We start from the raw sequence: 486,816 nt of genomic DNA, 5'->3' as shown, positions 1-486,816 counted from the left end.
GCACGATAGTCATGCTGTACAACATTGAGGGCTGCTGTGCAAATTAATAGCCTGGGATAGCTTACTTTCAGCTCTGGCCCAGCTGCCTTCCTTTTGGTAACATCATGTTTTCACAAAGCTAAACTGTGAGTAATTCACAATTGGGACTGTGTGGTTAAGTTATTGGGATTGCTGTGATTAAAGGAAGTGGTACCCCAAAGTCAATGTGGACTAGAAAATGAGGGCGCTGGTTACCCATCCAACCCCTAGGCTGACCCACCCATCGTGTGACACCAGACAGAGTTTCTATGTGTTAGCAAGTATAAGCTGAGAAGGAAATGCAAATATTCAGTTTTCTATTTCCAATAAGTAGTTTTCCTCCCTCAAAAGGCTATAATTGTTAGCATATAAATGCTTAATAAATTGATATTTGTTTAGCCTCTGGGCACCATGAGAAAAATAACTGACATACTAAGAAAGCAATGGTCTGAGGAATTTGGAACTTGTATCGTTTTTTAGTGACGTTGATCAGGTCGGAGCCTGCATGTGGAGGCCCTTAAGCAGCTGGACTTAGGTTCTTAGCCTCAATAGATCAAGCAGGTAGTATAACAGTGGAAAGTAAGAGAAGGAGATGAAAAAAAAAACAAGAAAGAAAGAAAGAAAAGATTTATCCAATTTATCCAATGCCCATTAGGAAAGGAATAAATGAAGAGGGAAGAGGACCTTGCTTCCCCAGCCTTGGGAAGCAAACTTCCACAAGAAAATGAATGTAATTCAAGGTGATGGGTGTTATTGTGGGTACTGCAGGGGGGATTCTGGGAGCCTATTTGGAAGGAAAGAGAATATGATTCCCTGCAGAGAAGATCATTTATGAAGTGCTAAGAGTGAGGGCATTGGGCTAATTCGGTGAACAGCACCCATTGTACTGTGGGGAAACATAGAATGGGGGTATAGGGAAGCAGCAGAGATGTGGCCACAACATACCGATCCCCGCAGAAAATGCAGATGTTCTAAAGAGGCAATTGTGCCCCTCCCTTCGGTTATCAAACTATTGAGACAATGGTCCCCAGGGAATCTGAACTTCCCCTGTAAAGCCTGATGCCAGCCAGACAGGAAGCTTGTCTCTGGGAAAGAGGTTTCACACAGTTCTGATGACTTGTCAGACTGCTTTGCAGGACAGAGGAACCCAGACAACAATGGGTCAGGGCTCCTGGGACCCTGCTCCTCCCTGAGAGCTATAGACAGCGGCAGCTGTGGGGAGGGACTCAGAAGGCTGGCCCAGAGGGTCTATGCACAGTTAATGGCAACTGGGGGGATAGAAGGGCCATTTTATTTAGTTCCGTAGCCACTGGAAAGGTTGTCAATACCCCTGTGGGTAATCCCTCACTCAGGCTCCTATTAGCAACCCCAAGTAAACTCACTGGGCCACCAAAAGGAAAAGACAAGGAAATAGAAAGAATAGCCAGGAAAAAGGAAGGGATCAACAGGAGTGGGAGGAACAAGAGAAGGCGATGAGGAGAATATGATCAATACACACTATACGCACACACGAAGATGTCATAATGACCGCCATTATCACATCTAATTGATAAGCACTAGTAAACATTAAAAATATCTGAAACATTTCTACACTGGAAAAAAAAAAAGAGCCACACCATGTAGTTACAAAACAAATTATCAAAACCTCCAAAGCTCATCATGCCTCGAGTGAGTTTACAATTTCATGATGGGCTGCGTTCATCGCTATCTTGGGGCTGGTACATGGCAGCGTGGACATGCCTGGCCAGGCTCTGTCTCTTATTACCAGAAAATCACATTTTCTTACTGTCTTGTTGGTCCAGGTGATCAGTGAGGTCTCTCTGTTCGCCAAGGATTTTTACCATAGCTTAGATAGAACCTGGCAATAGTTGGGTTGTGAACCTCTTCTTGCCCAATTAGACGAGAGTTGGGGTGGGGTGGGGCTGAGGAGGCTCAGCAGTGCCAGCATGATGACTCTCTGGAAGGATGTCCCCACAAGAATTACAAATATCCTGGATACCATCTTCTCTGGCCCACGTAGTCTTAGTGCACAGCACTGGTCTTTTGTTTTCTCAGTAATCTCATCTGTTCTAGTTTAGTTTAGTCTTCTTTATCACCCCAAAGGTGTCAATTATGTTTTGTGTTATAATAACTATCAGACTTTCGTTATGAGGCCATTGATACCACACATGCTGTTTAACATCTCAAAAAGTGGGGCACAATAGTAACACTTGTGATCTCAGCACTGGGCAGAGGGGAACAGGTAGATTCCCGAGGCTTTCAGAACAGCCAGCTTAGCTACTTGGTAAATTCCAGGCCAGTGAGAGATCCTGCCTCAAAAAACCAAGGTGGGGTCTGGGGAGACAACTCAGCAGCTTAGAGTAATTGTTGCTTTTACAGATGACCCAGGTTTGACTGCTAGCACCCACGAAGTGACTTGCAGCTATCCTAACTCTAGGGCCAGGAAATGTGACGCCCTTGTCTGACCTCTGAGGGCATCAGGCATGGGTGTGGTACACCCATGTGGTACACATATACATGTAGGCGAAACTTTCATACATGTGAAATAAAATAAATAATTTTTTTTCTCCAGGCAGGGTTTGTCCATGTAGCCCTGGCTGTCCTGGGGGGTCATTCTGTGGACCAGGCTGGCCTTGAACTTAGAGATCTATCTGCCTCTGCCTCCTCTCCTGAGTGCTTGGGATTATAGGTATGCACCACCATGCCTGGCAATAAATAAATATTTTTTTTAAATCCAGGTGATTGGAGTTTGAGGGATGACACTCAAGGTTGTCCTCTGCCCTCTACCCATGCACCAACTCACACATGTGCACACTCACCCACATACAAAAGATGAGTCCGTTTCCTTGAGTCTCTTGTCTCTCACAAGAGCTTGGTTGAGTTGCTTGCGAACACGATTACCACCAGGCCTTCTTTACCCGAAGAGAGGACAGAGACTAGTTCATTTCTTGAAACACTGCCTCCCACCAGGAATCGGGGGTCCTACAGTGATTTATGGGCTTGAGGGTTTTGAGACCCATTGAATGGGAGAAATCACTGTTCCTGATAAATGAATCAATGGAGTGGAAACGGAAACTCATTAAGTGAAGGAAACCACTTTTAATTGGCTATGTCTAGAGAATGAGCACAAAGCAGCTTGTCCATGACATACATGTGGGTACTCTGCGAGTGTGTAAGTCAGCTCCCATGAGTCATTTATACAGAGCCCAGACTTTTTATCTGTAGCTAGTTTTTCTCACATGTAAGCATATGCGGTCCCTTACATGTAGCCCTTGGTCTGGTGTTCCCAACCTCTGACATTAAGTTTCTGTTCTATGTTAATTCAATGACTCTCTTTCCCCGACACCCAGCGGCCTGCCACAATACCATTCCTTCCCTGAGGCTGCCACTGCTCTAATCTTTGATATTTTAAATTTTCTAGTCACTAACTTAACAGTCATCCCTTCTTGCTTTTCTCTCCTGGATGCGCTTTCTTGTCTCACAGCTTTTGAAGCCCTGAATTTATACACATACTCACATCTTGTCCAAAAAAACTGAATCACCGTCTTTAGGACCTCACGCTAGGATGTGTGTTTTAACGGGGCCCCTGGCATGGTCCACATTGCATCCCGGAAGGCCACGTGCTGGGGGTGATTCTGTGCACCTGTCTCCTAAATATTGGACAAAGTCTCAAGACAGTTTAGGGGTTACCACAGCTGTGGATATGGGTAAGGATGTCAGTGGAAGCACAGATGAGGGGTTTTGTGAACTGAGTGACAGCAGCCTTGCGTGTTTCCCCTGCCCTCACCTCTTCTCCCTCTCTCCCACTCTCGTCACTTCCGTGGGGATTCCTCACAGTAATCTCTGTTACTGTGCTAAAATACTTTGACCCACGCAGCTTCCCAGAGAAAGGAGTTTGTTTAGCTTACAAGTCCATCTTTGAGGGGGAAGTTGAGGCAGGAATGAAGTCAGCTGGTGACATCACATCCACAATCAAGAACAGAGAAAAACAAACGTATCTCCGTTCGTTGCCTGCCCTCTTCGCTCTCCACACAGTCCAGGACCTCACCCCATGAAATGGTGCTGCCATATGCATGCCTGTAGCGACAAGTATTCTCCCGCAGACAAAATAAGCTAATTCAAGCCAAATTAGAGTAAAAAGGCAGGTTCATTGGGAGCAGTTCTCTCTGTTGGGGTGGGGGTGTCTCACTGGTCCTAAGGAATGGAGCCAGAGAAGTAGCCATGCAGACAGAGAATGAGAAGAAGGAAACACAGAGAAAGAGGAGAAACGCAAATGTCTGATTATATAGTGAAGAGCCTCTCGGGGTGGGGGTGGGGGGGAAGCCCCACGCCTAGGTTGGAAAGTTCAAGATAGAGGGCTGGGCATGACAGCCATGCCCTGTAACAGGTAGGGACTGAGGCATGCTGGGAGAACCTGGTCACCAGGTTGACTTTGGTTAAATGGTCACCTCAGCTGCTCATCCCGTTTCTGAATCCCAACACATAGGCCAGCTCAATCTAGGCGATGCCTCCTCAAGTGATCCTAGGTTGTGTGCAAGTTTACATTAAGAAACTAGGCTGGGTGTGGTGGCACATGCCTGTAATTAAAGAGCTTGGGAGGCTGAGGCAGGAGGAAGCCTGTGAGTTCAGAGCTGGCCTCGTGAGTTCCAGGCTGTCCTGTGTGATGACTGAGGTCCTGCCTCCTCCACCACCTCCACCTCCACCTCCTTGGGATAGGAGGGGGGTGTTTTGAGCCAGGCTTTCTCTGTCCTGGAATTCACTCTGTAGACCAATATGATGGTCTCCAACTCTGCCCAGCCCATCACAGCCTCTTAAGTAGACTTTGGATGACAAAACCAGCCCTTCAAATGGACGTGGACTTTGTGAGTATGCAGCTTGCTTGCTTGCAAACCCGAGTGCAAATAAAACCCTAAGTCCTTAGCATGCACGGTCGCTTCACCAGGTTTGTCTAGCCCTCTTAACCCAGCCCCTGAACTTCCTACCATTTAAGCCACTTACAACTGCTGATACGTGAAGAAACGCCACCTGCTCTTTCCTCTCTCTACCCGTGGTAGCTTCCTTTCCTCCAGAAGCCTTTCTTGACCTTTGCTAAATCACTTCTGAACTTTAAGATTTAGCCCAAGGGGACTCACCACCTCCACTCCACAATATTGGGTGCTCAATCTTCCCAAGGCCCCCCCGGCATCCACACTCACCACACCAGTGGGACAGGAGTGCCATGTTAACCACACAAGCTCTGGACAGAGGCCCTGGACAGAGATTGCTGTTCTGATGGTGTGTACAGAGGAACCCTAGCTAACCCATCAACCATCCACTCGCCACCTCACCACCTCATTTGTAAAACCCAGCTTGAAGTGGGCCTGCCTTGATTCAACGTAACGACAGGGCAGTTAATGCCCCAAGTGTTTGGCAAACAGTCGGCCATTACTGCTGTTTACTTGTCTGTACACCACTCAGCTACAAGCTCTGCAAGGCTAGAAATATATCCACCGCCACCCCCACCACCCCTTAGCCTTGCGCAGGCACTTGATACATAGCAACCAGGCTTGTAGGCTCCTTGAAATTAGAAACCAAGACAAATTTACATACTTACTTTATCCCGCTCTCCTCTCCTCTTCCTTCCTCTCCCCCCTCCTCCCCTTCTTTCCCCCACCCCTCTGTCAATTCTCTTCCCCTCCCCTCTCTTTCTCCCTCCCTCGCCTCCTTTCTCTCTTTCCTTTCCTCTCTTCTCCTCCTATAGTGGGCAGGTTTCCTCTGAGGTTAAAACAGACCTTCTTTCTTGGAGGGGAGTTCACTGAGATACTGGATGTTTACAAGGACGTGAGACAGCCAGGTTCTCTAAGAGGAAGGTGAGGTGCCTCATCCTGCCCAAGGAATAAGGACAGAGCCCATCTCTTTCCCCATCGCCATCATGCTGGGAAACTATTATGAGATGATGAATCTATGGGAAATACTGAAATATCAAATGGAAATGATCTGTCTTTCTAACCCACCCTTTGTTGTGTTTTGGTCTACAGGGTCTCATGTTGACTGTCTGTCTTTGAACTCCCTCTATAACCAAGGATGACCTTGAACTTACGATGCCCCTGCCTCCACCTCCCAAGGGTTGAAATTCCAGGCATATGCCAGCTGAGTTCAAGAACAGCTTTAAATATATATATTTTGTCTCAATCAAAATAAACGAAACTTGGTACCAAGGAAAAGGGTGCTATAATCACTTGAACCATGCTGTTAATTAATTAACCTGGGCTATTCCGCATCTTATGTTAGCCAAAGCGAATTATTAGGCTTGGAGTGTATAAGCAAACCCCAAATCTCAGTAATTGAGCTCTACCACAGTTTTTGCAGATGTGTTCCACATCTAACCCAGGCTGGCAACGCTGCTGGGGACCCAGGCTTATGTTGACTTGGCTGGTGCCCCCCACAGAGGCCAAAGCTAGAGGAAAAAATGATAAAGACCTGACCCTTGGTCTCCTGTGCATGGAAGTGGTTGGTGCAAGACACATACAACTGCAAGCCCATTGGTGAAAGACACATACAACTGCAAGCCCATTGGCTAAACCTGATTATGTGTTCTTTTCACACTATGGAGAGTGAACCCTAGACTCCCCCATACACACAACCTAGGATAGTATAAATGAGCTCGTATCTCTCTCTCTCTCTCTCTCTCTCTCTCTCTCTCTCTCTCTCTCTGTGTGTGTGTGTGTGTGTGTGTGTGTGTGTGTGTGTGTGTGTGTGTGTACCTCATGGAAATAATTCACCTTAGGTATTTTGGTTTGGTTTGCTTTTTTGGCTTTTTTGTTTTGTTTTGTTTTGTTTTTGAGATGGGGCTTCTCACTGGCCTGAAACACTCCAATTCAGCTAGCCTGTGGCTAGCCAGCTAGCCTAAGGGTCCACATGTCCCCACCTCCACACCTCCACAGCCCTGGGATTACAGGCCTGTAATCCCACTACACCCCACCATGTTACAAGGATGTTTGGGAATCAAACTCAAGCCCCTGAGACTATAAAGCAAGCACTTTGCCAACTGAGACAGGCCCCTAAAATTGAGTTCTATTTCCAGGGGTGGTGTGGCTCATATTGTACCCTTTAGAGTTAATTAGAATAACCTTTGGGTAGATTGAAAGTTATGGGACACTGAAGGTTGGATAAGTGAAGCCTCGGCCGCCATTCTAAACCAACCTTGTCCCTACTCTTCTGACCCTAGTAGGTATTATCCTCTGTAAAGAATAGATTGGATGATAAAAGTGTGTGTGTGTGTGTGTGTGTGTGTGTGTGTGTGTGTGTGTGCCAGAAGTCATTCCTGGGGATGTTGTCTACCTGCTTATTTTGTTTTTGCTTTTGTTTGTTTGTTTTTCTTTTCAAGACAGGGTTTCTCTCTATAGCCGTGGCTGTCCTGGAACTTTGTAGACCAGGCTAGCCTTGAACTCAAAGCTCTGCCCGCCTCTGCCTTCCAGGTGCTGGGATTAAAGTCGTGGGCCTCCACTGCCCAGCTGTTCATTTTGTTTTTGAGGCACTGTCTCTCCTGGCCTTGGGCCCACCAATTTGGCTAGGCTGGCCGGCAAGCAATTCCCAGAGCCCCAGCTGTCTCCCCATCCCACTGCCCCAATGACAGGTGTGCACCATTACACTGCCTTACATGGATTCCAGGGGACCTAATTCAAGTGCACAGTGAGCACTTAACTGACTGAACCATCTCCACAGCCCAGATGGCAAAATTCCTAAGGTCCCTTCTAGATGAAACACCAGTCTGTGGAGAAAAAATTCTGAGGAATTACCTTCCCTTTCTCTGATAAAGATATCCTATTAACAAAGACCCCACCATGCTGTGGAGTCGTGCCCTTTAACACCAGCTGAGGGCCTTTGTTCTAAATAAACCAGGAAGCCACTGAGTCGAGGATGGTGTAGAGAGATGGGTCCAGAAATAGCCTTTTATTTTCAGCCAGAGTCAGGCTGGAGCCTTGAGCAGGCTGGATATGTCTATTGCTTTTGGGAGATGCCAAAGATGTCTCTTCAATCAAAGGAGATGTTAAGAAAAGCAGGGAAAAAATATTTCTTTAATGTTTTCTGAGCTGCTTGCTCTCAGGTCTGGGCCCAGGCCCAGGAAACATTGGGATTGTAACTGAGACATCGGGACACTTGGCAGTGTTATGTTCTTATTTGGCTGGGTACAACTCTTTATTTATTAAAGCCTGGGGCTCTTTAGGCCAAGGTTCTGTGTATTAATTTATGCAGTTTGCTTCCCTAGAGAGAAGACCAATTTGAATACCCCCAGCTTCAGGCTGACCCAATTTGCAGCCAAGATACTAACTCCGAAGCTCACTCTTTATGGCTCCTATTATGCCTGTGAAAGAGATTTGGGGCTTGTGCTATCAAAAAGGCCAAGAGTCAACGCTTTACTCCTCCTCTTTCCTCTCCTCCTTCAGCATCCAATCGTACACAAGCGGGATTTTCAGTTTAACTCACCCAGCCAGTGTTGCTCATTTTATCCAGGCTGTATGCTAACATGAATGGAAGAACACCCAGAGTTCCTGTCCTGTCCTGCCCTGTCCTGCCCAAGCCCTGGAAAGACAGACAAACTGCTGCAGAAGAGTGTGGCCTGAACCTGAAGGACAAACAAAAGAGGTGCCAGGCTGGAGAAAGGTGGGACCAGCAGTTAAAAGTGTTTCTGTTGCTCTGGCAAAGGACCAAAGAGTTTGGTTCCGTTTCCCATGTCAGGAGCTCACACATAGCTATAACTCCAGCTCCAGGGGACCTGACACCCTATTCTGGCTTCCTCGTATGCTTGCATGCGCAGACAAAACACACAGATACAAACAAAAGGTAGTGGTGAGAATTGTTCCTCAATGGCCCACCGAGAGCATCCTAGAAAAGACCCTTCGTGTGACTTAGCTTTCCATCAGTGTGACAAATACCTGGAGTGAACAGCTGTGAGGAAAGAAAGGGTTGTTTTATCTCACAGTCTCAGAGCATCATTCTGTCCATGCTTATTCACCCTAGGGCCTGTGGAAGCCCAGCATGTCATGGGAAGAGTGTGTGGCAAGGGACATAGCTCACCTCATGGTGTCCAGGAAGCAAAGACAAGACAGCAAGGGAAGACTTTATGCATGTGTATACATGTGTGTGCAGGTGCATATGTGCACGTACAAATGTGCATGTAGATGTGGAAGTCAGAGGTCAACTCAGGTGTCATCTTCTCCAATTTGTTTTTTGAGACAGGATATCTCACGGACCCGGACCTCACTGGTTCAGTTAGACCCGTTGGCCAATGAGCAGCAGAGATCTCCCTGCCTCTGACTTTCAGCATTGAGGACGACAAGTCTGGGCCACCAAGCATAGCTCGCTCTTTCTTCCTTCCTTCCTTCCTTTCTTTCTTTCTTTCTTTCTTTCTTTCTTTCTTTTAATGTAGGCTCTGGGAGATTAACCTTGGGTTCTCATGCTTGCATGACAAATACTTTACTGACTGATCTGTCTCCCCAATGTAAGGGAAAACTTGAATTTGGTAATGCTACCCAGGATAGGAACATCTTAAAAACACAAAGACACTTACACATCTAGATACTGACAGTGAGATTTTGAACTTTGATTTTAAGGTTTCGGTTGCATGTCAAACAGAAACTCATAAATATAGCACGGCTTGATCCAATTAAAGAGATCTTCTCTATCAGGTATACATTTTCAAATCTATTTGAGGCAAAAATAGATAAAGTATACAGACAAGCAGAAAAGTGTAATGAAGCAGACTCTTAAGCAACAGAGAAAGGGGTCTCTGCGAGCTGCCAACCCATTTATAGAGATCACAGATGCCCAGATCTTAGAACACAAAGAAACTGACACTAATATCAAGGAAGGACCAGAAAAAAATCAAAGTCAAATTGTCACTATTCTACCAATGGCCAAAGCTCTGGAACATTAGACCAAGAACCAGACTCACCGCTGGGTTGTCCCCTCTCCCCTGACCCTCATGGAAGCTCTCAGGGATGGAGCACAAAAGCCTGAGACAGTGTCACTTGGGTATAGGCACGGTTCCAAGGGAAAGATCCACTCCTTTCTGAATAATTGTGGCATCAGTAAGACAGGTAAATTGCCAGGGAGAATGCTTGTGTACAAAGGAAGTGGGATGTTTTCTGAAACAGGAAGTGGTGGGTCCTTTCTTTCTTCCTTTTTTTTGGTTGGTTTTTTTTTTTTTTTTTTTTTGGTTTTGGTTTTGGTTTTGGTTTTTGGTTTTTGGCTTTTCAAGACAGGGTCTCTCTGTGTATCTGTGTATCCTTGGGTGTCCTGGACTTGCTTTGTAGACCAGGCTGGCCTCGAACTCACAGCAATCTGCCTGCCTTGGGCTCCCAAATGCTGTGATTAAAGGCTTGTGCCACCATGCCCCAGCTGATTCTTTTCATAAAACCTAAAAGAAGACTATGAGAAAATACAGGGTTAGGGAAAATGTTTTTAATGTGTTCTTTCCCTGGGGTTCCTATCTTGAAGTAAAACTTACAGGAGGATCAACCAAGTAAGTGGAAACTATGATTTTCATTGTGATTTTAGTGGCTTTTGACTTTGGCATGATGCCATATGAATGTTATAGACCCTTGCAAGATGCAACCTAAGACAAATTTTTCTGTATTTCAGCTAAGTGATACAGTTTAAAAGTGATGTGTCCTTTAAACCACAACTTCAAACGTGCCAGTGGCATTGCCCCAAACTGTGGGCTGCATTGGAGAGAATTGCTTATGTAGATGTATCTGTAAATGGCATTGTATTGCCACCCCAAGGCTCTACGGCTTCATCAGTGTGGAGACAGTGTGCAATGAGGCGGGTCCAGGCGAAGGTGAGATCAGAAATGGCCAGGGGAATATAAGGAGGGAGGTCTCCATCTTTCTCATGAATGACAACCACTCATTCTTCAGAGGTTTAGAACTGAATGCTGACTTTGCCTTTATACTGAGCATGGGGTCAAACTCTCTGGGTTTGGTTCCAGGCTTGGCCTTTATTTATTTATTTATTTATGTATTTATTGAGATGGCATCTCAGCTATGTATCCCTCCCCGGGTAATCTGGAATGTGCTGTGTAGAGCAGGCTGGCCTCAAGCTCTCAGAGATATGCTTGCTGCTGCCTACCTAGTGCTTCCATTAAAGGCATACACTGCCACACCCAGCTTTGTTATCATTGTTATGATTATGATGATGATGATGTGTGTGTGTGTGCGCGCGCGCGCGCATGTGCTTGTATGTGCACATGCCACCCCACATCAAAGGACAACCATTGGGAGTTGTTTCTCTCCTTCAATTGCTGTTTTTTCTTCTCTGTATGCTCCAGAGAACCCTACAGGAGTCTAGAAGAGTCTCCTGTCTCTGTTTCCCAGCCTGCTAAAGGGATTCTGAGATTGCAGGCATGAGTAGCTTCCGAGGCTCAAACAGAGTTTTTACCCACTGTGCCATCTCGCTGGCCATGGCTCTGTGATTTCTGAGCACGTTACTCAATGTCTGCTTCCTTCTATTGTAAAGTTTCTGTTTCCAGGGAGTTTCACGGTTTCGTATGCATGAAATGCCCAGAGCTATGTGTGGCATGTAGAGTTAGCTAAAACCAGTAGTACTAGCATGCCAGCAGTGCTGTGTGTGCACAGTGTGTGTTTATGTGGATGTGTGCATGTATGAGTGAGCACGTGCATACAGAAGGCAAAGGTAGATGCCATCTGTCCTCCTCGATCACTCCACACATTAGTTTTTTGAAAAAATCATCTCTCCATAAACCTAGAGCCGAGGCTGACTGGCCAGTGGGTTACAGGGATATGCCTTTCTCTAGCCCCCAGGCTGGGAGTACCAGGTGTGCGCTGTTCTGCCTGGCTTTTACGTGGGTTTTGATGATTTGAGGTTTGCACAGCAGACAATCTACCAACTGAGGCACCCTGTTAGCATGGTTGTAATATTGGTATGCTTTGAGGGCCCATCCTTGATACTGAGTACATAGAGTAGACCTCCCACGTTCTCACAGAAAAGTAGCCCAGAGACTTCAGGGCGGCTGCGGATATATATATGTGTAGACTAAAAGAGGGATTCAATTTGATATAGCATCTATCTAGTACTTAAGCAAGTAACTAACAACTAAAGATAATGGCGGAATCCCAGCCCGAAAGCAGAAAGTTCTGGAGCTGAGAATGTGATGGAAATCTGGCTAGTGCCACCTTCACTAGGGGCAACATGAAACCTAAGAGTGACTAAGGCCACCCTGTCCTGAATGTCTCTGATATTGTCAGATCTTGGGAGCTAAGTAAGGCCAGGACTGATTAGTGTTTCAATGGGAGACTGAATGACTATGGTGAATAGGCTACGGTGGTATATACCTTTAATTCCAGCACTTGGAAAACAGATGGCATATCTGAGAGAGAGAGAGAGAGAGAGAGAGAGAGAGAGAGAGAGAGAAGAGTAAGCAATTGAAATGGTTTGTACCCTATTGTTTCTGATGCTAACACATCAGGCCTGGTCAGTACATGGATGGGAGAGTTGAGGGCTATAGAAATGGTTTGTACCTGTGGCTTCAGGAAGTTTCCTTGAGACCAGTGTCTATCCAGAGTCCCTGTTTAAACTCCTCCCCTACAGTGAAAGCAGGGGACTCGAAATGGGCGAGAAGAAACACCAAGATGCCTAAGCACATCCAAGGCAAGCTGCAAGGAGAGAGCCATAAAGATGAAGACCAAGGCTCTCTGTCTAAGTGTATGTGGTGGCTCATCAAGACACAGAAAGATCCAGGACTGGGAAAAAAATGGCACAGCTGGTGATGTGCATCCTGTGCAAGCTTCCATGCAAAAATGCCAGGCACAGCAGCGTGCACCGCAACCTAGCGCAGAGGCAGGAGCTCATTGGAACCGGCCAGTCTATCAGAACCCTGAGTTCTGGGTTCAGTGGGAGAGCCTGTCATGGTGGTTCCTCTTAGCTGTCTGCTTGCCTGGATCCAGACTCCACTAAATCCATGAAGGATTTTTCTTGATCTGATTATCTGAAGCAGGAAGACCCACCCTAAATCTAGGTGGCACTTCCTGGAAGTTCAAATAAAAGGACCTGGAAGCAGGAGGCTTTTGCTTTTTGCTTTGCTTGCTCGCTCTCACTCCTGTTGGCAAAGCCACCTACCCTGTTGCTGCAGCATTCCCTGGCTGATATTAGAGTCAGCTTTTTCTGGCTTCTGATGTAGACAGAGCAGGAGCTTCTGGGTCATCTGCACCAGTTCAGGACTGCTGGGACATCCAGCTTCGTAGGTTGAGCAGCTCTTGGATTCCACTGTTAGCCAATTTAATGATGCTCCCAAATATTCTTTTTGTTTGTTTGTTTATTGTTTTTTTTTTGAGATAGGGTTTCTCTGCGTTAGCCTTGGCTGTCCTGGACCAAGCTAGCCTCAAACTCACAGCGATCTATCCGCCTGCCTCTGCTGTGATTAAAGCTGTGCGTCACCACGCCCGGCAAATATTCTTGTTCTATCAGTTCTGTTCCTTTAGAGAACCCTGACCAATACACCTGTCTTGAAGAAGGTGGAGAGCAGAGTGACTGAGGATGCACATCCACACATGTATACCTGAACACATGTGTGTGCACACATGTGAAAAGAAAACCAGACGCAAGTTGAAAAAAAAATCTAAACTGCAGCATCTCACTCACCTCACGAGGAGAGACACTCGGGAGGGATGTTTAGATCATCATCTGACTCAGAGAGCCTTCCAAACTTTATTAGCAATGGCAGCTTGACTCGATTCCTGCTGCCAGCCCAGCTGAGCTGTGAATTTTCCCCTCATTGTTGTGCCAGGGTCTGCTAGCAGCCGATAAGAGCTGTTGGCATGGTTCAAAGCCAGCCCCTGCTCCCAGCTCACTCATGGAAGGCACTACTGGGTTTGTTCATGATCTGAGAACAGCAGACAGAACTCCCACCATCTTTTGAAATCATGCAAATAGAGCGCCCCTTCCTTCTCCATCACTAACATCACCTGCAACTCACACCCCCAGACATAGAGTTAAATCCCGTCTCCTTCTTCACCAAGCTTGACAGAGGACAAAAGGAATGCAGAGAACTGAAAAGCCTAGGAGGGAAAAAGATCCAGCTTCCAAATTAATTCAGGTTAGTCTCCATTTACCTTGCTGTTGTGTCAAGCATGCTTCCAGGAGCAGGAAAGTTACCTCCAATAAACAGTTACCATTGTGGGCATTGAGGAGGCTGTCCGAGCTTCTGAAAGTATGCCTGGCAGCACAAGCAATATTCTCATGGGCCTGCAAGATGGCTCAGTGGGTAAAGTGTGTGTGTGTGTGTGTGTGTTTGTGTGTGTGTGTGTGTGTGTGTGTGTGTGTGTGCATGTGTGTGTATGTGCAAGACTTAACAACCTGAGCTTGATCTCTGGGAACCAGAGAGAACTGATTTCCACTAAGTTGTCCTCTGACCCACCACAGACACACTATGGCACTTGTGTGCCTATCTCACACATAACCAAACAAATAATTTAAGAGTGTAATAGAAAAGAAATACTTTTATCACAACCTGTTGCACACATCCATGACTGGAATGTAATATCTGTGGTATGAATACTCCCATTGAGGTGTGTTGCTAGCCACCCACCTCATATCAATGGCTGATTGATAGCTTCAAAGAACTACACACCATTAGCCACTGGCACATAACTACAGCATGCACAACAACACAACAGCAATTAAGAGACTGCTGGTGCAACATTGCACAGGACGTGCCGTGGGATCCAGCCCTTTCTAAGGTTTTTGCACACTAGGAAGTTGTCCGTGGGCAGTACCTAAAGATCCTCCTCACAGAATACCAAGGTGCTTTGTAAGTCTGTTCCAGCAAACATGGCCCACCATAATTTAATCTTCGGTTGGTGATGGTCCAAAGTGTCCCCTATATTTTAAGTTGCTGCCTTTTCTAAAAAAAAATTTTTTTTGTAGCTTGATATGGCTTAAAGCCAATAGAGAGTCTTTATTGCTGGGCAGTGGCTACACTGTGTATTCAGGATCCCAGTGTAGTCCTGAGCCTTTCTCAGGATGAACATTTAATCACAAAACCATATTCTGAGTTGACATAATACAGTTAATAAGAACCATTAGCCAGAAGAGGAATTATAGATGCCAAAAAAGCAAGGTTAGTACATTTAGACTTTCCCAGAACTATGGACTTTGATGGATTAGGTCTTTGTTTTCATTTCGGCAGGTGGTACTGTCTGTGTGCTGAGCTTTACAGCCTGAACATCATGGAGTCGGTTGTGCTAAGGTCTGGGGCCTGTTACACTTCAGCCCAGTTGGCATTTTTCTCCGAGAGCAGTTTTTGCAAAACACTAAAATTTAGGCAGGGGAGCAATTAAGTCTTATACACTTAAAATGAACTATGTATGTGTACTTAAGTGTACTAAGACTGTAGGTGTTCTGAACAATTAAATGGATATTCAGAATTTTGCATCATCTCTTTCAATTGTTGTAAAAGTAAGAGAATTCTATTTTGCAAATCACCACACAAGTCAATGGAATTCTACAGGACACATCTATTTCTCACAGTCCAGGGTCAGCTTCAATGGAGAGTTCATGGCTTGAAATACAACGGGTCCCACACGCTCATGGGTTTGAACAGTTGGTGTTGCTTTGAGAGGCTGAGGCATCTTTAGGATGTGGGGTCCAGCTGGAAGAAGTGGCCCATGGGAAGTGGAGCTTAAGATTCTACAGACCTTCCTCACTTCCTGGTCTCACTCTGCTTCCTGGTCCACAGAGATGTGAGCAAGCAGCCACATAATTCTGCAGCCCCGGCCTCCAGCCAGTCCTGCCACTCTGCCTTCTCTGCCAAACTATAAGCAAAAACCTCTCCTCCTTAAGTTACTTGTTTTCAGGTATTTAGTGAGAACACAAAGTAATGAACACAGGCAGTGCTTTCAACTGGTCCCTTGCAAAGTGACTGACTGGGGTGCATCTCTGAGCTGGGCCTGCCCAGGGCAGCTCTGCTTTCTTATCCTTTATCCGTTCTTGTCACCAGCATGGGAGGATTACAAATCTGAACGGTTCTCAGCCACTGTGTTTGTGGCAGCTTGCTAAGGCAGTGATAGTTCACTATGATATGTTTGTTATCAGACTGGCTGCTAGAGGCGGGGGAGATGGCTCAGCAGTTAAGAGCACTGTAGTTTGCAGAGGACCAAGGTTCAGGCCCCAGGAGGTCCACTTCCCAAATACACAGTAATGACAATAAGCTCCAAATGTTAACACCACCGATTTAACCAGTGCAGACTGTATGCACATATGGAGATGTCACTGTCATACTGTACTCTGTACACATGGTAATGGCTACATGGGAATATTTTAAATATTTTAAAAACCAGACATGGTGGCATTATACCTATATTCTCCCAATCCCAGCCTTTGGGAGGTAGATGTAGATGGATCACAAATTCAAGGTTATCCTCAGACAGATAGAAAGTTTGAGGCCAGTGCAGACTATATGAGGCTCTGTATCAACAAACAAACAAAAGACCTTAAAGGCCCAAGTATTTTAATGTCTTTTACCAACACATATAATAGGTTTCACTACGTTATGTTCATGTGTGTAAATAATGTGTTTCTAACATATCACACCCACTAACTTCTCTTGTGCTCCTTCCACTCTTGCTTCCTCGTCTTTCCAACTGGTCCTGCTTCTGTTTTCATGTCTCTCTGTGTGTGACCAGATCGTTTCCATGAGGTTATTCAGAGCAGATGAGCAACTCTCCAGCAGCAGCGTCACTGAAGAAAATCCCATTAATCACTAACTGTGTAAAGTCCTCAGGGAAGAGCGAGCCAAAAATTATTATTTTAATCTTCAAGGAAGTGAGTGTTAAGCATCTTATGTGGTTACACACAGTGTACATAATATGGAATTACCATGATGCCCCACCCCATGAATTTGAACAATAGCAACTTCTATATTAAAACTCTAAACAGCCTGTCATCTTTCGGGATCAGGACACTTGTATCACAGGGATACAAACTAAACCGAAAGAGAGAGTGTAAAAGAGCTGGGGACCATGGAACAAAATGCTCTGCTTCGGTTCTATAATAGGGCCAGAAGGGCAGGGTATTTCTTTAAAAATGCACTACTATAAATTATACAATGCATTTAGGTTCTCTTCCAATTTTTCAAAAAATAGCAGGTAAGAAGACAGGCTATCTTGAGATGTCCCCCTATGGCTGGAAGCTTACGGTAATGCTATTTGGGGTGTTTTCTTCAGCATTACGTCATCCTTTAGGACTGCTTTAGGCCACAGGTGTTAGGTTGCTGTACTTTTCATTAATAAACAATCCTGTAACAAATTGGGGTTTCTTTCCTTCATAAAACAAGAAGCCTTGATGCCCGCTGTTACTTAGAAAGACTCTTCAAATGCCTGGACCCTTTTCGTCTTTGTTAGGTTTATATCTTAGGATTGCGTAATAACTGCCATGGCGCCAGGCTTCAGGGTCTCAGTTCAAGGGTGTGGAGCCCAAGGGTACATGAAATAAGAGTCCAGCCTCCATTTCAGAAGGAAACAGAGGGGCTCAGGATGTGACTCCCTGGTCGAGTGCATCCCTGGCACTCCTGAGGACATAGGGTTCCTGACGTGGCTCCCTTACCACTAGACAATTGCACCAAAAGGAAGCAAGGGCAGGGGGTGCCCACCAGTACTGGAGCCCTTGCCTAGCAAGCAAGAGGCCCTGGGTCCCATGTCTAGCACCTACCAATACGTAGTAGACACTAGAACAGCCAGTATAGTGGGGCGCGCCTGTAACCTCAGAACTCGGGAGGCAGAAGCACGCAGATCTCTGTGAGTTCCAGGCCCACCTGGTCTACAAAGCCAGTCCAGGACAGCCAAGGCTACACCAAGAAACCCTGTTTCAAAAAAAGACAATAGAAGCAATGTATCTTGCCTGGGTGGGCATGGTACACGCCTTTTCCCCTAGCACTGAGGAGGGAGAGATTAGAGGATCTCTGAGTTCAAGGCTAGCCTGGTCTACAGCGTGAGTTCCAGGATAGCCAGGGCTACAGAGAAATCCTGTCTCAAACAACAACAACAACAATAAGTAAACAAAAAACAAACAAAAAAGCAAAAGAAAAGAAAAAAGAACCAATGTAGTTTCCCCAATTCCTTAGTAGACATGCCGTTAAATGTCATTGTCCAGAATTGGGGTACATGCTCCCAATCCCAGGTTTCAATGGTGTCATAGAAAATGTGAAGTAGTCCCTAAATTTGCATTTCCTTATCTATGTGACCCTGAGATCTTGGTGGCATCTCACCTTTATAAAAGGCCTTGGCTTCTACCATGAAAGCTCAGAGAACAGCTAGGGATGTCGTTTGCTTGGCAGAGCCCTTCCCTACTATGCTCAAGGCATGCTTAGGTCCCTGGCACGTAAACCCACCCGGGGGACACATTCTTCTAATTCCAGCATTTGGGAGGTAGAGGCAGCGGGAGCAAAAGTTCAAGATCGTCCTCAGCTTCAGTGAGTTGAGTTTGGGGGGCATCCTGGGCTACCTGGGATCCTGTCAGGAAGGAAGAGACGGAGGGAGGGAGGGAAGGAGGGAGGGAGGGAGGGAGGGAGGGAGGGAGGGAGGGAGGGAAGGAGGGAGGGAGGGAGGGAGGGAGGGAGGGAGGGAGGGAGGGAAGAAAGTAGCTAGATGAGGAGCGGTTAGCAAGACTCAGCTGGTAAGGGCACCTGCCAGCAAATCTGATGAGCTAAGCGAAGTGTCTGGAACCCTTGTCTGAGCCCAGGAAATTATTTTTTGACTTCCACAAGTGCTCCATGGCATGCTAGTCACACTCACATGCGCGCGCACACACAGGCACCACTGGGTGGAGAGGGCTCATTATTGCCTTCACGTGGCCAAGGAGTCCACATAGAGGCTGGGGAGTGTGGCTCCATCTCACCATCGGTTCTCCTCCAACTCCTTTGTGTTTCCATTCTGTTCTAATTAGCAACTTTGTTTTGAAATAAGAGGGCGGCTCCCCCCCTTCCCCCCACGAGCACAGGTGACTTTATAAGACAGGAACTCGTAAAGCTGCCTTTTGTTTCTCTTTTATCTTGACCTCGAGCTCCGAAACAAGTTACGTTGTTCATTTCTGTTCCTCTGAGATGTGGCAGATACTCCTGTTCCATATGTAACTTGGCCTAGAATTTGGCACTTGGAGATCACAACTGTTTTTCTACTGTTCACTTTCTTTACATTTCTTTTGTGTGTGCACATGCCACCTATCCTGTATGGAGGTCAAAGGACAACTTGTGGGAGTAAGTTCTCTCCTTCTACCACGTGAGCTTCTGGGATTTGAACTCAGGTTGACAGGCTTGGCTGCAAAAAACCCTTCCCACAACCTCAGTGGCTCCATTACTACTTCTTAAAACTTCTCAACTCCACAAAACCACCCGCTTCCCCTGGTCCTTATGCTCCTTAGTTTCTGCGTGGTCTCCCTAAAATTCCATTGCTGTCATCTACATTAAATCAAGTCATGGTTTTTAATAAGTATTTTTTACAGTGTTGGGGATTGAACCTAGCGCTGTATTTTACTCTGCTACCGAGCTATATCCCAGACCATGAATTTCATGAAATGGAGCTACTGAGGGCCAACAGTTACATACAAAATCTTTAATTTTGTTTCAAGTTCCTTCTTGCTCCTGGGGACTTCACCCAGCACTTCATGCATGCTAGGAAAGTGGCTGTGCCATTGAACTCTGTTCCTGCCCTCCCCAAACTTTTCTACTGTTTTTTCAACTCTCAGCTGTAATCAAACTAGGGGGCCCTTTCCGGATTTAGTTTCTCAAGGGCTTGCACCACTTGATTCAAATGTCTATCACCCAGCTACTTAATTAGAAACAACTGGGACCTCTTCTGATTGATTTAAGGGGGGGAAAGGAATTTATTTAGGAGAAAGATGGGCATTGCCTTGGTGGCTTGCATCTGAAATAATTTCCCGAAGCCATAGCACAGGCACTGGTGAGGTGCTGTGCCTCAGCATCGCACTACACACTAGCGCGTACACGCCAGGAACTGGGTACCACTGACTTGTCAAAGGACATCATCCACTGTCACCAGCAGAAGTTCTGCCTTCCCAAAGCACACAGTACTGTAGGCTCAATTTTCTTAACCAATATATTTTATTACAACTTATTAACCGAGCATACATAACTTATAACCCGACTAACTGAAACAATATGAAAAGAGGATTAAGAAACACAACAAAACCGTAAGGATATCGGTTCCAAGGAACGATTCTCCTGGCATAATCAGCAGGATTTCTTCTGCTGGAACCTGGAGTAACCAGAACCCGGAACCTCAGCAGGAGCCAGGAGCCCCGAAGCCTTCCCTCGAGGAGTTCGCTCTAGGAGCGTCTCGAAGTGGAGTGATGAACAGCCAAAACAATCCAAAGTCTCCAAAAAAGCCCCGCCTCCAGTTCTGGGTTCATTTATATATCTCCTCTCAGAGTCCGTTCACGAGAACTTTTTCAGCTGGCAACAATCAAGCTCTAGCACGAGGTGGCCTGTCTTCTAGTGGATTAACCTCACCTGTTCTCTTACAAGACCGTTCCGATCCCACACTTGGGATCATAAAAAACAGGTTTATCTCTCCTTCACAGTACATAATCCCTCCAGGCAGGAAGGTGGCCCACCTCCAGGAAGAAAAAGAAAAAAAAAGCTATTGTGGTAGTGGTGGTAGGTACTTCACAGAGCTCTGATCTAAGACTAAAGCATACAGGATCCACATTTATACATTTTATGACCACAATTGTTACATGCTTGAAATTTCAATAGGCCAAGACATGTGTGTGCCACATATACTTTTGTATCTCGTGAGTTCTTTAGAGTAGTTTTTGCTTCATTCTTCATCTCTTCCTGGCTGTCTAATGTAGGCAAAAAGGAGCAAGGAGAAGATTCTAGGCCTTGGGGGCAAGCTGACTTTGGGTTCCGGAGTGGCCAGGATCCTCAGCACTCGTGCTTATGGGTAGGTGTGTCGCTTCCCTTTTCTAAGTCTGTGAGATAGACACAGTAAGCTCTGTACCATAAAGAGTCATAACAATCAACATAATTGACATCGAGAGGTTAGGGAACAACAGACTTGAGTGTGTGGACAAAGCCTGTTTACTGTGTTGATAACTGGGTGATTATCCACCATATGGCACCTGGAACAAGTATATGGGCAGACATGGAGTAATATAATTCAAAATGACTTGGCAACAGGCTCTGGTAATGAGACGGAAAAAAAAAAAAAAAAAAACCAAACCCATGACATCCATCATCCTTTTCACCTGACACCTTGTTACATTATTCTGTCTTCTCAGCCTAACAGCCACCGCAGGGCAGCCTCGACTCCTGACAAGAGACCCTTGAGATCAGGCCTTCTGACTGCTGAGGATCCCTCATAGAAAGAAGAGGTGAGGAGGGTCACTGGATCCTCACTCAGGATTCCTATCACTCCCTCCTCAGTCTTCAGACAGGATGCATTAGTGTATGTCTATGTCGTGTGCTAGTTGGTTTTTTTTTTTTTATTGTCAATGTATGCATCCTAGGACTGGGAAACCCCAACCGAGAAATGGTATAGACTGCCATGTGCTTGAGGGATTGTCTCGGCTGATGAATGACTTGGGAAGGCCAAGCCCACTGTGGGCAGAACCAACCCTGGGTAACGTGGGCCTGTGATCACGCCAGACAGCTAGGCAGCAAGCGCCGCTCCTCTGTGGTTCCTGTCTTGAGTTCCTACCTTGACTTCCCTCAGTAATGGTTGGCAACCTGGAAGTGCAAGGCCAATGAAGTCTTCCCTCCCATGTTGCTTTTGGCCATGGCAATTAGAATGAGCAATAGAAGAAAACTAGAACACGTGTAATTCTGCCCCAGGTGCACAGGGAGACACTGGGGCATTGTAGAAGGTTAACTGAAGGGTTCTGTACAGACCGTGTAGCTATGAGGAAGTCGCCATCCTTGCTGGGGTGTGCCTGATTTGAGGTCACCTTCTCATATAGGTTCTGGAGATGGAACTCATGTTTTCATGTTCACGCAAGCAAGCACTCTGCTGACTGAAGCGCCTCCCTAGCTCCAGTACCTGATTGCTTTTATTCCATAGGAAGTAACGGTAATTTCTCCCAAAGAACATGCGATATATTTATGTAAATAAGCAGGATAGATAAGGCAGATAATATGCATATATGTACACATGAATTTACATATTTTATTTATGTCATACTTTATTTCTTTATATACATATTGCTTTGGGTTAAAGAATCTGAAATAACTATATAGAAGATCCCCTATAAAGTTTAAGTGATTAATGCCTTTCAGTCTACCAGGCTGGTACAGCTAGGAACCATCCATGGGAACTTGGCTTCCAAGCGAATCTATTATGATTTGACTATGTACCCAGCACACAAAGTCCTGGCCACCAGATGTCACCATTTTTCTTGAGACATTTTTTTTTTCCCCTTAAGGGGCATGAGGAGGAGAAGAATGCCTCAGAATATTCCTGGGGTTTCCAGGAGATGGTCGTTCTTAGGGTATCAGCCTGTTCACCTACGGGTTTCCTCTGTGTCCCTGGACACCACCTGGGCTGTCTCTGACAGCTACCTGGAAGCTCTTCTGATCCAAAAGTAGCCGCCCAGCCCTATCTGGCTGTTAAAGGAAGGGCTGGTTTCTTTTGTGTCTATTCCCAGAGTGTTCCAAGCAAGAGGCAACACCTCAGGCGTGTTCTATAAAGACCCTGGAGTCAGGGAACCCTTTCTCACCGGCTGGGTGGTCCAGAGGGCTGCTGTACAAAATGCAGAAGGGGCACTAAATTGTTTCTAGAGTTAAAAAAAAATGTCCCAAATCCCATCCTTACCTGGTTTTAATGGATTCTGTTGGGGGCAGGGCTGGGGGGGGCCAAGTTAGGGTGAATTTAGTTCAAGAATGAAGACCCTAGAGAGGCTGTGAAGCATGGTTGAGATTCAGCAGGATAAACCCTAACACGGTAACTGGATAGAGTGATGGCTCAGCACAGTAGGACTTCCTGCCATTTACACACTAGGGAATCCACCAGTCCACCCTCCTTTCACTCCTGATAACACTTAACCAGGATCTATAATGCTCCGTGATGTAAATGCATGGCCAGCTCCCTGGAGGGTGAGCCGATTTAATATTTCATGCTAGTCAGTGTTTCATTGTGGTGCCCTCAGGGCAGGGGATGTATTTTATTTCTTTTTGAATTTACAACAGCACCGCGTTAAGCTGTCCAGGCTGCTCATAAAACGCAGACAGGGCAGAGAAAAGAAGCACATTAGGAAAATTGTGTGCCTACTGTGTACCAGTCACTGTCAAACCCTTTGCAAATATCTCATCCCATCTTCACAAGAACATCACAAAGCAGCCGTTATTATTTCTTATTAATACAGCCGCTGAGTGGAGCGGGACAAAACGGCTTGCTCAGGGTCACAAAAGCCAAGGGTGTGTGGTGACTGATGCTTGTCATCCCTGCACTCAAATGGAGGCAAAAGGATCCAGAGTTCGAGGCTATCCTTGGCTAGAAAGTGAGTTCGAGACTAGTCTGGGCTAGGTAAGACCACCCACTCCTCAAAAATAAAATAAAAATCACAAAAAGAACACAAATCTGTGCAGTTAAAAAAAATCACAAAAAGACAAAGGACATAAATTGCTACTGCTTCTGCCAATCCATTCTACAAAGTCTAAAGTGGAGCTCAGGGCATTTGTTAAAGTTGCTAGGACCCCTAAATAGTTGAGCCCACTGGCTTTACTCATGGAAGGTCCTGTCCTAAGGAGGCCCAGAGACCATCACTCTGGAGGATGTAAGGTCTTTAACAGTAATCGTACCCTGCCCCAAACCTTTCTACAATATTATTTATGACCTCAACTCCCTCAGTTTAACACGATGCCTGTTCCTCCTTGGGCTGCGGAATAGAGTGGCTTCAAGTCTTCTTGTACGTGGTCTAGAGTTTGCAGACGGTCCCCGAGAAGCTGGGGCGTTCCGAATTGGCTGAGCGCTCTGCCGGGGTGGGCGGGGAATTTGCAGAACGTCCCTGGCCCGGAATCGCTTTGCCGAGGAGCGCAGCGGGAGCCCAGAAGCCGAGAGAAGTTGGGGCGGTCGAACCGAAAAGGGTTGATAGAAACCTCGAGCAGATTTCCTGTCTACTTGGTCCTGATCCTTTGGACCCAGGAAAAACGTCCCTGCTTGCGTCTAGGGGCGGACGGTGGACGCGCTGCGCACGGCCCCTCTTGGGCTGGTAGTTTTCAGACCGTCCCTGCCGAGGCCCGCTCGCCCGGCAGCCCTGCGGCTCCCGCGGTGGCGGCGGCCCCAGGATCCATCTAGACCAGGTAGCCGCGCCTCTGTCTCTGGGGGCGCTGTGACCCTGCTCCCAGCTGCTCCTGGGACCCCGGTTCCCTGGAGCACGGCTGCTGGAGAGTGACCCTGAGTGCTACTGATGGTGCTGCTGCTCCCCTACTAGCAGGTAAGAGCTGCTGCAGGGTCGGGCGATCGATTCAGAGCTCGCCATCCCCCCTCGAGGAGATGCACGCACTGGGGATCGCGGGGGACGTTAAGGGGGCTGTAGCTGCCCTTATCCGGCCCAGCGCTGACACCCGGGGCTGCGTGGGTGTTTTGGCCGTGCCTGATCTGGGACGGGGGAGGGAACCCTAGAGTACACCGAGGGACGCGCTTGGAGGGTCCACCACCTGCTCGGGGACATCCTCTCTCATGGGACCCTGAAGACCCTCCCCAGCCTCTGAGGCTTTTAGGCTTCCAAGGAACTGTCCAAAGGGGGTTCGGGTGGCGTGGGCTGGAGGCGAGAAGCTGAGATTGGCATTTTGAACGCTGGGACCGCGGTGAAACCAGAAACCAGGATGCCAGCGTGGGCCGGAGTAGGGTCCTGGGGATCCGGGAGCTAAGAGTGGGATGTGCCTTGATCCAGTTGGAAGGAAGAATGAAGGAGTGGGGCCCCTGGCCCCTGGGAAGGAGGTCTAAGAAGCTCCGAAGCCCCGGGCTGGTACACCAGGAAGACCCTTCGGACCCCAGATAGCCTTGGGGACCGCCAGCCCGACAGCAATCCAGCCAGCGTGCATCCACCGCTGGGAGATGGCAGAGGCTGCGGGATGTATGGGCCGACACCCGCGTACACACTCCCCTAGAGCATGCTCAGTGCGGTCCTGGGAACTTCCTGCCGAGTCGCCAGGCCAGCTGCCTCGGTCCTCTTTGGTGCCGCAGTTCGCTAAATTGGGGGTAGGGGGTGTGCGAGTGGGGACCTCTGTTACCTCTTGTCCACCGTTTCTCGTCCCCGGGCCTCTGTCTGGCCTGTGCCTGGAACCAGGCTTCTGCTTTCCAGAGTCACTCTGGCCTCTGGAGGGGGGGGGGCGTGGATGTCATACCCTTGCTCCCCAGGGATAGAGGACCAGAGAGAGGCCTGGTGACGTGGTCAGTCTGCCAGGTGGACTTGCTCTCAGGACACGCAGGGCGCTCAGTCACGCGCGTTGACTCTGCTGTGAGCAGGTTGGGTGGAAGGGGGTGTGTGAGCCCGGCAACATTCGCGCGCTCACAGTCGCTGTCACACACAAAGCCACCAGAAGGAAGAGGGAAAGGGTGGCGCTTGCTTTTTGTTTTGTTTTGTTTTTTTTTTTTTTTGTTTTTTTCAGTGGCTTTTGGAGCACCCTTGAGCTGTGTGTGTGTGTGTGTGTGTGTGTGTGTGTGTGTGTGTGTGTGTGTGTGTGTGTGTGTGTGTGTGTGTGTGTGTAAGACCGAGGCGAAGCCCTCTGATTTGCTGAGGTTACCACAGTTTCTAGGTCTAGAGCTCAGTAACTCCGGCCCTAACTGCCAGGCCTCGGGCGGCTTGGTCTTTGAATATGGTCCTGCGTGGGTGCCTCTGGGGCTATGGGGTTGTGAAGCAGCAGCTGAGGTTTGTGTGGGGTGTCTGGAGGGATAGCAAAGTCACATCTGTAGCCACGCTTGAATGTACGGTTAGATCAAGTTAGGATCTCCTGGGTTCTAAGTGGAAAGCAAGATCATTAACTGACCTATGCCAGCTTCCTTGTCAAGACTGGAAGGATCTCCCACCCTGGACTCGTGGGAGACCCTCTGTGGCTCCTACAGCGTGCTCTTGTCTCATCCAGGAAAGTCAAACCATCTCAGACCTGTCTTTTATGAATTTTCCCACCTCAACCCCCGCACCCCCTTAGTTCCTGTAAATTATTTTGGGGCTATTGCTCAGAGCCGGGATGGGCAGGCTGAAGTCGGATTCTGTTAGGGTCAGAACAAAGCTCCCCCTTTTAGAGGACATTTTAGCTTTCTTCTGTTGTCAACTTAATGCCCATGTGATAAACTTACTTGATGCAGAGCCCTGGGAATGGAGAGGAGGGAAGAGTGACCTAGGTACCCTTTTTAGGGACAGAGAAAAGGGGGAAGTCTCTTTCCCCAGCAACTGTCTGTGGCCCAATTGAATGTCTGGGTAAAGGCTTGAGTAATTTCTTTTCTGTGTCTCTCCCCTTCCAGCCTGCCTTCCTAATTTGGGACGTTTGAAACTGGAGTCAGTAGGATAAAGGAGCTTTTAGTGTTGTAACCATCCAAATGGCCCCAGGTGTGTGTGTGTGTGTGTCTTCTTGCATGTGGAGGCCAGAGGACAACCTTTTCTCTCTTTTTTTTTTTTTTGAGACAGGATCTTTCATGAGCAGGAGCTAGAAAGGTAGGATGGCCTGACTGGCCTGGGTCTTCATCTCTACAACACTGAGATTACAACTCTATGTCAGTGTGCCTTTCTTATTTTTTTTTTTTAATTTAAAATACTTACCCCTCCCCCCCTCCCGGTGTGTGTGTGTGTGTGTGTGTGTGTGTGTGTGTGTGTGTGTGTAGAACACCCTGAAGCATCCTTGTCTGAGACAGGCTCTGTTAGCAGAGACGTAGCTGAGCTCCGAGGCTCCTGTCTCTATATCTCATTTGCCCATAGACTGCTGCGATTTTAGACACACTGTGGTGTCCAGCTTTATGTGGGTGATGGAGATTGAACTCAAGTCTTTTATGCAGCAGGTGCTTTACCCATTGAATTATCTACCTGTGCCTGCCTGGCTTCTTAAAACCGTGTGTTCCAATGGTCAGACTCAGGTCCTCACGCTGGCAAGGCAAGTGCTTTACAGAGGGAGCCAATCTCCCTCAGAGCAGCAGTAAGGAAACCCAAGGTGGCAGGAGCGGTCGTCCCTTCTTTGAATGTGGCTGCCTCTGTGAGCTCTAGTGGCTGTCACAGCAAAGCTCTCTGGGCCTTTGGATCTGCTCCTGAGCAGCGTGCACATTTCCAATGCTTTGTGTGTAGAAGTGTGAACACTGTGCTCATTATATATTCACACATCCGAATACATTTTTATAAAGAACATGTGCATATGGATGTGCATCCGCAGTGTTCTCAAGGAGAAGCTGGAAGGGACCCCAAAAGATGAGAGCAATTCGGATTCCCTTCCTTCCCATTCAGCTTCCTCGGTTTCAAAAGAACCCACCAGCCATGTGCCCAGCTGGCCTGCTAAGCATGGAAATGCCACCGTCCCCTGCGCTCACAGCTGAGGAGCTTGTCCCAGAAGAGGAGCTGTTCACTGCTTCCTGGTGTCATCTTGCCAGTGTGTGTGTGTGTGTGTGTGTGTGTGTGTAAGAGAGAGAGAGAGAGAGAGAGAGAGAGAGAGAGAGAGAGGTGGGGTGGGGGGAGAGACAGAGAGAGAGATATAGAGAGAGACAGGGGCAGAGACAGACAGACAGACAGACGTCTGTGTAGAGGCCGGAAGACAACCTCAGGTGTTGTTCCTTAGGCACCACCCACTTTCTGATTGTATGGATCTCTTACTAGTGTGGAACTCACTAAGTGGGCTAGGCTGGCTGACCCTATTGCTGGGACTACAGGTTCACCCTGCGGTTACATCAGCCTTTTAAAAGCCTGTGTCCTGGAGCCCAAACGCAGGCCCCCCTCTTGCATGGGAAATACTTAATGACTGGGGTGGAGGGGGGTAATCTGTGTCACTTTAGAGTCACATTTGGGGAGGGGGGGATAGGTGATGATTCTGAAATGTGAGTAAAGTCACCAAGGGCAGTCACCAGCAAGATTTGGTTTGGGGATTTGGTACCCTCTGTCGTCACCGTTCAGCAGCCTCACAGGCAGCCTCACACTCCTGAGAGACTTAAAGAGCTCTGCACCTGGGTCTATTGCCTCCAGATTGTTCTGGGTGGTGGGGCATGGTTGGTCATCAGAGTCACAGCTCTGGTCAGTGATTCTGTGACGAGTCAGAAAGCCTATGCTGCTAGCATGGCCTCTGGGGTTGGTAGGTGACTGTAAACAGTTTAAGGAGCAGATTCCTGGTGCTGGGTGAACAAAGCAGTGAGCAGCTTTGCTGGAAGGAAGTGTCCACATTTCAGAATCCAGGTACTAAAAGAGGGAGGAAATCATTTTTATAAGGGGGGGGGCGCTGGAATTAGCACATGGGTGACAGTTCAGAGGTTTGGGTAGGAAACAAATGTTGGGAGCTTGTCCGTGCAGGTTTTACCAGACTACTGCCTTTAAAGTTAATGACTGCTTTGAAGTAGAGTCACTCTTAATAGCCAGAAGAGATTGCTGTATTTTTTTTTTTTAATTTCTATTTTGGATTGAGTAAAGATCTGCCCATCCTTTGAAACTTCGCACAGTTTTGGTTTTTGCCCTCCTCCAGGCTCTCAGACTGGCCTGGAGCTCACTATGTAGTCTAGGCTCTAGTTGAGCTCTGAATTTGCCTGCTCTCACCTCCCAAGTGTTGGAATTACAAGTATGGGTTTACACCACACTAGTTTACACGATGCTGAATCTAGGTCATAGACCTACATTGTATAACATCCTGTGCACATATCGATAACTCCTTTTTCTCTCTCTGTCTCTCTCTGTCTCTGTCTCTGTTTCTGTCTGTCTCTGTCTCTCTCTGTGTCTCTGTCTCTGTGTCTCTGTGTCTCTGTCTCTCTCTGTCTCTGTCTCTCTCTCTCTCTCTCTCTCTCCCTGTGTGTGTGTGTGTGTGTGTGTGTGTGTGTGTGTGTGTCCCTGTAGAGGTCAGGGATTGCTTCCTTAGAGACAGAATCTCTTACTGAACCTGGAGCTCACTGATCAAGCTAAGCTGATTTACCTGTGATCCAAGGGAGCTGGTTACCTGTAAGTTACATGCCTGCTGGTGTGTGTACAGTGGACCTGGCCTTTTATGTAGGTGCTGGGGGGTCTGAATTCAGGTAACGTACACTTGTTCCATAGGCACATTATCTAGTGAGCCATCTCTCCAATCCTAGTATTTATCCAGCATCTACCTTGAGTTACAGCCAGAGCTAATGCTAAGGATGGAGATGCTCTTCCTCTGGATGCCCTTCTCACAGGTAATGTAGCTGACCTCTCACAGTGTGCTGATGCAGACCAGTTGTTCTTGGGAAACTGCCAAGATGAAGGTCCCAGGAGCCTTGGTACTGTGGCCATGTACTCAGCTAGGAGAGTGAGGACTTCTGCAGTGTGTTTGGCTGTTTGAGCTGTTTTCTTTTCTTTCTTTCTTTCTTTCTTTCTTTCTTTTTTTTTTTTTTTGTCAATTCCATGGTTGACTTTATCCTTCCCTGACTTGGTCCTGGGAAGGCTATGTGTGCTGGGGAGTGTTGTGTTTCTTCAGAATCCCACATTTCTCTTGTCTAACTCACAAACTTCTAGAAGGAAAGCAAGGCCTTTCTTTCGGTGTTCTGTAATCCCCCAAAATCTAGACAGGCCAGGGCAGTGAGGGCAGGAAGCCATTTCCTCCTGTGTTTGTGTGTGCGTGTTTGTCCTGGAACATGTACAAATGTGGAGGTCAGGAGTCCATGCCGCACGTCTTCTTCAATTGCTCTGCAACTTTTTTTTTTTTGGTCCTTTTTCTTTTTCTGAGACAGGGTCTCTTACTGATCAGCTACACTGGCTGGCCCCCCAAGCCCCAGGAATCCTCCTGCCTCTGTTTCCCTAGCACTGGGATTGCAGATGTGTGTTTGTTGCTGTGCCTGGCTTTTTATGTAGCTGCCAATGATCCAAACCCAAGGCTTCATGCTTTTGTGACAAACACTTAGGAATTGAGCCATCGCCCTTGTCTGAGGGTGTAGCTGCCCTTGTGAATTGGTACTGTCTATTGCCAGGACTCTAGTGATGCCTCGTGGAGGTCGCTCTCTGCTGGACTAGCTACATGTAAGACTGCTAAAGAGTCTTTTTCTGTTCTTTTGCCCTATGAGCTCACAAATGAGGCAAATTTCTGAATACCTGGTTACTAGTAAGAGTTGCTTTACTTGAGCTGTGATTACGGGCACGTACTTGAAATTCCAGCGTTCACAGTCAGAGGCAGGAGGATTATTGTAAGTTCAAGGCCATCCTGGTCTACATAGCTGGTTTGATACTAGGTAGGGCTATACTGCAAGCTTCTGCCTCAAAACAGCAAAAATGTTTGTGTGCCAGGACACACACACACACACACACACACACACACCATCCATCCATCCATCCATCCTCCTCCTCTTCCTTATCATCATCATCATCATCATCATCATCAACAACAACATCTTTCACTGGTATCAAGCATGTTGAACCTGTGGCCTATAATAGCTAAGAATACAACACAAACCACTGACTTATTGACTTACCTCAAACATTATGAGTTTTTTGTTTGTTTTTATTAAGTTGCCTGACTTTATTGATGACGTCATGTTTCGATGTCAGAAGATTGGACATGCCTGCTGGCAGGACATCTGCCTGTCATGCATGTGGCCCTGAGTGTAATTCTCGGCACCACAGGGAAAAAAAACCCTTATTTGTTTCCTGTGTGCGCGCGCGCGCGTGCATGTGCATGTATCGTCCCCATTTGAGCTCCTTAGTTGTGGTTGTGTACACGTAGAGCATGCAGGCCCTGCCATGCTACACTGGTATAAAATACCAGTCAGTAAAAGTGTCTGCTGCTAAACCTGATGACCTGAGTTCAATCCCTGGGACCCACACGGTGGAAGGAGAGGACTGGTTTGGGTGATTGTCACCGAGACTGTGTGTCTTTGTGGCAAATGTCAGGAATGAATGTGAAAGATAACAAGGATCCTGGGCCAGGGCTCGGCCGCTAGAGAGCTAGTCTCCCATGCACGCATGAAGCCTTGGCACAGCAGAAACTGGGCACGGTGGTGCGCGCTTGTGATCTCAGAGCTCAGGAGGTGTGAGAAGCTCTTACGCCTAGTGCGGTTAAGGACAGCCTGAGCTATGTGAGACCATGTGTCAGGAAAAAATTTTTAAAAATCCAGCTAGGAATCATGAGGATGAGAAACTGACCTTCCACAGTTGTTACTATTTCAACTCCTTTTGGTCCATGCAGTTTAATTCTTCCTGTAACCTCGAGGCAGACACTAGTGTTATTCCCAGTATATAGACACAAGGATTATAATATTGTAAGACCGTGAGTCCAGGACAGCCAAGGCTACACAGAGAAACCCTGTCTCAACACCACCACCCCCCAAATAATAATATTGTAAGACCATACAACCTGGCCAGGATAACAGATCCAGAGCCTGTGTGAGCTGGTGTTTATTCAGGCTGCTGAGGGTGTCCTGTGTTGGGCCCTCCTTCACAATGCATGCCCTGAGGACTCTTAGACACTTAGAGGCTTGGAAGTGACTGCAGGGAGGACCCCCTCTAGACCCCCTTTCTTTGGAGCTCTTGTCACCAAGCGGAGGGGTTTATTGAGGTCTTACCAGTGGGTGGCAAGGTCAAGGCCAAACAGAGCCTGAGTGCTGACTCTTAGTCCATAGGGAGCAGTTGACAGCAAACTGATAACAGATGCGTGCCCGCTTTGTTATTACAGAGAGGTTTGGAGAAGGGAATGTACTGGCCTCTTGGCTTCTGGGCTTTCCTGGAGCCCTTCTGTGGGCACACGCCCACATGCCACATGTGTGGGGAGCAGGTGGGCGTGGCCGAGTTTCCTCCCATTCCCACTGGGAGAATGGAAGCCATCTGTCTTGTTGTGTTCCCCCCACATCCGAGCTGTTCCCTTAGTTGACATCTTAAGAATACAATCTGGGGGCTGGGGATGTGTCCCCGTCGGTGAAGAGATGGCCCACCATGCACCAAGGCCTGGGACTAGATCCACAGCACTGGATAAACCAGGCACACAGTAGCACATGACTGTGACCTCAGCACTCTGGAGGTCGTGGCAGGAGGATCAGAAGTTCAAAGTTATCCTCATAAGTTAGAGGCCAATCTGGGCTACTTGAGACCTTGCCTCGGAAACTAACAGATCAACAGCCATACACCCACCCCCACCCACCCCTACCCACCCACCCTGACACACAAACAGTCTGACTGTGGGGCCTAATTAACTCTGTAGGCCTCTGGGCTCCTGACCCCTCTGAGTTGATTTCCATTTTTTAGGAGCAAGGGGTGACTGGGCAGAGGTGTCAGGGTTACAGTGTAATAGTTCAGTAAAGGTTGTTTAAAAGGCTATTCCCAGATTGCTGAGGCCCTGCAGGCCCCTCCTCTGACCCCTGACCCCTGACCCCTGACCCCTGACGTCACAGTTCGGAGTTTCCCCACTAGTCACCACAGTGTCTTTCTTTTCCTTTTGTTTCCTGTGGGCACCTCAGGGCTCACCTGCTCCTTATTCCAAACATTTTTATTCGTCAGTAGTCACAAACTGCCAGGGTACAAAGTAAAGGCTGCTAAGATTGGCTACCTGAGTTCCATCTCTGGGACCCATGAGGGAAACCACTCCCATAGATGTCCTTTGACCTCCACATGTTCTCAGTATGCACACACATATACACACACACATAAATAAACATAACATAGTTTTCAAATATTTAGTTGCAATAACAAAGGTGGGCTGGGGAGGTGGCTCGGTCGGTGAAGTGGTGGCCACATAAACTTGAGGACCTGATTTTGCGTCCTTAGTGCCCATGTAAAGGGCTGAGCGTGGTGGTAGCACATACTCGTAATCCCAGGTCTGAGGAAGCGAACATAAAAAGATCCTTGGGGCTTGCTGGAGAGCCAGTGTAGCCAAATCAGTGAGCTCCAGGTTCTGTGAGAGATCTTGTCTCAAACAATAAGGCAGCAGAGATCGAGGAAGATACCCCGTGTCAACCTATGACCTCTATACACACACACACAGTCTCTCTTTCTCCCTCCCCCCCCCACCAATGCAAAGACAAATGCCTGTGAAGTACATAAGCCACGCCCCATGAGCTCTTTGAGCCTCAGCCTTTGTTGGGTTGAGGATGTGGGGGATCATCTCACTTTAATAACCAGGCTGGCTTTGAACTCTTGGGCGCTAGTGAGCTGCCTGCCACAGCTTGGAGTGTAGCTGGGGCTATGGATGTCCACCATACACCCTGCCGGGCTTCTCTTGTTTCTGTTTTGAAGTAAGGCCTCCTATGTAGCTCACACTGGCCTTGCCCTGGAGACCCTCCCTCCCATCTCAGTCTCTCAGCTGCTGGGATTATAGGTGTGCTCCACCAAGCCCAGCTTGGATCTCGGCTATTACACTGATATATAAGAGGGAGTAAAGAAGTTCCAAACGTTGTCCAGTCCTGAGCTTGTCTCATTCTCTCTGCAGAGGTGGTGTAGATAGATAAAAGAGAAACCCAATAAATTTTTCTCACTGAATAAAAATGATTGAGGAAACATCAAGTTGTGCTTACTAAAGAGCCAGGATGTTAGCATCACCACCTGGTGGGATGTTTACCTTTGCTGTTTGGACAATAGGTGCTAGGAGTGGGTCGGAGGTGGGGGTTCAGCTACTAAAGCCCTTACCTAACAAGCACAAAAAACTGAGTTTGATTCCCTGAGCCACCAAAACAAACGAACAAGCAGCAAAGCCAAGCACAGTGGAGGGTTCTTATAATTTCTGGGGAGGTAGAGACAGGATACCTGGGGCTAACTAGTCAACCAGTGTTGCGCTTCTTGGCAAATTCTGAGTCAGTGAGAGTCCCTGTCTCAAAAGGCAGAAGGGTGGGTGCTGCCTGAGGAATGATTGCAGATTGTTCTCTGACCTACACATCACCCCCATGTATGTTCACAGATACACAAATACACACACACACACACCGTTTCCGGAAATCGTCTTTCCTCTAGTGGAGCTGTTCTTGGTGAGAAATAATTGAGATCCAGAGAAGAGAAGCTGAGCAGGCTCCCAGAAGTCTGTGGTGCTGTGGCAGAGCAACCTGGGGCGTGTGGGGAGGCGTCGACTCCTCCAGGGATGTGGCAAGGCTCACATCGCCAGGAGCCAAACCACGGTCTGTTTCCTGGCCTTCCTCCCTGCTTCTCCAAGAAACCTACTGTGTTTAATGGATGCCATAGTCTCACATCGCTCCCCTCGGCACCTTTTTTTCCCCCTTAACTTTTTTTTTTAAAACCATCTGTTATTTTCAGCCGTGATTTATTCTATTTTATTTTTTATTTATGAGTGTTCATGCTGAGTAGATTAGGAGCTTTCTAAATGACCTGTTTCTTTCTCCTGTATCTTGTTGAAGGAAGATATGGGTCCTGCTCTTCAAAATCTTCCCGCTTTTCCTATTTTTCTTCAGCATTCCTTTGCTGTGTTTTCCCATCCCGTGTGTGTGTGTGTGTGTGTGTGTGTGTGTGTGTGTGTGTGTGTGTGTGTGTGTGTGTGTGTTTTGCCTTTAGAAGCCATTACAGGACTTCAGGTGTCATCTTTTATTGCTTTCCATGTCATTGCTTTGATATAGGGCCTTTTACTGGAATCTCATCCCTTTGGCTAGCTAGACAGAGTAGTCAGTGGCCTCTTGGCCCTTTGGCTTCCTGTCCTGGTCCTCAGTGTTGGGTTACAGGCGTGCACGGGCATGCACAGCTTTTTGCATGGGTGCTGGGGATCTAAACTGGGGTCCCTATACTCCCATAGCAAGCTGTTTCCCTAATTCTCTTACCTGGAGGTAAGAGGGACAGCACTTGGTGGGGGCAGAGAGAGGAGGGAGGTGTTTTAATATACCAGGAGGTGTCACAGGCCTTTCTCTGCCCTCAGCGAGCAGTGTGGTACTGCCTTCCACCTGGGCTGCCTACCTTTGTTGGAGTTCCCGTCTCTCCGGCACCCTTTCCCCATTCACTGTGTTTGATTTGAGTCCCTGCTCCTTGCCAGATTTGAGGACGACATTGTTCAGTGGGCAGCACTCACCGCTTTGCAGTATTTTGTTCATATAAACGCCTTTCCCTCGGCTAACTACCGCCATCTTTCTTCCCTAGTTTTGCAATTCTAATGGTTAAGAACTTCTGCAAGGGCAGACCTTATTCCTGGATGTTCTAGTTTGCTTTTCTGGTGCTGTGATGAAACACTCTGACCAAGAACGACTCTGGGAGGAAAGGCTTTATTTGGCTCACCCTTCCAGACCAAAGGCAGCAGTGAGGAACTGGAAGCACCAACCACGAGCATGAACCAGGAGCATCCCTGCCGGCTGGCTCTCTCCCTCTCTTATTCAGCCTAGGGCCACCTGCATAGGGAAGGAAGGCACTGGCAGGGTGGGCTGGACCCCCTCACATCACTCAGGAATCACACATGGCTACAGCTAATGTGATCAGGGTCTATCGAGACTCCTTGGTCAGGTAACTGACAGATGAAGCTAACTAGAACACTAGCCCTTTTTTGTTTGTTTGTGGGTTTGTTTTGGTTTGGTTTTTGAGATACGGTTCCCTGTAGCCCATTCTGGTCTTGAACTTGCTGTTTAGTCAGGCTGTGACTTTGAATGTTTAGTCCTCCTCAATTCTACCTCTCAGGTGCTGGAATTGTAGGTTCGCGCCTCTGTGCCTGATTTGTGCAGTCCGGGGCTCAAACCCAAGGCGTTGTGTGTTAGGCAAGCCCTACACTGACTAAGCCTTGCTTAGATTCTCTGAGGTCTCACTTTGTAGCCCTGGCTGGCCTGGAACTCACGCAGCAATCCCTCTGCCTCTTCCTTCTAAACAATGAAATTCCAGGTGTTTGCCATCACACCCGGCTTTACTAAATGTTTCAGCTCCAATAGTCTGAAAGGAGTGTGTGTGGGGGGGGTGCTCTCTTTCTCACAACAGAAGCTCTGTTTCTGGGCACAGGGGCGGCATGCCGGAGTCACAAGACAAGCCAGTGTGTCTGGTGAGTGTACCTCACTCCTGAAGGCGAGGTCTCAGCGGCTGGCTGTCTTCACACAGGCCAGCTGTGTCCTGGGGCCCCTTCTGATGTGTCAAGTGATGTGTCACTTAGCTTCTCCCGTGTTTATTTGGAGACCCTGGTGTGTGTGCTTAGTTGTATGCCCAGGATGTCTTCTTTAATTAGTGAGTAGGAACATGCTTAAGTGTGTGTCTTATTTTGAGGTTTATTTTGTCCTTGTGCACGTTTAGAGTTTGGAGTTCCACCTCTCTCTCTCTCTCTCTCTCTCTCTCTCTCTCTCTCTCTCTCTCTCTCTCTCTCTCCTCCCCCCCTCATGTGCATGCATATGTGCATGCATGTTTGTATGTGTGGTACGTGTTCATGTGTTGGAGGCCAGAGGTCAGTCTTGGATATGGAGCCATCACTGTGGGTTGGTTGTCTTAAGATATAGTCTCTCTCTGACATGAAACATAAAAGTAGGCCCGGGTAGCCCATGGAATCCTCCCGTCTCCACTTCCCCAGGGCTGGGATTACAAGCACATGCTACCGCACTGAGATTTGTACCTACACCACGCTGGGTATCAGACTTCAGTCTTCATGCTTGCTAAGGAACCGCTTCACCAGCTGAGCCGTCTTGCCAGCACGCAACTGGGCAACTCATAGACACTTCGTAGAGAATATAGTTCCCAAGCTCAGGAAAAGGCAGCAGATTAGTACTGTGCACATGTGTGCGTGCATGTCTGTGTGTGTCCGTCCGCACACTGTATGACGTCATCACCTTATTGTCGTACTATTTGAAAAAAATTAAAATGGTAGCAATAAAGAGCCGAAGTCGGGTGTGGGATGGCTGCTAGTTGAATAGCCGAGTTGCTGCCCCCCCCCTTTTTTTTCAACTTCCCCTTTAACCAGAATCCTGAGAGTTTTCCCATCTTTTTATGATGTGTGCGTTCATGCTCCAGTGTGCGTGCTTTCGATGTGATCATCACATGCATGGGCTATCTCCCTGTTTTTGACACAGTTCCTCAGTGAATGTGGCCCTCACCTGGCCGCCCAGCCAGCCCCAGGGAATCCTCCCCAGCACCGCGATCACAGGTGGGCACTTCGATGCCTTTCTTTTTGTAAAAAGTGGATTTTTAGGAAACTGACGTCAGGCCCGTGCTTACTTAGTATACTCCAAGTTCCAGAAGGTCTTTCCAGTCCAGTAACTTCAAGAGAGACTTTCTGCTCTTTGTCAGCCCTTAAGTGGAACTGTTGCAAGGCCACTGCTATCTCTCCTGTTGCTACTGTAACGACAACAAACCATGTAGTTTGAAGCAATACTCGCCTTTAATCCCTGAACAGAGGTCTGGCTGGCAAGATCAAGGTTCCCATTTCTTTTCTAGGCTTAGGACAGAATCCACAACCTCACCGCTTGCGGCTTCCAGCGGCTGCCTGCATCCAGAGGCCTGTGCCTTGACCTCCAGAGCAAGAAACGGTCCTCTGTTTCTCAGAACCCTGGGTTCAGACCATAGTATAACCCACGACCATCCTCGTTGAGACCCTAATGTTTTCACATCTGCCTCACCCTGTGCTGGACCGCAGCCCAGGGTCCAGGGCTGAGAAACTGAACATCCTTGGGGCTATTGTTTTGTTAACCAGGGTCTCGAAAACTCTCTGAAAAAGAACTATTCTTGGTTTTGCCACCACAGGAAACTTACTTGTTTCCTTGTGTATATATGTGTGTGTGTATGTATGTATGTATGTATTTTTGTATGTATGTATGTATGTATGCATGTATGTATATGTGTCTATATACACACGTACAGATATCTTAGATATTTGCTGTATATAATATGTAGTATATACCTATGTGTATACTACATATACACACACATATGTAATTTATTGTGGGTGTGTATACCATGGCATGCATGTGGAGGTCAGAGGACAACTTTTGAGAGTCTCTTCTGTCTACCTTGCTGATGAAGGGCTCTCCCATTCTTTCTGCCCTGCTGTGGATTCTAGGCTAGATGTCCCAGAGATTCCCACCCTCACCTAGGAATGCTGGGATTCTAGGCATCCGTCACTACGTCTGGTTTTTTTTTTTTTTTTAATATATTGGTCTAGGGTCATCAGCACTTTGGCCTGCTGAGCCATTCTCTGTCCTTTCCCTGTCTTTTGAAACAGATGCACTCCACTATTTCTCAACACACATTGTTATCTAGATAAGATTTGAGTTCTGTTAAGGCCAGAGACAGAGCCAGGAAAACACTTGCACATGCTCCCGGTTACGTAAGGGTTGAGAGCACTGTCATCACCACGAGAAAGCAGAGGTTCTGAAGTCGAGTGTCTGAGGTCACCTAGTCACAAGGGGCAGAGACAGGGCGCAAAAGCCCACGCAAAAGCCTGTGCTCTCAGTCACGTTGTTTTTCTTCCTTACAAGTGGCCATGCAAAAATAACATGAGATGTCTCTATGGAAAAACTTCAGCTCATGTGGTAGATGATAAATATGGCCTCTAGTAATTGGAATGTACTAACGGCTCTAAGTTAATGGCCTCCTTGTAGCTTCCATTCTTGCAGGGTGGCTGCCGAGAGGCTTGCTGTGGTCAGCAGGATGCTGTTGAATCCCACGTTTAAGCAACTTTCTAGCAGCACCTGTTTATTTCCGGTTGCTTTGTTTGTAACTCAGTTTGCTGTCTCAGAGCCCTGGTGCAACTGTGAGAAACATGCCCATGCTAGCCTAGCGGGGAGAAGCAGGATATGTATACCTCCTGAGTCTTCCTAGACCAGCCCAGCAGGTTGATGCAGGATATGTATACCTCCTGAGTCTTCTTAGACCCACCCATCCGGGCGAAGCAGGATATGTAAACTTACGGAGTCTTCCTAGACCAGTCCAGCGGGGCAAAGCAGGATATGTATACCTCCTGATTTTTCCCAGCCCAGCCCAGCAGGTTGATGCAGGCTATGTATACCTCCTGAGTCTTCCTGGGCTAACCACCTTCTTCTGACCCTTTCACTACTCTTGATCGTCTGAACGTCACTCAGGTCAGCTCAGCCTGGCCTGGCTTACCAGAACCTCCTTGCCAGTCTGGACGTACTTGCAGATACCATGTGGTCTGTTCACTGGGTTCCAGGAGATTGCCTCCACAGAAATCGATGGCCAGATCACAGTAGATACTTAAATGACAGAGGGACTGGCTTTCGTGTCCCATGGAAGGTCATCGGGTATTACTTGTAGCTAATTTATATTTTATTCTGATCGTACATTAGGTCCAAGCACATCCCATTGTATATGTCCTTTCCCCCTTTTAAATGATTTTTATTAACTTTTTATTTTTTTTAATTTTAATTTTTATTTTTTTTGTGTGTGTGTATGTGTGTGACTTTGTGCCCAGCATGTCCAGAAGAGGATGTCAGATCCCTGAAGCGAGAGTGACAGGTGTTTATGAGCTGCCCAGGGTGGCGTCTCTGTCGAGCCATCTCCCCAGCCTTTCATTTATTTATTTTCAAACTATATTTATTAGTGTGTTACGTGTGTGCGCGCGCATACCTATGTGTGGTGTGTGTGTGTGAGAGAGAGTGCTACAGGGTATGTGTGGAGGTCAGAGAGTCATGGGGAGGGGTGTCAGTTCTGTCCTTCAGGCCAGGGCTCTTTGCTTTCTGTCTGTGCTGAATGCTCCAGGATCCTTGGCCCCAGAACCTTCCAGTTGGTTTGTGTCTTAGTAGGAGAGCTGGGGTTACAGATGCATGCTGCTGCATCTGGCCTTTTCCCATGGGCCCCAGGGGCTGAGTTTAGATCCTCAGGCTTGTGTGGCTGAACACTCTTACCTGCCGAGCCTCTTGGCAGCCCTGTTTGTTTGTGAAGACAGAAGAGCGTCATGTAACCTATAGGGGCTGACCTCAAACAAGGTTTGTTGCCCGTGGTGACCTTGAACTTCCGATCCTCCTGTCTCCCCAGTGCTGGGGTTATGGGTATGTGCAACTATACTCAGTATTTTTTTTTTAAGGTGCCGGGGATGGAGCCCTGTGCTTTACGCATATCTGGCAAGTGCTTCCCCACCTTAGCCACTGCCATAACCTCCCCCCCCCCCCCAGCCCACCCTGCAACCTCTTAATTAGTTCACAATCAAGGTTCATGTCAAAGAACTTTTCATTATCTGCCGGGACAACGGAACAGTGGCCCATAGAAGTACTCAAACTTACTGTTACCTACTGATGTGGTAGCCCTTCACTTAAATGTACAGTAAGAAACACACAACCTCTGAATCACACTGGTCCCAGCAAGTAAAGGGTTTGTGAACGAGTCTTGCCTTTACCACCCACAAGCAGCTTTGACGCTGTCTATAATGTTCAGGTTTTATTGGCTTAAAACGAAAACTAGTCAGGGCTTAGCCCAGCTGTGCCCAAGTTGCCCATTCTGTTAAAGTGGTTTTTAAAGAGTTATTTATTTCTATTTATGTGTGGATGTGTGTGCCTACGTGTCTGACATGCATTATGTGCATGCAGGTGCCTTAGCGGCCAGAAGAGGGTGTTGGGCCCCCTGGGACTGGAGTTATGGGCTGTTGGTGGCCACCTGATGTTAGGTACAGGCAACCAAATCCTGATCCCATGGAAGGGTAATATACCCTTTCAACTGCTGAGCCTTTGCTCCAGCCCTACTAATAAAGTTTTATTGGAAACTGGCTGCACAGATATGTTGAGATGTGCTGCTCATTTTGTTAATAATGCCTTATTGGAAAATGGTCAAGTCCATTGATTCGTGCACTGCCCATTTTGTTAAAATTTTATTGGAGCGTGGCTTCTGTCATTTGTTGATGTGCTATCCTCCATTTGTTAATAAAGTTTTGTTGTTGTTAATGCAGTGTGTGTGTGTGTGTGTGTGTGTGTGTGTGTGTGTGTGTGTCTAATGTTGATTGTGTCCATTTGTTTTGTATCCTGTCTGGCTGCTTTTACGTGGTAGTGGAGGCACACAGCAGCCTGATGGAGTTGAACTGGTCTGCAAGGCCTGAGGTGTTTGCTTTAGACCCTTAGAGAGAGAATTTTCTGACTCTCACAGAGACGATTTCTTAGCCCAGAGATCTTGGGCCATGACACTACTTTCGTGATCTTGCGTTCTCCCGATGCCTTCCAGCAAAGAGCAGTGTCCAAAACTCAGGGCAGACCTGAGAACCCATCCTCCTTCAGGCTGCTTCGTGTCACCATGCTTAGACCCAGCAGTTAACTTTATCTACTTCCTCCTGTGTCTGGTAGGCTTGCTAGGGAACTACCATAAACCTCCTCCTTTTAATTTAAACAAGGCTTTCTAGTGGAACTGAATCCGAGTTAAAAAGGACACGAGTTCTGTTCAAGTGCTGGCTGTTTACTCGTTAGGTTTCAGCCAAGCTCTCTGTGTGTGTATGTGTGCGTGTGATATAGTGGAGTCTGTTAGGGGAACAATGATCCTGGCTTCTCTTAAGAGCAGCTCTCAGCTTCCTTGGCACATTAATGCACGAGGGTGGCGGGTGTTGTTGTTGCAGCATATAATGCCATCTAGACATACTAATCAAGAACTTTTACAGTTAAGATGATTTTCGGGGGGTGGGGGGGGGGTGGCAACAACCCCTATTCAGACCTCATTGGGCCCCTAAAGACCACACTTCTTCAGTGCCTATGTTTTCCAATATATATTTTTTAATTTATGTCCCAGGGCCCATGGGACAGATGAGCAGGAGCTAAGGCAGAAAGGGCTTCAGCGTGGTGGTCTGGCCAAGATAGCTCTGTAGAACTTGTAATGCAAGGTGTGAGGCATGGCCACTGCCCTGTCTGCTTATTGGTGAGCATCGAGTCAAAATAGACGAGCTTCGTGTATAGCTGAGGGAAGAGAGGCAGCTGTACTCTTTGACATTAGAGGAAGTTTGCCTGAGTATTTTATTTGTTAAATAGTATGTGTGTGTGTGTGTATGTTTAATAATTAAAATAAGAGAAGAGAATAAGATACCAGATGGCAGATATAATAATAGATGCAGAGTTTATTAAATGAGCATGGTGGGGAGAAGGAAAGGAGGGAGGAGTACCCCAGAGAGAGCGAGGGGGGGCAGGGGAGAAAGACAGAGGGATAGGGAGAGAGAGGAAGAGAGAGAAAGTAAGAGTGTAAGAGAGAAAGGGGGTAAGAGAGAGAGGAGTGAGGTAGGTCTGCCCTTTTATTTACTAGGTAGAGCCACGCCCCCATGGCAGGTAGGCGATGACATCACAGCGTTTAGAGGTTCTGACTCTTAAGGCAGGGCCTCTCTTGTTTCTGCCATACTGCTTACTCCAGGATACCTAGCCTGAAAGCCCCTGGGTGACTCTTCTGGCTCTACTTCCTATTTCCTGCCGGGAGTGCTGGGATTACAGTACGGACCACCACACCTGGCTCTTCCCCGGGCCTCCAAGGGTTGAACTGTGGTCACTGAGCTTATGTCTGGTACCTTTCTCTAGCCCCTCTCTTGAGCATTGTTGTGACTACATACCAAGTTCGTGGCCAGCCTGAGCAATACAAACCCTTATCAAAAAAAAAAAAAAAAAAAAAAGAAAAAAAAAAAAAGAAAAGAAAAGAAAAGAAAAAACTGAGACCAGAAAGCCAAAGCCAAATTCATACTAATCCATTCCATGGCACCTAACCCAGACCCAGGAGACAGGACCTGCTCCTGTGACACAACACCAGTCCTCGCTGAAGGTGGAACCTCCATGACTCTTACTTTTCAGCTAGACCTTATGTCTTAGATCCCATGCCTCTCCATCGCTGTACCAGGAACGCAGCTTCTGGCGCACAGAGTCTTGGGAGGGTGGCAAGGCAAAGCAGATCTGGGAGTCAGGTGGTCACATGAGTTGACTGTGGACTGCTGCTGGTCACTCGGCAAAGCCTTGGGAAGACTGCGTGGGAAACTGTTTCCACTTCCTATTCATGACCCTGAGACTAGAATTTAGCAGTTTCTCCACTTTTGTTTTGGCTTTCTGACACAGGGGCTCCTGTAGCCCAGGCTAGCCTCCTCCCTTTGTAGCTGAGGATGGCCTTAAATTTCCTATCCTCGTCCTCCGCCACAGGAATGCCAGGTTAATGGCGTGCACTGCCGTGCTTGGTGCACAGGTGCTGGGCTAAAACCCCAGGGCTTCGTTTGTGCTTGCCAGGCAAGCATTTTGCCGACTGTGGTATGGCCCCAGCCGTGATTTCCTCACTCTTTGTATGCTGGCCTGCAGATTGTGATAGTATAAGTGCTATTTGTAACTTTGACGGCAGCAGATAGCCAATATTTTCCGTAAGGAAGCAACTATCTTAGCATTATCAGGACTCAGCTTTACTCCCAGCTGATAGTCCTGTTGGGCCTGCTGCTAGACAATATGACTTAATGTGTTAATAAACAAGCATGTGTACCTCTTTATCACAATTAAAAGCATATTTTAACTGGAGAATACAGTTCAATTGGTAGAGTGCTTCCCTGGCATGTGTGAGGCTCTGGATTTGATCCCAAATACAGAAGGAGGAGGAGGAGGAGGAGGAGGAGGAGGAGGAGGAGGAGGAGGAGGAGGAGGAGGAAAAAAAAGATAAAAATATGTTAGTAATTTAAGTGTCATTGATTTACTCTGAATCCTATAGATTTCTTTCTTTCCCCTCACAGCCCCCAGTCCCCCCCCTCCCCCCACTGAAAGATCCTTCTTTAGGGGTTGGGGATGTAACTTAGTTGTTAGAGTCTTGCCTAGCACGTGCAAAGCTTTGTGTTTGATTCCCCAGCACTGTATAGACTGGGCAGTGCTGGCTAGTCCAGTTTCCTTCTGTTGCCATGACAAACACAATGACCAAAAGCACAGGGTTTATATCTTAAAAGTCCCAGTTCATTATTGAGAGAAGTCAGGGCAGGGATTCAAGCAGGGAATTGAAGCAGAAGCAATGGAGGATTATTAGGCTCAAGCTTGACTGACTTTCTTATATGGCTTGGTGATGCCTGGCTAGGGAATGGTGCTGCCCACAGTGAACCGGGCCTTCCTATCAACTCCGGTCTTAAATGAGTTTTAGGTACTGCCATTCTGACAGTTAAGCTAAGTAGAACACTCCTCTACACCTGTACTCTCAGCATTTGGGAGGTGGAGACAGTAGGATTAGGAGTTATGTGTCATCCTCAGCTACTCAGAGAACTCAAGGACACCGAGACTCTTAAAGAAGAAAAAGAACAAAGAAAAGTGCTCTGCTAAGGGGTCTATCTACTTTAAAGTCCATCAGAGGGCCGGTTGTAGAAATCACAGAGAACTGTGGGGGTGTGGACACTGCCCAGCACATTGTGCTCTGTCACTGGGACTTGGCCCTCTCAACCTTACTCAAAACTATCAGGGAATGGTGTGGAGTAGTGGGTGTGAGCTCAGTTTCACTTGCTAGTTTGCTTTTTGACTTACATACCTGCTCCAGGAGTTGAACTGAACCCATGCTGATGGTTCTATCACAAAGAGGAAGCTTGCCAGAACATTTCTCCCCCTAGGCTCTAACAATTTGTTCAAGGTACATGATAAATTAAAAATGAGAACATATAGGTTTCCTGACCCCCTAAGCAGAATTATGACTCTTGACTTCTGATTTTTCAGTGGAGAAGAGCCAGGGTTTGTGTGGGGAAAACCCCTTATACACAGGTCAATATAGGCATATTTGTTTTATCTGTTTTATTGGGTTCTTATAACTCTTAATCTCCCTTCCGAATCCCCAGCACTAGATAGGAGAGAAAGAAGGTTAGAGGGAAATGGAGGCATAGACCTCTATATGCTACACCCTGCTGAATGGGGAGGTATAGTTCCTTGGGGAAAGTCCAGTCTTGTTGTTAGAATATCCAGCAGTCCAGCAATAACAAATGCAGTAGCTGGATGAGCCAGCAGCAGGGAGGGCAGCAACAGGAGGAGCAGCAGCTGCCACAGGCCCTGTCTCGGGGGTCCCCTGTTTATATCCTCCCAAGAGTTAAACTGTCTGTGGCTGGCACAAGTCATGTCCCTACCAGAGCATGAGGTACATTATAGAGAGTTAGCTGCTGTGGGCAGTCCGAATCAGCCCCATATCCCACACCTGCGATTAAAACAAAAACAGTCACATCATGTAATTGGTTTTTAATGAAACCAAAATTCTCACTACAGGCGAACCCCTGCTTTCCACACACACACACACACACACACACACACATACACACACACACCTTTATGAAATACTTCATTTAAGGAGATGAAAATGCATTACAATACATGTATGAAATTGTCAAAGAATTAAGAATAAATAAATAAGCTGTGTGTGGTGATGCATGCCTTTGATCTCAGTACTTGAAAGTGAGTCCAGGACAGCTAAAACTACACAGAGAAACCTTGTCTCAAACAACCTAGATAGATAGATAGATGGATGCCCAAGACATATGTTTTACAAATAGCTGTGGAAAACACCGACTTTTCCTTTTACCACAAGGCTTAGGAGGGAAGGCCATATCCCACAAGTGAGGGCTTGGATGGAGGTCCACACAGGACTACCACAGAATGTTGTCACCTAGCCACTGGCTGAGTCCAGCCTCCAGAGGTGCTGGGTTTTCACTGTAAGTGGATTTCTTGTAGTGTGTCATCTAGAAACTTCTCTTTGCCATGACTTGGCCACTGTAGTTCTTTCTGGGCTGTTCTAGAAACTTCCCTCAATAGGAAGTGGCTTTACCACAGATGAGTTTACCCCCATGTTCTCAGCTGTCTGTCAGACACAGGTGCTGTGAGCATCTTTTCCTCTTAGCTTCTCAGGTGATGTTTAGAGCTCAGTGTGGAAGACTCTTCATGTGCTCAACACTGATAAACAAGCAACCATACTTAATGATTGTAGCAATAGTAGTTTTTCTCCTTAAGATTACTTCTGGCCATGATGCATGCCTGTAATCCCAGCACTCAGGAGGCAGAGGCAGGTGGATCTCTGTGAGTTCCAGCCCAGCCTGGTCTACAAAGTGAGTTCAGGACAGCCAGGGATACATAGAGAGACCCTGTCTCAGCCCCTCCCCAGTTTCTCTCTCTCTCTCTCTCTCTCTCTCTCTCTGTGTGTGTGTGTGTGTGTGTGTGTGTGTGTGTGTGTGTGTAGTGACCGGTGAGTGCTGTGATGTGCATATGGAGGTCGGAGAATAACTTGGGAGTTGGTTTCTTGTAATGTACTCAGATTATGAAGCTTATGCCATCTTGCCATCTGCCTGCTCCCTGTTCTCTCTGGTCTCATGCCGTTCAGGCTGGCCTTGAACTCACGACTCTGAACTTCTGATCCTCCTGCTTCTATCTCCTGAGGGCTGCGGTTACAATCTGCCTGCTTTACGCAGTGCTGGAGACTGAGCCTAGGACCGTGTGCATGTAAGGCAAGCACTCTACCAAGGGAACCACACCCCCACGTCCAGGTTTTCATTATTTCAAAAAATGTTATGCAAAAGATTGGAGTTGAATAGTGACACATTTCCACATCATTGTCCTGTGGACTTAGTTACCAGTGGAATTCTCATTAAGGGTTAACTCCCTCCTTCTGGAAGGAGTGGTTACACTCTTCCTCTTCCTCTTCCTCTTCCTCTTCTTCCTCTTCTTCTTCCTCCTCCTCCTCTTCTTCTTCTTCATTATCATCATTATTATTACCACTTACTTAGCCATAAAGAGAACATGTGTGTATTTAGCCATTGTGTCTGTTAAGTACTGGTGTCTTTGTTGTTAAGGAGTAGGAGGATTCTTTCGCTGAACTGTTGATTGACAGAGCCATGTATGTGCTTCCAAGACCCATTGAGCCTGATTTTGTCTGTGTGTGTGTGTGTGTGTGTGTGTGTGTGTGTGTGTGTGTGCGTGCATGCACGTGCGCACATTCATTTGTGTATGTGGGTGCCAGTATTGTGCAGGTGTATGTACCTGTGAGGTCCAGGCTTCAACCTTGGCTGATATGCCTTAGATACCACCCAGTTTGCACTTGTGAGACAAGTTCACTCACGGAACCCCAAGCTCACCCAGTAGGCTAGTCTGACTGCTGAACCCCAGGGATCCTCCTGTAATTGAGGGCTATGGCCTGGTCTTCTATACCCAGATCCACAGGGGCCCCTTAGCACTCACAGAACACAAAAGACTGAACCCCAAAGTATGCAGAATACAATTTCTGGTCATGGAGAAGTCCTGTCCTAATAAGGTCCCCAAGTGGGCTTGGGGTTCCGGGGAACCCAGGATCCCTCCTGCCCTGTGAGATTGGTTCCAAGAGCATAGTCAGCTCTGGTCTTCTTTGTGAAGAACCAAGTTTTCTCTGGAAATATGGGAGCCATCAATCAGAAGACAAAGAAAAAGAAAGGGAGGGTGGGGGAGGGGTGGGTGTAGAAATGAGAGAGAAGGGCAGGCTGGGCAGTTGCTGTGACCAAGGGACACTGGAAGCCATAGAACCTCTGTGTGGCCATGGGTAACCCAGGGCTGCCTTGAGTAGGTCTTAAGACTTAGGCGAGACATCAGATGACCCCGGGTTGCTGTGTTCCCGGCCACCGAGGCCCCATGAACCTCAGTCTCTTCTGCCACAGTAGACAAACTGGGCCACATGATGCCAGCATGACTTCCTGCTTCGAAAGTCTTGGATGCCAACCAAGGAACCGAGGGAGTCTCCACACAGTTACAGAGGGCCTTTTGTGGCAGATGTGGGATTCCAACCCACAGCCAGGGCAGGGCCCGTCATAGAGAGTCTCCTGACTCTCATAGCAGCCAGATGACACAGCCTTCACCCCTTTACATTGGCTTTTGACTGATGGCTGCTTATCAAGATCAACTAAAAGTGGGAAGGAAGTACTGCGGCTACAGTTTTATAGATGAAGAAACTGGGGCAAGAAGGGAAGTAGGTTGTCCCAGATTTGCCAGGGAGTGGGTAGGGGAGCCCACTTGAACTCTAGGAGCCTGTGCAGCTATGGGATGTTAGGTGGTGGTAGCATTACTAGATTCCATCACTAGACTGTTTTTTTGTTTTGTTTTGTTTTGTTTTTCCGAGACAGGGTTTCTCTTATAGTCCTCACTGTCCTGCACTCGCTTTGTAGACCAGGCTGGCCTCGAACTCACAGAGATCTGCCTGCCTTTGCCTCCTGAGTGCTGGGATTAAAGGTGTGCGCCACCATGCCTTTTAAACTGTCTGTTAAACTGTCTGAATCTACAATATGCTGTATGTGTGTGTATGTATGTATGCATATATGTGTGTGTGCGTGCATGCGTGTGTGCTCTTGCATGCATTTGAGACGCACACGCACAGAGGACAATTTCCAATGTTACTCCTCAGGTTCCATCTTACTTAACCTTATTTATTTAAACTGGGACTTGGGCTGGGGTGTAGCTCAGCAAGGCCCTAGGTTTAGCCCCAGGGCCAGCAAAAATAAAACAAAACAAACATTCATTGGGTCTTCTATAGCCCGGATGGCCTTTAACTCACTATGTAGTCCCTGTGTAGCTGTGGGTAACCTTGGACTTTGGCTTCCCCTTCCACCTCCCAAGGGCTGGCCTGGCAGGGGTACAACACTGGGTCTGATTTATTTGGTGCCTGGGATCCCACCCTGGGCCAGCTAGGTAAGCACACTCCCAGCTGAGCCCAGATTTGGATTTCTGATAGACGTTCTGGTCCTAGGGTTAAAAAGGAGGAAGGCAGGAATAAGATTTGAGGAAGGCTGTTGCACTGGTCTTGAGGAGAGATTGAGGGGGCCTGGAATGGGTTGAGAGAATGTAGAGGGAGAATGACTGTTAACTTGGGCTCCTCTATATTCAACTCACCCCAGGAGTGCTGTTATTAGCACCCGTGTTCCCACGTGGTCTTCCAGTATTAGATTACAGTTAGAGTTTGAGGGGTGTATGGTGCCCCTGAAAATGTTTTGTTAGGAAGTGTTGGTGTTTTGAAATTTTCTTCCACTTACACCCTGAGCCGGAGAGAAGTGCTATAAGGGATGGCCAGTGTCCAGAGAGAGCTGCGGCTGCCCGAGCAAGCGGGACCAAGGATTTGGTGGGATGGAATCCTGACCACGTGGTAACAGTTTTGAGCCCTTCCAATGTGCCTGGTGTGCTAGGAACCTAGGCTACTCACTTGTTCTTCATGAAAGTGCTATGAGGTAAATGGCTGTTGTGATTACTGTTACAAGCACAAGAGAGAGAGAGAGAGAGAGAGAGAGAGACAGACAGACAGACAGACAGACAGACAGACAAAGAGGCCAAGTCACAGATTGCTTAGGGATACCCACTTAGGGGTGACTAGGGGCACAGGAGAGATGATAACTTTGAAAGTTTTACTGTTTTTATTGAATTATTATTATTATTATTATTTTAGTTTTGCTTTGATTTTCATATCCTATACACATGCATGGTTTTGTGCCTATATAAAATTTAGGAGCCACAAGTGAGAAAAAGCATACTAGATTGGTCTTTTTGAGACTTGCCTCGAGGTGCATCCATCTCCCCACAACTTTTGCTCTTCTTTATGGGTGAGAATTCCGTTGTGTGTACAAACTGCATCTTTTTAAAATATCCGTTCTTCTTCTGTTGGACTCCTAGTCTGATTCCATAACTTAGGTATGGCGCATAGCGCTGCAGTAAACACTGGTTTGTGAGGGTCTCTGTGATGTGTTGGCTTGGGAGTCTTTGGGGGAAATATCCAGAAATGCTACAGCTGGGCCACAGAGAAGATGCGTTTGTGGCCTCAGAGGCTGCGAAGCGAAGGAAGGTGTTCTTGGCATTAGGGGGAAGAATCAAAGGAAATATGCACTTCCTTTTTCTAGAAAATGAGAGTATTTTTCATAGAGTTAGAGCAAGCCCAGCTTGGGGTGGGGTAGAGGCAGGAAAGAGCCTAGGGATCTCAGGGACAGATATGGACTGTGAACCAAACACATCGGAGAGAAAAGCCAGAGGAACACGGCAGGAAGGGCATTTGACTTCACTGGCAGGAAATACCCAAAGAGGTGCATCCCCAGAGACAGGAAGCAGATTCCTCATTCCCAAGAGCAGGGGGAGTAGGGAAGAGGGACTTTTTAAGGGGCCCAAGTTTTCTTTTGGGGGTCTGTGTTTTTTCCTGTTGTGATGGCCTAATGACTGACTGACTGACTGAGGGTACACTCTGTCATGGCTGCAGGAACATAAGGCAGGTGGTTCCATTGCATCTGCAGACGGGAAGGAGAGATGAATACTGGTGCTTGGTTTAGGGTTTTCCCTTTAAATTCTGGGGTTGGGAGGGTGGGTGGGGGTTGGGAGGGTGGGTGGGGGTGGGAGGGTGGGTGGGTGGGGGTGGGTGGGCCCTTGGTGTCATTGATTCCTTGCTGGTGGGAGACCAGGTCTGGTGGCTTGTTGAAACACACAACATGCTTCTCTGTATTGTCTCCTGGTTGAAAACTAAGGGGGGGGGGGTTCTTCGGGAGAGGGCCTGATGCTACCCCAGCTTCTGGCTCTTCCCAAGCCTATTATTGTGTGAAGAGCATCTTGTTCACATGCTGACTTTTGCTAGGCTGGAGATGGACCCTCCTGCTGTGCTCTACCTACGGCTTCTCCTCCATCGAGGAGTTCGGTGATTCTTACTTAGCTTTTTGCTGCTTCTTATTCCTCTGTCCTCTGGAGCCCACACACTCAGCATAGAGTCAGTGGTAGAAGGAGGGATCTGTCCAAACGTCCTCAAGACTAAACTGTTTCTCTCTTTCCTTTTCTCCCTCCCCTTCTCCCATTTTCCCCTGCCTTCCTTTCTTTCCCTCTGTCTCCTTCCACACCTTCTTTGTCTTCACTCTCACCTTCCTCACTCCTGTTTTTTTTCTCCTTCCCTTCCATCCTGTTTCTCCTTTCTTTCTTCTTCCTTTCCTGCCTCCTTCCTTCTTTCTGTCTTTCCCTCTTCCTTTCTTTTTTCCTCCTGTGCCTGTGTCTTCCCATCTTTCTCCCCCCCCCACCTCCTTCCTCTTTTTGTATGTGCAGGGATGTTTTCTCATCCAAGGATTCCTGCCCCCACCCCCACAGCCCTTTAGGAAGCCTGGGTGCAGTCTTTTCTGGATTTTGAAATTTGATCTGGAAGTAATTCTGAAGCTCTGAGGGGTTAAGTGGGGATCAGTTCCCACGCTGGTGTCAGCCTGCGTGTCTGAGCAAGTTGCTTAACCTCTGACTTCCACTTTCATATTAAAATTAGAGCAGTGAAAATCTGATAAGGCTGTGTGTGTGTGTTGGGGGCGGGGGGAATCAAACCCACAAACAACACCCGTGAAAGTAAGCTTCCTCCAGTCAGGGCACTCAATGACTATGGCTCCTTGTCACCTGGACTCTTGAGAGCAGAGAACCTTGCTGAGGCTTTCTCCTAGGCCTTTCACAGGCGGTGAAGATGTCTTTGATGCTGGCTAGCAACCTCTGCTTCTGAGCTTCTTCCCTGGTCTTAATGCTTTGAGGGCAGTTTTGTGTGTTCTTAGTCATAACCTGGCATCTGGTTAATGAAACAACTCATTAGTCTATGTGTCTCTCTCCCCCACCCCCAGAATACAGTTTAATGAAGAACTAACTGATTTTACAGGGGGAAGGGAATAAAATAATACCTCTTAGATTAGGAGTGGGGTTCAGGTAATGGGGTAGGAAAGGTATGTGTTTCAGAGAGCTAGTCTATTACCATCATGGCAGGAAGTAGGTGTGGAGCTGGAGTAAGCTGAGAGCTTTACATCCTGTGTGTGTGTGTGTGTGTGTGTGTGTGTGTGTGTGTGTGTGTGTGTGTGTGTGTGTTGGACTTTGGGAGATGGGGGACAGGGGACGAGGGCATTCTCATTCAAACCTAGTGCTTGGGAGGAAGAGGTAGGGAGATATGGAACTCAAGGTCAGCTGCTCATGGTACATTGAAAGTCTGTTGTCAAAACGGAACACACAAACGAATGAATGAATGGATGGATCAATGAATGAATAAATAAATGACAAATAAAATTAATATCTTAATTTATAATTGGAATCTCAACACTGATGTTAGTGTAATTTGTGCCCTGGCTGCCTTTCCTTTCTTCTTCCTTTCTCTCTCTCCCTCCCTCCCTTTCTCCTCTCCGTCCCTTTGTTTCTCTTTTGCCCAAGAGAATGGTTTTGTAACATAAGCCTCTTTGAGATTCTTAATCATTTAATATCTTTACTACTAAGATGGGATAATGGATGTGAACATCAGAATAATTGAAAACAAGAGCCTAATGCTGTGCCTGAAATGTAATAGCTGTGCAATATAAAGTACATTGCCATTTTAAATTAGAATAAAGGGGGAAAAGTATTCATATTCTCGGCAGGCAGCACAGCGTTCTGTAAAATGAAAGAAACCCATTGATTAAAAAACATTAGAAAGTTTCCGAAGCCCCCCTTTCAGCCCTGAGATGTCGGCACACTTAGGCTGGGAGCCTAGAAGTGATAAAGTGGTTGACCCTTTTCAGGGGGAGAAGCAGGGGCTCTTTTCACACCAAGAAGCACCGGAACAGTATTTGCTGTAATTACAGTCTGCACTGTGGTTTTCAGGAAATGCGTATTTTTCGTGCCTGAAGAAACTTCACAAAGTCACTTTTTAGAAAAAAGCCATAGCGTGTCGGAAATGAAGGCGCGATGGGGTTGAAACCGTTGGGGTTCATGTTTCGTTTGTTTTGTTTTCTCTTCTGTCTGAGGTCTCGAACCTGGAACCTGGCGGTGAAAGCTGTGGTGGACAAATGAGTATTGCAAGCCCCCCTCCCCCTCCCCAACCTTCTCCTTTACTACCTGAGAGCAAACTTGAGAAAGGAGAAAACCTCTCTTAACAGCCACTGAGCTCCAGCTGGGCTCTGGGCCCTAGGGCCAACTGGAATGTGCAAGTCTTCAGTTGGCAAGGGAAGGAACTGGCCCTGGGACTGCTTTGGCTACTAAAATCTGAGCTGCTTTGGTCCCTTCTGTAACTACAGGGACCCACCTCCTATGCCTGAAGTTGTATCTTCATTATTACAATGTTAAAAAACATTGTAAATAGTTTTTGAAACAATAAAGTTTAGGGAACATGACAAGAAAAAGGAGGTTCTATGTATATTTAGGATTAAAACAAAACAAAATAAAATTCTCTACTAAAACAAGGTTTTTACATTGTGGAAACTGTGTAGCCTAAAAATGACTTTGAATGTCTGATCCTTCTGCCTGCACCTCTGGGCTCCCACATCTGGTTATGCAGTGCCGGAGGTGGAGCCCAGTGCTTGGGACTGACCTACAATTCCCACTCCCCAAGACGATTTTTTTTAAATTTTATTTCCTGGATACTTTTCTGTCTAGACAATGTGGTTGGTGACATCTGTGGACGTGTTCCCATGGATACAGAGAGCCCAGTGGTTTGGAAGCACCTTGACTATTGTCCGTCAGTAAATATAAATCATGTCACCTTTTGCCAAGATCCCAAACTAATCTCTGAGCCAAGTTCAGTTGGTGGATAATGGATATGGATCTTGTAACTTACTGTATTAATAAGTAGACACACATATGGCCATATCGCAGTTATGTCCTTAAACTATTTTTAATTTATTAGTCTTTACACTGGGCATGCTCACTGTGTCGCTAAGGATAAGCTTGACCTTCTGACCCCTCTGCCTCTCACGTCCCAAGTGGAAAGAGGCTCAGTTCAAGAAGAACTTGAAGACTTTGGGTCTTTCTTTCTTTTAGAGAGTGAAACTATGGAGGCTGTGGCTGTAGCTTAGTTGGTAAAGTGCTTGCCTGGTATGCAAGAGGCCCAGGGTTCAATCCCAAGCAACCCCCGCCCCTCCCCCCCACATACCGGGTGGAGGACTGTACCCTCTGAGGTGGAGACCAGCTAAACAAACACAACCAGAACAGAATGATACCACGGAAAGGAAAGGATTACTGTATTTTTCGGACTATAAGGCGCACCTGACCATAAGACACACCCAGTGTTTTAGAGCAATAAAACAAGAAAAACAGTAAAAGGCGCACCCTAACCCCCCCCACCCCCATTTTGGGGGGGGATGTGTGTCTTCTGGTCTGAAGAATACGGTAGATTACCCTTGGGCTCAGGCCTGTCTGGGTGGGAGACCTGGACTCGAACCTATATCTGTTAGAGAGTAATAAGAACAACACTTAAGGACAGTTGTTTAGTGTACCCAAGGCTACACATTATTTATTGTGTAGGTGTGGGGTATGGGGACACAGGCGCCACATGCCGTGGTGGTGCATGCGTGGGGAGCTAGAAGACAGTTTTTGGGAGTTGCTTCTCTCCTTTCACCACATGGGTCCTGGGGCTCCAACTCATGCCATCAGGCTTGGTGGCAAGTGTCATCTCACTGGCCCAGGTGACTGTTTCCAGTACCCTTCTTGGGAACTGTAAAAGAGCTTGGACTGGCCTTTGGACTCATGGGCTTCTTTGTTTTTTGTTTTTCTTGCTCCTGTTAGTGAGCAGGTGTCAGAAATGAAGGCTAAGTGGGAAAAGAGCTCTGTACACAGCTGAAGAAGGCACAGCGGCTGTGCACCCCTTGCCACCTGGGGGTGATTGCCGTCATCTGATTGTCTCTGGAGTCGAGTTCAAGGCTGCACAGATACTGCATCGCTCTCCTCAGCTCTTTCCAGCCTGGTGTTTACAGCACTTGAAGAAAGGCTTAGGAACATCTCCATGAGCTTCTAGGTCGGCACGGATGCATTTTTATCACAACTGTGATAATGCAAGTCAGTGTCTGAGCTCCTGGCAGGTAACACATTTTACCTGAGACACTTGGAGCAGAGACTAATGACAGAAATAGTTACAGGGCACTGCCAGAATGAGGGATCGCCCCAGGCGTCTTGCCTAACAGCAGTGGGAAAGCCTTCTGGTCCAGGGCAAGGGCAGAAAAATAGAGCTGCCAGGAAGCTCAGAGAGGAGGGATAGGGTTAGTCAAGAAAGCCCAAGGGTATGGCTCCCGGGGAGAGGGAGTATTATTTTTTTCATTACTGTGACATTATACCTACAGAAGCAATCTGAAGGTTTCTTTCAACTCACAGTTCAGGCAAACAGCTCACCATGGTGGGGAGGGGAGGGCAGGGGCCTGAGGTGGCCATTGCATGGCATGGACATGTTAGCTGCTTCCCACAGTTAAGGTGGGTCTCTTCTAATCTAGAAACTGCCATAGAGGTGCCTGATGGTTTGTCCCCCAGGTGGTTCTAGGTCCCATCATATATACAACCAAGGGATTCAAGAAAGAAAGTTTGAGGAACACTCTAACATGCTCCCCTGTAACAGGACTCCCCGTTTTAGGGCTCAGTTTAGGGGCTGGTGAGATGGCTCAGTTGAGTGAAGGCATGCACCAGCAAACAGGAGGATCAGTGTTTGGTCCCCAGTACCCACATGGTAGAAAGAAAGAACTGACTTTTGCAAGTCATCTGACCTCCACAAGCAACATGCGTGCATACACACACACACACACGGGGAGAGAGAGAGAAACAGAGAGAGAGAGAGAGAGAGAGAGAGAGAGAGAGAGAGAGAGAGAGAGGACTTTTAAAAGGTTAAAACAGTTGCTAGGCAGCGCATCCCTGGCTGGCCTGAACTAAAGAGTCCTGTGTCAGCTTCCTGAGTGCTGGGATTATCAGGATATTTTCATCTGTTTCTATGTTTTTCCTTTCTGGCAGCCTTGACTAAGTCAGAGTTATCAAACTCCTTCTGTGTTTACTTCCTGGTTATTTTGACACCCCCCCCCCCACTTTAGGTAGCTTGGGCTTAGCAGGATAGTTATGCAAGGCATGAATGCTCTGGACAGGGTTCTCGATGTCCTGTGGGAGGACACACACACACACACACACACACACACACACACACACACACACACACACACACACACACACACCTACCTATCCAGATCTAGCCAATGGATAGCACGTTCTCCACAATTGTGTGGAGAGCAGGGACTGACTCAGACATGAACTCTGGTGCCCCATATTTGACCACTTTCCCTTGGTGGGGAGACCAGGTAACACTCAGAGGAGGAGTAAGCAGGCTACCAGGAAGAGAATTGATAGGCTGTGATCTTATAGTGGGGGACAAGGTCCCCTTCTGTCACAGACCTAGGGGAGAATAGGATGAAAGAAGGAGGGACAGGGAATGGGAAGATACAAATGAGGGGATAACAAATGAGATGTAATCTGAATAAATTACTTAAATAAAAAAGGAAATAAATAAATATTGACATAGGAAAAAACAACAACCCCCCTAAACAAAAAACACCCCACCCTTACCCCCTTGGACCTGGGCCGTTTCCCTGAAGAGGACTGAGAAATCTTTTGGTGGTGTGTTTCCTTCTAGCCTGGCTTGCTCCATCCATCCATCCATCCATCCATCCATCCATCCATCTATCCATCCATCCATCCATCCATCCCTCCACTATGCTTTTTTTTTTTTTTCTGAGACACGGTTTCTCTGTTTAGCTATGGCCGTCCTGGACTTGCTGTGTAGACCAGGCTGGCCTCGAACTCACAGCGATCTGCCTGCGCCTGCCTCTGCCTCCCGAGTGCTGGGATTACAGGTGTGCACCACCACGGCATCCACTATGTGTTTGTGAGTAAATTTGTCTGAGTTTCTGTCCACCTTGTGCATGCATGTGCCCGAGGAGGCCAGAAGAGGGCATCCAGTCCCCTGGAACTGGAGTTAAAGGGACTGTGAACTACCTAACATGGGCGCTGAGAATCACACTTGGTCCTCAGCTAGAGCTGTAAGTGCTACTGGCTTCTGTAACAGCTCTGCTGTGAGCTGTCTGTCCTGCCTAGACTGACTTGTTATTAATCCCTTTTTAAATGATAATGTTTTCCATTCACGGCTGCCTGTCTCCTAGGGGTTTTCTTTATTGCCTGCTAGACCCTGCTGGGTGATTAAAGCCGCTCACTCAGCATCTTAAAGGCCACCAGAGGACCATTTGCTTACAGCGGCTGGCTGCTTTTCTCAGGGCCTTCACTGAGTGCTGTTATGATCCTTGGGAGGAAAAGACCTTATGCTATGGGAGTTGAGGTCCAGAGAAACTGGATTCACACTGGTACCCTGTTCCTTGTCGGCTCTTCCTATCCCATCCCATGTGTGTGAATATTGACTGTCAATTGGACAGCATTTAGAAGCTCCTAGGAGGCAGACCTGGATGCAGCTGGTCCCGCCTAGCTTCTCCAGCACCTGATGGCAGTTTGTGGCTTTCGGGGAGGTCCTTAGTGCCAGAACAGTGAGCACAGAGAAACGGCAGAGAGGCTTGGTGGGGAGGTGGCGGGGGGGGGGGGGGAGTTGGGGGGGTTGGGATGGAGTGTTTACATCTGCTGTATCCAGGAGTCATGGGCTTTGCAGGCACTTGTGTAGTTCTTTAGATGCCTTGCTTCAGTTCCTTCCGGGGCTTAGTAGCTTAATGACTATAGCTCCTGAAGGGGGTTCTGGTAAATGTGCTGGAATTTAGAAGCATCTTTCATGTTCCATAGCTATCAGCAAATTTAGGCTGCAGCTAGTAGCATTACTGGACAGTTTCATGAAGTTTAGGTTCTATACACCTAAATGCTTGTAGTCAAGACCTTCGGGGGCGGCGGGGGGGGGGGTGATGCAGATAGTTAGTTGCAGGTGATGGGACGGGAGGCAGGAGGAGCTTGGGGGCAGGGCACTTGCTGTGTGGGGGCACTTACAGCCCACAGTGGGTTTCCCGCCTTTTGTAACTTCAAGACTCTAATGAAAAGCAGACTCTCTCACCCTGGGTTCCAGCAAGCCCCCTCAGCTGTCTCTGGAGGGAGTGACTGCATACAACATTTGATTGAGCCTGGAGGGGTAAGGACAGTATTGTACCCAGCTATTTGCTGGCCCAGCTCATTGCCTGGGCTGGGGTGAGGGTGCGGGGGGGGGGGGGGAGGGGCTCTCTGAAGGCTGGCCTAGGTCTGGGAGTAACAGGAAGGAAGTGAGGTAATTTTCTAGTTTTGTGCAGTCCGGCTATGGTCTAGTGAATGCATTTTTTTCTGCTGGGTACACTGTTACCTGGTAACTCACTTAACAGCTGAATGCTGGCCTCTGGCCCTCGTGGTCCTGCCTGCAGGATCTGAGTCAGGGATTCCTCTACTCTCCCAGCCTTCCTGGTTCCAGGGCTCCCTGGAAGCAGGCAGAAGCCAGGGAGCAAGCAGCTTTAGGATCCACTTCTTTTCTGACCTCCCCTTGGCTATTAATAACTTGCAAATCACCTTGAGAAAGTAGACTTTATTTTTCTTCCTATTGAGAATGTGATCTTAGGGCTGGGGCTGGGGCTCAGTTGGCAGAGTGCTTGCCTAGCATCTAGGAAGCCTTGGGATCTATCCACACGCAGAAGCACCCAGGCTGGGCTTATGTCGTTTCATCTCAGCACTCAGGAGGTGGAGGCTGGAGAATCAGACATTCAAGGTCATGCGGTGTTTGAGGCCAGCCTGGCCTGTGTGAGATTCTATCTGGAAGGAAAAATACGTTTGATGCGGATGGAAGTACTTTTTCAATGGGCTTGCCACATTGTATATGGGTTTGGTTTGATACATTGTTATGTTTTTATGGCTGTGACAGTGCAGGTGATAGACACAACCTAACGGTTTTTTTGTTTTTTGTTTTGGTTTTTTGAGACAGGGTTTCTCTGTGTAGCCTTGGCTGTCCTAGACTCACTTTGTAGACCAAGCTGGCCTTGAACTCATAGTGATCTGTCTGCCTCTGCCTCCCAAGTGCTGGGATTAAAGGCGTGCGCCACCATGCCCGGCAGCCTAAGGGATCTTAAGGCTCCCAATTCAGGTGGGGGAAGTCTTGGCAGCTGGTCCAACTGTTGCATCAACGGTCAGGAAGTAGAGAAACTGGAGTCTGGCCCTCAGTTCACTTCTGTTTTTTTAATCCAGTCTGAAACCCCAGCCCATTGCATGGTCCTGCTCATTTCAGGGCCTCTTCCGTTAAACCTCTTTGGAAACACCTCATAGATGTGTGTTTATGGTAATTCTAAATCCCTTCAAGTTGACCATAGAGATGAACAGTCATGAATATCCATTTCTAATCCCTGTTTTTGATCCCTTGCTTAACCCTTTGGGCTTTTGTTATTTTTGCTAGAATGGTTTTAATCACAGATTGAAGAGAAAAAAAAAACCACTTACATAGTCTGTAATAACAATATATCTTGCAGGAAAGATATCTATACAAATGCCATGGAATGGGCACATGTGTGTGTGTGTGCTGAGTGTGTGTGACACACACACACACATAGGGAAGGAAGGAGGGAGGGAGGGAGGGAGGGACTTCCGGTGTGTGGGGGGGGATTAAAAAGAACCCTTAACAATTAAATGAAGAAGTGTCAGGCCCAAGCCCTCTGTATGTAGCTGATAACTTCTTAAGCAGGATTTGATTGAGGAGGTTATAACAGGACTGAGAGAAGCAACACAGCTCACATTCCTGACACTTCATTCTCCTCACACTCTTCTCCTTATTTCTCCTTTCGCAACAGAGTCTCACTATATTGCCCCGACCCGCCTTCAATTTCCAGGCCCAAGTGATCCTTAGGCCTCAGCCTCCGTTTCAGCTGACAGCCTTGTCAGCTGTCCGCAAAAACGTCCTAAGGCAATGAGTGTACGACAGTTGTACCCAATTTAAAGTCGATTTTAAAACATATTAGTACTTGTATATTATGCTTGCGTGTCTGGATGAGGGATGGGACACAGGCGTGTCGTGGTGCGGACGCAGGAAGGTGTCAGATCCCTTGGAACTGGGGTTACAGGCTTCGGTGAGCTGCCTGATCCTTGATATCTCCTCACTTAATTGAGGGTTCTTCTTAATCGTAGATTTTAAAAAGCCACTCATACAGCCTGTAACAGCAGTGCATCATGCAGGAAAGATTTCCCCGGTGTTAATGTGTAGAGTATGTTTGACATGAGTATTTCTAGATTGGTGAAGTGATTGCTGTAAGGACTTGGGTACAGCTGAGGCTAGCTCCGTGGCACAGCACTTGAGCAGCTGAGGCTAGCTCAGTGGCACAGCACTTGAGCAGCTGAGGCTAGCTCAGTGGCACAGCACTTGAGCAACATGCACAAGATTTGGGTTCAATCCCTGGTAGCAGCAAACAATAATAATTTTGGGCTTGGAGAGATGGCTCAACCATTAAGAGTGCTTGCTGCTCTTCCAGAGGATCCAAACTTGTTTTTCCTTTTACTGATGGCTTGATAGGAAAATGCCACCTGTGACCCCAGAGTCCCATTATCATGAGTCTGTATGACACACTGTGTACCACTCCACCAGATACTATCGTCTCCTGATGTCATAACCGGCTCAGTTCATGTTGAGATGGTGGCCAGATAGTGACTCATTTCCCTAAATGCACTGCTGTCAGTGAGTGACTTAGGTCTGCAAAGCAACTGAGTTGTTGAGTAATTTCCCTCCAAGTCGCACAGCCAAGATTTGAAGAGTGGAGATTTGAACTCGGGGTCCTACCTTGTGGCATTGCTAAGAGTCATTGTCCCCCTAGGCTGGTGAGATGGTTACTTCCTAGCTGTCAGTTTGGCAGAACCTACAATCACCTGGGAAGAGAGCCTCAGTCAGGGGTTGGCTGCCTCAGGCTGGCATTTGGGCATGTCTGGGGGTGGGGGTGGGGCTATCTTGCTTGCCTGAATCAGTGTGGGCAGACCCAGCCCACTGTGGCCCAGCGCCATTGCCTGCTTTGGGCCCTGAACTGTCTAAGAGTATAGAAAGCGAGTTGAGCAGTAAGTATGCATGCATCTCTTCACTTCTCTCTACTGTGGATGCAGCAAAGCTGCTTCAAAGCTCCCCGCATTGTGACTTCCCCGAAGCGATAGACTGTCACCTGGAGTTGTGACTTAAACTCTTTCTTCCCGATGTTGCTTTTTGTCGGAGAATTTTATCACAGTAGCGGAAACGGAACTAGAAGAGGGCTTAGTGCTAGGAAGTGAGGGAGGATGTTGAAGGCATTACTGAATTCCTGTTGTGCAGAAAGCGCTTGGTGAGTACCATTACCAGTGGCTTTCCCCACCCCCACTCAGCGTTGCCGATACCAGGATGGAGATGCAACTAAGCTTCAGAAGTGTGAAACATACACAAAACGTTCATTAGAGTCGGGGGAATGACCAGAAAGGTCTGACTGTCCACTGTGAGAATAGTAAATAAAATCATGAACAGTAACTGTAGATTCTCCGTGGGTTGGCGAATATTTATCGTCAGTTTTGTGTAAGATGCTGAGCCAGACCTAGGGAGAAATAGAAGATGTGTACCTGGTGGGAGCCGAGAGTCTGCTTAGAGGAGTGTGCACACCAAGTGTGAAAGGTGAAAGATGCGGAGGGTGGCAAGGATGTGGGGAGGGGGTTCATGCGGGGGTGGGGTGGGGGGGGCAGGGAATTGCTGTAGGAATGATATGGAGGACTCTATGCTAGAACCACTGAGCTAAGCAGACTTTGAATCAAGGGGGCACCAGGCCTTTGAGAGGTTTTATCTAAACCTCATTATGGAAGTGGGAAGGTTGTGTGTGTGTGTGTGTGTGTGTCTGTCTGTCTGTCTGTCTGTCTGTCTGTCCATCTGTCTGTCTACTCCTGAGAGTTCACCTGGCAGGGATTGAGGAGTGCATTGGGGCTTGGGAGTAGGATGAGCTTGGAGAAAACCTGGCCTGTTAGGAAGCTGTCGTGGCCTCCTAGGGAGGAGATGGTTAAGGCGAGCATGGGGATGACAGGGCCAGTGTTCATTCAGGTCGCTGGGGTCCTTCAGCCAAGGTGAGCTTTGCTGAGAGGAGAGGCAGGTATCTGTGTGAGGGGGTGATGGAGTTGAATGTTCAGGGAGAAAAAGAGGGAACGTTGACCTCTGGCTAGACGGCTTTCTTAGGCTCTGGAAGAAATAGGCTTATTTACATACATACCTCCAAGGAGAAAGTCATACGTGTGGGGGTGGGGTGGGGTGGGGTACGTAGGTGGATGTAGGTATGTATGTGGGATATGCACATATGCAGGTGTTATTCCTCAGATACTGTCTGTACTCTGTGAGTTTAGCTGAGGCCTCTCACTGGCAGAGAGCTGCCTGTCTCTACCTCCCCAGCTCTGGGATTACAAGCCCACAGCACCACACATGGGTGCTCACTGGGGTTCTGGGGGTCAAACTTGGGGCCTCATGCTTGCACGGCAAGGACTTACCAAGTGCGCTGTCTTTTCGGTCCCTCTTCACAGCACTGGCTAAAGCTGTAAGACGCTTCGGTGTGATCCTGATGTATGTCAGGCTGGCTTGGTCCCTTGGAATGTTCTGCAGCCGCTGGTCTTGAGTGGGCTTTGGACCCTTCAAGGTGAAGCTGGAAAAGGGACGTTTCCCCAGGATAACGTCAATGTCTCTCTTAGGCCTTCGGCAAGTAGTATCTGGCTGCTGTGCGTGTTCGACCAACCGCATTCTGAGGGCAGAAGTGTGGCATGGGATGTTTCACTGCTGAGACCCGGACAGATGCAGATGAAGGTGAGGGGCACAATGGTGCCTACCCGCCTTGCCCATGAAGGGCACGCCTGGCCCCTGCGGCCCCCACCTGCCCTTGGAGGCCATTGCCTCAGGCAAGTCACCTGCTGAGGGCGCTGGTTTTTACTATGTTCATGTAAGTCTGACTCTTTGGAATGAATGAATCGTGAGAACAATTTAGAACCCTTCCCCTCCCCTCCTCTCTCCTTCTCCCCCCTCTTCTCCCCTCCTTCCCCTTCCCTTATTTCTCTTCTCTCCTTTCTTCTCTTTCTTCTCTCTGTCTCTCTCTGTCTCTGTCTGTCTGTCTGTCTGTCTGTCTGTCTGTCTCTCTCTCTCTCTCTCTCTCTCTCTCTCTCTCTCTCTCTCTCCAGGGTCTCAAGTAGCCTAGGCTGGGCTCACACTCTTTTTATAGCCAAGGATGACCTTGAACTTCTGATGCTCTTGCCTCTTGCCTCCCAAGTGCTAGGACGCACGTGTATTAAGCAAGCACTGAACTCTCCCTTTCTTCATGCCTATTGGCGCAGCTGACGCTGTTCCTTCCGTGTATTTAACTAGAAACTGTGACATGATCGGCAGGCAGCGCTAAGACAAGGAGAGGATGTGACTAGACTGAAGACTGTGTCTCTAGTGACGTTGAGACTTGCAGCGTTGTCTGATAAATGAACCCATCACTCTGTCATCCTGAAATTGTAGAACAGTGCGGGCTTCAGAATTCCAGCATTTCGTGTCTCTGCCGGGAAGACAAGTAACTAGACTTTCCGGGTTTCTGGGTGTTAATACGTTCACAGGCGCTTCCTTTATCATTTCCTTATCAGGGCCCGCTATTTACTCACGCTTGAGGTTGATTTAGCATGTTACAAGAACCCGGCATTGTCTCCCAGACATCATTAATCTCTGCTTTCTTGCGCAGTGGCAAGTGTGAAATTAATCAGAAAGCAAAGGAAATTAATAACATGTTGGTATTCACACCGCAGGTATGAAAGTCCCTTCTCTGAATTAACAAACACCTTGGCAGATTAAAGGTGCAGTGAAGGTATTTGGGACGTGTTCCTATGCTCCCTCTGCTTTGATAATTAGTCAGTGCTTTGTCATGAGGTCCCTGAAAGGCCCCTAGAAAACATTAAATCAACATTAAATCTCTTTGTTCATATATATATATATGAGAGAAGCCACACCATTGTTGTGAATTTGCTTCTTGTCAGTCCTGGGAGGTTTGCCCCGAGAGCTGCAGCTTGGATCTCTATTTACAGTTAGCCACATTTGCTCTCGCTCTCCCCATTTCCTTCCTAGGAAGTGTGGGAAGATGGGTTTCAGAGAGTACAGTATGGTGAGCCCATTATGGAAGAGAGTGGAGAGTTGTAATTATAACTCTGCGCTCAGCTCTTACCGAGGGCGATAGAGGACATGCTATTGCCACCCGAGTGTTCCTGTAATTACATTAGGGATAAGAGGCAGCAGTCACCTTCCATTAGGGGTGTGAGAGAGAAGAGGCTCCTTCCTATTTCAGTGACAGCATAAGGTGTTGAGTGAATCAGCAGCAGCCTCATCGTGAGGAATTAAAAATAGAGAGGAATGGTTGACATCATCCGAGAGCAAGTTTTTAAGGAGCAGAGGGGGGGGGGGTAAAAAAAAAAAAGAAAAGCCAGAGTTGTATAAGCAGAGGTCCTCTTTGAAGTGATGTGGCCCAGCTCACGTGGTTATAGCTGTGGGTGGTGAATCTCAAACTCTGCCCCGCCTTCTCGTCACTCCTTGCCCGGGCCCACCATAACTCCTGATTTGTAGATTTATGATGAAGTCCGAGGAGGAGGGGTGTGTGTGTGTGTGTGTGTGTGTGTGTGTGTGTGTGTGTGTGTGTGTGTAGGTGTGCAAACCTGTGTGTGCATGTACATGTGGAAGCCAGAGGTCAACATTGATTATTGTCCTAAATAGTTTTTTACTGTATTTTTTTTTTTTACTGTATTTTTTTTTTTTGAGACAGGATCTCTTATTGAACCTGGAGCTTGCTAATTGGGCTAGACTGACTGGCTGCGCAGCAAACCCCAGGACCGGCCTGTCCTCCTTTTCCCAGTGCTGCCTTGGGCGGCCATGCTTGGCTCTTACTTGGGTGCTGGGGATCGGATTCCTGTCCTTATGCTGTAATCACTTTATCCCTGAACAGTCTCAGCAGGCCTGAGTCTGAGGTTTCCTCTTGGTTTCTCAGAAGATGCCTCCGTTGCTATGTGTGGCTCTCTGGGGGCGCTACAGATACAACAATTGAGCAGGTACAAAGTTTGGGAATGGTTCTGCAAATAAAATTATGTTTTATTTTTGATTTTTGAGATGGGTTCTCATAGGGCCCAGGCTGGCCTTTCTACGTAGCCCAGGCTGGCCGGGAACTCTGGGTTCTTATGGCCTCTGCCTCATGACTACTAGGATTTCAGATCTCTGCCACCACTCAGGGTTTATTAAAACTGGAATCCTAAGCTTAGCCCCTAGGCCGGGTGTGGTAGCTCAGGCTGGCTACCTTCAATTAAGCCACACACCTTTAGTCTCAGCACTTGGGAGGCAGAGACAAGGTGGATCTCTGAGTTCCAGGCCAGCCAGGCCTATATAGTGAGACTCTGTCTCAAAAAATGATTAAGTCCTTGGTGCCTTTATAGTAAAATTTGAAGCAGATAGAAATTCTGTGTCTCATTTGGGATGGCATGTTCAGTTTTGTGTGGAGGCTCTGCTGTCTGGTGATGTAATAAACTTTAGAGGTGAAATGTAAATAGAGATAAGTTGTGGGGCGTCGTGGCGTACACCTGTGACACACTTGGGAGGTGGACGCACTGTTTCCAGAACTACTTTCTTTAATGGTGGAATTTATTATTCCATTAAAGCAACAGTAGCCATGGTCATAGTAGTTGCCAATATGTGTAGAGGGCTCAAGGCCTCTATGATGCTGGGAGCCATGCTGCTGCTTCTTTTATTTTTAATACATAGTTTTATTATGATTTATTTACATTACATCTGGATTGTAATCCCCTCCCTCTTTTCTTCCTGTTTCCGCCCTCCGCTCTCTTTTCTGCCCTATTCCCCTCCCCTAGACCTCTGACAGGTAGGGCCCTCCTTACCTCCCCCCCCACCCCCCCATCTCATCTGGATAGCCTGCATCCCCTTGCTCTGTGTTCCCACAGGGCCTCTCGGCCAAGGGGGCAGTGATCAAATCACAGGCACCAGAGTTCCTGTCAGAGACAGTCCCCCGCTCTCCCTGCCCCTTCTCCATGCCCTGCTTTTTAAGCTTCGGCTCAGGCAGCCCTGCTCTCTTACCCAGGCGCTGTGATAACCTTTGTCCGAGACCTAGAAAACAGAACTGGGCAGTCACCTTGCTGGTCTTACATGGGTTGCAGGAGTTGGAACTGATTTCAGTTCTGCCTTATTTAGAAACAGAGTCTCTAGAAACGGGGTGAAAAAGCCCATTGAAATGGGGAGATGTTATCAGTTTTGAAGTTAAGTAAATACCTGGAATTAAAACTGAAAATTAACTTGTACATTCTGATGGTAGAGACTCCTCTAGCCAGGGGTGGCGAGACACACATGTAAGCCCACGCTGGGGAGGTGTGGGGAGACACACATGTAAGCCCACGCTGGGGAGATGTGGGGAGACACACATGTAAGCCCACGCTGGGGAGATGTGGGGAGACACACATGTAAGCCCACGCTGGGGAGATGTGGGGAGACACACATGTAAGCTCACGCTGGGGAGATGTGGGGAGACACACATGTAAGCTCACGCTGGGGAGATGTGGGGAGACACACATGTAAGCCCACGCTGGGGAGATGTGGGGAGACACACATGTAAGCCCACGCTGGGGAGATGTGGGGAGACACACATGTAAGCTCACGCTGGGGAGATGTGGGGAGAAACACATGTAAGCCCACGCTGGGGAGATGTGGGGAGACACACATGTAAGCCCACGCTGGGGAGATGTGGGGAGACACACATGTAAGCTCACGCTGGGGAGATGTGGGGAGACACACATGTAAGCTCACGCTGGGGAGATGTGGGGAGACACACATGTAAGCTCACGCTGGGGAGATGTGGGGAGACACACATGTAAGCCCACGCTGGGGAGATGTGGGGAGACACACATGTAAGCCCACGCTGGGGAGATGTGGGGAGACACACATGTAAGCCCACGCTGGGGAGATGTGGGGAGACACACATGTAAGCTCACGCTGGGGAGGTGTGGGGAGACACACATGTAAGCTCACGCTGGGGAGGTGTGGGGAGACACACATGTAAGCTCACGCTGGGGAGATGTGGGGAGACACACATGTAAGCTCACGCTGGGGAGGTGTGGGGAGACACACATGTAAGCTCGCGCTGGGGAGGTGTGGGGAGACACACATGTAAGCCCGCGCTGGGGAGATGTGGGGAGACACACATGTAAGCTCACGCTGGGGAGGTGTGGGGAGACACACATGTAAGCCCATGCTGGGGAGGTGTGGGGAGACACACATGTAAGCTCACGCTGGGGAGGTGTGGCAAGGCACACATGTAAGCCCACACTGGGGAGGTGGAGACAGCTGACTCTTTGGGGCTTGCTTGCCAGCCATCCCAACCTACTTGGTGAGTTCTGGACAGTGAAAGAAGTGACCCTGTGAAATATCTGATGTTCACAGAATCCTGAGGAACGCCAACCTGAGGTTTTTCTCAGACTTCCACAGGTATGCGCATATGTACACACACACACACACACACACACACACACACAGTGCATCTACACCTATAAAGTTATACACATGCTCCTTTATACACAACCAAACAGAAGATGATTCTTAATCTATGTTTTTGGACAGAATTTCACTATGTGACAACTTCAGCTTTCCCACCCAGTGTAGCTTAGATGACTGCCTGATGCGTGAACAGGAGGATCGAGTGACTTACAGCTCATACACGTCTGTAGTCTGTGCTCCGTGAACACGACCGGTTGGTCTTACTGTTTGAGATCTTTCTAAGCATGAAGGTACTTTAGCTAGAGCCACAGACTCCTTTTAACTACTTAAGGAACAGACAGTGCAGCTTTGGTGTTTCCAGTTGGCCACCCCTGTCTTTGGTGTTAAAGTACAGGAAGGGAGGAGGAGCTGCGGCACATGTGACCACGGAGGGGAGGGGCATCACCCATAGGGAATAAATACAAAAGCTGCTTAACTGTAAACCGGGATAAGAGGTCCGCTTGGCAGTGCAGACCCAAAGCGGATGAAGGGTTCGGGGAAGGGAGACCAAGGAGTCCGGAACCAGCTTCCATCATCCTGTGCCGTCAGATCCTGAGCGGGGATGGCATAGGTAGACCTGGGAATGAAATCGGTAAGGCTTGGGAATGGTGCAGTGTGGCCTGTGGACAGTGTGGGTGGGCTTGGGGGAGGGTATTTAGGCCTGAGATGGCGTAGATGGTCGTGGGCATAGTGTAGAAAGGACTTGGGACATGTAAGTGGATGGGGCACCATCCCCAGCATATTTGGGTCTCAGGTGCTTTGCCTGGTTCATCGTGCTGCACCTTTGACCTACTCAGGGTGCAGGCTGGGAGGGGACAAGGGACCTGATACAGACTTGTCGTAGAGCACGTTGCTTCCCAGGTGGAGTATTTGGTTGGTAGGTTTTTTTTTTTTTTTTTTTTTTTACAGTGGCTCCATGCAAAGTGGAAACCAAACGAAATAAATTTTGCTTAAACATGAGATTTCAGTCTTGTCTGGGTGGTCACTGCTGTCCCCTGAGGTTGCAGCTTTATTCCTCATTCAAGATGACACCATACTTTCATAACCTCTGTTAGTGGCTTCCTAGTTCAGATGCAACTAGGAAAAAGGGAAGCCCAGGGCTGGGACGATGCTCCGTTGGCAGAGCACTTACCTCTGCCTTCGGAAAGTGCTGGGTTTGTCCCCAGCACCTCATGAACCAGGTGGTACAGCCCACAGTGCTTTAATTCCAGCACTCTGGTGTCAGGAGAATCAGAAGTTTAAGATTATTCTTAGCTGTGTATGGAGTTTGAGGCTAACCTGGGCTACATGAGACACCCCCCCCCATATATGTGGGAAATCTAACCTGGGCTACATGAGACCCCGTAGGTGTGGGAAGTCAATGCAGAAGCCCAAGAAGAAACAGAGGGTATCGGCTTGGTAGAGACTGTGGCAGTGTGCAGTTTTGAAACTCAGGAAGGGGAAATGACCTCCTGTGTCATTGTCCTTACAGACAGAGCTAGGAATGGCTGTAACGTGTCACTAAATGACCTCCGTGACTGCTTTTATGGCTTAGGTGTAAATAAGAAAGGAAAATCTGGGGCTGATGTTGCTCAGTTGGTAGGGGACAGTGGGTCTGGAATGGTTACCGTTATACACTCGGCTCTGCAGGAAATGAGATTTAAGATTACTTGAACATTAAAGCGTTGCCAAGGGTAAAAGTAAACCGCTCCTCAACGTCTCACTGACCACAGGTTGCGCAAATGCCCTGAGCCAGTGTTCCTTCCATGATTTGGGAAGTAGCTTATCGAGTGTTTAAGGTACGTCGTAACTATCTGGGTGTTGCTTCAGAAAAGTAATCAAGACTTGAAAGCTCTTGGGGAGGTGAAGGTTTAAACACCCTGGCTGCGCTGCAGAAATGGCTCAGTGGTTAACGGCACGTACTGTTGTTGTTGCAGACAGGAGTTTGGTTCCCAGCACTCACATCACGTGTAACCCCAGGTTTAGGGGGGATCTGATGCCCCCTTCTGGCGTCCAAGGACACCAGATTGCATGTGGTGCACATACCCACACACATCCGTGTAATCAAAAATCAAACAGGTTTTAAAAACTGACCTTGTCATGCACATTTCCCTGAATCTGATAGTTTTACCATTGCTGTGTTTCTTAAGTTGTTGACCTACAGGACTTGCTCATGTGATGTAGTTTTGATGATGAACAAAATGTTGAGGAATCTTCTTTAGAAAATTGAATTACTTGAGGGGCTAGGGAAATGGCTCAGTCCCTAAAGGGAGTGTCACTTAAACTGGGAAATTCATGTTTGGATCCTGGGAACCCATGTAAAAAGCCAGGTGGAGTGACATGTATCTGTCACCTTAGCACTGTGGGAGACACAGACAGGAGGATCTCTGGATTCACAGGGCAGCCAACCTAGCAGAATTTGATGAGCTCCTAGTTTAGTGAGAAAACCCCCGCTTCATAATGTAAGGTGGAGGCTGGAGAGGCGGTTCAGTGGTTAGGGTCACTCGCTGCTTTGCAGAGGACCTGGGTTTGGTTGCTAGCACCTGCACAGAGGCTCACAACTCTCTGTAACTCCAGTTCCGGGGCATCCAGTGCCGCCTTCTGGCCTTCTCCAGCACCAGGCACACGTGTGGGCTACATATATACATGCAGACAAAACACATACATAAATAGGAATAAATCTTAAAAAAGAATGTGGAGAGAGTCAGTGGCCCGCAGCTCTGCATGCACAGGGACAGATGTACACCCATATAAACAATACCACACATCTCGGTGAGTGGAGTTAGCAGAGTTGGTGCCTTTGTTCTTTACTGTAATCTTTTCCCAGAATCCACTGCTTAACCTCACTCGGAGCTATCTCAGACAGAAGCTTGTCCAAAAAGGGTCCACACAGGCATTGGCATGGATGCAACCACACCCATCGGTAAACATTTATCAAGCCCTGACTGCTTCCTAGAGACAGTGGACCTGGGACACTTGAGATTTCAGCCTGCACCCAAGGAGCCTCTACCTCTCCTCTGGTATTGCCGAGAGCCTGTACATAGGGATGAGGATGCTGCTGCTGTGAATAGTTCTATGCCACGGTCTTTAGAAAGAGGAAATTGTCCCCAGGTGGATTAAAAAAAAAACTATTTTATAGCACACATTTCAATAAAGTCTTTAAGAATAAGAGCTAGTTGGTTAGTTTCAGAAGACATAACTAGTTGGGGTGTTTTTTGGGGGGTGGTGGTGAAGTCAGATCTTTTCTTTCCCTCCTTGGCTGTTTTAAAGGTCTCTGAGGAGACATCTGTTGGATGTCAGAACCAGTTTAATTAATTAACTAATTAATTGACTTATTTATTGTGTGAGAGACGGAGACATGTTTTCTTCTTCCCACCTGATTTTTTTTGGGTGTGTGTGTGTTTCGGGGGTCTCATGTAGCTCAGGTTGGTCTCAAGTTCACTTTGTAGCTGAGGATGACCTTGGATCTGATCCTCCTGCCTCTGCCTCCAGAGTGCTGGGTTTATAGGCATGCATCACAAGTTGGTTTCATGCAGTGCTGGGTAGCTAGCGTGGGGCTTCTTGCACACACTTTATTGAGCTACATTCCCCAGTGCCTCCTTAAGAAAATTGTTACAAAGGGAGAATTTCAGCTAAATCATAGGCAAGCAGTGTATACTAGACATGTTTCTAAGATGGGCTTATTTTTTTTATTAAAAAAATTATGTATATGTATGTGTGTGTGGGTTTGTGCAGGTGAGTGTAGTACCCGAGGAAGCCAGAAAAGGGTGTCAGATCACCTGAGCTGGGGCTCCAGGTGGCCCTGAGCTGCCTGCTGTGGGGGATGGTGCGGGTCCTCTGGAAGAGCAGTCATCTCCCTGCATCACTGAGCCATCTCTTCAGTCCCCAGAATGGACATTTTTAATGCCGCACGGTGAAGCAGCTATTAAGTACTGTCTTGTGTTTGAAGGAGCAGGCTTAGAATTGGGGTGTTTTTTGTTTTTGTTTTTGTTTTTGTTTTTGTTTTTTTTTTTAAATCTCTTTGTGCCAGCTCCTCTGGCTTGGTAACAGAGTCATTTTTTGAGTTTGTTTGTTTCTGTGTGTGCTCGGAACCATGTGTGGCGGTGTATATTAATGTGCTGTAGCCAGGGACATGTTGGAGTTGGTAAGAAAGCTTTAGCGCCTTCTGGGACCTGGTGTACAGTTCCCCCTTCCTTACTGACAGTAGCTTTGTTCCTGCTGCACTCAGGCACCATCCGCCTTTCTTAAAGATGGAGTCTTTCGCTGGTCTGGAACGTCACCCAATAGCCTAGGCTGGCCATCGAGTGAAGCTGAGGGGTCTGTCTCTCTCCACCTCCCATCTCTGTCATAACCGGGATTAGAAGTGCCTACCATCATCCCTTGGGTTCTGGGATGAAACGCGGGTCCTCACGTTTGCCCCCTGAGCTGTCTCCTAACCCCTATGCTTTAATGTCTTGGAGGAGAAGAACATCTCCCTTTTAGGCATCTGAGTCCAACAGTCAGAAACCGAGGTCAGACAAGCTCTTTGACAGCCTCTCCATGCAGTGGCTCACGTCTCTCTGCCTTTGTCTTTTTTCTTTTAGGAGTGACCCTCACCCGGAAGTGGACTTCGGAAGGGTGTCCTGTACACCACGTAAGTACTGCAGTCAGCAAATCTGCGTCCTGCCTGAGCACAGAGATCACAGCATTTGCCCTTGGAGGAGAGACAGGACCAAGAATTTGAGTCGGATATTATCTTATAGAAACATCAAAAAAATACAACTATCGGATTGGGGATGTGGCCAAGTTAGTGGAGTGCTTATGTAGTACTTATAAAGCATGGGATTCATCCCTTGCACCGCATAAAACCGTATATAGTGGTTATAGTGGACTTTTAATTCCACCACTCAGAAGGGGAGGTAGGCAGATCAGAGGCTGTCTTTTTTTCTTTGCCTATGTACAGAGTTTGGGGCCAGCCTGGGCTCCATGAAATCCTGTCTCAAAAAGAAATACTCATATATGTACATACATCAAACACAAACACACCACATACATACCAACACATGAAACACAAAATGAAATAAAACCAAGTAGAGATATGGTGGTTCTAGAGTCCTGTGGGTGCCTCCTTGCCACCCATAATCCTGAGGGGACATCTCTGGCCTCTACTAGTGAAAGTAAAGAGTAGGCTAGAGCTCCCAGGCTAATTGGGCAAAAATGTCTTATCTCTATAGAATTAACAGGAGTCTGTTTATTAATTCATGCAATCTTTACCAAATAGGGATTTTGGTGAATTTTCAGCTCGATCATAGCCACTAATTCTTTTTCTTTCTTTCTTTATTATGTATACAATGTTCTGCCTGCATGTACAATTGCACAACAGAAGAGGGCACCATATCACATTATAAATGATTATGAGCCACCATGTGGTTGCTGGGAGTTGAACTCAGGACCTTTGGAAGAGCAGCCCGTGCTCTTAACCTCTGAGCCATCTCTCCAGCTAGATAGCCACTAATTCTTATGCGACAGTGGCCCCTTCAAAAGCAGCCAGCCCCAGGGCTGACAGGGTGGATTATAACTTAACTGTATGTAAAGCCACTGTGAAGTTGAAAAGCGTGACCCCGAAAGATTGTGTCATGTGGGAACTGGCAGGTGGGGAGAAGGAAGCACTGGCCACATATGCGTGAGGACCCAGGTCCAAATCCCCTGCATCCTCATAAAAAGTTAGGCGTGGTCAGGCGTATCCCCATGCCCCCGTGCTCTGGGGCTTTGGGCGGGAGGCAGACAGGAGATTTCCTGGGCCTTGCCTGCTGCCATCCTACCTCTAGGTTCAGTGAGGGACCCTGACTCAAGAAAATAAAGCCGAGAATAATAGAGCCGGTCACCTGGTGGCCTCCTGGTCCCCTGGTGTACATATGGGCTCAGGTCCCCCTACCACACAAGTGCACACACTCTGCACACATGGCACACATATGCCATATACACCCCGACACAGAACAAGCCAGTTAACCATATGCACTCCCACACAGAATGATCACACCGTCTCTGTGTAAAGTGATTGGTATCGGCTCAGGGCCCTCAAGACTAAATTCTCAACACTAAGGGGATTTATTTGCCCTGAGGGACAAAGGGCAAGGAATAAGAGACAAAGACAAGAGATAGAGGGAGAGGGAGGGGGGAAGGGAACAAGGGAGAGAGGGCAGAGGTCTTTGTCCCTGAGGGAGACAAAGGACTGTCTCTAGATAGAGAGAAGACAGACTTGACCCATGGAGAAATATCGATTTATAAAGATAAAGGGGGAAACCCTGTGTTAGGATGAGGTGTTTAATTTTAATTGGGCATGACAATTAGGTGAGCCAAAGGGGGCTTTTGATTGCTGGCCTTCAATACTTGGATAGCTGGACCTTGGTAGTCAGCCTCAGGAGGAGGAAGTAGCCAAATAAGGGAATAGACCATGGTGGCTAGCTTTAGGGATGTAAGCTAATGGCTTTTAGCGAGGCGGAGGGGATGGGGGAGAAGGGCAAGGCCTGCCACAACCATGTTTGCCATGTTGGGGCTGGCCCGAGTCCCTTCACTCTTGTTGTATGGGAAACACTTGCTGAAGTTCTTTTCCTTGTCCCCCATATTGAGTCTGTGCTATAGAGAAAAAAAGTTTGCTAAGTGTGTCTTTTCAACCATCTGGATCCCCTGTGGTGCTTCAGACTCCCCCCACCCCCCACCCGCGCCCAAGAATTAGTTACCTTGGCAAACTTGGAGTAGAGCATGCAGAGAAGATTTGGATGTCAAGGTTATGGGGCCGAAGCAATGCAACATTAAACATTTCTAATTCTTACTTCTTTTATGTATGTGGGTCTTTGAACACACTTAGACTCTCACCACATCACAGGGGCCAAACCATGCAGGCGATGCCCTCGGAATGACTTAACGTGAATTAAAGTTAGCACTAACGAGTCATGTGACCATGTGACTTTTATCTGTGGTTTTTCTCTAGCTGTCACCTTGAGAGCCTGTCCCTCTGGGAGAAATCAGGGAAATACGAAGCATCTCCTTTGAAAGCTCAAAGGCGTTTTGAATCTCTAAGGATGTGGGATTTTTCTCCCCCACCACCGCCCCCTCAAATACAGTGAGCATATTAAATGCCCACAACCTGCTTAATGAGAAGGAGAATCATTGTAGGACCTGGGTAACTGAGCAAGCTGTGCACAGGGATTGTTCTCCATGAACCTGGTTTAGTGGTATCTGGGGATGGCAGCTGGGGACACCAAGGCTGGCCTCAGGGAAGGCAGTGCGGTGTGTATTGTCTCCGCTCTCCAGTGTCAGAGCTTACGCTTAGACATGAGTATCGGGCTGGAGTCTGATCACATTGGTAGAGTGTTTGCCCAGCAAGCAGGAAGCCCTGAGCGTAATCTCTGCTTCTGTATATCCTGGCCGTGGGGGTGAATATCTGTAGTCCTGGGTCCGTGCAGGTAGAGGCAGAAGGATCAAGGTTCTGAACCCGTCTTCAGCTACTTTGTGAGTTTGAGGCCAGCCTGGGCTACGTGAAACTGCGTATTTTGCGTTTTAGATACTGTTTTGTTGTTGTTGTTGTTTGTTTGTTTGTTTGTTTGTTTTGGCAGCCTCCGTACCTCCCTCCTGCTCTTTTCTCTACCTCTGTGAGGGTTTGACAGCCTTCATGAAACAGGCGGATGTGTTGGTGTCATGCAGGACTCCTGGGATATGTCTTTCTACCACCTAAAGTTGTCACCGCTTCCCCCCATTCCCCCCTCCCTCTGACTTTGGTGTGCCATAGTCAGCCACCTTTTTTGGGGGCCCCTTGGCTCAACCAAACATGACGACTGAAAGAGCAGCTGTCTGTCAGCCTCCCCCAGAGCCGCTGGTTTGGGCTGTTGTCAGCTTGGTGTTGGAGGAGACCCATAAGCAACAGACGTGGCTGTCACTGACATTTACAACGTGAAAGCCACGTCAGAGATGGCTCTACAGTTCTGATCCTTTAAATAGCCTTCCGTAGACATGGCACACATGGCCTTTCTACACGTGGATGGCTGCAAGTAGGAACATAGCTGGCCTCCCTTGAAGTGGCAGAGTGACTCACCCTCGTCCTCCACCATGTTATCAGGTCCTGCCTCTGCTGACGTGGGGTGAGAGCAATTCATCAGTGTCAGCTGTGCCTGCCACACAGCAGCTTATAAAGAGAAGACTTATCTAGACAGTTTCGGAGGCATCAGCCCATGGTTGGTTGACCCTGTTGGTTTGGCCTATGGTGAGACAGTGTGTCATGGTGGCACGTTATAGGGGAAGCCTACTCACCTCGGAGCCACGATGCCAAAAAGGGAGAAATGGTTGCATACCTAAGATGGCATGCTTTGAATACTCGTTGAGGGCAAATCCTAAGTAACCTGAGGACCTCTAGCTAGACTCCATCTTGTGTGTGTGTGTGTGTGTGTGTATGTGTGTGTGCACTTGTGCATACACATGTATGAACCTGATTGTAAGGACAGAGGACAACTTTAGGTGTCACTCCTTAGGCAGCGTCCATCTCTTGCTCTGAGACAGGCTGTCCTAGTTTTCTTTAACGGTCACCTTGACCCAGCCTAGAGTCAGCTGCGTGAAAATCTGCAGCTGACAAGCTGCCTAGGTCAAATGTCCTGATTGCTAATTGACGTGGGAAGGCCCATTGCACTGTAGTCACCGCCTCTAAGCAAAGGGTCCTGGGCTACAGTTGAAAGCCAGCTCTCAAACCAGGCCTCGTGGTGACGTGTTTATACACTAAGGTAAGGAACAGAGGAAACTTGGAAGAAAGGAATGGAGGCTGCAAACCTGATGGCCTGTCATCATGTCGCCTGTCAGCAGCCCAGAGTGGCCTTGCTGTCTGTGAGACAGAGAACTGGCCCTGTGCCATAAACTACATTTGGATTTTAAAAAAGATGAAGAAGAAAAAGGCTCATGTGTTTATGAGTTGAGAGCGACTCTGGGTCTTTAAATGGGAAATAACACTAAGTGGAGGGGCCGTGGCTGCGCTGTGGGAGGGACAGCTGGGAGGGTCTCCACGTGAGAGGCCATAGGGATAAGCAGACTTGATAGAAAGCGGATGACACAAAGGAAAGCCTTTCTTTGCTCTTAATTGAGAGAGGCCCTGACACTCAGAATGAGAGAACTGAGATTAGGGGAGGGAGTGGGGTGCAACAGTTTTAGGGTGATTCTGAACCTAGCCAGTGGCCGTGTGCACTTCTAAAGAGATAATGTCCTTTAGATCTAAGTGATGGGTCACTGCTGCTGTCAGTAACTGTACATCTAGGTACCCGTGGGTACCACAGAATCCTTGGTTTAGGGCCTCATCCTAATGATGCTCTGGCTTCATGGTGGTGCAGAAGCTGTGTGTGTTCAGTGGACACCGCAGTCATGTGTCTCACTTTGAATTTGGATCTTTTCCTAGAATAGTGAGTGTGTGATAGAATGTGGTACGGGGATGCAGCAAGCCATATGTCCCTGCCACGCAATCGTAAGGGGAGCAGGTGACACTCACAGGCCTTGTCCTTCCTTCAGCCTAAGGTCACATGGACCCCAGGACGGGTATGAATGCAGCCTGATGGATTTGCAGATGGCAACATCATATTGCAGTGCCAAAGGGTTGGACACCCAGCCTGGGGAGGTGACTTAGGTACAAAGTGCCTGCTTTGCAAGCATGAAGGACCACGTTGGGGTACCGGGGAAGGCGCTGGTGTGGGGCTGGAGACATGGCTCACTGCCTAAGAAGTTAAGAATGTGTACTGTTCTTATAGAGGATCTGAGTTTGGTTCCCAGCACTCACTTCTGGCAGCTCACGACTACCCATAACAGGTCCAGGGGACCTGACGCCCTCTTTTGGCCTCTGTCAGCAACTGCACTCATATGTACACACACCCAACAGAGACATATATGAATATACATCTTAAACATAAAAAAAGATACATTAAAAATAAAAATGTCTTTGACAGAATCGCTATGCTTATGAGCTCTGTGCTAAGGAAGCCGAGACAGGCAGATCTCTAAGACTCACTGACGGACTGTCTAGCCTACACTGCAAACTCCGGGCTAAGGGGACACCCTGCCTTATGTTTAGATAGAGACTTGCTAAAAAAGCAGGAACTGCGAGCTTAAAGGTGCAGAGTTGGTGTTTTCCCCCTTCTATGTGACTGGTCCAGGCTTAATTTTTAAATTACACTTCAGTTATTGTATGGGCACCAAGGTTTAGCTGTAGAGATCAGAGGTTGGCTTGCAGGGATCAGGGCGCTCCTTTCACCACATGGGGCCCAGGGATTGAACTCCTGTCCTCAGGCTTGGCAGCAAGCCTTGCTACTCACTCTGCCATCTTGTCAGCCCCGAAGGGCTTTAATGTATCATTAAAGTCTAAAGCAGTGAGACTGTAAGGACTCTGGGTGCAGTGCTCAGCAGGTGATATTGCAGTTCATAGAAGATAGTTCACTTAATTTTAAAAATCCCTTACATACTGACCTTCTTCTTGTTGAACTATTTTAAGAACAGTAGATGGTTTATGAATGTGGTTCTTATTTTTTGAGACAGGGTCTCGCTTCATAGGCCATGCTGGCCTTGAACTCTCTATGCGGGGAGGTGACGATGATTTTCTGTGGTACAGGGGATACAACTCAGAGCTTTGCACACACTAGGCAAGCGCTCTATGAACTGAGCCACATCCCTAGCTCCAAGCATATAATTTTTATTTGAAAAATTACCACCTCAGCTGTCTGAGGCTTTAATTGCTGCACTCAACACAGTGAAAACACCGAACTGCGATATCAGTGTAGTAAAAGCAAAGAAGTGTTGCATGCTGCGGGGTTTAAATAGTAGGAATGGAGGAGAGGAGACGGGGCAGCCATGGAGAGGCTCTGAATGCAGTGAGTGAGGTGGCAATGAAGAGAGAACGGATGGCTTGGGACGTACGTGCTCGCTGCAGTGAAATTTGTCACTTCCACTTACATCCTGTTGTTAATTTATATTTTCATTGGAAAAGATTTCCAGAGAAACAGTTAGCTTCCCCTCAGTGCTGTGTTCCCAGAATTTATTTTCCTGAGCTGCAGTTCCAGTAGGATAATTTTATCATTGCAAACCATTCTTCCTAGGGACGGGACAGCAGGTGGCCGTGGTCAGAATGGTGAGCTAGTGGGGGTGGGGTTGGCGGAGAGTGGTGGATAGCCAGAAGTCACAGCCTGTCAACCGCCACTGGAGACAGAAAAGCTTCTTTTGAATTCTGTCACCTTCATCTTATAACCTTGGGTAAGTCCTTTTAGGGCTCTGTGCCTTCGTCTTTTCATTTGTAAGACTTGGGTAAGAGTTGTCCCTCCATTGAAATTGCTGTGATGGTTGTTATATGTGGAACTGTTCTGGAACTATCTCCAAGAAAAGACGTTGATTTTTTTTTTCTGTTTGTGAGTTAAAGATACAATGACAAAAGCAACTTAGGGAAGGCTTACTTTGGCTCCTGTCCGGAAGGTACAGTGTATCAAGATGCACTAGCAGGAGCTGGAGAAAGATGCTCACACTGTATCCATACTCAGGAAACTGAGGATGCTGCCGTTCAGTTCACTTTCTTCTGTTTTTTCAGTCCAGGTTTCCAGCCCAGGGAATGGTGCTGCCCATAGTGGGTAGGGGTTCTCACCTCAATGAACCTACCAGCATAGTCCCCCACAGACATGCCCAAAGGCCCAACTTTCTCATGATTGTAGCTCTGAGGACACCCAAAGGGCCAGGGTGTCCAACCCTTTGACACTGCAATATGATGTTGTCAGGCTGCATTCATACCCGTCCTGGGGTCCATGTGACCTTAGGCTGAAGGAAGGACAAGGCCTGTGAGTGTCACCTGCTCCCCTTACGATTGCATGGCAGGGACATATGGCTTGCTGCATCCCCGTACCACATTCTATCACACACTCACTATTCTAGGAAAAAATGCAAATTCAAAGTGAGACACATGACTGCGGTGTCCACTGAACACACACATCTTCTGCACCACCATGAAGCCAGAGTGTCATTAGGATAAAGCCCTTTAAATTGAGCTTAAGTACCACACCCGTTTCCTAATATTTTAGCTCTTGTTACTAAGAGGGGAAAGATTTCCGATCACAAGAAGTTGGCCATAATCTTTCACATACGAAGGCAGTATTTCTTGAACTTGGGCATTGCACCAGTGTGCAGCATCTGTGCTGATTGGACGTGGAGAGGGGTGTTCTTTTTGCAGCCACAGTACTGCAGTTCAATCTCGCACCCCCTTAGAACTCATGCAGACCCCTTTAGCCCAAAAGGACTTGCCTCTAACGAGAATCCTTACACCTGCTGTGTAGGTTCCAGGTCATTTACGAGAGTTCCCAGGAACGTGTGTGTATGTGTATGCTCAGGTGCGTGTGGGCTCATGCACACCATGGTGTGGTTGTGGAGGTCAGGACACAATCCGGGTACCAGCCTTTGCCTTCGAACCAACCATGTTTGGGACAGGGTCTCTTGTTCTCCAATGCCCATGGCAGGCTAGCTAGCCAGCCAGTCAGCTTCTGGGGATTTCCCCTCACTTTGCCTGGCATCTTAGGGCAGAGAAGGGGGCTGCGTGTCCAACTTCAAGTGGATTCTAGGGACTTGGATGATTTTTGGGGTCAGCACTTTACCCACTGTGATATCTCCTCAGCTTGGTAACTATTAATTTATTTATAAAGAATGTAAGCGAGCATCAGTCAAGTAAAGAGTCACAAAGGGTAAGGTCTTGGAGGGTCTCAGACTCAGTTCCTGTCACCCTCCTGTCATACCTACACGGTCTCCCACCCTATCCTGCATTGGACACAGAATCCAGAGTCTCTCCTGGGTCATTGTGCACGAGACTGTGGCCTGTAGCAACCTTCGGTTTCCTTTCCCCACAGTTGCACTGCCTCATGGCCCTGCACTCTCATTGTCACACGGTTGCTCTTTCTGGTGGCTGGCTGGCCCCTGCTTGAGTCATCTCACCCTTTAGTATACTTAGATTGTGATCAAAGGCGCTCATGAGTCACAACACTCCTTTTAGTCAGGAAATTCTAAGGACTGGATCGCCCCCCCTCTCCCCCTAGGAAGCAGAGACGAAGTCCAAGTATGTGCTTTAGTGTGCAGGAAGCATGTTCTATGCAAGGTAAGAAGGCTCAAGATGGTGGCTGAGCATGGAGGCCCTAGTTCTTTCTGTGTTTGGGTGCTATTGCTCTAATTCAGAGTCCACCAGTCCACCAGTCCACCAGTCCACCAGTGTATGTGGTTGGCTTAAGTCACTCTAGCTTTTCTTTAGAAAAGCAGTTCTCAAACTTCCTTATAGAGTCCCTACTGTTGTGGTGGTTCCCAACTAGGAAATTATTGTTGTTGCTACTTCATAACTGTAATTTCACTACTATTATGAACAAAATGTAAATATATGGTATACAGATAATCTTAGGGTATCCCTGTGGAAGAGAGTCACTCAGCTGCCAAAGTGGTCGCAACCCCACAGGTTGAAAACTGTTGCTTCAGAGTAACTTGGTTTAGTTGCATAGTAAGTAAGCTGGTCACAGAGATTTTATAGCAGCCTTCTATCTAATGAGTTACAGAGAGCTTCTGAGCACTGTCCTTCATGGGTGTGTCTCTATAACTTTCTTGAATCCTCTTTGTGTGTACAGGAAGCTGCTGGGTGCCCATCTCTCTGATTGCTAGAAGGTTCTCTTCCTAGGAAGGTCACGGAAACCTGGGTGGACCCTGGGTATTGCTTTGTGATGAGCATGCCTACCCAGGGAACGTAGATCAGCCAGGAGCACTCTCATTTGCATGACCCTGTTTTGTGGTGTGCATGGCAGAAATGGTACAACTGGAAATGAGGCTGCACAGTGGCTCCTGCTAACCCCCCCCAGGGCTGTGCCTGGCTAATCTGGAATGCCCTCCTTCCCATGGCACGAATTACATGCCAGGAGACTGCACGCAGGGACTCTCTAGTAAAAAATGCTTCTCCCATAGAGAGCCAGCCCCCTTGTCCATTGCCCTGCAAGGCAGGCTGACTCTAATCACTGGCCAGCCCACCGCCCTCCTGCTGCGCAGCACTCAGTAAGCTGTTCTTGCTCCTGTGTTCTCAAGGCTGAGCTCTTCCACCAACCCCTGATTCTCCTCCCTGCTACCACAGTGGCTGGCAACATTTTCTGCACCTCTGTTCCTGTCCCCACAAGACCCGACCTCGGGGAGCAGCAGCTCGGTTGTGAGGTCCCTACAAACCTCACCACAGCAGCAGTCCTTGGGCCACGTTCACTTCGCTCTGGTGTGATTTGTCTTCTGGCGTAGGCCCAGCTCTTACCTTCCATCGCCTTTATTTGTATGTTTGGGCTTGTACAGGTGCATTTGTGTGTGCGAGTACGTGTACACGTGTTCCCTCGTTGGCCTGCGCTTTCCATTCCTAGCACTGGGGTTGTAAGTATAAGTTACTTTGTTCAGCTGGGGTTGTTCTTGGTGTTTGTTTGTTTGCTTTAAAGATTATTTCTGGAAACCAAACTCAGGGGCTCATGTCTGTGCAATGAGTGTTCTTACCTAGGGGCCTTCGTTCCTCCCCCTCCCCCAACCCCAGGTATAGTGTCCCAAGTAGTAATCCATGTCATTTAAGCTGAATAATAAATAGATGCCACCAGATGTGGATGGACGCTGGTTACTGCCACCTTTTTGCCTTCAGTGACCAGTGCTCCTATGGCTATTAGTATGTGAATTTTTTGTTTGTTTGTTTGTTTTGAGACAGGGTTTCTCTATGTAGCCCTGGAACTCTATACATTAGGGTGACCTGCAACTTACAGAGATCCACCTGCTTCTGCCTCCCAAGTGCTGGGGTGACAGTCGTGTGCCACCATGCCCAGCTGTATGCAAGGAGCTTTTTAAGTCTCTATTTTCAGTTATTTGGGAGTATAGATATAGACCCAGAAGTAGAATTTCTGTGTTTCATAATTTGAAATTAATATTTTTATATTTATTTATTATTACTTTGTGTGTGTTGCAGGATATGTATGAGAGGCATGTATGTCATAGTGCACACATGAAAGTGTGTCAACCCAAAGAACTCAGTTCCCTCCTTTTATCTTGTAGGTCGCAAATTATCAGGCTTCCTACCAAGTTCCTAACTATCTTGCCAACCCTCTGTAATTTTTTTTTTACACAAGAAAATGTAAAAGTCTGCCATCGTGTGTGTGTGTGTGTGTGTGTGTGTGTGTGTGTGTGTGTGTGTGTGTGTATCTGTGCACACACACGCAAATATGCAAACATGTTCAGTTGTGTGGAGTTCAGAGGTGGACGCTGGGTGTTTTCCTAGTCATTTGCCACCTTAGTTTTTGGACAGGGTCTTTCACTGAGCCTGAGAGGCACTTCTGTAGCTACATTGACTCGCCAACATGCTCCACGGAGTCCCCTGCCTTCAACCCACCCAGTTCCAGCTGAGGGGCACATGGTATCACACTTCGTTTTCACTGGATGCTGGGGATCCCAACTCAAAATCTTATGCTCACACAGTAAGCATTCTCCTGGCTGAGCAAGCCATCTCCTCAGTGCCCCAAACCTGCTATTTTATTGTGATTAATTCAGGGCAGCTAGCTACTTGCCAAAGTAATAATAAGTCCAGGTTACTTACTTGAATTTTCAAGATTTAATTTTTTGGGGTGGTGGCCGTCTTTAATACCAGCACTCAGGGAGGCAGTGGCAGGCGGATCTCTGTGAGTTTGAGGCCAGCCTGGTCTACAAAGCGAATCCAGGACAGCCAAGGCTACAGAGAGAAACCCTTTCTCGAAAAATATTCAAGAGCAGCATGTTCTCTTGAGCTCCAAGCCATCTCTCCCTGCTCTCAAATTACTCTGTAGGAGTGTGGAACTCTCGGTATGAGTTTCTGAAACAGAGAAGTGTGTTTATTATGTAGGGGACTGCCCCATGAATGGTGCTGCCACGGTGTCAGCAACAAGCAGATAAGGCAGTGACACACGCGCGCGTGCACACACACACACACACACACACACACACACACACACACACACACACACTCATTGTGGGGAGCATGGCAGCTCACAGGTGGGCATGGTGCTGGGTTTTACATCCTGATCCACAGGCAGCAGGCAGGGGGAGAGAGAGAGAGAGAGCCACTGAGCCATACTGTGGGCTTTTGAAACGTCAGAGCCCACCCACAGCAGCATACCCACTCCAACAAGGCCACACCACCTACTCCCTCCACACAGTTCACCAACTGGGGGCTAAGCATACACATACGTGAGCCTGTGGGGGGGGCCTTTCTCATTCAAACCACCGCAGGAAGCTTGCTGGGTACATTTCCCGTAGTCTCTGCTGGTCACTAATATGGTGCTGTCCCTCATTCAGTTGGACAGCTCATACACAGGACAGGTAGGTGGTGGCTGAAAGCTTAAACTCAAGTTCTTCCAACCACCAGCTGAAGAAAAGTACTTTACCTTCTGTCCCTCAGTTTCCCCATCTGTACAGTGGAAGTTAAATGTTGTAGCAGTTGTTTGTGTATGTGGTGGAGGTGTGTAGCGGTGGAGGTGGGGGTTGCGTGTGTCACTGTGTGGGTGTTGAGTGTGGAAAGCAACAACTCTCAAGAGTGGGTTCTCCTTGTACCATGTAGATCCTAGGAATTGAATGTATGTCATCAGGTTTTTATATAATAGGAAACCAGTCATCCCAGTTTTTATATAATATTAGGTATGGACAATAGAAACTTTGTTAGCACAGGATATATCCACACTCTTACATTACTGGGGACTATGCGGTGGAACCGCTTTTCTGAAATAGATATGTATGTAATGCCACTGTTTTAAAAACCTAAATGCTCTCATCTTGTATTAGGCAATTCTTTTATTCTAAGAAAATTGCAGAAACACAGGGCTGGGATATATCATGGTGTTGGAGTGTCTAGCCTGCCAGCTCCTGGGGTTGTCCTGTTTCTGCCTCCCGTTGTCCCACAGAAGTGCTGGGATGGCAGCTGCACATCACTGTGATGGGACTCCGGCCAACTCCAGCTTGGGGGGCCAAGTGAGCAAGCAAGCGTGGCTCTGGCAGGCTTTGTCCTTCTCCCTTTGTCTTGGTAAAAGCCATTACATTACATCCCTAAAGCTAGCTACCAAAGTCTATTTTCTTATTTGGCCACTTCCTCCTCCTGAGGTCGACTACCGAGATCCAGCTCTCAAAATATTGAGTTCCGCAGTCAAAAGCCCCTTAAGCTCATCTAATTGGCATGCCCAGTCAAAATTAAACACCGCATCCTAACAGGGTTTCCCCTTGAACCTTTATAAGCCGCCATTTTCCTATGTGCCCTATGTGCTAAGTCAGTCTCTATCCATAGGCAGACCTTTGTCGCCCTCAGGGGCGAATACCCCTTCCTTTCTTCCTTGTATCCACCCCCCCTTCCCCCCCACCTCCTTCCTCTATCTCCTGCCTTTGTCTCTTATTCTTTTCTCTCTGTCCTCCTTTGTGCTGAGAACTTAGTCTTGGGGGTCCTGAGCCTGCACACTGTGCCCTGCTTTTATGAACGCTCTGGGGACCTGAACTCAAGTCCTCCGCAGGCTTGTGTGGCTGCTGGCACTTTGCTTGCTGAGTCATCTCTCCAGCCCCATATCTATTTCATATCAAGATCTCACTTTCATATTTGCAGTCCATGGAATGATATAGTGATATTTGAATTTTCTTTGTTCTTTTCCAGCACTGACTTTCTTTCTTTTTTTTTTTTTTTTAATGACTATCCGGGGGAAATTTTCACTTGGAAAAAGAGGATGTTAGAATCTGAGTTTCTAAAAGAGCCAGTTCCCCAAGGGAGAACCAAACAGGGCAGGCTGTCTCACAGTTGGTTCCCAACAGATGTCTCCCATGCTCCCATATTGGTTGGCCTCAGACCTGCCCTGGAGTCCTTTGGCCTGGCCTCTGCAGTCTGAGTCTGGTGCCCATGGATCCCGGGCAGTTTTCTCTGCTCGCATGCCTCAAGTCTTTGTGGCTTATTAAAGAGTTGCTGCCCAGGCCCAGTGGGGTTTTCTGGGAGAGCGTTTAATCACTTGCAATGAAAGCTAGCTTCTGCTGGATCCTGCTGTTGGAGCCCACGTTCCTGTCTTGTTAATGTTTCCGGCATGCCTAATGCAGACATATATGCCCTTGTCGTTTTGTGCATACATTTCCCTTTTAAGAGCAAAAATAAACTTGCTCGCCTTTCAGGTTCAGAATTGATTCTGAGCAGTGTGCCTTCCCCTGGACAGGGGTGCCAGATGGTGTCGCGCCTCCTGCCGGGGTAATGAATATGCCTTAGCAGAAAACCTTGACTTGCTCTTGAGTCGTTTTCTGCACCTTGAGAGAAACCCGCTGCTCTGCTGATTTGCTTCCCATTCGTTTCCTCTCCAGTCAGTTGATTTTAGGGAGGAGAAAGAAATGACACCTTCTGGAATAATTACCCGAGTTGAATTAGTTTGATTAGTGGTGTTATTTATCGATCTGTATCCCAAAATAACATCGTATGTATGGGCGTTCATAGGGATAGCTTTAAAATGTTGCTCTCGGGGCTGGAGAGATGGCTCAGCAGTTAGGAGTGCTTGCTGCTCTTCCAGAGGACCCGGGTTTGGGTCCAAGCAACCTCGTCAATGTTGCACCCTCGTCAATGTTGCACAGCCAGCCTCGCCCAGTTGGTGAGTTCTAGAGAAAGTGGCTGACATTGTCTCTAAAAGTAAGATGAGCAGCCCCTGAGACATTACACCTGCAGTTGACCTCTGGCTTCTGCATGCATGTACATATACACGCACACACGCACTCGCACACTCACACCCACATATACAGTTTGTGGACTCTGGAGAGCCAATGAGAGAGCTGGAAAAATACGAGGAATAGGGGCTCTCTGGGTTTGAAAGATGGGCTGGGACTGGAGCCCCTGCTGTGAGCTCCTTCTACATAAACTCTTTTTTTTTTTTAATTTACTTTTAGTTATTTTTAAAACTTACCTTTATTTTATGTGCATGGGTGCTTTGCCTACATGCATGTCTATGTGAGAATGTCAGATCTTAGTACAGAGAGTTGTGAGCTGCCATGTGGATCCTGGGATTTGAACCCAGGTCTTCTGGAAGAGCAGTCAGTGCCCTTAACCGCTGAGCCATCTCTCCAGCCCCTTGTTTTTAGTTTGTATATGTAGACATGTGTGCCTGCCACTTAGGTGCGGGTGCTCACAGAGGCTAGCAGAGGACACCGGATCTCCTGGAGCTGGAGTTAGGGATGTGGTTGTGAGCTGCCTGATGTGGGCACTGGGAGCAGACTTGGGTCCTCTGGAAGAGCAGCAAGCATTCCTAGCCACTGAGCTCTCTCTGGTCCCCTCCACACGTCTTGATGGCTGCAATTACACTTCCTCTTTCACCGAGGGGATAATATTACAGCGTAACATGCAAATGTTCCTGATTGGGCTGCTCTTGACAACGAGTGAGTATAAGAGAGACAGGACTGTGTTCCGGGAATGACTGGCCTGTGCATGCAGCTCCGCAGCTACCTCGGAGTGTTTTCTTGTGGCACATTCAAGTTGTCTTCAAACATTTTGGTTAACAGAAGGTAAAAATTAGCACGCCAGGAAACTCGCTCGCCTACCATTTCTGAGGAATTAATACTTTCATCTCTTCCAAAATTGGTGATAGAGCTGAAAGTAAACATTACACTCCACTCTGAAGCTCTTAATGCTAAGCTATTATTTTTTAATTTCACTAAACTCCTAAGGGTACTGTCTTTGTAGAGCTGGGGCTCTGTTGGTACAGTGTTTGCCTCGCATGCCTGAGGCCCAGGTTCCATTCCTAGCACCACATAAACTGGACATCAGGCCTCGTTGGTGCATGTCTGTTATCCCAGGGAAGGGGATGGGAGGATCAGAAGTCTAAGGTCATCCTCAGCACCTATAGCAAGTTGGAGGATAGGGAGGGCTGCGTGAGACCCCATCTACAAGAAGGAAAGCGCACTGCTTTCCTTTGCTTGCACATTGAGCCTTCCTTTTCTGCCCTCATCTGTGACCATTGTGTTGCCTGTGCCCTGATCTGACTCCACTGCATACAGGACCCAGGGATGCCTGTGATCAGCGCAGGCTGGTAAAGGATTGGGCATGCGCATTCACGGAGAGCTCCTGCCTCTGCAGTCTGCCCACATAGGCTTTTGGCAACTTCTCCAGCAGAGACTCATGTATCCAGCCTGGCCAGGTATGCCTGTGTTTCACCCACCCCTCCCCCACTCCCTTTCCTTTTTCTATAAATAATAGTAGGTTACTTGCTTTTCCCATTGCTTCTGGGGGTTGAACACATATATTCCTTTTTTAAAAAAAATTTTATTTATTTTACACTCTGGTGTTTTGCTTGCATGTGTATCAGTGTGAGGGCATCAGACCTCCTAGAACTTACAGTTGTGAGCTGCCATGTGGGCCCTGGGAATTGAACCCAGGTCGTCTGGAAGATCAGCCAGGGCTCTTAACCACTCAGCCATCTCTCCAGCTACATTTATTATTCAGGAAACTTCTCTTGTTAATGATACAAGAGTACCCCTTCCCACTCCCATCTCAACCGTTGGATCATTTAATTTTGTTTTGTGCTTTTTTTTTAAATAAATTTTTATTTTTATTTTATTTTTTTTTATTGAGAATAGATTTTTCTCTTCTACAATACACCCTGAGCACAGTCTTTACTCCCTCCACGTCCTCTCTCCTCTGTTTTCCGCCCAAAAAGAGCAGGCCTCCAAGAGACAGCAGCCAAACATCACACACACACACACACACACACACACACACACACACGTGCAATAAAGACAAGGCAAGAGCCCTCACACCAGTTCTGGGCAAGGCAGCCCAAAAGGAGGGAAAGAGTCCTAAGAGCAGGAAAAAGAGTCAGAGACACAGCTGCTCCCACAGTTAGGCTAGTCCCACAAAATGCCAAGCTAACAGCCACAACGTGCAGCAGGGACCTGGTGCAGGCTCCTGCAGGCCCCGTGTTTGCTGTTTCAGTCTCTGTGAGTCCATACGTGTCCTGTTCAGTGAGCTGTGCTCTCCTGGTGCCCTCCATCCCCTCTGATTCCGCCAGTCTTTCCTGCCTCTCTTCCTGGGAAGAGGGGGTTCCCTGAGCTACGAGGGGAGGAATATGATGGAGACCTCCAGTTTAGACTCGCTGCATAGTGTCTGGCTGTGAAGCTCTGCATCTGCTCCCGTCTGCTGCTAGAGGAAACCTCTCTGATGCTGATTGGGCTAGCCACTGATCTATGAGTATAGCAGAATATCATTAGGGATCCTTCACTTTAAAAAAAAACTAGTTATGTTCGGCTCTACCCTAGGTCTCTGGCCATCCAAGCAGCACTGAATATGGGCTCCCTCTCTTGGAGTGGGCCTCAAGTTAAATCAAACATTAGTTGGCCACTCCCACAAGTTCTGTGCCCCCAGTGCCCCAGCCCATCTTGCGGGCAGGACACAGAATGTTGGTCAGAGGTTCTGTGGCTAGGTTGGTAACCAGATTTCTCTTTCGATCACCTGCAAAGTACCTTCCGGTGACAGAGAGACGAGAATGTAGTGGGGTGAAGGCTCCACTCTGTACGGGTGCTAGCTTGACCTGTCCACATTCTGTGAGCTGTAAGGATGTTGTCCTTGCCGATGGGGCTGCTCTGTACTAGCATCAGCCTGGTTTGTTTAGGAATCTCCATGGACCTCTTTAGCCAGCAACCCAACCAATCCTTGCCTGGGTACCAGAGATGGTCAGTTGAAACTCTGTATCCCCCATCACTAGGAGCTTTCATTAGGATTTCCCTCACAGTTCCAGGAAGTTTCCACTGTACTAGGTCTCCACACTATACCCCCAAATGCCCCCCAGTTCCAGCCATCTTTCCTTGCACTCTCTCCTTCCTTTCCATCTCCTGCTCCTGTCCTTCCTGCCCAGGCTACCCTCAAAATCTGTTTTATTTCTCCTTTCCAGGGAGATTCATGCCCCTAGAACCATCTTTACCTAACCTCGCTGAGTCTGTAGATTGTAGCTTGGTTATCAATTACTTAACAGCCAATATCCACTTATAAGTGCAAACATGCCATATTTGTCTTTCTGTGTCTGGTTTACTTCATTCAGCACGACTCTTTCTAGTTCCATCCATTTGCCTGCAGATCTCACGATGTCATTTTTTAAAAATAGCTCCATTGTATAATACTCCATTTTGTAAATATACCACATTTTCTTATTCTGTTCTTCAGTTGAGGGACATCTAGGTTGTTTTAGTTGCTGGCTATTATGAATAAAGCTGCTGTGAACGTAGTTGGGCAAGTGTTCTTGTGGTATGATGGAGCATCCTTTGGGTATATGCCCAGGAGTGGTATAGCTGGGTCTTGAGGTAGAACTATTCCCAGTTTTCTGAGAAACCACAGTATTAATTTCTATAGTGGCTGTACAAGTTTTCACTTCCACCAGCAATGGAGGAGCGTTCCCCTTGCTCCACATCCTCTTCAGCATGTGATATCACTGTGTTTTTGATTTTAGCCATCCTGAGAGGTGTAATATGGAATCTCAGAGTCATTTTGATTTGCATTTCCCTGATGGATAACTAAGGACGTTGAACATTCCTTTAAATGTTTTTTCATCCATTTGAGATTCCTCTGATGAGAATTCTGTGTTTAGATCTGTAATTGGATAGTTTGATTTTTTTGAAATCTAGTTTCTTGAGTTCTTTATATATTTTTGTTTTGTCTTTGTTTTTGGAGACAGGGTTTCTCTGTGTAGCCTTGGCTGTCCTGGACTTACTTTGTAGACCGGGCTGGCCTCAAACTCACAGAGATCTGCCTGCCTCTGCATCCCGAGTGCTGGGATTAAAGGTGTGTGCCACCTCACCCGGCTTCTTTATGTATTTTAGATATTAGTCCTCTATCAGATGTGGAGTTGGTGAAAATCTTTCCCATTCTGTAGGATGCTGTTTTGTCCTATTGACTTTTCCAGAAGCTTTTCAGTGTCATGAGATCCCATGTTTTATTGTTGATCTTAGAGCTTGCGCTATTGGCATTCTGTTCAGGAAGTTGTCTCCTGTGCCAATGTGTCTTCCTTACTTTCTCTTCTGTCAGGTTCAGTGTATCTGGTTTTATGTTGAGGGCTTTGATCCACTTGGAGCTGAGTTTCTGGATGGTGAAAAATATGGATCTATTTGCATTCTTCTACATGCTGACATGTAGACCCAGAACCATTTGGTGAAGATGCTGTCTTTCTTCCAATGTGTATTTCTGACTTCTTTATCAAAACTCAGGTGTCCATAAGTGTGTGAATTTATTTTTAGGTTTTCAGTTCAATTTCATTGATCAATATATCAGTTTTTATTATTATAGCTCTGTAGTACAACTTGAGATCAGGGGTGGTGATACCTGCAGCAGCTCTTTTATTGTAACAGGATTGTTTTTTGCTGTCCAGGGTTCTTTGTTATTCCATACGAAGTTGAGAGTTGTCCTGTGAAGGTCTGTAAAGAATTGTGTTGGAATTTTGCTGAGGACTGCGTTGAATCTGTAGATTGGTTTTGGTAGGATGGCCATTATTGCTAATGCTTTGTGTGTTTTTTTTTTTATTCCTTTAGGTGTTCGTAGTGTCAGGGCGTCCCTGAGAGTCTCTGGTTTGTCTTTCTTCCCTTATTACTTGGGACTTCAACTCTGCAAAGGGTTCCTGAAAGCCTTTTGCTGGAGGAGTGCCAGCAGCACATCCTTGGTGGTTTCCTTTGTGGCTTGTGTGAAGAGAGCAGGTGTCCCATGGCTGTCGCTCGAATGCTCTGGGTGTCAGTTATTGCACGCGATTGACACCTGTGAGGTCTTTCTCACCCAGGAGGCGCTTCATTGAGCATCAGAAGCAGCAGATAGAAATTTTGAGAGTCTTCTTTTTTTTTTTTTTAATTTTTAATTTTTATTTTATTTTTGCGTGAGGGTCTCGGGTAGCCCAAGCTGGCCCTGAATTTACTGTGTAGCCGAGGATAATCTTGAGCCTTTGTCTTCGGAGTGCTGGGATTACAGGGACGCACCACCATGTCCAGTTTATGCAGTGCTGGGCACTGGACCCAGTGCACTGTGCTTGCCTCAGCACTCTACCCACTGAGCTTGCATCCCCAGCCCAGTAAGGCATCTGTCTTAAAACCATCCACTAGAAACATGTTTTTTAGAATATCTGACAGTCATTTGTCCCTCGTGTCAATTTCTTTGTAATTAGAATGAATTACTTAGTACTTTACAGATAGCAGCCTTATGTTGGGTACTGGTAACTTTGCTTCTCTGAGACAGGGTCTTCTGGTATAACCCAGGCTTGCCCCAGACTTGCAGCAGTCATCCTGCCTCTGACTTCTGAGAGCTGGGATTGTAGGTGTACACCACCACAGCTCACCGGTGAGGGTTTTAGCTGGTGCTCTCCCATTACCCATAAAGCCTAAGCAAGTAAAAGGATTGGGGAATTATTATAGAAGTAAGGTGATCTTTTTCTTAAAAGCAGAACCTCGTGTGTAGCCCAGGCTGGTCCCGATTTTTTTTTTTTTATAGAGCCCTGAATGGTCTTGAAGTTAGATTCCCTGCCTTTACCTCCAAGGTGCTAGGATTCTAGGCATGCTACCACACCTAGCTGAGAACTGAGTGGCTGGCTGGCCTTGGTGAGGATGCTGTAACTGTCAAGCTACCAGGGCTTCAGAAGATTTTCTGCCAAGGAGATTTATCTTGCACTCTCAGAGCTTCTGCCAAGCCTGTCTAGAAACTTCCAAGACCTCCTTTGTGATTTCTGGTTTATCAGTAAACGTTTCCATTGTCTGCAATGTCATCGTGTTTGCTGTGATACAGCCGTTTCTTCCTGGATGATGTAATTTACCGTTAATGCCAGTTAGTGTGTTATTGATTTTTCCCCCCTCTGCCTCCTAAGCGTAACCAGATAACCCTGGCTTGATTCAGGGCTCAAGGCTTCTGAAAATAAGGACTTTGCATACACCTGTTGCTTTCCCCAGGGCCAAAGTAATAACGTTCTCAGCCTGCATAACGCTTCTATTTCAGTGAACAAATAAGGATAATTTCCAATACGTACTAAGGGGGAAAAAGGACATCTGGGCCCTCGGGATTTGGGTTGTGCCTTGGGCAGGAGGAGTTATAGTAGAAAACATTTTCCAGGCCTGGGAAATGGCTGAGTTGGTACAGTGTTTGCTGTGCACACACGAGGACAAAAGCTCAGTCCCCAGCACCTGTTTCAAAACACCAGGTGTTGGGGTACATGCCTCTAGTCCCACCCCTGGGGAGACAGAGGCAGGCAGATTCCCTGGGCTCATTGTCAGCTGACCTAACCCACTTGGTGAGCCCCAGATACACCTGCACACACAAGTGTATCTGCACACCCAGAGACATGCTCACACATGCATATATGGCACACACACACACACACACACACACACACACACACACACACACATATACACACAGAAGACACGGGGAGATGGGTGTTGTAAAGCACGGGAGATTCAGTAGTGTGGGAGTACCGAGAAGAGTGTTGGAGGAAGGCTGTACTTGCCAGGCTATATTTTGTCTTTCTCTTGAGTGAGCCCGGGAGTGATCAGGACAGTGAACAAACCCAAGTGAAGCTGCATAAATGGCCTTGTGTCTCCCGTCAGCGGCACTGTTCCGAGTTACCTACTTGTTCACGGACAGTGAAGTTCCAAGTGCTGGGTTATAAATCTTCCTTCCTTCCTAGAAGTGACAGGATATGTCACAGTCTTTGGCTGAATGGATTTGTCCCATAACATCAAGGCCTGGATCTGCCAGGGCTGACGGATGGTAACTGCTTTGCTAGGAAAGCTTGGCCACAGTAGCTGCCATTCTCTGTCCGCCCCCCACCCCTCGCTCCGGCCCATGCTGCTGTTCAGGAGCGTGTGTCCACACGGGAACATTTGTGCACGTGTTTGTGGGGGCCACAGGATAACCTCAGACACTCTCCAGGAGCCATCTACCTCATATTTTCATGTGTGTGCTGTGCATGTATATATGCATTTGTCTGTGTGTGCAGATATGAGAGTGTGTGTGTGTGTGTGTGTGTGTGTATGTGTGTGTGTGCATGTGTGTACGTGTGTGCATGAGTGCGGTTGATGCTGAGAACTGGCCTGAATTGATCTCCCAGTTTACTTATTGAGGCAGGGTCTCTTAATCAAACCCAGAGTTCCCCGATATGGGCAGTCTTACTAGCCAGCTTGCTCTGGGGATCCCCTGCCTTCAACTTCCATGACTGGAATTATAGCGGCACCCTGCTCACTCACCATTTCCTTGGGTTTCTGGGAGTCTAAACTCCTATTTGTATACTTGCACCCCCAAGTATACATTGGGCTGTTTCCCCAGTACCCACATTGTTTTGTTTTGTTTTACAAAATCTTGCTTGGAATTCTGGAACCCACCAAGTATGTTAGGCTGGTTATCCAGTGAGGCCCAAGAATCTGCCTGTCTCTGCCTACACATGCTACGCCATGTCCGGCTTTTCCTACACGGCTTTAAAAATTTGTGTCATCGGTAGAGCTGGTGCTTTAGGACTGAGCTGTCTCTTTAACCTCGATGAACGTTCTGCCTCAGTCCTTTCTGGTGTGAGGGCGCAGGACAATGTAGTGAAGATGCCTGCGGAGTCTTCATTCTCATTTTCCTGGGGCTCCGGTCCCTTGTGGGGTAGGGATGGGGTGGGGATGGGGTGGGGGTGAGGGTGGGGTGTGAGTGGGGTGTGGGTGGGGTGTGGGTGGGGTGTGGGTGGGGTGAGGGTAGGGTGTGAGTGGGGTGAGGGTAGGGTGTGGGTGGGGTGTGGGTGGGGTGTGGGTGGGGGTGGGGGTGGGGTGAGGGTAGGGTGTGGGTGGGGTGGGGGTGGGGGTGTGGGTGGGGTGAAGGTAGGGTGTGGGTGGGGTGAGGGTAGGGTGTGAGTGGGGTGTGGGTGGGGTGTGGGTGGGGTGGGGCCCCTTTATTCCCCTTCCCTATTTTGGAATACCTGTGCTGCCTTCTCTCTCTTCCTCCACCGTTGTTACACATCCTTATCAGAGTTCACAGACAGGCAGGTCCAGTGCTCATAGAACACATCTCTGTGAACGTAGCATGTAGACAGTTCATGAATCCTCTGGAAGGGAGTTTTGATTTCAAGCCCAAGTTTTAAAAAAAGAAAAAAAATGAGAAGAGTTGCCTTTCCTTTCTATGCTGGGTACTTACATGTTAAGATTTCTTATGTGACTACCTTCATTTATTTTCATTAGTGTGTGGGGGTGCGGGTGGTACGTGTGGGGGTGCGTGCCAAGGCACACGTGTGGGAGTCAGAGGAGAGCCGTGTGGAGTCGGGTCTCTCCACTGTGGGTCCTGGGGGTTGAACTGGGGGCCTCAGGCTTGCACAGCCTGTTTCTTTACCTGTCGAACCATCTCATGGGCCCCCACGGCTACTCTTTATAGCCTCTGTGTGCTTGTTCTTGTCCAGAGACTTCCTACCACAGGCATGCCAAGGAGAGGGCGTGGCCTTTGCCCTCTGTGGTGCTCTTTGGCCTGGTTGGGACAGTGCATACAGACATGGTAAAGGAAAACATAAAAGTCCACGGTCCAGCAGTTGTGTAAAGAAATGTCAGCTGTCATTTGGGAGGGACACTCTCTCAGCTAGTAGGGCTGAGGAGGGACGGACACTAGGATCGTCTCTTATGCTTTAGATGTAGTGGGTCAATTATTTTCTCTTTGTGCACGGGTGTGAGCACACCACAGTGGGCATGTGGAAGTCAAAGGCTGTCTCCTTCACCACACGTGATGGTGAGCGCCTTTACCTGCTGATCCATCTCACAGGCCTGGGATCTTTGGTCTTAAACGCCCCATGTCACTCCAGTGTTGAGGCCAAACTCTGCCACTTGGAGCTAGATCTGTAAAGACTGCACTCTCCTGCAGTGCTCTTAACAGGTAGGAAATATCCAGAGCTTGCTTATCCTGGTGTTTAAGAATAGTTTTTTTCTTAAGCTGAAGATCTGTGATGAGAAGCAAAAAACAAAAAACAAACAACAACAGCGCAACCATAACAACAACAACAAAAACAAAGTCATTTCCCCCAGAGACTGCCCTGTAAGGTTGTTGGATTGAAGTTCCCAGGAGGATTTTCAAGGCTGAAGCCTAATTACAGCTCTGACTGTGAAGAGTTGGAATGTTGCAGATCTGGAGCCAAATTACCCTGGCCTAACTTTAGTCTCTTTAATGGCCATTCCTTCCCCATTTCTGGGTCTGACCTGACATCCTTGTGACTGTTCTATAACACCTTCAGGAATGTATTAACTTATCAGACCGCTACCTTCCTCCTGCTCAAACCTAAAAAGGTCATCAGATAGCATCTGCAGCCTGTATTTCCGGGTGCTATTGTAATTGCTTACCCAATGATGTACCGATGTATTTACGAAGTGCTGGCTTATGAATTTCTTTGTTTGGCCACTATTAAAAAAAACTTATCAACCATTTCCTCATGGGAACATGATATCTGAGGTAACTGATTGTTTGTTCCTGGGTCAGGCTCACTTATACTGGGCTCCAGAATAAATCATCTTTCATGCCCATTGTCATGAGAGCTGTATTTTTGTCAGTTTCCTGCTTCCTTCTTCTCTTCTCTTTTTTTTTTCTTCCCTGTTCCTTCTCTGCTCCCTTCCTTCTTGTCCCCACACACTGGCAACTGCTCTAACCCAGAGAGACTGATCAGTAACCACATCCATTTTTGCATTAAAAAAGAAGAAGAAAAATAATTTTGTGTGTGTGTGGGGGGGGTGAGGACCCAAGTATGAAGCCTCGGAACCCACAAAAAAAAAAAAACCTGCAGAAGGCAGCAAAGTGTAACGTCAGCATTTCTGAGGCTAGAGGGAAGCAGTGAAAGGAGAAGCGTAGAAGCTGGGGAGCAGCTAGCCTGATGTACACAGCTGTGGAAAACTAGAAACTGTCTCAAGCAAGGCTCTCACGCTTGGTGACCTCTGACCTCCACATGCATGCTGTGGTGCTCGCTCTCCTCTCTCTCTCTCTCTCTCTCTCTCTCTCTCTCTCTCTCTCTCTCTCTCTCTCTCTCACACACACACACACACACACACACACACACATACACACACCCCTTTACACATGTATATAACATCATATATAAGCAAATACTTTTTTCCAAAACTGGACACTGAGGTGTGTTCTTGTAACCCCATCACTCAGGAGGTGGAGCCAGGAGAATCATATCCACCTTCCAATACATAGCAAACGCTAGGCCAGCCTGGAATACATCAGATCATGTCTGATGTTTTTTGTTTGTTTGTTTGTTTGTTTTTTAATCCTTGTTTTCTCCCTGTGAAGGCCAGAACATTTTTTTTCCCTGAGATCCTAAAGCAACCCCATAGCAGGAAGGGTGAGCCGAAGCTCCTGAAGAGGCCAGGGACCTCTGCACTACGTGCCTGCTTGTGGCTCTGGACACGTCACACTTCTTCAGACTCTTGAGGGTAGAAGATGGAACTCTGTAGACCCTCCCTCCATTGCGGTGTCTCTGTAAGCCGATGGGAGTCTCCTGGGCCTGCAGACACGTGCACAAATGTAGCGTGCACCTCTCTGAATATCTATCCCTGCCTCTGGGAGATGTCGCATTGGTAGCTTTGCTTGCCTGGGACTCAAGCCCTGTGCCAAGCATGCTCAGGAAGGCAGGAGGCCTTCTGTGGAGCAGGGAGCACCTGCACTCGCTCACGAAGGACCAGGATTCCTCTCTTGCAGGACTTTTCTTAATTATTTCTGTCGTCTCCACGGAGATTCTCTGCCTCCTGATCGTCCATCTTATTCGGTTCTCTTGAGCCTTAGCATCTGTTTGGGTGGGCAGCCCCTTTGGTCTTTCACTGAACCTAGAGCTCATTTCAATCCATTTCAGCAAGGCTGGCTGTCCAGGGAGCCCCTGAGATCTTCCTGTCTCCTTTACCCACAAAGCACTGGGGTTGTGCACATGCAAGTCTTTTCTGCTTGCCAGGCAGGCACTTTACCTACCTGAGCCATCTTCTCAGCCTCTATTTTTATTATTTTTATTTTTAAATGTTTCTTATAGCCTAGGCTGACCTGGAACTCGAACTCACAGTATAAGCTAAGATGACCTTAAACTCCTGACCCTCCTGTCCCCTTCTCCCCAGTGCTATTATTCCAGGTGTGAGGCACCACATCTGGCTCACATGGCCCTAGAGACCCAACCCAGGGCTTCATACATGCTTGGCAAGCTCTCCAATTGAGATTTGTCCCCAAGCCCTCATAGTCACCCTATAATTTTTGTTGTTAGGGCCTTCACTATTGTTGAGAGGATTTCTTTCCTCTTATCCCTTCTACAGAGGTTAATTTGTGCCTAAATGCCTTTGTTGTATGTTGTGTCCTTGTTTTCTGGCCCAGTGAGATTATATTTCAGGAAGTTGGGCAAAGGGATGAAAAAAAAAAAAAAGCTTGGTCGTTAACAAGTAGCTTGAAACCCCGAGGCTAAGGGAGCCCGGAGATCAGAAGCAGCAGAAACCAGGTACAATGGGAGATGAAACACCCCCTACCCCACCCCTACCCCCACCCCCGTGGGTGAGAAGAGAACACTGGACATCCAAAGAGAGAAAGTGAAGAAAGCAGGAGAGACAAAATGCCAGTGCCAGTGGGAACCAGGAAGTGACTGTTCCAGAAAGCTGACGACAGGGACTCATATCAAACTTTTTAAGACCTTGAGTTTTAAGACTGCCCAGTCAAAAGCTATAAAGTTACTGAGCTCCTCCCATCCATGTTTCAGCTCCCAAGAACACTGTCCCTTAGTAAATGTGTCTGTCCTCAGGGACAGGGTCAGAGCCTTGCCTCTAGCAACCCCAACAAGCTAGGAGCAGGCACCATCCTCAAGAGGCCAGTTAAGTCATACTGGGAAGGAGAAAAAGGAGACTATTCACATTGGGAAGAGGAACAAGCAAAGAGGGCCAGTGGCCCCACAAGTCTGACTCTGGGGTCCTGACCTGAGGCTTAAGTTTAAATAGAGAGAGCAAGAGACACGCCCAGGTAAGCTGTCCTAGTCAAGGGGGGAGGGGGGGTTGGGTTCTACCTATCCTGACCTAGCATTGTCTGGGCTCCTGTCTCTCCTGCAAGGTGGTCTTGTGTGTGTCTAGAACTCTCTAGAAAGGGAAAAGATGCAGATGAGGAACAGGACCTGGCACAGACCTCAGGAATCTGAATAGGGCAAGTGTGGGAGAAGCCAGGTCCGGAATCACTGCAGTGTCCCCTAGGCTGATCAGTGCTATAGATAGAAGTCTCAGGAACGATTGGAAGCTACTAGCCAGCCACACCCGAAGAGAAAAACTCACCGCGATACTTTCAGGTGTCCAGCTGCCACTGGAAGAGCTACCCGAAGAAAAGTCTCGTTCCTAATAGCTTACAGGACTCTAAGTTTTTAATGTCGCTTTAATTTGTGCTGGACACTATCGACTTGGTGAGTAAGCCCTGTTGACCTTTGAGGGTGTCGTGAAGGGGAATTTTCTGAAATGAATGGCAGTTCTTTTCTTTTCCCCTCCTGGATTTTCTTTAAGAATGACTATACCATTGACTCAAGACATGAAATCTCAGCCACAATGACAGCTATTCCAGCAGGAGAAGGGTCCCCTTAGACAAAGAAGACCCCAGATATTGGTGTGACTCAGTTGGGAGTGGGCTAGGTCTTTCTTCCATCTTCCTCTTCCTCTTTCCCTTCCTCCCAGGGGACTCCCCAGTGTGAGCTTCCAGTCTATTATCAGTTGTCCTTGTCCCCAGGGAGTCTGCTTCTGCCTGCTACTCTGCCAACCCCTAGGAGGCCGGTGCCTACCAGCTCAGCAAAGTGACTTTACCTGACTCAGAGGAGTTTAGCTTCTATTCTGCTGCCTCACAGGCTGTGTCATAATTCCACAAAAGTCCATGAATCTCAGCTGGCCAGGGGCCCATCCTATTTTAAGGTGAAAGGACTTGTGGTCTATTTTGAGACAGTTTCATGCTCGTGATTTCTGCCTGGGGAGATAGGTGAAGAGCCTTAAGGACACATTAAAAGAGCACTTTGTTTGAGAGCTTTCTGAATCTTGGCTCAACTTTTTCTTTGTTTAGGTTTTTTTTTTTTTAACACGTATGGGTATTCTGTTGCATGTATGTCTCTATGGCATGCATGCCTGGTACTTGTCGAAGACAGAGGAGGGTGCTGGGTCCTCTAGAACTGGAGTTACAGATGGCTGTAGGCCACCATGTGGGAATTGAACCCTGGGTCCATTGCAGGAACAACAAGTGCTCTTAATTGCTAACCAACTCTCCAGCTCCCCTTGGTTCAATGTTTGAAATGTATCTTTAAAAAACATTGTAATGCCATTTATTTCATGTGTGTGTGCACATGTATATATGTGGACAAGTACATGCATGCTTACATGTGCACTGCAGGCCATTTATGGAAGTCAGAGGACAACTTACAACTTACAGGAATTAGTCCTCTCCTACCATATGGGTCCTGAAGTTTGTGAGCAAATGCCTATCCACTGAGTCATCTCATTGTTCTTCAATTGAAAGACAAAAACAAAAGCTAAAAACCACACTAGTATTTCCTAAGGAGAAATGGACTCTCAAAAGTCCAGTCACAATTAAAAACAAAAAATCTATGTATTACCAGTCTGCTCAATTTATCAGTTGCACACATGGTTACTCTTTGCCATCAGCTTGACTGGATATAGAGTCTCTAGGAGACACATGTCTGCACTGCCTGTCTGCCTGTCTGTGAGGCATCTTCAAGAAGTTAACTAAGCAGGGGAGACCCACCCTGCATGTGGGCAACACTACCCCTAGACTGAGAGATGAGAGAGAGAGAGAGAGAGAGAGAGAGAGAGAGAGAGAGAGAGAGAGAGAGAGAGAGAGAAAGAAGAAGAAGGAGGAGGAGAGGAAGGGAGGGAGGGAGGGAAGGAGAGAGAGAGACAGACAAGGAGGGAAAGAGAGACAGACAGACAGAGGGAAAGACAGAGACAGAGACAGAGAAAGAGAGGGAGGGAAGAAGGGGAAGAGAGAGAGAAAAAGAGAGAGGGAGGGTAGGAGGCGAGGGCAGGGAGGAGTGAAGAGCTGAGCACCAGCCTTTTTTCTCTTCACTTCCTGACTGGGTTTACAATACGGCCAGCTGTCTCAGCATTGCTACCCCTCTTGCCTTTCCCTTCATGACAGACTGTCCTAAAACTGTGAGCCAAAATTGGCGTTTGTTGGGTCTTTGTCCCAGCCAGGAGAAAAGCAGTCAATACCTCTATCTTCAGATTGATTTTTAAATAAACTCAATTTAGTTTGGTCTCACTGTACTTAGCAGCATATAGAAAGGAATGAATTAGAAAAGTTTGGTAATGACCAGATGCGAACTTAATGAGAGGAGTAAAGGGAATTTGTATATTATGTGTTCTACCACCGTGCAAATCTGCCATGCAGAATGGCAGAAACAAAGTGCATTAGACCACGCTGGCTGTTAAAAGCATATCGGGTCCTAGGAAATGGGAGACTGATGATTAGCCAGGCATGACTTCTGTATACTTAGCAAGGTGATGGGGTGGGGTGGTGCTGGGGAGTGATGGGAGATGACAAAGCATGGCTGGCCTAGCTATTTAAGGAGCACTTTAGTGAATATCTGAAAAATAGAGATTGGATGTGCCTTTATTTTCAGCATTCTCTTTATTCCGCTATTTGGCACTATAAATAACACGTACATGTGCATATCAGAAACTGGTTTCTCCTGCCTCCCCTCTGCTGCTGGGGATCAGGCTCCCCTTCATGCAAACTGGGTTAGTCCTCTGTCACTTGGCTAGATCCCTAGTCCCATTAAAGAAAAACTAAGACGTTGTGTATTTCCAAAGCCTGTAACAGAGTACTGGCAGCCATAAAACCCAAAGGTATACAGCCCAGGCTAGCCTGAAACTCCCATGTAGCTGAGGCTGACCCCCAGCTTCTACCTTCAGAGTGCTGGAATTACAGGCAACAGCATGCCCGCTTTCTATAGTGCTGGGCGTGGAACCTGGGTTTCGTGCGCAGTAGGCAAGCACTCTACTGGCAAAGCAATGTCGCCAGCCCACGAAGATGATTTAAAACTTCTGCCCTATACTCTATAATAAAGCTGTGTCTTGCTCTTAACTTCCAGGGACAATTAAGACCACAGCAGCAGGGAGAATCCCAAAGGCAAGGGCTCCTTGTGGTGACTGTCCTCTGTGCAGGTGTCCTGGGGACAGGGCCACTGGCAGTTTCCCTCTTTCTCGAGGGAACGGAAAGATCAGACTTGCACAAGAACCCTAAGGCCACAGTAGTCACTTATCTCCCGTTTCCTGGTGTTTGGGGGGTAAATACCAAATGTTAGATGAGGGAGGCTTGTACATAGAATTAGCTTGTTTGTTAACCACATGCACACCCTTAAAACAGCGAGCTTGCTTCCATAGCCACTTCTTACCCAGGCCTTAGAGAATGGTAACCGAGCGCTCCCAGGATTGCCTCTAACTTCCACTAAACTTAGTGCTTTGGCTGGGGAGATGACTCAGTTCGTAAAGTGCTTGCTGTGCAAGCGTGAGGACCTGAGTTCTAATCCCCAGAACCCATGAAAAGACCACCAACAACCAGAACACACACACACACACACACACACACACACACACACACACACACACACACTTTCCTAAAAAGTCATAGTGTGCCCCTAATGTTTCCTTCCTCTGTCCCCCGTCTGTGCCATTATTGCTTCTCCAGAAATACTCCCTCTAAGGAGAAGGGGACATGTCAATACGACCTTGATACTTCTGAGTTTTCCAAGTGATAGCAAGAAATGACTTGTCCTCTTTGTTGAATTTCACTGACTGGACAGACTGCAGTTTGCTGAGTTGAGGCCCCACGCAGAAACACCGAGGTTTCTCCTGGGGAGGAGCCCGGTGTGGATGGGCCTTCGGGCAGAATGTTTGCATTGCGATGGTAGGGAGTCTGTGCCACTGTCGGGGGTAAAAGCATCACTTTGCATAATGCTCTTCTCTGTTTCCTTGAATATTGAAAGTGTGTGTGCCTGTGAGAAGCGGGACAACAAACACAAAATAATCCAGATGGATTTGCAGGGTGACAGGCAGTTGTCCCTGGTCGGGGAGCACTCTTTTTGTTTGATCAGATTCCTTCCTTCCTTCCTTCCTTCCTTCCTTTCTTTTTTTTTTGGGGGGGGGGGATGTCTTTGGAAACATGGATACATCCAGACAGGGGATACCTCAGAAGCCTCCCTCCTGCCTTTCAGAGCTTTCATTCGCGGATGCAGAAGGCTTGACATGAGATGTTCTCTCCCCCAGGACCTCACAAGCCGGCCAGGGGGACAATGGTCTGTAATCCTAGCACTTGGGAGGCAGAAGGAACAGAGGTTCAAGATCACTGTGGACTACAGAATGAATTGGCGGTCAGCGCGGGCTTCATGAGACATTTTTAAAAAGTACATCAGGGAGCCGGGCGTGGTGGCATATGCCTTTCATCCCAGCACGTGGGAGGCAGAGGCAGGTGGATTGCTGTGAGTTCGAGGCCAGCCTGGTCTACAAAGTTAGTTCAGAATAGCCTAAGCTACACAGAGAAACCCTGTTTTGAAAAAAACAAAACAAAACAAAACAAAAAAACAACCCATCAAGGGCTGCAGATGTGGCTGAGTAATTGAGAACACATGCTGTGCTTGTAGATGACCTGGTTCAGTTCCCAGCACCCACTTGGTGCCTCACAACCACCTATAACTCCATTTCTAGGATTGAGTGCTCTCTTCTTACCTCTGCAGACACCAGGCCAACACGTGATACATACACACACCCATGCAGGCAAAACACTCGTGCACATAAAATAGATCTAAAAAAGAAAAATTGATTTCTACCAGTTTAATCGGCAGTGGCTTAATTTCTGTGTATTAAAGCTGGCATGTGTTGTTCACCGAGGGGCAGTGAACAGACGGGAAGATGGGTGTGTCTGGAGCTTGTTTTCATTGTGCTCTGTGAGATCAAGGTGGAGTTTCAGGTTCTGAATGGGGGCTTCTCCTATCGCAGTCTAGTGCTCATATAGGACACAGGCATCATTAAGAAGAGAGATGTAGCTCTCAGCCACTAGCCAAGCCAAACCCCAGGCACGATGTCATGTTAACGTGGGTACTTAGTTGGGTCAGTGTCATGACTGGAAGAACTTCCCTTCAAAGCGCTGAGGGAAAATTAACGCTTGACCAGCAAATCCATATTGCTGGCCAGAGACATAAGCTCAGGGCTACAGATCTCCTTCCCCCAAGGGGAATATGATTCAACTTCCTGCTGGAGACAGTTCAACCTCAACCTTGGAAATAGTTAATAGAGGTGGATAAGCCACCATCTTTTATGCTGTTCTGTTCAACATTTCAGCTTTGCATCTAGAGAGAGATGTAGGAATGTGTGAGGAGAGTGGAGAGAGGGGAGGAGGGGGGGGGAGAGAGAGAGAGAGAAAGAGAGAGAGAGAGAGAGAGAGAGAGAGAGAGAGTGAGAGAGAGAGAGAGAGAGTCATTTGAAGAATTGCCTAGATCAGATTGGCCCGTGGGCATGTCTGGGGGTGGTGTGGTTGTCTTGACTGCTGGCTAATGTAGGAGCACCCAGTCTACTGTAGGCAGCACCATTTCTTAGGCAGATGGTCCTCGGTTATGTAAAAAAGCTAGCAAAGCATTGGCCCGTGAGTGAGCCAGCAAGCTTACTTACTGCCTTTAGGCTCTTGTCCCGACGTCCCTCAGAGATGGATGGAGACCTAGAAGTGTAAGCCAAATAGACCCTTTCCTTCTCTAAGCGGCTTTTGGATAGAGTGTTTTTTATCACAGCAAGAGAAAAGCAAACCAGAGCCTGGTTGGCAGAAACACCGTGTTCAGTGGGACAACAGTGCTGTGTCCTAGGACCTGAGGGCCTTGAGTTTCCTTAACCATCATTGTGATTATGCAAGCTAGCTTTTCTTTTTCCTTTTTTTCTTTTTATGGTATCCTTTCTATGAACTCCTAGGGGATGGTAGAACTCTTGGTGGAGGAAGCGGGGGACAAATGGGTCTTGATTTGGGTAGACATGAGTTCGGCCAATGCGTATGTCTGGGGAGGTGATTTGTAGACTTCTATGCTATTGCTGGTGCTACAGACATGTGATAGTTAATACTGCCAGCTTCGCTGCTTCTAGAATCATTTTGATGTCTGGGGTTAGGGAGGGATCATAATGCTTCTGGAATGTTCTCACCATAGAAGGTTCTGGATTCAAGGAGGAAGGTGTAAGTTCTGCCTCTCAGAGGTCCAATTCAGGGAGGCATACATGGAAAACAGAAGCTTCATGCCAGTGGGCTTGGACCAGAGCAAAGGACTGGATATCTATTGTCTGAGTGTGAGGGGATACAGGGATGTCACGGATGCGCACGTGGATGAGGGACATCTTTAGAGTAGAGTCTGCTCTATGCCTTTCTCCTAGCATTAAAGGAAGCTATGAAGACATCTGATGTGGATGCTAGGATAGGAACACAGATCCTCTGCCCAAGCAGTAGCCTCTACTAACTGCTGAGTCAGCTTTCTAGCATTAGTTTCTGACTTTCTTGACCTGAGAGAAAAAGTAACCTTGCCATGTATATGCTTTCTGTTTAGACATATTGATCAAAAGCTATCTGAGAAAGTAAAATGTGCTAGCAATCAGCCCATTTATTGATTTTTTTTCCTTCAACTAGATGCTTTCTCAATTTTGACTTTTTTTTTCCACACTCTTTAGGTTTGTGGTCAAATAAACTTGGGATCGAATTCTGTCATCGCTCACCTGGGTTTTAGAGGCAGCATTAACTCATTCTCTGACCCTCATATGTTGAGTGAACAGTACATTTGCTGAAAATTTAAAAATGAAATGAGATACGGACTCACTTAGTCCCCACTCTGAAATGCTCCTCAACCTAAAATTATTTGAATGCTGAAGTGGTGGCAGAAATGGGAGAGGCCGTCCTGACTTCGTGCGACCGGTTGTGTTAAAAAAAAAAACCTCAGGCACAACTGAAAAAAATGTTGCATAAGAAGCCTGTTTTAGTTTCTTCTCCCGTAGCTACGATAAAACACCCTGACAAAAGCAACTTAAGGGAGAAGGGTGTACCGGGCTCACAGTTCCAGAGCACAGTCCGTCATGGCAGGGTGTACTGGGCTCACAGTTCCGGGGCACAGTCCGTCATGGCAGGGAAGTCATGAAAACATGAACTGGTCTTATTACATGCATTGTCAAGGGTAGAGAAGGTTGAGTTAGTGTGTACGTGCTGGTGCTGAGCTCACTTCCTCAGCCCTCTTACAGTTCAGAATCCCCTTCTTAGGCAATGGTACCGCCTGCGATGGGTGGGGCCTTACACCCCATTTAACAGCCTGGAAGATAATCCCTTACAAACAAGCTCACTGGACAACCTGAGCTAGACAATCCTTAGTTGAGACCTCTTTTCTTGCTTATTTCAGATTGTGCTAACTTGACAATTAAAACCAATCATAACATTCCCTTCGTGCTGTGTGTAATAAGTTGTATATGAAACAAAAGAATTTTGTATGTGGACTTGGGTCTTATGTCTGGAATATGCCTCATATATATAGTTTATATATATATATTATATATGAATATATAAATATATGAAAATATTCTAAATCTGTAATAATCATGAGTTGAAACAGTTGGTCCTTGGCAGTTCCCACTAGGATTAGAGATACACATCTGTAGTAGAGGCAGAGGGCCTGCCTTTTATTTGACCTTGGGCTCCTAGTATGGAGAAGGCACAGCTACTACACACAACAGAACACCTCTTAAGACCAATGTGGAGAGAGTCTTTGTTGGTGGGTCGTTTCTATGGGCTATGCAGACTTGATGGACCACATCGCTGTCTACCTAGACTTCCTCTGGTGACCTCAGAAAGAGAAGCCCCCCATCCTCCCCTTTACTCTGCTGTGGTTTTTCAGTCTTGAATGGCACCTGAAAGTTCTGTTTCACGGTGAGTAAGAACTGTTTGTCTTCAATTCCTTGGGGTTGGAACTGCTGCCAGTGGTGTCAAGCAGGCTCTTTGGCTGTACCTCTGGGGTGTGACAAGAAGGAACAGACATTTCCTTTACCCAGCCTGGTGCTCATTTGAAGAGCTTTTCTCCATCCTTTCAGGAAAGTAGACAATGCAAGATCCGACTTAAAAAGCTTGGGGCAGGAAAGAATTGGATACCCACAATGCCAGGATCACAGAGGATGCTGCTGTGCAAGAACCCATTAGCACGTGATGGAAAGGCTTATAGAGAGCATCCCATCTGTTAAAAGGGAGAAAGACTAGGGGCTTAGAGTATAGCTCAGTGGTAGAGTGCTCGCATAGCATGCATGATGCCCCAGGTTCCATCCCCAGCACCACAAAAGTGTGTGTGTGGGGGGGGGGCGTCTAGGATATTTTTAGCATTTTAAAGGCATCGTTAACAGAAGGCCATGGTATTTGTAGGGCTCTGTCAGAACACTGTTTCAAGTTCCAGTGTAATGTGCATTAGTGATAGGGTAGGTATGTATATGCATACATGTAACATACATGTTCATGTGTGTGAGTACAGAAGCATATGTGTACATACCCCAGACATTGGTCCTCATGGTCTGCATTTTTGAGGCAGAGCTGTTGTTTGCTCCCGTGTATCCTGGGCTTGCTGGCCTACAAGACTGCAGAAGTTTTCCAATCTCTGCCTTGCGGTGTCACCATTAGGATCACTGTGATTACAGATGTGTGTTACTGGACCTGGCTTTTAAAATGTGGGTTCTGGGGCTCCAAACTCAAGTCCTGACACTTGTACCTCCAGTGCCTTATCTACTAAGCCACCTCCTCAGCACAGTCTTTGGCAGATTTCCGGTTAAGAGAAGTCCTAAGTAGAGTAATTGTTTTCATTTTTGGAGTGTCTACATTGTCTGAAGCCCTCTGGCAAAGAGATACTACAAACAAAAAACAAAACAAAAAAACCAAAAACTGTTTCTTTAGATATGAACCCGAGAGAGAGTTTTCAACCCTGTTTGACCATAGTAGCACTTGTGCCACTGGCTGATTGACAACCTGTCAGCTTTTGCCTGCTTTGTGAGGATGCATCTGGGCTCCTTCAAGGTTTTTCCTTCCTTAGCAGTGCTTAACTTGGTCAGTAGAAGGTACAAGGCGTGCTTTGCAGAGGGGGAGGGAGGCTTTTCCTTCTGGTCCTGAGAGTGGGAAGGCTCGACAAGATGCTCCAGTTTGTCCCTTGTCCCTCTCTTAAACAGTGTTGGTAGGCAGCAGCATTCTTTGGCAAAGCTTTCATTGATAATGTTAGAGAGTCAGAGTCCTGGTCCTGGCAGCCCCAACGTGCTACACTTAACCACCCATACGCAACAGGCCAATTAAGCTAGCAGAAAAGGCTTTATTTAATGTGGCCACATTGGGGAGAAGAACAAATAGGTCTGGTGTCTTCTGCTAAGCCCATCTTCATGGTCTTAACACGAAGTTTAGGTTTACATGGAGGACAGTCCCGGTCTCAGCACCAGTCCCTCCTGCAAGGTACAGTCTGACAGGTTGTTAGTACTGTGTGAAATCTCTTTCCTGAGGGCATGCTCTCCACTCAGGTTGGTACCAGGGCTGTCTTTTCCCTCCCTCCCTTCCCTTCCTTTCTCCCTCTCTTCCACTTTCCCTCCCTCCCTTTCTTTCTATGTGCATTGGTGTTCTGCCTGCCTGTCTGTGCCACACTGGCAGCTCTTCTGGAAAGGAAGTTAGAGACAGTTGTAAGCGGCCATGTGGGTGCTGGGAATTGAACTTCGGTCCCCTGGAAGAGCAGCTAGTGGACTTAACCACTGAGCCACCTCTCCTGACCTGCTCAGAGGGTTTCTGATGGACACTGCCCCCACCCCTTTCCTTTTCCTTATCAGTATATAAGATCAGAAGGTAGCTCCTGGGGTGCCTTGGATTAGATTGCAATGTGATAAGGCAAAGACCATGGTTCAAAAGGGCTGTAGGTGGGGGAGGTGCCTCAGATGTGTCACTTTTAACAGTGTCTTACTGGTGGGGGTCTTATAGAGCCAGGAAAGAAGAAAGGCCACACTTACGCTATAGGCAGGGTTTGTTGTTATTTTAACATTCTTATTTGAAATGTCTGTATATAAAAGTATCATATGAACTCAGCTTCCACAATGATGCCTTTAGACACAGTATTCCTCTGTATGCATGGGGGATATGTCTCAAGAGTGGTCGCCTGGGACCTCAAATACTACCGAACCCCCAGTATACTATTTCTTTCCTATACATAAACACATACCTAAGAGAGCTTACTTTCTAAATTAGACACAGCAAGAGATTCATAACTAATAAAGCAGGGCTTATAGTAATATAATAATAAAAGAACAAGACCCTGTTCTGTCTCTCTGACAAGTAGGTGACTGGGGGCTGCAGAGATGACTCTGCAGTTTAGATCACTTCCCCCTCATGTAGAGGAATAGAGTTCGGTTCCCAGCATTTATGTAACTCACGGTGGCCAGGAACTGCGTTTAGTTCCCAGCGTTTATCTGGAGTAATTCACAATGGCCTGTAACTTCAGCTTCAAAGCACCAGCCCCCTTCAGGCCCCTAAAGGCACTTGCACTCACATGTGCACATCTCCTCCTCCCCCCATGTACATATGAGTGAAACAGAAATGAATCTATAATAGATTATTGAGTGTGAACTTTTTAAAATTAATTTATTCTTGTTACATCTCAATGGTTATCCCATCCCTTGTATCCTCCCATTCTTCCCTCCCTCCCATTTTCCCCTTATTCCCCTCCCCTACGACTGTTCCTGAGGGGGATTACCTCCCCCTGTATATGCTCATAGGGTATCAAGTCTCTTTGAGTGTGAACTTTTTTACTTAAAGGAAACATGTTATATCTTCTTTTTGGTACATCTGAGTTGCCAGCGTCACCGTTCTTGAATTCGGGGGCCATTGTTAAAGTGAGATAAAAGTTATTAGAACCTAAGCTCTGCTATATGAGACAGTTTACTTGATGACTTAAGATGACAAGTGACCAATGGGCAGGTAGAACGTGCAGGATGGATCTAGGGGACATAAGTGTGACGAGTATGTGGAGCAAGAAGAATACATCACACTGGAATGACTTGTAATTTACAGCTTGTCTGTTTCTGGAAATTTAATGCTTCCAGGCTGCGGTTGGTGGAGCATAACAAACTGTGGGAAGGCAAAGTGAGGTAGGTGAAGCTGTGAGTGGTCTCAGGGAATGTGGAACCAACACCTGAACATTGCTAGGTTGCTCTTAAGGATGTGGCGTACCTAAAAATTGCTCTGTGATGCTTACTACTCTTGGTGGCTTGGGATGTTCCCTGAGGACTAATACACTCCCCCTCCCTTCCTCCCTCCCTCCATCCCCCCTCGTGTGTGTGTGTGTGTGTGTGTGTGTGTGTGTGTGTACACAAATAGGCTAGAGGTTGGCATTGAATGTCTTTCTCTGTCACTCTCCCTCTTACTTTTTGAGGCAAGGCCTCAGTAGACCTGGAGCTTGCTGGTTCTGCTAGGCTGGTTGGCTAGTGAGTTCACAGATCCATCCATCTCTCCCTCCCCAGTAAGAGAATTACAGGCGTTCACTGCCACGCATAGGTTTTTACATGCACACTGAGGCCTGAACTCAAGTCCTCAGGCTTGCACAGTAAGCACTTTACCTACTGGAGTCACCCGCTCCCGCCTCTGGGCGCACATTGTAATTGAAAAATACCCCAGGCATCTTTGATGCTGTGGCGGCCATGAGGAGGGCATGAGATTTTGCTAGCCACTACTTGTTTATCTTTGTAAAGTGGATTATACCCCCAGGGGCTTGCCAAGAATCAATCACAGCAGTGTAATTCTATCTTGTGACCCAAGGTCAGAGCATTCTTATGTTGTTTAAAAAAAAAAAAAATCCTAATCGCCACAACGGGTTTGATGCTGGAGAGTAGTATAGCTGGTTATTCTTTTTGAATCGAAGATTCAGTTGACTTAAGATGACGTCATGGTGAGCTGTTCTCCCAGGCCCATGGACATGTTGTTTTATCTTTGTTCATTATATTGTCAAACTTTAGGGCACAAAGCAGGCTTTGTTATTTCTTTGGGTTTTGTTTTGGTCATGGTTCTTAAATGCAGTGTCTTCCAGAGAATGATGTGCTTTAGTGATTCACAGAGTGCGCGCTTACTTTTGAAAAGTCAATATTGTGACTGGGATCCTTCCATCTTCTAGGTACTGACCCAGGAAATTTTGTGTGTATGTGTGTATGTGTGTGTGTGTGTGTGTGTGTGTGTGTGTGTGTGTGTGTGTGCACATGCCCTGTGTATTGTGCATGTGTTGCACTCACCTTGCATATATTTGTGAAGCTCAAAGTCAATAGCAGGCATTGGTTTCTTTGCTCTCCACAGTATTAAGAAGAAACTGTATGTGTGTATGTATATATATGTGTGTGTATGTATGTGTGTGTGTGCACATGTACGTGCTGTGTGCTTGTGCATGTGTTGCATTCACCTTGTATACACTTGTGGAGCTCGAAGTCCACAGCAGACATTGGTCTCTTTGCTCTCCACTGTATTAAGCTAAGCGGGCCCCATCAGAGCCGGAAGAGTGCACTGTGGTCCAGGGAGAGCAGGAGGCAGCCCGATGGAGGCCTTGGATGTGTTCATTCTATGTGTCCAAGTTTCTGAAGCATGAAGCAACGACTGAGAGCTGAGAAACAGATTCTGGGGGGCATGTTAAGTTCTGCAGAGGTTCTCAGAGCAGCCATGCCTCTGGTTTTCTAAAATAACACTAGAAGGTTAGCATGGTATGGTTTCTGTGTGTCCAGTTCTCTTCCAGTTTCTTAGGATTAGTATTGTCACAGGTTTGCGTTGGTTAGAGCTCCTACTGTGCTGGTAGAGACAGCTAAGTCATTCTAATAGTAACTATGGTGGGTTTTTTTTCCCCTACGTGGGGTAATTATGTTGACTAACATGAGTTTGAGGTTAGCCTGGGGTAAAGAACATAACCCTGTCTCAAATAAAACAAAACTAGGACCAATATTTAATTTAAAAGTACGGAAATGTAACAAAACTGTGTTTTCCTGATGGTGATTGATGGTGAAGGCGTGTGTGTGTGTGTGTGTGTGTGTGTACGTGTGTGTACGTGTGTGTGTACGTGTAACCAGAGGATGATTGTCCAGGCTTCAGGGGTCCTCCTATCTCTGGGGTCACAGCTTTTTATGTTTATATGGAAGAACTGAACCCAGGTCCTTTGTGTCACAAGGACACTGTGAGTTGAATCACCTCCTCAGCCTCGAATTTACTGGAAAGTTCAGGAAGTCTGGTCATCCCAGGATGTTTTTACTGTGTTTATTCAGTGACTGGTCTTACAAGAAGCTGTCCCTCTAGATAGATCACATTGTCCCTTGTTTGACAAGCTCTCTTCTCTTCCTTTTTTAGGCCTCTACCTTCCCCCACTGTGTCCTGTCACTAACTGACTCAGGTCTGGGAAGGTGGTTGGCTGTCTCAGCTCAACAGTTCTCAATCTTTGGTTCCCTTGCTGCGGTTAAGGCTGCCTTCCTTAGTTGGCCCTCGACTAATAGGTTAGAAAACTCTGGAGAGGAATGAGAGCCACTACCGAATCCAAACCAATCTCCCAAGGTGATTCTCAAATCTCAAATACTTAGAGCTGCAAAACAAGTACCTCAGCTTGACCTCCCTGCCGGTTCTGAGTGAGAGAGGAACTGACTTGAGATAGCTGCTAGTCAGACTCAGCTCAAGAAGTTCAAAGGTAATTGATGTGGTAGATGGAATCAGGCCACTCTTCTAAAGCAAACATATTCATAGCCCACTTACTAAGATAAGATACTAATAAATTCCCCCCAGATTCTACTGTGCTAGTAGAGACATTGAAATCCTTCTAGTAACGACTGTGGTCTTTTTTTTTCCCTTTGTGAGGGATGATTATAAAAGTCATTTAAATTGGATTATAAATGTCGTGGTCATAAGGTGTGGGCGACAGGTTTAGTTTATTTGAAGAAGAGGGAGAGAGAGCAGTTAAAATGAACTTTGGTGGGTTTCTGTCTGTTATTATGACTTCATCCACCTGTAATTGTCTCTCTATAGATCAGCTGTCTTGGCGGCCCCGCTGCCTGGCTCTCTCCGGCCAAGGATCGTATTCTAGGCTATACATATCATCACCCTGGCTTGTTACAAAACCCATGTAGCTGGCAAATCAGGACCTGATCTTTTCAATGGGGAGCTGAGGAAAAAAAAAAAGAGGCTGTTACCTTTCTTCTGTATACAGAGGGATGGTTGGAGATGTTGATTATTTACTCTTCTCATCACTGAAACCAGAATTGCTGACCAGACACGATAGAAAAGGCTTCTTTCACCTTACAGTCTGGGACAGAACTGTCCATCATGGCTGAAAAGCACTGCGGCAGGATTGGGAGGTGGCTGGGCACATCATAGCCACAGTCAGGAAGTGGGGGCGGGGTTATAAAATCTCAGCGCTCAGCTCACATCCAGTGATGTTTTCCCTGCAGAGTGGTTCCACCTTCTAAAGGTTCCAGAGCCTTCCCCAACAGCACCACCAGCTGTTTCAAATACCTGAACCTGGACTTAGGAGGCAGGGGTGGGCTGTTCCAGGGGTTTTTAATACCCAGAGCAGTGGTCTTGCTGAGTCTTCTTACCTGGGGTTGTTTGTTGTTGTTGTTTGGTTGGTTGGTTTTGTTTTAGGTGCCCTGAGTTTGCCTTTTGAATGGGAGGCATTTCTTTATTTTGTACTGTGTGTGTGTGTGTGTGTGTGTGTGTGTGTGTGTGTGTGTGTGTGTGTGTGTGCGTGCCACAGAATAACTTGTGGGAGTCACTTCTCACCTTCTGCTGTGTGGGTCCTAAAGATGAAGCTCAGGTTTTCAGTCTTGGTGGCAAGTGCCTTTAACCATGAGGCATCTCACCAGCTCTGTCTGTCTGTCTGTCTGTCTGTTGATTGAGACTTGTGTATTTCAGGTTAGCCTGGGACTTCCTCCTGTGGCCTGGACATGGCCTTGAACTGCCTATCATCCTGCCTTCCCCTCGCTCCACATTCTGAGAGTTCAGGTGTGTACCACCACACCCTGATCGTATGATATCAGGGCCTGAATACAGGACCTCGTGGATGCCACGCAAATGCTCTTAACAAGAGCTTTATGCAGAGACCCTACCTACCATTTCTGTTTTTTAAAGACATCAAATAAACTGCATGTATTTATATATATGATAAATATGTGTTTACATATGTATTTACACATATGATCGCCCATCATCCTTCATGCCAGAGCAATCTGAAAGAGGCGCATTGGCCAAGAGCTAGAGCCGGAAGGCACATGCTGTTCAGCAGGGCACTAGGTACAAGCAGCTTGGGAGGGTTTTGACTGTTAAGTGTTGTATGCTAATGAAAGCCATTTCTGTTCTTAATGGCCCTGCTGGTTAAAGGCAGGATGCATTAAGGAAACAGGTCAGAGCAAAAATGATTAAGGGCTCTGCCAGTTTCTCTTGAGATTATCTTCCATTTAGCAAAAAGTTACATTATTGCATCAAAACTCGTTGGGTATATACTGTAGCATCTTTAAAGAATCTGTTTTCAGAGAAAGAGAGATAATGGCTTTCCAATAATTTCTGTCTCCTCATGTGCCAGAATTAAAAGCTTTGCACTTGCAGTGAGTCACCTCTCGATAAGTGTTTCAAACAGCAACCGAAGCCCACCTGTCTGCTCCTTGCATTTGGAATCAAAAAAGGAAAAACAAAAACCGCATGAAGGGAGTTGGCGGTATGAGTTAATCTTAGCCTTCCTTCTGAACTAAAAGCACACTGTAGCATAGGTCTGTAATCCCAGTGCTAGGGTGGGAGAGACAGGGGGGATCTCTGGGACTTGCTGGCCAGCCAGTCTCACCTACATGTTGAATTTAAGTCTAATGAGAGACTTGTTCAGATAGATAGATAGATAGATACATACATACATACATACATACATACATACATACATGTGAACTGTGCCTTAGGAGTGACTGGCTGCCTTCCAACCATTCTTACATACACATGCACACACCCATAAACACACATGCAGCCTCTAAACACAGTGTAATGTTTAGTAATCCAAGGTCAGTCCTCAGTATCCAATAAACAAATATGAAAGGACACCACCGTTTTACTATTGTAGGTCAGAATTGGAAGATGTGATGTGGGTGTGGACTTCCTGGCCTTTGCTGACTGAGCCCTTCATACTCCTAAGTGGTGGCTAGGCATTCGTGCATAGGCAGTGCATTGGGGTGCAGGTACCTGCTCACACTTAGCACGTGGGAACCACAACATAGTGTCTGTCTAGCAGACTTCCTGCACTGAGATAGTCCTCCCCCAAAACCCCACAAGGCATGAGACTGGCCACTCTGCTTTCCTCCCAGGAAATAGATTTTATATCCTGCACAATAGTTAGGTCCAGTGGACTCTTCCCTTTCTAAACCACAAAGCCCAAACGGTGGGCAGTTCCTTGAGTAGGTTTGCCTTAAGGACCACTAATCAGAGTCTGGCTTGGGCGCTGCCTTGGGTCTCCACACTGAATGGATTCTAATGAGAATGTACTCTTGGAGCCAACTTTGTTGTGGACAGAACTTACTTTTCCTTACACAATTAAAGGCTGGGTGATGCGTGTCAAATGAGCACCGTGTAACTTACCACTAGTCACTGCTATTAGCAGATAGACGGTCAGGGTGAAAGTTATAGGGCTGATAAAGTGAAGCCTCAATTCAGATCCTCAGCACCCATATAAAAAAGCCAGGCTCCAGTTTAAGCCTATACTTTTAGTGCTGGGAAGGCAGACACAGGAGAATCCTTGGGGCTTGCTGTCCACTCTGTATAAGGAAGGGGATCAGCAAGCGCAGGGTTCAATAAGAGACAGACCCCATTTTCGAAAACCAAGGTGGAAAGCAGTTGAAGAAGACATCTGGTTTACCTCTGGCCTCTACACTTATGTGTGCATGCACACCTACCATATATGTCACGTCTACAATCCACAGGTACAAAACTTGGATGAGCTTCATAAGCTTTACGATCTTGTATTTATTAAGATTTTAATACTGTCAGACATGAATAGAAACTAAGAGATAATTATGTTGCTGAGGATTGTAGGTGTGTAGTCACATGTATAGGGAAGCCCCAGGGATCCTCTTATCTCTGCCACCCAGTGCTGGAATCGCAAGTACTTACTACTATACCTGGCTTTCTGTGTAGGTACTAGTAACCGAACTTGGTCCTTACACATTCACAGCAAGCACTTACTGACTCAACAGTCTGCCCAGCCCTGGGTGATGATTCTTTTGGCAGCAGTTCTCAACCTGTGGGTCATGACCTCTTTAGGAGTAGAATGACCCTTTCCTAAGGGCCATCTAAGACCGTCAGAAAACATAGATGTTTCCAGTATGATTCATAACAGTAGCAAAATTTACGGGTTTGAAGTATAGCGAAGAAAATCATTTTATGGTTGGGGGGTGTTCAACCACAACACAAGGAACTATATTAAAGCGTTTCAGGGTTAGGAAGGTTGAGAACCACTTCTCTAGGGAGATAATTAGTCTTGAAGACTGATTATTCCATAAGCCAGTGGACATACCCTCACGGGGAGCAGAGAGGTCGCCTCTTAAAATATGATAGGTCCCATTTTGTATCTCCTTAGATAGGAACAATAGGGACGATTAAAGAAACATTTGATAATTTTTCCTGTCCTGACTGTATATTATAATTTTCTAAGGAGAATATATATGAGATACCTCTGTTTGGGCCACACCGCAGGGGACCTGAAGCAATGTCTTTGCTGCATCTGAACCTCTTCCTTTTAGAAGTCGGTCAGGTGAATCTCTCAGTGGGGTTGGGTTGAAGGGCAGGCTACTCGAACTTGAGAACTAATTCATCATTTGTGTGTTCTGCGGGGCCCGGGATGGCAGCAAAACTGACCCAAGGCTGCTGTAATGTAGTGTTCAGTAGACTTGACCTTGGCTGCTTAACTTCTTCTCCAAAGAGAATTCAGACATGGGGTGTTTCGGACCCTGAGCCTGCAGAAGCTGTGTATGACATGTGGCCTGACTGTGTCCTTACTTAAATCATTGGGGTTGGAGAGATGGCTCAGAGGTTAAGGACACTGACTCCTCTTCCAGGGGTCCTGAGTTCAAGTCCCAGCAACCACATGGTGGCTCAAAACCATCTATAGTGTGATCTGATGCCCTCTTCAGGCCTGCAGGTGTGCATGCAGGTAGAGCACTGTATACATAATAATAAATAAATAAATCTTTTTTAAAAAATTAGTGAATCCACCCTAAGCTTCCAATGGCTGTGTCAGGTGTATGTGTGCGAATGCGCACACATGCATATTTCCTTTCATATGCCAGGTGATCCTAATATAGTCTAGTTTTTTGGAAGGCTGTCCTATTTCTAGAGCTAGAACATTCTTCGGATAAGATGGTACCCAGCCCGCCTCCTCCCTGGGTAAGGCAGATGGGCCCTTTTGTAGGATGCCAGGTCACTGAGCAAGCATTCATTAATGGCTTTTCGCTTGATACTATTGCACCCTGTACTTTAGATAATCTTAGTGCTTTCTGTGATGGTTTTCTCTGGGCTGTGCCATTCATGTGTAGTTTTTAACGATAGCTGGCAAGAGTTGGTGAGCGGACAGGTTCCCTTTATGTTGGTTATACAATCCTTTTGTGGCACCGCTGGCCTTTGCCTTTGAGTGGGAGTCTTTTGAGTGGTGTCATTCCTCTCAAATCTCTGCTGATCTCTCCACGTACTGTTCAGCTTCCTCCTCAAAGGGCTTTACTAACCTCTCCTGGTGGTGCCAGCTCCTGGTTCCCTGAGCCAGAAGGAAGCCAGATGACACTCCTGCTTTTTAACTTGTCTGATGAAGCCTCATCCAGATGGGATCTTTTCACAGACTCCTGCCTCTGCCTGCTAAGTTAGGAGCCAGGATCTTTTATTTTTCTTTCCACATACAAAATTTTCAGCTGTACTTGAATCTTTTTATTAACATGTATTAGTTATACATAGTAGGTCCCATTATGTTTCACATATATTTAATATTCATATAAAATAAATTTTAACCATATTTTTTCTCTATTCTCCAGTACCACCCTCCCCCTCAGATCCCATTTTCCAAGCAAACTTCTTTGTACTTTGTTTTGCGTGGGTGCGTTTGTGGTGTGTGTGTGTGTGTGTGTGTGTGTGTGTGTGTGTGTGTGTGTGTACCAGAGTTCACATAGGATTTCCTTTTTTTTTTTTTTTTTTTAAGGGTTTCTTATAGAAGCACAAATGAGGTGTTATTCATAGGAGCATGGACACCTTACCAATGGCTATATCATTGAAGAAAATGTCTCTTCCTCCCCAATCAATTAATTGTAGATTTGTCCTCAGGGAAGGATGGAGCTTTGCAAGCCCCTTCCCCCAGGAGGGGGCGGGGAGCCCTATTGTTAACCTCCCTGAGCCTGGGATGCCTTGGAATAAAGGTCTTTAGTTCAGGCTGGGGGATGGGGTGGGGGTGGGGGTGCGGTGGGTACAATGCTTGGTACAGGTGTGAGGACCTGAGTGTGGACCTCACATATATGTCTGGCAAGCATGGTGGCCCACCTGTAACCTCAACATCTGTGAGGCAGAATCACAGGGTCCTGGGACAAGATGGTTAGTCAGACTTGGCAGATTGGCAGGTCTGGATAAAGTGCTTGACATCCACCTTGGGACTCCAGGGGCACACATGTACACACTCAAGTTTTTTGTTTGTTTGTTTGTTTTGTTTTGTTTTATTGTCTCGGTTCAGGTGTGTACAGCCTGAGGCCTGCAGGCACCGTGCGTCCCAGAACAACCATGAATACAACCTAATACAAAATTGTAAACTTTTGGTGGCGGTGGTTTGAGGCAGAGTTTCTCTGTGTGGCCCTGGCTGTCCTTGAACTCTGTCTGTGGACCAGGATGGCCTCTGCTGGGATTAATGGTGTGTGCCACCAGTGCCCAGCCAAAATTGTAAACATACATACAATATTTTGAGGTATGTGTGCGTGCGTGAGTGTATGTGCGCATGTATGCACACGCATGTGTGTGTGTGCATGTGTGTGGTGTGTGTGTGTGCATGAGTGTGTGTGCATGTGTGAATGTGGTGCGTGTGTGTATGTTTTCCCCTGATTTGTTTTTTGTAACTCAATTGCACTGTTAGGTTCCTGAGTCTAAAGTTTGTAGACGAGGAGGTCTGTTGCCATGCCAAACGGTCGGGAATATTTTTGGCATTCTTGGGGGCTGCTGTGGCTTCACATTGTGTGAGTGGGATATTCTGTCAAGTATGAATAACTCATGGTTCCTGTGAGTGGAACTCACATAACACGGGGAAGTTACAGACGACAAGGTGGTGACAGCTTTCTGCTCACCTTCGTCCTCTTTTTCCTGTCCACCCAGGAGGCTGCATGAGAGAGATGACAGACTCCAAAACTTCTGGTCGCTGCCCCTCCACTTACATAAGTGGAGGCCCACAGTGTGAGTGGCTGGGCAGCATCCAGTCAGAGTCAGACAAGGCAGGGGAGATAGGAAGGTGTGTTAAGGATCTTTGAAAACATGTTGTCTTTTATTTTAGAGTTGCATTTATTTGTGGGGGTTTTTGGGGGGTGGGTGTGGCAGTCAGAAGAGAATTTGCTGGAGTTGGGCCTCCTTCTTCCATTCTATGGATCCTGGTGATCAAAGCCAGGTTATCAGCCTTGGAGGCAAGCACCTTTACCCACCTAGCCATCTCATTAGCCCTGAGAATGTATGTTAAATAAAAAGGAAATGTTTGTGGTTTCTCCAGAACCTTTGAAAAGTCATTTGGAACACAGGGTGAAAAACAGTAGCTTGGTTCTCTAGACTCAGCCCTAGGCACCCAAGTTTTAAAATATTGTATGGTTCTAGAATGCTCTGCATTTTAGCCATGGGTAGAATAAAGGTACGTAGATCAGAGCGTTCCATGTGTTTGCTGTGTTTAAGGTTTTTTTTTCCCCCCACCGGCTTCCTGCTGTCGTCTCCCTGTGGCCCTCCTTAGATGACAGTGGAGGCACAGCGTCTATAAATGGTTCCCTTGCTTGTTCATTTTCTGTTCCTGTAATTTATATGTACTGTGTGTGCATGCATGTGTACACTCACATATGGAAGCCAGAGGCCAGCCTTAGATGATGTTCCTTGGATTCTGCCCACTTGATTTATTATAAACTTCTTCCCCTGTGTGAAAGGCCAAGCACCACAGCACAGATGGGAAGGTCAGAGGATAAGAGTCGGACCTGTCCTTCCACCTTTCTATGAGTTCTGGGGACCAAATTCAGGTTGACATGATCGCAAAGCAAGGACCTTTACTGCTTGACCGTCTATCCCCCTGGCTTCCTCATTCTTTGAAATAGGTTCTCTCAGTTGCCAGGAGCTTAGCTATTTGGCTGTGCCAGAATCAACACGTGCGCCGCCACTCCTGGCTTTTTATGGTGTGTTCTGGGGAATCACACCTAGCTCCTCATGTTTACAAAGCCTTCTGAGCCATCTCCCCAGCCAGGATTCCTTACCTTTCAGGACCTCACAAGAGCCTGGAGGAAAGTTAAAGCAAGACCGTGTTGTTGGACAGTAGATAAGGCCCCCTGGGATTTCCCTTTGGATCCCAGGGTTGATGGGTTCTGCTACTCTGGGGACCTGGGAGGGTGGATGCAGGAGCTGAGGTTGAGCCAAGACACTGGAGATGTGGGTGTGGGTTGTAAAGCTAACATAGGTGAGCACAGATGGTTCTAGAAACCCTGAGTGCTCTGGGAGAGAATGAAGATAAAGGTGGGTCTGTTAGCCAAGTAAAGATAGGTAGGAAATGATCCAGGCGGTGCAGGTTAGAAGCATGGACTTGACTGAGTTAGAGCAAGCGATGCAAAGTGGACAGTGTTGTTTGTGGGGCACAGGGTTGTCTGGTGGGGCTCAGGGCTAGTGTTGGCTTCAGTGATGGATGAACGAGCATCCCTAGCTTTATCCATCCTCTCTAGGGCCAGGAACTGATTCAAAGAGATGGAGCCTGAAGGACCTGCTTGGTCAGTGGGGTTCTCACTGCCATGGGCTGGGCAGCTTTTCAACAGTGTCCTTACCCGAGTAGCCTCTGCCAGGCAAGGTGTGCCAGGAGCCGCCTGGAGCAAGGCCTGGGAGGTGGACGCTGAAGTGGTAAGAGTGGCCACACCTGAGGAACTGGAGGCAAATGGCTCCATGAGTGTTCTGTTGCTAGGCTTGTGGTCAGCCCTTTGTGATGACACAATGTGGTGTTCTTTTCTGGACCATGGAAGATGGGGAAAGAGGAGAGAGGTTGGAAGGGACACAATCCATCATAGCAGGGAAGGCAGAGTGGCAGGAAGGTGAAGCAAAGTTCCTGGTCAATTTGTTTATGCACTTAGAAATTTGAGAGCAGGGAGTAAACCAATCCTGTCTCTGAAATCTCAAAGCCCACATCCGTTGATCCACTTTCTACAACATGACACCACCTCCTAACACAACCTTTCAAATAGCAGCGCCAGCCGAGCACTAGTGTTTTAACACGTGAGCCTGTGGAAGACATGTTTTATTATAGCACATCAGCCCATTACACCCGACTTTAGATCCTCTAAGGAACCCCAAATACTTAAGGTATCCCTTCCAGCCATCCCTGCACCCCATTCTCCACCCACTCAGCCCCCAACAGCTTCTGCATTGCTCCTGATTCTTTTGCCTACTTTAGAAGTTTTGTATAAGTGGGACCATACAATACATGGTTTCTAATGACCTTTTCTTTTTCACTTAGCAGACTGTTCTTCAGTCATGCATGTAGCACCATTGATTTTTTTTTTTCCTTTTTCCATCTATAAATACTATTGCATGGTTTGTATATTCCAGTTTGGCCTGCCAGTTGATCGGTTGATGGTCATTTGTGGGTTTTGTTTGTTTATTTACTTTTTACTTTTAGTCTCTTGTAAAAAGGCATCTGAGAAACTTTGTATTCAAGTTTTGTTTTGTTTTGCTTTGCTTTTTTGAGTCAGAGGTCTCACCATATAGTCCTGACAGGCCCAGAACTAGCTATGTAGGCCAGGCTGGCCTCAAACACACTGAGACATATCTCTTCTTCCCAAGTGCTGGGATTAAAAGTGTCCTGCACCAGGCCTGATACAAGGTTTGTTTTCTTTTTAAATGTGTGGGACATCATGTTTTCATTTCTCTAGCTAGAACTCCAGAGCACAGAATGGCCTGGAACTCCCCATGTAGGGATTTGAGGAGCCATTCGTGCTGGTTTCTCTCTCTCCCTTCCCATCCCTCCCTCCCTTCATTTCTTTCTTTTTGGTTTTTCAAGGTAAGTTTTCTCTTGTAGTCCTGGCTGTCCTGGACTCTTGTAGACCAGGCTGGCCTTGAACTCAAAGAGATCCTCCTGCCTCTGCCTCCAAGGCGCTGGGATTAAAGGCGTGCACGGCCATGTCCAGCTACCCTCTGTATTTCTATTACCACCATCCTAATGGGCACAAAGTGTTATCTTATTGCCTCTGTGCCTTGTATTTCCTTTTGCCCAATGATTAAAGACTTTGAATGTATTTGTGTGCTTTTCTTCTTTTTTGATTAGAACTGGCATGTGTCCTTCACAAAGATTTTACTATCTTGAGAAGGAATAAATGAAAGAGGGTAGTACTAGTCTTTTAGGAAGTAGGGTATACAAATAATACATGTTAGCATGATTTTGTTCTGTTCTGTTTTTCTTATATATATGTGTGGGTGCATGTTCATGTGTGTGTGTGTGTGTGTGTGTGTGTGTGTGTGTGTGTGTGTGTGTGTGTCGTTGCAGATGCACATACATGTAGAAACCTGAAATTAGCCTCTGGTATTGTTTCAATGCAGCCAACCAACCATCTTGTTTTTTAGAAACAGGGTCTCTCAATTGCTGTGTAGGGTAGGTCTCAGGGATCAGACTGTTTCCCTGACCCTGGGGTTAGAAGCTTACCATCATGCCCAGAGTTTTGTGTGGGTTTGAGGTCTAGAACTCAAGTCTTTATGATTGCAAAGCAAGCACCTTTGTTTACTGATCTATCTCAAAGTCCTAGGTCATTAATAAAAACAGACTTGGCGCAGACTTTATTAGCATGAATGCCTGCAGTGATCACTCTTGGTCTGAGGTCTTTCTCCGGCATGTCTGTTACTGCTGATCAAGTCCTTCCCTGGGACCAAAGTTGAGGAAGGATCTTGCTCTAAAGCCTCTCATCCTACAATTACTCTGAGATGGGGGTGTCTCCTCAGTGAGACCCCCTGAAGTCATACTTTCTGCTTTCCTCATGGGAATCACGGTGGTGAATTGTAACGTGATTCTCCGTGTATTGCTGACAGATTTTCTGTTATTTCACATTCTGTGTTCTGTGAGGGAAAAGAACATTCCTGGAAATTCTTTCATTGCTTATAATTAGAGCCCTCAAGTGCTCTGAACTCCCTTTAGCTAAGCCTTTGGACTCCAAATGGGCCCCTCTCTGAGTGACTTGATTCTTTTCCGGTTGCTGGGATACAGTTTGCTGAACAAGGCTTGGCTTACGGTCTGTCGTGGTGGTGGGTAACTCAGGGTGGCAGAAGCTGACAGCAGCCACTAGCATCACTCCCACAGTCTGCGACAGGGAAGGATGAAGGCTAGCTCATGTCCTCCATTGCCTGCAGTCCAGGATCCCAGCCTAAGGAATGGTGCTGCCCACGGTTAAGATGGGTCTTTCCACATTGATCGGTGTATGAGATAACCCCCCAAGACACCCACCTCCCAAGGCAATTCCACATCCTGTCAGGTTGACAGTGAAAAGAAACCTCTCACCGAGCTGGAAGAATTTCAACTAGGCTACCTCAGTCATCATCTTAACCCCGCCCCGGCCCGGAATGTACCATCTGGGCAGTTCTGAGCTTTCCAAAGCAAAGGGTCAGAAGTCTTCGACCTTCTGCCAAAGCCCTGGTGTTTGCTGTACTTTCTGCTCTTGCCCTTCCTGTGGCTTAACCCGCTACAGCCTTCCTTCACCCCTTCAGCAGGGTTAAGTGGGAAAGCAGAGCGGGACATCCTGCCCACAAGTTTATAGGTTATCTTGTTGGCAGTTCAAGATCTGTGCTAAAACAGTCAAGAGAACGTTACCGGAAGGCCCCCTCTCTTGGGTATGGCACCCTGCTTACATGGCCTGGGAAAGTCAGTCCCCTCAGATCCGAGGTGAATAGGAGTGTACGTCATCGAGGATGAAGTGCTGTGAAGGTGGGAGCTCCATCTTGTTCACACTCGGTCCCCAGGCCTGGGAGTGGCAGGTACTCAGTGTGTCTGCACTTGGGGACCACATGAGAAAAGGGAAGGAGGAGGACCCCATTCTGCCTGCACCATTTGGAAGGCCTTAACTCAGTGTGTCTGCACTTGGGGACCACATGAGAAAAGGGAAGGAGGAGGACCCCATTCTGCCTGCACCATTTGGAAGGCCTTAACTCAGTGCCATCATGCCCCCAAGGCAAGGACGTGTAGCTGTCACATTTGTTTATGTGTATGTATGGGTGCTTGCCTGTGTGTTAGTCTGTGCATCATCTGTATGCCTGGTGCCCTTGGAGGCCAGAAGAGGACATTACATCCCCTGGAGCCATTAGATACTTTATTGTGCCCCTGGGGTTGTTGTCTGCCTGTTTTGTCTTTTAAATTTTTCTTTCTTTCTTTCTTTCCTTCCTTCCTTCCCTTCCCTTCCTTCTTTTCTTTCTCTTTATTTTGTGTGCATGTGTCATGTGCATGTAGGGCATATGAGCTTCAGTGTGTATGGGCATACATGTGTGCAGATGAATGTGAAGACCCAACGTTGGTGTCACTCTCCACTTCCTTTGTTGTGGCAGAGGCTCTGGAACTCAGGGCCTGTCAATTTACTTAGCCATAGCTAACCGTCTGTCTTGGGCTCCCCTGTCTCTGTTTTCAAAGTGCTGGGGATTACAGATGGCTGCCACCCCTACCCAGCTTTACATGTCTGGTCTTTGCACGGAATGTGAGGTCTTTAGCCACTGAGGCATCTGGCATGGTTCCCTCTCCCTCGCCCCCTCCCCTCCTCCTCCAACTCCTATGTAACCAAGGATAACCTTGGATTTCTGATCCTCCTGCCCCACCTACTAACTGGCTTGCTGGGGATTACCTATCCCCTAAAGGCCCTAAAGGCAGGGCTTTACCTATGCCAGGAAGTATTTTACTGCCTGAGCTATGTCCCCAGACCTAGTCATTGACTTTTCTGGGCAAACCCATCAGTAGAGAGCACTGGCCCTGTTGTCTGCTGCTCTCAGACGGGAGGTGAACGCTTTCACATTGGAGCTCTGCCCTTGAACTTTTCATTCTGCTTCTTGCCACCGACAGACAGTGAAAGTGAGAACCACAGAGAAGCAGCCAGTCAGCTGGGTGCCTTGGGTTTCCTGTGCAGCAGGCGCGCAAGCCTGTGAGGTGCGGCTTTTGCTTTAGAGCACTGGGGCAAAGGCTGGGGGGGCGGGGGGAAGCTCTGTGATAGAAGGAATACTTCCTATGCACGCTGGCTTTGATCTCTAGCATCACCAACACAAAGCTAGAACACAAAGGTGACAGCTGTGCCTCTGGCATCTTTCTCTCCTGGGTGCTTGGGAGTGGCACCTGGCAGAGCCATTTACCCTGGAACAATGAGCGCGACATGCAGCCATGCTTAAATAACACAGGACCATCTCCCCTTTCCTTTTTAACACTGAGGACACATCCACTCTGTCGAACACCTCTCAAGCTGTACGCACAAACTTTGCTCCAAGCGCGGAATGACTCCCTAAGCTAACACAAGCACAAAGTACAAAGTGGTCCCAGAACTCTGCTCCCTCAAGCCTCGCAATTCTATTCTGTCAGGCCTCGCAATTCTTTTCTGACAAGCGATGACTTATCCTTCCATCTCCTTTGTACCTTGCAAAGCAAGCTTCCTGTTTTGAGGTCAGTCTAGAAGGGGAATAGTCTCACTATACAACCTGTGTCCACACACTCCCCGGATGCACACTCCCCCCCCAGTGTGTTTGTACAGCTTTATGCTGTATCAGAATTCTCTCCTGGGCTCCCCCATCAGCTCATTACGCTAAGACAGGAGTGGGCATTTCAGGGAAAGCTATCTCAGTGCTGTTATAGCTCCTGACGGCTGTGTTTCATTTGTTCCGACCACGTTGCTAACTATCTTCCTCCTCCACAGCAGAATGGAAGCCAGGCAAGGAGATCAGCTGACTCAGGAGCCGGAGTGAGAGCGAGCGACGAGGCACCCTCTGCCCCGGTCTGCACCATGAACTTGCCTTCACCTTCTGCGTGTTGAGAGCCGAGGGAGGGGTGCATTGCTAGAGAGAGAGAGATGGCTTTCTTTACCCCCTGGAAGTTGTCCTCTCAGAAGCTGGGCTTTTTCCTGGTGACTTTTGGCTTCATATGGGGGATGATGCTCCTCCACTTCACCATCCAGCAGCGGACTCAGCCCGAGAGCAGCTCCATGTTGCGGGAGCAGATCCTCGACCTCAGCAAAAGGTACATCAAGGCACTGGCGGAAGAAAACAGGAACGTGGTGGACGGACCATACGCTGGTGTCATGACCGCTTACGGTGAGTGCTGTGGCATGGGCATGGGTCGATCCACTGAGCATGCCTAGCTTTAGAAGGGACCCCTGACGCTCCCATGTGTGGGCTTGCTAGGGATTGGAGATCCACTGTTTATGGGCAGTGATTACATTGATTTGTGTATGTGTATCATTTTCGTACGTGTTTTTATGTATGTGAATGTGGGTGTGCACATGTCAGAGGTTAACCTTGGGTGTGAGTCCTTCCGTTTTACCTGGTCTGCAACGAAACCTCTTGTTGGCAGCTGCATGCTGGGCTAGTTGCCTCATCTCTGCCTCCCATCTTTGTGTAGGCACACTGGGATTGTATGTGCATGTTGCTGATGCTGGCTTTATGTGGATTCAGGGGATCTGAACTCAGGTCCTTGCACTTGTCCAGCAAGCTCTCCCACCCCCCCCAGAACCAGCCCCCCAACTCATAGCTGTGTTTTTAGAAAGGTAAAGCAGTACTCTTTGTGGGACACCCCACTCCAGACACTCAGAATATTCGAGCTCTCTGGGTTGTGTTTGCAGCTAGTCCCCACTCTGTCAACAACAGTGTGCTCGGGGAGTGAAGGTAAACATTTTCATTATCTGTCCCTAAACAAAATGCAATTAGATACAGCGGAGGGGGACCAGGTAGGGAGGATGATGTTTCACATGCCATTAAGGTCAGTGTTGAGCTGATGAACTGCCCTGAAGCTTTAATATTTGATTGCCCAGACTTTATTGCTCCTGTCTTTAATTTTGCTCAACTCCAAACAAAACAAAACAAAACAATTTCTTATACTCATTACTCATTTTCAGATGCCTCAAAAAAAATTTTTTTTTAAACAACACATGTGGGCTGGGAATAGAGCTTAGCTTACCTGACATGCATAGAGCCTCTGGGTTGAATCTGGGCATGGTGGCACACGCCTGAAACCCTGCCGGTACTAATGGCAAGGAGATCAGATTTTCATGGTCATCCTCAGCTATGTAGAGTATCTGAGGCTAGCCTGGGCTACATAGACATTGTTTAAATACATACATACATACATACGTACATACTATATTTAACTGTTTTTTCCTGGTTTGTTTGTTTGTTGGTTTGTTTGTTTGTGTTTTTGAGACAGGGTTTCTCTATGTAGCCTTGCCTGTCCTGGAATAACTTTGTAGACCAGGCTGCCCTCAAACTCATAGCGATCTACCTGCCTCCCTGATTTTTGGGATTAAATGTGTGTCCAGCCACACCTGATATAATAATATATATTAAATATAATATTATATATACACACACACAGTTTTTAGATACATAAAAATAATGTATGTAAATATATCTTATTTTCTTTTAGCAAAAGTTATGCTTAATTTAGAAAAGAGTTCACTGCATAGACAGAAAGACAAAAGAAAGAAAAATCAGATAAAAGTGTCCTCTATGCAGTACACACAATTAACATTTAGTATATAACTTTTGCATAAGGTTTTGTTGTTGTTGTTGTTATTATTACTACTACTACTATTACTATTATTACTACGATTACTACTATTGTGTGTGCATGCCCATTCATGTATCTGGGTGCGTGCGCCATTGCACATAGTGGAAGTCCAGGACAGCCTTTAGGAGTTGGTCCTCTCCTTCCTCCGTATGGATTGTAGGGATAGAACTCAGGCTATCAGGCTCGCGTGGCTAGCACCTAAACTCTCTGTGCCTTCTTATCTGACCCTGAAGGTACAAAAATGCTCGTAATAAAACATATATTGCAGGTGGGATTTGGGTCACACTGTCTTGGAGATTATGTCTCCCAGGATGCCCTGTGGTCACTGAGTCTCCAGAATGACCCAGGCTTCTAGAGGGGCCAGCTCTTGTTATTTGCCAAAGTGAGCCATCAAACCTAGGCTTCGGGGGACCTAGCGTTTGGGACTCTCGCTGTAGGTGGCATGCTGGGGTGCTGTCGGAGAGCTGCTATTCTGCTCTGTAGTGTCGTCCAGGACATGCCCCCAAGAACATAAAATTCACGTGACGATTAGAACGCATGCAGCTGTGGGCTGAGCTTGGGCAGCTGGTGTGAAGACACAAGGACCCACGCGCTCCACAGGGCTCCGTTCTGTAGTGTATGTGTCTGTGAAGAGAAGGTGGCCACAGCTGGGGAGCTGCCGTGTTCTTTTCTCCGCTCTTAGGAGCAGGATGGCCACGCTATCTGCTTTTAGTGTGTCTCTTCAAGATTTGCCAGAAATAATCATGGGGGATGGCTCAGTTGCCATGCAACTCACGAGGACCTGAGGTTGACTTACCAGCACCTCTGTAAAAAGTCAGTGTGAGGAGGTGCTGGCTTTTCATATGTCTAAATAAAATGTCTGGTTTTTATGTCATGTAGTAAAACCATGACACTCCATTCTGTGTGCCAGTGTCTAAGAGCAAACCCAAGGTGCCCAGCCATACAAGTCAAATGACTCATTGCCTTGACTTAGGTCATCTGTCGGTTTCAAAGATCAGTGTCTACCAGGGACAAACAACTAACACTGAATATTGGTGTTGCACTTCATGTTACCTGCAGTGAATGCTGTTTTAATGGCTTTAATCCTGCATGTAGCTGTTACACCTTTGTTTGGAAAGGACAGCAACTTAGCAGTAATGTCCTCTAATCAGCAGTTTATTAAACGTTTTCTGTGGGTAAGACAAACACAAGAGTTAGATGTTTCTAGACTTGTGATTTTACAGTTGTTTGTATTCAGAGTATAGGCATCCTTGATATATTCCAGAGAAAATGCATCTGGTCTTAGCTTTTCTAGGTGTGTGTGTGTGTGTGTGTGTGTTTTAAAAGTAACCCAGGACTGGGGAGAGAGAACTTACCAGAGGACATGAGGACCTGCATTCAATCCCCAGAAGCTATGTTAAAAAACAAACAAACAAACAAACAAACCAAAACCAAAAGTCTCAGGCATAGTTGGTGAACAGTTGGTCCTATGTATTGAGGAGCTGTGTCTAGTAGCTACAGGAATCCTATTAGGAATCTGAAATAAACTTTTCATCTAAGACAGGAGTGAGAGGGGAATGAGAGAGAGAGACAGAGAGAGAGGAGGGGGTATGTGTAAAAATTACCAAAAATGGATTATGCCCACTTTGTATGTTCTTTATGTGTACTGTTGTCAGCGAGTGGGAGAGTGGAAAACCTCTCCTGCCATTCCCACAGCGGAATGTCTTCATATGCTCTAAATAGAGCTTTGATGGTTGGCAAAATTTAGTAGTTGATTTTTATCATCTTTAATGCCTTAGAATCCCGGCTTACAGAGCCTAGAGCAGGAGTGTTGAGCAAGGTTAGGCCTGTGGGCCAAATTCAGATGGCCTCTTATTGGTGCAAATAAAGTTTTATTGGCACATGGCTACTCTTAATTGTTTATAACAGATTCGATTACTTAGAAACATGGTGAGCAGGAAGGACACGGTGGCAAACACCTGTAATCCCAGCACTCTGTGAGTTCGAGGCCAGCCTGGTTTACAGAGTGAGTCCAGGACAGGCAAGGCAGAAAAATCCTGTTTGGAAAAACCGAAAAGAAAAGAAGGAAGAAACCTGGTGTCACCAACAGGCATCTTACACTTCTGAAACTTCTGAAACCTTCTAATTCATTCTTGCTCGGTCACCAGAGCCAGTTCCCTGGTCATGTCCCTGAAGGATTCAGCAACTACCCAGGATTCCTTTGGTTTGAGAATGTGAGCAACTTAGAGCTAGTGCCCGAATCCTCCTTGCTGCCCAATTTTGTAAAGAAAGTTTATGAGACTACAAATGTATGAGTCACTGGAGGAAATGGATGACGCTGTTTCCGAGGTCCAGTCCACTGAGGCCTCAGCCTAGTACCCTGTTATTTTAACATGAAATACCTGTATGTGAAAGACATATTATCTGCATGTCGGGAACCTTTGGGGGTACAAGTTAATTGTTGCAGAATTCTTGGTTTCACCAGGAGAGGCTTCAACCTCTCTCTGCGGTGAAGTGCTCCTTTCCACCCACATCGCCACAGTTTTCCCTGTTTTTCAATCTTGCTCCAGTTCTTAAGAACTAAGAAACAGAAAGCAGAATGAAAAGAGACTTCTGAGCTCCTTTTGGGTCTTGGTCACTCAGATGTGTTGCTGGAAGGTCCCCAGCAGCCTGTGCAGAACAGTGGGAGCATTCATCCTTGGGGTGATGAGGGCGTTGGCTCCCGCCTTCCAGCCACACCTGCTTATATCAGGCCAGCACAGTGTGGACTGGGCCTGTCAGGCCATCAGAGATGCTGGCACTCACACCAGTCAATGCTGTTCTCGTTTCTCAGGTGACCCAATCTTTCTCAGGCTGCTTGACCCAAATTCCCATCCCCAGAGGCATGCTCTTACCTAAGGGCAGACCTGGGCCACTTGAACTCTCTCCTTTTGAAAATGAAGTACACTAGGTCCCCTCTGTGGTCTAGCTACATCTTAGGTGACCCCGTCTCATCTTCCAGCCTCTCTGGATGCTGGGGGATTTTACTCCGGGGAACTTCCTAGCTCAGACTAACAGAGCTGTGAGCTTCTCCTAGCCAACTCCCACCCCAGACCACTTGCCTGCTGCCTGGCTTCTCTTGGCCTCCGGGTTCTGTAGCCTGTTTTGTCTTGGACTCTGCCTGACTTCTCGCTGCTGAGTTTTGAAGCCCTAAACTGACTGGGTCTCATCCTTCGAGACTGGCGGGCTGTGAGGGGCTGTCTTTGCTGGCTGGTTGTGTCCCTAGCAGCTTTCTCAGCTCTGTGTATATGGGAGGAGAAGACTTTTTCTGCACCTGTGAATGCCCTGCCCTTGATTGTAGCAGGAGAATATCAGAGCAATTGCTTCTTCCCTGGGGCACAGGGGGGAGAAAGAGCTCAGGGGAAATTTGGTTTAAACCACCCCCAAAATTCCAGAGGGGCTAGAGCGATGGGTCAGCAATTAGGGGTGCTTTCTGTTCTTCCAACATTGTTCCTTGGTGGCTTAACCACCTGTACCTCCAGCTCCAGAGGCTCCAGTACTCGTGTGCACATACCTACACACACACACACACACACACACACACACACACACACACACACACCTCTTTCAAATAAAAATGGCTGAGGGACTTGAGTGGTGAAAGAAAGTACCTCTCCTGAACTGTATATTTTAATTAACTTATTTTCATTATTAGCTTTCCTTATGGTATTTTCAACATAGTTCATTTTGGTTGATTCTCCTCCCCTCTTTTCTTCCTCGTGCTTCTGTTTTTGTCCCTTCCGTCCCCCACCACCCGGCCTCCTTTCTGCCTTCATGTCACCGGCATCTGTTGCCCTTCCCAACCCTCAACACCTATTTTCCCTCACCTCACGATCCCCTTTCTAGTCTCTTAGCCTACACTTATGCGCACACCTTCACATGCATACATTAATAGCATATATGTATGTATATATGTGCATATACATATATACATTAAAGGTTAGGCTCTGTATACGGGGAGGACATATAATATTTGTCTTTCTGAGTCTACATCACCTCACTTAATACGGTAGCACCCAGAGCCACTCACTTCCCACAACCTCCATTTCTCTAGCAGGTGAGTAAATCCCCTTGTGTGTATGTGCCATGCTTCCATTCTGCATTCATGTGTTGATGGACGGCTGACAAACATGGCCACTCAAGCGTCTCTGTGGTAGGATAGAGTCCTGGGCACAGTGTATAGCGGCATGGCAAAAGGACGGGTGGACCAAGGGGAGGTTGAGGCAAAGAACGCCCAGCAGGATGCAGATACACGCCAGGGATACTAGAGGGCCCACCTGCTGCCGGGGCGCAGAGCCCGGTGTGAAGGAACGGAGGGGAGGGGTCCTGTGGAGAGGAGTGCTGGAGGTGTACCTGGGAGGGGGCTGAGGGGGCTGAGGGGGCTGAGGATGGAGGAGGCACAGTCAGGTGTGGGGAGGCAGCTCTGTCTGCGCTTTGGTCAGCACCCCTCAGTTCCTTAGGCTGGTGGTGCCTCTCCAGCTCAGATAGTTATGTCCAGGGTATTGGCTCCACTCTACACTGCGCACTCCCAGGTGACTCTCTGAACATTTCTAGGGGTTTCCTTTCCAGTCTCCCATGACAAAGGAGGAAGTGAGAGGGGACAAACTTGCAAGCCTGGAGAGGTGCTTTTTGGGTTTGGTTGTCGCTGTTGCCTCTCTTGTTACCAAGAGGGCCAAGGGCACTGTCATGGGAACGAGGACTTCTGTGGAGGCTCCTGGAAAACTACCAGGGCAGAAGCTGACTGTCCCTGCCCTTGAAGGAAAAATACATTGTTGCTGCAGTGAGACTGGTAGGGGAGAGAGAGGCTCCTGGACTTGTCTGAGGAGACCTTGCTCTCTCTACAAGGCTACAGTTTGTGTGGTTAAGGGAAGGGCTGCTTGGCGCTCTTGGAACCTAAAAATGGAGCTCTTTGGAGCTTAGGGTGTTTCCTTCTGTCCTGGACATTCAGCCACACAGTTCTGTCAAAGACACCACTCCGGAGCACAGCAGCACAATGTGAAGATTGAAGAGAGGGAGAGGGAGAGAGGGGGGGGAGGGAGGGAGGGAGGGAGGGAGGGAGGGAGAGAGAGAAGAAGAAGGAGGAGGAGAAGAGGGAGGGCAGGAAGGAGAGAGGGAGGGAGAGAGAAAGAGGCACATCTTCCTCCCTATTGTTGAAAAAATTTTCCCGTATTGGGCCTGAGGGAAGGATCCATGTCAGGGCTCTTCCGTTCCCTGGTATGCAGAGCCCGCCATGATCATGTCTCTTTTCACACCTGTGTCACAATGCCTTTTCCCTCTCAGAACAAGCTGGGCAGAGCTCTTGCCACGGTGAGCCCCTGAGAAGTCCCCTGCCATCCTCACCCCTGTTCCGGGTCTTAGATGAGCGTTTTCGAAGGTGCTGGCCTCTGTGTCTTCTTCACTCTGACCTTCTCGCTCACTCTTAGTGTCTGAGAAGTCTGTCAGACCTCCTCACAGGAAGCCCACCCCACCGTGGCTCTCATCCCTTCCTACTTGGGAGGCCACCTACCAGCATGGAGTTTCTGTATTTGCAGGCCATCTTTCTCACCCTCGTAGACCTAGACAGCAAACACATCTGGACTGTGCCCCCAGGCTTTGCCCAGCACATAGTAGGAGCTGGGTATGAGTAGTGACGCCCCATCCCCCATGACCACAGCTTCTGTGTCTATCCGTGTGGCCACCCGACAGCTGGGATGAATGTGAGAACCACAGTCCTGTTTTTAGCGAGGCAGGAAGTGGAAGAAATTCCACGTGGGCTCCGCATCCAGGATGCTCCAAGTAGTTATTATGAGGGCTCCTGATATGGCAACTGTTGATCGTCAGAAGCTCTTAGAGACTGCTTCCATGTGGGGTGGGGACAGAGCCCGCTCCATCCCAGATGTGTGACTTTGAGCAAGTCACTGAGCCTTGGGAAGTGGTAGATGTGATTTCCCTCAACTCAGGGGACAGCTACAGGTATCAGAGGGGGACAGCGGTTATCTACACGCCAAACTAGGTGGGAGACGTCTGTTGCGGTTACTGCTCACAGCAGCCTGCTTGAACCTCCATCGGTTAAGGCATAACTGAGGCTACGTGCCAGACGCATTCAGCCTTCGGATTCTGAGTGCCCTAGTTCCTGTTGCTGTGAAACAAACAAACAAACAAACAAACAACAACAACAACAACAAAAAACCCTTCCAACCAAAAGCAACTTAGGGAGGAAAGGATTTGTTTCAGCTTCAGGTTACAGCCCAGCATTGAAGGAAGTCAGGGCAGAAACTGAACATAGAAACTAAGGCTGGAAGAGTGTCTGCCTAGCCTAGCTAGTATTCAGGAAACTGGGTTCAAACACTGACACACACACTCAGATATGGTGGTGTGCTCACCTGTCACCCCAACATTAGACAGGTAGAGAGGCAGGAGGATAAGGAGTCCAAAGTCATACTTAGAGTGACATAGTGAATGGAGGGCAGCGTAGACTACATGTGACCCTGTGGGGGTGTGTGTGGCGGGTGGGGGGGGGTGAGGAGGGGGTTGGGGATGGGAGGGGGAAGAGAATAAAATGAGCAAAACAGTTATCACCACCGAGAAGTTTCTGAGAGCTGTTGTCTCTCTTGATATTATAGCCGTTTTCTAAGCATGGAGGCCACTGGACTGCTACCTATCTAAAATGGCATTTTATACTTATGTGACTTTGGAGATAATGTGAATTTTTATGGAAAACAGAGCATATGAGGAAATATAAAGAAATAAAACTGATATAAAGCCTTAGTTCCAAATTCAGATCTTACTAGTGATAAATAAAAATGTTTATTTCTCTCCAGCCTTTTCTTTTCTTTAAGGCCTCATGTGTCTAAAGTGGCCAAGAACTTATGGTGTAGCCAAGGATGGTCTCGTGCTTCTCAGCCCTCTTGCCTCCATCTCCTGGATGCTGAGATTACAGGTGTGCACTACGATACCTAGGTCACGTGGTGCTGCAGAACCAGCCCGGGGCTTTGCACATACAGGGGAGCTGTCTACCAACTCAGCCACATTCCCAGCCTTCTTTTAAAACTGCTTATAGATGTGTGTATGTGTGTGTGTGAATACGCGTGTGCACGCTTAGACAAGTATACACATGCATACTCTTCTCGAAGTTGGGGTGGTATTTATGTGCAGCTGATCGCTCCTCTTTGTGGTGTTTCTTCATGCTGTTCAGTCATTTGATGGCTACCCAGTTATTGAGCGCAGATGAATTGCCATCGCCAGTGAACGCAGATGATGCTCGTCTTTGAGGATTCTGTCTAGCTCACAGATGGAGTGGTGCAACCTGATCTTCCTCTTGCCGGGTTTGAGTCTTTCCCAGCTCTCATCCGGCATAAATAATACTGTTATTTTGTGTGTGTGTGTGTGTGTGTGTGTGTGTAGCGCTCTTGTGAATGCCCTTCTACATAATCAATGCATTATCCTTTGGTCATTGACCATATAGTCTTTCCATGGAAAGGTGACTTTAGGATTAATTTTAAGATATGTCATTGATGGAACTTGACACTCCTGGCAGCTGGTGGCTCTAGGAGGTCAGGGTTAATTCTCTTTTCATTAACACCTTCCTTTCTCATTAGTGCCCTGGCTTTGCCTGCTCCGCAGCCCTCCTGTTCATGCTTGCCTCTCAGGGCAGCCATGGCAGAAAGGGATTTGAGTTGGGAGCCAAGCAGAGAAGGAAATTATTTTTGGCAGTTTCGATGTAAGTCCTTGGTTGTTGCATAGTCAATTCTGTGCCACTGAAGTATAGTCACTGTCTGTCACAGGTGGATTGCAAGCCTTGGCCTTGCCCAGAACCCTTGGCTAACTTTTACAGATCCTTCTGAAAATGGAGCTTGGTAACCAATGCCATAGATGAATTCATTGGGTACCAGCAGGCTTGATAATAACTCCCTTGTGTTTTTTGTTTGTTTGTTTGTTTGTTTCCCCTTCCCCCTCTCATGTGCATGTGTGTGCATGTGTGCGTGCATGTGCACATGTGTGCATGAATGTGTGTGTGTCAGTGCTTGTATGTGTAGGTACATGTGTACATGCCATGACGCGCATGTGGAGGTCAGCAGACAGCCTCCTTTTTTGAGGCAGGGTTTCTTGTTCATCAGAGCAGTTGGTTGAGCTTCTGGGGATCCTCCTGTCTCTACCTTCTTTCCTGAAGTAGTAATAAGTGGAACTCAAGAAGGAATCATGGCCGGGGAAGATGGGGTACGGGGAAGGATGGCTCCCATGTATGTACAGCCTTTCTTGGTATTTCCTCAAATACCAATTGGTTTGAGGAGAGAAATCATGATTTGCCGTCCTCTCGTGAGGATCTACATCCTACCCCTGAGAGCCGTGATCTGCCACCAGCAGGGCCACTGTTTCTTCTGAGAGCTCGTCTTGGATGCCCCATTGACCTCAGTTGACTAATGTACAACCCCTTTCACAGAGGATGTCCTCTCTGTACTCTGGATGCTGTTAGCTAGCATTCCTCACCAAGGAAAAGCAAGGCCAGCGCTGTTTCTACCCTGTCCTTGGTTATGCCTTCTGCCCTTTCCACCATGCACTGTCACGGCTTCTGGAAATGGGAACTTGCAGATGCTATGAGGGCTCCTGCCCTGCTGCAGTGTGCTGCACCTCAGACTTACTGAAGAAGCCCCTTGCTTTAAAGCGCCACCACTGCCTTCTCAGAGAGGTCTTCTCTGTGTCTTTAGCTACACTCTCTCATCCTTACTGTGTACAGTGAATTTTAGGAACATGGAGAATTTTGGTAGTAATATTGGCCTTAAAATTTTACTGCCAAGGCTCTTGAAGCACAAAGGAAAATATGAAAGTTCATCAGTAATTAGAAATCATAATCCTGCTGGGGACACATTTTACTGCCTCTGCAACCGTAAAGACTATGATAAATATGAAATTATGCTAGGACCTGAAGGAATATTCTTGTCCTCGTTTTCTTCTTAAACTCTATCATAACTACTCTTCATTATACAGTGTCCTTAAATAAATGAGTTGCCATTAAGATACAACATCAACAGATAGTTGGCTGTTTGCTTAAAATTGCAATAAAGCTGTTAGCAGTTTTTGCACCTTTTAACAAAGGTGAGAAATAATTTTCTCACCTGGAAAGCTATAATTTATGTGAAGATGATTGTTTGTTCTTTGTAAGTAGGTGATAGTTTATCTGTTTTATTCATTTGCTCACATAAAGCATATTCCCTGAGTGCCGTAGTGTGCTGGGCACTGTGTGTATTTGTAAGAATACAAGCCTGGGCTTGGCATCTTCTCTGTGTAGTATGCCACCCCACTTCTGCTCTCTTTCTGTCTCCTCCCCACCCTCCTTTTTTTGTTGTTTTAGTGTTTCTTCATAGGTATGTGTACCAGTGTGTGTGTGTACCACATGAGTGTAGGTGCCTACGGGCTCCAGAAAAGGATGTGTGTGCATGTGGTATAGTGTGTGTGTGTGTGTGTGTGTGTGTGTGTGTGTGTGTGTGTGTGTGTGTTTGCAGGCACACATGTGGGTGGACAGACCAGGGGAGCGTGCTGGGGTTCCTGCTTTCTCTTTCTCCATCTTATTATCTTGGGACAAGGATTCTCACTGAACCCCGGAGCCATATTGGCAGGCAGAAAGCCCTGGCAGTCCTCTCCTGTCTTCCCCATACCCTCCACTCCTTAGTGCTGGGGTCACGGGTGTACATGGCCACACACAGCTCTTCTTTATGTGACTGCTAGGCATCTGGACTCAGGTCCTCATGCTAAGGCAGAAACAATATTAGCTTCAGATCTTGAACTGTTTTAATGATTTCCTTCATCTGGTTGTTTGTATTTTTCTGAAATTCCTCCAGTGCCTCTTTATATGACTCTTTTATGTCTTCAACCTTCTTATTTGCATCCTCCTCCAGTTGTTTACAGATTTTATTCGTTTCTTCCATTATCATCTTCCTTGCTAAGGACTTGAGGTCATTTTCTCGTATTTCGCTTGTTTTTGGGTTCTCTGGGTTGCTTTCATTGGGATTGCTGGGATCTGGAGATGCCAAACTGTTTTGGTTTTTGTTTGTGTTCTTTCACTGTCCTCTTGTCATTTTGGTGTCTCTGATGTTGGGAGGTAGCTTCTGGTGACCGATAGGTGGTGAATGATTATAGGTCGGGTGCCCTTTCCTGTGGGGATCAGGGAGTATTTCCCTGGGACAGGCAGGTGATCTGGTTTCCACTCCTGGAGATTTTGCTCTACACCTTAGGCTCCAGACTGAGGCAGCAGAAGTAGGTTTCTGTCTGGATCCTTTCATCTTACTGCTGTAATTCAGATCAGCTGTTTCCGGACCTAGAACAAGGTCAGCACACAAGCACTCTGGTTGGGTAGGTTGGTCCCAGCTGCCTGTCCTTCCTGTCGCTTTGTAGCAAAGACCCCAGCTGGATCAGATCTTCAGGGCTGTAGCTGTCTTTTAGCTCTGCCTCTAAACACTGAAGAAGCATCCAGCCTCTCCTGAGAGCATGGGAGATCCTTCCGGGTCTGTGGGAGCTGATCCAGTTAGGTTCTGTCTGTTGGAGAGTGCAGGGTCAGTAGCAGCAGCCCAGAGACAGGTCTGTTTCAGAGTGCCATCAGCTCCAAGCTGTCTGCACTTTCCACGACCCTGTAGCCAGGACCGCTCACAAATCCTCAGAGCTGTAGTCATAGCCAGAACATGGAAACAACCTAAGTGTCCCTCAGTAGAAGAATGGATAAAGAAACTGTGGTACATTTACATCATGGAATACTACTCAGCTATTAAAAAAAAGGAAGTCCCAAAATTTGTGGGCAAATGAATTGAACTAGAAATGATCATAATGAGTGAGTTAACCCAGAAGCAGAGTCAAATGGTATATACTCACTTATATCTGGACACTAGCCCAAGGGGCATGTCCCATGAAAGTCTTCACTTACCAGGAAAGTGGGACAGAGGGGAGGACATCCTATTGGGACTTTAGGTGAGAGAAGCATGGGAGAATGGGGAAATAGAAGGATCCAGAGGGTCCTAGAAACCTATAAGAAGAACATTATGACATGCGGATCTGGGTCCATGGGTCCTGCTCAAATTATGGCCCCAGCCAAGGACAATATAAGCAGTAAACTTCGAACCCCTACCCAGATCTAGCTGATGGACAGGACATTCTCCACTGTTGAGCGGAGAGTGGGGTCTGACTTTCATGCGAACTCTGGTGCCCCATTTTTGACCACGTCCCCTTGATGGGGAGACCTGGTGGCACTCAGAGGAAGGATATCAGGGTACCAAGAAGAGACTTGATACCCTATGAGCATATACAGAGGGAGGAGGTCCCCCTCAATCACAGACATAGGGGAGTGGAGTAGGGGGAAAGCAGGAGGGAGGGAGGAATGGGAGGATACAAGGGATGGGCTAACAGTTGAGATGTAATATGAATAAATTAATAAAATATTTTAAAAAAGAAAGAAGGGGAAAAAAAAAGAAGAAGCGATATTAGTCACTGGGCCATCTCCCCAGCCTCTGTCCCACTTTTTTTTTACATTGTAGTTCAACACTTCATCATGCGCAAACGATAAAGTTACCATGGAAAGCCCTGAGAAACTATGTCCCGGTGTCCTAAGTGTATGAGTCACTGCCCACAGGCCACAGGGTGGCCGTGCACAGCAGAGCCTGCGGAAGTTTTCAGTTTCCTTTCTCTCTTCCGCAGATCTGAAGAAAACGCTTGCGGTGTTGCTGGATAACATTCTGCAGCGCATCGGCAAGCTCGAGTCCAAGGTGGATAATCTTGTCAACGGCACAGGAGCAAATTCTACCAACTCCACCACGGCTGTCCCCAGCTTGGTATCGCTTGAAAAAATTAATGTGGCAGGTAAGGATGGCTCTTCCCTGTCCAGTTATGGGACCGAGCTCTACTGGAGACCCCAGCACCAAGACTCTTCCTGGTGCAATATAAATTCCAGAAATTGGATATGGCTGTTGTGAAGGCAAGCTTAATTTATTTTTTGGAGTAACAGATAGTAGGACGCTTTGGTGGTCCCCTCAGAATAACTGGTGGCTTCTCTAACCCGTGTGCAGATAAAGAGCTCCTAGGATTGAGTTCTACTGCCAAGATTCAGAACACAGATGCAGAGGTTATCGGAGAACCTCGCACCGGATGAGCTCTCTTCCTTCCCGACTCCTGTCAGTTATGACAGTCAGCTAGCTGTTTGTAAGCCGGATGTGGCCTTGAACTCCTGTAATCCCAGCACTCCAGAGTGAGAGTTCAAGGTCATCCTCAGCTACACAGTGAATTTGAGGCTCTCCTGGGCTATTGGAGCTTCTCCCAGGAAGCTAACAGGCCTAAGGGCCAAAGCTGGAAGAGTTTAAACAGAAGATGAGGTAGTCCTGCTTTGTGACCCAGAGTGTGAAATAAACTGTCAGTGGCTGCAGGCAGATACAAACCAATGATTTTATTCGTAAGAAAAAGGAAAAAAGAAAATGGAAGAAGCATGTAAAACAATTTCTCCATTACGCAGATGTTACTCTGGCAAGCGGAGAACATAACTCCCTGCCTGTAAGGCAGGTTCCCAAGGTTATAAGAGAGAAAGAAAGAAAGGAAATTCATGGGCTAGGGTGTGGCTCAGTTGGTAGAGTGCCTGCCTGTGATATACAAAGCCCTGGGTTCAAGACCCTATACCTCCTAAACCAGGAGTGTTGGTACATACCTGTAATCTAAGGGCTCAAGGTGGAGGCAGGAGGATCGGGGATCCAAGGCCACCATCTGTGGCATAGTTTGAAGCCAACCTGGGGGGCTATGTGAGACCCTGTCTCAAGAAGTAAAAATAAGCAGTAGGTAGGCAACACAATAAATATGAAGCCCCAAGATCCTGGAAGTTTACGGTGACTTACTACTTACTGCCTGTGGTAGCTCCTCTCCCCCTTCTTGCTAAGGTGTGCTTGCCACTGTACAAAATGCCTCTGTGGGTATACAAGTAGTGCTGGAGGGGATGGAAGAGCCTTCCTTCTTCCGGCCGGATGCCATGAGCACTCATGGACCCCTTCCTGTGATTGCCGCAGGGATGCACCTCACCTGGCCCCTTCTTAAAACTGGAATCTCAGACAAGAGAAGGCAGATGGTTAAAAGCAAAGCCTAAGTCTTATGGCCAAAGGCCATTGTCCACAGCTTGCATTGGGCCTACCCTTGCACCACAATGTCTTGGAGTCCATCCCTGGGGCTGCCTGCATGTGGCCCCCAATTCCTCTTGTTAGGGTGACCCGGTATCTGGTGGAATGGAGGTGAGGCACTTTGGATGAGTGGTTGTGCATAAGCTGCCTGGAGTCCTCATATGTGGCGTTCTCTAACTGTCATTAGAAGATACAAGTTAAGGTGCCGGAAAGATGGCTCAGCTGCTAAGAGCACAGTTGTTCTTCCAGAGGACCTATGTTTGATTCCTGGCCCCCACGTGATGGCTCACAACTGTCTGTAGCGCCAGTTCTAGGGGATCGGATGCCCTCTTATGGCCTCCTCAGGCATCAGGCACACACATGGTACACAGACATATGCGCAGGCAAAAGACCCCGACCCCCAACCCATATATATCTAGAAGATGAAGTTAAGTAGCTGTGTTACTTTTGAATTTGCAGGGACTGGGCATGCAGCTGTGTTGGCAGAGGGCTTGCCTGTCATACATGAAGCCCTGGGTCCCCTCCCCTGCACTGCCTAAAACAGGGAGTGGCAGCTCATAGCATACTCTCCATGCTTGTGTTCAGGAAGTGGAATTAGTATGATCAGAAATTTAGTGTCCATCCACGGCTACACAGCCAGTTCCCAGTCACACTGGGACACTACAATCAATAAACAAAAGAATAAAAGCAGCCTAGTTATCCACACACCCCGGTCGCTTTCTCTCCTCGCTTTCCTTATGACAACTCACGGAGCCAACAGCGGAAGTTTCCCTCTCCCCTTTCCTACCCTTCAATGTCAAAACAGTTCGTATTTCCCATTATGCAGGCTGGGTAAATTACTTTTCTCTTCAACCTTTTGCCCTTTACCGAGTTTTAATTCACAAACTATATTTCTAATAATCCCAGTATCTCACCAAAGTGTTAAAAATAACTTTTAATTACAACACAGAGACAGTGTCATCTAGGCCATCAATCCTGCCTTCCCTGCCATTTCCAGCAGTTTCTGTAATTAGACAAGGAAGCCTCCCCCTGTGTTGAGCTGCTTATTAATAAGTGGGCGCTGTGCCTCTCCAGGCTCTGCTCTCGGTACCCGTTCCCACTGGGGGATGCTTATAGGCAGCTCCTGCCTGACTTCAGCAAGGTTCTGCATTATCTGAATTGGAAGATAGGACAGTGTTTTCTTCTCTGTGTCTCTGTCTCTGTCTCTCTTTGTCTCTATGTCTCTGTGTGTGTACATGTGCTACTTACTCTTCAACACGTCTGTAGAGTTGAGAAGTCAAAACCGTATGTCTTACTCAGTTGCTTTCAACTTTATTTAAGACAGGGTCTCTCACTGGCCAGACCACTGGTTGGGTTGTCCTGACTGGCCCCAAGAGACTGCCCCCCCCATCCCTACCTCAGAAGTTCTGGGATTACAGGCGCATTTTTATGTATGTACTCAAGTCCCCATGAGCATGGGACAAGCGCTTTACCTACCGAGCCATTTGCTAAGCCCCCAGGATGGTGTTTGTCATTCCGTGCTCAGCCTATGGCCTGGATAAACTTTTACACCATCACTTTCTCCTTGCTCTGTAACCTTGTGACCTTTAGCTGTCTAAGTTTGAGACCAAGCTATGGAGAGAGGCTGTGCTTTTCCTGAGTGTCAGGTCTCAGCGCGCACAGTATTATGGGTAAACTCTGGAATGACATGAGGTAAAAGCTTCCAAATGGGATGCTAGCCAGGCCCTGGGGACTGTTCTTGCAGGGGCTACCCATTGAATACTTGAGAAACAAGTACTTTGACATGTTTTCCTGCGTTTAAGTATTTGGGAAAGGGACAAGCCCCTGGTACCACAGTGTCCACAAGGCCACTCATGCCTCCGTCTCAGTTACTTTACTTTCTATGCCAAAGTCCTTTGGCGAGTGCTGCTTAAGGGGGAAGGGCTTATTCTGGCTCACAGTTTGAGGTTACACAGTCCCTCTGTCGGTAGTGGTGGGGAGGCATCTGGTCACATGGCATCCACAGGCAGGAAGCAGAGGGAGATAGGGAGGTGGATGCTGCTGCTCTGCCAGCCTTTCTCTTTTTGTTTATTCGGGGAATACACAGCCAATAAATGGTGTCACTCTCAGGGTAGGTCTCAGTTTTCCCAGACACTCCCTTATAGACATGCTCAGAAGCTTACCTTCTGGAGATTCTAGAGCCCATTAAGTGGACAATCATCATCCTCACACAAGTGACTTCACACCCTTCTAACAGCTTATAGGAAAGAAACTCTTTATGATTCAGTCACCTCCCGTTTCAATCTCTAAAGCACCACAAGGTTCCCAGTATGTGGTTTAATTACTTTTGTATTGCTGTCATTAAAACACCCTGACCAAGGCAACCTTAGGACGTTGAGTGCTGAATTTGGGGCTCACGATTTCAGAGCATTAGAGCTCCTAACTGTCGGGAAGGGGAGCATGGCGGCAGGCAGGCAGGCAGGCAGGCAGGCATGGTGCTGCAGCAGTGGCTGAGAGCTCACGTCTCCATCTACAAACGAGGCTGTGAGAGCTGAGAATGACATGGGCCTTGGAGACCTCAGAGCCCGTGTGCAGTGACACACCTCCTCCTCCTCCTCTGGACCACGTTCTCTAATCCTTCCCAAGCAGTTCCACCACCTGGGGACCAAGTATTTAAACATGTATCGCCTGCGGGGCCATTCATTCTCGTTCAAACCACCGAGGTCTAGAACAGAGACATCACCATTTTCTGAAAGGTCCTGGAAAAGGAGTGCTGAGCTTCCTAGAGTATTAGCCTTTCTCATAGAAAGCGCCTCTCTGTATTGCAATCTGCTGCTATAGCTGACAGGATGCAGTCCCTCTGTGCATAAAAAACCATCTCTTTCTTAGGAAGGCACGAGGCTTTGCTGGATGGTCTCTTTCATTTCCCCAGATGCTGAAGGCTCCTTTCTGTCTTGTCAGCTACCCAGCACATGTTCTGCTTTGTTTTGTACTCTCTCCCATGCTTACAGATAGATTGCCGTAGAGGAGGATGAAAGAGTTGTGCGTTAATAATTCTCACCTATGAGCAGCCTGCCATTGCTTCGCTGGTTCATGGCTGTGCTGTTGGTCCTCAGAGCCCCTTTGTCATCTCAGCAATGGCTCGGGAGCTGTAAGGGAGTTCATTTTTATGGGGCTCTAACCCAACTTAAGTGAGGTTTTTCTTTCTTCCTTCCAGCATGAAGACATGTGGTAATTGCTCCGAAATGCTCTCCCTGGCGTGTCTTTAGCGCTTACTCTGGTGTGGTTCAGCTCGCGGATGGTTCTGATTGCTTACTGTTGCGTCTTATTGCTTGCTGATCTATCTTCTGGTTGAGTGTAAACTGCTTCTAAATTGGGCACCATCGCAGTTGAAAGAGTGTTCACTAGATTTATTATTTTTTTTAGAAGGAACAGTATTATGTGTGTGTATGCGCGCGCGCGTGCGTGCGTGTGAGTATGCGTGCGTGTGAGTATGCGTGCATGTGAGTTCCTTGCTCTGTTTAGTTGCATTCTCTGTGACTTTTTTTCTAAGCTGGCCCTTTTTCCAAATTTGTCATCCTTGGGTTTTTGTTTTTGTTTCCTTGTTCTGTCAGCGTTAATGTGTCCTTAGAGAAATTTAAGGTGGAAAATGAACTTTATTAAAATAAAAAAGATTAGATTAAAGCACGTTTGTGAGCCCTGTGTATCTTGTCGGAGAGGAAGAGAAATCAAAGAAATGAGAGAGCAGATCACAAAAGTCTCCACCCTCCCCCTCAATTGCAAAGTAAATTAATTTACCCACATTTATCCTTTGGAAGGCTTGAATGCTTCCTTGTCAAGTTTCTGCTTTCATGGGACCAGGAGAACATTGCTGAATAGTTGAGCATTTTCCCAGCTGGTTCAAGAGCCTGGGTTTGATCCCTCCCACTACAAGCATGGAGCAAATGGTGAATTTTGGTTTTTAGAAAAGCATATTTGGGGGCTGGAAAGAGTTTGCCTTGTCAACCTGAGGACCTGAGTTTGATCCCCAAAACCCACATTTAAAAAGCCCAATGTGACCTCTGAGCTGCAGAGGTGGAGGCAGGCAGGTCCCTGGGGCTTGCTAGATACCCACCAGACACCCAGCCTTACCTGCTTGACAAGTTCCAGGCCAGTGAGAGAGATCCTGTCTTGAAAACAAAAAGGTGGGAGGACCTGAGAAGCCAAGGTTGACTTCACAGATACATAACCACATTCCAAACCCAGAAATTTTCTTTTTCTGGTTTTGTTTTTGATTTTTTAGGGGTCACGTACAAGGTGTTGGGTTTCATCTGGGTGGGCTTCTCCATACACATGCATAGTCCATCATACTTAGTTGGAAGCTTAGCGCTTTGGAATGTATTTTGCTTCTCTCTCGCTTTCTAAGTGATGGCGCGCAGAGGACTGGCGCAGGGGCACATGGAGGGTGGGCAGTTTACATGAAGACACATGATTGTGTCTGGGCTTGCTCCTGAGGATGGCTGTTCTTTCTCTCCATACAGCCATAGTCAAAGCCTTGCCTGCTGACAGAACTCAGCCATAGTGCTCACGGGGGGGGGTGGGGGGGGTGGGGGGGTGGGGGTGGGGTGGGGTGGGGGGCAGGGCAGACGGGGCTCTCCTGGATGATGCTCTTCGCACCATTCCACCTGATGGTGATTTGCTTGGAGACAGAACTTGGCATCTCTTTTCCCTTTCTCAGACTGCAGTTGATGCCATGCAGGGAGTCAAGGCCCTCTCTTGTGGGTGGTGGCTAAGGTTAGCATCAGTGATTCAATGCTGGGGACCCTCTGTGGAGTATGAGAGCTGCACCTCTAGACTGGAACATTCTAGAAGAGAGGACACCACATAGCACGCTACAACAGAGGCTTGGGTGTGTGCACGCATGCATTTATTTACTTAACTGTATTAGTTACTTTTCTCGTTCCTGTGACAAAAATGCCTGACAAAAGCAAACTAAGGGAGGGTGGGGGGCGGGGGAGCGCAGGGAGGGAGGAGGTGGGGCTTATTTTGGCTCACTGTTTGGGAGTTCAGTCCATCACAGTGGGAAGTCATGCAGCAAGATCATGAGGAAGCTGCTCACTTGGCATCATCCAGTCAGGAAATGAATGCTGGTTGCTGTGCAGCACACTTTCTCCTTTCTATTCAGTCCAGAAGCATAGCCTGTGAACGTGCTGCCTACATTTAGACTAGGTCTTCCCACCCAATCTAGAGACTTCCTCACAGACAAGCCCAGAAGTTTGTTTTCTAGGTGGTTTTAGATCCCATCACGTTGGCGTTGAATTCTAGCCACAACACATATATTAACAATAACCAGTTGCTGTCACACAGACGCTGACTGCGTGCCTGCTATTGACTGGCTGTTCTATAAGAGGAAAAAAAAACCCGATAGCATGCATATTGTATTGTATTCTTTACAGCTGCACAGTCAGTCAGGAAATACGGTCACAAAATCCAGTGTTGAGGCCCAACTCACTGACTCTTTTGGTATTTAATCCAACATGATTCCTAGGCAGTCCTTTATTTCTCAAATCACATTTGCCACACACGGTGTTTCCAATACTTCGGGTGGAAGTGCAGTGTCTTCGAACCTGCATGTTGTTCTGAAAAACAACCGCCATAATTATTGTTCTTACCATTTGGAAATTGAAAAAGGTCCCTGCTGAGTTCTGGAACTTGCCTTTAGCAGTGTAATTCCCCCCTCTGTGCTGCTAATGGGCCTTGAAATTAAGTTACACCTGTGTTCCCTCCTTGTTTGTGAGCCCTTAGTAGCACTTGTATTGAAGAAGGGCCTGAAGTGTCCCGGCTCCCCACCCAGGCTGGGGCTCCCCGGGTCACTTTCCCAGGGTCAGGGATTGGCCAGCTGAGTGGGGCCCTGGATGCTGAGCCTGGGCCAGAAGAGATGGGGTTACAGGATGCACCACACAAACAAGGTCCACACTGGCTTTCTGTTCTGTTCTTTGCAAGGCAGCAGTGAGGACTTGAGGACAGGTCAGTGTTCCACCATCTTTGCAGAAGGTGCATGACATTGTTGGCGTGGTTTTTACTTTGTGTGGTCATGGGTGTTTTGAGTTTAGTCATGAAGAACTAAAATGCATGGCTGGGGGCGGGGGAATAGCTCGATTGATAAAGTGCTGCTTTGTAAGCCTGAGGACTTGAATTTGAGCCTCAGAACTTATGTTAATGAAAAGAAAGGAAGAGAGAAGGGAGGGAGAAGGAGAGAGAGAGAGAGACAGACAGACAGACAGACAGACAGACAGAGACAGAGACAGAGAGAGAACAAACCAACCAGGCCTGGTTTTGCACACTTGTAATTCCATTGCTGGGGACTGAGACAGGAGGGAGGAGCCCCAGGGCTCTCTAGTTAGCCAGGCTACCCTACTCGGCCAGCTCCAGGGCAGTCTTAAAAGCAAGATGGGCCTGGGAGAGGACTCAGTGCCAAAGAATGATTGCTGCCCAAACAGGAGGACTCGAGTTCAAATCTCCAGCGCTCATGTAAAAGGCTGACTCTAGTTCTATGAGGATAGGTGCAGCAGGATAGCTGGGGCTTGCTGCCCACCACCTTAGCTCCCAGCTCACTTAGAGACCCTGTCTTAGGGGAATAAGGTGGAAGGTGATAAAAGAGAGCATTGCTAATCACACATGTGTTCAGCCTACCTGCGTCCCCACACACCCCAAGACAGACAGCACATGCAACAGAACAAACATCCAGGTGAAGTCTTTTTGACCTTCCTATGCATATTAATGTAAGTATATGCATACACATAGACATGCACACCCCCCCCAACACACACACACACACACACACACACACACACACACACACACACACACACACCCCTGAATACTTGTTAGAATCTTTGGCAGTGTCCCAGGAATCAACTATCATTGTTGGTGTGATTTTTTTTTTCCCCACTTTGTGTGGTCAAGGGTGTTTTGATTTTTATCATTAGAAAGAAGAATGCAGTTTAAGTGCAGCAAGTAGTGCTGATCCTCGGGGCTGTGTGTCCTCAGAAGTGACTCTCAGCTCTGGGCAGTTTCACACCCTTTGGGAACACTTGGCCCTATCTGGAGTCGGTTGCACTTGTCACAGCTGGGAGGTCCTATTTATATCTCATGGAAAGAGACTCAGAACGCTGCCTCGCCGCCTCTGGTATCCAGAGCAGCCCACACAACAGAGGATTCTTCAGCCTCAAATGTCAGGCTTGCTGTGCCATGGAATTCCAGTCCCCAAGGTTTCACTGCAGTCCGATGGCAGCTAGATTCAGTTTCAGTGATGCTCAGGGAAGCCAGATGTCCAGCTCAGGGCTGACAAGATGGTTCACTAAGTGACCAGATGGCCTGGCAACCAGAATTCAGTCCCTGAAGCCCACATAAAAGTGACAAGAAAGAGCCAACTCCACAAACTCGAACACAGCATACAGGTACTGCTACACACACACACACACACTGTTACATATACACGTACACATACATATCATCATCATCAAATATGTACTGGAAAGATATCTCCATGGTTAAAAGTACCTACTGCCTGAGTTTGGTCCCTGGTATCCAGATTGAGCAGCTTAAAGCCAGTTGCATTTAGGTCCAGAGGATCCAACATCCTCTTCTGGCTTCCGCAGGTACCTGCACTCATTTGCACATCCTCACACCCCAACATTAGTGATAGATAAAGGTATAGATAGATTCCAGTGTTAAGGTTTCCTTGTTTACATGGAAGAGACTTAAATGTCCTCTTCCTTCAAATGGGCTTGTTTGTGATGCTTTGCTCACTCCTCACCCTGTTTAGTTTCGTGACTGGTCTGTGAGTCCTCCAACAAAATAGATTACATTCTAAACTCCCAAAGCTTATTTTGGAATCCTGACCTTAACGCCTTTCCTGGCCCACAACCAGTGCAGTTTTGGCAGGAGCAATTTTGCTTCTGCTTGTGTGAAAGGTAATTATTTCTTTTCATGAAAAAGCCACTGGTAGCATGAGAGAATGGATTTAAATTGCAGAATGCTGCATAGAAGAAAGCCCATTTTATTAATTTGGAGCGGAGTGTGTGTGTGTGTGTGTGTGTGTGTGTGTGTGTGTGTGTGTGTGTGTGTGTGTGTGTATGTGAGAGGGTGCATCTAATGACTCAGGGAAAATAAGTTATAGCGTAAAGTACCCTCCCCAGTGTATGTAGGGCACCTGAAGCGGAAGATGGAAGCGGAAGATGAAACCGGAAAGATAGGGTGAAGTTGCTCATGAGGAGAGTTCTGAGTGAGACTATGAGGGTTCTGCCTTGTTCTGTCAGTATCGGCTGAAGAGGAAGGGCTTCAGGCTGGACGATGAAGAGGTGAGCTGTGACTTTCAAGCAATGGTCAAAACACATGTGGCGGGGCGGTGCAAGGGAAGGGGGACCAGTCAAAACTCAGGTGGGAAAACTTGGGCTAAGGAGGCAGCTTAGATGGCAGAGAGTTTGCCTCCCACGCACGATGCCTGGGGCTCTGTCCTCAGCACTATGTGAGCCTGGTATGGTGTCGCAAGCCCGTCAGGATCCTTACACTCAGGAGGATGAAGCAGGAGAGCCAGGAGTTCAAAGTCATCCTCTTCAATATAGAGGGAGTTCAAGGATCACTCGTGTGTTCGTTTACTTTCTATTGATGTGATAAAACACCGGCCACAACCAACTTTCGGGGGGAAAGGTTTATTTCAGCTTATAGCGTGTAGTTTATCATGAAAGAACAAGCAGTGACTCAACACAGGTCTGAAGCAGCAACCCCAGATGAGCGCTACTTACTGTATTGATCTCCATAACTCTCTCAGCTTGTTTTTATACAGTCTGGGACTATCTGCGCAGGGGATGGCACCACCCACAGTGGGCTCATCCCTCCTACACTAATCATCAATCATGACTTGCCTCCCTATCTGTTGGGAACATGTCTTAGTAGAGTGGGCATGTTTGTTGACCTTTCACCTGAGTTTCCTGTTCTGTGGTGTGGGGTAGTAGTGCCCATTTGGCAGTATGACTTAGGATACTGAACTTGCACTAATCACATTCCTGTTGCTGGGACTAAACGCCCGGCCAAAAACATTTAGGGAGCGGAAGGCTTTATTTTGGCTCATACTTCAAGAGCACAGTCCCATCATGGCTGGATAGTCATGGCAACAGGAGCACGAACTGACCGGTCACTTTGCATCTGACATCAGGAAGCTTGAATGCCCCTGCGTGATTCCCTTTCTCCTTTTATTGAGTCCAGGTCTCCTCCAATGGGATGGTGCTGCCAGGCTGAGGCTGAGTCTCCCTGCTCTGTAGATGCCCTCACAGACATGCCCAGACATGTGTCTCCTAGGTGACTCTAAATCCAAACAGTATGAAGAGTAACCACGGAAGTGACAGGCTAATTAAACAATACAAGAACGTCACCCCGTTGCCGGGAGTCAGTGGGAGCAAACAGATGTGTAGTAAGTGTTTGTCTCACTGAGTACCTTTGTCTTGGGTACATCAGGTCAGCTCCTGTACAGCGGAGATCCTTCACAGCTTGGGTGGCCGTATCTTCCTTCACCCCTGGCATGCCCTGTCTGTCACTTGCCTGCTTTGGGAATTCCTCAAAAGCCCCCTGGAAATCTGACTGCTATGTTGTCAAAAGGGGGACGTGCCTCTGCCATTTTGTAGGCTGAGGTGCCACACTAAGGCCATCCATTGAGCTGTCTCTTGGTGACTCATTATAAAAATAATGTAAGAGGTGTTCACATTTATGTATTTACTTATTAATTGGAACAGTCCAGTCTCCATCTTGCTGTGTAGTCAAGGGTTACGTTAAACTCTTAATCCTCCTGCCTCCACCTCTGGAGGGCTGGGGTTGCAGGTGTGTACCATCGCACCTGTTTGTGCAGTGCTAAGAACGTGTCCCGGACTTCTTGCACATCTGACAAGCACTACTCCGCCTGTGAGGTCTCCTCAGCCCTGGAGGCGGCCCACACAGGTATGGGGATGGAAGCCTCTACATAGGGTTGCTCTTCCTATCAGAAACAGGACTGGGACGTGCTGAAATTAGGCTTGTTTGTTTTGATCAGAAGGTGACAGCCATCGCTTGCTGTAATTTGGCTTAATGAGGTATGAGCAGACAGCAGCGATGGCGGCTCACAGATGGCATCGTTTCTGCAGACGGCCACAGCCACTGTCACATCTGCTTTCTCCCAGGCGCTCTCTTGTCTTTTGCTGTTTTCTTCTTTACCTGTTTGAATTGACGCGAAATTCCTCAGACCCATTCTGGTCGTGGAGAGTTTAAAATGCAGAACCAACTGCTGCGGCACAAAGCTGTTTTCATGGGAGCGAAGAGACGCATCTGTCTTCCTGCCTTTGAAAAGGGGTAGGACTTTGAGAGGCTTTCTATCAAGCTGCGCTTTTGACTTTGCGTATCCTGGATTTCTGAAATCAGGAGATCCACAAAAGAGCAGTTGCTAGTCGCATATTGTTTTAAAGTGCTGAGGTATGACTCCTGGCCTCACATACACTAGGAGAGAGAATATGAATTTTACCAAACTGGCCGTTTCCTCAGCCCCTTGTCATATGTTTCTTTTCTTTTCTTTCTTTTTTAAAATTAATTAATTTATTTACATCCTGAACACACCATTTCTCCTCTCCTCTCAGCCCCACCCTCCAGCCCTCTTTCCTCTTCTCCCTTCCCCCCTCCCCTCCTCTCAGAAAAGGGGGGTGCCCACCCCCCTTACCAGCCCACCCCGCCCCATAAAGTTGCATCAGGACTGTCCTCTTCCATTGAGGCCATATGAGGCAACCCCGTTAGGAGAAATTAATCTGAAAACAGGCAACAGAGTCCATGTCAGAGATAGCCCCTGCTCCATTTCCTGGGGGACCCACAGGAAGACCAAGCTTCAGTCTCTGGGAGCCCCCATGGGCTTAGGTTAGTTGAGCCATGTGTTTCTGAATTCTCAGTCTGTAGATGCTTTCTCCTTAACCTGAAAGAACCCTTTGGATCTGTGTGACTTTCCACCTTAGAGATGGATGGCCTTCAAACTCCACAACCACCTGGGGGTAGGGGTGATTTACAGGAATCTCTCCTCTGTGCATAAAAGATATTACACAGCCCCTACAGTCAAGTCAGACTCAGGCCAACCCAAGACACTGCTTGCCCCTCCCTGTGTCTTCTCAGTGCAGTGGGAGGCGACTTCCCAGTGGGGAGTAGTTTGCTCTCAGGAGAAGACAGTCATTAACCTGTCTAAACTCTACGCTAATAGAACCTTCTGGATAATTGCTTTCATTAAGACTGGTTAAGGCAAGCATGGCAAGTTATAGCAAGATTTTCAGAGAACAAAAGTAAATATTTAAAACTTCCATTTTAGAGTGCAGTTAGGTTGGGGCAGAATAAAGGTTCCTGGGAGTTGGGTCTGCTAGTATCTGCCGCCAAAGCAAGCCACTTGGCTGACGTTTTGGTCATTTCTCTTCAGTAGTCTTCTGAGGCCTAGATCTGGGGAGACAGAGGGTGTTCCCAGAAGATAGGGGCAGGTCAAGTTTTTTTGTTACATTTCTGTCGGAATGGAGTGACATGGTGACAGAGATTAACTGCCTTCCCTGTACTACTCATGAACGCTGTGAGGATTAAGAAGTTGGCTGTCAACCTGTGGCTGTGCCATGCCAGGAGGACAGTTGTTCCTCTAGGGCACGGGGCCATTAGTAGCAGCTGAATTGGCTAAGGATGCCCCTGGTCTGTGTGTGCCAGGGCCAAGCTGTGCTCTGGGGTACTGAGCTGTCATCGAGGACACCTGGGAATTCACTGAGCTGTGATTTTCGTGCCTGCAGGCGCCTCATGTCCAAAGCAAGCCAAGCCCCTGCTTACATGTGTCAGTGAGTTACTGGGTTGTGTTTTCAAGGACTCAGGTGACTCACCCTACCTGTCGAAACTTTAGAAATGACAGCTGAGCCACAGGATGAAATAGAGACGAGCCGGTCTCCCCCCACCCAGAGCCTGACTGAGTCGCTTCACCTGCTGGATACTTTAAATGCCTGATCCTGCCAAGCCCTTCCCAGGATGCTGGAGACAGGGGGAATGGGTAAAACCATGCCACTTCTTTCTTGGAGATGATGTGCTCGCAAAGGTGTTGTATGATTGTCAACAGATATATAATGTGCGGTTGGTCCAGTAGTGCTGGAAGGGTGGTGGTGTTATTACTTGGGTGTCAGGGACGCCCCTCTCAAGAAGAGACGCTGAGCTGAGACCTCTGAAAGGGAGAGGGGCGCTCAAGGACCATCTAGAGAAGGTTCCAGAGAAAGGAACCAGCCTTCCCAGAGCTCCAAGCCACATTCTGGTGGGGTGTGTTTAAGAAACACTGTTGGGGCACCTACTGTGGAAGGCAGCTTATTAGCCAAACTGAAACTGAAAGCGGACACCGTGAGGCTAGTCTTCATTTTCAGTGTGATGACTGGCTTTACCATTACCATAGAAACACACCTCTGAATGTGTCCCTAAGGATGTGTCCATAAAGATATAACTGACAGGTAGGTCCACTCTGAACGTGGGCAGTGCCATTTCATAGCCGGAGCGTAGGACTGAGTACAAAGGAGAAAGTGAACTGAGCACCAGCATCCATCACTCTCTGCTTCCTGACTGGGGATAAAATGCAACCATCTGCCTCATGCTCCTGCTGCCGCTGTGTTCTCCGTGCTGTGAGTCTCTGCTTGCTCAAACTGGGAGCCAAAGCAAAGCCTCCGCCCTCAGTCTTCTTTTGTCAGGTATTTTGTTAAAAAAAAAAAAAAAAGTCTAGTGCCGACATCATTTTCTAAACTGCACTCTCTGGCGTTTGTGTTTCTGCCCGGCTGAAGCAGGCCACATACAGGAGTGGTACTGGAAGCCTGGGCAGTGTGGATATGCTCACTAGGTGGCTCCGATCCCTGAGGCTGCAGCATGTGCAGCAATGGGAGTGTGAATCTTTGGGTGGGATCAGAGACGAGCAGCAGAAGACTTCGGCCAAGTTATTTTAGAAAATGCTAGTCTCAGCTCTGCCATCTGTCCAGATGCTAGCAGACCCATGACTTGGGGGTGGTGGGGGGAGGGCTGGGATTTGCACACTTGACTGCTCCCCCCCCCCCCCAGCCTACACTGAGATTTCTGGAAAAAAGTGACTTGATCTTTGGTTATTCTTCTATAGCTAGAATTTCATGACATTTTAGAAGCTTACAAGATTGAGATGTTCTACCATTTCCCCCACATCAAGGAATTGTGCACTTCCAGCCTTATCTGAACAGTTCTGGTGATCTTCAAATTAAATATGTAGACATGCTTATTTGCAGGTTTATTGCCTGTGGAGACATTTGTGCTACAGGACCAGAATTAATGGTTTACAAAGGAAACTATATGGTCCGCCCTGCCAACAAATATTTGTTCTCTACCTCTTCCCAGAGCAAGCTAACTGGCCCCCCAGTTTAAACAAACAGTATTACCTCTGGTGCAGTGTCTAGTCCATGATACCATGTGTACAACCTACTACATCTGTGGGATGTTAATACAATTGATTTAAAGGAATAACTTTATTTGGGGGAGCTTAATATCCTTAAGCACAAACCATATCTTAAAACACTTTACTAATCTCTCCATTCAGATATGTAAAACATTTATCTTGTTTTCAAAGACAAGAGTGTCAAAATGGGAAAAGATGCGTAATCTACCTAGTGTGGAGGAAGCATGAACTAGAACTCAGGGCTCATTTTAGACATCCTGGGATATGTGATGTCACACACAGATGCCCAGTCATTCTTTCTTGACTGTCACACTGAAAGATCATTTAACGGTGAAAAGAGCGTAAGGCTCAAGAACAGAAGGTACAAAAAGAGTCTGGACCTTTTGATGGTTTGCATACAGTCTTAAGTATCTCAAATGGTGGGGCTGGGGCTGCAGCTCAGTTGTTAGGGTACTTGCCTAACATGCACTAAGCTGCTAGGTTCCAGCCCTAGCACTGGCCATGGTGGTGCACACCTGTAATCCCAACACTCAGGAGGTGAAGGCAGAAGGATCAGAAGTTTAAGGTCATCCTTGCCTGTATTGTGAGTTCGAAGCCATCCTGACATACTTGAGATCCGTCTCCAAACCAAAACCTCCTCGAATGTTAAGGATGCTGTCTTTTATGAGCTTCGATATTTTGAGTTATTTCACCAGTGAACACTGCCTTTTGATTTTTTTTTCCAATTAGGCAATGTAGATGCCCTTGAACTTGCAAGTGGAGTTATACACACACACACACACACACACACACACACACACACACACACACACACACACACCACAAGTCCAAGGTATCAGTAAGCTGGAAATAGGTGAGGAGACCTGGCCTGTCAATATCCCTTCTTAGCAGTACCGTGTTGCTTGTTTCCCCTCTTGGCTTACATGACTGGAGCTGTGGCTTGTCCCCACTCCCCTGCATCATAAGGGAGAATCAGGCTGTATCACATTTGGGGGAAAGATCTAAATTCAAAACCACTTCAAGTGTAGTTTCTGATGCATAGCTGTTGCTTTTGGACTATTATAAAGTCAAAAAACATTTTTTTACAGGTGAGGATATAGCTTGGTGGTACAGTGCCTGCCCAGGATGCATGAGGATGGAGCATTGAGTATGAGATTTGCACCACCTGTATCGTCCAAAGTCATCACAAGATGCATCCTCATAAAGCAGAGAAATGGATAGGTTCAACAGGGTCATTTTTCTTTAGAAAAGAAGAATTATTTTTCATTTTAGTCCCCCTCTTTTTTTTTTTTTTTTTTTTTACTGATTAAAAACATTTAAATGATATCTGGCAAAGAAACGCAAATTCACTGTGGGAAATTTAGAAAATACAAAAAAAGAATAAATAAGAAATAAAATGACTTATGATGTGGTCATCTTGATCACCTGGCTACCAACATAGTCACTGCCTTCCCGTTTTTTTCCCCCTGTTTATGTGCAGGATTGCATGAAAAACATAATTGTATTCTCCATAATTTAAAAAAATAATTTTAATGGAGTTGTCTCTTGTCCTTTATTATTTTCTAAAGGCTTTATTTAAAAATGAGCATTTGGCTCTTTTTTTTTTATTAGCTAGGTCTCTATTTAATTTGCTTTTTCTCATTTTCTCCTGTAAGAGGTCATTTTAGTGCACAGAAATCTTACATCTCTGGTCACTCTCTTGGGAGAATTTTGAAGGTTCTAAATGGCTGTGTCCAAGGGCATATACAATTTTGGAGTTTAATGTTTATTCTTATCAAATTAGTATATGTGTATAATTTCCAAAGTCAAATCTACAAGGCTAATAACAAAATCCCAGTGTCTCTTATTGTACTTAGCCAACCCGTCCTACTCATGACTTATTTTCCTCATCTGCAAAGACTTTTAGCTCTCTGGTTGTTTCTTTTCACATATATCTTCATATTCATCCAAACCACATATATGTATGATGTTGCTTCTTCTTATACTGCACTCTAGAAATTTCCTTCTGGTTTTCTGTGATAGGACATGTATCCTAAACCCTGGAAACTCTGCACCCCATTCTATCCAATACCCTTAGCCCAATACACCCCCCCCCAATTCAGTGGTCAGTACTTAGGAAAGATACCAATTAGCCACTATATGAGATGAGTTGATACTGAATCGCTTCCTTATTTATTTAAAAGCAACATCTCACAATGTGGCTGCTTAGATTACAAGCATAGCACCCCCTTGCCTGGTTTTATGTGGTACTGAGGATAGAACCCAAGGCCCGCCCCCCCCCCCCCCCCCCCCCCGTTCAGCTGTGTTTCCAGCCCCGTCCTTTTATCTTCTCTCTTTCCTCTGACGTCAGATCTTTTGGTTGTTGTTTTTTGTTTGTTTTTCGAGACAATGTCTCTGTGTAACAGCCTTGGCTGCTTTGTATACCAGGCTGGCCTTGAACTCGCAAATATCCAACTGCCTCTGCCTCATGAGTGCTGGGATTAAAGGCGTGTGCTACCATGCCCAGCTTGTGGTCAGATCTTTTTTTTTTTTTTTTTTTTTTTTTTCTTTTTCCATTTCTGAGTTGGCCTTGATTTCTTTCAGGGCTTTCCCCAAAATTTCTACTAATCTGTACATGCAGCTTCCTACTTAGGGGTGTGATTAGCAAGGTTTTACAGCAGTTGGGCCCCCTATAGTAAACAGGATACCAAGGACCTAGGTCAGTGGCTTTCAACCTTCCTTAACACTGTAACAGTTCCTCATGTTGTGGTGACGCCCAACCATAAAATCATTTCGTTACTACTTCATAACTGCAATTTTGCTACTGTTCTGAATCGTTAGGTAAATATCTGATATACAGATATGTACATACAGATATACGGAGATGTGACCCCAACAGGGGTGGTGACCCACAGGTTGAGAACCTCTGACCTAGATTGTCTGTAGCGTTCTTTCTCTTTTCTCACCAGTTAGTTGCCTTGGAGGTGGAGTCTTTAGCTTGTGGCCTAGGAGCCAGAAACCTTGTGCCTAGACGTGTCCTGGAACAAAGCTAGAGCTTGGAGCCTCGTAAAACACACAGTCAGGGCCTCGCTTTTGATTCTCTATCTTCCTGCTTCTTGGTTCTGCTTCTTGCCAAAATAAACAGTGACTGCGTCTGTGTTTGTGTGAATCCTTTGTAAGAATAATTGCTGTGTAGCCGCATTCTGCCCTGGAAGCCACCAGATCCCACCTTGTGTCACTCCCTTTGAGTCTTACGAATTCTGGGAATGTCACATGCACACAGTGAGCTTTTCTCTCGTACACCTTCCATTGGCCCTGTTCTCATAACTTTGCAAAAACACATTCCATTAAAGAAAGACAAATGAGCCGGTAGAAACAGGGTGGGCACGGGAAGCTGAGAGGCAAGACATGTTTTGGCCCATGGTCTCTTCTGGGCATCCTTCCTCTCACTTGTTAGTTCATGGGCTCTTATCCTCTTTCCATGGCTTTATCAGATCCTCCTGTGGTAGCTTCTTGTCTCATTGCTGTGAAAAAAATATTTAACAAAAACGACCTAAGGAAGAAGGGGTTTATTTTGGCTTACAGTTGAAAGGGTAACAGTCCACCATGAAACAGGGGTGTGGAGGCAGCTCCTCATGCTGTGTCCACAGCCAGGAAGCTCAGAGATGGATGCTGCTGTCACCTCAGACTTTTTTTTTCAGTCTGAGACCCCAGCCCATCTTTGGTACTGCCCATATTTCAGGGTATGCCTTCCTACGTCTATTACCTTGCTCTAGAAAGTTCCTCAAAGACAAGCCAGAGCCTTGTCTCTTGAGTGCCTGTCAATTTGACACTCATCCTTCCAGGGCTGTGCTTACCCTGGGCCTAATAGTCAGCCTGTCCCTCTGTTCTCCTTACCCGGCCTTGCTTGATGGGGTAGCACATCACTCGCTGCACCTGCCCTGCCTTCTCTGCTGGTGCAGCGTCTGTACTCTTGAAACCCCACAGTGTATTCCTGTGCACTGATCTCCTTTTCCTAGGCCCCTGGCAACACAATGCCTAGTCACAAAGCCACTGCCTACTTACTTCCTACCAGTCCTGCATGTTACCTGATGTGGAGGCCATCGTGCCAGTACCACACAATGTGTTTTGAGTCCACACATATAAAGATGGGGTGTGTAGGACTGTGTTGAAAAGCGTTAACATAGAAGGTGCTGGGGATGTAGAGTTGGTGGGTTGCTTGCTGGCTGTGCACAAAGCTCTGGGTTCTGTCCCCAGCACCCCATAAACTAGGTGTGATAATGCAGATCTGCAGGCCCAGCACTTGAGGGGTGCCAGAAGGAAGATGAGAAGTTCAAGGTCATCCTTGATTGTATACTCAGATGGAGGCCACCTTGGTTAAATAAGACCCTGCCCTGGAAAGAAGGAAAGAAGAGGAGAAGGGAGGGGATGGGAGGGAAGAAAAGATGAGAGAAGAGGCAAGGGAAAGGATGGGGAAAAAAAAAGAAAAGGGGGTTACAAATAAATCAAGATAACAAGACCCAGACTTGCCAGCCCCTAACATAGCCTGCTTGCAAGGTGGGTCAGTATTTGGGAATCTAGGTTCTTGTCGTCTGATACTAATGGGTGTAACTAAACCATTCTGAATGACTATGGTTCCTGTTGAATCCTTGCTTTCCTACTTGGAGTCTGGTCCCAGGGATCCAACTATTTCTGTGTCCCCAGCAGTGGGGTTGTAGACATGTCCTACCATGCTGGGCTGACTGCATGTGCGCCGGCCACCTGAACTCAGGTCCTCGTGTTTGTGAAGAAAGCGCTCTATTGACTGAGCCATCTCCTCAGTCTTGCATCCTTGGAGGAGTCCATGCTTGCCAGCAGGGATGTGGAGCCTTCTGCCAGCTTTGTCTTGGCAGTGGATGCTCTGCTGTGTGTTTGTGCGTTCTCAGCACTGGCTCTTTCTACCATTTCTGGCCAGACCTGCCTCTATTTCCTTTCTCTGGTGAGATGGATTAGTCAGAACAAAACCCCGGGGGTTTTGAGGGGGAATTGAAGTCAGTGACAGGCAGTGAACGTAGGGCATTGAGGCTGACACTTCCTTATCCCCTCATCCTGCACACGCTCCCTTCCTGTGTCTTCACCACATGCAGACTCTAGACGCTGCTTCCTGCCTCTGCTCCTTTCATACAGTCTGGTTCGTGCCAACCTTTGATTATATAAATCGTTCTGAAATCTCGGCCTTATCTCTCAGTTGACATCTGTTGACATGTGGCCTTCATGCCTGGGTGTGCAGGAAATGGGGCGTCTCCTTCAGTAAGTAAACACCAGCAGGACGGTGTAGGAACGTTACAGGGGCTGGTTGCTCTGACTGCTGCTTCTGCCTTTGCTGTGCACGGTCAGAGAAGCAGATTCTGGAAGACCTAGAAGCACTATGAGACCACTTGCTCCATCATTACAGTTGTGACAACAAAGGCAGGGCAGGGAAGACTCCTCTCAGGGGCGCCTCAGAGGATTGGGTGTGTGGGGTCTGGGGATTACAGAATCCTCACGTACTGAGCTGGGGAGGGAACGCAAAACGGAACAGGTAAGAACCTGACCTGCGCATGCTCATAGTCTCGGCAGGGAGGCTGGCCGTAGACCAGCAGATAGCAACCTCACACACAGGGTCAAGTAGTAAAGAGTATGCTTGATTTGGAAAGAAAGCAAGTTTGGGCTAGTGAGAAGGTTCCGTGGGTAAAGAAGTATTGATCCACGATCCATCTCCTGTCCATTTCTCTCTGCTCGTTGATGGACTCCATAGAGAACTGGAGTTGAGAAACAAGAGTATAGCCCTAGAGTCCACATTTTGTTCAGCTAAAACTCTCTTCTCTCCCTCTCTCTCTCTCTCTCTCTCTCTCTCTCTCTCTCTCTCTCTCTCTCTCTCTCTCTGTGCATGTGTGTGCATGAATGTACACACAACTAGCACACATGCATACCTGTGCACATGCCTTAGAGGAAGCCAGAGATTAATATCTGGTGTCTTCTCTTTTCCTCTCCATCTTAGTTTTTGTTTTGTTTTGTTTTTGTTTTTCAAGACAGGGTTTCTCTGTGTAGCTCTGACTGTCCTGGATTCATTTTGTAGTCCGGGCTGGCCTTGAACTCACAGCAATCCACCTTCCTTTGCCTCCCAGAGTGCTGGGGTTATAAGTGTGCACCACCACACCCGGCTCTACCTTAGTTTTTAAGACAGAGTTTGTCACTGAACTTGGAGCTGCTCATTGGGCTAGACTGCCTGGTCAGAGCACCCTGGGGATCTTCAGCTTCTGCCTCCCTAGTGTTGGTATTACTGGCATACCCCGCCACACTCAGCTTCTTACATAGGGCCTGGGGATTCAAACTCTGGTCCCCGTGTTTGCACAGCAGGCATTTTATGCACTTAGCTATCTCCCAAGCTTGCAGCATTGTTTCTGTCTCTTTGAGTCACTGTGAGTGTTCTCCTCTGCCAGAGGGGACCTATGAAGCTCAAAGAGGAAGGCTTCAGATCACCCAATCCTTAAGCATAGCAGCACTTTCTTCAGTTCCACAGGCTATGCTGGGCAGCAACTAAGTAGGATTGTTAACTAATAAAACCTGATTCTGATGTGTGTGTGTGTGTGTGTGTGTGTGTGTGTGTGTGTGTGTGCGCGCGCGTGCGTGCGTGCCAGGCAGGAGGTATATGCCCATGTGTGTGCATGTCTGTAGAGCCCAGAGGTCAACATCAAGTTTCTTCCCCGATTGCTTTGCACCTGATTTTTTTGAGACAGGGTCTGCCCAAGGGGTGTCTAATTTGCCTAGATTTACCCCCTCATTGAGCCCCAGGGATCCTCCCCCCCCCCCCAGGTTATAAGCACATGCTATTGCACCCTACTTGGTGGTGGTGGTGGTGGTAGTAGTGGTGGTTTGGGTTGATTTGGGTTTTTGTTTGTTTGTTTGTTTTTGGTAGGGGTGTGTGTCTCTCAGGCTTTCCAGCGTAATCTGCTATGATCTTAGGAGGATTCAGGGCTATCCCTCTCACCTCTGCTCCCCAGTTCATGGCCATAGGCATTATCCATCTTCTATTGTTCCCTCATTAATATAGATCATAATCTACACATATTGGCTCAGGACACATAGCAAGCTCTCACAGCCAGAGGATGAGCTGTAGATTTCCCCTGACCCCCCACGAAGTCACTACCAAAGCCAGTCACACGACTCTCTGCCCTTGCAACCTTTTGAAACTTCCTGTGCTTGAATTAGACACCAGAGTTGATAGAAATAGGCAGGTAGCTGGGTAGCCGTTCTTCATGTTGAAGTCTCTACATAGCTCTTAGATGCAGGATGTACAGGGCCTTCCCCAGATGTATGCCCAGCTCAGGGCATAAGCTCTTGTTGTCAGTGTAAAAATAGCAACCATGCAGGCATGCCTCCAAGTGAGCGCAGGACCTTAGTAGACCTTTACCTGTGAACAGGACCCTGTTCTTATTTCATCATGAATCACTGAGGTGCCGCTGTGTGCTCCTGCTGCTCTCACACGTAGATCACGGAGTGGAAAGTAGGGAAATTGGAATGCCCCTGAGGATCCATTAAATTGCAAATGGATGTGTTCTTGGTGGGCCCTTGGTTTCTGGCACTGGGCTGGTTTCTTGTGCTGTTATGCCAGTGCAAGGATAGGAAGAACAGTAACACAAGCCTGCAAGCCCTAGTGGTCAGCATCTTCCTTGCATTGCATGCCCATCTGCTCTGTTTTCTGGTATTGGCTGACAGTTAATGCAGTCACTGGCCTTTACAGACTGTCATCCTGGAAGAAAGTTAACTGTGCTCGTTCTCAGGGTGCGTGCGTGCACGCATGCGTACGTGCATACATGTGCAGGTATATCTGTGCTATGTGCATGTGTATATGTAGATCACGGGACTATCTCAAGCATCATTCTTAGGAATGCCATCTACCTCTTTGAGACAGAGTTTCTCATTAGCTGGGAGCTCACCAACTGCACTTGCCTGGTTGGCAAGGGGAGTGTTGCACATCTGGGATATTCTCTCTCCATCTCTGTCTCTGTCTCTGTTGCTGTCTCTGTCTCTGCCTGCCTGCCTGCCTTTCTCTCTCTCTCTCTCTCTCTCTCTCTCTCTCTCTCTCTCTCTCTCTCTCTGTCTCTCTCTCTTTCTCTCTCTTTCTCTCCTCTTGAATTAGTTACTTTTCTCTTTACTGTGACCAAAATACTTGACAAGCAGCAACTTAAGGACAGAAGGTTCATTTTGCTCACAATTTGAGGACCTGGTTCATCATGGCGGGAGACACATGATACCAGGAGAAAGAGACAGCTGGTCACATCGCATCTGCAGTCAGGGAGCCAAGAGATAAGAATGCCTGGTGCTCAATTCACTTTCTCCTTCCCATTTCCTTCAATACCTCAGGCCTTAGCATGCTGCTGCCCACAGTCAGGGCGGGGTCTTCCCTCCTCAGTTAAACCTCTATGGTAACACCCTCATGGGTACAACCAGAGGTGTATCTCCATGGTGATTCTAGAAGCATCCATGCCAAACAATGAGGACGAACCACCACAGTGACCTAATGTAACCCTTGTCTGAGCCGAATGCCACTGCTGGCCGAGGTCTCCTGTGGGGGGTTTAGGCTGCGAGCTGTGGTTTTCTAAGAGGCAGATCCAAGGGATATACTTTTGGATGCCCCAGATGTTCACTGACATTTCGAGGCTGTTTATTAGTTCACAGACATTGGAAATGAACAGGGAAATAGCCAGAAATAGCTAGCATCTGTGGGTAAAGTTTCCCTGAGTTGGCTATCACTGGATTATGTTAGAAGTGTCTGCTGTAGTTGGCAGTGGAGCTCAGAGTGTGGTAGCCCAAGTAGCTACATGGCTTTCTCAACCCAGGCAGGGGAAACGAGACATTTTGGAATCCTGATGTAGTCATTTGAAGTAGTAGATATAGGAAATAAGTTATCATCGGAAAACAAGTCTTGATGGTGTTGACAGGATTTCCCTGTCACCCGCTCTCCTGTTTATTCTTGCTTGTCTCTGTTGTAATGTTAATAGGTAGCTTTATTGCCACTCTGCTAAAGATCCATCTTGATTTATTCTCTAGACTTTCCCAGGGGATTGCAAGAGCAACAGTGCCGGCTGCCACCTGGCTTGTCGCCGCCGTTCTTGGCGTGAGACAACCAGGCAAAAGGACTGTTCTGAGTTTCAGTCGAAGCCATCGACGGTTCTGTTTGGGCAGCCCCAGATAGCCAACAAAAGCTGTTTCAGGGAAACTTGGACTATGCCAAGTTCGACTTTCTGTTTCGATTCAGCTACTTGATCCTATGCTAACAAACTTCTCTCCTGGCTAGTGTTAACTCTGTGCAGGGCGGGATGGCTGGCTGATGTGGTTTCACAGCATCGTTTCCACACTTGAAGTCTTTGATGAGTTGTAGTGGGAACCAAAGCAAGCTACAGCTTTTATGTGGGAGGCAGAAAGGCGAGCTGGGCCTCTTTAGATAGCAGAGTTATAGCTACTGACATTTGACTGCCCCACACATAGCATGTTGGTTCTGACCTGAATTTTGACTCTTGTGAAAGGAATACTGTGTTGCTGGCCACTGAGGCCAGAAGGTAGGGGTGGCAAGGGGAGGGTGGGGCTGGATAAAAATCATTACATTTCACCGGGCTGGGAAGCCATTTCACTTGCTGTTTTCTATGGGCGGTGTTTTAGAAAACTGAGGATGGCCTCCTGATACTTAAAAAGGAGGCACAGAATTTAGAAAGCCACTACGAATAATAATATAATATAATATAAATATAAATGTGTGTGTGTGTGTGTGTGTATCTAACTGAATCAGGAGACAAATTCTGGAATTTGCGGGCATAAAATAAGCACTAAGTATTAATTGCTTGGTTTGGTGTTGAGGGCGTGGCTGCCTGGCTCACTTGCTTAGCCCTTGTGTGTTTCCTGTTCTTAATGTCCTTGGCTCCCATTTTTATTGATGGAAGGTTAAATTCTCATCAGTGTTTTTCCCCTCCATGTAGCCTATGATGAAACCTTAAAGTTTCGTTTCTCCCTCTTTTTCTTTGTCTCTCCTGTGTACTTCCATTTTCCTCTATAGATTTCATTCTTTTAATTGCCTGAAAGAGAAGATCACTCTCTTTATTGGCATAGAGCACACGAGAGAGTGGAAATGGAGTTATACGACCGCCCTTATTGTGTAGCTGTTAATCTGTTTAATTTCACCCGCTTCATCTTCTGTTATTTATTTTTCTTTGCTTTCCTTTCTATTTTAGACTTGATATTTGATTAGAGTGAGAAAAAAAAATAGTATTCCCACATTAAGAGTTACAAAGCAAGGAAAGTTAGATGATAATTATGACCATAGGCCTCATAATACGATTTTTTTCTGCAGTCTTAGTGTTTGGAGGGAGGACTTTCTGTGTGGTGGGAGGAATAGCCTGGAAAACATTTAGCAAAAAATAAAAAGTAAGGGACCAGCAAGATGGCTCAGCAGGTAAAAGCACTTGCTGCCAAGCCTGATGCCCTGAGTTCAACCCCTGGGATTCACATGGTGAAAGAAGAGAACCGACTCTCACAACTCATACCCTGACCTCCCCACCCTCCATGTGATGTGTATACACACACACACACACATACACACACATACACACAGATACACACATACACTGTGGTAGTTTAAATGTAATTGGCCCCCAAAGGCCCATAGGGAGTGCCACTAATAGGAGGTGTGGCCTTGTTGGAGGAAGTGAGTCATTGTGGAGGTGGCCTTTGGGGTCCCATACATACTCACGCCACACCCAGTGGGATAGTCTCCTTTGCCTGTGGATCAAGATCATAGAACTCTCAGCACCTTCTCCAGTATACCATGCTTGCATGCATGCCACCATGCTTGCCACCATGACGATAAGAGCTGTGTAGTCATGGTGTCTCTTCACAGCAATAAAACCCTACCACCACACACAAACACACACACACACACACACACACACACACACACACACACACACACAATTATTTTTACAAACCAAATAAAACAAAAAATTTAAATTATCAGAAGTAATGCATAATTAAGCTAGACAAAATTCTCAAATGCAACCATTTTAGGGCCTTGGCAATTGACTGAGGCTATCTGCCAAATTGAGAATGATGGCTCAAGACAAACTCATAAATCTGTGTAAGAGCCTTTTTGCTTGGAGTTGCTACCGTTCCCCAAACCTGACCTTGGAATCTGGGCAAGGCATGCTGGGAACACCAGCAGTTTCATTGATGAATGGAGTTGACCTGATTTGGAGCAGAGCACAGAAACCTCCCAGCTCCAGGATCATGGTTGGTGACAGTGGTGAACCTGGCCACCCCCAGACTGAGGATGCTCTCTGGTTTGGAGCAGGCAGTGAACTTGAGGGCGAGACAGGATTCAATGTGGAAACCGGGGAAATGTCACAGTCATAAGGGGTTTAAAGAAGCTGTTTATAACTTGTCATGTGACAGGCCGGAGAGGGGCCAAGCCGACCACTCATACTTGACCTTGTACCTGAGTGCAAACACAGAAACAAAACAAGAAACCAGCAGAAAATAAAAACTGAAATAGAATCAAATGCTGCTGCATATGGAAGAACCTCCCCCTCCTTTGTGAGATCTGGGCAGTATTTAAATAAACATATAGTAGTTGCTCCTCATCTTTTTTGGATCTTTGGAATTTCTTCAAGTTATGTATTTATAGACTCCATATCTCCAGAGATAGCTTTTTAAAATGCCTTTCGTGGGTGTCCAGAGGTCCCCTGAGACTTCGTTTCACGGGCCAGCAAAGACCGCTCTTACCCCCTGCATTAGTTCCTTACCTTACTGTCCTGATGAACGCTGCCTTAAAAAGTACGATTTATCTCAGCTCACCATGTAAGCTGGGACACACTCCATCGTGGTGGGGATTCAGGGCTGTATTGTATGTTGGTCGGGTGTGTTGGTTGGTGGGAGGTGAGTTTTGGTGTCCTGCTGTCCAGCTCATTTTCTCCTTATTCTTTTTTTTTTTTTTTTTTTTTTTGTTTTGTTTTGTTTTTGTTTTTCAAGACAGGGTTTCTCTGTGTGGCCCTGATTGTCCTAGAACTCGATCTGTAGCCAGGCTGGCCTCGAACTCAGAGATGCCTCTGCCTCTGCCTCTGCTTCCCAGGTGCTGGGATTAAAGGCATGCTCTGCAGTTACCACCTCCATGCCTGGCTCACTTTCTACCTTTCCTTTAGTCCAGAGCCCCAACCCCACGTGGTGACACTCTTCCCACATATAGAGTGACTCTTCCCACCTCAGTTAATGGAATTACAAAACCTTGCCTCACAGGTGTGCTCAGAGAGCTCTCTACTGAGTAACTCTAGACCCTGTCAAAGCAGCAACATTAGCCATTACTTAAAACATGCATGTGCACGCCCACATACACACAAACTCCACACTTCTTAACACCTTAACTCCTTGCCTTTCCCATAACCTTGGATCGGCCACATGTCTCTCAGCTGATTTAAAAACTCACGTGACTTGGAACTCACTGGTGCTTCCTCTTCAATCTGCAGATCTTTGGCAAAGCTTTAGGCTCAGTTAACTTTTGTATTCTTTTTTTTTTTTTTTTTTTTTTTTTTTTTTTTTTTTTTGGTTTTTCCAGTCAGGGTTTTTCTGTGAAGCCTTGGCTATTCTGGACTTGCTTTGTAGACCAGGCTGGCCTCGAACTCACACCAATCCACCTGCCTCTGCCTCCTGAGTGCTGGGATTCTAATGAGAAGATTCAAAGTAAAGAAGGAACTAATTCCTGCAACTTTGTGGCCATTGGGTGTAACTTCTGCAAGAAGCAACTACTCAGTTCACTTGGTTATTAGCTGGATGTTTCATTTACTTCCCTCATTGTTTGGGCACAGTGTCTGACATCAGGGAGGAAGGACATCACATTTGAGGATACAGTCATCACTGTGGGGAAGGCAGGGCACTGGTCACATTGCATCCACAGTCAGAGAGAGGAAGACGAATGCCAGTTTATTCCCCTTACCCACTTCATTTAGTCCAGGACCTCAGTGCATAGAATAATGCCACCCACAGTCAGAATGGGTCTGCCCATCTCAGCCAGCCCGGTCTAGAAGCTCCCTGGTAGACCTGCCCTAAGGTTTGGTCCTAGGTGATTCCAGACCGTGCCGAGATGACATCATAAGAACCATCACACTGGAGAATTTTGAATTCTTGACCAATCCTCGCATTTCCCTCATTTAGACCATCTTACCCATCTGGGGCTGTTTTTGGAGATCCATGTGTGAGGCAGAAAGCCAGGTACTGCAAGTCAGCTGAGAAACGGGCACTGCACGTTGTCAAGTAACTGGCTGATGCCTGTCAAAATCTCCAGACAGGAGTGGGAGGGAAATCACAGCCTTTCTTCCTGAAGTGTTTGAGGGTGAATTGTTTACTGGTGCCAGTGACTCTGCCCCCATGCCGTCTCCGTGCTTGGGCCGAGCACTGTAAATACACAGGGAACTAGTCCACTCCCACCCGAGGCACCTCACTCAGTGCAGCCACTGACAGAAAAACACCTTATAAACAGGTTTCCGTTTCCAGCAGAAATCTGAACTTGAACTTTGAGTGTGGTTTTATTACAAGTCCGAGCTCCACAAGCTTGTGACAGCCCAGAGAAAGCTGGCTAGCAAGGGCTTGATAAATGGAGAATAAGAAGGAAGATCACTTTCTCTCATCGGAATTCTTATTTGAGCAACATCCTTTTTAAAAGTAACTTAGGGTAAATCTTATGTGTGAGCAAAATTATGTAGACTGCAAGGCGCAGGTTGATGAGCTCTGGTAAGTGAATACATCCATCACAGCAGCACGGTGCATGAAGGAGGATACATCCATCACCCTCGGATGGTCTCTCACATCATCTCCTGTTTGGTCTCGGTCCCCATTAGCAGTCGCAACTCTGATGTCTGTCATTCTACATTAAATCTGCCTGTTCTTGGCTTCATAGAAACAAAAATTTCATAGCATGAACATGTGAGGGAAGGGCTTCATCGAGCCCAGCACTAAGGTTTTTCAGATATATCGGCTATATTGCATATAATAATTGTTCGTTCTTTGGGGGTTTTAATCAGAAAGTAATGCTCAGTTGTTATGAGCTCAGTTGATTTATCAGTTTTCCAGGTGTTGGGCATGTGAGTTGTTTCCAGTTTGGGGTGTCCTATGGGCCATCCTGACATAAGCACATGAGCCTGTCACACCTTCGAGATAGAAGACTATCCAGCTACAAGGTGGCTGTTCTGCTTCGCGTTTACCTTATGAGGCTGTAGCGTGCGTAGGGCGTCTCTTCCATCCTTCCCAGCGCTAATTTAGTTTCTCTCCTTTCCTCAATTAGCCCCACTAGCAGGGATTATCTGTGCTGTTCGCCTTTTCTAAGTACTGACTTCGGCTTTTTAACTTCTCTCTGTTTGTGTTAGCGAGATTAAGTCTGGAAGCACTACAGCTTGGAGAGGTGTGCACGTCAAGGGATTTGTTTTAAAAAGGATTCTGTTTCCGCACAGGTGTGGAAGCTGCTTCAGCAGCGTCTGCAGGGGCTGCTGTCGTTGTGTCTGCCTGGTGACAGGCTTGACACCCACAGGGCTGGCGGCCAGGAAGGGAAGACAGATTGGACCTGAAGGAGAGGATGAGCATGCTGGAAGCTGGGGGGGTGGCTCAGTGAGTAAAACGTTTGTTTTGCGAGCGTGAGGACCTGAGTTCAAGCCCCCAGAACACATTTAAGAAGGCTGGGTGGAGACAGAGCTCACTGGCCTGCTACCAGTTCCAGGCCCAGTAAGAGATCCTTTCTCAAACAATAAAGTGCACCTCGCCTCCGCCTCTGCAAGGCCCAGGGAACACTGTAGAAGAAGATAAAGGATTTAAGAACTGGAAGGAGAGAAGAGGTACCATGATGTGTGGCCATCCAGATATGGCCTGGCAGTAGAGACCATGAGCTCCTGGCTGCTATGGCTACTGCGCTAGACTGGGCACTAGACGTGGTGCCCAAGAAGCCGCCCTTCCTGTGGAAACCCTCACAGGCTCAGGGGGCTGGGCCATTTCTTTAATGCTGTAGCCACTGGGGACTAGCTGGGAAGAAGGGGCTCAGTGGCAAAGGCATGGGAACAAAAGAGAGTGATGGGCGTTGACTGTGATCACATGTCATGTCTGTGAAACTGTCAGAAGTCAAGGGAAACAATTAATGGGGGGCAGTCGATGAAGACGGCCCATGTCAGCTTCTGGCCTCCTCCCACGGGCACATACGGACTTCCTTCCTTTTGGTTTTGTTTTCACTCTGGTTTTTTGAAGTAAGAACGGTCTGCAGAAGCATGGGGGTGGGGTGTGGCTCTAGTTGAGTCACTATTAACTCCATCACTTGGGGACACACACACACACACACACACACACACACACACACACACACACACACACACCCCTTCAACAGTAGGATCAGTGGCCTCTAAGGGACTGTGAGCTGTTTTAACCCTGTGAGCCATACTGTCCTCACCTTCTCACAGCTGCTGAGCTCCTCCTCCATTACAGCAAACGAGCTGTAGCAATATGGCTGAATAGCTTGAGACAAAGCTTTAAGTATAAAAGGAAGTAACTAGCAGATTTGGACCCGGGGCGAGTGTCGCTTACCAGGCCCTGCTGTGGAGATCGCAGAATGCTTTCGTAGTGCTTGTATGACAGCCTGCACTGTCAACTTGACATAACCCAGAGCCACCTGAGAAGAGAACCTCAATAAAGGGTTAATCTAGATCAGGTTAGCCCATGGGCATGTCAGGTTAATCTAGATCAGGTTAGCCCATGGGCATGTCTGGGGTTGCTGGGGAGAGGGGGGGTATATAAGTGTGTGTGAGTTGTGTCCTGGACTATACAGGGCATAGCAACAGCAATGAAACCAGGACATACAGTTTGCCCAGGAGTAGTACAGCACCCTCCCTGATCCATGGTTTTGCTTTGGATGGGTTCAGTTGCCTGGGTTAACTGTGATCTAGAAATGCTGATGGAAATTTCCAGAAAGACTTAGTGATGTTTAAGGTCCCTGCAGTGTGATGGGCTCTCATGCCATCCTTCCTAGAGGGGAGCCACGTGTGTGTGTTTCCCTGCTGTATGTGCTGCGCGGCAGCTAGTCACTTAGCAGTCCTCTCAGCTCAACGTTGTGCTCCGGGAGCCCTTACTTTACTTAATAATGGCCCGAAGCTTGAGAGTTAAAGCAGTGCACTTTAGGTGCGGCTAAGAGAAGCTGGGAAGCACTTCCTCTGAGTGCGAAGCTGCCAGCTCTTGACTTACACAAAGAGAACACATGTGTGCTGAGGTTTCTAAGATCTACATTTAGAACAGCTCCTCAGAGGGCAGGGGAGATGATGCAGGGGTTAAGAGCACTTCCTTCACTTCCAGAAGACCTAAGTTTCGTTGCGGGTACCTCTGCCAGGTTTCTCAGAATCGCCTGGAACCCCAGCTCCAGATGATCTAGTAGCTTCTCTGGCCTCCCATGGCCATTACACTCACTGGCACAAACACCCACGTAAATACACACATAGTTAAAAAATAAAAATATGATCTTTTGCTTTTGGTGTTGGTTTTTGAGACAGAGTCTCACTATGTAGCCTTGGCTGGCCTGGAGCTTGCTATGTAAGGCCGACTGGCCTCAAACTCAGAGCTCCTCTTGCCTCAGCCTCCCCTGTGCTAAGATTAAAAACATGCATCACCACACCTGGCTAAAATATATTTTAAAAGAGAAGAAATTCTCTGCAATTTCTTCTGTATACTCTTAATAATGTTGGCTATAGTATAATTTTATATTGAATTTTGTCATTAGTTACTGTTAATCTTACTATGCATGATTTATAAATGACACCTTATCATAGGTATGCAGAGAAAAGGCACAGTATATATATAGTCCATGTAAACACTGGGGTTCTTGAACGATGTCCCATGAAGATAAAAGTGATATTATATATTAAGCTCATATTTAATTCATACTGATCAACCATCCTTTTTAGTATTGTTCTTACATATGTCTAGAAACCTCTTAAGCCTCAGTGTATTCTAAAAGATTTTCATATTAAGCAGACTTGATAAAAAGAAGTGAAGGGAAACTGGGCATGGTAGCTGGTGGGTCAGCCTTTAATCCTAGCGTTTGAGAGCCAGAGACAGGCAGGTGTTTGTGAGTTCAAAGCCAGCCTGGTCTATGTACCAAGACTCAGGACAGCTAGAGTTACACAGAAAGACTCTTTTTTTTTTTAAAGGAAGCAACACACACACACACACACACACACACACACACACACACACCCCTTGTAGTTTTCTACTTGAACATATAACATATATATTAGCATTTTCTCCTGTGTATAGGAGGATGCACATACATGTGTGTGCCTGTGGAATGCAGAAGTCAGTGCGAGGTGTCTTCCTCTACACTTCTTGGCTTGCTTGCTTGATTGATTTAGTGACGGGGTCTCTCATCTCTCATTGGCCTAGACCTTACCCATTTGACTAGACTGACAGTTAGCAAACTCCAGGGATCCTCAGGTGTCTGCCTTGCCCATGCCCATCACAATCATAGATACAGTGTAGCATTCAGCGTTCTGTGTGTACTAGGACAAAACTAAGCAAAGCAGCAGGCCCTTGTGCTTGACAGCAAGCCCTTTGCCCACTGTATCCCTCCAGCCCCGACACTAGCATTTCTGATGCTCACCAAGCCCTTGGCCCACTGTATCCCTCCAGCCCCGACACTAGCATTTCTGATGCTCACCAAGCCCTTTGCCCACTGTATCCCTCCAGCCCCGACACTAGCATTTCTGATGCTCACCAAGCCCTTGGCCCACTGTATCCCTCCAGCCCCGACACTAGCATTTCTGATGCTCACCAAGCCCTTGGCCCACTGTATCCCTCCAGCCCCGACACTAGCATTACTGATGCTCACCAAGCCCTTGGCCCACTGTATCCCTCCAGCCCCGACACTAGCATTTCTGATGCTCACCATTTCCTTGCAGGCACCTGTTATCAACTGATTGCATTTCCTTCTCAGCCCCAAGGGTTTCTTTTTATTTCTTGCTGTTCAGGTCTACAAATGGTGAGATTTCTCATTTATTTTTTTTTTCTAAAAATGCCATTGTTTATTTATTTATCTATCTTTGGTTGGCATTTTTCAAGGAAGTAGGTAGAGAGCTAACAGTGTGTTGTTTTCTCTCAGCCCTTAAACAGCAAATCTGTCTTTGTTTGGTTCCAGCTTTTCTGATGAGAAGTCAGGTGGCTTTGCTGTCTTTACTGCCTTTTATGTAATGCGTCTTGTTTTTCTTTAGCTGCCCTCAATGTTTTTCTTTGTCTTTGGCCTTTAGCAGTTTGGTTATAACAAATATAATTGTCTCTGCTTTCTGTGTGAGTCATTGAATTATTAGATATGAAGTTTAAAAAAAAATAAATTTGGAAAGATGTTGGCCATTACTCTTTTCCAATTGTTCTAGTTTTCTTTCTATTGCATGGTTAAAAAAATATTCTGACAAAAGGCAACTTAGTGTAGAAAGGGTTTATTTGGTTTATAATTCTAGATTCTGATCCATCATTGTAGGGATGCCAAGGTGCAGAACTTGGGGCAGCTAGTCACACCCACAGTCAAGGGCAGGGAGGAAATCACGCGTGCTTGCTTACTGCTCGGCTCACTTTCGTTACCCTTAAACAGCCCAGGGTTCACCCGATAAACGCACGTGCTCTCTCTCTCTCTCTCTGTCTCTCTGTCTCTCTGTCTTTCTGTCTCTCTCTGTTTCTCTCTGTCTCTCTGTCTCTCTCCCTCCCTCCCTCCCTCCCTCCCTCTGTCTCTCCATCCATTTATCCACCTTCTACATGCCACTGGGACTCTGCTTGCTTATTTCCTTCGACTTTTATTGTCCATTTTCTTTGTTTTCCAGTTCACTGATCTTTTCTTCAGTTATCTCTAATTTACTATTACTTTTAGTCTGTGAATTTCCCATTTCAGATAGTCTATTTTACATATCTCTGAATTTTTAAATATGTCTGAAATTCTGTGTGTTTGTTCGTGTTTCTTCCAAGCATTCATTTCTCTGCTGAGAATTCTTTTAGTCACCGAATCTTTTGCTTATGTCTTTAATTTTATCATAGCTGCTTTAAGTTTCATGTCACGCTATCTTAATCTGGTTTTATTGATTCCTTTTCTTCTTTTACATGTATTTATTTTGTGAAGAAAAGTGCATGTGCCGTGGCACATATGTGGAAATCAGAGGACAATTTGTGGCCATCAGTTCTCTCCTTCCACTTTGTCGGTGGGTCCTAGGGGTTGAACTCAGGTCATTAAGCTCGGCATTAAGTTCCTTTCTGACTGAGGCATGTTGCTGGCCTTTGCTGTTCTGTTCTCTGTCTGTCTGTCTGTCTGTCTTGTCTTATTATGTAGTCCTAGCTGCCCTGGAACTCTCCTATGCAGACAGGCTGGTCTAGACTTCACAGAGATCCACTGCTTCTGCCTCTACCTCCTGAAGGAGACTAAAGGCATGCCCAGCCTTGGCTGCTTTTCTTAGTCCATTCACATGTTTTAATGAAGGCTGTGAGAAAGAATTGATACACTCAAGATAGCTTTAAGTGTATAATCCTTTGCCATAGTTTCTAATTCTATATTATTTTTTTTCTTCCCCAATTCTAAGAAATACTAACGCACACACATGTAGAGTATATATTTCTACCTTTTTACTTACTTAGCCAAATCCAAGCCCTGAGCGCTTTTGACAGTTTGATGAGAGGAGTCAGAAATGTATGAACTGTTTTCACTCAGGCCCTATTCTAGAAGAAAAATGGAACAAATGTTATTTGTGGGGCTGAAGGAAAATATACACGCGCACATTTCCGGGGCTGCCATAGTCCCATCGGGGCGGCTACATACGGCTTCCCTTCCTGCAGGAAACTGCCTGTGAGAATGCGGCTTGCGAAAGCCTCTCCTCCTATCTGGTTTATTGCAAAAGGAGTGAAGTCATAAAAATTGCCTAAGGCGCACCTGAGAATGCCATCCAGTGTTTGCCGCGATCTCCTCAAATTCCTAGTGCTTTACACCTACTTCCAGTTTTGTAGTCTCATCGGAATTGACAGCTGAGGATATCTCAAAATATGTCAGTTTATATCTTATTTTTAAAATATTATGTAGAGGAGCTATTTTTTTCTGGGAATATATAGTGTAACTTTTTTTAAAAAAATGTTTTTGAAATATAAAGCTACCCCTCTCCCAATTTATAATAGTGACTACCTTGCCCATTTCTTATAGCTGGATACCTGTGTGGGCTATTTCATGTTCTTTCTATTGTTGTGGCAGGAAAAAATGATATCAGGAGCTGGGTATATACTTACAGAAAATGCTATTTACATACAGATGAGTCCATGCAGATGTATGCCAGACCCTGATTATCCACATCGTATTACAGATTCCTTTCTTTCTCTCTCTCTCAGCCTCAGAAATGAGAATATACACACAGAGGATTGTACTGTGGCACTATTATTTTCACTTACAAATAACCAAGGTTTTCTCATTGCACAAATCTAAAGCCCTGTGAGCTCAGTGTCCCTTTACCCTCCTACCCACAGGCACTGTGACATAAAAGTAACCAGGGTGACAAGATAGGCACAAGGAGCATCCACTCTGTAGGTTGAATATAATTCAGAAACAGAAGATGATGGGGTGAGAAGCTGTGTGCGGTGTTTCACACTGAGCATCCCAGGGTCTACTGTCAACAGTGGCTCTGAGGCTAAGTGAAATCTTGTGTGATTGCACGTCTCAGTACCCGGCCCAGGAAGAGCGACCAGGTCCTTAGAAAGTTCTGCAACAGTTCTTGGATGAGGAGAGAGGCTCCCAAGGGTTTGGTTCATAGGCCACAGTTGTGGTTTTAATGGTCATCAGATCACATAATCTGTTTCAGTAGTTACAACGGTGTAGTTCACCAGCTGGTGGCGCTGTTTCGGTAGGTTGTGAAGCCTTTAGGAAGTGGAGACTTACTAGCGGAAGTATGTCATTAGAGTTGCTAGGGCCCACACCCCTGGCACCACTTCCTGTTCCCTCTCTACTTCCTATGTGAGGATGTAGTGTGACCAGCCAGCCAGTCCTGTTCCTGACGTCCTGCTAGGATGGACACTCAGTTAGAAAACTGTTAAGCTGGAATGAACTCTCACCGTGTCCCCGAGGATAACTCTGAACTTCTGACCTACAGGCGGGTAAACACAACCCACTTTATGTGGGTGCGAGGGATGGGACCCAGGGCTTTGTGCACTCTAGGCAAACACTGTACCAGCTGAGGTACCGGTATAAGGGGAATTTCAACTCCTGAACAGTTTATGTTAGATAATAAAATTCTGTTCAACTGTAAAGATCTTATGCGATAGGTTTTTTTTTTAGAGCACGGGATGCTCTTATCCTTAATGTGTTTTTATCTTTAACACCCAAAATAGAATGGCCAGAGTTCCCCCCCCTCTCTCTCCCCTCCCCTCTCTTTTTTCCTATTCAATTCATGTTAGTTATTTCCCCAAACTGCACTAGTATATACAGCAGCTTTCTAATTGCCTGCAGTGTAATCAATGCATTAGGTCCTGAGCCTAGAGTTCATGAGCCTTTAGCCTACAGTGCCTGCTCAGCTGTCCAATCACAGTTCTGCCCACGCTACCTTGTGTCCTGGGCTTTATCTGTCTCCCCTGTCTGCCCTCTCAGACCTAGAGGGGTGACTGGCTGTCTTCACTCATTAGTGCCGGGCTTATCCTAGTAAAGCACACTGGTTTGGGAACACACATCAAGCTGCCTTCCGCGTCTTCTGCAGTGCCCCTCACCCAGTCTCACTGCTTACTGACGCTTAGAAGTACAATTAGGCAGAGAACCCTGCAGGAAACTAAGAACAGAGTTTGTGATGAAGGGATGTGTCACTAGCCTGTGATGATTTGGCTAAACTGTTTTGGGAAATTTGTTGTTGTCATTGTTGTTTATATAGGTATATGTCCATGCACAAATGTCTGCATGTGTGGTCACATGTGTGTGGATGAACATGTGTGCGTGTTTCTGGAAGCATGAGGTTGATGTCACACACCTTCATTGGTTGCTGTCCATCTTGTGGTTTGAGGTGGCGCCCGTTGAACACACCAGTTTGGCTCCTGTCGCTGACCAGCATGCTCTGAGAACCCTTGCCTATGTCCTCACAACACTGGCATCAGAGGCAGGCCATCACACCTGCCTGGCATCTACCTGGGTTCTGGGGCATCTGAACTCCAGTCCTTGAGTTTTTACAGCAATTGCTTTACATGCTGGGCCATCTCTGAAGCCCCCTGTGTGGCAGCGTGTTTTCAGGTAGTTTTCTATTTAGTTGTTTAGTATTTACACATGGGTGATAACCCTATCTTCACGCTCTTACTTAGCAAGGCCAGGAGACCAGCAGAGGTGCCTTTCTAAGCAGAATGACACCTTGTCAGCGTTCTCCTCCACACCCACCGCTCACATTTCCCATGCAGAACACAGATGCAGTCATTGTAGCAGTGTGCCTATGAATACCTAGACACAGTTGGCTGGAAATAATCCTGCCCTAAAAGGAAGATCAGGGCTGGAGAGATGGCTCAGTGAATAAAGAAAGCACTTGCCTCACAATCCTGAGGGCCTGAGTTCGCTCCCCAGAACCCTTGTTAATCTGGGTACAGTAGTGCATGTCTGTAATGCCAGTGTTCTAACACCAAGATTAGGGGTGTAGACAGAGCCCCCAGATGCCCAAGGACCAGCTAGTGTGTAAATATGCAGTAGAGAGTAAGAGACCCTATCTCAAGCAAGATGGAAGATGAGTACTGTCCCCAGAGGTTGTCCTCTGACTCCACGGGCCATGCTTGGTGTATGCATGCGCACACTCACACACAAACTTACACTCACACATATGCATGTAGCCAAAATGAAAAAAAAAAAAAAACCCATGGTGGAGATTCATGGTACTTTACACAGAAAAGGGGCTTAATGAGTTTAACTTAAAAAAAGATTTGTCTATCTATCTGTTGTGTATACAGTGCTCTGCCTGCATGTACACCTGCAGGCCAGAAGAGGGCATTAGATCACATCATAGATGGTTGTGAGCCACCATATGGTTGCTGGGAATTGAACTCAGGACCTCCGGAAGAGCAGTCAATGCTCTTGACCTCTGAGCCATCTCTCCAGCCCATGAGTTTGAATTTTGTTTCCTCATTGAACTAGGGATCTTTTTCACCTCTCCAGGCTATATCTAGTTTTAGGAATCAGGAAAAGCAGAGGGTAAGCAGATAGGCTTTTGAGAAATCTCCTGAGAAACGCAATGCTGATGGTGTTTCCAGCTCTTTAAGCTAAAATCCATAAAAACGATGAAATACAAAACATGCTTTTCAGAGTGCCATAAAGGTTGATGGCAGGTTCTTTAGAGAGAGAGAGAGAGAGAGAGAGAGAGAGAGAGAGAGAGAGAGTGAGTCTCATCTTTAGTTTTACATTTCATACAGATACAAAAAATCATGTATGTATGCATGTATACATATGAGATATGAAAGAAAAATACATCAAAGGGAGAGACAGGAGGGTAGGCAGGAAGAGTGGAGGGTGACGGAATATGAATGGGAGATACTCAACAGGCAATACATGAATGAAAGCTTAAATAAACAATAAAAAATAAAATTATTTCTGAATAAACACTCTCATTTTGGATATTCTGTTGGGAATGTGCCACCTAAAGTCAGGCCTATGCACATGTGAAGAGCTGTGACGTATCAAGCGAGGGGCGCGGGGAGGTCCCAGGCATTTCAAACAAGAAACACTCAACCTATGCGTCCCCTGTGAGGCTGCAAGTAGATCTTGCCATCTCCAGGCCATTGCGGAGAGGGGAGCTTCCTGTGACCTTGAGATCCTCTGCCTGGAATATGCGGAGTGCTGGGTGGTTGGTGCTTTTCAGCTTCACACAAGCTGAGACATATCTGGGAAGAGGGAATTGAGAAAATGCCTCCATAAGATTGGCTCATTGGAAAGTCTGCGGGATATTGCCTTAATTAGTGACGGATGTGAATTGTGTCACCACTGGGAGTGTGGACCTGGGTGTGTAAGAAAGCAGGCAGAGCGAGTCATGAGGGCAAGCCAGGAAGCAGTGTTCATTCATGATTCTGTCTCAGCTCCTTGCTCCTGGGCCCTCCTGCCTTGGTTTCCCTCAATTGATGGGCTGTGAGCCAAATAAACCCTTTTCTCTCCAAATTGCTTTAGATCATGGTGGGTTTTTTTTTTTTTTAATCACAGCAACAGAAAAGCAACTAAACTATCTGGCAAGGACCTAGAGGCAGGCCCTAAACAAAGATTCGCCAAGCAGAGAATGAGTTGTAAAAGGTCATTTTTAATGGGAGATGGTCTTTCACTGTGGCCAGTTCCCTCTGATTTACTGCTACTGGCTGTTAGAGCCAAGCTGGCCAGCCGATGCTGGCCAAGGTGCTGGCAAGAGCTGCATCTCCAGGCCCAGTGTAGAGATTGCTGGCTTTCGGCTGAGCTTGCATGGACTTGCTCCACAGGGATCATCTGATAAGGCGGCCATGTGTTCCTATCAGGTGTACCAGGAGAAACGCTATGTTGTTGTACATACAAAACAGGTGCTGGAGACCTTTTATCTTTTGAGAGGAACTATGTGCGGGGTGCCAGGGCCAGAGTGCCGCCCTCCTTCCAGAAGATGCTTATCCTTGCTGTTGGCAGCAGAGCCAGACGGAAAGATTTGGCTCAGTTCCTAGTGGGATGGCCATAGACCCTGGAGTTTGGGGGGAGTCTTCTCTGAGCTCATTTTTGTCTGTTCTTACCACCACCCCTTCAAGTTGGAAGGATAATGGGGAACCTGTAACTTGTCAGATGGCATTCAGTTCTAAATAAATGTCAAGGTCACTGGGGTCTTAAAAAGAACTTTTGTAGAGTCCGGAGAGATGGTCGCGCCCAAGTGCTTGCAATGATCTGATAAATCCCTCTACTCTGTTAGGAAGCTTGTAATCCCAGCGCTGGAGAGGTAGGTGCAGGGAGAACCCTGGCATTTCCTGGACAGCCAGTCTAGCCTATGTGGTGAGTCCCAGGTTGGTGAGAAGACTGTATTCCCCCCCCAAAATAAAATTAAAACAAAATTTGTAGAACGTTCCTAAGGAGTGACATCTAAGATTGTCTACTGGCCTCACATGAACACAAGCAGAGGCGGGCGGTGAGAAAGAGAGACTGAATCTCATCAATGCTGACATAGGTTTCTTTTTAAAGACTACTCCTTAGTGACGGCATGCCCACCTCTTGTAGTTAGGGTTTCTGTTACTATGGTAACTCTTATAAGGGGAAACATTTAATTAGGGCTGGCTTATAGTTCAGAGGTTTAGTCTATTATCTTTATGGTGGGAAGCATGGCAGCGTGCAGGCAGACATGGTGCTGGGGACGACCTGAGAGTTCCACATCTGCATCCGCAGGCAGCGGGAAGAGAGAGTGAGCCATTGGGCCTGGCCTGGCCTGGCTTTGAGCTTCTGACACCTTAAAGCCCACCCCAAATGACACACTTCCTCCAACAAGGCCACACCTCCAATAATGCTGTTGTTCCCTGAGTGTTTGTAGGGGTCATTTTCATTCATACACCACACCCCCTGTTTCCTAGCAACAGCATCCTGCTGTGGCAGCTGTCCTGCCTGGAGCTGGAGGGGCTCTATGGATCAGAACCTTGGACTCCGAGGTGTAGACCTCTCTGTTTGAGTTTCTCCCTTAGCTTACGCCGACCGCGATGTTGGGCTTCTGCGTTATGGATCTCATGGTTTCTTTTGTTTCCTGTTCTTTACAGATATCATTAATGGAGTTCAAGAGAAATGTGTATTGCCTCCTATGGATGGCTACCCCCACTGCGAGGGGAAAATCAAGGTAAAGCAGGAGCTGCCTGTTCATCCCACCACCACCCACCATCTTTTTCCCCCTCCCATAGATACAAGTGGGCAAGTGAACCTTGATGCCAGTCCTTGGTGGTGGGGGGGAGGGGGGCGGTATTTTCATCCTGCTAGTGGATGGATGGCTCTTCTCTGTTCTGCTACTCCCAAGGGGCGGGTCAGCAGTGGCTCTTACCAGTCAGACTGAGAACCTGGACCACTTCCAGTGCCCTCTCAGTGTTTCCCAGCCTGTCACCTCAACTTCCAATACCAATGGGGCTTAGTTAGAATCTTTCCCCCCTACCTAGATCCCCCAGAGTCCTGGTCCATGTCCGGATTGTGATGTAAATGTGATATTTGCATTAGCAAATGAGTGTCCGGAAACACTTGGCCAACTCATTCTTAATTCCTGTGCATTGGTCATCAAACCCAAGATCTCAAGAGTGCCAGAATGCTAGGCGAGTGCTCCATGCTGAGCTGGCCTTTTGTGTTGATCTGTGCAGGTGAACATGTATGTGCATGTAGGAATGGAGGCTGGAGGACAAACCAAGGGCACCATCCAGCTTTTCTGTGACACAGGGTCTCTCACTGGCCTAGAGCTCATCCAGTAGGTTGTCCTGGCTGTCCCAGAGCTGTTACCAGTGCACACCTGAATTCCTGACCTTTTGTTTTGCCTTATCTTATTTGGACGGACACACACACACACACACACATACACACACACACACACACACACACACACACACACACACACACATATATATATATATATATATATATATATATCTCCCACTCCTGGAGACCACTCCCAGCCAGTGGTGCTCAGAGAGAGGTACTCATTCAAGTACTTGTTGATGGTGAGAGCCTCCTAGGGACATTCTCTAGTGTCCTTTGGGAACAGCTTTAAGTGCTCATTGATCCTTTCATGGTACTTGGCCTGAACTCTGCTTGTTCTGTGCCTGTGGAACCTGCCTAGGGTGTTGGATGAAAGGGCCCCTGTGGTGTAGCTAACACTCCCCTGCCCTTTGCCCCCACTGGTCCCTGTTTACACAGAGTTCCTCTGCTCTGGCAAACATCTACTGCGACTCTTCAGGAGCCGAGCATCTAGTGACTTGACCCTAAGCTCAGGAACCCTTGGCTCTGCTCTACCCATGGGCCACTGCTTGACTCACCCACTGCTCCACTGTGCCCTTTGTCCTCTCCCTCCCTCCTCCACAGCCCCCTCAGCCATGTCCTCTCCTCTCTCGTTTCAGTGGATGAAAGACATGTGGCGATCGGATCCCTGCTACGCAGACTACGGAGTGGATGGGACCTCCTGCTCCTTTTTTATTTACCTCAGTGAGGTGAGCCTTTCTGGGGTGTGCGCTGCCTGAAGTTGTCCTCCTCACACCCTTATGAGCACCCATTTCCTTTCCCACCACTAGTGCACAGGAGCGTACCCAGATCCTCACTAAGACATGCTGCCTTCCAGTTTGGGGATAGTAACCTTCTTGAAGGGCCTGAAGTAAAGACTCATTGTTTTCATTTGTACTTCTTTGATGATGAGCAGCACTGGGTCCCCGTTCCTTTGGATGCTGGTGGCTGCTGTGTTCTTAGGGGCTAGGTTACCTCCTGCTGCCATCTTTTTTCTTTTTTTTTGGTCTGATTTCCATTTTCATTTGTATAAGTACATTTCAAACTCAGGTCTTTAAAGGTAGCCTTGGGTTAGCCTCGGGTCCTGACAGATACAAAACAGAGAGTTTCAACCCCAACATTGCCTAAACCCGGCAGAGTGGCACACACCTGTAATCCTCACAGCTGGGGAGGTGGAGGGAGGGACTCCAGCAGTTCAGGCTATCCTCGGCTACATAGTGAGTTGGAGAAAAGCCTGAGGTACATGAGACCTGCCTCAAAAGGAAAAAATAGGAGTTAAGGTTATCACTGATGAGCTTGGGGGAAGAATCTAGTAGGGGATGAGAAGCCAGCTGTGCCTTCTCACTGGACCAGGCAGCTGTAGGGCCTATGTTGGTGCCGGCTAGCCTTGGCTGGGTTTCACTGCCAGTTCTTTGGTTATTCTGACCTGTTGTAGTGGCCCCTGGGGTGATGTTTTAGGCTGAGCTACATGTTGTTGCCATAGTTTTCCTTGTGCAGTCTGGGCACCTCTCTTCTGTACCATGAAGTGACCAGGATGGCTTCTTTGGATGGCCAAGCCCAAGTCACCTGTGTTATAAGGCATACGGCCCCTCTCCTACATCCGCATGCTCTCGCTGTCATAGCTAACATTGATTGACAAGTTGGCACAGGCTGGGGTCACCTAGAAGATGAACCTCTGACTTGTCTGTAACAGAGTTTCTAGGTTGGGTGACTTGAGGTAGGAAGAACACACACACACACACACACACACACACACACACACACACACACACACACATACACACATACACATACACACACCCAAACTGTGAATCAGTCTGTCCTCATGCTTCTGCTGTGATGGACCTATACCCTCAAATGCTGAGCCCCAGTTCCTTCTTCGGGTTACTTTTACAAGGTGTTTTGTGATGAAGAAAAGCAGCTAACATGCCCACCTTGTTCATAATATCAAGGTCACAGCCCCCCTTCTCTCAGCTCTGGACATTGACCCCATGGCCACCTAGGCATGGAGGCCTTCTACTGAGGCACACCACAGACCTTCTCTCTGACAAGTCTGTTCTCCAGAAACCAGGGGAACCCCAGCGCTACTGACAGTAAATTGCCCTCTAGAAAATCAGAAGCTCAGGCTAGCCTGAATGTTCCTCCTTAGCTGCTGAGATACTGACTTTGAGCATTTGTTTGCGTCTGTCCCTGGTACCTGGCTTCCATGGCCTTCTGTTTCCTTCCGAAAGGAGAATAAGGCTGTGGGTGACCTTCACCCCAGTGAGAACTCAATTAGAAGTGCCTCTCCTGCCCTCAGGGGAAGACTCTTCATCCAGTTTAATTTTGCAGTTTCCTTTGCAAATCCCTTCCCTGGCGTAGAAGAAGCCGGAGTCCATCCATGGGTCACGATTGACAAGCAGAGCTCATTTCGGGTTTGCGGATTTGGGAGGGCTGGGGACAAGAAAGGTGTCAGGCTCTACACTCTGAGCAGAGAGGGGAAGGGTAGACAATCAAGAGAGAGGAAAGCAGAGGTTGGGGAGGAGATCCAAGGGGGAGTGCAGGCACGCTGCTCTGAATAGAGACCTTGGCTTCATGGGCCTGTGCGTAGTCTCTTCCTGAGCTGTGTGTAGCCTTCAGTAGCCTTAGACATAAGGTCAGTTTCTTCTTTTCCTTAGCCAGTTCAGTTCAGCGAGCGCTTACTGACCTCTGTGGCAGGCACTGGGTTGTCAGCAACTCCCGAGAGCTCACTGTCTTGCTACTGTGTCATGCGAGCATTCTGTGTCTTAAGAGTTTAAGGGCAAAAAGGAGAGAAGAGAACGATTCAGAGGGGAGAGGAAGAAAGGGTGGGGATAAGTGGCCACCAGGCGGGAGAGATACCGCCTACTGCAACAGCTGGGAACCTCGTGGTAGTTAACACTGACCGTCATCCTGGCAGGACGTGGACTTAGAAGACCAGCCGCTGCACGCATCTGTCTGTCAGGAGGTTTATTGCATGGGCTAAGGAGGGAAGATCTAACTCAAATGGGGTCCCATGGGCTCCCAGACTGAGCACACAGAAGAAAAGAATCTCTCGCCGCTCCTGGCTGCCAATGCCTTGTAACCACCTGGCCCCATGCATTCCCAAACAGTGATGGGCTGTGCCCTCAAACTCTGGGCCAAAAATCAACCCTTCCTTCCTTAAGTCACTTTTGTCAGGACTTGTATTACAGCAGTAATCCGGACCTCTTTATCACCGTCAGCCTCCAGAACGAACTCTGAAAAGGACCTGTTGTATGGAGCCACAGACCCCGTGACAGTGAAAGGTCACGGCCCAGGAACATCGTATTTGCTCTCCGGCCATTCCTTAATCTCTGTGGCATAACCAGACTTGTTTCCTCCAGCTCTTCCGGTTGTGCTTTTGTTTGTTGTTATAGACCTCCGCCTCCCATCGGGATGGCGTGAGGATGCTCAGGTTCACCTCAGAAGGTCCTCAGAGAGGGCCTGGCAGACAGAAGGCGCTCGGTAAACATACGTGCCGTATTAATGCGTTTCCCTGTTATGCTTAAGCCGTGCTGGATGTGCTTGCTTGCCGTTCTGCTTTAGAGTTGGAGACAAGTCACCAGCCTGATTTGATTTACGATAGACCATCTGGCGTGACTTCTGGTCATGTAGAAAAGAATCCTCGCCTTGATACCTGGTTGGTTGGTTGGGGGTATTGTGTCGTTGGTGTTGGGGGAGGGGTTATCCATTTGAAAGCCATATGTCTTCCTTCATGGCTGTCCACCTTACTTTTTCACAGGGTCTTCAAATAGGGAACTCTGCATTTAGGCTAGCCTTTCTGGCCAGGGAACTCCAGGGCTCTTCCCCTTCCCACCTCCTCAGCCCTGGGGCACAGGTGTTCACCGTCTTTTCTGGCTCTTTTTTTTTTTTTTTTTTTTTTACCAACTGAGCCATCTCTCCAGCCTCAATGTCTTCCCTTTTAAGTGACAAAGTTTGTATATGTGTGTGGTGTGTGGCATGGTGTTTTGATAAGAGCACGCGCATTGTGGAATGCCCACTACTTTATGCCCTTTGCTTGAGTGTGATAAACACACTTGCCCTTGCCCGCTGGCCTCCGTGTGGGATGCTGCGTTTGTGTTAGGAGCCAGTTATGTGAAATTAGTCAAGACAGTGCCCTAGGTCAGTTATTTACCTTGTAGTAATGTGAAAATCCTGAACAAGGGCCTGGAGAGATGGCTTAGCATTAAAAATGCTTGCTGACCTTGTAGAGGGGCCTGAGATTGGTTCCCAGCAACCACATCAGGCTGTTAACAACTAACTTTAACTTAACACTCTAGTGTCAGTGGACCCCATCCTCTCTTCTGGCCTCTGTGGTCACCTGCATGTAGATGATTTCCTTCCTCCCCCCACGCACGTACAAGCACGCGTGCACACACACACACACACACACATACACACACAAATAAAAGAAGATAAAATGCTGGGTAATACAGTTATGTGGGTCTGTTTGTTAGTCTAGTTTTTTCCCTCCTTTTTCCCCCCCCTCCTGGTTGCTGTCTTATAACTTTCCTTGAACTCTGAGACCTGCTTACTTCCATATCACATGCCAGATGGCAAAATGAAAGAGCCATCTTTGTTTGCCTTGCTCTGTAAACCTAATCAACACGCATGTGGGCGGCCTCTATTGCATTTCCAGTCTTTATGGAAAAAGCTGGGCTCGTTTCTGGGTTTGCCATCAGAACGGAGACAGATCCCAAGACGACATAAAGTAAATGTCACCTGGGGGTGGGGGTGGGGGGAGGGGGTGGGGGGTGGTCGGGAACCTCTAGATTCGGGAAGTGCCTCTCCTCCTTCACTTCCCTCCACCACTGTCTTACTTTAGCCACTTGCACTGGGTAGCGGAACCTCGTCTTCTGCTCTAGCCAACTGTTCATTTAAAGCACCTGACAATTGTATGCTTTTATTCCATAGCCTGATGGCGCCTCCCCCATCCCCACCTACCTACTGCCTCCACACACACACCCCAACACAACCCTCCTACTCTTGTGTCCTCTCCTCTTGGTTTGGTTTGTTTAGTAATCCGCTGAGTCCAGTTAGCTCTGCCTGCCGGAGTGCTGGCTGCTTTGGCCTTGTGTAAGTCTCGTCCAGGTAACCATAGCTATAGTGAGTTCACGAGTGCAACCGCCACGGCCTGTCCAGAAGACGGTCTGCCGCAGCCCTCTTCTCATCCTCTGGCTCTGACATTCCTGATGTTCCCTGAGGCTTGTGAGGAAGGAGTTCGTAGAGATGTCCATTTAGGGCTGCGTAGTCCATGGCCACGTATCCTCAACACTTTGGCCAGTTAAGCGTCTCCACATTGCTGTGCAATACTAGTGGCTTCCTCCCTTACCTATGACCTTCCTAGCCATTAAGCACCTTGGAATCTACAAATCCTTTTTCACTGAATCCCCCAAAGTACAGCCTTCTCCGTGCGACCCATGGCCACTGTGTCCTGCTTGTTGTCCACCTGACACAACACTGGTGACAGCAATGTAGCAACAGTAATCGGGGCCTCCCTTCTTTAGGGATGGGTTTGTGGGACAGCCCGGAACATTCCTGGAGTTGTTAAAGTCAAGCCTGGGTCCTAGGAGCTAGGCTTAGTCACCTGCCCCCCAATATGTCCATTAGAGACAAGTAATAGTTAAAGCAGAGGATGATTGTTCAAAGTGACCATATTGGAGAGAGGGACAAATCAAGAGGTACAGTGACACCGCTCCGAGTCTGTCTTCAGGGTCCTGACATGAGGTTTAGAGGGCAAGAGGTGGGTGTGTCTAAGCCGGCCCTGGTCAAGGTGTGGTCTTTCCCATCATCTTCACAGCTCTCCTCTCTCTTGCGAGATGGTCTTACAAGTTGTCAGAAGTGTGTGAAATCTCTTTCCAGGAGATAAATCCCTCCCTTCCCCATGGCTGGCACCAGGCGTCAGCCTCTCCTTCTAGCTTGAGACTTCTGAGGGAAACTGCAGTTTCTCGGGATCCATTGTCCTCTGTGGTCAGCTGATGGAGAGGCACACGGAAGCCTGTCTTTGGTAGGATCTTCTGCCCCTTCCAGAACAGTCACAAGAAGAGTGAAACATCACCTATGCTGGCTGCTGCTGACCAGCTGCACTTAAGCAGCTGGCCACAGACAAGGGAGATAGAGAGCCAGGCCTCAGGCAGCCACACTGCATGAGTTAGTTCTCTTGCCTTCAGAGCTCCACACACAGTGCCCCTCCCAGTCCCGCACCGGGCAGGACTGTGAACTCAGCTCAGTGAGCAGCAGCCACTGGCTCTGCGTTACCTCTGTGCTGAACCCCACTGGCGTCGGGCATACAACCCGAATGAGCTGATTGCACTTGATTGTCTCCACTGCTTGTTTTCCAGCACTCCATAATTTTCATGCCTACCATCTAAACAGGAGAAATCCCCCCAGGTTCCCATGAGGTCACAGCTAATGAAAGCCAGGTGTCCCTCACTCTGTGATACGCGTATGTGGATGATTTAGCTCATCGGGCAGCCTTGTATTTCAACACCAGGCAGGTCCCTTTGTAGCTCAGTTCCTTTGGCTGTGTAAGTATTCCTGTTATAGAGACGAGACCGTGTAGAGTTATTACTGCACCTGTCCTTGTTTTAGGTGTATTAACTCAGTTCAGCTGTCTGCACCTTTTATTGCTAGTGGCTCTTATAAAACTTGGAATAAGTTTCTTCGACCCAATCCACAGTATATGGATGGATGATGTCCATGTAGTTGACACCCACTCATCTTTTTCTTCTTATATCATTATTCCAAAACCTAGCAAGCAGCATACTCTTGACTCATTAGCACTATGGCGCGCGCGCGCGTGCGCGCGCGTGTGTCTGTGTGTCTGTGTGTGTCTGTGTGTGTGTGTGTGTGTGTGTGTGTAAGTGCAGGTGTGCATGCAGAGGCAGAGGTTAGCCTCTGGTGTATTTCTTCAGGCACTGTCCACTTTGTTATTGTTTACTTGCTCACTTTTTTGTTTCCTAATTTGTACGTATAGGCACATATGTACGGGCACACACGTGTGCATCTGTATGAGGAGGCCCCAAATTGATGCCAAGCATCTTCTTCAGTCTCTCTCGTCCCAAGGCAGGGTCTCTCACTGAGCCCTGAAGTGGCTGGTTCCAGCTAGTGTGCTGAGCTAGCTTGCCCTGAAGATCTCCTTGTCTGTACCGCCCACATGTTGTGATTACAGGTGACTGCCATGCCTGCCTGGATTTTATGAGCGCGAGAGGCTTAGACTGGTCATGTAAGCTTTTTATTTCCTGAGGCCTCTTACACATACCCCTTCTTCACTTGAAACAGGGTCCCTCGCTGGCCTGGAGCATTCCAGGCAGTCTAGGCTGGCTGGCCATGAGGCGCAGGCATCTGCCTGACTCTCCACCTCCCCCCCCCCCGCATTAGGATGACAAATGCACCCCACCATACCCAGCTTCTTAACATGGGTCCTAGGAAGAGAAGTGAGGTTCCTCGTGCTTGAATAGCAAGTGTTCTCCCAACTGCGCTGTCTCCCCAGCCTTTTGTTGATGCTATTTTTTGAAGCGTTTCTGTAGCTATTGCAGGTATATTTAGCCTGAGCTAATTGAATTGCCCAGTGATTTATTGCTAGATCTTACAGTGTGTACAAACTACCAATCCACATGCCAGTTTGGACAGGTGTGTGTGTGTGTGTGTGTGTGTGTGTGTGTGTGTGTGTGTGTGTGTGTGTCTCCATCCTTCCTAATGGAACAAAAGAAGCAACTTCATGCCATGCCCGTCCATCTGTTTCTTCTCTTTCGTGAACAACGGACATAAAGGTCTCTGCCTTTCCGTTTTCCCTTGGCAATATGTAAAACCAATATTGGTTGAACGTGCTATTAACCTTGAGTTTAAATTCAGCGTACTTAATCCCTTGATTACTGCCAAGATTAATGCCCAACAGGAAAGGTTGGAAGCTTAAATGCTTGTGAATGCAAGCATGAAATGAAATCCTAATAACCAGCACAGTGATCTGGATTTATAGCCTGTGTGGGCTGCAAAAGATAACTTGGAAATGCTGTTACAGAGACTAATCTGTCAGTGGGCAGCCTTCGAGAACTGACTGTTCAGGCTGCAGAGAAAAACAGAGAAACAACAAAACTGACACGTGGGAATAGGACACGGCCTGCCTCTAAAATACCTCCATGTTGTTGCCCGAGTAGACCAAAATGTGCCTTGAACGTTGTTTAGCCGAACGAAGTCGGAAATTCGCTTTCCACGAGATAAGATTTCCTGGCAGTCCAGACAGTTGGCTGAGATTTATGGTTGAGATCTTTCCATTTTCTGCACCCAGGCTTTATCTCTATCTTTTCATCTACGTGTCTTCATTGCTCTGGCAGACTGAGTGCTAAGATGCCCTTTACAAAAGGATTTTTCAAACCATCCTGACTTTGCAGAGCTGTGCTCAGTTGGCTGACGTCTCTGCTCCTTTCCTGCCGCTCTCCTGCCAGTGGAGAGGACGCTTACAGTGAACCTCTCCTGGTCTCCACCTTGCAGAACTCAGGGGAAAGAGCAAGAGCTGCCAAGCCCCAAAGTCCTGCGTCTGTCCTTCTTGGAACACATGTGGTTGGCAGGGCTCTGGTAGACTCAAGTCCTATCTGTTCTGTGTTCTATCTATGTTCTATCTGCATGTGTGCCTTTGTGTATGTAGGGAGATATGGGTGTGTGTGCCTGCTTGTGTGTGCGTGTGCCTGTGTATGTAGAGAGATATGGGGGGGTATGTGTCTGCTTTGTGTGTGTGTGTGTGTGTGTGTGTGTGTGTGTGTGTGTACATGAGCATACTACAGAGTGTGCATGGCAGTTTGAGGACACCTTCAAGTGTCAGTTCTCACCTTTTAACTTGAGAAAGAGGCGCTGTTGTTTTTCTGCTTTGGATAGCAAAGTTCACTGACTCTCAGACTCGGGGGAAACTTCTGGTCTCTGCTTCCCACCTTGCTCTAGCAGTCTAGGATTGCAGACATCAGACCCTCACGTTTGTTCTTCACCCACTGAGCTCTCTTCAGCTGACCTTTACATACTTTTCAGTGTTGTTTCTGTTACGTGATCAAAATGCATCTCATGCCGGGCGTGGTGGCACACGCCTTTAATCCCAGCACTTGGGAGACAGAGATAGGCAGATCTCTGTGAGTTTGAGGCCAGCCTGGTCGACAAAGAGAGTCCAGATCAACCAAGAGAAATCCTGTCTCATGAAAAAAAAAAACACCAAAAAAATAATGTTTTGTATTTTTTGAGAAGGGTCTCGTATAGGCAGGCTTTCCTCAACTTCAACTTCTTTATGTAGTTAGAGATAATCTGGAATTCCCCAAGTGCTGCGTTGCAGAGGTGCACCACCGTGGCCAGTGTTTGTGGCGCTGGTATGGAACCCAGGGCTTCATGCACCCTAGGCAAGCACCCTATTAACTGAGCCCCCTGCTCCCCTCGCAACTCCTTTGTCCCGATGATGAGTTGCCATGCTAATACTGAGCCACCAGCCGGGCTGTTCTGCCTGATTTGGGTGCCAGGGAGTTTAACAAGACTTCTCATGTGGAGCCCTGAGGGACAGTACCAATAGTAAACCCGAGACTTCTACAGCTTCGCTTGCTTTCAGTGTGTCCTCCTCTGACTTCTGAGGCTTCTCTGCCTGTGTCAGCGTACCCTGGCCCTCTGCTGCTATGTCCCTGTTGGTTGGTTGGTTGTCCCATCAGAGTCTGATCACATTGAGGCTGTGGGTTGTTTTGCATCGTGGATGGTAACTTCACCCTTTTTCCAGGAGTCGTGTGTGGGTCTATTGACTCCTTTATCCCCTCCGCTCTCTCCTGCATGCCTTCTCCCGCCCCATTTTCCTTTCCTTTCTGCCTTGAGATGGGGCCTCGGACATGCTAGGTCAGTACCTTATGCCTACATGTGCTTCTTCCATCTCTAAGGTGTTAGGACTCAAACCCAGGACAAATGGCTGAGAACATATCAAAGTAGATGCTGGCCTCCAGGATTTCCCAGCATTCCTCAGTCCATACCTGGTACAGGAGCCTCCTAGACAACATATCAGACCCACTTCCCTGAATGTCTCTAGCCAAGGGTCTGGGCTGGGCTTGCCCTTCCCCCACGGCTCTTCTCTATATAACCCGCCATTTTGGCTACACTGACCCCTTTACCGTTTGGGCCTCTTGGTCTTCCGGCTCTCTCTTCTCCTCCTCCTCCTCCTCCTCCTCCTCCTCCTCCTCCTCCTCCTCCTTCTCCCCTGTCTCCACACATGGCCTGGCTCAGTCTGTTGGCCATGTTTATTCTAGACACTCCAAGATGTCTTGGCCACTGGCTGTGCTCTTCCTCGTGTCTACAATAAACCTTCTCCTCCACAGGAAAAGTCTATTGAGGTGAACTTACTTTCACTTCCTATCCAGTCACCCAAAGAGTTCCTATAGAAAACCTTTAAATATCTTTATAACATTGATCTACTGTTGACTTATTTATTATATGTGGGGGTGTGGGCATAACATGGCATACATGTGATGGTCACAGGAAAGTGTCAGGCAGGGACGTGGGGAGTGAGCTTTAGCCCCAAGCTCCCCCCACCCCTTTTCTACTGGACCATCTTCACTTGCCTCAGTAAACCTTTATTTCCCAGTTAGCTTCCGCAAGTATCTAGCATTTTTTAGTATATATATGTATATATATGTATATATATACATACATATATATATATATATATATATATATATAGAGAGAGAGAGAGAGAGAGAGAGAGAGACCTTTTTGGCTTGCTTGCATGCTTTTTTAAAAACATTGTTATCATTAAGAAACCATTGGTTGAAATACATGTGATATGTTTGATGCACACTCATTATTTTCTGACTGATTATCATCTTATCACTGTTATAGTAACCAGGACTGTTTTGTTATTTAAAAAAAAAAATAGGAGTGCCTGATGTATACATTTGTTGATTTACCGATTCTGTTCACAGTGTGTTTTTTAAGCACTAGGTTGTATGTGGTACGTGTCTTTATTTTTGGTTTTGTTTGGTTTTTCAAAGACAGGGTTTCTTACGTGGCCTTGGCTCTCCTGGACTCGCTTTGTAGACCATGTTGGCCTCGAACTCATAGAGATCTGCCTGCCTCTGCCTCCCTGAGGGCTGGGATTAAAGGCATGCGCCACCATGCCTGGCTCATATGTGTCTTGTTAATACCATTGTTCTAAGCTGGAATTTCTTCTAGCAATAACCTCAACTTGAAAATGGTGTCGTTGTAAAAACTCGCTAAGACTCGGAGACTGAGACACAAAGCAGTTGGTTATAAGCTTATTCAGTGTGCTGCTGTCCAGGATTATTTCGTGATGGAGTATGAGAGATCAGGTTAGAGCATTAGAATGAAGGGACCAATTGGAGAACTGTTCTCTTGATCACTTAAGATGATAACCAGGCCAAGTCATGTGCTAACCAACTGAGGACAGTGGTGTCCCTGGTCTCTGGAATGTGACTGCCTCCCAACTTTGGATAGCTCTGGCTGTTGCGATGGACTCAGGCTTGATGAAGCCAGCTTTGAGTGCACTGAACACCTATGCTGAACTTTTGAAAGAAGTGTGTCTGTGTTACTTTTGTGGTCATCTGCAGAGGAATTCCTTTGCCATCTCTCCTGTGTGATGAAAAGTGACTTTTCTCAACCAACAAGGTCGGTCTGGGTTTTCAAACTTTGATGTCATTAGCCCATCAGAATCCGTTGGTTCTGAGGTGTATGGAAGACTTCCTACAGCCTCTGTGTCATATCCTGAGCAGGGCCTCACAGATCGTGCCAGCCCCTGGCTTTCTCCTATGCAGAGCAGCTGGGCTCACAGACTGTGTTTGTAGCATTCCTGCCTGTTCTGGTAGAGGCCATAGTGGGTACTCTGGACCACATCCTTACCATGCCCTACCCACAGACTTGCTTCAAGGGTTTTCAGTTACCCATAATCCACAGCTGCCTGGTGATATGCAATGGAAATCTCTAGACTCAAAACAACTCACCAAATCACTTTTATTATACTATGACACTATAACTGTGTTAGCTGTTGTTGTCCACCCCTTGCTGTGTGTGCCAGTCTCTTCTCTCAGCTGTGACAGAATGCAACTTAAGGAAAGAAAGCTAGTTTGGGCTTACAGTTTGCAGGTGCAGTCCACCATAGTGGGAAAGGCCTGGTGGCGGGGTTAAGTGATGTGATTATCTTTTAATTAAAAACATATTAAAAATTTTAGCCTATCAGAAGAAGGCATACAGTAGCTGTAGGGCTGGGTCTTCTCTGCAGAATCCCTGAGAATCTGAACGCTGTGGGATGATGTAGATGGGTCTGTGGCCTATATAGACACATGGACACACATACGCCTTCATTATAATATGCAGGTTAATCACGGGAGAAAACTGAAAGACTCCAAGTCCTCAACACAGACACAGAGAGTCTCTTTTCTCTTAGGCATTTTGTTTTGGGGAGGGAATTTTGGTTTGTTTGTTGTTTTGATTTTTTTTTTCAGGTTCTGAAATTTTAAAAATGTATTTATTTATTCACTTTATATCCAGAATGCAGCCCCCTGCTCCTCTCCTGCCGGTCCCACCCTTCTACCCTCTTCCCCCTTTTCCCCCTCCCCTTCTTCTGAAGGTCTTTCAAAAAACAACAAACAAACAATCAAAAAACCAGCCAAACAAAACCAGATCATCCTCACAGAGAGGCCAGGCCCTTATTAAGGACTGTGCATGTGCTCTTCCCAGGCCCCTGCTATTAGTGCTGACAGCGGGCTCCTTGCGTCCCCTTTTAACCCTCCTCGAGCTGTATGTGCATCTGCCAGCAGTGTCTCTTTCCTTAAGTACAACGACTCTTCCATACCGTAGACCTTGAGAAATAGCCTGACCCAGTTAGAACTTTTAGGAACTCATACTCCTTTGATGCACCAGCCTCCCAATGAAGCTGAAAAAGCAAGTTAGTTCAGGGAAGGCTAACTCAGCAGGAGGAATGCCAGAATTGGTTTGTTTTACGTGTTGCCTGTAAAGAAAGGCGATGTACAGCACACTCCCCACTGACTGTCCGTTAGTGTTCCCGAGCTCTAGGCGAGCGGCCTTCCCGGCCTCATCCTGCTGCCTTTTCATTGCACAGCCCGTGGCCGGGTCACTAAAGAGATTAGCTTGTGTCTAAAGAGTTTTGCCTTCTAATCGAACACGATTAGAGGGGTGCTGGTGCCTTATTGATTTCCGGGGTGTGTTACCATGAATTCAAATGGTTTTCAGTTTTGTGTGTATGCACCTGTTTTGTTTGTTGATGGTGGTGATGGTGTGTGTGTGTGTGTGTGTGTGTGTGTGTGTTATGTTGGATGTCTTCCTGTGTCACTCTCCACCTTAGTATTTGAGGCAGGGTCTCTCACTGAACCCTGAGCTTGCTGATCCAGCTAGACTGTCTGGCTAGGATGTCTCCTGCCCGTATCTTTCCCGAGTTTAAATTTCAATCGCATACTGTCATACCAGGGTTGTTTTTTTGTTTTTTGTTTTTTGTTTTTTTTTTAGCATGAGCTCTAGGGGTCAAACTCAGTTCCTCACCCTTGAGCATCTGGCATTGAGTCACTGAGCTAATGCCCAAATCCAGGTTCCAATTGTTTTACTGTGGCGAACTTCAGGCTGCCTGCCCTTGATGAGTCGTTGCTCTTGAGAGGGTTGTGTGCTCTAAGAGAGGACAGAGATAAGGAAGATGAGCGACAGTGTGCCTCTGCCCTGAGGACAGCGCTGGAGAAGCGTGCCTGAGGCAGCCATGATGGAAGGAGTCTGGAGCCAGCCAGGGACTCTGTGAGCCAGCCGGGGTGTACACTACTTAGAACAGTTTGAATCAGGGCAGTTCCCGAGTCGGGGAGTAGGCTCCTCCTGGAGTCAGTCAGCTCTATAGATAGACTGTTACACTGGTGGGCCAAGCTCATGAAATGACACTGGATACATCAGACGACGAATGCAGTTACCTATCAGGAGGTTGAGCTGTCAGCTGCAAGCACGGTTTTCCCCGCATTCTCCTTGTGGTGCTTTTATTTAGGAAAATGTTGCCCCGTTGAAGGCAGTTTGCCTCATTACTTGAGTTATCGCCAGCGCTGGCCTTCCTCCAATCCTGGTAGTCCTCTGGAGGTTCCAGGGAAAAACAACAACAACAACAAAATGTTTTTCCTCTTCTCCCCACAGGCTAATCGGTTTACTCATAACTTAATTATTTCATCAACTAGTTAGCCCATCCTTGGAGTGGAAAACAACCCAGCCCAGCCTCCCTTTGCCAGCTAAGGTCTTTATCTGTTTTCCCACCATTCCTATTACATGTGTAGCTGGAACCGCTGCCTGAAAGCTCCATTGGACTGCTCTGCTTTCCATATTTGCCAAGCTGTCCTTGGAGGCAGCAGCGGGGTAGCCAGTGATTTAGAGAAAGGAGAACTAAGAAAAATGATCAGCTCAAAAAAAAAAAAAAAAAAGGAATTACAGCCTCAAGAGCTCTCTAGTGAAGTCATATTTCAGATAACCTTGGACTGACTGTGTTTTCATCAGCATGAGTCTTGGAAGCCTCTTCAGAGGGTGGGAGTAGAGGAAGGGCATTCTTTTCCCAATATCTGGCCGCACCGCGGTGTCATCTTTTAGTCGGTTTTCTTTATTCGTAGTCTGGCTTCATCCTTTCCCATCAGGTTCCCTCATGGGGAGATCTTTTTTTTTTTTTCATCCTGACAGGTACCTCTAGAGACTTCATTTATTCAGGGGCTGAGGAGCGGCTCGGTCGGCGAAGTGCCCGCGGCTCACACACGAGGATCTGAGTTAGGATCCAGAGCCTTCACAGACAGCCAGCACGGGCCTGCTGCACCTGTGGCACTAGAGCAGGCAGGCAGAGACAGGTGGGCCCTGGCACTTGCTGTCTAGTGAGTGAGTGAGCTCCAGGTGCACTAAGAGACACTGCCTTAAAATAAAATTAAGAGATAGAGTTAGAGTTAGAGTTAGAGATAGAGATAGAGATAGAGAGAGAGAGAGAGAGAGAGAGAGAGAGAGAGAGAGAGAGAAAAGAAGAAGAAGAAGAAGAAGAAGAAGAAGAAGAAGAAGAAGAAAGGAAGGAAAAAGAAAGAAAATTAAGATAGGGAGAGATGGAAGAAGATATCCAATGTCAGCTTCCGTCCTCCACATGCATACACATATGTACACACAGGAGAACATACTACACATACAAAAAAAATGTAATCAAGTGGCTAAAGATAAAAATAATGTTAAAAGTGAACTTAGTTATGCATCTGTCTATGAGGGTTCTTGATATCTGTGCCGCATGTGGTGTGTGTGTGTGTGTGTGTGTGTGTGTGTGTGTGCGCACTGATGGGCATGGTTGGAGGTCTAACAGTCAAATCCAGTACCCATCTGAAGCCTCCACATTATAAATATGCTTCATAGGGATGTTTTATCAAGTCCATTTACTAAAACGTAATTGGTACCAAATGACTCAATCTGTCCTAAGAGCAGGAAGCACAGATGTGTGTGACATTTCCGGGTGAGGCGCTGTGGTTTTTTCGGGCTTTCTCTGCTCATGGGTCCTGCGTAGAGGAGCTGTGTCTGTTGCCTTTCGTGGTCACACTGTTGCAGGTGCACAGCATGGGCCTCCAAGGCAGGCAGGTTAGTAGTTTCTTCTTTTATGAATGAAAGCACCCAGCTTTCTCCTAGGGCGAGTGTTTCTGAGTGACTGCAGTCACTCACAAACATCACAGGTGTCTAATTTTACTTCGCAAGAAGAAAAGAGAATACTGCACTTTTCCTTCCACCCTATAAGCCTTGCTGCCCTCAGGTCAGCAGCTCTCAGAGCATTCTCCATAGCAGATGGCTTTATGCAAAGATGGCCAGCTATTTTCGGTCACAGTAAATACCACCTTGCGTTATGAGTAATTTCTAGATTACCGAAACTGACATGTTTTCTTTGAAAACCCACCTAGACTTGAAAGATAGATTTTCTTTCCTGACTGATCTGCCAGCCTACGAGGCTGTGGTTTCCTGACTCAGTGACCTCAAAGGATGGCCCTCTGTAAAATCTTACTGGTCGCCCCGACTGAAGAGCAATGGTTTCCAATGCCAGTTCCAATGCCATCCCTTAACAGTGCTGTAAGGGATGGACATGTTGTCCCTGAAATTCTGTAGCTATTTTAAGTCAACAGACAAAATGTTAATGTCGCACAATGGATTTCTTGTTTTTCCTTTGCTAGAATTTTCATTTTAACTATGCGTACATCAAGAGAGGGCGGTGTGAGGTCAGCTAGCTCCCTTGGAAGCCAGAAGAGGGCATCAGATCCCCTAGAGCAGGGGAGCATGGAGCTGCCCCGTGTGTGTGTGTGTGTGTGTGTGTGTGTGTGTGTGTGTGTGTGATGGGAATTGAACTTGTGTCCTCTGAACCATAGCTTGAGCCCCTTCCTAGAATCTCTCCAACCCCTTCCTAATAATTATTAACTAATTATTACTCTACTCTCTTGTGGAAGAAATTTCTGCAAATCCAGTGCTTTCTGCCCTTTCTTTCTTCCCTCCCACCACGATTGTCAGGTGTGTCCAGCCTGCACTTGTGAGCCACAGACGTGCACGAAGACTATGAGTGCAACTATTGTGAGGGGTGTGTCTGTGTGTGTATTCAGATATGAGGTTCTCAGGAGTGAACTTTGTAGTTGTCTCAATGTTAGGAAGTTGACATAGCCTGTGTGCTGACACATCATTCTGTGGAAAGACCCTTGTAAGATCACTGGGGAGATTACTCCTGTTTTGCTGTTGCTAGTGGCGGGGTCTCATGTAGCTCAAGCTGGCCTCGAACTCATTATGTAGTCAGAGAGACCTGGAACATCCGATCCTCCTGCTTTCACATCCTGAGTACTCATATGACAGGTGCGAGCCACCAGGCCTGGGTTTACCTACCTTACTTCTTGACACAGTGTCAAGCAAACACCCAGAATAGAAACCCTGACTAATTAGCAGCAAACCACAGTTTACACTCCTGATCCTCAAATCAGAGATTTAAGTATTTCGGCCTGAATGCCATCTGTTCCCTTTAGACACACCTGAGCGGGTCCCAAATCATCCCTGGCCAGTAAATGGTTCACGGTGACTCCTCCACACTGCCATTCCTCTGCAGAAGTGTTGGAATCTGTTAACCCCTTTCCAGAGGACACTCCTCCCTCCTATGGAAGAGAGAGAGTTAGTAGAGGAAGGACTCAGTCCTTGAAATGGGAGACTTTCCCTAAAGGTTTCTGCACCTTAGAGGGTACCTGCATCTGGCCAGGAGTTTGGTTAATATCTGGTTAATAATATTCCATATAAACACCATGCTCCTTGTGAGCTGGGAATGGTTCTTAGCCCTCTGTCCACCCGTGTCCACTGCAAGATGAGCCTATGTACTTAGGGCTTCTTCTGGCTTCTGTTTTTCAGGTTGAAAATTGGTGTCCTCGTTTACCTTGGAGAGCAAAAAATCCCTATGAAGAAGCTGATCATAACTCATTGGTAGGTGACTTGGGAGCGCTTTTCTTCCATGTGTGTGTTTAGGTCATCTGCTAAGTGATACGAGTTCGAGGCATCTTTTAGAAGTGCCAACTTAAGTCTCAAGTCTAGCGGGCCAAGTCATAGACCGGCTAGGTAGATTTATCTATCGAGCAGTTCTCTGAAGGTCCCTAAATGATGGGCCGCAGAGAGGAATGCACTTCAGTGCCAGATGTGGAGGCCTTGGGTGATCTAATGAGGGGACCGGCTGTAAATAATGACCAGGCTTGTCACCAGGCTCTAATGCCTGCTAAGGGAGATTAATGAGGAAAGATGATCTCAGCTATGGAGGTCAGGAGAGCTTCCATGGAGAAGATGACAAGCTGGGTTTGAAAGAACAAGCAGTGTTCTGTACAGTGCAGGCAGAGAGGCATGTCTCAGTGGGAAGCTGGTCTTTCATATCGCCCTCCATGGTTGGGTGGGCAAGGTCAGAGGTTTGGAAGAGCTAGGTTGAAGATGCAATTAGAAAGACTGAAAGGGACTCCAGAGACCTTTCAATGCTATCTTGAAAGCTTGGGCACTTTCTTTAGAACATAGATCGGCAAATCTTTTCTATTTTTAAATGGTTTTATTTGCGTGCATATGTATGTAGGTGCCTGCATGGGTTTAGGTACACTATGTATATGCAGGAGCCCATGGAGGCAAGAAGAGAGCATCAGATCCCCGGATCTAGAGTTACAGATGGCTGGGAGCTGCCTGACACAGGTGCTGGGAGCTGAACCGCACTGTTCTGAAGGAGCACTCAGCACCCTTAACCACTGGGTCTTCTCTGTAACCCAAAGCAGACATTTTCTATAAGAGGCCACGTAGAGGTTTGGGGTATAACCGGGTTGGTAGAGTGCTTACCCAGCATGCAAGACGCCCTGGGTTCAGTCTGCACAACACTGTGTAAACTGGACATAGTGCTGCATGCCTATAGCCCCGGTGCTTGGGAGGTAGATGCAGGTGAAGTCATGGGGATGGTCATCCTGGGCTACATAGAGAGTTTAAGGCCAGCTTGGGCTTACCTGAGACCCCCCCCCCCCATCGTGTGCAAAAATAACAGGGCTAGTGAGATGGCTCAGCAAGTAAAGGCACCTACTGCCAAGCCTGAAGACCTGAGTTTGATCCCTGAGGACACACGTGGTACAGTGAGAGAACCAGTACAAGTTTTGTTTTACATGCACTGTCTCTGTCTCTGTCTCTGCCTCTGCCTGCCTGCCTGTCTCTCTCTCTCTCTCTCTCTCTCTCTCTCTCTCTCTCTCTCTGTGTGTGTGTGTGTGTGTGTGCGTCTCTCTCTCTCTCTCTCTCTCTCTCTCTCTCTCTCTCTCTCTCTCTCTCTCTCTCCATAAACAAGAGAAATTTGAAGGCCAGAAAGTGTTTTGCTCTTTGTCAGACTTTTAATCTCTCAGTTTCTCAGTCCTGACACAGAGAGCAGCCATGGAGAATATGTAATGAAGGCCGTGGCTGTGTTCAGCTAACCCGTGATGAACACACACAGGGCAGCCGAGAGGGTGGCTCCATGGCCAGGGTCTGCAGACTCAAGTGCAGACCGTGGGAGGTGGTTGATCCAGAAGGGAGACAAATGCTAAGAATGAGCCGTGGAGATTGCTAAGAGATGAACCTGGTATGCTTGAGGCGACTTGTGAAATAAAAGCTGATATGATCCTGTTTATCTCGTGTTCTAATCAGAGACTGTATCCAGCTACAGTATACAGAATACCACGAAAAAAACATTGTCCTCCTGGACCTTAAGCATTATTCTGGTCTGAATTTTAGAGTCTATTCCGATAGAAACAAATACTATCCCCAGCTTTTAAAATTCCTTAGAAAATCATAAATTCTTTTGGTCTGGAGCAGGACTAATCTAGAAAATGATCATTCGTTTCCCATCTTCCTCTGGGGTGAAAGAGGCCCTCCCGCTAATCCTCACAGTGTTGTCCGGCCTGTGGGAGGTCATGCTACATTTACCTGGTGGTCAGCTGCTTAGCAGGCAGCTCTAAGACACCGATAAATTTTGGCATAGGGGATCTGAAAGTATATCAGGTATATTAATTGCAAAAACTGTGTGCCTGCATAGCTTAGATTTTACAATGACAAAACTTACTTTCTCAGTCTCTAAATTTTTCCCCCCTCAAGATAGGGTTTCTCTGTATACCCTTGACTGTCCTGTACTCACTTTGTAGACCAGGCTGGCCTCGAACATGCAGAGATCGGCCAGCCTCAGCCTCTGCCTCCCCACCTGGTGGGATTACAGGCCTGCGCCATCACACCTGGCTTCAATCTCTAATTTTTTTCATGATCCCCCTTGTGACCAATCAGCAGCCAGGGGCTTTTGTTTCAATCTGTAGTCCTAGGTACGCTGGCTTTTTCAAGTTTTTAATCACATTTATTTCATTTGTGAATGCATGGATACGAGCATGCGCATGCCACATGCCACGGGGAGTCAGTTCTCTTCCCCCACATGGTTCCTGCGCATGGAACTGGCCTTGTCCGGCTCTGTGTCTGCTGAGCGGTCTCCAGCACCCACTTTCGGTTCCTCTTAAGTAAGTGCCGTGCAGAGTCAAGGTTGACTTTTGAAATCCGGAGTTAATTAATTGGCTCTCAGGTTTAAAAATGTCATATCACGAAAATCATTTTGCTTCCTACCCTTTTAGTCTTCTGCTCATTTTATTACGCTTGTCCTCCCCTCCCCTCCTCCCCCGCTCCCCCTCAGGCGGAAATTCGTACGGATTTCAACATTCTCTACAGCATGATGAAAAAGCATGAGGAGTTCCGGTGGATGAGACTCCGCATCCGGCGAATGGCTGACGCGTGGATCCAAGCGATCAAGTCTCTGGCAGAGAAACAGAACCTTGAAAAAAGGAAACGGAAGAAAGTGAGTGTCTTGATCCTGTTCCCTTGTATGCCAACTTTCGTATAAAAGTTGTTTCCGCAGCCAGGCGGTGGTGGCGCATGCCTTTAATCCCAACCTTCGGGAGGCATATTTGAGTGAGTTCAAGGCCACGCTGGTCTACAGAGTTAGTTCTAGGACAGCCAGGGCTACATGGGAAAAAAAACGAAAAAGAGAAAAGAAAAGAAAAAAAAGGTTTTGTGTGGGAGCAAGATGAACAGAGATGTCGTGGGTCTAATGATGCCCCCAGGTAGGTCAGCCCAGCCTCCCCTCGCCTCATTTTGAGATTTTCTAAACCCCCCCCCCCCCGCCCTCAATGTCTTCCTCTGTCCTCTGTGGATGTGTACACAGGCACACACATCTGCACGCACACTGTACACACACTATCCATACACAACACAAGGTGGGTGATGACTGCAGTGATACCCAAGAAGAGACCATGGTTTTCTTATCCCCATCCCTCCCTTCCCCCATTTCCTCCTTTGACCATTTAATTAATTTTTCTTACTATAGAAAAGCAGGCATAGTATAACATAATATTCAACATTTTAATGCATGGTTCAAAGGCCTAAGGAATAGATTGGTTTGTAGCCATCTTCACCACACACTCTCACAAAAATTACAAACAAACAAAAAAAAATGACTTTATCCACTATGACTTATACATAAACTTTGAAACTCTACTGACCGGAAATGTGCTGTCCAGGGGGAAGTGCTTCTAGACCATGCGCACTAAGACGGTGGCCGCTGTGCTGTGCTGTACATATTTTCCCACAGTAAGAAAAGAATGAAGTGGTCAAGGGAGGGAGAGGAAGAAATGGGTGGATGCAGCAGGCGTGGAAGCAAACCTCTCAGCCCTTCAGCCTTCTCGACTTGATGCCGGAAGTATTGGTGCAGTGTGGAAAGTTCAATTTTTAAATGTCATACCTCTCTTCCTTTTCCGTCTGTTTGCTCTGTCCTGTTTTTAATTGCTCATTTTTATTTTATCTTATCTTTTTTTTTTTTGATTCATGTGTATATTCTAATGAGAGAGGGGGCGAGGGTGTGGACTTGGGTAGGTGGGAAGTGGGGAGGTGCTGAGAGGAGTTGGGGACGGGAAAACCGTAATCAGAATATATTGTATGAGAAAAATCTATTTTCAGTTTTAAAAAGAGAAAAAAAAACGTATCTGAAAATCCTAAGGAAAAGGAGCAGCTGGGCTGATGGCTTATCTACGCAGTGTTGATGCAGGAACACAAAGGAGGGCTACTCTCTGTTTTTGTAAAACAGTAAACTCAACAGAGAGCTTTGAAAAAATTAGCAGAGGTATGATAATCTCATTCTAGATCCATTATGAATATTAGAGTATAGAAAATGATTTGCTGTGTTCTTGTCTTTACATAGTGGAATTTTCATGAAAGGAGACAGAAAATAACTGGTGAAATATGAATATATTATCTGAAGGTATTGGGTTTGAATTGACATTGTCAGTAAGAACCCATAGTTTATTTTATCTTCGATGAAACATGAAGTTCCTAGCTACAACCACTGGAAAAGACTCCAAGTAGCAATTATGTAGAATCCCTTGAGAACTGGCCTTTGATCTGTAAATGCTATTTCCACTAGGTGGAATAAGTGGTTCTTGGGAAAATGGCTCATTAAGATCTGAGACGGAAATTACACTTGATGAGCTTACAACATCTCCTTATACCCAGTAACAGCAAAGCTACCAGAGGCTGCACGGATTCTGGCCAGAGAATGGAGGTACCAGCTGCAACACGCTCCCCACTGCCAAGCGCATCTGTTGGGTAGTCAGAGAGCAAAAGTTCACTGAAACACATTACAGATGCTTTATGTCCATGGATTTATATTTAAAAACCAAACTAGTCTCCTGGATCATAATTAGAGTATGCTTAAGCATAGACTTGTTTGGCTATGGGGAGAACTCAATTGATAGTGTGCTTGTCAAATAGCCATATTACCTGAGTTAGCTGCTCGGATCCCACATTAAAAAAAAAAAGCCTGATGTAGTGGTATATGCTTGTGATCCCAACACTAAGGACATAAGAAGATAGATGCAGGAAGATTCCAGGGTCTCGATAGCTAGCCTGTCCTGCCTATTTCATCTCCTCTGTGCTGAGGTGACAAATGTGCACCACCACACTCAGCATTTCTATCTGGGCTCTAGGGATTCGAACTTGTGTCCTCATGTTTGTTCTTTAGGTTCTTTACTGAGTGACTCAGCCACAGCTTCCATTAAACAAACAAACAAAAACAGGATAATCTGTCTGTAACTCACACTCATGGCTCTACCAAGGGCAGTTCATAGTTTTATTATCTGTCTAAAACAGTGGAAAAATATTTCTTTCCTTGTTTTATACCCTCTAGAAAAAGGGACATAGCCCATAATACTGACACTTCAGAGGTTCCTTTAGAACTGGCTGACTGCTTAATGCTGCACACAGCACCTTAGCGTGGACTTTGAACATGGTCCCCGAAGTCAATGTGTGTTTCCCCTTTGTTTTCCAGATCCTTGTTCACCTGGGACTCCTGACCAAGGAATCTGGCTTCAAGATTGCAGAGACAGCATTCAGTGGTGGCCCTCTCGGTGAACTAGTTCAGTGGAGTGACTTAATTACATCTCTGTACCTTCTGGGCCATGACATCCGGATCTCAGCTTCACTGGCTGAGCTCAAGGAGTAAGGAGATCACTTTTTCAATTTGAAACTCAGAATACAGAAACGATACCATAAACTTGTAAAGCCCCTCTATTAGCGTACGATTTCTTGTGGAGGAAAATGAGAGTGATAATTCGCTAAACAGGCGATAAGGAGATTATTTTCGGGAGCTAAATACATACACTATGAAAAGGATAATATGTTTTCATTGGCACTGCAGGCTCCCGGGGCCTCATAAATGAACGCTACGAAAACTCAAGCTAAGGCGCTTATTCTTTGCTATTCCAGGTGTTTCCAACATCTGCAGCACAAGACTATTGACATGCCTAATTCCCTGCCTCTTGCCAAAATGCATACTCTACTCCCTGCTCAACATCAGGCTTTCCAAAGCTTAGAACAGGGCCAGTTCCTGTTTATAGTTTGAGTAAAATGGATTGCCCGAAAGCTAGGACCCAATCCTTTCTCAATTAGCTAACTTCCAGCTCGGTGTGTTCTCTTCCTGAGTCTTCTATCCCACTGAGATTTGCGCTCAGCTCTCGACCCTCTTCTCGGTCCCTTTTCAGTTGATACAGCTGGACAAACAGCTGAACTGAGGTCCCTACAGTCCCCAGAAAACTGCCTGCACAAGTTCCTAACCCAGCATGCAAGTCGTCACGCTGCTGCGCCGACCCTTGGGAAGACAGTCTAGAGACAGTGGAGACGGTAGAGAGCAACGAATGCTCTATGTACCCTTTTCCTACTGTACCACTGACTCACACACCAAGGTTGCCGGCAGGAAATTGAATTGAAAGCAGTAACGTGTGACGATAATGTCTGTGAAAGCAATCCTTTCACTGATCTCCAGATGCTGAGCACCATGATAAAGGTTTGCTTACAGCAGAAATACCATGGAGGATGCCAGCAATAGCGTTCATTGGGACTGTTGCCTAATGTTGAGACTAGGTCTGTGTAGCCTGGTCTAGCCTGGAGCTCATTACGTAGTAGGGGATAACCTTGAATTTATGATCTTGGCCTCCATAGTGTGCACCACTATGTCCAGTTTATATGGCACTGTGTGTGAAACCCTGGGCTTTGTGTGTGTCAGGCAGGCTCTGTACCACCTCACCCTAGCACCAATGGCACTGTTAAAACTATAGTGAGCCGCTGGCTGTGTGTTCAATCCTAAACCCTTTGTGGTTTTATTTTTGTATGTGTGAGCATGAGGGCAGATGTGTGCCCCAGTGTGTGAGGAGGTCAGAGGGCAGCTTTCAGGATTCAGTTCTCTCCTTCCACTCTGGGTCCCAGTGATAGAAGCGGATGGATGCCTCTATCCAAGGAAGCATCTTGGCAGCCCATATATTGTACCTGGAAGTAGGTGCACTGCCATCTGTGTCTTAGAGCTGATGAAACTGCGCTCAGATGGAGTATTCAAGGGTAGTATGGAGGGTGCCTGGATTTGAGCCTGGTATCTGGCTTCTGCGCAGCCGTTTTAGCACAACCTTTCTTTTCTCCTTTACAGTTAGGTGGACTTGAGGTCCTTTGTACCTCAACTTTCTCCTCCTTACCTGGCTGCCTCCTGTTGCCTTCCTGCTTGCTTTAAAACGCTTGGAACATGAGACCTAGAAAGTCATGTACTTTGTACCCACTCTGTCTGCCTTCCGCGGGCCCGGATTTAAAGTGGGGCCTGCCGAGATGACGGGCATGCTGGTACTCACATGTGATAATCACAGCTGATGCATTAGATAATAGTCATACTAACTGCAATTCTACTGGTGCTGATTGGGGCGTGGATGCTAGAACGTTAAATACGGGGAGTCCTGAAGATTGAGTCTCACCACTGTGTTCCTAGCGCTTGCTTACACAGAGTGTCTAGCACACTCTGGCTATTGAAGGAATGAGAGAAGGAATGTGGAAGTGAGTGGGCAGTAGGAGGATGGACAAACGGAGGGCTGTGAGGAACCAGGCACAAGAATGGAGCTGAGAGAAAATGTATTAGGCATGAGTATCGTAGAGACTCACTTGATGGTCAAGGGCAAGTCAGTATTGACTTGTGACTATTGGGATGAGGGCTATATGTACTATGTTGGGAGAGGCAGGGGACATTGAAACAGGTCTCTTATAACTCAGACTAGCCTCAGACCTGCTCTATTGTTGAGGATGACCTTGAACTTCTGATCCTCCTGCCTCCACCTCCTGAGTGATGGGATGCCAGGAGTGCTCACCATATCCAGTACATGTAAGGCTGAGAATGCATGAAGCGTTCTAGGCAAGCACTCTACCCTCTGAGCCCCATCCACAGGCCCTAGATGGGCTTTATTTAAAATGAGCACTGTAGAAGCAACACACAGAAATGGTCCCCAACTCTTTGCTGCTCTTTAGACTCACATGGGGATCTTTTCATCTTACTTCATTCAAGATTTGGGGATCTCCTCCTGGAACAGAACATTCCAGGATGATTAAGGCACAGCATTTGAAAGTGTCATGTCATGAATATACTGTGGGGCTCTGTAGGTAGACAAGGCTAAGAGCCAGCGAACGAGGGGGATCCCAGGTATAAGCTACAGTCAGTAGCCTAACCTAAGATGTTTCTGTCAATATCTTCTGAGCTCAGAGCCACGCTCTGCTGTCTCTGTCCCACAGTGGCCGAGTTGTGTTGATTATACAAAGATGAAAGTGTCTGTTATCCAGCCTTTCACACAGATTTTTTTCCAGATCTTCAGAATAATTTGATTCAGTAGAGCTTGGTTTTTATGGAAGCCCAGAAGGGCCCAGAACCAGTGAGTGTACGGACTGTGGAGGCAGCTTGTGACTCGTGTCATTTGAAAGTGGGATTTTTTGTAAATTGGTCAAGCATTCCTGTGGGATGTGAACAGGGAGAAGAGTGGAGGGGATTAGCTGCTTTCTGGGTCCATGGCAGTTGCACTTTGGACTTTTTTTTCTGACTAATCGAGTTCACATTTGGCGTCATTCTGTTAGCACATGGGCAGTTTTGGATGCCAGGGTACAGGAGGGTTGGTCACTAGCTGAAAAGTGAGCTAATGAGGATGTCTAAGCCACAGGGCCAGTTCTATAATGGGTTACTCAAGATAGTGTGGGGTTGTGTAGGGCTATACAAGAGCTGAGGGGCTGGGAACGGGAGGTGTTTAGGAAATACAAGCAAAAGAGAGAGAATGTCATAGGTTTCTGTGTTCATTGTTTGACTTTTTCTGGGGACATGCGAGCATCTGTTCACCCCAGATAAGGCTCCAAGGAAAGACCAAAGAGATGATTCTACCCAAGTCCGGCTTGGTGACTCAGTGAATTTATTGGGGCTACTTAACTGGGTTGTGCATGAGGAGTGACCTAGAAGGAACATGGTGACACGAAGGCAGCTGCTCACTAAAAACCCCTCACTGAAGCTGCAGCCCCTCAAGCTCCCTGCACGGCCAGGCAGGCAGATCTACTGGCCAGAAGATCTTCTCTCTTAAGCCGTTGTTACTGCTTATATAACCCCAGGGAGGCTCCTTGGGAATCTTGTGCCTCAGGAGCTACTTGGGACTTGTGAGTCTCAATTACTTCCTGAACCTTTTAGGTTTTATTTCCTGGGTCTTAAAGAGCCTGCCTCCAGGAGAGTCTATTTGAATTTGGAGGACATATCAGCACAGCACTATTTCAATACTCTGTCCCCACTCCAAAGGAAAATGAGAACAACTTTTAAGAGAGGTGACAGGTTGGCTTTCTCATGTCTGCTCCACAGTGCAGGTGGATTACACAGCTTCCAGAACTTCACGGGTTGTGTTTATATAGCAGCATCTAATTTCCCCAGGTTAGAATGGGGGCTCTGAAGAGTTGAGGCAGCCTTGAATCTCAGCCCATGATCTTTAATAAGGACTTGAGGTGTGATTTTAACCTATCACATTCCCCTGGTTTCTTACTGTAAAACTATTGATTTTTATTAAAGCTATTGATTTTTATTTATTTATTTATTTATTTATTTATTTATTTATTTGCCCCACTCCAGGATTATGAAGAAGGTCGTTGGGAACCGGTCTGGCTGCCCCACTGTAGGAGACAGAATCGTTGAGCTTATTTATATCGATATTGTTGGACTTGCTCAATTTAAGAAAACTCTAGGACCATCCTGGGTTCATTACCAGTAAGTACTGCATGCTCAGACCTTTCTCCCCCTAACAGGGATTGTGTCGGTAGTTTTTTGTTTGTTTTTGTTTTTAAGGACAATTAAATATTATCTATTGAACTGTATGAAGTACACTTGTCATTCCTAATGAGATTCAGGTTACTCCACTGACTGTATGTTTCCTGGGACGGTTCATTATTTATATTGATAGTCTGAGAATAGAAACAGGTGTCCAGCTGAGCATAATGACACACACCTTTCAATTCCATCATTCAGGAGGCAGAGGCAGGCAGGCCTATGTGAGTTCAGTGTTAGCGTGGTCTACATAGGAAGTTCCAGGACAGGCAGAGCTACAGAGTGAAACCCTGTCTGGAGGGAGAGAGAGAGAGAGAGAGAGAGAGAGAGAGAGAGAGAGAGAGAGAGAGAGAGAGAGAGAGAATGAGAATATCTTATATATTTAATCTAATTTATTTGTGTGTGTGTGTGTGTGTGTGTGTGTGTGTGTGTGTGTGTGTGTGTGTGTGTATACATTCCATAGCATATACATGGCAGTCAGAGGACAACCTTTGAGAGTTGGATCTCACCTTCTACCTAATGAGGCAGGGTCTCTCTCTTATCCTTTCTGTGGCTGCACAGTTTACTTCAAGCTAATTGTCCTCTGAGCCACAACACCTGATTTTATCAGTGCTAAGGATGGGATGGAACTCAGGGTTTTATGCATGCTGGACAAGCCAGGCATACTACATTCCAACCCTTTCTTTCCTTCCTTCCTTCCTTCCTTCCTTCCTTCCTTCCTTCCTTCCTTCCTTTTTCTTTCTGTCTTCCTGTCTTTCTTTCTAAGTTGAAGACAGGGTTTCTCTATGTGTCCCTGGAACTCTCTCTGTAGACCAGTCTGGCCTCATCTATTTGTTTCCTAATTGTGATTAATGAGAGAAATATTTTTGATGCTGTCTACTGTGTTAATTTTATGTCACTTTGACCAAATACATGAGCAAGAACCCTTATAGGAGGAAAGGGTTTTTTTTGTTTTGTTTTTATTTGTTTAGTTGGTTGGCTTTTTGTCTTGGCTCATGGCTTCAAAGGCTTCAGCCTATTGTGGCAGTGAGAGTAGGCAGGGCAGCTCCTATCATAGCAGTCAGGAAGCAGAGAATGCCTTGACTGTCAGATTTCTCTTTCTTCTGCATTCTACCTGGAGGCTCCAGCCCACAAGATGGCGATACCCACATTCAGGGTAGATCTTCCCTTTGGTTGATCCTCTCTGGAGATATGCTCACAGACGTACCTAGAGGTTTGCTTCTCCAATCTTCTTGGCATTTCTCTAAATTCAATCAAGTTGTCACTCAAAATGAACCATCACATGCTCTAACGTATCCAATCTATGAATAGCCCAAAGTGAGCCTTTATCTTTCCTCTTAGATATGTTTAGTACTTTTTAACTTTAGAGCTCCTAGGTTATTTCAGACCTGAAGTTATTTAAGAATTAGACAAAAATGAGAGGTGAAAATACAAGAAATTTTCTCAAAAATTCAAGGTCTACAGTCATCCATTGTCTGTAAAACCCCCTTTCAAACTTTGCACCAACAGCAATGATTTTCTCATTGGGCAATGAAATATTTATAGCAGGGAGACTGATGGGATAGAAACTGTATTAAGGGTTTCTGTTTTGACTGTGTTAACTAAGTTGAATGACTGTATGATTGTGTTAACTGTTGACTGGTAGCTGTTGACTATGTTGAATGATTGTGTTGACTGTTGATTGTGTGCTACTATGCTGAATGATTGTTGTTGGCTGGCTGTGCTGAGTAAGTAGACTGTGCTGATTGTGTTGACTTTGTTGGATGATTGTATTTACTGTTAATTCTATTGATTGTGTGCTACTATGCTGAATGGTTGTTGTTGTTTGGCTGTGCTGAGTAGACTGTGCTGATTGTGTTGACTTTGTTGGATGACTTTGATGGCTGTTGACTGTTATCTGTATTGGCTTTAATGACTGTTGACTGTATTAACTATTGAATGACTGTTGACTGTGCTAAATATATTGAGTGATTGTTTTGACAATGTGGTCTGTGCTGGCTGACTGTTGACTGTGTGGACTGTGTTGATTGTGCTAATTCTTTTGAATGATAGCTATGTTGACAGGGTTAACTGTGCTGACTATGTATGTTGTCTGACTGTGTTGATTGTGATGGTTGTATTGACTCTTGAGTATATTATCCTAATAGTATCTGTGGTTTTTTTCCTTTGCTTGGGATATTACCATTTTTATTTTTAGGAAACTTTGAGTTGGATCATACTTTGTCCTTTTTGTTAACTTTTTTCTTTTGTGCATGTGTATAGGTACACATGTGTATATTGTACACATGTGTGTAGGTGTGTATGCACATGGAGGACAGAGAACAACCTTGAGTGTCATTCTTCAGAAACGCTCTCCAGCTACTTTTGAGACAGCCTTTCGATGACCTGGAACTGGCCCATAGTCTGGCTGGCCAGTAGTCCCCAGGAATCTACCTGCCTCACTTCCTCAGGACTGGGTTTCCAAGCATGCGCCAAGCACTGTACACACTATACCATCTCCTTAGCTCCAGCACACCCCTCTCTGTGACATCATACTTTCCCTATTATTCATTTGTTTGCTTGTTATTCTTCACAAATCACAAGTCATAACTTTTTTTCTTAGTTGTATAGAAACTTAGTTGCATAGAACATCTTTCTTCTTGGTTAATAAGCCATACTGCAAATACAATTTGTTTCTAAATGATAGCCTTAAGGAAGGAATGTCAGGGTTGTTCCTTCCTACCATCCCATAAATTTTAGACATCTGGAAAACATGCAAAGAAAACTGGGCGATTCAGGCCTCCATAGACTCTGATGTTCTTGTTATTAAGAAGGACTATTTAGATGGAAAAATATTCTCAGTGGTGGTGTTTGGGTCAATTAAGAGAGGCCATGTCGTTATTAAAATGGTCACTGTTGATTGGTATTTGATGCTTGCTGTGTGAAAATGCTTATGGCTGAGCATAATGTTTTTCCTTGGTCTGAATTAGCAGTAAACAGCAGGGACTCTCTGGGTGCTTTAGCCCTCAGTCTTTGTTTTGTGACAAAGCTACAGTTTCATCAAATGACAAGCAGGCTGCCTCGAATTTTTCTTGCCTACTTCTTGCCCTTTAAATATGAAACGTGGCACCTAGGGATAGTGTCCCATTTGTGTCACACTGGCCTATTGTGTATGAAGCCTTGGGTTCAGTCCCCAGCACTTTATAAACCAAGCATGGCAGTGCCTGCCTGTAATCCCAGCACTCAGGAGGTAGAGACAGAAGGACCAGAAGCTCAAGGTTATCCTTGAGGGTAGCCTAGGTTACAGGAGACCCTATCCCCCCCCCCAAAAAAGGAAAGAGGGGCACCAATGAGGTGGCTCCAATGACAAAGTGTTTGCTGTGCAATATGAGGGCCTGTGTTAGGGTCCCTGTATCTACACGAAGGGTTCAGCATAATGGTGCACAATTGCAGTCCCAGCATGGGGAAACCGAGACTGGAGGTTCCTGGAGCTCTCAGGCCAAATGCTTGAGCCAACTCAGTGAGTTCTAAATTTCTGAGATATCCAGTCTCAGAAAATATGATGGGAAACTACTAAGAAATATCTAGCATGCATACACACACATATCACACAAGTGTGCACACACACACATATCACACAAGTGTACACACACACACATATCACACAAGGGCACACATACACATAAATGTGTGCTCACATGTAGGAGCATGCACAGATATACAACACATGCACACAAAAGAAACCATGAGACTGTGGCCATCTTGCTTGATGGCAGGTGGTGGGGGCTGCATCCCATGTTTGTGATGTCATCTTCAGACTTCAGTGAGCAATAAGCCCTTTAGGACTGTTGACCTTGGGAAATACTTGTAAATTCTAATTGGCATAAGGACCTAGGAAATTTGATTAAACACTTATTAAGTGCTGCCGTGCTACTTGTACTCTAGGAGGTACTGCGGAACTCACAAACCTTCTGCTCCATAGCAGGCCTTAGCCAAGCGTAGAGAATGTTCAGGAATGTGAGACATACATGGTCCACAGCACACCAGCTTTCACACCAGACTCCCGGCTAGAAAGCAGGCCCTGAGCTCCTGATTCTCTCTCACACTGTGGGATAGCGTTGAGCAGTAAGAACTTTCCAGAAGTCATTTGGTATTGCTGCTGAGGTCTCTGTTAGAGGAAATGCCAGCTGCCTTGGGCATTGGGGCAAATACATGTTTAAATCCTTAGAAGATTCCTGACGTGAATTTTAGACACACAGTGGGCATCCAAAGCAGGGGCGTACATATTAGCAAATGTAGTTCCAAGATCTAGCCAAGGAGCACCTTGAACTAGAAGCTCTTTTGCCTCCACCTCCCAAGCATGTGGCTTCTGAGGAGTGACGCCAGAATTTGACCTCTGGCCTCCACAAGAATGATACACACACATTCTCACTGTGTCTGTCTGTCTGTCTGCCTCTCTTTCTCTCTCTCTCTCTCTCTCTCTCTCTCTCTCTCTCTCTCTCTCTCTCTCTCTCTCTCTCTCTAACCAATGCACATACACAGACACATACCCAGGTATACAAAAGAGTATAAACCAATTCTTAGCTCACAGCCACCCCAAGATAACTGGTGGGCCAAGTTTGGCTCAGCTTAATAGGCGAATGAGACTCTATTGTACGGCATCAGGTTCTGGCCAATCTAGCAATCAAGTCCTATTATATTATAGTTGGATATGCAAAAGCTGCCCCCACCCAGTAAATGAAATTGCAGTCTGTTTTTGTGTCACTTCGACATAATACTAGAGCCAGACTTGTTTGTTGTGGAATGGAATTTATTTTTCACTGTTGGAAGCGGAAAAGTCCAAGATGGAGTGGCTCCCGTCCAGTGAAGGCCATATCCTACTGTGCAAAGTTCTGCCTTGGGTCTCTAGTCATCCTCTTATAAAGCTACTAATGGCATCATGGGCCCGCATGTATCATCTCCACAAACCCTGCCTTCAAACATCATCAGCATACCAGTGTGCAGAGTGCCTCTCCAGGGCAAAGCAGGACCTTATAGCTGTAGCACTCACATCACCAAAAGTCCAATGCGGTTAACTGATGAAAAGGTCCCCCGAAGCACGCCCTATGTTCTAAACAGAGTACGAGCTGTGCATATAATGGTGCTTTGTGTCTTTCATCGTATTGATTAGGCACCTACTGTATGCCCAGTCCCACTGAGTGCTAAGTCCACTGTGGTGAATCTTGTAGGCCCCTTCCAGCATTCACGGGTGTTTATCTCACTGGTATTTGGGCCGCCCTTGGTGGCTAGCCATTTCCGCCTGCCTGGGTGGCTGCGGCCTTCCTTGCAGGTGTAGACGTTTGACGTGCATGATATTCCAAAGTCACCTGGCTGGGTGGGTTGGGGTGTAGCTTAGCGGTAGAGCATTTAGTTAGCTTTGCAGAAGGAGCTGGGTTTAAATCCCAGAAGCATAAACACAAATGCAAAGCGAACAAGTAGGAACATAAGAACAAGCTCTTTCCGGTGGCGATTTTACTTTTTTCAAGCGTTTGTCCGTTTGTCTGTCTGGAACTACAGCATCTGGTTATGGTTTGACACGCAGCGCTTTCCTTGCAGGTGCATGCTGCGAGTGCTAGACTCCTTTGGAACAGAACCCGAGTTCAACCATGCGAGTTACGCCCAGTCGAAAGGCCACAAGACCCCCTGGGGAAAATGGAGTCTGAACCCACAGCAGTTTTACACCATGTTCCGTGAGTATTCAGTCATGTGTGGTCTCTGCCTTGCAGAACGCTGCTGAAGATAGGCGCGGAGGTTAACCAGACAACCATCCATCTGGGGCTGTGCCTCTCAGGACCCTTAGCTGGGAAAGTGTGTGCCTTTGAACATTTTTCTTGGGAATAATTCTTCCTGTAATTGGGATTACAGGTGAACATTTTGAGTAGTGACTTGAAATGTCCTAGAGAAAAGTGTCCAGCACAGATTACCAAGAGAAGCCACATGGAAAAGGCCTGCAGATTACTTTTGAATGAGCAGTCACTGCGCATGTCCCAGCACCATATCCGTGCTGCTGAGGGGCCACTGCATCCTTAAGAGGAATGAGGCCTTCCATGTCAACTGGTCTTTCCACACAGTTCCATCTTAATTACTTGAGCATGAAATTATTTTGGGAAGAGGTGGGGGATTCAAGACAGGGTTTCTCTATGTAGCTCAGGCTATCCTAGAACCCAAGATGTGGACCAGGCTGGCCTCAAACTCAACAGAGATTTGCCTGCCTCAGTCTCCTGAGTGCTAGGATTAAAGGCATGCACCACCACTGCCTGGCTGAAGCACTTAAAGGAAAATATGATCTCAGAGCTGTGGAGATGGCTCACTGGGTAAAGCACTCCCCTGTAAGCACGAGAACTGAGTTCTGATCTGCAGAACACATGCAAGTGCCAGGCTCTTCCCTGGTATTCGGGCATTTGCATCGGCACATCGGCAATCCCAGCCCTCCCAGGATGGAGATGGGATTCCCAGAACAAGCTGTGTAGCTTGAGTAGCCAAATCCGTGACTCTGGTTCAACTGAGAGACTGCCTCAATGTAGAAAGTGGAGAGCAACTGAAGAAAATACTTGACATAAACATCTTGCCTCAACATGCACAGCGTTCACACATACATGCACAGACGTGTGTATATACCCACACATACCAACACACATGCATGCCACACACATTTTCAGAATTAGGGCTATTTTAATGTCAGCTTCTTACTTTGCTGGTTGGTCCCTTTAACTGCTGGACTCAGACTGTTCTTTCTCCTCTTGCTGCCCTTGCTGGTGTTCGTGTGCAGTTTGATGAGCTTCTGCACTCAGGGCGTTTTCTATATGGCCTAGAGATTGACTTACAAAAGCTACAGTTTTAGTTTCGAATGAGGGGCTTAATGGAGCATGTAGCAAGCAAAAGTAAAAAAAAAAAAAACAGAAAACAAAACCAAACAGCATCAAACTAGATCACCAACGCATCACCGTGGGTACTTACAACATCCAACAGACACCTGGAGTGGCCTGATAGAGAAAACAGGGGCATGGTCATCAAATTGGCTCTTACAGCATCCAGCAGAAATCAGCTGAGGAAGAAACAGTCATGTTGGGGTCTCCGCTGATTTCCAGCTTCCAGTTCCCACTGAGACATCTTTATGCACAGAATAAATAGTAAGGAAAGGGAGGCCTTCCCTGTAGTGAGAAATTTGGAATTTTAGTTTCTTTAAAAATGCAGAAATATATAGCTATGTGTTTGTTTTCATCCCAAGTGTGGGGCTCTGGGCTGCTTCACAGCAGCTGACTATGATTTGCCTCGTGCTCTGGTGGGGACATGCTTTTGCCAGCTATAGATAGTTTCTGCAATTGTGTGACGTTTGGAATTCGGGAGACTTTTCAGAGGCCTGGGAGGTTGTTGGCTGCTGTTGGTTGCCATTGGTTGTTGGTCAGGGTTTGTTAAGTAGTCGTGTGCAAAGAGGAAGCAAGAAAAAGAAAGTAGCTCTCCTGATGGCGAAGATCAGACTTGCCCCAAGGAGCTCGAGGCCTCTAGTCAGCAGGATGTAGTCTAATGGCAATGTTGCCCCCTTTGCAGCCTCTGACTCTGTTCAGGGATCTCTTTCCTTTCCTCTCTATCCTTTTTTTTTTCCTCTCGCATCTAATGTTAAGGGGTTGAAAGGGAGGAAGAAAAGGGTTGAAGAAATGTAGAAGAAAGAAGAACCCACAAAGTAGTAAAACAGCAGACACACTTCACCCTCTACCTGTCCTCAAAGCGTGATAGCAGGTTGTTTTGCCATAGGGTCATGGGGCCAGCCCCTCCTCGGACAAGGGCCCTTGCAGGAGACATTGAGACAGGCTTGCTTGGGTCTAAAGTAGGAGATTCCTGCCTTACTTCCAGAGTCAACTTCTCTGTGTGCTCAAACAGTCCATGATAGTCAGCTGACATGGTGGATGTTACAAATCTCCTTCGGACCGATGCCCTCGCTGGCCCTGCTGCTGGCCTTGAGACGTTGCCATTGACAGCCTTTCTCCCTCTTCTTGCTTTCTTCCTGTTCACCTCCGTTCCCATATTCTTGCCTTATTTCTAATTGGCCACAGACTGTGAAGGCAAGTACCAAACTAGACAGGTTGTGCCAAAGCTAAGTTATAATTAAGTCCCCACCTCTTTGAGGAGGGTAGGTTCTATTCTGGAAATGAATGGAGCCATTTCTTTGAAGGCTAAGGATTGAGACCCCCCCACCCCCTTTCCAGAGTTATCACTATTATTTCATTTAGACGTACCCATGCTAAAATGAATTTCTGAAATGTCAGTCTATTCTTTGGCTGAGTCAAGGCCCTATCGATGCCTGAGCTGACGTGTCTCCGTGCTCCCCTACCCCATGGCTGCCCCTTGTGCCTTAGGGGTCACAGCTGCCCAGAGGTCGACCTTTGCTTCATCCCTCAATGTCTTGATGAACATGTTAGAATAATCCTTAGGAAATCGGTGTGGGGGAAAAAAAGAATTAAGACGGGTGTATGGCAGGTGAGGCAGCAGTTTTAAAACTCACCTCATGTGTGTGGCCTGGGGAGATGCTTCAGTTGGTAGAGGGCTGGGAAGACCTGAGTTGGATCCCTGGGACTCCTGGGAAAAGCTAGGTGTGGCAGTATGCAGTGTGCACCTGAAAGCCAGTGTTGGGAAGGAAGAGAGAGACGTGGATCTTGGAAAATTACTGGCTGTTCAGCCTAGCCCACTTGGTCTCAAAAAAAAGTAGATGGTGCCTAAGAAATGATACCAGAGGTTGTCCCCCAAACTCTACATGCACGCATGTGTGTGTGTGTGTGTGTGTGTGTGTGAGAGAGAGAGAGAGAGAGAGAGAGAGGGAGAGGGAGAGGGAGAGGGGGGAGAGAGAGAGAGAGAGAGAGAGAGAGAGAGAGAGAGAGAGAGAGAGAGAGAGAGAGAGAGAGAGAAGAGAGTGTGTTACATGTGTTACCTGTTTAAATGTTCTTTTGAGCCCAGAGACCTTGGTGAGAGCATGCTGTGTGTAGGATAGACATCATCATCATTATTATTATTGGGCTTATATCATCCTGTTATTGTCATCTGTCCCAGAGGCACAGTTCAGGGAACAAACTAATATTGGGTGCACCAGGTAACAGATGGCTGTCAGCATGGCAGGGCGTGATTAGAGTCGGCCTGGGGTCTGACCTTGCTATGCAATTCTGAGTCTGGAAAGAAGTGCCAGCCAATCAACTAAGCAGTGACCTGCATTAGGACCAGGAGGTACAGCTTGTGCATGCATGCATGCACTTTCTGAGACATGATGGCAGTAGCCTTGTGTCCTGCCCCAGAGAAGAGAGGGAGTCTTCTCCTGTAGAGGAGTGGGACACAGCACCCTGCAGGCCTGCTTTAATCCTGTGGGCAAAGGCTTTCAGGAGCATGCCTTCCTTCAAGTGAAAGAAGTTCTCTGTTTAAAATGCAATGAAAGCCAGAAGCAGAGAATGCTTTCTCTGAACCTAGGAGAGGGATACGGTTCCTGGATTCAGCAGAAATCGGGGAAAGTTGACACAGTTGAATGCCTTTTAAGAAAAGAACCCGCAGAGCAAAACATTAGCAACCACGCTGAAAGCAAACAGCATAGTAAGAGAGTGTTTACATGGTTATTTGAGACTTAGAGGAATGTGGAGGAGCCGAGGTATCTGTACACAAGGAAGGCACATTACAGCATTGATGCGGAGACCTCGGGTGCTCAGTCTGAAAGGATATTAGTGAAGTTATAGAAATGAAACACCGGGCTGGGAGATGGCTCCATTAGTCCAGTATCTGCCCTGCAAGCCTGAGGACCTGAGTTTGGTTCCCATAACACAAGTAAAAAACCAGGCATGTTGGTACAGGCCTGTAATCCCAGCACTCAGGAGGCAGAGAAAGGTGCATCCTTCGGCCTGCTGGCCAGTCAACTTAGCTAAATCAGCTTCAGGTTGATGAATATACTCTGTCTCCAGAAAACAAGATGGATGGTACCAGAAGAGTGACATCTGAGGAAGTCTTCTGACTTCCATATATAATATGCATAACATATATATGTATAACGCATGCATGCTCGCGCACACACACACACACACACACACACACACACACACACAGCACACTACACAACATTACAAACAAATGTTTTCAATTCTGTGCTTTGAAAAGGACCAGAAGTTAAGCCACCCTGATGAGGGTCATGAGCTTGAAAGCCTTCAGACCTGGCCTCCCCAAACACCTTTTTCCATATAGAAGAGCCTCCTCCTAGACTAAGTCAGATTGCAGATGTGAAGTAGGGAAGGCAAAGGAGCCAGGAAGGACCACGGGGATGCTGTCAGGAGTTCAGAGCATCCCCAAACAGTATCAAAAGAACACTGGCTACAGTGGATTAAATTCCAATGAATCAAAAATAGTGCGGCTGGGAATGCAGCTCAAGTCAACAGAGTGCTTGGCTAGCATGCTCAAAGCCCTAAGTTCCGCCACACTAACTGGGGGTGGTGTTCCCCACCTGTAATCCCAGCACTCAGTAGGTGGAGGTAGGAGGATGAAATGGCCAAAATTATTTGGCTACATGACAAAGTTCAAGCCTAGCATGAGATATATGAGACCTTGTCTTTAAAAAAAAAAAAAAAGCAGTTAATGAGTCCCGAATGATGTGATGATATGCCAAGCAAGAAAATCTAGTGGGTCACCTTTGCAAGTTGCTATGATACCATCTCATTACTCTGAATAATAAAGGGGGAAGAGCCCAGCTTTGATCTTCTTGCCTTTCTAGCACAAATTGCATTTGAAGATAATCAAGTGGTTGATAATAAGAAACTGTTAATAACAGGGGAAGCAGAGCTGCCAAAGCAGGCAGAAGGAGGGATTAGGGAGTGAGCTGCTTCAAACTCTGAAGGGGAACACAGATCCAGTGACCATCAGCCACTGCGAAGCCAGGCAGGTAGCAAGTTGATGGGGGACTTTCCACGGATAGGACTGTCTCCAGCACAGGAGCTATGGCGTTGTGAGGTGGTCCTTGGGTTAAGACGTGTTGCCCTATCTAGACCCTGACCTCAGTGACCTCCAATACCTGGTCAAGAGGGTCTCTTCCTCCCCATGTGACAAGACTAGTTTGTTGGGCAGCTGTAGCTGTCTGGTGATCTACAATTGAAGACTGTTTCTTTAAACAGAGGAGAATGGTGCCAATATGTATCTTTTCTTTTTATTTTAATTTTTTTTTTTTAAATCGGCTCTCATGTATTCCAAGCTATGGATGACCTTGAACTCTGATCCTTCTGTTTCCACCTCAGGGCTACAGATGTTACAGGCATGAGCCACTATACCCAATTCATACAGTGTAGGGGTGAAACTCAGGGATTCATGAGTTCCAGGCAAGTATTCTCCCAAATGAGCTATATCCTCGTTCCTCCCTTTGAATATTTTTGGTTTTTGGTTTTTGGGGGATTTTTTTTGTTTTGTTTTTTAAGAGCTGAGGACCAAAGTGAGGGCCTTATACTTGCTAGGCAAGCACTTTTCCACTGAACTAAATTTCTACCCTTACCCCTTTATAATTGCTTTTCCCATTAATTAATTCATCTAATTTACTTGCTTACTTTCCCCCATCCTTCCCTCTCACCTCACCTCCCCCTCTTCTTTCTCCTCAGAGAAGGGGGGCCTCCCATGGATACCTACCTTCCTTGGCATAACTAGCTGCAGTAGGACTAGGTGTATCTTCTCCTTTGAGGCTAGACCAGGACCTCAGTTAGGGGGAAGGAATCCAAAGGCAGGCGACAGAGAGACAGTCCCTGTTCCAGTTGTTAGAGGGCCCACATGAAGACCAAGTTGCGTATCTGTTATATATATTTAGGGGGCCTAGGCCCATCCCAGGCTTCAACACTGTCTGTATTTCCAGTACTAGTCAAGAACCTATTTAAGTAGCACTTCTGTGCTCTGCATTTTGAGGGATGTCGTTTTGTTCTCTAGCAAAGAGAATCAACTCTACCCATCTCTAGGCGCCTGGAACCACTCACTAGCCATTGAAGCATTGTTTCAATGTCTGTCTATGAATGTTAGTCTACTGTGAATGCATTTTCTGTAAACCCCTGAAGGCATATATTCATATTCTCTACCCCCCTCTTTCTCTCTCTCTCTCTCTCTCTCTCTCTCTCTCTCTCTCTCTCTCTCTCTCTCTGTCTTTTTATACTTCTCAGTCTCAAACAAGGTGTATTATACCTTTGTAAATGATGAAAAAATATTTACCCGCACAGAGTGAAATATAGAAGTTATTTGAGAGACCCACCTAAGAAAGAAAGAAACACCACAAAACTCCAAAATAGATAACTTGCACTGTTTCTTATCTCTTGTTTGGATAGCTCTAATTAGCTCATAATACCCTGTTTCACAGTTTCATCTGGTTTCTATAAAGATGTTGGCCAGGGTAAAATGATCATTTGATCTAATTGAATTTCCCCATCTTTCCCTGCAGACTGTGTCTTTAAGTAGCAATAGCAGCTGCACTGAGACTGTCCCACCGGGCTTCAGGCAAGTTTCAATTCAGACCACAGTCTCTGCCTGCAAACATCCCGGTAGCCTTTGGGGCTCACTACCTCCGAGCCCTTCCTTGTTCCCTAAGCAAAGTCAGATGTGCTGTTTGTTGAGACACAACAGTGGCTTTGATACCTGAAGCACTCAAGCATCCCAGAAGGCTCAGGGCCCTTGGAAGCCTAGCCTCATCAGCTAGTGACTTCCTTCCTTCCTTCCTTCCTTCCCTCTGGCCTCCCTCATGTTTTTTCAACTGTGTCAGACACACTTCCACCCCAGGGCCTTTGCAGTGGCTGTTACATTTTCTGGAACATTCTTTCCTGTTCTTTGACTCTATGTGTAACTCAGATGACCCTTTGGTAAAATTTGCCCTTTGATGAAATTTGAAAATGCAAATCTCTTCCGGCTCTTCCCTCCCCCCATTCCCACACCTCTCACCTGCCTTAAATCCTCTGGAACTTTCTGTCACCCAGCATTGATCCTTTTTCTTTTGTGTCTTTTCCCTTCTTGTCATCTGGGCTATATAGGAAGAAGTCCTGGGGTTTCTCTGTTTTGCTCATAGTAGGCATTACCTACTGAGTGAATTTAAATAAAATCAAAGGATAATATCTTTTCAGTTTGTGGCTCATGCAACAAAAATCAAGAAAGAGTTAAGAAATACTCAACATTGGGCCTGGGCCTTGGTTCTGGTGAGAGAGTGAGTGCCTACCCAACAGGAAGTCCTGATTTCACCCCCAGCATTTCATAAACCTGGTGTGGTCATCCTCGCCAGTAATCCCAGCACTCAGGAGGAAAAGGAGCCAGAGGGCCATTCTCTCCTACAAAAACATTCGAGGTCAGCCTGGGCTACGTGAGACCCTGACTGAAGAAGAAGAAATCTGCGGGCCTAAGGGTGCACTGCTTTCTTAGATGAGAAATCTGACATACTCATTTCTTCTTACAGAGCTTCTGTCCTTAGGGCTTGAGGAGTCACGCAACCCACGGTGACTGTTAGAGCCACTGCTACTGATTTCCTCACTCTGGGTTTCTGCCAGGGTTTGGGGCTCCCAGCCACTGTATGATCAGAAGAGACTTTGGTCTGACAATAGTGAGAACTTTAGTATTGAGCCGGTTCTCTGTCCTGCAAACCCGTCAGCTTTCACTGAGGTTAGGTGCTTCTGTGCACAGCTTTACCCTAAGGACAATCAGCAGGGCTTTTGCTTCTGGTCAGACCTGCAGGTTAGTAGCCCGAGGCTCTTTCATCTGAGGATCAGCCCTCAGGAGGGGGTTCTTTTCTCAAGTTCACCCCCACCCCCACCCCACCCCCGCAAAGTGCGTTTTGACCCTTGAACAGCTCACTTGGATGTGCCTCTAAGAACAGCTCAGAAACTCAGGATTTCAGCTCCACTGTGCTTTGCTGTTTTCTCTAGATCTCACCCACTCTCCTCTCAATGAGCCAAACGTCATAACCATTCAAAAACATCAGCTTTGGTAAAATATGAAAAGTGTAGACACTATCCATATGCACCTTTAAAATCCAGATGGTGGGCTGCTGAGATGGCTCAACTGGTAAAATGCTTGCTGTGCAAGCATAAGGATATGAGTTCAATTCCCAGAGGCTATGGTAAACTGCCACATAAGGTGGTGTGCCCTTATAATCCCAGTGCTAGGGAGGCCGAGATAGGAGGACCCTTGGGGCTTGCTGGCCAGCCAGGCTACCCTGCTTGCTGAAGTCTTAAAAGACCCTACCTCCAAAATTAACAAAACAAACAAAACAAAACAACAACAACAAAACAAACAAACAAACAGAAAAATTGAGGGCTAGAGAGATAGCTCAGCATCTTGAAGAGGAACCTGGTTTAGTTCCCAGCACCCATATGGCAGCTCACAACCATGTGAAACTCCTGTACCAGGAGATCTAACACCCTTTTGTTTCCAGGGTCACCAGAGATGCATGTGGTGCACATCTATACATTCAGGCAAACACTCGTGTGCAATAAAAATAAAAATAAATAAATAAACTTTTAAAAGGTGTATAGCTAGAGAAATGACAACCAGGATCACCTTATGATGCACACACATACACACACATATACATATGTGTGGGAACGTACATACACGTGTAGCAAAAAAAAGTGTGTGTGTGTGTGTGTGTGTTGGGGGGTAAGATGTAACAGGATCCCCTTTAGTCTGAAGATAAGAACTACCTATAGACCTAGAGGGTAAGAAAACCCACTGATGGTGGATATTGTTAGGCAGTAAGATCATAAGTAACTTCTGTCTTTATGTCTTTCTCTGTTACTTTTTTTTTTTTCTTTAACGCTGAGGACATATATCAGATATAAACAGGAAAAGCAATTAAAGCATTTGTTTTTAGGGGAAAGAAAACTTTTTTTATTGCCAAAAGTCGATGTGTCCTGAGCTCCCTGAAAGGTGGAGAGAGGAGAGAGGGGCAGTTGATGAATCCTGAGAAGTTTACCCCCCTCGGGCCTTGGGCCTGGTAGCTATGAAGACTGAGATGCATCCAGGCTGGGGCTTGGGGTTCTATGCTTTGGGATTGGGTAATGTGGGTGTAGCTCAAAATTCTTAGAGGTGTTTAAGATTTACCGGGGGGGGGGGGGGGGGGGGGGGGGAACAGCCCTTGGAGATTCATTCAATTGAAAGTAAAGTCAGTTTCACTTACTAAGAATTTTGTACTTATTCTTGAAGAAGGCAGGAGGGGCTGAGCCGTGGCTCGGTTCGTAGAGTGCCAGACTAGCGTGCATGAAGCCCTGGGTTCACACGACGGAAGCAGGCCGTAGTGGTGCACTGTGGAGGAGGAGCAGGAGGACCAGAAGTTCAAGGTCATCCTCAGCTACATAGCCAACATGGGCTACAGGAGAACACGTCTCCAAAATTAAAAAAAAAAAAAAAAAAATTTTTTTTAAGTTGATCATAACAGCAAATACATATGATAAAAGCTGTTCACAAAACCGCAGCGGTGTGGCCTATACATGTACGGTGGTGTATAACATACATATCTATGTACATTCTCTTTGTGTTTTAAGCTACAGTAGAACACGATTTTGCTCTGAAAGTGTGGTTTATTGCCATTATTTAGGGTACAGGAAATAAAATCTATGCTACCGTTCTGTCTGTGAGAATTGTGCAAGAAGGTTCTGGCTCAGCATCCCAGATTGCTTGCCGCTTCCTGGCCTGCAGACCGGTGAGAGCTCACTGGGCCCTCATCTCTTATAGATTTGTTGTGGTGGTAAGCGAAAGAGTAGCTATCATACGCTCCGCTTATTATTTTTCTCGTGGCTGTGACAAAAACACCTGACCAAAGAAACTTTAATGTTAAGAAAGGTTTTTCCTTTGCCTCAAGGTTGGGCGTTGGTGTGAGGGTGGAGGGTGGGAAGGGAGGCCGGCAGCAAGAGTGCGAGGGAGACGCTCACATGTGAGCAGTCAGAAAGCAGAGAGAGAGTGAACGCTGGGGCTCAGCTTACTTCCTCCTTTCTGTTCAATGCAGGACCCCAGCCCATGGGATGTGCTGCCCACAGTCAGGGTGGGTCTTCCCTCCTTAACTTACCCAGTTGCTAGAAGCTTCCTCACAGGCTCGCCACAAGGCTGCCTCCCTACGGGGTTCTAGCTCTGTTCTAGTTGGCAGTGACTGCCGACCCGTGCTCGGGACAGAACTTGAAAAGTAAAGAGAGCTCAGATATCAGGGTGGTTTTTATAGGAATCCTGGTGGTTTTTCTCTTCTGGGATGGAGTAATTACAGAAGACACACTGCATTCCCTGGGTCTCGTGACTGACCTTCAGATGCAGATGTCCAGCCTCAGGCCTTCTGAGCACAGCGGATGTCTGTGTTCTCAAAGTAAGGCAAAGTAAAAAAAAAAAAAAAGTCACCTTGGGTTGAGTTAGAGCCAGGTGAGAAGTTGTGGTTTTAAAAATGTGTATGTAGAAGGCCAGGTGTGGTGGTGCACGCCTTTAATCCCAGCACTCGGGAGGCAGAGGCAGGAGGATCTCTGTGAGTTCGAGGCTAGCCTGGTCTACAAAGGGAGTCCAGGACAGCCAAGGCTACATAGAGAAACCCTGTCTCAAAAAACCAAAAAAAAAAAAAAAATGTGTATGTACGTGTGTGGCTTGGGGGCCAGGGTGCAGGTGCCAACCGGGCCTGGAGGCAAGGAATCCCCCTCGGAGCTAGAGTTCCGGGTGGTTGTGAGCTGCCAGGTATGGGTGCTAGAAACCAAGCTTGGGTCTCCTGGAAGAGCAGCCAGTGCTCTTAACTACTGAGCCTTTTCTCTGGCAACAAAAGGTTATTTTAGGTAGCTTCAGCCAGGCCTGCGGCTTTGGATTCTTTATAAGAGTGAAGAATGCTTGTATTGGTAGTAAGTTTTTTTGTTTTTTTTTTACGTGTCTGGATGCACACAGCTACAAGGAGCCTGGGGTCACACCTGCTTGTGTGTTGAAGAAACCCGGGGGTCTGATGGCAAGTTGTGTCACCTAGACTAGAGGCACGGAAGGGTGAGATGCGTGTTCTGGCAGCGTGTGTCTGTAAGCGTGTGAAGTCCTCAGCCACCAGCATGCCAGGTGCTGCCCCTCAAGTTATCTCACAATGAAACTGAAGAGTTGAAGCTTTCAAAATGTAGAGGAAATATTTCAGGGGGGCGGGAGCTTCTGTGTGTCGCATATTTCTCCCACAGTCTCAAAGGTAATTTAGTACCAAACTACAGTCACACACCGCAGCACAGTAAGACTAGATGGGGGTGTGGCTCTGTTAGAATGCTTGCCCGGCAGGTAGCACCACATAAGCCAGTTGTAGTGGTGACTGCCTGTAATCCTGGTAAGGGGGAGGTGGAGGCAGGAGGGCAAGTTCAAGGTCATCCTTGGCTGTACAGCGAGTGGGATATATAGTGGGGGCCACGTGAGACCCCGCCTTTTCCTCTCCCCACACCATTCAAACTATAAGCTAAAAGAATCTTTGACACACACAGAAATTACACGTGTATTTTTTTTCTTCTTTTGGGGATCTTTAAATATCATATTTTTATTATGCTTTAGATAGTCATATGTCCTACAATAAGACTCAGTATATTTTAGATGGTTATCTGGTTGTAAGTGCCCATATGGGGGCTTACACAAACTGAATCACAGAACAACTATCTCAAGAATGGATGGTTAGTCGTTTTAACTGTTTCCTGAAAATAAACATTAAAAACTATCATCTTAAAGTCTAGGACCTCAGATCCCAGTGTGGGCCTTTTAGAGTAACAAGAGGAAGTATGCTTAGAATGCGAGGGCTGTTTTCCCATTACTCTGGTCTTCATGGTTCTAGTGCCCTCCCCTCTCTGCTCCTTAAAAAGGAGGAAAAAAGAAAAACAACTAGCAGCCAGCCCTTGCTTTGTCTCTTGTTGGCCATAGAATTTATTCAGTAATTTACTCTTCAGCTAACTGTAGCTATGGCTCATGCCTCTGGGCGCTTGTTCAAAAACACAGAAACGAAATAACAGATTGGCCTGACAGAGCACAGCTCCCCAGTCACAGCCCTGTTATCTCCTCCTCCTGTCACCTCTGGCTGGTGACACATAGTATTTATGTAGCCTGTGCATCTCCACAGAGCGTGCCTTTGCAGTGGTACCCCTGTCCCTCTTCATCCTCCCGTCATAAAAGATGGCTGGGGCGTCTCATTCTTAGTAGGTCACCTCTAACTGGCTGAAAGGTTCCTGGGGGCTGGGAAGTGACGCATCTTCAGCACCCACATAAAATCGTGGGGTGTGGCAGTTCCAGCCCTGGGGAAGTGGAGAAGGGAGCTCAGCCTAGTGGAAGCAGTGAACTCAAGTTCAGTGTAAGACACTGGCGGGGGAGGGGGCGCTAAAGATATGGCTCAGTGGTTAAAAACACACACTGCTCTTAGATTCCCAGCACCACATCGAGTCTGGCACGTCCCAACTTCCTATAACCCGGCTTGTAGAGGATCAGATGCCCTCTTCTGGCCGCATGCAGGCACACAGCTATACACATAAAAAATAAATGCTTTTTAAGACATAGTAAGGTGGAAATTGAGGGAGACACCTGACCTCTGGTTTACACATGCATATAATCACACTTGTGTGTGCGTGCCCCCACCCCACCCCCACCCCACAGAACTTCTGAACTGATTTCGTATCTAGCAAAACAGTCCTTGGCTCAGCAAAGCAAAAGAGATATTTGCATTAAATTAGCTCCACTTAAGATAAGAACCAAAGGTGAGTGGATGTGGCTGAAGTTGCATCCTGTGGCGTGCACTTGAGCGGCCAGTATCAGATACTGAGGGAGTTTGCTTTTGTGTTACTTCTGGCGGTTTTGTTCGAGTCAGACCACACAAGGGTTGTTTCCTTTCTTATCAGCCATGTGTGGCCTTAGCCGAGCCATCTCCTGACAAGATGAGATTTATCTGAACGAGATTGGAGGTAGAGTTGACAAGGGGTCTCTATTTAGTCAGGAGACATTTACCTTCTAGTCAGAGCGCCTCCTCGTGCAGGGCTGAGGTGATGGCTCCAGTAGATAAAATAACAAAACAGGAAAACCTGAGTTCAATTCCCAGAACCCACCTAGGAAGCCAGGCGTGATGACACACACTGGAAACCCTAGCTCTGGGGAGGTGGAGACAGGGAGCTAGCTCTCTAGGCTCACTGCCAGGCTGTCTACCCAGTCGGTGAACTCTAAGCCCTAGTGAGGGATCCTGTCTCAAAAACAAGGTAGACAGCACCTGAGGGCTGGCACCTGATGTGTCCTCAGACCTCCACTCACACATGCACGCATAGGCATACACAACACACACACACACACACACACACACACACACACACACACACACACACACACATTCCAAAACCTATAGACACAGAATACAAGTGTTCTTGAGTGCTGTGGTATAACTTCCCACTTAGTATGTCATATGATGAAGCTGTAGAACTCGTAGGTACGGAGGGCCAGAGGGGAAAAAAAAATCTTTCTTCTTCCAGTGTAGCCTGCCCTGTACACATCACGGCTTTGCAGGGATTGCCTTTTAGAGGGGTTTGTACTCCAGAGACCCTCGCTTTTTGTTTGGTCTTCAGTCTGCACACCTGACCAATATAACCCCTTGTGGCAATCATAATCTGGCTGTTGGTTACAGTTCTTAAGGAGACCTGTCTTGTTGCCAGGCAAATGGTAACTCACACCTTTAATTCCAGCACTCTGGAGGCAGAGACAGACAGATCTGTGTGAGTTCGAGGCCAGCCCAGTCTACAAAGCGAGTTCCAAGACAGTCAAGGCTACACAGTGAGACCCTGTCTCGAAATGCTGTGTGTGTGGCTGTTGTTGTACAGGCAACCTCACCTATACTTAACCAAGTCAAAATGGCTAGGATGTCATCAAGCCATAAATTTCATGGGACCACTGTTTTCTATATTATCTGTGTTTGACCATGATACTGGAGTTTATGCCTATACATTGTGTGTGTGTGTGTGTGTGTGTGTGTGTGTGTGTGTGTGTAGGCCAAAGGTGGTGTTTAATGTCTTCAATCACTTCCATCTTAGTATTTTTCCATATATATATATATATATATATATATATATATATATAGAGAGAGAGAGAGAGAGAGAGAGAGAGAGAGAGAGAGAGAGGGAGGGAGGGAGGGAGGGAGAGATACTTTGAGGCAAGGTCTCTCAGTGAACCTTGAGTTCATCTGCTAGACTGGCTGGCCAGCGAGGCACTGGAATGCACTTGACACGCCACCACACCCAGCTTTTTCTCTTCCAGCGTCTATAACAGAACTCAGGTGCTCTAGCTTGCAGACCACGTGCCTTCCCCACCCCACCCCCACCCCCACCCCCGCTGAGCCATCTCAACCTGATCAAACTCTAATTGCCCTAACCCTCCACCTCATTTCTTCAGACAGTCTCTCACTGAGCCTGGATCCCACAGATTGGGCTGTGTCGGCTTTCCGTGCTGCCTTTCCCCCAATCAACCATCTCCCCAGCTCCTGGACAGCTTTTCTCAGAGAGTAAAGCCACAGTGGAGGGGAAGTTGTAGATTATGGGGCTTGGCTTTGATTTACACAAACTAGATGGTAAGCACAGCTGGAATCAGAGTAGACTGTGAGCCCCTAGGTGAGGCAGAACGAAGTGCAAACACGTGCCAGGGGGTAAGAGGGCTTGTGTCGGGTGTGAACTGCCACCGCCGCTCTCGGCCTGCTAACTGCTCACAGCCCTGTCTTTTGCTCTCCACATCAGCTCACACTCCAGACAACAGCTTTCTGGGCTTCGTGGTCGAGCAGCACCTGAACTCCAGCGACATCCACCACATTAACGAGATCAAAAGGCAGAACCAGTCCCTTGTGTACGGCAAAGTGGATAGTTTCTGGAAGGTGAGTCAGCCCGCCTGCGTGTCGGGCTCTCTGAAAGGAAGCTTGTGAAGTAATTTAATTTTGCTTTGATCCGGGGCAGTAATCAAGCCAAGTGCCCAGGGCTTATGCCCACTAGACATAAGCAGAAGTGTTCAGGGGTTCAGTTGCTCCAGCAGGCTGGTAACCTCAACTGAGTCTGAGGTTGCTTGTCCTTCCTTACAGCAGCTGTACCCCCAAACCTTTCACCTCTCTGCATGTCAGATGGGAGAAGTGGCCCAGGGAGATGGCTCAGTGGGTAATGGAGACTTGAACTCAGATCCCTAGCACCACATAAAAAGCAGAGCATGGGCACATGCTTGCAACTCCAGCAGCGCTAGGTGGATGCGAAGACAGAGAGGATCCCTAGGGGGCGCTGGTCAGCCAGTCTAGCTGAAACAGCACGTTCCAAGTTCAGTGAGAGACCTTCCTTAAAAAAATAAAAGTACAGCGTGGTGGTGCACACCTATAACCCCAGCACTCAGGGAGGCAGAGGCAAGCAGATCTCTGTGAGTTTGAGGCCAGCCTGGTTTTTAAAGTGAGTCCAGGACAGCCAGGGCTCTGTTACTCAGAGAAACCTGGGGGGTGGGGGGGGGGTGGGGGGGGAGGGAATTCAGATGGAACTTGGTTTTAGAAGGTTCACAATCTCTACACCTACACGATGTATCATCCTCAAGAGCCAATACTGTAATCTTGAAAGACTTGAAGGACAGGCATCCTCAGGACTTTCAAACACTCGTTTTTCTAAATGTCCAATAAAAACCCTTCTTGGAATCATCATAAGCTGTGATCTCATGCTTTGCCCCTCCCCCATGAAGGAGATTAGAAACTGACCCCTGAGGGCATCAGTGACATGCCTGGCTAGGAGGGCTAGTCATTTTTCTGATACCGTGTGTTTAGGAAACGAAGGTTACTGCCCACCCTTCAGGTCGGCAGTGTTGACTATATCAAAAGAGCAAAGAAACTGATGCGATTTTTTTTTCCCACGTGTATTCATTCCTTTGTGTGTGAGTAAATGGTGTGTGCGTGCTTGTGCAGGTCAGAGGACACGTTGCAGGAGTCCAGTCAGTTCTCTCCTTCCACCATGTAAAGTTCTAGGTTCCGGAGACCCAGCTCAGGCTGCCAGGCTTAGTGGCAAGTGGCAAGCCATCGTACTGGTCCCACTGGCTATGATGGGCACTGATTTATCCACAGATAATGCTCTTTCTTATAGACAGGTTCTGTATTGTATAGCCTACTGGTTCTCAGCTAAGAACAGTTCCACTGCCTCCCACCTCCAGAAGGTGAGCCGGCAGTGTCTCCAGACAGTTTTGATTCTCCTGTGTGGGCTGTGGTAGTACTGTCCAGTGGTTACAGGTGAGGAATGGTGTAAGCATCCCTAGCATAGTCTTAGCTGACATACATTGATAATGGTGCCAAGACTGAGGATCCCTGTAGTCACAAAATAAACTTATTCCTTATGTGTCACCACAAGTTGAATATTCCTAACTAAAGGTTCTGAAATCCAAAATACTTGGTGCCAACATCATGCTGAGAGATTGGGGGTGGGGGTGGGGTCCACCCCAACATCATGTGGCAGGTCTCAGTCTAAACCCGGAAATGCCCCTCATCCTGTTTGTTTAGAGAGAGCGTGTTGTGCGTTGAATGTGAAAGCCCCACCATGGGCTCAGGGTTTGTGTTGGTCCCATGCTGGTGGGACTAGTTTCGAAAATTCTGGTGCCTATAGGAGGTGGAGCCTCCCTGGAGGAAGTGGGTCACGTGGGGAGGCCCTTGAGGATTTATAGCCCCGCTATAGCCTTCCTGTTCACAGTCTCTGCTTTCTGACTAGACACTGCGTAGCCTAAGTCAGTCTGGTAGTACTTAGTATAGAGACCAGGCTGACCTCAAACTCTTAGCAATCCTCCCAAATTGCTGGGATTACAGATGTTGAGGTAAAGACCTCCTGAGAGCAACCATGACCAGTCTTGTGATCTTGAAACAGAGTCTTTCTGTGTTACCCAGGCTGGCCTGGAACTTTTGATCTTTCTGCCTCAATCTCCCTGGTGCAGGAATTCAAAGTGTGCACCACATCGCAGCTCTTGGCTCCTTTTAGTCACAGGATTCATCAGTAGGGTTTCTGTGATGATCACTCACTCACTCACACATGTGTGTGTGTGTGTGTGTGTGTGTGTGTGTGTGTGTGTGTGTGTGTGTGTGTGTGTCACAGCTCACAGCAGAACTAAATGTTGCTATTACTGATATCATTATTGGGCCAGTTAGGAACTGTCATGGTGAGAATTGGTTCTGAGCAGAAGAATGGTCAGGCCTGTGAGATCTGGTGAATAGAAGGCAGCCTGCACAAACTCAGCTGCCCATATCCAAACTGTGTCAGCAGTTGGTGCATCATAACCCATGCACTGAATCTGGCCCATAATCCGTGTTTATAAACAACATGTCATTGGAAAACAGCCATGCCTCCTCTTTGTCTGTGAATGCTTTTGTACTAAAATTGTAGAGTTGAGGAATTGTAACAAAGACTGGCTGACCTACAGAGGCAACGGGATTTACTGTCTGGCTTTTTCTGGACCACTTCGCTCACTTCTGAACTCTATGTCCTGGGCAAACACAGTTTCTCTCAGAGGATGCATTTAGCCAGCATTTCCATCCTTTTAGCTCCCCTGTCGCTCTCTCCCTCTTCCTCTCTCCCTCCCTCCTTCTGTGTGTGTGTCTCTCTCCTCTCCTCTCTCTCCTATCTCCTCTCTACCCTATCAGTACATAGGGTATGTGTATGTGTGTGTGTGTGTGTGTGTGTGTGTGTGTGTGTGTGTGTGTGTGTGTGTGTAAGCCAGAAGATAACCTTAGCTGTCATTCCTTAAACATTCCATCTTGATTTTTTTTTCCAAGATAGGGTTTCTCTGTGTAGCCTTGGCTGGCCTGGACTCTCTTTGTAGACCAGGCTGGCCTTGAATTTACAGCCTCTGCTGGGATTAAACGCATGTGCAGAATCTCTCACCAGTTCTATTAAGCTGTCAATCTAGGTGTCTCCGCCCCTCCAGGGCTGGGATGTTTACAGGGTATCACTATGCCCAGCTTTCTTATGTAGGTTCCATGTGATCAAACCCAGGCCCCCATGCTTCCGAGGAGAGTATTTTGCTGACTGAGCTATTAGTCCAGCATTCATTTGGGGGGGGGGCGGGGATCATCATTATGAATGACTTATGTAGAAAAGCAGGGTGTCAGTAAAATTCACCTCACTCTGAGGAAAGAAAAAAAAAGTTCACAAAACCTGGCATATCAAGCTGGTTGTTTTTCTAGGCTTCAGTGAAAAGACTAATACATTGTTCTGGTTTGGTTTCTGTTGCTGTGATAAGACACTGGCCAAAACCAACCTGAAGGAGGAAAGGATTTATTTGGCTCACAGGTTACAGTTTGCCATGGAGAGAAGCCAGGGCAGAACTGGAACAGACCATGGATGAACGCTTGCTTGCTTCCTCTGGCTCACTGAGTTACCTTTCTCTCACAGGCCAGGCCTACCTGCTTAGGGATAGGACTGTGTGGGGAAGGCAGCTGAGAATCTAATCACAGGGTTTTTCCTCAGCCTTTGCTCTTCTGTGCTCTGGGCAAGCCAGCTGAGGAAAGCTGCACTTCGTCCTGCACTTAAGTAAAAACAAGCATGGGGAGTCTGCATCACTTCCAGTGGGAGAGCCCCCTGGAAGGTAGCCCCAGACGTAAGAGAAATCCAAATAGCGCTTAGTCAAAATAGAAACAACCAAGAGACAGACAGCTAAGTTTTCACTAAACTAAAGTTCAAACCAAATTTAAAGATAAAAAGAAAACAGGGACAAAGGTCTAGGGCAACAGAAAAGACAGAGAACATTACACACACACACACACACACACACACACACACACACACACGCACACACCACTGCTCCCAGGTCTCTGGGTTTTAAGCCAAGGGTATATAAATTGCAGGAGGAATACCCAGGACACCTCCAGGGATGGATTCAGGGCAGTTTTGAAATGTAAGGAGCCAGCTTTTACACCTTTTGGCCCAAAGTCTTTGTGGTTTGCTTTGAAATGTGCCTCTGCAAGGAACCAGCCTCTTGACACCTTCTGGTCCAAGGTCTTGTGAACTGCCTCCAGCAGCAGGGAGACACCCCTGCTGAGGGATCTGACTTACTGGAAGGGGGCATCTATAGACCTTGGCTGGCTAGTAAAGGCCCACTGGACTGCCCACAGTGAGCTGCGTCTTCCTGCGTGGTAGCAGTTAAGAAAATGCCTCACAGATGTGGCCATTGGGAATTTTGATGGAGACAATTCATTTTTCCCAGTTATATCTAGATTTGTGTCAAGCTGGCTTTGGGCAGTGGAGTATGTAGATATCTCTGCAGTAGGTGCTCTGGGTTAAGTTCTCTGCACACGGTAGACTCTACGTTCCAGCATTAGGACAGTGTGTAGACATGTTTCTACTTTGTAGAGCCCTTCGGAGCCATGACTGAAGGTGGTGTGTGGCCAGTCTTCGCCACTTTGTGGGTTCTTCTTTTCCCACCCTTTATCCACCACCCCTACCCGCTACCCCTCCACCCCCCATTTCACCCTAACACTAGAAGGAGAGAAACAAGGATAGAGGGGAGAGAAGAATTAGGAACTTTCCTGAATCGAATTTCTTTCCTTTTGTTTCTTCTTTGACCACAACTACTAACAAACCTCCACCAATCTCCCTAAACATCCAACAACAAAAGACCCTGCCTCTCGGGGGCCCTCACATTTATATACCCTCTGAAATGTTCCCAGAGTTCCAAATGTCATACAATCACAGAAACTATCTGCAGCTGGCAAAAAACACGCCTCTGACAGAGCACAGAGGCAAATCATAGTCAGCTACTGTGGACAGATCAAAGCAATCCCATATCCCCATACCTGAAAACATATTCTTATAGTATTTCTGTATAAAATTCCAGAATTCTCACTACAGTGATACATGCTGATGTCTTTTGCCCTTGGCTATTTTCCACGTCCTGTGGGCTGGTCTGGGCACTGCTTGCCTCTGGATGAGAACTTTTGTCCCTCAGGGGCAGCTAGAACACTTTAGGGTGAGGCTCTTAGCCTGGGCACTAGGCCAGGTTTCTGGGCTTTCCTGGGAAGGTGGAAAATGAGTTTTCCATGGGATGTCACAGCTTGGCACTTTTAGAATGGGACTGCAGGTCTCAGATGGCAGTAGAGACTCAGGAGCTCTACAAGCCTGTGATGATACCAAGTGTTGCAGCTCCTTGTTTGAGCTGCTGTGCCAAGCACAGCAGAAGCAGGAAGATGCCTGACGCCCACTAGCAGGCAGGTCCGGTGAGACACAGGCCCAGTGGTGCTTCACTGGGGGATCAGCACAGAGCTATTGGCCGTGGCTGAGCAGGCCCCAGTGGCTGCAAAGGCAGTTCCACCATTGCTGCCTGACCACCTTTCGTCCAGCAGCACGTCTCCCCCAATAAACGGAGTCTCAGACTGTCGTGGTGGATGAATCGTGAACTGGAGAGCTAGCACAGCACGAGCCGGAGCACCAACACCACCACAAGCCAGCCAGCCTTTATTTATAGACCTCGGACAGTGAGGAGGAGTTTTGAGAGTGAATATGTGTCTGAGAGGGCTGAGGGTGCCAGGATACTTAATCTACATACAGTGGTATAGTAGCTCGTTTACAGGCGGTAACACTAGGGGTCCCATCAACAAGAAGGAGAAAACAGTACTTAATTATCCTATGTGTGAGGGGGATGGCTTCTAAGTACAATTAAAGGTCATTTGCTGGAGGATAGGATCTCCGCATAGGGTGGGGTACTTCCAGGAATTCCCTGTGCTTGCTGGTCAAGTTCCTTATCAGGTAAGGGGTGGGCTTGTAATCTTCCCTAAGGGCTATATATGCCACTCCTTACAAGATCTGGGGTTACCAGATCTGATGCAGTGAGAGAGCACACACCTACCCACCCACCCCCTCCCCCAGCCCCAACCAAGAAAAGGGAGCAGTCCACCTTCATAGACCAGCAGAGTCCCACACATGGTCACCCTTGAAAATGATGGAGGTACAAGGCCAGGGGTCCTCCAGTCTGTTCAAACGGCAGCACCAGGATCAAGAGTTCTGTTTTCCTCTCTTGACTCAACTCTTTGTTGTCTCTTGCTTTGATTGAGCTTGGTGTCTTCATGTACAAAGCAGTGGCCCAAAGCTTGTACAGCCAGCCAGTCACCCTGTGTGACCCCGGGGGCAAATAGTAGCATAGCAGATGAACTACTACTCCTGGCCACTTACCTTCCTGGTGGCCAAATCAGCCTTACAGCTCTTCTGAGTGAATAACTCTCCATAGGAGTCATTCACATCATTTTCTGCTCCAGATCCCACGGCCTGGCTTGCTGCAGCCATATCCTGACTGGCGACAAACAAAGAAAACCCATCTCACTTTAGTGTGGAAAGCTTCTTATCTGGACCTCTGAGCTTATAGCTGAAAACACACATCCAACCTCCAACCAGTAACTAACACACACACACACACACACACACACACTTTCCTAATCCATCCTCAATATTCTCAATATATAGAAGCCAGGGAAAATCTTCTTCAAATGTAGAGTAGGGAGTTTGGGAGAGAGCTCAGTTGTTAAAATGCCCGCTGCACAAGCATGAGGATCTGAGTTCGGATCCCCAGTGCCCAGGTAAAAGCTGTGTAAGGTGAAACACACCTGTAATCCCAGCACTGGGGAGGGAGAGACAGGAGGAACTCAGGGCTCACTGACCACCTGATCTAGGCAAACTGGTGAGCTTCAGGTTCAGCTTCATGTAGCCCAGGCTAGTCTCCAACTTTCTATGTAGCCAAGAGTGACCTTGAACTCCTAATCCTCCTGCCTCCGTGTCCTGAATGCTGAGAAGGCATTTCACTACCATACTGCATATATGCACATAGAACCCAGGCCTTCCTGCATACCAGGCAAAGCAAGTGCTCTCCACCACCTGAGCCACATACTCATCCTGAGATGCATATTTAGTAACTCTGCTCTTTAGAACTGGACAGTACAGGCACTAGGAGCAATCCCAAAATAGCCACAACTTACTTACCAAAGACACTCGGGCATTCAGCGGTGATGATTTCAATATTTCAAAAACAGTGACAGCATTGGCTTTAAACAGGCAGAAATAAATCTGGAAAGTCTATAGTCTAGGTGACCTCTGAGTCTGAGACAAACTCCCATCAAAGGACTGTGTAATTATCCAGCTTGCTAATTGGGTTGACTCTGGCTTCATTGAAATGCAGGCAGAATTGGAAACTGGAGTCATTTGGAAAAATTCCATTTGATTTCATAGTAGGGATTAACTGCTTTTAATGCCGGGTTTTAATGAACCACCAAAGGCCATTATAATTAGAGAATAGACTGAAATTCTTGAAAAGAATGCTTTTTAAAAAAAAAAAAAAGTAGGTTAAACCTGTGACCATATTTCCTTGTCACCAGATAACAGAGATAAATGAGGTAGGACCTTATGCCATCCCAAGCATATATGCTGAGATAGATAATAGAAATCGATTTTGTTGAGTCTGTTGAAGTCTAATGTTAGCATAGCTCTTAAAAAAAAGATTTATTACTTTTTAAATTATATGTAAGAACATGTATTTATGTGTAGGTGTGTGCTCATGAGGCCCCAGGAAGCCAGAAGAGGATATTTGATCTCCTGGAGCTCCAGGTAAAGGTGGCTGTGGACCACCTAATAGAGCTGTGCTGGCTAGTTTTATGTCAACTTGACACAAGGAAGGAAGGAACCTCAGTTAAGAAAATACCTCCACAAGATCCAGCTGTAGGGCTGGGTTGATAATCAGCCGTAGGGATTTCCTTACTTAATGATGGATGGAGGAGGGCACAGCCCATGCGGATGATGCTTTCCTGGGCGGGTGGCCCTGGGTTCTATAAGAAAGCAGGCTGAGCAAGTCATGAGGAGCAAGCCGGTAAGCAGCAACCACTCCATGGCCTGTGCATCAGCTCCTGCCTCCAGGTTCCTGCCCTTTGTGAGTTCCTGTCCTGACTTCTTCCGGTGATAAATAGTGACATGGAAGTGTAAGCCAAATAAAGCCTCTCCTCCTCAACCTGCTTTTGGTCACAGTGTCCCATCACAGCGATAGAATCGCTGACCAAGACAACTGGTTCTAAGAACCCTCCAAGCCCTTCTCCAGCCCCATCACAGCTCGAGATTCCACTGCTAAACAATAGAGCATCTCATTTCTTGCCCTTGGATAAGCCAATCACAAGCACCTTGGCCACAGGCCTTCGGACGCCAGGCTTACCAGAAGCACAAAGGAACTGAAGGAATGGATAGAGGAAGGAGAGCTTTGGAGGACAGCCACTGACCAGGCTGAGGTCACTCTCATCCCTTCTGTGCCTGGCACACATGGAAGAGTATGGTCCTGTGTTGGAACCTTTTCCCCTAACTCCAGCAATAGCCTGTGGTGACTGCGGAGAGACTGATAGAGATGAGAACCATCAGAAATCACAGTTCATTGGGCAAAGCTGCTTGCTGCCAAGCACACAAGCTGAGTTTGACCCCTGGACCCCACGTGATAGAAGGAGAGGACAGAGGACCACAACTTGTCCTCTGACATCTGGACACACACTGTGGCATCCCTGCCCGCCCAGAGAGGGTGTGGGGGGAGAGATATAGAGAGATAGAATGGAAAAAAATAAGTGAATCCTCAAGGAACTGGGAAGATAGCTCTGTCATTAAGTGCTTCCTTTACAATCAAGGGGACCCAGTTCCAGACAAATGTAGACAAAAGCTGAGTGTGGCAGCATCTTTATAATTCCTGCGTTAGTGGGGGAAGAGGCAGGTAGATCCCAGTCTACTTGGAGGAATTTTCAGCCAATGAGAGACTATCCCAAAAACACACATGGTGGATAGGATCTGAGCAACAGCACCTGTGCACACTTTTACCCACACCTACAAGAAAGAGCCAGCAAAGTTTACAGTCCTCTAATGGCTCTGACAAAGTAGCACTGGCTATGGGCTGATTGTAAGCCAGCATGGCTGGGCCACAGCCCTCGTTTTGCTGAATATATCATGCAAAGGTCAGCGAAGATCAGGCAACCTTTTCCCTCTCTTTTTCCTGGTCATCTATTCAGCTTCAGCAAGCTTTCTGCTGCCATTTGAAAGAGCTCCTCAGCTGTTGGCAGAAGAACGCATCCTCCCTGGTGTATCTTGTCAGTCTGAAGATGCTGACTGTGGACAGTCTGGAGCAGCAAGAGGAGTCCTGGGCAGGAAAAGCAGCTTGTCTGTGCTCTCAGCTGTCTGTCTGACTCGGCTGATGCTTGTCCTCTGGTCTCACTTTCCTCTCATGTAAAACAATGGACCGGCCTGCCTACCTAGTCTCTCCCATCCCCAGAGTCCGTGATGTTATCATCCAAACTCCTCTTTGGCCTTGCCTAATTCTTTCAAGTTCACTTTGTGGGTATCAGAAATAGGTTGGGGCCAGACAGGAGCCCAAGAGAGAGGCAGAGGGCAGGGAAGGGAGCAGGTCAGGTGCAGAGCCCATAAAACCAACTGCGCAGGAAAGCATCCATGAGCATAAAAGTTTTAAGGGATGCCTTGACAGGAGGCTCACATGGTTCAGCAGTGTGGATCTGCCAAGTATTGATTATGGGCCTCCAAGTTGAGGCTTAACATACAGGATAAAGGTACTTGTCCCTTCCTATTTGAGAGCACTAAGCACAGTGTCATTCTTTGTGAACACCCAAGGTGTTGGTCCCCCTGCTTCTGTATTAGAGTGGCCCACCTGGAGACAGTGGGACTCCATCTCTTAAAGGAGCCAGTCACTTCAGTTCCCTGTGTCTCTGGACTCCATCTCTTAAAGGGGCCAGTCATTTCAGTTCCCTGTGTCTCTGGACTCCATCTCTTAAAAGGGCCAGTCACTTCAGTTCCCTATGTCTCTGGACTCCATCTCTTAAAGGAGCCAGTCACTTTAGTTCCCTGTGTCTCTGGACTCCATCTCTTAAAGGGGCCAGTCACTTCAGTTCCCTGTGTCTCTGGACTCCATCTCTTAAAGGAGCCAGTCACTTCGGTTCCCTGTGTCTCTGGACTCCATCTCTTAAAGGGGCCAGTCACTTCAGTTCCCTGTGTCTCTGAGTTCTCTTACAATATGAGTGGAAACAATAGCGTATTTGCTAGGGGATTGAAGGAAAATGACATGACTTATTAAATAGACTTGATGCTTCAGTTAACCCTGGAAAGACACTCTGAGAATGCATTGTTAGGTGGGTTTATCATTGTACCTGTACCATGGAATGCTTAAACTAAAATGGCTGCAGTGTCAGCCAGTTGTGTAATATCTGAGCTTCCCCCCCCCCCCACTCCCGTTGTGCAGCCAGGTCCATGACAGAAATGCACGGTGTTGTGTAAATATGGCGGCCTTCTCTTTATTGATGCCTGCTAGATTTTTTTCCTACTACTAATATGATTCTTAGGATTGAGCATACAGCTCATCTGATAAGGTACTTGCTTCAGATACCGAATACCACAGAACTAGACATGAGAGTACATGCCTGTAATAGCAGCATGTTGGAGGGGGTGGGGGTTGAAAACAGAAAGGATTGGAAGTTCAGGATCATCCTCAGCTGCATGAGGAGTTCAAGTCCAGCCTGAGTTATATGACACTGTCTCAAATATATATATATATATATGTGTGTGTGTGTGTGTGTGTGTGTGTGTGTGTGTGTGTGTGTGCTTTTGATATGAGAGAATAAAATATGGGGAGACTCAAAAGCCTGTTATTTGAAGATGGATTGAAACTGGTTTGTTGATCAAGGCAAACAAGGTTTAACCAAGGTTGGGGTTAGTGAGGAAGGGACCTTACAGAGACAGACAGTAAGGGACCAAGCTGAAAAGGGGATAGGAAAGGACTTGATGGTTTCCAGGAACATCAGAGGCAGCTGAACTCAAGCTGAGAGGACCACATGGGGATCCATCAAGCCCCCACTGCTATGGCTGCGGAGTCTCTGCTACCAGAGCCTTTGGTCTCTCTGGCTGTAAGGTCCCTGGCACCCCTCAGATTGTCCTTGCAGAATGTAGGTGGCAGAGAGATCAGGGAAGGTAGGGGACCGAGGGAGCACTCTACAAGAGGAAAGGTCACCCCATGCTGGCAGAGCCCACGCTTTTCACACAGTGGTCTGCACAGAGCATACCCTGGGTCCTGCAGAGGCGAAATCCCACTCCCAGGCACTTACATTTATGCAGTACATATTTTTTTTAATTAGAAAATATGTGACGGGGGCGGGGGACAGGGGGATAGCTCACTCAGGAAAGTGCTTGCTGTGCAAGCATAAAGATGTGATTTTTTATTTCCACAACCTGTGTGAAAAGCAGGGCATGGTGGCAGGTGTTTGTACTCCCAGCACTGTGGAGGTGAAAACAGTAGGAGTTTTAGGGCTTGCTGGCTAGCCGATTTATCCCCCAAAACACTAAGTCTCAGAACCCAGTGACAGACTCTGTCCCTGAAAATAATAACAATAACAACAACAACAACAACAACAGCAATAATAATAATAATAATAATAATAATAATAATAATAATAATAATGAAGTGATAGTAGTAGTTGTCATAGTAGTAGTAATATGATCCAAACAGCAAAACAAAAAGACAGGAATGTGGGAAAGGGACTTATAAAGAGGAAGAAAGGTCAACAGGTTTGGGAGTAATCTAAAAGGGTGAGGGAGAAGGTGGGGGGGCACAAGGGAAGAAAGGGGAAGTGGCAAAGGAAGGAGAGAAAGAAGAAAATAAGTCATTCGGAGAGGTTCCTCAGAAAAGTCAGAATTCCAAGCTCATTTTAAAAATGTAGCCAATACATAGTTCCAAATATGTGACTATTAAGAACTAACGGGGTGCTGTTCCAAAGTGTGGGGGTCTGGGCTTTTCCTCGGATGCCAAGTCCTTCTGAGGATGGTGTTTCAGGTCTTCAGGACTGACCTGAACTCCAGAAGTGTTTGCATTTTCCAAGCCTGTGGATATGGTCCAGTTGATGGAGCGTGCAGGAGGCCCTGGGTTCCCTCCCCAGCACCCTGTCCACAGCACACCTGCAGTCTCCACACTTGGGTTGTGCAAGCAGGGTCAAGGTTGTCCTCAGCTACAGAGCCAGCTGAAGACCAGTCTGAGCCTCGTGAAACCCTGTCTCAGATACATAAAAAATAGGGCCAGTGACACGGCTCAGTGGGTAAGGGTGCTTCAGCCAAGCCTGAGTGCCCTGCGTGTTAGCAAGAGAGACCCACTCCCTAGAGTTGTCCTTTGACCTCCCATGCACCCCTACCAACACAGGATAAGTAAGTGTAATTATAACATTTGAAAACAAAGAGTGCTTGCCCACTAACTCAGATCACATCCAGTAGGCTCTCCAAGTTACACAGTACCTTCACTGCCTCCTGGAACAGTCTTTGAGGCGATAGAATTCAGCCTCTGAGACATTAGAACCAACAGTCTCCCTTAAGGCATGGATGGGTGTTTTGATATCCTGCCTACTTCAAGGATAGGCGACACTTGGGAGAGGCAGCTCGTGGTCCAAGGCTTGAATGATGGATGAAAGAGCCTTAAGCTTTGTCATGGGTGGTTAGGGAGTCAGTAGAGCAGCGGCAGGAGTCACGTGACCCACCTGTCCGCTGCCCATTGCTGCTCTGTGCTGAGCTGTTCTCCTAGTGACCGTAAGCAGACACGTGTCAATCACTACGGCCCTAAAATAAAAATAAAAATGAGCTGAGCGGGGGAGAAGAAGACCAGCGAGCAGCAGAGACCAGGTTCCAAGAGGTCTTTTCCAAAAAAGCCAAAACCAGCTTGAGAAGCACGAGGCTCAGGCTGCCAGAAAATATCCTGGATGGGGTGCTTCCAGAAGGTTCCCAGCCCCTACGCCCCTGCCCCCCACCCCCAACACACACACACTCTAATAGCCCTGGGATGTGTTCATTCTTAGCTCTTAGTAAACACAGCTGTTGTGATTGTAATCTACCCAGAGACTTCACTGTTACTCCAAACAATTTGGCAGCTGACGTGGGAAAGATGGCGTGGAGTTAGTAAGAGGCATCGCTTTCTCAGAGTGGAGGGAGGGCAGTGGGAGCCGGCCATGGGCTCATATAGAGTACATCTAGGTGGGCCGAACCTGTGCTTCACAAGGAGGAAGGGGAGGAGGAGAGGTAGGTGCCAAAGAGTGACTGAAGGAGTCTGGTGCCCAGGCAATTATAAGAGAAAGCCAGAGAACTTACAGAGTTGTCATGCAGGAGCTTGGAGAGATGGCCCCATCAGTAAAGCTGTTTCCATGCAAACCTGAGGACCTGAGCACTGCCCCACCCCCACCCACAGAATCCTCACGAAAAGGCCCAGACGTAGTGGCCTACTCTTATGATCCCAGCACTGGGGAGGCAGAGACAGGAGGATCCACAGGCAATCCGGTATAGCTTACTCAGTGAGCATCAAGCCAGTGATGGGTTATGCCTCAAAAACGAACGTGGATGATGCCGGAGGAAAAAACACTTGAGGTAGTGCCCGGCTAGCTCACGGGTACAGCTTGGGACTCTCAATCTCAGGGCTGTGGGTTTGCGCCCCATGTTGAGCTCCTGCCGCCATTTTAGGGCCAGCCAGGGCCCACTTCCTCCCTCCGGGTGTCTGGGCACCATTGTGTACAGATACTGGATTTGAAGGAATGAAACTTGACCAGACAGGTGGGTTAGCAGGGCCTCCATTCGGCGAGTCAGCAGTGAGGGGCCTTCTCCAAGAGGATTTTCAGTCAAACAGCTAGTTTGTATTAAGGAGGCGGGGGTGGGGGGTTGAGGGGGGAACCAGCGGAATAAGGGTTATATAAGCCCTGGGGAACTGGGTAGGGGTTTTCAGGGTGAGTGTAGGTCAAGCCAAAAGAAAGAAAAGAGAAAAAGAAAAACACTGAAGTTAATCTCTGGTCTTTATTCATGCACCATTGCCGTGCCCCACTGCACACACAAGAATACTTTGATGCAAGTTCTCTGTCTCTTAAGCTGACTATACTCAGAAACTTAGCCAGTGCAGCAAAGTCACAGCAGCAAGACAGAAGCAGAGGGCTGGGTTTCTGCATGCGTCTTGGAGAGAAAAGCTAAGTAGATTTTTTTTTTTAAGCGTTGGTACCTAAATGACTACCCCTGCCAGCCAGAAAGCTGTAGAAGTCATATTTGTGTACAAACTCAAATCATAGGATTTGCCCATGTAGATCCCTTCTACATCTGTACAGAGCCATGTCACCAAGCCCTTGGAACATGTCCTGCCAGGACAGAGCCTATTGATAGAATTTTGTTATTACATATTGGCATATATAACATATATATACATACACACATATATATTAATTAAGAGAAGAGTTGATAGCGTGGGCTGTTTGTTGGATGCTCAATCCATTGTGGTTGGTTTTTTTTTTCTTTCTTTACAAGAAGTATGGTGACATTCAGAAATAGTGATAAAGCAGTTTAGAAAATATTTTTGAATGTAATAACACTCGTGCCTCTAAAATCACATTTAGCATCTATGTGTAATTTTATGCTTAAATAAAAATTATATAGGCAGCATATGCTCATGGATTCTGGCTGTGCCTGTGCAGCCCTATGCACTGAATGAGCCCATCTGTGTCTGCCAGAGGAGCCAGAGCCCTGATCTCCTCAAAGAAGGGTAATGCTCCAGGGGAGCCTGGGGTTTAGCCCTGCTGCACTGAAATGCTTGGAGCAGGGCTGCCCTTGGCTTCTCCATCCTTTTGCCCTCTTTCTGACTGGACTGGGGTCCTCTGGAGAAGGATCAGGCTATGTTTGAGTGTTCTCAGGACACCACGTGAGGTCATCACAATGGTTATGACGTCTCAGTTTTAAATGACAGGGTTGCTGAGTCATTAGGGTGCTTGTTTGCCTTGCAAGCATGAGTGAGGACCTCAGTTTGACTCCTAGAACCCACCTGAAAAGCTGTGTGTCTCCATGTGTATGGGGGGGGGGGGTGCGGAGGCGGGCGGGGGGGGGGGGCGGGGAACACAACAGGTGGATTTCTGTGTTAGCTAGCCAGCCAGCCTAACCCACTTGGTGAGTTCCAGACCAGTCTGCGGGGAGCAGGGGGTGGACTGCACCTGAGGAAGACACCTTATGTGGCCTCTGATCTTCATGGGCACCTGCACATGTGTATTACACACACAGGAGTATGTGTACACACACACACACACACACACACACACACACACACACACACACACACACACACTTGAGGCAGGTGGAGTCTAAGGCTTGTCAAGATTTGATTTGAAGCAGGAACTATAGCCACTGCCCTGGACTGAGGGCAATAGTCTTTCACTTGTGGCTTCTCTTCCTCGTCCTCCTGGCTAGTTTTTCAAATCCCAATAGCTTGAACAGGTTTTGATGAAAGGGCTCCTACCATCAAAATGCTTAATGTTTTTTCACAACTAAGGCCTTTTCATGTGTCTGTCTATCTGTCTATCTCTTTGCTCCTGATTTTTGAGGCAGAGGGCTCTCCAACAGCTCCTTAAAGAGACCTGGTTCTTGTGAACACTGCTGGGCCATAACACATGTCTAAACAGGTGGCATGGACTTAATTCTAACACATCCTTGGCCAGATCCGTGTGATGCCTGCCCCGCTCTGCTCACAGCAAGGTCCTGGAAACACTGGGTCCCCTGGCCTGGATAAGCAAACGTGCCGGTATTTGCTCACTGCCCTTTGGCTCCAAATCTACTCTAAAGCTCTGTGAAAATGGATGTGGGACCTGGAAATGCTTGTCCTTTGCAGCTGTCGCTAGAGCTTTGCCTGCAGAGGGTACTGAAAAGTGCTTCTGGGGTACAGTGATCTTGTGCCTAATTCACTAGTAGCTTCTGCAAAGTAAAGGAGGAGGCAGCGGGTGGGAAGAAGCCGGGAGAGGGGAGGGCAACCATGAGGTCAGAGCTTAGGATAAGCTTAAGACTTAGTATGTGAGACGCAGAAGTATAGCAAGGCTCATCTTCTGTAATTCCTCTCTAACTGGCCTTCGCCAGAGCGCCCCCCCCCCCAAGCGTCTGTAGAGCCCCTAGATTAAGATTCTGAGGCGGCTTGGGAAATCGCTCATTCCATAACGTGCTTGCGTGGATCGGAGGGCCTGAGGTCCATCCCCAGACCTGCACAGAGAGCCCACGCACAAGCTTGGCCCACTCCAGTCCTTGTGCCCCAATGGAAAGCGAGGCTCCTTCAGAAGCCTGCAGTCAGCTAGCCTGCTGCACTCAGTGGAGACCCTGTCTCAAAGCAAGGTGGAGAGCCAGGGCTGATAGAGGGTTGGCGTCTGACTTCCTCCGAGCACACACTGCGTGGCACGTGCATGCCTGTACTCTTATGTACACAGGTTTTAAATGGAGGACTTAGAGACAGAACAGGATATGTTTCCAAGTCCAACTTCCTGTGTACTTTGTGTCCAACATTTACTCGATGACTTAAGCTGGGGGTTCCTTGCATACAACTCAGGGTTTTCTGACTTGTTTGAGACAATGGTTATGGATCAGGCCTGTCGCATGGGTGGTTAAGTGATGGCTGCTGCTAAGATGTCCAGGCCCTTTATAAGGACTGGACTGTCTGTCATTTACTCCTCTCTCCTCTAAATCCTCCAGGTTGGGTGTGGCTGCCCACCCCTCCCCCTTCCCCTCCTGGCTTTCTCCCCCTTTCTCCTTCCTCCTTTTCCTACTCTTTCCCATCCCCTGCTCTACCCAGCTTTTCTTTGGCTCCTCTCAGCTAGTCCACCATGCGTTGAGACTTTTTGCTGTAACGAATTAGCAACGGACTGGTGACGCGCTTGTGAGATATTATGCCGAGGGCCTTTCAGAAACTCACATGTCTGTTCTGGATACTCTATTATCTTTCTGAGCCGTGTTCTTACTCCCTGCCTAGGATCAAGTATTCCCTTTCAGTTTTATTCTTTTAAGAATAAAATAAGAGGCAAAGCATTGTTGTGGCTGTGACCCAAAAGACGGATGAGTCGCGGCTTAGCCACAGACCCAGAGCTCCCAGTGTTAAGTTCCTTGCCCTGGTGAGGAGATATCTGTGACTTTCCAGGGCTTCCCATCGCCAGCTGGATCAAGGATGCAGAGACTGTTTCCTGTAAATGCACACACACAGACAGGGCAGCCCTCCAGCCTCACTGTGCTCAAGTGGTACCCATTCTGATGGGGTCAGTACTCCTGCCCTGAGGTCACATAGACTGGGCCACAGGGCTGCTGCTGCTGCTGTTGTTGTTGTTGTTGTTGTTGTTGACGACGACGACGACAGGGTTTCTCTGTGTAGCCTTGGCTGTCCTGGACTTGCTTCGTAGACCAGGTTGGCCTCGAACTTACAGTGATTCCCCCTGCCTCTGCCTCCTGAGTGCTAGGATTAAAGGTGTGCGTCACCACACCTGGTGGCCATGTGGCTTTCTGAGGACAGGCTCCCATTGGTCTTACTCATATTGGCATCCCCAGTACCTAGGTGAACCCAGGCCAGGGGAGATATAAAATGAATATCTCCAGAGAATAAAATGCAAATATTCAAATGGAACTGGACCAAGGGAGGAACATGTGCCAACCCCTCTCCATAAGCAGTCAGTGCTTTTCACCAAAAGAGTCAGAAAGAGCAGGCGGGCGGGTGGCTGGCAGCTTAGAGCTGTGTGCTTACCGTGAAGAGATAAGGTTATGCGCTTCGCCTGTTTTCCTGCCCTGTGGCCAACGGGCAGGGTTTGTCAACCCAGTTTTGTTGGGTATGAAAAGAGGCATTTATGGTATGAAAGTCAAGGAGCCTTTGCTATCATGTGTGATGTGTAGAAGGCTTCCAGGAAGTTTCCCAGGAGTGTTCCTTTCCCTCAGGCGAGGGACAGAGTTTGTTTGGTTCATACTCTGGTGCTATCACAAAAACCCAGGGCTGGGTGATCTGGAAAGAAAAGAAGTTTGTTTTGCTTACAGTCCGGGAGAGTCCAGAGTTTTTTGCTCAGCTCAGGTGAGATGGCAGGTGACCTCCCAACAGCAACAGGACAGCTGTGTTAGGAAGAGAGCACAGGGTAAGACAGGAAGCTTCTAGAAAGACCTTATCTTGCACTCTCTGTGGTTATCCCCAGAACCACACCTTCTAAGTCACTCTCCCTGGGGGCATACCTGCCTTCAATGCTCTACCCCTGGACCTGGACAGAGCAGACCTGCCTTGCTGCTCTACCTCTGGGAAGCTCCCAGCAACTCTCAGGGGGCTGAGATGACAAGCATCAACCCTTCCAAACCACAGCAGCCTTCAGACCAACAATGCTTGTCATTATGAAAAGGATTGTGAAATGTTTTTCTGCCCAGTGTACCCCACATCTGCTGCTAAAACACCAACTTCCTTGAGTTTCACCTGCTAAGCAAACAGAAGACCTCACAAGACTGGAGAACGTAAACTAAAGGCATGCGTGTTGCGTTTTCTCGCTGCCCAGTTAGTCTTCATGGTAACTACAACCATTGCGGCTGAGGTCTGAAATGGCCGCTGAAGCCTCTGTCCTTGAAGGTGCCGTTGAGGATTCTGAACATTGCACTGGGAGGTTGTGGGTCACTGAAGAGTCTTTTGTGGGGCACTCCAGTTCTTAAAGCCCTCATCACACAAGATACATCAAGCATTGTCTGTGTTTCTTACCAGATTTATTTGGGCCACCTACCTGGGTGGTAATTACATACTTACATTAACCATCACGTAAGCTGATAAAATTATATTCAAGTAGAAGTGTTTGCTTTTGTACGAGCTTAGGTGGTAGCTTTGGTTGGTAGATAGATAGATAGATAGATAGATAGATAGATAGATAGATAGATAGAACGATCGATCATTCAACACACACACACACACACACACACACACACACACACACACACTGCTGAATTTGCATGTACCATGCTCTGCAAGCGTTTGTACCAGCACAGCAGCTTGGAGAAAGCTTTATTGTGGGTGCGGTTCTTTCCAAGTCCTTGCCCAGGGTACCTGAAGTCTTGAGTTTGGTCCCCTGTACTGCATAAGCCAGTGCTGGGGTGAAAGCCTACCTCAGCACTCAGTGTTTAAAAACAGGAAGATCGCCGGGCGGTGGTGGCGCATGCCTTTAATCCCAGCACTTAGGAGGCAGAGGCAGGCAGGATCGCTGTGAGTTCGAAGCCAGCCTGGTCTACAAAGTGAGTCTAGGCCAGCCAAGGCTACACAGAGAGACCCTGTCTCGAAAAACCAAAAATAAATAAATAAAATAAAATAAAATAAAAAATAAAAAAACAGGAGGATCAGAAAGGTTATCCTCAGGTACATAGTGAGTTCAAGGTCACCCTGGGGATCCACAAGAGAAGCTACCTCAAAAGGAAGGGAGGAGGTAAGGAGGTGAGAAGGAAAAGCAGGAGGAGAAAAGGGGAGAGGACGGAAGAAAAGAAGAAAGTTAATTGTAGAGACGGCATTGTGGTTTTAGGTGAGCTACAGCATCCCCCGCTGTAGGCGTTCTTCATTCTCCCATGGTGCAGGCTTCTTTTTCTAGCTGATAATGACTTCCTCTCTTTGTATTTTTCTTATAGTACTGGGAAGAGCTCTACAACTGAGCTACATCCACTTTCTCCATCCCCATGTTGAGTATTGACCGTGGATAAGTGAGAATCCGCATGGAAAGCCATTGGCACATTGACCTCAGCATTTAATTTTCTATGATTATTATTTAAATGACATAGAATTTACTGAGCTATATTTTTTTTTGTATCAAATCCTCTGATAGAAAGCAAGTGCCAAGAGGAAACTTAACCAGCACCTCTACACTCACCTGGCTGTGGAGCAGCACCTTGTCAAACAGTTTTCTCTTAAAATGTGTTCTTGCCATCTGGCCTGGGCTAGTTTCAATCCTGCTAGTACCCACTGCAGCCAGTTGGTGAAAAGTATCCAAAGTCCAGTGTCAGAACAGTAAAGCGGGGTCAGGAGCTCCATCCCACACACCTGTCAGGCACCTGTTTTTCTATGGCCTGTGACCTAAGTATACGATTTCTATGTTGTTAAATGGTTGAGGGGGTGGGCAAACATGAGGCGTTTTGGTGATGGGGCTGAGCTTATAAACAGATCTGTACCACCATCCTAAAATAAAGATCCAGAGGCCCAGGTTGCTAAAGAGCTAGCTAAGCAAATGCCAGCTGGGCCTGACTTAGCCGTTCTTTTGGGCACCTGCTACCTCCAGCTCCCATGGTATTCTCTCTCTCCCTCTCTCCCTCTCTCTCTCTCTCTCTCTCTCTCTCTCTCTCTCTCTCTCTCTCTGCCTGACTTAGCCGTTCTTTTGGGCACCTGCTACCTCCAGCTCCCATGGTGTTCTCTCTCTCTCTCTGCACCATCCTGAGCATTTTCTTCTAACTTGCCTTTTAAAGAAGGTCCTGAATGTTCATTAGCTCTGTTTTGGGCTTTTTGCCTTTTTTTTTTTTTTTTTTGCATGTTTTGTTTTTTAGGGTTTTATTCTTCTTCACTTGCTTAGCTATAGCCAATCCTCATTTATTTAATAAACCACAGAAGATGTTGTCAAATCAAATGTCAGCTGTGACTGGGACAGTATGCAAGACTAGGGTGCAGTTCAGTTGGTAGAGTGCTTGCCTAGCATGCACGGAGTCCTGGATTAGATCCCCAGCACCATATAGAAGCAGAACTGCTAACCTGTGCCTGTAATCTCAGCATTCAGGATGTATGGACAGGATGATCAGAAGTTTAGTGGTGTCTTTGGCTACATAGCAAGTTCAAGGCTAGCCTGGGCTACATGAGACCTTGTCTAGAAGGAGGAGGAGGAGAGGAGAGGAGAGGAGAACAGAGGAAAGGAAAGGAAGCACTGTTAAATTGTTGTTAGGTGTGTCCTGAGGGTGCTGGGGTGGGGGTGGGGGGCGGGAGACTCAGGTTCTGTGCTCGCCTTGCAACCTAAACTGTGCTATCTCCTCAGCCCACAGTAGATGATCTTGACATTGGATTTCAATTTGCATCTCTAAGACTTAAGGATCTTTTGAAAGAAAATCCACAGTCACCACTGTATTTAATCAACAGTAAGGGTTTCTTTCTTTCTATTTCCTGCTGACTGTGGATGTATACCACATGCATGCAGGTACCTGTGGATATCCAAAGAGGCTTTTGGGTCCCCTGAAGTTGGAATTACAGGCAGTTTTGAGCCACCTGTTGTGGGTACTAGGACCCTAACTCAAGTCCTTTACAAGCCCCTACCAGCAAGCCTCTCTCCCTCCCCTGGCAGTAAGCTCTTAGCATGCAGGGCTGGCAGTGGAGCGCAGTGGTAAACCAATGCCCGGAGTACCCGAAGCCCTAGCAGCCAACCCCAGAACTACAAAAAAAGGAAACAACGTGGCCTCCTTTCCGGGAGGTTTGTTGGTGATCTGCTCACAGCCTGCATTGTCCTAACTATATACACCAGATAAGGTTTATAGTTTCTCCTCTTCCTCCTACGTTTTCTGGAACTGGTAAATGAGATACAGTGGCTTGGTGAAATGCAGATTGGATTTTGCAAGGCTCCCTAATCCATGGTGTAAACTGATAATGCCTGCAAACACATGACATCTAGTCTCTCGCTTTTCTTCTTTGATGGAATGTTTAATATGTATTATATTTTAGCTAGTCAGAGGAAAAATTTTGGGAATGTGTTCTCTGCTTCCACTATGTGGGTCTAGGGGGTCAGACCTGGATCATCTCGCTTGGCAGCAAGAACCTTTACATTTTGAGCAATCTTGCTGGCCCCATGCCTTAACGTTAGCAGGTTAATCCAATAATCAAAAGCCCCATATACAGTTAATTTAAGTATGTATGATGCTTTTCAGCCTGTTGGGGTTTTGTGGGGGGTAGTGCATGATAGTAAACATATAGGCATATTTACCATCCACTTTGCCACATTGTTTCTCACTGGCCAGGGTCTTTCAGGGTCAGCTAGGCTTGCTGGCCAATGCTCCTCAGGATTTTCCTACCCTCTGCTTCCCTGGTGCTGAGATTGTAAGAGAGCTTGTACCACCATGCAAGGCCCCTTTCTGGTTTTGTTTTTGTTGTTGTTGTTGTTGTTGTTGTTTTGTTTTGTTTTAACATGGTTTCTGAGGATCAAGCTCAGGTCCCCATGCTGCAAGGCAAGCACATTACTAACTGGAGCCGTAGCCACGGCTCCTCTTACATTTATTCTTATTGGTGCTGTATTAACTAGAAAATTTAACATATGAGTTCTAACTTTGGAACCATCTGGAAAGTCAGACCTGGAGAACATCTGCCGAGAGCCGCCGCCTCTGCTTCTCCCACACCCACGCTTTCCTAAAAGGAGAGTTTTCCCTGCTGCTTGAGTTCTTCCAAACAGACCTCGGCTTCAGCCGCCGTGTGCCCACATATGCTGTGCCAGCTGAGCCATCAGACCGCCCAGCCAGATAGGTTTCCAGTGATGGAGTCTTTAACTAGAGCCCCCGAGGCCCTCAGTCATGCACATATGGTGTCTAATGGCTTGGTTAGCTGAGCTAGTGCTGTGTGAAGGTGACCCGAATACGTTTGGAATTAGAACTAATTCCAAGCTGCTCTTATAAAAGAAAAGCTGAAGCACCCCTTTTCTTCCCCCTTTGTGGGCAGGAGACCCTATCTTGGAAGGACCTTGCTGTGTTCAGCTCAGAAACTCTGTCTAACACCAGGGACCAAACACTGCCTCTTAGGAGTCTCTGTGATGGGCTCAGTCACTCTTTCCCTCAGCCAGCTGGGGTTTAGAGAGCAGATTCATTCTTCTCCAATTTTTTTTTTCCTCATCCCCTGAAGGATCCTACTCTGAGGTCCACACTGGCCAATTCTTGGGGTTCCAGTAAAGTAGTGTATACCAAACAAACCAAATACCACATGCAAAGTGCAACTTTGATTACTTTCTAAAGTCAGAAAATACAGGAGTGACTTTATTTCAATATGGAAGTCCATTTTGTTTCCAGAAGTTAAATTTTACTCAAATCACAAGCCTCGGCTGCGACCCAGAGGCTCTCTAGGGTCAGGTGTGTGAGCTCACTTCTCAAGGGCTTCAGGTCCCTTCCCCAGCCTGCTGTTCCTCCCTGGGGTGTGATGAGCCCAGCGAGCCGAGAATCAGCGCAGAGTGGGGGGGGAAAGTGGGAACGGGAAGGACATGGAATCAGAAGACACTTCCAGGGCTGATGGAGCATGGTGAAGTCCGGCTGGCCTTGTCGCTCCTGTGTTCTGGCCCTTCCTGCTTCCACGCGAGGCCCCTCGGGCACATACTTGTAGTAACTGGCCCTTCCTAATGACATTTGCTGGCAGCGCTTCCCGCCCCAGCGTGCCGATGGCACTCACCACTTTTTTTTTTTTCCTTTCCTATCTTCATGTTTTCAAGAAATCAGGAATGGAGTGAAGACATTATAGGCAGCACGTGGCTTATTTGGAGGGGAAGAAAGGCAGGGTATTTTTAGCTCCTCTCACAAATCAGCCATCCCTTTAAAGCTGGCTGTCAGCTGTCTCTGGGAGAAAAAAAAGAAAAGAAAAAAAAAAAACCTCTGCCTCGGCCCTTGAATCAGACTTTCGCAATCTGTACACCTCAACAAAACAGAGAGATTTGCGCCTGCGGTTTGGAAGGTGCTTCTTATTTTGATCAGAGCGGGGCAGGGAGAGTCTTGTGTTTTAAGTGGCTTGGTTTGTCACACGTCAGGTCCCAGCCTCCAACAGCAGCATGCTGACACGTGGGATTCTGAGGGGAGAGATTACGCACTTTATTACCAGTCGACTCATCCATCACCCTGAAGCCTGGGTATTAGCACTCCTGGCACGGGCAGAGGGCCTGCCTGGGAGAGGAAATTTAACAGGTGCGGCGCTTCTGCGTGACGGCTGGAGACTAGAAATTTGCCACAGCAAATGTGCAGCACTGTAGAAGCGAGCCAGTGCGAGGTGGCTGACTTTAGTAAGGAGCCTCTGTGTCAGGAGGCTCGGTATCTGTTACACCCCAGAAACTCAGGGCAAATGGCTTAGTGTGGTGTCTATTTAACAAATCAAAGCGGACTCTGGCTACCAGTCTCTCTCAGTCCCTCCTCTAGTACCTGTTACAGAGTCGCCCTGGATGGCATACCTGCGCCTACCCTAAAGCCTCCAGAATTCCCTTCCCCCAGCCGCTCCTTTCCTATATAACCCAGCCATTTTGGCTATGTGCCTTCTTGGGACTAATGCGCTCTCTTGGCTCCCGGTCCTCTCTCCTGTCCTTTCTTCTTTTTCTCTCCCTATCTCCCCCATCTCTCTCCACTCATGGCCCGGTTCAATTTGGACTCTTCCAGAAGCCTCTGACAATGCTCTCCCTCAATCTTAAGTTAGCAGGTCCCTAGGCAAGTGAAGGGTCTGTCTCACACTGCACTGTGCCCTTGGGTCAGCTCTGGGCCCCGTGTTGTACGCTGGCAACAGACATTGAGGTGTATGTCAGAAATGGAGGGGTATGTATAGGAAAAGAAAGTGAAAAAACAGGGGCAGGGAGTTATGACCCTCCAAACTACAAACTTTAAAAAAAAAAATCCCCGTGTTTCTGTGAATTCCCCCGAAGTGCCACGACAGGCCTTGTTTGGTTGGTTCAGTTTGGAATTGAGTTGAGTGCAGATATGGGGACTGTTCGCTTGTTTAGGGGATACTTTTTGAGAAGGCCTTCCCTTGAGGTCTAGGATGATCTCAAAAACATGTGTAGACCTGGCTAGCCTTGAACTCACAGCAATCCTCCTGCTTCGGACTCCTGAAGACTAGTATTGCAGGTGTAAGCCACCATACTTGGCTAATGGAAGAATTTTGTTGTTGGTGGTGGTGTTTCGTTGTTTGGGTTGTTTGTTTTGTGTTGTGTATCTGTGTGTGTGTGTGTGTGTGTGTGTGTCTGTGTGTGTGTCTGTGTGTGTGTGTGTCTGTGTCTATTTATCTACATGAGTACAGGTGCCCATGGCAACCAGACAAGGAAGAAGTCAGATCCCCTGGGGCTAGAGCCACAAACAGTTAAGAGTGTCTCAGTGTGGTTACTGGGAACTCAGTGTAGGCCCTCTCTGAGAGTAATACATGCTCTTAACCTCTGAACTCTCTCCAGCCCCTAAGGGAACAGTTTTAAGAGGTTTGTTTGTTTGTGTTGTTTTTTAGACAGAGACTCATTGTAGCTCTGGCCGGCTTTCAACTCACTATGAAACCAAAGATGACCTTGAACTCCTGATCCTTCTGTCTCCGCCTCCCCCCCCCCCACCACCACCACCTTTTGAGTGCTGGGAATGCTGATACGCACCAGCGAGAGAACCCAGGTCTGTCTGCAGTCTAGGCAGGTACTCCACCAACTGAGCTACAGCCTCAGCCCAAGAGTTGATCCCTTCACAAGGAAGAAAGTTAAAGCTTGGGAGCTTGCCCAAGAACCCACAAACTAGTCACTGAACTGAAGTGTAAAAAAAAAAATCTAGATTATTTTAGACCAGCAAGATGGCTCAGCAGGTAAAGGGGCTTGCCTTGAAGCCCAATGGCCCGAGTTCAAATCCAGGGACCCACATGGTGGACAAAAGAAGCTGGTTCCCCAAGTTCTCCTCTGAGCTCCATATATATTCTCTGTCTCTCTTACACACACACACACACACACACACACTAAACAGATAAATCTTCTACTCTAGATTTTTTAATCTAGGATATTCATTCTGACCCCAATTTATTAAGATGCTAAATGTAAACAGAGCCCCAGATCATGTGGCTGGGGACAGATGTACCATCTACCTGTTCACAGGTCCTCCGGCTGCTCCCACTGAGTCACTGTATCTACTCCATCTACAGAGTTACTAGTGGGGCCTGAGAAGCACGAGACCTGCAGAAACATCTTGGGCGTTTCTGAAGCAGTGCTGTCTACCCCACTTAGTCATTACGTCTAGTGTTTTTGCTGGCGCATTCGGTGCTGTCTTACTCAGAGTCTGCCACCTTCTCACTGCGCAGGCACCACAGTCACAGCTGTGACCTGCCTGATTCCCGTCGGGCCATCCTGATGTCCCCAGAAAGGTGCTGCTTCGTAATCATTGTTCTCCAAAGAAAGGGATGCCTCTGTAGCAGCAGTAGAATGGTGGGGTGAGTGTGTGTGTGTGTGTGTGTGTGTGTGTGTGTGTGTGTGTATACAATGCCTTAGGAACAACAGGTGAGGATGGCCTCTGGCTTTCACACTCATGTGTACATGCTTGCGTGCACACATATCAAAATAAAAAAACAAAAACGAATTAATGAAGTGGCGTGGGTTAAATTGCCTGGCTTAACCCAGGCAGTTCTAGGAAAGCTCAGATTTGCATCGGGCCTCCTGTGCCCACCGCCCCCCCCCCATTCCCTTAAAGAGCCTTATCCACCCTGTCCCTGGAAACAGACTGAAAACAGCTCTGAAATGCTTCCTGTCAGGTTGGGGAAGGAGCTCTCTCGACTCTGTTCGCCTGAGGCAGCCCTTGCTGTTTGCAGCTGCCGAGGGAGAAGGTCCTTATGGGGAAATGTGCAGTGCCTGGGCTTCTCCGAAAAAGCAGCCTTGGAGTGAACGCTTAGCCACCACCCTTTCATGTTGACCCTCACCCACCTGGCAAAGAGTGTGCACCTGGCTCGGAAGCATCCTGCTCGGGGCTCAGCATCCCTCTCTGTTTACATCCTCTGATCCTGACTGACACCTACCAGGCAAGGCAAGTGGTCCTGGGGACAGCCTTGCCACTACCAAACTTGGGGAAGTAGCAGACTACTGTGGCTCCCCCCCCCGACCCCTGTCACTGAAGTGACACTGTCCACCACATGCTGTTTCCAGGCCCTACCCCACAAATCAATATCCACAGTCACACAAGTCCGCTGTTTCTCCAACCCTCTTAAAAATGGACCGGTGTGAGCCATGATGTACCCTAATCATCTGCCGTCCACCTAAAAGCACCTTGTGGAATTAAGTTCAAGGAGTGGAGGAATTTCACAGGGTACAAAAAACCCAACTGTGTGGAATCTCCCATTGTAGAGCTACCCCTCTGCTCTTTGGATTAAATTTGGGGACAGACTTGTGCCCTCTTAACCAGTAAAAATAAAAAGTTTCTCTTTCTATTACTCTGTCTTTCCAAGAAGTACAATCCCATTGCAGTATTTAAAAAGTACCCACTTTAGCTTAGTAATGGAAACCCTGAAGAAGCTTCAGAGTTAGGCTTCCTTCCTTGGCCACCAAGTGAGAACTCCCTCATGAGTTCTCACTTCCCCAGCCTCCTCATCCTGTCCCACCATCTTCCCTCCCACCCCGTCCCCACCCCCACGTAAGGTCTCTCAGGGACAAAGTGGGGACAGGTCTAGGTCAAGAAGTGGGTAGCATTTGCCCCAGTAGAACTGACTCTGCTTACTGCCCAACTTCTGGGCTCCCCAGGTGACGACTGCCGGTTTTCTCTAGGGTTATCGGGGGTTCTCCCCAACCCTGCACCTCCCGTGCCCCTGTGTATCTCTCTCCTGTACTATGTCACCACTCGGCTTTCTCGGGTGAGTGGCTTGATTTCTTCCTGACCTGACTTTCCAGCTGCCTGTTGTCCCTATCGCCTCTGTGGGCAGCACTCTGCCTAGTAGTAGTGCCCTATTAGGCCCTAAGAGAAGCCCAGTCCTGGGAGCTCAGCTTCTGACTGCGAAGCCTGTACGGGTGTATCTAGCCATCATCAATGTGTAAGGGAAGTTCCCAGAGGAGGCAATGAGACTCAAGTGGTTTCCTGTAGGCCCCTACCTGACTAGGTGGAACTGCGAACAGACCCCTCCATAGCCACCTTCCTGCTCTCTCAGGTAGGTGATAGCTAGTAGCCGTTCATACGAGTCTCTTGTGCCTCTTATGCAGAGCCTTTAGAGGAGGGCTGGCTGCTCCTTTGAGGGACTCATTGGCTCTGGGTCTGCACTTAATGCCTAGAAGTCTTAACCATCACACCTACCCCCAGTGTCACCTTGACCAACTCACATTGCGAGGTTCCCTGGGGATGTGCACAGGATAGCCCCGTGCAGTAGCAGTTCTTTGTGAGAAAACAGCAGCCAACCTATGCCAAAGCCCTCAGCCTCAGGGATGGAGTCTTTAAGGCATACACTCCATCAGCCATCCACTAGTACTCTCTGTGAAGTCTACAGAAACATCCAACTTCCGGGGCTAGGGAGATGCTTAGTCGGTAGAACATTTGCTGAATGCATGCAATGAGACCTGAGTTCGGATGCCCAGCACTCCTGTCATAGCCTAGTGTGGTGACATTAGTCTGTAGAGCAAGTGCTGAGGGCTAGACACAGACAGGAAGATCCCAAAACTCATTGGCTAGCCATCCTGGCCAATCAGTGAACTCCATGTTCAGGTTCAGCCAAAGACCTCAAGAAACAAGGCAGATGACAACTAGGAAACACATCTGGGACCAACATCTGGCCTACACACACACACACACACACACACACACACACACAACTTGAATACACACACACACAACTTGAATAGTGCCCAGCATCCTTCCAACTTTGCTTGATGACAACTTTGTCTTTGTAAGTTAGTTTCTTGTTTTGCTGCCCTGGTGGAGCTGATAGCAGGCAGCGTGTGGAGGACTAGTTGGCACATGTGAGCCTTGATGGTCTGCTTCCAGCCTTCCCAGCCCCTTCTGCGAGCACAGTAATGTAGCTGGTAGGCTTTGCCACTGTAGGACTGTATTGGTCAAGGGACATCATGATCTATCAAGTGGCTACATCTACACTGGGGAGAAAGAAATGAGCTTTCCAGTTTGATGACCTTGTGCCCTCCTCCAAGCAAAAAGGGGTTCATGGCAAAGGGTTTTCTTGTTCTTACAAACGCACTAGCATCTCCCCAGGGCCCTTTAAGAGGCATGTGTTAGATGCAGAAAGCCCTGAAACACAGTGTTGGAAACACCTAGGTGGCTCAGCCTGAGATCAGCAGGGATGCAAGCAGTGGCTCAAGCTGGGCAGGGCAGTGCAAGCCTTCGTCATGCAAGGCTTCCCATTCATGGCTGGTTCCTTTATACCATCAAGGCTGTTGTTAGCACCACATTTAAAATACTGTTATATCAATTTCATGATCCTAGCACATGTCTAACAGGACTATGAAATGTCACGGTCACCTTTTCATAGGTACTGAGTTACAAAAGACAGGACTTGTCACCTTTCTAAACCACCTGTCAGCCAGGGTGTGTGTGTGTGTGTGTTGTATTTGCACATGCATGCAAAGGCGCACACAACTGTGTGTATCTGGAGGAAAGCAGGACCTCATGTGTCCTGCTCTATCATTTTTTACTTTATTTCCTCGAGGCAAGTTCTCTTACAGAACCTAAGGCTAGGCTAGCAGCCAGGAAGTCCCAGCAATCCTCCTGTCTCTGCTCCGCAGCCTCCAGTGCTGTTGCATAGTTGCATCTGGGCTTTCCATGAGGTCTGGGAATCTGAACTCAGGAGCTCATGCTTGTGTAGCGAACATTCTTACCCGCCGAGCCATCTTCCTAGCGCATCAATTTTATTGCAAGTGGCAGGTCATGAGGTGCCATACAGATGAGGAGAAAGCTCCAGGGGAAGGTCCAACCATGCCTGTAGCAGAGAACAGGAATGTTCTCAAGCAGAGAGGTGTGTGACACCCACGGCAGCCCAACGCCCAGAACATCACCATTTGCCAAAGAGAGCCATGTCATTTTCTGCATCAGTCTTCTTCCTGGCCTGAAGGATGAGTCAACTGAGGAACTACTCATCCTCCAGTTCTCGGTTTCGCCTCTCATCCAGCCCTAGGGAGCTCAGTGTTGCTTAGGTCGCAGTGACTTCCCCAAGCTTTAAGGTCTCACTTCCTCTTACCCCTCAAGCCATCGTCAGAACTAGCCCGGGAGCTCTGACAGCTGTCCGCTGCATCTCCCCTGTTCACCTGTCCTCCACTTCACGCCCCCATGCCTCCAGATGAGGTTTGGTAAATTTTCATTTTAATCACTTAGATCAGTTATTTTTAATGAGAATTTAAACTAAGCTAGAGACTCGGGTGCCTTAGGAAGGCTGCTGGTTGCTCATTTGAGGCCTCACAGAAACGTCTCTCGTGGTGGCTGTGAGGCGACGATGGAGATGCGCTTCGGTGCGTGCTCGGTGCCCGTCCTTCATACTGCATCTCAAGTCTAGGTGATGGGGCTTTTAGGAATAGATTATTTTCTTTGCCCTTGGAGAAGGAAAGTTTCTGGTGACCCACTTCTATACACACACACACACACACACACACACACACACACACACACACACCTACTCATTGCAGAAAAGGAACCCACTACAGACCAAAGTAACAACTGCACAAAATCACAGCTTGGGGAACCAGTGAGTTTTCACTGGGGTCACTAATGGGCGAATGGGTGAGGAGTTACTTAGATGAACAGGGATGACACAAAAGCAGCCACATCATAGAAAAGCTATCACCCCAACATCACCAGCAACATAGGAAAGCTGCAGCCCTTGCAGGCATCTCAACAGTCTTGAGAAATCTCTTCTCTGCAGCTGGGCTGGTCGGTCTCTGCCCCAGCCATTGTTTTCTGCTTGCGTAACTGCAGAGGGGTCTTTGTGAGCCATGTGATGGACAGGCATGTGGAGCCTGGGTATGCTGATCTGTGCTTGTAACCCCAGCCCTGGAGAGGGGGGACAAGAGGCTCCCCTGAAACCTAACCAAATCAGCAAGCCCTAGGTCAGTGAGAGACACTCTCAAAACACAAGGTGGCATCTGAGGAACAGCATGCAAAGTTGACCTCTGGCTTCCACGCATGTATACACACACACACACACACATATACACACTCACACACAAATTGTAACACTTTTTGTTGTTATAACAAACTATTTGATGCTGGGAGGTCTGAGCACATGGTTATCATCTGCTCAGGGTCTGGCAAGGATCTCTAGATGCATCATAATAAGGTGAGGGGCCGCATGCAGGCAAACAGAACAAGTGTGCTAGCTCGGGTTGTTCTGGCTCTTTCATAAAGCCATTATTCCATCCTGAGGGTCACCCCCAGCCCCTCAGACTTCATCTAGGCCTAATTACTTCCCTAAGGTCCACCTCCAGACACCACCGATAATGTGAATTTCCAAAGCATGAACTATGGGTAGACCTATTAAATCATAGCTGACATCCAGATGCTACCCAGATTTACAGATGTTACGATCTGGTGGTATTTTACTGTAGCAATTATACATTACAGTTATTACTCAGGCCGCTTCCACCCCTGCAACCCATCACTCCCCAGTACCCAGCATCTGGAGGTTAATTTATATCATGCCCACGCAAACTTATGGACTTGAACTAAAAACACCCACATGCATAAACACTATCCATGTGCCTAACATTGCTTCCCATGGTTACTTCCCACCCCCCACCCCCCCCAAAGGGAGGCATAGCAGTTATTTTGTAGTGAGGCCTGACACTAGTCCTTCCTTGACATTTCAGACCCATCGAGCCACAGGGAGGTCTGATAAGATGTAATGGCTCAGTCAATAATGTACTTGGCCACATAAGCAAGAGGACCTGAATCTGATTCCCAGAGCCCACTTTAAAAATCTAGGGACAGTGCCACCCAGTTATAATTCCAGGACAAGGGGAGATGGAGCTAGGAGAACTCCTGAGGTGTGACCAGTCCAGCTAGCTCAATCAGCAGCCTCAGGCCAATGAGATACCCTACCTCAGAAATCAAGGTGGGTTATACATTTATAAACACACACACACACACACACACACACACACACACACACACACACACGCTGCTGCTGCTGCTGCTGCTGCTGCTGCTGCTGCTGCTGCTGCTTGTATTAATTCCAGCACATTTCAGTTGAGCAGGGATGAGAGCTTTGAAACAGGGACTCAGGGTGGGCTCAGACATGTGCCCCTAATCTCTCCCTCAAGCACCCAGCTGCTGACTAGGGAGGAGTCTGATGTGTGTACTGGCCAAGGGTGACAGAGGGTATAAGCACAATATATATGAACCTGGTGAAAGTTCACAGGACACCGGTGCCACTCACTGAGGTCAGGAGTAGGTGAGGGACCCTGGTAGAGCAAGCCAACTCATCCTGTCTTTAAAACCTGTTGAGTTCAAAGAAGCCACATTGTAGCTGGTGGGAAAAGTTCAAAAGGCAAGTGGCTGCTCCCAAGTTCACACCCGAAATTTGAACTAGAAAAATATTTCCTCAGGTTCCCGTGGCATCAAGTGGGCTTTCATTTGGGGAGCTACTGTGGCTTGAATTCAAGATTTCCCCGATCTCATAGGTTTGCTTGGCCCCCAGCTGGTGGCATTCTGGGACAATCATGGAACCTTTTGTTAGGTGGAGCCTAGTTGGAGAAAGTGTGTCACCAGAGTAAGCCCTGTAGAGTTACAACCCAGCCCAACTTGCTGCTCTCTCTGATTCTTGACTGACTGGAGACAGTGTGACCCGCTGCCTCCCACTCCTGCCATCTTGCCTTCCCCCTGGTGACAGACAATATACCCTCAAATTATGAGCCAAAATCAACTCCTCTTTGCTTAAGTTGCTTTTTGTCAGCTCCTTGGTCTCAGCAGGGAGCTGTCTGAGAGCAGCTCCATTTGGAGCTCTGTCTCCCAGATTTCTACAAAACTACCCTAAGATGTATGGCTACGATGAGATCCCAACTCCTCTCACCATAATTGCTTCCGAAGGGTCTACCTTCAGATACCATGAACACGTGGCTTTCCAAAGCATGAACTATTGGTAGATACGCTAACGCATAGCGTGATGGAGAGATGTTTGTGTGTGACTACGCTGTGGCAGAGACAGGTGGCGTTTTCTGTCATGTGGGCTTCAAAGGTTAGTTCTGCCGGAAACATTACCCCCTCTGATCACCTGCTGGCATTTCCTCAGAGGCTCTAAATTCTCTCTGAAGGACTCCTCAGACTTCATCACACGCAAGTGCCCTCCCAGACTGTTGAGCTTTTCCATCGTTTCCTCCTTGCCTAAGCCTTCCTGCTTGGAACACTTCAAAGAGCCCCAGCCTCTCCCGGGGCTGATCACAGCACATGTGTGACCTTGTAGACGCTTCCTTTCCCAGGCATTTGTCGGGGATCCTGATCGTGAATCTGTCTGCAGGGAAGGGCTTCAGACTCAAATGAAACCACGCGGGCAAGAGTGCTGTGTAATAGTCTCAGGACAAGGGTGGCACACAGCCTTAGACCAGCTTCATTTGCGTTCAAGTCCACTTCTCTACACTCTGGGCTGCTAGGGACACACACACACACACACACACACACACACACACACACACACTCACATACACACTCTCTCTCACTCACACACACACACACTCACACACACTCACACACACTCCAAGCTCCTTAACAGTCTTTGGCCACAAACTGGCTATTATTAGATTTTCCCCAATGTGGGGAGAAAATAAAAAATAAAAAAATAAAAAGACACTCAGAATGGGAAAATGTGTGTCCTACTTTGCCACAACTGGAAACTATTACAGAGCTTGAATCCTTCAAATTAAAAAGGGAAGGAGCGAGGCATGCCATGCAAAACCCATTCATACAACTTAATCACAGGGAAACATGGCGGGCAAGCGGAAGTGAGCTTGCTTCCTCGGCCCAGGTGGCTTCGGTTTTGGAACCTGAAAGTCTGTGCCTGCAGATGCAGGGCCTTTGCCTTGGCTTCTGATAAACAGTCTGAGTGCTTCCCCTCCACTGCTTCAGAGCCCCTCAAAGTCCCCACTTAACCCCGCTGCCTCCTTTGGCTCACCTGGGTCTTCTCAGCTCTCCAGCTGCCAGGCGCATCAGTACATACCATGAGAGACCCGCCTCTTCCCCGGCCTCAGAATGAAGTGGGCTGCTGATCCGACAGCAGGAGTTAATCATCCCTTGAAATACTGGCAAGCAGGGGATGTTTGTATTCCCTGGAGACAGCTTAACAACTCTGGATAAATATTCCAGTCCAACTGACTCCCTTCATCCCTGCCCCACCACACACAAACTTCCTTCCCAAAAAACAGGGTGAGCCAAAAGCAATGCACTGGGTCCCTAGTGATTCCCAGATAAGGAGGATACTTCCAAACACTTGGCCATGACTATTGTTATTCGGGTGTGTGTGTGTGTGTGTGTGTGTGTGTGTGTGTGTGTGTGTGTGTGTGTGTGTGTTTTCATATATGGTAAAATAATAATGGTAATATAATATACGTAAACATGGTTCTTTATATGCTAGTACACTCACACACGTGCACACTGAGTCCTGATTACAGACACATGCAGTAGCAGTATGACTGTTTCTGCCTTCACGATCCAGACAGATTCCTATTTTCATGTATGTATGTGTCTCTGCAGTATGCTTGCCATGTATGCGGGTTTGCATGATGTGGGTACACTTTATCAGTACCTATACATATGCATGTGTGGGGGAGGGTACATATGAAGGCCAAAGGTCAGTATTAGTATCTTCCTTGGTCACTCTTCACCTTAGGTATAGAGAAAGTCTTTCACTTGAACCCAGAGATCACTGATTTAGCTCATCTAGGTAGCCATATTACTCTAGGGAGCCTTTGTCTCTGCTTTCCCAGCACCATGATTACAGGCAGGCTGCCATGCTTCTAGTCCTGGGCCAGACTGCTTTTAAAATAAATCTCAGTATGGGCATGTCACACGTCTAAGATCTGAGCGTGAACCATTTCTACCTCTGTGCCCTGCGGCTCTTACAGGAGGTTCTGCCCTACCAAGCAGGTCCTTCCACTGACGCGCTTTCTGCTAATGTCCCCTCTCCAGAATAAGAAAATCTACCTGGATATCATACACACGTACATGGAAGTACACGCCACTGTTTACGGCTCCAGCACGAAGAACATCCCCAGTTACGTGAAAAATCACGGCATTCTCAGTGGGCGTGACCTGCAGTTCCTGCTCCGGGAAACCAAGGTAACTTCCTAGCAGATTCAAGAGCACTCACATGGTTTATGGGTCTGTTTCCCCTGCCATTGGGAATGGGAGTCTTTCATGACTTCTTTTCAATGGTGCAATAGAACTTTAGGCACTAGGTTAGGGCTGTAGTTTAGGGTTTGCCCAGCACCACTTGAAACCAGATGCTCAGTAGTAATGTGGTATCTGAAGTTTTAATAACTGTTTGTTGAAATAATGCACTTAATGATTCCACAGACACATCAGCTTGGGTTAGCCTAGCTATAAGGTTTTCTGGATGTGTATGTATACCTATATGCTTTACAATTAAAAACCTTTACATGTGTTCTTGTGTTTCAAATGTATCTGCATATTGGCTCTAAAGGAGAAAACTCCGTGCTGGATATGTGTCTGCCTGTACTCTCAGCACTTAAGATTCAGAGGCAGGCGGATCAGGAGTTCAAAGTCATCCTCAGATATGTAGGGGATTTGTTGCCAGCCTAGGATATAGGATATATGAGACCCTGTCCAAGCTTTAAGCAATAACCAGGCAGTGGCATTCTAGTGCAGCTATTAGGGAAGAAAGTTAAATTATGGCTACTGTGAGTTTATTCATTGATTTTGTTCAAAATATGTCTTTTTGCAATTGAAAGTTAGTTTACACACACACACACACACACACACAAACACACACATACACATACACACTAGAGTTAAGTGGTAGTATTTGCCTGACATGCTCAAGGCTTTGGGTTCTTTTCCCTGAATCCCAAGAAATGACAGTTCACAAATCCTGTTTATGGAGGATTTTTCTTGTGCTGAGCATCCAGAGAGGAGTAGAAAGGTAAAGCCCTGCCGTGCTCCAGGGTGACCTTCTGATAGGGTAACAGAGGCCCAGGAGGCCACTGTGGCACAAGGAACCAGGTGCCTGACATGCTGTCCTCACACCCTCAGATGAGGACAAAGTGTCACCAGCTCAAGGAACCCTGGAGGGGAGTACAGAAGACCTGTGAGATGGCTGGGGTGTGGAAGCACTGGCATTCAGGAAGCCAGGGTGCCAGTGGCATCTTCAGGAGAGAATTAAACCCAATATAACTATCCTCTGTGTTAGAATGTGCCATTTGATAAGGAAATGGGCTCTGACTGTCACAGATATGGTCTAAACCCTACAGCGTAGGTGGTTGGACAACCACTGAGGGTTATTTATTTGTAGGTGAGTATATGTTTATACATGAGTGTATATGTGTGTGTGCATATGTATGTGCATCCATGTGGAGGCCAGAGGTCAATCTCGGACATCATTCCTCAGGTACCATCGACCTTGTGGGTTTTTTTTTCACATGTATGCATGTGTTCCTGACTGTTACATGTGCACCATGTGCATGCAGGACCCTGAGGTCCTGTGAGTCAGACCTCACAATGTGGGTGCCAGGAGTTGACCCAGGTCCTCTACAAAAACAGTAAGAACTCTTTTTTTTTTTTAACTGCTGAGCTGTCTCTCCAACCCACCCCTTGAATGTTGCTTGCTTGCTAGGCTGGCTGGCTGGTGAGCACAGGAATTCTGCCTGCCTCTGCTTCCCCCCCCCCCACACACACTCACACACACATACACACACACACACTCACACACACACACACACACACACACACACACACAGTTTTTATTTTGTTTCTTTACTTTTCTGTTTGTTTTTAGTTTTGAGACAGGGTCTTTCTACATAGCCCTGGCTGTCCTGGGATTTACTATGTAAACTCGGCTAGCTTTGAACTCACAGAGATCCCCCTTCCTCTGCCTCTTGAGTGTTGAGATTGAAGGTATATGGCACCAGGCTGGGCCATACAAAGACTTTTAAAAGATGGGGTGGGTGGGAGCCAGCAATCCGCCTCAGCAGGGGAGGGCGCTTGCTCCTTATACCTGAGGAGCTGAGATGAATTCCCCAGAACCCACAAAAAACGTGGAAAGAAAATGAAGTGAACTAAATCCCCTAAACTGTCCTCTGGCCACCACTTACATGCCGTGGCATGAGTGCAACCTCACTCGTGCACACACATCACACACACACACACACACACACACACACACACACACACACACACCATAGTGCAAAGTCATCTTATGAACAAAGTTCATGACCATTCATGAGTTCAGAGGATAACTATCTGATTTTTGTCTGCGTTTCTCATCCTGTAAACACAACTGATGCTTTTTGCCTCCAAGTCATTTGTGTGATTCCAGGGATAAAATATTTTGATAACCTTTTTTTTTTTAACTCTTTCACCAAGAATTGGGCTTCTTTATCCTGCCCCCCCCCCCCCCCCGAGGACTTTCATTCCTTAAAAGGTCGCCTGCCGTCTTATGATTGCTCGCGGCTCTGTGAGTGAAGAGTGCCCCAGTTTCACTGTTCTCTTCCTGTCATTTTCTTTCTTAGTTTGACATTTTTGAGTCATCAACATGTCCGGGCCCCTTCGCAGCAGCAATTCTATTTTCTGCCATTTGCCTCATTTTACTTTTCTTCGGTGAGACCCCACGGAAAGTTCAAGTTCCTTTAAAATAACACCAGGGCAGCGCTTGTTTCACAGTGTGTCATTACTGGCTCACACGCTCCTATTAGCCCGACCTTGTGAACATCTTCCTCAGCCTGGCAGATTTTAAAAGAACCCTCATTTGCTTACCATCCATTTACCTTGTCAGAGAATGGGAAATGGGCCAAAATTGAGGTCTATCCTGTTGGAGGAATAAAAAAAAAAAAAAGCCTCTGAAACCCAGCTATGATGTTAGAGTAAGCCAAACAGCCAAGAGTGCAGCTTGGTTTTTGAGGACGAGAAGCCCACGCTCGTGTGTGTGTGTGTGTGTGTGTGTGTGTGTGTGTGTGTGTGTGTGTGTGTAGTATATATTATATATAAACACCTTTATTTAATACATAAACATAATATATAAATATATAATATATAACTATATATTTAAGAATATATATCCTTATTATATAATATAGTATCCTTTATATGTGTATGTACATATATACATGCATATATGTGATATATATGTGCATACATACATGTGAGATATATTATATATAATATATACATATATGTATATATGTATGTATATGTATGTATGTAGGTATATATATACACACACACATATATTCTCTTGGGGGGAAACTAACAGGCATTGGAACTGGAGAAATGTCTCATTGGTTAAGAGCACATACTGCTCTTACAAAGGACCAGGGCTCAGTTCTCAGCACCTGTATCAGGCACAACCACCTCTAACTCCACTTCCAGAGGGCTCTGTGTCCTCTTATGGCCTCTGGATGAACTGTAAGCGTATACGGTGTAGAGATAAACACACATACACATAAACTTTTAAAGTAATGAATTAATTTAAAAGGAACTTATGATGATGCTCCAGATGGAACTATTTAGCTCCTGTTTCTCTGATAAAAATATATTTGGGATGAAGAGGCAACTTTCCTGTTAAAAGTACATGCTGCTTTCCGGATGCCCCAAGTTCTGTTCCCGGCACCCACACTGGGCCACTCACACCCACCTGTAACTCCAGCTCCAAAGGACCAGATGCCTGTGGCCTCCATGGTCACTTCCACTCATGAGAAAGCACACGACACAACGCGCACACACCACACACTGCTACGTTTAAAATACAGATACGTCTTAAAGAATATATTAAACCACCCTACGTGGAATGATGACTCAAATTGTGGGCTAACATGAGGAACATGGGGTGGTGTACGGCCAAGCCTCCCTTTACATTGAGAGTCTAAAATCAATCATGAGTTTGGAAATGTGATACAGGCTGACTGCAACCACATCCTTTCCCACTTCTCACTCCTCCCGTACCTCTGAGCAACTTTAAAGCAATTTATTCCCGTCTACGTTGGAAGTGGAGAACAGGAGCTGCCAAGGAGACATGTCTATAAAAATGAACAGACTATCCTCGGGCTCAGCTAAAGAAAGGGGCAAACCTGGTCTCCTCTCGCCAAGATCTTCAGAGATGGAGAGGAATGGCTGGTGTTCGGTCACTTTGGGGCTCGCTGTTGCCGTTAGTGAAGTTTGGGGTTGTTTTGGTTTTGGCTCCTTCGGGATTGGGGTTGACCCCAGTGCCCTAGTGCATGCTAGGACAGGCATGCCATCACTAAGCTGCCTCCCCAGCCCCAAGGCCGTCTCTGAAACTCCACAGCTAGCCCACAGCACGGTTTGCTCTGTAGATCTCTGTCTGCGCATGCCATCTGTTGCCCTGGTCTTCAAAGACAGAGGGATGCTGGTACATGAACACTGGGGCCTTAAGTGCTGGGAAACTGCTATGCTCCAGAAGCTTCCTCTCACAGAGCTCTTCATTTTGATAAACTACTTATTTACCTGAAAACCAGACAGGTCATCTGGTCTGTCGAGCTCCGGAAGAGGAGTAGGGGGCCTGCGCACCGTGATCCACTAGGGTGGCGTTTTTTACATTCCGGTTTAATTCTCCCTCTCCATTCCCATGGCTTTTCTTCACCTTCGCAGTTTCCGTTTGTTTGCTGGGGCAGGGTCTCGTGGAGCCCAGGCTGGCCTCAAGCTTACCATGTAGGCAAAGAGGAACTCGACCTTCCAGTCCTCCTGCCTCCTCCACCTTCCGAGTACAGGGATCACCAGTGTGGTGGTGGGGTTCAAGCCTGGGGCCTCGTGCCCACTGGGCAAGCACTCTGCTAACTGAACAAAATAGCATGAGCCTACCTTCCTAGGCTTAACTTCATTTGCCTTGCCCACCTTCCCTTGGGCAGTTCTTATTCATGGACCATAATGAACAACGTATTAACATGCCATTTCTAATGGAAGGGTGTCTGGCCCTCTACTCTCTAGCCAAACTAAGTAGTTTCCTTTCTGTGGTCAAGGATAGATTCTAACTGTAACCCAGCAGGGGGAGTTGCTGTTCATACTCTCCCTTTCCATGCACCCCCACACACATGCCTCCCCCACAACTCCCCCCCACACATCTTTCCTCCCTCCATGCCTTGGGGGGCCCATGATAACCCTAGTTCTTCACCAAGTCATCTCAGCTAGGTGCCTCAACATCTGTGGCCAACATGGAGCGTGTGCCTCACCCAACAGGCCCACCTTTGTGCCTAACTGCCGCCCTGAAACATTGCTGAAGATCCCGCCCTAAGCCCCGGCTATCTCTCTGGGTCTTCCCCCCAGGTCTGGCTGGGTTTCATTTTTGTTGCTGTGACAAAAATACTCTTGACGAAAGAGGTTTATTTCAGCTTGCGGTTCCAGTTATATAACCCACCAGTGCAGGGAAGTTACAGTAGCAAGAGGTTAAAACAGCTAGCCATAGCGCATCTACAAGTCGAGAACAGGAAACAAAAACATCACATTCAGTTACTTGCTCGTTTGTTCTCAGCTCCATTTCTCCACTTCTGTACGTTTCAGGATCCCTGCCTAGGGAACGGTGCTGCCCACAGTGGGCTGGGTCTCTCTTTATCAATTAACTTAATTAAGACAGTGCCCTACCGGCATGCCCATAGACTAACCCAATTTGGACGTCAACCCGGCACTTCCTAAACGTCTTAGCCAAAAGATTTATTTGTAATCAAACTCTCAAGTGGCCCAAGCATTCTACCTAACCAGGCGTCTTAGTTCTGTCTCTTTTTGCTGTGATAAAATATCCAACAGAAGAAATTTAAGGGTTGTGGCCCACCGTTGCGGGGAAGTCAAGGCAATATAGTCAGCACAGAAAAATAATATAATGAATGCTTGCTTGTGCTCAGATTTCTCTGCACAGACACAGTCCTGGATGCCGAGGGAACGATGCAACCCACAGTGGATGGGTCCTTCATATCAGTTGACGTAATCAAGGTCATCCCCTACAGGCCACCCTACTCTATGGACAGCCCCTCGTTGAGACTTTCCTCCCTGGTGACAGGTTGTATCAAAAGTGACAAAGCTAGCCATCACACCAGGGATGAGGTTCCATCAGCTCTAAAGCCAGAGGGTGCAGAGGAGCTTTCAGGTTCTCACGAGTGTCTTCCCCGTGTCTGAAAATCAGAAAACCACACTGCTCCTGGGCTACAACCCGGGTCAGTTAGCAGAGATTACCTAAAAATTGCTCACTTCCCATCTCCAGGTCAATGAATTGACGCCATGCATTGTAATACATTTGAGTTGGTACTGGGGCTTTCAAATGACAAAAATGTGGGGCCTTTCAAGTTTGGCGCTGGTGTCTGTGGTCTGGCTTGTTTCATCCTTGGCACTAACATTGCTGGGAGACGACGGCGGGAGTCTGCTCAGGGAACCCAGTTTTCAGGATGAGCCAGTTTACTGGCCAGTCGGGCCAGTTGGTAATGTTGAAACAGGTTTGATAGATAGGTCCTGTTGTCATTGGCCATCAAAGCTCCTCCCCAGGCAGCCCAAACAGCTGCGATTAGAGGTTTTGGGGCCCAAGAGAGGGCAGAGACACCTGGATGAAGAGCTCAGGCACTGTTGACCTTCTTCAGCATCAGCAGTGTGAGAAGCGGGGCCCTGCAAGCTGAACAGAATCATCTCCCATCGGGATAAAGAAACTGCTTCCGCTCTTTCTAGTTCTAGTTTCACTCCGTCGCTGTGATAAAAACCTGCACGAAAGGCTGCCTGGGGAATCTTAGGGGAGAAAGGGCTTCTTCGGCTTACAATTCTAGGTTATAATGCATCACTGCAGAGAAGTTGAAGACCTCAGAGCAGCTGGTCCCATTGTATCTGTTGAGCTTTAAATGCAAAATATGCCCCCAGAAGCTCCAGTGGTTGAGATGTTAGAGACTGTGAAGGAACCTTTAGGGTGTGGAGCCTCACTGGAGGATATATCACTTCCTGGCCCACTTCCTGATCCCCCACCACCACCTCTCTCTCTCTCTCCCTCCCTCCCTTCCTTCCTCCCTCACACACACATATACACACACTCACACACACACACAAACAGACATACATACACTGGCCTCACAACCTGCTATGTATGTGTGTACGTATATACATACATACATATGTGCGTGTATGTGTGTGTGTTTATTCTGTCTGTGTGTGCATGTGTCTGTCTGTTTCCTTATGAAAATGAAAACGGGTCTGTCTGCTTCCTGACGGCCAGGCCATCCTCACACTCCTGCCGCCATGTTTTCCCTATTGCGATAGGCTACGCCCCTCTCTGGTGCAAGTCAAATCTTCTTCCCTAGCTTGCTTTTTCTCAGGGTGTTCTATCACAGATCCGAAGGGTAAGAAATACAGCATCCAGGAGCAGAGACACAATAAATGTGTGTATGCCTAGTGCTCCGCTGGCTTTATAAATGCACTTGTGCCTAGTGCTCCGCTGGCTTTAAAAATGTGCATGTGCCTAATACTCCGATAGCTTTATAAATGCGCATGTGCCTAGTGTTCCTCTGCTGCCTGTATAAATGCACGTGTGCCTAGTGCTCCCCGCTGGCTTTATAAATGCGCGTGTGCCTAGTGCTCCGCTGGCTCTCTCCATTTGTGCACACTCCAGATCCAAACCCAGGAAATGATGCCACCCACGCTTAGGCTAGATCTTACCACGTCAATTAAGGAAACCAAGACAGCCTCCCCAACCCCCCCTCTCCCGCCATAGACATACCCACAGTCTGTTCTATACAATCTTCCTGGGTAATTCTAGCTTGTGCCAAGGTGGCAATTAAAACTGACCATCATACCCAAGCATTGTAGAGATTCTTTGGTAAAGATATGACGGGGATAGCTATTCCTAGACATAGCTCGCTACCCTGCTACTGTATCAAGAGCAAACAGGAGGCGTAACAGTAGCATGCAGTTCATAGGCCTGGCCTTCCCGTCTGGAAGTGACTGCACACTGCCTTAGCTCTCTCCTCTGCTAGTTTTGTAGTGTAGGAAATAGTGAGAACTTGCCCAGCATCGTGGCGCACGCCTTTAACCCCAGCACTCACGAGGCAGAGGCAGGTGGATCTACGTGGAAAGGAGAAAGGAAGGAAGGAAGGAAGGAAGGAAGGAAAGAAGGAGGAAAACTCATAAAAACACAGGAGGGCTAGAGTTGTTGTAACCCACAAGCGCAGTCCACATACAGCTCACCTCCGCCTGTGGTAGGAGGGCATTCTTAATGTTCAGCCGTGTGAAACTACAGCTGAATTTGAACTTGGGGCAACTACTTTTCAAATGTTTCCTAGGCACTAAGCCTGAGGAGATTGACTATTTCTACAGAATAGCTCCTTCGGTCTTCACAACAGCTCCATGACACAAGCGTCGGTGTTGGCCCCATTTTGCCTGTGTTACTTTAGATAAGGTTCTAGACTATAAATGAGCCTCAAGAAGCCATACACTGAGGCAGTTGCCAAGGCTACCAAATGAGGAAGTGGTAGCATCGGAACTTGAATCCGACTGCACCACCACTGCTGTCAATCATTTCATTGCCCCAGCCTTTGGCCAGTAATCAATGGGGGTAGGGGGGTGGAGGCGGGGCAGTGTCAAACTGAGGTTAATTCATTGCTCAAACTCCCTCCTGATCCTTCCACACTGGCTAATTAATAATGATCAGAAAACTACATGCTGAGTTTATGTGGGTCCAATATTTCATTATTCTTGCTGTTTTCCCCCATTAAACATGCCCAGAGCTGGGGTGAGATATAATACCCTTGTTAGATGCTGCCCTTTGAAGACCAGACATGAGCCCATACAATATGGCCAGTTTTCCCTGGAAGAGTTACACCTTAGCATTTGGATGGTTTCTTCCACGCAGTTTTTGTATGTGTGTGTATGTGTATGTGTATGTGTGCAGACACAGAGGCTGATAGGTGTATGATATCACACCTCCCCTGTATATGAATCCTGGGTTGAATCACCACTAGACAGTAAAGCAATCGATTAAAGTGACTGAGGCTGAGGTAACCATTGGTGAAGTGCTTGCCACCCCAGCATGAAGACCAGAGTTTGAGCCCCCCAAGCCCCCCACCTAAAACACTGCATGTAATGGTACTCACGTCTAATCCCAGCACTGGGGAGGGGGAGCCAGTGGACCCCTGGAGCTCACTGGCCAGCCTGCCTAGCCAAAGCAGAGAAACCTTGTCACCAAAAGCAATGTGGAGAACAACTGAGGAAGACTCCCAAGGTGACCTTTGACCTCCACACACATGTGCACACATACATGTGCATATATACATACATACATTCATGATAGAAGTGAGTGAAACTGAGCAAGCCCAGGAATGACTAAAGGGATCGCTGTTGACTTACTCAGGCTTAAGCCAATTCCCTTTTCCTTTTAAAACAGAGAAAAATATCCCAGTGACTGTGTCAGGGTGTCCCAATCCTTGCCGTGAACAAAACGCGTGCTCCTCTATCTGATCTTCCTTGTCATAGCTTTAATGTTGGAGCATGCGATCCTGCTGTTTTGAAGCGCTCATTGGTGGAGGCAGAGGTGTGGGCGTGGAGATGTGAGTCAGCTGGAATAATCCTTGTTGGACTCTGGGCTTCTGGAGAGCCGACGTAAGCCCATACAGTACAGCCAGTTTCCCCTGGAAGAATTGACCCTTCGCACTTGAACGGTTTCTTTCACCCAATTTTTGTATGTGTATATATGTGCATACACATGCATGCAGGTGTCTACACACATGTGAATCTGTGCTAGGGCAGGAGGAGGACAGCAGGTGTCCTGCCTTATCCCCTTGAGACAGGAATCTGTGATAGAAACAGGAGCCACACAGGAGGCCAGAGAGCCCCAGCATCTTCCCGTTTCCACCCCTAACAGTACTGGAGTTATAGAAACACGTGACCACACCCAGATTTTTACCTGGGTGCCTAGAATTCAAACTTAGGTCCCCATACTTATGGAGCAAGTGCTGTTACCCACCAGGCCTCTCCCTAGGCCTTGAGTGCTTTTTATGTCTTGGGTTTCTCCTTTTGGTGATAAAGAAATGTATTGGATTGGAGTGGAAATAATACAAACTCCTCAGAAAGAAAGGAGAGAGAGAGATAGAGAAAACCTGGGAGAAGGAAGAAAAAGTGGGGGGGGGGTTGGAGGAGGGGGTTTGGGGGCACCATAAGTAGACATAGTGATGGACCAAGAGAAAACGCAAGCTGGCATGGGTGAGGTGTGTGGCAAGGCTGCAAATCGGCAGAAGCTTCTGGTTGGAGATGGGAGTTTTCTCTACCTAGACTGTTGTCACTCAGCTCTTAGATGTGCCGTGTGACCATACATGTGCTGCATACATGACATCACTCCTCGATGTCACAGGTAATGAGGATACAGGAACCAAGGGGAAAATTGCTTACTGACAGCCGGTAGAAAACATTTTTTTTCCCCAATGTCTCAAAGTCATGCATCATCCCATGTCACCTTAATTAGCGTGATAGGAAAACACATTGCTAAGAAAAGGTGTGGTGTTTGCTTAAGCATCCTTGGAAGATGGTAAGTGAGGCTTGGGAGAGTTAGCCCAGAGTGTTCATCACTTCATCTGTGTATGCAAATGGTGTGTGTGTGTGTGTGTATGTGTGTGTATGTGTATACGTACATGAATGTGGAAGTCAAACAAAAAACTTCAGGTATGCATCCTCACCTTCGATGTTGTTTACAACAGGGCTGCTATTGTTTACCTTTGCCTACCCCCAGCTTGCTGGCCTGCAAGGTCCAAAGGATTCTCCCATCTCTGCCTCCCGTCTCACTGTAGGAGCCTGGGATTACAGATTATGCTCCTGTGCCAGCCAAGCTCTGTGTGGGCTCTGGGGAGCTGAGTTCAGGGTCTGATGCTTGCCCAGCAAACACTCATTTACCCACTGAACCACCTCCCCAGCTCCCTGAGTGTTGGTTTGATATGTTCTGAGATATTCTGGACCCAGGAGGGTATAAAAGTTGGTGCAAATTATTATTCAGATGTAATTAAGCTTAGGTCACATCCAGGTTCATCAAGTAATAGCCTCTAACCCTTTAATTCGTAGGTTCATATGGTCTGAGCTGAAGGAAATAATCACCACCCTCCCCCCAAGAGTGTCTGCTTATGTGCCCGAGCGTTTGCTGCTTCTGTTTCTTCCAGAGCTGTTTAGGACAGTGCAGAACCGAGGAGGGTTTCATTGCTTCTTGGCAGACCCTGATTGTCAGAGGTCGATAAAAGCCGTGGGCTCCAACAGCTCTCCTTAAACCTGCCAGGACCCTGTCTGTGTCTGCTAGCTCTCCTTAAACCTGCCAGGACCCTGTCCGTGTCGGCTAGCATTTTCTTCTCAGCACTGAAAAGAGATGGCATGACGGGTGCCCTCCTGTGTTCCCAGATTGTTAAGATCAGATCTGGGCCCTGGCAGCCCTACCGTGCTAGGTTCAGCCATCTTTCTCAACAGCTCAGCTACAGAGACCAACGATAGTGAGGAATAAAGGAGAGTTATTCCTCGTGGCCACATTGGGGAGAGAAACAAAGAAAAGAGGTCGAGTGACTCCCAGGCCCGTCTCTGGAGTCCTGACAGGACACTTAGGTTTAAACAGAGGACTAAGCAGTCTTGCTTGGTCAAGATGTGGGTCAGCCCATCACTGACCCATCACTGCCTCTGCTCCAGTCTCCAGTCCAGTGTGGGGCTCAGGAGAAATTCCAGCTCCCCAGGGTTAATTATTTCTATGTCTGTTCGCCAAACAGAGGGGCTCAGACGTCTCCTTACATGAAAACACAAGGAACCCTAGCATCCTACACCCAACCCCACTCCCACTAGGCACGCAACAACACCCTGGGTGTCCCCTTGTCACTTGATGTATACCGCTAGAGCCATTTCAGACTTGGCTTTTCCATGCGGACAGGGAGAACCAGGATTAGACCCTGCCTAGTGACGGCCACACACAGCACGCACCTGCTATACACAGACTGTTGCATTTTTGGACCCACTGACCCATGGTGTCTCATCCCTTTGTCCTAGCAGCTCTCTGCTGCTGTGGACTTTCTAAAGACCTTTAGCTTGTTTCTGCTGCCATCTACCGTCCATCTAGGGAAACTGGAGGTTTGCTAGCTGGGGAATTGCAGACTCCAAATCCTACTCCCACAGAGGGAAAAAACAAAACCTGCCAGCTACTGCTGTCCCCAGTGAAAACACTATCATAAAAACCTGTGTTTACTGACCTCCCAAGTTTGAAAGCAGTTTCATTTGAACTGTAATCAAACCGCCAAGTGACCTTTCTGTCCCTGGGCCCCAGAGTCCCTGAAAGGGCCTGTTGTTCCCAGCTTGAGTGAAGAAACCTTCTGTTTAGTTAAGCAAGTGGTTTTCCAGTTATGTCTCCTGCTGAGTGACAGAAAGACGATTGTGGGGTCTTGGGTTTTATTGTTGGCTTTCGTTTCATACTCCCAGCCTTCCTGCCCCCTCTGTCCCCAACACTTCTTTACTTTCGTATCAGAAAAAGAGATGGGAACAAGGCAAGGCTTTTCTCAGGCTCTTACAATTCTGCATCTCGTGGTGCAAGCCTCTTTGCTTTGTTCTAAGCCACCAGCCTCGAGATCTAAGCCCCTTGCAGGCTGTCAGAGGCATCCACAGAGGCAGACCACAGGAGCTGAGAGGCAGTCGTGACTGATATGCTCATGCGTTGTGTTTTCCTGTCTTACAGCTGTTTGTTGGTCTTGGATTCCCTTATGAAGGTCCAGCTCCCCTGGAGGCCATTGCAAATGGATGTGCTTTCCTGAACCCCAAGTTCAACCCTCCCAAAAGCAGCAAAAACACAGACTTCTTCATCGGCAAGCCAACACTGAGAGAGGTGAGTGGGTTGGGATTTTTTGGGTTTTATTATTATTATTATTATTATTATTATTATTATTATTATTATTACTATTACTATTATTATTATTGTCATGTGTGTGTGTCTGCATGTGTACATGTGCGCACACATGGAGGAATGCACACATGTGTGGGCATGCATGTGGAGGCCAGGGTTGAAGAGTGGGGGTTTTCTCCATCACTCTCCACTTTCTCCACTAAGCCAGGGTCTCCCGCTGAACTCAGCGCTCTCTGATTTGGCTACCCTAGCATGCCAGCTTGCCTCCACCTCCTAGGCTCCGTGATTGAGGGCAGGCTGCCATGCCCGCCCTGCATCTTTGACATGTGCTGGGGAGTCACACTCAGGTCCTCATGCTTGCACAGAAAGCTCCTGTCCTCCGAGCCAACTCTCCAGCCCCCACCATAGCACAACTCTGTTTTTAATGACCGTGGGTGTTCTAGTCGCAGCGGACAGCTGGAGTGAGGAGGCCACTGGGAACACTTGCTTGCCTCACCATTGCATGTGGTGAAGATGAAACTGTGGCCAGTGACTATTCAGAGCTGGAGAGACGGCTTAGTCAATAATAAAGTGTTTGCTGTACACGTTAAATCCTCAGAACTCTGTAAAAAGCCAGGCGTGTTAGCATACTCTTAAAATCTCAGCACCGAGGAGGCAGAGACAAGCAGATTCCCTGGGATTCACTGGCTGGCCAGCCTAGAACAACACCCAAGCTTGACCTGTGTCGCGCATGCACGCATTCACAAATACATACATGCACACACACACACACACACACACACACACACACACACACACACACACACGCTCAGACCCTAGAGACAAGACATCATAGTTGATGAACGGAATGTGCCTGGGCTTTTAGGCCGTCCTCAGCCCACCCACCATCCTGACAAGCTGCGCCCTCACTGCTCGAGCCTTGTCCTGTTCGCCTTTGCAGATGTTCTAGAAAGCCACAATGGGTGATGAATCACCATGGAGGATGGCTGGGATTCATCTGGGGTGATAAATAGAAGTCAGTTACAGCTCAGAGTGGGTGATCAGTGTGGCAAAGGCAAGGAGGCTTCTGTATCTGGCCAGGCACAGGTGTGTGCAAGAAACCGTGAGATTGGCTTGTTGCTTCTGGACAGTTAGTGACTCTCCTGACTGCTCATGCACAGGGACATTAAAGCTGGGTCCCTTGGGGCCTTTGGCTGGGGAAGCACAGTGTTGGAAAATTCCTCCTGTGACATAGCAGCAACTGTCTCTGGAACATTCATTTTTCAATTCTGTTGCTTTTTTTTTTTTTAAACACTCTGGGTCAGTTTCCTGAACTTGTACCTCAAATAGTCAGTCAAATACAGCTCTTCCCTCCTGATCTGCCCTTTGGAAGTCTTCAGGAAATGTCTATTTAGATCCCTTGCCTGTTCTCAAGTGGGGCTTCTTGCTAGTGAGTAGTAGCTGTTCCTTAGATATTTAGGGTATTAACCCTCTCTCAGACTCAATATGCAAGTGTTTTCTCTTACTTTATTATGTTGGTGACTCTCTTGATGTCACCTTTAAAAGTTGGAGCTGTGGAAATGACTTCAGCAGGTACAAGCAGGAGGACCTGAGTTCAGTACCTAAAACACATATTTAAAACAAAAAAACCAAAAACCCCTAGGCATGGGATGGGAGCACTCGTAATCCTAGACCTGTGGGGAAGGTGACATGGGCATCCTGAGGCTTGCTGGCCAGCCAGCCTAGCTCTCCTGGCTTCTTCCAGGCTAGGGAGAGACACAGTTTTAAAGGACAAGAGGGATGGCCCCTGAGGAGCAATCTGAGGTTGATTTCTGGCCTCCATGTGCAGGAATACACATGTGCACAAGCATCTACACACACGCAAGCACACACACACACACACAGAGGACACTATTGAATGATGTCACATGACAGGGCTCTCCGATCAGCCAATGCATTGTCCTCTGCCACTTGCCATCATGTCATTTACAGAAGAGGCTGGGGAGTGTAGCTTTTAGTCATTTTTTTAAAAAATAGGAGACAGTTGAAGGTGATTTGGGCTAACAGAGTTAGAAGAGAAGACAGTTGGTGACAGGTGGGCCAGGAGAAGCTGAGCTGAGCCAGAGACGATATTGTTAGACAGTTAGGAGAAGAACCCACAAACTGGTGAAGAAAAAAAAATGACTAAAAGCTACAGGAGAGGGCAGAAGGAAGAAGAGACCTTGGAGCACCCACGTGGGTGTCAGTGGCTCCACGTGACCTCATCCAGATGACTCCCTAAGCCCAGTGTCCCCCACAGGAGGCAGAGATCCCGCTGCGAGTGGGCAGAAGCTGAGCCCACTCAGCTCGCCGCCACACTGTGGGAGTTGAGCAGTGTGCTCCCCGTTTTCTAGGAGCCCCTTATCTGGTCTGGAAGCATGAGAGTGCAGCTGCACCATCAACATAACACGTAGACATCTGAGTGGGTTGGGGACGTGGCTGAGGGGGTAGAGTGCTTGCCTGGCATGCAGAAGCCCTGGTCTCCATCTCCAGGACCACAATATAGCAAGTTCAAGGCCAGCCTGAAATATATGAGACCAGAGTAAAAAGCTAAGTGGATGAAAGAGGGGAAATGTTCAAAGAGATCCTGCTCAGCGTTAACTGAAAGGGGCTGGGGTGGGCTTTAAAGAGTAAAGAGGATCTGGAAAAAAAAAAGGAACTTGTAGTTGGATGAGCAAGGGAGACCCAAGGTTAATTTGCCTCATATAGGAGAGTAACATCTAACAGCTTTGGCGGGAGTCGTGACCTTGATCTCATGGCAAAGAGGGCTGTATGCACTGCCTTCACAGCTCTCGAAGGCATCCATGTCCATTGAACCAGATGCTTTTAATTGGAATAGAGCTGCCAACAAGTATGCAGATTTCTGAGTCCAAAACCTCCAGGGCAGCGGGTTCTCAACCTGTGGGTCACGATCCCACGGGGGTTAAATTAGCAAAATCACAGTTATGAAGTAGCCAAGAGATAACGTTATGGTTGGGGGAGGGGAGTCACCACAGCATGAGGTTCATGGCATTAGGGGTGCTCGGTGGCTAAAGCACTCGCTGCTCTTGCCGCTCGAGGACTGGGGTTTGGTTCCCAGCACCCACATCTAAGCGGCTCAGCTCATAAACACCTATACCTCAAGTTCTAGGGGTTCAGTGCCTTCTCTTGCCTCTTCGAGTATCAGGCATGTACTCAGAACACATACACGCATGCAGGCATTTACATATACACACTAAACAAATAAATGAACAGTTTTAAAAATTCAGGCGTGGTGGCAATGTCGCCAGCATGGGGAGGCAGGGACAGGATCCCTGGGCCTTAGTAGGCAGGGAATTGACAAGTTTCTGGTTTACTGAAGGGCCCAGTCTCAAAAAAAAAAAAAAAAAAAAAAAAAAAAAAAAGCAGAGAGAGAGCAAGCAAGAACCCTGACATGCTGACACAAATACGCATGCACAGAGAGACAAACCTTAGAAATGATCTCCCTTACCTCTGCACGTGGACAAACTCTAACCCAAGGTCACACGGTACTGTTCTATCTTTGTACCCATTGGACTCTGCTAAACTACCCTTCATACACAAATATTGATCCAGGTCTGTTATCTCTATTTCACTTCGACTTACTTAACTTGAAGAAAATAGGAAAGCATTTCTAAAGGCGAATTTAACTTTGCTTTTATTTTTGCATCAGACCAAGCTTTCAGAGCATATTGCCTGAACTCAGAGGAGGGAAGAAAGTGCCAGAAAACCTGCTTCATTGTGCTTCAGTATAAATTAGATTTTTATCTTCATGCTGGGGCACATATTAACAGGTTCCTGTAAGGGGAGCTCGGAGTCTCCTTGGTTCTATAAGCAGTTCTGAGGTCGCCTCTTGTCTCTCCAAAGGCGCTGCATGTCCGGAGTATGCCCCAGTAAATCTACTACAAATCCACACTCTCGTAGCTGAGATCAGCTGGTCCTCAGTAAATTAACAAGGAGGAACACAGAGTTCTCAGAGGGCTAATGAATCAAGAACACCTCACTCGTAAAATTAAGTAACCCTCGGCAAATGCAAACGAATAAAACAGTAATGGCTTAGCATTGTCTGCTAAGTGCTTAGAGCTGCCTTGTAAATAAGTGGGCGCCTTATAAGAGGGCAGGGGAAGGGGCCTGGACCACTATGTAAACAACTTGATAGTGATGTTGATGCCAGTTGAAATTTTAGCAGTAGATGGAATAATTAGCTTGTTCCCTTGGCCACGATGCAGAAATGATGTGACAGTCTACTCAGCCTCCCAAAAGGTCCAACATGACATAATAAAATGCAGCCCTTGGAGATAAATAGTTATAGATATAGCTAGATAGATATATAGATATGTAAATTTTAAGAGGGATTTTTAAGACTTGTTCTTTTTTTTTTTCTTAAGAATTTGGTGGTGTCCTTCTCCAAGATGCTTTCTCTTTTGCTCAAGGATACATAATTGGAACTGGAAGACAGTTAGGTTGCTATGGAAGGTTTGGAGGACTTGAGTTCAGTCCTCAGAACCCAGGTATAAGGCTGGCTGTGTGGTGTGTGCACTTGGAATCTCAGTGCTGTGGAGGCAGAGACAAGGGCCTGAGACTCTCTAGCCAGCCTAGGTCGATCTATGGATTTGTAGTCAGTGAGAGACCCTGTCTCAAACAAAAGAAAAAGAAAGAAAGAAAGAAAGAAAGAAAGAAAGAAAGAAAGAAAGAAAGAAAGAAAAGAAAGAAAGAAAGAACAAAAAACCAAATGGTTGACAGAGTTCTTGAGGAATGACACCATGACACCTGAGGCTGACTTTGGGCCTCCACACAAATACACACACCATACACAACATATTCACATAAAGCTGTTCAGTTGCTGAAGGAGCTAGGCTTGAACTTGGCTTTGCTGTTTACTGGTTATTATAATAAATAATATATGTGTTAGTGATTGATTACTCTGATGTCTGGCCCAACCTAAGACCTTGTGGATGGGTATTGAATCGAAATATTTTATACATTTTTTTAAAATTAATAAATAAAGGTTTCCACCACTCTGTGGGCCTGCAAAGTCTCCAGCACTGACCACAGAGCCTCTTTGGGGCTCTGACAGGAGAGGAGCATGCGCAGAAACCAAGAAAGGCTGCAGCCTCAGCGCTGCAAGGTTTTGTAATTTCCTGGAGGCTTTCCCAGCAGCCTGTGATGCTAGCTTCCTGCCCCAGACAGGGCTTGCAGTGACTGATGTGCCGAGGTACCAAGGACAGTGGTGAAGAGATGGCTGGTGCTAATTAGCTTTGTAGTTCTCCAAGTGTCTACGGATTTGTGGAGTCTGGACAAAAAAAGAAAAACAAGAGAGCCAGGCTGGCCTCAAAAGAAAAAAAAAAAGTCAGTACTAGCAACAGCAGCTCCTGTAACAGATACGTTAGAATGCATGTCTGGCTGGAGAGATCCGTCAGTGGATGAGAGCACTTGCTGGGTGTAGGTCCTCAGCATACAAGCCGTGCACTGCCTCCCCTCCGGTGCCTGTAACAGCAGTGTGGGGTAGTGGGGAGCAGCAGATCGCCGGGGCTCTCCAGCCTGCCCATCTAGCTCAAATCAGTGAGCTCAGGTTCAGTGAGACAGAGCGACACAGCCAGACACCGACATCTTCTGCTGGCCTTGGCGTGTGCACAGGAACATGCACCTGCACACACAGACATATAGACACATACAGGAAATTAACGAGTAAATAAGCGTGTAAACTCAGAAGCAAATAGTAAATATTTCCTCTCCAGAAATGCAATCTGTAAATAATAGAACTTGCCGGTGTAGATCCTTTTTTTTAAATTTCTAATATATATAAAAGAAATATAAAAAGAATCCCCAGGGAAATAATAGTTATTTCATTCAGCATTATGTACCAAGAATTACAGTAGAAGATGGATGTCTGGTTCCACCTTAACAAGTGCACGTTTCTATTTAAAAGGAATAAAACATTCAGCCAAATACTCTCAGCCTTGTTTTCTTATGTTTGACATTATGAAATGGGAGCTGAGTTCAGTCTGTGTACATAACACACATGTACACACAGCTGTCACTACTGTGACATCTGCCCACGGAGGCAGGTTTTACCGGAGGATGATGCCCAGCGTGACATTGAAGTTGCTGTGACATTTCTTTTTCTGAAATGGTGACCGTTAATTGATGAAGTCTCAAATAAGCCATCAGAAGGCCACTGCGCCTGCCCAGCATGCTCGAGGCCCTGGGTTCCATCCCCAGCACTGCCTAAACTTGCCATCCCCGCACTCTAGACGTAGAGGAAGGAAGGTCGGAAGTTCAAGGTCATCTTCATCTGTGTAGTGAGTTGGAAGCTGCAGCCTGGACTGCATGAGGTATTGACTTCTTTTGAAAACACATTTCTTGATATATACGGGGGACATTGTAATCACACGCCTGTACAGTTCAGTGAGCACTCTCAGATGGTCTCAAGGAATTCTGTCCCATGGGTCCACATGAAATCCCAGCAAATTGAAAGCTGTCTGGGCTGGTGATGTACTAGGTGGTAAAAAAAAAACATGCTTAATCAGGGCCCTGTGCTCAATCTCTGATAGATAGATAGATAGATAGATAGATAGATAGATAGATAGATAGATAGATAGATGATACAGATTAGTAGATTGATTTCCTTGGGAAATCATGTCTTTCCTGTGCACAATTATCCTGATGTTATTCTCTGTCTCTGATCCTCATGTGAAATGTTTCCACAACAGTACTGCCTTAAAGAGGAGTGAGGAGATGAGAGCAAGGATGGACCTCTGACAAGCTCAGAGTAGCTGAGATACACGCTTGGTTTCTTGCGGCGCGGGGGATGGGGAGGGGGTGTTGCAAGGCCTTATATAGCCCAGACTGGCTTCAAACACATGTAGGTAAGGATGTGACCCAACTTCTCATCCTCCTGCCGTTACCTCCTGAGTGCTGGGATTACAGGCAAGCACCACCACACCCACTTTTATACAGTTCCAGAGTAGAACCCCAGCCTCTGTGACTGGGTCAGGCACTCTACCAACTCCCCAGTCTCCTTTAGTATGGTTGATGTTGTTGTTGTTGTTGTTTGGTTGGTTGGTTTTTGTTTTGTTTTGGGTTTGTTTGGGGGGGTTGTTGCTTGGGGGGGCACACTTATGTTGGGGGGGTGGGAGTGCGCATGTGCCACACCACACTGTGGGGGCTACAGGAGAGCTTGTGGGACTCCATCTTCTCCTTCCACCATGTGGGGATTAGCTCAGCTCGGTAGTCCTGAGGGCAAGTGCCCTTACCTACAGAGCCATCCTGTCTCAACCTTTGGGAAGGACTCTCTTTCTTGTAAGTTGTCCTAATAAGCTTTATGTTCTAGGGCGGGAGAGACGGCTCGGTGGTTAAGAACACGTTCTGCCCTCATGAAAACCAACTGCCTGCACTGCAGCTTCCAGGGGCTCTTACAACCTTTCCTGGTTTTTGTAGGCAACTGCGTGTGCACATGTGTCTGTCTACACACGTAGATGCACACATGCACAGAAATCTTAAAACTCCATTTCATATCCCGGTGTTGGCTGTGATTATTTCTGAAGCCTTTTAAAACCTTCTGAGGTCTTCTGATGCCTCAACTTCTGTTGTCACCCCTGTGTGCACTATTACTCATGCCCCGGTGACTTTCCAGCCTCTTCTTTTCTTTTCTTTTTTCTTTCTTTCTTTCTTTCTTTTCTTTTCTTTTCTTTTTTTTTTTTTTCTGTTTTTCTTTTTTTTAAACTGGGCTTAGCTGTGTATTCCTGAGGTGGCCTGGAATTTGTGATTTCCTGTGTCTGCCTGCCAAGTCAAGAAATCATAGGCATGTACCACCGTGCCTGGCGTTCAGCTTTGATCGTTATTGTGACTTCCTGTGCTTACCTGTCTCTCCTAGTCAGGAGACTGGGCAGATACTGAATTTATGGAGGAGGCTTTAGCTGAGAATAAGTCATGCCTAAGAGCCCAAGGTCAGACTACCTGTGCTTCTCATCGTTGGGAACTGGCTAAAGGCATCTTAAAGAAGGGTTCCTTTGGCTCAGATTTCAGGGGTGCGGTCTGTCCTGGGAGGGAGGGCATAGCAGCTGAAGCAGGAAGCAGAGAAATGAAGGCTGGTGCTCAGCTTGCTGCTTTCTCCTTTTCACTCAGTCTGTACCTTGGCCTATAGGATGGCGCTGCCCACAATTGGGTGGAGCTTCCACCTTAACTAACAAACTCTAGAAGTTCCCTCACAGGCATGCCCAGAGGTTAGATCCTGTTGGTCTGACGGTCCAAATTTACTGCCACACAAAGCTGCAGGCCCCGCTTAGTGATAGGGCGCCTACTCCCACCTGTCACAACCTCTTTGTTATGACACTGCGTTATTTCCAAACGGGCTTTGTAAGTTCAAGACATCACTTTTTTTTTTTAAGCTGTCCTTAGGAGGTTCTGTTTGCTTCAGGGAGGATGCAAACACTTCATCTATTGCTGTAGTTGTGTCTGACACACAAAGACAGAATGCTTAGTCGAGCCCAGAGCTTTCTTTATCTGAGCGGCCCTGCATGTGTGAAACTAGGATGTGACGTGTCTTCTGTCTTCCAGCTGACCTCCCAGCACCCTTATGCGGAAGTCTTCATCGGCCGGCCACACGTCTGGACTGTGGATCTCAACAATCGAGAGGAAGTAGAAGATGCCGTGAAAGCCATCTTGAACCAGAAGGTTGCTGATTTTTTTTTCCCTTCCTGCCTGCATTTGACCTGTGTCCCAGGCAGAGTGTTGCAGTCCCTTGCTCTCAGTAAACAAGAGTCTGCCTGCGTTCGTTGGACCAAAGCAAAGCCTGCAGCCAGAGCATCTGGCCTAAGGATTTCACAGAGGCTATACGAGATACAAAACAGCTAGTGGCAGACGTGGCTTCGGGTCTCTTATAGGCCCTGCTGACAGGCCTTGTGGGCTCATAGGTCCCAGGCATGAAGAGAGTGGCTTAACTCATACTTGCTCACATGATCTAATCCTATCCTTGGAGAGATCTGAAAAAAAAAAATGGATTACTTACCTTACTTAAAAGGGCAAAGGTTGTAAAGCAGGGAGATTCTGTTTTGTTTGTGTGTGTGTGTGTGTGTGTGTGTGTGTGTGTGTGTGTGTGTGTGTGTGTGTGTGTACACATGTTCCTGTGAGCATGGATGTGTTACACATGTGTCCCCATGCATATGTCTTCTCTACTGCTCCCTATTTTGTTCTTTTTCTTGAGACATGGTCTTCCACTAAACCTCCAGCTCGTTGCTTCGGCCTGGCAGGCTGGCCAGTGAGCTCTGGGGACCCACCTGTTTCCGCCTCTAGCGTGAGGATGGCAGACACGCCCCACTCCACCTGGTTTTCACGTGGGTGGTCCAGATCTGAACTGAGCTGTCTCCTCAGTCATGTAGTGTTCTACAGCGTACACTGCTTTTTTTTTTTTTCTTTCCTACCTAAACTTTAGAAGTAGGATCTTGTTAAAGGAATAGCTCTAGAGTTTCCTGATCAGTTCGGTGAGCATTGAGTAAGCACCTGTGTGAAAAAAAGACACCCTCCATGGCATTCTGGGCAGACAAGGGGTTGATGACAGCCACCAGAGATGAGGATGCCTCCCCCTACCCCCATGGGAAGTCTACCGTCCTGTGGGAGTTTAGTCTACTGTTGAAACTCTTGTGGCGCAACCTCCCTGTTCTTCTTCTGTCGAGCGCCTTCCCCGTTGGTTGGAACCTGTTGGTGTAAGTGTGCTCTGAGGAGGCAGATAAGTGCAGGTTAGTCATGGTCCTTTGTCGCATCACCAGTACCATACCACTGGGCTCCATATGGATGGATTGCTGGTGACACTCTCTCAGATGTGATCTCTGCTTCTCATTCGGGCAGCACTGAAGACACTGGTGTCAGCGCGCCAGCCAGTGCTGTGTCGCAGAGTCCAGTGCTGTCTTTCCTATATCCTTCCCTCAGATGTCACAGCAACCATCAGAATGCCTTCTTCACTGTGACCTTCTGGGGGTTTCCTGTCCCTCTCCCCAGATACTGGAAGCTGCTGCCTAGAAACCACAAGGCCTTTGTGATGGTGTGAATCCCTTTGTGCCTCGCTTCACCAACTCCCAGCCCTGAGCTCCAGCTCCCTCTGTCTTTTCGTGTCATAGTTCACACTCCAGCCTAAGGATGCACCCCAGTTAGGATGCTTCTTTGCCACATACAAACCCTAGGTTCCACCCCTAGTGCCACGTCTGCTTCCAGCAGCCGGGAGGTAGAGACCTCACCTATAACAAGGCCACCAGCCTAGGCTATGTAACACATTGTCTCAAACAAAAATAGCTCAGGCCACCCCAGCCCTCTGGCTGAGTTCCCTTTGGCACTCCCATCCCTTTGCTTTTGTAGCCTGCGTTCTTTGGATGCATTCTCACCTCACCTACTACTGCAGACCAGCCGTTTCTCTGTGCTCTTCTCAGAGCAGTGACCATGTATTCATCAGATGCTTGCTAATCCCTGCACCCCATCTAGCCCTGGGGTACAGGTCTATATATGACTGTATGGTCCCCAACCATAGTCTATACCCGACATCTGTACCTGCTAGCAAGTGATAACAGTCACCTTTCTGAAGGCCTGGTATGTGCTTTACACTACCCAAGCAGTTTCCCACCATATTCCCTCTCCAGCTTAAGAGAGGTAGGTTTCCTTGCCACTTCCTTCACACATCAAGTATTTGAGACTTGGGTGAAGTAGATCGTCCAGGGTCCTGAAAGCAGCACAGTAAGGCCTGAGCCCTGTCTTTCCAGTGCCAGGTCTGTAGTTTGTAACACCTGCCAAGGCTCTGGTGTGGGCACCTGTGTGAGTCACTAGAGATCCAGTAAGTGCCTCATGTCCTGAGTCCCCTCTCACGGTGCTCCATTGTTTCCGCAGATTGAACCGTATATGCCCTATGAGTTCACGTGCGAAGGCATGCTGCAGAGAATCAACGCTTTTATCGAGAAACAGGTAAGGCCCAGCAGAAGCGTCTGCCTTCGCTGGCTTCCACGCACTGCTTCCTGGCTCTCACTTGGTGCATGTCTGTGGTGATTTGCCTGCTTTGGAAAACTTCAGGTGGCTCCATAGTGACTGGTTGTGCTTAAATGTTGCAGTGTCCTGGTCACCCAATGGTACCAGTCTTCCCTGGGGGTATGCTCTTTGTATGGATACTTAGAGTAAGGCGATTGAGCGGTCAAGATGGGGTCTTCCCTGACCACTGAGCAGATTCAAAACATCTTGAGGACTCAGGAAGGATGAGGAACAGACAAGTGGCTCTCAGTCGTGCCTTCATTTCTTACGCCATGGCCTCTGCCCTGCCCCTCACCCCCACCCCAAAAGCAAGGATTAGGGTCTAGAAAGATAGCCCCAGTCCGTGACAGGCTTGCCTCGCAAGTGTGAGGACCTACCTCAGCTTGATTCCCAGAAACTGCATCTAGAAAGCCAGGCATGGAAACACACGCTCATAATCTCTGTGCTAGGATGGGGAGGCCCCTGGGATTCACCAGCCAGCCAGCCTATCCCAGTTGGTGAGCTCCAGGCTGGAAAGAGACTATCTCCAAAAAAACAAGGTGGACAGAGCCTGGGGAATCACATCTGACATTGTCTTCTGGCCTCCACGTGCGTACACGTTTATGCATCCACAGACATGTGAATATTCACACACACACACAAAAGCAGCACCTGTAAACATGGTAGGACCCTTTAGTGATTTTCAAATGGGGCCCCCTTTCAAATGAAACCCTCTGTGAGACCTGGGCGTGTGCTCTCAGAGGTGATGGGCACGGCCATCGCTCTGCTCCTTTAGGATGTGTTTAACTCCCTGGGCTTCAAAAGCAACCCGGACCCAGAAATAGATAAAACCAGATCCCCTGTGGGTAGGGGAAGCTGAACTTCTTGCCCAGCCCAGAAATACGGGATTCCTTTTATAGGGCAAAACAGAATATTTAAGGGTGATGAAGGGCTCTTTGGACCATGGGGGTAAGAACTATAGCGCTGAAAATAGAAACAGGATGGTAGAAACATAAATCTAGACTGACAGCCCAGAGGCAATGCAAAGGAAGTCGGCGGTTCAGGGAAGCTGCAGCTCAGGAGCCTGGGCTTTGGGGCACAGCATCTGATTAACTGGGCTGTGGGCAGAAGAGGCAGGCAACAGGAGATGGGTACGTTGACATGCCTGTGTGCGTGCAGGTACACATGCACATGTTTGCAAGTGTGTGTGTATATGTGAGCGTAGGTGCATACTCGTGTGTTGAGGTGCACATGGTGTATGTAACCTTACACATAGAGGCAAGGATGTCCTTGCCTCAGGTGTCGTTCCTTAAGTGCTGGTCACCCTAGGGTCTCTCCCTGGTCTGCAGTTCACCAAGTAGGCTAGGCTGGCTGTCCAGTGAGCTCCAGCTATACCTGTGTCCATAAGCCCAGTGCTGGGATTACAAGCTCTGGCCACAAAGTCCAGCCATGTGAACCCCGGGTCCACATGCTTGCACGACAGACACTGTAGCAACGGAATCATCCTCACAGCCCAGCCACCTGGATCCAGCTCTCAGTACCATGAGTTTGTGTTTCTAGGAGTTGAACATTTCTTAGGAGGATAATGGGGTTTCCTTCACAGTGCCCCTGTGAGCATCACATGAACCAGTACCCAGAAAGTACTGAGCACGGGGCCTGACGCAATACTTAGGAGGAGTGAGCTAGCCAGCACTGTTTCCCACCCCATGCTCTATTGTGATAGATTGTAATAATTACAAGAGCTCAGCTCTTGTTATCTCATCCCGTCTTCACAGGACACCGAAAGGACAATGCTGTCCTAACTCTGGTACAGTTCTTTGCCAGCGCACACATCCAGGACACCGTCCAACCCATCCATGGGTTCCCATCCCAAGGGTTTGGTTTCCCATATCAATCAAGATCCCAGAGTTCTAAATGGAAAATAACCAACTCAGTACAAGAAAATATTTTTGCACGAGGAAGAAGGCGTAGTCTCCTCATGTTGCCTGCAGTGGAGTGCTCTCATGTTCTGCTTTAGTTTCCGCTGTCAGTCTCCTGCCATGTCTAATTAAGCTCCACCACAGGTGTACAGTCCAGGAGGCCAAGCAGTATGTGTATAGGTTTGGCTCTCTGCAGGCATCCACCGCTGGTCCTTTCATCCTGCGAAGATGCAGGGTGTGTCAGCTGCTCTTCTCATCGCAGTGACAAAATACCTGACTAGAATGACTTAATGAAGGACGGTTTTATTCTGGCTCACGGCTCAAGGGTGCAGTTTGTCGTGGTGGCGTGGGTAGGCATGGTGGCGTGAGCGTGAGGTAGCTGGTCACACTCTGTCCATGGTCAGGAAACAGAGATGAGTGCTGGTCCTCAGCTCACTCTCTCCCTTGTATTCAGTCCAGGGCCCCAGGTCATGGGGAGGTGATGCTCACGTTTAGGGAGGGCCTTTTCACGTCAGTTAATCTAGAAACTGTCTCCCAGCCATGGCCAGTCGCTTGTCTTCTAGCTGAGTCTAGATCCTGCCTCGATGACAGTAGTAACCATCATGGGGTGTGTGTGTGTGTGTGTTGGGTGGAGGGGGGGGGAGGTCTGTATACTCTCTCAGGCCACTCAGTAAGGTCCGGGATGTATCTAGAGTTAACTGCATAATGAGCACTGAGACACAGTCACGGGGCATACAGGTGGAGTCAGGATTGATTGCAGACTAGATGTAAAGCCAGGTCAGCTCCATGCATTTGCCAGGACCTCAGAGGCAGATGTCCTATGGCTTGGCTTCCCTGGTGCTAGGATTGCAAACATGTGCTTTTTCAGGTGGGTTCTGGTGATCGAACTTAAATCCTCATGCTCACAAGGCATGTCCTGGGTGAACCATCTCTGGGTATTTCTTCTAAGACATCCTCCTAATTCCTCATACCTGAGCCATAACGGGGCCTATTTTTGGTTTATGTCAGGAGCTATTTCTAAGATAAATATGCCCTCGACATATGATAGAGTCCTAGACCCCTCTGGATCAGTTAAGGTCTCCTCTTAGCTGCAGGCCCCGGATCTTAGAGTTTAGAGCGTTCGTTACATTTTTACAGTTTGCAGAGTGTCTTCAAAGAACAGCTGGGACAGAGAGTGGGTGCTCCTGGTGGAATTGGGAAGCTTGTGGCTTGGAGGAGAATGTCCCCACACTGGGAGCCACACTCACTAGCTGGGGCTCAGCTTCCGGAGTCCTCTATGTGGGCTGCACAGAGCATGGGTGCTTTTGTCCAGATTTCTTTCAAGATTGCCCCCCCAACACCACACATACCCACACACATTGCCAACGGGAACCAGGGGAACTTAAATCGACAGCTTTTAAGATCACACCAAACTTTAGGGTACAGTTTAAGAGTCGCAGCTGGGAGTCTACCTCATGCCCAGCCATCCAGGGTGCTGGCCTTCTCCCAGTGGGAGAAAGCTGGGTCTGAAACCGTGCTTGCTCTTCCTTAGCGCCCTGCCCCGCTGCACTAAAACTTGTCGTGGCTTACCATCCCTGATGGAAGACCGACCCTGGCTGGAAGGGAGCTAGCACCAAAGTAAAAATCCCCCGTGATAAAAGATCAGTCGTGACCATTCTCTGTCCAAGTGTCCAGGCTTGTGACATTGCCCATCCTGCATTGTTTGGGGAAGTCACCGATTTGCCTCCAGGAGAAAGAAAGTGGTCAGAGAAGAGAAACACGTCCTTTTCTGCTTTCTTCTAAAGGTCTTCTGAACACACAGGGTGTGGCCAGGGCAGTGGCTCATTTGGCAAAGGCTCCTGCTTGCCAAACCTGACAACCTAGTTTGATTCCCCACGACCCAGCTGGTAGAAGGAGAGGACAGACTTCCACAAGTTGCCCTCTGACCTCCACACATGTACTGTGGCACGTGTGCCCACCAACGCATCACCAAATGTACACTAGATAAAACTAAAAGTGTGTTTAAACCCAGTGTAGTGAGTCAGTTCGTGTGGCTGTTTGGTTTGAACCAGCACAGCATCTCATGTATCCCAGGCTGGCCTTGAACTTGTTATGTGGACAAGAGTGACCTTAAACTTCTGGTCCCCCTGTGCTTCCACAAATGCTGGCATTGCAGGTGTGTGCCTCCATGCTCCTTTTCTGCAGGGCTAGGATGTGCATGCTTGACAGGATCTCAATCGGCTCAGTCCAGCCCTGCAGAGTGGTTGGTAAGAGCTGTTCGGTCACATGCAAAGCGCCAGACATTGGCCTTGGCTCTTCACACACATGTACACATGTAGGGGTGGGGGGCTTGGGGGTGGAGCAGAGAAAGAGAGCATTGCTTTGATTGACATCCGTGTTGGTGGACTCTTGATTTGTAGTCATCGTGTGACAGTTTTGGAATAGCCAAACACACTGAGAAGCATGCGCACGCGTGGCAGAGCGGAATGCAGATCGTGTGTGTGCCCCAAGTGAGCGTGTTTGCCAGACTGACAATGGCTGCTTATCCCTCCTTCTGGCTACAGAGATGCCTCATTGGCTTGGAATCGCCTCTTTTTATACTTTACTCCTATAAAGCCTCCAGGAGGCCAAAATCATTCAGCCCCATTCAGTGCTCTTCACCGAGCACCCGTTAGCTGCTGAACGCCATGTTCTCGGTAAGCCGCAAACTCCTGGGCAGCCTGTAGAGCCCAGCCCGGAAGTCCGTGCCTCCTGACAGCCTTCTCTGATTGCAGCTGCCACCACTCTTCCTTGCTCTGCCTGTCCAGCCTCCAGGTGTCCTTCACCCTGTGCACAGGTGTCTTGTTCGCTGCTCTGAAGGAGTGCCGCCCTTTACTGCTGGACTGTGCGCTAAGCCTCTAAAGCCAGGTGTGGCCCTTCGTGTTCCTGGTTTTGGTGCCTTGCATGAGGCTGAGATGGTCATTTGTAAAGCTGTGGATGGGCACACACTTTCCTGTCTCTTAGCAAGGATCTGTAGAATGAGTGAATATGTAAGCGAATAAGTCAGCAGAGGGGCAGTGAGGGGGATAGCGTTGCTGGTAGCCTGGGCTTTGGTGAATGAAAGAAAAGATGTCCCTCTAGCCTCCTGATCACACGCTGACCACTGTGCCTGGGGGTGAGAGGAGGCGGGGACCCAGCACTTCCATCCCCATTGTGTCCTGCATGCATCTGGCACAAGAGGTGCAGCACAGATGCGCTGATATGACCCAGTGAGTCAACCCCACTGCAGCACTGTTTCCCTCGCCAGCCTTCTTACCGGTCACCTCCCTTTTGTCTCTCCGAACTGCACAGCAATGAAAAGCAGGTGGCACTGTCCCCACTTCCTATATGGGTCAGGTGGAGTGAGCGTGTAAGTCATCCATGAAGTCCCCCGCTGGGGACCAGCCCCCTCTGCCATGCTTTCTCTGACAACTGGGGCTCCCTCTGAGCAGCTGTTCCCTTCAGGCTGTCCGGATGATTCTGTAAGCTTTTAAGACCTGGCTGCTATCTTTACTCTTCCTGGACCTTCTGGCCCCTAGAGCAGACTTGTGAGGGGAGGATGCCAGACCATCATGATGGCCGGGGACAGGGTACCTGCACACACTTTCTGTTCAATGCGTGCTAGGCATGTGTATTGGAGGGCCCTGGAGAAGATGGCTGCTGTCACATCAGCTCCACCGTGCCACCCCAAGGGCCACCCTCACTGTCTGAACTTTGCAGCGACTCCCACCCCCCCCCCCCCCGCTCCAGAGTAGATGTAGGATGACCACTCATCCGTGAAGCCCAGCTCCTCCACATACCTCCCGTGACCTGGCTGAAAGTTGCCCTGGGGGACACTACTCTCCCAAGGAACCTAAAGGAAGTCAGTGAGCACCTGCTCTCTGCCATCTCTCTGCTGAGCTCCTTTCTTCACCCTGCTAGCTGCACGCCTGCGCAAACAAGCAGGGAGCCACACGAGACAGTGGCCTGCGCCCAGAGCCAGTGTTCATGGCATCAGGCTTTAGATCTGACCCATCTGTTATCTCTTTTTTCTAACTTCAAATTTAACTGTATAGGAGGAGAAGCATGAACGAGGAAGGAAACTTTGTCATTGCTCGGAAACTCCCAGGTGCGCATAGGAGCAGGGATGGTCAGAGGAGAGGGGCAGAGGTTGTAAAAGCCAGAACTCTGAGCCTGGTGTAATAGGCTGGTCCGGCCCCCTGTAGCCCTAGCACACAGCCAAGAGGATGAACTTCCAATGGGGGATGCTTTTCTTCAGCTCGGTTTAAGGTTCCTGTCCACAACTGGACCCCGTTGCTGTGGGTTTGGGGTGAAGCCGTACATCATGGCTGAGCATGTCTCAAAGCAAAACTGCTCAGCTAGGGGACTCGGAAAAGAGCCAGGATCTAAGTGCACCGGCTGCTCTTGAAGAAGATCCAAGTTCAGTTCCCAAAGCTTACAACTCTATTGAATCCAGTGCCCTCTTCTGGGCCCCACAAGTATACACACACGTGCATGCACACACACACACACCACACACACACACACACACACACACACACACACACACACATACACTTCTCTCTCTCTCTCTCTCTCTCTCTCTCTCTCTCTCTCACACACACACACACACACACACACACACACACACACACTCGCACACACACACGAGTAAACCTTAAAAAACAAAACTGGTTAGCTCATGGCTGGGAAGACAGGAGGGGACTTCTCAAAGACAAGCTCCCAATGTCCCGAAGACGCTAACCTCCCAAAGGTTCCAACATCTCCCAGGAGTGGGTGCCTCATTGGGAGCCTTTAAGGCCACTAAAGATCAAACTGTGGCACCCCAGGGTTGGGCCTCACCAAATTCAAGAGGCAGAGGAATTCTCAAGCGCCTTCTGGTCCAGGTGTCCTTATGGATTACCTGTTGTGACGGTTTTCTAATCCTGAACTACAGTCACCATGGAAACACACCTCCAGCGTGTGCATTGGCAAGGGTATTTTCCAGAAAGCTTTGCTGAAGAGGGAAGAGCCATCCTAAATACATAGGCAGCACTGGGTGAGAGGGAGACCGCTAACTGAGCGCAAGCATTCTTCTCTCTCAGCCTCCTGACTGAGCACAGAGCAACTAGCTGCCTCGCCCACCATGATGACTGCACCATCAGGCTGAGCCAGACACGAACCCTTCCTCACTTACATTGCTTCTGTCAGCGATTTTCTCACAGCATGGAGAAAAGTAGAGTAATTGATACATCTCTCCTGCCGGCTAGCCACCTAGGAGGCTTCGTGTATGCCGAATTGAAGCCCTCTCATTACTCTTTTTTTTTGTTTTGTTTTGTTTTTCGAGACAGGGTTTCTTTGTGTATCCTTGGCTGTCCTAGACTCGCTTTGTAGACCAGGCTGTCCTTGAACTCATAGCGATCCACCTGCCTTTGCCTCCCAAGTACTGGGATTAAAGGCATGCACCACCACCGCCCGGCTTCATTACAATTTTTGCAGACTGGACTATACCCATTTGCCCCCAAGGACTTAAGTAAAGGTGCTTGCATTAGCCAACAAGAGCACACTGTAAGCTTTCCAAATGCCTGCCTGTCTCTCAACTGCTGGTTCTATCTATGCCAGCTATCCTGATGGCTGGACAGCTGTCATATGCAAGCTTTCTACACACTGCAGTGGCAGAGAACAGTGGCCATTAGGGCAGACTGCACTTCCATTCAAGGAAGTGAGTCTGCACAGTCATGCTGTTGCCCTTAGCAACAGCATCCAATCCCACAGGACTGTGCTACCCATGGCTTAGTGCAGGCATGAACTGCATATAGTGTTGGGAGAATCCAGGACCAGATAGATCAGAGCTGGCGGGAATGACCCCAAAGATGGGAATGGGGAAATTGAGGGGGGGTTGTTTTGAGACAAAGCCTCTAGCCCGGGTTGGCCTCAAACTCATTTTATAGCTGAAGATGACACTGAACTTCTAATCCCCTGCTTCTGCCTCCCAAGTGCTGGGATTATAGACGTGTGTCTGCATACCTGATTTATCCAGTACAGGGGATAGAACCCAGAGCTTCATGCACACTGGAAAGTGCTCTTCCAAAGGAGACACATCCTCAGCCTGGAAACTGATATTTAAAGAGGTCATAGCGTGCCAAGGATGTGTGTTTCTTACCACTTTCTCAGCATGGTGCCTCCCTCCCATGGTTGGTTGCTGGGCTGAAGATGCCCCATTGTGTCCTTGGTCCCCTAGCTGATGATGGCTTTACTGTGTCATTTTAGGACTTCTGCCATGGCCAAGTGATGTGGCCTCCCCTGAGTGCCCTGCAAGTGAAGCTGGCAGAGCCCGGACAGTCCTGCAAACAGGTGTGCCAGGAGAACCAGCTCATCTGTGAGCCGTCTTTCTTTCAGCACCTCAACAAGGAAAAGGACTTGCTGAAGTAAGTGACAAAAGGGGAAGGGGAAAGGCAGGGCCTGCTCGCCCTCTGTGCTCCTGTCAGAGAGGCTTCAGGGAAACGATGTGGGAAGGGGGGAGCAGGTTGCAGCCCAGAGAGAGCTCACTTCTCACACATGCACCCACATGATGTGTGTATGACCTGGGCTTGTGTGATATATGTGTGTGTGTGTGTGCCTGATGTCTGTTTATATGATGCCTGCTTACATACATGTATTTATGTAAGTAAATTGTGGGTTTGCACATACATATACAGTGACGTGGGTGTGGAGGTGAAAGTACAGCTGCCACTGCTCCTCACCTTCCATCTTGTTTGGAACAGTCTTTGTTTTCTCCAGGGCTGGCCAGTGAGCTTCCAGGGGATGTCCTGTGTGTGCCTCCCATCTCACAGTAGGAGGGCTGGGATTAGAGGCGTCCACTGCCACGCTCAGCAGCACATGGGTCCAGGCCAGTAACTTCTTCAGGGTTCTCGTCTACAGAATAAGAGCATTCCTGAGTGCACTAAGTTCTGTCTTTGCTGTGTCAAACTTCTCCTAACCCAGCTTGGAATGACCTTTATTCTGTGTTGGCTGCTTGGAGTACCCTCTGAAGGACCTGGGAGCCTGTATTTGTCACCTGTGGTGTTGCTATGACAGGAAAGTATGGCTGGCCGTTTGAGGGTCCAGTCTATCATGGTGGTTATGACATGGTGGCAGGAGGGTGAGGCAGCTGCTCACACCGCATCCCCAGGAGAAGCAGAGAGAGATGAGTGCTGTGCTCCGATCACTTTCTCCTTTGTATTCAGACTAGAGTCCAGTCTGTAGAATAGACCCACTCAGCGTTAGGGTGGGTCCTCCTGCTTCAGTTACTCCAGTCCAGGAACTCCCTCAGGACTAGCAGATGTGCACAGATGTCTCCTGGGTGAGTCCAGATCCTGACTACCAATATTAACTGTTGCAAACATTAACTCTAGCTGGCTACAAACTCACAGTTAGACTGCTAAGTGCTCTGGCAACACTGGTTTTTGTTTTTTGGTTTTGGGTTTTTGGTTTGGGTTTTTTGTTTGTTTGTTTGTTTGTTTGTTTTTGGTTTTGGAGACAGGGTTTCTCTGTGTAGCCTTGGCTGTCCTAGACTTACTTTATAGACCAGGCTGGCCTCGAACTCACAGAGCTCTGCCTGCCTCTGCCTCCCAAGTGCTGGGATTAAAGTCTTGCGCCACCACATCTGGTGCAACACTGATTCTCATAAGTAAGTTTATATAGTCCTACCTTGTAACAGAGACCTTGAGAGATTCGTCCAGAGTCACACAGCTCCTATGAGACCAAGTTCAAACTTAAGCAGAGATCTCCCTGGCACCCTCTATAGCATGTTCTTGGAACCTACCTCAGGAGCAACTGGTTTCCGTCAGCCCAAAGGCCTTTCTTGTTCTGGGCAGACAGGATAAATGGGCACTGGTTGCAGGGCTTAGTGCAGGCCACAAGAGACGGAGGCAAGTACCAGCCACGTACAGTGACACACGCCTGTGATCCTGGCACTCTGGGAGGCAGAGGCAGGTGTACCTCTGTGAGTTCGAGGCCAGCCTGGTCTTCAAAGTGAGTCCAGAACAGCCAAGGCTGCACAGAAAAACCCTGTCTCAAAAAACAAACCAACAACAACAACAAAAGACCAGTACCAGCTGAGTGTGGTCAAACATACTATGATACCAGCACTGAGGCAGCAGAAACAGGAGAATCAGGAGTTCACAGCCATCTTTGCTAAGCTTGAGGACAGCCTGAGCTACATGAGAGAGACCCTGCAGGGCGGGGAGAGGGGGGAGAGCACAAATGCTTAGTGGGTCTCTCACTTGTACTTGCCAGTCATGTGAGGATCTGACCTTGAGTCCCAGAAGGTATGTGACAAAGCTGGGCACGGCAGCATATGTATGTAATCCCAGTGCGGGGAGACAGAGCCAAGACCCTAAGTGCTCACTGGCCAGCCTAGCCATGTAGGTGAGGTCCCAGCCAGTGACAAGCCCTCTCTCAAAAGAACGCCTCCACACATATGGGAGCATGGGGGGCGGGGGAGACAGACACAGAGGGGAGGGGAGAGAACTGAACTGAACAAGCAAAAAGGCCAGTATCTGTGGGGATACAAGTCTTTAGAAACATAGACACATTTTCTTGTCCTCTGGTCTTTCTTTCTTTCTTCCTTCTTCCTCTCTTCTTTTCTCCTCCTCCTCTTTATTCTCTTTATCTTTCTCCTCTCTTCTTTTCCTCTATTTCTATTTTAAGGCAAAGTCTCATGTAGCCCAGGCTGGCCTTGAACTCACTAAGTAGTTGATGATGGCTGTGAACTCCCGGACCCTGCTGCCTCCGCTTTCCACATGCTGGAAAACAGGCATGACCCACCATGCCACCTCTTCTTTGCTGTTCTCTTTTGCTTTGTTTTTAAGGCGATGTCTCACTCTGTACCACAGGCTGACCTAGAACTTACTATGTAGCCCCGCTTGACCCTGAACTCAACTGGGATTGCAAGAGTGAGCCACCATTCCCAGCTAAATTCTATGTACACCTAAAACTACTTCAGTAATACCTTGCTTCGCTGTGGTCTTCTTGCTCCTCAGAAGTGGCCACTGCTTGCACATTAGAGTGTAGCCCTGGTTGTGTGTGTGTGTCGTCTATGTGTGTCTGTGTATGTCTGCATGTGTGTATATGTACATGAAGGCAAGCGATTAACCTCAGGTGCCATCCTCCTTGCTTTCGGAGACAGGTTCTGCCATTTTCCTGGGACTCACCAACTGAGTTAGGCTAGCTGACTATCAAGTCCTAGGGATCTAGCCGGGTGTGGTGGCGCACGCCTTTAATCCCAGCACTCGGGAGGCAAAGGCAGGTGGATCTCTGAGTTCGAGGCCAGCCCGGTCTACAAAGTGAGTCCAGGAGAGCCAGGACTACACAGAGAAAAACCCTTGTCTCAGGAGAGAGAAAAAAAGCCCTAGGGATCTGCCTATCCCCAGCTCCCCAGCGGGTGCATCACACATGCATGCCACCATACTGGCGTTTTTTTGTTTTCCGTGGCTTCTCGGCATGGTACCATGTCCCCAGCCGCTCCTTTGTCTTTCACATACACCATGTTCCTCCTCCTCCTCCTCTGTGACCTGCCTCCTCCAAGAAAGCTCTCACGATTGGGGACACATTTCTTCTCCATTGTTTTTTCAGCAGCTGCACAGAGTCCCAAAGCACGGAGTGCTTGCTCCCCACTTGAGTATGCAGGCTGCTTTCTTTGTAGATAACGCTAACGCTTGCCCTCCCCCTGCCCCTCCCCCCTGCCCCTCCCTCCCTGCCCCCCCCCCCCCCCCCCGCCAAAGCCCAGCCTCAGAGCCAGTCCCCGCCACACGTGTCTTTCTTTGCCTAGGCAAGATCCCTAGATGTGGAGAATTTCAGCGTCACATGGACAAGAATGCCATCTCTGAAGCAGGTTAATGGGATATGCACCCGTACCTCAGAGCCGGTGGTCCAGCAATGCGGACAGGGTCTGTCCAGACACCTCCATCTCATGTACCTCTCTCTTCCTCCTAGGTATAGGGTGGTCTGCCAAAGCTCAGAACTGGTCAAGGACATCCTGGTGCCCTCCTTCCACCCCAAGAGCAAGCACTGTGTGTTCCAAGGGGATCTCTTGCTTTTCAGTTGTGCCGGGGCCCACCCCACACACCAGCGGATCTGCCCCTGCCGGGACTTCATCAAGGGACAAGTGGCCCTCTGCAAAGACTGCCTATAGCATAGCCACCCGAATTCACGCAGAAAGGAGAGAGGTGGCTCTGCTGTGGCAGGGCCCAAGTGGGCGGGGGAACCCCCCCGAAGTCATCCAGGGACTCTGACCAGAGCCCGAACTCTTTGGTCCAGGGCTTGGATTTGGTACTGCTCCACGTGCAGCCAGTGCATCCCAGGAGTTTACACCAAAACCACACGAGAACAGAGGTCAGACCAGGAGCCTGGCTTCACCCTGGTGCAACGAATGTCCTCTCTATCCGGGGAAGAGCAACTGGAGAGAAATCGTCCAGGCAGCTGCTCCCGGGTTATTTTATTTTATTTTTATTTTTTTAAAGAAAAGAGAAAAGTATGGAGACTCATTCCACTGAAAACAGAACAAGAAGAGGAATTGAGCCGATTGGAAAGAACTTTGGGGAGTGTTCCTAAACCCGTTAATTTATTTATTTGGGAGGATGGGGGGGTGGGCTCGGGAGGGCAGAAAGGGGTAGAACACAGTTTCCTTTTTGTTCCCCACTGTTAACGACCCACCTTCAGGATCTTCTCACCCTGCTGCCAGTAAGCAGGTTGGAGAGGAGCTGGTGGCATGCTTGAGGGCAGCTGTGGGAGCCTGGCCCCTGGTGACAAGTGGCAACAGAGGGGGAAAAAAATGTCTTTTAAGTGGAGGGATGTAGCTCCATTTGTAGAATGCTTGCTTAGCATGCACAGAGCCCTGGGTTCCATCCTCAGTACTATATAAAGCCAGGTGAACACCTGTACTCCAGGAAAGAAGTAGAGGCAGGAAGTTCAAACATTCAAGGTCATCCTTGACTGCATAGAAAAGTCAAGGTCACCGAGGCTACAAAAGAGACCCTGTCTCCAAAAATGGGAAAAAAAAATGTTTTTTATTTTTTATTTTTGCCTTGAAAAACATAGCCAGCCACTGTCAAAGCATTGTCATAGAGCTGATGGATCCTATTTGTGCTTAGCAGATGGCAGCTAAAAGTCAAATAACCTTTGTGAGGCTATGCCTGTGATGTCCTGAGGGCCCAGGCTGGGCTTCAGAGGAGAGAGGCTATTTCCCTATGTGTCCCTTCCTCACCCACCTACACCCTAATTTCTGGTTAGAATAAGAAACACAGGATTGTGTGGTTTTTGTTTGCTGCTGTAGTAAACACCCCCCCCCCCCCCCCCCGTCCAACTCCCCACTGAAAGGAGGAAAGTGGCAACTGAAGACTGCCAAGAGCTGCTCTTGAACTTGGACAGGGTGTCTCTAGCCTCAGAACAGCTAAGATTTGGCTAAGAATGACAGTCGTTGAGTTAGTAGCCGGAGGGGCATTTCATGCTGTGTGTCCCCATTGAGGTCTGCTATTGCTGAAGTCCAGGGTATGGGGCTCTCTGAACTGCATGGTTGATGGAGAGGCAAGGACAGTTCAGATGGATGCTGGGTGTTCTGTCCACTCCCTCAGTGGGCGTGGCTTGCAAAGGGTGGGAGCCCGAGGCTGGCTTTTACTTGAAGTGCTATTGTTCTAAGGAGTTTGAGTAGCCCTCTGGAGGGCCTAGCAGCCCATTGGCCTAGTCAAACATGCTGCCCCCGCTTTTCATACCCTGGAGCCCTTTTATGAGGCCGTCCCTGCTGAAGTATTTCTTCTCTGAGCATCCGAGACACCTCCCAGACATCTCCGCAGGCTGGTGAAGGAACCAGGCCTCTTCTACCTCTTGCTGTTTGTTAGCACTGTCCACGCAGCACCCCCAGCTGGTAGACTTGACTTCCTGGCCCACTGGTGCTGCCCAGCGCCCCCCTGTGGCCAGGTTGAGCCTCTGCCTGTGGTGACCAAGGGGTGGGGGTGGGGAGATGGGTGTTGGAACTTTCAGGTGTGGGAAATCTGATCTACTGGCCTCTTGATTTCTACCTGGGTGCATCACACCAATTTTACCTCCAGCTGGTTTTTTTTTTCCCTCCCTCCTTCTCTCTCCTCCTCCCCCCTCCTCCTCTTCTTCCTTTGGCCCTAAGATAGACAACTTAGAGGGCTGAGATTCCTCCAGTCCTAGAGAAGGAAGTGGAGCCAGAGAGGTGCTGCCAGACACTGACAGGGGCCCTCAGGCTGGAGTCACCTCCGCCAGGTTGAGCAGGCAGAGGTTAGAAAGCCTAGCCATGAAGCATGCTCATTAAGCTTTGCGAAGATTTCCTGCGGCAGGATGGGAGAAAACTGGTAGACTCCTTGTGAGGACCGACTCCTCCCACCCCCATAGTAGGCCTCTTAGCTGCACCCCAGAGTTGTGGGAATTAGCCTGAGTTTCCTCAACTGAAAGTCCCACAGGCTGTGGGCGACAGTACTGGCATTCAGCCAGCAGGGGGCACCCGAAGCAGAAAATGGTCCCCTTGCTGCTGACAGCAGTAAGCAAGCCTGGAGGCAGAGAAGCAACTTTGTACGTACACACACCCCGCCCCACCCCCACCCCCCACCTGCAGAAGCCACCCAGCCCTGGGCCCAGGGACCCTCCACAGATTTTTTTCCTCTCTCCAGTTCAAGGTCCCCAGTCACAGCCCACGAGAGTTCTTTCTCCCCATGTCATAAATTCTTCTTCCGGTTTTAGCCAGAAGTTAGCCTCCCTTCCTCTGTTGGGCGCCTGCCCTTGGGGCTAACCACCTGTAGTGTAGTTAAGGGCATTCTCAACGCGTGGGATGTCCCCTGAGTGTACACCAGTTCCCAGGCCTTGGAGTTAACAAAGTAGAGCCCAGTGACCTCCAGGGGAAACTGACCTGACGGGTGTGGGCATTCTGCCTGTCAGAGGTGGAAGTCAGGCGCTCACAGCCCTGGCTGGGAGCCTCCAGCACTTACAAAGCGTTGACGATCTTGTAGAAACCTGGGTCTGTGTGTAATTGAACCTTCCACCTGGAGAGAAATCAGAAATCAATACGTTTCTCCCGCGCTATAGTCAAATCTCTCTCAGTCTTTGGAGTTATTTTCCCCCCTTACAGTGTGAGGCTCTTAAAATAGGGGGAAAGTTTTATCTAATTTATTAAGGGAGAAAATGCATTCTTTCAGAGGGTGGAAGCCTATTGAGAGCAAGAACTGAGGCAGGCAGTGCCTCGTCTGCACCCAGTCCACACCTCGTGCTTCCCCCCTTCCCCCCCCCACCCCCGTTCATGTACAAATGGAGTTTTGGCTTTGATGTTCTGGGGTTTTGTTTGTCTCTGAGATGAATCTGTGTTTTAGGTGTCTGGTGCGTGTTTGGAAATATGCGTCTGTTCTTTTGGTGGTACACGTCTTCCTGACATAGCTTTTCGTTTCGTTGGGGTCGGATTTTGAAGGCTGACAGCAGATTGTTCCAGCCTGGAATAACTACATATGTCCACAGTATGTGTGTTCGCACATGGCTATTTATGTTCCCAATTGTATGTGTGCACACAAGACTGCACATTTCGTGTGTGCGCATGCGCGTGTTTTTATATATAGTCCCAATGTGTGGTGTATGCACATGCACCCCCAGAATAGGGCTGCGGGTGCCAGGAATCCTTTAACTGGCATCTGCAGGACCAGACTCTATCGCTGAGTCTGATGGTGACCAAGGTAGTGAAGGGCCTCCTCCCCCAGGTGCCCAGACTCTGGCTAAAATGTCACTGAGGCAGAAAGCCAGCCTCAGGCCATCTCTGTAGCAACAGTAGTCCCCAAATGCTTCACCGGTGGGCATGACGGAGGAGAGATGGCCACTCCCTTTTTTCTTCCTTAGCGAATGAATGTGGGTGTGCAGCTGAGTGGGGTTGCACTGGAACTCTGTGTGGGTCATAGACGAGAGTGTGTGTTCGTTAAGTCAGACCAGGGTGGCTTACCTAGATGGTGTGTAATTAGGCTCCGCCACCCTCTTCCCAAAATTCTTGACTGAAAAGGAGAAAAAACTAGTATTTTGTTAACGACAGGCTCTGCTGTATGTGTCACTGTTCCAAGCCTGGACTGTTTTATTTATTTAAAACTATTTTAATTTGTTTATTGGCTCCTTATATCTTTACCCCCCATCTGTCCCCGTGTGGCTGCAGAGTGTGTCTTCGTCAGAGTAGACGGATGGCAGGAATAGATTTATAGTCATTCAGGAGGCTAGAAGCTTGGAGCTGAAAAAAAAAAATGAGTTCCTTTCTTTCTTGTTGCCTTCAACAGAAAATGAAGAGTCTAGGTTTTTGGCTTGTTTTCTTTGTTCGTTTGTTTTGTTTTTTCATATAGCAAAAGACCAAATTAGCTGTATAGTCTTGGATACGGAAAATAAGCATTGTTCTAGCTCTCCTAGCGCTTAGGGTCCTGTGGGGATTCCGTGTTTAGCACAGTGCCTGGCTCATAGTAAGCCTGGTGAATGTTCAATATTGATATTAGTGGTATATCATAAAACTTGAGAAATGAAGAGCTGCGCTCACCCCTCATCTGTTAATTAAAACATGGTGGTTACATAAAAATCTTGTCGAGCTGATCAAATCCTATAGGAATTAATTGCTTCAAATGTTTAAGCTCTGTGCCTACCCCGCTCGCTGGAATTCTAATGTTTTCCTGAATGCACCGAGTGACTGGGAAATATGTAAGTCTCTTCAGCACTCCGTGAAACAAGACTGAAAGAATTTATTAACTGAAGTTGAACCCACCAGTATGTTCTGGAACATTCCAGGGGGTTTCTTTGAGGAACTTTTTGAGCTCAAAATTAAAAGTTCTCTCACAAGTTGCACTCCTTGAATTTAGAGTTTAATTTTTTATTCCTCTAAAATAACAATAAGAGCATTCTCAATTTGTATAAGGGAATAACTGAATCTACAGTCCCCAGGAAGCTCCTCTGCTGCCCCCTGCTGGACAGGGTGGCTCCCTGCAGGCTGGCTACCTCCTCTCCAAGATTAAACCCCAGGACTGATCCCTAAAACAATCCACCGCCAACCCTAGAGGATCCAGATGAGGTCCAAAAGCAGGCTGGGATTTTTTGACTTCTTTCAAAACTAGACCCAGAAGTCACTAAAAGGCCGGGTGGTGGCTTCTTTCGTGTGACTTTAGCCTCTTGCCTGGCAGAACAACTGTGGGCGATTGCAGGCTCAGGCGTGCGGCGGCGAAGAGAACTCTCTGAAGCCCACTGCGCTTTTCCAATTCCTCTCGCTTCTGAGCCGATAGATGATTTTATGGCACGTGGGCTGCCTCAGCCCTGACCCCCACTCTCCAGCCCCGGCAGCTAGAACACACATGCTGGTGTGCCGGTTTAGTTGCTTGTGGAAGCCAGCAAAGGTAGGAGGTACGCGGGGAGCACTGCTGGATAGCGGGCCAGGAGCGGGAACACAGTAAGGGACCCCGCGGGGTTTTGTTTTGTTGCTTAGGGCCCAGCCTAAGTATTAAAGAAAATGTGTAACCACAATGCCAAAGGACACGGTGACGCCCCTTCCCCTGTAGTTGCTGTCACAGCCCCGATGTTAATCTCATGGCCGTTCACGTCTGTGTCTTCAAATGACTCCTGGTGCACTCGTTTTCTACTGTCACTTCTGGGGTTATGTCACAGGGTCCTGCAAATGAGGTGTCGCTGTCCCTGAATTTACTGTACCAGGCCAAAAACAAAAAACGAAAAACAAAAACCACTGCTTTGTTTTGTGCTGTAGAGAAACTAGGGAGAACTTTATTTTTCAATAAACTTTTCTTGTGTGACAGGTGGTAGTGATTGGGGGTGGGGTGACTAAAGTTACATTTCGTGGCACCAACATGATCACTTCCAAAGGTTATGTCCAAGCAGAGGGTAGGTGGGGACTGGGGAGATGGTAGCTGAGCCCATTAAGCACTTGTGCACGTATGAGAACCTGGCTCCGACCCTCAGAACCCACTTTTAAAGGCAGGCAGGCATGGTGTCACATGCTTTGAACCCCACTTTTAGGGAAAAGACAACATGGTTCCTGTGCATATAAAACCCATGACTTGGGGCTGGGGAAATGGCCAGGTGGGTCCAGTGCTTGCCAGGCGCACACAAGGACCAGAGTTTCCTTCCCAGGACCCAAGTGTCACACACACACACTTGTAGTCCCAGCCCTGGACATGTGAGGGCAGGTGGCTCCCTGGGGCTTGGTACTCAGCTTGCCCAGCCAAATCAGCAAGTTCCAGGCACCCCGAGGAACTACCCCTGAAGCCGCTGGCCTCTGTGCATGCGCACACACACACACACACACACACACACACACACACACACACACACACGCACAGGGGAAGGGCTCCCACTACTATGTACTCTCCCTTTACATCCACTTCGTTGATGCTAACCTAAAAGTATTCTTTCCATAGTCCAGTCGCACTGAAGAAAGCTGAACTGGAAACAGCTGCTGGCTATTTTTTTTTTTCTCTCTCTCTCTTCAGAGACAGCTCTGGCTGCACCAGGCATTTAAAACCTTATCCGAGCTCAGCGGTCCCTGAGTCAAAGTTCCTGGGTCAGGATCTTTCAGAGAGCTTGGGAGCTGGCTCAGCAGCTAGGAACACTTGGTTTGCAAGCATAAGGATCTGAGTTCAAATCCCCAATATCCAAACAGGGCATGATCACGTGTGCCTGTGGACTGTGGGAGGCAGAGCACTGCTTAGCTCCAGATTCAGGGAGGGAGAGAATCTGTCCCCAGGGAATAAAATTCGATTAATAGCATATGCGCGCACACACACACACAAACACACACAGAAACCAGTGTTTCAGATCTTGGGATTTTTCTAAAGTTTGGAGCCCTTGTCTCCCCAAGTTAACTTCGGGATGGAACCCAAACTGAACAGGGGAGTTATTTATATTTTCTGTGTACTCCACTCTCAGGACCTAAAGATCATTTCATACCATATTTTTAGTGGGCCTGTGCTTTTACTGCAACCTGTCACACAAGGGCCAGGTGTGAAGTTTTCTGTTTGTGCCACCGTGTTGGTGGGCATTTCTGAAGCGTTCTGGATGTCAGGTTTGGGGACCGAGAGTGTTCTGCTTGTGCCTTACCTTTGGAGTGAGATATCAAAGCCTCAGTAAAACTTAAGAGATCTGTTGTCCCTCTGCCCAGACAACATCTGCCTCCAGGGTCTCCAGAGCACCCTGTGACTGGTCAGTTGTGCTCAGCCGGATTGCTTCTCTGGAAACTGCAGATGCCACATCAACAGACCAAGGTGTTGCTGTCACCAGACACCAGCAACCCCTGCCTGTCCTACCTTCAGCCACAACAGAAAGGCTACATGCTGGAGCTGTGGGAATGACTCCTTGGGTGAGGCACATGCTGGGCATCAGGAAGACCTGACTTCAGATCCCTAGCACACACATAAAAGCCATTTATGGTGGCATGCATCCGCAACTCCAGTGCTGGGAAAGCAAGTAGACAGATTCTCAAGACACACGGGCTAGCTGCATTCTAGCTATTTAGCTGAATCAGCAAGCTCTAGTGTCAATGAGAGACTGTTTCACAAAAAAAAAAAAAAAAAAAAAGATAAATAAAAATATAGGATCCACATGTGAGCACACAGAGGAAAGAGAGCACCCTTACACACACACACACACAGAGAGAGAGGGGGGGGCTGGATACTCCCTATATGTTGGCTGTGGGCACACACACACACACACACACACACACACACACACACACACACACACACAGAGCTCACAGATGCAACCTTCCCATACTATACAAATGGTAAAGGTCTTTATTGGCCTGGCATGGCTGCCTGTGTGGGCAGTACTGTGAGAGCTACAGAACAGGATGGAATAGGGCACATGTCTACAGCACTTTCGCCTAATGTTACATACACTGAGGGCATCTTCTAGGTTCCTTTTGGGGGAGTGACGCACTTCTCACAGACCGAGGCACCTTGACACTTAGCATAGCATATAGAGAGATGCAGATTCAGGTGATGATTATAATTATTTATTACAAATAAATGTATAGTTTCACATCTCTCAAAAATGGTTCCTGGGTTTTTACAATGTGCAGGTTCTGACGGTGGAAGAAAGGGCGGTGTGGCTTACGTAGCTTGTCCATGCAAAGCTCATGTGTCACTAAACACTTTTAAAAATAGAATGGTCTCCTTCTGGGCACATCTGTTTAGTGTTGGGATTAGTAAAAGTGTATGAAACGGCTTGGTAGAAGTTAGGAAGTGATCTACTGATGACGTCAGCTAAAGGAGAGGAGTGTGAATCTAGAGGTGGCTTAGCCACATGTGTCAGGAGGTGACCCGGTCAGTTACTATCTGGTTTTGGCTGACAGCAAGTGCCACAGGTAGCTTCCTGTCAAGTAGAGACCCTCGCCTGCCTTCAAGAACTGTTTGACTCCAGGAAATAGAAGATGTCACTTCCGGCTCAAGATTGGGAAGCGTGGCAGCCCCTCCCATGGGCGACATCGTCCTAGTGTGTTTGATGGTGGGTGGCGACGGGGTGACAGGGTGAGGATGTAGGGCAGGCCCAGCCTCCAGGCTGACCTCGTCCCATGAAGACAGACTCTGTGAACAAAAACGTCCCCAAATGAAACTGGATGTGCAGTTAAATATTGGCACCATCTGCCTGCATGGAAACCTCTTGTCACATGACGCTTTTCACCTGGGGCAGTCCCTTCCGCCCCTCCAGCCGCCTTCACTCAAACATTTCATAATGACGCGTCTGTCTCACTCTGGGCACCATGTCGATGAGGAGCCTGCAGATACAGAGACAGAAAGGGTCACCTCAGCACCAAGAGAGCTTGGGGAAACTGAGGCTATTGGTGTGTGTGTGTGTGCGCACGCGCGCGTGTGTGTGCATTTGTACACCTGGGTATACAGGTGCATGTGGGTGGGTGGGTGTGCATGTTTATGTGTGTGGGACCCTGTGAAAGCCAAATAACCTTTCCCAACTTTCCATGGGTGTTGCCCACCTTGATTTTCTGACACAGGGTCTCTCGCTTTTGCCTGGAACTCACCAGATAGGCTGACTGCCCGTACCAAATTACATACCAAAACTGGCTAGCCAGAAAGCCCCAAGTCCTAGCTGTGACCACCTCTGCCCACATACACCACCATTTCTTTAAAAGCATACAGCCCAATGGCTTCCTGTATATGCATGAAGCTGTGTGTTCATCCAGGCTGGCTCAATTCTAGAACGTTCTTCTCATCCCCCATATACTAGTAGTCACTCCCAGTTTTTCTTTGCACATAATCAATGATCTACTTTGTGACTCTATGAATATATCTGTTCTGGAAATTTCCTATAAAAATGCATATAGCCTTTTAAACATGAACACATTCAAAGTTCACTCACAGTGCAAGGCGTCCTGAGACTTCATTCTCTTTGATGGATATGCCATATCTATCCTTATATCAGCCGGGGAGGGATTTCTACTCAGCAGTATTATGAACAGAGCTACTATGAATGCTCATATTGAAGTTTTGACATTTATGTCTGTCTGTATTTTTTTTTTTTAGTTACTGGGCAAAAATAGTACCTGCATTAACATGTTGAGAAACTGGCAAATTTTCAAAGCAGTGCCAGCACTGTGTGCATTCCCAGCAGCCAGAGCTGAGGCTCCCTGTCCTTGCCAGCACTTGTAACTGTCTCCGAGGCTGAGGACAATACCCCAGAAGAAGCCGGGAAGCACTTATCTTTTAAAAAGTACAGCACCTTGACGGGACTGCTCCTCCCAGGGAACGAGTCCAGCCCATAGGCCATATCCAGGGACTGTCAGCATGCTACTTCTTCAGGAACAGTGAACCCAGTGCCAAGACGGTCTCACCCTCCTCCAGGGTGGCACTTTGCATGGGGTAGGCCCATTTTCCTTTTATCTTTTTTTTACATTTTATTTATTTATTTAGTGTGCATGTGTGTGTGTGTGTGCGCGCACATGTGTGTGCATATGTGTGTGTGTGCTTGCACACACATGACACAGGGCAACTATGGAGGTCAGTCCCCTCCTCCTTTCAAACCTGTGGGTCCTGAGGATTGAACCCAAGTCGTCGGGTTTGGCTGCAAGCACCTTTACCCACTGAGCCATCCCACCAGCTCCAGGAGTGCCCCCTTTTGTAAAGCCTTGCTAAGCCTAGGGCTGCCTGTTCCTGTGCCTCTTTTGATTCCCAGCAGTCACATAGGCATCAGGTGACAGGAAGGATGCTCAGGTGACACTCACCTGGCCATCATGAAAACCCTCATTATAGCATTCCAGAGATGAAGGCAGAAAGATCAGAAGTTCAAGGTCATCCTTGGCTACATAATGAGTTTGAGGCCAGCCTTGGCTACCTGACATACTATAGTAGTAGTAGTAGTAGTAGTAGTAGCAGTAGTAGTAGTAGTAGTGAATAATAATAATAATAATAATAATAATAATAATAATAATAATATAGTATAGAGGAAGGAAATAGACCATTAAGTGGATAAAAAGTACAAGGAAGAAGTAAATTAATGTCTGAAGTGTAGTCTCTTCCCAGAAGCCCTTTCACTTCCAGAAAGCCATCTCAAAGGAAGCCTGTGCCCCATGCAGGTCTTTTCTATTTCTCAAAACAAGGTCAGTAATATGAGACCCTGCCCTCTGTCCAGACATCACCTTCCTAGTCAAGGCAGCTACAGCGACCCATAGGTGACCTTCAAGAGCTGGTCTGTTGACATTCCCTCGGAGAACACTGGGGCAGGGATGGGCCAGCAGACTCTCACCTGAGATCCCAGCCACACACCACCCAACCCCACACCTCCCGACGAGCTGAGCATAACCCTGGCCCAGTAGGTGCCCCCTGTGGTCTCGGAGGTGCATAGACTGTGGGAAGATAACTGCAGGCAATTCTGTATATGCAGCTGTGGGCATCATCAACCACACCAGGGTGAGACACTTTTGGTGATGACATTGTTTGGGGGCCACCCTCTGTGCTGGTTAGTTGGTTGTTTCTTTGTTTTGTCTTGTCAACTTGACACAAACTAGGGTCATCTGAGAAGAGGGCAACTGAGCAAGACAATGCCTCCATCAGACTGACCTGCAGGTAAGTGTGTGTGAGGGATTCCTAGATGAATGATTAATGTGGGGTAGGCCCAGCCTACTGTAGGCATGCCATCCATCTCGGACAGGTTGTGTTGGGTTGTATAAGAGAGCAGGCTGAGCAAGCCATGAGGAGCAAGCCAGTAAGCAGCATCCCTCCATGGTCTCCGCATCAGTTCCTGCTTCTAGGTTTCTGGTTTTAAGTCCCTGCCCTGACTGTCCTCATTGATGGAGTGTGACATGGAAGTGCAAGACTAAGTAAGCTCTTTCCTCCTCAACTTGCTTTTGGTCATGGTGTTCATCACGGCAACAGAAAGCCAACAGGAAAGCCTATGCTTCTGTAAGTAGCTCTTCACCCACACTCCTTTAAATAAGCCCAATACAGTGCCCAAGCGAGACACAGGTGAGCTTGTTACTCTCATCCATCTTTGGTGCTCTATCTGGGGAGAAGAGAGATTGTTCACATCTTTCCAGGAAAAGCAAACGCAGAGCTCACGTTCCTGGGGCATAAAGGAGGAAGATGTGAGATCCCAGTCTCATTTCCTGACTGGAGACAGGGTGGGGGAAGGGAGGGGTTTCAGAGCATCCCTGCACCCTGGGGGGGAATCCAAGATAAACACAGAGCCATACTTGACCCCGTAGGCAAAGATGGTGAGACCAATCAGGACCCCGATGCTGCCGTCCAGGTACCAGACTGCCGTGTTGTGTTTGAACACCTCTGCGCTCAGAAGGATGGAGAATCCCATCACTCCCCCAACAAGGGAGTTGAACCCTGCAAAAGAAGGACAATTGCACAGTGATGTGAGGTGGGCATTTCTGAGTTAATCGTCCATCTAGACACCATCTAAACAGCTGGCTCAGGAGGAATTTGAGGCTCGGTAGCCTTAGCATAGGGGAACTCTCACCCACTACACACAGGGAGGAGCAATGATGAAGGGAAAAACAGAGCCCAAAGGGGCAGGACTAAGTGGACTGACAGCCTGCCTTCACTTCCGCTCTCTGTATAGTCGGCCGGCTAGAGATGAGACGGAAGGCACATCTCTAGGCTGGGAAGCCACTGTCTTCTCAGATTGCAGGCTCTCCGAATAAATCAATTTAAAGATGTATTTCTATGGACTAGGGAGATGGCTGAAATGGTTCCATCCCCACCCCCCACCCCCAGCATCAATGCCAAGCCACGCATGGTGACATGGGTCTGGGAGTCCGTGGTCACAGCAGTCCCATAGCAAGAGGGAAGGCGGAAACAGTTTACAGAAAGCCCCGCTTGTCTGGGCCTTCCCAGCACGAGTGCTGCTTCCCTCCCAGCAGAAGGCTCGGCGCCTACATGCCTCCTCTCTACCCACTGCCCAGCCTGCCTCCTTATCCTCACAGCTCTGTTTCTACCCACAGCCCTTTCCTCCCTAGCTTGCTATCGCTGCTACTTTTATTTTTACCACCTATTTTCCACTGCAAACTTAAGCTTGGGGACAGAAGCATTGTCCCTTTCTTTGCTCATGCTCATGTCCCACAACAGGATGCTGATGTCGCTGGAGTAATTAGTGAATGACCACAAGAAGTGAGGAAGGAAAGGAGAGAGGGTGAGGCCTAACCTTAGCTGTCCCTAGAGAGGTGGCCATTCCTTGCCGCCCAGCTCAGAACAGGTGATGAGCGGAAGTTCCCCCAATCAACCACTAGAGGGCGACATAGTTCCACTGAACCAGCCCTCAGCCAGTCAGCACCACGGACAGCCCTGTGTGGCAACTTCCCAGTTGAACTGCTGAGAGGAACTCACCTCCTTAGCCTAATTCTTCCAGGAGGTGACCTCTGCTTCCCTGGCCTTTGCCTTTTGTCTCTTTTACAAACACAGGGACTAGGTACTAATTACAATCTGCTCTGCCACTTCCCTCAATGTGTGTATGTCAGACAGACAGACAGACAGACAAGACAGAGGGGGAAAAGGGTCACCTTCAGCTGTCATTGTTGTTTGTTTGTTTGTTTGTTTGTTTTTAGAGACAGGGTTTCTCTGTGTAGCCTTGGCTGTCCTAGACTCACTTTGCAGACCAGGCTGGCCTCAAACTCACAGCAATCCACTTGCCTCTGCCTCCTGAGTGCTGGGATTAAAGCGTGCACCACCACGCCCAGCCCTAGCTGTCATTCTTATATCACTTTCTGTCTTGTTTTTCAAGACAGAGTCCATGAACTTAAAGCTAGCTGGTCTGAAGCTAGCCCACCTCTGCTTCTCCCCAACAGGACTGGGATCACATGGCTGCATCACTACTATGCCACCATTTTTTTTCAGCCAGGTTCTGTAGATCCTGAAAGTGCTAGAGCCCCAACATGTAAGTGCACGTGCGCGCGCACACACACACACACACACACACACACACACACACACACACACACACCAGTCTTTAGCCATTTCTCACTAGACCCAGGTGTGCCCTCAGTTCTAACCCCAGAGCTATTCTGAAGAACCAACCCTGCAATTCATTTGACAGCACAGAAAATCTGGGGCTATGTCGATCGGAGACGCCGCTGACCCAACACTGGCGACTAGACTGGAATCTGTGTAATTAGTATCATTAATTACATGTTGAACATTCTGCTAAGGTTTCTCCTAGAGATCCTAGGTGTTTTTAAGCTGGGAGGGAATGAGGACACTATCAGAGGGTCCCCTGGTTCCTCCAGCCTGTCACACCGTCCTTGAAACTCCCCACAGGGCAATCTCACATATTTCCATCTTACTTGTATTACTCATTTGTTGCTCAGGGCTATTTCACTTTACTCTTGTAGCCCAGGCTGTCCTCATACTCACCAAGAATGACCTTGAGCCCATAGTTTTGCACCCCTCCTATGTGCTGTGGTTACAGGGGTGCACCACCATGCCGTCTTTTAGGTACCGGGGATGGGACCCAGATCATCACTCATTTAGGCAATCACTCTAACCAGCAGAGCTATGCCCCGGCCCCACCTTCATCCTCAGGGAGCGTTTGCATACTTAGCAAATATCTACAGCAATAAGCCAGCTGGACCAAGACTGCTAGGCAGCATGAAGACCATGCCTGCCATGTCTCCACGACCCCATGACCCCACCACCCACCAGCTGCCCCTTCTCCCTGAAGACCTGCTTCTTGACTGTAAAGACTCCTGTCCTACACACACACACACACACACACACACACACACACACACACACACACATACACACACACACATACACAAACACACACATACAAACACATACACACATAAACACAAACACACAAACACACACACTCACAAACACACATACAAACATACACACACAAATACATACAGAAACACACACAAACAGACACACAAACACATACACAAACATACACACATACACAAACACATACACACATACAAACACACACACAAACACATACAAACACAAACATAGACACTCACAAACAAACATACACAAACACACACTAACACATACATAAACACACAAACACACACACACACACACACACATACACAAACATACATACAAACACACAAAGGACCTGGGTGGCTGAGTCAGTGGGATCCAGTCCAGGATGCATCAACACCTGGGCTGGGTACAGGTAAGGGTTGTTGCGCCTATAGGATAAGAGGTTCCTAGACCGTCCTGTCTCTTTTGGAAGAGAAGGTTCTTGGCTCTGCCTCAGCCAGAGGCATGGCTGCAGGGCATGCATCAAAGTGAGGCAAGGCAAAAATAACAGAGAAAATTTGGGTGGCATCAGAAGAGAGGGAAGCCCCTCCCCAGGGCATTTGGCTAAAGCGGTGGTTCTCCACCTTCCTAATGCTGCAACCCTTGAATACACTTCCTCATGTTATGCTGACCCCCAACAATAACATTACTCTTACTGATACTTCATGGCTGTAATTTGTCAAGTGTTATGAATAATAATATCAGATATGTATCTGATATGCAGATTTGTGACTTCATGATCACGGGGAGGTCTGCGGGATGGCTCTGACTGTTGAGTCCACACTCAGGCTTTGCACTTCATCACAATGAGGCAGGGACAGCAGGAGCACACAGACACAGGACCTCTGCAAGGCAATAAAGGCTGGGGACTGATGGGTTCACCTTGGCGATGACTGGGGGACTGCGTATGCTGTCCTCGCCCTGGGAGCTCGGGAGCTCAGCAGGCAGTTCTGACTACACTGTGACACTGAGCCCCCACCCCCACCCCACTCCAGACACCAGGTGGTGAAACATGGATGATGGTGGCACAGAACCCACAGCTTAGAGAGACCAAGGTCCCACCAGACTCTGTTTCCTTCTGTTTTAAAAACCTGACCCATGTGGGGAGGGAGAGGCAAGCGGATCTCTCTGAGTTCAAGGCCAGCCTGGTCTACAAAGCAAGTCCAGGACAGCCAAGGCTACACAGAGAAACCCTGTCTCAAAAAGGAAAAAAAAAAACCCCAGCTATATATGGTAGTGCACAGCTTTAATCCCAGCACTCAGGGAGGCAGAGGCAAGTGAATCTCTGTGAGTTCAAGGCCAGCCTAGTCTACAAAGTGAGTCCAGGACAGCAAGGGCTGCACAGAGAAACCTTGTGAGAGAGAGAGAGAGAGAGAGAGAGAGAGAGAGAGAGAGAGAGAGAGAGAGAGAGAGAGAGAGAGATCCTGAGCCATCAAATCCAGGGCTTTGAGTTGACCCACCCCAACATCTGCCCCATTGATGAGCTGCTGGAGTGTGTAATGAGGATGTTCATATAGATCCAAAGCTACAGGATCTCCATGACACAGAGCAACAGCAGGATAACTGAGAGGAGTCCCAGTGAGGAACCAGTACTGATAATGGTGCAGAATCCAGAGGCCTTGGACCAGACCAATGACTCATTGCAATGAACATTTGCCAGCAAAGTCGTGTGGACAAAAGGGTGCCCTGTGTGACACACTACAGCTTCCACGATGAGATCTGTTTTCTTTTGGGGCGGGGAGGTTGCAAGGGCAGAGGGCTGGTACAAAGGGATGGGAGACGAGCGGGACTGGGTACATGATGGGAAACTCACAGAGAACCCATAAAAAGTTAAAGACAAAACAAAACTTTATTTTTAACCCTAAAATTTAAAAAAAATCTTTTAAAAATAAAATTTCCTATTTTCTTTAAAAATAAAAAAGTAAAAAAAAAAAAAAAAAAGAACTTTGGGCCCCAGCTATGTCCCTCAGAGAAAGTCGTCTCAACCTCCAATCCATTCAGTTTAAATACTTTTGACTGACATTTTAATCATTACACAAAGGAAAGTCCAAGGCCAGCTTGAGCTACATACAAGACCCTGTCTTGGGAAACCAAAAGAAGCCCAGCCATTTCTGCTGTGTTTTACATGATTAAACTCAGGGTGTTAGGCGCCTGCCTCGGTGTGAGAGTTCCAAGTGTCATGTGTCATGACGTAAGCAGTTTGGGGACTAGGGATGGGGGTGAGTGGGTCCTCTGGTTCTAACAGCATCCAGGCAGCACCTTTCCTGTCTCGGCGCTCAGTTTTCAGACGAGGTGCGCATGCGCCACTCACCGTCCGTGATGAGAGCTCTGCTTGTCAGAACCTTCCCGAGCATAAACTTCAAGACAGCCAGGACACTGCAAAGGATCCCACTTAGAATGGAGACACTGAACAGGAAATCGTCCTAGAAGAGAACATTCCAGATGTTGACATGTCATCTCTTGCTAGAGCAGCCATCTGCGGACCCCTCAGCTTCACCACCGGCTTTGTGCAAAGGACAAGTTATCCGTCAGGCATGCTGCCACCAGGGGGCGGTATCCTGCAGGCGTTCACCTGTGTGGCTGGAGTTAAAAAAAGATTATTAAAAACAGCAGATTAATATTTACAAAGCCATTATGTATTTCCTCCCTTCTTAATCTTCTGCTAAAACACACAGTGATCATCGATTGTCAGCAAGGCTGGTCATAACGCCAAGATTGACGTCTATGTAGTATTCTACATATAAGTCACAAAGCAGCCAACTGAGGGTCTTGGGGCCACGTCATGTCCATGAATCCTTTCTTACAGAACCAACGGGATTGGCCACAGGACCATTTATGGCCAGAGATACTTAAAGCCCCGGGTTGGTTTTCCTCCTCCTCCTCCTCCTCCTCCTCCTCCTCCTCCTCCTCTTCTTCTTCTTCTTCTTCTTCTTTTTCCATTCACACAATTGAGATTTCAAAGATAGTCTTCAAGGTGGGAAAAAGTGGTGCCTAAAAATAGTCCTCTGTTGAAGTGATTTTCACACTTCCTGGAGCTGCTGCGTTAACGTTTGCAAGCAAACGGGTGAGTCACATGGGCAGAGCTGGCGTCTTCATTGCTACCTCCTGACATCAGGCCCCTCGAGACGTCTTTGGTGCTCCCACGCGCTGCTCCCCTGAGAGACAGCCTCCAGGTTCTCCCAGATTAAAATGCAACCACCAGCAGAAATCCAACACGGTAGCAGATATCCACAGAGAAATAGGATCTTCTTTACGCGTTTTATTAATAAATTTGCTATCCCGGTGACAGACGCAGGGACAAAGGAGACAGCTTGGTTTGCCAGGCCTGAGACTAAATGAAATTGTTTAGAAAAATCACCTCTCTGGACTTGGGGTTCCTATATAATAGTAAAGCATCGTCCCCCAAAACACCCACCGGCGGCAGAGGCAACTCTAATAGCAACCGCTCAGGAATCCTTTTCTGCTCGTTTGTCTAGGAAGTCACCAGCTCTCCTTGAGCCTGGGCTGGACTTAGAGCCTGGCCTGCTGACATGATCTCAATCCTCGTGACCCACGTGGTGAAAGGAGAGAACCGTCTGCCCCAACTTGTCCTTGGCCCGACACCCAGGCTGTGGCAAGTGTACGCGAGCACGCGCATGCGCACACAAGTGTACGCGCATGCGCACACACTAAAATGAAAATGTAATTAAAAAAAAAATAAAGGAGTGGGGGAAATGGTAACATGAGAGTGTTTAAGCCCACCGAACACCACCTAGCCAAGCAGCCAGGGTTAACATCACCACCATAGGCTGTGCAGATGCCACATGTCCTGTGAGGGGATGGGACCATGCCTCTATTGTGACTCATGCCCAAATCCATGGTCTCCACTTAATGTGAAGACAGTCAATCCAGCCCAAACTAAAACGCAGCTTACAGGATAGCTGACCTTCATTCCTCACATGTGTCAAGGTCTCTAGAAGCCAGGGTACATGTGGAACCTGTCACCAACTGAGCACTGGGGAGGTGTGATAATTAAGTATAGTATGGCAAAATTCAGTGATGGCGTAGGTTCAGGAACATAAAACATTGGTGAGAAAACTGAGGAGGAGTCATAACTGAGGAGTCCATTAGCTTGTCTGTGTGACATGACCCCGTGGTGGGGACGGACACACTGGGATTGTGAGCTGCTGATATGGCAGAATGTGGTGGAGGAACTGGGCCCCTCTGCACTTAGTCCGGCTCTCCGTGAATCTCAAGCATCTAGGGGCTGGAAAGATGGGAGGTGGGGACAGATGGAACCCCTGGGGCTCACTGGCCAGCCAGACCTATCTAATCAACAGACCCAGACCAATGAGAGGCCCTGGGTGGCTCCTGAGAAGTGAGTCTCTGGCTTCTGTTCTCTTTCACACACGCACGTGCGCGCACGCGCGCTCGCGCACACACACATACACACATATACACCCTCTCACACAACACTCATACACAAACACACACATACATATGCATGCATACACATTCAAACCAACCTGTGCACACACCAAACACCGACCTCAACCGTTTTCAAATTTATAATTGTTTTCAAGTAATCAACTTCACAGAATTGTCACCTCATGATACGAGGACACAAAGAAGCCAAGACGCTGACCCTCACAAAATGACACCAAAGCTTTCGGTACCTTAATCTTGCACTTTCCGATGCCATAAGAGCGAACTATAGATGTTCACTGTTGGTAAGCTGCCCTAGGATGCTTGGTCACAGGCTAAGGCTCCTTAGAAAGGACCCACCCAGCATCTTCAGGAGCTGTGATCACCTGCACAGGACTGGGCATGGTAATGTTCCGTCACAGAGAGAGCACTCTAACTCTGAGACTCTCTCATGAACATGCCTGGAGGCTAACATAAACTATATAATCCCTCACAGGTCTGCCAAGCAGCTTGTCTCCAGTGAAAATCTATACACTGTCGAGGTGACAAGCAGTATTAACCATAAGTGACCTTCCTATGAAGAGACCCCAGATAACTCCCTGATCCCTTCCCTGTGTGAGGACAGAGGAAGGAGATGCCATCCATTGGCTGGTGTCTTGACCTTGCCATTCCCCACCTCCAAAATTCTAAGAAACAAGCATTGCTTGTAGACTGGGCCCCTAGTCCATGGCACTCTGTGGACGTGGCCCGAACGGTCTGAGACACTGTCATCCCCTTTAGCTGTTGGTTGTTTGGGTTTTGGTTTTGGTTTTGGTTTGCTTTGTCCTGTGTGTATGGATATTTTCCCTGCATGTATGTGTGTGTGGCAAGTGCCTGCAGAGGCCAGAGAGGGCACTGAGTCCCCTGGAAGCAGAGTTATAGCTGCTTATAGGCCACTCTATGGGTGCTGCGGAAGTGAATTCAGGTCCTCTGGAAGAGCAGAACAATTTCTCCAGCCTCTGCGCTGACTCATTTTTCTTGTCAACTTGATACAGCCTAGAGTTGCCAGGGAAGAGGGGCCCTCCACTGAGAAATTGCCCAAGAGAGATTGGTGTGCCTGTGTGTGTATGTGTTTGTGCCTGTGTGTGTGTGTGTATCTGTCTGTCTGTCTGTCTGTGTCTGTGTGTTTGTGTCTATGTGTGTTGAGGGAGAGAGGAAAGGAGGCAGGGGTGTGTGTGTGTGTGTGTGTGTGTGTGTGTGTGTGTGTGTGTGTGTGTATGAAAGAGAGAAGGGGGGGAGGGAAGGAGGGAGGGAGGGAGAAGCCAAGATAGTCTTCTTCCATGGTACCAGCTTGAGCTCCTCTCTTGATAACCCTCTGTGACGGACCATGATGTGACCCCAAAGTGTGAGCCCTGGACCCTTCCTCCCCTAAGATGTTTGGTCAGAGTGTTTGACAGAAATCAAGCTAGGGCAGTGCCTGAGCCTCACTGAAGGACATCTTAGAAGATGCCACCTCATCTGCTCTCAAAAGCCTCTTGCCTTCCAAATTGCATGTGGCAGGGGCTGTTGATCAGTCCTTGTGAGTGGCGTGTCTCTGTGAAGAGTTAAGAATTGGAAGACTCTAATTTTCCAGTTTCACTGGTCCAAACGCGTGAAAAACAACACCTTCCTTGGCTTGGGAGGACAAACATCTGGCAGAGGCGTCCAGGAACCTGGCAGATTGCAGTGGTCTAAAGCATGTTTCAGCTGAGTGGTAGGTCAGTCTGTACCATGTTCACCTTGCTAGCATGAGGACGTGGTTTCTACCCCCCCAGAACCCACATAAAAAGGCTGGGCATTGTGGGGTGCACTAGCAATCCCAGTACTGAGGAGGTGGAGACAGGAGAGTCCTTGGAACTTACTGGCCAATCAGCCCAGCCTATGGGTAAATTACAGGTTTACTGAAAGAGCTTGTTTCAGAAACTAAGGTAAACAGTTGTCCTCTGTCTTCCACTCATATATACATATAAGTGCACACCATACACAGGTACCTGCACATGCGTGTGCACGCGCATGCACACACACACCATGCACATGCACACACACACACACACACACACACACACACACACACACACACACACATACATACAAAGCTTGGCATTCTATACTCTGGTCTATGCCCAGATTAACTCCAGGTCAACATCTTCCCTAGTGGAAGAAACCAGGAACACAATGTGAGTTCCAGATGTGGCCACACCAGAGGAGACAGCTTCCCTTCTAAAGCAAGGAGTTCTTGACCTCAAACTGCAGTGGGGCTCTGCCACTTCACACTGCAGAAAGTAACCAGGCTTCAGAGGTGGGGGTGGGGGGGCTCTCAGGGTGGGGGGGCTCTCAACCCACCGACAAAGAGCTGCAGGCTGAGTCCACATGCCCTCACGGTCCCTCACAGCCTAACAAAGGCTACCCACCCCTTCCAGTTCTGTCAGCCTAGGCGGGAGGTGGGGGAGACTCAAGATCTTATTTTAAGACTCAAAGGCAATTAGAGAAAAGCTGATAGAACTTGAGCTAAGTGAGAATTCTACTGCTGACATCATGTGACATCTGCTCTTGTGTGCTGGGCTGGGGACCTTGTCAGCAAGACCAGGTCCTCCAGTTAGCTTTCCTCCTGGAAGATCCTGGGACCCTGTGTCACCTCAGCTGATAAGTGGAAGTGTCCAGGAGACAGGATCAGATCACCAGATCTGAAAGCACAAGCCCAGCCAAAGCTACCAGAAGGAGCCGGCTCCTCGGCCTCCACTTGTTACTTTAACTCTGCTGCAGCCATGCTGACCTCCTCCTGGTGCCTCAGGTCTGCAGAGTGTGTTCCTGACCCCAGACCTTGGCATAGACTTGTCTCTCTGCCTAGAAGTCCGATGTGTCCACAAAACCCTACTACACACACTGTTCCTTCCTCTCTGAAAACATCACCTCCTCAGTTAGGTGCAACCTGAATGCAACCCTTCTTATCTTCAGATGGTTCTGCTGTTGTTTTGTTTTTTTGAGGGGAGTTGTTGTTGTTGTTGTTATCATCGTTTGGTTGGTTGGTTGGTTTTGGTTTTATCGAGACAGGGTTTCTCTGTGTAGCCTTGGCTGTCCTAGAACTTGCTGCTTAGACCAGGTTCGCCTTGAACTCACAGAGATTTGCTTGCCTCTACCTCCCAAGTGTTGGGGCTAAAGGCATGAGACACCACTGCCGGGCTGTTTTGTTTTTCTGCAGTCGTTGTTGAGAAAGGGTCTGCAGCAGTCTAAGCGGAAATGCCCCCATAGGGTCATGCATTGGAATACTTTGGTCCCTGGCTAGTGGTTCTGTTTGGGAGGGTTGTAGAATCTTTGACATGGACCCTTGCTGGAGGAAATGGACCTCATGGGAGGCCTTTAGGGTTTGTAGCAGGGCCCTACTTTCTGTCTGCCCGCTCCTTCCTGGCTATGGACACAATGCGAGCAGCCAGCTCACAATTCCTGCCATCATTTCTTCACCACTGTGGTGGCCTATGTTTCTCTTAAGTTGTAAGCCAAAATAAGCCCTTTCTCTCTTAAGTTACTTCTTATCAGGCGTTTTGTCAAAACAACAACAACAAAAATACAAGGTCTCGCAGTATAGTCCAGGCTGGCCTGGAACTCACAGCATAGCCCAGCTGTCTGGGAACTCACAATGTAGCCCAGGCTGGCTTGGAACTTGCAGGAAACTCGCACGTATCACCCTGTTTTAGCCTCTTGGATATTGGGATTGCAGACATGAACTACCGTGACCAACTTTTTTTTTTAAATAATAATTTTCTCAAACACATTGGTTTACATTTAAAACCAGTTTGAATGAAAAACGAACGAAATTGCAATCCCAGCTTCTCAACTGCCTAGCCGCAGCCCACATGTCTAATGCGGCTATTGGTTGTTCCTTCCCACAAGGAATGGCTGACCATCCAGCCCTCCACACCCACCCACCACTGGAGGTGTTCCTGGACAGCACTTCTTAGAAACGTGGGGACTTTCCCTCTCAACTTGACTTACAGCAGTGAGCTACTAGTGGGTGTTGTAGACAAAAACAAGACAGGGATGACGGCAGACCGTGACCAGGAAAATGGCCAAAAAGAACTAACTAGGCGGAATCTGTGGCTAACAACTCAGCAAGTCACAGGGCTAAGACTGAGCATGTCCTGCCTCCCAATGGACCTAGTGACTAAGGTTTTTAAACGTTATTACTAATTTTTTGTTTTCTGAGACAGGTAGCCCAGGCTAGCCTCAAACTCACTATAAAGCAAGGGATAACCTTGAACCCTAATCCTTCTGCTTCTATCTCTGGGGTTGTGTGTGCTGGGATTGCCGGTATGTGCTGTCCTCTACATTTTCTTATTGATCTATAATTAACACCCAGTAAATACAAAGACTGCGGGGAGGGCTTGGAAGCTGGCTTGGCGGGTAGAGATGCTTGCTGCCAAGTCAGACCCTCTCTGAACTCAGTCCTGGACGCGTGAGAGGAGAGAGCTGACTTCTATGTACTACCCTCTCATCTCCATACTCTCACGGTGGCACACATGGTGCTACCCCACACTAAATAGCTTAAAATATAATAAAGCATTTCAAAATAAAGATATCAAGGATCCAATCTTATCATGCCAGTAGTAAAACATAAATAAACCCTCAAAACACCCAAGAAGTTTCCTCCCCCAAACATCCAGGAAGTTCCCTCCCCCAAACATCCAGGAAGTTTCCTCATGTCCCCAACTCAGTCCCCTACAATTGTTTTATGACTTCATGCACATCGTATGCTAATTGCTCCTATTCTTGTATTTTACACAGTTGGCCACAAAGTACACATGTTTTGATCTGAATTCTTTTATCAACATGTTTCTGAGACTCATGTGTGATGCTTTAAGTTTCAGCACCTTGTCCTGTGTGGTCCTGATGCTGGTCTCACGTCTCTGCATAAAAAGTTGGGTGTTTGGTTCTTTTGTTTTGTTTTTATGTTTTGAAATTCTGTCCATGCTACTCATGCTTAAAGCATTCTTTTTCCACTTAGGTTCCCAGTGGAGAAACTGTTACTACAGGGAGCTAACAAATATGAGGGGAGCTGATAGGGTCTGTATTAGGGTTCTCCAGAGGAACAGAAATGATTGTGTGTGCACACGCGCCACGTGCACACGCGCCACGTGCACACACACACACACACACACACACACACACACACACACACACACACACAGCAGTGGTCATCTGCACCTTTTCTAAGCTGAGAACCCAGGAGCTTTGCAGTCCACAAGGCTGGATGTCTCACAGTCCCAGCCTGGTGCTAAGGAGGCACCTGGAGCCTCCTAACAAGCTGCTGGTCTTTAGTCTACATTGGAAAGCTGAAGAAGCTGCGTTCTCATGGTGGCAGCAGTGGCCTTGGCATAGAGGCACTCAACAGCAGCAAGTGAAGGCAGGGAGTGGCACCGCCCATATTGAGAGAGATCGGCTGTCTCAGTTAACCCTTCCTGAAAATTCCTTCACAGACCTCCTCATGGGTCAATTTCAGATACTGCCAATCTGACAACTAAGATTAACTATCATGGGGCCCATTTAGGAGACCAGGAGCAAAAGTCAGAGAGAAAGGAGCAGAGGTGGAGGCCTGGCTGCACTGCCTCCATGGGGGCTCTTAGAAAGTCGGTCCAATCGTAGAGTAAGACCTTGGCCATCAAGATGTCTCCATGAGCCTCTGCCTCCCCAAGCATGCTGAACTCCACTCTCTCGCTGTCCCCCTCACCCAGTGTTCCCACCCATCAGCACAGAGTAAGGACATCTGGCTGCTTCTTCTTCCATCTTCATTCATATATCTTCGTACATTGTCAGGCACGGGCAGCCTCTTGACATTGTAACACTATCTGTCATCTACAAAGTTCAGGCTGGAAGCCGGGCGTGGTGGCGCACACCAGTAACCCCAGCACTCAGGAGGCAGAGGCAGGCAGACCTCTGGGAGTTCAAAGCCAGCCTGGTCTATAAGTGAGTCCAGGACAGCCAGGGCTACACAGAGAAATCCTGTCCTCGAAAAACAAAACAAAAACAAACACACAAACAAACATAAGTTCAGGCTGGATAAACCCACACAATTTAGTTAAAAAAATATAACAAAGAAGAAAGGAAGGAAGGAAGGAAGGAAGAGGAAAGAAAGGGGGGAAGAAAGGGAAAATAAAAAACCCTCCAAGTTTTAAGTGAGGTAGAATTTTTGTGTTGGGTCGCATTCATAGCTATCTTGTGGCACAGGCATCCCACGGGTTGCATGCCGCGCCAAGCAGTCACGTGCCTGCAGCAGTTTCTTACATTGTCACCAGTGCCTCCTCAGCACCACTCCCATTTGCCCCAGACAGCTGCATCTCAGAGCATTTGTATTCATGCCCTTGCTCACAGGAAAACCGTCTGTCAAAACGGGATTATTTCAATAGTGTGCACCAGTTGTCACCTCCTATGCAGGCCTTGTTCTTTATAGGAGGTGACAGTAACAGTTGCAACTCTGGGACACAGTGAACTGTAGCTGCTAACATCAGACAAAGGCTGGATCTACAAAGCCAATCCCTCCTCCCCCACCCCCACTTTCCTGCTCATAGGACATGAGGTGGGGAGAGAGGACTCTGGAGGCCCGCTTGCTTATGCCTGCAAAAAGGCGTCCTTTGCCTTCCTAATGAGGACAGATTCCAAACCGTTCTGACACTGCATGTGTCGGAGTGCCACCAGGGCAATGCTAGTGGCGGCTGAATAATGCATGAGAATCGATTTACGGCCCCAGGTGAAATCAAAACCATCACTCTCGTCTTCAGAACTTTTCGTCACCGCCCTCCCCCGCCCCCTCAGATGTGGGGAAATTACACCAGGCACAAGCCTCACTTCCTATGGCAATTTAATTATATTGACAAATTACCCTGTGTTCCCACTTGGAAATTTGTAAGTTAGCATCAGACCGTTCAGAAGTCAGGATGTCGAGCACTGACGATTGGATCAGTGAGTAAATAAACAGAGAACACTGGGGGTTACTAGTGGCTTACGACAGAGTGAGTCACCCCAGCCCTGGACAGGCTGAAAGGTGAGGCCTTGCCAAGTACAGTGAGGAGCGTGGGTGCCAACTTCCTGTGGCCCATGGAACTGAGATGGATGTCGGGGTCACAGGAAGCCCAGAGGAAGATATCAGTTTGCCAGCAAAGGAGCTGTGATTGGCCGAGGGGCCAGTAGGGCATCCTTAGAGGCTGGGCTAATTCTTCCTGGTGTATTCTGCCTTCTGTTAAATGAGGCTTCAGACACATTGCTGTTTTCTCATATGAGTATGTGAATCTCTGGGACCAAGGGCTCCAATCCCAGAGCGTTGCCATGGATACAAAGGTGAGCCACCTGGCTGGGTTCATGCTTTCCTTCCCTGGTGACTACCTGCCTACACCCTCCTCTCCTGATGGTCATGAGCATGTAAAGGAAGAGTCTCCTGTGGGGTCCCTAAAAACCATGACATCACATAACCTGAGACGGTTAATCTCAATGGTCACCTAGGAGACACACCTGAGAACACATTTGTAAGGGAGTTTCTAGAATGAGTTAACAAAGACAACCAATTATATTGGCATACAACTAATATATTTTTAAAGTAGGCTCTAATAAAAATTAAATATAAAAGAAATATGGAAATGTATGACAAATTATAAATGGTTGCCCTTAGGAAAGAGGTTAATTTTTTTTTTTTGGTTTTTTTTTTTTAACATAATGAGCCTTACAACAATTGGCTATTTATGGTGTGTGTGTGTGTGTGTGTGTGTGTGTGTGTGTGTGTGTGTGTGTGTGTGTGTGTGTGTGTTCTAACTTGGATACAAATGAGAAATAAGCCTATCACGGTGGACCACGGCCATTATCTCAGCATTTCAAAGGTTGAGGCAGAAGGGTTATAAATTCCAGGCCACCCTGGCCTACACGGATAGGCACTCCCCAACTCTCATCTTAAACATTTAAAAGGGACTACTTCAGGATGGTGACGTCTGGCTGTCTCAGTCAGAGTTCAACCCAGGAAAGTCAGCTGATGGTAGACAACTACAGTGAGGAGGCAGCAGCTGGGGCTACCGTAGTGAGTCTGTAGTCAGAAGTCACAAGACAGAGCAGCTGGGTGGTCAGACAGAGAGGATGCTGATGCCTGTGCCTGAGATGACCGCCTTTTCCCTCAGGAATACCTCGGCTCAGTCCTTCAACCGATTGTAGTGGGCTCACTGGCCTTCTTAGCGATCACATATGCACACTCCTCTCCAGACCACAGCTAGCAGAGGATTTCACTGAAAGCCTGAGGTGGCCACTGGAGCGTCACGCTACCACACACTGACCCTCTCAGGCTGCCCCATGAGCTGGTCGCTCTGAGAGTTATGGTCAGGAATCTGGATTGCCCCCCAGCATGTGATTAGACCGGAACCTAAAATCACTGCATACCTAAGAGACCCCGGAGAAGAAAAGTAGAAACACAAAGCACACCTCTATGCAAATCACCTCTGCCAGCTCCTACCATGGGTGAACACTTCATTGCTTTTGTCATTTGAAAGCAAAACAGAAAGAAAAAAAAAAATATTAAAGGCTAGCAGCTAGAGCTAGCAGCAGCTGGATGGGATGGCTCAGCAGCTAAGAGGGCTTGCTGCTCTCCCAGAGGACCTGAGTCCAGTTCTGAGCACACACACTGAATGGCTCTCCAGCACCTGTAACTCCAGCTCCAGGGGATCGCACACTGTGCTCACGTGGCGTACATCCACAGACACATAGACATAAATAACAACTGTATAAATGTGAGCAGCTGAGACTCAGAAGGAAAAAAATGAATGTACATACAGCTGATTTAGCTCTCTCCAAATCTACTCATATTCACCATGGGTCAGTGAATGCCTTGAATGTGGGAGCGGCCCGAGACAAACCTTCTTTGCCAGTCTACCGTGCTGCAACACCGAGGACACCGAGGGATCCCAGGCGGCGTGTCTGATTCCCTGGCAGGCATGCCGCTGTTGGCTCTTGCTCTTCCTGACGGCAGTACTGGCCTGACCTGGCCCTGCCATTGGCCTTGAACAGGCATGCATTTGTTCAGTCAGCAAACGCTCAGTTCTTCCTGTGCACGAGGCCCCGGGAAGGCAGCAAATCTAAGTTCTCAAAGGCTTTCTACTTGATTCTCGGCTTCTCTCTGTTTAAACTCCAAGACATGGGGAAACAAACCACCATGCCCACCAACCAAAGAAGCTCCAAAATTCTACTGTACTGTGCTAGCTGCACACATCAGCACGAAGACAGGCTGTGTGTGTGTGTGTGTGTGTGTGTGTGTGTGTGTGTGTGTGTGTGTGTCGGGGACACAGGGTATAAGCTTTATCTGGCTGGAGATGCGGCTCAGTTAATGGAGTGCCTGCCTGGCAAACTCGAGGTCTTGAGTTCAGTGCCCAGAACTGAAGCCACCATGCATGGTGGCACATGCCTGTAATCCCAGCACTTGGGAGGTGGGGGAAAGAGGGCATCCTTGTCTACATAAGGAGTTCAAGGCCAGCCTGGGCTACTTGAGTGTCATAAAAACACTCCTAGATTGGGGCTTGTAGTATTTGTGAATTACTAATAAAGACAGGGTTGGTAAAGACAGTCAGCTGGTGGCAGGGGCAACTCAGGGCACAGCTGCCATCCCTGAGGCAGAAGGTGAAGGCCCACAGCCCTTAGCAGCTGTTTCCTCTAACAACCCTAATCTCTCTCTCTCTCTCTCTCTCTCTCTCTCTCTCTCTCTCTCTCTCTCTCTCTCTCACACACACACACACACACACACACAGGAAGGGAGGAAAGGAAGGAGGGGAGGGGGGAGAGAAGGGGAAAGGGGGAGAGGTCAGGGGTCAAGCCCCCATGCCACTCTGGTTTCCTATGTTGTCTCTCCTTGGAGGGAAAAGAGTTTCTCTTCAGCCACCTTAGAATCTTTCACTCCAGAGGTAATCAAAACTCATTTTAGTAATGTGTGTGTGTGTGTGTGTGTGTGTGTGTGTGAGAGAGAGAGAGAGAGAGAGAGAGAGAGAGAGAGAGAGAGAGAGAGAGAGAGAGAGAGTCCCTGAAGCCTTGTGTGTCAAAAACCACATCGAGAAAAATATCCACTGTTCCTCCAACAACCTGCACATGTGTGGCTTTGTAAGAAAATACTCATATTTTGGCCACAGCCCAAATATTCTAAAGAAAACAGCAGGACCCACACGACATGAGGGCATTTATAGTAAGGGCTCTCATTACCACAAGAATGGAATGCACTCTCCACTGCTTTGTGGTACTAGGACTCACTGTGTGCACTGTATGGGTGGGCATCTTAGTGTGAGCATAAGAAATAAACCAAGCATTCAGTCTGAGTCTTTACTGGCTAAACAACAGTCCCAAATGCAGAAGTGTTCTGAGGCCAGAGGTCTCATCCTGTGTGTAAGGAAGAGAATGGGATGTGTGTGTGTGTGTGTGTATGTGTGAGTATCATATACATATATATGTATGTTTGTATATGTATGTGTATTTTTATGTGTGTATATATGTATATCTAGCCACTTGCCATTGTGATATATATTATATTATATATAATATGTAATATATAATATATATCACAAAGCATTTTTTTCTTTCTCCAAATGATAAAGTACTCTCAAAACCTCACAGAGAAACAAACACTAAGTCAGTTAGAAAAACAAGTTCCAAGAGATTAGGGTTGCCCAAGGAAAGAGGTGTTGGACTAGTGACAAAGCTACAACCTGCCATCATCAATCAACACCATTGTTTTTTGTTTGTTTTTGTTTTTTAAAGATTTGTTTTGTTTTTATTTATGTGTATTTGTGAATGTCTCTGAGTGTGAGTGTATGTGTGTATGTGTGCATGCATGTGAGTGTATTTATGTGCATGTGTGTGTACATGTGTATGTGTGCCTGTGTGTGCATGTGGGTGTATGTATGTGCATGTGTGCATCTGTGTGAGTTTGTGTGTGTGTATGTATGTGTGCACGCGTGTGCGCAAGGGGGAGCTGCTGGGATGGAACCCAGGCCCTCATGCACACTAGGCAATTGTTCACACCATATCACACTTAAATACACAGATCCCCCCTTGACTGTGAGGAGACCAGGTGCAGTGACTGGCAGCGAGAGAGGAATGAACATATCTTCCTCCACTTTTGTCACAGCAGCCCCACGACATGGGTCTTCATGATGCCAATCAAGTTAAAATTCTCCAAGGCCACTGTGAAGGGATGGGGGGAGCTTATTTCCTAAAGTTGGAGTGACTGGCTCTTGTGTGGGGCTGGGATCTCTGGGCTGCATTCCCTCCGCTGGGAAACAGGGCCATCTTCAGAAGCTCTTCATGGAGGCTGGCTTTGCAAGCCTCGGTCCTCAGAGAGAGCCCTTGAGCAGTTGCCAAAAAACCTGGCTCCTCTCACTGCATCTCTGATATTGCATATCAGTCACATTCAATTGAGAGTCACCAGGTGTCTCCCTTTAGTTAAGAGTGTGTCTTGTTGTAAGATGCTGGCAGGTCTAATGCCTCCAGCATCCTCAGAGACGCCATGAAGGTCTAATGAGACACCAAGCTAAAACACGCTATTTCGAGGGAGAACGCACAAAGACACCTATTCTAATAGATAGAATAAAGCAACGGTGGGCTGCTCACAGATCTATCACAAAGATCCCCTAAGCCAGGAAGAGGACCAGCTGAAGACTCTTGGATCATTTCCAAGGAAACCAGCGCTGACAGTCAACTCCCAGTTCTTCTAAGAGACCAAGAGGACAACCTGCCCACACCTCCAGAGCTGATGGAGACAAACACTCAGGGGCCCAAGCCACGAGAGCCCTGCACGATGTTCCTGGCAAGCACACAGAGTCATGCATGTTTCCATCACAGCTCTGTTATGGGCTGTCTCTGGGAACGGCTGATATATTTAGCCCACTGTTTGGCTTTCCTGTCTAATCAAACACGTTGTCTTCTTACACTATTTATAGTAAAGGTAAACAAATAGTACTGTCAGCAAAGTGCCTGGGTCACAATCAGGAGAGCAAGACCTGCTTTCAGAGCAACTCATCCAACTCGTTTGCCCTGTGTAGATCAATGTGGGACTCCTTGCTGGCCTCACTAGGAGGGCATTTGTGGCTAAGCACAGCCTCTGTGTTTCCTGAACACATTTTGATCAAAACTGACATATTCTGCGACTGTTATTCCCTCTCTCTCTCTCTCTCTCTCTCTCTCTCTCTCTCTCTGTGTGTGTGTGTGTGTGTGTGTGTGTGTGTGTGTGTGTGTGTGTGTGTGTGCAAGCATGTAAATGTCAGAGGTCAACCTCAAGTGTGTCCTCTTTTCTTTTTTTGTTTGTTGAGACAGGGTTTCTCTGTGTAGACTTGGCTGTTCTGGACTCAGTCTTTAAATCAGGGTGGCCTCAAACTCACAGAGATCCACCTGCCTCTGCCTTCCGAGTGCTCAGATTAAATATATGCACCACCACTGCCCAGCTCCCTGCAACTTTAAAAAAAGTTTAGTTAGTTAGCTAGCTAGCTAGTTGTTAACTAACTAGTTAGTTGGTTAGTGTGTGTGTGTGTGTGTGTGTGTGTGTGTGTGTGTGTGTGTGATAGAGAGAGAGTGTGTGTGGCTGTGTAGATGTGTGTATAGGTGCACTTGCCTGTACTTGCATGAAGAGGCAGGAAGGGCATCTGGTGTCCTCCATGACTCTCCACCTAGTGCTCTGAGGCAAGATCTCTCTAATCTGGGTTCATATCTCAGCTAGGCTGGAAGCCAGCGAGCTGAAATCCTAACTCCAGTGCTACAATTGTCAAACAGGCTCCCTTTATCCCAGACCCGCCTCTCTAGGACCATAATCCACCTGTTTTTGAGAGAGAATCTCTCACTGGCCTGGAGTTCTCCAGTAAGGCTAGGCTGACTGGCCAGCAAGCCCCAAACTTGTACCGGTCTCCCCCTCTTCAGCCCTGAGATGACAAATGTATGCCACTGCACCTGTTTTCTAAATGTGGGTTCCAGGTGCTCATGTAAGGTAAGCACGTTGCCAAGTGAGTCGGTTGTTGGGTTTTTGTTTTGTTTTCTGATTATTAGTCAGTTCAATTCCCAAGTTAAGTCTGGAGGTGTGCTGGACAGCATACCATGGTAGAAGATTTCTGATGCTGATGGAGGATCCAAGAATCACAGGCTACAATACCCAAGAGAAAGTAGCTCTGAGGGGATTTCCTGGAAACATTCAATACAGTCTGGTCTCCCACACTGAAGATATCAAAGGCCGCCAGTCTTCCTGAGCCAGCTCTCCTCCAGCCAACAACAGCCACTCAATAGCTTCGAGCTAAGCAAGTCTTAAGGGCTTCCATAGTAAACAAAGCCTGATGCCTTGTCGTTAACTTTATCAACAAGGTGATGTTTATACTGGCCTTCTATAAAACAGAAGACTGAGGTAGAAAAAGATTAAACAACCTACCCTAGGTTCTTCTAGTGAGAAAGAGGCAGGATTATACCCATGCAAAAACAGCTTTCACCCCAAAGGGAATAAGAAACAGATTGTACTGTAGCCAAAAGTGACGTTGGCCCAGGAATATAGACTCAGGTTACCCCAAAATTCCATGCTCCAACTGGTAATATGTCTTGTTGTTCTGGGAACTTCAGTTTACAATGAGAACCTCTGCTCTCACATCTTTAACGCCAGGGCTATGAGCCTCAGAGAGCTTGCTGAGACCACGTGGAACCTTTTAAAAAACACACGCTCCAAATGAGACTCTTGTCTCAGAAGGCCAAGGAGACACTGAACGGAGAGCAAGACCAGGAAATGCTCCTTTAGCACTGCTTAGAGGAAGGAGAGGGTAAAAGGGAGGCGACATTCCAGAGGGCTGAGCCCTGGTAGCCAGTAGGGTAGCAAACACACACAGGCCCATGGAGCCAGGAGCCGGAGGCAGCCCTGCAGAAGAGATCAGGGTTCAAACCCAGACTCTGCCATTAGCCAACAGAACCACCTCAGACTTCCGCTTACAAGGTCCATGTCTTCGCAAAAATGAAACACCTACCACCTGCCCTTCCTTGTCAGAGAGGGTACGGTGGAGCCAAAACAGGATGTGACTAAAAACAACCCATGATCAAAATGAAAGAACCAAAAGAAAAAAAAAAAAAGGAAATAAAAAGTAAAACAATCAAAATCCATCTTAGTGGTTTTTAAAAAAGATTTATTTATTTATTTATTTATTTATTTATTTATTTATTATGTATATAATTTTGTATCTGCATGTACCCCTGCATGCCAGAAGAGGGCATCAGATCTCATTATAGATGGTTGTGAGCCACCATGTGGTTGCTGGGAATTGAACTCAGGACCTTTGGAAGAGCAGCCAGTGCTCTTAACCTCTGAGCCACCTCTCCAGCCCCCCATCTTAGTGTTAAACAGCATATATTTATACCAATATGTGCAACTTGTATCCATCAATGAAAAACTTAAGATACAGTAGGTATGGTAGCCACCAGCACAGATTTCTTGAGCATGCTCACTTTTGTTCAGAAGTTAGTTTCTTTCTTTTTCTTATTTATTCATTGTTTGCTTTAGAGACAAGATCTCATGTAGCTCAAGCTGCCCTCAAGCTCTCTGTGTAGCTGAGGTTGACCTTGAACTTCTGATCCTCCCATCTCTGCTTCCCAAGTTGCCAGGATTATGGGCATGTTCCGCGATCCCTAGTGTAAGCAGCACTGGGAATGGAACCCAGGTATGGCAAACACTCTACCAGCTGGACCACATATCCAACACTAGAAGCTGCTTTTGTGTTGTAAATAAGTAAATAACAACTGCTTGGCATCAAGCAAGTGTTGGCTTTATGGCATAGCACAGCCAACCTGCAGCCTTGCTTCTTGAGCTCAAACAGAGCCCAGCTGCAGAGCGCTCTCTTCTGGACTCTGCCTCCCTAACCAAAGGTGTGCTGCAAGGGAGGAGTGGAGGGAGCCTTGTGCCCTTTACTCATGCAGCCTTGCAGGACCACCCCCATAGGCCTGCTTTGGGGCTCACCCCAGAAACCAGGCTGCTTCTTCCACTTCCTCTTCCAGCCAAACCCCAAGGGGCCGGTGACACCCTGGAGGTTCAGAGCCAGCTGACTGCACAGCTGAGTAACTCCTAGCTACACAGATTACTTGTTGGAAACCGAGCCATTAGGGGCTGGGGAGATGGTTGGGGGTGGGGGGGCGGGGGTGGGGGGAGATGAGGACCTGAGTTCAAATCGCAGAGTCTACGTTAAAAAATAAAATAAACTCAGGAGGCAGAGGCAGGAGGATGGCTGTGAGTTTGAGGCCAGCCTGGCCTACAAAGTGAGTCCAGGACAGCCAAGGCTACACAGAGAAACCCTGTCTCGAAAAAAAAAAATTAAAACTTAAAATTAAAAATTAAAGAAAATAAATAAAATAAAATAAACAGTTATAACCAGTAACCAGAGTACTTGGGGGTAAGGCAAGCAGAGACAAGAAGATCACGAGGGCTTGCTAGCCACCAGGCCTAGATGTAAAACAGCAAGTTCCAGGTTCAGTGAGAGAGACAGTCTCAAGGGAATAATGTGGGGAGCAACAGAGAATACACAATGTCTAGTCTCCTCCCCTAGTCTGACAGACATATATACTACATACCCTCACATACACGTACACACAGACACACACACTACTAACCCATTATTTTACTGAGTCTCACTCTGAGAACTGCACACTGAATTTATTTTATTTTTTGTTTCTTTGTCTGTTTGTTTTCGAGACATGGTTTCTCTGTGTATCCCTGGCTGTTCTGGACTTGCTTTGTAGACTGGGCTGGCCTTGAACTCACAGCGATCCACCTGCCTCTGCCTCTGAAGGGCTGGGATTATAGGCGTGCGCCATCAAGCTCAACTGGTTTGGATTTTTGTTTTGTGTTTTAAGGCAGTTTCATGTATCTTAGTATCAGTCTGGGCTTGAACTCACTGCGTAGCTCAGGATAACCCTCACTCCTGGTCCTCCCTCCTACCTCTACGTCTCCAATGCTGGGGTTACGAAACAGGTGTGTACCTCTAGACACAGTTTGCGTGGTCGTGGGTCTCAAGCCCAGGTATTCACACATGCTAGTCAAGCTTTGCCCGTGGAACCACACCCAGCTCCCAGACCTTGTTTTTGTCAGGGCGCAGCTCAGACGTGAGACTGCAGCTTGGATTTGAGGTGTGATTGGGAGGGACATTCGTCACCTGGAGGCCCTGAAGAACACTGTCCCTGGTTTGGCCCAGGCCCTACGAGACGTGACAAAGTTGTAGAATGTGGCTAGGTCTTCGTGGGTCTATGTGAAATTATCCACTCACTCCAAACCAGGCTTCCCGTTTCTCTTTCATTAGTTTCCACATGTGTTATGCATACATGCATGCATGCAGGTACTCCTTCTGCACAGGTGTATGTGCCAAAGACTGACATCAGGTGTCTTACCCTGTCACTCCCTCACTGAACCCAGAACTCACTGGTCCGGCTAGCCAGAGAGCCCAGGGGTGTTCCTGTCTTCTGTCCTCACTGCTGAGGCGACAGGTGTGCCTTCCCGCTTTTCAGTGACCTGAGGACTGAGTTCGGGTCCTTATGCTTGCTCAGCAAGCACTTCCCCCACGGAGCTGTCTGCCCAGCCCTGCCAGGTTTACGTTCAGCAGAGGGTTCTACTCCTTCCCCTGGCACAGCAACTCTGAAGGAGGCTGGAGTCTTTCACCAGGTTCGCTGGGTACCGTAAACCTTGCCAACGTCTCCCGTTTGTGCCCGCGGGTGATTTCTCTAGGCATTTGAGTTGATAAAATCTAATTTACACGAAGCGTTGTGTATCAACACTTATCCTGAGTCACAGCAGGGCAGGAACTGGGAGGCTGCCTATTGCTGGCTGGATTCTAGAAACTTCCCTGGTACAGAGCAAAGGAACCAGAACACTTGACTGAAAAATCTGTGGCATATACCCAAAGGACTCCACATCCTACTACAAAGACCTGGGCCCATCCACGGCCATTGCTGCTTTTTTCACAACAGGCAGGAACTGGAACCAGCCTAGATGTCCATCCCCAGATGAATGGCTAATGAAACTGTGGTCCATGTACACGATGGAATTTTACTTAGCCATTAAAAAATGAAAATTTCAGGAAGATGGATGGAATAGGCGGGGGGGGGGGGGGGGGGAAGGAGGAGGGGAATAAGGTAATCTAGGCTCGGGAAGACAAACATTTCATGTTCTTGCTCATATGCAGATCCTGGCTTCTACTTTGTATACATGCATATTTATGTGGGAGTGAGTGTGCGTGGCTGTTCAGAAAACTAGAAAGCAGATCCTGAGAGGCCCGCGGAAAGAGGCTGTAAGGGAGAGGGTTAGAGAGAGTGACAAACACTTGTGATAGCAAAGTGGAAGAGGTGGAAGGGTCCAAAGGGTTATGAGTGTAGGAAGACAGGGAGTGGGGCTGGCACTGGGATAGCAACCAGCGCTGAGTGTGTTACGTCATGAGGAGACCTGGTGCTTTGTATGCTAATTTAAGAAAAGAAAGGAGTTGGGATGGTGGGATTCTCAGTTGGTGAAGTGCGTCCCTTACAAGCATGAAGACCTGAGTTTGATCCCCAGAACCCACATGACAAGTGACGAGGTTGGTGACACAGGCTTGTGATCTCAGTGCTGGGGAAACAGGTAGACCCCTGGGGCTCAGTGGTCCACCATTCCAGCCAAGGCATGAGCGCTAGGACAATGAGAGAGCCCCGTCTCAAAGGACAGAAACAGCCTTCCGGAGGATAACACCTGATGTTGACCTCTGACCTCCACACACGCACATACACACGCATGCACCCAACTCCCACTCACAGGCATTAAAAATAAATAATTTTCTATGCCCTGGTGGTGTTAGCTGGCCCTGTGTGCTGGCAAAGAGCAGCCTTGGCTAGCAGCTCAAATATTCCTTGTTAACTTTTTACGATGCTAAAAGCTTAAAAATAAAACCAAGCATATGCAGAATATCCACAAAGTGGTATAGTTTTTCAGTCTCACCCCAAAACTGATTTAAAAAAAAAAAAAAAGATTGCCGTAGCCTTGGGACAGGGCCCATCTTGTGTGGAACCCTGTGGCTCCTTACCACTTAAACCTAACATGGGCAAACCATCTGACCTTGATACAGTTAGGCAGGATTGAAATCACAGAGCTCTTCACCTAAGAGCATCTGCACCATGGGAAAATGAGCAACTGCCCCTAGCTAAAAATGCTTCTGCTACCTAGAGAAAAACAAGGAGCCTTTCTACAGAGGCCTGCAGACAAGTCATTTACCTAATGCCATTATGCCTGCTGGAAATTAATCTTTAAAATCTTCATAAATAAATGTGTCAACTGGCACAGTGCTAAAAGCACCTACTTACTAATATTTCTTCAAATTCAAGTGTATTCATAACCTCTGAAAAAATGCAGGATGTTAGCTGCCTGACACATGACACACATAATCACACCTGGTCCCTTCCTCATTAAGCAGATTCAGATCCTAACAGAATGGAGCAGGAGATGTAAAGTTTGATGGCGAAGAGGACAGGCGGGTGTAAGACCTCCAGCAGCGGGGCAGATCATAGGGAGACTACAAATCACTAAATAAGGAAGAGCCTACACACGGAGGCAGCAGTACTGTTTTCTTGTGAGAGCGCCCCTCCTGAAAATGACTGAATATCCTCAGTAGGAAACTTCTTACCCTGGTTTTTACCTTTCCTTCCTGTTATTTCCTGAGAGATTAGAGGGAGGACCAATTTCAGGCCAATTTTGGTGATAAACGACAGTTAAAGCACTGATGGATTGTGAAAGAGATGGCTTAAAGCAACGGAAGCAGCCACTTGGATGCCTCTGCTCAACGTGCAGTACAATATCCCTTCAAGTTTCCGTTAACTCTCTGTCTCTGTCTCTTTGTCTCTGTCTTCCTCTCTCTCTGTCTCTCTCTTTCTATATTCCCCCCTCCTCTCACACACACATTTACAGAGAGGGGGAGGAGGGAGGGAGGGAAGGAGGATTACTCCCAAGATGACATAGGATCTATAAAAAACAGAACACCGCAAGTTGTATGGATATGTCCTCCAAGTTCAAACATTCCCTCCTGGATCAAGGCTCTTTAAGACTTAAGGGAGTAAAAGAAGCTTATAAGTTGCAGGAAGTCAACAAAACTCACAAGTCTGAGAAAGATCTTGAATTTTACAAAACTCACAAGGTCTTATCCCCAAAGTCATATCAACATTATATAAGCACAAATGAAACAGGTCATCCAAAAGACTAATAATGTACAGTCTCCCTAATCATCCTGACTTGTATAAAATGAGATGCTGTGGTCAAGCTGAAATACAAACACATCCTACAAGCCAGTGTGTCTCGTTTGTATTGTCATGAACCCAAATGTGAAAGTAACAATGTCAGCATCTTCATCACCAAATCAGCCGCCTTCTGTGAAGGCTACAAAAAACAGCCAGAAAGGATAAGGGAAGAAAGAATTAAAAGCAATGACCAGAGGACAAGACAGTGAGAAACATCTCTGTCGGAGACTGCGTCTTCTAGTTTCTATATCTAGACATGGTTATGCTCGGAAAGCTAATGGAAATAGATTTACATATTACATTGAGGCGCAAAAGAACACAGAAATACCTATTACAAGCAATCGTTAGATGGATTTGGACACTGGGCAGGATCACAGCTGCATAAGTACAGCTCCACTTTTTTTTTTTTTTTTTGGATTAAAAATAAAGACATCCTGCTTTAAAACTACTCAAAAGGCATGAGGAGGAGGACCCAGAACGTAGCACCACGTCAACTACGTGAAGTCTCATCTGACCCAGAACTTCACTCTGCTGTGTCATTTGTGTTTCCGCAGTGAGTTCTCCTGGCCCCTAAAAAGTATTCTCTTTCTCCATCAGCTCAACGGCCTACCCTTACACACCCACTGCAGCAGACCTGCGCGAGAATCAAGGTTGGAACTTGAGGGAAGAATGTCAAGAGAGAAGGACCTTACCACTTCAGGGAGCAGCCTTGTTGAAAGGTCATGGACGGCCTTGACCACTATGCATACAGATGACAGGAGAAAGATCACCCCCAAGATGACACAGGCTCTGTAAGAAAAAGAACATGAACAGCTGGGTAGTTATTTCCTCTAAATTAACCCATCCTCCCCCCTGCCGCCCCCTCCCCCCCCATGTAGAGAAGCTCATTAATCCTCAGAAAGGAAAGGAAACTTACAAGACCACAACAACAAAATTCACAAGTCTAAGGAAGCTCCTGAAACTTAACAAGACTCACGAGGCCCCCTTCTTGACTGTTACATCAACAGTAGCGATTGCTTAGAAGTGAGTCCCTTAGGTGGAGCTGCCTGAAGGTTTGTACAGGGAGATCCTGGCATGTAGCTTTTGTGACCTGTCACCTACGCGAGGGTGGGCTTTTCAATGACACAGCTGCCTTTAGTCACCTGTGCTCCTGTAAATAACCCCAGGGAAGCTCATTCACTAATCTACATAGATGGAATCCTGTCTTTGGTATGTTGTCAGCTCCTTATCTAGGATGGGTTTCCAGGGCCTTCCTGAAGTTAATATAGCCAGACCAGTGAGCTCCAGGGCCCGACAGGCCCCATCACAGAAAGTAAGATGGTGAAAGACAGACAAAGATGACTGAGGCTGACCTCTGGCCTCTACACACACACACACACACACACACACACACACACACACACACACACACACTGGGGAGGGGAAGAATCTGAATCATCATAAAGGTTCCTTGGATAATAATCTATGTCTTCCATGTCCCAGTGTCTACAGTAGCATGTAGCAGGTACCCTGTATGCATTTGTTTAGAGGATACGACCAACAAACTAGTTAGCTAAGCTAACCAATTCCTAAACTCTACTAGTTTACCCACCTGGGAGTTTCTCACCATGGAATCTAAAGCAGACTTGTCTGCTCCCAATGGGTCCCAGGAAAGAAAGGGGACTCCTAACCTGTAACTCTGTGCCCTCAGACTAGCCACAGTTTAAAGTAGCTCTAAAGTGTACTGAAAAATCAAAACAAGTTTGCCATGCAGTTTGTTAAATTTGGACCTTGCAAACTGCAGCCTACCTGGTGTCTATGCTCCTGGTGTACATAAGAAAATCTCACCTTCCTCTTCTTTTCCGTGTGCTGTAGACTTAAAAACCAGAGCCCCTGCATCCCAAAACAGTGTTCGGGCCGGTGTGTCAGAGCCCTGCTGCTTCTGCAGCCCAAAGCCGCTATGAATAGCTCAGGCTGCAATGCTATTTTTTAACATTGTATTAATAATATATTGTGTTTACACAGCAGCTTTCTCCTCAGGCACTCAGAGTTCTGCACGTCAGCTCCTAAATCCCCTGGAGGGCTCATCACACCCAGGTGTTTGTTTTTCTGCAGTTTATGAATGGGGAGGGAGATGTGTGATTCATTAACACAAGGACACAAAGTCAGAGAGCGGCAGGGTTAGGAGGCTGGCTCAAGGTCATGCAGGGCATTGAGTTCTACCTAGAAATAGAGCCCCCAGGGCTCAGGACTGAAGGTTCCGTGGGTAAAATATCTCCTGCACAAGCATGAGGCTCTGAGTTTGGGTCCCCAGCAGCCGTAAAAAGAAAAGACAGCTTGGTCCCCAGATTGTACTACCAACTAGCTGAATCAGTGGGCTCTGGAGTCAGTCAGAGATCATGTCTCAAAAATCAGGTGTAAAGGTTCTGGAGAGCTTGCTCCACAGTCAGGAATCCTTCCTGCTCTTCCAGAGTGCCCAGGTTTGGCTCTAAGACCCCGCACCAAACTGTAGCTCCAACATAAGAGAGTCCAGTACCCTCTCCTGGCCTTTGAGGTGACCTGCACACATGTGGCATATATAAACTCACACACATGTACACACAGATTTTTAAAAATGTAAACTTTAAATGTAAACAAAACTATGTAGAAATAGGTCGAGAAAGATGTCTGATGTCAACATCTGGCCTTCACAGGCCTAATCATGTACACATGTACATACACGTAGGAACATGTGCATACACGTAGGAACATGTACATACACATAGGAACATGTACAAATAACACACACACATACACACAAACACACAGAGCACAAGAAATACAGTCTGATTCAACTAATGACCCTCCAGTGTCCAGGCCATTCAACAAAGACTCTGGGCACCATGTCACATGCTCACAGTGCCACGTGACCATCATGTCACGTGACCGCCACCATTCTATACTCTCCAGAGCATGTCCAAGATTTGAGTCAGAAGCAAACAGCAAATGCGCCCTCTTCTCTTGTCAGGGACTGTTTGTAGGTCTGATAAGCTGAGGGAAACTGGCTCCCTCCACACACAGGGCCTTCTGCACAGAGAAGCCTAGCTGAGTGAAAGGGGTACTGAGGAGCCAGGTCTCCAGAAAGAACACACACTCCTCTTCACTCCCGCCTACACCCTGGACAGCTTCCTGAGGTAAAGAAAACAAATGACCTACCACCCTTCAATAAAGCAAATATCCACCACCTCTTCCATGTAAACTCCAACCAGTGGCTCACCTGAGGTTCCCATGGGACCCGTGTGTGTGTGTGTGTGTGTGTGTGTGTGTGTGTGTGTGTGTGTGTGTGTGTGTGTCCCGCACATTGCCAGAATCCATTTCACCAGAGAAGTTGCTAGAAGGAAATTCTGAGTGCATTGCCACAAACCCGCTCTTGGTCTCTGCCGAGAACATACCCAGCAGATACACAAAGATGATACACAAAGCTGGTGGCGAGCAGCCTGCTGGGAGCACACAGGAAAGTGGCCTGGCTCTCCCTCTTCCCGGCAGGCCTACTGTGCTTGTATGCGCGGATCCACCTATTAATCACTGGCCACGGTTGAGAAGTATTTGCTTACTGCAGGTCCAACTTATGCCAAGAGACCTGCTGAGCACCGGAGTGTGACACATAAGTCACTGTCTCTTCTTCAGGAAGTAGGAAGAGGAAGACTTAACTCTCACAGGACACTTCTCAGGGGAGAGCAAGCGACTGGGAACAAGTCAAAAGGAACTCAATTGTGGGGCCCATGGGGGCCGGGAAGATGGCTCAGAGGATAAAGTGTTTAGCACCATGCTAGCGTGATGACCTGAGTGTGGATCCCCAACGCCTACATAAAAGTCAGGAGGGGCAGAGTAAGTCTGTGACCCCAGCACCGTAGGGAAGTAGAGTCTCAGATGAACTCCGGGATCCATCAGCCAGCTAGCCCGGCGAATCAGTGAGAGACCCCGACTCAAAGAATAAGCTGAAAATGATGACGACATTGGATGCTGACCTCTAACCTCCACACTAGCACACACAAGCTCATGTGTGTACCCACACTTACATGCACATATACACACAAACAGGTACATCCAACACACACACACACACACACATACACACACACACACACAAAATTTCATTTAGAAAGAAGAGCAGCAAGTGTATCCTGGAAAAGGTAGTTTGGGGACACATCAGAATTCCTTCATTCATCTTGTTAACACTGCACACCCACTTGGTGTCAGGAACCGTTCTCAGGAACAAAAAGTACCAATATTTGGGGGACTAACCTTCCAGGCAGAAGGAAGACAGCACTTGGAGATGGAAGTCTTCCTGACATGACGGGGAAATAACAAGTCTATAAGAGGAGGGAGAGAGGGAATGAAAGCATAAAGGGAGAGACACGGAGTGGGGGTTGGGCCCTATGAGTCCTTGGAGCCATTATACAGTATGGCGTCTATAGAAGAGGAAGCCACTGGGACCTGGGGCTTAAAATGAGGGCATGGGGTATATTTTAGCAGGACTGCACTCTCTTTGGCAAAACAGAAACAGAGAGAGGGGTTAGGAAGCTGATACAATACCCAGGCCGGGTGAGGCTGGGACCAAGCAAGTTGGGATCAGAAGGGTAAAGCTTCGAGGCGCGCATCTGGAGACATTCCGGCTTGAGAGCTGTTGCCAAGGTGCGGCGGACAGGTTCTGCTAACCATGCTCCCAAACTAACAGAAGTCGAGAATGATTCATGGCCTCAGAACCTGGAAAATGGACTGATGGGGCCGTTCTACCCTGAGACGGGGACCTCAGGAAGAGTGGGTGTTGGGGGGGGGAAGGATCAACAGCTCAGATTTTGACACCCTAAGTTAGAGATTTCTCTCAGACATCCAAATAGACATATTTTATTATCTTGAGACAGGGTCTCATGTAGCCCAAGCCGGCCCTGAACTCCTGATGTAGCTAAGGATGACCTTGAACTTCTGACCCTTATGCTGCCTCTGCCTCTCAAATGCAGGCCTGAGAAGTGTGCACCACCATTCCTGGTCTATGTGATTCTGGTGGTGGAACCCACGGCTCTGTGTGTGCTGCGGAGGCACTCCACCGACTGAGCCACATATGAGAAGGCACGGAGGTAGGAGCTTAGATGCAGATAAGCATCCAGGTGGGAATATACATCGGGAGTCACCAGCACCCAGATTGAGAGCTTTCTTTTTTTTTTTTTTCAAGAAATGATAACTGCCCAGAGGGAAGAGGCCATGCTGGGTCCTAGCTGAGAAGCTGGGTAGAGAAGCGAGTGAGGGTCACCACTAAGGAGCCTCTTGTGCCGAGCTGAGCTGTATAGACAGGCATCTGAAGCCTTGCAGAGCCTTGCAGCTTTGAACATGATGGAGTAAGATAATTAGATCCCACTAAGGCACCGACTGTTCTGAGCATAGCTGGACCTAACTTGCCCTATCCATCACTCCATTGTGACAGGCCACATACCCTCCCACACTGTGGCGTCCCACAGGAGAAGACTACCAGTTAGTATGCCCTACCTGAACCAAGGCACCTGCCCCATCAGGGCTGATCATTCTTCTTCTATAGATTTTATTATGTTTCTATAGATGTTAAGGCTGGTCTTGAAATTAATATATAGCTAAGGATGACCTTGAATTTCTGACCTGCCTGCTTCCACCTCTCAAGTGTTGAGACGACAGATGTGCATGCATCTCCACTCCTGGTGTATGTGAGGCCAGAACGGAACCCAGGGCTTTGTGCATGCTAAGCGAGCACTCTATCAACTGAGCCAGGCTCTCAGCCCCTTCTCCCATAGACTTTAAGCCAAAATGAAAGCCAGCAATGACTGACTGAGATAATTCATCCCAGAATACGGATGGCTGGAGGGCTGAGCTGGGTGGGAACTGTCAACCAGATTGATTAGCCAATGTCCTCAGGGGAAGTCGGACTTCCCACACACTGGCTGGCATCCCCCAGATCCCTTAGAATCGGCCAGAAGCTGCAGGGCCTTCAGAGCAGTGCAGCACACTTCCAGAGACCCCTGCTGCCTAAAGGTGAATCACAAACTGCTGAAAGAAAGCGGCAGGGGCATGAGATGCTGCCTCTGCTAGCGCGAGGGGCAGGGCGATGTTAGAGCGGAGCACGTGGGGGCCGGAGGATAACACCTGTCACAGCCGTGCGGAGGTCCATGAGTTCGCTGACTTTTAATTTGCACCTGGAGATGGTCCACACAGTTCGTGCTCAGAACTGGCCTGTGATGGAGAAAAGGGAGCAGACTGATACCGGAAGCAAACAAGGGGCAGATTCCCAGCAGGCCTGTGGGCAGCTGTATCATCCATCATCACTCACGTTCACTTACTCTCAGCTACAAGTCTCATTTGCAAGGCGAGGTCATTTGCAGCACCTTTTCTCGGAGGAAGGGCACAAGAGACCAGGTGTCCTTGTGACCTGTTTGTGTTCTCCACCAGTTTTGAGCAGCGATGACACTAACTCAAGCTGAAGCCAGGAACGTGCAGCTGCTTTGGCTCCATCACTGTCTAGTGCTTCTTAGAAATAACTGCATCTGCCTTGCAAACATGAAGAGTCAGGTTGGTCTCCCGGAACCCATGGGGGAGCAGAGAAAAGTGGATCCCTGGGCTTTCCAACCAGCTGGTCTAGCTGAGCCAATGAGCTCCAGGTCCGGAGTGAGACTCTGTCTCCAAAACTAAGATGTGGAGCTGGGGAGCTGGCTCAGCTAAGTGCTGACCACATATGGAGGAACTGAGTTGGGACCCCCAGACCTCTCATAGAAGTCACATGGTTGTGGTGGCCACCGGGGAACGCCAGAGCAATCTTGCTGGGGAGCCCAGGCATATCTGCAAGCTCTGAGTCTGACTGAGAAGCCTTGCCTTGACAAGTAAATCAAGAGAGTGCTTGACAATGATTCCTGATGTCAACCTAGGGCCTCGGCACACACCTGCACACACTCAGCCCCCTATACCTGTGCCCCCCAACATGCATACCACATTACACACACATATATGGAAAAGAAAAAAATTTAAGGTGGATGATGGAAGAAGACACTGACCACACACACACACACACACACACACACACACACACACACACACACACCTACCCCCAAACATACATGTCTAGCTCAAGCACTCAGTAACTCAGTATGAATGCTTCCTAGTGTGCCTTGGTGAGTGGAGTCAATGGCTTTGCTACACACACACACACACACACACACACACACACACACACACACACACTCCTCCAGCATCACTGTAGTAACTCATTCTCCAAGGTTTCCAAGCTACTTGATTATAGCAGTTAAAGTAATCGGCTTAAATCGTTCATTTGCTTTGAGTCATCTCTGGGATTCTCTCCCTAAGGAAAAAGCTTCCTACAGAAGAATGTTCATGGGATTTTCCTTAGATGAGGACCTCTAATATGCCACAAAGTGGGAGTGTAAGTGACCAAGGTACATCAGTGCAGTTGGCAGCTGGGCGATTGAATTTGTGTTTGTTTTGAAGTTGACCTGACAGAACAGAGAGGAGCATTGGCCAGGGGAAGAGAAAGCAAGAGGGGATGAGAAGAGCTCAGCCAAGGGGGGTGCAGGACACAGAGACAACTTCTGCGTCTCGGTGCTACGGAACTGTTGTTTCATGTATTCCACATTTCAAAACAATTAGGAGTGTGCTCCATTCCAACGCACAGAAATGATTAGTGCATAACAATAGAAGTGCTGTGATCTGGAATCTATCATTAAGCATTATGAATATCTATCTGTTTATTATGATGTACTCCAGAAGACATATTGTCTCAATAAAAAAGATACATCTATAGATAGATAGATAGATAGATAGATAGATAGATAGATAGATAATAGATGGATGATAGACAGATAGATAGATGATAGATTGATAGATGATAGAGATAGATAGATAGATAGATAGATAGATAGATAGATAGATAGATAATAGATAAAAAATTCATAGAAATAAATATGCTATTGAGTAACAATGCTGAGAAGTTCAGCTCTGCTGCCTTCTATTGCTCTAAAGTAGTGGTTCTCAACCTATGGGTCATGACCCCATTGGGTCTTATATTAGCTATTTGCATTACTATTCATAACAGTAGCAAAATTACAATTATGAAGTAGCAACAAACATAACTTTATGGTTGAGGGCTCACCACTCTCAAGGAAGGAAAGTTCTAGAAATACCTTCCATTGGTATAGTACTTTCATTTTAGTTTATTTGTTTGTTTAATACAAAGCTTCCCACTATAGCCCAGGATGGTCTAGAACTCCCAGTGTAGTCCAGGCTAGCCTTAAACTTGAGACAGCCCACATGTGTCAGCCTCCTCAGGGCTGGCATTGCTCGCAAGAGCGAACACACTAATCTAACTCCTCTCCTTTAACATTTGTCTTCATTTCTGTCCTCATGATGTGTGACACTGGTCACTCAAGGCTCCAAATTAAAACAAAAATACGTGTGATAATATGTTCATGTGTGTGTGTGTCTGTGTGTATCCATTTGCATGTGAAGGCCAGAGTTTGATCTCAGCGTCTTCTTCTGCCATCCACTCTCTTCCTTTTTGAGACTAGACCCCCTCACTGAACCTTGAGTCCACCGACTTGTCTAGACTGGCTGGCAACTGAGCCCATGCGATCCACTTGCCTCTTCCTCCCTTCCTCTAGCATTTCACATGGATTTCACCACACCATCTTTTAGCGTGGTTCCTGGGGGATCAAACTCGAGTCCTCATTCTTGCCTGGCAAGCACTTTACCTCCTGAGTCATCTGCGCCTCTCAAGTTTCCAACTTGACAGTGTTAGCGAGTCCAGTTTCATGAACGCCCACTAGTGTCCTGGATAGAGGAAGTGTGCTGTCTTGTCCAGCATGTTATAGATGGACCATAGCACTGCGTCTTGCCTGTGCATTGTGCCTCATTATCTGCATAGAACATTCTCGAATCCCCAGTGCCAAGAATCTGCATATAAATCAGCACAGGGCCAGAGAAATGGCACAGCAGTTGAAAGCATTGGTTGTTCTTCCAGAGGACCCAGGTTCAATCCCTAGCACCCACCTGACAGCTCAAACCCATCTGTAACTCCAGTCTCAAGGCATCTGACACCCTCTTTTGGCCTCTGCAGACGTGCATGTGTGTGCCTGCGTGCATGCAGGCAACACAGCCATACACATTTTAAAATAAAATATTTAAAAAAATAAAATGGCGCAGTACCTACATTTAAATCATAATACACTCCCTCTCATATAGTGCAAACCATCTCTCATTTTAGTTTTAATTATGAGTGGGTGGTGCATATGAGTGTCAGTGCCTGATGAGGCCAGAAGAGGACACACACACACACACACACACACACACACACACACACACACACCACAGAGAAAGAGAGAGACAAAGACAGAGAAACGAAGACAGAGACAAAGACATAAAAAGAGATACACACACACACACACACACACACACACACACACACACACACACACTTCTTCCATGCAGACTCAGGCACATTTCTTTTTCTAACATGAGCTGCACTCTTGCTAAAGGCAGTAAGTTGGGCAGGAACAAGAGTCCCGGGTTCTAGATCTCCTCAGGGCACTAGCATTGAGGAAGCGCGAGAACTGTGGCCCCTCCCTCCCTTCAGTCACAAAACTCCTGAAGCCGAAATTCTGGTCTGGACATGGCGAAAGGATTTCCGGCTCATTGACAATTTTTATTTTAAGTCAACAGGTTTGAGGTACATATTTATTTGCAAGAACTGAACAGGAGGTATTATTTACTCACTGGCAAGCTAGGGGAAAATATGCATTTCCCAATGAGCAGTGCACAAACTGTGGGCTCTCCCCCACATCCTTCTTAGGAGGGAGCTGTTGGCTTAGTGTCAGCGCACCAGGCTTGTGGCCAGCTCCTGTTTCTCTCTGCACCTTCCCTGTGACCTACATACTCTACTCCTGAAGAGGAGCTATCGTTTCCCAGTAGGGGAGGAAAGAACCAGAGAGTAAAGAGAAATTTAAGAAGAAATGCCATGCATTCCTCAAGACGGGAAGCTGGTTTGCGGAGCCTCACTTGCTACTCTGTTGATCAGGTTTTTATACAGGGTCTCTCACTATCCTGGAGATACCAGAGTAGGCTAGGCTGGGTGGGCAGACCGGCCCAGGAATGCCCTTGTCTCTGCCTCCTCTGGGCTAGGACAAGCTCACATTGCCATGGCAGGCTTTTTATATTTCGGAGACTGAACTTAGTTAGGGCCTTCTGTTTGCAAGACAAGTGCGTTACCAATTGAGCTGTCCACCTTCCTTCTTGGGAAGCTGGTTGTCTAAGCAGAATTATTTTAAGTTATTCAGAATACCAATACACTAGAGCTCCGAGACATTATAATCTGGAGAAAAGAATGTTAATAATTAATACAAAAGCCGTTACCTCATGGGGCTACTCCTTAAAAATTCTTGAATTTAAAGCTACATTGAAAGCCATAATCAGAGTCACAAAATGCTGAGGCTCCCCTTTTAAAAAAATGCAGCTGTGGGGCTGAGGAGCTCAATTAGTGAGATGCATGATGTTCAAGGCCCTGCATTCAATCCCTGGCACCTACATAAAAGCCAGGTACAGTGGGACATACCTGTGACCCTAGCACTGAGGAGTCAGTACTGGGGTTCCTGGGGCTCACAGGATGTGGGCTAGAGAGATGCCTCCATGGTTAAGAGTGAGCCTTTCATTCCCAGCCTCTCTGTCACACAGCTCCCAACCACCTGTAAGTCAAGCTCCAGGAGACCCAATGCCTTCTTCTGGCTGCTATGGCTACCCGCACTCATGTGCACACACCCCTGCATAGACACATATGCATGCACATAGTTTTATGTGATACAGTCATATGGTCCACAAACACAGAATCAACATCCCCCAAAGGATTCATGTGTTAAAGCTTTAGTTGAAGATGTGGGTGTCTCTATGAGAGAATCCTTCCCCTAATTTCTGTGGGATCCATCACAGTGATGTAATGTCTAAGAGTTGGAGGAGGCTTAGGCTCCACTGAGCTGCTTTCTTGCTGTATATATGTATATGTATATATGTGTGTGTGTGTGTGTGTGTGTGTGTGTGTGTGTGTATATACACACATATATAAAATAAGGCAGAAGGAAGCCACTGAGAGCCCAGGCTCAGCAAACAGAGTGTCAGGCTGTATTACAGGAGTTTGCCATTCATCCTGACCTCTGGGAAGCTATGTAATTCCTCTTTGCCCAGTTCTGCCATCTGTGTACCAGGACCAGCTATTTGACTACAATAAATGAATTCTCATACAGAGGTGTTTCAGCACAGGATCTGATACAGAGTTTAAAAGACAGCAGTGAGCTAGGGAGACGGCTCAGTTCACGGAGTAGCTGCTTTTCAACTGTGAACAGGGTCGATGCTCAGAACCCACATTAAAAAGCCGGGCGTGATGGTGCCTGCTCGAAATCCCAGCACTGAGAAGATGGAGACTCGATGATCCCTGGGGCTCACTGGCCAGCTAGTCTAGCTCAATCGGTGAACTTCCAGGCCAGTGAGAGACTCTGCCTCAAAAACTAAGGTGGGCAGTGCCCAAGGAACACTCCTGAGGCTGACTTCCAGCTTCTGTATACACATGCAGCTGCACGCGCACACACACACACACACTCAAAAGAAGACTCAGCCAATCAAAAACAATCCACTTCTCTTACTTGTTTCTAAGTAGCTCCTAAAGGAGAAGAAACTACACAGGCAGGTGAGTTGCAAATAATAAAAATGGTTGTAATGATAAGGGATAACAAGATAACAATTATTAGTATAAATACCTTAGGCGCTAGCATCAACTAAGGTTCCAATACTAGGGTACCTTGTGTGTGCATGGAATGTGTGTACCCCTACACAAAATCTCACAACTAGGGCACACACACATGGAGTCCCCTGTGCCTGTGTTGTGTTGGGGTCACAGATCTGACAATCACTGTCCTTCATTCTTTGTTTCACTAATAAGATACATAGCCTCGTGTGGACACACTGCCAGCCCTAGGAGTCAAATGGTTCAGGGTGCAATAAAAAGCAAAGGCTCTTATCAGCGCCCCGTAATTATTTTATATCAGCTCATCCAAGGATTATTCCAACTGCCCCGTTTTGCTCTAATTTGTTGCCCACTGGTTTTGAACTAATCTGATGTTTGCTTTTCTTAAAAAATAAAAATAAAAAATAAAAAAACAAGAGGGAAAAGATCAAATCCCATGCATGTTGAAAGAAAGAAAAGTGCACGGGTGTGTTGCAGCAACTCAGCAGGCCTGTCTCCCTAAGCACCAGCCTGCTGGCGTTCTGACAGATGGGGAGGGAGGACCCCACCCCTCACAGTGCTTGCTTAATGAGGCGCTGGGTAATCACAGCTCCGCATTCAATCTGCCCTATTAAAGCCAAAGGTAGTTAAGTGAGTGACAGAATGAGGGTCTCGTGTTTAAGACCAAGGACGCCTGTGTACACAGCACTTTTATTAACCATTAACACGCTCTGGGGGGAGGGGGAGGCTCCCTGATTCAACCCGGTGAAAGGGATATGCAATTTACAACCATGGCTGATTTAATGGCTTGTAGCTGGGTGAGGAGGCGGGGCCAGAGTGTGCGTGAACGTCATCAAACATCAATTGGGGAATTACCCACCAGCTTGTTAAAAGGTCACATGCCAAAAACCGAGCTTAACAGGAGAGGGCTGGGACATGGTGCTCAAGTTTGTATTGACCCTGGCTGACAGACAATAGGGACGGGCCATTTCTAAGCTTCTGGAACTTGTTTTGTTCTGGTTGTCTGGGGCTTGTTTGGTTGGGGCTTTTTTTTTTTTTTTTTTTTTTTTTTTGGTTTATTTATTTGTTTGTTTGTTCTTTGGCAAGGCTTGGGAAATAAAGCCTCACATGTGCCAAACCAGCACTGCACCCCCTAGCTGCAGCCCCCAAATTTCACTTTCATTTAGGTATATTTGTTTATATGTATACACATGGATGTGTGTGTGTGTGTGTGTGTGTGTGTGTGTGTGTGTGTGTGTGTGTGTATTGGTATATAGAGATGCATGTATATGCTTATGTATGGCCATATTTGTGTATATGCATATACATACATGTATATGTGTGTATACACAGTTAGGTGTGTTCCTATGTGTCTGTACATATATGGCATTTGCTTTACAGGTATGTGTGCCCGTGCATGAATATATTTATGTGTGCATGCATGTGAGTATCTGTGCATAGATGTACGTGTGTACATATTAAGCTAGTAATGTCTTTCCAGATCCATCTCTGGAAAAACCTGCAAAGCCTTTTCTCCCCAGCGTCTCGACCTTTTCTTCGTTAGCACGCAGACATCTTTCTCTGCCTCATGAAAGGGAGCCTCTAGTAATTAATTAATTAATCAATCAATTTTAAGGCACATCAATGACTTTCACATTATCAAGCACTTCGAGGCTTCATGCTCACTCACCACCAGGGCTGGTTGGTGGTGGGCCACTAACTTCAGCATCTCTCTCAGTTTAAGCAGCATTTCCTAATGCAATTTCATATGCCTAAGCTGCTAGTCAGTGGAAGAAATTGGTGCCCCTGCTGTAAAGTCTGGGATATATATATTTAAAAAAAAAAAGCTGAACAAGTTTTTCTGCCCACGCTGTGATGGTTCATTTTCACGCTCGACTTGACACAACCGAAAATCTCTTGGAAAGCGCTCTCAAGAATAAAGAGTCTGGATCGGACAGCCTTTGGGCGTGTGACTATCTTAATGAATGGAGGACAGCCCAGACTGAAAGTAGACTGCACCATTCCCCAGGTGCAGGTCTTGTGGATGGAAGGGCCCCAGCTGCTTCACACTGAGACTTTCCTGTAACGGCAGACTGTAATTACTGTAAATCTTTTCTCTCCTAAGTTGCTTTTTTTTTTTGGTCAGGATATTTGATCACAGCAGCGGAAATGAATGGAAGTAGAACACGCATGCGCGCGCCTACGCTGGGCCTGAATAGAGGCACTGGCCAGTTCAACAGCAGCTGGGTCCCATTTGAATCCTCCCAAACACGGAGCCACCATTCACGTTAGTGTACAGAACCCACTGGCTGGCCGATAGAGCAGGAAAATATTCTAAAAATACATCCGGAGATTTCTAAGTAGATCTTGGAGATGAAAATCTTTTTTTTTTTTTTTTTAAGAAAGGCTTGCTTCAGACGTTTGGATGGCTACTCTTCGAGTTACACATACTCAATGCGAGGAAAGTCTGACCCAGGCCCACCATGAACAAATGGAACTGGCAGAATTTCAATTTCATTTTCCATGGCTCCTAACCTAGTAAATCAGGACATTGCCTAGAGTGCTCTATTTTTATTTTATCAATGCAGTTGGCAAGTTTCTCACAACATTCTCTCTCTCTTCTCCCTCTCTCCCTCTCTCTCTCTCTCTCTCTCTCTTCTCCCTCCCTCCCTCCCTCTCTCTCTCTCTCTCTCTCTCTCTCTTCTCCCTCCCTCTCTCTCTCTCTCTCTCATGTGTGTGTAAGAGAGACAGAGACAGAGAAAGAAAGAAAGACAGAGAGAGGGAGACGGAGGCAGAGAATGTGCCGGAGTGCCTGTTCACGGACTCACATGCAGGGCAGACGAGGACATCACCTGTCTTCCTCCGTCACTCTCCATCTTGAATAAGGAGGCTCTCGCTGAACCAGAGTCCGGCTGCTTTATTTCACCTGGTCTCTGCCTCCCAATGCTGGGATACAAGCACATGTGGCCATGCCCAGCTCTTTACAGGGATGCTGGGATTTCAAACTTAGATCCTCACGCTTTCACAGCGGGTGCTCTCACCTACGGAGCCATCACAGCCTTCCAGGCCCATTATAACAACTTCTGCAAAGAGGGGAAAGTGCAGCCAGGTGGACTAACCCAGAGCTCAGTGATCACTGCAGAAAATCTCGACTAGTTAAGCAATCAATTCGGGCTGAGGTCTCTGGGGTTACATCCTTAAAAGCCATTTTAGTTTTAATGATAGTATCTTGCCTCCTAAATTACCACTTCTGTATGTGAAATATCTGATGCTGACCATAATCCCCTCAGAGGATTAGTACTACATAAAACAACTCTGAGCAGAGAGCCCATTTGAAGGAATGTTACTCCTGAGAAAAATAACCAAATAAATGCAAAGTTGTGCAATTATATTCAATGCTGTGTCACAGGGGGAGAGGGGAAAGCATGATTTTGTTTTGTTTTGAGACAGGATCTCATGTAGCCTAAGTTGGTCTGGAACACACCACATAGTCAAAGATGAACTTCAGACCCTCTTATCTTAACCTCTGGAATGCTGGGATCAGCCCCTTGTTTAAGTTACGCTGGGGCCTGAACCCAGGGCTTGATGCTTATAGGCAAGCACTCGACCCCGCCTGAGCTGTGTCATCAGCCCCTACACAGTGTTTACTGAATGAGAAGACGCTGCACCCAGAAGATGTGACATTCACGGACACTGAGAGTCCATCAAGAGCTTCTAAAGAACAAAGAAAATTCCACTAGAAAATTCTGTGGTGATAGAGGCAGGAGATATAACAGAACACATAGCAGGGACCCAGTTTTTAGCCTATGAACCTGGGCATGTCTAAAAGAGATGGGGGAGGGGGGTACCACCTTCATTGTTTTCTCTGGATGGCCGGATAAAGGGCGGTCTTTGTTTTCATGCTGTGATATGCTTCACTTTGTAAGTGAATATACATTCATTAGAATACTAGGAAACCCTGTTATAGTTAGAACACACATACTTTATACAATTGGGGTTTTTTTTTTTTTTGAGAGCTTTATCTTCTCAGTACTGGGATTTTGAGCAGGCACCATCACACCCAGCTTTTTTTCCCCAATAATTAATTAAACTTTATTTTATGTGCATTGGTGTCAGATCCCTTGGAACTGGAGTTACAGGCAGCTGTGAGCTGCCATGTGGGTGCTGGGAATTGAACCCAGATCCTTTGGATGAGCAGATAGTGCTCTTAACCACTGAGCCATCTCTCCAGCCCCCACACCCGACTTTTTAATGTGGGTTCTGAGGATCAACCCTCCTCTGTGAACTGAGCCGTCTCCCTAGCTCATTGCTTTCTTTTAAACTCTGTATCAGATCCTGTGCTGAAAAACCTCTGTATGAGCATTCATTTATCGTAGTCCAAAAGGCATGTCCCACAAAAGTCTTCACTCACCAGGAGATTGGGATAGATGTGAGGACATCCTACTGAGACTCTAGGTAAGAGAAATATAGGAGATGGGGAAATAGAAGGACACAGAGGGTCCTAGAAACCTACAAGAAGAGCATCATAATGAGTGGATCGGGGCCCAGGGGGGTCTGCTCAAACTATTGCACTAACCAAGGACAATACAAGTAGTAAACATCGAATCCCTGCTCTGATCTACCCAATGGACAGGACATTCTCAACAGTTATGTGGAAAGTGGGGACTGACTCTGACATGAACTCTGGTGCCCCATATTTAACCACCTCCCCTTGGTGGGGAGGCCTGGTGGCACTCAGAGAAAGAATAAGCATGCTACCAAGATGAGACTTGATAGCCTATGACCATATAGTGGGGGAGGAGGTCCCCCTCAGTCATAGACCTAGGGGAGGGAAATAGGGTGAAAGAGAGAAGGAGGGAAGAATGGGAGGATACAAGTGATGGGATGACAATAGAGATTTAATTTGAATAAATTAATAAAATAAAATTAAAAAAGAAAAGAAAAGTCACTTGCACTCAAGTGGAGCCTGCATGGTCACTACCCAAGATTGTCATAGAGATGCCATTGGGTAAGTGACCCTGGGTGGTCACCAAGGCCACTTGCAACAGAGCAGCCAGTTCAGCCCTTTCCAAGATCCCACAGGAATAATCCATGCTCCCGTTTGTGGCAGTTAACATGTTTGCCAGCTTCCGGGTGTCTAGAATCACTTAGAAGACAAGTGTCTGGGAATGCATATGAGGAAACTTCTAGACCAGGCTAATTGAGGCACACAACCTCACTCCATGTGCTGGGTCCCGAACTGAATACAAAGGAGGAAGAAAGTGACCGCCACTGTTTGTCTTTCTTTCTCCTGACTGGGAGTTGGGGAGCAACGTGACCATCTATGTGGCTGCCTCACCTGACACCGCAACATCCCTGCCATGTTGGATGACTGGGCTGTCAGACTGTAGCCAAAAGAAACAGCTCCATCCTTCAGTCGCCTTTGCCAGCATGTTGTCAGAACGACAGGGAAGGAAGGAAGGAAGGAAGGAAGGAAGGAAGGAAGGAAGGAAGGGAGACACCATTTGAGCCTCAAATCCAAAGTGACAGATGTAGGAACACCACCTGCCTCCCCAGCCATGTCCCTTAAAGTTCATCCTAGGCCTGCCTCAGTTTCCTCAGCTATCGCCCGTCTTCAGATTTAGGCAAGTGACAAAGGGGGATACAAAGCCTCCTCAGGATTGCGCCCCCCACCCCCCCCGCCCGGGCCAGAATAAAATGGATCTCAGAGGAATCCAAAGAAGACCTGCTTCAGTCATCCTACCAGGACCATTTGTATTCTGTGGAAGAAGAAAGAAGCCTGAATAACAGCTTTTAGGCTTTTTCATTAACTCACTAACAGATGCCTTCTGTGGAACTAAATCTAATAACCTGGCCTTCCCTCTAGGGTTGGGAGGAGAATAAATCAAAGTAATTATGTCTGCAAAGCCGCTAATGTGCAAATTTACTTTCTCCCACAATAAATTTCCCGACACACAAGCATGAACACATACAAATACACATGGAGTACACGCTTCCTTAGATGATTTTTTTTTTTAAATCGTGTATGTATACAGCTATGTGTGGGTTTTCACACGTGGGTTTAGTGCCCTTGGAGGCCTGAAGAGGGGCTTGGATCCCCTGCAGCTGGAGTTCTGAGTTGCATGATATGGATGCTGCAAACTGACCACGGGTCCTTTAGCAGCAAGCACCCTTAAGCACTGAGGCTTCCTTGAAATGGACCAGACCAGTATCATAAGACACAGAATCCAAGAAGAAAGCATTCTGCCTACCTTTCCACACCTCCTCAGTGATGCTATGATTCTTTTGAGCCGTAGTGAACATTTTTTTTTATTGTCAGCTTCCATCACAGTATATAGGAAAGAGTAAAGGGATTTGCATGTGTCCTACTTTGCCACAAAATAGTACTCTTTAAGAGCCTGGGGATGTAACTCAGCTGGTACAGTGCTTACCTCACATGCTTGAAGTCCTGGGTCCATCTCGGTACCACACAGACTGTACACCAGGTGTGGTCCTGCACACCTGTAACCCCGGTACCACACAGACTGTACACCAGGTGTGGTCCTGCACACCTGTAACCCCGGTACCACACAGACTGTACACCAGGTGTGGTCCTGTGCACCTGTAACCCCAGCACTCAGAGCTGAAGGCAGGACGGTCAGAAGCATAAAGCCATTCTCACCAGCCTGAGCTACATGAAACCCTGTCAGACAGTTTGATTAAATGCTGTTTACAATGTGTGTGCCGCTTTAATATCCCAGATCAGCAGGAGGTAGGACATGAAGACTGGGGAAGGAAGTGGGGTGAACCTGCCTGGTTTCAGAGCCAAGTTCAGCTGTATATATGTTCAGCACAAACCCACAATCTTGAGGCTGGAAGGACAGCTCGGCAGTGGAGACTGCTTGTTATTCTTCAAGAGAAGAGGGGTTCAGTTCCCAGCACCTATGTCAGGCGGCCCACACCTCCCTGCAACTCCGGCTCCAGGGGCGTCTGACACCCTTTACTAGCCTCTGAGGGCATCTGTATACATGTTGTCATATACACACAGACACACATAAATAAAAACAAACATTGAAAGACCAAATAATCATGATCTGTGTCCTTGAGGCTCCCAAAACCCCGTCCTTCTATGCTTGAGAGTCCGCAGGTAGAAGGTGTTGCCTTGGCCAAGTCCAGCCTCTGCTGTTATAGTGAGACGACCATGAAAAAAAAAAAAAGACGACTGCTCCCCCAAATCTACTCACTTGCACACTTCCCCTCTCATGTCCAGACAGCGCATGACAAGCCTCAAATGCTGTGAGGTTCCCCCACTAATGCTTCAGCCAGGCCAGTCTTGATGAACTGTTTCAGGGCAAAAACAACACAGGCGGAGATAGCACTCAGTCCCTTTCCTTCTCCCCAAAGCTCAGATCAGCCCAGTCGCCCTCACAACCCTCCTTTGCTTTAATAGGATGTGATATTTGCAAATGTCAGTTCCATAATAGAGAAGAGTGAACTTGTTTCTAACCGAGCCTACCACTGCTGCGCATCTCTGGAAAAGCAGAAACGGCTGGTTCATTTACGAGTGAGCGAGGCAGGCCTGGCTCTGCGCAGCCTTTTGTTTGTGAGCCTTGTCCCTGGCTTTAGTTACTCATGACATTAAGCAAAGCAACCAAATCCAGGCCCGCAGCTGTGCCCGCACAGTGAGGAGCGCCTGGGGAGTGGGCCCGGTTGCACGCGCATAGCAAGTAGGTGAGCCTCACATCCCCTACATACGCTCCTTGTTCCCCGTGCACTTGGGGCTGGCAGAATTTCTAGTCCCCGCAGCCACTCCATGAACAATCAAGATTACAGATCTGGAGGTGAACAGCCACCCACCATGCCTGGGCACTGACAGGTCTCAGTTCCATTTCACACTGTGGCCCAAACAGCTTTTCTTCTTACCCAGAATGGCAGTCTGGGCCAGGATACAAGGAATTTAAAACTCGAGGCTTAAATGCCTCTGTGCATGTTTGTGTGTGTGTGTGTGTGTGTGTGTGTGTGCGCGCGCGCGCGCACGCGCGCGCGCGTGCATGCATGTATGTGGAAACCAAAGCATACCATAAATCTTAGCTGGTTTTTTTTTTTTTAGATTTTATTTTTTAATTACGTGAATATGTGTCTGTGTATGGACATGTATGTGTGGGTGCAAGGTGTCTGTGAAGGGCAGAAGAGGGTGCACACTACATCGGAGCTGGACATAAGACAGATGCGAGCCACCTGACATGGGTGCTGGGGATGGAATCTGGGTCCTCTAAAGAGAAGCGTTTGTTCTCACCGCTGAGACAGCTCCCCAGCCCTCACGCTGTTTAATTTTCATTTTTCTAAGACAAGGTCTCTCACTGGCTTGAACTCACCAGACAGGCTGGGATAGCTAGCCAGAGGGCCCCGGGGACCTTCCTATAGTCACCTCCCCAGCAGTGGGGTAGTAAGCACACACACCATGCCCAGCTTCTTAAAAGGAGGCTCTGGGGCTGAAATCCAGGTCCTCGCGTTTGCGTGGCCAATGATTTACCAACTGAGCTATCTCTCCAACTCTTGTCTCACATTAAAAAAAAAAAAATAAACCCTGCATCTCAAACACAGGATTCATATTCAGGCAATAGGAGATGTCCCTGCTTAATATATCAAAAGCTGAAGCAATCCGGATCCCCGGATAGGCCGTTACATAGTGCCAACAGCGAAACTCTGAAGTCAGTAAAGGAACAGATTGGGCATATCAGAAAGAGATTTGGAAACTGTTCTTGGCTTTGAGATTGGGGGGGGGGTGTTTAACAGGGCAATATGTAGAGAAAGGTTTCATTTTCATTTTCATACCTAGCCGTGTGTGTGTGTGTGTGTGTGTGTGTGTGTGTGTGTGTGTGTGTGTGTATGGCATGCACGTGCATGTTCTATTTGATTTGCAAAGAAAATGTGCTGGAAGTACGTGCACCAAACTGCTCCTGGTGATTGCCATTTCCAAAGGGGGGTGGGGAGAGTGAGATGGGGTAACCATGGGCAAGGGAACACTTTAAGATTGGTATTAAATGTTAGGGCAGTTCTTTTTCACATATGCATCCCAGCAATAATTGGTGACATGAATGAAAAACGTATTCTCTCTCTCTCTCTCTTTTTTTTTTCTTTTTAAGAAATGATGCAGAGCCTCCTGTATTCCCAACCACATTATGTTCCTTGGGCAGCGAACCAGCTGAGCTCACATTAATTATAAACAGGGCACTTCACCCCGAGGCTTAATAACCTGCCCATGGCCGCCTGCTTCTCTTATAATCACAAGGTCCTTCTGAGGCTCATGAGGCCCCAGCTGTGAGGCCCCCCACTCCTTAGGTCAAGCCTCGGGAACTTACTTTTCTGGCTCTCAAACAGAAGCAGATGGCCCCTCCTTAAGTACCAATGGCTAACTCTCTGTCTAGGAATGCTGGATGTCCAGGCTTTTTCTAGCCAGCCTCAGGATCACGGTAAGCACTGTCTCTGAAAAGTGACTGCCCTTGACCCCCTCCTCACAACCCACCTGGGAGTGCTGTTTCCCAGCCCTCTTTACCTCCGCAGTCACCACACTGGCCGCCTTCTCCTTTTACATCCATGGGGGTGAAGCTGGCTGGCCTCATCCCCTCTGGGTGTCTTACAAAGTGCTTGGCACAGACATACAGTCAAGCCAGACTTGAGCACACAAACATCCGCTGTTAGAAAAAGAACCTCCTGGGTCTAGGCTCAGTTGGTAGAGTGTTTGCCTGGCATGTGTGAACGTGGTGGTTTGAAGGAGAACGGCCACCACAGACTCCAGCGTTTAAACACTGGTCCCAGTTGATGGAACTGTTTGAGAAGGATCAGTGGGTGTGGCCTTGCTGGAGGAGGTGTGTCTCTTGGGGTGGGTTTTCAGGTTTCAAAAACGAAGTGTCATGTCTATTGTACTCTCTGCCTCCTGCTTGTGGATAAAGATGTGAGCTCTCAGCTGCTGCTCCGGCCGCCTGCCACCATGTCTTCTTCACTTTGCCATCATAAACTCTAACCCTCTGGGACCATAATCTCAGTTCAACTCTCTCTTTTATAAACTGCCTTGGTCATTTGTTCTATCATAGCGGGGGCAGGGGGAAAGTAACTAATACAACGAGTTGGTGGGTTCCGTTCCCATCGCTGCATAGATGGGATGTTGTGGCACGTATCTGTAATGTCAGCACTTGGGAAGTGGAGGCAGGAGGATCAGGCGGAGGTCAAAGGTCACCCTTGACCATGTAGTGTGTTTAAGACCAGCTTGGGCTACGTGAGCCTGTCTCAAAAAATAAAAGTAAAAGAATAAATGTGTTTCTTGGCTGACAGTGCCAAAGAATAAGTGTTGGAAGATGCTATCATCCAAGCCCAAAGTTCTTCTATAAGAAAGAAAGAAAGAAAGAAAGAAAGAAAGAAAGAAAGAAAGAAAAGAAAAGAAAACCAAGAAGAGAGACAAATCAACTCTGGCTATTCCTTTGATTATTCCCAAGAAAGCCACAGAAGGAGACAGGCTTCTAATCTTCACTTACAGTTTGAGGCAACTGTCTCCTTAGACGTGGTTTTGTTTGTTTGTTTGTTTGTTGCCTTCAAGCTCACAACATAGACAAGGACAACTCAAACTTCTAATCTTCCTGTTTCTACCTCCTGAGTGCTGGGATTGCAGATAAATGCTACTGTACCTTATTTCATATATTTTTGGGGTCACATTTCAATGATGACAGGGACCAAGACTACATACCCTTTTCCCTAAGCACATGCTTGCGCGCACACACACACACACACACACACACACACACATACACACACACACGCACACACACACACAGACACACCACTCAGGACCACATGCTTAAGCCCTGTGCCTGTCCGACTCTGAAAAGGCTTCTGACAGAAGAGGCAATCCCTTCTTCCTTCAGCAAGACAGAATCCACTCTTTAAGTCAAGTGAGCTCAGATTATCCTAAAAGGCTCCTCCTGCTTTGTGTCCCAATACTTGAGTATACCTGCAAAAATATTCGTCCTTCTAGACCAGCTTCTGCAGTTGATAGGAAACATGTTCAAGGTTTGTGATGTGAAGAGCGCTAGGGAAAAAAATGTGGCTCACTTCCCCAGACCTTCTGATTTAGGGCCCAGATCAAACACCCCACAAAAAGCTGGGGGAGCTGCAAGGATGTATTAAACGTTTGTGGCATATAATTTTGCAGGCCACTTGGCTCCAGCACCAGAAGCAAGCCACCAATCTATCACTCTTTTGGTAAATAAGTTACTTTTCTTTTTTAAAAAATGGCTCTTATTTTTACTTATTTATTTGGGGTGAGTGGCACATCCTGCAGCATCCATGTGGCAGTCAGATGACAGCATTCAGGAGTCACTTCCCCCCTTCCACCACATGGGTCCCAGGGATTGAACTCAGGCCAGCAGGCTTGGCAGCAAGCACCTTTACCTGCTGAGCCCTCTTGCTGGCCTGGAATCAGCTACTTTTCTTTTTTAGGTTTTGGAGCTTTTCCCAAACTTTACAAATATGCTGGTTGATGCCAAGCATCAAAAGGGCAGGCGCCATTGGAGCCATCCTGCTAGCTGGGAGCTCTTAAGCCAAGTCATTTGCTCAGCAAATTGAAAAGAGAGCAGGGCTGTTTTCCTGGGTGTGAACCAGAGTTGCCTATTTATCTCACTTGAAAGACACACAGAGCATCTAGGAACCTCTAAGAACACCCATTCTAGAACACTCGGATTCACTTGCCGGCATACCGCCGAGCATCCTGCTATCTGCATGTGCGTTTGGAACTGGAGAACAGTGTCTTGGGCTGTGCTGCTGACTCAGTTGTGGAAGGAAAAGCCTGTAGAAGTGAGCAATGCCCCCCCCCCCCATCTGCTGCCACCTCTCACTCTCAGGGAGCTGCCGGGAGGCCCAGGGAGACAGCTGGGCCTGGAGAGTCTGTGTGGGGCCCCACCTGTGCAGCTATCATATGTAAAATGTCAGAGGCTTCCCAAAGAGCACCAGGCTGTACCTTCTGTGGCATGCAGCCCAGTGGCCCTGGCAGCTGACATCAGCAGAAAGATGTCCTTCCTGTGGCCTTACAAGGTGCACAGGGCTGAGAATGGCTAAGACAGTGTAGCTCAGCCTTGCCAAGTCCCACGTAGTATACCCATCTCTCCCCACAGCCTCCATAATTGGCACCTCCCTGTCTCCCTTGATAGTCTTCTCTCACTTTCAAATCCCCTGTGCTTGTTTGTTTTTGATGCTGGGGATGGTACCCAGGGCATAAGGCTTATTAAGCAAGTGCTCTAAGGCTGAGCTTCGCCCACAGCATCCTGCCTCTTCATCTACCGTAGAGGAGCCTACTGGACTGCTGTGCTCTAAACTTGGAGGGGAGCTCCTCGAGTTTCCTTCCTGTCATTGTGACAAAACTCTCTGGCCAACACTGGGGAGAAAAGGGATTATTTGGCTTACATTTCCAGGTCACACTCCATCCCTGGGGGTGGGGGGGGACAGCAGGCAAGAACTCAAGGCAGGAACCATTGAGGAGCCACGGTTGCTAGCTAGTTCTCTGGCTTGCTTACTTGCCAACGATTACCTAGCCTGATGAGTGGTGCCACCCACAGGGAGCTGGACCCTCCAACATCAGTTACCAATAAAGACAATTTCTCAGAGGCAGGCTCACACGGGCCAACCTGACCTATGCCGTTCCTCAACTGAAGTGCCTCCTCTTTGATGACTCTAGACTGTGTCAGGTTGACAGAGCTTCCCTGGGCCGCACTGGGTGAAAGACCTGTTTCTTATGGGTCTGTGAGACTGCTCAGTGGGTAGAAGCACTGTGTGCAAGCCTGAAGTCCTGAGGTTAAGCCCCAGAACTTATGTGTCCTGGCTAGTTTTATGTCAACTTGACAAGTTGAAGAGAGAATCTCAACTGGGAAAATGCCTCCACCAAACTGGCCTATGGCCGTTTTCTTGATGGATAACTGTTATGTGAGGGCCCCGGTCACTGTGGGTGGTCTCACCTCTGGACTGGTGGTGCTGGGAGCTATAAGAAAAGAGGCTGGACCTGGCTGGGCTCTGCAGAGGCCAGGACTGCCAGATGGTGTTGTTCATGCCACTGAAGGACTTCAGCGGTTAAACTGTAGGGCTTCCAAGCTAGGTATTGACACAGGATTCACCCCAGTGGCATCATGGGAGCCTTTCAGAGAGGTCTCATCAAGTACAGAACAAGCACATCAACACATGAAAAGGCGGCATCACAGGCTGTGAGAGCATATCTAGTGACAGAGGGAATGGCCTCCCTTTCCCCCAGAGTAGGAGGCCCCTTCCAGCTGCAGCCCAGATGTCAATGGTCCCGGAAAGACAAGCTGTGCCTGCCTGGCTTCATGTCCTGCTGCTAAGTGCATCTACCATAGCCTGCTGCTACTGCTGCCCGCCCTCCTCAGCTGACACCACTCCCTACCTTCTTTCATTTTCAAGCATGGACTGTAGACCAGCAACTAAGAATTTTCTGGGCCTTCACCAGCAGATTGGGACTGCTGAGATGCATTGGGGAAATGCATTAAAGACGGACTCAGGGACACCACAATGCATCGATGCTACATTAAGGTCAGAAAGCGCAGTGCCTCCCTTTGAATTCATTGACCAAGAGTGAGCCAAAGTACAAATTCTCCACTTTTCTCCTTGTGTCTTCTGTCTATTGTTTGTGTTTCTGGCTTGTCTGTATCCTGTCTCTCATGTGTATGTCTGTCCTGATTGCTGGAGCCTCTAACAAAAGCCTTTGTTCTGTATTTACTGAGCAGCACAGAAAAAAAACCACATGGGGAAGGAAGAAGGCACTTTACAGAAATCTTTAAGAGAAAGTTGTTGTTGTTTAAATATTTATTTATGTTTACATGTGTTTGCTTGCATGTGTGCATACGCATGCACTGTGTCAGTGCCCATGAAGGTCAGAAGAGGGAGTCGGGTCCCCTGGAACTAGAGTTACAGAGAGTTGTGATCTGCCATGTGGGTGCTGGGAATCGAACCCAGGTCCCCTGGCAGAGCAGCTCGTGCCCTTAGAGCCCCAGGCCTTCTAATGGAGTGTGTCAAGAGTTAAGTCTGACTCCAGCTGACCTTACCTGACCCCAAAGCACCCAGAAAATAAAGCATTCCTTGGACAGAAGCTGTCAGTTACAGCCATGTTATTTTCAACATTTATGGTAAATATATGTTGTACAAGATTTCTTCCAACCTGTTGGTTGTTCTCAGCAAATGATTACCATCACACACACACACACACACACACACACACACACACACCACGTATACATACATCACACACACATACATCACACACACATACACATACATCACACGCACACACACACACACACCACGTATACATACATCACACACACATACACATACATCACACGCACACACACACACACACACACACACACTGCTTTGAGTCGGGGCATTGAGGAGTACATAATGTATGATTAAAGCTATGAATTAGCTTCAGTAGTAAAAGCTGATTGTGCGGAAAACCCAAGGCAAGCAAGGTTGGTTCTTCTGTTGTTCTCTTAATGGCAAGTTAAACAAACATGCTGAGTACACAGCAGGGTGTCAGGCCAAGTCCTTAGGGACCTCAGATGCACTATTAATGTGGCTATGAGGTCCAGTCTCTTTGAAAGTAAGGGATCTTTTCATTAAAATGGTGTGGCTGCCCTGGACAGCCAGCTTCACAGACCAGGCAGCCACCAGGTGCTCAGCCCCTGTAGCATGCGGATGGCTACGGTTGGACTACCCAGTGCATGCCGTGTAAGCTAATCTAGCAAATGCTCTTGGTCTTGTATGTTCACTCCATCAGTTTTGCTCCTCTAGAGAACTCAGCCTAACATGTCCACCATCTGCAAGTCTATTAGTCATATAAAAAGAGATTGGTAGGGGTTACAGAGCCGGCTCAGCAGTAACTGTACACAGAGCTCTTGCAGTGTCTGGTTCCACACTGAACTGCTCAAGGCTGCCTGTGCCCACAGGCCCAACGGCTCCAACACTGCCTCCTCATGTGTGTAGGCCCCGTCCTCACTCTTGTGCACTTCCTTGACACATATACAATTTAAAATATTTAAAACAATTCTATTTTTTAAAGTAACTGACATAGTTTGGAGATCTTTTTAAAATAACTAATAACTGCTTTGGAAAGTAGTATGAAGTTTCCTCCGAGGGAGAAAAAGGTTAAAAGACTTGTCACGTGATCTGTCAATCCCACTTGGTGTAGGAAACTGATCCTGAGAGACACAGGCACTCTGCTATTCAGCAGAGTTGGTCCTGATCACAAAAAAAAAAAAAAAAAAAAAAAAAAAAAAAGTGGAAGCAATGGAAATGTCCACTGATGGATGGATGCGGGATTGATATAGCACATCAAATCGTATTCAGCCTGCAAACAGAAGGACACTGTGTCACTCTCTACAAGAGGGATAAGCCGGGAGAGTGTGTGCTGAGTAAAGCCAGTGGCGAGAACGCCATGTTGCAGAACACCATCCTTTAGGGGGGTCGCGTGTTGTCCCTTCACCATGCTTCTGGAGCACTTGGGTTTGACTCCCAGCATGCGCATGGCAGATCACCACCATTTTTAAAATTCAGTTCCAGGGGATCTAATGTCCTCTTCTGACCTCCAAGAGTCCAGGGACACATATGATACACGCACAGCACACACACATGACACACATATGGCACCCACATGGCATACTCAGGCATAATGTGGCCACCCTCTTGAACTCTCAGCAGATACGACACTGAGCAGGAAGCTTTGGGGTAGTAAAGAGCATATGGGGCCCTGCCCTCCTGAAGGATATGTAAGTGTTACCTATTGCAGGGGAAGGGAGGACGTTTCTCTGGGGGGTCTATTAGGTACCTCCTCTCTCATTGCTGTGACAAAGTACCTCACAATGGCAACTTAGGAAGGAAGGGTTTAATTCGGTTCACAGTTGGGCAGTGTTGCCCCACCTTGGAGGGGAAGTCATAGTGGCAGGACAGGAAGTCAGTTAGTGATATTGTGCCCACAGCACAGACTCAGGGAGTGATGGGTACTGATGCTCAGCCTGCAGTCCAGATTATGGGATGGTGCTACCAACACCTAGGGGGAGCTTTTCCCATCTCAGTACTAAATCATGCTCTGAGGCTGGCTCTTCAGCCATTCTGGAGCCTTTCAAGTGAACAGCACTTGCCATGATGGCTTTAGTCACCCACAGTTGCCCATGCTCCTGTAAGAAACCCTGATTGCTCCCACTAGATCACTCCATATCAGGAGTGGATCGGCGTGTGTTCTTCTTTCCAGGAAAGCTCACACCATACCGGTAAAACTGCATTTATGAGCTACCCAACCGTAATCAGAGTCATAGAAATGGATGGTAACATGGCATTACCAGGGCCTGGGGGAGAAGAAATGGGAATGTTTGGTGAGTATAGCCTTTTTCTCTTGCATGGGGACTTACTTCTGAGCCTTTTGACTAAAATCAATTGCAGCTTTGCAGGATGACAAGGCTGGATCACAATGGCACGAAATACTTAAGACAACTAGGCAAACTCACAAGTGGTGAATTTGGGGGGCTGGCGGGGTGGCCCGTTGGGTGAATGTGCTGCAGGAGAATGAGGACAAGAGTTCAAGTTTCAGAGGTTTTTTAAGAAAAGGATGGGTTTTGGAGGTACACACTTGCCATCCCCATCCTGGGGAGGGAGAACCAGGTAGATCGCTTGGGGTGGGGGGTGAGGGGGGAAGGGGCTCCTGTCAGCCAGCTAAAGCTGCTTGGTGAGCTTCAGGCTAGTGAGGCTTCCTGTCTAAAAGTAACAAAGTGGATGGCTGCCAAGGAACAACATCCAAGGCTCTCCTCTGCCCTTCACATACAGGTACGCACACACACACACACGCACATGCTCATGCGTGAACATACACACAAAAATGAATCAAATTTCAAGCTATGTGAGTTTTGTAAAAGGTGTTGTTGTTGTTGTTGTTGTTCAGCAAAAGAAAACTATGGAGGCCACACTCTGTAGCGAGGCGGAAGCATTGCACACTCTGTTCCATGTGGCCAAGTGCAGGAGAGCGTCCATCTCCTACACTGGCAATTTCAAACTCAAGATTCACTCCAGAGCTATGATTTCAAATCATAAAAAGGCCAGGTGGATATTTCTCTGTTTGCTCTGATATTACTCTCTAGAAACTAACTGAAAACCAATGGTTTTTCTAATCGGGATCCTCATTGTTTGTTCTTGCTCATTAATATGCAAATATATTCCCAGCCAGCAGTGATCTCATAAATTTTTAATCAGAGATTAAAGCGTTAACTAAAGCTGGTGATATGGAGGATTATAAGTATTGCTTAATCCTTAGATTAGGAATCTCCAAGTGAATTCATGATCGTTATCCAATGAACAACCACCCAAGGGTGCTTAGAGCATCACCTTTGCCTTTGCATTGTGAGGAACATACACAGTTTGGGGATCTGTAAAAATAGTGAAACCAGAGCTAGTAAGATAGCTCCATTAGAAATGTGCTTGCCACACAAGTAAAAGGATCTGATATCCACCCCCAGGACCCTCCTAAAAAGGCCTATAACCCCAGACCAAGGAGGTGGAGATAGGCAAATCCCTGAGGCTCACTGGTCAGCTTAGCATAATAGGTGAGCTGTGAAAGGGTTTGGAGAGAGGAAATGGAGGGGGAAACTAATCATAAAAAATAAAAGTTTTTAAAATTAAAAAGAGAGAGAGAGAGAGAGAGAGAGAGAGAGAGAGAGAGAGAGAGAGAGACCTTGTCTCAAAAACCAAGATGAATGTCACCTGAAGAATAAAACCTAAGGTTGATTTCTGCCCTTTACATGCATACACACCCAACATCCAACACTTGCACATATAACTGTCATTTACGAATCTACATGCTGTCATCCTTCAAGAAATTCTACATTTCACCTCATCCCGCCTCAGCTATATTCCTGCCTGAAATCCCTGACACCAAAGAGACACTTCTACTTACATGTTTGAGTGTCCTTTGATGCTCACTCATCAGAACCTTCTCTCTGGCAGCACCAGAATCACACAGAGGAGCATTTGTTCCTTGGTGTTCAATCATGCCCAACCTACAGAGGCCAGGGGAAGCCTTGCATGTGATGATATGTGGGCACACATGCATCACATGCATATACAAACAATACATGTATACAACTGCATATACACACAAATGTATGTGTGTGTGTATGCGTGCATGTGTGTGTGTGTGTGTGTGTGTGTGTGTGTGTGTTTGTGTAGGAATATATGTGCCCATGATGAAAATCCTGCAAAGGAGGAATCTTTCTTTTCTACTGTTTCAAAGGAGGGACTGAGGTATAGCGCAGACCCAGAGGTGTCGAGTAGAGGATCTCAAAGCATGAATGTCTGTGTGTATTTGGGTTTTATATGCATGGGTGTGTCTTTCATCAGGTTATTTCAAACTAAAAACTCAATAGTAACAGATTAAGTATTGAATTGTTGATTAAAAAGTTGACAGACAAAACAGCAACAAATCTGATGGAAAGAGCTGGGGATGCAGTTTGGTGGCGGAGGACTTGCCTAGGGTCTGTGAGACCCTGCAAGGAAATGGAGACACCAAGGAAATGGAGAGTGGGGAGGAAAGGAGGAGAGAAGAGGAAGAGAGGACAGAGGGGGAGGGGAAGGAGGGGAATGTAGATAGGAGACTTGGACAGTGATTGGCTAAGAGAATGGATGGATGGATGGATGGATGGATGGACGGACAGATGGACAGGTGTGGGTCGATGTGTGAATGTGAGAATGGATGGATTCATGAATGGATGGATGTTTGAAAGAACGGACAGACGGACAAGTAGGTGAATGGATGAATAGAGGGACAGACAAGAAAATATTCACTCCAGACTCCAGATCAGAGACCTGAACGAATTACAAAGGCTCTACGTGTCCCTGTGACTAGCCCAGGAAAGTCCTGTCTCATGGCTGACAGTACATCAGCTACCATCAGAGGCAACTTGCACCCTTCACTCAACATGAGGACGAAGAAGGAAGGAGGCTTCGTGCTGAAGGTGATGGCAAGGCTCTGGAAGAAGAATCCACTTACATATATTCCCTGTGAGCAGAGTGCACGGCGGCTGCGTTGCTGTAACGCCAGAGGACAATGGCCGAGGACAGCACATCCAGGATGGCGTCAAACTGGAGAAGGAGACAGGACATTAGTGGTTCTCTAGAGTCAGCAAGGCACAACCATGAGCACACGGGCCCATTGCGCAATGACCCAGTGAGTCTGAATAAGCATCTCCGAGTAAATACATTTCAGCATGCTTCTTGCAGCCACTTTGAACTCCATGGTGGAGCCCTGGTAGCAGGGATGTGGCCCTTATATGGTCCAGTGAGTCTGACTAAGCATCTCTGAGTAAATACATTTCTGCATGCTTCCTGCAGCCACTTTGAACTCCATGGTGGAGCCCTGGTAGCAGGGATGTGGCCCTTATATGGTTGGCTCTGCTCTCAGAACTCCGGGATCCCAGTACTATGGAGATTGGAATGGGAGGAACTATTTTTCTGAAATACATGCAATTGTTTTTCCTGTGAGAGGCAAGATGACATTGGCATTTTCCTATACATAGTAAGGAAAACAAAAAACAAAAAACAAAATTGGGTGCAAATTCTAATTCTGGCTCTCACTGGAAGTGTTCTAGCTAGGTCAGGAGGTCCAGGAAGTCTACCAACAATTTGAAATTGTATAAAAAGCTCTGTGCTTTTGAGAGAATGAGAGAGAGAGAGAGAGAGAGAGAGAGAGAGAGACAGAAAGAGAGAGACAGAGAGACAGAGAGAGACAGAGAGACAGAGACAGAGAGAGAGACAGAGAGAGAGAGAGAGACAGAGACAGAGACAGAGAGAGATTTGAGTGTGTAGCTGATATGTGTGGTTATGGATATATTTTGTGTATATGCATGCATGTGTGTGTCTGTGCTGTGTATTTACTTTTGGATGGATGTGCACGCTGTATATGTCTAATTGTGTTTATATACTGTATATGTATCTCTGTGTGTGTGTATGTTGAGTATTTCTTTCTAGGTGAGTGTATATGTACTTTGTGTTCTAGTTATCAGTATGCTTGTGTGTTGTTTTCTGGACAGTCTACATGCATCATAAGACTCTTAAAAGAATTTTCAACACCCTCAAAGCAACACTCTGAAAACATTAAGTTCTTACACAAAGGGCAGATGTGGGTCCGGGACTCAGTAGAAAGTGTCCCATGTCTGTGCAACAGGTGGGGAAGGAACTCCCTGAGTAACCCAATTTTCCAGCATACCTGCCTACATTGACCTAGCTCTGCCAGGAGACTGGCAAAAAACTCAGCTTCCCTTAGCAGGGCTAGAGACTGACGTCTAGTGTGAGCCCCAGTCCTTCTCAGCCCCTGATATCCCTAGGTACATCAGCACACGTGCCACCCGGCTGTGCCAGACCCACATGCATGCCAGAAGGGCACAAAGAGGTAACCCCTTCAAAGAACATCCTCTCCAACAACCCCTTCACAGACGTGTGCCCCCCAGATGTACACTTGGGAAACAGCCCATCCTGATGTCTTTAATTCTATTGTGCTGCCATTTTCACAGAACTTGTTTTCACTACAGTTGTACTTCCCGTGCCCATCTCGCATCTGCTAAGCACCCGTCTATTTCGTGACTGGGGTGAGGGGCACGGGCTCAGGGAAAGCGAAAGCGTGCCGAATCTCGCGGGGGTGAGAAAACTTCCAGCTACTTACAGCAAACCCGAAGGCAGAGGCGCTGTACCTCATGACGGAGACGGCTAAAAAGAAAGAAAACACCATTCAGATTGACAGCTCCGTGGGTCACGTGTCTCGTGAGTTTATCAGCACATCAGATACAGCCTTTTAAACACCGGGCAAACTTCCGAGAGATTAGATTAAAAAAAAAAAATCAGTGTCTTAAAAAAAAAATCTAAGAATTCAAAAAGAAGAAATCATTTTCAAATTCTACCTGCAACACTTTCCCCTCCCGCTGTGTTCTGAAACATCCAAGAACTAACTTCAGGAAACAAAACAAAACAAACAAACCCAAACAACTAAGTACTTGCCAATCACATGGCTTCTGTGTCTTTGATGATTGAGAAGCTGAAAGCAGAGAGCACGGAACTAAATTTTCAAAGCGAAGCTGAAACCAGAATCCTCCTGCCTCAGTCTCCTCAGTGGCTTAGGATCGCAGGCCCTGCACTATGAGGCCTGGTGGGATTTCTACTCTAAGTGCGTCTGTTCTCGCTGGCCTTGGCGCCGTGGGCCTGCACAGTTAAAAGGCCCCTTCTCATGTGTGCTCGGAAGACCACCTGACTCAACCGTGACTTCAAAATGGCTGCCCTTGAGGTCTTTGGCGATGCCAGGTCTTTACTTGGAGGGCCACGGAGTGCAAAGGAGTAGATGCCCAAGTTATTACAGTGAGGCATATGAGGAACCTTACCTCAGAGTTGTAATTAAACAAATACTGCCGGCTGGGGACAAAATGAAATGCTTGCTGTGCAAGCTTGAGAGCGTGACTTCGTGACTTCGACCCCAAGCACTCAAGGAAAAAAGGCAGGCATGCAGGTGTAGGTGTACTTGTAATCCCAGCCCTGGCCAGCCTAGATTACAAGGTAACCCTGAAGCCAGAGAGAGACCCTATCTCAAAAAACAAGGTTGGGGCTGACTGAAACCACTTGCCATCCATGCCCCACCACCACCACGTCAGCTGGTTCACAGTCATCTCTTATTTCCAGTTCCAGCAAAACTGAAACCCTCTTCTAGCCTCTGTGGGCACTAGCACACCACACACACACACACACACACACACACACACACACACACAGGTAAATATAAATAATATAAGTTATTTTTAAAGGTTGCACAGCATCAAAAGTTGTTCTTGGCCCATACATGCACTTGTGTTTGTATACATATGTGTGTATGAATACACAAATGCGATCATACATATAAGTGTATACACACACATACAAGGTTGCCACTAAAGTGAGATTTCCCTGACTCTGTAGGTTGGTATCCCACGCCATGTCTTTACTCTCAGAACTACACTGGAAAGTCCTACTCACACGAGTGAGTTAAGCCTGCCAGGTGGAAGGACATTGAATAGCAGGTACAGAATATTCATATTGTTAATGCCCTGTGCTTCAGGGCACTGCGAGCCAGCGGGACTCCAGCAAACTCAGGGTCTGTCAGAGAGATGTGCTATTTACTTAAGAATCACCTTCGTCTAATTCTTCAATCGTATGCGAAGAGCAAAATGCCAAAATTGCACGGAGAGCCAAGAGGCCTCTGAAGGGTCCTCCACAGAGCGTCTGTGCTCGCAGCTTCCCACTGTGGCCAGCTCACAGTGCTTCCTGCTAAACACCTGTAAATAGTCATTAGCCCAAGACCCACATGGAAGAGCTCCGGAGCCTCCGAGGGGCTTATCAAGAGTGTCAAGTAATAAGTTCGTTTTCTTTGTCCCTTAACTGAGTCATAGGACATTCTGATACTAGAATAAGATTTAACTCAACAGAAGAGAAGAGGGTGGGCACACTCAGATAGCCCTGTGCCCATGGAAAGAAAGTCACAGTAAGTGGTCTCTTCTTTCCTTCCTTCCTTCCTTTCCTTCCTTCCCTTGAATGTGTGTGTGTGTATGTGTGCAGGTACATGAGTACATATGTGGAAGTTGGAGGTAAAACTCCAGTATTATTCTTCAAGAGCTGCCCACCTCAGTTTTTGTTTTGTTTTGGGTTTTTTTTGTTTTTTTGTTTGTTTGTTTTTTTGGTTGGTTTGTTGGTTGGTTGGTTTTTGTTTTGTTCTGTTCTGGTTTTTGATACAGGGACAGCCTTGGCTGTCCTAGAACTCACTCTGTAGAATGGGTTAGCCTCAAACTCACAGATATCCACCTGCCTCTGCCTCCCGAGTGCTGGGATTAAAGGCGTGCACCATCAGTGCCTGGCCTACATTGTTTTCTAAGAGAAGGTCCCTCACTGGTCTCGGGCTTACCAAGTAGGCTGGGCTGTCTTGTCTGCAAGCCCTGGGGATGTGCCTGTCTTTGGCTCTCCAGCAGAGAGGCCTACAATAACCCAACTTTTCTTTGTGTTCTGGGCATCAAATTTAATTCCTATTGCTGTGGAAAAAGCCGTTGACCTCCAGGAGCCATCTCCCCATCACCAAAATGAAGGGTTTTCATAGAGGCATTTCCAATCTCGCTCATGCAAGAGTGAGTTGGTTTTGGAGAACAGGCCTGCTCCAGAGTGACCAGTGGAGGCAGAGAAGAGGTCTCAAGGAGTTCCGTGCACACATGGCCACCATAGGGCCAAGATGCTGCCTATAAGACAGGAGCTGACTCCACTGTGAAGGACAGACATGGGCCACATCAGTTACACCACACACTGAAGGCCCATGACAGGGCTGTGTGGGCAGCTGTGAAGCAGGGCTTTCCTATGAGGGGGGTTCTTCTCAAGGTGGGGCTATGGAGCTGAAGGGACTCTGAACCCTAAGATGCCACATTTGTAAGTATTCACCCAGGCTGGGGTAGACCTTCCAGTGACGTAGCTGCCTGTCAGTCGCCCACGCTTTCCTAAGGAAGCCCAGCCAATCCATTGCTTCACCAAGGCGGCCTTGGGTGGGATCACTTCTCTGTCTGCTGTTGCCCCCCTCAAATGATAATAGTGGCTCATCTTCAAAGGACAGAAATATCTGAAGTTTTTTTCCTCTGTGTGTGTGTGTGTGTGTTTTCTACATTTTCTACAGCCATCAAATGTAGACATTCAAAGCAGATCATATATTTTTATTTGGGGGGAAAAACTGTCTATATCATATACAGGTAAGCAAAGGTCTCAAACACATACTTAGAACTAGGCTGCCCTGCAAGCTCATGAGTGCTTTGTGCTGAGAGGAAAGCACATGGCTATGCAAACCCATTGTTACAAGTAAGTTTCTGGGTCCCATAGTCTACATGAGCAGGGTGCTAGTGGCTCAGAGTTCCCAGGAGTGTGATTGTGGGCTACACAAGACAGGCAACAAACAGCAGCAGGACATCACTCTTTGCCTGACAGACTTCCTGCCTCCTAGAGCTTGCTTGTCCTCGGGCAGACTGTCATTTTATATGTTAAGGGACTCACCAAAGGCTACACCCCAGAAGCAGGCACACAACATAAGTCTTAAATAAATATTTATACAGGCCTGGTTAAAAGACTAGATTAAAAAAAAAAAAAAACCTAAGTCAAAGCAGACCAAAAAGCATGTTCGCAGAAAATAAATTCAAACAGAAAGGCAGCTGGAAAACGAAGGGGACCCAGGAGACCCATTGTTAAGGCCAAGCCAAAGGCAGCCCTGCAGCTGAGTAAGCAGGGGTTTGGAGGGAGGGTCTGCAAAGCAGAGACAAAGGGAAGTGCACAAGGCAGCACGCTAGTAAGGCAGCCCAGGACCAAAGCAAGAGCCTCTACACACACCCAACAAAGCATCCCTCTTCAATTGCCAGTGAGATTTACAGAGACAATGAGGACCCATATGTCATTCTCTCCAAAGTCAGGCAATAATTATCTTGAGCCTTAGCGCTCTTTAGCAATACCCCAGGCCCCCCGCAACACCTCGGACTTGTCACATTATGTGAGCAGTAGAACTCCGCTAATAAATCAATCCCGGTTTAATTAGACTGTCTCTATCACTCGGCCACCTAGAAAACATGTCTCCCACAGCTGGGGCACAAGGCCACCCTGGAGAGCCACTTCTCCACCACCCACCCCCTGAGGCAGGCTCCCCCCTCTTGTTCCCTGGAAGCTGGGAATCAAAAGAGAGGGGACCAAAAGGGGGGGTCACAAATTGTGGTTTTCTACGTTTTAACTCACTCCAACAGATTCTTTAACAGCGTCTACACTCTGGCCATCTCCAACAAGATCTTCAACTACTGCAAAGTTAGTGATAGGATTTTTACTTCCGTGGAGAGGGGGGAACTGCTTACTGAACACATCCTTTGAGAATATGAGCAAACCATGCTGTATGAAATTCTCAAAGGGGAGAAAAAAAGAATAAGTCAACATCGTGTAGAGCTAGGGAAATGGCTCAGTTGAAAAAGTGCCGGAGGCTGGAGAGATAGCTCAGTAGTTAAGAGCACTGTCTGCTCTTCCAGAGGATGTGAGTTCAACTCCCAGCAACCACAGGGTAGTTCACAATCATCTATACTGGCATCTGATACTGGGACGGCCTCTTCTGACATGCAGGTGTACATGCAAATAGGGCACCCATCTACATAAATGAATGAATAAATCTTAAAAGAAAGAAAGAAAAAAAATGCTGGCAAAGAAAACATGAGGATCTATGTTTAATGCCCAGAATCCACCCACATGTAAAGGCTGGGTGTGGTGGGTGGTGTATTCCTGCAGTTCTAGCATTAAGGAAGGGAAGAGAAGCCAACTGTTGGGGCTTACTTGTCAGCCCCAGTAATCTCCAGGCCAGTGAGAGACCCTGTCTAAAGAAACAAGGGGGATGGTACCTGAGAAATGACAACTGAGGTAATGTCTGATCTCTGCACACATGTGCACACATGCACGTCCCTACTCACAAACACACCTACGCACACATACACACACTCATAAATACGTGAACGTTCACAAGAGAACAGGCTTGGAGAGGTCATACTATACTGCCCTTGAGCTGCTCTGTCGTTGGATATGTCCTACAGCATCCCATGTCATTGTAATGAAAAATCCAGTCCCACTCAGGTTTCTCAAAAGAAACAGCCTCCGAAATGCCTGCTAAGCAACTCATGCCTCTTCGCTCTGCAAGTCATTGGCAGCATGCAGCCACACTGCTCTACACAGCTCACTCCATCCCAAGACCGAAATCCTCATGCTGGAGGAGACCCTCGTGTTCCGACCTCCTCCTGTACAGGCTGGACCCGCCCACTCCTCTCCAGCCATGCAGGCCTCCCTGATGCTGTGGCTCAGCCTTGCTCTTCTGCCCACAACACCTACCCCAGGGATTCAATGAACTAACTCGCTTCTTTTGGGTCTCTGCTCTAAGGTCCCCTTAATAGGCCTGGCCTAGCTTTCCTGTCTCATATGGCAGCCTGCCCCAAGTCCATCCCCACTCCCCCTTCCCTCCTCTATGTTTCTTTATCCAGAGACTATCACACTCCTCAGCCCACTCATGCCTGAATATCAACTAACATCCTCCACACTGGGTGCCCCGCTGGGATGGTTGGTCACACCAACTTGACACCATCTAGAATACAATCACGTAGAAGACAAGCCTCTGCGCACGTCTGAGAGAGAGTCTCCAAACAGGGGTGATTGACATGAGAGGAAAACCGACCCTAAGTGTGGGCAGCAGCTTCCCATGGGCTGGGGTCCTGGACTGAGTGAAAGGGAGAAATGCTGGCCCTAGCATCCCTCTCTGTCCTGATACAGGTTCTATGTGACGAGTGGCCTCATGCTCCTCCTGCTATGACTTCCTCACCGTGATGAGGTGGACCTAAAACTGCGAGCCCAGATAAGCCCTTCCTTAAGTTGCTTTTGTCAGACATTTGACCACAGCAGTGAGAAGAGTAACCCACATCCCTAGCCGTTCACCAGTTGTGTACAGCTGGTGGCTTTCATGGTACAGCATCAGAACCGGGCTGTTGTCATATATTTTCACTATCTGATTCTTCTTAATGGGGAGGTCCAAGTCCTGGAATAGATTTTCCTGAGACAGGGGAGATGTTAATATGATGTCTACATATAATAGGGTTCAAAGGAAGAAACCACTTTAACGAGCAATGGATAAACTAGTATCAGTTTCCCGAAGGAGTGACTGTCTTCCTTGCCTGGCCCTCTTCCCCAAAACTAAAAGCTAAAGCTATCAGCACTGAAACTGGATGGCATGCGCGTTGTCTGCCAAGGTGGTCCTCCTTGGCCTGGCACTGTTGGTGCCACACGATACACTGAATATCTCTGATATAAAGTTGCTTTCATACACTTTGAAAAATCTATTTCACTTTAGTTGTGTGTGTGTGTGTGTGTGTATGTGTGTGTGTGTGTGTGTGTGTGTGTGTGTGTGTGTGCATGTTTGTGGAGGTCGCAGATAACCAGGAGTCATTCTTTCCCTCCACCATATGGGCCTTGAGACTCGAACTCAGCTCTTCACTTGTGGTGGCAGATGCCGTTGCCCACTGAGCCACCTTGGTGGCCCCAACAGTACATTATACAGAGTGATTGTATCGTGAAGAAGAGAAATCTATTGGTGGGGTTTTAAGGACATGGCTAGACGACACTAGGCGAGAAAGCTGAAAGCTGACAGAATACCTCCAACAAACCTGCATGAATTGAGGGTGTGGCTCGGAGGTGCAGACTAACCCCATCCCCCACCCAGTCAATTCACCAGTAACCCCATCACCCAGGAGCCCAAGGCAGGAAGACTGGATTTGAGGCCAGCCTGAGCTATGTAGAAAGTTCTAGGCTGCCTTGGGCCCCTAGAGTGAGATCCTATCTTAAAAAAAAAAAAAATAAACAAAGAAGTCTGGCAAGCCATGAGTTCAATTCCTGGAACATACAGTGGGAGAAAACTGACCCCTGAAAAGTGTTCTCTGATCCCCACACATGTGTCACTAACACAGAATCTTAACCACTGGAGCATTCATGAATAAGGGAGTGTTTTAACAAATTAACATATATTCATACCGTGTCATTAAGTTCTTGAAAAAGACAGATTTGTAAAATACAATGTGTGAATAAAACAGGACAACTAGTAGACTGGTTATTGAAGCTTGTGTGTGCACAAAAATTAGTTCATATATGCAGATAAAATGTCACAGAAGTCTCACAAGAAACCAGGGTTGCTGATTGGGGGTGGGGGGGGCGGTGAGAGACTGAAGGGATGCTCCCCTCCCCATATGGGCATCTTCTGTGTGTACTGCACAGATCTATATTCCCATGGGGGCACAGGAGCCTTGCCGCTGCACAGGGTCCAGTTACTATGGTTGGCTAGCAACCATTAGAGGAAGTGGGGCTGTTCCATAAAAGCCTATGCAGATGAATGGCATCTTAGAACATCCGGTTGATCCATCCTTTCTCAAATCTCAGAGCCTGAAATCTCTCAATATTAAAGGGCCCAGTATATCCTGTGTCTTCGTTTTCAAAAGCAAAATCACTTATTTTCTTAATTATAAGAAAAGAGGAGGAGGAAGAGCTGGAGAGAAGAGGACGGAGGAGGAAGAGAGGAGGAGTGGGGGCGTTTTAATAATATTATGGTTCTGAATCGTCACTGGATAGAATTAAAAGTCAGAGAATATTCTGCAGTAAATAAAAGTCTCAGGTCCCCACTGTAACTTATGTGATTTTTTTTAATTAAAAAAAAAACTTTAAGGCTGGTTGTGATGGCATGTGCCTTTAATGCCAGGACTTGGGAGGCAGAGCCAGGCCAATCTCTGTTAGTTCAAGGCCAGCCTGGTCTACATAGAGTCCCAAGATAGTCAACTGCACAGATAGATCCTGTTTCAAAAACAAAACAAAACACCATGGTTTGTGTATATGGCTGTTTCAGCCATGTGCACGTCTGTGCACTATGTGTAAGGAGTGTCGACAGAGGCCATCAGATCCTTTGGAACTGAAGTTTTAGGCAGTAGTGAACCCCAGCTTAGATGCCAGAAATCAAACCCAGGTCCTCTGAAAGAGCAGCAAGCACTCTTAACAACGGCTGAGCCTTCTTTCCAGTCCCTGTGATCTCGTTTTCAAAGGTTGTCATCGTGTCTGAAGCAGTTGACTGCATAACCTTAACATTATTCGAGCTCAAGAAAATAAAACTGGATTCACGATTTATATCAAAATAAGGCAATTCTCTCAACAAGTGTGATTCGCTTTACTTGGAAGTGAATGTTAACTGGTGTATTTATCTTTTAGTGCCCCAGGCCTGTTCTATTGCAACAGAGTATTGTCAGCTGTCAGTAACCTTGAACATGAGCCTTTGCCGGCAACTGAAAGGGAGAAACTAGAATAAAAGAAAAGAAGCCTTGAGTTATGTTACCAAGTCAACAGTGTATGTGCCTGGTGTGCATTCTAAAGGGAAGAAATAAAACAGTTAAGGGAAGAGGAGTAGGGCTGGAGAGATGGCTCAGTGATTGAGAGTGCCGTCTGCTCTTCCAAAGGACCTGGCTTCAATCCCTAGCACCCACATAGCACCTCACAACTGTCTGTAACTCCATACCAATGGGCACAAAATAAAACTGAATAAAAAGTATAGAAAAGAAGACAGAAAAGAGGTGCTGGGAGAAGGCCCATGTGTAAAGTCACACTATGCCAGCAGGAGGATCTGAGTTCAGACCTGCAGCACCTGAGTAAAACCTGGAGTGTGTGTATTACCCCAGTTACTGTGGAGGCAGAAACAAGGATCCCAGGAGCTTGCTGGACAACCAGTCTAGCCAAAACAGCAATCTCTAGATTGAGAGAGAGAGAGAGAGACTCTGTCTCAAATATAAGATAGAGAGCCAGGCTGTGGTGTGCATGGCTTTAATCCCAGCACTCGGGATCCAGAGGCAGATGGATCTCTCAGGAGTTTGAGGCCAGACTGGTCTACAGAGTGAGTTCCAGGACAGCCAAGGCTACACAGAGAAACCCTGTCTCGAAAATAATAATAAAATAATAATAATAATAATAATAATAATAATAATAATAACAACAACAACAACAACAACAACAACAATAATAATAATAATAATGAGAGTAACAGAGAAAGACATCTGACATTGACCTCTGGCCTCTATGAAAATACTTGTACAGATAAGAACACTCCACATAAATACATAATACACACACACACACACACACATCAGAGAGAGAGAAGAAAGGAGGAGGAGGGAGGGACAATATTTAATTCATCAAATGACCAACACAAGAGAAGCCTTGTCCAGGAACAAATGTGGAAGATGCATCCTCAAAAAATGAAATTGCCCATACTCTATGACATCACCATGTAACACTTACCCAGACCCAAATAGCCAGACTGAATTCTGATGAGAGTTTATAGATGGGGAGCTTCATCTTGGATGTTTTACTTGAACAAGACAATGCTCCAGTGGTATTGACTTATAAATCAAAAATTAATCTATGTTGATACTCAAAAAAAAAAAAAAAGATAACAGTAAGGAGTGATTTTTTCCCTCAGTCCAGAGACAATCACAATAGCTTGATTTTTCCTCTCTGAGTGGTACTGGCCATTGATCCTGTAAGGCTGCAGTTCAGTTCTCAGCACCACACAGACTATGGTAGTGCATGGTGCTGCAAGCCTACTACCCCAACACTCTCAAGGTAGAAGCAGGTCAAGGCCATTCTTGGCTACAGAGATCATTAGAAGGCAGAATAGGTTATATAAGACCTCAGGAAACTAACAAAGAAGAAGCTAATTCTATCTAGTCACAGCTGGTAACATCACAGCCATGAGAGTAGAGAGACAGCAAAGCAGCCATGCTGCCTGTCTTCAGAACCAGCCCAGGAAATAGTGTCAACCGCATGTGGGTAGGTCTTCCCACTTTAGTTAACAGTCAAGACAATCCCCCACAGGCCAACCTGATCTCGATAGTTCCTCAATTGAAACTCTTTTTCTGGATGATTCTAACTTGTGTCAAGTTGACAGTTAAAACTAAACCAGTACAGACAGCAGTATGTCAACCACCACCTGAAATGGCTGGCTAAATGTCACACACCGTGACCTTTTCTTACTTGTGTGTATTTATTTTTTAACTTACTATTGACTCTTTGTGAATTTCACATTATGCACCCCAATCCCACTCATCTTCCTATCCTTTTGTGTCTGTCCCCATCATTGCAACCTCCCCTCACAAAAAAAATTTTTTTAATCCCATCATGGAAGCTGTAGTGTGTCACAGTGTGTCCCACAATGCAAACCTTTTGTCCACACATCTTAACTTGCAAATGTTCATCGCAGTGAGTCATTGTTCTGGTCCGAGGCCTCAGGCTTTTGCTTGCACCATCAATACTGGATCCTCACTGGGACTCCTCTTGGATATCCCGTGGTTGCCCTGTGTCATGGAGATCCTGCAGCTTTGGATCTGCAGGACCAGCCCCTTCACATGTTCATAAATGGGGTAGATGTTGGGGTGGGCCAACTCAAAGCCTTGGATCTTGGTGGTAGCTGAGTTGGTCGGCACACCATCTCTCCCACACCCACACCACTAGGGTGAACTCTCCAACACTGCCCCAGCTAGCTCACTAAAGGCAGAAGCAGGCAAGGGGCCCTGCTACAGGTGGAGGAGGGTGAGGGTGAGCAAGGTATCTCTTTGCCCACTCTATGGCAAGGCAGATGAGGGGCAGGGAAGCTCTCCTGCCTGCCACAGATGGCGAAGAAGGAGGAGGAACAAGGCATCTCTTTACCCTCTCTATGGCAAGGCAGATGAGGGGTGGGGCCAGCTCTTCTACATTCATGCCATCAAAGCCAGCTCTCTGGAACCCACATCACCAGAGCCTGCTGTCCCATGCTGCCCAGGCCAAGGGTGGGGCAGCTCTCCCAAGTGCAGTGACTAGTGTTGAGGGGTAGAGACGGTTCAGCATGGTGCTCAGGCAGCATCCCAGACCACTGACATCCAGATGCCTTTTGGTGGCAACACAGGACACAGATATCAGCACAGGTCTCAGCCTTGGTGGAGCCACATAGCCAGACATGGCCCTTGGCAGCAGCCTGAGTCTGCACATCACTATGGCTTCAGGTGGTTGCACAGGCTCCTCTTATCTGCCTTTTCCGAGTCTCCAGTTCCGTCTTTTTCCACAGTGTATAAACCCCTTGGTTTCACTTTCTCTCCTCTCTCCCCATCATGCACTTCATCTTTCCCATTTCTCCATCACATATTCACTCACTGCTCACTATAGTGGTTCCCAAGGTGGGCACCCCTATGCCGGCCACCCTGGGGTATCTATTTATTTTTTGTAATAAAAAATATATACTAGTGGACAACATGGCTATGATTTGAACTCATCCTGAATGTGGGCACAGTGCGATCTGCTACCCACTGCCATAATAGAATGATCCCCTTGAACTATGAGCCAGAATCGGCTCCTCCTCCTCCCTTAAGTTGCTCTGGTCTTGCATTTTTATCAAAACAACAGGAAAAGTATCCAACTACATTGTAGGTGCCAATGAGCAAGCACTGGCATGTTTGCTGACTGGCACAATAAGCCTCCCATAGCTTGATCCTTGGCTATAGCCGTGGCTAATTTTTGTTGCAGAAAAGGATATAAAGCAAGATGGTCAGAGGGGAATTGTGGTGGAATTACGTTTAGAAGAACTAAATTACCAATTCCAGTCCCCTCCCACTGGGCCACACCACACATGCTTCCTTCTACTGCACATTGCATGGATATGTGCCATGTACCGTCTCTTAGGGACCTCATTAATCTCGGTGCCCAGGAATCTTCCTTCTGGTTCCTTAGAGAGATACCTCTCCCCTAGAATGTACCAGAACTCCAGACTCCCAGAGGGAAATCAGGCACTCAGCATAAAGCATTCAATTTGTGGTTTAGGCACAGCGAGCCATTGTCACATACAGTTCACTTTCCTGAGCCAGGGACGTTTGACTATCGCTGCCAGCACCACTAATCCAGCATGGTGGTACATGCCTGTAATCTCAGCACTCTGGAGATAGAAGCAGAATGCTCAAAAATCCTAGATCAGATCAGCCTGAGTTATATAAGACCTTGTCTCCAAAGAGATAGAGACAGAGAAAGAGAGGGAGGGGGTGGTGAGAGAGAGAGAGAGAGAGAGAGAGGAGGGGGGGGGGAGAGAAACAACTAGGCATGGTATTATATACCCTTAATCCCAGTACTTGGGAGACAAAGGCAACTGTTTTCTCTCTGCAAATTCAAGGCCAACCTAGTCCATATAGTGAGATTTCATCTTTTAAAAAAAAAAATCACTCTTCAGTGTAAAGAAATATTTGCTAGCCAAATTCCTAACCGCCACTTGACAGCCAGTCTTGCAAACAAGCTTTTCTGAGGACAAGCACCATACGGTCAGCTGTAAGCCATATCCTAGAGCTCAGAGACAGCCTGCCCCAAGTCTCATACACACACACACACACACACACACACACACACACACACACACACACACACGAGAAGAACCTCCACCAGGTCTGCAGAGTCCCAGAAAGAAGCACGTTCCGTTGCCTAGTCCTCAGCCTCCAGAGGCTCACAGCTTCCACAGAAGTCGCTCCCTATTAGATGGAACCGACCAGGGATGGAGTTCAACAGGGCTTGGTCCTGAGTGTACAGATTCTCCATGGCAACACCGATTGCATCTGCTGTTTAGAAATTTCACTGATGGAATAAATACAAATGTTCCTACAGTCTAATCTGGTGTATATGTTAAATCTGACAGGGGGTGTGGGCTCAGCCTACAGAGAGAAATACACCAAGTGTATCAGAAAGAAAGCACCATTCCTGTCCCCAGGAAAAGTCCCATACTTTGGTGGTTATCACAGGTGTTGGTGGTACAGCTGACTCAGCTGGCCTGCCTTCAGGGGACTTCAGGGTCCTAGCAACCTCTGATGTCATCACCTGCCACTGCCAGGTGCATGCCAGGTGTGTGCCAGATAAAAAGGACCCGCCAGCCTCTTAAGCTCTCTCTGTTTCACTTCCTCTCTGTCTCTTTCTCTCTTTGTCATGGGTGCCCTCCTTTCCCCCTCCCCCTTTCCCACAATAAACCTCCTTTATACCAGGTCTGTGCCATTTTAATCATTAGTATAACAACAGGGAAGGTTACAACTGGCATCAGATACAGGCCAGATCACCTGCTAATTTTTAATATCCTTCTTCTACTCCCCTCTCTTTAGAAAAAGCTACCTACCAACTCTAATTATATTTTAAAATGGCCTGATTCATTATTACCTTAATTAAAATTGTACATTTTCACTTAAAGCTGGAAGAGTTCTTAGAGACGGCCTGCCTAATTCCAGTCCAACCTCTTTGTGGTGAGTGTGTGTGTGTGTGTGTGTGTGTGTGTGTGTGTGTGTGTGTGTGTGTCGGGGGGTGCCCTGTGAGCCATGCATGCACATGTATATGCATGGAGGCCAGAGTCAAACTTGCATTTGTTCCCAGGTTTTCTGAGATGGGCTCTGTCATTAACCTTGGAGCTCACCAACTCTCCTGGGGTGACTGGCCAGTGAACCCAGGGATCTGTCTGTCTCTACCTCCACAACCCTTGAATTACAACCTTGCAATACTAGTACTGACTTTTTTAAAGAGTTCCTGGGGACCGAACTGAAGCCCTTATCCCTGTACAGCAAGAACTTTCCTGACTCTGCTATCCCCTCAGATCTTAGTCCAAGCTTTTTGTTTGGTATTTGTTTGTCTGTCTGTCTGTCTGTTTGTTTTTAAAGACAGGGTTTCTTTGTATAGCCCTAGCTGTCCTAGAACGTTCTCTGTAGATCAGACTGGCCTTGAACTCAAAGAGCAGCCTGCTTCTGCCTCCTGAGTGCTGGGATTAAAGGTGTGTGCCACATAGCTTAGTCCAAACTCTTTAAGTAACAGAAACAAACAAACAAAAAACAGTGGAGTCTAGCAAAGGAACTTAACTGAGACTCCATTATCAACATGTCGACAGCCAAACCCGGAATCCCTACCTTGACTCCTGGTCATGAACATAGCGTACCCTAGCATACCCACTGCCCCACCAGGCCAGGCGGACAGAGCTCAGGAGACCTCTCTGCCCATTATAGACCCTAACCATGCAATGATCTGAAATGAATTTCCTGTGATGGCCTCTGAGAGGAGAACAGAACAGCACAAAGCCAATATTCCTCAGATTAGAAAACTAATAAAGACAATTGCTGGAGGAGGTTTGATATGACGCACAGATGCCGCTTATGTCAATTCTGAAATGCACATGAATGCAACAGTGCTAAGTCTGTGGGCGTGGCATGGCCAAGACCCACACAAGTGGGACTCTTTCCACATTCTGTCTGTGGAGAAATTCGTGTGTCCTTCATACTCAATCAGCCTGATAGCAATTAAGGAGCTCTTTAGATATCCTGAGGAAACAGAGACTCATTCTTGTTGGGACACCCTCACTACTACACCACACGTAGAGCCACAGAGGCACAAGGATACAGAACACTAGTCAGTTCTCTCCAGAACAGAGTCCCACTGTGTATGTGTGAGCCAGCATCAGAGAAACCCACATGAAGAGACTATTTCCATGGTCCAATCTGAAGTACATGTTAAATCTGAAAATCCTAGAAAATGGCACATCACGTGTATCGCAGTGTAGAAAACAATATTTCTCATGGGGCCCTACTCCTAGGCAAAGTCCCATACTTGAGTTGTTGTCATAGCAGGAAGGTGAGGTTACAACTGGCCTCTAGTAGAGACCAGATCTCCTGCTAAAATGTCCTATAAGGGCATAGGATACTTCCCAACAATAAGGAAATATTCAGTCTGAAATAGCAGTGGTGCTGAGGGTGGGGCTCCTCGCTCTGAGCAGATGAGATCAATCTCAGCTCTTGGGGAACCTTAAGATCTAAGTGGTGCTCAGAGCATAACGTGATGGATGGATGGATGGATGGATGGATGGATGCATGGAATATAAAAGTCAAAATGTAATTCAGAGCTGGGGCTGTGTTCCAGTTGGTACAGAGCTTGCCTAGCACGCACAAAGCCCTAGGTTCAGTCCCCATCAGTGCATAAGCTGGGCGTGGTGGTGCACAGTTGCCATCCCAGCACTCAGGAGGGGAGACTTGGCAGCTCAAGGTGGTACTTGACAATGTAGTGAGTTTGAGTTCAGCCGGGGCTATGTGAGCCCCTCCCCGCACAACCACCCCAAAATAGTAAGGTACACTTGGGCAAGATAGGTCTCCCTGAAGGACTGGGCCCAGGAGCATCACCAAGCCATGGGGACTCTGGGGATTCAAGATGAGGATAGTTAGGGGTGTGGATGTGAGTCCAGAGGACACCTGCTGATATTTCCAGGTTCTTGTGTCCTGGAGCAAAGAATTGGACCAGGGACACTTAGATAGCAGTAGGGATAGAGATGGTGTAATAAGAGAAAGACACTCTCACAAATGGAGTGGGCTAGAGAGTGGGGAGAGGGTAGAAACCCTAAAGACGCTAGGCCACACGAGCCTTCAGCATGCATGCACCATCCACATAGCACCTACCCTCCCCAGCAGTAGGAGTGGGCTTTCTCCGCACATATTCTGTCTCCTATTTGCAGCCCTTGGTTTAGGTTTCCACTCTTCTCTGTCATTTGTTTTTATGCTCCTTTTGGGGCCTCTCTCTGCATCCTACTCTCCTTTTTATTTTAAAATAGGATGCCAGGCAACAGTTATTAGATTATATGAGGTTTATTATATGAGCGTGGGGAGAGAAGGAAAGGAGGGAGGGGTACCCCAGAAAGAAACAGAGAGACAGAGACAGAGAAAGAGAGGAAGAGAGAAGAGGAAGGAGAGAAGAGGTAAAAGGGCGAAAGAGGAAGAGAGAGGGGGAGGGAGAGAGTTGAGAGAGAGAGAGGAGAGCTAGTCTGTCCTTTTATATAGCCCTGGATGGGGTCAAGCCCCATGGCAGGTAAGCAGTGACATCACAAGTAGGCAGACTGAAGCAGATTCCTAATACTCCTGACATGGAAGGATCTAAGGGATGCCTGTGCCCAAAAAGTCTGCAAAGATGCAAGAGCCATTAGAGAAAGTGGGACCTCACCAGCACCATAAGCTGACAGCTTTAAATGACAGTGCTATATGATCAAGGCCATAGAAAGTGACCAGGAGCTAACTGCTGAAGAAAGGGGACATTCCAGGCTTGAGAAATAGCTCAGTAGGTAAGATGCTAGTTGACAAGTTGTTCTGCTACCCTGCTAGCTGATCTGATCTGCCTCTAGGTTGCTTAGCAACCTCTGACATCATAATCTGCCACCGGGCACCAGATATAAAGGGACAAACTCACCACCTCTCTCTCTCTCTCTCTCTCTCTCTCTCTCTCTCTCTCTCTCTCTCTCTCTCTCTCTCTCTCTCTCTCCCTCCCTCCTCTCTCCTCTCTCCTCTCTCTCTCTCTTTGTCTCTGTCTCTCTGTCTCTCTCTGTCTCTCTGTCTCTGCCTCTCTGTCTCTCTGCCTCTGTCTCTCTGTCTCTCTCTGTGTGTGTGTCTCTCTCTCTCTTTCTTGCACTCTAAGAGGTGCCCTCTTTCCCTTTCTTTCTCTCACTGTCTCTTTCTCTCTCTCTCTCTCTACCCTCATGGCCCACTCAGGCCATAACTCCTCTCCTCTTCCCTTCTCCCAAATAAATCTCTCCGTGCCAGATCTGTTGTGTCTCACTATTTATTTGTAATGATAACATAAAGTACTTGCTGATCTAGGTTCAGCTGTCTAGAATCCACATAAAGGCCGGACACTAAAGCCTGTGATTCAGAGCACTGCATCTGTAATTCTCGTGCCTACAGAGAGATGGGAGGAGAATTCCCAGAAGGCCGAGGGCCAGCTGGCCTGCCTTTCATAGTGGCAAACATTAGAGAGTTGCTGTCTTAAACAATGTGGAAAGAGAGGTCAGAAACCTGGGCTGTCCTCTGATCTCCATATGACATTGTGCATCCCATGCCCCTCCCCCCCCACTCTCCCTCCCCCCCCCCCCCCACACACCACATGTGTAAAAATGAGAAAAAGAAAAAGGGATATCACTGGGCAGCTAGTGGGCAGGATCGAGGGAGCACAAAGGCAGACTAGAGGGGAGATGAGGATTTTGGAAACTGATGGAGATTTTGAGAAAGATGAAGCCATAGAGTGTGCCCTGCCCAGGAAATTCCACAGAGTGACTATGGTCATCAGAAAAGCCTTTATGATAGCATTTCTCACTAAGCCCTAAGCCAGGAAAGCAGAGCCTGTGGTATCCACCTCTGGGAGACGCTGGGCCAACAATTATAAGGCCTTCATCTCACATAGGCCTAATTTTAGCTTGCAAAATAAGCTTCAGCACAAAAGAGTCACCAAGAAGTGGCAGTAAGAATCTGAACCTGTCGCAAATGGCCCGGCAGGACTCCTTATCCACAAACAGAATGCCTCTCAAGGCCATGGTTTTCATTTGAGGAGACAAAGGTCTCCCACACAAAAAGGAGCCAGCAGGAGAGAGAGATAAAGGCCTGGTCCCTCCTGGGGCTCCAGACTGACAAAGCTAAGGGTTTTGAGTCCAGCAGGGGTCACACCTTTCTCAGCAGCTAATGCATCTGAAAGTATTTTCAAGTCTAACTAATGGGAAAGGGCAGAGTTGGACTGCAGCCCTGAGGCCCATCCAGAGCTCTGCATAAATGGGGGTGCTGCCGTATACCTGACTGTAATCCTGGCACTCAGGAGGTAGAAGTTGAGGGTGAGGGCTTCCCAATGGGGAGACTGTCCAAATTGTTGAGGGTGTGGAGTTTATTAGAAAAGCTGTGAACGAACAAACAGATGACAACATAGTTGGGGTTCTGAGGGAAGTTCAGGCCCCAGCAACACAGACAGACACCGTGGAGGGAGCACTGAAGAGAAGAATCTGGGCACATGTAGCAGCCATGGCTAGGTGCCGGGGGCTCTCTTATAGCTCTCTGAAAGATGGAGACAGTTTCCCAGTACAAGCTGGCCGCCAGACTCTCTGATTTCCTAAAGGAGCAGGAGTGGCCGTGGGTGAACTCATTAACCAGGGCAAGGAATCCTCGAGCCTGGACATCTGTTAGGGAGGGACTGGCAGTGTCTCCGCAGCACAGGGAGGGGGTGAGGCCACCACCACTGCAGGCAGTGTGGTCTGAGTAGCTGTCTAGTGTCTGAACGTGTTGTTGTTGTTTTGTCCACTACCCTCCACCACTACCACCTCCTCAGAGCTGAGGACCCAACCTCTGGTCTCTGAACAACCAGAAGTTTTTCTGCCTAGCAAGATGAAGGACAGCCTGTGCTATGATATGCAGGACAGCCTGGGCTATGATATGCAGGACAGCCTGGGCTATCATATGCAGGACAGCCTGGGCTATCATAAGCAGGACAGCCTGGGCTATGATATGCAGGACAGCCTGGGCTATCATATGCAGGACAGCCTGGGCTATCATATGCAGGACAGCCTGGGCTATCATATGCAGGACAGCCTGGGCTATCATATGCAGGACAGCCTGGGCTATCATATGCAGGACAGCCTGGGCTATCATATGCAGGACAGCCTGGGCTATCATATGCAGGACAGCCTGGGCTATCATATGCAGGACAGCCTGGGCTATCATATGCAGGACAGCCTGGGCTATCATATGCAGGACAGCCTGGGCTATCATATGCAGGACAGCCTGGGCTATCATATGCAGGACAGCCTGGGCTATCATATGCAGGCTTGTGCTGTAATGTGGTGATCCTATTTCAACCATAACAAAATCAAACCAAAAAGAATTACTGTCACTAATTTTCCCACTCAGGGAGGAAAGGATACATTTTGCTTATGCTTTTACTCACTGTCCTGCCATCAAGTTTCTAGAACCAGCGGGAATGTGCACCATTCGGTCCTTTCAGCCCCGTTATTAGCCCCAGCTCACTGTCAGTGTCAACAGTAAAGTCTCACCATCGTGTTTGAGTTTTGCGTGTTTGATGGGGTGTGCAGCCATTTGGAAGAGATTAATTTGATAACGAATTGCAAAAGGCAGCAGACAACACCTCCCCAAGGCACCAAGGCACCCTTACTATGGAAAACACCAGGCACAACTCAAGTAGCGCTGACACTTCAGCTGTGATGACTCCCTTCCCAGCCTAGCGCAGGGACCTGACACATGGCCTAGACCCATGTAAAATGCCATGGCCTAATTGGATAAATGGCTGGTACATGGGCGGGTGTGCAGCCATGCATGCACGTCCACATAAAACAACTTCCATCCAGCTCAGCCAACTGGAGATTGTTCTTTGCACTGACAGGCTAACTGAGACTCTGCATCCTCACCTCCTCTGCTCCGGAGATGCAAGACTCCACGGCTGGTGCAGCCAGTGTTTGTTTGCTTGCTTGTTTTTTGACACAGGGTCTCTTGTAGCCCAGACAGGTCATGAACTCACTATGTAGCAGGAGACAACCTGGACTTCTGATCCTTTTGTCTTTACCTACAGAGTCCTGGGATTCTAGACCTGATCTTGTTGAAGATACTACCTCAAAATCCAAAGGGATATATCAGTCATTTTTTAACTAATTTGTTTCCAGTATGAGTTTTTCTTGCTTGACAACATGGCCCTTGAACTAATGGAATGATCTCTTCTTTTATACAGCCTGAGAGAGCCCATTTGATGCTAAGCTGAGATGTCCAGACTTAAAAAAAAAAAAAACCAAGAGGGCAAGAAACAAATACAAGTTATTTCACCAAAGACCAATGATCAAAGCAGGACACTTGGCCAGATCCCATACTTAAATGGATCTCCGCCATGGAGATGGCTCAGTCAGTAAAGTGCTAATGTCACAGGGATGAGGACATGAGGATGTGCCACAGAACCTGCTTTAAAACAGTGAATGTGGTGGGCATCTTAATCCCAGCACTAGGAAGGGAGAGACAGGAGGATCCCTGGGACCTGCTGACCAGCCAGCCTAGCCTACTTAGAGAGTTACAAGCCAGTGACCCTACATCAACAAAGCGGTATTCTACTCCTGCCCAGCAACACAGCGAGAGAGGAGTTGTCTTATGGTGAGAAGATGCATTTTTGTGACACATTGAATGCCTGCTGTCTCTCACCTCAATGACTTTGGTAGGGAAGGAAACAAAGGTGAAGAGAGTTTGAATTCATTAGAAGTTGAAAATTAATTAGGTCACCTCAGCCCCTGTGAGTCACAGCCATCAATGTAAGAGACATAACACCATACACTGGGTTTTAATGAGTAGGGTTACAAAACTGTTTAAGAACGAAAACTCAACTGTCAAGCCCTATTAAGCAGGTTGATAGAATATCATCCCAAGGGGTACTACGAAGACTCTCTTGGCAAGAGAAGCATGAGATAACATCCCTGTCAGGTGTTTGCCACCAAAATATGCAGTTGTTTATGTGTGATAAAATCCACTCATTCATGTACTGGGCCATGCATGTTTTTAAGACAACAAGAAATTAATGTGGTGGAGGCTAAGGATGTAGTTGTGTTGGGAAAGCGCTTGGGCACAACGCAGAAAGCACTAGCTCTCATCCCCAGCATCCCTAAACCAGATGTGGTGGCGCTATAACCCCAGCACTTTGAAGGTGGAGGCTGGAGGATTTGAAATTCAAGGTCATTCTCTGATGGGTACCAAGCCAACCTCCCCTTGTCTCAAAAGAAAAAAGAAGAGAGGTGGGGGGGAAGCAGAGGAGAGGTGGGAGGGGAGGGAGAAATAATTCATCAATGCTTAATTAGACCCAAAACCGACAGATCTGTAGGTTAAATGGGCCAAGGCAAGGATGCTCTTTCCAGTTCGGACCAGCCTTGGCTAACAACTCTACCCAGGAGATGTTGGAGACAGCCTCTGCATACCATCCAGTGATCCGGTTGTGGGATCCTGGAGCGACCATAGACACAGCTGGTGCAGTGAGAGCAGAGCTGGGCGGGGCAGGGAGGCCCTGGAAGCTGGAGGCCATCCCATCCCAGCTGCTACTTGACCACATCAGACCGACCCTGGCCTTACCTGTCTTCTTCTCTTTCTTCTTTCTTTTTTCTGTTTTGTATTTTAATTTTTTAAGCTGAGCTGCTGGCTGCAAAAGTAGCTATTTGGAACAAGAACAGCGACAGGACTCAAGTAGGCTCTCTGGAAAACCAATTACAAGTTTTTTGATTACCAGGAGCTCTGCAGAAAGGCTTTCACACCTTCTTCCTAAGTGCCTCCCTGCAAAGCCTTCCCGTGCCTGGCTCTTCCCAGCTTATTTGAAATTCCCCACCTCACTGTGGCGACAGAAACTGAATGTCAGCACCCATAGACACCCCCGGGCTGGGCCTGCCACTTTCTAACTATCTCCACCTGCTGCCCTCCTCCCAGCAACCCCTGATCTGTGTGTGTGTGCTCGCTCACGTGTGCGTGTGTGCGTGTGTGCTTGTGTGTGTGCGTGTGTGTGTGTGTGTGTGTGTGTGTGTGTGTGTGTGTGTGTGTGTGTGGTGTGCATGCTACTGAGCATGTGTGGACACCAGAGATCAGCCTCAGGTGCCAGTCCTTGCCTTCCACTGTGTTAGAGACAAGATTTCTTGTTGGCACTCACTCCCACCTCTGTGTCCCTGGGGATTCTCCTGTCTTTGCCTCCCATCTCAGTGTAAGAGTCCTGGCATTACAGATATGTGCCACCACCTCCTGACTTCATGTGGCCATTGGAGGTCCAGACCCGTCCTCAGGCTTGCAAAAGCAAACACTGCCCACTGAGCAGTCTCCCCCACCCGGAGGAAGAGGGCTTTTTATGAAGCCAATGAAGTAACAGCTTTGGGAGCCAGGAGAGCTCAGTTTGAGAGGAGGCTGGACCTTGCGTTTTCCCATCTGCATGTGAACACACATGTGCATAACACACACTATTCCATATTAGCCAGTGAACAAAGGGAACCTTACATGAAACAGTAGAACCAAAAAAAAAAAAAAAAAAAAAAAAACCCAACCAAAAAAACCCAACCACCCTGTTTCCTGTTTCTACCCTGCCATTGGGCCTCTCGTCCTTTTAAAGAGTCAGCCAGTCAAAATGTAGCTGCCTGAAATAGAATACGGTTCTTCCTACTGGCAACATGAAGCTGAGGGGAGACTGTGGTGCCCTATGCATGGACAGATGTCCCAAGAACGAGAGCGGAGCAGAACCCTTCTAGGAAAATGCTGACATTTTCTAGAAAGTACAGTTGTTCCGGAAAGGGGGGGGGGGGGGGAAGGCAGACATGCGCCATGGGACGGCAGGAAGGAAGCAGGCTTGTCCCACCTGTAGCCGGTGACCACGTGCAGCTGAAGAGGACCCCGAAAGTAGCCCAGCAGAAGAGTGTAAGCCCCGTTTAAAACATTATGGGGTACTTTCACAGTTTTCGCTTGTTTTTTTTTCTGTAGCTCCACTGGAACATGAGTTCAGGCTGAGGGAGGGCAGAGGCTGGGGGAGGGGGAAACCCCAGCCCCAACCGGTAGTAGCTGCATCCTGATTTGCATACAGCCCACCTTAGCCATCCCAAACTCTCTGCCCCTAAGAGAAGCAAGAACACATTGGATCTTCTGGATGACGATCTAGAAGATGGGTGCCTTTGGCAGTAAGAGGTCCCTGGAGAGAAGGAAAGGAGCTGGCGGTGGCCTCTCTAGGAGGGGTAGGGAGGACAGCCTGCAGGGGAGGAGGGAGAGCAGGGGCAGAAGAAATGTTTCTTGGGCTCAAGGGAGTCCCATGTCTGTAGAAGCAGGGGAAAAATAAAAGATGTGCCTGCTAGAATTTACTCCAAAAATCTCCTAGGCCATCCTGACTTCTGGGACTACCCTTTGTATAAATGTGATGAGGAAAAAAAAAAAAAAACATTCCAAAATGTAGCTTAGAATAATTACTCATTTTCAAGGCTGTACATCACTATAACAACCACCATGAACATTAGGGATTTTTTTCTTTCTGATTTTTTTTCAATTTTAATTTTTTAAAAATTTATTGGCTTTACATCCCAACTGTAGCCCCCTCCCTCGTTTCTGCCCAGTCCCACCCTCCCTCCTTCCTCTCTGCTGTTCCCCTCCCTTGGTCCTCTGAGACTAGGAGCCCTTCTCCCCTACCAACTGACCCCGGCCTAAGACGTCTCATTAGAACTGCCTGCATCCTCTTCCTCCGTGGCCTGGTAAGGTACCACACCAGGGGGAAGTGATCAAAATGCAGGCAACAGAGTCTGCGACAGAGACAGCCCCTGCCTCCCTTAATAGGGGACCCATATGAACACTGAGCTGCCTATCGGCCACATCTAAATGGGCGTCTAGGTCCTCTCCATGCATGGTCCTTGTTTGATGCATCAATCTCTGCAGGCCCCCCCGGGCCCAGATTTGTTGGCTCTGTTGGTCTCCTTGTGGAGCTCCTGTTCCCTCCGGGTTCTTCTATCTTCCCTCCCTCATTCATCCATAGGGTTCCCCATGTTCTGCCCAAAGTTTGGCTGTGAGACTCAGCTTCTGTTTTGATGCCCTACTGGGTGGAATCTTTCAGAGGACAACTAGGGTAGACTGCCATCCTGATCTCTCTTCAAGCATCTAGTGTCTATAATATCTGCCCTTCTGAACGAGAATTAAGCCTCCTCCCTAGAGTCCTCCTTGTTATTTAGCTTTTTTAGGTCTGTGGATTGTAATATGGTTATCCTATATTATATGGCTAATATCAGCTTATATGTGAGCATATACCATGCGTGTCCTTCCGGGTCTGGGTTACTTCACTCAGGATGATCTTTTCCAGCTCCATCCATTTGCCTGCAAATTTCACGCTGTTCTTGTTTTTGCTAGCTGAGTAGAATTCCATTGTGTAGATGTGCCACAGTTTCTTTATCCATTCTTCAGTTCAGCGACATCTGGGTTGTTTCCAGTTTCTGGCTATTACAAATAATGCTGCTATGAACATAGTTGAGCAAATGTCCTTGTTGTATGGTGGAGCGTCTTTTTGGTATATTCGCAGGAATGGTATAGCTGGGTCTTGAGGTAGAGCTGTTTCCAGTTTTCTGAGATAGCACCAAATTGATTTCCAAAGTGGTTGTACAAGTTTGCACTCCCATGGCCAATGAAGGAGTGTTCTCCTTTCTCCACATCCTCACCAGCATATGCTGTCACTTGAGTTTTTGATCTTAGCCATTCTGATGGATGTAAGATGGAATCTCAGAGTCGTTTTGATGTGCATTTCCCTGATGGCTAAAGATGTTGAGCATTTCTTGAGTTGTTTCTCAGCCAGCTGGCAATATCCTTCTGTTGAGAATTCTCTGTTTAGCTCTGTACCCCATTTTTAAATTGGATTATTTGGTTTGGTGGTGCTTAATTTCTTGAGTTCTTTATATATTTTTGATATTAGCCTTCTGTCAGATGTGGGGTTGGTGAAGATCTTAGCTCAAGCTGTAGGCTGTTGCTTTGTTCTGCTGATGGTGTTCTTTGCCTTACATAAGCTTTTCAGTTTCACGGGGTCCCAATTATCATTGTTGATTTTAGTACCTGAGCTGTTGGTGTTCTGTTCAGGAAATTGTCACCTGTGCTGATGTGTTTAAGGCTCTTCCCCACTTTCCGTTCTATCACATTTAGTGTGTCTGGTTTTATCCTGAGGGCTTTGATCCACTTGGACTCCAGTTTTGTGCAGGGTAATAAATACGGATCTATTTGCGCATTTCTACATGTAGACATCCAATTAGACCAGCACCATTTGTTGAAGAGTTTATCTTTTTTTCCATTCTATGATTTTGGCTTCTTTGTCAAAAATCAAGTGTCGATAGGTATGTGGGTTTATTTCTGGGTCTTTGATTCGATTCCATTGATTCGTCAGTCTGTTTCTATGCTAGTACCATGTTTCATCCCCAGGACCTGGACCATCTGGCACACAAAGGGGGTTGGATAGATAGGCACAGAAACAAGGCTTAGTGATAAAGTGATACAAGGAAAACCCCAGTGTGTATGATATATATGTTCATGTAAGTACACATACATGTGTGCATGTATGTACATATGGAAACCAGAAGTTGAATCAGATATCTTTCTCAATCACTCTCCCCATTTAAAAAAAATTTTCTAATCACATTTATTTACCTATGGGAGGGCATGGGCACCATGATGAGCCTGTGGAGGCCAGAGGACAATCTCCTTCCACCATGTGCGTCCCAGGGCCTGACCTCAGGTCATAAAGCTTGGCAGCAGCTACCATGTCCACTGAAGCACCTCACTGATCCTCTGTGTTCTTTGGGGGGGTGAGCGTGGTGGTAGAGTCCCTTACTGAACCCGGAGATCATGGATTCAGCTAGACCGGCTAATCAACAAGTCCCAGTGATCTATGTGTTTCTAGATCCCAAGATTTGACATCAGAGATGCCTCATCTGCTTTCTGTGTGGACTCTGAGGCTCCACGCTGGGGTCCTCATGCTTGTCCAGTGAGTGCTTTACAGACTGAGCCATCTCTCCAGGCTCAAAGGAAAAGCTCTTCAGGGCTGCCGGGAATGGGACTGAAGAGCAATGTAAACCCTTGAGGTGAAAACTCTGTGGACATTATGCTGCCGAGAAACTGCTGGGTCAGGAGAGGCCACCAGCCCTGCACAAAGACCATAGCTACTGTGTCCACAGGACCTGTGTGTCCACTACTCCTTCCAGGTAGGGTAGGACATACGATGACTGGTCTGTGGAGCCCTTCTACTGCCATGCCTTTGAGTGTCACAAATGGAAATCCCGAAAGTGTCAGGGCGACACCACCATCAAGATTTATTTGCAAAGTAAAGTTGCCAGAACCATAGGATTAGTGACTTTCCTCTCATCTGTAATGAAATGCCTGGTGGATGCAACTCAACCGCTGGGGTAATGGTCTGCTGGTTATGTGGTTGTTATGCGAGTAAGAAGGCTTGAGTTGGCTCCCAGTGCCCATATAAACATGACCCCAGTGATGTGCACGTGGAGGCCCAGCTCCGCAGAATCAGGGAGAGCGGGCTCCATGGGGCTCGCTGACCAGCTAGTCTCAAGAAATCAGTGACTTCCAGGTTCAGTGAGAGAATCTGTCTCAAAATACAAGGCAGAGAACCTATAGAGGAAGAGCCTAGACATCGGCTTCTGCCTTACACACACAAGTGTACACACGTGAATAGACAAGCACGCGTACTAGCACACAGAAGCTTAAGGAGGAAAGAATTTATTTTTGCCTAACAGATTCGCCAACTGAGGGGGTACGGTCCATCGCGTTGGGGGAAGGCACGGCAGCAGGAGTGTGAAGTGGCTGTTCATATTGCAGACAGGGCAGAAGGCAGAGTGGATAGGCAGCGAGGTCAGGCTGGTACGTCTCCAGGACAGTTACTGTTTGTGGGCACAGGCTTCCAAGTATTTGATCACATCCAACTCTAGCTAGAGAAGCTCTAATGTTAGACATGGGTAGAGGCAGATATTTCCATTGGCTTGGTCCCCCTTGATCGTGGGTGCTAACTGCCATACATTCCTGACCTTATGAAGAACAAAGAAACTGTCAGAATATGACCATTCAAACTCCATTGCCCCTTCTCTTATAGATGGAGACAGAGATAGAAGACACTCCAGAAGCTCAAAGGCCAGTTAGCCCAGTGCGCTCAGCAGTGACTAACAAAGAGACCCTGGCCCTGTCTCAAACAAGGCAGAAGGCAAGGACCAACACCTAAGATTGTCCTCTGACCTCTGTCCATGCGTGCACATGCGCGCGCACACACACACTCACAGAGAGGGAGAGAATCATCAATCTGGTAATACCAGCTCTAGACCCACCAACTGCCCCAGAGACAGACAGTTCATGGGCATTAGCATTATTATTTGTATTATAACCACATCACACGAAGAGGTGTTGATTGTATTTTCCCATCAAATTCTCCTATAAACACACGTGGGAAGAGATGGCAAGCTCATATACTCGTGACCGAATGGGTCATCACGTGACAGCTGCAAATCAAATTGTCTTGCATAACCCTTAGGCAAGCTGCTTCATCTTTCTATTCCTCCACTTGCTCTTTCAGACTCTCTGGATTCAAAGGAGTTGGCTCATTAAAAATAACTAGAAGAATGTTATGAACATAGAAAGCACTCAGAGAATTTGCTATTACTATCATTAATGTTTGTTACAAACATGATGCAAAGTCAAGATGTGCAATTAATCTAGGAAAGTAATTCATTCTAATAGCCCCAGCACTAGGAAGCGTGAGACGGGAGGATTGCCCCAAGTTCAGGGACCATCTGAGCTACCTATGAGTATCAGGCCAAACAGGGATTTGTAGCAACACTTTGTCTAAAGAAGAGGAGAAGGAGGAAAAGGGGAAGGGAAGGAGGGAGGGAGGAAGGGAGGCAGGGAGGGAGAGGAAGATGAAAGGAAGAAGAAAGACGTCATTAATAAAATGTAGCAAAACATTTTCAAACATTTATTAAATATAAACAAACATTATAAATGCATTTTTATTAAATCTGAGAGAATTTCATAGAATGTATTTTCATTATATTCATCCCTCACTCCTTTAATTACCTCCCAAATCCACCCACTCTCTTCCAACATAATGTCTTCTTTTTTTTTTTTTTTTTTTTTTTTAGCCCAATGAGTGCAATTTGTACTGCCCATATACACATACGTGTTTTTCTTTGGAACTTCTCATCCTCTGGCTCTTACGGTTATTCTGTCCTCTCTTCCACAATGGTCCTTGAGCCGTGTGTGTGTGTGTGTGTGTGTGTGTGTGTGTGTGTGTGTGTGTGTGATACAGATGTTCCCTTTGCAGCTGCGCCTATTCCACACACACACACACACACACACACACACACACACACACACACATCCCATGTACTTTGACCAGTTGTGAAATAAGCCAACATCCTTAAAGGCTTTATCCTAAAGGATCGTCTCAAGGAAAAGTCTAGTGCAGAGAATAATCTTCCAGCATCTTCTTTCTTCATTTTGTTTCTATGTATGTGTATGTGGCCGCACATGCAACAGCACGTAAGTGAAGATCAGAGGACACCTTGTGGGAGTCCACCCTCTCTTCCTGTCACGTGAGACCTGGACATTGAACTCAGGTGGTCAGGCTTGGTGGCAAACGTCTTCGCCTGATGAGCCATCTTGCTCACCCAGCTTTAATCTTTTTCAGATTTGCTCAGTGAAGTTGTAACAAAGAGCATTCAAGGCTCTAGTCCCTCCAGACATGGTTTCAAACTTTGTGTTCAGCTATAAAAAAAGATTCACAGCTCAGTTAGGACATAAATGCCCATGGAAATCCTGAAGGTGGTACTTGCTGGCGCCAGGGCTATTTCTGGGGCTCTGTCCTTTTCCTTAGAGAGCCCCACAGTCTCAAGCTAAGGTCGCATTAACAGCCTGGAGCAACTGTGAGAATGTATCACTAGTTAGGTCATTTCACCAACAGAAACCGAATGTCGCAGAGGATGGGCATGATACTGAGAGACCCAGAGAGTTGGCTCCTTCTGTAGGCTGTGGCTTCCAGCGGGTGGATGACCAGCTCTGCTGTATCAGTCTGACCTCTGCCTTTGCATTGAACATGTCTGCGTGTGCATTCTTAAAGGACGAGAGCTACTCCAGCATGACCTCCCCTTACGTCATTACATCCAAACATGCTTACTTCCTAATAAGGGTGCACTGTAGGGGGCCAGGGATCAGGACCTCAATGTGTACATCTGGGACAGTACAGTCAGCCTACAGTACAGCTGTGGGCAGAGTCCAGCGCCACCTAGTCTGGCTGCAGGCGAAGTGATAGCGGGTATGTAGTGGGGTTTAATGAGCCAGAAACATCGCGCCATTACAGTGAACCCTTCCAAGACAAACTCTATAGGTTCGGGATGTTAGGCCAGGGCTTTTCAGCTTCACCCACCTGTGACCCCTTTACAGCCAAGACATGTTTATGTGACCCAAATACATAGATACATAGAATAAGCATACAAACCAAACATCCACTGATAATCAGGCATGAAGAAATATATTTAAAAATAATTCTTTGGCATACATATAATCTTACCATTTATTAAAGATGGAGAGAACTTGAATAATAAGGACATGAATGTGCTTGCTTACTTTTACATCAAAAATTATGCCCAGAGCCAGCACTAGGGAGACAGGCAGGCAGATCTGAGTTCAAGGCCAGCCTGCTCTACAAAGCGAGTTCCAGGACAGCCAAAGCTACACAGAGAAACCCTGTCTCAAAAATAAAAATAAAAAAGAAAGGAAGGAAGGAAGGAAGGAAGGAAGGAAGGAAATAACTAAGCCCTGACTGGCTATTTGGCAATGCATCAGCAGGATGTACAGCATCTTCAATGTGTCTCAGATGTAACTGGTATTTTGATGTTATCTTTGTGAATGATGCAAATTCCATTCACATAAACTTGTAGTACAAAATGAAGCATGTTTAGGGATGGTTCCTAAACTGTTGGAAATTCTGTCCTAATTACAAGATAAAATTAAGTTCACATTTTTCCGAAACGAGAGCAATTTCAAATCGCAATTTTTACATTCCAACATTTTAAGAATACATTGCAAAGGCAGACTATTCTGATGCGTACATGCTGACGAGAGTTGGAAGAATATCAACTTCTCTGTCTTCTGTAAAAACAGTTCCCGCAGGAGCAGAAGACTTTGTGAGCAGTGGATGTGCTGATTCATGATGTACGATTGTCTAGAGCCTGGGCGGAGGTGTCTCCGGCTGTGCTCTTTGGTGTCATGTGATGGTGTGCACCATGGGAAGGCCTTGTGCTCTGAGTTCTGAACCAGGCCTGCAGTGACGTCACACGCTCCCACATGAGCACTGCCAGAAACACCTGGGGATTTGTCACAGTTGGATTTCAAACTCTTTCTTTGGATGCTGCATGTGGCCAAATAGCTTGTGACCCAACACACCCATTCAGTTCCTGACCCCATGGAAGGTCACAGCCTACACTTTTAGAGCCAGAGGCTGGCTCCTCAGATGCTCTCCACTCCTGGACAGAACAGGAAGAATGACATTCGCTTCCTGTGAGAAGAGATGAAGAGAGGCAGGTGGAAATCTAACACAGGTCCATCGTCAGATCAGATCTGTTGATCCTGAGAGGCCATGGCCTTTGAAAGCCTAAAGTGACAAAGGGAGGGCCTTGAAAAGGTCTATCCTTGACATGGAACCAAAGCGTCACCCCCACCTGGTAGTCTGGGATTGAGCAAACCAGTTGTATAGAACCTGAACCACAAGGCGAGTGTGGTGGCACATTCCTTCAATCCCAGCCCTCAGGAGGCAGAGGCAGGCGGATCTCTGTGAGTTCGAGGCCAGCCTGGTTTACAGAGCGAGTTCTGGGACAGCCAAGGCTACACAGAGAAACCTTTGTCTTGAAAAACCAAAACAACTCCTCCCTCCCAGAACAAAACCCAAACACGAACCACTACTTGACTCATGAACTCCGATGCCTGGCTCTGTACATGGGCAGGAACAGAAGTAGTACCAAAGCCAACAAAGGTGCGAGAGGCCAGACATCTGGAGAAATGATGGAAGCTATCAGGGAATGCTGTGTGAAACTAAGTAAGAGGATTGTTTCTTAACCAGAGAATTAATGCTCCCGTGCCCCCCACCCCAGGGACACTGGCTGAAGAGTGTTCTTTTGGGGTAGCAATTCAGTTCCGCTCATGCTGGCAGAGACCTGGAAGGTTCCAAAGACATCCAGATGAGGACTGATGAAGAGACATTAAAATAAACAGCATGGGAGGACACACGTCAGACCCAATTACCACAGAGGGCTTGCGCTGATTTTAGGGAAAGCAACTTAATAGGGCACAAAAGACAGCTTAGGCTGTGACAATCTTTCAGTACCATGTCGCATCCTATGAGAAAGGAAACGTGATGGGAGCCTGAGAGTTACCTCAGGATGAGCCCTGTTGACCTTGGACAGATCCCTACCCCTCATAAAAATCCCTGCACAGCCAAAGTTGCTTATGTCCTGGACCTGGGATTCCCATTTCTGGAACCAAGAGAATTCACTGAGTGACTGTGAAGACTCTCAGTGGTGCACGCCTCTAATCCCAGCACTTTGTGAGTCCAAGTTCAGTCTGGTGTATAATCAAGTTCTAGGACAACCAGGGCTACACACAGAGAAACTCTGTGTTAAGAAACCAAAAATCAAAACAAGATCACACACACACACACACACACACACACACACACACACACACACACACACAAAAAAAAAAAAAAAAACCAAAAAACAAAACCCAACCTAAAACCATTCCACATATTGCTCTGAGAAGAATATAGACAATCACCCAGGCCACTGGCTTAGAAAGCGTTGTTGTTGTTGTTGTTGTTGTTGTTGTTGTTGTTAATGAAATAAGAAGCTATTCTCTTACAACTCTAAAAGAAGAATGTGTCAGAGAGCTGAGGCAGTGGGGTTAAGTGCTTGTCTAGTAAGCTGAGGGGCCCCCGCTTTGATCTCCCAAATGGTGGCGCATGCCTTTAATCCCAGCACTCGGGAGGCAGAGGCAGGTGGATTGCTGTGAGTTCGAGGCCAGCCTCGTCTACAAAGAGAGTCCAGGACATCCAGGACTGTTACACAGAGAAACCCTGACTCGAAACACCTTAAAAAGGAAAAAAAAAAAAAAAAGACATGGTAAAGCATGCCTCTGTATTCCAGCATTTCACAAAGGTGGGACGGGGTGAGGGCAGGGGTGAGGGTGGGGGTGAGGTGGGGGTGAGGGTGGGGGTGAGGGTGGGGGTGGGCGGGGCACATGGAGACTGGCAGATCCCCAGGTAGATGAAGAACCCCCCCCCCCCAGCCACAGTTGTAATGACAGCAGCTATTGGACTGCGGCTGTCAGGAGAAACAGGCTTATCCCTTCTTAGAGCTGTTGCTGAAGTACAACCATCTAGTCCTGCAACGTTTAAGGTTGGGCTTCCTGCTTTAGACCTTACAGAGACAGACAGGTTAACTAACTCCATTCAAGGACGCAGAGTGGGCAGTGAGCACCTGCTGTTTCTACTACTATGACTGCACCTGCCGGCCCTCCCACGTGCCTTTCATGGAACTCTCCCTTCCTCCCACTCTCTGCACCCCGAGCCCCCCTGACCCTTGTCACTGGACACTGTCAGGGGACTACTGTCACTGTCCCACATCACATCCTTTTGGTCCAGTTTCCTCCCGTCCTCATCTAGTGATTCCGGATAAATCTGGAAGTCTCCTGAAGCCAAAGCCCTCTTTCATTTACAAAAGGTGTCTACCAAGTAAAGATCAGATTCAGCAGCCTGGCATTCAGGCTCCAACTGGCTGCTCAAATGCCACCACTCACATATGTTGTGATCGCCCATTTAGCTCAGAAGTGACACCCAGCCTGTTTCCCTACAACCCAGGGATGCGCATATGGGAGACAGTCACTTAGACAGACGGAGAGGTTTCTATAGAGAGAGGTGTGGCTGTAAACACACCCTAGTATATCACATATCTTTTGAGAGAATTGGACAAACATTGTCACTTGTAGTTCTTGCTTTTGCTTTTTTAATGTGTGTGAACACACACATGTATGTGCAGGCCAGAGGGCAACCACAATCACGAGCTCTCACGTCCACCCACATTGCCTGGGACAGGGTTGATCTCTGGAACTCACTAAGTAGACTAAATTGGCTGCCCAGTGAAGGCCAGAGATCTGCTCACCTCTGCATCTCTGGCACTGAGATTACAAGGCTTAAGAGGGGTGCGGGGATGGGCAGTTACAGGGATCTTTGCAAGATGAGCACTCAACAGGCAGAGCCACCTTCCTATACTGGTTTCTGGTTTCAGTTTTGGCTTTTTAAAAAGTGTGTGTGTGTGTGTGTGTGTGTGTGTGTGTGTGTGGTGTGTGTGTGTGGTGTATGGTATGTGTGTTTATGTATGATGTGTGTATATGTGTGTGTTTATGGTGTGTGTATGTGTGTGGTATGTGTGTTTATGCATGATATGTGTGTATGTATGTGTGTTTATAGTGTGTGTATGTGGTGTGTATGGTGTGTGTGTTTATGTAAGATGTGTGTTTATGGTGTGTGTGTGTGTATGTGTGCATGCTATGTATGGTATGTGTGTTTATGTATGATGTGTATGTGTGTTTATGGGGTGTGTGCGTGTGTGTGTGTGGTGTGTATGGTGTGTGTGTTTATGTATGATGTGTATGTGTATGTGTGGTATGTATGGTGTGTGTATGTTATGTATGATGTGTAATGTATGTGTGTGTGTTTATGGTGTTTGTGTGTGTATGTGTGTGTGTGTGTCACAGCACACTGCAGAGGTCTGAAGACAATTCTGTGTAGTTGGTGACCTTTATGTGCTTCCAGAGACAGAATTCGGGTCCCCAAGCTTGTGAGACAAGCACCTTTAACCAAGCTTGTAAGCCATCTTGATGGCTCAGTTTTTGTCTTTTTGGTTCTGTTTTTGTTTCCATTGCGGTCATGTTGCTCCCAATCCTCCTGCCTCAGCCTCCCAGGTAGCTGGCTTTTTCTGGACTGGTGTTTCTAGGCTCAGCGAGTGACCCGCTGCTACCACCCATTCTCCTAGCACTGTTCTACTCTGCTTTTACAAAGTGACAGCATCCTGAGGTGCTAGAACTTTCTATGGTGCTGGGAACACACCAGGTAACACTTACAGAGGGAGAAGAGACCTGGTGTGTGGTCAGGCTAGCCCTGTGAGCTAACAGAAGAGAGAAATCCATCGGAAACAGCAGGGCCTAGCACAGGAGCTGGGGCAGGACAAGAGAGAGCATCATGACATGTGGAGAAGTGGGAGTCAGTCCTTCCAGCTCCCCAGAAAATTCCTCCAAAGGCCTAGACTCCCTAAGAGTGATTCTAATTTATTCATTTAAGATTATATGAGGAGGGTGGAGTGGTGCACACATTTAATCCAGTACTCAGGAGGCAGAGGCAGGCAGATCTCTACATTCAAAGCTAGCCTGGTCTACATAGAGAGCTCCAGGACAGCCAGTGTTTTATATAGAGAGATCTTGTCTCAAAACCAAAACAAACAGAAGATTATACTGAGGGGTGGGAGGGGCTGAGAAGATGGCTTAATCAGTAAAGAGTTTGTCAAATAAGACTCTGAATTCTACCCCCAGAACCCATATAAAAAAAGCCAGGCTCAGAGGTGTGCACTTGCAGAGGCAGAGAGGCAGAGACAGGAGGATTCCTGAAGATCCCTGGCGAGCCAGCCAGCCTAAACTACTTGATGAGTCCTAGGTCAGTGAGAGACCCTGTGTTATAAAGAAAAAGAGTGGGCAATGGCTCACATGTGTATACAACACACACACACACACACACACATGCATTTATATGTGTATATGCATGCACACACAGAAAATAATAAGACCCTTTCTTTTCTTTTTCTCTCTTTCAAATGTTACAGGTCTCATTGTCACGACTGTAATATATCTACTGTGATGGAAGCCATGACCTGTGTGTTAATTTAGCCACATTGACCAGTTCTGGACAAGAAGACCTGTTCATATTCTCTGCAGAACCTGGCAGCTTCCAGGGAAACAGATACACATCACACTGGCCCCGAAGACTGACCGGAGAAAGAGCCACTCAAGCAGACAGTCCCTTCGTCTGCACTTAACAGCTTGCAAGAACGAGGCAAGATGGCTACTGACAACACCCCGGCAACCTCCTGCACCCCAGTGCTGGCTACAATTCTATGTGAAGCAGACCTCCTGAGGATGCTGTGCTGAGGAGGGGGTCTGTGTTCTGACTGCAGGGAGGACTAGGGGTCCGCAGGTCACGAGAGCAATCAGTACCAGTAGGAAGGGGGCACTGAGGAGAGGACCCAAGATCACCCAAGTCAGTTCTTGCCCTTTGCTTCTCTGTCAAGCTGTCTAGACCTTAGGCTAGAGCAGGGTGAACTGTTTCTTCCCAGTGTCTAAAAGCTCGATTCATAAAAATTTGAAGTCTACTCTTGCTCAGGGATCCTTAACGTAAGATTTAACTTGGTGGGACGATTAAGCCTGTGAAGGAGGCTCAGCCCTCCGCAGTCCTCTGCAGAGCTCTGCAGGGGATGAGAGACTCCCACGCACCAGGTCAGGCAAGAGGCTCATTTCATAAAGCCTTGAGGCTCACTAGGTGGAGTGTGTAAGGGCTGTAGGCAGCTACTTGAGTGAAGAGGCCAGAGTGACCTGAACTTCCCAGAAAAGAAGCCACACCTGGGTTAAGCACTTGGAGAGGTGGTTGAGTAAAACTTGCATGGGTGTGGAGAGCTGCAATGTTGCAGGGGCGAGAAGCAAATTATCTTGGCAATCTTTAGCTCCCTTAGCTGCTCTCTGTTACCCACCTGTGTCTGGTCTAAAACCCTTGTGATGTGAGGCACATCCTTTCAGACTATCCTAACTGGCTCCTCTGCCTTCTGCCAACCCAAAGGCTGCGGATGCCATCAGACTGCACTTGAGGCCTACAGCAGAGGGCTTCCCCACCCTACTGTCACCCACCTACCTAATGTCCCCACCGGTGCCTCTGAAGGGTGTCCTGATTTATAGCTGCCTTTTTTTCCCCTTTTGCTATAAAAAGAATATGAAACTGTCACCACGCTGGGACATGGAATTTGGGGCAATGCGAATCTGTGGCAGGGTAGCTGTCACTCATTTGGCTAAAGAATAAACTCACATTCTCTTTGAGATAAGAGCTGTTGGGTTTTGTTTCCCCAGCAGTAGAAAATCTAGGCGTCTGCCTTTTCTGTTCATCCCGCTTTATTCCGGCTGGTAAGGCAAGAGAGGACAAGGAAGAGAGGGGAGCAAGGCCTGCTGGGAGGAGGGGGAGGGAGAGAGATGGGGCAAGAAAGAGGAGGTTAATGAGACTCAAGGCAGACTGATGGCGGTTTCATTGAGAGGCTTGCTTTAGTCCATCATATGCAGAATTTAACTTGCTGTGAGTTTGCAGTGAACGAGACTTTGTCTTTTATTAGGTGGTATTTACAGCCCGTAACTTGCTAAACAATAAAAGCATCACTTTAAAAAAAAATATCCTTGCCACTAAAAATAAAAGCAAAGATTAGCTATTTATAGGCCGCTTGTCACCATGTCCTCTCACCACATAATGGGGGTTAAAAACAAAGACATGTGTGGCTCAAAAAGTAACTCTGCTGTCCTGAGAACCCAGGATGTGAGAACTGAGGCTCATAGAGCAATCTCAACTGCTGAGATTGCCGGTCAGTTAGGACCAATTCCATCTGCTGGTTTAGATGCTTGCAAAGTAGATGACATAAGATCAGTTTGTTTAAACAGACAACACGCGCAATTCAGAAACACGGCCAATTATTTTACACCTCGTGGATTCAAGATTATAAGCATAGGGGCTGGAGAGAAGGCTCACTCAGTAATGTGCTCTCTGTACAAGCCTGAGGAAGTGAGTTTGAATCCCCAGCACCCATGTAAAAGTCAGGTATGGTGCATGTGCCCAATATTCCAATCCTAAGGCCAGAATAGGAGACTCTGTGGGGTTCTCTAGCCATTCAGTAAGCTCGAAGTTAAGTGAGATTCTCTTTCAGTAAGTAAAGCAGAGAGCAACTGAGGGAGACATCATGGCCTCCACACACATATTCATGCATACACATACCAAATGGACCACACATACCAAAACATGCTACACAGATTGTGTCATTCAGCCCCTCTCTATAGCCCCCCCAACACCCTCCTTAAAAGAATGACAAGTAAGAGCTTTGGTGAAGTAGAATTTCAATGAAAAAAAAAAGCACAAAGAGGAGGAACCTAATTGCAGGCATCTTGCTGTACATCCTGAGTTACAGCACGCGGGGCTGGACAATCAAGTACGCATGAGGCATGAGCTCCTCAACCGACCTCCACATGCCCACTTGGCAGAGGAGTGACACTGTTTCCTCTGTGAAACGCCCTGGCTGACCCAGGCTGCAGCCTCAGGAAGCTCTCTCTGGTAGGAACCAGCTTTTACTAGGTTGTAGTCAAGAAGCAGCATTATCTGCTGCCAAATCTGTTTGTGCTAGACTTCTTTGTCGTACTAATTACACGGGGCCAAATATTGGCAGTAATAACAGCCTGTGTGGGTTACACGCCCAGTATGAACAATGGCCTTGTTTTTGTTCTCTGTCTCTGTCTCCCACCTCACTGCTGCTGCTATTACAAGCGCAAGCCAACAAAGCCAACTCTCCATGCGAGGGTCCTGGGGCTCACGTTCAGACCCTCATCCTTGCGAGGCAAGCGCTTTGCGGACTGAGCCAGCTCCTCATTAACCTTTGTTTTGCCTACTACAAAAAGTGGGGGTGCACAAATCAGCTCTAAGCTAGCACAAGCACAGCTTAGATAAGAGCCTAGGCAGTCTACTCCATGGCCCTGCTTGCAACTACTCAGCTTTGCTGTCTAAATATCAGATGAACCAGTGCACCTAATGCAGTAAAGTTAAATACTACATTATTGTAGATATCTATGTTTCCTGCTTTGCCATACTGTTTTTTTTAATTGACAACAGCAAAAAAGCACCAGAAAGAAGGTTTTTATCTTTACACACACACACACACACACACACACACACACACACACACACACCTAGAACCAATAATAGGGACCACTTTAATAGAACCACAGAATAGGACCAGCAAGATGGTTCAGCAAGTAAAGCTGCTTGCTGAGCTAAATGTCATGACCAGAGTTTGAGTCTCAAAACTTTGATTAAAAAGTGGGGTGCAGTAGCTTATGCATCTGTAATCACAGCACTCCCCCAGGGAGAATGGGTAGAAAGCTCATGCATATATAGGCACACACAGGCACATAAATGCACATGCGCGCACGCACACCACAAAATAAATTCAATCTCACAAAGCAGATGGAAAGCAAGCTCCTGGATAGCAGTTGTTCGCCTTGTTCGTTTCAGTGTCCTTAAATCTAAGAAGAAACTGGAGCTACAGTTGTGAGCCATTACGTGGGTGCTGGGAATTGAACCCAGGTCCTATGGAAGAACAGCCAGGGCTCTTAACCGCCGATCCATCTCTTCAGTCCCCAACTCAAAGAGACTTAAAGAACAAAACACGAACCCTGGGAGACAGTTCAGCCATAAAGTGCTTGCAGGGAGCTCCAGGTGAAGAGCGAGTGAGGAAGACCCTTGAGATCAGCTCCTGGCCTCCACACAGGTACACACACACACACACACACACACACACACACACGCATGCACGCACACATACAGGAACACACATATGCACACAAAGGTAAACAACACCCGGGGTTGACTTCTGGCTTCCACACTCTTACGCACACATGCATGCACACGCACCCATACACATATGCACGCACACACACACACACACACACACACACACACACACACACACAAGAAAAGGAGCAAAGAATGCTCTTCTCATGACCTTATATTGGATTCCCTATTTCTGGAAAGTCAAAACAAAACAAGACAATTTGTGTATATTTATTATGTAGTTAAATTTTATATTTATATGTTACATAGTACAAAATTATCTAACTTACAGCTATAGTGTATAATAATGTCATTTATAATAGCCATGTATTATAAATATACATAATAAAATTAGGTGTGACATGTGTATGTGCATATATATATATATATATATAACACATGTGTTCATGTGTGTGTATGAGGATAAAAGTGATGTACAATAAAGCATAGTTGCACTATAAAAGCGACCTTTAGCCTCCAATTAAAATTGTAAAATACTTCACGTTGACTCGTTCCATTGCTCAGCCCCTTTTCCCTTCCAACCCCACTCCCAAACAATCTAGAGAGATAGAACACACATTCTGTTGACTTCAAAGGGCCACTGACCTGTTATGGCATCTTGAAATCTACAAGTGGGAATGGGGTCAGGTGGCAACACTTCCTTGGGCCCCACCCTGCCCAGCGAAGCAGCATGCTTGGTAAGGATATACATTTACCCAGTAAACTTGTTTATTCTTGAACAGGCTGGACACTGTTACAAGGACTGAGCTCTAGGGTCGCTTCTAAGGGAAAGCTGAACGTTTGCTTCCAGTGTTTAATTGACTTTGCAAAGCTGAAGCCCTGGAGGCAATCAGATGGGCTGTTCAGACAGCAGTTGAGGAATAAGGAAGTTAATAGCTGGGGGTGAGGGGGAGGGCTACTTCTGGGGGATGTTGGCCCCTATTTAAATAAAGATCCTCCTGAAAGGTTTTGGCAAATTTGATTCTCTTTTCCTCCCACTACGTTTCCCATGATTTGTAATGCACAGACATCAACTGGGAGCACAGCCTCCTTAGTAAAAAGAATTCCAGCTTGGAGTCTGTGATTCCAAATCCAAGTTGAGCTCTGAGGTGAAGAATGGATGTGACGGGCATGCCGACTGGTGTGAGCCAAGGGCTGCAAAATAGCTGTGCACGGAGTGGGACCAGCCACGGGCAAGCACCTACTTCTCTACGCAGAGAATCAACGCCAGGCTTTACTGAGATCTCCCGTCAGGAGTGCTCTCAACTGAGGAGAACCCGAGCCTTAGGTGTGGCCTGTATTGGCAACTCTCATCACTGTTATCAAATCCTTGATGGCTTAAGGGAAGAAGGGCTATTTTGGTTCACAGTTTAGGGGGTACAGTCCACCATGGTGGGGAAAGCGTGGCAGCAGGAGTGTGAGGAGACTGTGTTAGCTTACAGGCAATTCTGCTGGCCTGCCCTTGGGGCCCTAGCAATGTCTTACATCATCAACTGCTACACCAGGTGTGCTAGGTGTCCACCAGATGAAAGGACCCCTGCTACTCTAGCGCGCTCTCTCTCTCTCTCTCCCTCCCTCCCTCCCTCCCCTCCCTCCCTCCCTTTCCCCCTCTCTCTCCCTCCCCTTCCCTCCATCCCTCCCTTTCCACTCTCTCTTTCTACCCCCTCCCTGCTGCTCCCCTCTCTCTGTCCTAAGCACCCATTTTTCCTCCCTCCCTGCCCCTTTCTCTCTGCCCTCATGGCTCACTCACTATCTCTACCCCTTCTCCAGGGCTCCCTCTTCCTCCCTGCACCAAAAAACCTCCTTTATACTAGATCTGTTGCATGGCATAATTCCTCCGTGGAGTGCACCTTGGCACGGGCCCCGCCATGGTACCCCTCACCTCATCATTAGAGATATTAGCAGACTGTCCAATCACATGTGTTTGTAGTCAGGAAGCAGAGAGGAGGCAAGGCTATCAAATCTCCAAGCCTGTCCCCGGTGATGGTGACCCACTTCCTTCAGCCAGGGCTCCTGTTCCTAAAGATTCCACAACATTCCCAAACAGCACCACCAGCTGGGAACAAATGTCCAAATATGTAGGAGGCACAGCTTGGAGAAAGCACTGAAGAAACCAAACTTGTTAAACATGTGGGCCTATTTTCTTCAAGGGAAGGAAATGATGCCTTTTCACCCCGAAGGCTGAGAGGATGCTGTCTAACAACCTAGTGACCTCTTTGCTACTCTATAGAGCCAACCTCCACCTGAATCCCCCAAATCCTTGGCGTTGTTTAAGTTGCATCTCAGTGAATAGAACTTTTCCTTATGAAAGAGGTCCCATGTACTCTGCATCCCCCATTAACACAATCCATCCTTATGCTTAGTGCAAATCCTCCTGAGGTGTTTCCCCTGAGCTCTGCTAATCGGTCAGTAGAACTCATTTGAGAGGGCACAGGTGCCTTGCTACTTTGCAAGAGAGTTTCAGTGTAGCCATCCCTGAAGCTTTGAGGTGATGCCTGTCAGGTGGAGACCTTTCCCGCCAAAGTTTTACTGTGCTGAAATGTGCAAGTAAATAAAACCCTGAGATCAGACTCTGGAAATTTTGACCCAGCACTTGCTAAAGTGGTGCTGACCCAGGTTTCAGTCTTCACCTCATGTGGGTTGTTTCTCTCTCGTCTGTGACACTTGGAGGGACCCTGACACAAACACACAAGCCCATGGGGGGACATTTCACATCCAAACCACAACACTGCATGCTCTCGGGTGAGCTATGTATCCTCTCTGGTCCTCGTTTTCTCATTTATAAGTGGAAATAACTTTGAGCCTTTGATGATAACCATTCAGATCGAAGGATACAACCATGGTACATTGCTAGAATGCTGTAAGCACCTAAGGGATATATGCAGATGGTTCTGACACTCTCTCCATGTGACCAGACCATTTCGAAGTCATAGCTCATTTCCAAAATGAAAAGGGAGACAATTCTAAACCAGGATCCCACTATTTACAGCATTGCCAAATCAGTGATGTCTTTAGGTATCTGAATGTACACTAGTAAGCCCCTCAGCTCCACAGCACTGTGAGCAGAGGACAGGGAAGCAGAAAGATGAGGAAAGCCTCTGAAACTAGCATGGAAAAGAAAGGTGAACAAATAGCACAGACCCTGGCACAGCCAGCAGAGGCATCTCTGTGGGTGCCCCCGGTACTCTAGGAGCCTCTCCCACAAGCACCGTAAGAAATAAGATATTTCCAAAGGGCTGCTGCACTGGGGCCTGACAAGCCAGGTCCTGTGCTAGGCTGAGTTAGCCTCCCTCCCGTTGCCATAGCAACACTCTATCAGAAGTCACACCACCTCCAGCCTGGGAAGCAGGTGCTCGTTCTCTTCAGCACTGAGAAATGTCTAGAAGGTTCTTTGAAACTGATTTAGTTCTCTATGTTCTGGTGGGGAGAGGGGGAGGTTCGACTGTTAATCAGTGATTCGGCAGATCAAACAAAACCCTACCACAGCAAGTACGGACAGCCTGGGCTACGACACACTGGACTAATGATGTCAAGAAAACATTTTGACAGCCACTCAGCTAAGTGTCAAACACTCGAGAGAAAGGAACATGGGCTTACAAAAGAAAATCAGCAAGCCAGTACAATGAAAGCTGAGACTCAGTCGGTGCATTCAGGCAGTGCCAGCCCCTCTCCTAGGCTTTGTGAACCACCTTGTCATAGAAAGAAAGAAGAAAGCCCCAAAGATGTCTGCCAGAGCATGTACTAGGGTGAGCAAGGGATGGATCACAGACAATAGCAAAGAATCGAAGAGTGCAGCTTTATAACGTCCTGCTTGGTGAATAAACAGTGGTAAAGTATGGGTACAGGCTGGAGAGATGGCTCAGACCAAAAAAAAAAAAAAGATCCTTGCTGCGAAAGTACAAAGACCTAAACTCCAACCCAGGAGCCCAAATGAAATGCTGGGCATCACGCCATGCACTAATAATCCTGATGCTGAGATGGACAAGAGGCTTCATGGGACTCACTGGCCAGCCAGCAGAGCCAAATTAGTCAGTATGAGGTTCAGTGAGAGGTAGATGACCCACACAGTTTACTTGTAGCTTACACACAAACACACACACACACACACACACACACACACACACAGAGAGAGAGAGAGAGAGAGAGAGAGAGAGAGATACAGACAGAGAAAGAGAGACAGAGAGAGAGAAAGAGAAAGAGAGAGAGACAGAGACAGACACAGAGAGATACACAGAGTAAGAGACAGACAGACAGACACAGAGAGACACAGAGAGAAAAAGAAATACACAGAGAAAGAGATGAGCACACACACACACACACACACACACACACACACACACACACACACACACACCACCTGACTGCACTCTGACTTTTTAGTTCAACCATCTCCCTTTTTGAAGATGCTGAAACAACGATCTCCCAATTATGAGAGTGAAATCTATATGCTCCTGAGATGAAGAGACCAGAGAGAGCCTGATCACTGACAAGATCACAGACTGATGTCCTATACAGTCACAGGAGAGTAAAATCCCATTCGACCAAGCTAACCCAGTTAGGTGCTCTGTCACAAGCAGCTCAGGGACATTTCTTCACTTCTAGACCACAGAAGAGAACATTGCAAGGCTCGAGATGCGGCTCACTTGCTAGAGTGCTTACCTCAAAGACAGAAGGCCCTGGGTTCGATTCCTAGTAGTGGACCCTGGGCGTGGTGGTGGGTAACTATAATCCCAGGAGTAAGGAGGTGAAGGCGGGAGGATCCTCGGCTGCCATGGCAGGTTCAAAGCCAGCCTGGCATACAATGACAACACTTCTCAGAGAGCGCAGGAAGAGGCAGGGAAAGGAGCAGGATGGTAAGGAAAAGACATGAAAGGGAAGACTGACTTGAATGACTCTGTCAGGGAACTGAAGAGTGTAGCTCGCTTGTGGCCGATAATCCGCACCGTAGAACAGTAGGAATGTCAGGCCATCCCGGGCTTTTCATTAGTAAACACTTTTTTTTTTTTTACTCTTCTGATATATTTTAGGAAATTTCATATTTCTGCCGATCACTTAAAGGATGCCAACTTCCCGAGAAGATCTTAGAATGCGATTCTGAGTCCATTCCCAGGCGGCAATTCTCTATAAATTACATTTCCGTTCATTGTGGACAGTTTTCTAAAGCTCCTTTGCAAAAGAGCAAAGCTGAAAATCAAGAGTAGATGGTACTGTGGACCCATGTTCCAGCCCCCATTTCTTCTGGCCGCTCTCTCTGCAAGTTCTTTTAAATTCCCTAATACTAAGTAAGATTACGTATCCAGCAAGATGAACATACTAAGCCATATACATTTGAAGACTTCATAAACATATGCATTATTCCCCATTAATGAAATGAACAATAAATGAAATCTCGGGAACATCTCAGAAAAAGAGTAAGTTGGGCTGGGAAGATGGCTCTGTGTATACGCGTGCTTACTGCTACTGAATTTGAATGCCCATCACCCCCATAAAAAGTTAGACGTTGCCATGCAGGAGTGCCTGTGACCTCAGCACTGGGGGGGAGGAGTAGATATATGTGGGTCTTTGGGGCTTTCTAGCTCCTGGTTCAGTGAGAGATCTTGTCTTAATAGAATAAAGCAGAGAGTGATAGAGCAGGACGTCCAATGCCTCCCTCTGACCTCCACACACAGGCATGTATACCGAATATACACCACACTGACTCACATACAACAAAAAGAAGGAGAAAGGGGGAAGGAAAGAAGAAAGAGAAAACAGAGGGGGGGTAAAGGAAGGAACTAAGGAAAAACAAGCAAAATAGGAAGAAAAGAAAAGAAAAAAAAAGAACAAAAAATGTTTCTGTTAAGTTCTGAACAGGCTCATGTGTTAAACACTTGGTTGGTCCCAGGCTTATTTAGAACATTCTGGAAAGTTTTCAGGTGAGAACTAGTTGGAGGGTGCACCTTTGAAGGGCCTCCCTGGCCCCCAATCCCTCCCTCCCTCCCTCCCTTTTCGTGCTTCCCAGTCACTCTCAGGCACGGCAAGCTGTATCACGCACTTCATACTTAAGAGCAGTTGATGGGGACGCAAAAAGAGCCCAGCTGGAAAACATGGGAAGTTCATGTTGGAGACAATACGCAAGCTAGAAGAACACAGAAACAAAAAATTTATCAAAAGCCATCTGCGAGGCTGTGGACGGGCCTCACCTAGCATGCAGGAAGCCCTGCCTTCTGTTCCCCCAGCGCAGCAGAAACTGATCGTGGTGGCACATGCCTGTAACCCTCACAATTGAGAGGTAGAGGCATGAGGGTCAAGAGTTGAGGTCATCCTTGAATATACTGCACACCGACTCCAACCTCTGACTACATGCTCAACTTGCTGTATTAGTGTGGGCAGTAGGACTGCTCCCCCACTTCTTCCCTGAGGACAGGGACTTGTGTCCAGTATTCACTGGGTAGTTCTTCCATCCTTGGTTCTATAGGTCTTGGAGCCCCACTCCCACTCTCTTTCCCTCAACACACTCTCTGTCCTGGCTAGTTTTAACGGTCAGTTTGATAGAGCCTAAAATGGTCCTGGGAGAACATCTCTGTTGAAGACTGGCCTACATCAGATTGGCCTGCGAGCATGTCTAGTGGGTGGGGTGGGGCTGTCTTGATCAGTAACTGATGTAGGAGGGCCTGGACCATGTGGTGGCACTATTCCCGCAGCAGATCATCCTGAACTATTTAAGAATGCTTGCTGAACTCAAGCCCGCTCGCAGCACACCACATGGCCCCTGTCACACTTCTTTGCCTGTGAAATGAGTTCTTTGGTCGAGGGTAAGGCTGTGTGGACGAACAAGCAGACTAGCCTTCAAGTTCCTGCCCTAACTCCCTCTAGAGATGAACTGGGATCATAAACCAATAATCCATAATCCAATAATCCAATTGTCAGGGTATTTGCCATGGAAACAAAAGTGAAACTAGAACACCCTCAAGTGGCTCCTTTAAAAGGCCTCCATCCATCATCCATCTTTCTTTTTCTTTTTTTAAGGTTTATTTATTTATTATTATGTATATAGTGCTCTGCCTGCATGTACCCCTGCAGGGTCAGTAGAGGGCATCAGATCACGTTATAGATGGTTGTGACCACCATGTGGTTGCTGGGAATTGAACTCAGGACCTCTGGAGGAGTAGTCCGTGCTCTTAACCACTGAGCTATCTCTCCAGCCCCCCATCCATCTTTCTTTTTCTTTCTTTCTTTCTTTCTTTCTTTCTTTCTTTCTTTCTTTCTTTCTTAAAGATTTATTTATTATGTATATAGTGCTCTGCCTGCATGTACACCTGCAGGCCAGAAGAGGGCATTAGACCACATTATAGATGGTTGTGAGCCACCCTGTGGTTGCTGGGAATTGAACTCAGGACCTCTGGAAGAGCACTTGGTGTTCTTAACCTCTGAGCCATCTCTCTAGGCCCCCATCCAACCTTCTTAAATTGTTTCCCCACCATTTGTTGTTTGCATTACCACTTGCAGTTTCTCAGACACAAGGTCTGAGCTCTTTGGCAGGACAACCCTTGCTGTCCTTAGAGAGACCAGAGCATGGCATGACCAATGCTGCAAGTCTAAGGAATCCCTTCAGTGACGCAGAAGACATATAGAGATGAGTGGCCCCATTCTGTCGGCATGTCGTGTAAATCTTCAGCAGGGGAGATAGGAGGGAGAAGGCAATAATCCCACATGGGAGGAAATAGTGCCAGAGCCTGACACAGGTCCAGCTGCAGAACGCAGGGCGCTAACAGAGGTCGTTCTGTCTGTCACTTCAATACTCTGATCAACCACATTTCACTGATATTAAATGGAAAACCTCAACAGTAAGTATTGCCTAAGCTTTAAAGCGCTGTTCAGCGTGGCCTGACGCAGTCTCACTCCTCACTGTTGAGTATATTAATGACTCAGACCCATGTTATTATCCATCCTGCTAGGACCGTGAGTCACCCGTTGTGTAGAGTATCCATGCTGTATACGCTGCCCACCCGTGAATCACCTGGGAGCCACCTTGGGAATCACACTGACGCGGTGTTGGGATACTGATCGTGCCTAATTACGCCTCCAAAATGTGAAAGTGGTAGCGCTGGCTGACTCCATATGCCAATGAGAAGTTGTAAAAACCTCTCCTCTCCTTGAAAAGGGGAAACGTTTTGACTTGAAACAAGTGCGTGGCTGAATTTGCGAAGCTCTACTGTAAGAATGGATTTTCTCTCTGTGAAATTATAACATGGGTTGGGAGAGGGCTGTGGAAGGGCATCTGGGAGGAGGAGGAAGAGGAAGCAGCACTGGGTGTGATCAAAACACATTATACTCACACGTATGAAACTGCCAAATAATTTCAAACATATGAGAAATGTAAAGCTAAAAAAAAAAAAAAGGCAAGAGAAAGGTTAAAGCTCACACCCATGCACACGCTGGGTGCATCACAAGAAAAGGCCTCCAAGAAAGCTGTCCCCCAGGGCAGAAGGCAGCTTCAGTTAAAGGTGATGTTCAGGCTGTGTCCTGAGGTGTTGGACATATGAAAGAACTAGTTTTTTTTTTTTTTAGCTATGTTCCCAACAGAAATGACAGTAGTAATAACTGTCTCCCTTTTGCACATCACAGTCTCCCTTTTTGCATGTTCCAGATGCTATCTGGCTTACAAGCTCACTTCAAGGATACACGCTAGCACCAAACGGCTGTGTTTTGCTCTGGATCTTTGCCACCGACAGAGTTTTATTGCGGTCCCTCAGACGAAGCCTCCTTGAAGGCACTCTGAATGCTGCCCTTCATGGGCTGAAGAAGGTAGAACCATGAGTGCCCTCAGCGGTGCTGGTGACCTCGGAAGGAGAAGGATGGGCTTGCAGTCAGACACGTTCCCTGGTAAGTAGGCAGATAGGCAGAGAGGCCATGACCAGGTCATAACATGGCCAACTTCCAAGATGGCTGGCTTCTTCCTCACACTCCCGACTGAAGACTAAAACCTCACAGGTTAAAACAAAGGCCTTGTAGGCCCTTGTCTTCCACCATCAGGCCCCATGCTTATGGCAGGCTCAACAACCTTGTGGGCCAATCAGCCAAGCTTATCTTTCTCCAAACTGACCAACCCCAAACTAGGAGAGGAACACCCTTCAAAGACTCTGGCAGCTTCAACCCTCAAGGAGAGCCTGGGTTTCGGCTTCCCAACCCTCCCCCCTGTCCCCGAGACACACACACACACACACACACACACACACACACACACACACACACACACACATCTTTTTCTTCTGTGTGCCTGCTGCGTGTGTATCCTTAATGAAAGCCTCATTGGAAAAATAAAAGATGTCTGAAGGCCACACAGGAGAAGGTTCAGGAGTGGAAAGAGAGATTTACCTTCCACACAATCAGGTGATGGCTGCAGGGTAGAACAGGACAGAGGTCAGAGAAGAAAAAGTGTCCAGTGTCACCTCACAGATCATTGAAGGAGCCAGGATGAGACAAGCGGCTAGATAGGGCAGGCAAAGAATGCAGCAGCGTTCAGAGGGGAGCCGACAGAGAGGCAGTCAAGGCAGAAGGTAGCTATGAGGAAGACGTAAGCCCACAGCATTAAAGAGAAGGGACAATGGGGCATCTTGTCCACACAACTGGCTTCTGTCGTCATGATCCCAAAGTTAGGGGTGAGTGTGTTGGAGACTCCAAAACGTCTATGAGTCATTAGGGGGGGAGCTGAGAGACTCTGGCTAAGGATTGAGAGTCTAGTCAAACTAAAGTTGCAAGTCTCCCCAAATATGTCTATAGCTTTAACTCCATTCAAATTCCAATAGAAAATGTCTAGATACAGACAAACTGGATCTAAAATCCAGATGGTTTCTGGGTAGATGTCTCAGTGGGTAAGGGCACTTACCACCAATCCTGACGACCCAAGTACAATCCTTAGGACACAAGTTGTGAAAAGAAAGAACTGAGCCCTGCAAGTTATCTTCTGCCCTCCACATAGGCACTGTGGCTTGTTGATGCTCACACACACACACACACACACACACACACACACACACACACACACACACACACAAATAAATGTAAAAAATCAGATGGAAGGATCTAGAAAAGCTAAAACAAATTTGCAGAAGAAAAATAACATAAAAGCAATACACTCTCTACTATGAAGGTTTACTGTGAATGTGCAATAATTAGCACAGTGTGGGATTGGTAAAGGGATAGACAAGTGTATCAATGGGCCCACACAGCCCAGCCACAACTACTTATGAAGGCACAAAAGCAATTGAAAAAAAGAAAAGGTGTCCTCTTGGACAGATGACATTTAAACAATTGAATGCACATATACCAAAACCAAAACAAAATTAAAAAAATACTTGAGCTGTAGAGATGGCTCAGTGTGTGAAGTGCTTGTGACGCAAGCATGAGGACCCGAGTTCAAATCCCTGGAGACTTATGTAAAGCTGGCACAGCACTCTGTATCTCTAATCTCAGTGTTCCAACAAGGAGATGGGAAGTGGGCAGAAGAGAATCCCCAGAAGCCCATGGGCCGGCTAGTCTACAGCACACAGCAGCAAAGAACAAGGGACCCCGTCCTGAGTACAGTGGAAGATGAGAACTGGCAGCAGTGGTGGCGCTCTGACCTCAACCCGTGCGCTGGGGCACATGTGTACCCACAGTTACATATACACAGACGTCCTGTCCTACTTTCGTTTTCGGTTGCTGCGATATAAACACTCTCACCAAACCAAAAGCAACTTTTCTGGCTTATCTGAACTATGCTTTAAGTCATAGACCATGATTGAGAGAAGTTAGGGCAGAAACCACGGAGGAACCTAGCTTGCTGGCTCATGCTCAGCTAGCTGTCCTCAGTAAGCTGGGTCCTCAGTCATTGATCAAGACAAATACCCTACAGCATGGCCACAGGCCAGTCTGATCTGGATAATTCATCAGTTGAGGTCCCTTCTTCCCCAGTGACTCTACATGGTACCAAACAGATGACAAAAACTAACCAGGGCACACGCATGCATACAGCCAGTATTTGGGCTCATGCATCACACAATGGCTAACACAGAATAAATTGTAGATATAATGTAACGCCTGAGACTGTTAACATCTGTGGTGGTTTGGATAGTTATGGCTCCCATGGACTCGAAGTTTGAACGCTTGGCCCACAGGGAGAGGCACTATTAGGAAGTGTGGCCTTGCTGAAGTAGGTAGAGCCTTGTTGGAGAAAGTGTGGCACTGTGGGAGTGGACTTTGAGGTCTCAGATGCTCAAGCCCAGGCACCGTGGCTTATAATTCTTTTCCTGCGGCCTGCAGATCCAGATGTGGAACCCTCAGCTCCTTCTGCAGCACCATGTCTGCCTGCACGCCGCCATGCTTCCCGCCACGATGACAATGGATTAAACCTCTGAACCTGTGAGCCAGCCCCAGTTAAATGGTTTTTTTTTTATCAGAGTTACCATGGTCAGATGTCTCCTCACCACAATAGAAACCCTAACTAAATACAAATCCTAAGCAAAAGACAAGAAAAACACAGCTAGGCAAAGAGATCTACAGATGTAATACTGAAGTCATGCTCCATGGAAGAAAAAGAACTGGAAAGCTGACTTTATTTTTTCAAATGATACTACAAAGAAAATAATCCAAACTGCTAACTAGGAAGTAAGGGGTTTTTTAAAATCACATATTTGACAAAGAAGTTGTATTCAGAGTATATTTTATAAACTGTTGACACTGTAAGTAAACAATCCGTTTCTTCAAATGGGTAAAAGATTTGAAAAGCCACTTTGCTAAGGATGATACACAGATGGCAAATGAGCCCAGGAAAATATGTTCTAAATCATTTCCACTAAGGAAATGCGAACTAAAACAGTGATGAGGGGCTGGCGCTTAGTAGGTAGAGGGCCTGCCTGGAATGCACAAAGCCCTGCGTTCCATCCCAGCGTTGCATGAACTGGGTGTGGAGGTGTACGCCTGCAATCCCAGCACTCTGGAGGTAGAGTATGCCATCCTCAGAAAGGCAAGCCACAGCAACAGAGAAGAGGTGTGGATTCAAAGAGGCTAAGAATCAAATGGTCCACCTATTGATATCTTGGTTATTATGCAAACGTGAATACTCGTTACACTTCACAGAATTAGGGCTATGGAGGTGGCTCAGTTAGTAAGATGGTTACTAGGAAACCGCAAAGGCCTGAGGACAGATTCGCAGAACTTATGCACAAAAAGTTGAGTGGTATACTGGTGTAGGCAGGCAATCCCAGCCTTGGTTAGATAGGGGAAGTCCCCAAAATTCACTGGCCAGCTAGTGAAATCTGTAAGTTTCAGGTTCGGTGAAAGTCCCTGCCTCAAAAAATAAAAGTGAAATACAGTAAAGGAAAGGCACCCAAGGTGAACCTGGGGTCTTCACACACACACACACACACACACACACACACACACGTGTGTGTGTATATATATATGTATATATGAACATATATGCATATTCGTATATACATGTACATACACGTGTGTGTGTCCAATGGAGAACCTCAGCTTTACAAGAAAAAAATTTAAGTATATGTGCTTGTGCTGGGACAGGGAGACGTGGGAGTATATTCAAAAGGTATGACATGAGGCCAGAAGCCCCCATAAAAATCCAGGTGAGTTGGCACACACTACACTTAATCCCTGCTGGGGAGGTAGAGGCAGAAGGATCCCTGGGGATCAGTGGGCAGCCAAGTCCGTGCCTCAAAGAAGATCAAGCCTGAGGAACAATATATGAGATTGACTTCTAGCCCCCACCCATAGCTGCACATGCGTGTGCGCACACACATGCACACACACATACGCACACATGCACACACACATACGCACACATGTACGCACGCGCACACACAGGTACACACATGGGGTTTAAGGGAGAGGATGTTATAAAAGAGCAGGAAGGGTATATCCCAAATGGAGAAAAGAGACTGGCTCAACCTGGCAGAGCCAAGGCTAAAGTGAGCTGCTGTCAAAAGGAACCCTAGCCTATCCGCCGTGCCCTGTCTTTACGTCAGTTAGTCACGCCATACATATGTACACAGGCGGGGAAAGCAGGCTCCCTGTGATCAGGACTGAAATGCTAACAGTGACTCATGCTGGGGTTTAGGGAGTGAGTAATTATGATTCTCCCCTCTACGGTTTTCCTCCTAGGAAGGAGAGGGAGTGGCAAAGGAACAGTTTTCCTCTCCACCCCCATATCCACCGGCACTGTCCAGAATGACCACATCCAGGGAGCAGGGAGATGGCTCACTGGGCAAGGGGCCTGCCGTGCAATTATGATGACTCGAGTTCGGCCTCTGGCGTCTATATAAGCAGTAGAATGGGTGTCACGATGTGTGCCTGTTTTATCAACACAGGGCAAGGAGGAAACAAGAGGGCTCCTGTGGCTCGCTGGCCAGACTCTGGCTCACATCAGTGAGCTCCAGGTGCAGTGAGAGACCCTGTCTCAAAAATAAGGCGGAGCGCCATAAAGGATGCCCGACATCTACAGATGTACACACACACACACACACACACACACACACACACACGCACGCACGCACGCGCGCGCGCACACACACACATATATACACACACACTACACACAAGCTTCACAAGAGACAAAAAGAGAAAGAAGTTTCCGGCAGGCTTTCACATCACAGAGGAGCTAATCAAATGATAGCTCCTTTGGGCTGGGCCTGGCACAAGCCCTTTGGTTTCGCTGAGAATGAGAGTGAACTAAGCTTTGTGAATTAATACCCCCCCAGCACCACGCCACAGGACACAGCGGTGGCTTCCCTGGACTCAGCCCAGTCAGACTCTCCTCTGGGAACCCTGAATCAGGTCTGCAGGACTGACAGGTCTCTGTGTGACTAAGCTTATGCCTCAAGTGGCTGTGCTTCACCTCAGGGCCCAGGGAACGAAGGCCAGATGAGCAGATTCAAACAGTCATGCAGAGGTGGGAGACTGTCCCAACAGAGGTCAGAATCCCGCTCTTGCATGCGAAGCCTTAGAACGGAGTATGGCTTCAAGCTGATCAGCCTGGCCACTGATGCTTAGAAATGACTCCTAGTATTTCAAAGCCTGTCTCCAACCCTCCTGGTAGGAGGGAAGGTATTCTAAAGAGACTGTCTTAGTGAGGGTAACCATTGCTGCAACGAAACACCGTGACCAAAGCAATATGGAAAGGAAAAGGGTTTATTTGGCTTCCACTTGCACATCACTGTTTATCATCAAAGGAAGTCAAGACAGGAACTCAAAGAGGGCAGGAACCTAATGGAAGGAGCTGATGGAGAAGCCATGGAGGAATGCTGCTTACTGGCTTGCTCGTCATGTCTTGCTTAGCCTGCTTTCTTATAGAACCCAAGACCATCATTAGTTCAAGGATGGCACCACCCACAGTGAACTAGCCCCTTCCCCATCAGTCACTAATTTTAAAAGTGCCTTACAGGCCTGCCTATAGCCTGATCTTATAGAGACATTTTCTCAATCGAGGCTCCCTCCTCTCTGATGCCCCGAGCTTGTGTCAAGTTGGCATAGAACTAGCCAGTATAGATACACCTCGCTCTTGCCCACTTTGGCTACCAGGCTAAAAAAAATGGCGCCCCCCCCAAAACTGGCTCCCTGCCTGCCAGAAAGGGAAAGACTGAAGCCTGATGCCAGGCAGAGAAAGAGCTTGTCTCCCGAGAGACTTCACGGTTCTGACGACTTGTCAACCCACCTTGCAGGAGAAACTGGAGCCTGGGCAATGATGGGTCAGTGATGAGTGGGACCACACCTTGGCGGGAGCTGCTTAGCTATGCGCACCTCTTGCCTTCTGCTTAAAACAAAACCACATGCCAAGTCCTAGATGGACTTGGGGTGGGGAGGGAGAGTGGTAGGACCTCAGTTGTTTTTCTCATCCCAATGTGGCTATCTTTTTTTTTTTTGCTATCTCTTGACTCTTTATTGACTTATTGAGGTGGTAATATGGCTGAACCTAGCTTGTTAGGGATGCCAGGGTCCAGGATGTGACCCTCCCTAAACAACTCTGATAACATGCAGGGTGGTCCTCAAAGCCATGGGCTTGTTGATCAAGACAAACATCTAGGACAGAACTCAATAGAAGCCCAAAGATTCGTCAAATTCAAAATCCTTCATGAACTTCTTGCTACTCAAAAAAAAAAAAAAAAGCAGAGATAATAAACTGAGTGTGGGATACTCTGCCTTGGCTGCCTGAGCCTCTGTTGTGCTGGGCTCTACAGGAGTCTAGAGAGTGATGTTGGTAAACCAGGGTCAGGTGCTGTAAGTGTGCCTTCCACATGGTGTCCTTGCTAGAATGTGTGTGTGTGTGTGTGTGTGTGTGTGTGTGTGTGTGTGTATGCACACATATGCTCATGCAGATATGAATGTATGTACAAGTACATGCATGCACATGGGTGTGGGAGCCAGAGGTCAATCCCAGATGTCATGCCTCAGGAATTTGATCTTGTTCATTTGCTTGTTTGTTTGTCTGTCTAAGATACATTCTTTCAGATGGACATGAAGCTTGCTGGTTCAGCCAGCAAGCTCTTGTCTCTGGCTTGCCAGTGCTGGGATAATAAGCACACATTGGAGCTGCCTTTGTATGGGGCACCTGGTTCTCTCTGTCTCTCTCTCTCTCTCTCTCTCTCTCTCTCTCTCTCTCTCTCTCTCTCTCTCCCTCTCTGTCTCTCTCTCTCTCTGTCTCTCTCTCTCTCTGTCTCTCTCTCTCTGTCTCTCTGTCTCTCTCTCTCTCTCTCTCCCCCTGTGTGTGTGTGTGTCTGTCTGTCTGTCTTTCTGCCTCTCTCTCTATCTCTGTCTCTCTCTGTCTCTCTCTCTCTCTCTGTGTCTCTGCCTTTCTGTCTCTCTCTGTCTCTCTGTCTCTCTCTGTCTCTCTGTCTATCTCTGTCTCTCTGTCTCTCTCTGTGTCTCTGTCTTTCTGTCTCTCTCTCTGTTTCTCTCTCTGTCTGTCTCTCTCCGTCTCTGTCTCACTCTCTGTCTCTCTGTCTTTCTGTCTCTCTCGGTCTCTGTCTGTCTCTGTTTATCTCTGTCTCGTTCTCTGTCTCTTTCTCTGTCTCTCTGTCTTTCTGTCTATCTCTGTCTCTATCTGTCTCTGTCTCTGTCTCTCTCTCTCTCTGTCTCTCTCTGTCTCTCTGTCTATCTCTGTCTCTCTGTCTCTCTCTCTGTGTCTCTGTCTTTCTGTCTCTCTCTGTTTCTCTCTCTCTATCTGTCTCTCTGTCTCTCTCTGTGTCTCTGTCTTTCTGTCTCTCTCTCTGTTTCTGTCTGTCTCCCTGTCTCTGTCTCTGTCTCTCTCTCTGTCTCTCTGTCTTTCTGTCTCTCTCTGTCTCTCTGTCTCTGTCTCTCTCTGTCTCTCTGTCTCTGTCTCTCTGTCTCTTTCTCTCTCTCTCTCTCTCTCTCTCTCTCTCTCTCTCTCACACACACACACACACACACACACACACACACACACACACACCAAATTAAAATATTTTTCTTAAAAAGAGGAGTCCATGGTTGTCTCTGCTTATTCGCTTGGGTAAGTGACAAGTAGCTTGAGCTGCATTCTGGTTCCAAATCTACCCCCATGCTGGAGTTGCTGAGGCTCACAGAGCTGTCCGTCATGAGTGAAGATGGGCGTCTTCTCTAATGACGAGTTCCTCGCTCATTAGGCTTAAAAATAGCATGTGTGAGCAGCGTAGTCTTCGCTATCTTTCTTCTCTACAAGACACAACACACAACAAGTGTATTGTTAACTGAGGATAGTTTAAGCAAACAACTGATCATCTGAGAAGCTAAGGAAAACTGCAAAGAAGGTTGGCTACATGGATGTCTCATGTTCCTTTGGAGCAAAGTGGGCCTGGCTCGCATGTATTCAAGTCTTCATGCAGGTCTGCTGAACAATCCAGCCTCTAAAAGAACTCTCACAGGAAGGACACACTGGCGCTCAGCCTCCAGGACGTGCTACATGAAAGAGACCACCACTCAGGGCCAATTCAAACGAGAGGCCCGGCAACCCGGTGGCCACTTCCTTCCCACAGCAGCAGCCACCAGGGCTGCTTCCTTTACTTCTGAAGACTAGGGACACGTAGGAAAGGAAAACTCTTTTGATCACTTTCAGACTATGCCAGCACTCCAGAGACCAAAGGTCCTCTCCTCAAGCAAACACCTCCTCCTTTTGATGTCTTCCCCAAAGGGGAATTCTTCTGACCTTGGCCACTCCTTCCTATCCTGTGTAGAAAGATTCTGTGTCTTTCTAGGCATCCATACAGTCAGTAAAAACATCGGAGAAAAGACCCAAGGATCTGGTTCTTGCTACTTAAGCTTTAGTTCCTAAGTTCCTATTTCCAACAACCAACCTAAGCCAGCTATGGTGGCCCATACTTGTGACCCTGGTGCTGATGAGGTGGAGACAGGCAGATGCTAGAGCTCTGTGAATGGCAAAGAGCCCACATGGTCCATTCCTGGATCCCTAGTCAAATGCTATGCATGGATGCTCCAGAGCCTTTGAGGTGGGGCCAGCCTCAGCACCCTCATCAGGAACCATATGCCAGAATATCCTAATAATGTGCCTCTAAATTTCCCACCCATAGAAATACAAAAATAATAGCAATTATCCCATGTCTGTCTGTCTGTCTGTCTGTCTGTCTGTCTGTCTCTCCTTCCTGCTCCTCTCAGCACTGGAGTCACAGAAGCTCTCCCCTACACCCACCATTTTTACACAGCCTGGAAACCAAACTCATAACCTCATGTTTAAGTAGCACTTTACCAACTCAGACACGTACACACACGCACGCACGCACGCACGCACGCACGCACGCACGCACGCACGCAGGCGCGCTCGTGCGCCCCAGATCTTATCCCTACACAATGCTTAGCATAAAGGAGCCTTTTCCCAATATAATAACACGCCGTCTCATCTCAGTTGCTTAATTTCACAACTCTTCCTCCAAGTACAGTAAAGGACACTTGAGGGAAGAAAGCCTAAGAGTTTAAATGTCTGCTTCAAGGCCCCGAGATTTTCGCAATACCTCGTTCAGGGCCACAAAGCATTCTTGTGGCATCTGAAGCACAGGCTAGACACGGTGCCCAGCTGGAAACAGGAAACATAAGCCTTCTGAGCACCCAGAAGGAAGGCTGGGGTGAGGGCAGCGTTGCTCAGCCAGATTCCGGCCTGGCCTCTTGGGCATCCTCGCCCCAACACTTGCCATCTCCTGGCACATGCCATTCCGTACTCCACAGCCACAACCCAAAGTAGCTTTTGCAAGGCCACGGTCAGGCACGTTCATTACTAACTAAAAGCAAAAAGTAGAGTACGGGGCTGGAAAGATGAGTCGGAGGCTGAGAGTGCTTGCTGATCTTCCGAAAGATCCAGAACCCAGAGCCGGGCGGTTGTGGCGCACACCTTTTATCCCAGCACTTGGGAGGCAGAGACAGGTAGATCACTGTGAGTTCAAGGTCAGCCTGGTCTATAAAGTGAGTCCAGGACAGCCAAGGCTACACAGAGAAACCCCCAGCTGGGGGGGGGGGAAGACTTGGATCCCTAGTAAGAGAGCTCACCAGTCACTGTAGTTCCAGATCTGACACCCTCATCTGGCCTCCACGAACGCCCCCATACATGTGGCATATGTTCACACATACACATAAGTGAAAATAAAATACACTTTGGGCTGGGGGGAGGAAAAAAGAAGAGAAAGCTGAGTTGCAAGATTCAGTAACTCACCTGGAGACCCACTAGAATCCTGCCCTAGGCAGCAGGAAACACTGTAAGGGGAAGGGCAGCTTGTTCCCAGGCCAAGGCAGGAGCTGAGAGGGGGAAGAGGCATGTCCACAGGGAAGCCCCCCTTGCAGAAAACCAATGGCTTTGCCTTTCAACTGAGCTCCCGCTGGGATCTGAGATCACCGGCTTCCCATTTGTAACTGGAAACCCTCCCATCAAGAGCCAATTATGTGGTGTTAACTACCACAGAGCTTTAATGAACAAAATATCTGTCTGTGATATCATGACTTGCAAGCTCGGTTCAGGTTCCATCCTTAGATGGTTAGATAATGTATCTTCCTAGGTCCCTGTCCTGTGCAAGGCAGGCCCTCTGTACCACACACCACCTGCCCTACAGGAATGGCCTCTGTGGCACTGTCCAGCCATAGCCACAGACTGGTGACTAGGGTTGCATTGTCCTTTTTCTTTTCCTCAGCAGCACCACAGTTCTCCACAAAAGCTAACTCATGCAAACAAGGCAAGGCTGGGCACCTGCTGCAGAGCTGGGGTACCCACAGGCCTCTCCTCCCGCCTTAGCCATCCATTCACCATCCACACAGACAATTCAGTTCAATAAGAGGCCCCAGGAGGCCGGCCCCAGCTCTGCAGGCCCAAATGATGTGGACCCAGGTAAGGATGCTCAGGAAACCACACTCACCAAGCCACATCCAATGCCTCTCACTAGCCTGACTCTCCACCCACACCGATTCCTTGGTTTAAAACTTACATAGATCTGGGCATAAATACAGCTCAGACAGTAGAGCGCTTGCACAGCATACCTAAGGTCCTGGGTTCCAGCCCCAACATGGTACAAACTCGGCAGAGTCGCACATGCCTACAATTCCAGCACTCAGGAGGTGCAATCGGAAGGACCACTTCACATAGTGAGCTAGAGGCTCGTCTGAGTGAGGTGAACATCCCATCCGTGGTTGGCCATCTAGACACCCACCATGACTCAGCAAACGCAACGTTGCCCCACTCTCTATGCTCTTTCTCATACTGCACCCAACAACCCTCTTCGGAGACCTTTCCTTCCTACCATTGCTTTTGAAACAAATACCACTACCGCAAAAGTATGGGCTCCACAGCCCTTCCTACCATCTTGGAGGGACAGTGCAGCAGAGGACAGGAGACAGCTGAGCTTCATGAGGCTTCGTGGAAGGCAAGCCCCACCATTGACAGACCTGAGGCAAACTCACAGGCTTGAGAGCACCTGAACCAAACCCTAGACCTAGCTCCAGCCCTCTCTAGCTGTGTGATTTGGGGCTCATTTCTCCATGTACCTCTCTGGAACTTTGGCTGTCTCGACCATGAAATGGGAAACAAGAAAGCACACTCCTATAGGACTACTGTGCAGATGACATGAGCTTGCCATTGCTGGGTGCTCAGAACGTAGCCTGCTGTGTTGGACGGTCCACCTGTAGCATCTCTTCTTACTACTAATCAGTATTATCATCGCTGTTATATGTGTCAGTTACAGCTCATTCACCACCCCTCACTAGATAGCCATAAGTCGGTGGGGGGGGGACCAGAATTTGGAGGCGCTAGAAAGACACTTTTCACCAAATCTAATGGCCTAAATTCAATTCCTGAGGCCATGGGTGAAAGTGTAGAATTGAACCCTGAATGTTATCTTCTGACCTCCATACATAGGATAGGCCATTGCACATGTGCGCGCGCGCGCGCACACACACACACACACACACACACACACACACACACACATACACACACACACACACACACACACACAGAGAGAGAGAGAGAGAGAGAGAGAGAGAGAGAGAGAGAGAGAGAGAGAGAGAGAGAGAGAGAATATGTAATACCTTTGATGAGTATGTGAGTGCAGGTACCCGTGAATGTAATAAAAGGTCATCTGATCCCTTGAAGCTGGACTTAAAGGGAGTTGTGAATCACCCAACATGGGTGCTAGAAACCAAACTCAGGTCCTCTGCAAGAACAGTATGTGCTTTTAACCATGGAGCCATCTCTCCAGCCTCTATTTTTTTTTAAAGACAAAAATAGGACTTGGTCTGAAAAGCGAACTATAAATTTGCATGTGCTATGCATGTAGGGGGTGCTCATGTGTAGGTACGCGTGTATGCTTACATGTATGAATCCAGAAGTCAACTCCTCAGTCACCATCCACCTTGGTTTTGCGGGGTTGCTTGCTTGCTTTTGAGACAGCCACTCATTTGCCTGGAACTCATCAAGGAGGCTAGACTAGCAGCCCAGCACATCCTGGGGAGCCTCCTGTTTTCACATCCCACAGCACTGGCATTACAGGTGCAAACCACCCTGCTTGGCTTTTTTACACAAGCCCTGGTGATGTAACCCAGGTCCTCAGCTTGCATGGCAAGCACTACTGAGCTATCTCTTCGAGGCCTGGCCTGTACATATGAAAGGTAACACAAATTCATCAGCTGTTAACTCCTTTGTCAAAAAAAAAAGCCCCTAACCTGCACACTGTACAGGAAGCTAGTAAAGGGTATGAAAATACAGAACTCACCTCTGGGATACACACATCCCTGTGACTGTATGACCTATCGCTCATTCCTATTTCAATGACTTACCAGACTATAACACGAACACGTACATCTATGATGTACCACCCCATGATAACCCTGCTATATTCCCTATATCTGTTAACAGGGCCTCCATCTATGCAGGACTCTAGTCAACTGTCCTCCACCTGCTCAGTCATCACGTCAATGAGGTCTTGTCAGTTCTCCCCACCCTGCCCACCTCAGGCCCAACACTATTGCTCTGTTCCTATTGCTTACCCCATCCTTATGTTCCTAGGTCCCCACTAGTCGGGGTGGGGGGGGCTACTCAGGATGTTCTGTCCACTGTTCATATCCCTAACCCCACTCAGGGCCAGTCATCCAAGGTGCAAACGTTATCTTGTTATTTCCCTGCCTACATCTTAAAAGATGGCTGTGGCATTCAATTTTGGATCACAAGTTCCACAAACAAAAATCTGTTGATCAGAAACAGACGCTGAGACTCCCAGGCAAACATTAGGCAGAGTGTGGGGAGCCTTGTGGAAGAGTTAGGGGAAGGAGAGAAAGACCAGGAGGGGATAGGAGCTCCACAAGACCATCCAGAGGGCTTGCGGAGACTGAAGCATCAACCAAGGACCAGGCATGGACTGTAGGTACCCATTGAGCAGCTTGGTCTTCGTGTGGGTCCCCTAAGAAGGGGATCAGGGGCTATGGCTGACGTGGACTCTGTTGCCTACATTTCTGTCGCTCCCCCCTGTGGAAGAGGATGCACTCATTCCTAATGTGACTTGATGAGCTGGGGTTGATAGGTGGGGGAGGGGAGGCTCCCCTTTTCTGAGGGGGAGGGGAGGGGAGATACAGGGAAGAGGGAGGAATGGAGGACCAGGAGGAGAGGAAGGAGGAGGCTATGATTATTATGTTTTTAAAAAAAACTAGTCAAAAACCATGTCTTAGCATTTAGGTTCTAGTGGTGAACGTAGACCGTTATGAGAATATGCTGTTTATGCCTGAAGACAGAACAAAGAATCTGCTGAGCTGGGGAGACAGTGGCTCAGTGTATGAAGTTGTAACCGTGGGTTTTTCTCCTGTGCCCCAGTTCCAGAAAAACGACTCTGAGACTTTATTACGTATGAATCAATGCCCAGGCTATAAGCTTTGGCTCATACCCCAACTAGCTCATAACTTACATTACATGTTTATTCTATTCTGTGTGTGTCACATGGCTGGTTACCTCTCTCAGTCCCATGTGTCTTTCTTCTTCAATGTCTGGGGCAAATCTTCCTGCCTCTCACTCTATCCCAGAGTTCATCTCTTTCAGCCAGAACTCCTACCTCCTATTGCCTGCCTCCACTAAACCATCCATTTTTCTATTGACAGATGATGCTTCTACACAGTACATAAGAGATTTCCTCTACATAATAAGTTCATGTGAAAAAGCATGTGGACCTAGCACCCATACACAAACCTGGGCATGGTAGCTCACTCTTGAAATCTCAGTGCCCAGGAAGTGGAGCTGGCCGAATCAATGAGCCCATGGGCCTCAGTGAGAGACCCTATCTATAAAACCAAAGTGCATAACTCCTAAGCAATGACACCCAAGGCTGACCTCCGGCCTCCACAGGAATGTGCACACAAGTACAGGCACACACAGGGGAACAGCCACACACATATATTCAACACTAACCTGAGACTTCCTAATCCACAGGAGAGGGCACACAAGAGAGGTTTATACACACGACTTACTGCTCTCCGCCTTCCTCAGTAGCCACCTCCTACTGGAACCTAAGGCAGAGTCACCACACATGAATGACCTCCAGATCCTCCAAGCCCAAACATTCTTTCATGACTTTCCCTCCCTCCCTTCAAGGCTGAAACTGCTCCGTGCCTCTGCATCCCAAGTGCTCAGAAGTGGGCAGCAGTTAACTGGCATTGCACCTGTACCTCAAGCTAGCGATGTGCAGAAACTGTATAGCAGCAACTCTCCTGGGAGGTGTCCATATCCAAGTCTCTAGGGCCTATACATAAGTGGCCTCACATAACCAAAGGATCTTTGTAAGTAAGCAATAAGGGTTTTAATATTTTTTCTTTTTATCAGATAATCCAGGCTGACCTTGGAACTTCAAAAGCCCTGAAACAGGAGAGAGAGAGAGAGAGAGAGAGAGAGAGAGAGAGAGAGAGAGGTAGCTATGAACTGAAAACAGACAGGAATCCACAAATCAAGGAAGCTCATGGGAGCCACTAGAAAAGTGGTTCTCAACCTGTGGGCCACCTAAGACCATCAGAAAACACAGATGTTCACACTGACTGATAACAGGAGCAAAATTACAGTTGTGAAGTAGCAATGAAATAATTTTATGGTTGGGGGTCACCACAACATGTGGGACTGTATTAAAGGGTCACAGCATTAGGAAGGTTGAGAACCCTGCTCTAGAATCTTCTAGGAGCTGGAAGCTTAAAAAAAAAAAAAGCAGAAAACATATTCTCCCTGAAGGCCCTGGAAGTAACACAAAGCTATCACTGCTTTGATTTTGGTCCACCGAGACTGACTGTGGACTTCTGACCTTCAGAACAGTAAAAGCATTGTATGGTTTTAAGCCACTAGAAAGGGCATTCACTTGTCATCTCAGCAATGGGACTAAGGATCACACAGAACCACATCATGGTATGTTATTACTGTATAACTATTTAGCATTCTGAAACAACATTCTCCTAAGCATCCACCCACCCTATTATGTACACACAACCACATGGCCATTGGGGAGGGAAAGGTCACCATTTGTCTGGACATCATTGATACACACACACAAACCAACACTCTGTCAAGCATATGCATTGCTCAACACTGGAGGATACACTTCCTGGTCATAGTCAGCTCAGCCACACACTGCAATCTAAAGGGCCTTTGTTCTTAACTCACTGTGTCACAGGTCTCACTCCATGTGAACGTAGAAGTCTCTCTCCCTCGTGTCTTGATGAGAGGAAACAGCAACCTGCACTTTCTAAGTACTAATGTGACACTGCAATATGTATTCTCACAAAAAAATGTATGTGAATAACTTCCACTCCTAAGAAAGACCTAGCTACAGAAAAGCTTCAAGTTGAAATTGCATTTAGATCATCGCTGACAAAACATGGCGCACCAAATATTAGGGAAAATTAACGAAACACTCAGACCATCCAGCTTCTTTTCCTCCCTCCCCCCTCTGTCTGTCTGTCCCTCTCTTTCTCCCTCCCTCACCCTCCCTTTCTCTCTGTCTTTCTGTTTCTCTCTGTCTCCCCTACCCCGGAGAGTCTCATGTAACCTAGGCTGACCTCACACTAGCTGAAGATGACCATGAACTCTTCCTGCCTTCATCCTCCAAGTTCTAAGCTTATAGGCATGCATTACCATACCCAGTTTATATAGTTCTGGGATCAAGCCCAGGGTTTCTGTCGCATTCTGGGCAAGCACTCTACCAACTGAGCTGTATATCCTGAGCCCTGCTTTTCTTTTTAGAAAAAAAAAATCAACCAATGAAAAGAATCTGAACCATTTGGGTCTTTATATTTTAGTTACTTACATCACCTCAAATTTTCCCAAAACTTCTATTACTCCTAAAATTTCTAGTGAGCCAACTTATTACCAATCTCCCTGAGAGATGCTGACAAAACAACACATGTAAACAGTGTTAAGATGTGTAGCACTGATTTCTCAAGGGGCCGATACGCCCAGTTTATTATGGGAAGGAAATGAATAATTCAGATATTCCCTGTCTGGGAAAAAATGACTTTTAGATAGCTAAGCCTAAATCAGGCTGAATTAATTAAAGAAGGCAAGTAAGAAGTACAGTGGGTGCTGGGGCCTTACCTCACAGGGTACCATTGCAAACCTAGTATGGAATTCACAAGCAGGCACCAGGTGAGTGAGCAGACTCTTCAATGGATCTGGTTTCAAGATTTACTGGTCAAACTGTTTGCTCTTGATAGCACGATAAGGAGCTAGAATTTAGCGCAGTTGGCAGAATGCTTGCTCAGCGTGTACTATAGCCCTGAGTTGCATCCAGAATCCAATGAACCAAGTGTGACAGTGCATGCCTGTAATCCTGGCACTAGGGAGGTGGACACCAGGGGATCAGATGTTCAAGGTTATCCCTGGCTACTTAGGGAGGTTGAGGCTAGCATGGGCTTCATGAGGTTTTGTCCCAAAATGGGGTGGGGTTGGGGGCTTAAAATGAACTACAAATGATAGTACATGTCTGTAATTCCAGTACATGGGAGACAGGGACAGGAAACTGCCATTAGTTAAAAGTCAGGTTGGGATACATAGGGAATTCCAGGACACATTGAGCTACAGGATGGATGGATAGATAGATAGATAGATAGATAGATAGATAGAGGAAATTTCAACAAAAATTAGACTTCCTGTGGGCTTGTCTGTAGAGAATTACCTCTATTTCATTAATAGAGGTGGGAAAGGCTACCCATTGCAAGTAGAAAATTTCAAAAGGAAGGGATTCTCTCAGGACCAAAAGCAGGCTGAGCACCATTGCTTTACACACTTGACCGTGGATGTGATGTGAGTGGCCACTTCAAGTTCCTGTCACCTTGATATCTCCACTGATAGACTGTGCCCTGGAACTGTGAACAAAATAAACCCTCTTTCTCTGAAGTTGCTTTTGTCAGGGTATTCTAACCACAGCTACAGACAACAAAACTAATATATGAAGGCAGGCTTGCAGGCGGAGTGGGCATGAAAGAGCACTCACAGACAATTAGTAAACATCCCACAGTTCATATCTGCCAAGAAAGAGAAGACCTCGCAGGTTAACCCAAGCCAGGGAGATGTGTTCCTGGGGATGTGAGAGCCTAACAGAGGCCTTCAGCTAGTCTTCCACACCATGCCATACCCCTCTGTCAAGACCAGTCTCCCAAGCCACCATCTGCCAGTAGGAAAACCAACCCTCCAGGAAGAGTAGGGCCTTTAATCCAGTGGTGAGTGGTTCATAGGTTCTCTGTGACAAAAACAAACAAACAAAGTAGGATGAAGCTAAGAATGTGGCTCAGTCAACAAAGTACTTACCTAGAATCTATGAAACCTGTGTGATTTGAATGAAAATGATTCCCCAACACTCATATGTTTAAATGTTTGGTCTCTAGCTGATGGAACTGTTTGGGAAGGATTAGAGGTATGGCTTCATTGGAGGAAGCATGTCACTAGGGTGGGCTTTGAAGGTTTACAAGACTTGTACCATTCCCAGATAGCTTTCTGTCTGCCTCCAACTTATAAATCAAGATGTAGCTCTCAACTGTTCTGCTACCATGCCTTTGCTCCACCATGATGGATTCTAACTCTCTAAAGCCTTAAGTCTCAAATTAAAGACTTGGTCATGGTGTCTCTTCACAGCAATATAAAAGTAATTAAGACAGAATCTGGTACCAGAAGTGGGGTATTGATGTGACAGAACTGACCATGTTGTTGTTGTTGTTGTTGGTGGTGGTGGTGGTGGTGGTAGTGGTGGTGGTGGTTTGGTTTTGGCGGAATGTGGAAGAGTTTGGGACTTTGGACTAGGAAAATGGTTGAATACTCTAAGCAGAGCTTATTGGGCCATTCTAATAGAAGCTTGGAAGCCAGTAGTGCTGAGAGCACTATGGACTATGTATGGACTATGGAGAGCCAGATCAAGAGGTGTTGGAGGGGAACAATGTTAGTAACTGGTGTAGAGACCATTTTTATGATATTTTGGCTGATTTCTGACCTTTTCTCTCAATCGACAGCGTGCTTATCTAGCATGTATGAAATCACGGTGTGGTGGTTTGAATGGAAATAGTTCCCCATGCACTTATATGTTTGAATGTTTTGTCCACAGTTGGTAGAACTGCCTGAGAAAAATTAGGTGATGTGGCCTTATTGGAGGAGGTGTGTCATTGAGATAAGCTCTGATTTTCAAAACACTTGTGCCTTTGTTTGTTTGTTTTTTGTTTTGTTTTATCACAAAGAACCAGTGAACCACCTACCATTTGGTCACAGTCCCTACTCTTCAATATGTTATCTTAGGTAATTTATTTCTCAAAAAAATTTGCCTGAAGCTACAATGAAATGTATTAGAATAATTTCCTTGGTAGAGGAAATTTCAAGATAGCCTAGTATTGACTATCTCAGGATTATTAGTAATCACTTTTATGCAGGTTTACAGTGAAAAAGAGAAATCAGGGCAAAAATAAATACAAAGTGTACAGTTCAGAGCAAAACAGGCCACCAGGATATTTAATGTTGGACCCAAGGCTTGTGCTGAAAGAGATAAGGAGATGCCTGCTTTAAAATGAGTGTCCTCAGGTCAAGACTCTCAGCTAAGCTTTCAACTTGTAGAAAGGAAAGGCCTGAAAGATATGCTGTTCCTAAAGAGTAACAACAAAGAAAATCTTAAGAAAATGTGATTTAAGGGAACCAGACTCCACCCCCAAGAAGTCAGTTAAACTTGGCAGTGTTATCAATGGTGTTCTGGCTTCAGAGTCTGTGGTAGTTTGAAAAAGAATGCTTCCCATTGGATCATATGTTTACATCCTTAATTATCAGGTTGTGACACTACTTCGGAGGGACTAAGAGGTGTGGCCTAGTTGGAGTAAGTGTGCTCTTGTTGGAGGAGTATGTCACTGGGGTTGGGCCCAAGCCAGGCCTCCAGATCTGCATGTAGAACTCTCAACTTCTCCAGCACCATGTCTGCCTGTATGTCACAATGCTCCCTTTCACGGTGATAATGGGCTAAACCTCTGAAACTATAAGCAAGTCCTCATTAAATGCTTTCTTTCATGAGAATTGACATGGTCATGGTGTCTCTCCACAGCAACTGAACACTAAGACAGGGTCATGAAGGGTACACAAGTAAAAGGGTTGTAGAATCTTCCTGTGTGCTTTGGAAGAGCCTCTGAGGCCAGATATATGTTAGGAAGTCCCTACATGAAGGTCTTGAGAGACCATTGTGTGATGCTATGAAAGAGAAGCCTGGTTGCATTGGAGACCTCAAGATGTCAAGAGACATCTGCCAGGAAAAGCTGCAGGCAGGGAACGGAAACAGTGTAAGAGAGAGAAGCGTATTGCAATCAGCAAAACTGGTCCATCCAACCCCTCTGACATCAGGCCTGAATCTACAGGATTGGAGTTTGTCCTACTGGGTTTCAGTCTTGCTTTGGCCCAATATTTCCTCAAAATGGCCCCATGCCTCCCTTTTACAATGGCAATGACTGTAATGTACCATTGCTATGGAAAACATATAATTTGCTTTTGGGTTTTATAAGAGGTTACAATTAAGAGATTACCTTGAGTTTCAGAAGAGACGCTGGACTTTTCAATTGTGTTGAAACTGTGAAAGACAATGGGAACTTTTGAAATTCCATGAAATGCACTTTACATTATGATATGGTCATGAGCCTGTTGGGGCCAGGGAGTGGAGGTGGTGGCTTGAATGAAAATAGCCTCCATGGGCTCATATGTTTAAATATTTAGCCCTCAGTTGGTGTTGTTTAGGAAGGGTTAGAAGATGTGACCTTGTTGGAGGAGGTGTGTCACTGGGGGATGAGTTTTGAGATTTTAAAAGACTAGCATTATTCCAAGTCTCCCCTGCCCTTGTGTGTGTGTGTGTGTGTGTGTGTGTGTGTGTGTGTGTGTGTGTGTATCTGTCTGTCTGTCTGTCTATCTGCCTGACTCTATATTGCTCTTGTTCTCTCTGTGTCTCATGCTCTCTCTTGCTCCCTCCCATCTTCTCCCCTCTCTCTATGTCTTCAACTTGCAGATCATGATGTAAGCTCTCAGTTCCTGTCACTAGGCCTTTGCTCTGCCATCATGGACTCTAACCCTCTGAAACTGTAAGCCTCAAATTAAACACTTCTTTTATATGTCACTTTAGTCACAATGTCTGATCACAGCAACAGAAAAGTAACTAAGATACCTGGGTTCCATCCCCAGCACTGCAAACACAGTACAAATATATACCTGCCTTCCCAGCAATTGCAGATGATGAATGATAGGTAGGTAATTGAATAGGTAGGTAAGTAGATGATAGATAGATAGATAGATAGATAGATAGATAGATAGGTGATAGGTAAATATAGATGATAGGTAGATGATTGATTTATTAATAGATATAGATGATAGATAAATATAGATATATATAATAGATAAGTGATGAATAGATAGATATAGATAAATATAGATAGATACATATAGATAGATGATAAATATATATATATGTAGACAGATATATAATTAGATGTTAGATACATACATACATAGATTCAAAAGTTCATCCTCAACTACATAGCAAGTTCAAGGCTAGCCTGAGCTACGTTAAACCATGTCTCAAAAAAACAGTGTCCTGACTTGCAGCATTTGCCAGTATCCACGTGGACTCAGCTCATTGCCAATTCTAAGTCACCAGCTTGAAATAAATGAGGAAAAAAAGGGCAAAAACTAAGCAACTTATCTGAGACAAGCTACTACAATTCACTAAGTGGTTGCCTGCCCTCCTTGCTGAAAAGAAAATCATAATTAAAACATTCAGATCCCTGAATCTCTACTCCTTCTGATGGATACAGAATCACCCTTCTGTGTGCTCTCCTTAAGGGGTGTGTTTTTTATGGTAATAGGTAGGTAGATAGGTAGGTAGGAAGACAGACAGACAGACAGACAAGAAACAGACATATAGATAGATAGGGAGAGAGATAGATGGTTGACAGTTAGATAAGTAGACATAGACACATGGACATGGATATATGCAAATGGTGAGCACTTATATTTATATTCAAATATATCTTGTTCTGGTGCCTTAATTCAGACGTCATTACATATCACACAGTAAACAGATTTAAAGTGTACAACTCAGTATGATTTTTGTTGGGTTCCTAATTCTACAGCTGTCACCATGCTGAACTTCAGAAGACTGTTGCCTCCTCTAAAGGAAGCTCTCTATCTCTAAGAAGTCTCTCCTCATGGGCACCAACATTCCTAGTCCTAGGCAATCATTAATCTGCTTTCACCCTCCACCCATTTGCCTGTTGTGGATAGTTCACATAAGTCAAATCACACAACATTATAAAATATACGTCATACACACATATTGAAAGAGGCAGGCCAAAAAGATAACTCCATGAGTAAAGTGCATGAGGACCTGAGTTCTAGCCTTAGCATCCACATTTAAACAAACAATATGGAGGCTAACACAGAGACAGGACGATCCCTCAGACCCTCTGGCAAGCCTGCAGACCATAACTGGGAAGCTACAAATTTAGTGAGAGCTACAATTCTGTCGCAAAACAAAATAGACCATTTTCCGAGGGATGGCAGTTGAGGTTGACCTCTGTCTTCTATACATGCAGGCATATGCTCGAATACATACACACACACACACACACACACACACACACACACACACACACACACCACAGTGAATATGCCCCCTGTAAATGAGAACATTAATTATCCTCCTGCTATCTCATCAAATCAGCTGATAAAACCCCATCAACAAGGGAAAGGAAACGTGACTTAATCTATCTTTGCACTGTGCCTGCCATTTTTCTTCTCCAGTTCTCTCAAGAAAACAGTGTCAGCAGACACAAGTAGTCCAGGAGAAAGAAATGGGAAATGCCATTAAAATACTCACATTTCAACAGTGTAGCTTTTCCCCACTTCCGCCAGTGTGCCTGCTTCCCTGTGTGGACAGGGTCCCTTTGCTAGAAGAATGAGCTTTGAAGATGATTCATAGCCTCAGGGTGGACAGAGCAAGAGGACAGGCCTAAGACCTACACACTCCAGAAAGCTGTTTTTAAGTGTGTCTCGGAAGTGACCGCGACTGCTCTTGGGATCACCATCCTCAGCACAACGTCCCACCCCTTCTAGGGAAGATGCCCCCTAGCAAAACGCTCAGTGCTTTGTGTGTAGAAACGCATGAGGGCCGGGAAATAAAGGTGGTGGTGGCCTTCTGAATTGAAAAGCAACTATTAACTCTCCATATAATTAGATTTTTTTTTAAAAGTCCCACCATGTAATAACTTTCACAAGCAAAAAGGGAGAGGTGAGGAGCTAATTTCATCTTGAGGTAGAGGACCAGTGTAAATGTCTGAAAGATCTTTTGTAATGAAATCATCTAAAGCCAGAAGACTACAAAGCCGTATTTGTAATATGACCATCGTGATATATTTCTTAAAGTAGATTTTACAATTTGTCGAAAAGAGAAAGAAATGTTAAAATGGCTATGCCTGAGATCTGAAAGAATGGAAGACTCGTGTAGTCCCCACTCTCATCCCTGCCCCATGACGTGTTAATTTTCTAATTTGGTTCTGTAATAATTACCTTTTTCCTCAGCTGCTGTGTTAAACACTCGAGAGAAGCATCTTAAGAGAGGGAGGGCTTATTTGGGGGTGACAGGGAAGCCATGGCGGCAGGAGAGTGAGGCAACTGATCACAGTGCATCACAGTCAGGAAGCAGAGAGAGATGAAGGCTGGGGCTCAGCTCCCTTTCCCTACTCTCACCCAGTCCAGGACCCCAGCCCATAGACCGACGCCGCCCACACTCAGGGTGCGTCTTCCCTCTTGCATGAAACCTTTCCGGAAACAGGCATGCCGAGGATTATGTTTCCATGGTGATTTTTAAATGCAGCCAGGTGGACAGTGGAGATTCACCACCTTGGTAACTAATGTATACCCTCACCTTTTCAACAGCCTCGCCCTGTGTGTTGGGTTCCCGATGGAGAGCACATCAGTCCCCAGGGTCTCTGGAGACACAGGAAGGAAGGAACTCATGAGGCCATGCTTAGGGAACAGTTTAACCCAGGAAACTGACTATGGGAGCCATCCTCCTTTAGGGGGGGTCTCCTGCCCCACCCCCATGACAGAACATCGGTAGGCGATAAGACCCCAGTTCACCTGTTGCCCCCTCTTTTTCACAGCTTCTTTCTGTTTTCGGTAAAAACAGATTAAAATTGTTTGGTTTTGTTTGTTTGTTGTTTGTTTGTTTGTCTGTCTGTTTTTAGCTCCAGACCATCCACTTGCCATGACTGCAGTGAGCTATTAAAAGTCATCTTTAACACATCTGCCCCATCCCTAGTGACAAGGCTCTTTGGTTAGCCAAACTTTAATCAGACTTTTAAATCTTCTACTGGGCCTGTCTGTGTATTTTCCCATGAAATAGTTTCAGTTGGGTATGGTGAGACATTTTTACGACCCCTAGCACTTATGATGGAGAGGCAAGAGGGTGGAAAGTTCAAGGCCAGGCTGGGATACATAGCCAGACTGTCTCAAAAAGAAAAAAAAAATCTTAGCAAATAGCCATCATAATTCAGGATAGCTCGAAACCACACCCTCAAGACCTAATCTGACTACATACCTCCATAACCTGACTACACACCCCCCCCCCAGCCCTGCGCCCACCCCATCCTCCACTGCCCCACAGATCATGGCTAATGATGCAGTCCTAGTTTTGGCAAGAACACACCTGGCTCAGTTTATCCAAAAGTCCCCTTAGCTGTGATACTTCTTTATACAAACTCTCATTTCCTTGTGGCAAGAGAGCAGGGCAGATTGTGAGGGGAACACCAAGAGTCCCAGGGAAGAAGTGGGTGGGCAGAAAGATGAGAGGACCCACCACCAGCAGGGACAGGACAAGCCAGAAGAAATTCCATGTTGTACCTTAGAGACAAGATGGGCCCATGTAAACAGCCCATGAAGAATCAGGACTCCAGTAGCCCAGTGCCATTTGGCTAACCCTACTTTTCTAGGCCACTTCCGTTATCCAGCATGCTATTTCCTAATAAATTGTCTCTTTGTCTCTACCAAGGACCCTATTTCTGTCTCTATCAGGGACACTACCCATGTGTCCCTTGGCCAATTCTTTGTTCCAGGACACAGAACCTGGAAGATTTCAGCGGATGTCTCTTGGGGATGGATGATCCCCAACCCATGCCTGGAACAACCTGACTCCCGATCTATTCCTTGGCTATATTCACACTTGTCACCCACTGTGTTCAGATGTGAGCTCTGTCTCTCCGGCTGTACAGGTCCACTGCTGTGGCCCCCACGCCTATCTCCATGGGCCAGAGTAAGTCTTTCCATATTGAAACAACACAACACGTGGCCAGCATCTTCAACACCAGCCTAGCAGCTAGTGCTTCCTGGGAAAGGCAGCTATAGACAGAATCTTAATCAGGAAGGCCTAACGTCCCAGCCCTGCCCAGGACAGGGCACATTGTTCTGTCAAATCCAGGTAGGCCAAGGCAGTAGCAAGTCATACAGACCTCATTCTGATGACTGCAGTAGTGCATGTGAACTCTTTCTCTTTGGCTTTTTGCATTGGCAGAGGGGTGGGGGGACAGGGGGGGTGGTGTTGGGGGGGGAGGGTACTGCAAATGGTTCCTACAAAGACAAAAGGTTGTTGAGCTTGCTTTGAGTAGCAGGATACTATGGCAAGTATTTATATTGACATGTATAACCTGCCCCACCTCTGCCCCCTCACCCCCCACCCCTGTACTAGAATGATAGGACAGAGAGAAAGTGGTTGCCTTTATCCTTGATGTTTGTTGAATCATCTTGTGTTTTGGCTTAGTTTGTGTTCGGTTTGGTTTGGGTTGGGTTGGGTTGGGTTGGGTTGGGTTGAGTTGGGTTGGGTTGGGTTGGGTTAATCTCATCATGTGTCCCAGACTCGCTTCAAACTTAAAGTAATCCTCCTGTCTTGGCCTCTTCAGTGTTGGGATGCACAGTCATGCACCACCATGTCCTGCAGTCTGAGTCTCCTCCTCCTCCTCCTGTCATACTCAATAGGAATGAACAACTGTGGCTCTAGACTCATCACACCTTGGCTCAGCCCCAGCCTCTGCTCACAAACTCCCTGAGGGGGTTGTTTGTATCTTGTTTTGGTTGGTTGGTTTTATTTAAAGACAGGGTCTATAGTCCAGGCCGACCTCAAACCTGCTATGTAGCCCAGGATATTCCTGGACTTCGAATCTTTTTTCTTCCGTGGTCTGAGGGCTGGAACTATAAGCATGTGCCTCTGCCCTCAGTGCTAATCATCCAACCCAGGGTCGTTCTTTCATACCCCAGACCCTGTAACAGAGGGACCAAGGCAGACACTGAAAGTGGCCAGTCCCAGAAGCAATAGCAAGCCTTAGCACACAGGTACTCATCTGAGAGAAGTTATTATTCTTCCGAGCTCACAGCAGGTGATCAATAAATGTCTACGGAATACATTAATCCTTCCAAGTTACTGGTTTTTTAATTGCTCTGAAATGAATTTCTGTTTAACTATTTTGTTGTACGCCCAAGTAGATAAGCTACATTTTAATGAGACCAACTATATCTGAGAACAACTGTTAATTCAGTCTTTGAAATGCCAGTTTCTCAAAAGCGGGTGGAGGGAGGTGGGGGGGGGGTGGGGCTCGGGAAGAGGATGCATCCACCGATATCCACGTGCATGAAAACACTGGATTCATACTCAGAGATGACTGGCACACATTTGACAGCTGACAGAGCACAAGTTCCCCTTAGCCACCACTGACAGTGTCTGTCCTTAGTAAAGGCAGGTCTGGAGCCCACACTGACAGTGTACATCTTAGCTGCTGGCCACTGGATACGTCCAGGGGATCTGTGAGAGGAGGTGGCCAAGGGCAGTAGGGTAGACTTGTGGACAGTGTTTGTTTGCATCCTGGTGTGTGTCCACCTAAGTGTAGTGTGTACGTACTGCATGCCCACTGTTGTGTGACTTTTCCTAGGGAGATGAACAAACATCTATTCATGCCAGATAGGGCACCTATAATAGACCAAAGAAACAATTACACCCATGTCTAACATGGTGATGCAGCGAGCTTACTTGGGTTATCTGTAGGAGTGCAGGTGAGGGGTTACTTACAGGAGCGTGGGGGAGGAATTCAAGAGGATGGGTGACCTTAAACTTCTGATTCTCCTTCTTCTTCCTCCCAAGCGCTGGGGTTACAGATGAGGACCCCAGGCCCAGTTTATCCAGTGCTAAGGATGGAACCCAGGGTCCTGCGCATGCTGGGCAAGCACCCTACCCTATGTAGAAAAACGGGTTTTCTACATAACATTTTGAGCAAAACCAAATTTTAAATACGGCCTTAAAAAGAATCTTCAGTTGCTTTATAAATAACTAATGACTGGTTTCTTTTCATGGAATTTTCATTTTAAGTGAATGTTTACCTCCAAGGGATAGATAAAAGGATTAAATTTAAAAGCTAAAAATCAAAGACAGGATTTAACCCACAAAGAGACCTATAAAATTTAGCCTTTAAAGTCTAAATTCCAACTCCCACTAATCTTTCACTTTTTTTTGTTGGCCAAAACCCCAAAACTTGTGATTCTCCCTGGAGTTCTGTGCCAAAGGCTCTTTGTATACCACACTAAAGAGTGAGGGTTCCATCGGATCTGACAGCTTACTGCGCTGTTGTCTAGGTCAACAGAACTGTCTCCCTCTTCCTTCTCAGAAGGTCAGAGAAGGTCCAGCTCTGGCTGGAAGGCTTTGTCGACCTCAGCGGGTAAAGAGAAAGACTAAGTTCAAATCCAGATTCACTGCATGTCAATGGTGCAACACTGAGATGTGAATAAGGCCTCGAGGGCTTCTTTTTCTTTGTGAAGTTGTCATAAGGATTAGGCACAACAAGACTTAGCAGATCCCAGGTACACAGAATGTATATTTCCTGCTTTGATTTTTTTTGGTCACCTGGACTCCAGCTAGAGCAGTGCTTCTCAACCTGTGGGCCGAGACCCCCAGAAGAGTCATATATCAGATATCCTGCTATATCAGATATTTCCATTATAATCCATAATAGTAGCAAACTTACAGTTATGAAGCAGCAACAAACTGATTTTATGGGAGCGGGGGGTGACCACACCATGAAGAACTGTGTTGAAGGGTCGCTGCATTAGGAAGACTGAGAACCACTGACCTACAGTCATCTGAGAAAAAGGAGCATTAATAAGCAATTCCAGATTGCCTGTGGGCAAGGCTGGGGGACATGTCTTTGATTACTGATTGATGTGAAAGGACCCAGTCTGTGTAACTGGGACTCAGGGAGTGCAGTCCTGGGTGTATAAAAACGAGGCTGAGAAGCCATGAAGGAGCCAGTGAGTGAGCAGCACTCCTCCGTGGCCCCTGCTTCAAGCTCCTGCTTCCGGGCTCCAGCCCTGCTTGAGTTCCAGCCCTGACTTCCCTCGGTAACGAACCAACAAACGACTGTGTTATGGAAATATAAATGAAATAAATCCCTTTCTCTCTGACTTACTTATAGTCAAGGTGTTCTATCGCATCAACAGAAAATCTAATTAAGACTGTGCCGAAGCAAGATTAGCTTCATGGGAAGGGAAGGGGGTGCTCAGTGGGTAAAGTGCTCGCCTTCAATGTGTGAGGACTTGGATTTGTTGAAAGCCATGGCAGCTGACTGTGCTTGTCATCGCAGCTGGCAAGATATGAGGTGGATACAGGTAGATTCCTGGAAGCTCTTAAGCCCTCTGATTGGTCTATGTAACAATGTTCCGGACCTATAGGAGATGCTGTCTCAAAGAAGAAGAACAAGGGGCCAGAGGCATGACGTCTAAAGTGATCTTATGACCTATGATCTACACATACAGGGGAGAGGGAGAAAGAGATACAGAGAGAAGGGGGAGGGAAGGAGGGAGAGGGAGATGGGGAGGGGGAGGGAGAGGGGGGAGGGAGAGAATAGCGACAGGTAGCTGACAGGGAGTAGGTCTTGCTCACACAGACACCCCCAGCACAGCCCATGGCTTTCTAGCACGTGCTCTGTAAACAAGAGGAGGAAGTTTATCAGATTCTGTTATCAAAACAGCAACAGGCCAGAGGACACGGAGGACTAGAATGATGTGTCTCAGCATTTTCCTGACTAGGGCACTGAGCACCAAGGTCACAGGCAGCAGGGAACTGGAAAAACCCTGTCTGAGCACTGCTGGCCACAGAAAGCTGTCAAACTTCTTCTGAGCTCCAAAGGGTGCCACTGAGCCTAAGGGAAGGTCAGAGCACTAACATATCAATGGATTAATGATGACTCAAGATAATCCTTGGCCTTCGTGTGCCCTCATGGATTGGAGCATTTGCACACCTTGGTTCCCATGCTTGTCACAATTTTCCCCTCTCCCCAAGGGCCAATGCTATTATCTTGCTTTACAGTTAAGGAAAGTGAGATCTGCCAAAAGTAACTTGTTAAAGGTCATGGTCTCTGCCCCAGGAACACTGCCTCATTCATTCTGCCTCTTAATGAATGTTGAACTGAGAAACTTCTACCTACTAGTAACTGAAAAGCTTTAGCAAGCGCAAACTTTAACACCAGAAAGTTTGTTTACAAGCAGGAAGATCTGAGTTTGATCCCTAAAACCCATGAGGAGGAGGAGGAGAAGCAGGAGGAGGAGAAGGAGGAAGAGGAGGAGGAGCAGGAGAAGGAAGAGGAGGAGGAGCAAGAGGAGGAGGAGCAGGAGGGGTATCAGGAGGAGGAGGAGCAGGAAGAGGAGGAGGAGGAGGAAGAGGAGGAGGAGGAAGAGGAGGAGGAGCAGGAGGAGCAGGAGGAGGAGTAGCAGGAGGAGGAAGAGCAAGAGGAGGAGGAGCAGGAGGAAGAGGAGGAACAGCAGCAGCAACAGCAGCAGCAGCGGTGGCAGTGGCGGCAGCAGCTGGTAATGTGTGTCTGTGATCCCAGTGATGGTCAGATGGAAAGCAGAAACAGGCAGATGCCGTGGGACTTGCTGGCTCACCAGAATAGCCCAATGGAGAGTTCCAGCCAATTAAAACCCTGTCCCAAACAAAAGCAAAAAACAGCAAGGTAGATGGCACCCACGAAATGACAGCAGAAGTTGTCCTCTAGCCCAAACACACACACACACACACACTGAACAAAGTTTCTTTAGTGAGAGTTATAGACACATTCAACTACCGTCCACCAACTGCAAGGCAAACTAAAACGAAGCCCGACTAAACTGATTGGCAGTAGTACTGAGTGGTAACGAAGTCTATAAAAAGGAGCAAAGCTCAAACGGGAGCCTGAAGGGGATGACATTCTCCTAAGGCCAAGGACAGCAGGAGGAACATTTACTTCTTCAGGAAGGCCATGGCACAAGGCTTCTTGGCAGCTGAGGCAGCTGGCAAGGCTGGACTGCAGAGAGTCTCAAACAAAGGGCATGCAGCAAGATGGAGCCCTAAACCCTGGGATACAGGAAAGATCAGAATGACCAGGCCCAGGAACAAGTCCCACACACATGGGGGGGCTGGAGATGTTGCTCTATGGTAGAGTGCTCACCTAGCATGTATGAGGTTCTGGGTTCTGTCCCCTTCGCTGCAAAGGAGGGAGAGTAAACAGAAACAAAAGAGAAAAACAATGCAGAGGCCGGGAGACGGCTTCATTAATGAAGTGTTTCTCTTACAAGAATGAAGACTTGAGTTGTGTCCCCAAAAGTCACATAAAAGCTGGGCACTGGTTTGGAGAGATGACTTAGTGGGAAAAGCCCATCCCTGAGCTCAGATCCCCAGAGCCCCTGCAAAAGCTGATGCAATAGCAAATGTGTGTGCTTTACTGGTACGGTGAGAAAGGAGACTCCAGAGCTTGAGGACCAGCTAGCCCAGTATATGTTAGGTCTCAAACCCAGAACAAGTGGCTAACTGAGGTGCCCAATGACATATCAGAGCACACCTAGCCAGCAGGTTCTCCCAGCATCCCTCAGCCTCTATCCATTACAGGGCCTTCCTAGCTGGCATACCTCATCCCCTACTCTGAACTCTCCAGCCCAGATATCGGGTTGGGCTCCCCCTCCCCCACCCTCGCCACCACAGCTTCTCTGGACCCTACGTAACTCAGCCATTTTGGCTATGCCAGTCTCTTGGCCAGTCTCTTGGCCCAGGACACCCCTCCTTGGTCAGTGCCTCCTCTCTTGCTCTCCCTGCCCATCTTCTCCTCAAAGCCCAGCTCAGTCTGGCCATGTTCACACTGGACTCTCCCAGATGTCTCTGCCTTTGGTTATGCTTTCCCTAACATATACAATAAACCTTCGCCTTCACCATACCTAGGAGCAGCCATGTCTGTCTTTTTTTTTTTTTTAATTCAACATGTACAGCAGTTAACAAAAGAGGTATTATCTCAAACCAGGAGGAAGTTGAGGATCAACATCCAAGGCTACCCACTAACCAGCGCATGAATGCTATGTCATAGCACATTGCACACACATATTCATAGGGTGTGGAGGTAGGAGTACGGCATATTTATAAACCCAATACTGAGAAGCGTAGACTGGCGGCAGGTCCCTGAAGTTTTGATGGCCAATCAGTCTAGCCTACTTGGCTAGACTTCTAGGCCAATGAGAGAGCCCACTTCAAAGGTAAAGGTGGACAGCACCCAAAGGAATGACATCCAACACCCAAAATTATCCTCTGGCTTCCACATGCATGCACACACATGTTATCACCTCTCTCTCTCTCTCTCTCTCTCTCTCTCTCTCTCTCTCTCTCTCTCTCTCTCACACACACACACACACACACACACACACACACACACACACACACATACACAGAGTCACACTGAGACTATCACTCCTTGGCCCATCTCTCAAGGTTCACTTCCCCACTTTGCTGGCGTCATGACTGAGATGTAACAAGATCTTCTTCAGAGGTTCCTCCCGGGAGCTGAGTTGACAAAATGATTGTCAGTACGTGTGTCATCGCTGGAGTAGGTGGTATTACGTTTAAAGGTTCTGGCTGAGTCAGCTCCTGGAGCCAGCGCTGTGTCACTAACATGTTTAACCCTTAAAAACGCCTGCTTTCAAACTTCCCGGTTATGTTTCCCTGGGTCTCGGCAATAAACTGCCACTCCAAGCCCTTCCTCTACAGCAGTCATCACGGTGCCTTTGCACAGAGAAAGAGCGGTGGCAGGAGAGCACAGGCCGTACCCTGAGCACTAATGAGGACTTTACCCTGAGCAGTGTAGTGGGAGCCATGTTACTTTTTGCTGAGAGAGAGGAGCCATGTTGCAACCTAGAAATCTAAAATTGTGAAATGAATTGTTTATAAATAAGAGAACTGGGAAGCATCATTTTCCAGGACAGTCACTGTAGGAGGTCCAGAGCAGGCCCTTTAGATCTGGAACCCTCAGCTCAGCTCTCTGCTGTCACCATCCTGTTGCTATTAAATTATTCCAAGGAGCATTTGGGGGAGGGGGGGCAGGCAGGTCAGGAAATAGCTGGGTGAGGCTGGGCATGGTGGTGAGCACCTATAATCCCAGCACTGAGACAGGAGGATTTCTGCAAGTATTTGAGTCCAGCCTAGATTACACAGACAATATCCCAGGAAGAATAAAGGAAATTAGGAGGAGAGGAAAAAGGGAGGGGATGAGGAGGAAGAGCTATGCGATAGAGAAAGGACAGGAAGCCACAATCTGTTTGGCTTAAATAACAAGTGTATGTCACTTTAATAAAAAGACAAACCACATTTTTATGGCACAGTTGGAGTTTATTATGTTGTTTTGTTTTGCTTTGCTTTGTTTCCAAACAAGACCTTGCTTGTTCCCAGGCTGGCTTTGAACTCATTATGTAGCTTGGGATGACCTTGAATCCCAGTCTCCCTTACTCCACTTCCCAAGTGCTGGGATTACAGGCCTGTGCCTCCAAGCCTTGTCTGTGCAGTACCGGAGAGCAAACCAGGGCCCTCTCTAATGTTCTGACCCTGGAGTCGCATCCCTAACCCAAGGAGCCTAATTATTTCTCTTAAGATCTCTTTTTATTTTACTTACATATGTAAGCACGCGCATGTGTGAGGGTGCCGGCATAGCTCAGAAAAGAGCGTCAATTCCCTGGAGCCAGAGCTACAAATGGTTGTAAGCCACACAACATGGCTTCTGGGAACTGAACTCAGGGCCTCTTAAACACTGAGTCATCTCTCCAGACCCAAGAAGCTTAATTCCTGCTTGCCAACAGTAGCAATCAGCTCTAATTAACAGAGAAGAGATTTAACAGGAGTTTAGAGTTCACAGACCTGCTTGAAAGACCAGGACCACAAGCTCCAAAGCTGACGGAGGAGAGCCAGGAAGGCTAGAGTACACATAGGCCGTGGGTTTGTCACCCCAATGAAGAATCCCCCTGGATTGCTCGGCACCAGGCCACCTGACTCCTGGCTGGGACGCCAGCTCTGCCACCAGAGCCAGATGCTCCTGTCACTTCCAGTGTCAAAGTCACTCTACACACATGGCTGCCAGCCTGAAAGCGCCAAGTGAGAAGCCAGAACTTCAAGCCGGTCTTGCTTCCGTTTTATGCCTCAGCCATACTGCAGGCATCGCACAAGTGCTTGATCCAGCCTCCCAAGCTCAACCTCCCTTCTACCAGGCTGCAAATGGCAGACATCGGTCATCAAATGGCAAAGAAAAAAATTACGTGATGTCTGTTCCTTAGGCTGAGGAGACAGCTGTGCAGGCACGAGAACCCAGCAGCCGCATAGAAGCTGGATGGTGGGAGAGGATGTGCCTGGAGGGGGGCTCAGCTGTTAAAGACACAGTCTGCTCTTCCAGAGGACCAGAGCTAATTCTCAGTGCCTATAAGGGGGTTCACTGCCATCTGTAACTCTAGTCCTGGAGGATCTGGCGCCCTCTTCTGGCCTCCTTGGGCACCGGGCATACATGTGGGGCACATACTTACAAAACACATACATACAAAATAAATATATCTTTTTGAAAACTTTAAAAATGCTCAACAACAGTGTACACTTTAATCCAAGCACCGGGAAGATGGAGACAGGAGGATCCAAGGGGCTCACTGGCCAGACACTTTATCCAATCAATGTGTTCTGGTTTTAATAAGAGACTCTGTCACACACACACACACAAAAGGTGGAGCCAAGTGTGGCAGCATTTACCTTTAACCCCAGCACTTAGGAAACAGAGGCCAATGGATCTCTGTGAATTTCAAGCTGCTTGGTCTACAAAGTGAATTCCAAGACAACCAGGGCAACATAGTAAGACCTTGTCTTGAAGATGGTGATGAAGAAGGAGAAGAAGGAGAATGAGAAAGAGGAGGAGATGAAAGAGGAAGAGGAGAAGGAAGAGGAGGAGGAAGAGGAGGAGAAAGATGAGGAGGAGGAGGAGGAGGAGGAGGAGGAGGAGGAGGAGGAGGAGGAGAAGAAGAAGAAGAAGAAGAAGAAGAAGAAGAAGAAGAAGAAGAAGAAGACCACCCAATATTGACCTCTAGTCTCTATAAGCATGGGTTCAAGGACTCACACAAATGTACACACACACACACACACACACACACACACACGCACACACACACGTCATAGACACAGACACTATACACACAAAAATTAATTTTTAATTAAAGATAAAAAACATATTTCCTCTTAATACATTTGCATACCAAGGAGTTGAAAGAACCTAGGCATTTGTATAAATGTTTTCATTGTACTTGTGGCTTGTATTTGTCAGGAAATCTGCTTCCTTTCTACAGGAAAGTGCTGATCTGGAGACTCACAGTTCATCCAATTCACTTTCCCAAGTGATAAGAGCTGTGGCCTCCAGCTCCTCTGATTTCTTCTCTCCCAAGAAGCCACCACTCAGGGGAAGTCAGGGACCAAGAAACTTCCAGAGACTTTCTCTGGGGCTAGAGCTACACGGCAAAGGAAGAAAAAGAAGGGAGACATACACAGTCCATCACTTTCAACACATATGAATGTGTTCTCAAGAGGAGACATGGTTGGAAAAAAACAATAGCCTGCATGTTAATGGCCAAATATTCTGGCTCGATACATTTCAATATCCAAAGGTACTATACAGGTCCTGCAGGTGTAGTTTAACTGTAGTTTCTAATGAATGTCCAAACAAGTATAGGCCTCCCTCAGAAATGTGGTTTCTGGCCCAGGGAGACAGCTCAGTCAGTGAAATGCTTGCTGCACACGCATGAGGACCTGAGCTTGGATTCTGGCACCCATGGGAAAAGCTAGGCTTGGTTGCGAACCACAACAGGAGAATCCCTGTAGCTCAATGGCCGCTGCCCTACTGTGCATAAGTGGAGCAAAGGCCTCTTCACACCTCCATTCAGCCAGCCTGAAGCTAAAGTTCCCTAGAGCCAATCATCTTCATTCTGTGAGCTCCAGGTTCAGAGAGCCTGTCTCAAAAGTTAAGCTAGAGAGCCATCAGAGAGGACACCTGAATCAGTATCTGGCCTAAATGTACATAATGTACAGGTATATACACACACATACACACACACATATACTCACACACTCTCTTCTCTCTCTCTCTCTCTCTCTCTCTCTCTCTCTCTCTCTCTCTCTCTCACACACACACACACACACACACACACACACACACACACACACTCACTCACTCACTCACTCACTCACAAACCATATCTCCACAATACTACATAGACAGCCTCAAAGTGAAGCTCTCCTCACCCTGGCCTTCTGCTTTATTCATTCCAGATAATCAATTGATTTATTCACTTGAAACTACATCAGCAATTTCTAAAATAAAAAAAAAGTCACTAATCAGGTTCTAAAATGGGTTTCTTCTTCCCAGGAAAGAGTTCTGACCTCTACAGAGCCCTGAGGGAACAGTGAGAACAACACCCCACCTCTCCCCCTGACTTCACCTGACTACCTTGGCTTTCATTGGGCATCTGGCGGCAAGGCTAACCAATTAGACCTTGTACAGAACCCTGTTATGAAGGGGCTTGTGGTGTGGCTGCTGGCATGGTAGGAGGGAGACACTGATAGGAGGGCTTTAGGGTGGAGGTCCATGTGAGAGCCCTGAGCAGAGTCAGACTTTGGGGACAATAAAGAGAAACCAAAATGTCGTGTAACAAGTGGCGGAAAGTGCCGTCCAAACCACATCTGGGGTCAGCCTCCTGGAATGAAGTGTCACCTGCAGCCAGGTCCTTGCATTCTGTGAGCTGAATAAAGCAAAACAAACCTCCAAAAAAAACTCAGTCCAGCATCTGGGACTCACTCACAGTCTTTTGGGCTTCAAAAGGCTTGGCCAGTTGTGTTCTTCAGACTCTGCCATTCTCAAAACACAAAGCTTGTCTCCTCGGCTCAGGTGGCTCCTCCACACCTGCTACTGCCCTTGGTGGTCATCCCATGGCACCGGCATCTCCAAAAGTGTGGGATCTGCTACTACAGCTGGGGTGCACTTTCACCAACAGCTTCTCCTGGGTTCTCTTCTGGGACCTTGTCCCTGCCACCTGGTGCCAAGTCTCAACTTCTGTACATGTTTCCTTCCGTCCTGGGGCTTCTACCATAACTTCACCAATGGCCTCTCCTGGTGCCAAAATCCAACTGCTTCCCATAACCCTTTTATGTCTTCAGAACCAGTGCTCCCTGGGATGCTTTTATTATGCATTACCAAGTTTGCCTACCAGCATGAAATACAACCTTGGCTCCCTTTGGACCATAGCTTCTGTGTGCCAACCCTGAGAAAACACTTGCCAGAAGATTTCTCCTCAGGGATGCCGGTCTGTCCTTTATCACAGTTGATTCTTCTGCCCAAGATACCCAGGACCAATTGTCCCAGCAAAACAAACGCTTTACTTCAGTAGTGCTGGTCTCTTGTTAATCATAGCTGACTCTTCTGCTCCAGGTTATCAGAAACCAAAGATTATTAATATAGAATAGCACACAAGTGGCTCTGGTAGAGTCTTACATCTCTCTGAAACTTCACAAGCCAGACCTCCATCATCTGCATTTCTCTCAACAAACATTCTTCTCATCCAAGTTCCCACAGAACAATCCACTGGGCTCTGAGCAATCAATGGCTTTTCCATCCCAGAGTTCAAATTCTGCCATAATCCTTCCCAAAAAAACCAACACCCTACTCCTGGTACCAATTGCTATCTTAGTTAAGGTTTCCAAACTTGAAGAAGAAAGGTTTTGTTTCGTCTTATAGCTTGTAGACCACCATCCAGGGAGGCCTGGGCAGGAACTGATACTTACAGGTTGTGGCGAAGAAGTGTTGCTTACTTGAATACTCCTAGTTGTTTGCCAACCCTGCTTTCTTATAGTACCCAGGACCACCATCCCAGAGATGGCAGCACCTACACTGAGGTATGCCCTCCCATATCAATCATCAATCAAGAAAATGCACCATAGACTAGTTCATAGCACACCTCAATACTAATTCAGGGTCTACCTGGATAACTTGGCCATATTGGACTATGGGGGGCCACAAACATAATGACTTTCTTTTGGCTATAACATAAGGACCAGGTTTCCATCCCAAGAAACACTTAACACAGGAGTAGTGGTGGTGCATGCTTGTCGTCCTAGAACTTGGAAAGTGGAGGCAAGGGCAATCAGAAGTTCAAGGCTGCATACATATCCCTTTTAGGATTGTTCCCAAGGCCTTCAATCAAGCACATTCTCAAAGACTCTCCTGCCTGCATTTGTTGCCATGTAAGGTGATTTTCACAGGCTCTGGGGGTCAGAGTGTGAATGTTTTAGGGGGACCCATTCTCACTGATCACAGAGCAAGCATTGCACAAGGATATAGAGAGCCCAACAAAACAGTTCAAGGAGTGAACTGTCTTGTGATGTCTCATGCTGCCCAGGGTCAAAGTTCCATCCTCATCATGACCTCAGTTGAAACCAAAATGCAGCACTGCCACTGGGACCATTGTGTTTTCTGCAGTCCATTTCTGCCATTAGGGGCTCTGCCCCATCTCATCCCATAGGTAGAACTTTTATTCCCTTCTCTTCATACAGAAACTATAAACATCTATTAGCAGAAAGCAGACTTGGCCCTACCTGAAGAATAAAACATCAGAAATAAAATAAGTTGAACAACCAAAAGCTCTGGCATTTTTAGGTAATCAAGACTAAACAGGAAGGTGGCCACTTACGTTTATAATTCCAGTACTTGGAAACTAAGGCACTGGGAATATGAGACCAGGCTGAGTTACATAGTGAGTTCCAGGTCAGCCCAGGTTACAGATAAAGCAACCAATGAACAAGAGCCTCCAAGACAGTGGAGAATTCTTAAAGCTCGGCACAACCAGCCTTTCCAGGCATTTGTGTGGACTGGTGTGAATGCCACAAACCAGAGCCAACAGCTCCACTGTATCCCGCTGCTGATGACACAGCTTTGGAGTCACCGCTAATATGACTTAAAGTGGACACCTGTGGATCCAGAGAAAGTTGGCCAAGTCAGTATGTTCCCAAATCCCTGTACCTGAGGGATAGCTGGAGAGGCTGGGATGGTCTACCCTTAGAAAAGGTGACAAGCCAGGAAATGTAGAGAACTCACACTAAAGATCTGCCTTGAGGAAGGTAGCGACGTGCCCCTGGGAAGAGCTAGAGCCCACAGTCAAGAAGACCAGACGTGGATATACCCTCTTGTTAACTATGGGGTTTCAGCTACGTTCCCTCGATCTCTGAGTCATTAAGACTTCTATACTATAAGGAGCCGATAAGCGACCACCAAGCACTATTGTGAGAGTAAGTGCAATTGTGTGTGTGAACCACTTAACACAGTGCCTAGTACCAAGGTACTTGTTAAATGGTAGCTGACCAAGGAACAGCAAAGACGCCACTGGCTTCAACTGGCCACTAAACTACACTCTAAACTTAGAATGGACAGCATAAAGAGGGTTAGTGAACACTAAGTTATTAAAATCCCAACTCTATGGGACTGTATTGGTTTGTTTTGCATTGCTATGACAGAATGCCTGACAGATAGCTTAAGGGGGAAGATTCCCTTGCCTCAGGGCTTGGTGGCAAGAGCATGAGGCAGCATAAAGCACCAAGAGGCAAAGTGAGGTAAAATTGGAGACAGTGTGAACATAACCCAAAATGACGCAATGTGAGGCGACAGAGTGTTAGGAAGCAGACAGTGAGGAAAGTGTGAGGGAGAGTGTGAAAAGAGTATGGGGATGGGGTGAGGTAGTGTGAGGAGAGTGTGCAGCTGAGTGTGTGAAGACAGTATGGGAGAGAGTATGAGGCGGAGTATGAGAAGTGTGTGCAGAGTGTGAGGAGAGTGTAAGTGCAGAGTATGAAGACAAGTGTGAGGCAGCAGTGAGGGTGAGAGACAGAGTGTGAGGCGAATTGAGCCTGAGGTAGTGGAGACCGAGGTAAGTGAGGGATTGCTTAGTATCAGGAAAGAGGAATGTGAATTTAATATGATTTGCTGTGAGTGTGAGACAGTGTTGTGTGAGGCAGTGTTGTGTGAAGGAGTGCTGTGCGAAGCAGTGTTTGTTGTATGATGTAGTTCTGTGTGAGGCAGTGCTGTGTGAGGCAGTGCTGTGTGAGGCAGTGTTGTGTGAGGCAGTGCTGTGTGAGGCAGTGCTGTGTGAGGCAGTGCTGTGTGAGGCAGTGCTGTGTGAGGCAGTGCTGTGTGAGGCAGTGTTGTGTGAGGCAGTGCTGTGTGAGGCAGTGCTGTGTGAGGCAGTATTGTGTGAGGCAGTGCTGTGTGAGGCAGTGTTGTGTGAGGCAGCAGGAAGCAGTGATGATCAACTTTCTAAACAGAAAGAAGGCCAGAACCAGTGGCCAGTAAAAAATGCAAAAGCCTACCCTGAGTGGCCTACTTCTGTCAGTCAAGTGGCACCTCAGTCTTCAAATAGCATTGCAAGCTCAGATCAAAGTGGTCAAAATTGAGCCTGTGGACAACATTTTGCTTATTCAAGTCATAAATCAGACTTCAAAGACCAAAGAACCATTAAAAATGACCTTGAGGGCTGGAGAAATGGCTCTGCAGTTAAGAGGACTGGCTTCTCTTCCAGAGGACCTAGGGTTTCCCATCACCCATAATGACAGCTCACAACTATCTGTAACTCCAGTTCCAGGAGACCCAATACCCTCACACAGACACACATGCAAGACGGAACAGCAATGTTCATAAAATAAAAATAAATAAATTAGTTTTCAAAGATGTTTCAAAAAACAAAAAAACTGACCTTGAGAGGAAAGACTCTCCAACGATGGCAAATTTGACACAGGGCTGCTTACAAAGAAGGCCCCGTCTCAATCTCTGAGTCATGGCCAGTGTCGCAGGACTGAAGAAACAATGTCACTAGCATGATCAGGCCAGAAAGCAATGAGAGCTCCTCACAGCTAAGGCCATAGTCTGACTTCACCAGAAACAAGCCCCACCCATCCTATGAACAACAGAACATATGTCGCCTTTTGTCCCTGAAAACCCATCCCCTAATAACTCTGCTTCCAGGAGGCTGGCGCATCCACTAATCAGTATTTGTTCAGTTCCAATACCCTTCCTCCTCTTCCAAACCAAAGATCAACCTGGGATTAGGTCCAAACTCTTACAAAATGACAGTATACACATTACCCTTCCCCAGGGCGGGGGGAAATGCAGAAAGTCTCCACTCACATGAAGGGACCAAAGGTTACCTTCCATCTGCAAATGTCAAACTATAAATGTAACTAATAAAAATACCAGACATTTTCATGGATAAAGGCATAAATGAAAATGTGGCCAGCTAAGAAAGGTGACCTCTGTGACATTCTGGAAAGATAGGCATGGTGGTGAGGGGACAGCAAAAATGCCTCATTGGGTAAAAGTGCCTGCCACCTAGCTTGACAGCTTTAGTGTGAACTCTGGGACATAACAGAAAAAGAGTACTGACTCTGAAGTGAATGCCTGACTTGTACACACACACACACACACACACACACACACACACACACACACACACACTGAATAAAGATATTTAGTTTCTTAAAGAAATGGTGGTGAGAAGCAAGCAGTACTGGTGCACACCTTTAACCCCAGAGGCAGGCGGGATGCTATGAGTTCGAGGCCAGCCTGGTCTACAAAGTTAGTACAGGACAGCCAAGGCTACACAGCGAAACCCTGTCTCAAAAAAAAAAGAATAAATAAATAAATAAAAGAAGAAATGGTGGCGAGATAGCTTAATCTCCAAGAATTGGCAATAAATACATCACAGAATATAATAGCCTAAAAATGACAGGCTAGCAAAATCAACCAAGCATTCACAGAAAAACTACATGAGAGGCACTGCCATTAAATGTCTAATACCCTTGACAGCTACAGGACCTGTACATCTCACCAATGACCAAAAGGAGGCCCCGGGAAAGGAAAAAGAACCCCCAGATGACCAATGTAACCTTTGGAGTGAAAAGCCAGTCTGAGGAGAGTGTGGGGACCACAAAGGCAGCACATGATGCTGAAGCCTGGCATACATTATGAGCAGGCAAAGCTCCCTCCTGGGACAGAGACCACACCAAGGAGAAACTACTGGAGGTAGGATCAATGTGAACAAACCAGAGACAGCCAGGAAAAAGGATATCTCAGGTGTTTTTCTTGTTTAATTATTTTTATTTTTAATCATGGGCTTGAGTATGGGGGACGGGGTTGCTGTGCACTTGAGTGCAGGTACCAAGAAGACCAGAAGAGGGCAGCAGATCGCCTAGGACTGATGTGACTGGAGGTTGTGAGCCTCCAGATGTGGTTGCAGGAAATGATATCTGGTCCTCTAGAAGAGCAGCAAGGGTTTTTAACTGTTGGGCCCCAGGAATCTCAGTCAATAAGAACTTGGAGTAATAGAGGGCAAACCAAAGAAAGGGCTGTACTTTGTCATCGCTTTGTTGGTGGTAAAGGGGAGAGCAAGAACCATGGTGTTTAAAAGGCGCTCTGGACTCCCTCTTCATAAATGTATGGGAAGACTCCTTTCACTTGCACAAGTGACAATGAAACACCGCAAATGTGCATAAGTAAAGCAAATGAGAAGCTGCATACCCAAAACTGATATAAAGATGGATACAGTTTTTTTTTTCAAAGTCTCAGGTAGCCTAGGCTGGCCTGGAACTTGCTAGGTAGCCAAGGATGACTGCATTTCTGATTTTCCTGCCTCTGCCTTACAAGTGCTGGGATTCCAAGTGTGAGACACCATGCCTAGATTGAATATAATATTTTGAAGTAAGCCGTAATTAAGACAATCATATGTGAGGGCTGAAGAGATGGTTCAGAGGTTAAGAGCACTGCTGTTCCAGGGTCCTTAGTTCAATTCTGAGCAACCACATGGTGGCTCACAACCATCTATAATGTGATCTGATGCCCTCTTCTGGTGTGCAGGTGTACATGCAGACAGAGCTATTGTATATATAATAATAAATGAATAAATCTTTTTTAAAAAAGAAAATCATTTGTGAACGTAAAACATGCAAACACCAGAATTTAAAACTTCAGAAATATGTAATTGAAGAAATTAAAGTTTTTGTTTGGTTTCTGGGTTTTGTTTTGTTTTGTTTTGTTTTGTTTCTCGAGACAAGCTTTCTCTGGGTAGCTTTGGCTGTCCTGGACTCACTTTGTAGACCAGGCTGGCCTGGCTCACTATCCATAAATCCAGTTCCAGAGAGTCCAACACCCTCTTCTTTCCTCCATGGAAGCTACATGCATGGCAAAATACCATACACATAAAAAAATAAAATTGTAATATATATGTACGTATATTCTTTAAGAAAGAAATTTTCTAGTTCAGCAGTGTGGGAAAGTTAAGAGAATATGGTGAAACAAATATGAATATTTCTAGTGAACTATAAAAATATGTAAATTGTTATTAAATCAAACAGAAATTTGAAGGAACGGGGCACACTATCAACAACAGGCAAAGAGAATCCATCATACACATAGATTAGAAATCTCTGAGGACTGAGAATAGAGCAACAGACTAGGACAGACAATTATAACTCAAAACTTTTACAAAATAAAAGGGCAGAGATGCCTTACATCTGGAAACGCAGTGAAAGGGCAGGGATATCTTACATCCAGAAACGCTGAAACAGCCATAGACAAGACACAGCACAGCGAGACTCTTGGATTTTGTTTTAAAGGAGTAATTATTTGAGTACCTCCTCCCCCTGCACAAAACAAAACAAAACCTCAAGTCACCTTTGAGAGGAAGAAAATGGGCTTCTCATAAAATATTGTCAGCAGTGCTTTATGCCATGATGCAATGGGGGCAATTAATATGTTTAATATATTTGGGAAAGAAAATATGAACCAGAGATTTTCAGCCAAAATTCAAGTATAAAGGCCACAGTGGGGAGCGGGGACAGGCACAAGTGAGGTAAGGCATGGGATAATGTTGTTCCAATGGGATAGAGTTCTCAGGTGAGCTGTCACTGGTTAAAAGACGCTCATTTGTAGACCTAAGATTGGATGATGGCACCAAGGAAACAATGGTGTCTCCGTTGTCTATATGTTAAGAAGGAAGAAATATTGGAGACTACAGGAAAATGACAGTATATCAAAGTATAAGAAAACTTCATTGGAAATATATGAATAAGTATAAACCCAATGATTTCTTTATAGGTAGGCTATTATTTCAAACTCGGTATGTAAAAGGAAAAGAGAGGAAACAAAAGAGTATTAATATCTAATAAAATAAAAACAAATATTAAAAAAATGGGTCTTAAAAGTAGGCTGAAAGCATAGCTCAGTTGGCTGAATGTGTGGGTGGTGTGCACAAAACCCTAAGTTCGATTCCCAGCATTGCACACACAGGAGGCGAAGACAAAGGATCATAAGTTCAAGGTCACCCTCGGGTGTATAGGGAGTTCATTGTGAGCCTGGCTTAGAAACCCAGTGGGTAAAAAAGAGGAAGGGGATGAGGATGTAGTAAAAGACCGGAGGCTGCAAAGCCACTCAGCCAAGCTGTGGTTTGCCACTGAGTCTGAGTGTAAAGTCCTTAAGCCTGAGATGAATGAATCATAAACACCAATAAGTTCTCTGCTCAGTTTTGACAAACCCTACCATGTCCCGCCAAACGCCTTTATAACAAACATCACAGTTCCTACTGAAGCTCATCAAATACCCTTCCTTAGTTCCCGGTCTCGGGGCTCGCTCCGCTCCAGGTTATCCCTGGTCTGGCTTTGTTCTTCACATCACTCCTGCACTTGTGTCATCATCTGCTTCCATATCCACGAGCACCGTGCTGTACTGTTTAACATTAGACAGTTGGTAGAGTCTTGCAATTTTGTGTGTGTGTGTGTGTGTGTGTGTGTGTGTGTGTGTGTGTGTGAATACAGACAAGATCGAAATGTGTGGGGTATCACTGGGGATCAAAACTTTGGACTTGACCAGGCGTGGTGGCGCACGCCTTTAATCCCAGCACTCGGGAGGCAGAGGCAGGAGGATAGCTGTGAGTTTGAGGCCAGCCTGGTCTACAAAGCGAGTCTAGGACAGCCAAGGCTACACAGAGAAACTCTGTCTCGAAAATCAAAACAAACAAAAAACAAAAAACAAAAAAAAACAAAACCTTTAGACTTGGGGATCCTAATGTTTAGTGGGTGGGATGGAACCAGGGATCTTATTTATAAATATTTACATTAGCAAGCAGCACCCACAACAAAGGCTTCCCTATTGCACTTTGTGCTCAGAACCTGCTAAATTCAACAGAAAGTTGTGCCTAGAACCCATCTCTACTTTATCAGTAAAGAAGGGAAAGTTCTGCTTGTTTTATTCTGCTGTTTTAAAGAACACTAACCCCCCACCTTGCACCCCAGCCCCCCCAAGGAATGCAGTGACCCTCTGAATAAAGAGCACAAGCTTGGTTTTATTCAGACCTTTACAAAGAGGTATGAAAGCCACCTAAAAAGTTCAGTCACTCAGGACAACCCCACTGAAAGTACTGAACACATAAGACAGAGCCGGCCTGGTAGCTGTTACATTCCTGACTATGCATTGTACATACACTGCACACAAACATAGTTCTCACAATGACACACAAAAGAAAATGGCGCCAACATGGGATGACCCTGCTTCTCCTGGTCTTAAGTCCACACTTACCCTTTGGAGTTTTAACTCACTTGTCTTGATCACCATCATCACACTAAGCACGTGTAAGTTTAAATTTACACCTGGGTTTTTGTTTTGTTTTGTTTTCAAAACTTGCCTTTCTTTTTTCTCTACTATACTATATTTAGGATACAGCATTACTTCTATTGGTGGTGTGTATGGATGGAAGTTCATTGTAAGGTAGTAAAATGGCTGTGCTAAAAACTGCTAAGTATAGGTGCACTGAGGACAGGAGGAGTGACTCAGACTTCCTACTAATGGGCTCTGTCTCCTTTCTAGGTTTTGCTGCTATAAACTAAAGTTCTGGGGGCAGAGGAGGGGGCAGTGAGACAGCTCGTGGGGAGTGTGCTTCTTGTGCAAGCATGGGGCCTTGAGGCAGGATCCCCAGCACCTACATGAAGCTGGGCTGATGATGCATGCTGGGAGGCAGAGACAGCCAGTCTAGACTAAACAGCAGCCTAGGATCTGTCAGAGACCCATAACACCCACTCATAAAAAATAATAATAACAAAATAATAGAGACAGATACAGGAAGATGCTGGACCCCTGGCTTCTTACACACACACACACACACACACACACACACACACACACACACACAATCTTGTACATTTTCTCAGCCATGCATAAGTGATTGCTTTGTGAATGTTTCTAGCCAGTGTTAGAAAAGCTCTGTTTTACAAGGTATTTTCTGATGCATAGATTTTTTTTTTAGTCTGCTGATAGCTGAGTTGATTGGTATATATTTTAGTTATGTTAAAAAGTCTTTATGCCATGAGCTGGTTGTGCTACTCCTGGGTGTCTACCGGAAGGACTCCATGTCAATAAGATACTTTCACATCCATTCCCAGTGCCTAAGGAAGTACACACACACACACACACACACACACACACACACATACACACACACACACACACCAGAAAAACAGACATGAATAGACATAAGAGCCAGAGAAAATAAAAACATTCTGCAAAGAAAAGGGCAATTAGCTGCTCAATCTGAGGACAGAGTACAGATCCCAGCAACCAGTTAGCAAGCCAGGCAATGCCTGTAACTGCAGCTCCAGGTGATCTGACTACACACACACACACACACACACACATACACACACACACACACACACACACACACACACACACGTATAAATGCCATTTTTTCAAAAGAAAGAAACAGATAAGCACATTTCAGCACATGACTCCATGAGCAGAATTACACAGCTGCAACAACGGAAACAGGAGAGACCGTGCAGCTCTGGAGCTTCCTGAAGCCAGCGTGTTTGTGTAGGCACAGGCAGATGTGAGAGCTAACTATTGCAGGGTGTGGTGGCACACGCCTTTAATCCCAGCGCTGGGGAGGCAGAGGCAGGTGGATCGCTGTGAGCTCAAGGCCAGCCTGGTCTAGATAGCTAGATCCAAGACAGCAAGGTTAGGAGAGACAGAGACAGAGAGACAGAGACAGCAAGAGACAGAGAGACAGAGACAGCAAGAGACAGAGAGACAGAGACAGAGAGATAGAGACAGAGACAGAGAGACAGAGACAGCAAGAGACAGAGACAGCGAGAGACAGAGAGAGAGAGTGAATGAATGAATGATCTTCCTCCTCCTCCATTTTAGGAAGTCAACAAATAATGCTCAAACTTGAAAATTAGGATCAATCGCCTGCTATTTATATATAAATAAGAATAATTACAAAGATAAACTGTACCCTTCTAGAAGAGGGACAGGAGAAACGGAGGAGAGAAGATAAGATTGGCTGAAGTTCTAGTTTCAAATTGGGTGCATGTTAGAGCTTTATAAAGCTGAAAAATAGCCAGACACACCAAGTAGTCAGCCGGAAAACATATACTTACAAGCAACGCTGTGCATGCGTATGTGCGTACGTGCGTGCGTGCGTGCGTGCGTGCGTGCGTGAAGCAATAGTAAAGGAAAAAGAGGCCATGAATCTGAGTGGGAGCAAGCAAGGGGTTGGAGGAGAGGAATGGAGAAATGGCATCATTATATTACAATTTTTAAAACTGAAAATAAAAAGTTTAGTAGTAAGAATGGCGCAGGGGCGGGGGGGGGGGGGGGTAAGATGGCTCGGTGGGTAAAGACACTTGCCTCCAAGCCTGACAACCTGAGTTCTAGTCCTCAGACCCACATGATGTGAAGAGAGAACTGAATCCCACAAATTGTCCTCTGACCTCCACATTTGTGTTACACACACACACACACACACACACCCATACACACACACACACACAGAGAGAGAGAGAGAGAGAGAGAGAGAGAGAGAGAGAGAGAGAGAGGAGCCAGTTCTTAATTTAAAAATATTTACTTTGGCAATTTTCCAGTTGCTTTTCTCAGTGTCTTTGCTTTCAAATTTTTAATACTTTTAAAAATTATTTACAGAAAACATTTATAGACTTCTGTGAGATGATTCTCTTATGTGACATCCAGTTCTGATCTTACTAGCTGTGTGACTGTGGATCACAGTCGAGAGCTTTCTAACGTTGAGCTGTGAGCTCGCCTTTGGTCGGGCTGCATCCCCGGGATGCCTTGCCCACGTTTGCTACTTGAGCTTTTCAGGTGCTGCATGAGGATTTGCGAGCTATTGCCAGGTTCATATTAACACATCAGCGTTCACTGGAATAGTGCCCGGGGTTTCTGCGCTGCCTAGTTGTACCTGTCAATTTGGCACACCCTAGAATCACCTGGAAAGAGAATCTATAGGAGCAGGCCAGCCTGTGGGCGCGCCTATGGGGATTTGTTGTGATTGGTTGGCCCACTATGGGCAGCACCATTCCCTAGGCAGATGTCCTGAACAAAGTAAACAAAGCAAGGGAGCAAGGAGCTCTGCTCTTAACTGTGGGTGTGAGACTTGAAGTCCCTGCCTTGACTCCCCTGAAATAACGGACTATACCCTGGAACTGTGAGCCAAATAAACCCTTTCTTCCTCAAGTTGCTTTTTGTCGGGATGTTTTATTAGGGGAAGCAGAAATAAAATTAGGGCAGTTTCCCCAAATACAGTACAGTGTGTGTACCTAGAGTGGGTGACGTCGTGTATCTCCTGATCCTTTGAGGTTTAGGCGGTCACTCCCTCAGCTGCTACTGGTTAGAACTGGAATGGGTGCATCTCAAAGCTAGGAGGACCAGCTCCATTGCATGTAGCTGGGGTAGTCCGTTCCAAAGGCCAGTCTGTCCCTCCAGCTTCAACTGGAGAACTCTGAGAAGCACCAACATCAGCAGCTTCCAAGTTCCACAGGAGAAGCCTCCGAGGCGGTAACAGCTTGCAGTTAGACTTTGCCCACCATCCTCCTGCTCCTCCGTGTGCGTGTGCTCATATGTGTGGTACATGTTCGTGTGCACGAGGGTACACAAGTGTACGAATGTGAGCAACCAAAGGAACATCATCAGCCATCATTCCTCGGGTTCTGTTCACCTTGTTTTTTGTTGTTGTTTTTGTTGTTGTTTTGTTTTGTTGTTTTGTTTTGTTTTGTTTTTTGAGACAGGATCTTTCACCGGCCAGGACCTCTCTCCTTCACCTAGGCTGGCTGGTCAGTGAACCCTACTGACCCACCCGCCTTCACCTCCCCAGCTCATGCCAACACACCTGGCTTTTTAAATGTAGGTTCTGGCGACTGAACTCGGGTCCTCGTGCTCGCAAGGCAAGCGTTTTCCATCCCCCAGATGTTACTCCTGCGTGCCAGCCCCAGCCCCCAAGAAGCCTCCAACAGTGACTCTCAAGGACTGGGGGTCTGCTTCAGACTTCTACACAGGGTCAATTTAGCTAAGTCAATCCCAAATACAAATTTGAGTGAGGCCAGCCTTTTGGCTCTAGATCCTAGTAAAGGCTCCTTGATGTCACTCTCTCATTACTCAGAGCTGAACAGTGCACGGGACTCTCCTCCCGTTTCCTTGGGCTAGTGGGTAGAGTCCAATTTTTCTTTCACTGAAGGCCTCATCCTTTATTCTTTTTTTTTAATTATTTACTTATGTATTCCTTTTTCATGCCTGAGCGTTCTGTCTGCATGTACACCTGAATGCGTGAAGAGGACATCAGACCCCTTTATAGATGGTCATGAGCCACCATGTGGTTGCTGGGAATTGAACTCAGGACCTCTCAAAGAGCAGCCAGTGCTCTTAGCCACGGAGCCATCTCACCAACCCCCAACATTCTTTATTCTAAGGTCTTCATTTCTCCCACCTACCTTGGTACTGCCCGAGGGTGGTTGTTGTGAACCAGATCACGTCTCCTCACATTTCCTATATTGGGGTTCTAAACCCCCAGTACCTCAGCATGGGATGATGTTTTATTTTACTACACTTATTTATTTGTGTGTGTGCATGCACATGCACCACAGTGGACAGTGGCATTCAGAAGACAACGTGACAGGGTCTGTGTTCTCCGTCCATCATGTGGATCCTGGGGAATAGACTCAGGCCACTTGGCTTAGCTAAAAGCATCATCGCTTTCTGGGCTGTCTCACTAACCGTAGTTTAAATGAAGCCCTTTCGGGGTGTAGGTATCATAATCAAACAGGACTGCTATCCTTAGAGAAGGGAGAAACCAGGGCTCAAACACACACAGAGTAGGGACCACGGGACGCCTGGAGGACAAGATACGCACGTCAAAAAGAGAGGCCTTTGAAGAAACCGCTCCTAACATACCTTGCTCTCTCCAACTCACGGCGTCCAGAATGGTGAGAAGATACGTTGTCTGGTTTAAGCCGCCTCCATGTCTGAGTATTCAAGATACCTGCCTGGGTACGACAATGCTGCTATGTGGACATTATAACCAGTGTCCCCGTGGCTGAGACCCGTCACCTTCTCCTCTCCTCCAGGACTCCCGCAGCATAGCTAGCCTCAGTTTCTTACTGATGTCTTCCATTTGTGCCTTATTCTGGGGTGACGGAGAAGGTGGCTTTGAGGAGCTGATAATTAACATCACTCTAGGACTCAGTGTCCAACCCACAGCTATAAATATGGCCTAACAGAAAATCATATTTACCTATAACATGAAGTTTTCTTTTTTGCATTTTTTTCATAACCCAATTGTACAGTTCTCAAGTGTGAAATCTATAAACGACAGATGTTTGTCAGAAGGACAAACATCTAGATGTGTCATGCAGGTCTAAGACAGCAAGGCCTTTTGCTGAGCTGGGTGGGGTTCTGCCTCTTGTCTATCGTCACCTGCCTGCTTAGACCTGAGCTCTTCTGGGGACAACAGTCAGCTCTCCTTCTTAACATCCTTGACCGTTGACACTCCTGCCTTTCCCTTTGAAGTACTGGGATTGGAGGCACACAGCAGCGCACCTGTCCTATGCTGTGCCAGGACTTAAACCTAGGCCTCCCTTACGTTAGGCAAGGACTCTTTGAAGAACTCAAGCCACGCCTTCAGCCCCATATCCTCCATTACTAGGGGCTCGCTCTCCCTCTCTCCCCGTATCTTCATCTGTATCTCCCAGATGCCCTCACATCCCACAACACAGCATAGGACCCTCTGAAGTCATATCTTGTCCAGAAGCTGCACCAGAACTTCACCTTAAAGGGACAGTTCTCAGTGGCTCAAGCCACAGCCTGATGATCAGGCCAGAGTGGAAAACCTTTCTATTCCGGCTGACTACCAAACATCAGTGCCCAGAGACAGGGAGGCAGCCAGATAAGCCCTCAGCCATCTCCCAGGGCAGCTCCTCCCCCTTCAGACCTGAGCAAGGAGCCTAGGACAGGCCTGGCAGGGTTAGAAGTCTGAGAAGCCACCAGCCGGCTCCCCTGTGTATCTTTGGTCCTTGTGCGAATGCACCCTGGCCACACTTTCATTAAGGCTGTGTGCAGAAAGCACTGAGAATGGAGGCAGGCCAGGCAGGCAGCTGCTGAAACCCCTCCTCCACTACTGGCTGCAAACAGCCGCTCTTTGTGAGCTGGAAACTAGGGAAGAGCAGTGGAGGCCAGTCTCCCTAGAAGGAAGTCTGGAGCCTTCAGTTCAGTCCAGGAGGAGGAAGAAAAGAGTGGAGTGGGCTGGCGAGGAGGGGTGGGGGTGGGGTTGTCTCCTGAAACTATCCTCTTATAGATCCAACAAAGCCCAAGGTGCAGCCTCGCTCCTTTGTCTATCTCCTGTGCACCTGAGCCCTGAGCAAGCCACCATCTCTTTGTCTGACATCCACACTGGCAAACACACCCTCAATCCGCTGTGTCCATGGTGGCCTCAGCAGAGAGATGTCAAATTTTACTGCAAATAGTACCTCCAAGTGAACAATGTTAAGGGCCAGACACAGAGACTAGAGAAGCCAGGATCACAGTTCTGGGGATCATAGATAGTCACTGAAGCAATATTGTTGCATTTCAAGTTCTGTGTAACAAGTCTTATCATCAGCATCTGTAGGGAAAGGACATTTAAATCACTTGGAGGGCTTCATAGAAGAGGTTTTTTTGGGGGGTTGGGTTTTTTTTTCTGTTTTAATTTCTATTTTTATTTTTATTTCTATTTTAAAGGTTAAATGAAATCTGGTGCAAAGACAGGTGTTACAGTCCAGACCTGTCATCCAGCACTCAGGAGGCAGAGGTGGGAGGATGGTGATTTTTGAGGCCAGCTTGAGCTACATAGTAATAAAGTACACTAGTAATAAAGTAAAACAGAAATGAGGAGATTACTCAATCAGGAAGGTGCCTGCTGGGCACTCAGGATAGATATCAAGTGTGGATTCCCAGCATCTGCATGTAAAAAAAAAAAGGCATGTGTCTGTCATTCAGTGCTAGGGAAGCAGGGACAAGTGGATCACTACAACATAACCAAACCAGTGAGATTCAGGTCCAGAAAAAGACTATGGCAAATAATAATAATAATAATAATAATAATAATAATAATAATAACAACAACAACAACCAGCCAGAGAATGATTGAAGACATCCAGTGCTGAACTCTGACCGCATACACATGAGTGCATACCTGTGCAAAAGAATCCAAGCACATCACACACACACCACACACACACACACACAATTAAACCAACTAAAGAAGGTATAGTATAATAAAAACAAAATGGCTAGAAGCCAGGAAACAAGGCATCTAAGAGAAAGAAGCGCAAGCTCCGAGCTCGTGGGTCTGAAGGCAGACAGCAGCCCCTGGAGACCGCAGGAGCGTCTGAGAATACAATTCCCATAAGCTGGGGGATAGGAAAAGACCAGTCCAAACGGGAACCAAGAGTAAGATCATGGCAGGCCTCACAGGACATGGGTCAGACTAAACTGCTGCTCTGTGTTCCTGAGCTGCCCGGGGCTGGCAGCTCAGAGGGCTCCTTGAGCATCTCTGGTGACTTGACCACAAGGTTAGGAAGGAAGAGCTGAGAGGCGGGAAGTTTTCAGGGCAAAGCTCTCAAAGCCAGCTTCTGCTTGGTTCTTACTTCCGTTTCCGCCTCCCGGAAGCTGCCTCTGTAGTTTATCGTTCACAGAACACATTGACAGGGAAAACTTATCCCACCAATGCCCCCAGGATGTGGCTCGAGACTTCCTGCCCACATCCCCCCAGCCCCCCCCAGGTCAGCGGCAGCAAATGCTCCACTTGGAGGCTGCTCCTGTGGAGAAGCGCGCTGTTGAGAAGACAGGCAGGGAGGAACCGACATGTGGATCAGAAGGTGCAAGCAGAGGGCGAGGGCATACAGGGGCACCATGCCTGGGCGGGAAAGGAAGAAAGAAAGAGAAAGATGGGTGGGGGAGGTGCACCAAGTACCTCTCGGCTCGTGAACGGTTATCATGTGCAGACCTCTCTTTTCAATAAAAAATGAATAGAAGACCAGTAAATCCAGGAAAAGATTATGCACCTGCTGAATATGTGCTCAATGCTGAAAGACTTTTGGGGGAGTCTCTCAGGGGAAACAGCCCTTAGGGACACAGGCTTAAATCCCAGGGCTTCACAGACCACATAGCCTGAGAGAAAAGGGGGAGCCAAAAGGAGAAAGTCAGCATCTCTGTTAGCACCGTTGCTAGGGTCAGAGGCTGGGCCTTGGCGGCCTTAATAGGCCAATTAAACAAGTAGCCACATTGGAAAAAGGAGCAAAGACCTCCACTGACACCCACCCCCACCCCCACATGACCGTCTGCAGAGAGCTGGCATGAGGGTTAGAGTTAAAGAGAAGGCAAGAAATATTAAGAGCTAAACAGACCCAGTCAAGGTGTGGTCCCGCCCCCCATGACCCATCATTGCCTGGGCTCCAGTGTCTTCTGCAGGATAGTCTGACAAGTTGTCCTAACTGTGTGAAATGTCTTTTTTTTTTTAAACAAGCCCCTCCTCTGGCTGGCAGCAGACTCCAGCTCCTTCCTTCTCTAGCAGGAGATTCCTGGGGAGATTCCAATTTCTTGGGGTGCATGATTTCAATAATTGATAACCAAAGAGAGGGGCACACGTTTCTTTTTAGACCATCTAAACTTCTGCCAGGATGGCTATACATCCTCTTCTAGGTGGGGAGGCTACAGAGCTAGGAAGGGCTCTCTGAGACGGAGCCTGGCCTGTGATTCCTTGCTGACATTCAAAGCATCTCCAGGTCAGGCCAGGTTGGAACTTTAAGGCCTTTAAGCCAAGCTGCGGTGGCACACGCCTTTAATCCCAGCACTGGGGAGGCAGAGGCAAGTAGATCTCTGTGTGTTCAAGGCCAGCTTGGTCTACATAGCTAGTTCCAGGATAGCCAGAACTACACAAAGAAACCCTGTTTCAATAAATTGAGAGAGAGAGGAGAGGAGAGGAGAAAGAGAGAGAGAGAGAGAGAGAGAGAGAGAGAGAGAGAGAGAGAGACTTTACTCTTAGAACCCCTAGGGACTCTCAGACATCTTCTTCCTTCCTTCCTTCCTTTCTCTCTCTCTCTCTCTCTCTCTCTCTCTCTCTCTCTCTCTCTCTCTTTTTCCTGTTTTTGGTTTTTTGAGACAAGGTCTCACTTATATAGCATCCCAATCCTCCTGCTTCAGCCCACAGAGCCAGGAGTGCAGATGGAGTCACCATGTCCAGGAAGTCGTTTGGTCCTTTTGTATCCACCAAGGAAAGGGGACAGACGCCTTAGAAAGGTCCAGGTCCTCTCCACTAACACAAACAAGCCATGTGATCTTATTTTATCTATCTCACTTCGGTTACCCTTAGTATAGAATAAAAAGGATGTGGGCTCCAAGATGGCTCAGCTTGCACGAAAATCATAAATAAACGGAAAGGCTTTGTTTTAAGGATGCATACACCTTATATTACTGTGGTTAAAGGCCAAGAGTTGAAATTAAAATGGGTTAAAACTTCCACATATGGGGGTGGAGAGATCACTCGATGGCTAAGAGCACTCCTTAAGGGGCTCCTTGGCTGCTCTTCCGGGGGACCCAGGTTTAATTCTTAGCACCCACATGACAACTCACAGCTGTCCGTTGCTCCAGCTCCAAGGGATCCGATGCCTTCTTCTGGCCTTGGGCACCAAGCATGCACATGATACGCAGACATATATGCAGGAACATTTTAAAAAATATTCCCACATGTAAAGAAAAAAATTCACTTCTATCAGAGATTTGCTTTCTAGTTCTGAAGTCGGCTAATGCATCCACTTTTTTCATGCCTGGATGTGCACTCACACATGTGTGCATAGAGGCACATATGTGCATGTGCGTGGAGAACAAAGGACTACAGATGTCATTCCTCAGGTGCCATTCATCTTGAATTTTATCTTTGTCTCCTTTTGAAATGGGGGGGGGGGGCTCACTGTGTAGCTTTGGCTGGCCCAGAGCCTGCTATGTAAACCAGGCTGGCCTCAGAGGTACAGAGATTCACTTTCCTCTGCCTCCCAAATGCTGGGGTTAAAGGGGTGCACCGCCACGCTGGCTCCATCCATAGTGGCTTTTTGAGACAGGGTCTTTCACTAGCCTGAAGCTCACTAAGTAGACTAAGCTGGCCAGCCAAGGAGCCCCAGGAGTCTGCCTGTCTCTACCTCTCTAGTATTGAAATTACAAGTGTGCGCCACCGCACCAGCTTGTTTGTTTGTTTGTGTTTAACATAGGTCAGAACCAGATGTCATTCACTTAGCACTTTACTGACCAAGCTATCTCCTTAGCCTCCATACTAAAATTTTAACTGAGTTTTGTTCCCCTCCCCCCTGAGATCTTGCTTTTGAGTGCTTTTGGTTTAGGGGGCTTTGATATTTAGTTTGAGATTGCTGTGCTGTGTTCTGTTTTGTTCTAACGGAGGTATGTATCTACGGTGCTAATTAACTGTCAACTTGACAGATTCTAGATTCACCTTGGAGACCAGACTCTGGACTTGAGGGACTCTCCTGATTGTGCCAACTGAATGGTAAGACCTGCCCACTGTGGGTGTCATCAATCCCTGAGTAGGGGATGCTGCACTGGATAAACTGGAGAAGAGGAGCTAATGAAGGAACCTTGGTATGTCCTTGGTTCTTGACCGTGGCTGCAAATGAGAGCAGCTACCTGGAGCTCCAGCCACCGTGGCTTTACCTCCATAGTGAGTTATACCCTGGAACCATTACCGTGATAAGCCCTTTCTCCCTTAAGTTGCTTTAGTCGGAGTATTTGATCACATCCACAAAAACTACGACAACCATCTTAGAAAAAGATAATTTCCTTAATATTGTTTTTTAACATATCTTCATTTCCTACAGAACCACAGGTATCCAGCCCCTAAAAATTATCTTGTTCTCAAGCCTGAAACCCAGAGTCAGAATACATTTCCTCCAGTCATCTTAACAAAGACATCAATGTTGCCAAAACCCTGAGATTTGAAGCTGAACTTTTATCCTCTCCGTGGCCTCATCATCACATCAGGCCTGTTTTTCATATTCTTTCGTAAGAACGCTGCTATTTTCCACACTACCCATTACACGCTGAATCTATTTGAAAACCAAACTAGGACTCTCTTTCTGAAATATTCCAAGATGCATTACCATAGTTTTATGCTGCTGTTTCATCATGTCCAAATCATTTTCTCACCAAACGCTATCAAAGAGAGTGCATGGGGGAGACAGCTCAGTCCATGACGCACTTGCTGTGCAGGCCTGAGAACATTAGCTTGAATCCTCAGCACCCACATAAAAAGCTAAGGGCAGCTTCCGGTGCCTGTAACCCCAGGACGGCATGGGGACGTAGTGGGACTCCTAAGCGCTTGCTGGCTGCCAGTCTGGCTCCAGATTCAGAGAGATACCCTGTCTCAAGGGAATAAGGTGGTGCGTGATGAAGCAGGACACTAGACATCCTGTCTGAGCTCTGTGGCATGCACGCGCGCGCACACACACACACACACACACTCACACACACGCTGCAGCTGGTTTAAATGGGGGCAAAAGATGGTTTATCTTCTATGTTTGGGAGATGAAATCAGAAGCAGTCAGGAGCAGGACACAAACGAAGTGAAAGATATATAGAACATAACGCAGGTCACGATAAACAGTACGGCAACGTCCACATTTTATAGGCAAGAAGTTGGAGGAGGCTGGGGCGGGGGAGATGTCGGGGATTAAGAACGCTTCCTGCTTTTGCAAAGGAGCTGAATTCGGTCCCCAGAATCCATGCTCCGCCACAGCTTGTAACTCCAGGGAGTTCCATGCCCTCTTTAGGCCTTCTGGGGTGTACAGAACTCGGATGGACAAACACACGCGTACACATAAATAATCAATAAAGATAAATCTTTTAAAAGGGAGTTAAAAGATTCAAGTCAAATAATTCTGTGATAAAGGAGTAAGATGGTTTTCGAAAGAAAAGAAAAAGAAAAAAAAAAGCCTTCCACAAAGCCGTGCCCTGGCCTCATGCAGACGTTTTCCATCAAAGGAAACAGAACAGTTTTAACAGAACCCACCTGATTGGATATTACAAGTAAAGCCAAATTTTCCTCACATTTTTCCCTATCGCGTGGCTTAAGCGCATCTTATGTAACACGGTCACTGCAGAAGGAAAGACTCCTTCACGACCCTTCATGCTCAGGTCCTCATTCAAACGCCCAGAGCATGACATCCTAACAGCCTAACAGCCGGGCACCCGGAAGTGTCTGAGGAACCATTTTTCTGTCTGTAAATCACTTCCCCTCATCCCATTCCTCTTTCTTCACATATGTAAATCGACGTGCCTGATTTCCAGTCCCCCTACCAGCCACAACAACCAAATCACCCTCAAGGGACATCCAGTGCCTTGTTATTTTGGTCTCAGTGTTAAGGGGGGAGGGGGAGGGGAGGGCAGAGAGAGGCTATTATATTCTCAAAAGTCAGAATTCTCCCTGATTAGATTTCTGGCTCACTGATAAATCTTTATTCCCTGAAATCTATTATTACTGTATGCTGGATATTTGGCTTTTTTAGAGCCAGGCTATTGCACGGCGTTTCCGATATAAATTGTCTATAATAACAGATGCCGAGTTTTGAAGGGAGCATTTGGTCAGGTTCTGACCCCGCCCCCTTGGGATCTAGCCTCAGCTCCCAGCAGCACATCTAAGGCAGCACAAGACACGAGAGAATTTAAAACAACTCGCACATAGCCATGTCCCCTAATGAGCATCGTCCTCTTCTCCTCCTACCCTGAGGCACCTTGTAGGATGTTTAGCAATTAGAATACAGGTCTTTCTTTTTATTAGAAAATTTATAAGACACATTCCCTTTTCTCCACCATTAAAAAAAAAAAAAGGAGGTTAAAAAAAAAAAGTACAATTCCTACCAAGATTGAGCTGCATGTAGCTCCCTGCCTTAGTTTGTGTGAATCGTTGCACGATTAATAAGAAAAAATAGCACATGCATGTTTCATAAGCGGTGAGTGCCCATGGAGAAAACCCACCATAGGAGTTCCAGACCCCCAAACAGCGTCATCTATGCCAGAAGTTGCTGCATTTTCAGAGCATCTCAGAATTATAAGAAATTGTGTTATTTTCATGTGCTAAAAAACCCCAGAAGAAGGCTCTTCTGTTTTTTGGGGGGGAGGGGCTCATTAAAATTGTGCAGATGATTCTATTCCTGACCTTGCAAGAGACAGGATCAAGAAGGAGAGGAGAGAGCTCGCTGTGACACTGCACTCATCTGCTTGCGTTAAGCTCAAAACCCGCGTCTCCAGGATGTGTATTTGTCATGTCAGACCGAGCTGAAGGCATCTGCCAAGAAACTATTTTCACTATTCGACTGGTGCCAGCCGGAATCCACTTCCACAAACCTGCATACTGATGAGAACTGAAGCTCTCAGTTAGGTCTCTCTCGTTTCTCCCCCCATGCCTCTTCCCCTTGCAGAGGAGTGAAGCCATCTTACTAATTCATGAGTACCCTCACTATCCAGCCATCTAAAAAAAATTGTTTTACTCATCAATAACAGCCAACTAAAAGCAAAGCGCATCCCACAGGGGTTAGAGGAAAAGGCGGGCAACTGGCGAGCATTGATTGCCAAGCCTCGCTGATACTCACTGAAGGCAGCCACAGCCAGGGCCAGGGTGACAATGATGGAGAACCAGGATACCCACAATGCCTTCTTCCTGTAGTTCTGGGCTTCGTGAGGTTTCAGCCGGGTGCTGCTTTCTAGTAAACCTGAGAGAAACAGGGAAGGAAAGGAATAAGGCATTTCCATAGGACAGAACACATATCCAGAGCTAGAGCATCTCGTCCAAAGATTGTAAACCCACAGCCTGGGGACCGAGATGTGTTTGTTTGACCCACAACATGTTTTCACAATTAGGAGATTACATGTTTTTTTAGAAAACAAATTATAACATGTTCTGGCATCCTTTATAAAACCAGAGGCCTTGTAAGTATCAGATAAGTGTTTCTACAGGGCAACAGAAGCTCTCTCAGGTAAAGGAGCTCCACAGGCCTCATCACTCCTGAGACACGCCTCGCCATTCTCTGTTCCCTGCCAGAAGCCACTTGGCTCAGTAGAATTTTCTCATCCCAACAAAGCCCTTCCATTAGGGAAGAACTGTAGTAACTAAGTAGCATTTGGGATCCCCAGCTGTGAGCACTGATCCACTAGTTCAGTCCCAACCACAGTGTCAGGTTTACACAAAACCAAAGGATCATAGCTGTACAAATGTCCTCACTGGACCCCTCGGCAACCAGTAGCCATCAGGCCCAGATTTTACAGCATGTTTTCTTCTTCCTTTTTTTTTTTAATGAAACACACATTAAGCAAATAACCAGTTGACTAATCAATTAATTAAAATAATTAAAACTGTTTCAGGGATCTGGGGAAATAGTTCATTCAAGAAACTGCCTGCCATACAAACATGAAGACCTGAGTTTGAGTCTCCCTGTGAAATAGCCAGGCATGGCAGTGCATGCTTGTAATTCCCAGCACTTGGGAAACAATGACAGCAGACCCCTGGGGTCACTAGTCAGCAGTACACCCTACTTGGTAAGTTCCAAGCCAATGAGAGATTCTTTCATGAGGTATATAGCAATCCCAAGGAAAGACTTCTGAAATTGAACTGCACACACACACACACACACACACACACACACACACTATCAGAATATGAAAGTACAGTAAACCTGCTAAAGCCAGAGCTAGCTTCCTAGGAAGGCTGCAAGTGCAACAGGCTTTACTTATCTCCTGTGTTTTACACATAAGGAGCCCGTGACAAAAGCGGGGCTCTGTGACAATCACCAGCAATGTTCACTTATACATCTTCAGGTTGATCTTTCTTATCCTTTAGGGAAAAAAATTGTAGGGGCTGGAGAAATGGCTTTAGTGCTTAAGAGCACATATTGCTCTTGCAGAGGACCCAAGTTTGCTTGCTAGTACCCATATCAGGAAACTCACAACTGCCCGTAACACCATCTCCCAGGGACCTGACACCCCCGTCCTCATATGCAGACATATGTACATATACATTAATAATAATAATAATAATAATAATAATAAGAAGAAGAAGAAGAAGAAGAAGAAGAAGAAGAAGAAGAAGAAGAAGAAGAAGAAGTATTTTTAAAATAAAATTGTAGCCAGGAGATGGTGGCGCATGCCTTTAATTGCAGTACTTAGGAGGCAAAGGCAAGCAGATCTCTGAATTTGAGGCTAGCCTGGTCTACAAAGTAAGTTCCTGGATAGTCAGGGCTACAACAAAGAAATCTTGTCTTGGTAAAAAAAAAAAAAAAAAAAAAGTGGGGGAGGGGAAGATGGAAGAAGAGGAGGAGGAGGAAGGGGAGGAGGAGGATTAGGAGGAGGAGGAGGAGGAGGAAGAAGAAGAAGAAGAAGAAGAAGAAGAAGAAGAAGAAGAAGAAGAAGATGATTGTATGTGCCGTTTCTTGGTTACCAGTGAGCCAAATTTTCAGTCATGTATCTTATACAAGTAAAAGCCAGTTGTGCCAGCTCTGGCTACATAATACATCTTTCAGAGGCTGGGCAGCCTCATCACACCAGCTAGAGACAATGATGGATATGAAGCTAACTTGTAAAATGTCACAGTGTGCAATGTATCACATATGAGCACCATTCATTCATCTGACTGACTACCACTGTAGGAACAGAAAGGACAGGAGACCATTCTTCCTCTAAGATTAGGGTCATGACTGACACACCTACAAGACAGGTTAACAAGAGGGGAAAGGTACCAAATGTATTGAAACAAAGATCTATGTGATGGGTTAGAGATGTAGTGCACTCAGGAAAGAGCTTGCCTAGCTCGCATGAAGCCCTGGGTCTGACCACAGCACTGCATCGACTAGAGGTGGTGATGCACACCGCAAGCTCAGCACTTGGGAGACGGCAGTAGAAGGACCAGAAGTTCAAGGTCACCTTCAGATACATAGGGAGCTTGGGTGTGTCCTGGGATACTCAAGACTCTGTCTCAGAAGTTAGTAAGAACAACAGTTAAGATGGGAGGAAGGGAACAAAGAAAGAATGGAGGGAGAGGGAGGGAAGGAAAGGTGAAGGGGAGGAAGGAGAGGAGGGAGAAGGAAGGAGGGGTAGGGAGAAAGGGGGAGAGGAAGGGGGGAAAGAGAAAGAGAGATCATTGATCCTATGTGACAGAGAAGGCTTTAGAAATAAAGACTCTACAGCCAAGGGGAGCTATTTTTATGCTCAGATTCAATGAAAAATGCATATCCCTGTAGAGACGAGATTAGATAAGAGATGAATGAAGCACAGAACCTCAACAAGACCTGTCTGCTCCAAGGCCTGGCATCCCCTGTGAGACACTGATGCGGTGGGTGTGGGTCAGGACCGGTTCTCGAATGAGGTGTTTTGATTGAGTCGCTATTAGACAAGGGCAGTCAGAGAGTTTCTGTGTGACCAGCTCCTGCACTTGGGGGATTGAGGGGGCGTGCAAGACAACAATTCTTGGGCTTATAGCTATCTTTGAGGCAAGAGGGCTGGTTTTTTAACATTCTGATTTGGGCGGGGGGGGGGGGGGGGCGACCAGAGGTTGACCTCAAGTGTTGTTCCGCAGGTACCATCTGCCACATGTTTTGTAACAGTGCCTCTCACTCAACCTGGAGCTCAGACATTCTGCTTCGGCTGGCTGGCCAGGGGCCCTAAGGACCTGCCTACCCTTACCCCCTTCACTTCTGGGGTTACAAGCCTGTGCCATTACACCCAGCGTTTTTCACGTGGGGTCTGGGGGTACAACTCAGGCTCTTATGCTTGCAAGGCAAGCAATTTAACAACTGTGCCATCTCCCCAGTTCTAGTTTTTATGGCCAGCCTTGGGGTGAAATGGGGGCACAAGAAGAAAAGGGACAAGGGGAGGCTTTGCTTCTAAGGCCTTCTGGAAACGTTCAGCTCAGGGTACCCAGCATGCCGAAGTAACATACTTTGGAGGATCATTTTCTGAACCCCAGCACTGCCCAAAAATGCATCCTTTACATATATACATACATATATATATATATATATTAGATACAGTGGCAAGTGCTTTTAATCCCAGCATTCAGGAGCAGAAGCAAGCCAATCTTTGTGAGTTCAAGGCCAGCACAGCACAGCATGGTCTACATAGTGTGTTCCAGAGCAACCAGAGCTACATAATAGAGAGATCCTGTCTCAACCCCTGACCCAAAAATTATAACAAAGACCAAACTGAACTATCTTAGTCCAATCATCCTTGAATAGGCCTCAAACAAAGCAAGCAGGACTTTGGAGACAGCCCAGTAGATATAAAAATGAGTAAAGCCAGGTGGGGAGGGGAGCTTATATCGGAGCAGAGGGTAAATGAGAAAGCAAGCAGGGATTATCAGCCCCATCTTCACCACTGCACTGGAAAACTATCCTCAAGCTTCCTTCATTAATCCAGAAACGGGAGATGCAGCTGTAGCTCAGTTGGTATGGTGTTTGCCTCCCACTCACAGGGCCATGGGTTCTAGTCCCAGCCCCGAATAAAATGGGCATGGTGATAGACAGCTGTGATTCCCAGTCCTCTGGAGGTGGAGGCAGAAGATTAGACATTCAAGATCACCCTCAGCGACTACATGACAGTGAGGACAGCCTAAGCTACATGAGACCCTATCTGCAAATCGTAGTAAGTAATAATAATAAACAAATGCACTTGGATGGGAGAAGACAGATTCTCTTGTCTTGACAGATTCTGCTGTAGGTCCTGGTGCCTTTGAATAGAACTCGATGTCACCTTTCTCTGATTCTTCCTGGGCTCTAGGAAAATTTCTCGTTTATGCCTAACTGCAATCAGTCTTGTGTCCAAGGGAAGCTATAACCTACAATGAACAGGTCCCATACACCCCTAAAAATCTCCTGCCCTTTTCCAAATGAGTGTTTGTTTGTTTGTTTGTTTGTTTGTTTGTTTGTTTAATCTTTCCATCTGGAGAGCTGGTTTGGTGGGTACGGTACTGGCTGTGCAAGCCTAAGGACCTGGGTTCAGATCCCAGGAGCCCACATAACAGGCAGACATGGAGGCATCCCTGTAACCCTACTGGTGGGAGCAGGAGGATTATGGGACTTGATGGCTAGCCAGTCTAGCTGAAAAGACAACTCCAAGGGCAGCGAGAGACCCTGTCTTGGAAAGTACGGGCAGAGTGAGATTTCATCTCCTAGAAATGTCAGAGAAGCTACACCCATGAAGTCTCATTAAGACAGCTGCCTAAACCAGATGACAGAAACAGATGTGTTAACATGGAAGAGGGAAATCATTGGGGTCTCAACTTTACACAAAGAAGCACAGACAACAAAGAGAAACTGAGAGCAGGAGAGATAGTCTTCTCCAGGGAAGAGCCCCAGACTGGTTGCCAAATGACCAGCCCTGAAATCATCCATACAAGTAGCACTATACAGAGTAGGCTGTGCTTATATACACTAGCAATTAAGGAAATAAAGCCTCTGAATTTGAGAGCGAGCAAGGGGAGGGGGGCTTGTTCATGGGAAAGGGTGGAGGGAGAAAGGGGGAAGGGAAAAATTATATTCTAATTTGAAAATTTTAAGCTTAAAAATAATACAAAGGACTCCAAAACCGGTGTGTTCTTTTTTTTAAAGTGGAATAAAATTTTAAAAGAATTTTTAAGTTGACATATTTTATAGGAAAAAAAATATGGTGGAGAGCAATTGAGGAAAACACTGGACACTAAACTCTACCCTCCACCCGTACACACACACACACACACACACACACACACACTAGCATGGGCACGCATGAGTGTGTGTGCATGCGTGCATATGCATGTGTATGCGTGCGTGCAATTTTCCTTTCACCCTAGTCCATTGGTTTCAGAAGAAGAAGTGAAACTACACAATTTAAGTACCAGTTCGAACTCATGGTTCATTTACCCGGCATTCTGAGAGCACCCATTTCAAGAGGTTTGTCCGATAGGGGGGCAGAAACACAATCCATTTAAGAAACTGGGACAGTCATGGCTGGGCTCACCCTTGCTCGCCCTGCTGTGCAGCACTTATTTCTCCTTCCAGGGCTGGCTGCTTTCAACAACACACCTGGCCCTGACCACACAAGGGGATGCTTCCTCTGGTCGCCCCACCAAGACCAACACTCCCTCTGGGTGATTCAGGTGGCAGCCCTAGGATGCTGGACCACCTGCTACCGTGGCTTCTGGGTTTTCTGAGCCAGTAGGACTGGAAGTCCTTCCCTAGAGCTGACCTTCCTTGTGGCTCCCCTGAGCGATAGTAAAACTGAGCAGGGGGAAACAAAAAACAAAAAACAAAAAACCATAAAGTCGTTGTAATGGAAACACTGTCCAAAAGAGGAAGGACTTTTTTCTCTTTCGGTGCAACTGTGCTTATCTCTTCATTTCCTTTCTAAAAATGCAGCTGAGGGGCTCTCGAGGTGGCTTGGTGAGGAAAGTGCTTGCCGTGCAAACATGAGGACCTGAGTTCAAGGCCCAGAACCCTTATAAAAACCCAGGAAATAGTAGTGCATGCTTGGGTCCCTGGAAGCTCACTGGTCAGCCAGTGGAAAGAAGCAGTCCCAGATCCGGGAGAGACTTCGTTTCCAAAATAGACATCACTTGAAGAATGACACTTGTGGTTATCTCTGGCATCCACACATGTGCGCACACACATGCATACACACAAATTTGCATAGATACATGTATAGCTGATGCCAAAAAAATGGGCACTTTCTACTCTTTCAAAGGAAATAGAATGTGCAGACCCACAGGGCTCAGCTTGGAACTGACTGATCTCCACCCTAGCACACCAGATGCTTGCACACTCGTCGTGTGCTCACATACTATTTCCTTAGAAGTCTGAACTACCTCTCATTGATTTCTCCTGAGTTTATCCAGTTTTGTTGTCGGTGTATTGAGTCTTACTCCACACTCAAGACTAGCCCAGAATTTGACGTGTAGCCCAGGCTGGCCAGAATTTGACATTATAGCCCAGGCTAGCCATGGGTTCACAGTGAATCTGCTGCTTCTGTGTCCCAAGCACTTCTGTTCTAGGCCTGAGTCACCACACCAGGCAACTGAGCTTTCATTCTCTGCAGAAAGATTTTTGTTATTTGTTTGTCTATTTGTTTTAAGATGGACAGCTAGAGGAAAGAGCTAAATAACTCCTATAACGCTGTAAGGTGGGGCGACTTCCTAAGGTTTGGGACAAAATCATAGAGAAATTCATATTAAAGAAGGGGAGAAGGAACCCCTAAGATCAATTGGGCCGTGTGTGTGTGTGTGTGTGTGTGTGTGTGTGTGTGTGTGTTAGTTCCTGAAAGTCTTAAACCACATAGTGCTTGCTTGCTTCCCGACCCACAGGCTCAACCAGCTGTTACAGTAATGTTGGGACATTCTGAGCTAGCTGGGATTCAGGAAAATAGCCCCTATCCCTTCTAGGAAGAAAATGTCTCCAAAATTCCAAACCACTAGGTCATAAAGTAACTGTCCAATGGCAATCAGAAGTGGTCTGATATACGGTAGACACCTCAGAAGGAAGTCAACACAGAAAAATAGTATGGAAGATAGATGTGCAGGCAGTGCCCATCCCCCACACCCTGTGGGGAGTGGGCCCAGCAGAAAGCCACTGCATCCAGGGAAAGCTGGAGACCAAGGAGTTTTCCTCTTCCCCAATTCCTGCCGCTGGTGAGAAGGATGTCACAACCCGTGAACCTTTCCCACAAGATAGCAAAAAATGGATATAGGAAAGATAAAGTAATATGAACATATAAGATATTACAACCAACCTCCGAGGCAGCCTTCTGATTTGTTTAACTGGAGACTTCATTTATCGTTAACTCTTTGCATCCCAGGAGTGGGTGGAACAAAAGAAATGTCACAGCGACTTTCAGCTGGCTCAGAATGGGTTCTGTGGAGGACAGGGCTCATCCTAACAGAGAGAGGTTGTGTGTGGTATGCAAGCTTCCACACAGCACTGGGTTATGAACACTAAATGCTTTCAGGGGAGAATATAATAGAAAATGAAGTTCACTTGACCACTGACAGAAAACCTAAAGAATGGATTAAGAAAAGGTTTGTGTCTTGTTTTGTTTTTACTTAACACTGAAGCATGGCCTCTAGATATCACTAAATATCAATTCATCCTAGCATGGGTTTCTTGTCTGTCCTTCTGCAGGGCTTGGGAGAGACTGATCGGCTCTTACAGATAACCCGCAATGCTACAGAATTAAGCCCAACCCTGGCATCCGCCTTTCTTCAATGCAAACTGTTTCAATCTTTTGAGGGGCAAAGGGAATTCTCACACCCCAGAATTAAAGTGAGAGGTTTTTTTTTTCTGGGTTTCTGATGATGCCATCCACTCTGCTGTCTCCAAGGCTATCAAGTTCTGTGGGAACAGAAAAAGGACCTGCAACACGGGTGCAGAACTCGTTCCAAGCTGGAGCAGCTCCAGTTCCCCGCACAGCATCCCTGCCGCTTCTGTGGGAAATCTGTTTCCATGTCATCCTGTTTCACACGCTACAATTCAGAATCTGTAAGGAAGAGATCCTGCATCCCAACACGAAACCGGAATATAAAGATGTACAGGAGGCACTAAGAATAGAACAGAAACCTGCTAGAACTAAAATAATATAAGCACTCTATACAATCGACAGATGAAAGCTTTCCAAAAAAAAAAAAAAAAATGACTGGGAAGGGCCTGGCTGCAGAGACCCCCATCTCCAACACCAACGGGTTTTAGCGGAACCGCTGATAATTTTTTGAGGGGTCCAATTCGGAAGCAGGAAGAAAGAGGAACGGTGTAGACGCGGTCTTCTCTGCAAAGAATCCAAGCTGCAGGCCAGGAAAGCAGCATGGGGAAGGACAGCCGGGCGGGATGAATGAGGGAGCCCTAGCGTTCGATGCAGCCCCCCCCCCCATGGAGACAGTGGCCGTGGGAGGGAAGTGGGGATGCCTTCTGGGAGATGCAGGGGTCCAAGGCCACCGTCCAAGGAAGGACTGAGCCTGGGCACACGCTCTCCAGGAAGTATCAGCTTTGGGTAGCTTCTGTGCAGACCAGGTTGGTGGCCAAACCCCCAAACATTCCAACCTCTCTCCAGCACCCTCACACTGTGGGGCGGTGACTGCTGTGACCCGGGAGCCAGAGAGCTAGGATCCATAGGAGTCCAGAGGCTAAAGGGACCCTGACTGTCACTATAGCGGACGCCCCGCCACTAACCCAGCAAAAAGAAGTTTCGCCCGGGTGATTGGCGTGGGCTCGCACAGCGGGATGCATTGGAACCCACGTCTCCAGGAACAGAAAGAAACCCTGTGGTCCCCTATAAGCCACCGTGAACCCGGTCTGCAAACTTTTCTCATGGGCACCGGAGAAGGCTGGCTTAGGAAGCCGCCAGGATCCGGAACCTGAAAGGGGCTCCCAGGAGACTCCGCTGCCCGGCCCACACGGATCCCGAGAGGTGGGACTGTCGCTTCTGCTCTCCGCGAGGAGCCCCACGTGTAGGGGACAGGTGGCTTCAGAGAGGCAAGGAGGAAGGAGCCCAGGGCGGTGGCAGCTCACCTCGGTCCTCCAGCCCGTCGCTGAACTGGCCGCTCTCGCTGATCCGCGGCTGCCGTTCCTCGTCCGACTGCATAGAAGAGCTCAGCGGGGCCGGGCTAGGGGCGGGGGCGGCGGTCGAGGACGCGTGGCCCCGCGGTGGCGGCCGCGGGACTCCGGGGCCAGGAGGGCTGCGGCGCTCGCTGCCGGGAGCAGGCTCCATGGAGCCGGGGCTGCAGATCCCCCGAGGGGAAGCCGATCGCGTTAAGAACTCGAGTCCCAAGTGCCAGGGACCGAGGGCGCGGAAAGAGAGCTTCACCCGGGCCGCGGTGAGCGGCAGGTCCGCCGCTAGCTCAGCGTGTGGCGGAGGCTGAGGCCGCGCTGTCGCCGCTGCGCTCCGCCCCCGGGGGCAGGTGCGGGCGGCAGGGACCCGCCCCAAGGCGCTGAGCCCGGGCACCGGGAGAGGGAGGGCCCTGGACAGTCCTAGGACTGGATTGAGGGACAGTAAAGGGGCGTGGGGACCAGTCTGCGGCTAGCGCAGGGCTGGGCGAGGGCGTGACGGAGGACGCGCCCCCGACTCGCGTCGCGGATTGGTGCCCAGGAAGGACCCCTCCATCCTAATTACTCTGCAGTCCTCGGAGCCTGTGGCTGAGCGTGGGCAGGAGAGAGGGCACCGCAGCTCATCAGGCCTCTTTATCTCGCAGAGCGACTCAGGATACAGGGGCTGCACCTGGTTCCCGCCTGCTCCGGCCGGTATCAGGAGTCACCTGTGCCCAAGCCCTTAAAGTGCTTTATCTCTCTTCTCAGTTTCTCTCCTGAAACAACTTAGACTGAGGTATTGCTGGAACAGTGGCTTCCGTTGCGACTATCCTTGGGCCTTTCCCTTCCATCTGTCACCAGCTCATTTCCCTCTCTGAGCATCCAGGATCTGTCTCCCTAGAAGACTCCTCTCTACCTGCCCGGGCTCATCCACGTTCTCCACCTCTGACCATACCAACTTCCTGCCCTTGCGCGGTGGGGCTAGTTTTCACAGCCAAGCCGCAACCTAACGAACTGGGCGAGCGTTTCATGGCACTAACACCCGAGCTCTGGAGAGTCTAGATTTTATCAAGAGGTTGCTATCAGTCTCTAAATTTAATCGGAGTACTATAGTATGCCAATTGCTTCATTTATGGGAATCCACCCCGCTTTCTTCTGAGAATAGCCGGATTCCGCTCTGCCGGTGATCATGGAAGTGCAGGTTTCCGGAAGGGGGACACATTTTGTTGAAATCAGGTCTGAGTGACCCCGGCTCCCTTTCGGGTTATTGTTGTTTTGTTTTGTTTTGTTTTAACAATAATTTCAACTATAAACTGAAAGCGTCAAACTAGGTAATTTCAGCAGCCCCTTCTTTCTCTAAAGAAAATGACACGCGCCTGTTTACTGGGCTTAGGACTCTCTCACTCCCCCACCCCCATCCCCCGCACTGGTCCTGATGCTGCTTTCAATAACAATGCTTCACAGAGCTCTCTGTCCTCTCCCGTCCTAGATTTTGGGGGATTTTTGTACCCCGTTTTCCTATTGGATGTCCTGTCAATGGTTCTCACAGAATCACAAGGCTACCAAGAACAAAAATACCCAGGCCTTGAACACTGTAGAGGTGAGGTCGGTGTCACAGACTGCGACAGAGTTGGCTGAAACCTTAACGCGAGTGCTTTGTAGACTCCATCTTCCTCCTTTATAGCCTGCTTTTTGAAATTTATATTTTCTTTTTCTCTGTGGTGCTAGGGACAGGAACAGGGGAGTTTAGCACAAGGTTTAGGACAGGGCTACATCCCCACTTCTAATCTGTTTGCTTGGGCGTTCATTAGGTATTTTAACAAGCATTTCTCCTTTGCTCTCTTATTCAATTGCTCTTGAAGTCTGGCTAGAAATCTTGGAACATGTTCCCCCTCCTCGAACACCTTCCCTCCCCTCGGCCGCGCCCGAGCCTCCCAACACACACACACACACACGCGCACACGCTGCAGAGCAGACTCTAAAAGAATCATTCCTCTCATTCCTCGCTCGGTTTTGTATCCAGAGCATCACACACGTAAAGGTGCAGGGTAGGGAACCAGGGCTCATCCCCTGGTTCTGTACGCTAGCGAAGTCGGTACTTTGAAAGGAAGGAAGAGGGTTCAGAAACAAGAGCTGTCGTAAGCTTCTCCTGCCTTTTAGGCTCCAGCTCCCAGCCGATTCACTGGGAGATTATATTAGCTGTGTTCTTGGAGGGAGACCATGTGCCTGGCACCTTGCTAAATGTTTCAGGAGCATTCCCTCCCGACTCAGCAACCGCACACTTCGCAGCAGTTCCGCCCCCTAGGGGACATTCTGGAGAAGTGCAGGTGCTTTCTTTGGGGCCGCTCCAGTTTGAGGCGGGGTTGGGGGGGGGGGTGGGGGGGGGTGGCAAGGATAGATACATAAGCCAACCTGGACCTATCTTCGATTTTGTGAAAATGGGCTTTACAACTTTAACTGTGTTTTATATGCGAACATGAGCTATGTTGGCATCTTTGAATGTACACAAAATTTTCTGGAAATACAACTAGCATGTTAAGTCTAGGGAAGATTAACTCATCTTGTTTTGGGAAATGGGGACACTGAAGGCAGTTCCATTCACCACGTGAGTCAGCATGTCTGTGCCCATTATTCAGATAACTGCCACGGCCCAAAAAGTTCCTTGTGTGTTTATGAATATGTTTGTTGAGCTTTTATTTCAACACACTAAGCACTAAGAAAAAATTATGCTGATAATATTCTAGAGTCTTTCCATCGCCCTGCTGCTCAATCACGAGCACATACAGATGTCTGAGTACTGCTAGCTTCCGGTACAGTCCTGAGTGGTCATTTATCACGGCTATCATGGCAAATGTACATTAATTATGTATGGTACTACTTTTATTCCTCTACTATCATATAGATCATTATATTGATTTTAAAATTAGAGATGTATGTATTACCCATAGATTCATTTCATGGTCACAACAGTGGGTGGTCCTAAAGAATTGTTAGGGGGTAGCACTGGAGCAATGGCTCTTTTTTTTTTTTTTTAATTTTATGTGTTGTTGTTTTGCCTACATGTATGTCTGTTTGAGGGTGTCAGATCTTGGATTTAGAGACAGTTGTGAGCTGCCATGCGGGTGCTGGGATTTGAACCTGGGCCCTCTGAAAGAGCACTCTGTGCTTTTAACCACTGAGCTATCTTTCCAGCCCCCAGCAATAGTTCTTTTTTCTCAATATAGAGTTTTTATTTTATTTTATTTTATTTTTTATTCACTTTACAGCCTGGTCACATCACCCTCCCTCCTCTCCTCACACCCCCTCTTACATTCCCCCATCCCATTATCTTCAGAGAAGGGAGCCTCGGTGGGAAAGGACGGGTCTAGTCCTGCTGCGATTTGATGTACCAGGGTGGGCTGGTACCCATGGAGAACAGTGTTTTCTGTTTGTTTGTTTGTTTTGTTTGTTTTTTGTTATCTTTTTTTAATGCTATCTTGGCTGTCCTGGACTCTCTCTTTAGACCAGACTGGCCTTGAACTCACAGCAATCCACCTGCCTCTGCCTCCCGAGTTTATTTTACTTTTTAATGTAGATTCTGCGATTTGAGCTCAGGTCCTCACACCCCACCCCCACCCCCACCTAAAAAAAAAATAAAGTCGACTTCATTTTCTCTCAGACAGGATATCACGTAGCCAAGCTGTCCTGGAATTCACTGTGTGCCTGAAGACAACTTTGAACGTCTGTTTCTCCTGACTCTACCCTTCAGGTACTGGCGTTGGCCACCTGCCACATCGCCCAGCTTACTGAAGACCAAACCGGGAAGTTCACGCCTAGGGTTTTGTGCGTGCTAAGACAAGCACCCTACCAACTGGGCCAGCTAACGGCCTGGCCCCTCTTTTCATGTCTTGTATAAACACAAGCAACGCAGTAGAGCATGCGCCCAGGGAGACCAGTGCTGCAGGGCTGGGGCAGGCAGGGAGCTAGCTGGGCCGCACTGCAGTGTCTATGCATCACCTCAGCAGCATCAGCAGGGATGGCCCTGAGACCTCTTGAAAAGTGGCGAGCACGTATGTATATGAACAGGGCCCGCGCTAGCGAGTGCTACGTTTATAAACTCCTCCTCATAAAAAAGGGGGAAAATACAAACTAGGTCATGTCCACAGAGGATTTAGAGAGATGACATGTTTATGAGAAACACTGTTTATTTTAAAGGTTTTCGTAC

General features: G+C 47.3%; 2 protein-coding genes across 3 annotated transcripts; one reads left to right on the top strand and one right to left on the bottom strand.

Moving 5' to 3' along the window:
* The first annotated feature begins 24,024 nt into the window (after nucleotides 1-24,024).
* On the top strand, nucleotides 24,025-304,652 carry MGAT5 (alpha-1,6-mannosylglycoprotein 6-beta-N-acetylglucosaminyltransferase). Of its 2 annotated transcripts, none has more exons than XM_084785708.1 (18): nucleotides 24,025-24,462; nucleotides 71,766-71,815; nucleotides 125,365-125,755; nucleotides 138,903-139,064; nucleotides 179,574-179,650; nucleotides 180,906-180,995; nucleotides 197,686-197,757; nucleotides 200,489-200,650; nucleotides 203,174-203,343; nucleotides 207,302-207,436; nucleotides 213,068-213,201; nucleotides 228,208-228,341; nucleotides 263,083-263,232; nucleotides 275,786-275,932; nucleotides 284,525-284,641; nucleotides 286,838-286,912; nucleotides 295,117-295,274; nucleotides 298,822-304,652. In XM_084785708.1, exons 3-18 carry the CDS (start codon nucleotides 125,515-125,517, stop codon nucleotides 299,018-299,020), a joined length of 2,223 nt encoding a protein of 740 aa, XP_084641834.1. In that variant the 5' UTR covers nucleotides 24,025-24,462; nucleotides 71,766-71,815; nucleotides 125,365-125,514; the 3' UTR covers nucleotides 299,021-304,652. The 2 variants fall into 2 exon arrangements, with proteins under 2 accessions (XP_084641834.1, XP_084641833.1); XM_084785707.1 differs by having other exon boundaries at nucleotides 125,362-125,755.
* A 1,977-nt stretch (nucleotides 304,653-306,629) lies between these two features.
* Nucleotides 306,630-483,264, bottom strand: TMEM163 (transmembrane protein 163). The gene is made up of 8 exons (XM_084793665.1): nucleotides 482,598-483,264; nucleotides 473,673-473,792; nucleotides 369,296-369,339; nucleotides 367,628-367,719; nucleotides 337,499-337,595; nucleotides 315,439-315,550; nucleotides 310,559-310,700; nucleotides 306,630-307,630 (listed from the first exon to the last, which is right to left on the bottom strand). The coding sequence occupies exons 1-8, from the start codon at nucleotides 482,794-482,796 to the stop codon at nucleotides 307,570-307,572; spliced, it is 867 nt and encodes a 288-aa protein (XP_084649791.1). The 5' UTR covers nucleotides 482,797-483,264; the 3' UTR covers nucleotides 306,630-307,569.
* Nucleotides 483,265-486,816: the final 3,552 nt, after the last annotated feature.

The sequence above is a fragment of the Acomys minous genome (genome assembly GCF_964271855.1).
Source record: "Acomys minous genome assembly, chromosome: 1".
Lineage (NCBI taxonomy): Eukaryota > Metazoa > Chordata > Mammalia > Rodentia > Muridae > Acomys > Acomys minous.
Note: the sequence above shows the minus strand (reverse complement) of the source record. Positions and strands in the feature narration are given on the sequence as shown.

Excerpts from the sequence above, each read along its gene's own strand:
- MGAT5 (XM_084785708.1), top strand. The coding sequence starts at position 125,515 with ATGGCTTTCTTTACCCCCTGGAAGTTGTCCTCTCAGAAGCTGGGCTTT. Across the intron at positions 203,344-207,301 it reads TCACTGGCTGAGCTCAAGGA|GATTATGAAGAAGGTCGTTG; the intron begins GTAAGGAGATCA and ends GCCCCACTCCAG. Across the intron at positions 207,437-213,067 it reads CCATCCTGGGTTCATTACCA|GTGCATGCTGCGAGTGCTAG; the intron begins GTAAGTACTGCA and ends CTTTCCTTGCAG.
- TMEM163 (XM_084793665.1), bottom strand. The coding sequence starts at position 482,796 with ATGGAGCCTGCTCCCGGCAGCGAGCGCCGCAGCCCTCCTGGCCCCGGA. Across the intron at positions 337,596-367,627 it reads TCTGCTCACAGGGAATATAT|AGCCTGTGTCATCTTGGGGG; the intron begins GTAAGTGGATTC and ends TTTTTCTTACAG. Across the intron at positions 310,701-315,438 it reads CAGAGCTCTCATCACGGACG|GGTTCAACTCCCTTGTTGGG; the intron begins GTGAGTGGCGCA and ends CTTCTTTTGCAG.